The 524,073-nt window shown below is 29.7% G+C and overlaps 8 protein-coding genes and 1 long non-coding RNA gene across 13 annotated transcripts; 7 read left to right on the top strand and 2 right to left on the bottom strand.

Moving 5' to 3' along the window:
- The first annotated feature begins 48,610 nt into the window (after positions 1–48,610).
- On the top strand, positions 48,611–366,348 carry LOC107449725 (fibrillin-1). Of its 3 annotated transcripts, none has more exons than XM_087168308.1 (67): positions 48,625–48,825; positions 179,548–179,630; positions 223,724–223,939; positions 236,087–236,185; positions 240,317–240,511; positions 243,626–243,751; positions 246,826–246,951; positions 248,555–248,710; positions 249,897–250,061; positions 251,120–251,242; positions 252,468–252,590; positions 258,192–258,317; positions 260,051–260,173; positions 269,244–269,369; positions 270,226–270,435; positions 271,361–271,486; positions 273,083–273,208; positions 274,283–274,411; positions 276,093–276,233; positions 284,992–285,042; positions 286,719–286,847; positions 287,643–287,789; positions 291,353–291,433; positions 291,989–292,114; positions 293,676–293,801; positions 295,598–295,723; positions 296,415–296,540; positions 298,161–298,283; positions 304,105–304,230; positions 307,073–307,198; positions 307,311–307,433; positions 308,919–309,041; positions 314,434–314,559; positions 316,051–316,176; positions 317,309–317,431; positions 318,624–318,785; positions 322,037–322,105; positions 324,229–324,354; positions 324,546–324,668; positions 328,439–328,606; positions 329,632–329,700; positions 331,761–331,880; positions 331,987–332,115; positions 334,019–334,141; positions 334,318–334,440; positions 335,444–335,569; positions 337,111–337,230; positions 339,574–339,699; positions 340,539–340,691; positions 343,253–343,315; positions 343,392–343,517; positions 345,471–345,593; positions 347,075–347,197; positions 347,432–347,554; positions 350,474–350,599; positions 352,070–352,213; positions 353,281–353,334; positions 354,292–354,417; positions 355,477–355,599; positions 355,685–355,801; positions 357,052–357,180; positions 358,042–358,161; positions 359,423–359,545; positions 360,792–360,909; positions 362,000–362,300; positions 363,240–363,475; positions 364,670–366,348. In XM_087168308.1, exons 1-67 carry the CDS (start codon positions 48,710–48,712, stop codon positions 364,821–364,823), a joined length of 8,709 nt encoding a protein of 2,902 aa, XP_087024434.1. In that variant the 5' UTR covers positions 48,625–48,709; the 3' UTR covers positions 364,824–366,348. The 3 variants fall into 3 exon arrangements, 2 of the variants coding, with proteins under 2 accessions (XP_087024434.1, XP_087024435.1); XM_087168309.1 differs by having other exon boundaries at positions 48,684–48,825; positions 260,055–260,173; XR_015435620.1 differs by lacking the exon at positions 364,670–366,348 and having other exon boundaries at positions 48,611–48,825; positions 347,432–347,550; positions 363,240–363,312.
- On the top strand, positions 64,949–66,361 carry LOC147807337 (uncharacterized). The gene is made up of 2 exons (XR_015435621.1): positions 64,949–65,087; positions 66,180–66,361. It is a non-coding gene; the product is annotated as an uncharacterized LOC147807337 (long non-coding RNA).
- Positions 366,349–374,610: 8,262 nt separating the features above from the next.
- On the bottom strand, positions 374,611–386,700 carry Gmppb (GDP-mannose pyrophosphorylase B). Its single transcript, XM_043039584.3, has 8 exons — positions 386,572–386,700; positions 384,982–385,112; positions 383,498–383,578; positions 380,738–380,926; positions 377,930–378,085; positions 377,232–377,438; positions 375,817–375,999; positions 374,611–374,864 (listed from the first exon to the last, which is right to left on the bottom strand). Exons 2-8 carry the CDS (start codon positions 385,108–385,110, stop codon positions 374,733–374,735), a joined length of 1,077 nt encoding a protein of 358 aa, XP_042895518.1. The 5' UTR covers positions 385,111–385,112; positions 386,572–386,700; the 3' UTR covers positions 374,611–374,732.
- A 79-nt stretch (positions 386,701–386,779) lies between these two features.
- Positions 386,780–395,757, top strand: LOC107449743 (ADP-ribosylation factor-like protein 2-binding protein). 2 transcript variants are annotated; one of them, XM_016065375.5, is made up of 7 exons: positions 386,780–386,892; positions 388,731–388,768; positions 390,956–391,014; positions 391,104–391,210; positions 392,039–392,124; positions 393,743–393,839; positions 395,554–395,757. In XM_016065375.5, exons 2-7 carry the CDS (start codon positions 388,737–388,739, stop codon positions 395,626–395,628), a joined length of 456 nt encoding a protein of 151 aa, XP_015920861.1. In that variant the 5' UTR covers positions 386,780–386,892; positions 388,731–388,736; the 3' UTR covers positions 395,629–395,757. The 2 variants fall into 2 exon arrangements, with proteins under 2 accessions (XP_015920861.1, XP_015920862.1); XM_016065376.5 differs by having other exon boundaries at positions 386,803–386,892; positions 388,734–388,768.
- A 5,225-nt stretch (positions 395,758–400,982) lies between these two features.
- Positions 400,983–446,167, bottom strand: LOC107449724 (nuclear pore complex protein Nup93). 2 transcript variants are annotated; one of them, XM_043039586.3, is made up of 24 exons: positions 445,839–446,167; positions 443,599–443,791; positions 440,949–441,066; positions 438,346–438,408; positions 435,386–435,514; positions 433,217–433,291; positions 432,061–432,153; positions 431,569–431,708; positions 431,247–431,379; positions 430,158–430,255; positions 428,809–428,868; positions 428,123–428,200; positions 427,747–427,928; positions 422,576–422,767; positions 421,845–421,965; positions 419,883–419,955; positions 418,804–418,848; positions 418,523–418,639; positions 417,480–417,598; positions 414,003–414,120; positions 412,728–412,811; positions 412,569–412,639; positions 411,592–411,652; positions 400,983–401,152 (listed from the first exon to the last, which is right to left on the bottom strand). In XM_043039586.3, the coding sequence occupies exons 2-24, from the start codon at positions 443,781–443,783 to the stop codon at positions 401,033–401,035; spliced, it is 2,475 nt and encodes an 824-aa protein (XP_042895520.1). In that variant the 5' UTR covers positions 443,784–443,791; positions 445,839–446,167; the 3' UTR covers positions 400,983–401,032. The 2 variants fall into 2 exon arrangements, with proteins under 2 accessions (XP_042895520.1, XP_042895519.1); XM_043039585.2 differs by lacking the exon at positions 445,839–446,167 and adding an exon at positions 445,671–445,783.
- LOC107449732 (putative NADPH-dependent quinone oxidoreductase VAT1L) lies at positions 445,964–458,592 on the top strand. Its single transcript, XM_016065359.5, has 10 exons — positions 445,964–446,538; positions 448,097–448,226; positions 450,080–450,295; positions 451,887–452,029; positions 453,306–453,409; positions 453,485–453,540; positions 454,269–454,463; positions 455,406–455,495; positions 456,358–456,523; positions 457,677–458,592. The coding sequence occupies exons 1-10, from the start codon at positions 446,297–446,299 to the stop codon at positions 457,685–457,687; spliced, it is 1,353 nt and encodes a 450-aa protein (XP_015920845.2). The 5' UTR covers positions 445,964–446,296; the 3' UTR covers positions 457,688–458,592.
- Positions 458,593–476,831: 18,239 nt separating this feature from the next.
- LOC147807336 (uncharacterized) lies at positions 476,832–479,501 on the top strand. Its single transcript, XM_087168894.1, has one exon. It carries the CDS (start codon positions 476,832–476,834, stop codon positions 479,499–479,501), a length of 2,670 nt encoding a protein of 889 aa, XP_087025020.1.
- Positions 479,502–479,627: 126 nt separating this feature from the next.
- Positions 479,628–480,575, top strand: LOC147807335 (uncharacterized). Its single transcript, XM_087168893.1, has one exon. It carries the CDS (start codon positions 479,628–479,630, stop codon positions 480,573–480,575), a length of 948 nt encoding a protein of 315 aa, XP_087025019.1.
- Positions 480,576–482,281: 1,706 nt separating this feature from the next.
- ClC-b (chloride channel protein 7) lies at positions 482,282–515,301 on the top strand. Its single transcript, XM_016065365.4, has 24 exons — positions 482,282–482,529; positions 484,479–484,595; positions 484,869–484,934; positions 485,283–485,333; positions 485,459–485,591; positions 486,907–487,016; positions 487,105–487,248; positions 488,619–488,702; positions 491,502–491,595; positions 494,733–494,797; positions 497,580–497,690; positions 498,249–498,303; positions 499,310–499,370; positions 499,441–499,576; positions 500,974–501,067; positions 502,688–502,869; positions 504,901–505,080; positions 505,182–505,267; positions 506,094–506,208; positions 508,246–508,329; positions 509,464–509,544; positions 509,627–509,710; positions 509,799–509,879; positions 513,584–515,301. Exons 1-24 carry the CDS (start codon positions 482,410–482,412, stop codon positions 513,674–513,676), a joined length of 2,427 nt encoding a protein of 808 aa, XP_015920851.3. The 5' UTR covers positions 482,282–482,409; the 3' UTR covers positions 513,677–515,301.
- The last annotated feature ends 8,772 nt before the right edge of the window (positions 515,302–524,073 follow it).

Here is a 524,073-nt window from a genome sequence, read left to right as displayed (position 1 = left end):
AAAGGACCGTTGGAAGATTCCTTTATCTTCAGTTTTCAGTCAACAAGGACGATCTGTCCCCAGCTCGCATCGGCTCACTAGCCCCAATGACTTATCATTTCCGTTTCTTGACAATACATACATTATTACGTCGAAATTTAAAAAAAAAATAAACAGAAGAGACTTCATTTTTTATTCTATTAACACTGATTAGTTTTCAATTCTAGCGAGATAGAATTGAAACCTAAATTTTAAACTAAAGCATTTTACTTGATCGCCATCGCTACTTTAATACGTTATTTATTTACAGACTTTTCTTTTGCACTTATTTAGTTGCTGGTTACGATAAAAACTCATTAAATATTTTTCGCCAAATAGATTATTTAGCAATAATGCAAAGCGTTAAACCTTTCGCTACGGCAGTCTGCTCCGTTGGAGTGAGGCCATTGACTGGTGCACCGAGACGAAGTGTACGTAATGCACGTCGGCATGCTGATGCTTGGATTTTTTAATTTACGTGCTACGTAGCAATATATTTGGAGATTTCGCAAGCATTGTAAACAGCGTCGGGATAGCCTGGTTGGTAGGGCACTGTGCCCGTGTCCACGATTTCGTGGGTTCGATCCCCGCCGGCCGAAGACTCCCCATGTAGTAAATGGTGACTGCTGCACGTTAAGTCTGTTCAGTCGCAAAGTCCTCCATGTTCCCATAACAATACCTCTGGGGGTACTGATCCAGGAGTTTCTTTGTCTTCTGGATTTATCGAAAATTACAAGGTTACGGAGTTGAGCATTAGTAGTCGTTAACCCAATATTGGGTCGGTTGTTCAACGACGGTTATATATATATATATATATATATATATATATATATATATATATATATATATATATATATATATATATATATATATATATATATATATATATATATATATATATATATATATATATATATATATATATATATATATATATATATATATATATATATATATATATATATATATATATATATATATTAACAAGTTAAAATATCAATAAATCTAAGTTTTATTTTTCAATTCCTACTATTAATTCTTACTCTCCCTACATCTAGATCATATTTTCAATCGTCAATAAAATACTTTTTATTCATCCATTCAAGTTCAAAAATATTTTATTTGAACATGTAGCGAATGACACTTGATGTTAATACAGTTTCTTCAAATATTAATTAATTAGTTAAATAGAGATCAGCGAAAAACGAAATGGAATTTTCGGATGGGTTAAGCGTTAGTTATTCGCGATCGCAACGCTCGAGTACGCCCTCTAGCGGGAGCCTGAAAATATCAGGCATTAATTTATTAAATTTTCATTTAATTTCATCAAAATCATTGGCAGAAGCAGACGCCATTTTCTTAGCAGCAAATAAGAAGCAAAATTTCCCTAAGGAAAAGGCCGAAGAACTTGAAAAGAACTCTCCAGAATATTGGTAAATCTGTCAGAAACAGAACACGCCAAACATTTGAAGAAAAATTCCTGAATAATTTTAAACTTCTATTATCAACAAACTTGCAACTGATAACTTCTGATTTAGGGATCACATACTGTTACAGATGTGTCTATTACGGTAAAAAAACATTTCTTCTGTCTTTGATTCATTACAAATTAAAGTGAAGTCAACATTGCTTTCTTCATTCCAATGAATAAATGTGAATTCAGAACGTACAGAACTGTAATAGTTATAGAATATTTTTCTTCTTTATAGAACGGTATATATTTCTGTATCTATATAATTCGGAAAACAACAATAAAGAATCATCCGAATCACTTGAAATAGTATCATTTGTGCTGATTATTCATAAAATTTTATCGTTTTCTTGGTGTTTTTTAGTTTTGAAAGAATAATTTCAACTGGAATTCAGCTATTCTGTTTTCAAGCTACATATTAAAATTCATATCGAGATCTTACAATTATAAAATTTTGCTGTGTGGTATGTTAACAAAAAGTAATGAAGGGATAAACAATGTATATATTATTTGAGAATAAAGTTTTCAAACAAAAAACATGTAATTTTGGAATTCTCCGGATTTATAAATCAGGTAAGTGTTATGATTTTCATAATAAAAAATTTGCTTGTAAATAATTTCTTTTTTCTTATTTGATGATAGTTCTCAACAGAATGGTTTTCTACGTCTGTTTATTAAGAACTTTAAGAATAGGAAAAAAAGAAACAATATGGAAATTTTTTATTTCAATTTTTAAAATCGTTTTTTTATCCCAAGAATTCCTTATTTTACGTTTTTTAGTTTATAATTTTTTGATAAAAATTGTTGTTAAAATACTTTTTTTGAAAAATTAAATGGTATAACATTATGTGTTTATGTATACTTCTTGCATATTCCAATGTTTCAAGCAATATGATTAAAAAAGTATGGAATAAAAATTCGGTACTTACGTATTAACGCCACCGCAGCTACAGATTTTGCGGTTTTTAAGTGCCGCCAATCTACACCTAAAATTTTTGCGACAAATCATAAAATAAAACACTTTATTTAAAGTCAAGACACTTTCAAAATTCAAAACACTTTATTTAAAATCAAAGTAGTTAATCGGATTTCGGTGGAAAATGGGCCGATATAGAGTTTAACATAGATTCAAAACTATCTCTATTTTCTTTAGCCTGATGCTGGCTGTCGCCATATGAACTCTAATAAATAAGATTCCAAATGAAATTACATTTCCAAAACGTACGTTTACCGTAATAAAGTTTCATGTCATGAGAATTGGTACATTTTCGTTTTTTTTTTTTTTTTTGGTAAAATATTTCGCTCCTGAAAAAATAAAATTGCATCTAGTTCTATTTTTGGCAAATCCCAAAGACACATTTTCGCAGCACTAAAAAATGGTGTCAAAAATTGAAGAACATATCATTTTGGAATTCTCCGGATTTATAAAGCAGGTAAGTGTTATAATTTATAAAATAAAAATTTTTACTTGTAAATAATTTTTTTTCTTTTCTGATGATAGTTTTCTATAGACTGGTTTTTTACGTCCGATTATGAATTAAAAAAAAGCATGAAAGTTGTTTATTTTAATGTAAGGAATTTTTAGAATTGGTTTTTACAATTGGTTATAAAATTATGGGACTTATGTATACATTTTGCTTATTTTAATGTTTGATGTAATATGATTCTTAAAACTATGGAATGTAGAGTTTAGATAGGCCTTTCATGTTATATCATTAAATTTAGTAAAACTATTTCTCAGGCATTAGGTTTTAACTCTAATAAGAAGATACATATTTTTTGTTCTGTTTATTTACAAATATTTTTGCAATGTGTTTTGGATGTTCTTTCTCTCTAAAAAAAAGAGATACCATTTTGTTTTCATTTGCATAAGAAAGAATATCAAACATTTTTCTTTTTTAAATTTAATAAGCCGCAATAAAAAAGGAACGTTACAATGCTACACGCTACATTAAAGACGTCTCCAGAGTAACTGAATGACTGTTCATATAGAAATCACAGGTATTCGTCTCATACAACAACGCCCTCTATAGTTCATTGCGATCGCGAATTGTTTTAAATTTTACTATAAGCGATTCAGTTTTTCACATATTTTATAGATAACATCAGTGATTATTTCTAACTTGTAGCTCTATTTAAACAAAAAAATTGTTTATTGCGCACATTTAAATATTTTATATTCATTGTGTCAGATAAATTTAATGGTGTCTTGGGATATTCATCCACTTTTAGATGCACCTGGATAATTTTTAAAAAATTTTTTTCCGCACATGAGCTGTATAAATCAACTACTTCAATTACTCTTATCTGGCGCAGTTTTTATTATTATTTTTTTTAATTTTAAAGCAATAATTTCGTTATTAGTTTAAAATTGATTCAAACGCTTTGTTTAACTTTTTTTTTAAATATTTAAGATATAGCAAAAATGGCACTAGACCTAGTATATATTTCCGACATTTACCAAAGGTCTAGTCATACTAGGTCTGGTTAAGTGCCATTGCCCGATATATCCTACACTGATGTTTTTTTAAGGTCAAGTGCCATTGCCCGGTATGCATTTGTCCGGTATACCCTACACTGATGTTTTTTTTAAAGTCAAGTGCCATGTAATTATATCCACGAATAAATTAATATCAAATCGGATGTAATAAATATTTCGGACATTCACCAAAACGACTAATTTGATTGTCAACATTCACCGGTGAAAGTTAACAACCACCGATTTCGGTCATTCACAGTAACATGCACATCATTTACATAAGAACCTCATCAGGACGATTATTTCATACTTTGCCTAAATAGCATCCGGCATTTCAAAAAATATATAAATAATTGGTTTGGTTGGCGATGATCTCGTAAGATGATAAAGAATCATGCATAGTACAGGTAAGGAAGATATTAACCTCGAAGGAAAAGTGGATGAATAGCCCAAGGAACCGACTATAAAAGTATAAATTTGGTGACGTGGGCAACACGTGCTGCAACGTCATGTTCCTTATTGAATTTGGATTTGTAGGGGATGACACTTGATGTTAATACAGTTCTTTCAAATATTAATTCACTAATTAAATGCAATTAATTAATTTTAGTTTTATATGGGAGAATTATTTTAAATTATTTAATAAAGAATGACTAAAAGAAATTTTTTTTGTTGACCTAAGTAGGGATCGACTTTAATTTTTTTTTTATATATTACTTGTTATATAAATATTCTTTAAAATTTTGATTTTCAAAATATTTAAGCATTCGACAGTTATGTCAATAGACGTGTTCATTTTTTAAGAAAGGTTTCTATGGTAATAGTTCTAATAGTTTTATTTGTACAAAAGAGTTTTTATTTCAGTTCAGAACTTTCTTTTGCGTAATCAGCTGAAGAGTTGTTGCAAGAATTACTCAGCTTCTCTAGAAATGAGCTGAAAAAAAATTTCAATAAACTACTTTTGACTTGTTTTTCCTTGAAAACAAATTTTAATCACGAAATTAGCTTTATTTTGCATTTAATAAATTATACATTTATAATAATATACAATTTTATTTCTGTATACGATAAAATCTAAATGTTTCGATTTTGAAAAATTGTTTAAAAATCTGAATATTTTAACTTATACATTAATTTTTTCAAATTACAATACATTTTTCTTGTTAGATGGACTTTTGAATTTTATCTAGGAAAACTTAAATTTCAAACTCAATTTCCAAAGCTAACTCATAATTTAAACTAAGTTCTTTGAACTCTTTTACAGCATATAAAAATAATTTATTCAAAACCTTTATTTCAGTTTTACTTCCATTCTAAACCATCTCATGACTTCTCAAAATGTTCCAGATAAGAGCGGGGAGAAAGGGTGTTAAATATCTAAAAGGGTTCGAGCAAATTTAGAACAAAATAAACAGTTCCTTTTATGGCCTTGGGATTACGTGCCTTGAATAAGTATTTTCGGAGATAGGTAAGCCCCCCCCCTCATTCCAAAATGAAGACATTCTGTGCATGGGTCGAGGTTAAATGGGGCGATTGTTTATATACGATTGAAATTTCTTTAATGTTTTTTGTTCTTTCGAATAAATTGTATCAATGATACTTACATTTGGAATCGCAATCATCAAAACTGATTTTTATTTTACTATCTAATCTAACACTACGGTTCACACACAGAGAAATCAGTTCAATATTGAAACATAGCATCGGTAATAAGAACCATATAACGGGGCAAACCTTGCTGTAATCTTGAAAAGAACAAAGAAACTGAGAAAATATAGCATTAACTTGAGAAACTGAGCTGTGTATCAGTTGAAATCATAGCATCGAGTTATCAAGTGTTAGAAGTACGATATTATGATTATACTTTGCATCATATTAAGGCTCAAGCAAATTTGAACGACGAAATGCTTAAACTTGTCACCATATTCATATTTCAGTGAATTTAAACAATAATTTAGTTCGAATTTGCAAGGTTTAAATTGATTTGAACAATAACTTGCCTCAATTCAGCTCCATATTCAAGTTATAGAACATTAAACTATTTTGGCTGATTCAACTTAGCATCATATTAAAGTTGATCAAATTTGAACTTAAAAGAGTTTCAATTTACCATCATGTACAGTGTTCAGAGAATTTGAACAATACTTTCGTTCAACTTAGCTCCATATTAAGGTTAAGTTAAATTTAAACTATGACTTGCCTTAATTTAATACTATATTCACAATGCAGCAAATTTGAGCGATATTACTTCTTAACCTAACATCATAGTTAGATTGCAATAAACTAATATGTGTACTATCAAATAATAATGAACTTTTTATTAATTGATTTATTAATAACATAAAGTTCTTTATTAATTATATATGTATATTAAGAACAATAATAATATAGTAAATTGAACAATAATTCAACTTAGCATCCTATTAAGGTTGAAGCAAATTTGAACGATAAAATATTTCAATTTTACACCATATTCAATTTACAGCAAATTTAAACAGTAATTAGGTTTAATTTAGCACTATATTGAGATTGAATCAAATTTAAACGATGACTTACTTCAATTAAGCACTATATTCACGCTGCAGCGAATTTGAGCGATGTTATTATTAAACCTAACACCATAGCCAAATTGCAACAAATTAATATGAAAGAAAAAAATTTGTAAAAGAAAAAACTTGCGCAAAACTGTAGTGCTTTGCCTTTAAATTTGAGACAATGTGATGTCTTAAAATCTAAACAAATAAAGCATTCTAGATACTTATTTCGGTTCATAAAGAAGTTTTCATGTTTTGAGGAAATTTTTTTCCACCAAGTTCATGAACCTTGTAAAAATAACGGGAGGGTTTGGAGCTTTGTTACTGAAATCAGAGGTATTTATTTTGGAACATGAAACAAATTTGGATCACTTATGGTTCACTTCCCATATAATATCAAATCAGAGGATCAGATCACTTTGGATCATTAAATAAGTTTAAGCAACACGATTAAATTTGTTTTCATCAAGTTGTTGAAAATGTTCAGTGGTAACTTTAGTACGTATAGTAAGTTGACAAAACATTCCTCGAAGAAGAAAATTGTGCAATAAGGATTAACACGGAATTAAAATGATAAATTCAAGAAATTAATTCATTAGATTTAACGCTCTCACTGCATAATTTTAAAAGCAAAATCAAAATAGGAGTATTTTTGAAATACGTATTTCAAATTAACATATATTTTAGAATTGAAATATGCAAAAAAATTTGTTAAAGAGGTTTTTTTTCCGTTATGGAATTAAGTTATTATAATAAAGGGAGTCGGAAGTTTGATATCGAAGAATAATCACATAAAAGCTAAATTTTGAAAAGCAATTTTTGTTTAAATATGATTTATTTTATGAAATTCAAAGGTAAAACGCATATAATAATTGTAATATGCAAGTACTTACAAACTATTTATTAGAAATAAAATTTAGTATGATAAATTTGGAAACAAGGCTCAACATACTTGAAATCACAGTCAGAACTGCTACCGTCGTCAGAAATATTGTTACAAATGTAATTTATATGACTCACGAAACGCTTTCTACCAGACATCTTTGAACTTTGAAAAGAGCATGCAAAATGCTGTTAAACATGCCTGCATGTTTATTTATCAAAAATATGGACAACTAACGTCACCGTTTAACCAAAATCTAAATAAACAATCGAACATCAGAGAAAAGCCGAAATGAAACCATGAACGGGAATAGAGCGGAATGCTCAGTTAAATAGACAAAAAAAAATTCATCCCCACTAGAACATAATTCCTGCTACTTCTATGCAGCCCGTGAAAATATCTCAGGAATGTGGAATATCGTGGTATTATGTGGAAATATCGCAGTGAGATGGTTAAATGTACACTTCACGGAATCGGGATCTTCAGCATCTGATTCATAGATCTACAATTGCAAAAGTATGAAACTGAAAAATTATATATAATTTCAAATATGAAAATTTCAAATATAAAAATTTCAGATAAAAAATAAAATAAAAAATTTACAATACAAAAATATAAAATTTCAAAATTTGTAATTTTAGTTAAATGACGGTGTCAATATATTTCTTATTAAATGCAAATTATGCAAAAAATTTCTTTAGATAACTTACATAATATTGTTTTAAGCTTTTGGTGGTTCAAATAATAAGTAATAAGATAACCAAGTGAAGGAACAGTTCTTCCCAGTGAATAAACACTAAATATTCCAGTGAATGAACACTTAATTTTGAGAATGTTTGATGCTCGTTAGAATCCATAGGCCACACAAATGTCTAAAAACAAAATTTTTCTCGGAATTAAAACATATAACTACAGTTAAGGTGGAAAAGTTTACTTTTTTTGAGTCGTGTAATGGTAAGTAAAATATAGTTGATTACAGAATTAAAAAAAAATGTTTTATTTTTTTTCTCATAATTTAATAGCTCGTTCTAAATCATGAATGTTTATCATTATGCAATCCGATAATGTTTTTATTATTATTATTATTAGATCACTTTTTTGTTTACTCTTTTCTCCCTTATTTTTTAAAGCTTTTTTTAAATCTTTTTAAGCATTTTTTTCTCTTTTTACCATACTTTCTGCTATAACTTTTTTTTCCAGTTCTTTCAGTCTCTTTAAATTTTCGTTCTTTTTCTGAAGTTAATGCAAAAAGAAATTTATTTCCTTTTCTTTTGATTTGACCTTCCTCTTTTTTCCAAATTTTTGGCCAATGTAAATGTATCTTCGAAATTTCTTTTCATTTTCCAGTACCATTTCCAGAATTCCTTACTGGATAATAAATGAGAAAAGGGAGTTTCGAAGTTTGAGTAAAATCCATCTCTCATTGCCTGTGGGGCTTCAGCAGTACTTACCATTTACTTATGGAACCAATTGTTTTTGCAACTAACAATGCCTCAAGAGAACTTATCTCAAAATCAGTTTTCAAGATACTTTCATTATCAATGTTAGTTGTATCAGCTTCAGTGCAAAAATTTGATTTAACCAAATGTTCTTTTTGCAATAAATTTTTCCATCCTGAGAAAAGCATAGGCTATTGGATATTTGGGAAATTCAACTCTTCCGTCAATTTTCCTTTTAAAATTTGCAGCATAACTTGTGAGATTTCTTTCTCAAGCTTCTGAAGAAGCAGTGCATCGTCACTTTCGAAGTATGTGTTTTGTTGATAAGCTGTCTTGCTCATTAACTCTTTGTATCTGTCTTGAATGCATTTGTTTAAGTAAACGTTTTCAACATCGAATGGAAAAGTACCACATTTCATAAAAGCATTTTAACTTCATCAGTTGATGCCTCAAAATTTTATTTAAAAATGGATGTAAAATTCTCTTGACATATTGTTTTACAATTCTTCTGTTTTCAGGATCTAACGGGAGATTTCTATGAATTAGATAGAAAGCTAAACCGGAAAATTTGTTTTGATGAACAAAACTTGCTCAGTCTCAAACTGATATGAGATTTATACCTATCCAGAAGAAGCAAAATAGGAATTTTATAGCTTTTTCAATTAGCCATGGGTAGAACATTTGCAATATATTTGTAACGTGTTGCTGCGGTCATCGTTTCACTTCATGAATCGCTTTTTCCAATGAACTATATAGCAGGAACTGATTCTGTGATACCTCAAAGAATTCTTCAGCAAGGAAAAGTTATCAATGAAGGTACTTCTTTTTCCATTAGCTAAAATGTTGGCCAAAACTGTTGTTCTTTCTTTTTCTTTCCTAGGTACTATAGAATATAAATCCTTACAAATTTTAGGGCCAAAGATTTTTCCCGTTTAAGGGTATTCAACTCCTGTTTCGTTCGCATTGTAAATGTAATCACTTTCTAAAAAAGGATGACAGGGCTACTTACCTCCTAAATAATCCTTTAAAGTTTTTCAAACCAGTCTTTCGAATTTTATTCTCTCTAAGGAAAGTTTTGCCTTTTGAAATTATCCTCGCATTGCATTGAGTTATCGGTAGATGTCGCCTAAAAAAAACTTCACCCAATTTTTACCTGGATGATTGTCTTTAAATGGATTTTTCCTACCAGTTTCAGTCATGACGTTAAAGACCGCAATAAGATAATAATTTAGCTAATTATTGACACAAAAGCCAGCAAAGAAATGTTCTATTCAAGCTTTTATTATTATATTTAGTTAATTTTCGATCAGTAAACATAGTTTATTAAGATGTCTAAGATATCATGTAACTAACCACTACATTTACAAAGATAAATAATACAAAAATTATAATTAAAATTCTTTAAATAAATTTAGCAATTAAATTAGCATTTTGAAATGAAATTGTTTAGAAACTATTCATGCAACATTTAACTGAATTTCAGGCGTCCTCTACATCGCAGAACTACTAATTATCCACGCAAAATCATATTTCACACATACTGTTCATTCACTGGGAAATATATTGACACAAAGGAACATGCATGTTCCTTTACTGGTTAGAAGTTGCTTTTTGAATTTTTAGCATAATTTTGATGTATAATAAGACTAGAGGTACAAGAAAATTAAAATTTTTCCTTCATTTTCAAAACCCCGGTAAACCTTGGAAACTTCGGTAAACCTTGGAAAAACCCCGGTAAAGGAACACTTCTTCATTCATTGGTTTTTCATCGCTTGGTTATTCAGTTAATAAACACCCCCTAATCTCAGTATTTGCTTATGTTATGATGCTTAAAATAAATAAAACGTAACTTCAATATTTTGAATTCTCTTTTTCACAATGAGAAAAAAAGCGTTATTATTTGCAATTAATTGTTCTTCAAACGGATAACTACAAACACTGACCTTATAATTTTGCCAAAGAAACAAGGTATTGAACAGATACTAATAAATTCAAAAATTTTTCCAGAGAAGACTCTATGACTAGTAAGTGCTAACAATGCATTGGTAACCCAATGCATTGTTAGGTGATTTCCTATTATTAGGTAGTGAGCTAATGTTACCAATCAATCTAAGTAAAAACGTTTAAAATTTTATTTTCAAAAAATATCTATGAAATGTTCCTTCACTGAGTTGGGCTCCTTTATTGGTGGGTTTACCATATATATATATATATATATATATATATATATATATATATATATATATATATATATATATTAAAAATAGACACAGTTTTATATATTATTCTCTTTTGCCGGGTACTTGTTGAGAAAAAATTTATAAATTATTTTACATGTAATTATCGAACGCAATTTTTCAAACTTAATTCGAAGCACTGGAGTCCACCTTTTCGTATGTAAATAATTTTTCTGAGTATAGTTTAGAAAATTTTCTTTATCTATAACCAACTACAGCAACGCATTATATATTTTAAATTTAAAGCTAAAGTAAATAGAATAACTTCGTAAGAGAAGATTACTTATCGATAATGTATTTTTAAAATTATTTTTAAGTTTGAATATGTTTTATCCTACATCTTACTTCTGCAATCATAATATTTGGCTTTCTTATTTAAATAATAATTTAAGTAATCATCATAAAAAAAGACTGCTCCATGATATCTTGATTTGCTAATAAACAACTAACCTTTATTTGTTATTGTAAAAGAGAAAATACCTATAGATATTCATCAACAATGTTTGTTTAGCAAATCAATGTACAAAAAATGCACACCACTATACTACAATAGATTTCATGTCAAAATGCTTTTAGATAATTTAAGAGTTGAGGGGGGGGGGTGAAAATTTTAAGTGACATTTAAGTGAATTTGAGTAAATTACCATCAATGTTTGTTTAAATGTTGACGATAGAAAATAACGATAATGTTTTCCCATTACTTTACTGCCTCAGTTTGTGAAATCTTATTTATTGGCAGTTATCTAACAATGCTTTTTTGAAGCTCTTTCGCCAAGGATAGTAAAAAAAGCCACAGTTTAAGTGTCTAAGACTTAAGGCAGAGATATAATTTTAAATTATAAGTACCATATTGTCGTAAGGAATTATCTGTATATCACTGAATAATTCTCAATTTTTATAAAATGTTTTGAGCCCAGATAATGCAGCTTTGATGAAACTTTTTAAATATTAAAAATTTTAACTGCAAGCACTTTTAATTTTCACAAAATTATGGCTTTTCTTTAGTTTTCTCGTTTAAGAATTGTCATAGAGTGCACTGGCTGAAGATAGGGTAAACTTGAGCTAACAGTCATGAATGAGTGTTGCAAACTCATAGCTGGTATGAAAATAGCACTTTATTTGTAAAATACTATTATTTCATGTAGTCCGTCACGACTAATAAATAGTCCTGAAGTCAGATAATCATAAAGGCAGATAATAGTCGAAAAGGCAGATTTTTCTGAATCTTCAACTGTCATCTGAACTTGAAACCTTTTTTCACTATGAAAACGCTTAAAGACAATTACATAGTACATATACCCAATAAAACATCGACTTGGCGAATGTTTAAAAAACTAATTTTCTGGAGAGTGCCTAGCTTCTAGACTAATAAGCTTAGTAGCAGAAACTCACCAGCATGGCAGCAGGCGCTGCAGATTTTCGCAGCATCTGCAGAATATTTTCCATCTCAGATTAAAAATATATATAGTAAAAGAAGAAACTGAGAAAAATTGCTATCAGAGAACAAGTTAAAATAAGATGATTCTTTTTTGTCTACATTTATAGAAATTATGAATAGCTTTTCTTTTTTTAAAATTTGATATCGAAGACAGACATTTAATGTCCAACTAAATTAAGACATTTAATATTTATTTTTCTGCTTATTGTTTTATTTGTGTGCAAAATACCTGCGATGGTATGGTAAATTGATTTAATTTGAAGAAACATTAATTGGGCAAAAATCAGAACACCATTCTGTTAATTTCTACCTTTAAAATGAGAAGATTTTATTTTGATATTTTCATCTTCAAACTCATCCTTTCTCTCTGATTTCTTTATTGGGATTAGTATAAGTGTCTGTTTCTTCGCATTTAGGGTAAAGGTGAAGTATAATTGTAAGAAATTCAATTTAAATTTAAACAATATTAAGTTTTTATCTGTAATTTTATTTAATAGTTGTGCTAAATATTTGGTAGTAAACTGTGGTAAATATATGTGAGATTAAGTATAATTTTTGCTATAATAGTTTCTGTCTGGCTTTGTTTTTCCGTCACCAATAGCCCATTGTGCTGCTCTAGTGCGACGTAAATGAATTACAACAACCTGGCTTTGTTGAAATCACAACCAAATTCGAATTTTTGAAGATGGTGAAGAAAATATATCGGGCCAATGAATATTTATGTTTGATGATTGTTTGAAAATTATGTTGCTTGAGTACCAAAATTAACCGTAAAAAATACCGATTAACCCCCTATTTTCTTTGAAATTGCGAACTAAAAATATAACGATTAATAATTGGATGATAATTAACTTACCAGGAAGATGACCAAAATTTCATCAGCGTTTTTATACTTAAGAATATTTAAAATTGAAAATTTGATGACCAATGCTCTTTGTTTTAGAGATAAATTTTTTGAAAGTATAAGTTTTGATGAAAAAAAATTTGGGTGCGGATCATCAAGATTTTGATAAGCGAGCAATAAAGTGTTCATTCAGTTGAATCAGTTAAAAAAAAACTGAAAATAAGTAATTAATGCGTAGAAATTATAGAGTTCACTGGATTGACCAATATTCTGCATTTTGTAACAATTAAACTAGTAATTTTTAAAGAAATTAATATACAGGATTATTTTGCTTGTTACACAATGTTTGCTCTCAATTAGTTTAAAATTAAAATTAGTTAAATATAAGAAACTAGTGGGCTGCGCCCCCTGCTCGCTAGCGCCCGCCAACCCCCGAAAATTGCTACGCAATCTTATATGGTTTGCTTTGCTCGCTACTAACTTAGTAACATTGCAAATACACAAAATTCTAAGAATTCAAAGCAATCATTCAAATCCATTTAACAACCTTTTTTTTAAAAAAAGAATTACATCTTTTTAGTAAATACTAAGTCATTAAAATAAATTTGAATTCAAATAAATGACATGTAATTCGTTAAACCTATTAGAAATGTGCTATAGTATAAAATCTTAAAGCGTAACAGCACGACTGAGACTCATTTTTCAATGAATAAATAATAACAATAATAAAACAAATGAATTCGTGATATAAATCAAAAATCGCCAAATAAATTCGTAATATATAAATTCGTGAAAAAAGCGCTTTCGACAAAATACTAAAATAGAGATCTATCGACGAAGATTACTCACTTCTGCCTAGCTTAAGGTTATTTCAGTTTCCGTTTTTAAAAGCGCTATATGTTGAGCCACCTCGTTCGTTGCCATTCGGAGAGTTGTAATGAGGCTTTTTTTTTGTCGCCGTGTAGGAGAAACATATACATATATTTGAAAAGGATTACATAAATGCAGTTATCGTTTGATGGAAAATGGTTTCTTTTTTTCCTTGAACAAATTAATAAAGACAATTAACTTTACAAAGACTTTAAAGACAATTTTCGTGGTTAAACTGCTTTATAACAATAATCACTACATAATTTAAAATTAAGAATAGTATTTACTATAAAAACATAAGACCAAAGACTGTTTGAAGTTGAAGTAACTTATTGCAGCCGACATTGCCCATCGTTTGCGGAGTCGAAAAAATTAGCCCCATAGTTGGGTTGTAGATTGCTATTGTAAACAATCTAAAATTTCAAAACTATTTCGTTATAGATAAAAGATGTATGTGTAATTTTTCTACCTAAAAATCTCATTGAAATTAAAATTTCAGCTCAATGGTATACTCTTGACATGAGAAGAAGACCGCTGATGCACAACCACCAGACTTATAACCTCAGCGCCAGCTGGTTGCTTATAAATAAGATGGCTAGTTAACATTACAGCTGTTAGGCCTGCTTTCTACTCAGTTCCTTTACATTAAGGAAAAATTAATAGTTCATTTCTTTTCATTTGCTAAGTATTAATTACATATTTCATTAATTTACAAAAATTCCTTAATTACGAGATTATAGCACGATACGAATATCACATACGAAATCGCATATCAAATTCATATTTGACAGCTAAGGCTTACTCAAAATAAATGGAACGAAGAGTTACTAACATAAACAAAGGCCTCGTTTCAACAGCCAATCAGGATCAATACCCATGATGACGTCGCTCACTGACATTCAATTGGTAAATGACACGGTGTAAGAGTCCTGTCGCGATGTATTTTTTTCAAGTTTCCTATATTAAAGAACGTCTGAAATTATAAATGACTATACAATTTTTAACAGATTTTAGAGCCATAGTTTTTTTTATTAGTGCTGCAATATTATTGAAATCATTATTCTTGATTTAAAAAAAGCTGTGTATAAAACAACAGGAAGAGCAAATTGTTTTCCATTTTTTTTTTACCGAATACAAAAATATTTTTTGATTCTGTTATATAAATTTTCTGGTTTATTTGAAATATCGTTTTTCGAGCATTTATTTATTTTACTACGAGATTAAATTTCCATCTCGTTCGAAAATAAAATTAATGATTCTATCTAGACATAACGATTCATTTTCCTATTTTCGTATATATTGTAAGAAAAGTGCAAGAAAGAGTATATTTTGGAGTCTGTAAAAAATTGCCACACAATTATTAACGTTACAAATGCTTCCTTAATTCTGGAATAAGTATTATTGGATTTAGAGAAATAATGACTATGGTAATAAATTAAAATTTTCTCTTTTAAGTAACATTGAAAAGAAGTTATTGTTTAAAAAAAATAAACATTTTTTGAACAAGAGCTCTAATGATATATATATATATATATATATATATATATATATATATATATATATATATATATATATATATATATATATATATATATATATATATATATATATATATATATATATATATATATATATATATATATATATATATATATATATATATATATATATATATATCATTAGAGCTCTTGTTCAAAAAATGTTTATTTTTTTTAAACAATAACTTCTTTTCAATGTTACTTAAAAGAGAAAATTTTAATTTATTACCATAGTCATTATTTCTCTAAATCCAATAATACTTATTCCAGAATTAAGGAAGCATTTGTAACGTTAATAATTGTGTGGCAATTTTTTACAGACTCCAAAATATACTCTTTCTTGCACTTTTCTTACAATATATACGAAAATAGGAAATGATATATATATATATATATATATATATATATATATATATATATATATATATATATATATATATATATATATATATATATATATATATATATATATTAGTTTTCATGTGGGTTAAATGTAAATTCTGGATCTTTTTGGTTATTCGGGCACAACCGAAATGTCGCCAAAATCTGTAGATTTACCACCAACTTTCTTTTTTATCTTTTTATTTTATTTATTTTTTCAACACATAAAAATTAAATTTAAAGCTAAAAAGCTAAATAAACTAAAAATAAATAAAAAATTGAGTTTCCTTGAATCCAGCATGAAAAGTGCTCAAAGTATTTTAGAAAAAAATTCACAAAGACAATAAAGCATGAGATTTTCGGACAAAAATCGTGAAATGACTCTCAAAGGCTATTTTCGTAGTAATCCTGTTTGTTTTTGCTAACTTTTTTGCCTTAGTTTGCTTCCTAAAACAATAAACAACTTAAGAACTAATTTTATGTACAATATTAAGCTTATGCTATATTGTTTTATTTATTCGAGACTTTTCACGATATCTTTTTGTAGTTTATTATATTTCATAAATTTAAAAAAAAATTAAAAGCTTTATTTAATAAAGAATTAAAAAAAACTGAAAAGTGAAACCTGAGTGTACCGAAATAATAATTTTAACCGGAATCGTTATAAAAAGTTAATAAATAGCTTTTCAGTTTAAGCAAATATAGAGAAAAACTTTCATTTCGAATTTGAACTCCTTTTATGCTATTATATGAATATTCAGTGATTTATTTAAACCATCAATGGATTCGAAAATCTTTTATACTGAAATTGAATATTATCTTTACGTATAAGGCCAAAATGACGTAGACGTGCTTGTGTAAAGTAATCGATGAGTAATTTCTGATGATTGACGTTACTAACTAGGTTCAGTAATTACTAAGTTGATGAGTTCTGAGAAGTACTGAAGGCATGTCTAGCCAAGACTTTCGGCGAAGTTCATAAAATTACTTATTGGTAACTGAATATTACTGTATGTTAAAATGTAGTATCGCTGTATGTTTAGAAATTGTGGAATAATAATTGAAGGTTTAAGAAACGTTTTTGATTATTAACTGCTTATGATCAATCGTTTAAATTTTGAATAATTTGTCTTTAATTTTGTAAAAATGATGATTTTTACACAACAATTTGTTCATGTACATTAAAAACTACTCTTGAATAATGCAGTTTTCATTTTGTACATAAAGGGATTTGTACTCCAACGGTAGGAAGTTGGATATCTAATTTTCTTGCTCGTAACATATACACCAGAAACAAATTTTGAATACTACATATATAAATATATGGTTGATTTTATGAGATGCAAATGAGGTTATTTTTGGTGCAAAACTCATCATTTCTACCTCAGGTGTATTCCTTTACATCAGTCAACCTCAAAAATACCTTATTTTTGAACAGCCAATTGGATTCCGTCCCATGTGAATTCAAAATGTAACGATATCGCTGATGACCTAGCGATAGAGGGCGCTTCCATGGTTCGGGTTAATGCAGAACCTCTGATGTACCGTGAACTACACTCTAAAACAGGGACGGGTAAACTTTGTTGGTCGAGGGCAAAAAATCGAGAAAAAAAAGTTTGGTAGGCCAAGCAAAAACTTCGAAAATATAAACCAGATACAAGTTTTAATTTAAACCAATGAAAGATGAGAAGAATGAGATGAATAAAATTGCGATTCCATTTTTAAAAGTTCCTTATATTGAGGTTCCAAGTAAGATGTACTCATTTTAAGGAACGAGGATAAATGTTTGTTTGTTAGTCTACTTCTGAAATGATTTTTTCTAAGGATCATAGTTGAAAACACTTATTCACAGAAACAAAATGAAGCAAACATAGCACTGATTTTCTGAGCACGAAATATTAAATTTGGAACATTAGCGTTTGGTAATGACTTGTAAAACTCAAACTTTGGCATTTTTAGAAGCAACTGCTTCAGATGGAGCTAATCTACAACTATTCTATAAAGAACTTCTATTTTCAACATTTTACCAATTGAAGCTGTCTGTGCTAGCTGTTTCCATCAATTTATGTTTTGTAGAATAAAAATATAAGAAGTAAAAAGGTCATCAGTACTTTGTTAAAAAAGAAAGAACAAAAATTGTTTTAAACAAAGTAGACACGAAAATGGATGCATATTGTTTATATTCACCACGGATCGGCAAGTTAAAATTCTATCCATGGGCCGGACTTGGCCTGCTGGCCGTAGTACTTCTATAAACATCCCTTAGAAACAACCGCCAAAAGATCCTTGGTAACTTAGTGGGAGTTTTTGTTCTACTAGTTTAAAAGGTGACAAGAGAGATCAAACAGCTTTAATTCGACTGCCCACTGGACATTTAAAAACGCACAGGTTTTCCCATAGTGCCAAGAAATTTCCAGTTTGCACCAATTGTAGTAACGTCGCAACATCTGGTTAACTGCGCTTATTCGGTACGTGAGGACCCTTTGAAGCTTTGCATGGGGGTATTTGAAAAGTTTACGAATTCATGGATCTGATTCAGATCAGAGGGATAAGTAACATAATCAAGAACCTCCTAATGTTTGTAAGGAATATTTATCGAATAAATGTTATAAAGACTTTCAATTATAATTTTTTATTTTATTTTAACATATTCTTTGACGAAACTGAAATAAAAATTGGGAACATATGATTTAGGAAAAAAATCTTTGAATAAATTTTTTGTAACGTATTTTAAAATTCTTTCCAATATTTCAGAAGATAGTTTGACAAAATGATACACATTTGCGATAGTGAAAGCGGAATGTTTATTCTGGAAGTACGTATTCATGCTTAAGTGCTGCTTTAATTTGAAATTGGTTGAACTATTCCCGAATAGTTACTGAAATTCCGCATATTTTCCAAACTATTTATGAGAAATAGTTACCCGGTAATGAGTAATATAGTGTATATTTCTGGATTCCAATACCTATTGAGACAGAAGCTTTTGGAAAGCCAGCAAATCTCAGTGTATAGTAGCAAACGATTGAATTTTCCATTGTTTTCTTACACAGCTGTCTGAATAATCAATCGTAGAGCATTACTGTGAATTTTGATCTCAGCCGATATGGCTTGACTTGACCTTGTGGCTCATCTTTCCTTCGGTTAGACTCCTCCCCCGAAATCAATTGTTTTTCAGCATATTAATTTATACAATTTCTGAATGAATGCAATGAATCATTGCATATTGCAATGATTGATGCAAACGCTCGCTGAAATTTTTTTCCTACTAAATGCTGTCTTTGAACACAGTGAACAGCTACAATATCTCTGGTACCTCCCTTTCCAAAAAGGCGATAAACCCACAATGTCGACCCACCACTGCGGAAGCCTATCAGTGACAATGGACATAATATTCGCAAGAGGAATGCTTTTCTCTTTAAACTAATCTTCGACAGTATTAAAAATAGATTTACCTTAGATATCTATAATCAAGCTTCTTGCAAAAAGCATCTCTTGAATAATTTTTCCTACCTTTACAAACCGGGCCTATGCTTAAAGTAAAGCCTACATTACCTGGAAAGGTTGATTCATCAACTTAAAGGGAAAATTCGTTGGATATCAAAAGTTTACATAAAGAGTTGCTTCAGCCATCTCATCATTTCGTCGCTGCACTGTATCGTTACTTATGGGATATTTTTTTATTACATTGGATGCGGCTGGTTGGTGTAAAACTGTTTCTAGAACTTCCTTGACAATCGGTAGTATAAACTCTGCTCTGATGGTATGAGCTTTCCCAGATTTAGCAATAAGTTTTGATATATTATAAGAAGCTATCAAATCATCGTCTCATTTTTGTGATAAGGTTGCTAGTAACCCTGAGACCGAAGGTGCCTTCAGAAACGTGAAAAAAGATGTTCGTGAAAAATGACAAATCTTTATTTTGTTTGTCAGGATGAGGTTTTTGCGAATGCTTCTGCTAAGGGTAAAATATCATTACCTCATTAGATAAAAATTTATTACAAAGTAAACACATGGGTAGTTGAGAGTTCAACAGTGATTGAACAAATCTCAACTTCAAGTACGGGGCCCTGTATTGACACTTCTTTTTGTCAACCAACATTGTTGGTTGCAGCAAAACATAAACGATGAAAAAAAAATCAACCAATTACTCAAAATTAATAAATAATTTAGGATAAAGAACAAATTCGCGCATGTACCTGACCAAATAAACTATGAGATCTAATCGAAACTGGGGGAGAAACCGTAAGGAAGCTAGCGAAGACCATTATAAGAAACACGGATCAAATCAAGTATTCATACTCATGCACTTTAATTTCCACCAAATGGCTTGAATAAGTCAGAGCTGATTCATGCGCTGAGCTGTGTTGGTTCGGATCGGAGAATAGGTGTCCTATAAGTTCGTTTTATTGCTAGTACAAATGGTGTATCGGATAATTTTTATTTATTATATTAATTTAATATTTTTTTCTTTAATATTAATTTTAGATTAATTTTATTTATTAAAGAAATCTTAATTTAATAATTTTATTTGTAAGTTTTAATATAAAATTTGGATGACAAAACATGCTCATCGCCCCCCTACCGCCCAAAACAAGTTCACCGCCCGTCAGCATACCCCCACCGCCCCCAGGGGGGCGGTATCGCCCCCGTTGAGAACCAATGCATTGCTTAGTGCTGCAACTCGACATTAAAAAAGTAATTTTACTCAAAAATATATAATTTTCAAAGGTGCAATTTTCATTCGATTTATTGATAGTGCGGAATAATCACAACTATTATCATTAAAAAATATGGAAAATCTTATAACTCTCAATTTACATTTTCTGTTATCGCAATATACGTCCCTGTCTTCTCAAAAAGGAAAGCTTGACGAAATATGCTTAAAATTGAAAAAGACAACAACTTATAAATAAAATTATATATTTAGTTGATCAGCTTGAAAGCAGCTCTCAAAAATACATTTTTATGGTAAAAATGTGAGTACGCAATTTTTGAAATTTCCTCAATAACACAACAGTTCCGATAAAAAAAAAGTAACAAGAGGAGACAGAAGATATCAATTCAAAATATTTATTTCTGCGGTTTCAACGGCCAATAAAGAAAATGGCAGCAACGTTTCAATTGGTGCATTAAGAGGGCAAAAGATATCAATTCAGAATGTTTACTTTTACCGTCTCAATTAAGCCAATCTGTGAAATATCACCGAAGTTTCGATTGATGCATTGAGAGGGCGTAAGATATCAATTCAAAACCTTCATTCTTTGCGGTCTCAATATGCCAATCCTAAAAATGGGCACCGAAGTTTCGAGTGGTGCTATGAAGTATTGGATATCAATTCAAAAGATTTACTTCTATGGTCTCAATGAGTCAATCCAAAATAATCCAAAAATAACCTCGAAGTTTCGATTGTTGCATAGGAGCAGAAGATATCAAATCAATTTAAAATATACACGTCTGCTGTTTCAATGTGACAATCCAAAAATTGTTCGCGAAGTTTCGATTGTTGCAATGCGACAAAAGATATCTATTCAAAATTTTCACTTCTGTGTCAATGAGCCAATTTAAAAAAAAAGCTCTGAATTTACAATTGGTGAAATGAAAGTACAGAAGATATCACTTCAGAAAATATAGATTATCGGTCTTATTGGATCAATCCAAAAGTAAGTAAATAAACGGTAAATCAATAACGTAAGGACCGGACAGCTGTTCTAGGCTCTGTTTAATAATCATAGATCCAAAGATTTATACAATCATGAAAACATCGATTCATAAAACCCTTTTGGAATCAGTTTAATAAGACCACCTAATAACAATAAGAGACAATTTCATCAAACTATTCATATATTTATGAGATTTTCTCTGCAGCCATTTCTTATTAACATTTTATAATCTATTGCTGTATCGCTTTGAATATTGAAAAACATATTATGTCATATTGATTAGAACACATGGCCTTTATTTGTATAATCAATGCATATAATGATAATGTCATGACAAAAATGTGTCATTTTTCTTATAGTTCTATGTTTAAATAGATAACAGTAAATTTTGACGACCTTTAACAAGAACTACATAAAATATTGCCTTGAAGATTTTCCAAATATCGTTATAAAATGTGCTCGAAACTCATAAAGGTTTAGTCTTAAATCTAAAACTTTAATGAAATTTGAAATAGATAGGCTTAACTATTTACTACCCACCATAAAACTAGTGTACTATCATTACATCTAGCGTTATGTACGGGATATTTATGGAATTATAGGTAGATTTTCGGTTTTTATTTCCAGCATTCTAACATAAAACTAAAATAAATAATGGAAACACAAGTTTTAAAACTAATATTTTTGGATATATATATATATATATATATATATATATCCAAAGAAGTGAATCCAGAAATTCTATCGAATATTTTAGTTGAATAAACATTGAGGAAATTATTTATTTGCCACTGAAATTGCTTAAGTTTATTCTGAAAGTATCAGTGCATACGTTTTGATTTAATGGATATATTCTAGAATAAATACTAAAATTTTGCATATTTTATAAACTGCTCATTAATGCGAAAGAATTATAGAAATATTCCACTTCAGCATCGAAGACAACTTTTAATTATTACATATTAATTAACTCGAATTTAGCGTTTTCATGCATATTTAATTCGAGTGCAGCGACATTACGTATGAATAATAATTTCGCAAGAGATTCAAGATCATGTTTCCAAATGACTAAATATGTCAAAATAAATTTGCTTATAAAATTTCTTTAGTAAATGTCTGCAATTTTTGACATTTAAATGTCGTATATCTAAATACATTAAATTCAAGTAAAAAGATTTTATTATTGATAGGATTAAGTTGATATAAAATGAAAGTGTTATGAAATGAGTTTCAAAGATTGGTCAAAAACGTCGAATTCTTTTAAATCTTTTTTGCAACCATTGCAAATGATATTTTCCGTCCATATCAAAAATAAAATCATAAATCTTTATCATTAAATTATCACTATAAAATATGCAAAATTTTTAAAATATTGAAGTGAAAAGTTTTTTCCACTTCAATTTGTCAAATTTTAACTAAAAATACTCAAAATTGGAAAAAAATTTGAAACAAAAATATAGTTAGCCTGTGGCGGCAATTAAGTCACTATACAAAAATTAATCTCAATAGCTTCTAAACCTTCGACGCAGATGAGGCAACAAGAAATATTTTCCATATTAAAATGTGGAAATAGTTACGCAAAACTTGATGCTCAGTCCATTCTTACTCTAAGGTAAAAATAGGCGATTTGGCGAAAATTACGACTTTTTATTGTCTATGTTTACACCTTGTTCATTAGCTGCAAGTGAATGTATTTGCTGCATGTCTTAATGTATTTGCTGCAAGTGAATTCTTTCATAATAAAGCTGTCTATCAGTATTTTTTTAAGAATCAGAATAATATGCAAATAATAAAATTTAAGCAAAAAGTGCGTTTATTTAAAGAGAAATTCTCGTTTGTTTCAAAGAAACTGAAATGAGACTGTGTTGGAGAATTCTTTTTTGTTTCGCTTTCCTTAGGGAATTGTAAGCTCCTTCTCAAGGTAAATACAAGTTATGTTATTACTATGTTATCTAAAATACTTTCCTTAGATTATGTTATATGTTCAGATATAAACAAAAAATATGTTCAGATATACTTTGTGCACTTAATGTTTTCGTTACCTTATATATGCAATACTGTTGAAGTTAAGCGCCATTAAACTTTTCATCCAATACAATATAATTCAGTAAGGTCAATAATATGTTTACTAAATATCAGCTATTTTTTAAAGACTTAAACTAATAAGCACGCACTATAAATAAAACGGCTTTCATTTTTCATTTTTGAGCAAAATTTAAGTAGTCTCCTTTTTATTACCGAATGTAAAATAATATGCATGTAAGGTTCGCATAAGTCTAATTTTATTATAGCAGAGAATAGTTTAACTTTCATATAAAAAGGTGGCAACATTCAGAGATGTAAATAGAACTCTTCGCAAACGCATATATTTCGCTGTTATTATTTTTCATTAAATACTTTTATAAAATATCTCTTCGCTTATTTACTGTATTGCATATTAATTAAATTCCTTGTCATTCAACTTTATCTTACATGGCGCAGCCGTCTTTTTAAAAAAGAACCTTTCTACAACTTCTTCTTTGAACATCGAACTTCTTCTATCGCTACATTTTAAATTCTTTCCATGAAATTTTGACTGCCAACGAAGCAAAAAAGTATTCATCATTGGCTGAAACTCGCTCAGGTAAACCTATTTTGACAAAAAATAACATATTTAACCGAAAAAAAATTTGAAAATTGGATTCCATTATATACTGATTTCTTCATCGCCAAAACAGATTCGCTGCACTTTTCTCGCCAAGATGTCCACAGACGTAAATTCTGTTTTGAATGCCTTGAATGTGGAACGACTGACTCATTTAACTGTCGCCCAGTTAAAATCAGACTTGCGTTTAAGAAATCTTTCGCCCAATGGAAATAAAAATGACTTAATATCGCGCATAGTTAATGATAATATAAAAAGAACAGATGATGGAACTTTAGATGAATTTTTAATTCTTCGCATGCAATCGCCAAATAATGACAACAATACACAATATTCCGCAGAAAATTGCTTCGATAACTCAGAATTATTGACTAAAATTGAATTACTTCAGAAACAAGTGGAATTTTTAAGCAGTCAACATATTCGTCTACTCGCCCTTTAACCTCCTCTCTCGCAAACTGATTCTAATATTGCAGCAATTCTTGCTACATTTATGGAGACTCAAAAAAAATTACTGGACAGACAAGTAAATCAACCAAATATCATTCAAATTACATCCACTAATGATACCGCAAATTCCATTTCAATATTTAAAGGAGATGCTATTGATAATGCTTCTGAATGGATAAAAGAAGTAGATAGAATTGCGACACTAGCTAATTGGTCAGATGATCTTAAGTTAACTAATGCTATTTCTCGCCTCGCTGGATCTGCAAAAAATTGGCAAATGACACGAGGTAAAATTTATAATGACTGGACTGAATGGAAAACTGCCCTCGCTGCCAGATTTAAAAGGCGTATTACAATGCAAGAATTTTTAGCTCATCAGAGCGCTCGTAAATTAAAAATTAATGAAAGTTTAGTTGATTATATTTATGCTAAGGATGCTCTTCTTGAAAAAGCTCTGTTTACTATACCACAAGCTGATCGCATTTCTATGATAATTGGTGATATTACAGAAGAAAAATGGCAGATTGCATTAGCTACTCAGAATTCCATTACTGTCGAAGAATTAATTGACAGAGCTGCCGCACTTGATGCAATTCGAAGTTTCAAACAAGAAAATATGTCACGCCAATCAGCTAACAATTTATTTCCAGTACCGAAAAATCAGTCAAAAAATTTCATTTCGCACGTTGAACAAAGACGTAAATATAACCCTGCTACTGACGATGTTCAAGATATTACTTGCTGGCGATGCGGAGAAAAAGGTCATGCTTCTTTTATGTGCAGTTTACCTCCTCCTCAACGAAATTTACCTACAACTCAATCACGAAATTCTTCACGATCCGTTCAAGAATCCCACAACAAACCGAGAACTCAGCTCCCGTCGACTAGACACTCACTTAGTTCCAATAATAATGAACCACGCAGCTCCACCAGTTCAAATTATCCAAACTTACGTCGCAACACAAATCGCAACATTCCTCCCACAAGATCTGAGCCTGCAAATGAAAATGATCATTATATATAAACTGTATTAAAACTCAAACAAATAAGCGTGCCTTAATACCTGTTACTATTGACAATAATACAGAAATTCAAGCCCTTTGTGATCCGTGTGCAGATATTACCGTTATTCAGTAATCTTGCGTTCCTATTAATGCTGTTATTCGCCCATGGACTGATGGACATTTTCAAGTCGTCGACCATTTAATTAACCCTATTGGATGGATTTCTTTAAACATGAAGGTTGGAAACATTGACCATCTAATGACCAAGGTTGGAATTTGCTCCGAACTTCCATTTTCGCTCATTTTGGGATTTGATTGGCTACACCAAGTACAAGCTAGATGCACTTACGACTCTAATGGTTCACTATGTATTTCTACGCCGTCTGCACTCCATCTATACGAATGTGTTCATTCTTCGAAACCTAGCATTAACTGCATTGCTGCCAGAGAACTCTCAGTACCATCATTAGACGACGTTGTTAAACCAAGTAAACATCCTCCTAAAATTGAACTTATTCCAAAATCTGCAGGACTATCTGAGCTTCAGCAAACTCAACTTGATGCTATAATTGGACAATTTGCAGACATATTTTATTCTGACGATGACAATATTGGACTATGTCCGTATGTGGAATTCAAAATAGAATTGCAACATGACAAGCCTATCCGTTGTCGACCATATCGCCTTACAGAACCAGATCGCCAATTTATGAACACTCAAATTCAAAAATGGTTGAAACAAGGTATTTGTCGTCTTTCTAACTCGCCTTACGCCGCCCCTGCCTTCATCGTTGAGCAGCCCTTCCGTGAAAGCACTCCAAGACGAGTTGTTGTAGATTTCTCACGCACTATCAACTCCATCACCGAGATTGATCAGCATCCAATCGACCAGATGGAAGATGTGATTAAACGAACAGTAGGAAAACGCTTTAGTACTAAAATGGATGTAAAATCCGCATTCAATACCATTCGCATCAGAGAATCTGACATCTACAAAACTGGTTTTGTAACAGCTGACGGACATTATGAATTTCTTCGAATGCCATTTGGTGTCACTAATGGTCCATCTACGATGACAAGAGCAGTAAAATGTGCATACGACCACCTTGCTGAACATAATGTAAATACATATATTGACGACATTTCAACTTCACATGATAATTTTGATTACCACCTTAAAGTTATTTACAATATTTTTCAAGCTACTCGTAAAGCTGGATTCAAGCTAAATCCAGGAAAGTCGCAATTTGCTGCATCAGAAATTTCTTTTTTTGGTCGAATTCTTTCCCAAGATGGCGAACGCCCTGATCCAGAACGCACAGCAGCAGTTAAACGTTACTCTACTCTAAAAACAATTCATGAAGTCCGCAGTTTCCTAGGATTTGCCAATCAGTTTAGAAAGCACATTCCAAATTATGCTGTTGTTGCAAAACCACTCACAAATATTCTTAAAGGATTAGAAAAGAAGACAAGTAATGCGACAATCACTTTAACTGATGACCAACATCGAACATTCGAGACTTTGAAAACCAAGATCACTACCGCTCCTATTCTTGCGTACTTCAAACAAGGACTACCAACCTTTGTAGAAACTGATGCATCTTATTCAGGACTAGGCGCATGTTTATCTCAAGAGCAAAATGGAAAACGATGTATCATTGAATATGCATCACGGACTTTAAAAGATGCTGAAACACGCTACCACAGCAATGAGCTGGAGTGTGCTGCTGTACACTGGGCACTTACTGAAAAATTTCGTCTATATCTTATTGGTCACAAATTTCAGCTGATAACAGACAACTATACGACAGCATATGTTGTTACGAAATCATCTCTCAATCTGAAATTCGCTCGATATTTGCTGGATTTTGCACAATTTGACTTTACAACTATTCATCGACCTGGAAAAGAAAATGTTATTGCCGATCATCTCTCACGTTATTCGAAACCAGCTATTTGTGTAACTGTTACTGCAAGCCGTGAATCTCAGATTTGTGAAAAACAGAACAGAGATGACTTTTGTCAGTACATTTTTCGCCTACTCAAAGAAGATAACCCTAATAAAAAGACTTTGTCAATTATATCTAATTACAAGATTGATAACAATACGCTTGTAAGACTTAAAGACAATGGATTGAAATCTGCTGTTGTAATACCAAAATCCATGAAAGACAGAACATTGATTGCTTGCCATGATGATGTCGGACATATGGATGCCAAGAAAACCCTTCACAACTTGCAGCAGCGCTATTGGTGGCCACAAATGCGAAAGGATACCAAATTATATGTTCGATGTTGTCATAAATGTCAAATTGTTAATCGTCGAACTGTCAACGCTTATGGCTTATTACAGCAATTGCCGATTCCTACAACACCATGGGAAATTGTATCTGCTGATCACATAATTTGCTTACCGCAATCCAAATCTGGTAACACCAACATGCTCGTCCAGATTGACCATGCCACACGCTATGTTATTGCGACACCTTCTGCTTCTCTCGCAGCACATACAGTGACTGACGCACTATATCACAACATCATACTTCGATATGGGCCGCCCAGCATGTATTTATCAGACAGAGGAACTGCGTTTACAGCGCGCCACACGCAGCGCTTTTTGCAAAAGTATGGAATACAACAGTCCATGACACCACCATATTCACCACAAGCTAATAGCATTGTTGAACGCGCCAATGGTGTCATTGCATCAACTTTGAGAAAAATAATTGATGGACATCAAGAAAAATGGGATGAATTATTACCTAACGCTTTACTAGCAATCAACACCACACGACAAAATTCAACTAAAAGATCCCCATTTTATTTGCTTCATGGATATGAACCACGCCTTCCACGTGAATTGCACATTGCAAGTTTCATCGATGACACGCCACGTGAAGATCAACTTGACCTTCTTACTTTAGCCAGGGCCGAAGCCGTAAATAATGTGTACGAAAAACATCTAGATAATAAGCGCAGATTCGATCTTCACCGTCGATCACATTCATTTAAGACAGGAGATCTCGTCTTGTACGACTGGCCTAAACAAGGAGATCATAAACTTTCTCCCATTTATAGAGGACCGTTTCTGATTGTTCGTCCAGTCGGGGCCGTATGCTACGAGATCAAGTCTATGGATCAAAGAAAGAATCTTTTGAAAGTTGTTCACGTACAACATCTTCGTCCATATCACATGCGAGATACGCCAGTCACCCAAGAAGAAGAGGAAGAATCAGTTTCCGAATTACATCCAGTAGAAAACATCCAGGATTCTGAAAATTACTCGAACATCATATCGAGCCGCTACGATCTGCGACGCAATCGACGCCCGCCTGAAAGACTTATTAGACAAAATCTGTCCTAGAACCTTAATGTTTACGCTTCAATGTAAATATCTACATTTAGCATTGAGCGGGGCCGAATGTAAGGTTCGCATAAGTCTAATTTTATTATAGCAGAGAATAGTTTAACTTTCATATAAAAAGGTGGCAACATTCAGAGATGTAAATAGAACTCTTCGCAAACGCATATATTTCGCTGTTATTATTTTTCATTAAATATTTTTATAAAATATCTCTTCGCTTATTTACTGTATTGCATATTAATTAAATTCCTTGTCATTCAACTTTTTCTTATATGCATTATTTTACAAACTGAAAAAAAAATTCTTTTACTCATTATCTTTCCAAATAGTTCATATTTCATTTTGCAAAAAAAACAAAACATTTTGACTTTTGAGGATATTTTAAATGAACGGATGCTTCATCAAATAAATACTTTCGTATTTATTATTTATATAAAGAAAATGAGTTGCAGCAAAAAAAAAAAAATAAATAAATAAATAATGCAGATATTGACAGCTTTATTTTCGTTTTTCAACTAAATCTGATTATTTACCGTTAGGGTTTGTCATGAAATATCGATGTTTTTTTTATCTTTCGTGCTATAAGACACATTAAAAATTACCTTATTTTATTTTTGACACAAATAACGCATTTAGAAATGTGTCAAAATGCATTTTTATTGGACATTTTATGTAATGAAGACTACTTTACAAATAAGAAAAGATCAAATGGATATATCTCAAGACGTCTATTTATTCAAGTTAGTCTAATATATATATTACAATGGGGAACAAATTTTTGTTTTGTTTTTTGTAGCGTGATATATTTTTTAACGGATCCTGGATATTTTCACGGCGTTGACATCATATCTGCAATCGGCTTCTCTCTCTAAACCACATTTACTTTATTGACTTTTTTAGTCACTTTTTTGCCGAAATGTACAAGTTTAAAAACGTTATATATAACAGAGGGAGTCTCAATGTTGCTATAAGCTTTTAGGGGAGTTAGAGCACATCATCAGGATTAAAATTGCATTAAAACCCATTCGCGGAAATGTCATCATACCCAGCTAGGGGCGCTTCTCCTATTATGACGTGTTCCTTTAAGAGGTCCTGGACAGGTCATAGCAGGGAAGTGTCCCTAGCCGCATACGACGACAATTATGCAATTTTAATCCTGATGATGCATCCTAACTTCCCTAGAAGTTTATCGCAACATTTACGCGTGACCCTATGTTATATATCACGCTTTTTTCTCGTTTATTTCAATTTAGTTGCTTGGTGGTCAGTAGTGTAATTTGGTTATGGGATTTGTTTTCAAGTAAGTTTTTGAGCGTTTTATTCTTATGTATTAGTCTTATTCATAAAATTTAATAATACATAAATACGAAATGTAAGCGAAATCGGCCGAAAATCTCCTGAGAAATCAAATTTCAAAGAAGCCGTATTTTTAAAATTCGAATTTTCAGAAACTATTCGCTCAAATTTCGTATTTTGCCATGTAAAATTACATTCTTTAAAATGCTGTAAGAAATTGTATACCGCACAGTTCAAATTTTTTTCGATCATTTTTAAATAAAAAAATAAAAAAATTATAAATATTTACTAAAAGTTATATTTTGCAAAGAATTATCTTTGGACAAGAGAAATTTATAAATTTACAAGCATTTTTAAATTGCGGGGACCATATACAAAACTATGGGGACCATATTTCCAAAATTGCGGCTCAACTCCTCCATTTTGGGGGTCAGAAATCTATATCAGTCGAAAAAAAGGTACGTTTATTCAGAGAAAGTACTTTTTGTGTCTGTTTCGTCTGTTCTTGAAATATCTTCCGCACAAATTAATTAGCATATTTGAGGTCATCTCCTCAAATCTTTAAGATTGAGTTCTAGAACTTCAGGATCCGATCATTAGATCAAAAGTTATTCAGGGTGGTCCGTTTTTTATTTTGCGCACTGTACCTTTGTCTATAGCTGGAGGTCGAATATTTCTTCTACTTATAATTAGATAGATATTGAATTTCCTCTCTATTTCCCATTTTTTTTAATTTTTGGAATTTACAACAATAATATTTTTTTATATTCTTAGTCTACTTTTTTTTTAAATTGTTCAAATACTCCAAGTAGTTTTTGTTCCTTCAACTGTTTCAACTTTTTACGAATTGTTGATTTTAATTTGAGCTTGAGAAACTTCACGCACTGTAAGTTGGGAAAAATGATAATTTATGTATCTTCTTATTATGGTTTTATTGTATGTGTTTGATAATTTTCCCTAGAAATAACTTTTTGTTCTGTTTGAAATTTATCAACTTTCTACAAATTTTACCTACATCAACTTATCTATAAATTTTAATGGACACAAGTATTCTAGTACTAGTCACAATATACATACAAAACAAGCACATAACACAAATTAATAATCACAGATTAAACATGTACTAGAAAATGCAGTTACACTCCAACTATTTAAACTTAAACACTTTTATTGCATTTATTCGAAATCCGAAAAACAAACTAAAGAAATATATCAATGCAGCAGAAGTCAAATGGAAATACAGAAAACAGTGATGTAAATTCCCCGTTGGTTAGAACTAGGAAGATGTATATCCACTATCGTATCTAAAATAAATTTGAAAAAAAAAAATTATTTTATTTATTTTTAGGGAAACCAAAATATAAGATCGTTGTTTTATTCTGAATTTCAAGTCACCAAAGATTATAAAATAGACATTTCTCGGAGTCTAGAAGTGTATACGATAAATAAATGAAAAAAAAGTAAGTATAAATAAATCGTTTAACAATTTTACTTCATTCGAAGATCGGGAATGCTGTGCATTGCAATTTTTTATGAATTTTGTTTACTCAATATTTAAAAGATTCTATTGAAAAACAGAGCGAAAAAAAATACATTTCATCTAACGCTGAAAACCAGAATTTCCGGTAAACATTTACCATATGAACGGAAAAATTACCAAATGAATGGTATAAATACCGTATATATTTTACTATCAGAATTACGTTTTTTACTATTTATTTATTTATTTTTACCAGGAATGACAATACTATATTGTACGGTTATTTCACCTGAAATTTTCCACCGTGTTACAAAATATACCTTCAGTTGTAGACGAATCATGGGTTAGAATCTTCATGCTTTTAGGCTAACCATGGGAGATTTTCGTGGTTTTCCTCTCAATGAAATGCAAATGCTGGTTAGTTTCCTCAAAAAGTCCTCAACGAAGACTAATTTGTCTCCATGTAGGATGTAATAGTTTTCTCGTCTTCTGGGTTTGGTCCAAAATTAGAAGATTGCAGAGTCACCCAGAAATGAATAGACTGCTCAACGCCGGCTATAAAAGAAAGTAGTGGTGCATGAAATTTCGATATCATGTTTCACCCCACTAAAATACTAATTCCTGACTTCTAACGCACTTTCTTTTTATTATTCTAAAAATATATGTTATAGGTTGCAATTAAGGAAAACCTTTTGCATTTTTGTTGTGGCTCTGAATCATTTTTTAATTGCGGATCTTATTGCAGTATTTTTTTAATTGAGCAGGATAGCATTTATGGAAGAAGAACATCACGATTTACATTCAGGCAACTCTATGTTTCTCTGTGTGTTGCTAAGCTTTAAATTCTGAAAAATTGCGACATGCATATCTGGAAATCATACCAGGAAACAGTATGACGTAAAAATAAAACCTTCGTGAAAAAAGTGGTAAAAGTATCAAATCCTCTAATTATAAATTCATTTCATAATGAAAATCTTGAAAATGTTATTTTTTCAATATGTCACATTCAGCCTGAATATTGTAGCAGTTTTAAAAAGTTGGTAAAAAATATATTCGGAATGACACAAGAAATCTTTCAAGGATTCTAAGAGTATAGCTAATCTTTATTTAATGGAGAAAAAATGGTAAAAAGACGGATGACAGCCGAGGTAAAAAAAAAATTCTTTTTAAAGTATCTCTCCATATTTTAAATGGCGAAGGTAAAAATGAAATAAAAAATGCTCTACATCAAACGTTGGTTGAGTTTGGACAGTTATGTTGATGTATTACTTTGAGTATACTAAGTAATATATCAAAGCCAGAGTTCGATTTGAGGTGTTTACTAAAAACTTTCCGGATTATCTCAGGAAAAACTTCGGATGATTTTAACTATTTCCTAAGAATTTAAATTTTTTATGTGAACAGCCAATGTTTATCCACATAACAATTATTTTAAAATAATTATCATTTGAACATACATATGAAAGAGCAATTAATGTTTGCATAAACACGTCGTATTGAAATACGCCATTAAGAAAAGAATTTAAGAGGATCTAAATAAGGAAAGAAAACTAGGGGTCCCACTGCGCTCGCCAACACCTGTGGTGACCTCTCATTCCCCTTTACATTTTTACAATGCTTTTTTTTTTTTTTTTTTAAATTTTGCAGTGCATTTTTTTTAAAAAACATTTCTGCTTATAAAATATATAATAATTATAATTTTATCTGAGTTGTAGACGGATCATGGGATAGAATGGAAAGCCCCTTGTAGTCGGACTAACCTTTGGAGGGTTTGCTCTCAATGTCACTCGAATGCGGGTTTCTATCATCAAAAAGTCTTCCATGAGGACTAATTTGTTCAATTGTTTGATCCAGGAGTCTCCTTGTTTTCTGTTTATAACTGTTTAGAATAGCAAAAAATTTTATAATGTTGTAAAATTCAAAATCTTGTTATTTGCGAATCGTGTAATTCTATAAAACATTAAGAATTCCTCCTGACTACTCGCTATAGCTCGCCGACTCCTGGAACTACTTACCTATTACTGCTTACACTTAAAATTCTTGATCTAACCTAGCTACGCTCGATCTTAACACGTTTTCCCGGGAGTCTCCGTCTCTTTATATTTATCATAAAAATTATCTTAAAAAATTGATCTTGCAATCGATATAACTACGAAAATATTATTGAACATTGAGCTAATAATGAAAATAACATTAATGATGTTTTAAAAAAATTTTCAACCTGACATGGGGTACTGATTTGTTATGGCTACTTGGAGTGCTTTGTGACCCCGAAGGATTTAACGTGCACCATTTAATAGATGGGGATTCTTCAGCCAGCTGGATTCGAACTTACGAACACGAGCCCAACGTCCTACCATAGAGGCTATCCCGACCTCAATCTAAATATAAATATGTATATCATAGACATATTACAATAGATAGAACTACCTTGTTTTCTTTAAAAAAAATAAATAGTAATAATGAAACACGTGTGATACAACTTTCTTCTTTATTGGAGATAAAGAAACGTTCTAATAAATGAACGCTGGGCACTCATGGTTTAAAGTAGTTATGGACTTGAAACAGAATAAGTGAAGAAATATTTTACCCTTGGTATAGCGTCCTTATACGCTCTCAGAAATAAAACTCTCACTTTTGACGATTCAATGATCCTTGAGTTGTATTTCGTTAATTTTGAGAATCATTTCGTCACGAAATCACGTGAAGCGCGAACTTACAAAGATATGACGAAAATGTTTCCTCAACTTGAAAGTGCATAGTGGGAAATTATTAACGAGAATGACGAATTTAGAAGGAAGACTTGGGGATCGAAAATAAAGTGACGAAACAAATCGACTGTATATAGGCAAGGAATCGGCTTCCGACCAGGAAGATCCTGTGTACGTATCCCACTTCGTATATCCTATGTTCAAATGTCCTATCTGCTAGCTTTTTTTTTTCTCCTTTGAATAGCAGAATATTTCTTTACTTCTGACGAAATTCGTTTCCTCGAAAAAGTGGTGATAGTTATTTCGTCACTTTGACGAAATGTTCGCTCGGAGCATATACAAGGAAACGGTTTCGTCAAAACACTGGAAAAGTTTCGTGAAATTTGACTAGCAGTATTTTTACAGTAAAAACTATAAAATATTTTTTTTGTAATTTTCAAAACACAGTAATGTAATTATGTTTGAATATTTTAACTGATAGCTTTTTCTTTGCGGAAAAAATAGAATGACGGAATATTTTTTAATTCTGACGAAATTTATTTCCTCGAAGAAGTAGTGATGGTCATTTCATCACCTTGACGAAATGTTCGCTCGGAACATGTGCCAGGAAACGATTTCGTCAAAAAACGAGAAACGTTTCGTGAAGTTTAAGTATCCATTTTTTACAGTGTAAAGAGGCTATTCAAATATTTTTGTAATTTTTAAAACACAAAAATAAAATTTTTTTTAACGAATATTACTTTTTATTTTTGCGCAATCTAAAATAAATTTAAACATTTAAAGATTGCGACATGAAAAACTAATTACGGCTATGGCAAACAATTATTAAAGCTCTACTATTTGCAAACGTGAGTTTAGCAGAATTTGACGTTAACTAAAATTAATCTAAGTTACTACACGTGCATTAATTTATATTAGTTTATTCACTAAGATTAGAATGCCAGTAAATCATAAACTATCTTTCAAGTAGGACCGCTTTCAATCAATCTGGAATAAGCTTGTAATGACTTACATTTGATGCGTTCGCTGGAAACTCTTTCATCGATTTGCGATTTATGATCGATGGTACCAGATATCGTAAGTACTGTACTTGAGATGTTTCGTATCAGATGTCGTAAGTGCAAGAGTTTTGGAAACATTTTCGACACTCGTCGTGAAACAGGAATACCATTTATTTACGTAAACAATAGTAATAGCCTTTATCTAAAGCTTCCACGTCTACATTTTTATTTGCAGTGCATAATTTATTTTTTTTATAACTAAAGAGATAAGATTTAGCTTAGAAAAAAATTGTGGATGTCTTGAAATCGTTTTAATCCTTTAACGTAAAAGGGAAATCAGTGTCCCTTTTATGAATATATTTTTTCAGACGTTATAATTACAAGCAAAAATATATTGTTATTTTTTAAGTATAAAAAACACCCGGTGGCTAAGTGGTAGCGCTTTGCACTGTCGTGCCACAGGTCCCTGGTTCGATCTTCGGGCCGGGCAAGGTTGACTCAGCCTTTCATCCCTTCAGTGGGTCGATAAATGAGTACCAAGCATGCTTGGGAACTAAACACTGGGGGTTCCGCGTTCGGCTGACCACCTGACCGGAACATCTGCTCCTGCACCCCGGAGCCCAAGGTCAGGAAAATTGAGATGGGCACAGTAGACCTTGGCCCTCTATGGGCTGTCGCGCCGCTGAGTTTAGTTTAAGTATAAAAAACAGTTTAATACAGGGATGGGCAAATTGTTTTGTCGAGGGCAAAAAATCGAGAAAAAATGTTTGGTAGGCCAAGTAAAAAACTTCAAATTAAAAAAAAAAAAAAAAAGAAAAAAAAAAAAAAAGAAACGATGTACAAGTTTCAATTTAAATATTTAATGAGATGAATGAAATTTAAAAGTTCCCTATATTGAGGTTCGAAGTGAGATTTGCTGATTTTAAGGAACGAGGCTAAATGGTTGTCTGTTAGTCTACTTCTGAAACGATTTTTTTCCAAGGTTCATAGTTGAAAACACTTGTTCACATACATAAGATTAAGCAAACATCGCACTGATTTTCTGGGCATGAAATATTAAATTTGGGAAACGAGCTTTTGGTGATTATTTGTAAAACTCAAACTTTGGCATATTTAGAAACAACTGCTTCAGATGATTGTTAGATTGTCCGCTCGTTGGAGCTTAAAATGAGCAGTCTGCCACACGCGAAGTACAATTCACCTATATTAGATTCCATAAGTCTGCTCCTCGAGAAAGATAAACGCTAGTTGGAGTCTATCTACGGCTATTCTATAAAAAATTTCTGCTTTCAACATTTTATCAATTGAAGCTGTCTGTGCTAACTATATTTCCATCAATTTATGTTTTGTAGAATAAAAATTGAGAAAGTAAAAAGGTCATCAGTAGGGGAGAGTGGGGTCAATTGTAAAATTTTTTAATTAACTATTTTTAACTAACAAAAATTCCTATATATTATTAGTATTAATTGACAGACGAGTAAAGTAGACTATCCTCTACTAGGAAAAAAAATAAATACCTTATTTTTAATGTTATTATATTAGTTATTAGCAATTTTTGACAGTCGTGCACTTGTTACAATTGTCCCCTCTTACGGGGTCAATTGTAACAGTTCATAAATTCAACTAAAACATAGTTAATTATACATATTATCATAGTTGTGATATATTTCTTTATTGATCAAAATAGTAGTGATATTTTAGGAGTAAAAATAATAATGAGCAGAGACCTAAAGGGTTAAACTTTTAACTTTAAGGGGATAAAAATTTTAATTTATGCTGCGAAAGGTGACAAATAAAATAATGCACATGCAACATAATATAAATGATATAAGAAACTATTGGTGGTTCTTAAAGAGTTAAGTAATGGTATGTAAACATAAGATTATTTATTTTCCGCTGTTACAATCGTCCCTTTACTTATTGTTACAATTGTCCCCAAGACGCCATTTCAGCTTAATTTGTTAAAAAAAATGCTAGTTAATTAACAAAACTAATCTTTTTTTTTTAAATGTTAATTAAGGTGTCCACTTACATATTCGGTTAATAATTTTTATTTGTTTAGACAAAATTACTTTGTTGCAATATAATATTCAAATACCGAAAAAAGTACTTTCGTAGCGTGATGTAACTCTTTCAAAAGTATATAAAAATGGTTGCCTGCAGGGGTGTACACGTAGATTTATTAAATACACCTTTTGCGCCACCTAGGATCCAAATCTAGAACCCGACACTCGAAATTTTTGCTCTGTTACAATCGCACCTGTTACAATTGACCCCACTCTCCCCTACTTTGTTAAAAAAGAAAGGAAAGAAATAGCTTTAAACAAAGTCGACAAGAAAATGGATATATATATATTGTTTATATTCACCACGGATCGGCAAGTTAAAATTCTATCAGCGGGCCGGATAAAGCTTTCCGACGGGCCACAGTTGGCCCGTAGTTTGCCCATCCCTGGTCTGATAAATACTAAAAAAGTTGGTAAATTATCGGAATTATAGTTTTACTAAAGTGCAAAATGAAAAAAGTAGTTTAAAATTTTTTTGTTCTTAATATTCAAAAATTTATCAGTAATTGGTTTTGTAAATTAAAGAAATTTCGATGATGATTAACTGTTTCTCTTAGATCTAAATAACTCTAAATAAGAACAAATTTGAATAATGTTTGCTTGGAAGTGAGCCGTGCTTGCTTATAATAACCTTTCATAATTAGGTACCTACTAGTGACGTCATCGCGACATTCTCCGATTCAGAAGCCAATCAGGTTCGATACACGCACATACGTATATACACATCGCTTGCAGGTATCCAATAAAATAGGATTTGAATCGCATATTTAAGGTATAAACACTTCACTTCTTCACTCGAGTTGCAAGTTCCTCTATTAAAATATTAATTTTATAAATAACTTTAGATTTTATAGCTGTTTCAATAAAACTACTACATTATAGCATTCCTTCTTTAGTATTTAATTATTTGTCTAAATCTAAGTTTCAATTATGTCACTGTCTTCATATAACAATTATATTATAACAACCTTTCATAAGCAGCATGTTTTTGGTTTAAATTAAATTGGGTTCTTGCACTTCAAGAAGAAGATCACAGATATACACACATGGGACTTATGACGTCAGCGTTAGCTGATCGTTTATAAGCAAAATGGCATGTTATTGTTCAGATAAGTTTTTTCACATAAATTAGAATGCTAAATAGTGTGAAGTTAATTAAATACAGCAACGTATCGCACATCGAATTTACTGAAATATAATTATTTCTCGGCAACGTCTTTTACTAAACTTAGATATTTATTTGTTTATATATTTATTGCAACCATGCTATATTTTTGCTTTGTGTAACTGGGAACTTCGATGCATAATTAATTTGTTTATGTTCTACATGGCTTAATTCCCGCCTTTGCGTTAAGTAAGACATATATAGTGAAAGAATTGAAATCTTTGTGTAAGAATATAGAATGTGTCACTTAAGAGAATTGATACTTGGTGGTCTTGGCTTACTCGTGATTGAATGGAAAGAACAGTTGCTAATGTAAACAAGGTCCGGTTCCAACATCCAATCTGGATCGAGATACCCACACAACGTCACTTGCAAGTATCCCATCTTATAATACATTCAAATCAGTTGCTGCAACTGCAAACAACTTGCAGGTACTTTATAACATAAGTCACTCGTTATTTTTTTTTTTTAAAAAAAACAAATTTTAATTTTTTAAACACAACTCTGAACTTTGACTTTTATAAGAAACATTTTATTTCAAAAAAAGATTGCAATTTTAATAAATTTTGTAACTGTTACTGTGTTACATATTTTCGAAAGTAACATATTTTCACAAAATAAGTTCAAAACTTATGTCTGTCGCAGCTATTGTTACAACTTATGAGCAACATGTTTTGGTTTCAAAAGATTCAAATGTAATTGATACATCTGAATCAATTACTTTACAAAATATTCTCGTAAGTAACATGTTATATTTCTACGCAAATTCGAACCTCTCAAAACACATCTGCTCTTGATATCAACTTTTCGTAAAGAATATTTCATTATTTCGAAGAAGATTTTTAACTTTAATAAATGTATTTCATTGACTTAACAAGTTTTAACGAAATAAGTTTCAATGATACGTTCCAACAAACTAATAAACTATCACATTATACTAATATTTCTCATGGAACACTTAAAAAAAAGATTCAAATTATAATAAATCCGATTCACTTATTAAAATACGACATTACTAAGTAACATGTTATTTTTCAAAAGATTCATATAACAATTTCACCAGAATTGCTACATTAATCTTTGAAGTGTATTATTTTTGATGAATCATTGATTCTATTTCAAAATTTATCATTCCTCTTTGGACAAATCATTTTTTTTTTGTACTTGTTAGATGCAACATTTATTTAACTAATGCAAATAGAACACTCTTGTATCGGATAATTAAAAAAATCATCAACTACAAAAATTGTCGATTCGACAAGCTGTTTTAAGTCCTGAGGTCGAACAAACTTACTGTTTTTATCCATATTTCACGTGCTAATGGATAGCATTCCCATGCGAGTTGAGACTGAAGAAATGAAAGCAGTCAATTTGATATGTTTATTTTTTATTTTTAAAGTTTTCAAGGAAATGTTGAGCGTTAAAATGCTCGATTCTGAGTCATGGAAAAAATCCGCTAATGGAATTTATCTTTCCGTCAACATAAATTCCAAAAAAATTTTGTTTTCTAAAAAAAAAAAAGAATTGCACTTATCTTAAGAACTTAAGAAAGAAAACAAACTGCGCGATGACTTCTTATCCTTCTTTAAAAACTTAAATACTTTGAAAAATTCGCCTGTCAAAGAAAATGCTTGTTTTAAAAAGCTAAAAGGCTCTAGAGAGGAGATTGATTTTAACATTAATCGTTAATCTTCCTTTAGTTGTATAGAAAATTAGTGGGGTTTTGTTTTTAAATTAAGCTATAATATTCATAAAAATAATTATCATAAGTAATCGCAGTAGTAAGTTGTACTGAGAGAAAAAAAAGTATGATCAAAACTACCAGAAATAAGGCACAATTTATTATGTTCCTAGCTCTAAGGAAACACCAAATTTTATTTTGGTAAAATTAACAATAAAATATTGTTTGATAGGTGTTAAAATTTGGCGAATATGGTAAAATTTTTAAATACAGTATGCTCTCAATATCTCCAAGTTGAAGGGATGCTAATTTCGAGATAGCGAGTTTTCGAGATAACAAGTTTAGAGCTAAATATGTAGAAAAATGGGCCGGGATATCCTGGTCGGTAGGGTGCTGGGCTCATGTCCGAGAGTTCGTGGGTTCAAACCCATCCGGCCGAAGACTCCCCGTGTCGTAAATGGTGACTGATGCACGTTAAATCTGTCGAGTCGCAAAAGTCCTCCATGTTCCTATAACAAATCAATACCTCTGGGGGTACTGGATTGGAGATCGATCGTTCTCTGATTCAGGTCAAAAATGACGATCTGTGGATGAATGAGTGGATGTATGAATGGGTTCGCCCTATAAACGGATGTGACGTATGGTGTGGCAGAAGTCGAATTCTTGGCCATAGATGGCGCCACTGGAAAACAAGAACAATCGCTCCCCCTCTGCCTAAAACAGGCTAACGTCAACAACAACAACAAGTAGAAAAATATATTCTAAAATAGTACTCTAAAAAATAGAATATGAAACTTAAGAATAACTACTAATAATTATGCATGTAATGATAGTTGACTAGTAGTTTAAATACAGCAATGATAATTTAGAAAAGTAAGACAAAAATGATTACGCATTAAATAGAAAAGAATTGGTTTACAATAAACTTACATTGTGATTTTTCCGAAAAAACTCATTTTATATTTCAAAAAATATTCGACATAACAAGGTTTTGAGAAGAAACTCTTCGACATAGGAATTCAATTTAATATTATGTGGATATGTAATGTCAAAAGGAAAAATATTTTTTTGACATAACAAGGTTTTCTAAATATTGAGAGTATATTGTATTATCATGATAACTTAAAACACGGCATAAAAACCATTTAGTTGGTTAAATTTACTTTTCAGTTTTGTATTTTTGCTATATATGTGGTAATAAAAACTAATGTCTTGAAAACCAGAATTTATGGTAAACCGTTACAAAATGAACGGAAACAGTTACCATATGAGTGGTTTAAATACCGAATATTTTGATTTTATTAATTAACCAGAATTGTGGTTTTTTAACCAAGAATATCTTTACAGTAAAGTAGCTTTACCAGAATTTTTTTTCTGGTGTGTAAATGATGATAATTAATGCATTATAATAAAAAGTAAATTTGTAAAATTACTCCGCAAAGTGAAAGTGAAAATTTGAAAAACACGTTTTTCAATTTTTGTCCATTTAAATTAACAAACATAAGGCGAATAACTTTTATAAGACGCGAGGGGAATTTTAGTTGATGAATTTTATGTTCTTCACGTTTTTCGGTTCAAGTTAGACTAAAAACATTTTCTCCTTTTTTGTCCAAAAAAATGAGCTTATTTTAAAAAGCTAAAAAGCATTAACGAGGATAATTTTAATCAATGTTAATCCATTGTTGTGCAGATTTACTTTAAAATCTATAGCAGTTGAAACTAAACTATAATAATAGTAATAACAGAATAATTATCAAAAGTAGTAGTAGTTGTTGCATATGAATATTAATGCTTTATGAATTAAAGAGAATTTGTAAAAGGATTTCGCAATATACTGAAATAGAAATTTAAGAACCAAGTTTTTCATGTTCACTAAAAATAAATTTCTTGTTCACTTAAAATAAAAAAAACGTAAAACGTTTCTTTTTTAAAAGACGTGAGAATTTAGGTGACGTTCCCCACATTTTACGTTTTAGGTTGTAATTTAAATAAATTTTTATAATTTTTAATCTTCTTGAAAAACGAAGTTGTTAAAATTCTTACTTTTTTTTATATTATTAGATTTGTATCTGCCAAGATATTTAGGAAAATGGTTTAAATTTTGATTAACGAAGAATTTTAATTTGCGATTAACTGACGATACATTTTGCTTGCAACATTCAGAAAACAATTATAACTCACATTTTACTCAAGCATTGAATTCTAGTTGAGATATGAGTGCTCTAGATTATCGGAAATGTGTCAATTACAAATTTCTAACACTCAGAATTCTGTAAGCATAAATGTGGTCAAAATATGCCCGTACAAGTGACAAAAATCTAAATAAAAATTAAAATCCAGTTTAATTTGTGGTATTCAAAAATATAAAATACATACAAGTGGGAAAAAAACTTAATTGAAATATTTCTACTTTTTTTTCATTGTAGATTGAAAATTTTTTTCTTGTGTTTATTTCCATCGTTACTTTGAGAAATTAGACTTAAATAAATTTTCAATAATTTATTCGCTTATTTTTTATAAATGATAAAATTGCACTTATTATGTGTATTTTTTTTCTCTTGCTTTCGATACTGCAAATGCAATTTTTTTTAAAACTACAGCCAATATTTTTTCTTTTCAAATAAAAAATGAGATAAAAGAACAAACTCTGCATTTTTCGATTGCCTTAAAATGCATAAGAGTAAAAATTGAAAGTCATGCATATTTTGAATCGGAGAAGAAATTTTTTTTAGGGAAAGTTAAACGTTTTAAGGAGAGATTTAGAATAGCTAACGTTGCTGAAGCATTTTTATGATTCAGATTTTATAATATTCAATTTCTTAAGAAATATTTTTAACGACTATTATTTTGTTTATAATTCAAATTTTAATGCTCGCCATATATTATTGCATTTTATTTGATGACACAAATTATATAAATTTATTTCTCGAAAAACTTAGTTTGTAATTTTAATGAAAAAAGTATTTTTACCTATTTGATTTCACTGTTTCTTTTCATTTAATCTATTTTATTCGATTATTATGGGGTTATAGTGAGCAAATTTCATATGATGGCATTGAAATTTAAATATCAGATAGTGTTTTAAGAAAATTTCCCGGCAATTTCACAAAAAGGAGCAACAGAATTTTAATCACCGAATTTGATTAATTCATATCACATATAAAAACAATCTATGAGATAATAAGCAACCAGTTAAAGATATTTGATGGAATTAACACAAAATAATTGAATTTTATCTTACCTGCTTACCAGATTGTCCATACAAAACGAAGTGCTGGGACAAGTGCCTTAATCAAATTTCCTTACACGATAAGGTGTGACATTATTGCAATCAACAAACTTGAATAAGTCCCATAACTCAAGAACGCTAAATATGAAACAGTCCATGAAACAAAGCAACTAGTTGAAGTTATTTTATCTTTATTTTATAATCGTCGTTGAGCAGTGGACCCAATTTTTTGGTTTTACGGCTACTAATGTTCAACTCCGTAGCCTCGTAATTTTGACCCCTATCCTGTAGACACGGGGACTTTTGGATAAAGTTTTGGGAGAAAATTTGCCTTCGTTGAACACTTTTTAGATGGAACCAACCAGCATTTGTGTTACATTGAGAGGAAAACCACGAGAACCTCCCACAGTTAGCCTGACGGCAAAGGGACTCTAACTCACATTCCGTCTACCACTGAGGATATTTCACGTCAGCACTGTGGTCGGCGCAAGCCGGATGGAGATTCGTATCGACTAGCCCTTACTGGGATTCGAACCAGGTTCACCTGATTGGAAAGCGAGAGCTCTATCCCCTGAACCACCACTCATCTGAATCTGACTATTGGAAGCAGCAGCTTGGTGAATTGACAGTTTTTTTTTTAAATGAATGAATTTTCTCCATTTTTGTTGTCGTAGTGCTGAGAATAGTGCCTTCGTCAAATTTCCTCGCACGATAAGATGTGACACTATTGCAATCAACAAACTTGAATAAGTCACATAACTTGATAGAACTAAATATAAAACAGTCTATTAAATAAAGTAACCAGTTAAATTTATTTTATGAAATTTGCACACATTAATTGAAGTTTAAATACCTCGTTTGCTCATCTGCTTGTCCATGCGAAACGTCCTCAATGGTTTCAGTGACGAGATTAGTGCTTAAACCACTACTTAAGTTACGCACAGAAAAGACTTACGCAAGTTAATCACACTACTTCAGGAAATGTGTTGCAGGTTACTTTATTATAAGGACAGAAATGGTAAAAAGGAAATAATGCAAAGTAATTACAATTAAATTAACGGAGCATAACTTATACAATGGCGAACACTTAGACATCGCAAAGAAATAAATTGCCTTAAAGGACAAATTACAAGAAGTTTTTTCGCATCAGTAAAACTCAAGTTATCGGTCTATTTATGTTAATGATTCATTTGCCTAAGATCGATGCCATATCACATGAATAAATATATATCAGATGGATTATAAACTTACTTAGATTGACTCTAAACAGATTCTATTCAGTGACGTTATATGGCGCGGTATGATACAACATTTGACCAATGATATGACAATTGATGATACAGCAATGATACAACATTTGATACAACATCTTCACACCCTGGGGACAATTGGAGCAGCATGTCCTCATTTGGACCTTGAGCCACTAAACCCTACATTCAATCAATCACACCCTGGTGACAAACCATGTGAACAACCAAAGAGGTGTAAGCAAAGATCCTAGATATAACCAAAAGTAAGAATTTAGTTAAGTAACGTTAGTTAACAGGAGCATCTGGTAACGTAATGTCAACAATGGTATTTTATATTTTATTTTATAACAGTCAGTGAACAACCGACCCAATTTAGGGTTTGCGACTACAAATGTTCAACTCCGTAGCCTTGTAATTTTGAACCTGATCCAGAAGACAAGGGAACTCCTGGATCAAGTATTGGGGAGAATTTGCTTTCGTGGGCGGAACTAGCCCGCATTTGCGTTACATGGAGAGAAAAACTGCGTAAATCTCCCATGGTTAGCCTGACGGCAAGAGGACCCTTATCCATGATCTGTCTGCCACTGAAGACGTTGTCGGCATGGTTCGCCCTCATATTTCAACTTGTAATTATTATTATGTGTTGTTTTTTATTAGTAAATTTTGTACTTTAGTAATTTGGAAAACTGTATACTTTGTTGACTCGATTTGCTATATAAAATTGAACTGGCTTGGGGTTACATGTACATCTGTCAGGAAATGTGGCATGTCCTCCCATTTGAGAAAATCGGCCAATTTTCATTTCATTTTTCAATTTTCAAATTTCAATTACCAAATTTCCGAAGTTAATCAAATAAAAATTTCTTGAGAAATTGTCGTTGCACCATTGAAATTCACATCTGTGCATTGAAATTTTGCATACATTATTAATTCACTTAAATTTGTAAAGCCTTTTACCTTTTTTATTAAATAAGTAAGGAAAACAATACGTTTTATAGACTGGATTATATGGTTAACTATATGCTTTTCCGATTCGGTTGGTTTGATAAACCATTCATGAGAAACAGTCATTCATATTTCATGAGAAACAGTCTTAGCAACAATTGTGCTTTAACAAACTGCATACATTTTTGATTAACTTAATTTTTACCTTTTTAATACCTTTTTAGTTGAATTATAGTAGTTAGGTAAATCGTTAATTTCGTTGATAGGATTATTTGGTTTACGGTATGTTTGGGTTGGTTTGGTAAACCATTTGTTTTGTTTATTAAACTAGGTTGGTAAACCATAAAGTTTATTAATTTGATTATTTTGGTAGAGCCATGCACCTTGCAGATTGAATGGATTAGTGTGGTAAATCCTTGGATTTGGTTTTAATAATTGGATGCCTTGCAGAAGGGTATAATTCAACAAATGATTAAACCGTATACTTTGGTGAACCGTATACTTTGTAGATTCATTAGTTTGTAAAAACGATGATGATTCCATTAGTTTTGAAAATCATTCACTTTGTTTGGCAAACCTTCACCTTGTTAGATTGGTTTAGTGTGATCAACCGTGTGCTGAAAGGAATATTCCAGCAAACCTTATACTTTGTAAACCAGTTTGCGTCTGCTGTAAAGGATTCATTATTTACCAATGCTTATTTCATAGAAATTTTTGTTTCAACTAAAAAGTTGTAATAGAAAACTACAGTCAGTAGAAATTTTAATATTTTCTATTTACAAAAAAAAAATTGTTATTGAAGTACTTCATTCAACTTTTAAAAATTTGTTTACATAAAACGTAAGAAGCCGAGGATGCCTTAAGCATTTAGCTTAACTTTTTACGTACTGCAACGGTTTCAACTGTTCTAACAATTCGGATCGCATTCTGTGGCTTCATGTTGCGTAAATCGCCCATTGTGGTTTATTATTATATTGCTTAAAGTGGAAAGATTGTTCGAGCATGATTAGCCCTTTAAATATTCTCTTACTGTGTGGATTATAATAAAAAGAATCATTTCGGACCCCATGATTTAGTTAAATAAAAAAAAAAGCTAAATAAGGGAGACTTTCAAAAATCTACATAATACCCAAACCGCGAGAAAATTTTCCTTCAAGACCTATTCCTTAAAACTTTTTCGAATTTAGAGTCACCACTTTTCACGACTTTTTAAATAGAAATTTTTATATCATTGGTGTTTTTTTTCTCCTGACTTCCCCCTCTGTTTTGTAAGAAACTATAAGTAATTTAATCATAACTCTCAGTGTCCTTATCATGAAATAATACTCTTTTGTTACTGGCAATTTTCATGTTGTTATACTCAACGGGATCACTCATGAGGAGTTAAAGAGCCTATGGTCCTTCGAAGCATGATAAAAAAAATTTGCCAGAATATTGAAACAAATTGGATTCTTTTTTTTTTACATTTTGAAATTTCGTTCCTAAAGATAAACTACTTGACATTTTTTTTCTTCAAATGTAATTCTATTGTTCCAGTTTTATGTATTACCCATGCAATATAAGTTAGGAATTACGCTTTTAAGGGCCACAATATTCGTCTAAAGATGTGCAAATAAAACTTACTTTGTAATTCTATAATTGAGGTTTTTACGAGATTTTCGTTTTTGTGGGACTTCAAGAAATATGCAAATCACTGTGGTCTTTTCTATTTCATCTATATGATAAAATTGTAAGTAAAGCTTGAATTAAGATGCAAAAATTTTAATGATATTAAAAAAGAGAAAAAAAAAAGATTTTCAAATACCGCTTCTGTGAGGTCCTGATCAAATCTTCGCTTACCTCTCCTTTATAACTGATCTGACCCTAAGCCCCTAAGAGTAAAGTTTCTAAATTTGATTCACAAGAGTAAGTAAATTCAGCACTCAAGAGTTAGTAAATCTGGCCATAAAGAGTTTGTAAATAGGGCCCTCAAGAGTAAGTAAATCTGGCTCTCAAGAGTAAATAAATCTGGCCCACAGGAGAAAGTAAATATGGTTATCAAGAGTAAGTAAATCTGGCCTTCAAGAGTAAGTAAATCTGGCCCTCAAAAGATAATAAATCTGGCCCTCAAGACTTAGTAAATCTAGACCACAAGAGTAAAGTTTTGCCCTTTCGTCCGAGCAGCTACTGCCGGGAAAATTCTTGTTCCAACACTAATTTTTTTGATTGTAAAGTTCTTCCTATTATATATAAATCCCAGTTGCAAACAACATTAAACGTGCTACTTTGATTCCCCAAAGAAAAAGATAAAAAAAAAGATAAAGGAAAAGAATAAGGGGAAAATAAAAAGATAAAACAACCCAGCGATGGAGGCACCACTGCATTAACGCGTCTTTCCAAAAATGAACTTCTTTGAAAAGAAAAAAAAAAGCCCTCATCTCATTTTCAACATTGGAAATGAAGAGATCTCAAATAACATTAAAGGGGAATACGAACTCAAAAGCAGAAGAAAAAGAAAAAAAGAAAAATTGGAAAGAAGAAAATAAGTTCTGTCGCTTGTTGAAGAGTGGTGAAGAAGAGGGTGAGTGTGAGGAGTAGAGTTGTGTTGTCTTCGCTCGGTGAGGCCAGTCGCTTGTGAGCGCCACGGTAAGAATGGAAGTGTGCCGTATTTGGGTGCTCTTACTGTTACAAGTGGCGGTGATTCTCGTGGGGCGGCAAGTCAGGGGCGAAGATACGGCAACATCCCCCGTCACAGTGCCGAGTGGAGGGTGAGTCATGATATTTCTTTTATACCAATCTAATTTGAGGATGTAATTGAGTTAGATGTTCCTTTTATTACATTTGAATAATTGTTTGTTTGGGGGTTGTCGTAAGCAACAAATTGGAATAACTCACTATTTGTCGTTTATTATTTTACGGTTTCTGCGAATTTTTAAAAATATTTGATGCTTAAATTTTTTTTTAGTACAAAAAATAAATAAATGAAGGTTTATTTTATCACGTGAAATATTCGCCGTTTCTTATTTTTTAGTTCCAATCGGGGAAATGTTTGCAAAGTGTTATTTTATCATCTGAAATATTCGTCTTTTATACATTTTTTTAAAAGATCCTATGAGTTTTTGAAAGTGTGCGATTACAATTATTTTTAAAAGGAAGAAAAGAATATATATAGCTCAGTTTTATGTTGTAAAATACCATGTATATAATTTCGGTTAAATGTTTAAAAATAAAGTAAAAAGCACGAAGTCACCTAAAATGTAAATCGTATTTTTAGTTCCCGTGATTTTCGAAAAATATGTGATTCTAATTTTTTAATACAAAGAAAAAAATATGAATCTTTGTCTTACTTCCTAAAATATCAATTAAATTTATTAATAAAAAGTAAAAGCAACATGAAGCATTCTCATTTTTTAGCTCTTGTTATCTTTTTTTTTTAAAAATATAACATTTACCTTTTTTAATACAGAGAAAAAGGTATGCAAGTCTAAAATATCTAAAATATTCGCCGATATTTTCAAATTACTGCAAATTTTTAAAATTACGCAAATCCTATTTTTCTTAATTAATTTATTAAAATGTTTATTTTATTATATTAACATAATTTCTTGTTTAGAGGTTATTGCCAGGAACAAATTGAAATAACAAAGCATTATTTTACAGTTACTATGAATTTTTAAAAATATTTGATCATTAATTTTTTTAGGAAAAAAAAGAGTCTGCAATTATTTTTTATAATGGAACTAAAATTCTTTTTTTAGTTCCAGTGTATTTTTAAAAATATGATGTAATAACTTATTAATACAATGAAAAAACTATAAAGCTCGATTTTATCCCCCAAAATATCACGTTTATATTATCAACTGAATTTATTAATACAAAGCAAGAGCTCATAAAGCTCTGTTTTATAACCTAAAAATATTACCCTTTTCTCATTTATAGAAATATTTAAAATAGGTAATATTTAAATTTTTTTAATACAAACAAAATTAGTATGGAACTTTATTTCTGAATTCTCCACAGTTTCTGATTTTTGAGTTCTTGCTAATTTTTAAGGATACGAAATTAATATTTTTTTGAACAATTATTGAATTAATTACATTTACATGCTTGTTTTAGTAAAGGTCTTTCGTAAGAAATAAATCGACAAAGAATTAATATAGCAAAGAATTATATGTTAACTAATTAATAGTTCTTGCGAATTTTTAAAAATATTCGATTTTTATATTTTATGAATGCATAAAAAATGTGCATAGAAAATTCGAAGCTTTATTTCATCACTTTATTTATCTTTTCTCATTTTTTAGTTCCTGTGAATTCTATAGAAATGAGTAATTTTTAGTTCTTTTTAATATAAAGAAAAAAAGATGAAGCACTATTTTATCGCCTAAAATATTTGTCTTTTCTCATTTTTTAGTTCCTGCGAATTCTATTGAAATGAGTAATTTTTAGCTCTTTTTAAAATTAAGAAAAAGATATGAAGCACTATTTTATCGCCTAAAATATTTGTCTTTTCTCATTTTTTAGTTTCTGTGAATTCTATAGAAATGAGTAATTTTTAGTTCTTTTTAATATGAAGAAAAAAATATGAAGCACTATTTTATCGCCTGAAATATTTGTCTCTTCTCATTTTTTGTTCCTGTGAATTCCTTAGAAATATGTAATTTTTAGTTTTTTTAATGCAATGAAAAACGTATGGAATACTATTTTATCACCTGAAAGACTTTTTCGTATATTTTGTTCCTGAGAATTTTTAAAAGCAAGCGATTTTATTTTTTTAAATATATATAAAAGACTATGAAGCTGCATTTTATTTCCTAAAATATCATCAAAATTAGCAACTAATTGGTTTTAATACAAAGCTCGAATTCGTGAATATTTGCCGTTTCTCATTTTTAAAGTTCCTATTATTTCTTTAGAAATATGCAATTTTTAAAATTTTTGATATTAAGAAATGATTATGCTACTCCATTTTGCAAACTTTTTGAAAACAAATAGTTCTTATTTCTTTAAAATTAATTAATTTAACTGTTCCATTTATTTCTTGTACATACAATTGTTCGTTATGGCTTGTCATCGAAAATATATTGGAATAATAAAATATTAGCAGTTTAGTGTTGCTAAAAGCTTTTGGAAACATTTAATTTCTCAATTTTTTTTAAATAAAAAGAAAAGCGTGAAGTACACTTTTTTACAATCTATAATATTTTTATTGTTATTTTATTAGCGCCTGTTAATTTTTTAGAAATTAATTAAATTTTTTTAAATTTTTAATTCGAAGAAAAGAATAAATTACGCTGTGCAACCATTAAAATACAAGCTGTTTCTAATTTTTTAGTTATTAAAATTTTTTAAAAACATGTAATTCTTAATTTCTTAAGCGTTCTTTTAATGCATTTACATAACTCTAAAATATTTGTTCGGGGGTTGTTGAGAGAAATAAATTGGAATAACAAAATGCTTGATGTTTTTTTTTTTTCATTAACAAATGAGAATATTAAAAAATATGTTCATTCTGCATATTTTATTTTAATACAGATTTAAAATTTGTTATTAAACACATATATTATAATTTGTTGCAGTTATGTATACATGCTAAAATACGAATTTTGATTTTCAATTTTTTTAATAAATAGAGCACGATGTTTCTTTTATTATTTTTAAATATTACTATTATTATTTATAATCGTTTATTTTTATTATTTTTAACTTGTTTGCTTAAGGATTATCACTAAAGAAATAAATTACAAAATATTTCATTTGACCTATTTGTTACTGTTCGATATTCCGCCTATTAATAAAGAGAAAGAAAGTTATTTCAGATTTAATTTTTTAAATCAGTATGAGAGGAAGAAAATAATGTTGCTTCTATTGCTACTTGCCAATACCAGCAAGCTTGCTTGGGAAACCAAGCGAATTTCCGGCAGAGGATGCGCTTTTTATTTTTCAGTGGCTCCATCTATGGTCAAAAATAAGATTTCAGCCACGCACACGCACGTCACAGCCCGTTTTAAAAGGTGGACCCATTCATACATCCATTCATTCATCCACAGATCGTATTTTTGAACTGAACCGGAGAACGATCTATCTCCAACGTGCACCAGCCACCATTTAATACAACGGGATTCAGCCTTTGGGATTCGAACTCCTGTTCTTACGAATACGAGTCCAACGTCTTACAAACCAGGCTATCCCTACCTGGGAAAAAAGAATAAACGCAAAATATTTACTGTTTCTTATGTTTTAGTTCCTGCAATTTTTTTAAAAAAAAAACATGTAATTCTTAATTTTTTTTAATTAATTGGGTCAAGTGTTATTTTTGAATTAGCTATTGTATTGGCATAGTTGTACATTGCTTGTTTAAGAGTTATTGCAAGGAAAAAGAAGTAATAACAAAATATTTTCAGTTTCCAATTTTTTAGTTTGCATATTTTTTTAAATAACATAATTTTCAAATATTTAAAGCGAACAAAAAAATTTTAAAAAGCGAATTGCGAAGCTCTATTTCATCCCCTAAAATATTTGTCGATGATTATTTTTTAGTTTTGTTAGTTGCTGTGAATTTTCAAAAAAGGAGAAAAAAAACTAAATCATTTTTCTATTTTTTTATACAGAGGAAAGCTTGAATCTCTATTTTATCATCTAAAATGGTTAATTATATTTTATCAAATTTTTAGAATTCGAAAGTAAGTATTACAATAATTGCACAATATTGACACAATATTAGCATTAACCATTTCTTGTCTTTCGACGTAAAGTTTATTATATTTTTGTAATGTTTAATTAACCTAGAGAAAAATATAAAAAAAATGTAAATTTAAAAGTAATGAGGTAAATTTTCAAGTTGTACAAAAATAGCAATTTTTATCCCCCTAGAAGCGTAAAGGATTTTTCGAAGTTTCATCCAGAAAAATAGGCATTGTTTATCATTTCAGCATAAACAATGTCATGCTTGAGATATTTTTTGCTGTTAGCAGTTTTCGTATGGAATAAATTGGAATAGTGAAGCACTTGCTGTACATTATTACATAACTATTGTATATTTCAGCATGTTTTGATAGTTTAATAATAAGCATAATTTTCCACTAGTTGAAAACAATATCTTCAAAGATTTCATACGCTTATTCAATTACAGAGATCACAGACAGAAAACTCATTGTTAAGAATCAATGTTATCCCCAATAATTCTTAAAGAAAAATGAAGTAAAGACCAATATAAGGTTCAATAAATTTATTCTTTCCTTTCTCTTACCAGTTTGCTAAATTAAATTTAAAACAATTTTCTTTTTAGGAAGAATTATTTTTTAAAAATATGCTTTTAAGCAGAAATTTAAAAAAATGTTTTTAGGTTTTTCAGTCCTCTTTATGAACTACAATTACACTTAACAATACACTTGTAATTACACTTAACAAAAATATTGATTTAAAATATTTTATTAATAACATCTGATATACAGTTGAGATGAGAAACAAAAATTGTCAGAGACCTTAGGTTTAAAAAGTCCATAAAATCTTAAATTATAATTCCAGATACGTATCAGTCTAATCTTTAGATGTCCTTTCTTTATTTCAATAGAATTTAAAAAAGTTTTGAAAGGTTATGAAATAGGCAACTATCTGTTATGATTGAATTTATCTTATACTTAGTTACGCTTCACATCAATATACTGAATGATGAATATTAGTAAGAAATCTTAGTAACTTCTATTCTCGAATGAAATGGTTAGGAAATTCTATTAAACCTAAGATGAGAATTCCTGATATGTATTCGCCTGATGTCTAGTATATTCCTTCTTTATTTGAATCAAATTTATGCAATTTTTAAGAAGCGAAATCGATAACTATCTGTTATGATTAAATTTATCTGTTAGTTAATAGCATGCCACAATAATACTATGAATATTAAACATTAATACGAAATCTTAGTAATTTCTATTCCTGAATATATTCCCGAATGAAATGGCTAAAACATTTCATTAAACCTAAGATTAGAATTCCAGATATGTATTCAATTGATGTCTAGTATACCCTTTCCTTATTCGAATCGAATTTATAAAAGTTTTAAAATGTAATAGAAGAAAAAGCGATCTGTTATTATGAAATTTATCTGTTACCTAGTTACACGGCACATAAGAATGCCACGATGTAGATGAATAATAAATATTTTAAGAAATATTAGTAACTTTTATTTCTAAATAAAATGACTAAAGAATTCCATAAAACCTAGGAATTAGAATTCCAAATATGTATTCACCCGATGTCTAGTATACTCTTTCTTTATTTGAATCGAATTTAGGAAAATTTAAAAATTTAATAGAAGACAACTATTTGTTTAGATTGAAATTTACTATTACTTTATTGCAGGTCATATTAGTTCGATGAATAATATAAGTTCGATGAATATTTATAAGAAATCTTACTAACTTTTATTCCTGAATGAAATGGCTAAAAAATTGCTAACATCTCCAACTTCCATAAGTTGTTTCAGTACTCCAAATATAAAATAAAATTATTGTATTTTGCGTTAATAAAATATATAAAAACTAAATTAAGTAATAATCTGAGAACAATATAGCTTCATTTCATCACATAATTTTATTTCTTTATTTCATTCTATTTCCTTCTTATAATTAATTTAAACAATTAATGTTACGATATACATTTTCAATTTTATTTAGAAGATTAAAAACAATGTTTGACTCGAACTTTGTTGTAAGTGAATCTTATCTTTAAATTGGATTATGAAAATTCTTGTTTCGCGATCTTATTAATAGAAATAAGTTAAAATTTAAACATTTTCTCAATTGAATGGAAACATGTTAGATTGTTTAATTAATTAGCCTTTTATGATCCATTAATAATTGCATGAAATAAAACAGAATTTACCAAAGTCATGAGATACTTGCAACAAAATTGTATAATTTAAAATAATTTCTAGTTTTATTAGTACACAACGATAACTAAATTATTTTTATTACATTTACAAATAATATTTTTACTACAAATTTTAATTTTTCCTCTGTGTTTCTATGTTGTACTTCTTTAATATTAAAAAATGTATTTCATTTTATAATGTTTATGATTTAATAACTTTTAAAAATGAATTAATTCTGTATTTACGATTTTTATTGCTATAAGTTTATAGGTATTTATTGAAAACTCTAATATCGTTTCGTGAGTTTATCATTCATGCCTTTAAGTACCTTTATGAATTTTAATTATTATTATTTGACAACTTATCAGTTATTTAGCAATTATTAACCATTTATCTCATTAAATAATATACATCAATAAAAATATATATTTTTGACTTATGTATTGAAAATTGCCTTCTTAAAAAGTTGAGTAATCATTAGATTGAGTGGAATATTTATTTTTTACATATCAATGTATCATTCAATTCTTTAATCTTCTTTTCTTCTTTATCATTACTATTTTGTTCCTTAACATTATTTTTTAGTATCTCTTATCATAATTTACTATTATTATTCTCCTCATAATTATTCTCTTGAGTCTCAAATTACATTAATCTTATGAATTATGAATGTATGTATGAATTATGAACGGAACTCTGTTGGCTTACTAAGATGTGCGCTATGTATGTGCGCTAAGATGCGCGATGTGTATTTATTTTCCTCTTTAGAGTAAATATCACTTCATAATCTAATAATAGAATAATTATTTTCATGTAACAGTCCATGTATTAAAAGCATAATTGTAAAAATATTCGACGTTTTTTATTTGTTGTTTTAATTGATACTGGTTATTATTTTCTCTTCTTCCTTATTGGCACTACAGCTCAGGGTGGGCCTCAGCCAACCTCTCAAAATTTCTCCAGATAGCTTAGTCCTTGATCTTCTAGTTGGGGTCTTTAAAGTTTTAAATTTTTCAAGACATCATCCATCCACCTTTTCTTTGGTCCATTTCTTGGCCTATTGCACATGGGCTTCCATTGTAAGATCTTTACCTCTTGGTTGTCAGATGATCTCTCAATATGATGAAGTAACGAAAGTCTCCGTGCCTTTTTGAATTTTACAATGCCTATATGCTTGATAAGAGCTTCCAGTTCATCATTAGTTTCTATTCTCCAATAATTATTAGTTGAGCCGCGATGACTCAGGGGTTAGAGCGTTCGCCTTCCAATGCGGCGAACCGGGTTCGAATCCCAGTTGATACGAATTCCGTATCCGGCTTGCACCGACCAAAGTGCTGACTTGAAATATCCTCAGTGGTAGACGGATCATGGGTTAGAGTCCCCTTGCCGTCAGGCTAACCGTGGAAGGTTCTCGTGGTCTTCCTCTCCATGTAACGAAAATTTGTTTTAGCTCCATTAAAAAGTCCTCTACGAAGGCAATTTTCGCCCAATACTTGATACAGGAGTTCCATTGTTTCCTGATTGGGTTCAAAATTACGAGGCTACGGAGTTTAACATTTGTTGTCCATAAAATTGGGTCGGCTGTTCAACGATGGTTATAAAATAAGTATTAGTTGGAAAGGGATAGCCTGGTTGGTAGGGCAATGGGCCCATGTCCAAGAGCTCGTGGGTTCGATCCCAGCCTGCCGAAGACTCCCCGTGCAGTAAATAGTGACTCATGAACGTTACATCAGTCAAGTTGCAAAGTCCTCCGTGTTCCCAAAACAAATCAGATCTCTGGGGGTACTGATCCTGGAGTTTCCTTGTTTTCTGGATTGGTTGAAATTACAAGGCTACTGAGTTGAACATTAGTACTGGGTCGACTGTTAAACGACGAATGTAACATAAAATAAAAATAAGTATTAGTTAGCTGTATTAGGCTATAAATTTTTCGTTCAAAAACTTGCAAATTATTTATATCTTTTTGTGTCAAATCCAAAGTCTCACAGCCATACGTCATTAAATTTTTGTTTAATTGTTCTCGGGATCAATTTATTTTTAACAGATGCTGATATGAAAAATAGCATCGGTTCCCTTTCACTTAATCTAAAAACAAAACATCAGTATAGTGTAAACGGGGGAATGACCTTCCTTGAATTATTTGGGTATTAAAAATAATGAACGGCGATTATTAATAGTGGTAACATACCCTTATATTTTCATTAATGTGAGGGGAGTAATAAGGTTAAGGGGAGTGATAACAAGTGAAACATAGAGCTGTACGATTTTGACTTGTTTATTTCTTCTTTTCACTCAAACAGTTGAGTGATTTGATCAAATCACTTAATTTATTAAGGAATATCACCCCACAGACTTAATTGATCATCTAGCTTAGGGATTTGATCAAATCTCCTTTATTATCATCTCCTTGCCTCATGTATATAATTTCTCCAATGTCATGTATCTGCATTCAGCAAATGTCAATGTATGGATAAAAAAATTAAAAAAAATTAAAAATTGGAAAATTTAAAAATAGGAAAATTTGGATTAAAAAGCTTTTTTGAAGTAAAATCATTTCCACAGAATTGAGATCTTGCGCGAATCGATCATCTAGCTTAGGGATTTAATCAAATCTCTGATTTTTATCATTTTCTTGCCACATGTATATAACTTCCCCAATTTAATGTATCTGTATTTAATAAACGTTAATGTTTGGATTAAAAAATCTAAATCGTGAGAATGAAACAGATTACGCATGCCCGACTTTTTCATCCCGAAATACTTACCAAAAATCTTTCCATCTTGAAAAGTGCTATGATCGTCTACGTGAGGGAAACTGATTCCCTAACGAAACCTAATAGCGCCTGTGATTAGATTGCTCTATCAGAAATCGATATAGTCAAGAATCTAATTCAACCAAAAGAATCTCCAGACGTTGTTGTTTCATATCTTTGATCCTTTGCAACTACTTTTCCTTTACTTTGATCTCTTACAAACAAAATAGAAAGCAAAGCAAAAGAATAAAATAAAAAGTACCTGAACTTTAGAGATATACCATACATTACATTTTGTATTAATTCTTGAGATGGTAGAACTTCAAAATAGCCAGAAATTTCAAAACCTTATGAGATTTAAAGATATAGAAGAACTGCTGTTACTGCTATCTTTCTTTTTCTTCTTTTTTTAGAAAATATTCCAATGTCAATGTAATTAAATAAGGCTTGAAGTTCTTGACGAGTAGCTTTTTTTTCTGTTTAAATTTGTCATGAGTTGCGATTTCTGAATCTCGCTGCTTTAATCTTCTCCAGAATTTCCTTTTTTTTTATACTCAGAATTTATAATTTGACACTTGAAACTTCTTGTTTTACTGGGAATTTCTTCATGAACTCATTAATGTTCGAGAAGCAAATGATCTATGTATGAAAAATTTGTACAAAGTGGTATAACATCGATGTTCCTTCACTTGAAGAACGTAGTTTTTGAAATTTTTATTCTAATTCTCCTAACTAGATTTTATTTTCTCTTATACGTGTAAGGAATGAGATTTACAATAATAAATTTCTAACTTATATTTGAATTTAAGTACCTTTTTATATGCGTGAATTGGAAATTCTACTGTTAACTAATTAACTTTGGCCTTTGGCAATTGTTCCCAATAAATTAATACAACTTCGGATTATTATTTTTTTCTCGTGAATAAATTCTTTTGTATGTTTTACGAATATAATTGTATGAAATTGCTGCAAAATTTTTTAAAAATTTTCCTGCGTTAAATTGTATGTAATGCTCACATTATTACAATTCTTTATGTCGATTATACATCTTGTCTTTCTGAGTTAAATTGGTGTATGCAATATTCATATTTACACATTTGCTAGATTAGCTCCTCAATAATTTAGATTCTTCTGCGTTAAATTATTTGTAGGCAATATTCACATTGTTACAATTCTTTTGGTCAATTGTACATATTATCCTTCTGCGTTAAATCGCTCCTACGTAATATTCATATTTATGCATTGGTTTGGATGATTCTGCAATAATTTAAATTCTTTTGTGTGAAATTATATGCATAGCGTATTAAAAAAAATATCGTTTATTATTTCAGCGTGCATCGTTATGGAAGCACTAGTGTTAAGATAAGATTAAAGGATAAAACATTTATCTTTTAATCTTATCTTGAATAAAATCAGGTAGAAGTTTAAAAAATTCGGAAAAGCTAAAAAATCTGGATTCGAACTCATGGTCTCTCGAACGCGAGATCCATATCCTACCAACCAGGCTATCCCTGCCTTATAATCATGTTAGCATCTGTAGAGGGGAGCAAACGTTATTTATTGTTTATCGGGCGTTCGTTAATATAAACATTTGTTTTTTGCTTAATTTATCAATGATTCATGATGTATCCTAATGAGTCATGTTGTACTGAATGAATAAGTTTATCAATGTTCGGATTGTTGTATGAATGAACTTTACAAAGTTATGAATGAATGTTATAAAGTTAAGTGACATATGCATTTCCAGCAATAATTCACTAATGTCATGAAACATAAACAATTATTCTTGTTTCATTTAATTTCCTTTTTTCAAAACAAATTCCATGCAACTTGTTTTTAAGTTCTAAAAGTTATTTAAAATAATGCTTTATTAAAGCATGATTTTATAAATATTTATACATTTATAAAAACTTCCTATTTTAAAATTTGAAACTCACAGACAACAAAACCTCTTAACATGTAAAAATTTTGTAAGCAATATAAATATATATAGAATTTTTAACAAATTATTTTATTGCAATCCAAATGAGGATAAGGTATTCTTTGTACAACGTCTGAGTAAAGCGAAACAACGTGAATAAAGCGCAGATAAAAACGCAGAAATGGACATACTATAGTTTCGGTTCCATAAACAGGAACCTTTCTCAGCGTTATTCACACAAATACATGTAGTGTTTCTTAAAGACTCTTCTTTATGAAATCAAAACTATGGTATGTCCATTTATGAGCCTTCATTTGTGCGTTTTTCCTGTTGTTTTGCTTTGTACATAGTTTATTGTGAATTTTGAAAATATTTTATTTTTCTTAATAATATTTCTTTGAAAACTCTATTTAGACTATATTTAGATTTTATTTCGGACAGGTTTGAGACTGATTAACCAACGTCAGAAAGTAAACATGTTTGCATGAAAATAAATTTGAATTAAATAAAATTAAATGAAACGTTCGATAATACGATATTTCATTGATCAAAAGTATTGTTAGCATTTTTTAATTTCGGGTTTTTCATTTAACTAACTCTTGGAATAACGTCTGACAATCTCGATTTCCCTACAACCCTTAAAAGAAGATGTCATTTGGTAAACTAAATGTGACTTAAAAAAATCATTAGGTATTAATACGTAGGCTTTAAGAGTACTAAATTGAAAACGTTCAATAAAAGGACATCGTTATTCGATATGTAAGAAATATATATATTTAAAAAAAATGATCGCCTTAGTAGTGAAATTTCATTTTTAATAAAGTCTTATTTTAAATGACCCTCTTGAAAACCTTCACAACCTAGGTTTACAAATCTATAAAAACAAATGAAATAATTAAAAAAGAAACCATTTTTATTCGTTTTATCGAAAATTAGTAATATAGCTGAAATTATTAAAAAAAGAAACCTCTAGAGCTTTGTATGTTGCATCCAAATAGTAGTGAATTGCTATTTTAAACTAAAATATCTTTGGTTCTGCTGCTTCACTCTATTAAAGCTCACTTAATTAAGGAACTTAGATGGAAATTACATTACGCGAGGGAGCTATAAATTGGTATTATCTTCTTTAAGGCAACATTAAGCAAGCTAGACTCCTGTACTTGCGTAGAAAATAAATAAACAAAATTTATCCTTGATTCCATTTTTATTTATAAAAACACTTTGTATTAATTAAGATGTTAGTTGTGCTCCATTCAATTACTCAACTGAGACTCTGAATTATAATAATAGAGTTTCATGCAATAAATAAAACTTGTAAGACCGTTTTAAAGTTAAACATGTTTCTTTCTATGCAAATTTTATGCAACACATACTGTAGTAGTAATATTATTTTTAAATGTTTTGAACGTTTTTATTGCATTTACCTTTACAGGGACACTTTTAGGCTTCCTAGTAGGCCAAAGAAAAAATCCGAACAATATTCTTCAAAATTTTGGGAAAATTGGGAAAAATCATCGAACAATTTTTCATGTACCAGTATATCTTTTCATCATTTGTTACGATATTTATAACAACCTCTTCATAACAATGCAATTAAACAAAAACAGATATCAGTAAACCCTCTTACTCCTTACTTATATAATAATAATAATCGAATAAGCACTAGTTACGTTAATACAGATATACGCAAATCATTTGTGTATCACATACATCGCTTATTATAATATTTATTTTCTTACAGTATTTATAATAACTTCATCATATCAAAACAATGTAATGAAGCAAAAACGGATTTCTGTAACCCCTTACTCAGTACTTCCATAGTTATATCATCTATTTGTTATTATCAATAATTATTATAATCATAACTAAATATCAAATATTTAATAATATTTGCGTAATAATCAAATATTTACTATAGGTTATTATAGATACTCGCAAACCTTTTGTGCATCATATCTATATCGTTTATTATAATATATATGTTGTTATAATATTCATGTTGTAATAATATTTGCAAAATTGTCTTTAGCATTTGTCATATTATTTACAACATTCTCTTCATCATTTGTTATAATATTTATAACAATCTCTCCATCATTTGTTATAATATTTATAACAATCTTTTCATATTAAAACATTGTAATCAAGCCAAAACGGATTTTCTGTTTCCTTTCACTCATTACTTATATACTAATAATCAAATAATTGCTAGGTGCGTTAATACAGAAACTCGCACAACTTTTGTGCATCGTATCTATATCGTTTATTATAATATATATGTTGTAATAATATTCATGTTGTTATAATATTTGTAATAATGTCTTTAGCATTTGTTACTATATTTATAACATTCTCTCCATCATTTGTTATAATATTTATAACAATCTCTTCATATTAAAACATTGTAATCAAGCAAAAATGAATTTTCAGTAACCTTTTAATAATTACTTATATGCTAATAATGAAATAATTACTAATTGCCGCAATTATTTCAATCAGTAATTATTGCAGCAATTAGTAATAACGCAACTTGCATTAATGCAGATGCACGGAAAATTTTTGTTTATCGTATCTACATCGTTTATTATAATATTTATAACAATCTCTTCATCCCTTGTTATAATATTTATAACAATCTCTTCATCCCTTGTTATAATATTTATAACAATCTCTTCATATTAAAAAAATGTAATCAAGCAAAAACGGATTTCAGTAACCCTTGTTATTATTATTAAACTTGGAAAACCGTGAAAAGTTTTCTTGGAGTGCAGCTGACAAAAAAGAAATCCAGGCACTTATGTTTTGATAAGGATTCACTGAATCAGCTCACGTGACCTCACTTGAAGGTTCTTCAATCAGCGGACAAAGAAATACTCACTGATAACGTCCTTCTCATCAACAGGAAGTGGAAGAGTCCGGAGCGTCAATTTTTAATTAATTTGTTTGACGTCTAGCCTCTCCGTGTCTCGAAGTTAAGTGGAAGGAAAAAATTGGATTGGATGTTGTCGTTGGAAGTGGATTCGAAAAAGTTTGGTCGGAGGGATTATCCTAAGTATTATATTTTCTCTCGCGTCAAAGTTATCTGATTTTAATTTACCTTAAGCATCTTGAGGTTGTCTTTCGGAAGAAAATATTTATTTTGTTAGTCTGGATAACAATTTATCACTGCAGTGCTGCGGAATTCCTTATTTCCTATTTCCTTAACAATCATAGATTTCTATCACACGAATTTTTATCTTTAGTTTTTTTTTAATGTTGGTAAATTGTAATCCAATTCGGCAGCTAAGAAATATTTTATACTCCAGATAAGTTTAAATATATGCTAGATAAGGCCTAAAAAATATTTTTAGAATTCTTGACAAAAACGAAGAAAAAAAATATTTTTACAATCATACTTAAAGTATGTATAAAGAGTGGACTTTGCGAAACACCGCGTATTTACATATTTTCAGACCCATTTTATTTCGCAATTCCATATCATTTTTTAAATCAATTTGTTTCTCCTTATACTTTTTTAAGTTTCAATCTCAAGCTGGAAAAAAAGTTATTGTTGTTGTGAGATATTTTTTAAATATTTTGTCGGAGGAATGTTTAATTATTTTCTTTTCTTCAATGTATGAAGTACCACATAATAAAGAACCCAATCACGTTTAGCAAAATAAGAAAACATATTTCGTTCAAAGAAAGGTTTTTTATTTTATTTTAATAACGTCAGGCACTGAACTTTCGTTCTTCGCCTTAGAAGATGCCGGAAGTGTTGCTCATTTATCGTTACCCAGTGGGCACCTGTGAACCAAAGTCACGGAGGCGAGCAACATTACCCACGCCACACTGCCACAAATACCCGTTCATAGGGTGGGCCACATTCATACATTCACACATCAGAGGACAACAGGGAGAGAGAGAAACAACCATGCCCCGAGTGGGATTCAAACCCGCAGCCATTGGATTCGCAGTCAGTCATGCTAACCACTCGGCCACCTGACCGGCTATTTAAAACAAAGTACATTGTGATATATTTTAGTTAGTAAACTAATAATTTATAAAGTAATGAAAATTATAAAGTGATAAAATCGGAATGTTATTGTAAAACATTGAAGCGGACTATCATAATTAAATAATAATAAGCGGAAATATTATAAATGCTTTCAAATAATTGAAGGGCTAAAGACAAATTTATTAATCCAGTTTCAAAGGGTATTATTTGCGAGTATACGACGCACAAAGAGGAGGGATGCATGAAAATATACATACTTTCACAAAATTTCAGATAAATATACCACAAATGTTCAAATAGCCTGCCGGCATCAAGATTATAAAACAGCATACGTATTGAGCTACTATTTCATTGCTAAGCAGCCTCTTTATGAAAAGTGGATTGTTGCCTTTTTTTACAGGTTTAGAAAGGTAGGAAAAGCATCGTAGCCCAATCACCGTTACCTTTTTAAGATAAAGTGCCATTGGCTGATATTCCCTACTTGGATGTGTTTTGAGGTAAAGTTGTATTGACTGTTATTGATGTTTTTTTTTCTAAATGTAAGAATCATTGTCTGATGTTTCCTACACTTATTCTAATTTAAATTCTATTAAGCTCATAAATTCTTTCGGCAATGAAAACTTAACTATTGAAGAAAAATGAATGCGAAGTAATATAATGAACGAAAAATGAAAATTGATGCGAAAATAATGAACGAAAAATAAAAATTGAATTGAAAAATTGAATTGAAAATAAAAATAATGAACAAAAAATAAAAATTGAATTGAAAATTGATAAAAATTGATACAAAGTGTAGAAAACTCGAAGAGCCGGAAAGCTTTAAAAAATATTTTATTATTAGAAAGGTAATGTTTCATTTCCGATTCCCAAATTCAGGAATCCTTAATAAGTTCAGCCAGATGCATTTGCTATAATTTAGGCCAACCCTCTCCTATTAACTAAATATGTCCTTGCTCCGAGCCTCTTTTTCCAGGGCTCTCTTTACACGGCCATTGTAGGAATGTCACGTGATTTCGACTCTATTCAGAGGACTTGGATAACGCCTGAGCTGCTGTTCCCCTTTTTAAACTTCCACACTATAAGCAACATTATTACTTTCACCCACGACAGATTTAGCGTACACCTTGCTGCATATACTCGCCGGTTGTTCTAACGATTGCCAGGTCGAACTCACGACCTTCAACCATAGAGTAAAGAGTATAGGTAGAGTTGACATGAGAAAGTAACAGTGAAGCCATCACTGTAACCGGTCGGCCATATTGGTTTATGCAAAACATTCGAATGCTGCTATCTTCTGCACGTTGAACTTGCTGATCAATGTTATTTTTATCGTTTTTTTTTTCTTTTTCTCTTTAACGATTTTCTTTATTTTACCTTTTAAACATTGATTTTAATTATATTTTGCTTGTAAAAATGACGAACTGCGTTGCATACGGCTGTACGAATCGATGGACAAAGAAAATGCCTGGAATTACATTTCATAGGTAAGTGTAAATTCAATTCTCTTAATCATTTTCTAATTTAGTATTTTTAAATTCTGTTCTTACAATAAACTGTATCGTTAATGTCAGAAGACTAAAGATTTTTTTTCTTCTTCTTAACTATTAGCTATTTATTTCAAACCCAACCTTGATTCTTATCAATTTTTATTGAAATGAATCAAAATAGAACTTCTAAGTGGCTTATAGAATATCAAAACTATGAAACTAATTGTAGATAAGATAATGTGATTTCGTTTACTTTTATACTGCTTAATTGACAATTAATATGGCATAATTATAGTATCATGTGTTATTCGAATTAGTGGGAATGGTTAAAGGTATTTATTTTATTTGCTACAATATTTTTTGCTTTTATGAAATTTAATCTATCATGAAGAGTTTCTCAAATAATTTTGTGTGTTTTTCTGTTATTGATCATTATTTCGTAATCTAATCATTAAAAATCAGCACTGTTGCTTTTTCAATAGTAATTCCAAACTGTTGCTCTGCTATTAAGTGGAATTTAAAAATATGATCGTAATGTCTAGTTTGTCAACAATTTGATTTTTATTCAACTGCTATTTTATTTATGATCACTCTTGCACTGATGAATGACATGAAATTTTTTGAGAGCTTTTAACACACAAACATAATTTAAAAAATTCACCCAAATTGTTACTTTTTTTCACTTTTATAACCTTGGTTTAAACTTTTCCATAAATTTTATAATAGAAAATCCAGTGAACTATAGATACTGGCAAAAATCTGCCATACTCTCATTTTGCGAACTACTTCAGTTCTTGCATTTTATTAATAATTGATATTCATTTAGGTTAATGAAATAAATTAAAAGTTTCAGTTGTGGGTAATCTATATTGGAGTCGTGGGTTTTAGTTGAGCATAATGGACTGAAAACAGATTATTTGTGCTACTGCATTTATTTTTTTTGGAAATTATCAACTGGATTAACTGTAATTATCAAACTTTTAATAAAGTTGCTTCTTTAAAAGTCGGTTCTTGAGTCGGTTCTTTAAAAGACTTATATAGTTAACGAGTTTTTATGTTCATGCTTTTAAGTTGGAATTTTATTTGCAGTTTTCCTAAAGATGAAAAACGTAAACAGTTATGGATCAAAGCTGTGAGACGAGTTAATTGAAAATCTTCTTCGTGTAGTAAATTGTGTAATGAGCATTTCTCAGAAGATGTGATTGATAGAACAATAAATTTGCTTGATGGTCTTACAGATTCATTGATTAAAAAAATTTAGTGAACAAAAACTCTTATTGTTAAATAATTTAAATATTAATTTACTCTAATAATTATTAAACTACTTGTCATTTTCAATATTATTTCAAAAACCATTTACAAGATCGTGACAAATTGAAGTATTAATTCAAATTTTTTAACAAATGTATATGTTTTTTACAACTCTTATTAAAATTCAATTCTTTTCAAAAAAAGACAATGCTTCAATTGAGGGATATAATTTATGAAGGGAAAGATTTTCTTCTAAAATTAATAGATGAATGAAAAAATTGTTAACAATAAAATTGCGTTTTTTTTAAATTTTTGCTTTTTGTGTACTTTAAAATATGTGTATAAATAAGTGTATATTTTTAAATTCTTATCACTTGTAATACATTTAATGCAATATTTTACTGTCGAATAACCAACATATATTATTCATATTTGTGAGTGAAGAATTATTATTCTTGACTAATAAACTCTGATAGTACTTACTTTAAAAAAATATGGAAATTGATTGTATATAATGTAAAAATAAATAAATGATTTATTTTTCTTTTATGTCTGTGTATTTTTTAAGAATAAAATAAGTTCATTTTCATGAACTGAGAAAAAAGAATTTAAAGTACAGTGATATTCTTCTAAATGAAAGAAATATGTAAGATAAATATTATAACATATAAAGTTTTTAATTACATTTTTTAATAAATATTAAATTTTTTTTACAACTTTTATTAAAGTATTAAAATTCAATTATTTTCTATGATGATTCAATCAACAAAAAATGACTGCTTCAATTGAGGGATATAATTTATGAAAGGGAAAGTTTGTCTTCTAAAATTAATAAATGCATGAAAAAATAACTAACAAAAAACTTAAGTTTTTTTTTTTTTAAATAAAAAAATAATAGTTTAAAATGAAAAGCGTTTTTAATTCAAACTACTTTTTTTTCATTTATGTGTCAAAAAATAAATCTACATACATGAAATATTAGATTTTTTGGCCTAAAAATGATTAAATTTAATCTTTAGTTACGTTATTTTTATAAATATTAAATTGTAGTAAATGAGGCGCTTTTTTTTCGTGTAACTAAAAGCAATAAAAAAAATTAAGTTTTGTTTGACACTTAAAAACTTCCATTTATTAGCCATGCAACTATAGGTTACAATGAATGCTTTGCATAATCCAAGATGGCCGACAGTTACTTCAGTTTCTACTCATAGGAGGGTGGGAAATGCCATCTCTACTTATACTCTTAACTCTATGCCTTCAACTCTCCATCAGCGGAGTGGACCAACACCTCCTAGAAGAAAGGAGGCCTCAGTACGGATCAATTTAGTAGAACGAACATAAACAGCGCAGTGGAGATGAAATAAGAAAGACGTCACTACGTTCGGGGTACTAAGGTACGCAGTGGTGGTAACTACGTAAAATGTCATTACGTTTGGACTACTAAAGGATCGAATTTCTTGTTTGTGGTAACCCGTGCTCAGACCTTTTCTTTTCTAGGAGGTATTGAGTGAACGTCGCCTCAACTGACTACACCACCGGTACGCTAAGAAAAACTTTTATTAAATCTCTAAAGGCAGTCTTACTGCTTTTCATTTATAATTATAGTTATATACAACAAAAATATGATGTAATTAATAAAAATCTCAGTTAGTAAAAATTAATAAAATTCTCAACGGTCAGTGTTTTGTAGGTTTGATTATCGCGATTTTGTCTTACACATTATTATATTATGTAGACTTCGTTTATTAATTTTTTAAACAACAAAACTAAAAAACAAAAATTTTTTTTTACATACACTATTCAATTATCTGAATTGAAACAAAAGCACGATTCATGAGCCTTTACTGAATTGTTGTTGACATCGTAAGATTCATAATTCTCCAATTTTATAGTCCCTTTAGTTCAGTAATTGTACTCCTTTTAACTTTCTGCCATACGTTTTTAACGTAATCCGTGCAATGTGAGTTAAATAAATTGTTTCGCCTCCGAAATTTTAATCTGTCGAACCGAAAATATTCTTTATTAAATTTTATCTTATGAAACCATTGAAAGGAACAGAAAAGATGATTTGGAATTTATCCAGAAGGCGAAAATGGCAAACTACTCAAAAATTCCACGCCTGGGGGCTAAGAACGAAATATTTCAATAGCTCTGACAATTGTTCTAGTATTTCTCTAGGGCTTCTTTGCAGAACTATCGGGGGAATTTTTCGGTAAAATGCTTGTAGATAGAAAATGAACAGCTTTGTTTTCTAGAGGACAGCATTCCTAGTTTAATCTAGCTCGCATACATTAATTCCTACCATTGGCCTTCCCTTGGTAGTTCTTTTCTTCTCTTGTGAATTAATGCCATTTTCTGCCAAGTTGGCGATGGAAATTCCAAAATACTAATGTTTTAAATTTAAAGTAAGTTGAATGCTACTAAATAAATATGTATATCAATTTTTAAAGAATAAATAATGATAGAAGTATTAACAAAGTGATCTTATAGTTAGTTTACTAAACTAACTTAGTTAAATTTATAGATTTTATTTTGGAACTGTCTTTGAACAGCTGACTCAATTTTGAATTTAAGATTACCAATATTCAGCTCTATAGTCATGTAATTTTGAAACCAATCCACAAGACGGGGGAATTCCTGGTCTAGAGAGAAATTCTCATGGAAAAAAACATTTTAGTGGAGATAACCCGCATTTGCGTTACACGGAGAGGAAAACCACGGAAACCTTACAGGGTTAGCCTGATAGCAAGGGGACTACCAAGGGATTCTAACTCATCATATTGACGATATAGTTTTTGTCAGCACTGCGGTTGGTGCGAAATTCATATTGACCATTCATCGCTAGGATTCGATCCCGGGCCCCCTCATTGGGAGGCGAGTGCTCTATCCCCTGAGCCACCACGGTTCAAAATTCCTATATCGTTATGTTTAGCAAACTTCCTGTACTGCTAACAAAGCAAATATTTGCTGTTAATAGAGCAAAATTTATGTATTATTAATATTAGCAAACGTCACATATTACTAATAAAGCAAATCTAGCTATTGTTAACAATGGAAAATTACGTTTATCGTTAATAATAGCAAACTTCGTGTATTTAATAATAATCCAAATTTATACATTGCTAATTGAATAAAATTTATATACAAATATAAACATTAGCAAGCTTTATATACTACAAATGACGTACATTTTTGTTTTGTTAACAATGCAAAATTTATCCTCTGTTAATGCTAGGTTGCTGAAAAGATTTTCTCGTTGACTTCCGGAGATCACTAAGTGGTTGAAGGAACACTTATTTACTGCATAAATGAGTTCAAAGCACAATTTTAATTTTATGAAAAATTAATAATAACAGTAGTGTACCACTACAAAAATATAATTCCAACTCACTACCTTGGCAGAGACGCTCACTACGATTTGAACACGCCTACTTCGATGGATGGTCCGCATTAAACAGTTGACTTGCTACTTGTGACTGCGACATTGTCCACCTCAGGCTGTTGCTTCTCAGTATCGATCACACACAACGTATACACTCGACTGCTAAAGGCAACACTGGAAAGACCACGACCGTGAATACAGCTCTCCCGGCTTCTCACAAAGCAATGAATCAACTAGTGGTATTCGTTCATCGAATTCTATCACAAATATAATTCTGGTGGGGGAGTACTGTAGTCTACTACTACAAAAGTATAATTCCAATTCACCAGTATATAAGACATGTTAACTCGATTCTAGTATATAAAACATGTTAACTCGATTCTATCGACAATGTCAACATTCATCTTTTCATAGAAGAATGTTGACATTGCTGATAAATGTAACCCCACCATGACATTAATAAAATGAAAAAAGTAGTTGAAATTCAAAAGTAATTACAATTTGACGTTTTTATTGTTTGGCTAATTTCGATATGAAATTTACATTTTAATATTAAATAAAGCATATTTTTCCGACAATGAGGCGTCCTATTACTCTTTTTAGATAGAAAATGGTAAAAAATTTGAAAACACGCACTCCTGATATTTCTTTTAGCATCCATATAATCTGGAAAAAAAATTACCAACCGATATTAGAAAATTATATACGTCGATAGCATTAGCAAACTTCGCTCAGTGTAAAAAATGCAAAATTTAAAAGTTGTCAATATTAGGTTAATTAGAAAATTTCTCTTTTTTCTGATGTCTAAATAAGCTCAAAGCCTATTTTAGTTTTATTCAAAATTAAAACCGAAAACGTACAAATTAAATCACAGAAATAGTTAATATCGATCTGATCAAAATTAGATTTCAATCAATACAAAATACACTTCGATTAGCATATTTTAAACCAGAAAGAAACTTTTACAAATAATAAACTTATAACATAGGTAATTTATTACCTATTAAAAAATTTAATATCTAGTAAATTTTATACACTTTTAATATTAGTTAAATTATAAATTGTTCGGTATTGCATTGATATTAGAATTTTTAAATTTTTTAAACATTAATATCCCAATTTTTTTTACAAATCACACTTTTCGAATTACAAATATTAGTTTATCTTACATTATTGTTAGTTTTTTCTTATCAGTTTTATCATAACTACAGTGATTTTACTGCTATAATAAAATTAGTGGCTTTTTAGTCAAAGAAACCGTTAAATTAATCAAGCATTGCTGTCATCAATGTTTACCTGAACATATTCTTTGCATGTCTTGAAAGAATCTGCAAGCATCGTAAATTTTGGGCTAGATGGAATAAAGCTCATTAAGGAGAGCCCTATAAGATTTAAATAACAAAAGAAATGTACGGGAGAAAAGCTCTGTCTTAGAAAGTCGAACATTTCTTGAAATATCAAAGCTTAACTATCTTAAGCATAGAATTATGAAAGTAAAGTTATATTGGAGTTGGTAAAAAAGGAAGTACACTTTGTTGTAACTAAAAATTTAAATTTTTCGGAATCTATTCAGCAATTTTTTTTCCAAATTTCTGTAATAAATTAAGCTTATAGTAGGAACGCAAGTTATATTTCAGTTAAATACTTCTCTGATTCATAAATTTTAAGAAAACTTGGAATCCTTAACTCAATACGAAATTCAAATTTGAATATTTGTTATAGATTAGACTGCTAAAACGTTTCCTGATAGAATTTTAAAGTGGTACCATAAATATTTACAATATAAAATTATAATATAAGGATGTTTACTTAAGAATTATTTTATTACTCTTTTTGAAAATGAAAAACATATACTTCAAAGTATTAAAGTTGCGAATGTTTTAAAGTTGCAAATGTACTAAAGTTGCAAAGGTATGAAAGTTACAACAAATGTTCTTCCCTTCTTTACTAAAGGGATTTGAAAATTTTTTATCGTGTTCGTAACGAAAATTTATTATTGAATTAATAATTCATTTTGAAAAACTAACTTTACAAAAGCATCAAAGGAAGGGAAATTTTTAAAATTGAAAGAAAAATATCGTTTATATAATATCATTTATGTAAAATAAAGTTGCAAATGTATTAAAATTGCAAAAAATGTACTTCCTTTTACTAAAGGGATTTGAAAAATTGTTATCGCGTTCGTAAAGAAAATTTTTTATTGAATTGATAATTCATTTTGAAAAACTAACTCTACAAAAGCATCAAAGGAATGGAAATTTTTAAAATTGAAAGAAAAATATAGCTAATATAATATCATTTATATCAAATAAAGTTGCAAATGTATTAAAATTGCGACAAATGTACTTCCTTTTACTAAAGGGATTTGAAAATTTATTATTGTGTTAGCAAAGAAATTTTATTTTTGAATTGATAATTCATTTTGAAAAACTAACTTTACAAAAGCATTTAAGGAATGGAAATTTCAAAGTTAAAAGGAAAATATTGCTTTGCTTGAAAATTATTCAGTCAAAATTGAAGGAATATAATGTAAAATTATAATGGGAAGATATTGAAACTTAATGTGTCACTAATAGTTGAGTTTTGTATTTGTAGTATCATGTATACATATAATTTTTAGTATAAAATAATAATATCTTTGCAAATAACAGTATGAAATAAATCGAATTTATTCAATTGCTTTTATGGAAATTTTTGTTTTCATAGTCATAAATTTTATTTACGAAATATCCCTGTATCATTTGATTGTCATCAATTTGGCGGTACATTATTCTCATGAAATCAGATTTTACATTATCTAGTGTGATCTAGTAAGATCTAGTGTGAAAAATGCATAAAGGAACACTTTCGTAATATCTGCTTCACTGCTAGTTTTTCACGGTATTTTACAAGTAAAATTGAGATAAATATCATGAATCACTTAACCAATACTAAATTGGCACCATTTTATTTACATTTCATTTGAATGAAACGGAAAAATTACAGTAATTTTGATTATTTTATAATGCTATTTTTAAGTTTACAATAAAAACGCAATTATTAATTTTGCAACATTGTACGAAGTTATATAACAGTGCAGCATTTTTTTGTTGTAAACCTGTAAATTTTTTTAGAACTTCTAAACAACAAATGCATAAAATAAAGGTTGTTATCTTAGTGACAATGTGGGATATTTTCTTCTTCAGCAATTTTATTTTATAGAGATGTATATTTCATTTTTATTCCGCTATTTTGAAGTCTACAAAAGCACGTCATTGATAATATTATATAACGTTTGCAATAAACAAAACTCAGCTTCATAATCAGGACAACAATTTTTGAAAAGTGTCTTAGTTCTGTTTAACTATAACATCTATATATATATTTCTTTTACACGGCGACAAAAAAAAGCCTCATTACAACTCCCCGAATGGCAACACTTGAAAATCGACCAATGATTGCTGCTAAAAATGTCACATGCCAAATCTAGCTGAGGTGGCTCAACATATAGCGCTTTTAAAAACGGAAACGGAAATGATCAGAGATAGCATTCTCACCAAATGTGATCTCTTCCGAAATGCACCCTATCAGCTGTGGCAATCTCATACTATTGAGCTAGGCAGAAGTGAGTAGTCTTTGTGGATAGATCTCTGTTTTAGTATTTGGTCGAAAGAGCTTTTTTCACGAATTAATATATTACGAATTTATTTGACGATTTTTGATTTATATCACGAATTTATTTGCCTTATTATTGTTATAATTTATTCATTGAAAACTAAGTCTCAGTCGTGCTGTTACGCTTTAAGATTTCATACTATAGCACATTTTAAAAAAAAGTTGTTATATGGATTTGAATGATTGTTTTGAATTCTTAGAATTTTGTGCATTTGCAATGTACTTAAGTTAGTAGCGAGCGAAGTGAGCTTGGTTTGCGAAGCAAACCATATAAGATTGCGTTGCAATTTTCGGGGGTAGGCGAGCGTCAGCGAGCAGGGGGCGCAGCCCACTAGTACATACTAAATCTACTAAATAATATACATAAAAAGTTATTATCCGAATGGCAATTTGTTTTTTTCCTTCGTTAGCAGTTTTATTTTATTATTGAACTTATAAAACTATTTTAAAGTTAACAAAAGCATGCAATTATTAATTTTATTATTATTTGGAATAATAAAGCGCACATTTTCTTTATCAAGGCAACAATTAAAAAAAAACTTTTTAATTTTCTGAAATGTGGATAGTTAAATATAACATAATTCTTATGACTATATAAAATATAAGACAATTGTTATGAATATAGCATAATTATTATTAATATATAAAATATAACATAATTGTTATGAATGTATTAAATGTAACATAATTATTTTGATCACAAGTATAGTCCAACTAGATAAACTTAAAATTTTAGAAATTGTCTGCCTCTTTCAATATTCAAGTAAACTACTATGACAATAGCAGTAAATTCCAAACCATTGCCGTAGGCCTAATTCTAAATCCTCTCGTAAACGCAGTCCAGTGCCGCATGTCTGTTCTGTATTATTTCCAGAATAGTCTATTCAGCTGTCTATCCCTGCTTTATATATTGTATTTCATTCAGCAGTTTGAGACTAAATTAAATTCAGATATACCTCTATTAAACTAGATGTGCCCCAACCTCTGTAGGATTAATAATAGAACGCGTGTCAACAATTCAAACTGAATTACCCTAACTAGGCTTAACTTCTCAATTCGGGGGTTGCACCATATTAAGTTGAAGTCCTTTTCCCGACTCGATTTTCGTCGTTGACACCCGCATGGCCTGAAGTAATTACATGCAAATTGCTTCACTGACTTCTGGGTCACTTTCCTCATGCACAATTATGGTTTAATTGCTTCAAGCTCAAGACGGTAGAAACTTAGAACTTGTTAAAATAATTCCGTTTAGAAAGTATGAAAGCATTCTGGACTTACATAATAAATGAAATCCTAAGAAAATACTTTTCGCTACGCTTGATTATAATGGGACACTCGTATATATATATATATATATATATATATATATATATATATATATATATATATATATATATATATATATATATATATATATATATATATATATATATATATATATATATATATATATATATTATAAAACATCATTACATCACAGCAAATGCTTAAAATTCCTTCCATTCGCCACAATGCACGTTTCACAGCGTCCTGGCGATAAGATCCATGTCCGATGTTACAGGTGTCTCGTACACTATGGACTTCATGTGTCCCCACAGGTAGAAATCCAGGGGAGTCAGGTCGGGGGATCGCGGCGGCCATGGGACTGGTCAGCCTCTACCGATCCAGCGATTAGGATAAATCCTATCGAGGTATTCTCGAACAGCGTAGCTAAAGTGGGCAGGCTCTCCATCATGCTGAAACCAGATGTTTCGGCGTGTAGCGGCGGGAACGTCACCCATCAGATCCGGCGAAACTCTTTCTAAAAAAATGCGATAGGTATTTCCGTCGAGGCGTTCAGGTAGAAGGTAAGGGCCAATCAACATGTCACCGATAATACCAGCCCAAACGTTTACGCTGAAACGTTGTTGATGTGCATGGGCACGTGTACATCTTGGGTTTTCATGTGCCCATACGTGCATGTTGTGCAGGTTCACGACATCATCCCGTGTAAAGCAGGATTCATCAGAAAACAAAATCCATGATGGAAAATCTGGCTGTGCAACCCGCTGTTGCAAATACCAGCGTGAGAATACAATGCGTTTGGGATAATCGTCAGCGCACAATGCCTGTACTTTTTGGAAGTGGTAAGGGTGTTGCATGTCATCGTGCAGTATGCGCATTATGGTGGAACGAGCTACACCCAAGACACGTTCGACTTCTCGGAGACTTCTTTGCGGGTTGATGGCATACTCCTGTAGCACGGTTTCCTCTACGACAGGTGTGCGTGTAGCACGTTCTCGACCGATGTGGCTACGTGCTACGAAAGTACCTGATTCACATAATCTGCGGTGCAATCATGCTGACGTCTGTTTGGGAAGCGCTCAAGGTACGTCCGTGCGCGCGGCTCGTCCATTTCCATCAGCTGCGCCGTATATGTAATGCATGTCGGCCATTTTTGCGTTACTAAACTCATTCATTTTTCTCTTTCAACGTCCACGCCTGAAATGATTGTTTTTCCCACTCTCCCGTTTTCGTGCAATTATCGCCCTCTAGCGGTTGCAGTTTTAATTTTCGGACACAAGTTCCTATGTAAATCTTGTTCATCATGATATGACAGACCAGCATGTTAAGTTTGTAAACGACCTTTTGGGACACCCTGTATACATATATGTATAGGAAATATAGTCATTATAAAAATCCCCAAAAGTTCCATGGAGTCTAAATGGTGGCAAGTTTGTGAAAAAATCAGGACCTCAAAATTTTCCCTTTTGTAAATTTTAAAAAATCTCAAAATTTTCCCAAAACTTTCCCTTTAGTAACGTAAGGAAAACTTTTGCTACAGATTCTTTTAAAAAGATTAAAGTCGGGAGTCTAGAAATGTTTTCGTGGCTATGTGTATTTGTTTGAGATAGCATGATATATATATATATATATATATATATATATATATATATACATCCGTTTAAAAAAAAATCAGAGAGTACCGGGCAACGACACTTAAGTTCTTTCTTCTTAAAAAATAAGTGTGGAGAATACCGAGCAAGTGAATATGGTGAAATATTCCACTCAATGATACTTAACTTTATAAAGAAAACAAATCTAAATCTGAACCTATTTGTTGCACCAATAAATTACATTTCACCACATAATCATGTTCATTAAATCTATGAAATAATCATGTTTCATGCATAATTATTTTAATGATATCGCTTTTTCCTTTTTACTTCTACAATTATTCTATTTTTTACCATTTTAATATGATCTCCATTCTACAGATTTTATTTTACAAAATCTATGTTTTATCGCCTTTTTTTATTTTTTAAATTTCTTTCTGTATTTTGTGCTTGAATAAGAAAACAATTTTTCATAAACTGAACAGGTTTATAACTCATCATAAAACAACTAAATGCAGAATTATGCTTCTATTAAAAAATATAGTTCTGTCATTCATCATGCTAGAATACATTGGCCGTTTAGTTTCGAAATTATCCACTGTTTTAACTCAAAGTAATTCTAAGAATGTGAAGAAAAAAATATTACTTTAAAATGTATCGAATAAAATGTATTTGTGTAAATGCAACAAAAAATTTGTTCGCTGGTGTAATTGATTTACGATTATAATTAATTTTCATTCCTTAAAAAATTATGAAGATGAAGTTGCATTATGAATATCATTTTTAAAAAATGTGGAGCTGGACTACTGCAATATCGTTTTGTTTTTCTTCAGAACTACTATTGCAGCATTCAGCAATTAATTAGTTATAATCAAATTTGACTCTTCTGCAGAAAATATTCATTTCACAATCTGATAAATAGAAAAATATTAGTTTGTGATAAATTTTTCAGATTACATTTCAAATTTATAACAAAAAAATTGTTCTAAAAATTCTCTTTAACGAAAAAAAAAACTACTTTTTTTTCTCTATTTAAAATGTCAACTTACTGTTCCTGTTAAAAAGGAACAAGCTCAGGTTCCTGTAAGCGTTCTCCTTTTAAAAGTAATTAAAATATATTCATTTTTATTCTCCAAAAAAAAATTTAATAAATTATTTGAAATGCAATAATTTTCAAGCAGATATTGAAACGAATTGCAGCTAACATTTTTCAGTGATACATTCTTTAATTTCCAACTGAGAGCTTAAAATTTAATTAGGTATAAAAATACTGCAGGTATTCAAAATACCTTTGATAATTCATCTTAATTAGTATGAAAAAAAAATGATAAATAAAATATTAATAAAACAAAAAATTACGCTGTAGATTCTACAAAAATAATTAATGCAAAATGCTTCACAAAAAGTTTGAATTGATAATTATCTCAAAATATTTGCTTTTTTTTTCTAAATGAACTATGTATTTATAAAAACTGTTGATGTTTTTAAGTTAAACTGAAGTATTTCTTTAAATAGAAACCTAAAGCGCAATTAAAAAAAATAAAACGTAGTTAGATGAATTAATTAAAGATTTGAATTTTTTTTAAGTAGTTAATGTTAAAATTGATTCTAACCTGCTAAACTAAATATATCGAAATTTATCAATATGCTCATTCATGTATCGCGTATTTATATATATTTTTTATTTAATTATGCACATAAAATTTTTGATTAGTTTATAAGGCCGAACATAATTTGCCTAAAGTGTTTTGAAAAATATTTTTTTTTATTAAAGATGCAACCGAAGTTAATAATTTTTTTTTTCAAATCTATTTCGTAAAGATGAACTAACGTCTAATTATATATTTGCTTTTGAATACGCATTTTCATTCTAATAAATATTTAATACTTTTTTTATAGTTTAGTTTTTTTAAAACACTGATAGAAATTATAAACTGTGTGTTCAAGTTTAGCTTTTTTACAAACAAATGTAATTTAATTAAATTTTTGAAAAATGAAATAATTACATATTTTCTTTCTATGTAGAAAAGTGATATGTTGTATTTCTCTCTCTCTCTTTTTCTCTCCAAACATTACATAATTACATTCTATGAATTTTTGATTAAATTAATAATTTTTTAATAATTTCCTTAAATTTCTAGAAATGATAATTTTTAAAGCATTTATCAATGTCAGGATTGTTTCTTTTTCTCAGAGGATAGTGCTTGCCTCTCAATAAGGTCACTCAAATGTGGTCAATGTCACATTTGATCAAAATGTGGTCACTCAATGTGGCCAAAATGACCACTCAATGTGGTCAAAATGTCACTCAATAAGGTCACTCAATAATGACTCGTCGATTCGAATTCTGCACCCGCCTCTTATAAACCACAGTGTTGTAGCGTATCCTCAATGATAGACGGACCATGAATTAGAATGCCCTTGCCTTAAGGCTAACCACAAGAAGTTTTCGTGGCTTTCCTATCCATGTAACGCAAATGAGGTTAGTTCCATCAAATAGTCCTTCACGAAGACTAAGTTGTACCAAAGCTTGATTATGAGGTCCCGTGTTTTCTGAGTAGTTTTCAAAATTACTATCGAACCCAAAAAGGAATCGAATGTTTAACGTTGGTTATAATAAAAAAATAAATAAAATGAATTAAAATTGCCGTTGCGAGTAAATTTTTTTATCCCAATATATTCTGTTTTTTAACAAATTTATATTGTTTTGTTAATAACTTACATATTGCAAGAACAACGTCACGAAGTTTGTTTGTTTTTGCTTAATTGCTTTTATTTTTTTTTAATAAAGTTCCATATTTTCAGTTTTGTGTAACAAAAATCATTTAAAGAAAGAAAAATTCCTTTTAATTTATTTGTTCTTGCTTAAAAACCTTTGTTAAATTTATCGTTTTAACCGTTTCAGGTCATAGTGCAATAGTTTCCAAGAAAAAAAATTATAGTAAATTAATTATACCTAATTAAAAATGGGTTCGTCGCAATCCCTCCACCTATACTGCATATTTTTAATTTTAATCTCCTGGAAGGATAATATTCAAATTAATTAAAATTTTATCAGGTATGGTAGCAAAAGTACTTACATTAAAAATAACGAAAATTAAGAGGTAAATAACGATAAATAACGATAAAAAATAAAAATGAAAAAATACCTTCAATACATGCAGATGAATAAAAATAATTTCTATATTTAAATTGGAATAAAATTTGAGGAAAACAACAATAAATTAAAATACAGATCTTCAATATCAGTATATATCATGGTAAAGAAAACGGTAATTTTTAAATTGGTGTATAAGGGAGGAAAACAAAAAATTAATGCAAAATTGATCTTCAATATGAGTTGATGATCAAAATAATGTCAGTATTTAAACTGTTGTAAAAAGGGAAAAGGAACAATGAATTAAAATATTTCTTCAACTTAAGTAAATATGACAGAATTGAAGTCAATATTCAGATTGGTGTAAATAAAGAGGAAAACATTTTTAAATAAACAATTTCATAGAGATATCATAGAAAAAAATAGTGCGTGGAGTCCCTCCGCGCGTAAGAAGTGAAACTTCGTAATGTGGAAATGAAAATAGGAAGGAGTAGAAATTGATTTTTAGTGAAATCATATTGTTTCTTTAAGACAAACTTTATTAACAATGCTTACAATTCACAATTGATCGCATCTTTTAATTATCAGTTTCGAGTGGAGAAATATCCAAATCTATAACATTTACAATGAGATTATGATAACTAAAGTAAGATACGAAATGTTTGAGTTATATTTTTTCAATATTTATTGCAAAAACTGCATCAATGGTAGTTACCCTTTTGGTTGTTGGATCATTCCAACCAATCATCATTTCCAATCCAAATTTGTCTTTAAGGAAGGTTAATAATGTTTCAGCTTCAGGTAGCGAGAAATTCACATTAAAATCTCCTGCAAGGATCACAGGCAGCTCACAATAATCAATTTCTTCACCAGTAACATCTGCCAGAGCTTGTGAACTTGCAGTGGATAGTGGCAATAATGATTTTGCAATAAATAATTTAATATCCCTCGTGGCTGCATTTGGTGAAATATAAATGGCAATTAGAAAAGAGAAAACCTAACAATCAATTGATATTCACAAGAGACGTACCTTGACATAACCTTAAATCCGTCGCATTGTCCGTGGGATTGTTTTCACTCATTTTTTACAATTGTTATCCACTAAGTTTGAAAATAAAAAATACTACCCTATTAAATTATATGTGTACCTAATCAAATTAAAATATTTATAGAAAAACAATACTTTTATGACTTTTATTATTTTTCTGCTAGTGAGAACCAAAACAATGTGGAAATGAATGAGGGAAAACTGGATCCTACCACGTGATTTCCCGGCCAATAAAAATGTAGCGTTAAACGTTTAACGCAACCTTGTTGGAAGTCGCATAAGAAGTATCACTTCAAAAATAACGCTTATCTGAAATTAGTATAACTGTAGGGGAGAAGTAATAATAAATTAAAACATAGTTCCAATATCAGGAGAGATCAGGATAAAAAATTCCCCATCTTCAGATTAGTGTGTAACAACTAAGTGGGAAAACAACAAAAAAGTAAATTACCTCTTCACTATCAGTAGATATTATGATATATGATATTATATATATGATATTATGATATTGTAATGTAAACATTTAAATTGGTGAAAATAAAAGGTACTACAACAATAAATAACAATAGTCCATCAATACAAATAGATATTGTGATAAAAATAAAACTAATATTCAAGTTAGTGTAAATAAGGGGGAAATCAACAATAAATCGAAATAAATTTTCGATACCAGTAGATATACAGGTAGAAATATCGCAAGCAAAAGGAAAGCAACAATAAATAAAGATAGATCTTCAATATAAGTGGACATTAAATTGGAAATAACACCAATTTTCAAATTAGTGTAAATAAGAGGGGAAGCATAAATAAGTTAAAGTAGATCTTCAATATCAGTAGATATTAATTTATTTAATACTTCATTTTACCACCGGTGTTGAACAGCCGATCCAATTCCAAATTATTCACTATCAATGTTCAACTTCGTAGCCTATTAGATACAATCCAAAAGACAGTGGAACACCTGGATCAAGCATTGGAAAAAACTAGCCTTCGCGGAGGAATTTTTTGATGGTGCATTTGCGTTAAATGGTGAGAAGGACCACCAAAACACAACTACGGTTATCCCAGCGTTAAGGGATTCTAACGCCTACCACTGAAGATATTTTAAGTCAGCACTGTGGTCTGTGCGAGATGGTAGTAAAGAAACAAGGAAATTATAGTCATTATAAAAAAAAATAGTGCGTGGAGTCCCTCCGCGCGGAAGAAGTTAAACATCGCAACCTGCGACGTTAATTGTAGAAGAATCAGCAGTAGTAGAAGGATCACTAGTTCTATTCAACGACTCCTTTTCCTGCTCCGCTCGCTTCCGTGATCTGTAATCACGGTAATATTGTGCATTTTTCCTTCGTGGACCTTTTGAACCAGTGGAAGTGCTTGTGGTTGCCTCATCGTCTCGCCCGGGAAAATGTGTTTGTATTAATAATGTATGTGAATGCGTCATAATGTAATTTCAGAAGAGAAAACCTAACAATCAATTGATATTCACAAGAGACGTGCCTTGACATAACCTTAAATCCGTCGCATTGTCCGTGGGATTGTTTTCACTCATTTTTTACAATTGTTATCCACTAAGTTTGAAAATAAAAAATACTACCCTATTAAATTATATGCGCATCAAAACAAACTAAAACAAATACTTATAGAAAAACAATACTTTTATGAATTTTATTATTTTTATGCTAGTGAGAACCCAAAACAATGTGGAAAAGAATGAGGGAAAACTGGATCTTACCACGTGATTTCCTGGCCAATAAAAATGTAGCGTTAAACGTTTAACGCAACCTTGTTGGAAATCGCATAAGAAGTATCACTTCAAAAATAACGCTTATCTGAAATTAATATAACTGTAGGGGACAAGTAATAATAAATTAAAACATAGTTCCAATATCAGGAGAGATCAGGATAAAAAATTCCCCATCTTCAGATTAGTGTGTAACAACTAAGTGGAAAAACAACAAAAAAGTAAATTACCTCTTCCCTATCAGTAGATGTTATGATAGAAATAATGCAAACATTTAAATTGGTGAAAATAAAAGGGAAAACAACAATAAATAACAATAGTCCATCAATACAAATAGATATTGTGATAAAAATAAAACTAATATTCAAGTTAGTGTAAATAAGGGGAAAATCAACAATAAATCGAAATAAATTTTCGATACCAGTAGATATACAGGTAGAAATATCGCAAGCAAAAGGAAAGCAACAATAAATAAAGATAGATCTTCAATATAAGTGGACATTAAATTGGAAATAACGCCAATTTTCAAATTAGTGTAAATAAGAGGGGAAGCATAAATAAGTTAAAGTAGATCTTCAATATCAGTAGATATTAATTTATTTTATACTTCATTTTACCACCGGTGTTGAGCAGCCGATCCAATTCCAAATTATTCACTATCAATGTTCAACTTCGTAGCCTATTAGATGCAATCCAGAAGACAGTGGAACACCTGGATCAAGCATTGGAAAAAACTAGCCTTCGCGGAGGAATTTTTTGATGGTGCATTTGCGTTAAATGATGAGAAGGACCACCAAAACACAACTACGGTTAGCCCAGCGTTAAGGGATTCTAACGTCTACCACTGAAGATATTTTAAGTCAGCACTGTGGTCTGTGCGAGATGGTAGTAAAGAAACAAGGAAATTATAGTCATTATAAGAAAAAATAGTGCGTGGAGTCCCTCCGCGCGGAAGAAGTTAAACATCGCAACCTGCGACGTTAATTGTAGAAGAATCAGCAGTAGTAGAAGGATCACTAGTTCTATTCAACGACTCCTTTTCCTGCTCCGCTCGCTTCCGTGATCTGTAATCACGGTAATATTGTGCATTTTTCCTTCGTGGACCTTTTGAACCAGTGGAAGTGCTTGTGGTTGCCTCATCGTCTCGCCCGGGAAAATGTGTTTGTATTAATAATGTATGTGAATGCGTCATAATGTAATTTCAGAAGAGAAAACCTAACAATCAATTGATATTCACAAGAGACGTACCTTGACATAACCTTAAATCCGTCGCATTGTCCGTGGGATTGTTTTCACTCATTTTTTACAATTGTTATCCACTAAGTTTGAAAATAAAAAATACTACCCTATTAAATTATATGTGTACCTAATCAAATTAAAATATTTATAGAAAAACAATACTTTTATGACTTTTATTATTTTTATGCTAGTGAGAACCAAAACAATGTGGAAATGAATGAGGGAAAACTGGATCCTACCACGTGATTTCCCGGCCAATAAAAATGTAGCGTTAAACGTTTAACGCAACCTTGTTGGAAGTCGCATAAGAAGTATCACTTAAAAAATAACGCTTATCTGAAATTAGTATAACTGTAGGGGAGAAGTAATAATAAATTAAAACATAGTTCCAATATCAGGAGAGATCAGGATATAAAATTCCCCATCTTCAGATTAGTGTGTAACAACTAAGTGGGAAAACAACAAAAAAGTAAATTACCTCTTCACTATCAGTAGATATTATGATATATGATATTATATATATGATATTATGATATTGTAATGTAAACATTTAAATTGGTGAAAATAAAAGGTACTACAACAATAAATAACAATAGTCCATCAATACAAATAGATATTGTGATAAAAATAAAACTAATATTCAAGTTAGTGTAAATAAGGGGGAAATCAACAATAAATCGAAATAAATTTTCGATACCAGTAGATATACAGGTAGAAATATCGCAAGCAAAAGGAAAGCAACAATAAATAAAGATAGATCTTCAATATAAGTGGACATTAAATTGGAAATAACACCAATTTTCAAATTAGTGTAAATAAGAGGGGAAGCATAAATAAGTTAAAGTAGATCTTCAATATCAGTAGATATTAATTTATTTAATACTTCATTTTACCACCGGTGTTGAACAGCCGATCCAATTCCAAATTATTCACTATCAATGTTCAACTTCGTAGCCTATTAGATACAATCCAAAAGACAGTGGAACACCTGGATCAAGCATTGGAAAAAACTAGCCTTCGCGGAGGAATTTTTTGATGGTGCATTTGCGTTAAATGGTGAGAAGGACCACCAAAACACAACTACGGTTATCCCAGCGTTAAGGGATTCTAACGCCTACCACTGAAGATATTTTAAGTCAGCACTGTGGTCTGTGCGAGATGGTAGTAAAGAAACAAGGAAATTATAGTCATTATAAAAAAAAAATAGTGCGTGGAGTCCCTCCGCGCGGAAGAAGTTAAACATCGCAACCTGCGACGTTAATTGTAGAAGAATCAGCAGTAGTAGAAGGATCACTAGTTCTATTCAACGACTCCTTTTCCTGCTCCGCTCGCTTCCGTGATCTGTAATCACAGTAATATTGTGCATTTTTCCTTCGTGGACCTTTTGAACCAGTGGAAGTGCTTGTGGTTGCCTCATCGTCTCGCCCGGGAAAATGTGTTTGTATTAATAATGTATGTGAATGCGTCATAATGTAATTTCAGAAGAGAAAACCTAACAATCAATTGATATTCACAAGAGACGTGCCTTGACATAACCTTAAATCCGTCGCATTGTCCGTGGGATTGTTTTCACTCATTTTTTACAATTGTTATCCACTAAGTTTGAAAATAAAAAATACTACCCTATTAAATTATATGCGCATCAAAACAAACTAAAACAAATACTTATAGAAAAACAATACTTTTATGAATTTTATTATTTTTATGCTAGTGAGAACCCAAAACAATGTGGAAAAGAATGAGGGAAAACTGGATCTTACCACGTGATTTCCTGGCCAATAAAAATGTAGCGTTAAACGTTTAACGCAACCTTGTTGGAAATCGCATAAGAAGTATCACTTCAAAAATAACGCTTATCTGAAATTAATATAACTGTAGGGGACAAGTAATAATAAATTAAAACATAGTTCCAATATCAGGAGAGATCAGGATAAAAAATTCCCCATCTTCAGATTAGTGTGTAACAACTAAGTGGAAAAACAACAAAAAAGTAAATTACCTCTTCCCTATCAGTAGATGTTATGATAGAAATAATGCAAACATTTAAATTGGTGAAAATAAAAGGGAAAACAACAATAAATAACAATAGTCCATCAATACAAATAGATATTGTGATAAAAATAAAACTAATATTCAAGTTAGTGTAAATAAGGGGAAAATCAACAATAAATCGAAATAAATTTTCGATACCAGTAGATATACAGGTAGAAATATCGCAAGCAAAAGGAAAGCAACAATAAATAAAGATAGATCTTCAATATAAGTGGACATTAAATTGGAAATAACGCCAATTTTCAAATTAGTGTAAATAAGAGGGGAAGCATAAATAAGTTAAAGTAGATCTTCAATATCAGTAGATATTAATTTATTTTATACTTCATTTTACCACCGGTGTTGAGCAGCCGATCCAATTCCAAATTATTCACTATCAATGTTCAACTTCGTAGCCTATTAGATGCAATCCAGAAGACAGTGGAACACCTGGATCAAGCATTGGAAAAAACTAGCCTTCGCGGAGGAATTTTTTGATAGTGCATTTGCGTTAAATGATGAGAAGGACCACCAAAACACAACTACGGTTAGCCCAGCGTTAAGGGATTCTAACGTCTACCACTGAAGATATTTTAAGTCAGCACTGTGGTCTGTGCGAGATGGTAGTAAAGAAACAAGGAAATTATAGTCATTATAAGAAAAAATAGTGCGTGGAGTCCCTCCTCGCGGAAGAAGTTAAACATCGCAACCTGCGACGTTAATTGTAGAAGAATCAGCAGTAGTAGAAGGATCACTAGTTCTATTCAACGACTCCTTTTCCTGCTCCGCTCGCTTCCGTGATCTGTAATCACGGTAATATTGTGCATTTTTCCTTCGTGGACCTTTTGAACCAGTGGAAGTGCTTGTGGTTGCCTCATCGTCTCGCCCGGGAAAATGTGTTTGTATTAATAATGTATGTAAATGCGTCATAATGTAATTTCAGAAGAGAAAACCTAACAATCAATTGATATTCACAAGAGACGTACCTTGACATAACCTTAAATCCGTCGCATTGTCCGTGGGATTGTTTTCACTCATTTTTTACAATTGTTATCCACTAAGTTTGAAAATAAAAAATACTACCCTATTAAATTATATGAGTATTGAGTATAGTTAAGTGCGGCGAGCTCTCTGCTTAACGCTTATAGCTCTGCATTTTTAAATTACATGTGTATCAAATCAAACTAAAAAAATATTTGTAGAAAAACAATTCGCGATCGCAACGAACTATAGGGGGCGTTGTTGTATGAGACGCATACCTGCGATTTCTATATGAACCGTCATTCAGTTACTCTGGAGACGTAGTTAATGTAGCGTGTAGCATTGCAACGTTCCTTCTTTAATGTGGCTTATTAAATTTAAAAAAGAAAAATGCTTGATATCGTTTCTTGTACAACCGAAAACAAAATGGTATCTCTTTTTACTAGAGAAGAAATATCCAAAACACATCGGAAAAATATTTGTACATTAACAGAAAAAAATATGTATATTCTTATAAGAGTTAAAACCTAATGCCCGAGAAATAGTATTACTAAATTTAATGATATAACATGAAAGGCCCATTTAAACTTTACATTCTATAGTTTTAAGAATCATATTACTTCAAAAATTAAAATGAACAAAAAGTATACATAAGCCTCATAATTTTATGAAATTTAATTTTGTAAAAAAAAGTTTTTTGACAACAATTTTTATCAAAAAATTTCAAGTTTCAATAAAAATCATTATTTAGAAACTAAGAAACGTAAAATAAAGAATGCTGACGAAACAAAAACAAAAAAAACAATTCTTTTTTGTCGCCATTTTTAGTGCTACGAAAATTCGTCTTTGGGATTTGCCAAAAACCAAACAAGATGCAATTTTATTTTTTCAGGAGGGAAATATTTTACCGAAAAAACGAAAATGTACCAATTCCCACAACATGAAACTTTATCTTGGTAAACGTACGTTTTAGAAATGTTATTTCATTTGGAATCTTATTTATCAGAGTTCATATGGCGATATGATTGTTTTGAATCTATGCTAAACTCTATATCGGCTCATTTTCCTCCGAAATCCGATTGACTATTTTGATTTTAAATGAAGTGTTTTATTTTATGAATTTCACAAAAATTTTAAGTGTAGATTGGCGGCACTTAAAAACCGCCAAATCTGTAGCGGCGCTGGCGTTAATACGTAAGTACCGAATTTTTATTCCATACTTTTCTGAATCATATTACTTCAAACATTGGAATATACAAGAAGTATACATGAACACATAATGTTATACCATTTAATTATTCAAAAAAAGTATTTTGAGAACAATTTTTATCAAAAAATTATAAATTAAAAAACGAAAAATAAAGAATTCTTAGGATAAAAAAACGATTTTAAGAATTCTTTACATTGAAATAAAAACTTTCATATTATTTCTTTTTTTATTATTCTTATAGTTCTTAATCAGACGTAAAAAACCATTCTGTAGAGAACCATCATCAAATGAAAAAAAAAATATTTACAAGCAAATTTTTTATTCGCGATCGCAACGAACTATAGGGGGCGTTGTTGTATGAGACGCTTACCTGCGATTTCTCTATGAACCGTCATTCAGTTACTCTGGAGACGTCGTTAATGTAGCGTGTAGCATTGCAACGTTCCTTCTTTAATGTGGCTTATTAAATTTAAAAAAGAAAAATGCTTGATCTTCTTTCTTATACAACCGAAAACAAAATGGTATCTCTTTTTATTAGAGAAGGAACATCCAAAACACATCGGAAAAATATTTGTACATTAACAGAAAAAAATATGTGTATTCTTATAAGAGTTAAAACCTAATGCCCGAGAAATAGTATTACTAAATTTAATGATATAACATGAAAGGCCCATTTAAACTTTACATTCCATAGTTTTAAGAATCATATTACTTCAAAAATTAAAATGAACAAAAAGTATACATAAGCCTCATAATTTTATGAAATTTAATTTTGTAAACAACGTTTTTTGACAACAATTTTTATCAAAAAATTTCAAGTTTCAATAAAAATCATTATTTAGAAACTAAGAAACGTAAAATAAAGAATGCTGACGAAACAAAAAAAAAAAAAAAAAAAAAAAAAAAAAAAAAAAAAACAATTCTTTTTTGTCGCCATTTTTAGTGCTACGAATATTCGTCTTTGGGATTTGCCAAAAACAAAACAAGATGCAATTTTATTTTTTCAGGAGGGAAATATTTTACCGAAAAAACGAAAATGTACCAATTCCCACAACATAAAACTTTATCTTGGTAAACGTACGTTTTGGAAATGTTATTTCATTTGGAATCTTATTCATCAGAGTTCATATGGCGATATGATTGTTTTGAATCTATGCTAAACTCTATATCGGCTCATTTTCCACCGAAATCCGATTAACTATTTTGATTTTAAATAAAGTGTTTTATTTTATGAATTGTCGCAAAAATTTTAAGTGTAGATTGGCGGCACTTAAAAACCGCCAAATCTGTAGCGGCGGTGGCACGTAAGTACCGAATTTTTATTCCATACTTTTCTGAATCATATTATTTCAAACATTGGAATATACAAGAAGTATACATAAACACATAATGTTATACCATTTAATTTTTCAAAAGTATTTTGAGAACAATTTTTATCAAAAAATTATAAACTAAAAAACGGAAAATAAAGAATTCTTAGGATAAAAAAAAACGATTTTAAGAATTCTTAACATTGAAATAAAAACTTTCATATTGTTTCTTTTTTTATTATTCTTATAGTTCTTAATCAGACGTAAAAAACCATTCTGTAGAGAACCATCATCAAATAAAAAAAAAATATTTACAAGCAAATTTTTTATTGTAAAAATCATTGCACTTACCTGATTTATGATTCCCGGAGAATTCCAAAATGATAAGTTCCTTGTTTGAAAACTTTATTCTCAAATAATAGATACATAGTTTATACCTTCATTACTTTTAGATAACATACTACACAGCAAAATTTTATAATTGATATGTAGCTAAAAACAGAATAGCTGAATTCTAGTTGAACTTATTCTTTCAAAATTAAAAAAAACTTACCAAGAAAACGATTTAAATTAATTAAGAATCAGCACAAATGGCACTATTTCAAGTAACTTGGATAATTTTTTATTGTTGTTTTCCGAATTATATGGATACAGAAATATATACTATTCTATAACGAAGAAGAATATGCTATAACTATTACAATTCTGTATGTTCTGAATTCATATTTATTCACTGGAATGACGAAAGCAATGTTGACTTCACTTTAATTCGTAATGAATTGAAGACAGAAGAAATGCATTTTACCTTAATACACACATCTGTAACAGTATCCGAAATCGGAAGTCATCAGTTGCAAGTTTGTTGATAATAGAAATTAAAAATTATTGAGGAATTTTTCTTCAAATGTTTGGCGTGTTCTGTTCCTGAAAGATTTACTAATATTCTGGAGATTTTTTTCAAGTTCTTCGGCCTTTTCCTTAGGGAAATTTTGTTTCTTATTTGCTGCTGAAAAATGACGTCTGATTCAGTCAATGACTTTGATGGAACTAAATGAAAACGTGATAAATTAATGTCCGATATTTACAGGCTCCCGCTAGACGGCGTACTCGAGCGTTGCGATCGCGAATTGTAAAAATCATTGCACTTACCTGATTTATAATTCCCGGAGAATTCCAAAATGATAAGTTCCTTGTTTGAAAACTGTATTCTCAAATAATAGATACATAGTTTATCCCTTCATTACTTTTAGATAACATACTACACAGCAAAATTTTATAATTGATATGAATTTGAATATGTAGCTAAAAACAGAATAGCTGAATTCTAGTTGAACTTATTCTTTCAAAACTAAAAAAAACTTACCAAGAAAACGATTAACATTAATTAAGAATCAGCACAAATGGCACTATTTCAAGTAACTTGGATAATTTTTTATTGTTGTTTTCCGAATTATATGGATACAGAAATATATACTATTCAATAACGAAGAAGAATATGCTATAACTATTACAATTCTGTATGTTCTGAATTCATATTTATTCACTGGAATGACGAAAGCAATGTTGACTTCACTTTAATTCGTAATGAATTGAAGACAGAAGAAATGCATTTTACCTTAATACACACATCTGTAACAGTATCCGAAATCGGAAGTCATCAGTTGCAAGTTTGTTGATAATAGAAATTAAAAATTGAGGAATTTTTCTTAAAATGTTTGGCGTGTTCTGTTCCTGAAAGATTTACTAATATTCTGGAGATTTTTTTCAAGTTCTTCGGCCTTTTCCTTAGGGAAATTTTGTTTCTTATTTGCAGCTAAAAAATGGCGTCTGATTCTGTCAATGACTTTGATGGAACTAAATGAAAACGTGATAAATTAATGTCTGATATTTACAGGCTCCCGCTAGACGGCGTACTCGAGCGTTGCGATCGCGAATACTTTTATGACTTTTATTATTTTTATGCTAGTGAGAATCAAAACAATATGGAAATGAATGAGGGAAAACTGGATCCTACCACGTGATTTCCCGGCCAATAAAAATGTAGCGTTAAACGTTTAACGCAACCTTGTTGGAAGTCGCTAAAGAAGTATAACTTCAAAATTATTATTTTTTTAACGCAAACTGTAAGTAGAAGATCGCTGTAATTATTTTTAAACCTTAAACATTTTGCATTTTTTAGACGTAATAACTGAGCCAAAAATTTATTTAACAGTAAAAAAATGTTTAACAAAGTCCAATCTCGAAACCATCTAGCAAACGAGTCCAGGTTGAGCCGTTGTGGCTCAGGCTGTAGAACGTTCGCCTTCCAATGAGGTAAACCGGGTTCGAATCCCAGCGATGGCTGGTCGATGCGAATTTCGTACCCAACTCGCATAGTAAAATATTCGGCGAAAAATATCCGCAGTAATAGACGGATGATAAGTTAGAGTCCCCTTGTCGTCAACCCAATCTGGTTAACCGTGGAAAGTATTCATGATTTTCCTCTCCATGCAGCTCAAATGCGGGTTAGTTCCATCAAAAAGTCTTCCACGAAGGCAAATTTCTCCCAGTACTTGATCCTGGAGATCTTCTGCATTTGGTCCAAAATTACTAGGTTACGGAGTTGAACATTTGTAGTCTCAAACCGAAAATTGGGTCGGCTGTTCAACGACGGTAATAAAAAAAAAGGAGTCCGGATTGTGATTTTCTAATCCAGTAGTTTTTAATGACCCATAAGCTGTTCTAAACAGAATTTTCATAAATTAAAAAAGTCTGGATTCTTGTCTTTTTGGTTCAGGTAAAGAATTTTAAAAGAAATAAAAGCTTGCGTTATAATTGCGACCAAGTACTACCAAAAATAAAATTTTCAAAAAAGAGAACGAATTGTTAAAGGTCGCCGGATTGTAAATTAGCTCCCCATCTCATCTCTAGTAGATATCAATCATGGTAGTATTGACCGCAATATTTAAGTTTTTGTAAATAAAAGGAAAAGGAAAAGCAGAGTTAAAAAAAAACATTGGTTAGTTTCTCCTTTTGGCGAAAGATTCAACATTTTCGCTTCTTTTCACTAATTTTATCTAAGCAATCATTTCATTCCATTCTTAAATAGTTCAATTCGAGAAGATTTACTGAAATGGAACTTTAATCCTGAGCGAATTTTCTAAATGAATCGGTGGTTCCATTAAAATGATAAGTGTTACCAGAATCCTGGGACTTTTTAAAATCACTGTTCATTTTATTCAAGGGGCTAAGAATTGAAACTGTAAGAAGAACAAAAGAAGGCATTTAAGTTGGACTCTTTTAAATCACCTGCATTTAAACTTTTGTTCTACTAAAAGAGTATCTTTAAAAATCGCCTTCAAGTAATTGGCTTAAAAGCCTTAAATAAAAAGGATTTAAAGATTTTTCCATAAATTTTCTAAAATTACTTCCTTTCAGTCTAATATTTTGTTTCATTTCTTTCCTTTTTTTTACGGTTATTAATACGGTACGGATTTTAAGCCTACAATACATGGTTAAATTTATTTGCAAAAGTTTTTTTCTTAAATTTTGCTCTTAGATAAACAGGGTTTCCAGTTTGAAATTTTACTATGAAAATAAATGCAAAAATGATTTTTTTAAACTAATGGGAAATCATCTTTTGCATTTAAAATGATATTTATTTCTGAAAAAAAGAAAAGGAGAAAAAATCCACAACTGGATTAAGGAAGTTGAGGTTTGTTTTTGAAAGACCCACTCCCTCGATTACAGTCTAACCCCGCTATAATGAACCTGGGGACATAATGAACACTCGATTGTAGTGAACGTTGTTAGTGATCTTGTCCGAATCGCTATTCAACTAATGTTGTTTCATACACTTTAGTGAACAGCTGATAATTCGACAGTTCGTTTTTTGTAAACTCGAATTCCTTTTTTTTTGTTGCAGTTATTAAAATTGATACAAAATTCTTAGTTTATGTGGTTAGTTCAAAAGTATGTAATTTAAAATGAAGTAAATCGATTAATTAAAAAATGAGAGACTTTACTAATTGCTTTTAATTAAAAATGAAGTTTATATATAAGGGACTGTTTAAAATGAGTCATTCCAATTAAATGAATAATGCTAGTAGTTCCAAAAACAGACCCATTGGTGAACGAATTGGTTATCTAACGATTACAGTTGAAACTTTTTTCGAAAATAATGAAAAACATATAGGATAAACATCGAAAAAGCTCCAAAAATGACGGAAATTGAAAAGTTCAACGTCTAAAATTTTCTAATAAATTTTTGCTATAGGGTGATAAGCACTTCATTATATGGGGGATATTTTGGGAGTTATTTAGCATTCCAATGAAAAATTTTGTTAAAAGAAGAAGTTAGATCTAAGAAAACATCTTTGAAAAAAGAAACTCAACGTATTTAGTTAGTTAATAATTTATAAAGCAAATTACGTTTTATTTCTATCACTATTTCTAACAATAATGCAAGATGTTTCTCCAATGAGTATGGATATAGTGCACAATCGTTTATAGTTTACTTATTGCTGGGGTTGCGAGTACTATATTTAATTTTTGGTCTGTGTGAGTTTTCACCAATCATTCGCTACAACTACTGACAACTAACTTTTGTGTGAGTGGGTTTAGTACAATAATTCCCTACGGTTATTTGATATTTAAGTTTGGTCATGCGTGGTTTTGCATTATCATTCTCTACAACTATTATCGATAGTTAAATTTTGTCGTGCGCAATTTTAACACAATCGTTACGTCTATACTAACTTATTTAACTTCCTTAACTTATTTAACTCTTTTAACTATACTTAACTTTCGCCATGCGTAATCAGTTAAACCTCTCAAAAGATTAAGGTATATATATATATATATATATATATATATATATATATATATATATATATATATATATATATATATATATATATATATATATATATATATATATATTATTATTATTATTATTATTCCGTTAAATCATATAGGGCTAAAATAAAGTTATAAAAAAGATACATCCTATATAGGTATCGGTAACTTTTATTAAATATTTGCTCAAAAGTTCATAAACTTAAAAAATGACAAAACATTGGGTGATAGTTTCATTAAAAGTGACTCAAAAAGCTTTAAACCTAATTCTAAAACAGGTAAATTGAATTAAAAATACATCTTCTTAAGTTTTCGAACAAAATTTATCCTTACACAGCTTTCCAACATGGAACAGAAGTTTAGAGTTATAACAAATTGATTCAGGAACAGAAGAGTTCCAAAACAAAATAATTCAATATTCTAACCACAAAAAAAGATAAACTAATTTAGAACAGAGTGGAGCAAAAACACTCGTTTCGATTCTTTTATATGAAAAAAGACATTTTTTGATGGAAGTGATCAATAATTCAGTGAGCTGAGCACTTCATGGAATATTGATATTGGGTGGGTAATATCTATCAATATTTAATAATAAGTCAAAACATACAGTTCGAAAAGAATCTTACAATTGATTTTTGAAGGTATGTTTGGAATAGACGAGTTTTAAATTAGAAAGAAAAAAGATTCTTTTCGAAGAGTATTAAAGAAACACTCAAGCAAAAATGTAATTTTCGCTTAGAACCTTCGTGTGACGTTTTAATGTGAATAAAACACTAGAATGCATTAAACGCAGAAGATTCTGTAGCTAAGAAATACATTTAAAAACTCTTTCTTTTATCATTGCAGATACTGGAAATACACACTATATGTTGAAATGGTATAAGTAAATTTATCACAAATATTAATATTAATTACAAACGAAAGAATATAATCAAACATTAGAATGTATAATTTAATAATAAGTTTCCTATAGTACTTTAAAGCTCAATTGAATTTCAAACAAACTTTCATGTTGACTTGAGACTTCGTTAAATGGGATTTTCTTATTTATTTAGTAAATGAATAATTTGGTTTTGTTAATAATTGATGCTATTTATTTCATTTTATTCATTGAAATGTTTTCTATTGGACATAAATAGACAATTTTAAATTTAAACTTCTTACGTATTTTTAAAATTTTACTCGAAAAACCTTATTTTGAAAAATCCTGTAACCACTTATTAATTTTAAAAATTGGGAATTTAGTAATTAATTTTAATAAAAAACATAAGACGAAAAAATGTTTTTGTTGTTGATGCTTGAAAAACTATAAATTAGCGTTCTTATAATTCTTCACTAATCAAATGCTTTTCTTAGTTTACCTAAATAATGTACTCACTAACGGTTTCCGTTTCGATAAAGTTCATGAGTTTGTTTTTTTTCTGATTCTATTAGCTAGTTTGTTGATTGTTTTATTTCATGCATTTGATTCTTTAGAAATTGAAAAATAAATAAATGGTATTGTGATAGTTTCCTTAATTGTAATAATATCTTAAATCGTTTGATTATTTCTATTATAGTTTACAAGATGATTGATCATTGATTTTTTCAATTAATTTGTGTTGAATGTTTGATTGTAGTAACTTGACTAATTAGCGAAAAATTAATGAATTGTATAAGGTTAATTTTATCATGCAGAAACGTTGCTGTTGTTTCATCAAAGCTCTTATTTGCACTTAAACAAGTGCCTAGTAGGTAATGTGCAGATTTCCTTTGTACTTCGAGAAACAAAGCAATTATTTGTCAATTTAACGGATCATCCTAGTTAATCTAGATAGTACGCAGATTACCATGATAGTTTAAGAATGGAAGTAATTATTTGGCAATTTAATAGGATCACCTTAGTTAATGTAGATCATCTGCGGATTACCTTGGTAGTTTGAGAGTGGAAGCAATTATTTGGCGATTTATCGGATCACCCTTGTTAATCTAGGTAATGTGCTGATTAGTAGGTAATGTACGGATTAGCTTAGATTGAGAAATGGAACTATTTTTTGGCAATTTAGGTATCCCCTTAGTCAATTTAGGTTATGTCCTGTTTACGTTGGTAGTTTGAAAATGAAAGCAATTATTTAGCAATTTAACGGATCACCTTAGTTAATCTTGGTAATATGCACACTAGTAGGTAATATGCAAATTACCTTAGTAGTTTGAGAAATGGAAATTTTTTTGGCAATTTGACGGATCACCTTAGTTAATCTAAGTAATGTGCAGATTTCCTCGGTAGTTTGAGAAATGGAACTTTTTTTGGCAATTTGACGGATCACCTTAATATGCACCTAAGTAATATGCAGATTTCCTTGGTAGTCTTAGAAATTGAGCTTATTTTGGCAATTTGACGGATAACCTTAATATGCACCTAAGTAATATGCAGATTTCCTTGGTAGTCTTAGAAATTGAACTTTTTTTGGCAATTTGACGGAACCCCTTAGTTAATCTAAGTAATGTGCAGATTTCCTTGGTAGTTTGAGAAATAGAACAATTTTTTGGTAATTTAACGGATAAACCTAGTTAAGTTGCATGTTAGCTAGTTAACCTGTAGAAAAGCTGATTTCTACACTTTAGTGGTGACAAATACATTAAATAACCAAATGCATTGAAAATTTAAATTCTACTTTTTTGCGTCTTATCATATAGATTGACATTAAACTTTCCAGAATTCGCTTTAGACTACATTTCCAAATTAAAAGGGAAAGTAAGAAATTCAAAATAGTGTTCTTTTTTTTTATTTGTAAGTAGGAATTTAAATCGTAATAAAAATGGAATTTCACAATTCAAAACTCCATTAGTATGTTACCACAAATATGCTACTAACTTTTATTCAACTTTCTTCAAAAATAACAAAATTTTATTTTCGTTTAATTTACGGACATAAACATTTCGAGTCCTTTCATCCATTGTTAGTTAGATTATATCAACCACAGATGTGATTTATTTGTATACGAAAGAACGGCTTATTGGATATTTTCATTTACGACTCGGTTGGCGACTGAACTTTATTAGTTTGGCTTCCTATTTTGGCTTCCTAATGCGCTCGTTACATTCCATGCTTCTTTTCTTTAAGCCAATAAGACTAGCTATTCAAGCGAAGAAGATGTTCAACGACATTCACAATCAGCCAAATATATTAGTATTTCTTGCGACGCAAATGTTTTGAATGTCTTACTTTTCTTTTACTTCTTTTTATACTCCAAAAGCTATCAGCATATAGAAGAATCACAGAAATATTTGACGTTTAATTAACGACAAGAAACTGAATGAAAATACTAAAAATATTTCCGATTTAATGACGTATATGCATAGTGATGTTAAGAGATAAATAATGATATCGGTGCATTGGGAAATATAAATCTTTTTTTAAATCGTGATGATGATAAATTGTTATCTGGATTCAAAGCTATAGGGGGGATTTCTAAAAGAGTAGACATGTTTCAATTAACGTTTTTAATCAAAATATCAAAAAATAATTTTTTAAGCTAAAGCAAATTATAAACAACCTGATAGTTCTAAAGATGAACAGGGTGCAAAAAATAAACTCACTGAAAAACTTTTGATCTAATGATCGGAATTTCACGCATACTAGGACTCAAACTTAATGGTTTACGGGAGAAACCTTGAATAAAATATTATTGAGCATTTTTTTGGAATTAAAATTAAAAAAAAATAACCAAACGATTTCAGCAAACTCCGTAAATTCATAAAAAATAATCGAAGAAAATAATAAATTAGTTTACCAATCTAATTGTTCAAATTAGTTACCAAGTAGTTAAGAAATTAGAAACAAGTAGTTAAGCTTATTACCACAGATGCGCTGTATCAGGGCAAGAAATATATCCATCTTCTTGTGCTTCCAGGAAAAAACGCTTTACTTATGCTGAACTAGCATAAAAATTATAACTATTTTTTTCTGTTATTATAGCTATCTAAAATTAATTTATTGTATGAAACTGAAAAAAAAAAAAAAAAACATGTGAAGATTTATGCTCAAACCTATATAATGTCCATCACAAGCAGAAAATATTGAAACTAATTTAAATAAATTAACTAGTAATTATAAGTAACAAATTTAATTACATATGTAGTTATTAATGTATTATGAAATACGCCCCTCAGACATAGCTTAACGACTGCCGTTCAAATTTTTCTAGATTTGTCTCAATGCTAAAACTCAACTGTCCTATTCTTACTAAATTAGCCCTTTTCCGCTTCTATAATGATCAAAATTTCAAAATATCCTCAAAATACTTTTTATCTAATATGTTTTGCTGTGTCACACAACATTTCGGACTAGTTCTGAAAAAATGAAATTTTGTTGCAAAAGTAAGAAACTAATAATTTCAGATACTATTACAAATAAAATAAGTTAATAATACCAGTAAGTGACGTGGTGTGGGTATCTCGATCCTGATTGGTTGTTGAAACGTAGTATTTGCTTACTTTAGCAACTGATCTTTCCATTCTTTTTCGAGTAAGCCAAGCCCGTGAAGTACCAATTCTCTTAGGTAACACAGCCTATTTTCTTTCACAAAGATTTCATTTCTTTCACTATATATTTGCAGGAAGACTTTACGCATAGACAGACACGAAGCCACGTAGAACACAAGCTTATTATGCATCGAAGTTGCCAGGTGCACAAACAAAAATATATCAGGGTTACTGTAAAATACATAAACAAATAATATATCTAAGTTAAGTAAAAAAAGTAGACGAGATAAACTATATTTCAACAAATTCGATGTGCGAAACGGTTCTGTACTTAATTAATTTAAAGTTAATTAACATTCTAAGTTATGTAGGGTAACTTAGCTCGACTTTAATACGCCATTTTGATATTAAAGATTATCTGGCGCTGACGTCATAGGTCACATGTGCGGGGGTATAGCTTGTCTTCTTATTCTTGGAGATCGAAATATTCAATGTAGAGTAAAGTTATTGTTCCGAATTGTTCAAAATTCATGAAACTGTTGTTCTAAATTGTTCTAAAACGTTCATTACGCCTAAAAACAATGAAAAATAGCCACCGTATCATGCCTAAACATGAAAAAAAATACAAAAATTACGATACGAAATATGATGTATCATGAGAAAATTTTAAATTTCAAAATGGTGATTTTTGATGTAACCTCAGAGGTAAGAACGAATAGCCAGAAGTTAATACTCAGCCAATAACTTTTAAGACGAGAAAAAAGCAAAATGTTTGACTTTAGAATAGTTTCAAGTTATTTGTAATTTTAATCATTTAAAAATTTTGAATTACAAATTCTTTTAAAACCAGTTAAAAGTAATATAATGACTGTAAAAAAACGATTCAAACAAATATTTCAAGCACCAAATTCTAATTTTAGTGACATCCTACATTCTTGGAGGTTTAATTACTTTTTTTCATAAATTCATATACTCTGTTCATTTGTTTCTAATAAGTAGTTTTCACTAAAAATATTTTACGGTCTATTTATTTGAGAAAAATTTTTTAAAAATTTACGCTGATGTATATTATCAAGTGAATTTATTATAAAAAATTCAGTGAAGTTTCTGATTTAAATATGTAAATTTTAAAACAACACTCCAGAAAATATTAGATTTTTTAACCCGTAAAAAGTAAATTTAATGCCAACAAAAAGAGTTTTAAAATTCTAATTCAAGCATTTAACTCTAATTCTAGTAATTTTCTTTTAATTTTGTGGTTATGTTATTTTTGTAAAAAAATAATTTATTTAAAGCAATATCTTTAATTTGCTTCTAATAATTCATTTTTTTTTCCAACAGCGTATTACGATACCATGGCAATAATTTAATTTTAATAATTTAATAATTTTAATAATTTGCTCTTAATAATTTTTAATAATTTAATTTTAAAAATTTTACAAATTAAAGACATAATATCCATTGAAATGCATCTAAAAATTTAGATGAAATTCTCAGTTCAAGTATATAATTATATAAATAACCTTCTATGTGTTCGTCAAATTTTAATTTAATTGTATGCTTTTGGGAAACATTATTTTATTGCACTAATTATTTGATTTTGTTACAAACAATTTTGTGTACTTTACTGAAGATAAATTACATAATTCCTTGGATTGTTGAAAGACTTTCTCTAATGGAACATTAAATCCTTTCAAGAAAAGATATTTAAAGAGATAATGTTAGCTTAAAAGGATTTCGCAATTAATGTTGATATAAGTTTACAAAATGCATAAAAGGCTATACAATCATTTTTCCTTGGATCATTAGATGCATTTTAATGCATTATATTAGAAATGTTATTTTAGTAATAGATACATTCCTAGAATAATATTTAACAAATGGTTATAATGTATTGTAATAAAAGCTTCTTAAAGCTCTACAAACTAGGGTTTCTATTTTGTGCAGAAGAAACGAAAAAACCTGAAGAAAGCTGTTAATTATTATTAAATACTATTCCTATAATAATATTTAATAAAAGGTTATAATATATTGTAATAAAAAGTTCTTTAAGCCCTAAAAAATAAGGTTTCTTTTTTGTGCGGAAGAAACTTATTTTTTCCTGGATACTGGAAAGAAACCAGAAAAAAACAGAAGAAAGTTGTCAACTACACTGGTTATCATAAATTAAGGAAAATTCACAAAAATCGCGATAACTCAAGAAATTACACATGGAATTTTATGAAACTTACCCACAATATACAACACATAGTAAGGTATTAAACAACATAAAAAGAAATTATCAGACATTAATAGTAGTATAGAAATTAGCACATGTATAAAATAAACAAATTGGAAGTATCGGTTTGCAATAGAAAAAGTACCTTTAATATGGAATATGATTGCCTCTAGAAGCAATACAGCACAAACAGCGATGTGTGATGCTTTCAATTATGCGGTCTATCAGTTCAATAGGAAGTGAGAGCCATTGCTCTTGTAAAGCAGTTGCAAGCGTGGCAAGGGTCTGAGGGGGCGGATTGATGGCAGATACACGCCTCCCTAGAGCATCCCAAACGTGCTCGATAGGATTCAAGTCCGGGGATCGAGCTGGCCACTCCATGCGAGTAATTGTTTCCTGTTGAAGATAATCATCAACAATGCGAGCTCTGTGTGGTCTTGCATTATCGTCCTGTAACAGGAAGCAATCACCAATTGCCCCGGCATATGGGCGCACATAAGCATCAAGGATGTTGTCTCGATAAACCTGAGCATTCACGGTTCCCCTTGGAAAGACATGGAGGTATGTGCGCCCTCCTAAGGATATGCCTCCCCAAACATAGACACTGCCTCTTCCGTATGCATCTCTTTCACGGATGTTTGATGGATGATAACGGGTCCCAGGTTCTCTCCATATCAAATAACGTCTACTGTCACTTTCTAGACTAAACCTGGACTCATCCGTAAAGAGAACAGGCCTCCATTGATCTGACGTCCAGTGGACATGTTGTCGGGCCCACTGCAAACGGTCTCTCCTATGGCGTGATGTGAGCGGCACGCAAATGGCTGGTCGTCTCGCATACAGACCACCTTCGTGGAGCCTTCTGCGCACAGTTGACGTTGACACCAACCTTCCGGTGGCTGCAGCAAGAGAGGATCTAAGATGTGTCGGAGTAGCGGTTCTATTCCTGCGTGCACTTAATGTCAAATATCGGTCATCGGCACTGGTCGTAACAGTTGGCCGTCCTTGACTGAACCTCCTAGATGCCGAATCTGTGGTTTGAAATTGCCTCCAAAGTCTATGAACCACAGATGGACTCACATTTAGCCATCTGGCCACTTCTGATTGACTCTGCCCTGCCTCTAGTCTCCCGATGGCTCTCCATCGTAGTTCTTCAGGCAAATGATGCCTAGAGGTCATTATTACGAATTGGCTATCTCAGATTTTCAATGTCGCAATCACAGTAAAATTTGTGTGCTTTCTCTCAAACTTGGACTTTTATGCTCCAGGCAGATGACGTAAGCCGAGTGCAGCGCCACTAATTTGCATATTGCAATTTTACTCAGCTACTCTTAGTGGACAACATATGCAAATTTTGCACGGTTTGGCTTACTTTTGAAAGAGTTATCGCTATTTTTGTGATTTTTCCTTAATTTATGATAACCAGTGTATTATTAAATATTATTTTTATAATTATATTTAATAAAAGGTTATAAAATATTGTAATAAAGAGTTCTTTAAGCTCTAAAAAATAAGGTTTCTTTTTTATGCAGAAGAAACATATTTCTTCCAGGATACTGGAAGGAAACCGGAAAAACCAGATGAAAGTTGTCAACTACTATTAAATATTATTCCTATAATTATATTTAATAAAAGGTTATAATAAATTGTAATAAAGGGCTCTTTAAGTTCTAAAAAATAAGGCTTCTATTTCGTACAGAAGAAACATATTTCTTCCCGGATGCTGGAAAGAAACCTGAAAAACCTGAAGAAAGTTGTTAACTTGGAAAAAACTGGATGAAGAAGAAGAAATATAAAAATGATCAATATAGTCGTTAGCACATGAGAATGATATTTTTTATATCAAATGCTATTATAACAAAGTGGCGAGTAACACTATTTCAACCGTTAGGAGTTAAAAAATAAAAAATATATCTATTTTTTAGAAGGAGAATAAAATTGTTTCCCTTATGTACTTTATACATAATGTTAAGGATTAACAAAAATATAATCAATTATTTTAGGGGGATCTTTACTACATAGGATATTTACTATATCAATAAAAAAAAAACATGTAAAAATGAAATATAACATATTTTGCAAAATATGTTTAAAAACAATTTCTAATAAATTATTAATAAATTAAACTTTTTCAAATTCAGATGATTATTTTTAAAATTCAGGTAATCTTCTACTTCATTACGATTAACACTTTAGTAAAATGTTCTTACATCAAGCTACAATAATTGTATATTCTGAAAACAAAATATTCTATGTTTTTGTATAAATATTGACGTTTAAGGGTAAAAATTATGAATGATAAGCTATTACGGGGATTGGTGATCGGAGCAAGCAGGGGATGGAACTTCCTAGTCAAAATATGCAAATTATGTAGCAGAATAACGAAATCAATCATTCAATAAAGTTTTAAACATTTCTGTAAAATTAAAATTAATTCATTCTTTTAATGGCACCTTATTCAAGTGCCCCTCTGGGCCCCTTCATTTGTAGTAGAACACTGGGAGTAACGTAAGCTCCCTTTTGAGAAAAAAATGAGCCCGTAAAGGAAAAAAAACATTTAGTTCCTATACATAGATATAAAATAATAATGAAATGCCTTCAAAAGCTTAATAATCTTAGAGACTTTGCTAATTCAAAGAAATAGCCATCTTATTAATTTATGTCTTAAATATGATAAAAAGGCTTATAATTTTACCTTTCCTAACACACCCAAGGTACTAAAATGTGTGGTTTAGTTTAAAACTTTAATTTAACAAAAACATATAAGATGAAAACTAGCTATTAAATTCATTGCTCCTAAAATCCGTACCAATTTACCAAACGAAAGTGGTCTTAGGCCTAAGCAAACCCGAATAAAAATATGAAATAAATATTGAAATCAAATGGCATGCAGAGTTAAACGAAGTATTATGAATAAAATAATGATAAACGGTGGATTGGGCTGAAAGTTATATTAGTTTGTTAAAATAAAAATACGTTTGAAATGTTAATTCTGTAACAATCCATAAACGGAAGATCCTAGTTAAAATAATCGTTTGTCAGAGAATATATTTTTCCCCAGGCATAAAAATCTTAATTTACTTTCTAATTTTAATGATAAAAATATACTTTAATGTAACTACTCACTTTGAAATGATATTAAATGAATACGCAGAAGTAAAAATTCCATTTGTCAATACGGGTTAGAATTCAAACGAAAAAGTAATCATCTACCAACATTAATCAAAATTCCAAAGCACCCATTTACAATATTTTCCAATTTATAAGAAAAATTATCTTGTAAAGTAACTTTTCATTTTAGAAAACTACATGGAAATGATTATTTTTTTGCTACATTTAAACATCCTGACAAAACTTCCAAACGATTTTTCGTCAGGTTAGGCTTAACATTTTTTAAAAATACATTCGAAGAAATCCTCCTCTGTTTTTACCGTGTTATTTCTTACGTAGTGACATAATCCGAAGACAGGATGAGATATTTAACTGCGTGAATCTGTCAAAATGTCCGGAACTGTTGCCACTCTCAGCTGTCATCCTCCATAGAAATATCCCATCGAGGTCTTGTTCCTCCGAGCAATATTTCTCGCATAAATGTCGCTTTTGGTTTTAGATAAGAAATATATTTACTTGCATTTATTTTCTGACTCTTTATGATCGCTCCTACTCATTTGCTGTTTGTACGATTATGTCATAATTACACGACGCATATACTTTCTTTATTTTTAGGGAAAAACTTTTCTATTGACTGTCGTAATTTTGTGACTCGTATGCTTTTTTCATGTTTAAGACAGTCTGACATTATTATAATCAATTGGCATAATTACGTGACGCAATGCACTAATAAATGAAATTTTTTTGTCGCTTTTTATTACTTCACATAGTTAAGTATGGATATAAAATTTAATATACAAACAAATGACTGTTTTAATGATTGTCATAATTTGATGACGTTGCTACATTTCTAGTTTTCAAGAATTATCAATCTATTGGCGGCATTAGTAATAAAAAACTACGTCTGGCCTTGTATAATAAAAATGATTCGTTTATAAAATTTATAACGTTTTTTTCCGAATAATATTTCTTGTTCTTCCGTAAGAAATATATTTACTTGCTTTTATTTTCTGACTCATTATAATCGCTTCTTCTCATTCGCTGTTTGTACGATTATGTTATAATTACACGACGTACAAATTTTCTTTATTTTTAGGGCATGTTCTTTTAGCGATTGTCATAATTTCGTGACTCATATATGTTTTTTTTAATGTTAACAACAAAATAACAAGATTATAGTAATTGATTGCCATAATTACATGACACATATAAGTTTATTATGTTCAAAGCACTGGCAAATGACATAATTTTTTGTTTTTCATAATTTGACCTACTTAAATGCTCATATAATATTTGAATGCACACAAAAAATGGCATATTCAGGTATCAAACAAATGTCTTCATCAAGGTAATCATAATTACATGACGTTTATATAATTCTTATTTTTAAGAATTAATTCTCTTCTTAGGTTTATATAACGAACTAATAATATTTAGCTAGTACTATTTGAATCAGTACTTTTGTTCACTGTTTGAACAATTGATTAAAAATTATGTATCGCATATATTTTTGTTCTAAGATAAATAGAAAATGGACACATTAAGTGTAATGATTATGTAACGATTATACTTTTCTTAAATTTAGCGACGCACAAATATATAATATTATAATTTACTATCATAATTTTTTGAGGAGTATATATCTTTGTAATGTTTAAGAAACAAACTTTTATCGTTGTAGATTGTTGAAATAACATGACTTATGTATTTTTTCATGTTTGGAGCCAATATTAATATTATTGATCGGCAGATTTGCAAGCGGTCTAAGATTTTCTAGTGTTTAGATTTGTTTTCTAACATTATAATTTTTTTAAAAATATTTCTAATGTTATTGAGCATATAGTTGCATTGTTTATTAATAACGATGATATGATGCTGCTGCTTTGTGTGTAACTAATTGGTTAATATCCACTATAGGTTTTTTTTAAATCAAAATGTCCTTAGTTTTTGTCACTCTCAACTGGAATAATCCCACGAAAGCAATAATTTATTCATAAATATCTGTTTTCGCTTTAGATGAGAAATATATGCTTGTTTTTATTTGCTCTCTTTAAGAACATATTTCTTTCTTTTCCTTTCTGACGATTATGTCATTATTACGTGACGCATATGTTTTTCTTTAACTTGATGCGCAAGCAAATGATATCGTTATTGATAATAATTAAATGGCGCTCATACTTTGCTCCCTTACGGATTTAACTTATAAATTTCTGCATTGAATAATAGCGATATCATTGCTTGTATCTGAAAAACAATTTATTAACAATTGCTTCAACTCGTAATTTTAATTATTATTTTCTGCATTATCATTTATTTCATTGCAAACGATTATCCATTTGTAATTATCATTTAAGTCTGAACTATGTAAGTCGTGTGAGGACATGAAAATCAATTAACAGATAAAACGCGTTAAACGTATTTAGTTCATAAAATGTTTTTGATTGGTTATCTCTCATGAGAAAATACTTTTAGCATTAAAACGAGCGAAACATTAAACGAATATTTTCATTGATATTAAGCGTTTAGTACATTATTGTTCGAAAATATCAAGGAATCGTAAATAGCCAAGAATTACAACCAATTCATTGACTATTTAAGATCTTTCTTTTACTAAAAAAATTTCATTAAAAAAATGGTATTCAGCTTGTCATTTTTTGTGCAGTAAAATTCGCATATATGATAGCATAAAAACTGAAATATTTGCTTGTTGTATCAAAGTGCTCGTGAAAAAACGAGTTCGTGAGAAAATAAATATTTACAAAATTATATATAAAGTGTTTATTTTTTATTTCAATACAATACAAAAGTTTGTTAATTTGCTCTGAACTGTCTTATTGTCTCTTTGTTGCGCTATTTTTCTTTTTTCGAATAAGATTAATAGTCCGAAAAACATTGTCATTTGCTCCCCTGTTTTTGAAAAGTTCACTGTTGACCGCTGTTCGTGGGGGGGGGGCGTTGAGAGTTTTACAGTGGGGGGAGGGGTGAATCAGTTTGAAATTCTTCACATCCACCCAGTGTGAGATAAACTGCAGGAAGTTTAAAAAAAATAAGTTTGAAGATTGATGATTTAGCCGATTTCGATGCAGATTTTTTGTGGTTGAAGAATTACAAAATTATTGCAGTTTGTAAACTGCAGTAATTTTGCAGTAGTGTCAACCTCAAAAATTCTATAGTAAATATGCAGTTATATTAAAATCAAAAATACTGTAGTAAATATGTATTTGTATTGACCTCAAAAATTCTGTCTTGGAATCGGAAAAAAATCATCAGTCTTCAAACTGATGCATTTTTTCTGCAGTTACACAATGCAAACTATTTAATCTTTTTCTATTATTAAACAAAGGATTAACTTGCTAATTGCGATGAAATTAATGAGAATTTTCTGGAAAACGTATGTGAGCAAAGCGTTCACTAAGAAACCTGGAAAATGTGATTAAAATATAACTTTTCTTGCATTGCAGTCTGTGTAAAATGTACGCCTATGCAAGGAGCAACAATTATGCCTCTCTGAACTACTTAACCTGTGAATACTACTGAAGAATATACTCATTAATTACTTACATAAATAAAAACAGGAAATAAAGAGAAACAAAAACACATACTTAATCATGGCGTTATTTTTTGTACTTCCAAATGTAAGCAAGTATAAACAAAAACATTAGTCAAACTTCTTAACTTGCCTTTGATACGTACAGACTGAGAAACGAAACGAACTGCGTATTAAAGAACTTGTAAAAGCGACCTTTATCAAAAATCGGAATACGTTGCCCTTGGTATAGATATAACGTAACAAAAGGAACAGCAAATTCTTCACATTTGTCAGTATTCTTATCCTCTGCAGTCAGTATACCTTTCCTCTGCTTTAACTCGGTAGGCTAAGATATTCTCTATATTTAATCTAAGATATTCTCAAAAGTAGGTACTTCTTAGGTCATAACATTAGCGTCAACGGATACATAACTTTCAAGTTTTTCTTTAATCATTTTCAAATTGACGAAATCTGTTACTTTTCCTTGGTCGAAATATATTGCTCCCTATAATCGAGGTTTGCTCGTTAAAAGCGAACTATGCTTTACATTATATCAATCAAACATTTTTGATTTCATTATATCAATCAAACATTTTTGATTTCATTATATCAATCAAACATTTTTGATTTCTTCGTTAAATCCTGTTTTTCATTAAATCGAAGGTCGTTATGAGCTAATTAGCCAGTAGAATAGTGTTGTTATTGTTATTGTCAATCCTTCGTGATCCAGCACCAGCTGAATGAAACTCATGGGTCCGAGTAGTTATAGATAACTACATTTCTAAGATAACTCTATATAACTATATTACTATAGATAACTACATTTCTAAGATAACTCTATATAACTATATTACTATAGATAACTATATAACTATATTACTAAGATATGTAACATCCTTCGGTAGAAAATTTACTTCTCGCTAAATGAGCAAAAAGTAACCAAAATTAACAATAACATTAGAAATATTTAATATGACCAACAAAAAAAAAACAGATCAGAGAAGTTCCTATCATTCAGCTAAGTAAAGAAAATAGCGGGAATATTTTTTCTTTCGTCCTGTTGTACGGATGCTCATCCACTTTATAAATGTGTTTACCTTTCCCCGTAATAGCACTATTTTCCTTGACTTCTTTATTACTCCAAAGTTCGAGAGAAAAAATAGCTTTTTGAGTCGCTAATCTTATAAACGTAGCTAATAATTCTGGCGAGCAATTTGTGAGCTACAAGAACATCTTCTAAACGCAAGTGTCTTTCCAACACTTGATAGCGAAAAGAAAAAAAAATTGAGTTAATCTCTTCTTACTTTTCTTGGTACGTTGTTCTTTTCCATTTGTACTTTTCTCTTTGGATTTTTATTTACCTCTCTTTTTTTCTGTTACAATCTCTGCTCAAAGTGAGCTGTAAGCTTGACTGTTTTTATGAACAAAGGTCCTTTCCCCGAGTGCAATAATGTACTTTCTTCAGCTGAAAGCATTTCTCGAGAAAAACTGATTACTTCGCTATATATCGCTTTTAACTACTTTTAGAACCCTTTCTTCGCAGCATATTCACTCTTGACTTTTCGAAAAAGATAAGATAGTTTTTTCTGTTTAGAAAATCTTACTTTACGAATCAGTTTTCTGTTTGCCTCGAGCTATATGGCGCGTCAAATAATCCCTTTTGAGTTGTATGTTTCTTATCTGTCCTCGTGAATTTCGAGTTAGGATTTTGAAACTAATTACTTGTTTATTCTAAGTATATGCACTTTGTGTACTTTTATTTTGATGTAAGCCATTTATCATTGTTATCCTTGTAGACAAATACTGATGATAAAATAAAACTTAGACAATAGCAGTCAAAGTTAATTATTTGCAGTAATCCGTAAATTTGTTTTTTGAATGATGAATTAAGCGCGAACTATATGAGATCAGTTTATTTGTACAAAGTAAGTCATATTTATTGGCTTAAATATTTATTGAATAAAATCCTCTATCTTGAAAAATGTAAAATAACTCTATTCTCCCAAAACCCGAGCTTTAAATAATCAGCGAAAATGTGTATTTTTACTTACTATACAACTTAGAATAAAACTCATAAATGCGATGGAATTTTTTAAAAATTATATTAACTAAACAATAAACTTTTGTAGCTTTTTTTAAATTATTGTTTAAGAATTTGTAAAATTTATAACATTTCAGCAATATTTGCATATTGTAGGTTACTTTTATAATGTACCTTCACATTTTAATCGTGAAATAAAATCAACTAGACTGGAATAATAAGATATTCATGTGCCATAAAACTGTCAAAAAGTTTACTTGTTTTGAGTTTCGCACCTTTCTTATGATTTTTCATTGTAATTATATACTCCGACCGGCTAGGATATATCATTTACGAAATGTCCATTATAATGTACGTTAGGTCTGAGGAGGATAAACAGAGCTTACTTAAAAAAGAAGTTAAACTTATTAATGGTCTTCCATTAACTTATTAATGGAAGTTGAACTATTGAAATGGCACCTAACTTTATTTGGAGACTAATATCATGAAAGGTAAGGTTCAGTACAAATTCTTAAAGTTCCAAATATCTCTAAAGAGCCGTTTATGGCGCCATGCAATGTCAATAGTGTTTTGAAAAAGATCTTGATCGTTCCCTTCAAAGAGTTCTAGGCCCTTTACGTATCTAGTTCTAAATTCGCAAATGGCTGTGATACATTGCATTAATTAAAATAAAGCAGATTTATCAATCAAGCGCACTCTAGTATACTGTGAGTCTCACATTTGCTTGACCTGACTTGAATCAACTGATATTTTTCATCTCCATGTTTTTATAGACCAAATTGGATACTTGCAACTCGAGAAGAAGTGAGGTGGTACGACTAACCATGTGATTTAAATCAGATTTAATTGCATACCTGTAAGTGACGTCGTGTGGGTGTGTCGAACCTGATTCGCTTCTGAATCAATAAGTGCCATGATTTACCTTCGATGACTTACTTTGTCGTACCCAATTACTAATGCTGTTGCCACATGCAAAATCATAAATTTGCTTTGATATTTGAATATTTTGTTTTACATTAATTCTCGGTTTCATAAATTACTGAAAAGCCAGAAATACCCCAAACGGCGATTTTTGGAACTAGTCTTTGAACCAAATCTTGATGTCCTGATTAGTTTCCAAAGCTAGTTTGGTGCTATTCCAGAGGTTAAATTGAGCTTTAAGAATGAATCTGATTCGTGTTAGTTTATTTTTTAAAATCACCCTGTATTTAAGAGTTAGCTAAGTAGCTTAATTTTTGGAAAATTCTTCCTGTCTTAACTACTATTTTACTACCACTTTGCAAATTCTTTTCCGATTTCCGTTGGCAACGTATTGTGTTTACTAATTATACTTAACGCGCCTTATTTTTCATTAAATATCACTGCTCTTCTTATCAAAAATTAAGAAGTTAGGAAACCTCTTAATAAGTTATCGATACTCCGTACATAAATTCCTATATTCCTATTCCTAGCCCGAAGACATAAGTGAATGAAATTTTCCCTGTAGCGGCAAAAATTCGTTTTAAAAATACCTAAACTACCACTTTCTTATTTTAACGATATTTTCGCCAATGCAGTTAAAAGTTAATGTTCTCCAACATCACTTCATTACAAAATCAATTTAACCACTTATTACAAAGAATAAATTTCAGTAACAGAGTCTTCTGATGTTGCGATGGAGGTGTATATATTGGATACAGCAGGCCTACGATATTAAAATAAATTAAAACTACCTCATTCCTGCCTTTTTAAAAACACTCCAGTCCTCCGGGTAAAGTAAAATGCCCGAAACACCCTTTTCTAAACTGACTTTAAGTGGGATGTCGTTAAGAAGTGTCATTCCTCACTTGCTTAACGACTCTGAGGACGTTGTTGTTCACTTCGCCAAGAGGAGGTTTCGAATTTCCAGAAAAGAGAAGGGGAAAAAAAATGGTGAACTTCTCTTCCTTGATGTTGAGTGTTATCGTCGACACCCCCTACTCCATGTGCTTCTCACTTCTCTTTTACCCATGTGTGTTAATGTCACTCCGTGTTTGCTATTTCGAGATGCCTTCTGGGACATCGCCGACTAAGTAAGCATCGATCTTAGAAAAAGAAGAAAAAAAGTAAGCAGGTGATTTTCGATCTGATCCTTTAACGGTGCAACAGGATTTATTTTCTGAAGTAAGAAAAAAAGTTCATATTTTGTGAGCAGTACTATTTGTGAATTTGTTTCTTCAAAGAAAATGAGGGATTCGTCATAAAAACGTTGTTTAACAAAGAATGTAAACGAATTATAAGCGTTTAATGACAGATTTTTTGCGAAAGTTACAGAAAGAAATAAGTATGGGTAACTACAGGGTGTTCCACAATGACTAACCTTAATATACAGGGTTAATCGGATTTCCCCCTGTTGTGTTAGAAGGCTATTCTTTACTTTTTAAGTGTTGGAAAATCGTGAAGATTTCAGATTATCTATAAGGAACTATACATATTGCAATAGACCAGATTCAGGTCATTTTTTTAAAATTATTGTTCTATTACTCTAATTTTTAGACTCCCCTTATGTTTTAAGCAATGCTTAAAATAAATACTATAATTGTTTTTAAAAAAAATTTGTGAAATAAGTTGAGATTAGATCTTACCACCCATATGGTTGCATACTTAAATTCAACTATATAAGGTATGTCTTTTATATAAATTAACTTAATATATGTTGCACAAACTTTTTATTAATCAAGAATTTTATATATTTATAAGTATGATTTATGCGTATTTAGACTGTTGTTTTAAATAAATCTTGTGTTGACTTAAGTATCTGGTATTTATTGTTTTAGTCACTTCAATATATCATGGTATATACAATGCGCACTAATCCAGTATTCAATTTGCTTAGTTCTTTTAAATTTATATTTTGCTTTGGCTGTTGGGTTTTAGTTAATTTAAAAAATTTCATGAGTGAATTTCATTTATTTTAAATGGCTTTTCTCTTTTCTTTGCTTAACTTTTACTTTTTTCATGTGCTAAGTTTTATAAAGCAGACATAAAATGTCTTTTCCTTTTGCAATAGTGCATTGTTTCGAGTGTGATTAAAGAAAGGGGCAAGAGCCACACTGGCAAGTTTGAAATACGGTAAAAGGGAAATAAGCATTAAAGGGTCCAAACTTTCAACTGCTCTCCTGCTCAAAGGACCATACTTTCCAAATCGAGGCGACCATTCATAGTTTGAAGTCAGAGAATCCAAATACGTTAACAACAAAAAAATGTCTGTCTTTTCAGAGAAAAAGCAATATTGTGTCTGGTTTCGTAACTTAAAATATTGTTTGCACTTATTAATTATCATAATTAAGGTTAGGCCTTAAAACCATTGAGATTGATCGCATTATATATATATATATATATATATATATATATATATATATATATATATATATATATATATATATATATATATATATATATATATATATATATATATATATATATATATATATATATATATATATATATATATATATATATATATATATATATATATATGTGTGTGTGTGTGTGTGTAAGTATCAAATGTTAATACATATTAAATGCCTTGAAAATTTGAAGCGTTTTAAATGCAACCTAAGTTACTTTTATTTGAGCTAAAAACTATTACGGTAAAAGAGTCAATATGCTCAGAGAATTGGGAGTATATTTTAAATGTTTTTGCAAGAGCATAAAAACTTCTATTTTGACTTGAAAAAGAAAACTAATACCCCTTAGATATTATAATTATTCAAAAATAAATTAATTAAATAAATATTAAAAAAAACTTATATATGTTTTTTCAAAATATTTAGTGCTTATTTTCCTGAAGGGAAAAATACATGTTCCATTTGATTATTTAATTATAAATGTGTTAATATTATTTCTTCAAGCTTTTAATTCCAAAAAAATACATTTCCTATAATTCTTCACGAATACAAAAGGAAATTACTTCAATGCTTATTCATGCGTTTGTTTGTTATTGTTTAGCATATGGTAATTACGTAAGAATATTAAAAGTAATAAGTATTCTAGAAAGTAACATAAATTGCAACGTTTTTGCTTCTTCCCAGGTAATCCAATTAGTTAGTCAAGGAAGCTGTTTTCAAAAAAAAATGCTTATAATGTATGCCAGTAATTATGGCGAAAGTGTTATTCAAAGGTTATTTGTTGTTAATAAATGGCGAAACTTTATTTAAGCCAATCAATATTGATGATTTTGTTCTTTCTACGTAAAAGTCAAATATACTTATAATATTGGAAAGTTAGAATTAGGGTGGTATTTATTAAATTTAATTTGAAATATTGAATAGAATTCAAATAGGTAAAATTTATTACTTTATATATATATATATATATATATATATATATATATATATATATATATATATATATATATATATATATATATATATATATATATATATATATATATATATATATATATATATATATATATATATATATATGTGTATATATATGTGTATATGTGTATATATATGTGTATATGTGTATATATATATATATATGTATATATATATATGTATATGTATGTGTATGTATATAAATTTATCGATAACTTTCAGTTTCTTTATTTAAAGTTAAGAATCGATTGCTAATATTTTTTTTACTACACTTTTTTCTCCCCTTCTCGCTTTGCTCACTAACCTCCATGAAGTCTTCGTAAAGATTTTTGTACCTCAACTTTAAACAGATTTATAAACTATAATAAATTTTTTTTTTATTAAACGATCCCAAAATGTTTGATTCTATTAAAGAACTATCTATAAATTACGTCACACTTTTTCTTCAATATTTTCGACCTCCTCACCTTTCTCTCTAAATGTCACACTTTATCACATCTCTTACTCCACCTTGTCTCATGCCATGCTAGATAAATATATGTAACAGTTCAGAAGTGAAACACAAGTTATAGATATTTCGAATTTTACTTTTAAATTTTAACTGTGCATTTTCATAACATTTGCAAGTATAATAATGATAAGATGTATACTTATTTTCATGAAAAAGTTTTGATTTTTACGATTTAATTGAAATAATATAAGAAATCTTGAATCTGCTTGAATCTGCTTGAAGAAGTTCAGTTTTAACCAAATTGTGGAATGGCACACATTTTGTTGCTCCTTTGTCACACACTGTCACTATTTCATGCTTCAATTCCCCCCTTTCAAGCGTGACATCATCAATTGAAACCCCTTAACAATTTTGATCCTCAAATTAAGTCACCATTTTTTTTCGTGGATAAAATGTACACTTATTAATTTTGAACCGTTACCATGGCAACTTCATATTCAATTTTGTTTTTGAAACTCTTATTTAATTTTTGGTTAGTATAAAAATGTTCTTCACACAAGAGATTATTTAGAAAAAGCATGAAAAGATAGTCTTATAGTATTTGTTTGCAATTTTTTTTAAAAAAATGTTGTGATCGTTGTTCTGGCTGTATAAGTACACAGTTAAGAAATAAAACGAATTCCACGACATTGTAAAACGTTTTTTTTCTTCAAAATATTTAAAGGTCTGGTTTCTTAGGACAAGCGCCTTATCTGGGCGTCGGCGTGACGTCAACGTCACGCTGACGCCAACAAAATACTGGTTTGTTAGCTCAAGACCTGGTTTCTTAGAACTAGCGCCTTATCTGGGCGTCAGCGGAAAGTTGACGTAGATCTGACGCCAAAAAAATACTTTTTTGTTAGCTCAGCGTGAGCAGTCGGTCTAACGCAGACATTATCTCTCATTGCGCATGCGTTAATAACGTAAACAAATATTTATTTTGAATTTGCATTGATTTTGTTATTGTCGACCAGTGTTTTAGAGAGCAAATAATGACTTTGTCCAAGAAAAAACACATTATAGCTGAGCTAAATGAAGACTGCTATGTTTAATGAAGAAGCTATGTTTAATGTCAAAATCAAAATCTTGGCTGATTTCAATGTGCTGTTGGATGTTGTCCGCCATTGCTTCTGTGGTTAACGTCACGCTGTAATCCAACTGCAGTTGAGTTGGACGGCAATTGTAGTTCAAGATGAGCGTTCGATGACGTATACTATCAAACTCACAAATGGACCAATCAGAGGTTAACGCTGATTTCCAGCTGACGGCGTCCTGTCCTAAGAAACCAAGCCTTAGGGCGCTTTTTCATTACACGACACGATAACGACAAAACGGATCCGATTGTCGGCGAACGACATAGGGTCAAGTAAAATACATGGTCAGCAACGGAGCGCTTTTTCACTCACCGATACGATAACGATTATGTCGTATCCGACAAGACGATAACGTTTGTCGGAATCAAATGTCGGTTAGGCAAGAAAATTTCTCCTCAAATCGTGGCGATTTTATTAGTTGTTGTGTATCTTTCCTGTTTTATCTCCTCTTTTGATATCATTATTTTATTCTTTTAATCAATTTTAATATTTTATTAGATCATGTCAAATGTAAAATTCGAAAATAAAAGTTTTATATAATTTATTCTCATGTCTGGTTATAAATTTTTAATTTCTTGAAGTTGCATTTTTTACATTATAATGAGGTTGAAAGACGTAAACAATCATAAAAGTTTCATTGGAAATTTTTATAAATTCATTATATGCTTTAATGAAGGGATGGTATTTTTTATAATAGTAATGGTTTGATAAAAGGGCTAATAAAGACCCTTATGTATTTCAAACAGAACTCGATCTAACTACTGGTTTCTGCTTGATTGAATAATATAAAGTCTGTTCCCTGATTCAACTGAAACATTTTTTTGAAACATGATAGAACGGCTTCATAAGATAAATTTGATAAAACTCATTTAAAAAATCATCTAAAAAGATTATTCTAAATGAAACTAATATTTTAATTCGATTTGAAAAAAACGTTAATACTTTAAAACATTTAAAGAATTTAAGTAATGTTAAGTGATTACAGACGTAATTTTAAGTGTAAATTGGCGGCACTTAAAAACCGCCAAATCTGTAGCTGCTGTGGCGTTAATACGTAAGTACCATTTCGTGCACCCAAAAACGTTTCTGCACTGCTAGCTTTTTTCTTCTAAAATAAAGTAAGAAGTTTGAGACGACGATTATCATCCGGCATATTTAAAGTTTGCAGAAAAAAATCACAGCAGAACACAAGCAACTGCTCACTTATTGGGTCTTTGTGCCAACAAAATTAAATGAACGCCAATTTACGATACTACCAATAATTTTATCAAAAAAATAACATATTTTATTTCTTAAACATTTCAGAACACAACAACATTTATTATGTATCTAACTCCGTTGCCAAAACGAATTCAAAACTAAAACTTAAATTTTTCGAAACACGTTCAACTAAATTATTTAAATTTTATGTCTCTACACACTCAAGCTCAAAACATTGAATGAACAAGAATTTCTACTTCTCGGACTAACGATATCGGACAAGTGAAAAAACAGTTGCTTAAACGATCCGGCAACGACATTGTCGTTCACACATTTGTCGTCCGATTTTGTCGGTATCGTGTCGTGTAATGAAAAAGCGCCCTTAAGATAAAATGCTCCGTAACGAGGTATCATCCTAAAGTTGCTGCTTTATTTAATTAAAGAACACCAATTATAATTCTAAGTCTAATTTTAATCATATTAAATTTTTGTTGCTTTAAAATAAATTGTCAAAATTGTTGCATTTTTTAAGTAGGCTTAAAAAAGAAACTTATGTTAAACCTCAAACGGAAGTTTCGGGTGTATCGCTTTCTTAATAAACTGCTAACATCACCAAACTTTCAATCGTAGAACCTTCCTGCGTTCACTTTTTTAGATCTAACAAAAATTGTCTTATTTTATTGAAATTTTTAATCAACCTGAATAAAGTAATATTTTATTTTTTATAACTTTATTTTTACACATGTATTTAAATTTTAAGGAACTTTTTCTTTTGCTTGATTTCAGCAATTTCAAACAGGCATTTTTATAGTTGTAAATTTAGATATATTTTGAAAGAAAAAAGAGGAAAAGGTATTCGATAAAGAGAAAAAAAAAAAAAACCAGCCGATATTTTCCCTTACTTCAAAGGTCGACCATTTTTCGTTATCCTTCACTGCTTTTACGAACGAAAAACCGATGATACAGACATTTGTTCCTGTAAGCGTATATATTACGATGAAATCTCACCATGAAATTTAACAGATATGTTGACAGTCGTAACGATTAGATTTTACGAATGACCAATAACCTTTACCCAGATAAATAACCCTCTACGTAAGTCGTCTTCGTCGGTTCTTTTCATCTATGTATGTGGTATTTTAAATAGTTTTTTTTTTCTTTTACTCAAATCTTAATCCTTGATACGATATCTTTCTCTTTTTGAATGCTCAATTAATTTATCGAACTGGTAAACAACCGTTGTTTATGCCTAAGCAGTCTATTTTGGTTAAGTTCTAGATTGCGTTGATTTTTTAACGCAATAACGATTTATAGTTTACTTCTTATTGATTTATGAGAAAGAATGTATTTATTTTCATGGAAAACACAAATACAATACTGCTCTACTTTCTTGGTTTAGTACTGATGTAAATTTTATTTTGATGTATTTTCTTAGTTTAGTACTGATGTTGATTTTATATGTAGCATATTTTGTATGAAGTATATTTTGGTAAAAATTTAGATTGTGTTAATTTTTTAACGCAATAAAGGTACAATTTACTTCGTATTGATTTATGAGAATGACTGTATTTTTCTTTCCTTTTTGTGGAAAATTCAAATACAATACTGCTCTACTTTCTTGGTTTAGTACTGATGTAGATTTTAATTTGATCTATTTTCTTAGTTTAGTACTGATGTAGATTTTATATGTAGCATATTTTATATAAAGTATATTTTGGTTAAGATTTAGGTTGTGTAGATTTTTTAACGCAGCAACGATTTATAATTTACTTCTTATTGATTTCTGAGAGTGAATACATATTTTTTCTTTATTTTGAAAAATACAAATACAATACTGCTCAATTTTCTTGGTTTAGTACTGATGTAGGTTTTTAATTTGATCTATTTTTTTTAGTTTAGTACTGCTGAATAATTTTATATGTACTTATTGCACTGAGAAGAAAAAATATAGCCAAAACTGCCACAATATGGTGAAGTTTACCGTGTTATTGGCTTTATAGCTCGGTAATTTTTAAGAAAAAATGGTTTATGTGCATGAAAGTTGATTATGAGCGAAAACGAATTTAAATATTTGAGTTCGTTCAGAAGCAAGCATATCATTGGAATTATAAAAATAAAAATATAAATGAATAACACAAGCATTTATTTATAACCCTCCAAAATTTCAAAATAAAACTTCGAAACTTTGATATAAAGAAGAAAATTTGAAAATCTGATTTGACGAGAAACGTTTTTTCCCCGAAATTCCTCTCCAATCAATACTTTCTTAGTAGAACTACTACCATCGTCTTCTTTACTATGCTTTTAATCTTTCACCTGGTCTACGCGTGGACAGGAAACGTTATCTTGAAAGGCTTATCTTGAAAGTAATAATTCTCGGAGAGAACCGATTTTTAATGTTACTGATTTATTTTAACTTAGTAATCCTCAAAATGCAACAGATCATGATCCAATCATCATTTTTGTGAAAAATGGGTAAAAACCGTTCTTTCCCCTTGGTCTTAAAAAGTGTGATGGTATTTGGTAATTTTATCGTAATGACTAATGCATAAAAACCATTTATTTGGTAAAATTTATTTTTCAGTTTTGTATTTTTTTACTAAATGTGTGGTAGTAAAAATTTTGAAAACCAGAATTTCAAATAAACCATTACTAGTACATGAATCTTAAAATAACCAAATTACTGGTTTAAATACCGTATATTTTGGCTTTATTACCTGAATAATGATTTTTTTTGCATGAAATATCATTACATTACACAGTACGGTAATTTTAACAGCTTTTTGTTCTTTGTGTACCATCACCGTTTTACATGCTCTAGCATGTAAAAAAAATGTAATGATAGTAATGATTGTAATGATTTTGTAATCATATGATAGTAATGATGATGGTACTTGTATTGATTGATAGTAATGATGATGGTACATGTAATGATTGATAGTAATGATGATGGTAAAATGTAATGATAGTAATGGTTGTAATGAAATGTTATGATTTTGTAATGATATTTCATGCAAAAGCTCTTGCATGAAATATCATTGCAAAACAGTGTGGTAATTTTACCAGATTTTTGTTCTCTGTGTACCATCACCGATTTACATGCTCAAGCAATTGAGTAGAAATTTTTTACTTACTTTTTCGAACACATCAGTATTCTACTTGGTTTCGGTTTATAGGTGAAGTACTATATAGTATTTGAATCTCAGTAAATATACTCTCGGAATTTAATTTGGATAAAATTCATTTTTTCGACTGATTTGGACACTTGACTTTAAGAATGTAGGTCGCGAACGCTGTCTGGAAACATCAGGAAAAAAAGATTTCAATCGTTAAAGCGAACGGTTGATGGCGAACGGTTGAAAGTTTTGAACTCTTATTAATAATTTTTCTTTTGGTTTAATTAGCCATAATAAATAAATAACGCGAATCGAAATATTTTGGTAATCTATATTATATAAAACGCTAATACGTACGTATGTATGTATGTATGTATCAATAAAACCGATGATATTTCTTTTCTCGCGCTGGCAACAGTTTTCATTTTTAATTGATTGCATTCGGCGCGCAAGAGCAACCAGATAACAATAACCAGAGTGAGCATTATCAGGTTGTTCAATTCAGATTCATGCACTAAAAACATGACAATATTTAATTTAAACTCAATTAGGAATTAATTAATTAATTAAAGTGAGAATGCTTTAAAAGGCCGCTGTTGAATCGATATTTTTCTACTGGGAGCTACCTAAACGTCTAAAAAACGTTTAAGTGTTTGTATTGAATGCATTGAATTTTTTTATATTTCGCGTTTATTTATGCATTGAATTTTCACGCTTTAAAATGCAGAATATTAGTGAAGCAATATTTGATAATTTATTTTGCTAATAAGTTTCTTATTTAGCTAATGTTTTGATTTTTTCACCATGTGCAATCTAAATAGCTAATATACTTTTTTAAAAGCCAATAAGAACATTGGTAGAATTCTTCTACATAAGTACAATACTATGTCTTTGATGATAAAATACTATGTCTTTGATGATAATATATTATGTTTTTGTGCTAGAACACTGTGTTCATTGGCGAGCGAGCGCAGCGAGCCATGGTTCACGGCGTGAACCACATAGGATTGCGCAGCAATTCTCGGGGGATGGCGAGCGTTAGCGAGCAGGGGGCGGAGCCTCCTAGTCATTAATAATTCTATATAAAAAGTTGCTGTTTTTAATTTTTACAATTATTTATTATTTTTATAATCTGATTTACTTATAGACCCAAATATTTTGAATTCTAGATTATAAAAAGTTTTAATCAGATTTAATTTTCCTAATTTTAAATGACGAAAATCAAAGTTTCAAAGGAAATTGATTCACTAGTTCTCCATTAATAAAAAATCAAAAAATCAGAACTTCTTTGACACTGGGAAATACGCTAAAAGGGAAATTGACATTAATGGGTCTAAATCTTGACCGTTCTTCTAGCAAAATTATTGGTATCCTATTTTCTAGATGGTGACTAGCTGCCTTATTTTTAGGTTCAATAATCTAAACGTATGCTTATTCAGGAAAAAAATACACTTTTGAGCCTGATTTTGTAACTAAAGATAACGCCGACGCAAAAGAATAATTGAAACCATAACATTAAAATTTTATTCTTATTTGCGACTTACTCTCTCTTATTCTCTTATTACGAATTTCACTACTTAATACATTGTGAGTAACATGTTATATATCATTAAAAGAAGTTGGATATTTCGGAAATATCATTAAAATAAATATCTGAAATTCAAAACCGATTTTATGCACTTAAAATCGTTTTTTGACTCCCAAGACTTCCATCATGTGCTCCAAATATCGATTTTTTTTTACTTTTCTCTACTTAAACTTCGAAAAAAAAATTTTCGATTCTTGATCCTTATCCATCCTTAGCTTCATTTTCGTACTAAGGTAATTCACATTTGAAAATGGAATATCGCGTTCCACGCGTTTTCTATATGGCGGTGGAGAGAATTAATAATTTTTTTTTTCTTCCATTTATTTCGAGAAGGCTAGAACCGAATCGAAAATTGAAATCTCGAAATGCTCTTTTCACCGTACACCCCCCCCTGATAATGGTTCTCTAAAGTAAATATGATGAAAGGGGAGAAATGCGTAGCTGTCAAAGTAATGTTTATTTTGTCATCAGCTGCTACATAGCTCCTCTACAGAAAGTTTTCTTGAGGTTTTTTGTAAACAAAACTTGTCATGTTTATGTTTGAGGATTTGTTCTAAAATAGAGCAAAGCAAATCATTAAGGTAATTTGAATCGAATGATTCAGTTAACTATGAATTGACTTAGTAATTTGAATTTTTTAACTAAAAGGAATAAATTTGAATTACCTGAATGGAATCACGGATCCTTTGAATCTGGTAATTTGAATTTTTTAACTAAAAGGAATAAATTTGAATTACCTGAATGGAATCATGGATTCTAATCAATTAGATTCACATCAAAATGTTTGATAGCAATGATTTGAATAAGCTGATTTAAATCAATACACACCGTGCAATAAATGGTGCGCGTTAGATCTGTCTGGTGACAAAGTCCTCCATGTTCCCATAACAAATTATCCATCTGGGTCAAATTACTGGTTCTGGTTCAATTACGATCTGTGGAATGCATGTATGAATGGGTCAGCCCTATAAACGGGTGGGAAGTATGAGTGTGGCAAAAAGTCGAATTCTTGGCCAAAGATGGCGCCACTTGAAAATAAGAACAATCGATAAAACACAACAATCAATACACCCAAGTTAAAAATTTCATATGCGCCGGTTTGAAAAAGCTGATTAAATTTTTTTTTATCGAACCAATAGAAACAAATCGAAATTGAAAACACTGATTAGCAATATGCTGATCCGAATTGTGGAACTCACCTTAATGAATTCGATTACGTTGTTTTAAATAAGCTCATAAGAAACGCTGATCCGAATCAATTAGACTCAAATCAACAAATTCAAATTAGTATCATTATAAATCGTAGTTTATTTAAATCAATTTGTTGAACTTACCTTCTCTTATTATTTAAGAGTCTGATTGAAATATCTGGCTGTTTATACACGATCGTCATTTTTTAATATGCCAAGCCATTTCGAAGAGATTTGGTTCTTAAGCCTACTGTAATCGGCATTTTACCTTTAGGTTAATTGAAGAATATATAATCCATTTCCCTATTTATTGGGATTATTTCAAATTGTTTACAATGAGCTCACAGATCAGAATTCTTGATTTGAGTCAAAGTAGTTTGTTTATAACTAACTGATCTGAATCACTAAATCAGATTAAAAAAAATTAGAGTCGTTATCATTCCTCATTAACTTGTTAATTCGAGATTTTTAAGGCTGCTTCAAATAAATTAACTAATTACTTACTGAATAAATTTTTATTGAAAATGATGAGTCAGAACAAGAAGTATTCGCATTGATTCCGATAATTAATTCAAATTGCTAATTTCATACTTCAATTTTGAGTTTTAAAAAGGTGCACTTTTAATCTGTAAACCTAATTAAAGAATGTTTTCAACTAGAAACGAATAATGAGCTAAAAGAAAATACCAGAAAGTATTACAGAATTTCCCCAAAAATATCCTATAAAAATAGAAATATTCCCTTTCTTTATCGATTTGATCCCTAAATTTACCTAGAGGCAGACATTATCTCTGATTGCATTCCCTTAGAAACTCATCAGTGGAGGACCTTTATTATTTCGGGACTCCAGTCCATTATTATACCTGGGTCATGAAATCCCTGGAGGTAGGGAAAAAGCTCTTAGATATCCCTTAATCCTGTGATCACAATGCATCACATTACTAGTAATGGGAGAAGGATTTAGACGTGTCAAAGTGCACTTATTTTTATGTTCGTTTATCCTAACCACGAGATTCACGATCCACTCTTTTTGTATCATGTAATACCTCCAACACTGAGAAGAAGAAAAAAAAATCCCCACTAATCCCTTAAAATTATTTTGTTAAAGTAATAGCTATGGTTTCTTCTTCCTTTAGAATTAAAAAAATCACGCCAGTTTGTTTTAATGATTAAAGTAGAAGCAGAAGAATTCTAATTATGAGGTATTCAGGGAGTTAATAATAATTTTATTGTTTTAATGGAGAAGAGTTTAGGGCAGAAGAGTCTTAAAATTTAAAGAAGAATTTTGTTTAGTTAATACAATCTGGCTATTTGGCTATTCTAATGCAGAATTCAGCACGTTTTCTTTAAACTTATTTGGAATATCTATTTTAATAAGTTTTTTCACCATCAATAAATCAACGTTGTTGATTTATAACGAGTTTTTAACAAACAAAAAAAATCTTTGAATTTTGAAATCTAACAGTTAGTCTACTCAGATTGTTTATGAATCTTGCGCTAATAGTTCATGGAAGTTAGGATGTCTTCTTGCTTCATTGGTTCACTTGAATTCTTTGATGATACCAGCGGTCTTACTAAGACCATTGAATCATTAAATATAATCTTGTTCTATTAGTTCTCTTTTAAACTGGCTTACGACATTGGTGAAATTATGCTTAAGATTCTTGAGATCTATTTTGTTTTATTAGTTCCTTCAAACTGGTTGATGATATTTGTACCCTTAGATAAAATATTCTTGAATTTTTAACTTTCGTCTTGTCTTGAATTTTTAAATTTTGTCTTGCTCTATTCAAACTGGTTGATGATATTGATAACCTTTGACTAAATAGCCTTGAATCTTTAAATCTCGTCTTTTGTTATTTTATTCAAATTAGTTGATGATGATGTACGCTTATCATCTTCCAGTTTTTACATTTCATCTTATTTGATTGAGGGAATGGACTTCGATGATGGGTGAATAGAAGTCCCCTTCCACCTGCTTATTTTTGATAATTGTGATAAATTGTGGTAATACCATTTTGTTTGTGTTTCCATTCCTTTGAGGCTCTTGTGCTCTTAAACTCAAATTCTTTTCAGTTTATAATTCTACTTCGTTTCGTTCGCAAACTTAATCTGTTTGTTGATATTAATAACGTGCTTTTTAAAAGAGATTATTCAGTTTTTAGATATTGTCATGTCTGAAAGAAAGTTGTTAGATCGCTCTTAAGAATTGGTTACTTTAATTTCTGCTCCAGTTCTTTAATGTTATAAATAGTCATGTCTAAGCATATGACAGTTGCTTAATTTAAAACATGCATTGTCTGTTATTTTGTAAACTGGTATCTTTTTTTATTGCTGTTTCACTTTTTAGAAAGGCCTTATTAGCATCATTGCAGTATTTTTTATCACTTGGCCCATCACAACTGCTCTGTGACAGAAAATTACGAAAATAATGGTTAGTTGTCCATCTTATTTAGCAGGTCATATCCTACTAAAACTAGATTTTATGGTGCAGCACTTCCAAGGGCTAAATAGATATGAAACTATGCTGACTGAAAAAGAAGACCGATATCTAATGTCAACTAAACCTGATAATTATCTAAATCCGTCATCTAATTTCCGTGGCAAGTAGAATTTGTAAAATAGATTTTTTTTTACTACATAATCACAATATACTGTGTTGAAAATGTCATACAATACGTAAATTGTTATTTAATTAACCGGAAAATGTAAACGCAGTATGAAAATTTCATCTCACAATATGCGCTACACTAGTAAAATATATGTTGTAAAACATACTTTTCAAGTTTAAAAAAATTTATTTTATCAATATCTATGCTTGTAAAAGGGTAATTTCATCAATGCAAAAATAGGTAAAATATTTGTTCGTCTATTCAATGTATATAAAAAATTTATTTCATTGATATCACCGAAAATCTTTATTGAACTTGCTACATTTTGAGAACAGTTTCTTAGAATTTTTTTCTTGGGTAATTTTCATCCATCAACTTTATTGAACTTGCTACATTTTGAGAATGGTTTGTTAAAACTTTTGTCTTGGGTATTTTTCATCCTTCAAAAACGATAAATGGTAAACAGTCAAGTCATAAATGGGTCATATAAACATTTTGTTTCTTGCGTATATTGGTTGCCCCAAAATCATGCAAAAAATAAGTATGCGAGAAAACACAGATTTTTAATTGTTTGTGTTTTTTTTTTTTTTGTATCTTAAAGTATAGTATAGAATTATGAATGCAGTAGATAATCGGGTATATGGTGTCTGTGATTTCTCTGGGAATTACACAAACTTTTATCGAAATTTAATTCAGTGATCATTCTCCATAAACGTGGCGGAATTTTGTTAATACAGCACTAAGTTCAATCTTTCAAGGCGCGAACACTTATGGGTTTGTTGCCTTCAGCCTTGATATAAAAAAGAACAAAAAAGAAGATACGGCGTGATCTGGATTTTCAATTCAGATCACCAAACCGGGAAAGCATACGATTAGGAAATGACTCAACAATGCTCGAAACAATGTTGCTTAACAATGAAAATGCGTTGCTCTTTCACGCAGCACTCCATTCAGCAAGCTATCATCTACTTTTTTCGTTGGGAATTGTTTATACCACTGAGACGTAAAATTAAAACCTTGCGTTAATTTTGGACCGACTCTAATCCATTATAACTTCAAAAAGCTATCTCTATAAAACATGTTGTAATTCGTCTTTAAAATTTAAAATCTACTAAAATGGTAAATCTTCTATTTTCTGATACCAATTTTCAGAAAAGACGTCTTTTTTATTAAGAAATGGCATCTTAACTATACCACCAGTTAGCTAGGAATTTTAATTAATTGCATAGATAATTAAGCATGAAAATGTCATTAATTTCGTATATATTTTTTTTTAAATTTCAAGATACTATTATTTATTCAGCTGATAAAAAGTTCACAAAAATGCTAGTAGAAAGGATTTAGGATAATAATAGTTTAAAATCACATCTGCAAGAAACTTTAAATGGTATTGTCTGAAAAACTTGTTATAAATGTTTAACTTTTTATGTCGACATTTTTTCTTCTAATTTTATGCAAAAATATTTTAATTTATAAAAAGATAAATTCAGTTTACTACAACAAATTAATCTGATTAAGACCATTATTTAAGTGGAAAGGTGGGTGGGTTTATCATAATTTTACATACTGTAAAAAATTGTCCATAAATTTAAACATTTTTGATAGTTGAAGAATAGTTTTACGAATTTGAAGTTAACTTATTCAAAATTCATAAATTCCATTTTATTAACTGGAAATGAACTCGATGAGAAATTATCAAATGAATAAACGCAAAACTTACGAGAGGAAATAGATCCCCAGTTTTGGCTTTTTCTCTTGATCTTACTCTAACGTTTACTGTTGCCCATAGTTATATAAACAGAGCCTTTTATTAGATTTTTTTTTTTTTTTTTGCTTTTTGATACTCTTGAAGTAATTTTCAAACGGCCACTCAAATCGTAAGTTAGAAAATGGCCTCCCATTGAAATTTTAAAAATAATTAAGTTCGTAGGAAGCTTACTTCGCACGTCCTTATTATGGGTCATGGAACCGTGGTGGCTCAGGGTATAGAGTGGTTCGAATCCCCGCGATTGCTGGTCGATACGAACTCCACAACCGGCTCACAGCCACTAGTAATATATCCTCAGTGATAGACTGATCATGCGTTAGAGTCCTCTTGCCGTCAGGCTAATCGTGGAAAGTTTTCGTTGTTTTCCTCTCCATGTATCGCAAATGCGAGTTAGTTCCATCACAAAGTCCTCTACGAAGGCAAATTTCTAACAACTAGGAGGCTTCGCCCCCTGCTCGCTGGCGCTCACCAACCCCAGGAACTGCTTTCCCAGTTCATTTCGGATTGCTTCGCAATCCAATGCTCGCTCTGCTCGCTCATTAGATACGTTCTTAACGTCTAGTTTTTGTATACTTTTTTGAATACTGAAGTTCCGAAAACTTTTCACTATAGAAAATTCTAAACCTGTACATTTCAATATCAATTTGAAATTGCAAACAGTTCACATATTTTTCTTAATCACACTATTATAAATTTCAGTTGTTGAGAAAAGTAACTGTTGTAAGTTTTGTTTTAAAGTCTTTCCCAACAGAGGGCTAAAACCATGTGTTGTAAAACAATATGAAATAGTAGTCTGCCACTGAACGCCGGATGTAAAGCATCGGCTTCGATTAAGATAATTTTGTAATTTTAATTCTTTGAAGGGCGTCACCCTAATAATATGGAATTTGTAAAATAAATGTATATATTTTTTAATGTTGATGACGCCCATCATTTTGTGTTTTCATCAGTGTTCAGAAGCAGAACAACTATAAGTTTTTTTATTTAATCACAAAAAAGTAAAATGTATAAAAAAACAAAGAAAAGAGGAAGAAAATAAGTATAGTCATAGAAAAAGTTAAAATTATAATATAGTATTTGTCAGTTAAAATAAAACTTTTTGTTTAACTAACAATTCAAATTTCTCCGAGGCAATTCTAAAGTATAAATTAAGGTAGTATTGTTAAGTTGAAACACAATATTTTTAGTTTTGATGTCAACAATACAATTCAATTTTTCACAAAAACGATTGTTTCCATTGTTAAGTTCAATGTCAACAATTCAAATTTTTCTGAGGCAACTCTTAACCTCTAAATATTATTTTTTTTTATGTACACTTTTCTAAATGTCAGTATTCAACCACAAAACAACTTAAAATTCTCAAATTTAGCATGAAGTTGTAAAATGTAATGAAAGAGGGTCATGAAATGATGAAAGTGGAAGTAAAGTTAGTACTGTAAAATTAAAACAATATTTTTAATCAATGAGTCAAGTTCTTCAAGTAGTAGTTGTAGAAGTAGGTTGTTTATTTAAAACTTTTTATAGAATTTCTTTAAGAACACAACTGTTAATTTGGGCATTTAGCGATACAACACTTTTAGAATTGAAGGATTTGTTACGTCAAGCACTCAGGTATCATAATTTTGATCCAGTTGCGCTTCTATGTCATTTTGATTTATGTTGCTAAGTTAACTTTCAAAAAATTCTATGGCTGGCAACAGCATTTTTATTTTTTAAGTTGTTTATTTTTATTTCTTTTAGAATTCGTTATTTTTTTAGCGAAATGTTTTTTAACCTAACAGAATTCTTTGCCGACTGTTTTCTCTATGAATGAAGAAAATAAAGTAAATATTTAACTGTTGTTAAAAGAATCTTATTTAGTTGTACAAAGTACTTCAGCCAAAATTTGGGAGCCACGTAAGAGAATTATATATATTAGATCAGAAACACATCATAAAAAAGGCAGAATGCTTTGGTGTTTTCAAAACAAAGCAAACGTTGCCACCGGCGGAAAAGAAATACAGCCAAAATTTGGGAGCCACGTAAGAGAATTATATATAATAGATACTTGATCCAGAAATTCTCTTGTTTTCTGGATTGGGTTCAAAATTACGAGGCTACGGATTCGAACTTTGGTAGTCGTAAACTCAGAATTGGGTCGGCTTCTCAACGACGGTTATTAAATAAAATAAAATATTAAGGGCTTTAAATTGAAGGCCTGGTTTTAAATTTGATACCTTCACTATACCATTTCTAAAAAGAAACAGTTTTTGTCTAGGTGAGCACTATACAAACAAAATAAAATGAAATCGTTACGTAAGAAAATAGCTCGTTATAGAAAAAAAAACAGCTAACATAATAAAAATTAAGAACATTCGTTATATGCCACTCCTAAAAAAACTAAATATCCTCCATCCGAGAATCCAGAAATTTATTTCAAAGGGCGAATGATACTTTCGGGCACTACGAAACTGTTTCTTTCCTCATCCAGGTAGGCTATCACGGATTCATTTTTTATGAACAAAGAACGAAATAAATGACATAAACTGAATGGAAAAAAAGTTTCAAATCCAGTGAAAAACGAGTTCAACCTCCGAGTAATCTAATTTCCGAACGTAGACTTTCCGTCTTGATCCAACCATTCTCTTTGTCATCTTATATTCCAGATACAGGGAAGATTTATCTCCCTTGTATCTCGGTTTTTCCCTCTCTTCTGATTATAAAACTGAGGAGTTCGCTGTACGTGATGCTATTACCCAAGTCTATGCAATACTGTGAGTAGTTGGGTAGCTAGATCACTAACAAAATGGCTTCGTTTATGGAATAAATAACATGTGTGGGGCATGGAATATTTCTTTTTTTTACCAGTCTGAAAGCTGTCTGATGCTCCTTTTATTTTAAATTAGTTCTGTTTTAGTGATTATTACTATATATTAATATGTTTTATAAAATAAATAGATAAAGTACAACAATTGTCATTTATATATATATATATATATATATATATATATATATATATATATATATGCCAAAATATTGAGAAAATATGGATAATAATAAACGAAATTAGAACATATTAAGTATAAAGTATATATGAAAAACAAATAAATATATCAAGCACAAAACGGAAAATAAAATGTAAAGAGATTAGAGAACAGTACACGAAAGGAAATCTACATAGTGAGGAGCGAATTAAAATGAACTTACGCGTACCAGAATCTTTCAAGAATGATTTAAATTATTTTCGTAATATGATTGACAGATTACGAAATAGGAAAACAAAAGCATAAATAAAGTGACATCTTATGGCACGTTCTTACTGCAATACTGAAGCGCGTCTAATTTGTTACTTACCTTGGATGGACCCGAAAATGGATATGAGCAAGGTAATAATATTAAACAGGAAAATTTAAAGTTTGTAATAAATAAGTTTGATAATTCAAATAATTTTAGAAAATTAATAATTGTTTCAAAAAAAAGAAGAAAGAAGCAGGATTTGCTCCTTTTGAATTGATTTTTAGCAGGCGCCAAATTACTATTATTACTGCTGAAATCCATAAATTAGGCTGAAAGAGCAATGCCCTAAATACACGAAATAAGAAAACCGAACTAAAAACGGAAACACAACGAAAACAAAAGTAAGTTAATAGTAGATAATATCAAGCGCTGAAGTTGCTTTAAATGTGATCACTATAACATGGCATAACAAAAACAAAACTGAACTAAAAACGGAAATATGGAAAATATTTTCTCAATATTTATTTATATTTTATATATATATATATATATATATATTTCTCAATATATATATATATATATATATATATATATATATATATATATATATATATATATATATATATATATATATATATATAGCACAGTAGTTCCACGAGTTTCGTATATTTAGTCGAGAATAGCCCTCCGACGCATAAGCAACTTTAGATATAGAACTTCCAAGACTCTCTTAGCAACAACTTTTCTTTGTTATTGCAATTATCAGCCATAATTCCACGTAAACTGCTGTTGTAACTAACTCTGGGCTTAAATTCTTGTAAAGGGGATGAAATTCGCAAGAATAGTTAATTTTTTTCTGACCGCTACAAAAAAAAATGTAACGAAAAAAGCATCGTTATATCCAAGTTATGTAATAGCAGGGTTCATATAGGCCTTTTAACATCAAACCAATTATTTATAAAATGTGCTCGTTTATCCTGGGTTCTCGTTAAATTATGGTACGTATTGAACGAGTTTGATGGTACTATCAAAACATATTTTAAAACTAACATCATAAAAAAAAATTTGTAAGTGTCTATTATATAAATTTATGACATGTTTTTGGTATGTTTAAAATATTTTTGAAACATGAAACCGATTATATCTTTTGCTGTATCGAGAGCACGTTAAGATCATCACCTTAAAAGGAGACGCGTCTTATTTTTACAATTTGATGTATATGATAATACAAGAAAACATTAAGGTCTCGGAATATTTTTTTAAGCATCACATTTTACAATATTAAATAGCTTTTCATTTACTCAACCCGTTTTTTATTTTAGATCCAAGGAAAAAAAAACCTCTCATCTCTTTACTTTCATAAAATACTTCATCTAAAAGTGAAATTGGTTTTCACGCAGAACCCTTTTTACTCGATATTATAAGAACCGATCTATTTATGGATGAAGCAATGAGTTATATCACAATATTTTCCTTAAACAGCATAAAACAGGACCGGAACATAAATTTAAAAAAAAGCGAGGATGCCGAAGTAAAAGTTTCTATCCAATTTACTTCAAATACGTTCGTAAACATATGCTGTTATAACCTTTTAAAGCTCCTTTTAAATATTCCTCATTCATTTTGGGAAAAATTCCACCGACAAATTGCAAGCAAATATGTTTCTTTCATTCGAACTCTCTCACTTCACTTCAAATCAGGAGTAGGAAGGTGTATTCTTTTCGTCTCTTTCAATATTTATGTTCGATATTCGAATTTTGACATAGATGGATAGCCCACTTCGAGCATTTTGAGTTTTATGGCGTAAAATTCTAAAACTGTAAAATATAGTGGGACCCTCAAGAATTTCGTGACTGGGGAGAAAAAGGGAGGGGGGTATGATTTTGAAGAACTTTGATAAATGATAGAGGAAGAACTGCAGATGGAACTTCAGCACGACACCAATTTATCAAGATTTTACGCTAAGCTTAAAAATTTGAAGAATCGTAAGAAAATGACGTTCTTTCTCCTTCAATAATTACCTACCATTTGGTATCAAATGTTCTATTCTCAGACGATTCACACTTATTTCCAAGTTCATAAACAGCGTAATTTTTCGAAAATTTTCATTTATAATAGCTTTCGGATAGATTTTGGTTTTGTTGCTTTTTTTTATTTTTGAACCCTAGCATACCTGCAATGTTTCACTCTTTACAAATATAATTTTCACAAATGATTGTAAAATGCCAATTAAATTAAAATTCTTTGGAATTTTTTAATTTTATTTTGCATGTCCATAAGCACACCAACGCAAGAATATTATGGATTATATAAGTTTGTTTCATTTGTGTGTAGTTGTGGTCAAAGTTCTTTTAAAACAAATGTACAATTCCGAAAATTAGCTATATTTTCCTTATTTAAGGCTTAATAAGTATGAAATTTGCATTGTTTATAAATTTTGCTCCCAAAGGCAGTGATTGTTATCATGAACGTAAGAATATCATCGATCATTTAAGTTTTCTTTTTTCTGTGGGTATTTGTTTTTAAAATCCTTTTAAAATAAATGAATAAATACAAAAATTGATTATATTTTTATTGCTATGGCTTAATATACCTGAAATTTGAATTGTTTATAAAATTTGTTCCAAAAGGCCGTGAATGTTACCACTAACGCAAGAATATCATGGATCATTTAGGTTTTTTCTTTACTTGTGTGCAGTTGTGGTCGAAATCCCTTTGAAATAAATGTCGGAATCTGAAAATTAATTCTATTTTCATTATTAAGGCGTAATCCGAAATGTTAGATCCGAAAATTTATAAATATTTAATTTTAGCCTTATATATCTGAAATTCGCATTGTTTATAAAAATTCTTCTCTAAAACCGTAATTGTTGCCAATGGTATTTTTATATACATCAGATATAAATATAGAATTTATTTCTGGAATTTGACATTCTTTTGTGTGAGTATGAAAATGAATGCATTTTTTTATTCTTTATAATAATAATTGTTTTAACATTAAAAACTGTTTTAAAGATTTTGTTTTCTAAATTGAATTTTGATTCTAGAAGAATCTCTTATTATAATGCATTGACCTTATTACACAAAATTTGGCATACTTAAAACGGTTATAAACCGTTTTACAGTTATTATACACTTAACAAGCCATGTTGACCTTCATAATCTGCTTCATTTAAAACTGTGTCTAATCAACATATGCTATTGAAATAATGGATACAAAAACTTTTTTAGGAATTTTCTTTTCACGCTATTTCTAAACAATCTCTTCGGTGAGTTACAAAAAATAAAAAATGATTTTAAAAAGCAAAATTGACAAAGGTAGCTGAGATTTAAATGTTAATTGAATTTAATGGGGAAATTAACTTGTGGTACCAATTTGTATCAAAGCAATGAAAAACTTAAGGATCTTTTTATTTAATAACTTTTAATTTTAACGTAAAAATATGTAAGTCGTTAAGAAATAAAATTGATTGTTAACAACCGTGAGGATGGTTGGGCTAAGCAATCAGGGGGGAAGAACCTCCTTGTGACAGATAAAAATGTATGATTAATTTAATGTTTTTATTGTAAATGACTGATTAAATGAAAGCTGTGGTATTATTCACTTTTTAATTTTTTAGTCACGAAAGATTTTATTGTATCCCACATTCACAAAACTGTTTCAATAGTTAACCACAACTAATCTACTGAAGCGAGATAATTATACAACATTGATGTATATTAAAGCAAAACTTTTATTATATTCATATGACAAACGATGGCTTATCATAAAGTTATTGTTACTCATATGTCTAATTCTGTAAGCACAAATCTCAATCTAAAATAGATATAATTCAGTTCGTCTGGCGCATAATGTCCTGTCATTTCAACAACTCAACGATAAAGCTTTCGAATTAATGAATATTATTCCTAATAAACGTTCCAAACATCAGATGCGAAAAATATATATTGTGAATATCTCTCTATATTCAATGCTGCAAAGCCATGATAAGGAATAGATTTCACTCATTCAATAGGAAAGCATAAGTTTGATGTCCTCTCCAGAATTCAATTTACTTTCTTTGCTGCCGGGGTGTATGATTTTCTAAATATTTAATATGGAACTGTCTCCTGCTGCTTTAAAGCCTTTTCATTCGATCGAATTTTAGTGGAGTTCGTTTAATCACCGAAGAGAGTTCTGGGATTTGTTGGGGTTCTATGATTCTGTCGAGGTACTTGAAGCGAAAATGGTGCAAGATGGGTAGATGTTCTAGAATGTGACCAAAGATATTTTTGGCACATGCCAAGTTCTTTTGTAACTGTCTGTTATTTTTTTCTCTTTGTTCGTGGTAAGAATATTTTCTGACAATAAAATATTTATGCTACATCTTTTAAGCGTGTTTGGTTTTTGATAGATGTTGTATTCAGGTGATGTATGTACCTAGTGATGTTCCATATAAATTTTAAAAGTTCATATATGAATAATAAATAATATAAGGAAAGGCTGTTTGCACTAAAAGCATTGTCAGAGTACGTGATGTCTTTATTCTGAAACTAGTTGTCTGTGGTTGCCAGTTACTGCGCTTTCACGAATTTGTCACTTAGTGTCTACATATTGCCCCATGCTGCCTTCGGCCTGGCAGCACACACTAAGTCTGTGACATTAATATTTCAAGGCAGTTTTTTCGTTCATTTGAAATAATTTTTTTCGAACTATTCTTTTCTTCAACAGATCTGAGTTAGTATTATAGTTGTGATTATTAGGTTTTGTTCTTTATCCAGAATGCTAATTAGGAAAATGGCGTAAAATATCAATATGAAAAAAAATAAGAATAAAAAGCGTTTGCTATCTAATTTTTAATATTTAAAATGCTACTACAGCGCGTATAGGGTTATAAAAATTTGACAAAAAGCGAAAATTATTTATTAATTTTAATAATTTTCGTCTAGGTGGGAAAATTTTACCAAAATTGATTATTTTGAAAAATAAAATAATATTTCTTTAAAAAAATATTTTTCAATTCAAAATTTCCATTCGGTTTGCCTGTTCAAAAGCACTGAGTGTAAATTAGACACGTGCCACTTTCTTTACCTTCTGGATATTCTGAATTTAATTACTTCTTCTGAAGGACTGTTACAAATATTAATACAATTGCAAAATATATTTTTAATTTAGTAACATCCTTTTTATGAAGTCAAATACTATATTTGAATGCAGTTACAAAAGTTAATACTTTAATTAAAAAACTAGTAAAAAAATATAAAAAATTACATTTATTTGTATAAAAAAATCAGGAAGTTGTTATCAATTCTAGCTTAAATCAAGATGAAAACAATTCTATTAGTTCAGTTGATTTCAGAACTAATTATAACAACGGGAAATTTTTCTCTCGATGACATATATTCCAACTACTAAAAACTTTCTAGTCATGTATTCCACATAACTAATCCCGTAACGTGTCCATCACATTTCCTTAGAAAAACTCTACTTAGGTTCTTTTTTCTCGTCACGGGTACGCTACTCATCTTTACAAAAACTCCACTTTAATCCGTCCACTCTGGAACAGTTCTCAAAATATCGTCTGCTTTTCCTGACATCTGTTTTGGTGGTGCTGCACTAATTTATTGCTTATGTTAGCCTTTGTTTTTGATGACTCTTTCAACAGTTACAAATTATAGTTTGAATACAATAACAAAATATAGTTTGAACACAGTTTAGATGCTTCTCTTCAATTGGGTACCAGCAACTTGAGAAGAAAACCGCTGTAATCAGTTGGTTGTGTATAAAAAAGACGTGTTATCGTTACAGCTATTAGTTTTGGTTCCTTATCATAATTTAATCAGATTTAATTTGGTACCTGAAAGTGACGTCACGCTTGTTTGCCGACCTCTTTGGCTGCTTAATCGTGGCATAAACAAATGCCACAATTCAGCAGCCTATCAGGTTCCATACCCACACATGACGTCACTTTCCCAATTCAGTTAGATGCTGTATTTGAATCCAGCAACAAAATGAAATTTGTACACAATTACATACTGCATTTTACAGAAAACTACTATTTATACTTTGAATGCAAAATCACAACATTTTGAGCTGTCTTTTTTTTTGTGCACCATTTTAGTCGAAATCGTAATAAATATTACACTGCCTCACATGTTTAATGCCATGTAAGAATTTGGGACGCAGTTATAAATCCATAGCCCCCCTACAGTTACAGGCTATACTTTTATTAGAGTTATAAAATTTAATTTGATTACAGTCACAAAATATATTTTGAATTCAGATATATGCTAAAATTTTGGAATGAATTACGAAATATATTTAAAACGATGATACATGCTATATTTTGAACACAAAATTATCATATTTTGAGTTGAGCCACTTTTGCGTCATTTCTCAATATGATCCGCATCGCATTCGTAACATGTTTCTTGTCAAAATCGTAGTAAAGCGTAAAATGGCGCAAATTTTTAACGCCATGTGGGGATTGTGAAGGGAAATCAGCCAATTTGCAATCCATCTTTCATCTCGGGGCACTGGCTCACATTTAATGCAGTGGGGATAGTTCGTGAGCCAACTTTCGCATGCCCCATGCATATTTAACAACTCTAATTAAAAGTTGCTTTCAAAGCCGCGAGTGTGTTCTGCAGAGTACATTAAACCAGATTAAAACGTTCGCCAGGAGAGATTCTTACGGCTGTTCATTTTAGAGAGAAAAATTTTGTCTAATTAATTCTACCGATTCAAATGACGATGGTGTTAATTATAGGGTTTTAAAATACCTAATACCGCAAAATTTTATATTTAACAACTTTAAATCGACATCTAGAGTGAAACTGAAACTGATGAGATTTTAAATGTTGCTTCAAAGGGAAGTTCCATTGAAAACTATTAACAACTTTATAAAAATGCAAATATTTGAAAATCTCAGTATAAATTATTTTGAAACTAAATAAAGTTCGTTATTATTCGAGAAGTTGATAAATGTTTAAAAAAGTTAGGTAGTAATTCCTAGTTTAGTACTAAAAACGTCAAAATTTAAAAAAAAATTAAATAAAAAATATTTTTGTTTTATTTAATTAAAAGTATAACTATGTTAGTATCTAACTGTGTTATGTTTCTTAAAGTAATAAAGCGTCCGTTTAACCACTAGTTCTTTTGAATTCTGGCTCAGTTTTTAAGATAAAATTACGTTAAAATCATAAAAACGAAGGAAAAAAAATTTTTTTTTTATTTATTTAAAAATTATAATTATACCAGTATTTAACTGTGTTCTGTTTCTTTAAGTAATAATATTCTGAGTTTTTAAAAGTTTTTAAAATGAAAATAAAGTTAAAATAATAAAAAAAGTCAAAATATAATTTTTTTTTAAATTTAATTAAAAGTTTTAACTATGCCAGTATATAACTGTGTTAAGTTCCTTTAAATTATAATCTTATCTCTTATAAATTTTTAAAATAAAAATAAAGTTACAACAATAAAAACGTCAAAAGAGGAAGAATTTTTCTTTTATTTAACTAAAAGTTATAACTATGAACTTGTCAGTATGCAACTGTGTAATATTTCCTTAAGTAATAATCTTCTGAGTTCTTACATGTTTTTAAAATAAAAATAACAAAAACGTCAAAAGAAGAAGAAAAAAAAATTTCTTCCAAGAGTATAAATATGTCAGCATGTAACTGTGTTATGTTTCTTTAAGTAATAAAATGTTCGTTTAACCACTAGTTCTGAATTCTGCTCAGGTTTAAAGATAAAATTAAGTTAAAGTAATAAAAACGTCAAAAGATAAGTTTTTTTAATTTAATTAAAAGTTTTAACTTTGCCAGTATGAAACTGTGTTATGCTTCTTTAAGTAATAATCTAAGTTCTTATAAGTTTTTTAAATAAAATAAGGTTACAATAATAAAAACGTCAAAAGATGAAGAAAATTTTTTTTCTTCTTATATTTAACTAACAGCTGTAACTAAGTCAGTGCGTATTAGGGGGGCGGAAAATAATGTCGTTTCATCTCATTAAATATTCGGTAGTCTTAAAAACCAAATTATTTTTTTCGATCCATTTCACTTCATTTTCAATTCGGCATTCAACGGTTGTTGCTAAAGAAGGTGAATACATTATTGATTAAAAATAAAATCTTGATAACAAATATCAAATGCACCGAAACTATATTACTTTGCGGTCCCCCTAATTGTGTCATGTTTCTTTAAGTAATAAAGTGTTCGTATAACCACAAGTTCCTCTGAATTCTGCATAGTTTTTAAGATAAAATTTAGATTAAATAATAAAAACGTCAAAAGATTATAAAAATTTTTTCTTTTATTTAATTAAACTTTATAACTATGTCAGTATGTTGTTGTGTTGTGTTTCATAAAGTAACGAACTCAGAGTTCTTCTCAGTTCTTAAGATAAGAATAAAGTTAAAATAATTAAAACGTCCAAAGATAAAAAACTTAAAGCAATAACTATGTCAATATGTAACTGTGTTGTGTTTCTTTAAGTAATAAAGTGTCAGTTAATCCACTAGTTCCTGTGAATTCTGCACAGTTTTTAAGATAAAAACGATTTAAATTTCATTCAAAAGATGAAAACATATTAATTTTTTTATCTAACTAAACATATATTTATGTGTTACGCAACTGTGACATGTTTCTTTAAATAATAAAACTTTCATATAACTACTTGCTTTTTTTTAGTTTCTCTTTAGTCTTTAGAGATGATAAAGTTTTTAATCCAAGGTAGTTAATATGATTAATGCAATTAGCTTGAATTCCATTCAATAATTTTTTTTTACTAACCTTCATTCAATTTTGAACGAATTTCGTGTTAAATAATATTTTAGTTATTATTCTGATTTTTTTCTCTTATAAATGTTGCGTGTTTTAATTGGAATTATTGTAAATAAAGATAAAAAAAATAGATTTAGTTTATAAATGATTACTAAATAAATATTTTTAAAGAAGTTAAAATCTAACTTTTGTAGCTTTTAAGGGGATAAATTTTATTCATTCCTATCTATCCTATATCACGCATTTAATCAGTTGTAAAATCCTGTTCTTATTTTCATCGAACCATACTTCGAAAGTAGAAAATACTCGACTTCCATTCGTTCTTCTTCGATGAATACATCACATTTCAGAAATACGATTTTCAATTCTTGTACTCCAAGAAACATTTTTCTCAAGTGAAAATAATTTAACATATTTTTTTCTCTAGAAACTTCAGAAACTACACTGAAAAAATAAAGATTTCCCATTATATTAATTTATGAACAAATGTTAATAAAATAAAAGCATGAAAAAACAATCAGAGCTGATGTTACCGAGTTTAATATTATTAAAAAACAAAACCGCAATATTGTGTTTTTCACAATATTTATGCCCACGCAAGAAGTAATTTTTTAAAGAAAATTACAAAATTTTTTATTTCTAAAACGATCAAAATACTATTTAATTATACGAGTACTATTTTGAGAGAGATATAGTTTAAAATGTAAATTCAAAAGTTTGTATCTGTTGAATAGCTGTTAATGTCATACTCGATTGTCTTTAACTTCTATTGAATTCTTAGTTGAAACTGAAATTAAGAAATTAGTTAGAAAGTTTATTTACTAATGAAAGATATTTAGTTTCGCATTATTGCTAAACATCACTAAATAAGAATTTAAGCAAAATGGAAAAGTAATAAAATTTAGATATTAGCTAATTTCATTACATCATATAGGATTCTTTCACTTAGGCACGCTTTTATTTAGTAAAGAACTGTCAAAGCATTAATTTCTCTGTTAATTATAGATGCATCTGATTGGTTACAAAAGTCTTCCATGCGTTCCAATTGGTTGTCATGGTCTCTTAAGCACATTCTTAACGAAACTCAACCAATTGGAATTTCCGATTTCTGGTTAAGTTGGTATTAGATTGAGAACTTCATTACTTTAACGTGGTTCATTAACTGAGGATAAATTACAGCTCACGTTATTTTTTTCCCATCAAATAAATTAACTTGTTTGATACGATGCTTCTTTTTTTATGTATAGATCGTCAGCACCATATATGTTGCCGTAGGACTACACATAAAATTCAAGGAAAAATGTTTCATATAAAAATAATTTGGTTTCAAATTTTAGTTTTGGTTCTATTATCCACTGCACATTCAAAAGAATTATCCAATGGCTGTTATTCCCTCCAGTAGCATTTTGTTTTCTTGCGGGGTTATTTGAAAAGCAAAGTGCAAAAAATATGCTATTAGACTCTGTACTGAACGGAATTTAATTTCTATATAGAGACTTTTTAAAAACATTTTTCGATTTTTAAATTCAAACATTAATTTTTGAATAAATTATTACATGCCACAAAACTATTTAATAATAATAGTATATAATGTGAACAAACTTTTACACATGTCATAAACTATTGCAATAATTAAGCATAACTAAATAAGCACTAAAGAAATTAAATGCATATTTAGTTAACTCAATTATGTATTTTAGCAAAGTTGATTTCAAAATTTGAGGTTAAATAAATATTAGTGAATAACCATCTTATAATAACAAAATAAATAATTCCGGCAATATAATTACAAAATGATGGGCGACACTTTTTTGAATATAACATTTTTAAACAAAACTGTTCCTTTGTATTTCTCCAGCTAGGTTTCTCTTAATGTCCAGAATATCCACAAGATGGCAGCATAGTACTCAGAAACTCTTTTCACACGGAAATTGTTTCGTTTTCTACTGAAAAGGCATTTAATAAATGCTCTCCCTTACAATTTGAAAATGTGGCTCATTATTATGGAGCTCCTAGACCTCTAATTGCCTTTCTATAGTCCCTTCGCCATCAGCTCAACTGTTGGCGGTTTTCGAGGTTTCTATCTCCATGTAACGCAAATGAGGGTCAGCTCCATCAAAAAGTCCTCCACCACCCAATACTTGATCCGGGAGTGCTCTTGTCTTCTGAATTTTATTCAAAATTCAAGGGTACGGATTTGTACATAAGTAGTCATAAACTCAAAAATTTGGGTCGACTGTTCAGCGACGGATATAAAATAAAATTGCAATGCTATGAGCCGCAGTGACTCAGGCATATAACGAGTTTTCCATCTAATAAGGTAACCCGAGTTCGAATCCCAGCGACGGCTGGTCGATATAAGTTCCACACCCGGCTCGCACCGACCACAGTGCTGACATAAAAAATCCTCAGTGTAAACGGATCATGGGTTAAAGTAACGGATCATGGGTTATCGCCTCCCAATGAGACAACGAACGTTCGAAACCCAGTGGTGGCCGGTTGATACGAATTCTGCTCTTGACTTGCCCGACGACAGTGACATAAAATATCCTCAGTGGTAGATGGATCATGGATTAGAATCCCCTCAACTAGGTTTTCATAATTTTCTACTCCTTGTAACGCAAATGCGAATTAGTTCCATCAAAAAGTTCTCCGCGAAAGTTTGTTCCAAGGCTTGATCCAGAAGTTCCCTTATTTTTTGGGTTAAATTCAAAATTACAAGGCTATAGAGTTAAACATTAATAGTCGTATCGGCTGTTCAATGCCGGTTATAAAATAAAATAAAATAAAATTGCTACTATCCAAAAATTTATTCATTGAATATTCGTTTGACTCACACGAGAATTGTTTTATTAAGTTAAGTTCCGCCTTCATTTCCAATAATTTTTAACGCCAAGTAAGTTTTTGAAAAATATGATTTAAATTCCTTCCGGCTATTATTTGAAGAAATGTGTCAGCTAATGCTGCTATCAGCTTTTAAATGAGGCACCGTATTCAAATTTATATAACGATCCTCTACCTTAATTCCCTGTGGGGTTAGAGATCCTTAATTTTTGCGCGTCTCGTTCCCCATTTAGAATATTTCTTCGAATGAAAAGTCATTTCTTATGCAACCAAGTCATGAATATTTTAGATTGCTTCTCTTTCGAAATACATTCTTTTTAACTAGGAAAACGAAAAATTATCTTATCCGGTATGAAGATCGTCTGCTTCGTTTGCATAAACGTGCAATTAAGTGCATATTTAATTCTTTCTTCTGCTGATACTCGGTTGCTTCTTTTTTTTCCTTCTCTTGCTCGCCAAATCTTTTGAAATTGGCATCATCATGGAAAGAGATAGCAATAATTTTATACACAGGAAATTAATGGAATTGATAATCTTGGTTTAAATTAAAGATAAATGATGAAATTTTGAATAGAAAATCTATGAGAGTTTGTTTTGGGAATAATTACTTAATCGTATCTTTATTAATATCTTTAATAACTGATTTGATAAGTTGCGAAAGATAATATTCAGCTAGTTTTTAGATAAAACTATACTTGGTGATTTACATTAAAATAGGGATTTCTTTTCATGTTGTTATAAACACAAAAAAATTTATTTGTTCCCATAAAAATAGTAATATGCTAATAATTTATTATTTAAGAAAAATATTTAATTGCTTGAATTGTAGAAGCAAGTTTGTTTTGATTATACTGCTATTTAATAGTAACTGCTATTTAATAGGACAAATATTTTTGAATTAAGTGAGAAAGATAAAATGTTATAATTTTAACCACAATGACAATAACTTCGTCCACAATAACAATGATTCAAATCCAAACGTAAACACGCAAAGCAGAGTAATTAAAAAGTGTGCTCTCTTTGTCCCCGATAACAACTGTTTAAATCCCAACATAAACACGCAAGCCAAGGGCATTTAAAAAGAATGTGCTAATTTTGTTCACGATAATGACACTTTTAATTCTAACGCAAACACATCAGCCAGGATATTAAAAAAGTGTGCTCTCTTTGTTCACAATAACAATGACTTAAATCCCAACAAAAACACACAAGTCAGGGCATTTAAAAACGTGCTCATTTCGTTCATGGTAACGACGGTTTAAATTCCAACACAAACACATAAGCCGCGGCATTAAGAAAGTGTGCTCTATTTGTCCCCGATAACAAATGTTTAAATCCCAACATAAACACGCAAGCCAAGGGCATTTAAAAAGAATGTACTAATTTTGTTCACGATAATGACACTTTTAATTCTAACGCAAACACATCAGCCAGGATATTAAAAAAGTGTGCTCTCTTTGTTCACAATAACAATGGCTTAAATCCCAACAAAAACACACAAGTCAGGGCATTTAAAAACGTGCTCATTTCGTTCATGGTAACGACGGTTTAAATTCCAACACAAACACATAAGCCGCGGCATTAAGAAAGTGTGCTCTATTTGTCCCCGATAACAAATGTTTAAATCCCAACATAAACACGCAAGCCAAGGGCATTTAAAAAGAATGTACTAATTTTGTTCACGATAATGACACTTTTAATTCTAACGCAAACACATCAGCCAGGATATTAAAAAAGTGTGCTCTCTTTGTTCACAATAACAATGGTTTAAATCCCAACAAAAACACACAAGTCAGGGCATTTAAAAACGTGCTCATTTCGTTCATGGTAACGACGGTTTAAATTCCAACACAAACACATAAGCCGCGGCATTAAGAAAGTGTGCTCTATTTGTCCCCGATAACAAATGTTTAAATCCCAACATAAACACGCAAGCCAAGGGCATTTAAAAAGAATGTGCTAATTTTGTTCACGATAATGACACTTTTAATTCTAACGCAAACACATCAGCCAGGATATTAAAAAAGTGTGCTCTCTTTGTTCACAATAACAATGGCTTAAATCCCAACAAAAACACACAAGTCAGGGCATTTAAAAATGTGCTCATTTCGTTCATGGTAACGACGGTTTAAATTCCAACACAAACACATAACCCGCGGCATTAAGAAAGTGTGCTCTATTTGTCCCCGATAACAAATGTTTAAATCCGAACATAAACACACAAGTTCAGGCATTTAAAAAACGGGCTCATTTTGTTCACGATAACAACGGTTTAAATTCCAACATAACACATAAGCCAGAGTACTTAAAAGAGTGGGCTATTTTTATCTTTATTTATATTCATACCTACATAAAATCCGAGGATATATGTGTGAAAAATTAAATAATGGTAGAAACATTATTGGATTGGTACAGTAATAGTTAAACAATGACGCATAATTTTACTTCGCCTCAAAAATAGACGCTCTTATAAAAAATAACGAAACGACTATTACAAATAATATTGATATCCGTCAAATTTTGAGGCAGAAAATGCAAAAATTTTGCTTATTTTTCATCCATTGAATTATTCTTTGAATGTTTGAAGGGTTTTTAGCGTTGAATAATGCAAATGTTTTTCTTGAAAGCGGTGTGATCTGAAATATGTAAAGAAAAGAAACAAAACCAAACGGAAAATTTCCTATCACGCTAAGATGAAAAAGTAGTAATAAATAAATAAATATAAGAAAGAGAAAAAAATACAAATTAAAACCGACAGACTACAGAAAATTTAAATAAGGTTTACATAAATCTATGTTAATCCAAGAAACAATATGGATTTAAAATATCATCGAATGTAGTTTTTTCAATGAATAGCATTGCATGCTTATTAAAACTCTTGATGTAGCGAGGGAATTAAAGATGAATATAATAAAAAAACAGTGAATTAAAGGTAAATCAGGGAATCTGTGTTTTAGTGAACAATCAATGAGCGTATCAGCTTATAAAACGATGAAAAAGTTTGCAAACCTATTATTTGTGGAATAGTTAGTCTAAAATCATAATTTTTACTATTCTTTTTTATATTAATACTTTCTTGAACTCTCAAAAGGAAACATATTTTAATTGTACTATGTAAAGTAACGTTAAAACTAACATCTGTAAACTAGCTTTTTCCTAACTCTACCACAAAACCGAAAAGTTAATTATAAAGGAGAAACTTTGAATTTAAATCATTAATTAAAATTTCATTCGCCTCCGTTATGACAAAAGTCATTGGTAGCAATTATCATAAATCACTTTTGACCACAAATTATCATGTTTCCATGGAGTGATTTATTACGCATTGAAGTATACATTTCCTTTCATTATTACTTGATTCATTGTTGGTTTGCTGCTGTCAGTTGAACAATCGCAAATTCTTTTAGAATGGATGATAATTATTTTCACTTTTGTTTGAATAATATTCACTTTTAAAAACTTATATCAAACGAAATGCTAAAAGAATTTATTCCACTTTAGTAAAATTTATATAGTGTGCTCATAAAAAAACAGTATCATGCTTGTTAAAAACTTTCCACTCTGAACTGGACGCTTTTTTATTATAAAATTGATTATTTTCCCTCATAGAACGGTACATGTTTTTTACTGAAAAACTGGTATTTTCCCACATATAATGGGCACACTATCCTAATAAATCTGATATGTTCTCATATGCAATTAGATATTCTACACTATTAACTGATATTTTTCTAATAATATACAAGAATGTATTGTAATTAAATAAATATTTTTATGCTAACAATATAATACTGTCCGTTATAGAACTGAATTCTATCTCCACAATTAATAAATTACTCTCTGACTCCCATACTTACATTAAGTTTCTGTCTGCTATCAAACTAATATTTTCCTGCATACAATAAGATACTGACCTCTATCAAACTAGTATTTTCCTGCATACGATAAGGTACTGACATCTATCAAGCTGGTATTTTCCTACATACAATAAGTTTCTGTTTGCTATCAAACTGGTAGTTTCCTACATACAATAAGTTACTATCTGCGATCAAAGTGGTTTTTTCCTGTATACAATAAGATACTGACAGCTATCAAACTGGTATTTTCTTGCATACAATAAGACACTAACCGCTATCAAACTGGTATTTTCCTGCATGTAATAAGATACTGACCGCTATCAGGCTTGTATTTTCCTACATACAATAAGTTACTATCTGCTATCAAACTGGTATTTTCCTGTATACAATAAGATGCTGACAGCTATCAAACTGGTATTTTCTTGCATAGAATAAGACACTAACCGCTATCAAACTGGTATTTTCCTGCATGTAATAAGATACTGACGGCTATCAGGCTTGTATTTTCCTACATACAATAAGTTACTATCTGCTATCAAACTGGTATTTTCCTGTATACAATAAGATGCTGAAAGCTATCAAACTGGTATTTTCAGACACACAATAAGTTTCTGTTCTCTACCAATTCGTTATTTTCCTTCATACAGTAAGATACTGACAGCTATCAAACTGGTATTTAAACTCCTCGGGCCAGGCTTAAGCTTTACATCTCTAAGATACAGCCCTCTATCAAATCGATGTTTCCTAGCATAAAATTCTTTTGCTGAGGATCAAAATTGCGATGGCATGTTTTCGGATCCTCCTAGGGAATGTTTCCCAGACCGTCGCCTATAGGTTATTGTGCAGCTACAGTGCGACGTAAATAAAATACCTACCTTATATAAAATTAAATATTGTCCTCTATCAAACTGTTAGTTCCCTATATTCAATAACATACTGTCCGATATCAAACTGATATTTCTCTACTTTCAATAAGTTACTGTTCGCTATCAAACTGGAATTTTCCTGCGTACAATAAGATTGTGTCAGTTTTCAAACTGATATCTGTGCCCTCTGAACAGGCCAGCGAAGTACATCTCTACATAACAAGACACGGTCTTACGCTAAGCCGATATTTTCCTGTAATACAATCAGATATTGTCTTCTTTCAAACTGTTAGTTCTCTACTTATAATAAGATACGGTCCACTATCACACTATTCTTTTCGGACACAAAATATCAAAACTTATATAATGTATAGCAATATCTTCTCCATCTTCTTTAGTCACTTAAGAAAATAATATCACCAATGCACAAAGCGGACTAATACACACACGCGCGGACACTGATACGCGCACTACAAAACAAATGATATTTTTTACCCAAAAGTATTTCCAATTTGAATTTATTGCAATATTTTGTCAGGTTAGTTTATTTTATCGAATAATCTACATTTTAAGAGATTTGCTTTTTACTTATGGTGAAATATTTCGAATTTTAGAACATTAAATTTATAATAAAATTGAAATGTTACCTAAGAAGCATTTGTAATTTTAATTTATCAAAACATTCACGTTCTGCATATTTTATTGGTTAAGACTCAAACATTATATATATTTTAGTGCATAGTAATATGTTGGTCTTTTGACAAAGTACTTCAGAGTAAGTGCTATTACGTTTTAAACGAGATTGCCGTTTCCGTTTTATCGTCCAATCTAAACTCAGTACCAAATAAAATATAATAAATTAAAAGCTCTCACTGAAAACAAAAATACAAATACGATAAAGAGGATTCAGCTTTTAACGATTTAAATTCACATAACTGATTTGTATTAAATTCATTTTTAAAAAAAAAATATCAAGAGTGAATGAGAAATAAACTATAAAATTAAATTTGTTTAAAGTTTTCTTAGAATGTACTTGAAAGTGAAAAAAGAAACAATTTGAAAAGCAAGAAAGAGTAAAAGATGTTTTCAATAGATAAAATGCAACAAAACTTTAATTAATATTTTGTATGAACAATGAAAAGCAATAAATAGTACTGAAATTCTAAAAGAACTTTCAGCTGTTCAAAAACGGAGAAAAAATTTCTACAAAAGAATAAATTCATCCGAAATGAAGAGGAATTCTTTTTCAATTTGAGAAGTAACCATTAAAACTACAATATGGAAAAACCGTAGCTTTTAAAATATAGTTACTAACATCATTATCATACTAAGACCTTTCATTACAAAGCTGCTTTTGTTAGCTGTTTTTCTTTTCTTCTTTCATATACAAAACAATTGTCATATATCAAAATTATCTCCTATTTGTTTATATTTCAAAATTGTTGGATATTTAGATATTAATTTGCTACTTATTGTCTCTAAGGTGAATGAATATTAATTCATACTTAAGAAACATTAAAAAAATATATTTCTCGCAGCATCTGCATTATTTCAATGAATAGATAACGAAAATTCGATAAATTCGATCAAAGCAACCTTTACGAAATGCATCAGAATGAAACAAAATACCGTTTCTTTCCAATTACATCATTTTAGCTGCAATTCTGCACACGAAAGGAAAGCGTTTGATGAAAGATTCTAATTAAAGAGGTAAACATCAATTTTGCCCCATTCTGGGCTTTTGCTTTTGTTTGGCGGCGGCTCCTCCAAAATCGTGCCAACAGTTTACTTCATACATAAATAAGCAAACATTAGAAACCGAGAAAAAATGTTCTCAAATAAATGTTGGTGGAATAAACAAATTTCGAGATTACAAGAGAGTCGCCAGTGATTGAACAACAGACATGATTGGAAAGGAATAGAATCAATAACAATATTTTTTCAGCCATTTATTTTTGTTTTGTTTTGCTTTGTGGCCTACGATTATCTTTTTGTTACCTATAAAAAAATTTAGTTTTTCGGTTAATATCTTTTTATTTCTGATTTTTATTTTATTTTCTTTCGGTGCATAAAATTTCCATAAATTTAAATTGCTTTTATCAGCTTTCTCTGCTTTTAACTGAAATAGTGTCCCGCTACTGACTTCAATTTTTGACGTTGTAGCTAGCGGATAAATTTTTCAATCGTGAGCAGCTTTAATTTTTTTTTTATTGTTTTATCTTTTTGAGTGTTTTGACTTTTTTTATTATTTTTGTTTGATTTAAAAAAGTTTTCTTTAACTTAATTCTGACACAATTAATTTAAAACATCTATTTAATCGGGAGCATGTCTGAAGTAAATTTGGCGGTAGTGCCAGTAAAATTACGCCAACAGTTTACTCGCTACATAAATAAACAAAAATTAGAAATCGAGGGAATAATGGTCCCAAATAAATGTTGGTAGAATAAACAAACTTCGAGATTACAAGAGAGTTGCGAGTGATTGAACAAGAGAGAAGATTGGAAAGAAACAAAATCAATAGCGACGTTTTTTTCAGTTATTTACTTTATTTACTTTTTTTGTTCTGTGGCCTATGATTTTCTTTTCGTTACCTGTAAAAAAATAACTGAGCTTTTTTTTCTTCTTCAATGCCTTTATTACGATTTTTATTTTGAAGTATAAAAAGTTTCGGTGCATGAAATTTCCATAAATTTAAATTGCTTTTATCTGCTTTCTATATTTACTTCAACTGATATTGTGTTTCGCTATTGACTTCAGTTTTTGACATAGTAGCTTGCGGGTAAATTTAAAATCCTTGTGATCGGAAACATGCTTGAAAGGTTTTTCGTTTTATTATTTTCATATTTTTTATTATAATTTATTATTATTATTATTACTTGGCTGCTTGTTTTAAAAAGTATTTGTTCAACCAATTCTGACAAAATTAATTTTCTGCATCTATATCTATTTCATTATAAATATTTAAAGTAAATTTGGTGAAGGTGGCAATAGAATTGGGGCAACAGTTTTTGCTTGCTCCATAAATAAACGAAATTTGAAAGTCGAAGGAAAAGTGTTCTAAGCAAATGAGGCTAGATTAGCAAGGAACAAAATCAATAGCAACATTTTTTCAGCTATTTATTTTATTTACTTTTTGTTCTGAGGTTGCTCATTATTTTCTTTTTTAACATGTAAGAAAAACAATTGAGTTTTGTCATGTGTATCTTTTTATTTTAAAGCATAAAAAGTTTATGTACATAAACTTTTCATAAATTTAAATTCCTGTTATAAGCTTTCTTACTTCAACTAAAATTGGTTAACTTCAGTTGGTTAACTTAAATTGGTTAACTTAACTTCAGTTTTTGACGAAGTAGCTTGCGTAGCTTATTTGATTGTAAATATTATTTCATACTTTTAAAATTTTTGTTGGTTGCAAACAATAAAAATAGTATTTTTCATTTAAATTTTTTTAATTAACTCAGACATAATCCAGTTCTTTAAATTGCAATAGGACATAAAATAAATAAAATAGCTATGTTATAGGTATAATATATATGTAAAAATAACTTACAGAATAATATTTGTAAGTAATTAGTACACTGAAAAAAATATGATGAAAGCTTGCCAGAATATGGTAAATTTACCATAATTCTGAAATCAAAAATTTCGGTAATGATTTTGAAAAAATTAGCAATAAAATATCGTTTTATAGTATGTGATAAAATTTAATAATTTTATCTTGATATAGACCAGTGTTTCCCAAAGTGTGGTACGCGTACCCCCAGGTGTACGGGAACAGTTTAGCGGGGATACGCGTTCCTATGTGAAATATCTTGCTATAAACGAAAATTTCAAAAATTTTTATTTAAAAACAAAGCTACCCATGAAAATTTACGATTACGTATTTTTCTATTGGCTATTTTTTTGTAGAGTTTATTATAATTGGCTTTAGATGAATTCTTAAAAAATAAACATGAGGAGTGTACTTTGATATCATTCTGGCTGCGAATGCAAAATTTGTATCCAGTCTTAACAGAAATAGTTGTGAAATATATTTTGCCTTTTCCAACTTCATATTTATGTGAAGTAGCTTTTCAGCATTCGTGGACATAAAGTCGGAAAAAAAGAAAATTAATGGAAGTGAAATCGCAGCTCAGACTAAAATTGACCACAAGAGAACCGAATTATGATGAACTGTTATCACAGCAGAAACAATACCATCCTTCTCACTGATGCAAATAAACTTATTAACAAAATTTTGCACCAAAAAAAAAGAAAAATAAACATATTTTTAAAAAAATACATTCATTTTTTTATTAGTTGTACACAGCGTTATGAAAAAATTAGAAAGGGTACACAAGTTTAAAGTAACAAGTAAGTCATAAGTTTGGGAAATAGACCATGGCCGAAAAACAACTTATTTGATTAAAGTAACTTTTCAGTTTTGTGTGTTATAATTATTACCATATATTTAGTATAAATTTTTTTTTTGGTTAATGGCGGGCGCTTGGGTCTATTTCCCATTGGCCTCAGAAATGCCAGAATTGCTACTCTCTTATCATTACCCAGTGAGTATCTATGGCTAAGCCCCGGCGGTGGAGTAGCGTCGCCCACGTCATACAACCACAAACCCGTTTATAGGGCGGGTTACAATCAAACAGAAAAAATGACGTAGATCACAGAGAGAGAGAGAAAGAAACATTCATGCCCTGAGCGGGATTCGAACCCGCAACCATCGGCTCCGCAGTCAGGCACACTAACCACTCGGCCACCTAGTCGGCATAACTATAATTTTGAAAATCAGAATTTCAGGTAAACTGCTGTAGAATTACCAAATAAATGGTTTAAATACCGTATATTTTGGTTTTATTAACCAGAATTATGGCCTTTTTTTTACCAAATATGTCACTACCATACAATACGACAATTCAACTGGAATATTTTTCTCCGCGTGTATGATTTATGCTTTCAATTTGCTTCTCCAAGTGTTTTTATATTTTGCTTCATGTTTTCACGTTTGTTGTTTCACGCACAAATAAGGTTTCACGTGTTGCTGTGGCATATACCAGCAAAAAAAACAGACTCATACTTCTTTACATTAACATTAACATAGTGTTTTAAACATTTTACCAGAAAATATCACAAAAGAATGTGCAAAAAAAATTTTTCGATTAAAAAAAAAAAAAACATGCTAAAATACACTTCAACGATAAAGCAACCTTCTTTGAGGATAATATTCTTCGTTATTTACTTTTTATACGCATGAGTGACGAATAATTCACTATTTAACAGGAATTTGAGTTATTCACTTTTTTCGTTCGCATTCGTATCACGTGCAGCGAGTCCAAACATGTCTGTCGCTGCATATTTATGGATTGTTTACTTTAGTCATAAAGCGTCTTTCCCAAACAGCGTGGCGTTGTCTACTAAAACATCAGATCACGCTTGAATTAATATTTTCTCCACTCTTGAAATGAAAATTGCCGATACAAGATATTGAATTACTGTTTGAATGGAATGGCGAAACATTTTGATACATTGATTTAACTCAGAATAGTTCCCCCGACTTATTTTTACCTATTTCCATTTTCTACTTTTCCTAGAATCTTATTCCTCCTCTCTTTAAACTCAAAACATTTTCGCAAACTTTGCTCTTATATTCATTCTAATTCACACTGTGCTCTAATATGTTTTAAAAATGTCAGTATTATTATTTTTTTAAAAATAATATGAGAATAAAACATTATTTAAAAAGGAAACCAAGTTACTTTTGATCATAAAAGCTAAAAAAATAAAGTACTTACTGAGTAATACTGGAAGTAATAACTGAAAAAGAATTAGCATAAGGAATTACGTAGGATTTCACTTTGGCGTAAAACTTGGCATAGATTTAATTTCAACTACGCCAAAATTCTTTCCTCATTAGCCCATCTTAACCAGGTTAAGGAGAGCATAAGGAATTAGCATGAACTTATTTGCAAACTTCTCAATAGCGCTTGGAAATCCATCCTACGTTGATTTGCCTCTCGGCTACGCTACCACAGTTATTTTAATTTCATTTTTCACTTTTGCTTTATTTTTCATTTTTCCGTTGGTAACTTAATTTTTTTCCTCAAACCAGTTCTTTTTCTTGTTTCACGTCTGGTGAGTCTTGAAAATGAGAGTCTATTTTTGAGCTCTCAAAACGTGTCGTCTTTTACCACCTTTTTAATTTATGTATCTCATTAAACATTCATTTGCATTTCAACTATACATAATGATTTAATAAAACTGAAAGACAGTTAAACTACGGAATAAACACACACAACAAAATTGAAGGAAAGTGGGACTAAGGAGTAAACATGACTAGTGAAATTGAAAAAATTATGACTTATGAATAGACATGTGACTAATAAAACTAAAAGAGAGTTAGACTAAGGAATAGATACGTAACTCAATGAAACTGAAAGAGAGTCAGTTCAAAGAATATACTCCCGGCTTAATATAACTAAAACATACTTAGTCTAAGGAATTGAAGCATGACGTAATAATACTGAAAGAGAGTTAAAACTAAAAAATACATGCACGGCTTTATGAAATTGAAAGATAGTTAGGATACGTAATTGATACAGGATTCAATAGAATTTAAACTAAAAGATAGTTAGTCTGAGAAATATTAACATGATTTTAAAAAAAACTAAAAGAAATTTAGACAAAGGAATTAACAAGGTATTTAAGAAATCTTAAAGAGAATTGGCATAAGGAATAAACTCGTGACTTAATATTACAAAAATAGTTCCTCTAAGAAATAATAATAACAATAAACAAAACTTACCTTAATAAAAATAAACAAATTAAATTTTGAAGTGAAACTGCTATTAAAAACCAAATGCTTTACCTATTGATCGCAATAATTTAAATACCATCGAAAAAAAATTTCTTTTAAAACCCATTAATTTAATAAATATAATTATTATGATTTACCAATAATGACGTAAAATTCTTAAATCACTCTTCAGTAAATTGTTATCAAACCATAAGAAAAAGTAATAATTTAGATGACGAACTAAAAACAACATCTTTCGAAATCGTTTTTTGGTGAAACATTTTGCTAATTCTTTCCATAAAACTTAATATCTTTTTTTAGCAAAATCTAAGCACAAATGTATGGTTAATCGTATTTTTTAAAACCTAAATTTAAATTAAGTCTCGTATAAATGAATCCGAATAGAAAAATTATAAGCACTTTAAGAGATCCAATCAAAAGATAACACGTTTATGTGATAAGAAATTTAAATTTTTATGCAATTTAACTTCTAATAAGAACTACCAATAGAATTAGTAATTATAATTTTTTGTTTTTTCTATTTTTGCTACGTGCAATGTATGGATAATTGGAAAAAAACATTGGAATCGTGATCCGCCTTTTTGAAGTTTCTAACATTAGATAATGAGATTATTTAATTTTTTGTAAATGCATTAGCGCAGTTATTAAACATATTAAATATTTGTTGCTGTTTAAAAACTCAAATTCAATTCACCAGAAGCGATTAAATTTAAAAGTGTCGAGAAGTTTTATAAAAATTCTTTTTTCTTTTCTTTGTTTTTTCGAAAAGACATTGCAAAATTATAATTATTCTAATCTCCTTTCAAAAGAAGTAATCCAAAATCTTGAAAATTATCTTTAATTTTATCAAAGTTAAAAATAATTTAACTTAAATCTAACACATAAAGATTAATTGAGCAGAACGAGAAATAATTTTTTTTCAAGAAAAAAGTTTTAAAGCAACCTTTTGATATTTTATGCAGTTATATAGTATATACCTTTTAATATTTTATGTAGTTTATTTTAGAATAGTTTTTTATTTGATTTCAATTTTGAATTTGCTTATTTACTTCAAAACTGAGGTAAAAAAGGGTAAATAAAGAAACACAAAAGGGTAAATATTTTAAGCATTCGAGTTTTTAATAAAATCTTTTCACCGAAAATTTTTTTTGATTAGTTTCATTTTTAAAAAAATTATTTTGTATTTTTTTTAATAAATTTAAAATTTTTCAGTTAATTCATTCGGTTTAGACAGATTGAAAAAATAAACACTTTCCTCAACTATGAATAATTTTAATATTTGTGAACGACAATGAATAAGATTTTATAACAAAGATGTTTATCTTAGTTCAGTTGTCTAAAAGTTTTATCTCAAAAACTTTTCTATATAGAGAAATAAAATGCGTGATCTTATGTCCCACTTGGTGTAATTCATAATTTGCTTTCTTTGTTTCATCTGCAAAAAATATCTTTAGGAAGAAACATAGCATAATATCAAGAATTTTTTACACTTAGTACCATTTTCTTGTTAGTTCATTTCAGAATTTGTTTTCTTTGTTTCATCTGAAGAAAATTATCTATTGGAAGAAGCGATGTAATGTTTGGAATTGTTGCCACATTTAGTGCCATTTTCTTGTGACTTCAGTTCAGCATTTGCTTTTCTTAATTTACCTGAAAAAACTGTCTGAAGGGTGAAACTCAACATAATATCAAGAATTTATGTTACACTTGATGCCATTTTCTTGTAAATTAAATTCAGAATTTGCATATTTCGTTTCATCTGAAAAAGTTACCTAAACAAAGAAACAATGTAATATCAAAAATTTATGCCACACTTGGTGCCATTTTCTTGTAAGTTCAATCCAAAATTTGCTTTCATTATTTCATTTGAAAAAGTTATCTATTGGAAGAAACATAATGTAATATGAAAAATGTATGCCCCACTACGTGTCATTTTCTTGTAAATTAAATTCAGAATTTGCATTTTTTGTATTTTTCGGTCATTTTTCTGTCTTTTTCTATCTTCATTTTTTGTCAAGAATTTGTAAGTTTAATTCAGAATTTGCTTTCTTTGTTTCATTTGAAAAGGTTATCTATAGGAAGAAACTGTTTAATATCAAGCATAGATGCCACACTTGGTGGCATTTTCTTATAAGTTCAGTTCAGCATTTTGCTTTCTTTTTTCATCTGAAAAAATTATCTATAGGGAGAAACATAACATTTATGTTCCACTTGGTGCCATTTTCTTGTAAACTGAATTCAGAATTTGCTTTTTTTTGTTTCATCTGAAAAAGTTATCCATAGGAAAAACATAAAGTAAGATCAAGAATTTAGGCCACACTTGGTGGCATTTTCTTGTAAATTCAATTCAACATTTGCCTTGTGCTTTATCTCGAAAATCTATCCACAAAATGACTTGCCGTTTCTCGCATTGATCTGTAAGCGTCATTTAGAATATCCTCAGTCATTTACGACCGAATCAGCTGCACCGCCTTGATTTCTTGGAGATTAGTTCTAAATAGTCCCCCGGGGTTGAGATGTAATGTCCTGCTCGTAATCGGAGATTTAAAGTGATGACCCTATTAAAGATAATTGATGGTGAAAGAGGTCCACTAGATATTGTACGAGGAATCAATTACACTAATGGACACACGTGATTCCGCCTTTGGACAATTTTAAATAATGGTCGGCAATTGTTATAATCCATTTGACAATAACGACTAAATCTGTTTCATTGTAAAGAATACCTATTAGAGACGACTGTTTATCGACACGAAATCCGCCGATAAATATGATGTTCATAGCTTCTTGATCCTTGTTAAAGAAAGTAATGAGGTTACTTAACAAAAGGGATTAGACATGATCGTACTGGTTTAAGATAATGTTCTAAAGGATCCTTAAAGAAATTTATATTGTGACTATTCAAACATGTTGTAGTAATTTAAAATTGATTTGTCAAAAAAAAAGGGATTGAATAACGTGTTTTTTTTATTAAAATTCTGTTGTATTTAATGATGAGAATGCGTATGTTAGCGGCAAAGTGCGAAACGACGGCATTCTATAGAACGTCAAGGAATTGTATTAAATGCCGGACGTTTTTAGACTAAGAATGAAATAGGAGGATTATTACATACTTTTTCCCTGGGCATTATGTATACAGGGTTATTCATAATTCCCTCCGCCTGTAAACGCCATTTTTCTTTACTACAACTGTCTTCAGTGGTACATGTTACTGCCATCTACCGGCAACTGCGTAAATTAAAACTTGAATACTTTCGGAATAATTTCAATATTACCTAGGCATTCCATTGAACGACAAATGCAAGGGTAGGCAAAGTTTAAAAAAGGGGGTTAATAAAGCTTTTATATAAATTACGTGCATTCCTCAAAAATACAAACGTTATTTTGAGAAAATAATGAGAGTGCCATTTAAAAGTTTATTCAAAATATGTGAAGAAGACTGAAAGTTTTAAAAACAAATTATGCCTTTCTTATTAAAGGAAACAAATATTTCATATTTAAAAAGAAAAAAATTTAATTTAATCTATTTACTTGCTGTAATATGGTAGGCTTGAATGTTATTTTAAAATACATTTCGTTACATTCGAAACTAATCGGAGATGTATTTCATACTTTGCGGGTTTCTCATTTAGCCTTCTATGGAATGTCTTCTATAGAATGCCTTAGCCTTCTTAGTAAATGTGTGAAATATGAATTATTTCATACATTGCCGGCTAATCTTGGGTATTACCTACAATGCCCTAGATATTCTATACAATGCGATACCCGATTTCAATTTTTGCCATTGACGTACATCTATACACTAGTATCCAAAAGTTAAGCATACTTTTACACTTCACTCATGTAAAATATTAATCAAAATGTAAATGTAGTACAATGTTTACGAACGAAATTATTTTTCGAGTAGAAATTTAATGTGTGATTTTAAAGTTACAGATCAAATTATAATATATCAATATAAATTAAGAAAATATTTAATATATTGTGCTGAAAGCAACGCTGCTGACTTTTTCACTTAAACACAAAAAAGTCAGTTTTAAATTCATAGGCCTAAAAAAACAGGTTGACGTGTTTCAGATTCATGGTTTTGTAAATAATAAATGCAATGTAACGGCTCTGAAAAGAATCTGTTTCGAAAACAATCTCTGGAAATTATCTTTCCATTCTTTACTTTTAACTTAATTATAATTAGCTTGTTTGAGTTAAAACAGATGAAGCACATGAAGAAAACCGAAATGATTTTATTGGTTTTTAAAACAATCGGGATTCTAGCTAAAACTATTTCCCTCCCTCTTCTCATAAAAGCTAATAAATAATATTTCACTTTTAGTGTCGTCGATACTTTTTATATCTTTTTCTCAGCAATTGCGAACAGTTTTATTGCTTTTACTATTATAGTTCCCTATGGACTCTCTGATATTCCCTATGCTCTACTTAATAAATAATTTTTTTCTTCCATTTTAATGATGGATTAAATCTGTCATCGTATTGGTCATAAGAGACATCTTGCATTGGATGATTGCAAAAGTTCGTGTTCTGAATTCTACCCTCCTGGCCTCTGATATTCTTTTGTGGATGTTCCCTGTATGTTACTTGACTAATAGCTTATTCCTTATTTTCTTTGCAATGTATTTAATCTGACACAGTATTGGGGACATGTATTAGATGATTGCAAAAGTTTATTCCTTTATTATTCTTCGTTAAATTCTGATATTCCCTATATGTTACTTAACAAATACTTTGTTCCTTATTTTTTTGCAATGAATTTAATCAGTCGCCATATTGGGGCACATATTAGATGATTGTAAAAAAATGTGTCTCTTTATTTTTCCTTTTTGGATTCTGATGTTCCCTATAGGCTACTTCACAAATACTTTATTCCTTAATTTTTTTGCAATGAGTTTAATCTGTCACCATATTGGGGACATGTATTAGAGGACAGTAAAAGTTTGTCCCTAATACATGTCCTCAAGCTGGTCATAAGTTTATTATTCCTTGTTGGATTTTGATGTTCCCTTTATTCTATCTTACTACTTTATTCTTTAATTTTTTGCAATGAAGTTAGTCACCATATCTAATAGATGACTTCAAAAGTGTTCCTCTTTATTATTCCTTGTAACATATAAATTTTTAATTTTACCTTTTAGAGGCTGCTGGTACAACAGTTGTACTCAAAATCCTTCTTTTTTATCGAAGTATTTGGTATATGAGAGACAAGTATTAATTTTTTGTGATAGCATATGCGTGGACATTATATGTGTCTTTAAAATAATGTCTCTCAACATAACATAACATGTCTCTTAACTTAACGTTACATGTCTCTTATTTATCAAATACATTTTTAACAGAAAAAAAAGATATAGAGTACAACTGTTATTTCAGCTATCTTCAAAAGGTTAAAACATGATAATATTTCACTACTGCTTCTATTTCAGATAATAACAGTAGATAATATAAAAGTCTTAACATTAGCTTATTAAATTTATCTCATCATAAATACAACAATAACTTTTTGCTCTGAATTTTGACTAAATTTTAAATTATGCTTATTTCTTTCTTTTTTTCTTAAAAGTACATAATAAATAAAAAAAATTCGATCTTTTCATACATCTTTTATTATCCACTGCTTTTCAAACTATATACTATTATTCCAGGAAAAAAGTTTCAGTGAGGTATATTTATTCTTTTACTTTGAAAGTTTGTAAAAATCTACTTTATAGAAAAAATATATATTTTATAAAAACTTAATACTTATCTCGTTCGCTTTTGTTGTAAAAATATGACACCATATCTCTTTTTATTATACTTTTGCAGACGATATTTTCTTTTTCAAGCTATTCTTAAAAGAATTGTCTTAGTGCCATTTTGCCGAAAGCTGAACTTAAACTCGAAAAAAAAATTCCTTGTGTCCACAAAAAAAAGGAATTTTTACTCAACCTTAAGTCTGATTAATCGCACTTCAGATAGTGCTGGTCAAAAAGAATCCCCGCAAGTTCTAAAACGCTTTTGTTGAAAAAGCAGGAAGAAAAAAAAAAGAACGATATTTTACAAGAAATATTGGCAACACTCTCTCAATTTTCGATGAACGGCGGTCACTTCAAGGCATTCCTTAACGATCTTGATTCTAGCCAACAAGTTATTTTGAGAGTGAAATAGATGATGGTAGTTATTGTCAGAACTGATCTATATATTAGGAGAATATTTGATTTACGGTTTTTTATACGAAGTATATCTGTTTGTCTTTTATATCATAGGATTTTGTTACATTATTTTGGCTTACAAAATATAAGTTGCATGGGATGTATCAAAACTGGCAAATTTTGAAATTTATTGGTAAAATATTATATAATATTTTTATTTCAATTTTCTGCTGCTGATGTATATTTTTTATTCTTGGAATTCTAAATGCTAATCTGCATTTTAAAACGAAAAGATAGCCTTAGGCTATTTGCATAGAAATCGCGCTCTAAGTAACTAGCGTTAAAAATCGAGCCTTGTGCTCCTTGTGTTGTAATCAAGCTGAGGAACATGTGTTAAAATCGAACCAGGCTTATATGTGTTCAAAATGTGCTTGTTTATTCATGTTAAAAACAAACTTGGGCTCTTTAAGTTAAAATTAAAACTTGTATTTCTTTGTGTGGAAATCGAATCTAAATCATTTACGTTAAAAACAAACCTTGATTCTTTAATATTCTAATCGTAACTCCATTAATACAAGTAACTCAGTTTAGATTTCAAAGCTAAGTGGGATAGCATACAAATTTCTGTACCAACTTGTCCTAACATATATTATATTATATTATATTATATTATATTATATTATATTATATTATATTATATTATATTATATTATATTATATTATATTATATTATATTATATTATATTATATTATATTATATTATATTATATTATATTATATTATATTATATTATATTATATTATATTATATTATATTATATTATATTATATTATATTATATTATATTATATTATATTATATTATATTATATTATATTATATTATATTATATTATATTATCAGGGCCGGATTAACCTATAGGCACACTAAGCACGTGCCTAGGGCCTACGAGATTCAGGGGCCTACGGAAAACTTGGGAGAAAAAAATTTGTTGACAAAAATAATTTAGATTTAAAAACAACATTGTATTTTGCACAAAATTATGAAGATACAAATAAAAATATAATATTTTTCTGTAATAAATTATTTTGCAGAATCTTATGATCTAATATATTAATTTTTTTGCGATTTTTGGATTCAACGAAATCTTGTATTATGCTGTCGAATTCCAAACTACGCAAAATGTCGTATTCAATAGACATAAGTGCGAGCGATGCCAAACGATCTTGATTCATTGTTGAGCGCAAATAATTTTTCATCAATTTTAATCTGGAGAAAGATCTTTCTCCTTCTGCATTTGATCCAAGAATCGACAAATATATTCTTAATGCAATGTGAACGTTAGGAAAAGTATTCACAAGTTTATCTTTAATTTCGATAGTTATTAAAGATAAACTTGTTTATCTTTAATAACTATCGAAATTAAATTTATCTTAAAGTTCGATAAACAAATTTGTAAATTAAAATCAAATCTATATTAATAAAAATGTAAAAGAAAATATGCAAAAAAATTTTAGCATATATTTTGAAAAGAAGGGAGGAGTGGGGGAAGGAGGGGAGGGCTCAAAACCGGCTATGTATGTTATATTATATTATATTATATTATATTATATTATATTATATTATATTATATTATATTATATTATATTATATTATATTATATTATATTATATTATATTATATTATATTATATTATATTATATTATATTATATTATATTATATTATATTATATTATATTATATTATATTATTACCGGCGTTGAACAGCCGACCCAATTCTGAGTTTACAAACATGAATGTTCAACTCTGTAGCCTTGTAATTTTGAACCCAACCTAGAAGACAATTTCGAATTTTTGAAAATTAGCCTACATTTGCGTTACATGGAGAGAAAAACCACGAAAACCTTTCATGGTTAGTCCGACGGCAAGGGGATTCTTATCCACGATCTAACAAACACTGAGGATATTATACGTCAGCACTATGGTCGACTGTGTGAGACGGGAGCAGAATTCGTATCAACCAGCCACATAGCCATATTTGTTAACATAAGAAAAGTCTCCTATATCAGTAAAAATGCCGACCGACCTGTGTTGGGGTCAGGGAACTGGCATTGCATCAGAAAGATTTTGGGTTCGAATCCCGGGCAGGGCCTGGATGTTCTTTCCTTGTCTGCACTATCTGTCTTTACTGTAGGAACAATGTTGGCCCACCTAATGTGATGCCTCTGAAAGAGTGGCTAACAAATTTGCTCTTTAGTTGCCCCTGAACGAAAGGTCATTCTTCAGGTGGGCATTGGAAAAAAAATATATCAGTAAAAATTATTCCATGCTATGACAGTAAATTTTTTAATCCGCGCTATAAGATTTTTAGTTAGATTACCTAACTCACTATTTTCCTTTTCGATCGTGCTAATAACAAAAACATAAAGCTAAATTGATAAAGCAACGATTCATACTTTACCATACATACTTTATTTATTACTTTTTTTAAATTCTAAAAATTTAAATGGGTTGAAGTGGGTTAAAATATTTAACATGCTATTAGAATGTAATGAATGATATGTTGAAATTTTACAAAACCGATGATGAATAACTTTTTCTCTTAGATCTAAATAACTACGGGCAAATTTAAAAATTCTTGATTGGAAATGAGCTGTGTTTGGAAAATTTTACCTTTAACACGAAAAGAGACACCGGTGTTCGATGCTGTTTTTCATAGCCAAAAACAATTAAAATGTTAAATAAAATATTTTTCACTTATTTTGATCTAAATTTTTACAAAATAATAAGAAACGTATTCATAATATTTTTAATAAAAAAATCTGCGTCAAAGGAACCAATGCTAATTTTTAACTTTGTTTTAATTGTATCTTTAAGCAAATACGGGATACATTTTAATAAACAAATAATAATTTTTAGGGTTTGTTTTTTAACTTTTATAATAACTTATATTTTCATAAGAATTATTTTATTGTCGTTAAATTTTCCATTTTAAGGATTTATAGTTCAAAGGAAATGAGAGTAGAAAGTTTCTTAACTAGACTGAAAATAGTCTTTAATTATGTTTTAAAACAATCTAGACTAAAATACTTCGAGGAAAGAAAAATGAAACTTTTTCCAAGTTTTTATTTTAAACAGTTTTAAGGAGAAAACTCCTTTTTAATGAGTAGTTTCCAGTTAATTTTTTTTCATCAATCCTTTGTAAAAATATTCCTGATGAACTTTTTATTTCTCTAAACCAACTTCAAAAGAATTTTGTATCAATTATGAAATGAATGAATAAGATGGTTTTATGAATGTTTATGCGATTGTTTACCTAAATATTTAAAATAGGTTCTCAAATATTAATAATAAAAATATGGAATTACTCTTAAAAATATTTTTTTAAAAATTTTAAGCATTTTCTTTTAAATTTACATTTTTTTTATTAGTTTAACTAACAGCAAAGAATTATTTTCAACTGGTTTAAATGCATTTTAAACACAGTAGTAGATTATCTTTTTGAATTAAATAATAGTTTTCTTTTTATATATATTTTGCAATTAACAGCAAGGAATTAAATCATACATAATTAATTCTATAAATCTTTTTAGTTTAAATGTATTTTTTAAAATCATATTTTAAATTATTTTGGATTATATTATTTATATTATTTTGGATTTTTTGTCTCAATTGTTTAGAAACGTATGAGAAATGTCGATCGAAACTTTAAGTGCAAAATTGCTATCCAAAGCTCCACCAAAATCAACTAAAATATCTTATCTATATAACTTCAAAAATGCAGGATATGCAATGAAATCTGATACTTCAGACTTTTCCAAAAGTTTAAAAGGTGACATTCTACACTACTCGAAAATGGCAAAATAAAATTCCTGCTAAAAAAAAAAAAAAAAGAAAAAAAAAAAGAAAAAAATGCTGAGCTAGACTGCTACAAAGTGCTTCGAATCCGAAAAAAAATTGCTTGCATGGATTGCACCAAAATCCGTTGCACGCATTAACATCACTGTAATCGGAATTAATAAACAACTTTAAATAATTTTTATTTGTGGATAAAATTTCTATTTATTCGAGTGAAATATTAATAAATGAATTTATAAATGTTTTTAGTTTTTATAGATTAGCACAAAATTAAAAATATAGGCATAATTAAAAAATATATACTCGCTCCGATCTCCAATCCTCGTGATAGATTCTCTTTCATCATTGTTTACTTTTTCCTAAACGTTAATATTTTCCACGAAAACGCAGAGCATTTTGGTTTCAAACTACATTTTTTTAGATTTATGTAAGAACATTTTGTTAATATGTTTGTTCATCATAACGAAATAGAAAACTACCCGGATGTAAAAAATAATCTTAACTTGGAAAAACTAGTTTAACGTAAGGAACGCAGAATGTGTGAATCAATAAGAAGTAAATGAAAAGAAATTTACATGTTGACGAAACTTATAATTCAAATGGGGAATAGTTCGTATCACTCTTAATTAAGTATTTTCTCTATAAATGTTAAGATTTATATCAGGCAACGCGCAATCTCTCCCTCTTCTTCACCTTCTTTTTTTTGTTTTTTTTTTTTTTTTTGTTTTTTTTTGTTACTCTTAATTGACTCGAGAGAAAGTTTATAAAATACCGAAATAAAGATCTTGTGAGAAAAATATATTTTCTACTACAATGAATAAGTAGTCACTATTTAACGCAAAACAGCTGGGGGGGGGGGAATATGAAAAGGCACTTATATTTTCAGTAACTTTCCAACAAATGAGAGTTTCTAAAAAAATTTCGTTAAAATTGCTTTACAAAATGGCCCTATCAGAACATTAGATTTCAACTTAGTAGCTGTCGAAAATTGGCGTTAAATTGTATTTTTTTTATTGCAAGTTTAACAGTTAATAATTCTCGAATTAACAACCGAATAGTAATTTTTGCTTTATTACTTCGAAGTCCTTTAACAGTGTTTTACACACGTTTGTAGTTTCAAGTTTCTAAGTTTTATAGATTTCGAGCTGAGAAAGCAAAAAAAAAGAAGGAAAAGAGAGAGAAAGAAAATTCGAAAAAAGCATTTAATATTTCAATAACTTTCGAACAAATCGGGATTAAAAATAAGTCTGTATTAAGTATATAAGCAAATGTGACCCTTTCAACGTGCCAAATTTTAACTCTGTAATTGCATTTCTGTGGCCTGTAGAGCTGCCCGTATGGTTTTTTTTTATACCAACCAATCGAAATTCCTGTACACCTTTCCAAACACTTTAGTAATTTTATCTTATTTTATAACCATCGTTGAACAGCTAACTCAATTTGGGTTTACGACTACTATTGTTCAAATCCATGGCCTAGTAATTTTGAACCCAATTCAGAAGACAAGAGACCTCGTAGATCAAGCACTGGGAGAAAATTTGGCAGTTTCGAACCCGCATTTGCGTTATATTGAGAGGGAAAACAACCCATCAAAACCTTCCTCAGTTAGCCTGACGGCAAGGTGACTCCAATCCAAGATCCGTCTACCACTGAGGATATTTTACGACAACACAGTGGTCGGTGCGAGCTGGATGCGGAATTCGTATCGACCAGCCATCGCTGGGATTTGAATCCGGTTCACCTTATTGGAAGTCAAACCCTCTATCCCCTGAGCCGCCAAGGCTCACACTTTAGTGATTTCAGGTGTTAAGGTCTTATAGTTTTTGCACAGTAAAACAAAATGAAACATTAAATTGAGCACCTAAAGCAAGGGAGTCATTGGCGGATGTGAAGGTTCTTTAATATAGCGAAATATTAACATTATTATAAATTGTTGTAAATCTTGATTTACAGACTACATTTATTTCAATGCTATATCTTCATTTTGTTTGCTATATATATTGTTGCTTGACTTAGAAATGTTTTAGAATTTTTTGTTGTTATTTACTATTTTAGTTTAGATCGAGAAACACTAATTTGCATATTCATCCAACAGCACTACTTGTTGTTTGCACTAGAAGTGCTCATTATACAAAAGATGAGCGAAATAGATAGAAAAAGGAACTCGAAAACTTTTCGGAAGTGTTCATTAGTTTTATGTTAATAAACTTAGTCTCTTAGAGAATGTTATGTTTTTCAAATTTAAACAAGATTTTTGAAACTCTCGTTTAGTAGAATTTGTTATGCTTTGAAATAAATTTATGTCAGTTATTTAAGGAGAATGTTTCATATTAATTTATTTTTTACTAATTTGTGAATAATTTTAACTATTTTATAGGTTTTAACTTGACTAATTAATATATTTATGGCAGTCATATTTACATTTCTAATAAATTTTAAATTTTTAAAATTATAACTGTTCTGTTCGCTTATAAAATAAGAAAAAAGTCTCAACTTCCTACAAATGTAAATATCTGAAATTGAGGGATAATAAATATATCAAGTTTTATAATTTAACTATATTTAGTTATAATAGTTTATCTTAAAAGAATATTTAAAATCATACCAAGCAAAAATGTTAATTAAACGTAATAATTTTTATGAATAAGTAAATACTGTTTAATTACTAATTTGAATTACGTCAATCGAAAATTTTTTTAAAAAAAGATATCATATTATTTTACATTTTTAATGAATATTTATATATTGATATAGTTAAATAAATTGAAAAGTTTCAATGCTTACTTGTTTATTTAGTTTCAAAACTTTATTTTCGGGTAAACATTTTATTTAAGAAAACAAGATACGTTTGAACTTAATTTGATTTAACAACTTTTTATTAATTTACTTTAATATCCTTGTTAATTTTTTACTTTATAAATATGACGGCTCATAATTATATAAGACGAACTATAATTAATTAACTAACTTTAATGCAAAATAAAAATGCGAAAGTGAACTAAGATGGATGCTTGTTATCTTATTTTTTTTAATAACTTATTATACAATTAAAAATAGTTTTGCACTAAATTGTTTTTAAATAATACAAATTAGCTTAAAATATTATAATTAATATATGCTATTAAAAAAAGTAAATTTAATGGTTCAAATTTTGTCACCACAGTAGATATTGGAATCAACATTGAGAGTTTAACTAATACTAAAAATTTATATTCTAGGCTTATTTATTAGGCAATATTTTTAATTTAAAATATGTATTTTTTAAGAAAATAAAATTTTCAAACATTTGCAAAATAATAATTTAATTTATCGCCTTTAATTTAAATAGTATTCAATTCTTAAACTGAATAAAACACGCTTTACTTATGAAATTATAACATATTAAGTGCGTTTCTTTAGAAGTTAAACTTACAAAGGTTGATTTCAAATGGAAAAGAAACCAAAGCAGCCCGATCGGGGTTTTTTTAAGATAATAAAATCCAGGTAACTGGTGTTAAAATCGAATCTTAGTTTCGTTTGTTAAAATCGTACCTTAGGTAAAAATCAGAAATCGAGTTACTTAATCGAGTAAAACTCAGAAATCGAGTTAATCAAACTTGGGATATTTGTTAAAATCGAGCCTGTTTCATTTTCGTTAAAAACGATCCATAATTCACTTGTGTGAAAAGTGAGCCTGGTTTTGTGTGACAATTGAACTCTGGATTATTTTTTTTAAATAGAACCAGAAGCGTGCTATAAGTTTTATGAAATATGATAAAAGGAATTTATTCACTTATCCCCCATTTTAAAATCATTTCTTAATTTAAATTAATCACTAATTGCAGATTTTTTAAACATATAAATTTATAAATCTTAGTTATATTTCCATACTTGGAAAAAAATTTCTATAAATTGATCATGTAACTTCTACAAATTGAAATATAGAGAGTTCATTTACTGAAGGTTCCTCTCGTGAACGTCAGACAGTATTTTACCTGTCATGATGAGACAATTATTTTATTTATTTCTAATAATAAATATAAATAAGGAATTTATCTTTTAAAAGTTTTTTTAAAAAAAGATAAATTGTAACAAATAATTATAAATCATAGAAACAGTTAGAAAATATAAGTATCATTTTATTAGTTATGAAATCTGCATGCATGTAATATAAATAATGTATCACACATTTCAAAATTAATGTAAGTAATAACGAGAAATATTTTAATAAAATAATAAAAGATTTAAAATTCAAAATAGAACCAAAAGCATGCCATAAGTTTTATAAAGTGATGAATTAACCACTAATCCTATTTCTTTAATATATTCATTTACAGCTAATTATGAATAATATATTGTTGTAAATACTGAATTTCAAAGAAGAAAAAAAATTATTTTAATGATAAAAGAATAGTGCACCTTTTTAATCGTATATTTTTCAACCTAATTAAAATCAGTAAATTTTTATTTACACTTAACAAATGTATATATTACATACGTATACATAACATATGCATACATAACATGGAAAGGCACTTTCTATAAATCCATTAAGTGAGTATAATTTTCTTGCGGGATAATTAGAGATTTATAAATATTATAAATTGCTAAGTGAAAATATTGAACTTTCATTTACTGAATGTGACTAAAGGAGCTTCTCATATTTTCCCCCTTTGATAGATTTTAAAGTTTCATATTTTCTCATAAAACACACATTATTTATGGACTGATACATATGTTCTTAGGAATTTATTAAAATTAAGAATAATTCCTTTCCTTCCATGAAGTTGCATTTATAGCTTAATAATAAACATAAAAAAAAGAGATTATTTTCGTGAGTTATGAACTTTTTAAAAAAAAACATAAATTCCGAAAAATTATGATATTATTCATAATGAAAATAAATATAAACTGTAAATTCCTTAGTTTTATAAAAATTAATATTTTTATAAAATAATAAACATTTTTAGAAATTATTCTAATGCACACTTTTAAAGTAAGGAAATCTTTATTTAATGCGTTTCTACTGAAAAAAAATTCTTCTCATGAATTCATCACCTGAATTTTAATATGAATTCCCTACAAGGCATAAATATTATGAATTGCAGTTATGAAACAGGAAATATTGACATTTCATTTAAATATGCTTTAGGGAACTTTTCAAACTTTTTTCCCCTTTGTAAGAATCTTCAGTTGGGTATTTGTCGTAAACGTATACCCTGTGGCAAAGAGAAGTGAGGGGAAAAGAAAGAGAAGAAATCTTCACTTTTTTCTTACCAAATTCTTTTCAGCGTTTTCATTTTATGCTTCTTTTTATTTCCATTTATTTTTCTTTCTTTCTTCCCTTTCATTCGTCCCTGAAGAGAGTTTCCTGGTTCGAACATTTTTATACATTCCATGTCCTCAAAGAAACGTCTCAGTGGTTTGCTTAACACACCTGAGATACTATATTTTTCTTTTAATACTACTTTTTCTCGTAGGGAAAAGTTCTTTTACAGATCGCTCCTTTTTTCGCAGTTCTTTAAGAAAACGATATTGTTGTCGAAGTTTATTTAACTACTATAACACAGTCTACTTTTAAATTCGAAATAATAATTAACTCTTTCTTTTTCATGCCAAATTTACAGAAAATATAACTTTTTACGGTGTAAGAACAATAAATTTATGATGAACGCGCACACTTCTTAAAACAAAATTATCTTTAAATTCAAACAAACACAACACAAAGATAATATTAAGAAGAATAAAAACTAGGCTTAATAGAACAGAAATATATAGAAATTAAGTATTAAAAAATTGTTTTAATATAATAAAACAATGATTAAGAACTTTTACGTAACGTTCCTTTTTTCGCAGTTCTTTAAAAAAACGATATTGTTGTCGAAGTTTATTTAACTACTATAACACAGTCAACTTTTAAATTCGAAATTATAATTGAAAATAGTTCTTTTTTTAAGAAAACTGACAAAATTATAATTAGTAAATACTCAATCACTTGCTTAAATATTTAATATCAGGTAATTCATTATTTTTTGTATAGTTCATTAAAAAGCTTTATTTTTGTTAAAGTTCGTAATTGCTTTTAAATAAAAATTACTATGATCTGTATTTTATTTAATCGAAGTATGAAATTGATTCAAGCAAATATTAAGAAAACTTTGAGAAAAAAACTTTAAAACAAGTGAAGATGAATCACTGACTACAGAAAGGATCCAGTGTGTTAGCAGATAGTGTGTCCCCTGATAAAGTGCTGTTTTTGCTAACATACATATCTTTAAAATTTCGTTTTTGATTGTTTCTGTTTTTTAACTTTTTATTAAAATTCTTTATTTTATTTATTTACTTGCTGGAAAGCCCCTTCTCTTACTCTGTGTGTGCACTATCAGTCCGAGCTGATCACTTAGCATTATGATAAAAAATAGTTGCCAACATTTTTTATGTTCAGTTATACTAAAATTTATAATTAGTTTTGATACAAACACTTAACTTTTCGTTTTTCATATAAATCTTATATAAAATATAAATTTTTTACTATGTAATTTAGAGTAAGAACAATTAATTTTGGATGAATGCGTACACTTCTTAAAATAAAACTAGCTTTGAATTCAAATAAACACAGCGGGGAGATAATATTAATAAGAATTATAACTAGGCTTAATAGAACACAAATATATGGAAATTAAGTATTATAAAATTGTTTTAACATAATAGACAGAAATCTATAAACAAGTTGAGATACAATTATTCAATTTAAAACATAATTATCTTCATTATAAAACTAAAAATATGCATACGTTTTGTAGCATGCAGCTGGACGATAACAAGCAAACAAATTCACACCACTGTAAAAAGAAATATTTTCGCAATGAATTTTGAATAATCCGATTAACTTTTTAATTAATTAAGGGATTAAATTAATTAATAAACATCGCTTAGAAATTTTGCTATTTAAAATTTTTCTTCTTTCTTTAAAAGTTTTTTAATAAACATATTTTTTGGTATTGTCTTGATTTCCTATTTTGAATAGAGAAGGGGAATAATTAAATTTTTCGCATTAAAATGTTAATGAGGGTATGCAAATGTGAATTATTTTCGAATTTTAATTAATATTCATATCTAATTATGAAAATAAGTTTTTAGAAAATTGCATTTCCATGCAATTCACGTATCAATATTTTAGAAAAGATCTTCAATTATAAATCCAAAATAAAAACAACATCCGTCCAAAAAAAATTAATTCGAAAAGTATCTGAATTGTTTCATAGTCGATTTAAAGACAGGTAATATTTATTTTTATAGAAAATCACTTTATTGTGAATGCAAGAAAGGATTTAAACACAAGATATTTTCAACTAATCTGAAAGTGTTTACATAACTTAAAATAATTTTTTTTATTCTTTTCCTTTACTTTTCTTTTAGTTTATCGTTTAAATATTATTATAAAGGGATATTAATTCTGTTATATGTTTATTCTACTATAAAAAATTTTGTACGCATTCAATTTAAAATTTTCTAAGTTTTTAATATTTATTTTTACTTATATTTTATTATCCGTCAATTCATAATAATATCTTAAACAAAGATGTTTAAGGCGACAATTTTTTTGTAAGCAAATACTGTTACTGTTAAGTTCAAACTTACCTTTTTTTTGTAAACAAATAAAACAAAAAATGGTGACTTCATTGTAAGGAGGAGAAAACACAAATATTTACATTTTATTTATTGAATTATTTAATGTATTTATTATAACATAAAAGGAATCTCTTTAATATAGGGGACAGGATTGTGTATTTGAATAATTACTTTGAAAAATTCTTATTCATATTTAAAAATTTATTAGGTGTAAATCAAACGGACCATTGTAAATGTTTTTTAGCCACAAATGAAACTTTTCTGAATAAATAAAAGAAAATATAAACACTTGGAAATTAGAAACTTTTAAAAACTTTAGTTCAAATAGGATGATTTTATGATATGATTTTTGTTCATGTTGGGGTATATTTTAGCAAGACTGATGGGGGCAATTTTGAACAAATTAATATAATATTAACTAAATGACAATTTTTCTTACATAATTACGCTACAAATGTGGTCTAGTATGGTTAAAGCGTACAATAAACAAATCATGAAAAATATAGGTATTCAAAGTTTTCCACATAGTAAGAATTTTCAACTAGTTTTTATGGTTTAGATACTACGCTAGTACAACTAGCATAGTTTCTAAAAGGAAACTTACACGGACATTGGAGCTCTGCAGGTGCTGGTCATGCGTGGATGATAGTTTCGTTTTCTAATAGTCTAGGGTCACGGATTGAAGAATGCAGGATACTAGAAACTCTTCATGTATTGAAGGAATGAAAGAAATATTGTGGTATCAATACTGGGATTCGAACCCCTGTTCAGCCAATCATGGGATTGGCCGATTTTCCCATTCAGCTACAGTATGTACCCAACTGCACGAAACAAAATTGCTTCATAAGGTGGCGCGGATAGAATTAAAACGTATTTGGTGAAAGCAATCAATTAACGTTTTTTCTCACGGTTAATTCTTTGAATATCATCTTTTATATGGTTATTTGACTGTTTTGGTTGAATATGAAAAAAAAACAATAAATAAATTGCTATTTAACCATATTTTGGCCTAAAGGTTTCTAACAGTGTAATTGATCAAATATAGTATAATCATTTCAATTACATTTCAGCAGTCTGTCGTGTTCTCCCATTTAAGCTTGATTATCGCAGTTTTCTTAATATATTTTATAATTCTACTCCAGTAGCAATTGTTTTTTTGTTTGAAACTGAATTAAAACATATTCATTGATAATAATTAAACCATCCCATGAGAAATGCTTTTTTTTTCTTATCCTATTTATTGCTGATTATGCTTTTTTACTCTTAATATTAATCATTTTTTGGGCCGTGATAAGCTAGAGTTCTCACCTTTTCATACACTGTTGGAATTTTTATTCTAAAATTATGGTACTGCAGCATTATATACTGCAGCAGTCTGTACATCCAATTAACCGTAAAATTTACCGTAAAGAGCATTTTTTAACTTTATGGTTTTGAAACCGTTTGCAACTAACATGGTTATAAAACCATGAATACAAAATTATACTGTTTTTTAACCATTTACCACTAGCATGATTTCAAAACCATAAGAAAAAAACTTAACTGGACATTGAAGCTAGGCTCTTTGTTAGGGGCAATGGACATTGGAGTTAGGTTGTGGTAGAAATGTGTTTAATCAAATGAAGCGTCGAATGTTGTTTAATTAGTTTATCTGTTTGTTTACTAGACTTTTTAGTGTTAAACAGCTTTGTAATACTGCCATCACTGCATGAAAGATAGTATTGTATTCTAACAGCCTAGGGTCAGAAACTAAGGAGTGCGGGACACTGGAAACTCTACGTGTTGAAGGAAATGGAAGAAGTGTTATGGGGTCAACACTGGGACTCGAACCCACGTTCCATCGGTCATGAGATTGACAGATTAGCCATCTCGGCTAATATATACGCATTTGCAAGGAACTAAGTGGTTTCATTGGATGGGTCTATTTGGTGCGATAAAATTCTAGTTGTTTAACCGTAATAGGTAAAAGCAGTTGATAAACGGTTTTTCTCACAGTTAACAGTTAGAATACCGTCTTATTTATGGTTATTTGACTGTTATGTTTGAATATGGTAAAATAACAATTAAATAAATTATTATTTAACCATTTTTATGAGAAATTTCTAACAGTAAACTGAAATAAAATAAATTCATTGATATTATTTAAACCTTCCTATAAAAGATGCATAGATTTTTTCGTATCTTATTTATTGCTGATTATGTTTTTTTTCTTCATACGATTATGTATTATGTTACTCACTTTTTCGAACCAATAAGTCGCTTTAAGAAACTCTTTCATTTATTGAACGCCAGGCTTTCTTAGTGTCATACCAATTGTTTGGAACGAAACTGGTTGCAGAATCATACAACGTCAACTGCATGATCATATACGTCATTATACATCATTACGTAATTAATTTTTGAACAAAGTGCAATGTGCACCGTACACAGAGCATCATGTACCTAATCTTCATATATTCACTTATAAATAGTGACATTAATTTACAAAGTGCGGCTATGAATTTCCACTTTAATAATTACCTAAAATACTAAATGACGTACATACTCATTTAATATGTTATGAAATAATCTCTTCTGGCATAATGTACCTCATAACTTGAATGTAAAAGACTTGATTTGGTCTCTTTCTCAGCGCTAAGAAATACAATGTTTTGCTTTTTGTTTATATTGCTTAACATTTTAAATAAAGTTTTCTAGAAATAAAAAACGCTAACTAGAATTTTTTATTTATTTCAATTATGTGAATAAATTGTAAAGTAGAAAACAATGAATTCGATTATAATGTGCGCTGTTTAAAAAGACATGGTAAGTAAAATTAAAAAAAATAATAATACATAAATTTTATTTTAAGCATGTAATTAACATCATTGCTAATGATAAAACATAAATTTGAACGATTTTTAAGTCATAACTAAATTTAAAATTTATTAACGAAAATTATATGTTACTTTAAATAAGAAATTAAATTAATTAAACAAAATACTTAAACAAGTATCATATTTTAAATTTTGCTAATTTTTATTAATTTTCCATTTATAATTTTTGGAGTAATCTAAAATACACCTAGAGTAACCTTCTAGAATAACATATTATGCACAGAATAATCCGTAATGACTTCTCAAAAAAATATTTCTAGAGTATTTGCCAAAATTGAAATAAAAACATGTATTGCAAATTTATGCTTAAACAATGAAGAAACAAAATAACTTTTAAAATCTGTCGAATCCCTAATATAAACGTTCGATCACTAGACAAAATATAAAAAGGGTCTAAAGTCGATTATTAGAAACTTTCCCAAGTTTCATAACGCAATTAAGCTGATTTTGATGTTTTTTTATCCCTCTTTCTCACTGGTGTATATTTGTTCATTATAGCATATTTGCTTCTTCATTAAAATATTATTTTCACAACTCCTTATTTGTACACGTTTTTTAAGATTCAGTTTTGATAAGGAATCTAAAGACATATATTAAGGCCGGTGACTGCAGAACACCCTGTATATATTTAATTCCAAACTGATACTTAAATAAATTTCTATTTTTAAGAAATTTAAATAAACTTACTTTCCATACGTTTTCATTGGATAACAAAATTAGCAATTTTATAAGCCCTTCGAATAGTTTGTGTTTATTCCTTTTAAGCGAACAAAAAATTTTAATGCTTTCATTTTCATTTGTAATATGTTACTAATAATCACATAATTATTTAAAAGAATGAAAATCGAATAAAATATATTCTGTTCAGATGTCTTTTTGCCCTCCAAATTCAGCTTAAAAGAATTAATTGAAGTTCCTTTGACATTAATTGGAAAAAGGTTCTTTCTTCATTTTATTCCTTTTTTTCCTTCAATGTTTCCTTTAAAGAATTTCACTCTATTTCTGTAATGAGTTTTGTGACAAACTCAAATTTAATTACTGATACTCAGAAATTGATTTAAATAAAAGATCTTATTTTGGAGGGGAAAGAACTTACCAACCGAACTTGATTTGGGAAAATGCTTTGGATAATTAGGTATAATAAAAAGGTAGTTTTCAACGTTTTTTCTTTTTCAAAATGAAAGCGTTGTTTGATGAAGATGTTTGAATTTTCCGAATATTTCTTTATTACTCCTAAATGGAGTGAAAACCATTACATACTTTATTACGAGTCAGTGTGAGGTCTGAAATATAAGGTGATTGCCTAAATTCATACCTGATTTGATACCTAATGAAATGAAATGCATTTTCAGAAACTACTTTTTTTTCATCAATTTCATATTTTCCAGCATTTTCTAGATCAGTTTTTTAACGTTTTACTTATACAATAACGTACAAATTAGTTCGATCCGTTCTTTTTGTGGTCAAAAATGCATTTATTTCAGAAGAAAATCAACGAACAGATTAATCAAAGTATTGTCCATCGCTGGCTACTACTTTTTCCCACCTCTCAGGCAATTTTCGAATTCCATCTCGAAAAAATGTCTCGTCTTTTGAAGCGAGCCAATTTTAAATTACTGCCAAAGAAGTGAACTGGTGACCTACCAAATCGTGCTGCATCCCTCGGAACAACCAGTAATCAGAAGGAGAAATGCCCAGCGTATACGGCAGGTGCGGTAAAATATCCCACTTCAGCGCTTCCAAATAATTTTCTATGACTTTTGCAACATCAGGCCGACCGTTATTTGTCATGTCTTTAGCCGTATTCCTGCCGTTTTTCGTGTTATGCACTGCTCAAACGAATGAATTGTAGCCTATATTCTTGTATGGATATTTAACTGTGTAAAGCTGAATGCGGCTGACGTTTGCTACAAAAAAGAAGGTTTTCTGAATTTGTAAAAGATCTCTTATTTTAATCATTCAGCAATGAAAATAAATCCTATTTCTTGCTTAAGGGGACACCATACCGCGGAAGAAACTTTTCGTTGCAAATTCTCTTTCACCACCATAAATAATTTAAAATTTAAAGTATAGAAAAGGTGAGTTCAGTCAAACCTAGAGTATCAAATACTAAAAAAGAAAATTTTATAACATCAAAATGAAAATAAATTATGGGAAGATAACTTAGGATTACACTACGGGGAAGCTCTCTTCCAATAATTTATTTGCATTTTATTATTTCGAATTTTCTTTTTCAGCAATTGAAACTTCATGGCTTACTCTAGGCTTGCCTGAATTTATTTTTTCTTTCTTTTAAATTTCAAATTAGTAATGGAGGTAAAAACGAATTAGTCACGAAAATTTTTTTCCGTGATATGGTGTCCTCTTAAGAGCTTGACTGTTTTCGTTGTTTGCAAATAATCTTTATCTGAAGTGATGAGGGTTAAAATTTATATAAAAACATCCCTTACAAAAATTGAAGGTATTTTTGAGGTTTATTTGAGGTTATTTTGAATTGACTAGGTTGATTTGAGGTTTATTCGAAGTTGATTTCAAAAAGAAACTTTAAAAAATCAACCTCCCAAGGTGTATAATTAAGGTGTATGAAATTGTTTTATCCACGCTTGAGATTGTTTTGAGGTTGATGGAAATTTACTTTAGAGCAATCAGCTTAGGAAGGTTATTTTTGAGAAGTACGGTTTATTTTTTCTACTCTTCAAGCAAATACGTATATTTGAGGTGTTTATAAATTAACCTGATCTAAACTGAAATTATTTATGAGTTATTTATGAGGTTTATTTTGTTAGCTGTAAATGAGGTTAAAAATTGAGGTTTATTGATGAGATTGTTTTTGGTGCAAAACATAACCTCATTTTACACCGCAGGTGTAGTGTTTTACATCTGTCCACCACACAACAACCTCAGAAACACCTAATTTTTTTGTAAGGGATGGTCAATCTTAATATAATTTTATTGTTAAGATGGTGCACTGCAAAAAAAAAATCCGTAAAGTTTACGGTTTTAAACCGGCAGATAGTTTAGTTATGCAAAACCGGATATCTATAGTCACAACGGTTTTTTATCATGCAAGAATAAGTTTTTCTTCGTGCGAAAAATTTCGAAGAAAATTTTTACTTAGTCGAGAGGAAAAATTTAACCTACAATTGAAAAACACGAGTTACAACAATATCGACAAAAAATATGTGCTTCAACTATCAAGATACTAAAAAGATAATAATAGTAGATCAACACTAACTTTGGCAAACCTCTGAAAAATCTGGAAAACTAAATCTGTAACTAGTTTCGAAAAAATGTTCGAATCTTTTATTTCTTTTTCCACGAAGCTAAAAACGAACTTTAATTAAATTACTGAGACAGTTAAAGCGTGTAATTTGGTAGAAGAACAAAAAGGACTTAAATGACCAGAAAGAACGAAATGTAAAAATAGAGGGGAATTTTTTTTTCACTTTATAAAAACGCGCAGTTTATCGCTACCTAAAGAGTAAAAAAGTTTGGAATTTCCTTATAGAGACACAAAAAGTAAAAACAAATTATTTTAAATTATATTTAAAAGTAGAAAGAATGATTTTAAATGACGTCAATCAAAAAAAAATTTAATGACTTATAATAAAACGATAAATTTAAAAACAAACAGAATACATCTAATAAACATAGCTGAAAATGCATCAAAAGCTCTTACGAGTGCCTAAATATGCGATTCGGATTTTCCCCCCATTTTTTTTCTCTTCTTTCAAAAAAAAATAATTAGAAAATTTATTTCATAGAACTCGTCTTCACTCAACTATATACTTATATAGTTTATATATTAGATCCATCAGGAACGCTAATGCGCTTCAATTTTCTCTCTAAAAGAGAAGACAAAAGAAAACGCGTTTATACTGTACCGAGCACAGGGATTCTTTTTGATTGGAGATGAATTAAACAGTCCTTAAGATACAGCTCTTTATAGCACTCAATTGCAGTTCAAATATCAGCATTATACAGAAAAACAAAGGCTTTACAATCTTAGACGGGTCTATGATCTAATTCTAGTCAGAGCACTAAAATGTACAGTGATAAGCTGTTTACCAGGTACTTAAACTTGAGCACAAACATACAGAGTGCCTTGTATGGATACTGTACCTCCTTTCTGAGCTAAATTAAAATTTTACATAATGTACATGGGACTAAAAGTACACTTAAATTAAAATTAAATTAGAATTTATATTAAATTAAAATTTTAAATAATTACCTAAATGCTAATTTAAATCTTTGATAAGATTATCTAAAACAGGAAACAAATTCCCAAAATTATCTACAAGGTAGATACACTTTTATTTATATAAGTTTGGCGACGATTCCCCGGAACTTCTGACACGATATTAGGCAATTCTTGCGTAACTCCCGTAAACTCTGGTTCTTACCAGGGCTAAAGAGAATAGAAGGGCTGGTTCACTCCTTTGAAGTATCTCTTGCCCCGCCGATCCTCCGACGTCACTCTAGTGATGTCACTTTGGCGCAAAGCTCGCACTTTTACTTCAAGAACGGAGCGTTTGGCCTTACTAGCGCTAACTAATATTGGATCATTTCTTTTTGCGAGATATTCTAAGACATTTGTTATTTTCTATAATGACTTTCCTCAGTTTTTGCAGTGAATTTACAAGAATTTAAAACTTTTATCGAAATAACAGTTTGCGCGATTGAAAATTGCAAAAATTTTGATATAAAAACAAAAGGAAAAAGTATAATTTTTCGCGTGTTCCCTAAAGTAAATGAACAACTATGTAAAGAATGGATTCCGAAATGACACAGTTAATATAAAACCGCAATACGTTTATTCTGTCGTAAAGAACTTTTATAAAAATTCATTATCTAACTAGAAACCGCCTCGCTACTTCATAAAGAAAGGCAGGTGAAAAGAATTAAAAAATAGATAAAGTCAAAGAAAATTAAAATGTAAGTAAAAAGTATAAATAAAATATATAGTATATAGTTGAAATTCTCCTAATTTCATAACATATTTTTTAATGTAGTTATTCTAAATATTTATGATTTTTTTTAAAAATTATATTCTCTTCAATTTAAATATCTATATATTATATCATCGTAAATTTAAATGTCTATAAACAATTGTAAAATTTCTGATGTCATTATGAACCTAAATTATTATTTTGTTTCAGTAATTAGCATTTAAGGTTGATGTTTCCTAATGATTAAGTATGAACAAATTGCTATTAACGACATATTTTAAAATCAGGGATTCTAAATTTAACTTAACTTATCTTTATAAAAGAATATGTAGATAAAAAAAGTGTCGATATATGCCTTCATTTTTCTTAATAGTTAAAGTTAAAACTGAACTTTTTAAAGTAAAGTATTTATCGTGTCATTTTCACTAACTAGCAAAACATTTTTATAAGTTTAAAATGGTATTTTTTTAATATAATAACCAAGAAAGTTTTTTTTGAACTATGTTTATGAACGGAAATAATGTGTTAATTACGTAAAGTTTGAAGGCTAATAACCAGAAAAAGTCTAACTTATTTTTACAAGAGAAAGATGCAAAGTTATCATATCTTTGCTTGCGATCTCCGAGATCTGTAGACACAGTGACGTCATGAGGAGGGAAATCGTAGCTTCAGCTCTAAGAGCGGAGTGAACTAGCCCTTGTATTCTCTTTAGCCCTGGGTTCTTACAGCTTTGAAGCAAAGTTTCTAGAATCTAGAACAATCATTTTGTCACCAAAATGAGCTCTAATTCGCCAAGATTATAGCCAATTTGGCAAAAATGCCTCCAAACCAGAGTTTTCCACACAGGAGTTATTTTCTCTCCAAAATGCGTTAGAATTAAGCGAATTTCTTGCAAATATTCTAATTAAGATATTAATATTAATTTCTAATATGAGAATTCTTAATCTAATAAGATAATTCTAATCTAATTCCTAAATTTTATAATTATTACTGTTCTAATTAAGATAATTAAGGATTAGCAATTATTTAATTATTTAGGGGTTCATTTGAGATATTTATCCTCATAAGAAAAAAAAAATATTTACAAAATTATACACATATTAACAAGTTCGTGACTGCTTAATTTTTTAATAAGTTTAATAAGTTTAAAGTAATTTTAAAGTTAGTTTAAATATACGCATCAATTACTTTTAAATATTGTAAAACATATAGTTTTTGGAATCTTGCTCTGATTGTTGTTATTTATTTCAGACCTAATGTGTGTGGCCGAGGTCCAAGAAGCCAGTGTTGCCCAGGATGGACAAAAAGAAGCGGCAACGGACTCTGCCTTGTCCGTAAGTTAAATTTTTTAAAAAATTTCACGAGCATATTTTAAATATATCACGAGCAGTTACGAGCATGGCTGTTCGACCACAGTGCTGAAGTCAAATATATCCTCAGTAGTAGACGGTTCACGGGTTAGAGTCCCCTTGCCGCCAGGCGAACCGTGGGAAGGTTTCGTGATTTTCCTCTTCACGAAAATGCGGATTAGTTCCATCCAGAAAGTCCTCCAGATTTCTCCCAATACTTGATCCAGGAGTTCCTGAGTCTTCTGGACTAGGTTCAGAATTACAAGGACGCGGAGTTAAACACTGATAGCCGTAAAATAGGATCGACTGTTCAACGACGGTTATAAAAATAAATAAATTTGGAAAATGTGAATATGACTTATTTATTGTTTAATAAATGAAAACCGGTTAATGTGTTAAATAAGGTTTAAATTATGTTTCTATACGCACTACACTGAAAGACACAAACCGAGTAATTTAATTAAGTTAAAATAATTCCAATTTATTTATTTATTTATTAATTAATGCCCTACTAGAAGCTTTTACGTTATCAGATTAAGAAAAACAAGAAATTTAAAAATTCATTCCAGCTAAATTAAGATTAACTACAGGCAGTATCATTTGCGCTAAAGCTGTTTCAAGAGATCAACTCTTGATAATCAAAAATTACCAACAATTTCCCCTGGTTTTTAATCCCTTTAGATGGGTTTTAAGATAGTTATTTCCGCACTACCTATTATAGTTAACTCGGAATCAATATTATTATACATAGTACCGAGTAAAAACATCAATTAGCATAAGGTCAGTAGTACTTTATTGTTAAATTAATTTAGCATTATTGTCAATAAAAATATGGTAATTTTTTACGGTTCTCATATACGAATAGGTTCATTTTCTACATTAATTTAGCTTTTTAACGCAAAATTTAAATTTCTTTATTCTAATTAGTACCAAAAGAAATTAATTTTATCAATCGAAAATAATTAGTAATGACACTGATATTTTAATAATCGTGTTTGGTAAACTAATATCGGTATTTATGTAGAAGGCCGTAAAAATTTTTTTTTACATTGATATCATGGGTTTACTTTAAAAGAAAAACAAATCTAGTTTTAAATATTCAATTTGAAATAATAATCAAAAACGAAAACGCAATAACAGCAGCATGCTGTTCTCCAGTTAAAATATTGAATTTCTCAACCGTGTCTGATTGCCGCCTCGCATATTAACCCTGAAATGTTTATTTGCAAACTAATTAATTCCGTAGGACTTAATTTTGTAATTGAGTATTTATGTAATAGATACTCAATTCTAACGATTTCAACAGTATCTCTTTTTACGAATTTTTAATGAACGTGGCACCCACATTTTGAAATTATAATTTTATCATGGGTTAAAAATTTAGAAGAAAATAATTTCCAGCTAAATTTTAAGAACGATAATAAATGTTATTCTTAAATTAAAATTAAAATATCTTTATTTTTTTTATTTGTATTTTTTCATAAAATTGAAGAAAAAAAAAGGAGAGTGACATTTGCGAAACACAAAGGGTTACGCTCCATTTAAAAGAAAAACAAATTTAAGAAATCATAATAAAAATGCTTTTTTTTATTTATTTAAATTTAAAAAACTTTTAGTTTGCTTTATTAAATACTTCATTGTAAAGAGCCGTGATTGCTCAGGGGATAGAGCGTTCGCCTTCCAATGAGGTGAACCTGATTCGAATCCCAGGAACGACTGGTCAATATGAATTCCGCATCCGACTTGCGCCGACCACAGTGCTCACGTAAAGTATCCGCAGCGGTTGACGGATAATGGGTTAGAGTACCCCTGCCGTCAGGCTAACCGTGGGAGGTTTTCGTGGTTTTATTCTCCACGTAACTTAAATGTAGGTTCGTTCCGTCAAAAAGTCCTCCTCGAAAGCAAATTTCTCCCAATACTTGATCCCAAAGTTCCCTTGTCTTCTGGATTGGGTTCAAAATTACAAGGATACGGAGTTAAACATTAGAAGTCGTAAACCCTAACAGTTAGGTCGGCTGTTCAACGACGCTTATAAAATATTAAATACTTCATTGTAAGAGGAAAACTATTATTATAGGATCCCTTAAATAATGAAATCTGCATTTACATTTCTCAAACATTTTGCACCAACAGAGATAGTTTTCTCGTAAATTTAACTAGTGAGATATCGTAAACTAAGCTAGTGAGATCTCGTAAGCTAAACTAGTCAGATATCGACTAGCAGTTGCACGCAGGAAGTGCTTTGGTTTCAATTTTAACTATTTCTTAGAGATGCCAGCGATATATGAGTTCTCTAAATATTGGATTAAAGTAATAATTTAAAATCTGCCCCACAGCCATTAAATTACACAAGTTCGGGATAGTTCAGTATTGTTGTAATCCCATCATTTGTTCAGGTGTCGAGTAGCTCGTTTGGGGGGGGGACAGGAAGTAAGAGTTTGATTATATTAATTATTTATTTACAGAAATATTTACAGATATCATAATTGCACAGGCTCATTTGCGCGCACCTCTACGCTTTCTTACATTTGCAAAAACAAAACAGACACAACAGTTGCGGCGCTGCGCCACCTGCCGGACGTTAAGGGGAAAATTTTAATATTCGGGCATCCTGATGATACAATTGCCACTTACTTAACAAAAGATACATACATCGATTATTACATAATAGATATAGACAATTAACATTTTTTTCATAATTAATACACATTTATTATTTTTTTTTTATATATTAATTGTTCCAAAATGAAAAGTCTCAAATGTTCAATACTAAAGTTCTTTTCTTAGAAGTAAAAAAAAAGTTCATATTACCTGTTTCCAATTTATATGTTACCTGAGACCTCATCATCATCGTCGTGTAATGGTGGTCGCCATGGCTTTAGTTGACTACGTGGGACGTTGTTGTATAGTACCTATTTCCCACTTTTTCTTCCAATTGGGTCACTCTGTACGTATCGTTGGGGAGGACTTCAGTCACAAGTAGAGGACAAGTAGTAGGACCTCTGTACTTTGGCTGAGTCTTTGTTGGTTCTCCCGTTGCTTTTGCTGGACGTCGGACAACCACTATTTCTCCCGGTTCAAAAGTCATGGTTCGACACTTTTTCTTATCGTAGTAGTCCTTCATTTTACGATGTTTCTTTTCAATCACACTGGTTGCTTCTTCTTGAAGTTCCTTGGGATCAGTCCATTTGTCTGCACTCTCGTCGGCAAGTTTTCGAAGGATACCATCAGTGAATCTTGGAGAATATCCATGCAAGATTTCAAAAGGTGTTTTATCAGTAGTTTTATTGACGGTGTTGTTTAAATTTCTTTCAGTTTCTTTGATTCGTAAATTCCAATCTTTATGACGTGGATCACTCATCGATGTTGTTATTGTAGATAGAATTGTTCTATTAGCCCGTTCTACCATTCCATTACCCATGGGATATTGGGTAGTATTCAATGTGTGATTTATTCCATTGTCGTGACAGTATTGTTCAAACTGATGTGACGTATAGCATGAACCTCTGTCACTAATAATCCGATTAGGCAGTCCAAATTCCTGAACGAAATTCTCAAGAGCTTTTAAAACGTGTTGAGAAGATGTGTTTTTCACTGGAGAGAGTCTGGTAAATCTTGTAAAATTATCTATGATAACGAGCAAATCCTGATTTCCTCTAGAACTCTTCACAAATGGGCCTAAATGGTCCATGTGTATAATTGAAAATGGTCTTTTTCCTGGCTTAATTGGATGTAAATGTCCCTGTTGCTTTCCCCCGGGAATTTTATTCACTAGACATTCAAAACACATGGATATGTGTTTCCTTAAATAACGCTTCATGTAGGGAAACCAATAAAGTTCTTTGATTTTGTTGACAGTCCTGTCAAGAGAAAAATGTCCCATCAAATCATGAAATTTAACAGCGGTACTTTTTCTCATACTTTTTGGGATCACGTAGAGTAGTTTTTCCTTTCCTTTTTTTAGCATTCTTCGGTATAATCGATTTCTCTTGAAAACATAATTACTTATTTTCCGTCTTTCTTCTGCAGATCTTTCTCCTTCATCTTTCTTAAAAATGTCTATTAATGTCTTTAACTCCTTGTCAGTATGTTGGATAATTAAAATTTGCTCATCTTCGCTCAGTGTTAGACATACTTCAAATTTTTTCTCAATAAGGCTTGTCATGGTGTCTTCTGGGTCTGAGACAGGAGCTCTGCTCAAAGCATCTACGTGGGTCATTTTAATGCCTGGTTTGTGGCAAACTTCAAAATTGTACTCTCGTACTAGAATACTCCATCGAGCGATTTGGGGATTACTTGACTTTTTGGCATTCATGTAGATTAATGCTTGACAATCTGTCACAACTGTTAAATTGATACCTAACAAAAACTGTCTGAGTCTTTCTAGTGTCCAAACTATGGCCATCAACTCCAATTTACTTGAATGGTAATTCCTTTCAGGTTCAGTAGTCTTCTTGCTGACACAGTAAACTAGGTGCCACTTATCATCGCTTCCCAACTGAAGTAACATTCCTGCGATGCCGTCTGCACTTGCATCAGTATGAACTTCGGTTTTAGCTTCGGGATTGTAAAGTGCCAAAATTGGTTGTCGTGCCAGTTCATTTTTCAATATTTCGAAAGATTTCTTTTTCTTTTCGTCCCACTTAAATTCTTCATTCTTTTTAGTTAATTCGGTTAAGGGTTTAGCTTTTATGGCGTAATTCTGAATAAACCTTCTAAAAAAGCTTGTTAAACCAAGAAAACGTCTAACCTCATGCACATTTTTAAAATCAAGAAAGACATACCTTGAGTTTACGTTAGGTTCTTTCACGGGGTTTACATCCCACTTCTGATTTTTGTTGTAATCCCATCATTTGTTCAGGTGTCGAGTAGCTCGTTTGGGGGGGGACAGGAAGTAAGAGTTTGATTATATTAATTATTTATTTACAAAAATATTTACAGATATCATAATTGCACAGGCTCATTTGCGCGCACCTCTACGCTTTCTTACATTTGCAAAAACAAAACAGACACAACAGTTGCGGCGCTGCGCCACCTGCCGGACGTTAAGGGGAAAATTTTAATAGTATAGTAGGTAGCATAAATATTATTTCCATCTTCATTGTGAGATAACATAAAACTCATCCCAATACTCTATAAAGTACTGTACTACTCCCTCAAGCACCTGTCGTCTTGAGTACCGTACAATAAGAGTATAACTAACCGTATTACTTGAGTATCGTATAAAATATATGCTATTGCTTGAAAAAGGCAAGTTCCATCACCAATAATTGTTATGACAGTATGCGAGGTTAGGGTTCGTAGTTGTCCCGATTTTCCTGACGAAAAATTATTTTGACCTTGTTTGACCTGTTTTTTAGCTTTTTGTCCGAGCATTCCTAATTTTTTAAGTGTGCTCAGAACATCCTCTTTTATAAGAGTACAAAGGCAAATTTTTTTTCGATGCAACATCTTTTAATTAATAATGCTAATAAAAATCGCAAAATTCGATAGTTAGAACTTGGGCACCGAAAACTAATTATAGTTTAACGCATATATGCATTCATTGCTTTGAATATTTTCAGTAATCACAATAATTTTATTAAAAATAACTCAATAAACAATTTTACATTATCAGATTTTTATAATGATGAATTCAGAGGTCCTATTTATTATTTTCAACAAACATATCTACATATCTGTTTGGAGGAAGTTATTATTTTCAACATCTAGTTATTAATTTTAACAAATATATCTAATCTAGTGTCAGAAACAAAGCAGTTGAGGGAGTTTTGCAGTTTCAAAATCATTGATCAGCCCTCTTCATCATTGATTGCAATCAACAATAGAGTAATTATATAATAGAATTTTTAAATAGTGAAATGAAGGATCATTCAATAAATCACTTTTGTTCAAAAATGTCAAGCGGCATATTTGCTGTGCTTCCGCTTAGAGATGATTACAAATTTCACTTAAATTTTGATATGAAGAATATTTTTAATTGATATCTATTATTATTTATACTGCAACATTAATATGAAAAATTCTATACTTTGACTTCTATTATGAGTTATTCAGTGCTTTCTTAATAAAATTATTCTGGAAACTGTTTAAACTTTCTGTTATAAAAAAGGTAATTCTGAAATTAAAAAAGAAGTGCTTCCTTAGTAAAATTATTCTAGAAACTGTTTAAACCTTCTGTTATAAACAAGGTAATTCTGATATGAAAAAAAGAAGAATATTTTAGTATTCTTTTGCGATAAAATTTGCATTTATTTTACTTAAGTAGAGAAAATTATTTTTTTTTATCGTTTACCTTAAAGTACATGTATATATAGGGGAGTGTCGGGTACCCCAGCCCACGGTCAATTTCATATGTATAGAATATTTTTTCAAGTCAATGGGCCATCGGACATTAATTGTTAGATTAAAAAAAGATTATCTTCAAAGTTTCAAGTATTTATGCAGCTGGTAACATGGTAAACAATAGTTTTGAAAATATGTTGAATACAGTAGTCAAATTTTTTAAATTTCTATTTTTTTAAGTTTAACTATTCTTTTTTTGGTTTATTCTTTTTGCATTATTTAATTAGATGATAAAACAATAGAAACATACAAAAATATTGATTATTTCTCAATATTATACAGAAATATAAGCAATACTCCTTAAGTGGGAGGAACTACCCGACTCTCCCCTACATAATATTCCTAATTTCCAAAAATTTTTTATTCCACTACAAAACCTGCGTTTATGTTTAAAATTTCTACACCCGTTTAAAAAGGATCAAAAATAAATCTAAGTAATTACATTGTAACGAAGTATTTATTTCTATTCGAAATAAAAAAAATTATTTTAAATAAATACTTAACTTATAATTAATTATTCAACACTACTTTAACTATCGCTTGAAATTACCTAACATAATGAATCTAAGCAAATACTTAACGTATAACTAATTATCTATTACTACTTAAATTATTAAGACAGCCACTTTAGTGTTGCCAATTTAGATAGAGAAATACCTGCATTTTTAATGTCACGTAGGAGTAATAAATATATAAATTATATATTTCCAGAAATATGTACATCAAATAGTGAAATTTATTTATTTCTAAATCAGACTCAACTGCAAAATCCATACATTATTCGAGGATAATCTGAATGACGTTTAACTCTAAATTAGTACAATAAGAACAAAAAGTTTATTCTACATGGTTCATTATCAAAAATCTTATGCTGAATTTTAATAAAGCTTTAATTACGTACTCAGAATTATCGATCGGAAAACTCATCCGAGCGTTTTATCCAGAGAGTGTGCGGAGTAAGCTGATAACATAAATATTTATACATAGATCGAAAACTTTAAAGGGACTATAAAACTTTCCCGTGTATTCATAATTAGTTCGATGTTCCGCTTCCTGTTGTGTCCGTAAATCTTATTTATTAAGGCACTTTGGTAGACGTAAGCATAATTAGTGTTTGGGATATTCAAAATTTATACTTCCTAAGATTAATATTTCTGGAGAAAGGTTCGGTGTCTATACATTCTTTCCTGGATTTGTTACTTTATAAATGCTTTTAACGCTTAAGACAGGATTGTTTCTTAAAGATTCATTATGCAATATGTATTCGGGATTATCAGAAAGTGACGATCTGGGTTTAAATTTAAAAAGAAAACATGTTGAAATTCTACCTCATTATGACTATGTGCAAATGAACTATTACAACAGTTTACTCCCTATGAGAGAAACTGTCTGTCTGACGAAAGAACTTCTCTCACCAGTCGTCTAGAGCACTTTCAGTGGCTATGTTTTTAATGTTAAACTATTTCAAGTAGGGATGCGAGGTCGACATTTATAGCAGGATTAAACTCGAATCGAAAGAAGTATCATAATCTCCTCCACTTTGATGTGTATTTTCTCTTGGTTCCATAGCAGCAAACAGTTCATGGTTCAATGCAGTTCGAGGAGAGGAGTTATTCTGTTAAACACACAGTACACAAAACGGATTTCATAGACATAGACAGTCAGACAGACTATGATGGCTGGTTTAATAGACAGCCTGGCAGACAGTGCTGGTCAGTTTGATAGACAGTCTAGCAGGCAGGGCTGGTTGGTTTAATAGACAGTCTAGCAGACAGTGCTGGTTGGCTTGATAAACAGTTTGGCAGACAGGACTGCTGGTTTAATAGAAAGTCTGGAGTACAGTGCTGGCTGGCATAATAGACAGTGTGGCTGACAGTGCTCGATAGTTGGTGGATGGTAGTTTGAATAAGACGTCATCCCTAAACCTTGTTAATGACCATGTACATACTGTTATGCTGATGATTTATCAATTTTCTTCCGAAATCGTAAGATATTTTGAAGATTTTACTTCTTCTTTAAAATAGGTGCAGATTTTTTATCGACATCCTATAGTCATTTCGAAGTTTTTCTTTAAAAAAAAACATTGCAATCCATATTATGGTCTCTAGTATTAGAAGTTGATGGAGAACTTCGCTTTGTAGGTAATATGGGCCAATGCTTTCAGACATCTAATTTGTTGGTATTTGACCTGATTATTAAGATTATATTTGCAAACCGTTTTCATAAGTCACACTGAGTGATAGATTTTTTAATTATTTACAACATAAAATCTGTAAATAATTAAAGACGTATAGAAAATTACTAGGTTTTAAACGTAGTTCAAATACATTAAGATTTTTCCTTAAAAAAATCTTGATATTAATTTTAGTACGAACTACGTGTCACCTTATCCATTTAATGGGGCCTCTGCGTAGTTTGAAGAGAACAATGCGTCCTGTCGTACTTCTGATGTCGTAAAAGATTTGAGATACACAATGCACATTTTGCTTTGTTATCCCATGTCTCATTTCATTGAGAGTTTATGAGACGAAGTTGAAAAGCCATCCGTCTTTGAGGTCCACAACCATCCAGTCTTACAATAATTGGAAAGAGCAATGAAGGTGTTGCAATTTATATATCATAATCACGTAGAGTCCATCCCAAGAAAAATCATAGCTGTATTACTATAAAGAAGTTGGCCAAGCGAGATTTTGGGGGAGTAATTATAATAAAGTGACCATTCAATATAAAAGAGGCCTTCTGTGTGATAATTGATATATTACCTTTATATTATCTTTTATTCTTAAGTTGTTACGACGTAATATTTTTTGGATTTATGTATGTACTCAAATTTCCTGGATATAACACTAAATATTAATTTATAAGGTTTGCATTAAAGTTTTAGCATAAAATAGATTAATGATACATTTTTGTTAGATTATTGACATTTACTTCGTCATAAAAACTAGCTGAAGTTGGATAAGCATTCGAATTGTATGTACTGGGTGTCTCAGAAGTATTGGAACAAAACTTGAAGGGAGGTAGGGGATAACCCAAGGATTCAGAATAGCTTAAAAACCCATTGTCGGAAATGTCATGGGAAAGTAGTATGCCAAGGTGCACGAAACAAAGAGACACGAGGTGAATGAGACACCATCTGAAATATTTATTAATAAGATGTTACATGTGCTGTTGTAGATGATGTGTGAATATGTCACAAAAATGTTCAAAGTTTCCGTCGTTGCCAGCAATTCATACGATGCACCGTAGGGCCGTAAATTGGGCGATCCATAGGTTCTCTCTGTGGGTTCCTTTTCGAGATACAATTTTTTGTGCTGCTCGTGCATTTCCTTCTGTCAATCATATGGACATCTGCTAGATTGGTGTTCATAAAACGTTGCATACTCATCTGCGGGAGATGACAGTTAAAATGACGAAGACAATGCAGGTCTGTTCCTTCCTATGATCTTATGAACCCCACCACTTAGCGGTAAACGAAGACTCCATGGGATTACATGCCAATGGTATTTTTTGCCCCAATCAATAATCCAGGGAGGATCACCCTTTGTGTATATATATATATATATATATATATATATATATATATATATATATATATATATAAACGAAGGGATAGCAGGGCTCTGATTTGTGGATGGACAGCACGTACGACCAACTGATGGCCTCCGCTATTGTCTCAGTTGTGTGTTAGACATTGCTTGAAGTGGCTGTGTGAGTGATCAGGTAAAATACAAGTCGTCGTGAGTTGATGACATTCGAACGCGGCATGGTTGTGGGTGCCCGACGCATGGGACATTCCTTTTCGGAAGTGGCTCAGGAATTCGGTTTCCCAAGGTCAACCGTGTCGAGAGTTTACCGAGAATGGATGAATGAGGGTGTCACAGTCCACAACAGACACCATACCGGGCGTCCACAGGCCCTAAATGACCGAGACAGGCGAAACCTGAGACAAGTGGTAACTCGAGATAGGAGAGCAAATGTGCAACAAATCACGGCTGAATTCAACACTGGCCGTGATAGAGACGTGTCCCAGTGGACAATCCATCGGAACATGCGTGTTCTCGGGTATGCGAGCCGTCGCCCCACACGTGTGCCACTGCTAACCCAGCGTCATTGGACAATTCGGCGTGCATTTGCCACCAATCACCACGGATGGACACTGCAACAGTGGCGTAACGTGATCTGGTCTGACGAATCACGTTATCAACTGTTCCATGCTAATGGGAGGCACCGTGTGTGGCGCACACCGCACGAAGCGATGGATCCAGCATGCCAAGTGGGCACAGTCCAGGCCGGTGGCCTATCAGTCATGGTGTGAGGTGCATTTTCGTGGCATGGAATGTGCCCCCTGGTTCTTCTGGATGCCACATTGACTGGTCAGCGGTATCTTCAGCTGCTTGGAGACCATCTCCCCCCTTTAGTCATGTTTCAACACTCTGATGACATTGCTGTGTATCAAGATGACAACGCAGCCCCACATCGCGCCAATATCGTCCGTGCCTGGTTCGACGAGCATGCAGGTGAGATCCAACGACTGAATTGGCCACCTCGAAGTCCTTATATGAACCCCATTGAACATATCTGGGATGCCCTCGACGTCAGGCTCAAGGCATTGAATCCTCAACCCACGAACAGGCCACAATTGGCAGCCGCTCTGCAGGATGTGTGGTGCCAACTACCTCCGGACGTGTACCAGAGCCTTATAGACTCACTTCCACGCCGTATCTCTGCACTCCGAAGGGCCAGAGGGGGCCCGACCAGATATTAGATGGGTATCCCATGAGTTTTGCTCAGTCAGTGTGTGTATATATATATATATATATATATATATATATATATATATGTATATATATATATATATATATATATATATATATATATATATATATATATATATATATATATATATATATATATATATATATATATATATATATATATATATATATATATATATATGCGATCATTTTTGCTTTTGTATGAAATCGATTTTTAATTGCGAAAGAGAATCTGGAAGCTTGTGTAAAAATACCAATCACCACTATCACTGGCCTTCGGCACGAGCTGACCATTTCCCCCCCCCTCAAAAACCGTAAAAACGGGTAGCATAATTATTTCATTCTTAGTTTTTATCTTGGAGGAACAAAACATGCCTCTCCACTTTGATATATTAGCAATTAAAAGTTTTTCATTCTTATCTGCGATTATTGAATAGTACGGTAGCTAAAATGAAAAAATATCCACTTAATTTGAAAATTAGTGTGCTACCTCTCTTTTTTAGCATCGATGGTCATAGGAGTTTTATTCATAGCATATTACTAATTTAATCTTTGACATCAGAGGAATGATTTTTTAAAAATAAAAAAATTTAAGTAGTAACTAACTCAATTAAAACATACTTAGGCTACCATTCCATTAGCATACTGATAGTTATTTAATCAACATTGAATTATAAAATGTCCGGAGTAATTTGTTTAAATCTACGGGTGTTATTGAGGGATGGAAACCAGTACTTCATGAACCAGTACCAGTACATCACCCAGCACTTCATATAAGATCATAGAAACTAGTTGTGCTGTCAATACTTAGTTTATGCTGCTTGTTTTTAATTGTTTTGTAATGTATTGATTATTTATATATGTAGGTAGCAGAGTTGGCCAAAAATGTAATCGATTACATTTTTTGATTACAGTAATCAATTACTTGTAATCATGATTACAATTTTCAAAAATTTTGATTACAGCTGTAATCATGATTACAATATTGATTACAGTAATCAATTACTTGTAATCGTGATTACAAAGTTTGATTACAGCTGTAATCATGATTACATAGTCGATTACAGTAATCAATTACTTGTAATCATGATTACAATTTTCAAAAAATTTTGATTACAGCTGTAATCATGATTACAATTTTGATTACAGTAATCAATTACTTGTAATCATGATTACAAGTAATTGCGATTACAAGTAATCACAACAAAAACGATTACAAGTAATTATGATTACAAGTAATCAAAATATATGATTACATGTAATTTGATTACATGTAATTATGATTACATGTAATCTAATTACACGATTACAAGACTATTGTATTCTTATAAATGATTATATTTTACAGTAGATAGTAGAATGTATTTTATAATGATACATTTTGCACGTATTAACATGTACTGCATTTTGTACGTATTTGTATACGTACAAATGAATGTAACTGAAATGTATGTACATTATGATTTTATCTAGTGCATATGTTCAGACATTTTAGTATCACACACATGTGCATACACTTATATTGTAGGTAAGAAATATATGTACGTATGTATATAGATAATAATTACGTATGTATGTGCAAACAATGTAGGCATGTACATTTATACACAATGAATATATGCATTTTATGCAAATATTTGTGTATGTAAAATGTATATCTATGTTCATGTACGCATGTATATACAAGTACTTGTGTTTGTACGAACATACATACATTGTCTGTACAATGTATGTCCTATGCATGTATGTGCAATTTATTTATGAACAGTACAATATATGTATGCATGTACAATATAGGTATATCTGTAGGATGTGCAATATATGTATGTATACATGTACATGATATGCATGTCCAGTGTATTTATGTACATGTACATAATATGTTCATGCTCAATGTAAGTATCCAAATATGCATATTGCATTTGTGAACTATTGTACGTACATTGGGCGTATTTATATTTCACATATATTCATACATGTATTCGACATGCATAACGTACGTACATACACACATTTGAGATGCATATATTGTACAGATGTATGTACTTATAGCGTACAGATGTATATACATATAGCGTACAGATGTATATTCATATAATGTACATATGATGAAATAAACATATAATGTTCATATGTGTGAACATATACAGTACGTATGTGCATAAATATATTGGGCATAATTCTTTCGTACAAATTTTACATGTGTACATGCATGCTATCCCTATCTATGCATATGGTGCAATGTATATATGTGCAATGAATGTATCCACACATGTACAATACACGTATGTTCCATGTATGCATATCCATATGTATTATATATGCACGTACAATACATGAATGTATGTACATACAATGTACATGCGTACATACATTACACGTATACATATGTACATTACATTTATGTCTAAATATGTGTACAATGCAATAAATAAAATGCATGTAAGTTAACTTTTAATGACTCAAGCAATTTAAATGACAAAATCAAACGATATTTAAATTTAGTTTTCAGCTTTAATTGTTCTTATATCATTTTGAAATTCTCTGAATAAAAAATTATTTTCAGGTATTTTCATGAAATGTTTGACAATACAGATTTATTTTTTTATAACATAATGGATGATTCATAGAAATGTTTTAAATGGTAAGAAAAACGGTAAATTTTATGTGTGGAATTAATATTTAGAAATTCCAAATAAAATTATCGTTTGCTTTCTAAAAAATATGAGGTCGAATTTCATATACCTTAGAATAATTTTAAAAAAAATTTTAATAACTTTACTTATATAAATTTTTTTAATGTATGCACAATGTATGTGTATATTGTAATTACATATATTTAAATGTACGCACGTATTTGTGCATTACTTGTAATTATGTACATGTATACGTTGTATGCACATACATACATTGTGCATATAACTATTTTTTTGTACATCCATGCATTACATGCGCATAAATATTAACAAAGTATGTAGTTATACAAGTACATACGTAAGTTGTACATAAGTACATACTTTGCGTGCACATATATCGATGTACATATAAATTTGCATGTATACATGTACGCATTTTATTTACGCAACTATGTGCATATATTGTACCTTTAAATAACATTTTTACATATTGTACGCAAATACGTAAAATTTTATACACAAACGTACATTGTATATACGTGCTATCATCGTAAATTTATACAATATATGCACTTAAGTACATAAAAGCATGCAAACGCATAAACATTATTTTCATATACGTTCATACATACATAGTCTATGTATACAAAGATACAAAACATTGCCTTTTTGTACAAACTATCATATATGCGTACATGTATCATAAATGCATAATTATATGTACTAAGCATATGCGCATTGCATTAAGTATATTACAATATAATTATGAATATTGTACGTACAAACAACGTTTGTGCATACATTGTATGTATATTAATCGCAAATTGTACGTTCATGCGTGCGTACATTCTATGTATATAAAAATATGTAAACACATGAATACTTACATAAAAAATTTGACTATAGTATACAATCGTAATAACTTGTAATCGTATAGTCTGATTACAAGTAATCACAATTACATGTAATCAAATTACATGTAATCATGATTACATGTAATCATATATTTTGATTACTTGTAATCATAATTACTTGTAATCGTTTTTGTTGTGATTACTTGTAATCGCAATTACTTGTAATCGCAATTACTTGTAATCATGATTACAAGTAATTGATTACTGTAATCAAAATTGTAATCATGATTACAGCTGTAATCAAAATTTTTTGAAAGTTGTAATCACGATTACAAGTAATTGATTACTTGTAATCGTGATTACAAGTAATTGATTACTGTAATCAAAATTGTAATTATGATTACAGCTGTAATCAAAATTTTTTGAAAGTTGTAATCACGATTACAAGTAATTGATTACTTGTAATCGTGATTACAAGTAATTGATTACATAGCTGTAATTATCTGCAATCAATTACAGTTGTAATCGATTACTGTAATCAACAGCCAACTCTGGTAGGTAGGCATAGTTTTTCTACGGTACAAACATCCCCCTCCACAAAGTCTAAGGCGGCTTGCTGCTATGGAAACAAGAATAGCGCATTTGAAGGAGGGTAGCTTCTCTTCACTCTAAGGCTAACTCAGTACACCGAAAAAAACCTTCCTTTTCTTTCACCGAGCCGAAACCTGTCTTAAACAGTGACCCCACACCCCTACTTGAAATAGTTATACCTCGTTACCATAGTCACCGCCACGGATCTAGACGAATGGCTAGGGGAGTTTATACCTTAGACAAACTATGCGTATTTTATTTACGTCGCACTAAAGCTGCTAAATGGGCTATTGGCGACGGTTCGGGCAGAATCCCCGAGGTTGATCCGAAGATATACCATCACAATTTTGATTCTCTGCAGAGGGGTTCTCTGCTCCTCAACTTTGGTAGCCCGATGACCTGCGTGCGAATTTGTGCACTTTACTGTAGAACAGTTTAACGAGAAAAGATACAGCCCCCTCTTGGTCCCTACGTAGCCTTATCAAATTAGTCACCCACCCGCTTACTGACCAATTATTGATATATTATGACTTCTGACATATTTATAATAGCTTTTTTTTAAAAAGATAACTGCAGGCAATTTTAATTAAATGACACTTACAATTGATTAAAAAGCAGGAATTAATTTCAAAATCATCAAAACACAACATAAATGTAATTGAAGTTAAAGAAAAGATTGACGTCATAAATTTGCCTTATTTAATTAATTTTCATCAATTTTTTTCTAACATAATATCGCTTATTTTACACGAATTCAAATGAAGTAGATACTTCTGAAAATGTATTTTGTTTATTTTATGTCCGTCGATTAATATCTTCCACAGTATTTTTAGAAATAAAATATTAGAATAAGTTTTACAAATTAGCATTATTATTTTGTTCCATTAAAATTTTTGAGACATTCTCTAATTAGCAATTAATATTAATTTTTGCTACATTTATATTTAAATAAGCATCATAAAGTTGAAACATTTAAAACGTAAACTTCAACAATTTCAAGAATGATTAAAAATTAAATTGCTTTAATCAAACTAAAGTGATGTTTTCAATTTGCACAGGTAATATGTTTTAATTTGATCAATTTTGAGACATGACAAATAAAAATTGGTTATCCTTTGAATCTATCGCTTTTAATTTTTCTGACAAAGTTGTTATTTCTCAGCGAGTAAAAATTCTAAATTAAAATAAGAGTATGAAAGAGTAACCGTGCCTAATTAGCCTTATCTTGCTATTCTTTCTTTTTAAAGAGTAAGGAAAACTATGTTTCTTTCCTGAAAAATGTAATAGAAGCTCATAATTAAAAGTAGACACAAGATTCTATTTGGTGAAGAAACCACCGGAATTTCTCAGACCAAAAATTTATTAAGAGGAAAAATAGTTTATTTTGTTAAAACAAGAAAATCAAATAACTGTTAAGAGCTAGTTTAAGAAAAAATGTTTTACTTTGAAATAAGTAAGTTTATAATGAAATAACCTTCTTAGTAAGTAAAGCATTCCCGCAACGGCCCGTTGTGGGCCAAGGGTGTCAAGGAGATTAAGAATCTGAAATTTCATGACAAATGGCTTGATTGTGACAATGTGGTCAGAATTGTGGACAAGCCGGAACTGAACGGGCCGAACCACTCGGGATTCAATCCAAATCCATCACAATGATATTTCAGTCCCTTAACTAAGGACCCATCACGACTCAACTTTCTTAGACATATAATTAATAAAAAAAACTCAGAGAGAATCAAATTCATCCCAGTTTAAATTTAATACGAGAAAGCATAAATTTTTTACTGGATTTCATTCTTGAAACATAATTTTTTTGCTGGATCTTCAATTTCCCCCACTGGATTATGGTCAGTCACCAGTAAAATGCATTTCAGATACTGACCGTAAAAATAAATGTATGCCCTGAAAACTAACATGGTTTTCAAATTATAGGCCAACTTTGCTTAATATATATGACCACTGACCGTAAATTAACATTATACTTGCACAAGTTATCTTACGTTGACTTTGACATTATTTGAGATTCAGGCGATTTGTTTAAAGATCAGAGATAACTGTGGAAAGAAAATAAATAGTTTGGAGATGCCATCTGCGAAGGAATGGGGGGGGGCTGGCCGTTCGTTGTCAGTGGTCACCAATGTAGAGAAAGAGCGAGATTCTTTTGATGCTGCTGAGTTCGAACCTAAGAAGTTTATGTCCTTAGCACGATGCTGTATCCTCCATGGAAACAACAACCAGGCTTTCAACATCCTCTAATTTAGTAAGGAAGCTTCAATTAATAACTCCATAAATTAGTAGTTGGACGCCCGGTGGCTGAGCGGTAGCGCTTCGCGCTGTCGTGCCACAGGTCCTTGGTTCGATCCTTGGGCCGGGCAAGGCCGACTCAGCCTTTCATCCCTTCAGTGGGTCGATAAAATGAGTACCAAGCATGCTTGGGAACTAACACTGGGGGTTCTGCGTTCGGCTGACCACCTGACCGGAACATATGCTCCTGCACCCCAGAGCCCAAAGGTCAAGAAAACTGAGATGGGCACAGTCGGCCTTGGCCCTCTTAATGGGCTGTCGCGCCACTGAGTTAGTTAAATTAGTAGTTGATTTAACTAATTTTGCTGAAGTTTTCTTGCAATTGCGGGTTCTAGGCTTTTTTCCATTAGAAAAATTGGCTGTATAAATTTTTGACCAACTGTTCTAATTTTACGGAAATTTCTTAGATAATACAAAAATAGATATTAGAAACTTTCAAGAACCATTAATATTCTGTGGTAAGATATCTTGTAATCGAGAACCCGTCAATTTTGTAATTCCTTTCAGAATAGGCTCTTTATTTCAGAAAATACAAATTATTTATCCTTTCTTAAATGAACTTTTTAATATCTGTACCGTTACCCCTCTAGCTGTGATCTCTAAATTTAACTTTAGTAACGGTTACCCAGGTTATGCAGAAGGCAAGTATCGAATGAATTACAGGAAACTCTTAACATTTAAAACTCATTTTTATTGCAACTCTAAATCTTCAAAAAACATAATTCCACACATTTCCAAATGCTAACATGGGAATAAACACTTCCCTTTATACATTAATTAAAACAACATGCAACCTTAAAACACTCAAGCATAACCTTCAATTCATACAGTTCAAAAAAGACATTTAAGAAATAAAAACTGCATTTAACATTACAAAAAGCACTTAAGACTTGGTTTATGATGTCTATAAATCACACTTAAATACTCATTGTTCTCCTATACAAAAAAAACACAACATAAACAGTTCAGAATTTACGGTAAATGATTCCTCTAAAATGTTAACGAAATAAAATTTAAAGTTTTATAAGTACCCAAAAGAATTTACTGTTCGCCCTCTGGAACCGCCCACCGGAATGGTAGATGAACTCGTGGGCAAACTCCTCGGCTAGGATCTCAAAATTTCTCCAGCTATTCTAACTTCATTAAGTTTAGGCATGCAGAAGGGGAACACCGGACTTCCAGCATAGATACGTTCGGACTTGGCCCACCGTCTCGAAGATATCGGTCTTCGGCTAATCACGGTCGTTCTTCCCGCTAGAGACTTCAGTTAAGCTTTCCTTAAGTTTACGATCCACCATCTCCGAGGTGCTGTCACGGACCACCTTTCCTGATGACAAGCTCCGTATCCTCCGGGTTACTGCTTTTAGCCACACTCTTCACTTCTCTTTTATCCTCCTTTCAGCAAGGCGAAAGAATCTAGATTGAGCTGTTTACCAAATCCAGAGTCATCCCGCATCCGGCGGACGTCAGAACCAAAAAAAAAACATCCCTGAGAAAAAACAGTCATAAACCCACTAATACCCCAAAGAAGTTATAATACCATCCTCAATAAATATTAATAAATTTAGTTACCCAGATTTCACCCCAAAAATCCCATTTTAAAAGACTAATTCGAAATTTCTAAAAAAAAAAAATATCATTATTATGATTGAATTTAAACTTTACCATAGTGGTGCCATCTACAGAAAAATAATCTCTCTTTAAATGTATTGAAAAAAAACTATAATAAATTTCTATTTATTACAATACCATCGCCTCATCGAAAAAAAACTAAAATACTTTTAATTTTTTGAAACATTATAGCACTCTTTATTAAAATGACCTGGAACATTATCAGGAAACCAAGAAAACTAAATTACTTGTCTTACACACAAAATTCCGTTTTTTTCTTTTCTCTAAGCTGTTCATAAAAAATTTCTACTTAAAGTTCAAAATCTCTAAAGGCACCACGCGGCTTTAAACCTACTTTTACATCTTTATCACTAAAATCAAATCTGACCCTAACAATGTGCACCTTGCAAGGAAACAGAAAAGAGGAATCAAATATGCGCCAAAGAAGTTTAAACTTCACTTAACTTTAAAAAACGTTATAACTCAGATTTACACTTAGCAATACCTTTTCAAGCGGCCCACAGGAGGTCAGGAAAAGATTATACAGCACCCTTCTCAATCTTCAACTTTCACCAAATGTTAAACATCTAAACACTCATAATCTACATTTTCAAAATAACATTTAAAAAAAAATGGAACAAACCCAGTTTTGACTGATTACATATATCATTACAATTGCCAGTGGAGACCTACACTTCACATTTATGTACATAAAAGGACTGTGGTCCACCTGCAAAATAAAAACAGTCTCCACCGACCTACCTCATTCCAGCCTATGTAACCAAATATATACACCCTCAGATATAACCAATTATAAACCAATTTAAAACAAGAAAAATTTAGTTAAACCACCCTCTTACAAAAATTAATTTCTTACGACCCGTCCATTTACTCGTGGTCTTAAATTATAACGAGGTTGCGGAAAAGGCGCGAATTTACCTGTCTCATACAGTAGATTTCCTGGAGCAGGCGTCTCTACTCTTTCCCTATTTACACTGCCACTGATTTGGTCACCGAACCCACTATCTCTGAATCGCAAAATTTCCAATCTTTGCTCCGCCTTTGCCACATTCTCCATATGAACAACCCTAGTATAGCCAATATTTTTTGTATGCTGGATTTTCAAAGTGACCGGAGATATGACTTCAATCACCTTGAAAGGGCCCTCATTAAATTTAGAAAATTTCTTGCACTGGTTTTTCTTTAACACAGGGTTGAACCAGTATACCTCATCCCCTACTTGGAAATTATATTGTTTGATGTTTTTATCTCTACGAGCCTTTCTACTTTCCGCAGAATTTTCTAGATTTTCCCTCGCTGATGCATAAGTACTATGCAATTTACCAAGTAAATCTTTGGCAAAGTCCTCAGCACCTGCATAAGAGAAAGGTTTATGGTTCTTGAGAAATTCCAGAGGTAAAGTTAATTCCCTACCATATGTTAACAGTGCCGGAGCAAAGATATATAAAAAATAAGATTATAAAAAATTGCTTTTATGTACTCAGATAAGAATATTGTAAAATTCATTTCGATTTTTTAAACTCAAATTTTTTTGTAAACAAGCCATGGGTAAAATTTTAAATAATTTGCGCCAAATCTTAATCAATTAGTACACGATCCTGATTATTAGAGTATATATCAAACATTTTATTGAAATAATAAAATGCAGCCAGAGATAAACTTTATTAGTCAATAAACTTTATCATTTTCGTTCAAATTAACTTTTACCTTACCGCTTTGCTTATCGATTGCTGCAGTAAAACCTACTACGCATGAAAAATTCTAATCTCGATTTATAACATAAGATTAGTATTTTAATTTAAATTCATATTAAGAGACACAAATATCACACTATACTGCAACACCATACATACATAACCAAAAATTTAATTATTGATGATGTCTTAACTATATACGAATCCTTTTTTCTGAATTATTATTTTTCATTTTATTAACTTCTAAATTAATCTAATTTGAATGAATCGATCTAGTTTATTGCGTTTTTTATTTGTACCTTTAAGCTTGAAAATAAAAATTTAATAAAATAAAGGATGATAAAATGAACTTATTTTATAAATTTAAATTAACGCAGTAAATTTATCGAAAATTTTTTGTTTTTTATCAGAAATTTACTTGTTATTTATTTTAAAGAAAACTTCAATAGTTTATTTGAAATTGAAGGCTTTATTTAAAAAAATACAAGTCTTTTTTAAAATGTGTCTTAAGCGTTTTGTCTTGGTTTTGAAACAATCTAAGCCATTCACAAAAAATATCGATTATTTAATTCAATGGTAATTGAAAAAAATTTTCATTAAAATTCGTAAATTCTACCGATACAATAAAATCCGCTGAAAAATTTCATAGAAATTAAAATTTAAAAAATTTCATTGTTATTTTCTGCAGTCACACTTTTGAAACATCGAAATCGGTTTTTAATAGGTGAAAAAATATTAGAAGAAATATTATTTAAAAAAATATTAAAAAGCCGGAAAACAAAATAATGAAAATATATAATGTCTCCATCATCAGCTCACACGATAATACCTGCAAAAAATACTTTCTAATAGTGTATCAATACATTCAAAGCAAAATATATATAAATATATATAAATATAATAGTGTGAGGAGCTCTAAAAAAACTATATACAGTGGTGGCCAAAAGTGTGGACACTTTTTGAAAGTTTCATGTTTTTCAACTTTGTATGCTTGTAGAATATATTAATTTTCACTTAAATACAAACGTTTATATATCAAATTGAAGGTAATTTAATGTAGAATTTAATAATAAATACACTATTGCAATATCTATATTACAAGAAAAGTTATGCAACTAATAGTAAGATCTATCTTAAATTTACATTTTTTTAAAGTGATACTTACACAATCAATACTTAGTAGGATAACCCTTATTTTTTAAGACAGCTTCACAGCGTCTTTTCATCGAGTGAACGAGTGTTTGGAGTTTATCTTTCGTAACCACATGGTGCCAAGAATCAATTATAGCTTCAATAAGTTGTCTTTTATTGGATGGACGTTTTTTTCGTACAAGAATTTTCAAACGTCACCACAAATTTTCAATTGGATTGAGATCAGGGCTGTTTCCTGGCCATGGTAATATATCTATGCCTTTATTTTGAAACCATGCTTTGCATACTTTTGCTGTGTGGCATGGAGCTGAATCCTGCTGAAAAATAAATGGTGCGTTGTTTGGGAAGACATCCCTGATGGAAGGTATCAATTTAGGTTTCAGGACAGTTTCGATGTATTTTTTGGCATTCAGGATGCCATCAATCACTTGAATTCGGCCCACACCATCTGCAGACGTACATGCCCAAATCATGACATTTGTTGAGATTTTTGTAGTTGCTTCAATGCAATCAGGATGAAGTGCTTCACCTACTCAACGTCTCACGTACTTTCTACCATCACTACCAAAGAGCGATATTTTACTCTCATCGTTCCAGATTACTTGCTTCCATTGATTTTCTGACCATTTAATGTGTTCTTTTGCCCACTTAACTCGTTTTTCGCGTTGCTTTTGATTTAAATATGGTATTTTTCTTGGAATTCTAGCTTGTAGTCCAAATCCTGATAACCTTCTTCTTATTGTTCTTGAACTTACTGCAATACCCGCTGCATTCATTTCACATCTAATGGCATCTGATGAAATTTTTCTATCTTGTAGGCATAGCCGTATAATTTTTCTATCGGCAGTAGCACTTGTGCATTTTTTTCGGCCTGATTTGCCCTTTTTTTCCACTAATTTCGTTTTTTCATAACGTAAACAGAACTTTCGTACACCAGAACTTCCCCAACAACGCACCATTTATTTTTCAGCAGGATTCAGCTCCATGCCACACAGCAAAAGTATGCAAAGTATGGTTTCAAAATAAAGGCATAGATATATTACCATGGCCAAGAAACAGCCCTGATCTCAATCCAATTGAAAATTTGTGGCGACGTTTGAAAATTCTTGTACGAAAAAAACGTCCATCCAATAATAGACAACTTATTGAAGCTATAATTGATTCTTGGCACCATGTGGTTGCGAAAGATAAACTCCAAACACTCGTTCACTCGATGAAAAGACGCTGTGAAGCTGTCTTAAAAAATAAGGGTTATCCTACTAAGTATTGATTGTGTAAGTATCACTTTAAAAAAATTCAAATCTAAGATAGATCTTACTATTAGTTGCATAACTTTTTTTGTAATATAGATATTGTAATACTGTATTTATTATTAAATTCTACATTAAATTACCTTCAATTTGATATGTAAACGTTTGTAAAGTGAAAATTAATATATTCTACAAGCACACAAAGTTGAAAAGCAAGAAACTTTCAAAAAGTGTCCATACTTTTGGCCACCACTGTATATATATATATATATATATATATATATATATATATATATATATATATATATATATATATATATATATATATATATATATATATATATATATATATATATATATATATATATATATATATATATATATATATATATATATATATATATATATATATATATATATATATATATATATATTAATATATATATATATATATATATATATATATATATATATATATATATATATATATATATATATATATATATATATATATATATATATATATATATATATATATATATATATATAAACAACTAGGATGCTGGTTTGGATCTTAGTCTTCGGTTACGACTAAAATGCTCCTGACTAATAAGTACTTGTATGAGTACTAACGAGTGCTTGTCTAGGAAGTAAACGCGGCTGGTACGCAATGATAAACACATTGCCACAATCATTCCGATAGTGACGAAGTTGTGGAACTTTAACCGTTTATGTTTCCCTAGCCCACAACGTGTTGCTTCGGGAATGTTTTACTTCGATTATAAATATATTCTGTATTTTTAAACAAAAACTTTAATTTTGCATTTTTATCCTTTTTTTAGAATTCCGTAACATTTGATTAGCTTGTGGAAAATCTAATTTTAAAATAAAATGCGCAATTGCTCAAAATTATTCTATTTTGAATAAGAAACAGATGTAAACGTCAAGAAATTTCCACGGAATAATTTTAAAAGCTTAAACTCCTCCTCATGGAATAGCGAGGGTCTATTCAACAAATATGCAAACCACTCGCTTCAAATGAAAATTCTTTACCAAACTCAACAAATAACGGCCCTTTTCAAATGAAGCTAACCATGTGAGAAGAACAATTTAAAATTCTCGTTTAATATGCATCGTTAAATACACACCAGGTCGACAAAACCAGCATATTTAAGCTGTACTCATTGTACTTGATTTAAATTTTTCATTTTTTTTCCACGTGAATTTTAAAAATGTATTCAAGGTAGTAGTTCTTTCCGCCATGAATTTTCCTAGATTCATGCTTGGAAAAATAAATTACTATATTCACATTTAAATGTTTAACATCAATACGTTTTTGTTAGTTTTGCATTGACAAAATATTAGTTTTTAAATTTTTAATAATGCAATTTTGTTTATTTTGCACTGTTAGAAGCTAATATTTCATATATATTTCGAAAAACAGTTCCTTCTGTTTTGAGTTTCTTTAAATGTGTGGATGGAAAAATAAATGATAATTGATAACATTAAACAATTAAGCTTACGGCATTAAAGCAACTTTGTTAATTTTGCATTTGTCAGTTTTTAATGATGTGATTTTGTTAAATTTGTAGAGTTTGACAGGGATTCTTAGAATATAACCAAAGCAATGGTTCATTTCAGTATGATGTTACTTAGGTTTACTTAGATTGACCTGAGCGAATCGATATAAAGAATACGGCACATTACGAGAAGTTCGCTAATACGACAAACTCAAAACACTTTGTCATAATACTAACATTAAAGAAGCAACAATTTGACTATAACTATTTAAAAATTACTAATCAGCCGATATCACAACAAAATTCATTTTTACATTTTTCTGCTGAGCAATATTATTCAAAAAAATTTAAATTGTCGAGACTTCATTTATTTCGGGCGTCAATAAAGAAAATCGTAAAACGAACATCGTTTTTTTATAGTTTTTAACACTGACTTTTATAAAGCAATGATTTGGTGACCACCAGTTAAGTTATATTCGTCCTAACAAAAGAAAAGTTCGTCTGCTATTTTTTGAAATCCCACCAAGCACTTTAAGAGAATGTGTTTTTTGTTAACAAGAAATCTATCTAAATTTTTGATCACAAATCCCTAAATTTGAATTTTGTTAATTTTTAATAATACATTTTGTGGATTTTGCATTACTCGAAACTGATTTAAAAGAATATTCGCCTATAAAAGAAGATTTTTTTAACTTTTTTTTCTGCTGTTTACATGAGCAATATTACACTAAAAGAGCTTAAATGGTATACATTTTTATTTATTTTTGGTATCAATAAAGAAAACCGAAAAATGAACATTTTTTTTACAATTCTAACCACTTATTTTTATAAAGCAATGAATGGGTGACCATCGGCTAAGTTACCATCCTTCTAAGAAAAAAAGTCTTACTGCTATTTTTAAAAATCCCACTAAGCATGAGCTTTTTGGTGACCACTTATCTATCTAAATTTTTAATCACAAATTGCTAATTTTGCAATTGTTAATTTTTGATAACACAATTTGTTAATTTTGCATTCTTCCAAATTAGTTCAAAAATATATTCAACAATAACTGTATTTCCGTTAGGATTTTATTTAGATAGCGAAAATAAATAACCACAGATTGTATTGATCATTTAAGTTTACAGCATTAATGCTATTTTGTTATTTTGTATTACTAAAGTGGCAATTTTCTCAAATAAATTGTAAATATTTGTTCCTTCTGCAATTGTTTACTCTATTCTATACAAACTAAAGACTACTGATATAATTATATACATTTAAATTTCACACAGAAATCTTAAACCTAGAACACACTTAAAACAATTAAGTTTTCCACATTTTTAGTTCAAATGGCTATGAGTAATAACTCAAATATACTTTTTTCATGATGCATAATTTTTATTAACTAAAAAAAGAAAACTGAATTAATTCAAAATGCTTTTTGTGCATTTAAATATAAATTAAAAGTAAACATTTCATAAAAAATAAAAAAATTTCAATAATTTGGTACTTACGAAGATAAGAATTAACATTATTCGTTGTTTACTAAAACACGTGAAATAATTTGTCTGAAACCAAAAACTGAAAACATTTATTTGGTCGATTAAGAAAAGCCTTTTTCGAGATAAATAAATTTTCCTTAAAATTGCAGTGTTGAATAAAAGATTTTTTTTTTAATTGGGAAAGGAGTTCCAATTATCTTCGAGCTATTATTTTAATTTAAAATAATGTTCATATGCAAGGTTTGTTAGCGATTTAAGTGTTAAATTTTACTTTATTCTTAATCAGTTGTGTTTAATATTATTTGTGCTTTAAAAATATGTTCTTGTAATAATATTATTAAGTATCCTTTTTTTTAAATTGCCTAACTCAGACAATATATCGTATGCCAAATTACTTGTCTAGACTATATTAAAAAATAAATGATTACTGCATATCTAGCGTAAGAGTTTTTCATGCGCTATAGCTTTTATTGTTGCGTAGTAATTTACTCTTTATCTTATCAGTTATGGAAATTTTTTAAGCTTGAAAAAAGCGTAGTTGAGGTATTTTCATAGATGAAGACGAAACGGGAAAAAAATTAAACTTTAATTACTTAAGAAGATTATATTTAAATATCTTTAATTTAAGTAATTTGTTTAAAAGTGCTGTTATTTATATCCTATTTTGATTCATGATTAGTATGTTAATTATAACTTAGTGTAAACTTCTAAGAGTTTTACAGGAAAAAAAATCAGTACATATGGAGTATAAGTTATAGCATTCTTACAACAATCTATGGAGGGACAGAAGAGCCATGGAGGTTAGGGCTCCACAATTTCGTGACCAATCGCATAAAGTGGTCAAAATTAGACTGCATTTACTTCCGAGACAAGTTGTAGCTCTTCGATCTGAATCTGAGTGGGCTTTAAGCCACCACCTGGGTTTGAACCCCAGTTCAAAGCAATCGCGGCTCACGCTTGCAGTATTTATACAAAAAGTATATGATGTAATGGGAGAAGACATAAAATAAGTACTCCAGGGATTAGGACTAAACAGTTAATTATTGCATAAAACAATTACATGCAATTAAAAGTTTATAAAACGGAAAACAAATTAACAAAAAAAGAATTAAAAAACAAAATACAGTGCATGATTTACTGTTAGGGGAAGGGGAAAAGTTTGAGTACAGCCTCCTGTATTTCTTTTACACTACAAAAGTTAGTTGGTGATGTTTCAGTTTTGTACAATACACTAAGAAATAATATTACAAAAATATAAAATAAGGTTTAGTCTCCCATATTCTTAATCAAATATTGCAAAGAAAAGAAGACAAAACCGGCCGGAGACTCTCCGTGTAGTAAATAGTGACTGGTGCACAATCACCTGTTGGTTCACAAAGTCCTCCATGATCCCATAACAAATATTACCTCTAGCGGATAATTCGTCTTCTGGTTCAGGTCAAAAAAAAGATCTCAGCTTGCTGAGCAGTTTGTCATAGTCACATTACAGTAAAGCCCCAAAAACTGTCACACTGACACCAGAATAAGTCCCAACAATTTGACACCAATATCATCTCTGATCGGTGAATCCCTAACACATCTCAACATGACTTACACGTTATTTTTATCTTCTATTACATAAAAGTTCTATGATTATTTTGACTTTTATCAATTGATGATCAAACCAATATATGAGTCAAACATTATGTTTTTTCTCCTCAGTTGATAATCCACTTTAGTCACTGCTATCTCACGTTGACATCTCGGTGAGTTCACATTGTGACGTCACCATGAATGATCGTTAATTTTTTTATTTTATTTTTTTTAAATACCTCATAAAGACATCACATGGTTTCACAAATATGTCACTGTGGTAATCCCAATCCGATAACGGTGTCTGTTTGGAGATTGTTTGACGCAACGTGTCTCCTTTTCGATCATGTGCCACTAAACCCTACATTCAATTCAACTCAATGTCAGTTGAAGGAGGTTGTTTTGCAGTATTATAAAGTAAAGAACCGAGCATAAAGAAGAAAATTATAGTTGAAAGATACAAGCAGCTTACTTTCACTATATATGTACCATCAGTTCCATAAAACAGAGCCCTAATTATTGTTCTTGTTACATAAATGGCCATCAATTTACTTTAACTATTTCATTTCTGCTTCATATTAACTACTTTGTTATAGCAGGAATGCGTACCAAAATAATCCACTTGTGATACAGCGTTTGACAATAATTACTATATTCTTCTGGAAGCAAAATTATTAAGTTCATAACCCCAAATTAAATTATACGAACATACAGGTATTCGTGATTTAATGCTCTTAAAAACACCAATATCAGCGAAGAGGAACCAAAAAATGGTAGTCAATTATAATATTCTTGCCTTTATTTGGACAAGCTACCTACTAATCCAATTTGATATTTTGTGGTTCCAATCTTGAGAATGAATTTTTTAACTTCATTTCGTTAAAATCACTTCGCTGATGATACATTTTTCAAAGAGCTAATTTCGTTCACAGTTCGTATAGTCTAAAATAAATTGATCCTCCGTGGTGCTAGTTATCTTTTACGACATTAATATATTATGCATATCAATAGTGCTAGATAATTGCAGTTTCAATTCCCTTTCAAAAATGGATATATGCTTTTTATAATTTTGATTGTTTCAATAGTACTAGATGAATGCAATATTTGGAAGATTATATGATGAATAATGAATATATTTTTACATTTAACTCACAAACCATTTCCTTAACATTTTTCCAATCAAGTAATATTTTTCAATCTTGAGCTCTTTCTGTTTAATGCGGCAGAATCTGGTAGAGAAAAAGATTAAACTCTACTCAAAATTGCTTTTCGTAGTTATAAAAGTTTGCTTAACTATAACTTCAACTATATGTTCCTACAGTTCTGTACTAAAAGAAATTTCACTTGCTATCCAATCGCTGTATACATTGCCTAAGGGAATAAATTGTTTGATATTATCAATACGCATGATTGCAATTAATGCTGTAAAGCTTTTTTAGAAATACATCGTTTAATTGTCAGAGGAAACTCAGTATTAAAAGGTTTTTTAAACTTCTATTTTCTATAGACTAACTTAAAAATAAAATTTTAGATAAATCTAAAGAAAATACATTACTCTATGAACAAAATATTATTACAGTGTTAATGAAATGGAATGTTTGGTTTTAAAATCCCTTTAATGCTTTTTTTTAAATAAAAAACGACATAATAAAGAAATAAATGAAACTATGATTATTGTAAAGGTGTAAAGTTCAAAGTAGAAGTTTTGATGCACTATTTTTTAAATTATAGTTTTAAAACTCAAGTTCGATTCGAACTAAGGAAAGCATACCTATAAACTTTCATTCTTTCTGAGAGTGGATTTTCCAAGTGATCATAAAACAACAACCGAAAAATTATCTCACACAAAAATAAATTTCGATTTTGTCCGGGTTAAAATTCACTAGCCGTAAAGGCTATCATGCTTTCATATATTTGTTGTAATTATTTATATGTAATGGTGGTCAAACTCATTTATAATTATTATCCTAATTCAAAAATTTTAATGGAGTAACATGAGTTTCGCTACCACTTTAAATATAGAAATAAAATTTTACTGGAAAACTGGAAGATTTGGCAATTACGATAAAGCAACAAATGTGCATTTTCAATCGTTAACGAAACAGCTTGCGTACTTCGATTTTTTGGATGATTCGTTGTCGGAACAATTAACATTTATTTTTAAAATCTTTATCAAAAAAGAAAGAAAGTGAGCATGTAAGCCTTCGTAAATTAATGTCTGGGAGAAAAAAAAAATATTATCCAATCACTAGTGAAAAAGACGAAGGGAAAAACCATGGAAACCAGTTACCACTAGCAAACAAACAGGTTTTGATATTTCTCTCCCACTTTCCTCTACAGTAAAGTTACCTGTAAAGCTCGAAAATCGTTACTATGCACATTACCTAAGCTATTCAGCAGATTTACTTGGGTAATTCTTTAAAGGGCGGAATAAAATATTTTCCGCAATTTACCTGTGAAATATGCGTATCGTTAAAGTACGTAATATGCGTAATTAATTTACTAATATTACAAACTTTAACGATATGCGTATGTAATATCCCTATCGTTAAAGTTTAAAAGTTTGTTTCTCTCATCCTTTCAACTAATTTGTTGATTATTTGATTGTATTTATTGGTTCTTTGGAAATTGAAAAGTAAATAAATGAAATTGCAGTTAAACTCAATATAACGAATTGATTAAAACCGACAATACCGTTCGTTAAATCGAAGCAATTCGATAAATCGAATATCAGTTTTTGTAAAGAGTATAGCATAAAACAATAAATACAAAATACCCTTAGATATACAGATGCAAAAAAGAAGTTATTATTGTTTTACTACGAGTTTAAAAACTATAAGTTATACATTAGGATATCAATTTTAAAATGATCTTAATTCTTTAATGCTACTTGCTTTTCAAACTTAATACATACATACATAAAAATAATTACTCACTTGAATTAGGGTGTGAAATAATCACAATTTTGAATGCGAAAAATTCCAAGTTTTTTCATGTGCGAATTTTTCGTTCGTTAAGTCAAAGCTAAAAATTCGTTCAATGAGAGCACCCTTTTTTGTAGGGACAGAAATTTTTTTCGTTAAATCGGAGAATTCGTTAAATCAAGGTACGTTAAACCGAGGTTCTATTGCATATGAATTTATTTTATTGTATTAATATTTTAAAACATTTGATCATTGTGTTATAATTTTTAAAGAGATTGATGATTGATTCGTACAACTAACGTTTGATTGCAAGAACAAAATATTCAAGATGACGAAAAATAAATATATAACATTTTGTTAATTTAATCATACAGTAACGTTGTTGTTTCAGCGAAGATCTTATTTTCACTTTGGCGAGTGTGTAGTAGGTGATGTCCAGATTATCTAAGTAGTTAACAGATCACCTAAGTAATTTTAGGAATTCCCTAATTAACAGATCATCCAAGTTAATCTGCACATTAGCTAGCAAATCTGTTGAATACCTAATTTTGTACCCTTTAGGCTGTAACAATTACTTAGATTTCTATAGTGTTTTGTTCCTCTCGCTTAAAGATGAATTTGTGTCGTCTAATTTGCATACGTTTTTTTCATTTTCCTTTGGACCCTAATTAATATATATATATATATATATATATATATATATATATATATATATATATATATATATATATATATATATATATATATATATATATATATATATATATATATATATATATATATATATATATATATATATATATATATATATATATATATATATATATATATATATATATATATATATATATATATATATATATATATATATATATATATATATATATATATATATATATATATATATATATATATATATATATATATATATGCATAAAACGAAAGGAAAAAAAATAGAAAACAAACTTACCTTGTTTCGCCCATCGAGAAACATAATAAATTAGCTTTAAGCTTTATGGTATATAATAATTGGTATGAAAAATCAAATTAAAATTTAGTGCTGCCATCTAAGAAAGCCATACTTTCAGAACAGTAATTGGACATTTTATTTCACAAATCCCATAATATATTAAGGGTAGTTGATATGAAACACCTTGTATAGATAAAACGCGATATAGGAGCAGAACTGTCCTACTGTACCTTGATCTCCCCTGATGCTTAGCATTAAAGTAAATCAGTTGTATAATTCAGAAGTTGTTATACATAATTCATTCTTCATATATATTCTCACCCTATCCTAAATAGTCGCTGCATTTTCCATCCATATAATCTTATTCACTCTCCCTTATTCTTTTGTAAGTTCATTTATTTCGCAAAGCGCGGCAAAATTGAATTATCATACGTTGATGATTGAACCGTTTTCATTATCTCATCTTTCTGTACGAGACGAAAACAAAATTGGAATTGAGTTGTAATAAAGGGTCGACAGGTATTGGAATTTTCAATCTTCAGTTTTAATTAAATGCCGGATTCTCAGCGTTTCTCAAGAATCATTCACCATAGCTGGCACCCACTCAACTAGGTATATTAAGCACTGAAAAGTTCTCAAATACGAACTGAAGCTGACGTCAAGATTATGTAGTTTTTTCGTGTTAAAATCATAAGCGGATTAAATAATTTTCGCAGTGAAAAAATACAGAAACAATCCATCGAAACATGTAAATTAAGTTGATAAAGTTAATTCACATGTTTACATATTTCGGCGTAACTTTTAACAATAACTCAATGTTTAGTTTGATAAAATGATTTATGTCTTTACTGGGGAGATCTCTCCTCTTCTCGCTTCGGCTATCAGCCCCCAAGATTTCAGCGAAACATTTTCGCTTTGAGTCATAAGCTGATTAGGACATCAAAACTAAACATTATTCCCTTAAAAAAGCTCCAATTTTTTTATTGTATTTGCTGCACCGAATATGTTTTTGATTCTAGTGGGATCAATATACTTAACTAAAATATTTAAGTTCTTAAATATTTTGTTTGGTTGCCATACCAACTTTCCATTTTCATGTCCATACATGGCGTTCGGCTGACTACCTAACCGGAACTTCTGCTCCTGCACCCCAGAGCCCTAGGTTAAGAAAACTGAGATGGACACAGTAGGCCTTGGCCCTCTACGGGCTGTCACGCCACTGAGTTTAGTTTATATATGGGTCATTCTCACAAAAACAGTCATTTTCATGTCCCCAGTATATTTTATGTTTGTTTCACAACTTACGAAAAGAAAAATTTCAGGGAAAGTGTCCTTCAGAATGCAGGCTAACAAAAGAATAAGAATAAAATTATCAATTTTTATTTTTATTTATTTTAGGTAATGGTAATTTAAATTTCTGTTTTTAGTATTTTACTTCGGCACTTACCGTTTCCATGACTTTATTCTCCCCTTGAACTGGAATCATCATTATACATAGGACATTCGAAATGAAATCTTGCTCTTGGTCAAATTCAGCACCCTCTGTCTTACCTGGTGTCATCTTTGAGTGTTATCCTCTCAGTGAAACTTTGGTTTACCTTAGAACATTTTTAATCTTAGAGGCACTTAACCTTGAAAGGGAGACACTTGAACTTTTAGTCGACTATTTTATTTATTCTACTAAGCTTATTTTAGTCTTATTTGTTTTTTAATGTGATTTTTCATATTTTACCATTTGATGTTTTACCTGACCTTACTTTTATATGTTTTTACCTGTATTTTTGACATTTTTATTGTCGGTTGATTTTATCCACTTTGATGTTCTAAGCACTTTTAATTTTTATTCTGTTTTATTTTATTTTACTTTTTCGATTTTGGGATTTTTCCTATGTGTTTTAATCTTTTTAATTTTGTACTTTTACTTTTCTGTAGTTTGGTAGTGTTTAGATCACGTGCAAACGGGTGAAACCCTTATCCGCAAACTCCTCCGGGGGTAGGTCGGTTACTATTGGTCTTATTTTAGGTAATTAAAATATACCAATATGTCATTCCCTCACTTGTCCCCACTGTTGATTTAAAAAAAGAAAAAAATTGTTTCTGAAATAAAAATAAAAAAATTTACAAATTCGTGTTTTTTATTTCAGACTATTGAAATATAGAATTTGGAAAATCAATTTTAAATTTAATTTCTGATAAAAGTATTAACACAGCACTATTTTAAACTTTGTCCCTAGTGTTTCGCGTCATTCCCTCACAACAATGTTCTTATCACCTGCAATATTCTTAGAATAAAAATATTCTAATAAAAACTTTAGCAATTAACAACAGGCATCATAGAACAAAATTGCAGTGCGTTTCCATCTTCAACTTAAAGAAGCTTTGCTGTGGAATAAATTTGAATGAATCAAACCAGGTAAAATTTTTTACACTTGTCATTCCCTCATGTCGTTTTTTGGAGTAAAATAAAATACAACTTCATCGAGAAAGTGGATAATTATATGTTGCTTTCTTGGATGAATATAATGGTATGTGATTGATTTCAGAAATTAATTAGGCCTAACTGTTGTTTTTAAATTTTATTAAATTTGTCATTCCCTCACTAGTGTATAAAGTGAGGGAATGATGCTAAAGTGAGGGAATGATGCTGAAGTGAGGGAATGATGCTGAAGTGAGGGAATGATTCAAGATGAGTATATTATTTAAAAAAAAAATTGTTCAATCGTACCAGCTAATTTTATTTCCCAATCCTTTAAAAACTATTAAGTATATAAAACTAAATTATAATAAATGTTAGATATACTTAGTATGTTAACATTTTCAAACTTGAGGTAGCTGTAACTTAGAGAAAAACATGTATTGAAATAAAATGTCATTCCCTCACATTTTAAATAGGGAAATTAATTAATTAATTTAAATATGAAGTACAATTCATGGGATATATACTTTCTTTATAATGCCATTACATATTTCTATTAATATAAAAAGTTTCAGAGCTTTTTATTGACTTTACTTTTTTGAGATTTTATGACCTGAAAAATGACAGTTTTCATGAGAATGACCTATATATATATATATATATATATATATATATATATATATATATATATATATATATATATATATATATATATATATATATATATATATATATATATATATATATATATATATATATATATATATATATATATATATATATATATATATATATATATATATATATATATATATATATATATATATGCTTTTGATCAGGTGTCGCGAATGCTTAGTGCAGGCCCTGCTTCTTTATCATAGGCGAAATATACATTTAATCGAATAATTAACTTCAAGAAAAAACACCATATTACTTCTAAGATGTTAAAATTTTAAAAAAATAATATCAAATGAAACTTTTAACTATAACTCAATCACTTTCTATTTCACAACTTTTAATAGAAAACTATGTAACCTTAGAAAGGAAGAATTCCATTGTACTACGATTAATCAATTTTAACGAACTTTTCAGAAGTGAAAATGGCAACTGAGAACTGAATGCGTAAGTTTTCATTAATGGCCAACGTATCGATCATACTGAAAATGATGAGAACAATCTCTTAGGTTTAGATTGAAAAACGATGTTCGATAATGATATAATGGATTGGTGTGTAGTTACAGCCATAAAATTACTCTTAATTTAGAAGGAATTTTACGAAGTATTTTTTTTTTTGCCCAAAAGTCAACACCAGATGGTTGATTGCAGGCTGCCTCGATAGATTTCAGTGATTAAAAAATAATTGGGGAAAACAATGGGAAATTTTATTATATTAGTAAATATTAAGAGATTTTAAGAGGCTTAGTAATTTGTTTGTCTCAGAATTATGACATTTTTATTAATTTTTTCGAAATAAATAAAAAGAGCACGGTGTCGGCAAGCGTATAATATGTATAAAAAGTATAAAATATGTATAAAAATATGTTTAAAATCACATTGCCACAGACTAAATGATACTATGTACCTGTGGAACTGAAAATTCAAGATTTGCATGCTCTAGCAGAGAGATTTGCATGATCTAAATCACTAGCTCTAGAGATATTCTAATGCTAGAGCAAGTGTAAAATCGAAAAAAAAAATTTCTTTCAAAGCTTAGCAAAATTGCAACATTTTCCTACCCATTGCATACAGCACCACGTTGTGACAATAAACTTTACCACTAGTTATCTAATGAGTTTTATATTTAGTTTCACAACCGGCGATGAGCAGCCGACCCAATTCTCAGTATACTACTTTCGATGTTTAACTGCACAGTCTTGTAATATTGAACCCAACAACGAAGACTAAGGAACTCTTGATTCCAGCATTCTAATGGACTAACCTTCGTGGGAGACGTTTGGGTGGAACTAATCCCTATTTGCGTTACAAGGAAACGAAAAGCAAAAAAACCCTTCCATGGTTAGCCCAGAGAAAATGGATTCTAAGATATGATCCTTCTACCACTGAATATATTTAACGTTAGCACTGTGGTCGAGCCAGGAGCAAAAAATTTTTTTATAACCGTCGTTGAACAGCCGACCTAATTTTTTGGGTTTACGACTACTAATGTTCAACTCCGTAGCCTTGTAATTTTGAACCCAATCCAGAAGACAAGGGAACTCCTGGATCGAGTATTGGGCGAAATTTGCCTTCGTGGAGGACTTATTGATGGAACTAACCCGCATTTGCGTTACATTGAGAGGAAGACCACGAGAACCACCCACGGTTAGCCTGATAGCAAGGGGACTCTAACCCATGATCCGTCTACCACTGAGGATATTTCACGTCAGCATTGTGGTCGGTGCAAACCGGGTGCGGAATTCGTAACGACTGGGATTCGAACCCGGTTCTCCTCATTCGAAGGCGAACGCTCTATCCCCCGAGCCTTTGCAGCGGAGCAGAGTTTGTATCAATCATCCACCTCTGGGATTCGAACCTATCACACCCATTAGGATGCGAGAAAACTACGAACCTGAACCCCTGAGCCACCGCGCTCTAAATGACTAGTTAATTTTCGATTTGATTTCCTAAAGAAATTTTTTTTAATCATTCGGTTAATTTTTTTAATTTAATTATATAAAATGCTTGAGCGTTTAAGAAATAAGAAAACGCTTTATTGTATATGATTTACATAAATACTTTTGAGGAGTTGTAAAAATGAATTTTTGCTTCACGAAGCTCGAACATTATCACTGCAAAATATAATTTCCGTTGTGTTGCAATAAGAAAGCATACAATTGTAATAATTAAAAAGAACGTATACAATTTATTTCAACATTTAAAAATATGCAACTGTTGAAAAGAAAGTATACAATTTATTATTATACTTAAAAAAGGAATAAAATTTCCCGAGTAAATCAATGCATTTATTATATTTTTAAAGCGCAAAATTTATGCTTGCAGTTAAAATAATGATCGATAAAAAATGCCTGCATTTTATATTTATTCTAATACTTTTACGTTTGAAAAAACAGTTTCTAAATTATTTGCAGCTTTTTTATATGAATAAAAACCCTCAACAATAAATTTTTAAAAGGATTTTTTATGCCGAGATATTTCCACATTTTAGTAGAACTGAAAGTTTAGGAAGAGAAATTTATTTAACAAAGAATTTATTAGCTCTCGAATATAGGTTTAAAATCTAACATTTTAAGTTATTGAGATTTTAGTGCGCTGAAAAAGTAATGCTATTTGAATTTGAAGCTTGAACTCTTCTCAGCGGTTTTTTTTTTTTTTAATTTTAAGAAAGGTGTCCTGTTTTTGTTTGCATGTTTTTTTTTATTGTTTAAACTGCTGATAGAGTTCTTCCAGAAAATTATGTCTATGAATTTATTGAGGAGCTTATACGTGTCGCACGTTCAGGCCGATTGGAATTTGTAAAAATGGCGATGGACTGGCGCATGCGCAGTCATTCAAGCGTCTCTAAGCCGTTTCCAGAATATTCCCCAGAACCGTAATGCAAGTGTCTTTACCTTGTCAGGAGTTTCGAAAATATGCTCTATTTTGGAAATTTTAAAAGGTCGGTACAAAAATAGTGGTTTAAAAGTCTATTTTTAAAACAAATGGTAAACACTGGACACGTGGAAACAATAATTTGGGCCATAAATTAACAGGCAAACTTTTTCACTTTATTTTATAACCGTCATTGAATAGAGGACCCAATTTTCAGGTTTACGACTACTAATGTTCAACTCTGTAGCCTTGTAATTTTGAACCCAATTCAGAGGACAAGGGAACTCCTGGATCAAGTTTTGGGGGAAATTTGCCTTCGTTGAGAACTTTTTGAGGAACAATGCGTGGTTTGAGTTCAAGAAGTAGTTACGAGCGTCGCATTTTCGTCTGTGGTGGTCTTTGATAAACTTTCAGCATGAATTTTATGCCCTTAACCTTTCATGATCTTCAAAAACTTGGTGGAATTCGCATTCTAATGTACAGTCATCATGAAAGAACGTCTTTATCTTATTATCTTTTATCTTCCACAGTAAAACAAATTTAAAACAAAATTGTGTTAAGTCACATTATATATTTTATCGATCTTTATTTTTAATGAAATTCAAAATGACTAAATGTATATACCAAAAAATTCTAGACACGTTAATCCTGCTTACGTCCACCGTACCAAAGTCAGAACTTTTGATGGTTTTCCATTGATGAACCAATATAATCTTTATGATAACAATCAATAATTTCTTCATGCACCATTTTATTTTTGTTGGTAACAAACATAAATAACCATCACCTCATTGTGGGAATTCGTACTGATTTATGATGGTCCAACATAAGAATAGCAACTTGTTTTGATGTTTTGTTCATGCTAAACCATCAGAAATTTCCATCATAGTTTCTTAGAAATTAAATGCTGGAACGATCACGAACAACCCTCATCCCAATGTAAGAATTCTGACTAATTTATGATGGACTAACATAAAAAGAGCAACAAATTATTTTGATGGTATATTCCTGTGAACCAACAAGAATTTCAATTCAACCATCATGGAAATTTATTGTTGGAACCAACGTGGACCATCACGGATCATCATGGATTGTTGGTCCGTGATAATCAAACTTCCATCATGGAATGATGGAAGTTTGTTGCCATATCAAAAACCATGAACGCATAATGGATAATGTTGGATGATGGTGACCATCAAATGATATTGAACCATCATGAATTGCACTGAAACCAACATAAACCATCAAGAATTTTGATTTGGGTAAGAAGATAGTTAGCCTTCGCAAGAGATAATTTCAGCTCAGGAAAGGCATGCGACTGAAAAATCATCATTGGCCTGATATCCCCCTCCCTCTACCAAACATGCGCACTCTTGCATTCATTTCCATGTAACCCTTATTTTAACTATTGGTACCAGGTTATGTTTACTCGCACCAGGTTATGTTTTCTTGACCCCCAAAATATAGGCAATCTAGTAAATCTCGTATAAATAGTTTGGTCAGGAGAGCTGTCGAAAGTTTTTTAATCCCTTAATGTTAATTATACGGTTTGCGTATTTCGTCATATCTCGAGAACTTTTTAAGCTAGTTGAGAAAAATTTTCTCAAAATTATGAAATTCGTAAAGATAGTTCTACGCATAAAATAAATTTTAATAATTTTAAATTTTTTATTCTATTATTTTATAACAGTCGAGAAAAGTTTGAATTGTATGGTAAACAAATTTTTACATTATTTTAAAAAATATATTTTTGTGTGGCAAAATATAAAATTTGGGAGAAATCGATTAAGTAGTTCCTGAGAAATTTAAATTTAAAAATGCCATGCATATAAAATTCGATTTCTCTTCGTTCACATTTTGTCACATGAAACTACATTTTTTAAAATGAGGTAAAAAATTGTATACCATGCAATTCAAATTACGATTATTATTAGATAAATTAATCGAAAATTTAAAAAAAAAGCATTCTTCTGAGGAATTATCTTTAGATAAATGAACTTTATAATTGCTCTCAAAAATTTTTCAGTTCGTGAAAAATTAAACAAAAAGTTCTTAAAGGAACTTTTTTGCTTAAAAAGTTCTCCAGATATGATGAGATACGCAAAAAATATAATTAACATTCAAGGGTCCTAACTTTTGGCAGCTCTGTTGACCTGACTATTGGGACCATATTTCGTAGTTTGCGACTTTCCTCTTTTTTTTTTGAGGGGGGGGGGGGTCAGGAATCATTATCAATAGGAAAAAAAGGTACTTTTAATTCAGAGAAAATATGTATTTATGGCTTAGTTCGTAACTTAAAATATCGTCTGTAGTTACCAATTAGCATATTTGAGTTCACCCGTTAAACATTTAAGATTGAGTCCTAATACGTAAAAATCTGATTATTAGATCTAAAATTAATAAGGGTGTTTGATTTTTTTTCACACTGTACGTAATGTGTAATGTTATAAAGTTATAAAATTAATGCAAGTTATTTAATTCTTTTGTAACGTTCTAATTTAATAACTTGTTAACACATCTGCTGCTGAAAACGGAAATGTTATTTTTAAGAGAAAATAGGAGAAAAATAAGCTAATATTTATTATCTAAAAGAATTAAACTAAAGCTTGTAAAAGCTTAAAGAAAATAATTCTCAGAAAACATTTTCCTAAAAGGTTTTTAAACAATCTTTTTTTTCTTTGATGGATGGTGTACTAATCCAAAAACTCCTATGTGAAAAAATCCGGGATCTTGCTCTTACATGTAAAGTATCTTCTCGATACAAAAATAACTTTTTCAGTCATAAAATTCTATTAAAAAAAAGCTTTACATTTAAAATACTACAGTTAAAACAAAGTACTCACTGTTATATACTGTAACTATGAATTCTTTGAAGGTAATAAATTTACACAAAAAAAAGTTCTTTTTAAACCAATGAAAAAATAAATGAAAAGAAACTTAAAAAAATTTTAAACGTGCCCTTAGAAATTGATAAAAAAATCAAAAAAATAAATTTCATTCTGGAGAATTATAACAGCAACGTTTTTGCGAGAATATAAAAGTAAATTAAAATTCCTGAATATTCCCCAATATCTTTCTTTTTCATTAAAAATTTATTACTTAAGCTTTGTTTTAAAATATTTCCCTCTTGATTGTATGGAAAATGAAGTTACTAAAACTGCTGTAAAACTAAAAGGTTTTTTTTTCATTTATTTTACTTTACAAAACAGCAGAGTTAAGCATTAAAAATCTTAATTAGCAGAAAAAAATATTAATGTGAGAACTGATTATACTATTTTGTTCTATTTTTGAATGCAATTTAGTTTAGATTTTATTTTACACACCAGTCGCCTGCGTGAACTCTCCGCTACGCGGTTCCACACTCTCTTTTATCTGCACGAACTCACTACTTCATAGTTCTATGTTAGTTTCTGCTGCCATCAGCTACTTTATTTTGAGTCTTTTGTGTAATCGGGTAAATCTGAGGCCATTTGATTCTTCTGCACAAACTCACTGCTTCTCGGTTCCTCACTCTTTTTCAACTGCTCAAGCTCACTACTTCGTTGTTTTATGTTAGTTTCCGCTGCCATCAACTACATTATTGTGAATCTTCTGTGTAATCGGGTAAATCTGAGGCCACTTGATTCCTCTACACAAACTTACTGTTTTTTCGGTTCCACACTCTTCTTCAACTGCACAAGCTCACTACTTCGTTGTTCTATGTTAGTTTCTGCTGCCATCAGCTACATTATTGTGAATCTTCGGTGTAATCGGGTAAATCTGAGTCTATTCGATTCTTCCACACAAACTCACTGCTACTCGGTTCCACACTCTTTTTCAACTTCACAAGCTCACTACTTCGTTGTTCTATGTAATTGTTTTCATTTTTCCTAATATTCTGATAACGACCACATTTTCCCAAATAGTAGACTTCTCTCTTGATAGTAACGTGTTATTTAGGAATGTTGTTCATTCTAATTTTTACCTAGGAACTACTCTATTATTTACAAAAATCAAAATAAAGTTTTAATTTTTTCAATTTTTATTATAGTAAGCGAATTTTCCAAATTTAAGCTTCCTAACTTGAGGGAAAGTGGGAGAATGAGGAGTGATGAGTCAATGAGTGTGCTTTTGCCTTTCATACGCATATAATTTCATACGCATAAAATTATAAAATATCTGTTTTGAATTGTTTCATACTTAAATTGAATCCTTATATTATTTTAATGCTTCCCTAAAACTTTATATAAATATTTAAAAACATTGAAATGGTATAGTAAGATAGCTATCGAACCCATTACTGAAACGCTTAAACTTATTTATTTAGGAAGTTTTTTTAGTATTATTTATTAAATTTTATTTACTAATTTATTTTTATGAATTATTAATTTATTTTTATTAATTATTAATTTGTTATTATTTATTAATTAATTATTAATTATTATTATTAATTAATAATTATTAAGTATTATTTGTTAATTTATTAATTTTTACTGCACAGCTGTTTTGTTTGGAAGAGATGTAACTAAGCAAATTTATGTGTTTTGTTGCTTTGTCATACAAAATTTTTATTTTAAAAATCAAACTTCATGATATTGTTTTTCTTTCCTTTTTCGATTGCAAAATCGTCTCTTTATCATTTTTACATACATTAGGGAAAAGAACTACTTAATCGCTGACATTCACCAACAATGATTATTTAATATTATTCTTTGTTTCGTCTCACAAAACATTTTTTCTTCAAAATTATTCACTTGAAATTTAAGTTTAGTGCAAATGAATTCAGTTACTTACACTGATGGCATCCACATTCGTTATACAAACAGTTTTCTTATGATTCAGTTAAGATCCATTTATAAACATAAATCAGATTTCTTAGTTTATCAAAATAATATAAAAATTAAAAACTTTAGTGTCGTAAAGAAAAATTTCGCTTAACATTGCAACTTAATAAACAAATTTTTTTTTTAAATTTTTAATTAATATTTCTTAGCTATAAGGCTTGTTATATTGTTTCACTAAATAGATTATTTAGTTATAACTAAAAAGTTATTTCCTTACAATTATCTACATTTTCTAATTAATTCTTTAAGTATATAAATAGATTAGACACAGTTTTACTCAAAGTAAAAGTAAATATAAAAGTATCAAAGTAAAAGTATCAAAGTTAAAGTAAATATTACCAACCTACTATTTCATAATTGTACAAAAGTTAATAAATACAACCTTAAGTTTTTAGTCTTAAATTTGGCATAACAATCCAAATCAAAAATAAATAAAAGTTATGACCCTTAAGATTCTCTTTCAGCAGAAGAGGAATTTTACTCCCTCCATGTTAACCAATGGAGAATTTTAGAAATTCAATTTCTTTATTTATCTTGTAGTTAATTAATATATTTGAATATTTGTGTTCCATTTTAGGTAGAATTCCTAGTATACGTTACATGCTTGACGTGATTTCGCATTAAAAATTTCAGCCATCATTAAGTTCGCGAATTTTCAAATCTCAAGCTCAACCGTAAAATCACACCACGAATTCCAAAACGCAAAGACAAAATGGTTAAAAAGCAATAACCCACCAAATCTGCAACTACAAATTGTTAACTTTATCGCCCTTCCAACCATCGCCAAAGTTGCTGAATCCACCATGTAACGTATACTAAATTACGCCCCATTTTATTCATTAAAATATGTTATATTGAACTAAGTTGTCAAATTTTATGTTAGTCGCTATTTCTTAAATCTCAAGCATTAAACAAAAAACTTTTAAAAAAAACAGAGCCTTAAAATGTGAAAATTGATAACTAAGTTCAATAGAATACGTTAAATAAATAACGGAAAAAAATATTATTCAAAAATAATTTGTCATCGAAGAGCAAATAGACAGACCGACACTCATTTTCATATATATAGATAAGAAATCAAGTTTTAATTCAACTTAACTTTCATGCTCTGATACATTTTTTAGCTCATTTTTAATCTAGAAGTAGGAGCCGTGATGGCTCAGGGGATAGAGCTCTCGCCGTTCAATGAGGTGAACCGGGTTCAAATCCCAGCGACGGCTGGTCGATACGAATCCAGCTTACACCGACCACAGTGTTGATGTAAAATATCCTCTGTGGTAGACGGATCATGGGTTATAGTCCCCTTGCCATCAGGTTAACCAAGGGAGGTCTTCGTGGTTTTCCTCTCCGTGTATTGTAAATGCGGGTTAGTTCCATCAGAAAGTCCTCCACGAAGGCAAGTTTCTCCCAATACTTGATCCAAGAGTTCCTTTTCCTTCTGGATTGGGTTCAAAATTACAAGGCTACGGAGTTGAACATTAGAAATCGTAAACCCGAAATTGCGTCGGATGTTCAACGACGATTATAAAATGAAATCTAAAAGTTGTATTGTTTGCCAACCTAATATTTTTGCAATTGCCATTTCAGCACTATGTCGCTCTTCGTGTGGCGAAGGTCGATGTATTCGACCAAACATATGTTACTGTGGCAACAGACAAGTTGGACCCTCGTGTGATGGTTTCGGTGGTGGAACATCATTACCAGGAGTTGGTGGGAAAGTACCTGATGGAGGTGGAGGTACTAATGGAGGTTCGAAGTTACATCCGATTGGACCAGGAAATGTAATCCATCCAGGACAAGGTGGTAAGTTATATTTTCTAATAGCAAGCTCTTTATTTAATAATGCTGAAAGTTCTGAACTTCGTAACTTATTAATTTAAAAATAATGAAAGTCCTAAACTTTGTAAAAATCATAACCCTCCAATTTAATAATAATGAAGTTTCTAAATTTCATAACAATCATAACCTTTAATTTAATAATAATGAACGAAAAACAAATAATATGCTGTTATCTAAAATTAAAATTTGAAAAAAGTTCTACAGACATTTTTTCTTCAACAGATATGCTAAAAAATGTTTAAATTAGCTTAAATTGACACATTAGGCAAATTATCGCCATACTGACTATATTTTGTTATGGAATAATTATTGGTTAATTAAAAACTGTTTCCTATTTTAAAACCAAAATAACTTAGATACATTAAAAAGTGTACTTATAATTAATATAGTCATCATTTTATTTACTATTGCTCGATATTTCGTATCTTTTGGAATTTTTATTTAAATAAACTGAGTGGTTTTTCTCCAAAAAATAACGAAAAAGGCTATAAAAATTTCTGACTTTCACAGATTCAATTTTTTGACGGAAATTTATTTTGTAATAAACGAAATAAATGAAAATCTGAAAGGGCAAGGTCATAGAAATATAGCGTTAAATTACGTATCCACAAATAAAAATATATAATTGAAAAAAAAACACAATATGTAAAAAAATTATTCTATTAACTCCGTATTGGATCCTCCGCCAAAATAATCGCCAAGATTTGGCAAACTTGAAATAGAGACAAGGATTAAGAATTGCATAGAAATGCATGATCGAAAATGATTCGCTACGGGCACTTCACTGTTTTGAACTGTTTCCTACAATATCTTAATTTGATGTTAATATTTTGTTTGCTTATAATTATTGTCGAAAATTTCACTCAAATATACACAGAAATATACATTTTATAGTTAATTAATAATTTGGTGAACTTTTCAAATTAGTCGCGAAATCATTAAATTACGATTAAAAATCTAATACTGAACCAATTTAAATACAATTTACAAAAACAATTATTAGAAAACATGAAATTATCATGAAAGTTTGATAATTTAAATAAGTTAAAGTACTTCTTGGAAAGCACTTGTAGAAACAGTTTATAATAGAGAAAGAACTCCTAGCGGCGTGCGATAACATTTTCGACCATGGGTTCCTATGCAATTCTTAATCCTTATGGTCTGCCCTACTTCGGCTCCAAATTAATTCCATTTCATAGAATCATCAATACATAATATTAAATGACAGCAATCGCCAAGGCAGCAAAAACAATTGACAAATACAAAACTGGCAATGTTTTTTTCGGAAGGGTTGCTTTGACGATTATGGTACAAGAATGTCGACTTTTGAAAATTCTCTACAAATTTCAGATTTGATCTTTTATTGTTGAATTTCCTATATGCAAAAATCTTAACATTTCATCTAACTTTTAAAAATGTTTCAAGCTTTTTTGAAGGTTTATTTATATCTAAAGCATTTTTTAGTTCTTTTTAAAGTGTACAGACATGCTTTTATCGCATTTTCCTTCCATTATAATTTTTAACTTCATCATTTGTGACTTATCATCAAAATGCGTAGAAAACAATAAAGTGGATTCCGTCTCTTTCACGGCCCACCTTCTGACAAATTTTCTTTTCGAATATTTTCCACTTTGCAAAAATACTCACTCACGAAAAGAAGAAGAAAAAACTCATTTCTTGGTTTTTCACTTCGGTAAGCTGGCGGTGAATTTAAAATACCTCCGATACATTCAAATTGGAAATAAGCCAAATGGAAAATAAAAATTCCATCTAAAAATCTTTCCGTTGATATTTGGCAAAACAAGGTTCTCAAAATAAAAGTCTGAAATCTAAACATGGAAGTGTATGTGGATTACATGCATAGTGACTATTTTAAAAGTAGATTTATTTCCATATCACTATAAAAGTGTAAGAAATTTATCTCTTCCCCAAAATATATTCGTCTTCTTAGCTGGACATGTATACAGCACTCAAATGCATCTAAATTCCAAAATAGGTAAATAAAATCGAGATTCTATTGGAAGGAATTTTATGAATGCTTATAAGGGAAATATATTTTGTATGTCGTACCTTCGTCGTTTTAATTTAATCTATCGGGCGTATAGATTGACACATAGACACATTGTTCTAAATATTATTCCCAGTGTAATAAAATAATATTGGTGGTATTTTGTTTAAGCTAATTCACTCTTGGTACTAAGATAGTTCAGGCTGCTCTGCATATTTGCAAAATGTTTCTTTTTTCGCTTTTTGTTTATGCAAATACATTTATTAATTTCAGTAACAGTTTGTGAGAAGGGGGAGAGAGGGAGTAATAATATGTGTAAAACCCCATAATTGGCTTAAATTTAAAAAAATATTTATTAACAGCATCTTTAATTTTTTAAATATTTTTTCATCTTTTTCATTAAAGTACGTACACACCTGATCATAATTATTGTTAAGCTCTCAAAAAAATGCAGTTAAAGTTTAACAATGATATATGGCTTATAAACATGTGTTTTGCTTCTAAACTGCTAGCATATATATATTTACATATTTCTCTTACACGGCGGTAAGGAAAGTCTCTATCTCTCTTTCACGTGGGCAACAAAAAATTGAAATATCAAGTGTGTGAGTTGATATAAGCATGAAAGTGTAAGCGACTGCAAATTTCTTAATGAAAATTCCTTTCCATTGTCCCGTGGGCAACAAAAAGTTGAAGCGAGCTGAGGCATAAGTTTGGTAGAAATGAAAGGTTAAAAGCGAATAATTCATATCAATGGACTACATGTTTTGATTATGCTTATGCAGATTCATTAATAATAATAATAATTCTAATAATTATTCACTAGAAAATGAGTATTAGTCACGCTTTTTCGTTTTTTAAAAGCATAATTAATGTCCAGTTTCTGCAAGTTTTTCCATTGCATGTCATTTATTTCGATTTAAATTATTTATTTCAACAACTTGACAAAACAAGCACTTGACAGAACAATACTTGACAAGAAAATGTAATTCTTTAAAAATAATTTAATGGTATTACAATTTTAATAATTTAATAATTTTAATAAATTCATAACAATTAGTAATTTACTGTTATTTTTGTAATACTGATTACTATCTTCAACGTAATAAAAATAAATTATTATTTTCAATTTCAAATAATTTTAATTACATTTAATCTTAATTATGGATAAATTATTAAGGTTAAATTTAATCAAAATTGTTAAGTTGCAAACAAATAATCAATTACTTATAATCATGATTTCCTACAATTACAAGTATTTTTATTTAATTTTAAATACAGATAAGTAATCATGTACGAACAATCAAGTCATTGCAGTTACAATTTCATGTAAACATAACTTATGATTACAACTGCAATAATAATTACAAGTTATCGTTAACTACGTTTACAATTAATAATGATATACTATTACAATTTATATTTAACAATTACTGTTGCATTTACATTTTATAATTATTGTTAGAATTATACATTTAATTATAATTTCAGTTGTCGATTGCAAATAATTTATAATTTATAATCAAACAAATTTTGTCCACTTCTGAATCAATTTAATAAATATTATTATTATTTAATTGAGATAAAAAATTCTTTTAATTATGAAATTTTCTTATATTATGTAATTCATTTGATTTTCAAAACTTAACGAATAAAGAAAAATGGTTTACAGAAGAAGTGTAACATTTGTCGTATCTACAATGCTCCGTTTTCACAAAAAAATTATTACTTCTATAAAATAATGGGAAAAGTGTTTATAAATAATTACAGTTCATCATTTACTAAACATACATGCAATAATAATGGACCACTACAAGTATTTTTTTGTTCTTAATTTCAAATACATATAAGTGATTGTGTACGAATAATCAAGTAATTGTAATCACAATTTCATGTAAACGTAATTTATGAAATTGCAATTGCAAGTTATCTTTAACTACGTTTACAATTAATAATGATGTACTTCTACAATTTACATTTTACAATCACTGTTGCAATTATACATTTAATTATAATTCCAGTTGTTGATTACAAATAATTTATAATTCATAATGAATCAAATTTTGCGTAACTCTTGAATAAATTTAACAAATATTATTTTTATTCAATTGAAATAAAATTATAAAATTCTGTCAATAATGAAACTCTCTAATATTATGTAATTTTTTTTCAAAACTTAACGAATAAAAAAAATGATTTAAAGAAGAAATTTAATATTTGTCGTATCTACAATGCTCCGTTTTCTCAAAAAAAATATTGGAATAGAAATAAAACAATGGGAAAAGAATTACATATTTTACGATCCTTCCTCAACGCTTTTATTCTGTTCTAAGTATCGAATGGCTGCTATAATATGGAATAAAACAGTTTGGAATTCCTATTTCGATTGTTAAATTGCGTATTTATTCTTCATAATATTCATTCCCCTAAATATAATGATTTGTCTTTTGAATGTGCTGAATTGTTTCGAAAGAGCTAAATCGACTCACTTAAAAAAGAAATAATTGCGGAATCATATAATTAAATATTTGGACTCTTTTACAAATGTATAGCGATTGAAATCTGTTAAATGAAAGAAACCTTTATTAAGAGAATGCGGCGAAATAAATTTGACTAATTTTTTTGTGTATTTGAGATGTCGACATGAAATAGTAATGTTCCATTTTGTCTTTTATATGAGGAATTTGAAATTGACATTATTTGCAACATTTGCCGTAAAATTAATTTTCTTTGTTTATAATTGTCATTTATTCATCAATGCGATTGCTTTTCTGTCACTTTATTTGCGAATTCCTAATTGTTTTCTAACCCTTTGACAAAGACTTTTTATTAAAACATATTTTTCATACTTTTTTGTTTTGTTTTTGTTTAATTATTTTGTTTTAATTTTAGTCATCATCAGTGAAAAATATTTTATTTAGCATTTTAATAATTTATGGTTACGAAATACAGCCTGAAATACTGGTGCCTTTTTTTCTGCGTTAAAGGTAAAATCTTCCAAACACTGCTGACTTCCAAATAATAATTTTTCAAATTTCCACTTATTTGTCGTTATTTAGATCTAAGAGAGACAGTTATTCTTTAATATACAAATAAATTATTGATAAATTAATTTAGGTCGAAATAAATGAAAAATATTAAATTTAGCATTTTAATAATTTATGGTTATGAAATACTAGATCAAGAAATATCTGTGTCTTTTTCTGCGTAAAAGGTGAAATTTTCCAAACACAGCTCACTTCCAAACAAGAATTTTTTTTCTTCAAAATCGCACTTTATTGCAGTTATTTGGATCTAAAAAAAGCAGTTTTTTATCATTAAAATTTCTTTAATTTCTAAAATCAGTTATTGATAAATTGCTGAATATGAATGAAAAAGAAATTTTTCAAGCAACGTTTTTTCGGATTTTAGCAAATTTTAACAAATTTAGTACAAATATAATTCCTGTAATCTAATAAATTTTTTCAGTACCAAGTGCACTGTTTTGTATAATCAAAAAATATCAAAATATACTGTTGCTTGTAATTAGACTGTCAGAATAAAAATATACAAAAGATCACCGGTGTCTCATCTACGTCAAAGGGCGGAATGATATTAGCTATTAAAAAGGAATATCTTTGTTCTCTCCTGAAATTTATTTATAATTTAAGACAAGTATAAATACACATCATTACCTTTACACATCATTACATCATTAACATTATCTCTTCATGAATTACTTTCAGCATTTGTCTACTAGAAAGCTGCACTAAATATCAGAGCTGTATTTACGAAATTAGACCGTAATAACTTTAAACAGATCGTTAAATAAAGACATGTCATCGTAGAGGTTACTTTGGCTCATGAGCTTTATGACTATATCAGCAACGAAACTAAATTACGCCGGTGTTTTGTTCTTCATGAATTACTTTCAGCATTTGTCAACTAGAAAGCTGCACTAAATATCAGAGCTGTATTTACGAAATTAGACCGTAATAACTTTAAACAGATCGTTAAATAAAGACATGTCATCGTAGAGGTTACTTTGGCTCATGAGCTTTATGACTATATCAGCAACGAAACTAAATTACGCCGGTGTTTTGTTCTTCATGAATTACTTTCAGCATTTGTCAACTAGAAAGCTGCACTAAATATCAGAGCTGTATTTACGAAATTAGACCGTAATAACTTTAAACAGATCGTTAAATAAAGACATGTCATCGTAGAGGTTACTTTGGCTCATGAGCTTTATGACTATATCAGCAACGAAACTAAACTACGCCGCTAGTTTGTTCTTCATGAATTACTTTCAGCATTTGTCTACTAGAAAGCTGCACTAAATATCAGAGCTGTATTTACGAAATTAGACCGTAATAACTTTAAACAGATCGTTAAATAAAGACATGTCATCGTAGAGGTTACTTTGGCTCATGAGCTTTATGACTATATCAGCAACGAAACTAAATTACGCCGGTGTTTTGTTCTTCATGAATTACTTTCAGCATTTGTCTACTAGAAAGCTGCACTAAATATCAGAGCTGTATTTACGAAATTAGACCGTAATAACTTTAAACAGATCGTTAAATAAAGACATGTCATCGTAGAGGTTACTTTGGCTCATGAGCTTTATGACTATATCAGCAACGAAACTAAATTACGCCGGTGTTTTGTTCTTCATGAATTACTTTCAGCATTTGTCAACTAGAAAGCTGCACTAAATATCAGAGCTGTATTTACGAAATTAGACCGTAATAACTTTAAACAGATCGTTAAATAAAGACATGTCATCGTAGAGGTTACTTTGGCTCATGAGCTTTATGACTATATCAGCAACGAAACTAAATTACGCCGGTGTTTTGTTCTTCATGAATTACTTTCAGCATTTGTCAACTAGAAAGCTGCACTAAATATCAGAGCTGTATTTACGAAATTAGACCGTAATAACTTTAAACAGATCGTTAAATAAAGACATGTCATCGTAGAGGTTACTTTGGCTCATGAGCTTTATGACTATATCAGCAACGAAACTAAATTACGCCGGTGTTTTGTTCTTCATGAATTACTTTCAGCATTTGTCTACTAGAAAGCTGCACTAAATATCAGAGCTGTATTTACGAAATTAGACCGTAATAACTTTAAACAGATCGTTAAATAAAGACATGTCATCGTAGAGGTTACTTTGGCTCATGAGCTTTATGACTATATCAGCAACGAAACTAAATTACGCCGGTGTTTTGTTCTTCATGAATTACTTTCAGCATTTGTCTACTAGAAAGCTGCACTAAATATCAGAGCTGTATTTACGAAATTAGACCGTAATAACTTTAAACAGATCGTTAAATAAGGACATGTCATCGTAGAGGTTACTTTGGCTCATGAGCTTTATGACTATATCAGCAACGAAACTAAATTACGCCGGTGTTTTGTTCTTCATGAATTACTTTCAGCATTTGTCAACTAGAAAGCTGCACTAAATATCAAAGCTGTATTCACGAAATTAGACCACAATAATTTTAAACAGATCGTTAAATGAAGGCATGTCATCGTAAAAGTTACTTTCTCTTATGAGCTTTATGACTATATCAGCAACGAAACTAAATTACGCCGGTGTTTTGTTCTTCATGAATTACTTTCAGCATTTGTCTACTAGAAAGCTGCACTAAATATCAGAGCTGTATTTACGAAATTAGACCGTAATAACTTTAAACAGATCGTTAAATAAAGACATGTCATCGTAGAGGTTACTTTGGCTCATGAGCTTTATGACTATATCAGCAACGAAACTAAATTACGCCGGTGTTTTGTTCTTCATGAATTACTTTCAGCATTTGTCAACTAGAAAACTGCACTAAATATCAGAGCTGTATTTACGAAATTAGACCGTAATAACTTTAAACAGATCGTTAAATAAAGACATGTCATCGTAGAGGTTACTTTGGCTCATGAGCTTTATGACTATATCAGCAACGAAACTAAATTACGCCGGTGTTTTGTTCTTCATGAATTACTTTCAGCATTTGTCAACTAGAAAGCTGCACTAAATATCAGAGCTGTATTTACGAAATTAGACCGTAATAACTTTAAACAGATCGTTAAATAAAGACATGTCATCGTAGAGGTTACTTTGGCTCATGAGCTTTATGACTATATCAGCAACGAAACTAAATTACGCCGGTGTTTTGTTCTTCATGAATTACTTTCAGCATTTGTCAACTAGAAAGCTGCACTAAATATCAGAGCTGTATTTACGAAATTAGACCGTAATAACTTTAAACAGATCGTTAAATAAAGACATGTCATCGTAGAGGTTACTTTGGCTCATGAGCTTTATGACTATATCAGCAACGAAACTAAATTACGCCGGTGTTTTGTTCTTCATGAATTACTTTCAGCATTTGTCTACTAGAAAGCTGCACTAAATATCAGAGCTGTATTTACGAAATTAGACCGTAATAACTTTAAACAGATCGTTAAATAAAGACATGTCATCGTAGAGGTTACTTTGGCTCATGAGCTTTATGACTATATCAGCAACGAAACTAAATTACGCCGGTGTTTTGTTCTTCATGAATTACTTTCAGCATTTGTCAACTAGAAAGCTGCACTAAATATCAAAGCTGTATTCACGAAATTAGACCACAATAATTTTAAACAGATCGTTAAATGAAGGCATGTCATCGTAAAAGTTACTTTCTCTTATGAGCTTTATGACTATATCAGCAACGAAACTAAACTACGCCGCTAGTTTGTTCTTCATGAATTACTTTCAGTATTTTTCAACTAGAAAGCTGCCGAAATACGCCGCTAGTTTTCTCTTAATAAGTAAACTGCTGTATTTTTCCGTTAGAAATCAGCACTAAAAACTCCAGAATCAAGGCTTTATTTACAAAATCAGACGACAATCTTAAAACATTTGTAGAGCATACTCTAGCTTATAGGCGATGTAAATATATTGCAGCAAGAAAATGAAGGGGAAAAAATGAGAACACGCCTCTAGTTTAGTCTTGAAATGTCAAGTAAACAACAGCAAATGTCCACTATAAAGCATCACTGATGGCGCTTGAATCAAATTACCTCACTTTCCTTAGGTCTTTCAAACTTTTTGTCAAAATTTGAGCAAAAGGAAATTGTTTTAATTGTTCTTGTGAGAGAGAGTTTTTTTTAATCATCTTTTCATCTATAAATTGTTTTATGTTTGTTTTTGCATGGGCTTAATTTCGAATGAATGGTGTAACTGAATTCGCATAATTCAGTTAAATTCGCATAATTCAGTTACACAATAGTCACCCTTCAAAGAATTTAAATCTATAATAATTTCCGAAAATTCTGTCTTAAATATTGGGGGGGGCACCAGCCCCTGTCAATAACACCCATGCTGCTTTAGTAACTACTAATGTTCCTTTTTCAGTAATTGGAGGGGTTTTTTTCTGATTTTGCTTTAACAAAATTTTTTTCAAAAGATCTTAATAATAAGCTCACCCGTCTTTGTCATTATGTTATAGTTAATTTGTTTTTTGTGTTTCCAACAAGTAAAACTTTATTCAAACTATCTTTTGTGTATAAGTAATTAAATTTGAGTTTGTCGTGAAACTCATTACAAAAATAAAATGAAAAGCTTTAAAGTGAAAGAATCGGACAGGAAAAAAAATCGAAAATTTAGTGAAAGCTTTTTCCAATTAACGTCAAAGTAAGTTCTACAGTCACCCCAATTAATCCTCTCAAAATGAATTCGACGGCGAAAGGGACATTCGAACAAAGAATAACATCGTCTGCTCTCAAGTGAAGAGTGCAAACGATTCAAAGCAACGAAGCCAAAATAATAATGATTATGAACTGAAAAAAAGTTTGCGTGGGTTAGTGTTCTCTTTGTATTAATTTTATTAATGAAAGGACTCTAATAAAACAATCTGGGTTTTTTCTTTTTTGACAGATCCAAAAATAACAATGACAAGTATAAAAATATTTAAATTGTCATATTTTCTATTCAATCCTACTTAAAATGTTTATTTTTTGCATAATAATATCTTTTCAATTAAATGCTTCCATGTGAGTGGGCGTTTATATCTTATTTCTAAAACAAAAACAAGGTTTACGAGTAAATAAAAACAATGAGTTGGGGTATTTATGCATATTATTTACTTAATTCATTCTCAGAATAATTTAATTATTCATTATTTCCAATTGATTGTTGCTTGCTTATCAAGGTATTCCATTAGTTACACCCTATATATATACTTTTCCAATGCTTGTCAAAAATGAAGTAAAAAATGTTTACAAAACGGTGGTCACAAATTAATAAAACGAAAAATAAGCATAAATGTAATTAAAGTTTGGCAAATCACTATTGAAAAAGAATGTTATAAAAAAATCACAACCTATTTGATTGCCGTATGATACTTGATGGAGTACCTAATAATCACTCGTGTTCTCTTTTAATCAATTTTACTAATAAGAGGACTCTAATGAAACATTTTTACAGTTCCAAAAACAACAGTTGTGCGAAATTATTTAAAATATCTTTAATCAATCTGACATACAAATTTCATATTTGCATAATAATATATCGTTTTCAAGTTTTCGTCAAAAATGGAATAAAAAACACACAAGTTAGGGGGTAATGTCGACGTTATGTCGACATTACGTACAAGTAATGTAATGTCATGTTGTGACAACTTTTCAACTTTTAGAACTTTTCAACTTTAGACCAATCGGCTCGGAATTGGTATTCAGTGTGAAAAAAGGCATTATGAAAGCAGCTCGTAGCTCCCGTTCCACAAAACGGATCAAAAGGAAATGATAATGGGCTGATATGATCTTCGAAAAAAAAAAAAGCTTAAAGGTTTTCCTTTGAGCTGGCTTTTTAACGCAGTAAAAAGCAAAAACAAAATTACTAAAAATAACCGAATATTTTATTTATTTACAACCTGAGTTCTCTGTGTGCTTTGTCGGTCGGCAATATGCGTATGGTTGCATGTATGCGCCATTTGCACGTGGTTTAATGAAAACAGCACCAGCCCATCAAAACATTTTGATTGTTTATGTTGGTTTCAGTGCGATTCATGATGGTTCAACATCATTTGATGGTCACCATCATCCAACATTTTTCATTATGCGTTCATGGTTTTTGATATGCCAACAAACTTCGATCATTCCATGATGGAATATGCTAATTTAAAACTATGATGGTTAATCACCAAGAGAAGTTTGATTCTCATGAACCAACAATCCATGATGGTTTCATGAAAATTATTGTTGGTTCCTCAGGAATATACCATCAAAATTTGTTTTTTTTTTCGTTGGTCCAATATCCTACATTGGGGTGATGGTGGTTCATGATCGTTCAAACATTTGATTTCTAAGAAACAATGATGGAAATTTCTGATACGAGTTCAACATGAAAGAAACATCAAAACAAGTTACTATTCTTATGTTGGACCATCATAAATCAGTCCATATTCCTACATTGGGGTGGTAGTTACTTATGTTGGTTACCATCAAAAATATAATGGTTCATGATGGAATTATTGATAGTTACAAATAAGATTATATTGGTCCATCAGTGGAAAACCATCAAAAATTTTTACTTGGGTATCGACGAACTTTTTCTTTTTTTCTTTTTTCTCTTCCACGTTACTTAAATTACATATTTTAAGTATCGTTCAAATCCGCTTAGTGGAACCTTAGCTACGAGCTTCCTAGGAAGACTTTTTTTGCTGAGTATTAGTCCAAAATACCTGTATGTCACCTGCAAATTTTTCAGAGCCTGCAACAAACCAGCAACTTTTTTGCTGAAAATTTATACAAAATACCTACAACCTACCAGTGCTGTTTTCATTGTGTACAAAACTTTCACTGAAAACCTATCTGAAATAATTGTAGATTACCAGCAGGTTTCTGATAAAGGGTTTTCCTAGGAAGAATGTCAGTAAGAATTATGCGGATTTTTAATTAAGGTTTGACAGAAGTCTGAGATCTGTCAGTTTAATTTTAATCATCTTTCATAACCTGTGCTTTTACCTTCTTCACCTTGAAGAAAGGGTGCACGAAGTTCTGTATATTAAGGTTATATCTTTTTCTTTTGGTTTACTATATTTTAATTACAAGCCTTTATTTTGTTTTTATAGGAGGATTATGCCAAGAACCCTGTTTGAATGGAGGACGGTGCATAGGACCTGATCGATGTGCCTGTGTTTATGGTTTTACTGGAAGGAGATGTGAAAGAGGTAAAGGGGAAAAAAACATTCTTTTTTATGTCATAATTTAATTTATGGGCATTCATTTTGCATTTGCGTTTATTTTTTTCTGAAATAAGCGTAGTCTATTTTTTAAAGCAATTTTTTTTTCAATTCTAGAGTTTTCCCGAAGTTTTACATTCTTTTTTAATCTCCACTTTAACTTTAACTTTTCTCATGTATTTAAAAAAAACTATAGCATTTTACTCATTTGTAGCGTTGCTTAAGATTTACATCGCATAAAAATTTTATTATTTAGTTTTTTCATTCAAATTTTAGTGTGGGGACAAAACTACTGAAATTTTTTATTATTAAAATACCACTTAAAGTACTGATGCGAATACTAATATAACTGATATAAGAGTCCTTTTTTTTGTATGCTTATTTTATTTACCTTTTATTTTTATTTACCCTTCATTGTTTTTTTTATTATAAGAGTCCTTTAAAACAGTAATGTTCAAAACCATGAGACTATATTTTTTCTTCCAGATTTTAGTGTGGTCAAAAAATATTAAAGTTTTTAAGAAAAATCCGACTTTTAAGTAATACTGCTATAATAGTCCTTTAAAAAAACTTAAGTTTGAAATTATGAACTTCACGCAAGAAATAATTTTGTTAGAAAACACAGGTTCAAAATTTTCAAATCGTGTAAACAGTATATGCTTTTGAATGAGTTATTGCATATATGGTGAGAATGCAACCGTAATTTTTTTGGCACCTATTACTTTCATCGAAATTCTCAATGACCATTTTGCATAAATAAAGTTGAATTTCATCAGTTCAGTACTCAATATTCCTCTTCAAAGCATAGGTCATTATAGACCTGTTGGCATAAAGCTTAGACTTTAATAGAAAAAACTTCTTCTCTTAGTGGGTAATATTTTATTGCACAAAAGGCACAATGTTCAACTCTTGTGAGAATTTGAGTTATTCTACAAAATTGAGTTATCTACATTAAACTACAAAAATTATCATTCTTCAAAATAAAACCTAAAATTTAAACCTAAATAGGTTTTGGATTGTGCGTAATCACAAATTATGAAACATAAATTTTCTTATATTAATTTACAAATGATCTTAACAAAGCAAATGTGCATTTTAGTTGTTAACTTTTACCGTGTTTTAAGCAATAATGTTCTATCTTATTTTTCACTTTTTTAAAATTGTTTTTCATTTACTTTTAAATAAATGAAATAGAGTAGTTCAAGTAAAATATAACTAAAGCGGTTCTTTCCAACTAGGTTTTTATCAATTTAAATAAAATTAATCATACCATTACGAAATTTTACCAGTGTTGACTTATAACCTGACACGAATATACTAGTGTAGTGTTAAACTTATGTGATTCCTGTAATTTTATTAATGCAGGTATTTGCCATTCATGTTTAAATTTCCTTTCAAACTAAAACACTAATTAAATTATACTCGAAGACAGGTATAGCCTGGCTAGCAGGACACTGGACTCAAGTTCGTGAGAACGGGAGTTCGAATCCAGCCCGCCGAAAACTCCGCATGTAGTAAATGTTGACTGGCAATATCTTCCCGGTCATGAAGTCCTCCATGTTCCTATGACAAATTATACCTCTGGGGGAACTGAATTGGAGATTGATCGTTCTCTGCTACAGGTCAAAATTACGATTTGTGGATGAATGAATGGATGTATGAATAAGTCCGCCCTATAAACGGGAGTGGCGGAAGTCGAATTTTTCGCCATAGATGGCGCCACTGGAAAACAAGAACAATCGCACCATCTCTGCTTAATGGCCGACAACAACAACAATTATACTCGAAAACGAAAATGCGTGTTACATTTTCTCAAAACTAATTTTTACGGTTAGGATAAACCGATATTTCTTCATTCATTTTATAACTTTCTCTTTGACAATTCTAATTCATCGTACAAAAGCTAGCTTTATTTAAATGATATTTCATTCCGTTATAATATCGTTCCTTATATACTAGAAATAAATGCAAGATGAAAAATATAAGAAATTGTTAATTATGAAGTGAAATGATGTAGTGGGAGAGTATTTTATAATATAAGAAGTTTCTGAAAATTACATAGAATAAGACTTCTGTAAGAATTTGCTTTAAGCTAAATGGAAAATCTGTTTGACATTTTGAAAATGTTTCATTTCCCAGCTATAGAAAATCTATTTATTCTGCCGAGTTAAATAGACTGTTTTAAACGGAAAAGAATCTCTTATAAACAATTTCCGTAACATGTTATACATTCTACGAGGATTATCCGGAAGATTTACTTCCCATGATCTGTTGAAAGAAATAAATCATAATTACACAGATTTATCATAAGACACATATCAATATTCCAGGTATGTTTTAACACAAGAACCAGCTTAATCGTAATGCTTGCCGTATTGTGAGATAAGATTTCTTGGCGATCGTGAGATTAGTCTACCACCTGGGAACGAGATTATTTTAGCACCCATTTGTATTTATTAAAGTCTTACAAATAATGCCAAAAAATATCTAGAGCAGTGGTTCCCATTTTTTTCGGTTATGGAACTCTGAATGTTCGACCATCTTTTTCGCGGAACACCGCGACTAAATAAATAAATATTTAATGATTAAAACCTTATAAATTATTTTGAAAATACTTAAAGAAGGAATAAAAACCTAATCTTTTCATTGTATTGTTTTATCAATACTATTATATCAGACAGCAAAATTTACAGGTCAAGGGTGGAATTTAATCTTCTAATTTGATTTTAGAGATTAACGGATTGTGGTGTGATTTAGTGGTGACGGTGTGATTTAGCGATTGATTTAAACTGAATATGCAAGAGCTAAAATGTGGTTTTCTTCAAAATGAAAAGATGGAAATAAACGTTGGTGACGAAAAAGAGCAGAAATAAGCGTTGGTGATGAAAAAGGGCGGAAGTAAACGTTGAGAATAATTATTATAGAGACATATCTCTTCATTGTTGGATTTATTTATTTTTATTCCATGCAGAATACTAATGCAATTTTTCATGAATGTGTCCTATTCATTAATCATTCAATGCATTATTATTAGAATTTTCTTTCAATTTTGTTTTTCTTTCTTTACAAGCATTTAATATAATTTCAGAAAAATAACAAAAATAACAAAAATATTAAATAAATAATGGGCGATTAATCGAATATAAATTTAGTTACAGCTCCCGAAAATCAAAACTGGTAAAAAGTTCTAACTCTCGGAACCCATGGGACCCTTTCCCGAAAACTTAGGGTTTCGCGGAACACCATTTTGGAACCACAGGTCTAGAACAATAAGGTTCATTTCACTTTTTAAGTTTAGAATGTTTCTTGTTTCTTTTCAAACCCGCATCCGGATAGGCCAGGATAGCCTGGTCGGTAGGGCGCTGGGCCCATATCCAAGATTTCGTGGGTTCAATACCCGTCGATCGAAGACTCTCCGTGTTGTAAATGGTGACAGATGCACGCTAAATCAGTCGAGTCGCAAAGTCCTCCAACAAATCAGAACCTCTGGGGGTACTGATCCAGGAGTTTCCTTGTCTTCTGGATTGGTTCAAAATTACAAGGCTACGTAGTTGAGCATTAGTAGTCGTAATCCCAAAATTGGGTCGGATGCTCAACGACGGACATAAAATAAAATAAAATCCCGCATCCGGCGTGCACCGATCACAGTGGTAATGTAAAGTATCCTCAGTGGTAGACGGATCATGAGTTAGAGTCCCCTCGTCATCAGGCTAACCATGGGAGGTTTTCCTTGCGGGTTAGATCCATTAAATAGTCCTCCGTGGAAGCAAATTTCTCCCAATACTTGATGCATTGTCTTCTGAGTTGGGTTACGGAGGTAAACATTAATAATCGTAAACCATAAAATAGGATCGGCTGTTAAACGACATTTATGAAAAGAAAAAAAAATAGCACTATTACAAAACACAATGATAGTATAAATCATAATAAAAAAATATAATAAGTAAATAAATAAAAAGAATTAGCAATTCAAGTTTAGAATTGGTAAATTTTATAGTTACAAACAATGTGGTAAATTGTATAGTTTTAAATGTAATTGTAAAAACTTAGGACGGAACTTTGTAAATTTATTTTTTATGTGATTGAAATTTACTAAAATTTTATTTCTTTCGCTTGCAGATTATCGCACTGGACCCTGCTTCCGTAAAGTTAGAAATCAATTTTGTGCTGGTCAATTAACGGGGGTGGTCTGCACCCGGCAACTGTGCTGTGCTACCGTAGGCGTTGCGTGGGGACATCCATGCGAACAGTGTCCGTCCAAACTAGACTGTGATAGAGGATATATTACTAATATTAATTCCAGAACTTGTCAAGGTAAGTAAAATTAAACTTCTAAAGGTTTTTTTACAACAGCTTATAATATTTAAAATATGTTAAAATTATCAGAAATGAGAATTATATCGTAAAAAAATTATATTAAGCAAAGAAAATTCGGTTATAAGTAGTATATATTTGTTACTGTATCTTAATGAGAACTTGGACTTCTCAAAAGAACAACCATCTCATATAAAACTGGCAATTTAATTATCAATGTTCGAAAATTTTATGATTCAAGTTTGAAAATAATCCATCAGTTACTTGGTTAAATATTAATCATTTAATTATCATTTTTTCGTGACTGTTGTAACATAATCTAGCTTCTTGGTTAAATAATGACAGTTAAAGTATCAATGTTTCAGAAGTGTTATGATTAGAGCCCGGATTTTGATGACCTAAAAAATCTCAACTAATGCCCTAAAAAAGTGCAAAAAATACCCTTAAAAATGAAAATGCGAAAATTGCGCTAAAAATGCCTTATGACATGACTTAAATAAAGTAAAAATATTGAACTAAAACAATGTTTCACTCTTTAAAATTATTATGAGTCATTTCAGAAAATATGAAGCAATGCAATACTTGTTCTACTAGTTCATTAAAGTTTGAAAAATATGCTTTATATCCTGAAATAACAAAAAAAAAGGAAAATGTATTGACTCCAAAACATTTTCATTTTGTATAGAAACTTTAATGAATATAACAATTTCCATCTCATAATATTGCTAAATATCAGAATTACATTGGATTATTAAATGATTTTTGATATTTTGAAATGTAAACGAGCGTCTCTTGTCTGAAAGTAAATTTTTATACCTGGTGAAGCTTCTTTCAACGACTACTGATGTTATTGGTGCGTACTTAAAAAAGACGGTATCACTTACTAACAATTCTTCTTCAATTTGAAAAGATGTTGCTTTACCTGCTAATACCCTAGAGATTTTGTTTGTTTGGAAGCCAGTGTTCTTCTCCAAAACTTTGTTCAATTTAGCTGCTACACTTTGTCCTATCTTTCCCCTTGCTTTTTGCAACACTTGACTCACTACGTCAATATAATTTATTGCATCGCAAAGTTCCAATTCTTGTTTCTCCCAGCTTGTAATTGTCGAGGACACGGTAGCACAGTTAGACTTGATAAATGATAAGTTTCCTTCAATTTTATCAGAGGATTTTATCAGAGACCTACACGTTTTGCGTTATCTTAATTGATGCAGCGTCTTCTGAATCGAGACAAATTATAAGACAAATCTCGTTCTTCATGTAATAAAAATGCCCCATAAAATAATAAAAATTGGAAAAATTAACAAAAAACTTAAAAAATGCTTTAAAATGCAAAATATGCCCCAAAATTAAAAAAAAAATGCCCTATAAATCTAAAAAAATGTTCCAAAGGACAAAAAATGTCCAAAAATGCAAATGTCATCAAAATCCGGACCTTAGTTATGATGTAAGTTAAAGCATAATCCAGATATTTCATCAAATATTAACAATTTAAGTATCATTGTTTCGGGAGTGTGATGAAAATATAATCTAACTACATGGTTAAATATTGAAAATTTAAGTATCAATGTTTCGGAAGCGTAATGATTCAGGTTCATAATCCAGATACTTTGTTAAATGTCTAGTAATATTATGATTAATAATTTAGAGCGATCTATCATCTACATGATTAATGATCTAGCTAAAAAGGCTATATAGGCATTATTTATGATCCAATGGTGTAATGATTCATAGTCCAGAAACATGATTATTCATAACAATAAATATCAGCATTAATATTCACAATATATACCAGTAGTTAAAACTGCAATGCACTTTCGATGCTAAATTGGAGCATCTTCTTCGGCTCAAAACGAAAGAAAAATGGTGATGAAAAACATTACAAGTTAAATAAATAATTAAGATTAAAAAAAACAGGATCATTCAATAAGAAAATGGGAGTCAAGATAAATGGCCCAGTTTGTATTGTTAAGAAACATAAATAATTTTTCATTCAGTTTTTATTATATTCTTCTTAATATGATTAATAATATAACAATATAATTCAAAATTCATTGTAGAGATTTAGAAGCAACCTGTACTTTTGCATCCGTAATAATATCAAAATGTTTTAACGTGTGAAATGTTTAGAAATCTGAAATTCATTGATCCAAAAAATAATAATAAATTAAAATTATAAGGTGTCGAGGTGCCTTTTTTCTGTTTCCAAAGCCTTGCTTATACAATAAAGAAAATGTTAGATAGATCCGCAGAATAATACCAAAAGCCAGTAAATGTAAGCCATCGTATTTTCTGTTTCCAGTACCCAGATTGATTAAAGAATAGAAAAAGAAAAGAATAGATAAATCCACAGAAGAATACCAAAAGCGATTTATTTCTGTTTCCAAGGCCTGAACTGCTTGTATATAAAAGAAGAGAATAGATAGATTCACAGAATAATACCAATAGCCAATAATTGTTAAGTTGTTATTTTATTTCTGCTTCCATTGCCTGAACTGCTTGTAGATGAAAGAAGAGAATAGATAGATTCACAGAATAATACCAAAAGCCAATAATTGTTAAGTTGTTATTTTATTTCTGTTTCCAAGGCCTGAACTGCTTGTATATAAAAGAAGAGAATAGATAGATCCACAGAATAATACCAAAAGTCAGGTCTTGGTATTATTCTGTGGATATCCAAAAACTTGAAACTTTCGTTACCAGACATTGGTAACGAAATTTTTTCTGTTACCAATGTCTGAAATGATTATATATTAATGTGAAACAATTACTGCAAAATTGGGGGAGGGAGAAAAGAAATTGCAAATGAGAATGGTTTTACATTTTACCAATATTGTAGTTCGATTGATAATAATGAAGATTTAACAATATTCTGGAACTTTCCAGCTTTCATTACAATAATAGCCATTGCGTATGTTGTTGACGTAAAAAAAAGTGTCAGAAATTGCAAAACTCTGACAGATCTTGAGTTTAAGAAGACTCAGTTTTACTTATCTCTCTCAAACATTCTTCTAAAATATTTGACACTCATTGTTGAAAAATAATTTCAAATTAATCCAGTCTTTAATATGAAAAATTGTGAAAGTATGTTGACGAAACTAATGTTCCTTTCAGATGTTGACGAATGCGAAGCCATTCCGGGCATTTGTGAGAAAGGAAAATGTGTCAATTCCATGGGATCATTTCGCTGTGACTGCGATGAAGGTTATTTGTATAATGAAGACGCCGGAGAATGTGAAGGTATGAATGCCTTATCATTTTTTAATTAATTTTTTAATTTGAAAAGTACTATTCCTCAAAAATTTGCACCATGAGATTTATGATATTGAGACACAAATATTGATTACGTGTGTCCATCTTTAAAATGGTAACATACAATCTTCACTTAAGTTATAACTTTTTTCAAAAACGACCGTAGAATTAAGAGAATTTTTTTTTTCTTTTTTGTGAAAACGTATCTTAACTTTTTAACGTTACGAAAAGTGGCTAAATGTTTAATGCAGAATTTTCATTAAATATATTTTTCATTATTTTGTATTCCTTTAGACAAAATAAGTTGAAAAATATTATATTTAGCATTTTAATAGTTTTTGATTGAGAAATACAGCATTGGACACCTGTGTCACATTTTGCATTGAGAGTAACATTCTTCACTTCCAAACAAAACTTTTTTTAAATCGCAATTATTTATTTTAAAGATAAACAGTAATGTATCACCAAAATTTCTTTAATTTACAAAAAATCATTATTGATAAATTTTTGAATATGAAAAAAAAATTTTCAAACTTCTTTGTTCTGGATAATATTTTCTTAAAGCAAATCTTATTCCAAGAATCAGATTTTTTTAGTAACTATGAGGATGTTTCTGTATAATTAAAAAATACCATAATGTATTTTTATGAATGCAATATAAAAAATACATATATGAGACGCCGGTATCCCATCTGCACCAAAGGGTTGTTTCATTTCACATGATATGAATAATTTTGTCCATAAATATTTTTAGGAGTTAAATTAGATTTTTTAATATTTCAAATGCTGCTACACACTTTGCATATGAGTTAAAACTTTTCTCTAAAACTGCAATCATATGTCTTTTTTTTTGTGTTCATCGAATAGGGGACTAAATATGTACGATAACAGGAAAATTTTAGAGATTAATATCAGAGCTTTGGACAGAGAAGCTTATTATTTTAAGACACAAATATTTATCCCCCAAGTGTCCATCTTTAAAATGCTGCCATATACTTTCACTTAAATTATTTCCCGAAAACGACTGTCGAATCTTAAGAATTTTTACAAGAACTTTTACTTTTTAAATGTTACAAAAAAAGATATGAAGAATTTTATGAATAACTTACCGACGTCATGAACACTTTAGAAATTAATTTCAGAACTTAGCTCCGTTAAACTACTTCTAAAACGCGTATTTGCTTTCAGAGTTCATCGTTAAATTAGTTATGTTGAACCTCAGAACTTAACTCCGCTAAACTACTTCTAATGCGCATATTTGCTTCCAGAGTTCATCGTTAAGTTAGTTATGTAGCATTTTAACTGTTGATTAACGAACTATAATACTTTTAATCCTACTTTCGCAATAATTCATCTCGATAATGAATCAGTTTTTATTCTTAAATTTTTTGTCTTCCTTCCATATTTACTTGTGAATCTTTTGCGTGAATATTATTTCGATTTAATTTTTGTAGAGTATGTTAAAATTCGCATCGCACTCAGTAATTTCAGAATAACCTAATATAAAGCACTTGTTTATGAGGTCGGGATAGCCTGGTTGGTAGGGCGTTGGGCTCGTGTTCGTGAGAACGTGATTTCAAATCGGCCGAAGAATTCTCTTGTATTAAAAGGGTGACAGGTTCTCGTTAAATCAGCCAGGAACGCAAAGTCCTCCAATTTCCCAATACAATTCAATATCTCTGGGGGTATTAAATTTGAGGTAGATAGCTCTCTGGTTCAAATCAAAATTACAATCTGTGGATGAATGAATGGAGTATGATTGGGTGCTCCCTGTAAAGTGGGCTGTGACGTGTGTGTTGATGAAGTCGTATTCTAGGTCATAGAGGGCGCCACTGAAAAAACAAGAAACGCACCCTCTGCCTTAAAAATATCCTTGATTTCAAGCAGGCTTGCAGGGATTGGCCAATCATATAAGTAACAACAACAACACTTGAATATAAACTGTTAAAAGTTTTTCTTAGTATTCGTTATACTATTTAAGTAAAAGACTAAAAAAGCATCTATAATTGCTTTTAAAAAGATTTATTCCTTATTTCTAATTAATTTTTTGTTTATTGCGTTCTTTAATTTGTACTGAAAATAGATTTTATTCTTGTAACCTTTAGAATCAATCACGACAGTTAATTATTGCTTTTTTGGGGAATTTGAGCAATTAAATGGAATTAAATAAAAGATTATAAAGATTACAGTGTTGCATTTTTTTTCTTCTATTCCTTAAGCGTTTTATATGTGGGAAAGAAAAGCGTGGCAATGAATTAAAAATAAATTAAATCTTTTTTGACGATTTTTTTCGTTCCTCAAACGATGAAAAAATAAACGAAATTAATTTTATTTTTCATTCGCATTTCTTTAGTTCAAAATGCAAACTAAGTAATTTTAAATCAACATTTGCGAGAAATTAAGCTTTTATTAAAGGACTTAATAAATACTTGAAATAAATGTTTTGAAAGTGCTAACAATTTTATTTGAATTGATATCAAGTTGATTTCATATTTGAAATAGTTTTTTATGATTATCTGTCGTATTCTTACGAAAACACACTTAAACTTAAATGAAAATTTATATTTTTATTTTGGAAACATTTTGGATGCTGGTATTAGAATATTTTGTGACACTTTAGCAGTTTCTGCGATGCAAATTGAGCATTCCTGTTCGAAAATATATATATTTGTTTTTATAATGCAATAACACGGTAAGCTTCTTAATATTATTTCAAAGCTATTGAGCACTCCTGTCCAAAAAATGTTTTATCATACTACTAAGTGCTCGATCTTGTTAAAAAGGTAATTTCAAAATTCTTTACGAGATACAAATATGGCACTTACACCCTGAAAATATCTTTCTACATAATATAATATTCAATTTCATTAAAATAACTACCTAAAGGCACTTTGTGAGCTGCATATTGGGCACTATGCTCAATACATATATTTTCAGTATAAGTATTATGGTATTTAATCATCTTAAAATCGATATTGTAATTAACATGAATATTTCTTTTTGCAATACTAACATAGTATTCAAGCTTTTTAAAAATGTGTTTCTTTTCTAAATATTTTTAGATGTTAATGAATGCGAAGGAAATCTTGATCTGTGTACTCATGGTCGCTGTGTCAACACAGAAGGAAGCTTTAACTGTCTGTGTGATTACGGATACGTACCTGCTCAAAACCAACAAGCTTGTCTAGGTATGTTTAGCATTCACGTTAAATTTTTGCTTCATGATTTCTGATACTCTTTCACGCCTTTGGCTTTTCAAGATCCAAGCATCAGTAATAAAACATTTAATTTACTATCAACAATGGAATACCTGCAAGTGACATAGTGTGGGTATCTGGATCCTGATTGGTTGCTGAATGGTGGGATTTGTTTACCGTAGCAACTGTTCTTTTCCTTCTATTTCGATGGAACCGAGCCAGTCAAGTATCAATCCTCTTAAGTGACTGCATCTATATTCTTTCACAAGGATTATTTTTCTAATATTTTAATTCTTTCGCCATCTATTTCTTCCTTAACTCAAAGACAGGCACGAAGTCATTTAGAACCTAAACAAACTAATTATGCATCGAAGTTGCCAGGTACACAAAACAAAAATATATCATGGTTACAGTGAAGTATATAAACAAATAATAAATTTAGGTTAAGAAAAGACGTAGATGAGAAAGAATTATATTTCAGCAATTTCGATGTGAGATATGGCGATGTTTTTAATTAACTTCGCGTTAATCAACATTCTAACTTTTGTGGAGAAACTTAGTTGTACGTCATAGGTCACATGTGTGCGTATACGTTATCTTTTTCGCGAAGTACAAGTACCCAACAGAATATGGTTCATTTTAATAACTAAAGTTCCTTGTTAGCTGTTAAAAAAAGCACATCAAGGAAACAATCATAGTAAGTTGATAAAATAGTAAGCATTGGGTTTGAGAGTAAAACTTTAATCAACAGGAAATTGGATACTTACAAGTTACGTCATCGCAGGTAAATCGTGGCATTAGTTGATTCAGAAGCCAATCAGGCTTGAGTCGTTTACAGCGTGACGTCATTAAAGGTATCCAATTAAATCTGATTAAAATTACATAGTTAGGCATTTTTACTTCACTTCTTCTCAAGTTGCAAGTACCCAATTGTGGCTGTTCTAAATCTTGAAGTAAGCAGTTTACAGAATATACTGATGCATAATTCTTTAACTGATTTAGAATTCATGCACCTACGAGTTATGGATGTACAGTATATAAAAAAAATCGCGATCCCCTTTATATTTTTTGATCTGATTTTTAAGTACTAGGACTCAAACTTAAAGTTTCACGAGGATGACCTCACATCTGCTCATTAACGATATTAACGATATGCTCATTAACGATGTAGACTATATTTTTAGTTCCGAAATCAGACACAAAAGCGTCTTTCTCGGAATAAACATATCTTTTTTGATTTGGAATCCTTACCCTCAAAACAGAAGAAATAGCCGACAGAGAGAGAGAGGACAGACGGCTGGAACGGTAAGAAAAACTATGGTATCTGATAGTATACAAATATGATCATAAAGGGTTAACCCGCGAAACAATTGTTATCCAGAAAAAGTTTCAAAAGGAAGTGAAATCAGAATTATTTCGAAAGTCATTGCTTATAAACAGAGCTCTATGTGCCAAAACTTGAGGATGAACTTTAAAAAAATGCTATAATTTCAGACTGCTATTGACAATAAAATTAAATTACTTGCATTCTTTTTATTTTTATGCCTGACAACAACAATTTAATGCTTATTATTTTAAATATTCTTTTCTTCAGATACAAGGCAAGGCTTCTGTTATGTGGACGTATCTAGTGGCCAATGCAAAAATCCTCTGGCTGTACGCTTATCAAAAGTTGAGTGCTGCTGCGGGGAAAACATGGGTAAAGGTTGGGGAGAACAACCATGTGAAGCGTGTCCCCTCCCAGGTTCTAGTAAGTAATTTTTCATTTAAATTTTCATTCTGTTGTGTGTTATTGAAATAATGATTAAAGAATTTAATTATTTTCTTTAATGCTTAATTTACAGAATTTAATTTTAATACAGTTAATATCTTCCAATTAATCATTAATTTAATTGATATCATTTTGTTGAACTCTAATTAATGTGTATAATGTAAATTTACGGCGCAAATATATCTTTTCATGCATAGCCTAATGAGTGGTTCCATTTTTGCTATTCTTTTTTAACGCTGGTGAAATTTAATGCTGATGCTGGTGAAATTTAAATGGTGATGATTATGTAGATTCAATATTTCTCTGGCTGACACTCTGGTTTCGCTTTCTTTTTTTAAACTCTGAACATTCCTTTGATCCCTCAGCTTCTTTTGCATCTTCCTCTTCTTTTTTCCGTCTGCTTCTTCTTTTTTATCTTATTTTCCTTTTTTACTTCTTCTTTTCTGCTTCATCCTTTTCTTCCTTTTGTTATTTTTCATCTTCTTTTTCTTATTCTTTTTCATCTTCCTTTTCTTTCTTTGCTTTCTTTCCTTCATCTTATACCTCCTCTTTCTTCTCTTAATCCTCTATTTCCTCTTCCTTATCTTCTACTCCTTTTTTAATGCCTCTATAGCCATATATGAGCCTTGACCTGCCAAACAATGTTGTTTTAAACTTTCCTGTTCTTAACCTTCGATTTCGAATTGATAATTTCTATTATGATCAAAACTATTGCATCATCTATATATTTTTCGTTCATTAGTGGTTTAGAGTTCATTAGTGGACAATGTTTTTACTTTTGATACTAGTCTCGTTAGCTATTAATTTCTATTTAGACAGTAAAATGTATTAACTTTAAATCAATACCAAAAATCTCAACATTTTTTTTCTGTTTGCTTCGATTTTTTTTCCAACTTAGTGTTTATTTGTTAAATTGGTTTCACAAAATACACAGTGCCGAACTTGATTTTGAGTCGTATGATTAGAAAATAATTTATGTAGTGCAACCAAATTTGGAAACAAAACGATCTAATACGTATACAGTAAATTATCTTAATATAACAAAGTATCTCTACAGAAAATTTCTCTATATAACGAAATTTTCTAACGGAATGTTAGATAACATTTAATTGTTTATACCACAAGCAAAAATTTAGAATTTTAATTTATATTCTTTTTCCAATAGAAAGTTACAGACAGTTGTGCACCGCCGCATCCTTGCTTGACATCAACGAATGTGACTTGCGACGTGATTTTTGTGAAAATGGTCGATGCATCAATACACCATCGTCCTATCGTTGTGAATGCAATAAAGGATTCAGAGCAGTGATGAATGATAAGAAATGTGATGGTAAGTCCTTAATAATTATTAAAAACTACTGTTTTGATAAGATATCTTATACGCGATGAAATCCTAATTATCCGAATTTGTTATTAGTGAATGCCTTATTAAATTAAGCAGGCGTCTTACACTAAATATCTAATAATTTCAAACATTAAATTTAGTGCTGTGAGAAAATTAACTTCAATAACAATCTCCAAAATTAAATATTTAGGAAGCGTATGTTCCTTCCAGTATATTTGAGATAATCAAGTCTAACTGTAGTTTTTTTCATAGAACTTCTGCTCTTAAAATTAAATTTTAATTTATTGCCAGCATTGTAAGCATCCATTCATATAATGGATGTAAAAGTTAGTTTCACTTCATTTTAGCTAAACTAACTTGCATTTGTGTTACACAGATAAAATCGGGCTCGCTTTGGGAGGTCAGAGCCCACCCGAATATTTTATTCCGAGCTCGAGAAACAAAGGATTACTTAGAACCCGAGACCACCTGAGAAGCCATAAAGGTCAAATTTTGCGGTCTCACCTATTAGGCTTGTAATACCCAAATAAGAAAATTAGTCATTATAATCTTTTTATCACAATCAGTTAATAAGTTTTACATTTTTATATTTAATGACTGTATTAAACGTTAGTTTAAAAGTAGTAAAAATGTTTGTGAAAATTTTATCATGAGTACGAGCCCGTCGGTGCCTGAAAACTTTTTTCAGTAACAGTAAACGAGCCCGAGCCAGTAACGGGAGTGAGTTCGGGATTTCTCATCTCTATTAGACTCACACGCAATCATAGCCAAGAGTTTAGCCCCATTTTTTCTTCCTTTAACAGCCATGGCAGGAATGCCACTAAAGTTTGACCCCAGTTGGACGACATGGACAGCTGCTGAGCTGGTATCTCTTTCTCCAAACTTCCACACCACACAAGTGGAGTTAACTTTAACCTTTATTGCATTACCAGAGTTCTGTGTTTTTGTTACAGGAAAACTCTAAGAAAATAACCGCAAAACAAAGTCATTGTTCTATATGTTAATTACTATTAAGGATTATACATAATAAATTTCATTTTCAGATATCGATGAGTGTCAAAACGCGACTCTTTGCCAGGGAGGTCGCTGCATAAATTCCATAGGAAACTTTGACTGTATTTGTCCTACGGGATATGATCTCACATCTGATGGAACTAAATGCACAGGTAAATGTTTTAAAAAATAAACTGCAAAGATGGCTTTTTGCATACGTAAGGGCATACATTAATTCATTGCTTATTATATGAAGAATATGCTTCAGTTTTGAGATATTGGGTTGAGTAAAAAGTCATTGCTTTTTTTTCCTCCTAAATTTTTCTAAGTCACGAATCTGAATTTAAAGTTATTCCACGCAAAAAGTTTTGAAGTCTGGGGTTTAAGATCAAAATCATACCTTAAAAAAATGGTAGTTTTTTTCACGTCTTATGAGCATATCGAAGATGCTTATTCGTGCTGTTAAAGAAACTATTTTGAGTTCATGAGGAACCCACATTTCGAGCTCGCTTACGTATCCCAGCTTCTTTAGATGGACGTGAACAATTTTTTGACTGATCTTCATCAATCAGTCAAAACATCTGTCTCGTGTAGTGTAACGTGGATTGATAAATGTCTTTATTTTGGCATCATCAACCCGGGTAGGTCTTCCTGATCCAGGAGTATTTTTTGAAGTCGAAATCACCATCTCTGAATTTCATAAAACAGGTTCGGCATTGACTGTCATGTAGAGCATCATCACCGTAAACTTGACTCGTGTTTTTCGTTATACGGAATCAAAATTGTGAAATATGGTGAAAATGAACTATTTAATCTTTCGTGTTCAATGTTCTGTCAAACCTCAAAAGCCCGATTAAATAATTCTCTTTTTTTCTTTACAATGAAGCTTAAACTGTCAGCTATCAATGGCGTAAAAACTACCATTGCAGATGTTTTAAGTACTTCAGAAACCGTACTATTACCATCTGCTGCAAAAAAAAAATTCTTACTCAGTCATTTTTTATTGATGAGTCAACCAATCAAAACCTACACTATTGATTTGCATTACTTAATGCAACAAAAATACAACAAAACCAAATATTCACGTTACAATGAAATTTTAAAAGTTTAGAAAAAAAAATTTATTTTTAAACTAAAAACACTCAAAGTATTTCCAGAATTCAAATTTTATTCCTACTAATCTAGTAGGTTTCTCGAAATTATGTTCCATTTGAGTGAAGGAAGATGAAATTATGAAATGATATTAACTAAAATAGAAAAGATTGTCTGAAAGATGCTTCGTAGTACAATTCAAAAATATTTACTGACTGCGTGAGAACTATTATTTCTGCTTGTGAATTAGGTAAGATTTCCTTTTAAACAACTCTAAGTATTTCTTTTTCTTTTAATCCTAACTAGATCAGGACGAATGTTCCATTACGGGAATGTGTGCGAACGGCGAATGCGTGAATGGTGACGGATCATTTACCTGCAGATGTAAACCTGGATTTTCACTGTCTCCAACGAGGCAGTCTTGTATAGGTCAGTTCATTTTTATCAACATTATTACTAATATCAGTCAATGAAGAATTTCCTAAATTTAGTTGTTGATCATAAAATTAGTAATATTTTATTGAATAAAGGACATTCTTTTTAATTCTTCTCAAAAAATTCAATCTATAATAGAGCAATCCAGAAAATATTGTCATAATATATGGATTAGTTTTTAGTCATATATTTGAATTTTAGTCTTGTTAAAAAAAGAAATAGAACAAAAAAGACTGAAATGTAGAAAGTTTCTTCGTAACTTTTTAATCCTTTATATGTTTATAATAAAAATAGGATTAAGAAGTTTCCCTTAAGCTTTTTATGGACATTAAAGCGATGCTAGTTAAGAACAAACAAGGTAAAAGCAATGAATGAAAAATATATTGATAAATGGACATACTATAGTTTTGGTTCTATAAACAAGAACTTTCAACAGTGTTTAAATACAAAATGTTAAGACACTGATGAAAATTTTTGTTTATTGAGCCGAAACTATTTAACGTGTCCATTTCTGTACCTTTATTTGTGCTTTATTCACATTATTTTCTCTTTATTCATAATTAGCCGAAAGGGTACACTATCCTTGTTTAGATTTTGACTGTCAAATATATTGCAAGAAAATTTAAAAACACTTTTATCTCGAAATATAATTGGTTGTTATGCAAGACTTCTTTTATTTCTTAAGTCTACATTAAAATGTCCGTACAAATTCAAAAACCTGTGACGTGAGCATAAAAAGTTTTTAATCTATTCTCTACACGAAACGATCGGAGATAATGAAGAAAAAAAGTTAAATAATCGACAGAGTAGATTCAGAGTCAAAATTTCTTGTTTTAAAATAAAAGTTTCAAGGCTTCATTAATAGAATTTAGACATGCTTTCTGCGAAATTTTAGAAATCAATTCTTTAATATCAATTCTTGATTTTTATTCAGTAATACTGTTTATGGTCATTAGTACGACCCCCATTAGTGCGATCCTACCATTATAACGACCGCGATACGAAGTCCCGTTTGCAGTTCGATAGACGCAATATTATTTTAACGCCCATTAGAACGTCTGAGCTGAACCGTTCATTCCAATATAGGGACTGAGCCGTGGTAGCTCAGGGGATAGAGCGTTCGCCTTCCAATGAGGTAAACCGGGTTCGATCCCAGCGCTGGCTGGTCGATACGAATTCCGCGCTGACGTAAAATATCCTCAGTGGTAGACGGATCATGGGTTTGAGTCCCCTTGCCGTCAGGCTAACCATGAGAGGTTTTTGTAGTTTTCCTCTCCGTGCAACGTAAATGCGTGTTAGTTCCATCATAAAGTTCTCCACGAAGGCAAATTTCTCCCTATATTTGATCCAGGAGTTCCCTTGTCTTCTGGATTGGGTTCAAAATTAGAATTAAGCATTAGTAGTCGTGAACCCAGAAAATTGGGTCGGCTGCTCAACGCCGGTTATAATATAAAAATATATATAGACTGAAATTTTGTTTATTTATTTTTTTTTTAAATTTACCGAAAAACACTCCAAAAATAGGTACTAGAATTTTTGCGCTTTTAAAACTAACATTTTTCCATTGGCAACGAGTCAATTGATAGCAAAAGTTTCCAAAAAAAGTTTCAAGCTTCTATTTTCTGCTTTTTATTTTTTTATATTACCGCTCAATAAACATGAAACATCATGAATTCTCTATGAATGAAAAAAGAGGACATTTCCACCCATTCTTAACTTAGGGGGACCTGGGCGCAATTCATGGTCAAAAGAATTTTGAAATATGGGTTATTTACCACCATTGAGAATTTGTATCTAATGCACCATCATTTAGAAATCGAAGTTTCCAGTGTAACGTTTCAAAAAAAAATTTCATCTAAGGATTCAATCTGTTCATCAATCACGTAAAATATTCATTCAATATAATCATTCACTTTTTCGTGAAGTGTTGTAAAAGGAATTTTGTGAAGAGTTGTCAAAAGAACAAAGTGTTCTAATATCACGACATCGATCTACTGAAATAAAACTCGAAAAAGCTCTGAATAACTGGCTAAAGTTTTTGTGCAATATTTAAAGATGTCATTTGAAAAAATGTAAATGCCTTTTTAACCTCCGATGTATTATGTATTAATTACAATGTATATTAAATAATACTTGTACAACATTGACATTAAAAAAACTGTGTATTAGTTACATTCATAATTCTATTTAAAATGTGTCATGTTTTTTTTTTCCAAAATAAGACCAGTATTTGTGAAATATAAGTAAATATGTGTACCAATTTTATGTTGTCACTTTATAACAGCCATTTTACTTAAGACCATAGGGGTCGTTATACCGAGTGCCGTTATATTGATACTATAGTGCCAATATATACTATAGTGCTAATATTACATAACTTTAAAACAAATGTTCTAAATTGTTAATATATAAAGTATTCAACCTTATAAAACAAAAATCTATAAATATTCTATGTTTCAGTAGTATCTTTGGAGAGTTTTAGATCTTCCACTCGCCAAACAAAAAATTTACAATATTTTTCTAGGAGCAGAAATTCTTGAAAGGAAACTGCTGTTTTCCGGTATTTGCTTTTTAAGTCTAAGAATTCAAATTTTTTCGAGCTTTTGGTGCCAGCGGCACATTTCTTTCATTGGTATTCTATATTTTACTTTAACAAAAATAATAAAACAATCATTTCAATATTGCACTTTCACAATAAAATTATGTGTGAGATACTATTATGTGAAAAAATTGGAAAGGCAGTTCTATTTTATCCAGTATAATTAAATTAAAGCTTAACTTGCCGCAAATTTTGAAATCCACAATATAACTCAACACATAGTGAGTAATGGGAAATAATACACTTTTGAAATCTCTATTTACTAAAACTGAAGTACTTACTAATATTATTTCTTATTAGCTAAATACTAGTTCTTCGTAAGGTTTAAAAAAAGATATATAATCAATAAAACGGTATTGGTTTACCACTACAAAATCTTACACAAACCTGAAAAACATATACTGGCACATTTAATAAGGCTAAATTAATTACAATTTTTTTAATGAATTAGTATTTGTTGCCTTTATCGATGGCTACAAGTTATTAGATCAAGAAAAATACGTGTTTTTAGAAGTTCCTACCATCAAAATAAAGATTGATTGTATTCAGATAAAGTATTAAACTCTTCAGAATAGCTGTTATCATTTGGTATGATGCTGTTGCTCCAGCCCAACTTTCGATAGTCAGAAATTAACACAATCATGCAATTTTCTCCGGTACATACATAAGTAATGCCTTTCGATGCCATAAAAAGCATGTTACCACAGTACCTGTAGTAGGTACCTTGATACCTACATTAGTATTATTCGGTACCTATTAAAACAGTACCTGTTACCTAAATTAATTAAACACCGTCAATAAAAGTATTACGATTTTTTATGTTCCCTCGAAGTCATTCATCTATTGCTTTTACTTCTTAGTACATAATTATTTCTTTATACAAAGTTTAATTTGCTTTAAATTATTTCGCTTCATAGAAACTAGTTTCAAAAGCGTAACTGAAAACAAAATAAACACGTGATAACTTTTGAAATGCTATTCCGGTAATGCAACCCTTACCTGACATAACGAATAATTATTGTTATAGATTGACGAGCTTTATTATTGTTATAGGTTTAGGAGATAGAGAACTCGCCTTCCAATGAGGTATACCGGGGTTTGAATCCCAGCGATAACTAGAATTAGAATTCCGCACCTGGCTCGCACCGACCACAGTGCTGACGTAAAAATGTCCTCAGTGGTAGGCGAATCATGGGTTAGAGTCCTCTTGCCGTGGAAAGTTTTCCTCTCCATGTAATGCAAATGTGGGTTAGTTTCATCAAAAAGTCCTCCACTAAGGCAAATTTCTCCCAATAATTGATCCAGAAGTTCCCTTGTTTACTGGATTCGGTTCAAAATTACAATGTTACGGAGTTGGACATTGATAATAGTAAACTCAATATTGGGTCGGCTGTTCAACGACTGTGATATAATATTATTGATTGGAAAAATATTAAGCTTTTTCATAAAACCTGGAGTATAGCATTTTAAACCTTTTCTTCTATTCATGTATTTTTATTTAGACAACATAAGCCTTAGATAAAATATTTTGAATCGCATTGAAAATATTATGAAGATATATATATATATATATATATGTTATGAAATGTCATAATATAAAATAAAATATTTAAAGATGAAATTAGATGATAATTTAAAATTATATATCACTGAAAATATAAAGCTAAACTTCTCCTAATAATTGGTTCCAAAAGTTATTATTATAAGTGATTTTGTATTCTTTATAATAATTAATGCAAACTTTAATTTACAGAAAATAAAACTTTAAGTAGGAAGACTTAGGTAGACTTGTTTTGGTTTGAGTAATTTAGTTATTCCGAAAATTATTAGTCCTATAATTTTTTGTGAGTTCTAACGCTTATGTGCTTATTTCTCAATTACGCTTATTACCAAAATAAACTCAATCTTCTTGTATTTTTTTAATCTTGTTTTCCCAAATCTTTTTTCTTAAAACTGTAAAACATTCTTTTTTAATAAATTCTTTATGTTTTCTCGCTTGTTTCCAATGATATTTCTGATAAATGCTTCACAAAATGTCGTAAAAATTTAAGATTCTTCTAATATTTCATCTGCTTTAATGCGTTCTCAATCATAAAATTTTGATTTGAGTTTTTTTTTTTTTATCTACCTCTACCCCATCAGCAGTAGTTTCTTCCGAAAAATATCTTTCTACAAAGTTTCTTCTTTTATTTCCAAAGAAAAATAAGAAATTTCTGAAGAATTACAAAGATCAAACACTCCAACGAAGAACTCTAAAAAAAGAATAAAAAAAACAGCAAAGTACACTGAGTTTTAATTTTCTCTCTGTCCTCTAACCTCCTTACAACTTTCTTAATTTGTGTTAGAAAAAGGAAAAGAAGGGTGATTCAATAAAGTTGATCAAAAAAATAATTAAGTATTTTCATCGAAATTGATTTTATTTTAATCCACTTGTGCTCAGCGTCTTTTTAAAAATAAAAAAATTAGTAGCGAAAGTGTTTCCTTTGTAGGATATAGTTTCCAAAAACACGATAGTTCTATAATATATTAATAATAATATATTCGGATCTGCAGTTAATACGCAATATTTTTTTGAAACAAAAATGTTAGATAAGAGAAAGAAATATCCAATTGGTCTAAATAATTATTGCTACTGTTTATTTAGACCAATTAGACACAGAGAAAGAAATATCCAGTTGGTCTAAATAACTATTGCTCAACTAACTATTGCGGATCAAATTCAATTGGATACCTGCAAGCGACGTCAAGCGTGATTGTCGAACCTGATTGGCTGACCCACTCGAGACATCGCTTGCAGGTGACCTGTTCTATAAGATTACGATGGTTCTTTGCTGTGGTGGTTCAGGAAGATGTACCATCGCAATGAGTTGTGGGGAGAAGCATGTTCATTTATATTTAACTCAACTTCGTGCATGATATCCCTTTAAGTAATTTACGTCTCAAAGTTCTCTCATATTTCTTAATAAAAATTAACCAGAAACTATTTTTCATTTCAGATATCGATGAATGCAAAGAAAATGGCCGAATCTGTTTGAGAGGCCGTTGCCAAAACTTACCTGGAAGTTATAAATGTGATTGTCAGGAAGGATTTATCCTTTCACCCCAGGGAGACTTTTGCTTAGGTAATAAACTTCATCTCATTTAAAAAATTTATTTCAATAAACAATAAGAATGGTTTTTTTTTTTCTTCATAAGAATGGGAAAATTATTTTAACGCTGAAAAATGTTAAGCCAAAAAGATGAAAAATAGCAAGATTACACTTGTCGAAATAAAAGAAAATTAGACATGAGTAAATACTGAATTGGGTATAATATGAAAAAAACACAACTACTTCGATTTAGTAGGAACAACATATGACGCAATGCTAAACGAATGGAATTTAGTTGTTGTTTATTTAGTTATTGTTATTAGTAGTTGTTGTTAATTGTTTTAGTTGTTGTTGTTTATTTAGTTGTATTTAGTTTCAATAACTTTTCTTTATAATGCAATAAAATCTGGCGAGCAGTTATTTAAACGATCGAACACTTCGTTTGTTTATTTGTGGCTTGAAGTTAGGCTCGCAGAAAATGCCGTTCATGGGTTAAATTTAGTAGGAACAACACAACCTGTGACGTAGGCTATATTATACCCAATTGCTACAAATTAGCAGAGACAGTTGTTGCTTTAAGTATAACTTAAAAAATAAAACATTCGGTTTAAAAAGAAACAGCATATTTTTTTCAAAATAAGCTGATTTTTTGCGCCAATTATTATTATTTTTTTTTCAAACTGGCCTATAAGACTATTTAACTTTTTTTGCATTTTTCCAATAAAAGCACTACTTCGCATTTTTTATCACAATAAAAATTTATACGTTTCTTTAAAAAATAAAGTTTTTCAGAAACTAAATATAAATAAAAATTTACATTTACTATTTATTTATTTTTCAATATTTATAAATTAAAGAAAATATAGCCTTTTTGCCCCTCCATTCAATAAAACGAATTAACGTTTTTTTTGTTTCAAAAACAATTTAATGCAAAATACCCATCATAGCAAAATACCCATTAGATTATTTTCAAGGTTTTAAATTTACCACTAGGTTTTATTTAATGATCGAAATACTTAACAAAAATATTTTTGAGAGAATTATCCTATTCCGAAAAAAAAATAAATATCTTTTTTTTTAACATTTGAGCAACATGAACGTGAGCAACATTTTCTGTAATATCTAACAATATTTGAGTACCTGCAACTCGAGATTATGCCTAACCTTCTAAATTAGATTTAATTGGATACGTGTTTGTGTCGAACTTGAATTGCTTCCGAATCGACAAATCCTACAATTTACCTACGATGATGTCATTTGAAGGTATCCAATTGTTATGATGCTTAGAATAATCTCATTATTTTTAAATCATTGTATAATTTTCATTGGTGAAAAACATGTTTGAAAGAAGCATCTTATCATCTTATCTTGTGTTTTAAAAAATTGCATGCACTCATAACATCGAATTGAAAATAATAATAGTTCTTTGATTTTTCTGCCCTTTAAATAATTTTAATCATCGATTAATAATAATTTTAATCTAAAATTCAAAAATCATCGAAAAAACATCTTCACTTAAAAAAAATCTGTTCAGCTTGAAGCCTTTCTTTATTATTGTAATAAATTAATATGTTCTTCCATTTTACTCAAGTGTCCTTTTCTTACAGTAGCGCGAAGAAAAAACTTTGTTAACTTGTAGCTCTTAACTAATCTGTGGCTGTAAATCTTCCGAGATAAATGACTGTTCTTTGTTGAAATGTCCTGTCTTGTGCTATTAGCGTTTGATGAAAATATATTGTTGTCTAAGACACCTCCTTTTCAAATAGATAGAAATGAATGTGAAGAAAAAGGCATGTGCAGGCATGGAACTTGTGTTAATGGAGATGGCAGCTTCAAATGCATTTGCGATCCTGGTTACAAATTGTCACCTGATGGACATTTTTGCATTGGTAAGTCATGTTAACTCATTTAGTGAAAACGACTCATTTCTTGCTGCATTTTCAATATATTTATTACTTCACCTCTTCGGGTCGGGTAAGTCATAAAGGCATTTATTTAGAGTAATAATTAGGATGGAAAAAAATAAATAAATAAAAAGCTGCTGCTTAAATTTGGGCATGGCAAATTTGACAGACTTATTGTTTTCTTTCACTTTAATTTTAACAATTTTAATCAATATTAGTTCAAAGTGTAACTACGTAATTTTTATTTTGAGCTAAGTTGTGGCGAGTTAAATAAATCAAGCTATACCCCGCACGCAAATAATCTGCGAAAAAATAGTTTGACTAGCAGTTCTTTTTTCATACTGATTGTCACCACCCAGAGAATCCATATATGACTCCCCCGTCTTGAGAAAATATGTCACAAATCACTGGATAGACATTTTTTCATTGGTAAGTTAGGTTCATGCAAACTTATTTTGTATAAACCGCAAGCCCTTGCAAAAAATAAGGAGTTTTTGAGGTTTAGAGGTGTGAAAAAATACAGAAGTATAGTTGTAGAACCGAACCCTGTTTTGCAACTAAAATAAACTCATCAATAAATCTCAATTTCAACCTCATTTGCACCTCATAAAATCAACCTCATACATAGCTCAGCAATACTTTTAGTTGAAATCGGGTAAAATTATTCATACCTCAAATATATTTATTTGCTTGAAGTGTAGAGAAAATAACGTGTACACATCAAAAACAACCTTTTCTAAAATGGTTGCTATTAAGTAGATTTCCATCAACCTTAAACAACCTCAAGTGTGAATAGAACAACTTCATACGCCTTGATTATAAACCTCATGAGATTGATTTTTTGAAGTTGTTTAAGTCCACTTCAAATAAACCTCAAACAAATATTAACACCTCAAAATAACCTCATGCAAACCTCAAAAACACTTTAAATTTTTGTAAGGGAAGGTTTATGCTGCATATTTATGTATTTATTATTAAACTCGTAACATACAAAATGCATTAAAAATCATCTCTACTTAACCGAATGGACATTTTTGTATTGGTAAATTAAGCTCATGTTAAGTAAGTACATTATGAAAAACAGCAAATTATGATGAATCATATATTTTTATTATTAATGAATGAATAATAATTATTAATGATGAATAATACATTTTTATTATGACTTTGAATTAAAATCTTAAGAAATGAGTTTATTCGCTTAAGTGTTCTGAAATACACTCACTTTTTGCTAGGAGTTTGTAAATTACATCTGTAAATAAACTAGTTTTAGATTATTTTAATCTCACCTTTCCTCGTATCGACCTTATTAACCTCTTCAAAAACGATTTTTTTTTTATGATAAGAAAGAAAGAAATTTTTTCAAGTACTGTTTATCCATTTTACATTAAAAGTAATTCAGAATTCAAAAATAAAAGAGAAAAACTATCAAAGGACTAGTCAGGAAAAATAACATGAGGCTGCTGTTGAAGCGTTAGCGGAGTAGCACAGTAGTGAGTGAAAGTGTTAACTCACATAAAGAAACTTGAAGATTTAAACATTTCTTTATTTCATACAGTACCATCTCGATACATCGTACAACTGAAGATATTAAACATAAATACATCTTAACAAAAATGTTGGTACGTCACCGGAAACAACAACACAGTGGCGTGGCATAGTGAAGAGACAAGACAAGAAGTCGACTGATACAAGAACACATGCTTACAACAATGCATGCCTTATATACAGATTCCATAATCATATGCACGGATGACGTCACTTACGTTATCTGAAAAGAAAATGTCTGTTGCCACCACACGACCGAAACTTAATTCTGTTAACTTAATGTATTCAGAGGAGTAACAAACCACTCCAACATACGGCCCCACGGTCGTGTGATCTATATCAGAGAAAAATATATTATTCACAACTTCTTTAAATTTTTTACCCATTAATGGTTTTGTTAGGAAATCTGCTAAGTTATTCTTAGAATGAATAAAAGCTAATTCTACTAGATTTTCTTCAATAAGTTGTCGAATAAATTTATATCGAATATCTATATGTTTTGTCTTAAAGTTTTCACAATTATTTCTAGAGAAATGTATAGCAGCCTGATTATCACAAAACACTTTTGGTACAATTTTGTCAGGCAGAATACTAAGTTCATTAATTACTCTAGAGAACCAAACTGTTTCTTTCATACTTTCACATAAGGCAACAAATTCAGATTCCATTGAGCTAAGGACAATACATTTTTGTTTACTTGAACGCCAACTAAAAACTACTTCTCCAAATTTTATTAAATATCCACTAGTTGAATGGCGATTACTTAAACTACAGCCCCAATTAGCATCAGAAAAACAAATTAAATTTAAATTATTAGCTTTACTTAAATTAATTTTGTAATCCTTAGTGTTAAATACATGATTCATTAAATCAACCACGATTTTCCAATGTTCGAACGTATAACCATTTGAAAATTGAGACATCAAATTTACTGAAAAACTAATATCAGGTCTCGTACGATCAGCTAAAAAAGTTAAACAGCCGATTAAAGTTCGATATTGAAATCGTTTCATTAAGTCGTTTTCAACAATATCACTTTCATTTATTTTTTCAGGAAGTTTACATCCGAGTTTTATCGGAAGACTAACATTAGACTTTGGAAGTTCTTTAAATTTTATCCTTAATTTCTCAATGCACGTATTTTGATGCATTAATAAAGCACCATTGTTCGTATCAAAATTTACACCTAACAAATATTTTACCTGACCTAATTCAGTTAATTCTAATTTACTTTTAATTAGTGAAATAGCATTATTAACATCAATTTGTGTTTTACCAAAAATTACAATATCATCAACATACACAATTAAAATAGTATTCTTACGTTTATAAACACAATTTAGCCATTTTAATTTCTCAAATTCTAAATCTTTAAATATACTATCCAGTTCAAAGTTCCAATATCGACTACTTTGATGTAGTCCGTATAAGGATTTATGCAATAAATAAACTTTACCTTCATGACCTTTAACAATATATCCTGGAGGTTGTTTAACATATACAGGTTCCGATAAATTCCCATACAAATATGCAGACTTTACATCGACTTGATAATGACACCAGTTTAACATTGATACTAATAAAATAAATAACAATTTAACAATTGAAAAGTTAACAACAGGAGAAAATGTTTCTCCATAATCAATACCTGCTCTTTGTTTAAAACCCAAAGCAACAAGTCTAGCTTTGTATTTCTTAGGTTTATTATTTTCATCAAGTAACAGTGTAAACCCATTTAGTGCCTATCACTTTTGTGTTTTTAGGAAGATCTACTAATTCCCATACTTTGCGTTTTTCAATCATTTTGAGTTCTTCACTCATAGCAAAATCCCATTTTTCTCTATCTTTGCAAATTTGTGTATCCTCAAAAGTTTTGGGAAATTCAGAAAAATGACACTCGTATTCGAAATCTTCATTTGAATTTAAATCTTCCTCACTACTTGAACTTTTAGTTACGTTATTAGGATGTTTACTTTTTGCTTTAAATGAAAATTTCTCAGGTTCAAAAGAGAGTTTGTTTTTCTCACAATACTTTTTAACATCATTTAAAGATCTAAGTCTTAGTTTACTTGAAGGAGGATAATAAAATACATCTATTCTTTTACTTTTAGTTCTTGGACATTCTTTCCTTTCCCACTTTTCGATATCAATAGGACTTAATTTATCTAACGCTGCTTTATCATTACTAGAATCATTATCAAAGTTATCTAGCTCGTTTCTCAAATTTAGGTTGAATTTAACATATTCAAATGATTTATTTTTCCCAAATAAAGTTTCTACACCCTTTTTGGTTTCATCAATACTAACATGAATTGTTTCAATTACTCTCCTATCGTTCGGAATAAAAATTCTGTACCCTTTGGTTCGTACAGCATATCCTACAACAATTCCAAGTTTAGCTCTAGGTTGAAGTTTATTTCGATTAATTTTGGGAATATGTACATAAGCTAGTGATCCAAAAATTTTAAAATGTCTTACTGAAGGTTTAAAACCTGACCATATTTCAATTGGACTTAAATGATTAGTTAGTTTATGCTCGCATCTGTTTTTGGTATGCACGAAAGCTAACAAAGCTTAACCCAAAATTTGGGTTGTAACCCACTATCATGTAACATTGCTCTTACCGCGTCCATTGCACTTCTATTAAACTTTTCTGCTATCCCGTTCATTTCTGGAGTATATACATTAGTCCTTTCTATTCTAATTCCGAGATTGCTTAAGAACTTTTCAAATTCTTTATGGCAAAACTCTAGCCCGTTATCAGTTCTAACACATTTTAACTTAAGATTAGTTTCCCTTTCACACTTAGCTAAATATTTCTTAAAACATTCGAAAACTTCGGTTTTACTTTTTATAACATATACATCAACTTTACGAGAAAAATCATCAATACAAGATAAGAAATATTTGTTACCACCTAAAGAGTTTACGGGAGAAGGTCCCCATAAATCACAATACACTCTTTCTAAACAAGTTTTAGTAGTTCTATGATAAATACGATTTCGTTTTAAAGATACCCTAGTCGATTTGGCAATTTTACAACTAGTACAATTTTCGTTTTTACTTTTGCTTAAGTTTTCAATGCCTTTTACAACATTATTTTTACTCATGCTTTGAATTAATGGCATATTCATATGACAGAATCGTCTGTGTACAATATCTAAATTCAAAGTTGAAATTAAAGCTATATTCTTACTATCAATACTTTCGTTAAGTTTATCTTTAAATTTTGTTGGATATCCATTCAAAACATACAATTTATCTTTTCTGTTTACAGTGAACATATAATTATCAAATTTATCAAAAATTACCATTTTATTGCGGCCCCATTCAACATAGTTACCAGCAATATCAATTTTTGCTCCACGAATTACGCCTCATGTTGGGCACATATAGAACATTTTTTAAAGTAATTTCCACCTTACCTTTAATGTCCAATATAGTAAAGTTAATATCTCCGACACCAATGGCAATTGTTGAGCTATTTGTGTCACCAACTAGAACTTCTGTCGGTGTAATCTCTTTATACCAGGAAAACCATTCTCTTTCTCTACAGATGTGAGATGTTGCTGCAGTATCTACTAAAAATTCTCCTATGAATTGATTAGTAGTAGACGATTCCACACACATAGATTCCAGTTTTTCATTCAGGCTTGAATAGTCTTTTTCACATAAAAAAGCTTTCTTTCGACGTTGCACATTCACTTTCTTGAAGCATTTATCCTCAGTGTGACCCAATTTTTCACAGAACTTGCATACTACAGAACGACGAGGATTTGTTACTTCGAATTTCTTGTCAGGGTCCAGACTGCTTCCACTGAAGTTTTTCTTATTCTCTGCTTGTCTTTTATTATCACCCTTTCGAACTTTAGTTGAATAAGCATCATTCACAAATGTAATTTTATTTTCGTCTTTTTGTTTCAGTTCAATCCTTCCAGATTCCGTAATTAGTTGCTTAGTAATTGAATCGATCGTAAATTCTTCATCTTTTACTCTGTAAAGAATCTGTACCAAATTATCATATTCAGAAGGCAGATATCTTATCAGCTGAAAACACACTAATATTGAAGGCAATTTAAATCCAGCATCCTCAATTTGTTTATTCTTCTCCAACATTCTTTTGCTATATATTCCGATCGTTTCTTCGTCGGGTGAAAATCTTGTGTTAAAGAAATCATCGACTAAACCAGCCAGACGAGCTCTCGACGTAGGTTCAAAGTTTACTTTCAGCGTTTCCCAAGCTGTCTTCCCGTCTTCGGTATCAGCAATCAGGGATTGGTATTTTCGCTCGATTCCCATGTAAATTGTCGTATAGGCTCGTTGTTTTCGTAGAAGATAGGCCAATTTGTCTCTCTCAGCTGCTGTATCATCAAGTGGCATTTCTTTTCCAGTTATAAAGTCCCAACATCCTTTTTCCATTAGTAAAACTTTCATATCAATTTTCCAGCTTCCATAATTAAAATCTCCGAGCTTTGGAAAGACAAAAACTGTTCTATCAGTAGACTCAGCCATATTGAAAATTGAAGACTTATTTCCACTTTTCACTCCTTATTAGACTATTTATTCCATATTCTAGACTAAAGGTTTGCGGGTTCGAAGGCCCATAACCAACTGTTGAAGCGTTAGCGGAGTAGCACAGGAGTGAGTGAAAGTGTTAACTCACATAAAGAAACTTGAAGATTTAAACATTTCTTTATTTCATACAGTACCATCTCGATACATCGTACAACTGAAGATATTAAACATAAATACATCTTAACAAAAATGTTGGTACGTCACCGGAAACAACAACACAGTGACGTGGCATAGTGAAGAGACAAGACAAGAAGTCGACTGATACAAGAACACATGCTTACAACAATGCATGCCTTATATACAGATTCCATAATCATATGCACGGATGACGTCACTTACGTTATCTGAAAAGGAAATGTCTGTTGCCACCACACGACCGAAACTTAATTCTGTTAACTTAATGCATTCAGAGGAGTAACAAACCACTCCAACAGCTGCTTTGAAAGACGCAGGAATGCAACTACATTTGAAATTCGATATACTGTAACGATATTTTCATTTTCGTGTTTGATTTTATTCTGATTTTATTCTTATTTTTTACTTATTTATTTGACATTATTATTTTTTATTTATTTTTTATATATTTATTTATTTATTTATTTTTGAAATTCCAATTTGTTTGGAAATTATTGAAATGTTTAGAAGGGTGTTGCGCGAATTCTTTTTCGCTATTTTTTCATTCTGCGCTTTAATATTTCGCAAAAATTTTGATACTTATAAATTTAAAATTAGGAGGGTGTGTTGATAAATGTATAAGAGGTTCAAATGAATAAAAAAAACTTAAGATACGATTATTAGTTTAAGAATTTTAACTGTCAAACTTGTAATGAAAAAAACCATGTTGATCCACTGAAAAGCAGAACTAATATTTAACGTGGCGAAAGAGCCATTCTTATTTTTAAAATTCAACGCGAATTTTTTTCACGAAATTCCTATTCGTTAGAATGTTATTAAAATTTTAAGTGCTTTTTCATGAATGTTTTTTCACTTTTTGCTTTAAATATTGATTGCTTGTAGAAAAATTTATCCTTCTCGAGATTTTCATTTTATAAGCTCGTGCTTGACTTGATGTCAAACGAAACAAAAAAATAATGAAGAAATAATTTTTTTTTGAAAGAAAAAGAAAAAGAGATTTGATGTTTCCAGATACAAATCATAACATTTGTATCATAATTTTCTTTTTTATGAAAGGCTCGAGAGAGATAAAAACCGTTTATAATTTGAATATATTTTGAATTGAATATATATTTGAATATATTTGAATATATTTAATAAAAATTTGAATGTAAGATTATCGCTATATATTTGTAACAAGTAAAATCAATTCATATTTATTACTTTTTAATGTGTCGCACATTCTACTTTCCCAATTTTAAATATTTATATTTAGTTAATTATTTTACAAATCCATGTAATCATTCATTTTCTTACGATAAATATATCAACAAAGCTTCCTTCAGAGTTCCCAGAGTCTAGAAAATATTTTGAAGTGGTAGAAAAAACGAGATATATCTAGATGTTTCAAGCTGGAAATAAATATTTAATTTAAAGGAAATATATATTGGTGCAAAAAATAATTCGGGAATAATTTATTTCACAAATGAAAGTTAAATTTAGGCATTTTTCAGCGAAAAATTTTAGCTACCACTCATTTTTTTCCAGGTCGTGGGAACCCTGTTCTCATAAAAAACTAATATAATTATATACTCTGTTAGCTAAATGTTCTTTTTTTCTAGAAAATATTGACTTTTAAGGGGGGGGGGAGATGAATGAGAGGAAACCTCGAGGGTTGGTGAGTAGAGTAAGCGATGGGTGGAGCCTCATAGATGAATAAAAGACCAACAATAAATTTCTTTGTAACATTTCTACAAAGTATTAAAACTTAATATATTTAATTTATCTGATATTATTTTTATCAAATACTAACTATCTGTTTAAATTATCTAATAACACTGACTGCCGAAAAATTGTTTCACTCTTTTTTAATAGATATATTTTTTTAACTATGCATCGGAATTAATATTATTAGAGCAGCCAAACTGTAAAATTTTTACTTATCTTGTTGAGGGCTTTTGCAGAGATGCCAACTTGCTCCGCTTTATAAGAAAAATATTTTCTAGTGGACCAAAATTTAAGTTATATTTAATTTAGTATTTTTCTTTTTAAGTAATTTTTCCACAAATCAAAAATTCAAAGTATCATATGAAATGCAACTTTCCTGCAGTTATCTCGTGGCGACACTTTTAAAGAGTAGGCGTAATTATTCTTATTCTCCAAGTTTCACCCTTTAATTTGCTAACAATTTATTTAAACTATTGCTGAAAGCGCAGTTGGCATCCTTATTTTAATAGTGAATTTTTATAGCCTAGTTGGTTGGACGCTGGATTTTCGTTCGTAAGAACGGGAGTTCGAATCCAGCGAGCCGAAGACTCTCCGTGTTGCAAATGGTGACATGTACAAGTTAAATCAGTCTGCTCACAAAGTTTCCCATGTTCCCATAACAAATTATACCTCTGGGGGTACTGAATTGGAGATTGATCGTTCTCTGATTCAGGTCAAAATTACGATCTGCGGATGAATGAAAAGGTGTATGAATGGGTCCTCCTATAAACGGGTGTGACGTATGGGTGTGGCAGAAGTTGAATTCTTGGCCCTAGACGGCACCACTGGAAAACAAGAACAATTGCATCCCCATTGCCTTAATCGCTTACGTCAACAACATAGTGAATAAGTTATTATCAAATATTTGTTCTTCATATTATTGACTGTAATTATAATTGTAAAAAACTAAACTACCACATGCGCCCTAGAGCATGAAAAGATATATGATTCTTAAAAGTTCAAAAAAAGATTTTTTTCTATTTACTTCTGGTTACTATACATTTTCTGTGAGCAGGACTACAACTGATTATAATTTTATTTTACTTTCCAGACATCAATGAATGTTTGGAATTGCCAGATTCATGTGTTAACGGAAGATGTGAAAATACTGATGGAAGTTTCCACTGCAGTTGTACAGATGGAATGACTATGAGTCCAAATGGAAGAATATGTCAAGGTACATATTTGTTACACTGCTCAACTTTAAAAATATTTTACGAAATTACGCTGCTCGGCTTTAATAATATAAATTTAAATAATATTATTTGGGGAAGATTTCCAATCAGTAGCTGCGCCAAAATAATTGCCAAGTTTTGGCAACTTCCGAGCAGAGGCCCGCGAGAGACTAAAAAAAAATATCACTGAGTGGGACTATCTAAAAGTATGTAACTTGTAGTCGATCCTGGGTAAATATCTAAACATATAAAAAAATTATAAGCTTACAAAACTTTTGGCTGCCTTAAAGATTCTATTTGGTGGAACAAATATCGATCATGTTCATGCCAACTCAAATCGCCAAAGCGGTAATCGATTTTTTAAATGTTATTTGCTTGTTTATATGACAGGTGATACTTTAATATCATCATTATTCACTTTGCGTGTTCTGTAATCACTGCACTTAATATATAGTTTAAGTAAAAAGTAACGCATTCTAGCGACAGATCTTTGAAAACCAGAGGGGTCATGGAGATTATGACTACAAGATTTCGTGACCAATGACATTCTTGTAGCAATGTGGTCAATATTGCGCATGCGTCGATGTTTTTTGCGTCCCTCACAAGCCTTAACCTCTTAACCATCTCGAGATTATTTTTGCAAGAAATATGAAAATGTTATAAGAATAAAAAATATTAACTGCACACATTAAAAAATAGCAAATCGCAATTTCAAAGCGGAAAAATTAGAATAAAGAAATGATCAAATTCTAACAAATCACTATTGAGGAAGGCCTAAAAATGTATATTAATTGTAATGACTGAAAAAAATATACCCTGTGTAATATAAAAACTACAACGATTACTACTTATTTTTAGACACCAGAAGAGACTACTGTTTTTCGAACTACAAGAATGGTGAATGTAGCAGTCCATCTTCAATGGTTGTCACAAAATCTGCTTGTTGTTGTGCTAATAGAGGTGCCATGACTCCTGCCTGGGGAATCCAATGTGTACCCTGTCCTGCACCAGGCTCAAAGGAATTTTTGCAACTGTGTCCTAGAGGCCCTGGATCTGGTCAAGAAGATGGTATGGATTTTAATCTGTCGAATTATAAGTCTAAAAATTATTTAAAAATTTAAATTGTGCTCCATGATTTAGAGTACTTAAAAAACTTTTACCTGCATTCGGCATTTAGCTTGAATTTCATGAATGATTGTGAAATGATAATAGATTCATATAATCTTATTAAGTATTTGCAAGCAACATCTTTTAATTAATATTTGAAATGATCATCGTTGCACCCACAATACTATAACTTTATTGTTTTACCTTTCCATAAATGTTAATTATTTTGTATCTTTTTTTGTTTTTTAATCTTTAATTCAACGCTACGAAACTTTTAAGACTTGAATACTTAAACTTTCAATGAATATTCCCTTAACCTTTCATTTCTTAACTATACTATGCTTATTGCCAATAATTTTCTCCATTCAAGTGCATTATTAGTAATTTATCACTCTTTTTATAAGTTAACTCCTTTCGTATCTTTGATTTCATGTTGATCATTAATGCAACACTAGAACATTTCAAAAGCTTAAATTGTTTAAACTCTCAGCGACTATTAACTTAACCTTTCATTCCTTAATCATGCCATGCCTATTGCCAATGAGTTTCTCCATTCAAGTGCGTTGTTAATGAACCACAGCAAGAATAAAGTTAAAATCGAAGTTGGTAGGCAAAAATTAAAATCGTTTAAAAAAGATTGAAAATCATTTCGGTTCTATAACAAGTGCTATTATTAGTGCAAAGACCCTGAGTGACGATTCTTTTCGATTCTTCAAATTTATTTATGCTTACCATCGATGCTTTTAACTCGATTTTAATTGCAGCACAAAGTTAACCTTGCTTTTAGTGATATATTACAGTATTCGGCAGAAATAAAGCAATCTGTAATGCATGTAACCTAAAAATGTAACATGAAGTAATTATATCAATCAATTTACTTTTTTAGATATCAACGAATGTGTTGTATTTCCAAACATCTGCCCTAATGGAGCCTGCGAAAACTTAAAAGGAAGTTATAGATGTATTTGCAATCCAGGGTACCAAGTCGATTCTACTGGCAAAATTTGCTCAGGTAAGAAAAATATCCTTCACTTGTGCAATAAAATAACAGAGATATCCACTGCATGGCGTCCCACAGTGGACTGATTCTAAAGACAAGGTTCGGACAACAAAGACAATCATCACTGGCTGTGATCAGTAAGCTGGTGGGTGACCATTTTGATCAGCCTACGTAGGAACCGAGGGTGTGTGGTATTGGTCCTCGTTAAACTGTTCAACCATAAAGTACTCGACTTCGCTCCCAGATCATCGGACTACCAAAGTGGTGGAGTCAACCCCTCTGCAGAGGATCAAATTTGTGATGCCATGTCTTCGTATCATGCTCAGGGATGTTTCCCAGACAGTCGCCAATAGCCCATTATTGAGTCGTGATGACTCAAGGGATAGAGCGTTCGCCTTCCAATGAGGTGAACATTGTTCGAATCCCAGCGATGACTGGTCGATACGAATTCCGCATCCGGCTTGCACCGACCACAGTGATTACGAAAAATATTCTCAGTGGTAGACGGATCATGGGTTAAAGTCTTCTTGCCGTCAGGCTACCCGTCGGAGGTTTTCGTGATTTTTCTCTCCATGTAACGCCCATTCGGATTAGTTCCATCAAAAAGTCCTCCACAAAGGAAAAAATTTTCTAATACTTGACTCAGGATACTCTCGTGTATTCTGGATTGGGTTCAAAATTACAAGGCTATGGAGTTGAACATAAGCAGTCGCAAACCCAAAAATTGGTTCGGCTGTTCAACGACGGATATAAAAATAAAATACAAAATATCGCATCGCACAATAGGCTGTAGTAGGCAATTGTAAACTGCCTAACCGTAAGTCGTAAACGTAAGAAGCTTGAGATTTTTTTTCACATTTGTTTTGAAAAAATCATCCATACTGCGATCTATACGCAATTTTTTACCGTTTTCTGTGTTTTGACTACGGAATTATAGACATTCTTTGGAAAACTTGGATTGAAGCATATATATATATATATTTTTTTACTGTAGTTTTCTAAAATCTTCTCCTTTTTTTACGATTTGTAAACAACAGCTTATTTTCACTAACTTTTTGAAGCTTCAAGACTATGTTATATTAACCTAATATTCGTCAATTGTTTGTCTTTTTTAACTTTATTTTTTTATATGAGTAAATTTATTAAAGCTTGTTTTAATGTTAAGAGATATTTTAACTAATTTATTTTCAAGTATTTCATTAGCTCACAATAACTTCAGTATAACGGCGAAATAATCTTTTTTTGAATTTCAATACTACTACAAAGTATTGTCTTTTTTCTACAACTGAAAAAAAAATCTTGCTTATTATTAAAAAAATTAACTCTACTGTGTTGGAAAATTTTCTTGGTGAAACATTACTAAATTATTAAGGAAAATTATCTAAATTACTAGAAAAAATATATAGATTATTATGATAAATTATTTAGGTTGATAAAAAAAATAGCTCCACATTATAAAAAGTTGTCTTAATAACTATAGAAAAACATCACAACAAGTATTTATTAACGTGACGTAATATAATGTTTGATGTAATGTTTCGTTTTCTTAGTTTTTTAATGTGATAATGTAATAAATGATTGTCTAATCATTGATGAATTTATCCCTAGATGTAAATGAGTGTGCTGTCAACTTACTTCTCTGTGATAATGGCCAATGCAGAAATACTCCAGGAAGTTTTCAATGCACCTGTCCCATCGGTTATCGTCACAATATCCAAACTAATACATGCGACGGTATGTTTATATAATTATTTCATTTTCTACATTCTTTTCCTGAAACATCCTCTGTGGATAGCAGTTTTGAAATTACTCTTTAAAATCATTTGCAAATATTTTTTTGTGCGGCTAAAGTTAATACTTGACGAAACTATTAAATATTTATTTGCCATTACTCTTAAAAGTTAAATTAAAAATTAATGAAGTAGTTTATAATGTCATAGACAAGCAATAAAATGAATTCAAAAATTTTTTTTAAATATTCTTCGTCAAAAAGTTAATATAATTTTTACGTGATATTTATAAAAAGGCTCGTCAGAGATAATCGGTTTAAGACTTGACGTCCAAACCGGCTTGAAAAAGAAAAGTGAAAGAGGACTATATGCCATTGCATACTTTATAAGGAAACTTACATTGCTATTTATCCCATGTGACCAAGCACTGCAGGTTTTATTTTTAATTTAATAAAAGGCAATGAGAAAATATAATGGAGAAAGCAATAGCTCTCAATTACTATATACATTTTCTTAACTATTTTTAAGTCTGCCAAGTGTTCCATACTTAATTTACAATTTAAAAAATAAATGCAATTACTCTTAGCGTCTTAAGCGTCTAGTCGTCTGCAGCAGAATAACACATAGTACTTAATTCTTAATTTAAAATTATTATTTGAAAATATAATGTTTCGAAATTACACTATAAAACTTCTTTATTTCATCATATGTAACCAAGTATCGCATGTTTAATTTTTATTTTTAAAAATATATATTAAAAATAAAATTCTCAATTACTTTTAAAAAATTCTTTTTACTCTTTTCTATTTCTTTTAATATTAAATATGCATTATTCAGCTGCAGACGATAAAAATTAACTGCAGCTAAATAATGCATATATAATATTTAGATGCAGACGATTATAAATGAAGACGAAAAACATGAAGATATGAGCTTCTTTTTGTACCTCTATTCCCTTATTTTTCTACTTGTTTTTTTAATTTTATACTTCTTTTTATTACTATTTTCATACTTTTATTCTACTGTTTTATTTTTTTTCTACATTTAAAAATTATTTTAACTTGTGTTTACCTTGCAGATGTTGATGAATGTAAGGAAAGGGGTTCTGAAATATGTATAGGAGGCACTTGTTTTAATACTTTAGGAAGTTACCAATGTGAATGTGAACCTGGGTCTGCTTTGGATGCTTCCAGAAACACCTGCATAGGTAAGTTGGAATTTTTTTTTTTTTTTTTTGAAAAATATGCTCTTTTGTTTGAAAAAGATCTTTAAAATTAACATGTTTTCTTTGTTTAATTCAAAAATGTGTAACCTACTGCTGTTGTTTTATTTTCCTCAACCATAATGTTTTAGTAAAAATCATGTAAAAATTGACTCATTCTTATCTACACAATGAAAATTTAACCGGAAAAATAATATCTTCATCAAAGATAGGACGAATTATTATCGAGATCTAATTAATTAATTAAAATCATCTCAACTCTTTTTAATTGTTCCTCCATACAAAAAGATTTTTGCTTCCATCAAAAGCCACGACATGAACTTACAGAGTTTTAAAATATATTTGTGGTTTTTAAATAGTCCTTAGTGTGATTATATTATTAAGTTATTAATGTGACTTCCCCATGCACTTGTTTTCGAAGGGTTTAAGGAATGTAAATTAATAAGTGAGTAGTGTGCAAAATAAATATGTGAGCACCCTAAACTTCTGATTTCATGATCGGATTTTCATGTACACAGGTCACAACAATTAAAGAATATTGAGGTTGTGGGTTAATCTTGCACCTGGAGAATTGTTTGAATGATTATTACATTATCAACTGACTATATGAGATAAAAAAAAAATAGCATTTGTTTGACAGAAAAAAAAGAGGAGCGATGGTGCCTTGCTGTTAACGTAGCACACACAATTCGTCGGCGAGCATGCAGACCTGCAGCGTAAAGCGATTTCTAACAGTTTGTGTCGAAACTGGGGTGCCAGTAGTCGAGGAAGGTGTTGTTGACGAAGAGTGGCATTCATATTTTGGTGTTTTTGAGCCGTTAGCGTTAAATATCGATCTTCATTAGGCGTTAATTGTTGCACATCTACGCCCTTGTCCTGATCTTCGACCTGCATTTCCAGTCTCCAAAAGACGGTTCCAGATCCTGGAAATCACACTTTGTGAAACTCCAATAGCTTCTGCTACTTCGACTTGTGTTTGCCCCCCTCTAAATGGCCAATAACTCTCCAAGCTTCTGATTCGATTAAATGACTTCGTTATGGCATAATCGAAACAACGCCCTTACTGAATGTCGATCATTCCTTTCCACTTTGCCTTACATAAAGTTGAAAGTCAAATCAAATTCGCTGCCGGTAAAGCTCCGTCTTCGACGTCAAACTCAAAATTTGCATACCGCGAAGTTCGAAAATAAGAAAACTTTCCATTTGTGACTCTAATCTTCCATTTTGTACACACAAAAAAATTGCTTATACCGTTATTTTATACAAGACTTACTTGTTTTGAGCAGTGTACTAGCAATTAATCTTGTTGTTCGAGATCTTGTTGCTGTTAATCAGTCTTGTCCAATTGTTCAAGGGCTTAATCTTGATCCAAATCAGATGCGAAATCATACACAAAAACGTTCTTTTTCTGACTAAATATACTTTTTTTTGACGTAATCGAATTTGGTGATCACTTGACGATTAACGGATTGGTGACGATCATTAATTTTGCCTTATATTTTATATCATGTATTTTATAATAATATATTTAATTTTTTTATTATTATTTTTTGACAAAAATTATAAAACTGTTTAGTATAAGTGGTGATTACGAAGCATAATTTAAGTTTGATAGAAGTTGGATAGTAAAGAATAAAAAAATTTATTGTTTTAATTTTCTTTATAGATAATAGACGAGGATCGTGTTGGATGTCCGTAAAAAATGGCCGATGTGAGAATGACATTAAGTTCCCGATGTTGAAGTCTGAATGTTGTGGAACTGTTGGCAAAGCTTGGGGTAGTCCTTGTCAATTATGCACTGGAATAGGTATTTCTTTTTTAAATTTTTTCTGAGTTCTTTTAAGTTTCAGGGGGGGGGGAGAATTTCGTCGGGATTTATAAAAGTTATCAGATCTAGCTATAATAAATGCTTTTCTAAAACCTGATTGAAAATTTCATTTGCTTCAAAAATATATAAAAATGAGAAAACAGTCGACATGTTTCAAGCGCTTTAAAGATAGGCGCTCGTTTTCACGACTTGCCAGACGTGAATGTAAAGAAACAAAAATGATTTGAAATAAGAAATGCAAAGTTGTGAAAGAAAAATGGAAATATAAGAAGTAAAAAGAAAGCATAAAACGTAAAGTTGCCATTTTTCAATGGAAACTTCATACTTCTTTTTTTTCAAATCATTTTTGTTTCCTTACTTTCACGACTGGCAAGTCTTGAAAAGGGATTCCTATTTTTGAAGCGCTTAAACATGTCGACTGTTTTTTTTTTTCATTTTTGTATATTTTTGAAGGGAATGACATTTTCAATCAGGTAATAATAACTTACAGTTTATGTTTATTGAGATTATATATTTAAAATGATTTTCTAATTTCTGAATTCTAAAAACATTTTTTCAGAGACAAATAAATAAAAAAACGGCGAGAGAAATTACGCAAAAAGGGAAAGAAATTAACTATTAATTTAATTTTGCTTTCAAACCATAAAATTTAAAGAATATCGCTATAAATTAATTTAGCAGTAGAGATCAATACAAGTTTTTTTAATCACATAATTATCCACTTTATACTGTACTCTAGCAATTTATTTCTTACTGAATCTTACATTTTTAAACCATTTTCAATTATTTATAAGCATCGTTTTATTTTATCTTTTATTTCTTTGTTCACTTCCTTTAAAACACGGAATCACATTTTTTATTAAAAGATACGAGAGTTATAATATATAAACAGAACTTTCTGGAACTGAATTTGACATAACGTTATATGAATCAGGCGTAAAACTATCAGAAGAAGAGATAACATTATATGAATCAGACATAAAACTATAAAAAATAAGAGACAACATTATACAAATCAGACGTACAACAATAAAAAAAAGAGATAACATTAGATGAATCAGACTTAAAACTATAAAAAGAAGAGATAGCATATATGAATCCGACATAAAACTATAAAACTAAGAGACGACATTATACAAATCAGACGTACAACAATAAAAAAAGAGATAACATTAGATGAATCAGATGTAAAACTATAAAAAGAAGAGACAGCATTATATAAATCAAACATATAAAAATTGAAAGAGAGACAACATTATATAAATGGGACATAAAACTATAAAAAGAAGAGAAAAGATTGTGTAAATCTAGTTTTTTTATTTCTGCTTGAATCGATTTGTTTCAATTTAGATCAAATGCAGTTTAAATTGGTTCCAGCATTTGTGCCTTAGTTACTCAATTGTGCTGATTAGTGCACTGAATAATCGTTGAAAGTAAGCAAAGCAAACGCTTTGAGAGTAACTTAGAAAATAGTTGATAGTACATTTAAAATAGAGAACAAAATCATTTTTTAAAAGAAAAAACACGAAAATTAACTTTATATCATGTTTTAAGCCAACAGCAACCTTATTGAATTATCCTTTTTGCTAAATCAATTGTCTTTTTCAATCTTTGCGCAATTAAATAGAATTTAAAACGAGCAATATCTTTAAAAAAATTTATGCTATTCTAAGTGCTCTACTTAAAAAAATTTTAATATTATTTTATGAATATTTAACAATTCATTCTTGAAATTCAATAGTGTTTGGCATCTGTACTAATCTATTGAGTAAATATGGCCTCAAATTTAAACGTTTTTGTTCTGAACGCATCAATATTAAGAAAAAATAAATTCATCCTAATGAAACTTTCAAGTATCTTATAATAAATGTTGATGTTTCTGTTTAGTTTCTTTTTAACTTTAAATGCGCATGCATTAACTAAACAATTGCTAACAAAATGGTGAAATATTACTCACATTATTAAGAAGCACTGATGATGATATTAACACTGTGGAGTCCGATATAACAAAAGAAAAAGAGCAGATTCACGTGGCTTAATACAACTTAGCAGCTTTTAGTTTTTGTAGCCAAAGATAAACTATATTTATAACCGTCTGTATACTGGCTTGCTCATTACCTAAATTTAACTTGTTGCAAGCAGATGAAACCAGATAAACATCTAAGATGAGGCCGGGATAGCCTGGTTGGTAGGGCACTAGGCCCATGTCCAAGAGTTCTTGGGTTAGATCCCCGCCAGCCGAAGACTCACCGTGTAGTAAATGGTTATTGATGCACGTTAAATCTGTCGAGTCGCAAAATCCTCCATGTTCCCATAACAAATCAATACCTCTGGGGGTACTGATCCAGGAGTTTCCTTGTCTTCTGGATTAGTTCAAAATTACAAGGCTACGGAGTTGAACATTAGTAGTCGTAAACCCAAAATTGAATACCCTCGGCTGTTCAATGACGGATATGAACCCTAAGATATTTAACCGTTTGCGTTACATGATATAATAAATTTCGATCTTAAAAATAGAGCACTAGTTGCCTTGGCAACAAAACAATAAGAAAGCAATCGTATTTAGGAATTTAACTTGACTGATGTTCCTATGTTGTGAAAAGCTTTGTTTTTACTGTTTGTTTGGTATGTCTTCTTGTTAAGAAAAATATCTGCCATTTTTTTTTTTTTTTTTTTTTTTTTTTTTTTTTGTTCGTACGATGTGATAGGTCATATTATGATTAGACAATAAGCATCTTTTGAAGCCTTGGAATTGCAAATTGGATTTCGACGTAGTGAAGAGTAGTATCATGCCTTTGAAATTTTTTAATACGATACAATAATTAGTTTTAAATAAAACAATATTTGTTTCAAATTCTCTGCATTACTTTAAATATCTTCAATGATTTTATTATTATAATAACGAAGTAAAAATGCATAACTGATTATTATAAACATCTCTAACTCATGAAAATAATTAAAGTTAAAGTTTTACACTCTCTTAGGTTGTTTTAAAGCTAAATTGAAGAACACTGATAATAGTCTAGTAAAATTAGACTTTTTTTTCGGAAAAATTAATCCTAAGACAAAAAGTTTTGGTACGTTATGATAACTGGTACCTACAAACTCCCCTTTTCTCCTCTGTGATCTTCCCTTTTCTTTGAGGGAAATGGGGAGTTAGAGGGGGAGAATTTCCTTTCTTCTAAGCAGGCAAACGAGGCAAATTTTTCAATGTATTTTTTACGCTAATTTGAATGTTACCAATCCCTAGTTGATCAGCCTAGTAGTTCAAAAGTAATGTAACATATCTAATATCAGAAGTTGTGTTTGATCAGATATTGGCAGAACTATTTAATAACCAGAACTAATTACAAAGCGTAGCAGACAGCCTTAACGCTTGTTTACGTACAAGGCGTCGCCTTGCCCACTAAAAGCAACATTGCTTTTGGGAAAGCCCATTTGCTTATATAATGAGACAGCCTGATATGTCACAGTTAAGTTACTGATCTAGTTAATACTAATCTATCATAATAGCACGTGATGGAAACATGAAGAAAATTTTGTGAATGTCTGCTGATTTTAACACTGGTTTCTAAAAACCCCTTGACGAAAATTAAATGAAAGTAAATTTGACTTCAGCCACTAATGTAATTAAAAATGTTATTCATGTACTGAAAACATAATTATGGTGTTATCCTTTATTCATATAATCTTTTATGAGATTTAAATTATCTTATCACGATTCATCTTATCATCGTACGAATCAGTAGGAATCGCTTGATTCATACTGATTCGAAGTTCTATTCATTCATTGTCTCTGAAGCTAATCTCAGTGATAAAACTTTCTACTCAAAATTAATCCGTAACTATTAAATTTTGTTTCCAAAAACGATGTGATAATGAAGTATGTTTTTAAGTTAATTATCATTAAAACCTCTTTTGAATTTTTTTAAAGTATTTTTAATTTTCTTTTTATACGAATATCTCAAATTTCTTACAAATTCATCGAGTTATTTTCTTGAAACAACAACAATTTACTTTTTTTCAAGTAATAATCAATATTAAGAAGAGATCGTTTTTAAAAATAATATAGCTTTTTAATTTTTAAGTATAATTTTGTTTCCTTTTTCTTTTCTTCTTTTTTTTACTTATTTTCTTTTTAACTTTACATCCCATTATCACCTTCATATATACAACTCATAGAATAAACTTTATTGAATATATATTTAATTTTATTACCAGCATTGAACAGTTGATCCAATTCTGAGTTTACGACTACCAATGCTCAACACCGCGTAGCCTTGCAATTTTGAACCGAACCCAGAAGGCAAGGGAACTCCTAGATCAAGCAATGGGACAAACTAGCCTTCGTGGAAGACTTTTTGATGACCTAACCCACATTTCTGTTACATTGAGAGGAAAATCACGAAAACCTTTCACGGTTAGCCAGGCGGCAATAAAATTCTAACTCATAATCCGCCTACCACTGAGGGTATTTTACGTCAAATCTGTGATCGTTGCGAGCCGGGAGCACTAACCAGCCACCGCTGAGATTTGAACCTGAGTCACTTCATTGGGAGGGTCTCCTGTGCCCTCATGGCACTTTTATAAAGAGCGAATACTGAGCGAATGTAAAACTATATTCATCTTTATCATCATCATTTCATATTCATCATCATCTTTATGAAAAAGTAATAATCAACTTATTGTACGGAATATTCCGTTAGGAACGCTATTTAATATATAAGTTTAAAATACTTTTCAAAAATGAATTTGAAGTAAAAGTATTCACATTATACTTTACAAATTTATATACAAGCTGTGAAAAAAAGGCTATTGAAATATTGCGAATCAATTCTGTGGAAAGTATGGCTGAAACATCAAAATGTGTTTAATTCCAGGAGGTTAGTTGAAAAGCGATTATTTAAAACACCTCCAAGTTTTATCAGGCAAACAAACTGGTTTTGATGTTTTTCATTCCTTCCACACTAGTGTTTTGAAAGATATCGATACCATTTTGTCCTCCCTTCTCTTAAATATTAATTTGCGCTCCATCGTGTATATTTTTACTTTGTTTTTGATAAGGTCTCTAAATATATAGATATAGGGCAGTGATTTAAGAGCACCGTGTCTGTCGAAATACATTTATTTCCTTCTTATAAATAATAGGAAAAATTATATTAAAAATCGCTTAATTGAGGTAAATTTGGTCGAATTCACATCGAGCAATAACATTTCGAAGGATACTGAATACAGTTAATCGTTATTTTGACGGGATGAACTACTAAAAACGCGTTTTCTTAATCAAGTAACGTAAAGTCACCGACAAGGACAAAATATAATAATACATAAAGAAACGGATTTATTTTATCTTTATTGATTATGTTGGCATGAATTAGTACTGATTTATTGATAGTTAATTTCTTTTTCACCCAACTTATATATAATAAAATAATATTCATCTATATTCATATAGATGAATATTATAAAATAATATTCATCTATATCTAGTATACTATAAAATAGAGTTGTAACAAAACACATGGACTTACCTATTCAGATATGGTAATAAATAATTCAAATTTAAAAAATTAATGTAAAATGTATTTTTTTATAAAACGCAAATCAAAGAGTAATTTTTGTATCAGGATGAGCAATTATTACTTAAGGTTTTAAATCAGTTATATTTTATAATTAGTATTAGGGGGACCGGAAAGTAATGTCGTTTGAGGCCATTAAATATTCGTTAGTCTTAAAAACTAATTCCTTTTTATCAATCCATTTCGATTCATTTCGGATTCGGCATTGAAAGGTTGTTGTTAACTAGGGTGAATACATTATTGATAAAAAATAATATCTTGATAACAAATATCAAATGCACTAAAACGTCATTACTTTCCTGTCCCCCTAATATAAATGTGCCCGTAGTCAATTACAGGAAAAATTAATAACTGCATTTAATGTTGAACATAAATTAAACAAGACGGTGTAAAATAAAATAAATTGAATTTTCCTCATTCTTATAAATTATTTCTAGAACTACATCCCATCTTTGCGAACATCAACAAAAAAAAATATTTTTTTCATTTCCTTCTGTCTATAGTCCTTGTCAGAGTAAGACTTTCTAGAAAATTCCTTTTTATTTCTAAGGTAGCAAAGCAAATCTTTTTTGATTCTTCCCCACTTGAGAGTTCGGTACCAGACATCCTCAAGCGCAAATCTACTTGAAATGCAAAAACGAAACACTACAAACAGAAATTTAACTTTTATTTCTTTACGCCGCTGCGCATTTTCTCTGTGCTATTCGGTTAGAAGGGAAAAAATAATACTATAGAATTTTCGGAAACTTTAATGTTAATCAATTAGCTTTGTTCTGGTTGCTCTTTGTTCTTCGGTACTATATTATCAAAATTGATTTTATTATAGTTATTTTCCAATTCTAAAAGGATTTATTTTTAGAAAAACACAAAGTTATCGAATATAATAAAAGTTATTTAATTGTGTTTTTTATTATAATTTTTATTATATTCCATTGACTTATTAGATTTATGTGGATACTTAGGTTTAGTACCAATGGATCCTAAGCAACGTTATGAGACAAAACATGAAAAATAAGGCTCATTTTCTTGCAGACTTTCGTGTTTCTTACTTTATAAACTGAGAATAAAAAGTTTCACTTAATTATATGCTTATTTCCAACTTATTTTCTTAATGGTGTACTTTCCAATTTTCCTAAAATTCTATATTCTTATCTTAATTATATTCCATTAACTTATTAGATTTATGTGAGTATTTAGGTTTAGTACCAACGGATCCTAAGCAACATTATGAGACAAAACATGAAAAATAAGGCTCATTTTTTTGCAGACTTTCGTGTTTCTTACTTTATAAACTGAGAATAAAAAGTTTCACTTAATAAAATGCTTATTTCCAACTTATTTTCTTAATAGTGTACTTTCCAATTTTCTTAAAATTTTATATTCTTATCTTAATTATATTCCATTAACTTATTAGATTTACGTGAGTATTTAGGTATAGTACCAATGGATCCTTAGCAACGTTATTAGAATAAACCTAAAAAATAAGGCTAATTTTTTTGCCGACTTTCGTGCTTTTTTCTTTTAATATAAGATGAGAATAAAAATTTTCGCTTAATTAAATCTTTACTTCAAACTTATTTTCTTAACGGCGAATAGTTATCTGAGTTTTATTTATGAAAAAAGTTACTTTAGCTTTAAATACTAAATATTTAAAGAAATACTTTACCGAATAAAAATTATTTGTCTTTTAGTCTAAGGCATCTGCTTGAATTTTAAGTGGTGAGGGAGTTTTAAAAACATTAATGTTTGAATAATTCAGATTAAATGTTTGGTATTTATATCTTCCTCAAAGAATTTACGTTTCAAATTCTTTCGCCAATTTTTTATTACAAGTTTGATCACTTTTTTACTCTTAAAACCACAAAACTTTGAACTCAGCGAATTATTTGAGTCTATTTTCACGATTTTTGTTGCTTCATCTGTTAATAGTACTTATTGTCCAAGACATAGCTCCACGAAAAGAATAAGTCGTTTTGATATATATTTTGTTTTGGCCATATTTATTTCCTATTTGCATAAATATAGATCAAATAATTTAATGTCGTCGCTGGTCCAAACTGACCACGTTGCTTTAAAATTATATGCATAGATAGATGACCAATAGAAAGGGTTCAAAAATTAACATGATGAAATAGCATGTGACCTCTCCAACATTGCTCCTGCGACCCCTTTTACGTTCCCGAATCGGAGTCGCGGAAAAGTATAAATTTTTTGTGGTAAATTGCGCTGAGAGATGCTACTCTAAGTGAATGTTAGAATCGTAGAAGTTGCCCGTAATTGTCAAGGGAAGGGGGAAATTTTCGTTAGGTAACGATATTTATACATTTATAATAGTGTAAGCGTAACTTGAAAAGCCAGAAACATTCTCGAAACCAAGAAATATCTTTTATATCCAATTTATCTCATTTTTATTATTTATGTGTTATATTTTTTAAGAGCTTAATTGTTATTTGAATTTTCTCAGTCGATCGAAGTTGAGTGAAAAATCGATACCTAAAATATGCAAGATCATCATTTTATTAATAATTTTTTCTTATAGTACAATTATGTATAACTATATCTTTTATTAATATTAATAAAATCATACTAAGATTTTTCACATTTTAAGTAATTTTCCTGGCGAATTTTAACCACAAATACGTTTTTAAATCACCTTCTTCGGAAAACGGCTGCTCTAAGTAAAAAATCCACAATTTTTTTCATATAAAAAATTTATTTCAAGACTGTATTATATTATATATAAATGTATGAAACTCAATTATTCAATATTTTTCATTTTTAAAAGAAAAAAATTAGGTATTACACACTTAAATGTTGTACGCTTAAAATGTTCAAGAAATAAGGTTTTATTTGCACTTTGACTATTCACTTATTAAAATAGTTTTAAAACTTTTACGCCATCATAAATAATCAATCTCAACTTCAATTGTTTAATGTAGCCTATAGATTAATGACATAAATTATTAAGAATAACCTGAGATTTGTAATGTTGCTTTTCGGGCTATAACTCATATATTCTTACACTGAAAAATGCTGATCTCTTGAAATACACAGTACCTACTCCAAAAACTTAAAATATTAATTAAGACATTAGAGTTTCTTAAAGTTTAAACTGTCTATAAGCAGTTTTCTAATCTCACATTTTTGTGTAATTCCAGAGAACCGATGTCCCAAAGGTTACGCAATGCTGGATGGTTCAACATGCACAGGTAAATTCTTTTCTCTTCCATCAAAAGTTCAAACATTGTGCATCATATTTATAACTACCTGTACTATGTGTTTTGAAAGTTGTTGATACATTTTCTGAAAAAAATATTTAAATTCCTAGTAGTTGTTGTTGTTGTTAATTTACGTCGCACTAGAGCTGTAGAATGGGCTATTGGCGACGGTCTGGGAAACATCCCGGAGGATGATCCGAAGACATGCCATCACAATTTTGATCCTCTGCGGAGGGGATGGCACCCCTGCTTCGGTAGCCCGACGACCTACGAGCGAAGTCGAGCAGATTACGGTAGCACAGTTTAACGAGGACCCATACCGCACACCCTCGGTCCCTACGCAGACTGATCCAAGTGGTCACCCACCCGCACACTGACCGTAGCCAGTGATGCTTGACTTCGGTGATCTGCTGGGAACCGTGTCTTAACGATCAGTCCACTGCGGGACTTAAATTCCTAGTAAATTTAATTCTAGTCTAGTAAAAAACAAACAAATTGATTGTAAAAAATGAAGCAAAATAAATTAATCCGTAGGTCCCAGGGTCACAGAAAAATTATGAAAATGAAGAAATGAATTTATTGCCAAGCAATATGACCGAACCTATACCATTTAGTTATATCTGCTATGGTGATATTTTACATATTGTTAAAAGAGTTTCGAAATATTCTCTTGAAAACGTTTCTAAGATAGTCATAATGAACATTAAAGCTCTTTCTCAGTCTTGAAGCTTTAACTGGACTTACTGAAATCAACATTTTATTTTACTTTTTATAACTGTCGTTGAACAGGCGACCCAATTTTTGGATTTACGACTATCAATTTTCAACTCCGTAGCCTTGTAATTTTGAACCCAATCCAGAAAACAAGGGCTCAAATATTAGGAGAAAATTGCGTTCGTAGAGGACTTTTTAATGGAGCTAACCCGCATTTGCGTTACATGGAGAGGTAAGCGAAGAAAAAAAACCTTGGTCAGCCTGACGGCAAGTAGTTTCTAACCTATAATCCGCTTACCAATGAGGATATTTTTCGTCAGTACTGTGGTCAATGCGAGCCGGAAGCAGCATTCGTATAGGCCAACCAACTCTTCTATTCGAACCTGAGTCACCGTCTTTGGAGGCGAGCACTCTATCTCCTAAGCCACAGCGAAATGGACATATATTTAATAAAGAGTTTATAAAGTTAAAATATGTTCATCTGTATGAATGATCAAAATAGCTAACTCAATAGTAAAAACTCAGAAATGTATTTTATCCTTGTTTGCCCCTCTCGACTACAGTGGTTTTTCTTGTTCTTTTTTTATTCATGTTTATTTTTATTCTCTCTCAGCTATTGTATTTTTTCTACTTTTTTTCTCATCTTTATTTTCCATTTTTCGCTGGAAACTTAACGTTTAGTGTTTCAAGTGTCACTTTTGTTTCTTCTCATTCACGTCTGATAAGTCTTGAAAATCGGCGTCTATTTTTGAGCGCTTGAAACGAATTGGCTATCATTTTCCATCTGAATGTTTTTGAGGCGTATTTTAATTCAATAATATCTTACCGCTTCAGTTTCTTAAGATTATGTATTTAACTGTTTCCCTAGTTTTAATTCCAAATGAAATAAATTGATTGATTTTTTAAAAAAAATTTATTTTATCATTTTGACCCTATTTCACTTATACTTTTAGATGTAAATGAATGTGAAGTATTTCCTGGAATCTGCCAAGGTGGTGGATTATGCGTCAATGTTGAAGGATCCTATCGTTGTAACTGTCCCCCAGGGCTGACTCTAGACTCCACTGGAAGCAAATGCTTTGGTACGTATGGTCTACGTCATTGGTAGTCTATGTCAGTCGAACTTTCAACAGTTCGTTACAGTTTTGAAAAAGACGTACTTTCACTGTTATTTAAATTTAAAGATTCGATGCGTATGCTACGCAACTATTTGCAAAGAGATAAAATTCAACTTTCGACTTTCCGCTTAAAGTATGGCAAAACTAGTTATTTACACGCATTTTCTTTAATGTTAAAATTAGGTGCCAAATTTCGTTCGACTTATATTTCATAGAATAATTTAAGAATAAGATGAATAAATTTTAATTCAAAACATCCAATCTTATACTTCACTTTCAAAAAATAATACTTTTAAAGGAGAAAAGAACTTTTTTAAGAAAACGATTCTTATAAATTTCGTCTTGAGAAAACGATTATTTTAAAATTAGTTATTTTTTAAGAAAACGATTCAAATTCTTTTTTGCTTTTGAAACAAACGATTCTTATTAAATTCGTTTTCGTTTTAAGAAAACGATTTTAATAAAATGCAAGGTTTTTATAATTGTTTTCCTAATTCGCAAGTTAGTTTTTGTTGATGAAAAAAAGAAAATAATGATGCATTTCTGAAGAAACCAAAGTATCCTAGAATAGAAAATTACAAGTTGCACAAATTTTAAAGCTCATCGTAATTTCTTTTTTTAAAATGCATCTGAATAAGATTTCTAACATTTGGATAGAAAAGAAGAAGCTTTAAAGAAATATCAGCAAAATTATTAGTAATACTATTTGAAACGCATTTATCGACCAAAATCAGAAAAGCTGACGAACTTTTTTTTCAGATCTGCGAGAGGAAGTTTGTTACATGCAGTACGAAAAAGGAAGATGTCTCAAACCTTTTGATGGTTCCCACCAGAAGATGCTGTGCTGTTGCTCACTTGGAAGAGCCTGGGGTCATACTTGTGAACCATGTCCCAGACCAGGAACAGGTATTTAGTATTAGTAATTAAACCGATATTAATTAAATAGCACCAACTTTTATAAAATCAACCAAAAGTGTTCCATTTCCCAAAAAAGAAGATAATCGTTTTGAGCACCAGCCAATTCATTTTTTGCAGACTACGACTAGACCGTTCAAAACGTTTTGGTCTTAGTGGATGTCCGGTTGTGGCGCTTTTGCCTTAAATCAGCGATCTCCAATCTTTTAATCTTTATAGACCACCATGTGAAAAATATTTGATATCGTGAGCCACCACCTCATTTTCTCCGGAAGAGATTTTAAAAAAGCTCCAACGGTTAGAGTGGCTTCTTAGGGTTGTTTTTCGAAGGCTTCGTCGTCAAATAAATTATGCTTTTCTCCGAATAATATGCCCTTTTTATAACTGTTGTGAATTTGAAACAGTTACTCATGATGTTTATTCCAAAAATGGCGTAAAACGTCAATGTGAAGAAAAGCCTCGGTTTTGAGAAAATGAAAAGCGTTTGTAGTTTATTTTTTTAATATTTAGAAACCTACTTCAATGCTGCATTATCTGTATTCTTGAAAATTTGCAAAAAAAAAGGAATAAGGCATCGATTTTTATAATTTTCATCTAGGTGGAAAAATGTCCCCAAATTGGCGATTTTCTTCTCGTCGAACTTTTCCCTTCTAAGGTCCAGATAATTCTTCATGGCATGATGATATATATTAATTAAAATCATAGTTTTGCTTCCAGTGCAAGGCACATAAACTGTGGCTTTCTTTTCTTGGTTACAAAGCTACGAAAAACCATGCTAAATATCTCCTTCCAAAAGAAAATTGAGCATTTAAGACAATTTTTAAAAATGATACTCATTAAAAAGTTATTGAAGGTGTCAGGTTTTCAAATGCACTCACTATTTTCAATGAAAACTTTGTTTTAACATGACTACCAAAAATGAGAAAGAAAAGTCAAAATATGATAATGATCAATTAAAATTTACTTAATAATTACAATACAATTAATAGTATTTAACCAGTGTTTCATATCAGCGGAAATATTGAAAATTTGACTAACGCTACCAAAGCAAAAATCATCCTCATTAACAACTCTGTCATGGACCACCGTTTGGCAACCGCTGCACTAGTTTGTAGGACCGAACCAGATCTGTTCGTAACGTTGTTTCAGTTAAATTATTAACCAACTCAAATATCCTATGTTGAAATTTCGTAATGAAAATTGCATATATAATGTGAGTAAAATTAAATTGGACAAAGTTTAAAACCAAACATATTTAGCTAATTGTGTAAGTTTTTATGCTTCCTTGGTCAGAAAAGTACCTCAGATTCTTACAATTAATCCAACATACAGTCACGCAGGACACACATTTCTGATTTTCTCACAGCAAAAGCAAAGCAAATTTATTAACCAGAATTGCATCCAGTAGTCTTTTTTGTTGTTCTTCCGGCATTGTAATCAAGCAGCTAGATGTATTGGAGGCAGTAGGTGAGGGGACACGCAAAATTTATCGTCGTATGTCTGCTGTTTATGGCGAATAACTGCAGTCAAAACTCTGTAGTTCTAGCGGATGGAATCATTATTTTGCATTATAACGTCATCGTCCCCAGGCTGCCAATCAGGAGAAAGATTAACTTCAGAGATTTGGCTTGGGGATATTTCAACATCCTTAATACAATCCGGATCTTTCTTCTTGCGACTTTTTTGACTACTTGAAGAACAACAATCACGGATATCGGTTTCATTTAGACGAAAGTTCTAGTATGGTCCGAATTTCGAATTCGTTAGCGACCTATTTCTACAAGATTGGAATTTCATCACTCCAACCTCCAATAAAATTAATGAATCGACGCTTTTGGCTTTTATTTTTGAATGAAAAAAAATTCCATTACCACTCGACTGTACTTATATAAAAGCTTGTAGCAAAAAGAATGCGTTACATTTAACCATTCATAAGTTATGTAAATTTAAATTCGCCGATATAATTACACTGAGTAGCACATTTATTTTTGTTTTCTGTTGCGTGAGATTTTTTAACGGATCTTCTATATTTTCACGTCGCTGATTTCAAATCTGGAATTGGTTTCTCTCACCAAGCTACATTTTTTGAAATGACATTTATAGTTTTATCTTTTGTCGAAATGTACAAGTTTAGAAACGTTATATATAACAGGAATTTGCATAAATGTTGCGACAAACGTCAAGGGGAGTTAGTGCACATCATCAGGACTAAAACTGTGCAGGAACTCATGCCACGAGGCTATGGCTATTATGAACTTCCCTATTATGAACTGTTTCTTTGTGTGCTTCGAAACAGCCGCGTCTGACAATATTACAGGACATGGGTTCTTATTGAAGTTTTAATCCTGATAATGTGCTTTATCTCAACATTTACGCGAACTACTGTTATATGTAACATTTTTAAACTTTCACGTTTGGATAAAAAAAAAACAAACTAAAAATAGCATTAAGAAATCAGCATGTATCCGTAAACTGATTTCAGGTCTGAAATTAGTCTCCATGTACACATACCCGAATTTGACATGATCAAGTATTTGTATAAATGTAACAAAATATTTGTTCCTCTTTGTTATCGGTAAGAATGATTATCAGTAATTAGCAACATTACTTTTAAGATAAGAAAAACATGTTGGAAATGAAAAAAATACCTAATACCAATATCTGACTCAGAATGAGTCATGACTCAGAATTCGCATATTTTACCAGCTGACGATTCTTTGTTTTTTGATGATTGTGTCGTATTAAGATGTATATTCATGAAAGCTGTAACATACACATTGTGTGAGTAAAATGTAACACAACAACAGATATAGTACCAGTGATTTTTATTCACTATAATGTAACCAAATAATAGAACTTGTAACTTAAATGAACTAAAACCACTAAAACTGCCCTTCTTGAAAAAATATGAAGCTGTAGTAGCTAGAACCGGCTGTCTACAATCAGATTGCAACTTTCGAATTCTCAAAAACTTTATAAACTTTTAGGAAATGACACAGTCCTATAACAGATCCAAAATACTTATTATAGAAAAATAATCGGCATGTCAGGAATTGATTTAAAGGTGGCAATTTAAAGAAAGTGTCAAAATAACTCGGTCTTTACCCCTTTGAAGCAAAATTTTTATTAAATCTTTTTTTCATTATTTTATATTTTCATTATTACTTTTTTTCATTATTTTATATTTTCATTATTACTTTTTTTCATTATTTTACATTAATTCAGGTCAAAATAAGTGAAAATCGTAGATCCAATTGATATTCGTAGAGATAATGATTAAACGTTATTAAAAACTACTTGTTGAAATGTTTGTCTAAAATCTTATTTTTTTTTGTAACTTTTATCTATATATATAATTCTATATTGTTCATAATAATTCTGATGAAATTTATATAATTAATGTAAATTAATTTCTATGTCAATTTAGCTATTGTCTGGCGATCACGAGATGAACCCCGGCTTCGCTAAGAGCTTAACTCGTGATTGTTTGACAGTAGGTACTTTGAAACTTCATAACAATTAACTTTGTTTCAGTAATTTAACTTTTTACTTAGAGGCTTTCAACGAGCTGTGTGTTAAAGGATTTGGATATGCTTTTGATAACAGAGGGCGCCATGAGCCTGGTTTAATTACTGGTAACTACTTATATTTTTTTCTAATATTTTTAATGCTAACACAACAGGAACCCAATAAATGTAAGATTGTAAAAGAAAAATAATAGTAGTCTGGTTCTGTGTTGATATTTTTAATTGGTAATTCTCTTTGATGATTTGTTAGAAAAAATTAAAATTTTATGGGTTCTTTAAGGATCAGCTTTAATATGTACTATTGTTTTCTTATAAAAATGCATGTAATAACGCATGTAATAAACAACACAAGTTGAAGGAAGAATTAAAGAGGAATTGAAAAATGACCATTAAAAATCCTTCAAATTTCAACTTCCAATTAAACCTGTTTTGTTGTTTATTACATTCATTTTTTTATTCTCCTATTTGCCAGGATTCGGTAACATTTTCGTTTTTTCCTCTGCTAAATATTAGTTTAAGACCACAAATGTGCATTCTTTTTGCTCTCTTTTTTTGATAAGGATTCTAAATATGCATAAGGGTGGTCCTTGCAGATCACCCTCTCTATCTCTATAAATCAGCAGGGAGTATATTTTATATCACTTAATAAATATTTTTTTCTAGATATCAATGAGTGTGGACAGTTTCCTTTTATCTGCCAAAATGGAAGATGCAGAAATACGGCTGGCAGCTTTAGTTGCCAATGCAATCCTGGATTTGCACTCGATTCTGATGGTTTAAACTGCACTGGTAAGATATTTTTGAAATGAAGCTTTCTTTGCATATTATTTCACTTTTCTTAATCAGATTCACTTTTCTCAATCAGATTCACTTTTCAATCCATATACTTTTTTCCTTAATTTTAGAAAACATTTAAGACTGTGGAGTTGTTTTTTCACAACCTACTTTTTTTTAGTTGACACTTGACGATTTTCTGCAAATGCGAAATTGCGTCTCATTGTTAACGTATTAGAGAGCTAATTAGGATTGGCACGAACCTTTATTTCGTGTACAGGGTCATACTTGAATTAGACGTCATACTTAACGTCCCTGATGACCTGACCGGTGCGCAAGAAAATAAAATGGACCACCCTGAATAACTTTTGAACTAGTGATCGGATCTTCAAGTTATGCAACTCAATCTTAATAGTACTAAGGAATAGCCACAAATATACTAATTAATTAATGCAAACGATATTTTAAGTTATAAAATCAGACACAAAAACGTATTTTCTCTGAAAAAGCATGCCTTTTTATCTACGAAATCGGATTTTTAATCCCCAAAATATAAAGTGTAGCCGTGATTTGGGAATTATGATTCCAAAGCTTGGACTCCATAATCTTAATTTTACTTTTTGCGTATTTCGCCATATCGCGAGTACCTTTTAATCTCTTAATTTTGCGCGTAATTATAAAATTTGCTTATAAAAAGATAATCCCATGCAAAAAGTAACTTTTAGTAAGTATTTATCATTTTTTAATATTTTAATTAATAATAGTCCAAAAAATTTGGCCTCGTAAGGTGCGCAATTTTTTTTTTACATTATTAAAAAATGTAATTTATATGGCAAAATTCAAAATTTGAGCAAAATCGGTCGAGTAGTTCCCGAGAAATCGAATTTTAAAAAACCCGTATTAAAATTCGATTTCTCAGAAAAAGTACGTTTTTGTGTCTAATTTCGTGACTTAAAATATCGTCTGCACTAAATAATTAGCTTACTTGAAGTCTCCCCCTCGATCAATTAAAATTGAGTCATTAAGATTCAGCAATTAAGATTGACTGCGAAATTAAGATTACGTGAAAATTCGATCATTAGATCAAAAGTTATTCAGGGTGATCCATTTTTTCCTCTTTTTTTTCACATCCTGTAATGTAAATGATTTATCATATTGCCAAGAGATTTATTTATCAGACTAGTGAGTCCTACGAAATTCCCAACGTTGTAAAGAATAAGTTTGAAGAACATAACGAAGTTTAAAATTTGTTGCGTTGGCTACCGCAATCCTCAGATCTGACATCTGTGGAATAAAGTTGAAAAAGTCACCGATTGTTTTGATCTTGGCCAAAGAATGCCAAGGTTTTGATCTATAACCATCTACTGGATCTACTTTGATCTACTGGAACTTGCCATTGATGACCAATTAACATATCGTTGAGTCAATGCATAAGAACTTTATTTTTTTATTTATGTTGACCCTTGATTAATTTCATTTTTTTCTCGTTTTTAGTTTATTTTTGCAAAATATTTTTCGAATGTTCTTGATACTAATATTTAATAATGTTTTTGTAACGTGCATGTTTTATATTTAGACATAAATGAATGCACAATTGCTCATGGTATCTGTGCAAATGGGACTTGCCGGAACACGCCAGGATCTTTTAGATGCGACTGTGATGAGGGATTCGAAGACATGATGATGATGCAAATGTGCATGGGTAAGCTGTATATACAAATATTCACAAAGATTAATGAAAACATACCTTTGAGAATGTGCATGGGTATAGATGCCAACTCTTTATTGCCTCTATTTTATTTTCATATTTAAAGTGATAGCGAAACTCATGCTATTCCATTAAACTTTTTGAATTATAATGATAATTATAAATAAGTTTGACGAACGCTACATATAAATAATTACACCAAATATATAAAAGCATAACCTTTACGATCGTGAATTTCAACCTGGTCAAAATGTTATATATTTTTGTGTAAGATTGTCTTTCGGTAATTGTTTTATTCCGTAAATCCATTCTGGGAATGATTAAAAGTTGGCAAGTATGCATTGGCAAATGGAATTTAAAGAATAATTATTTACATAATATTAGGAGTTGTATGCTCCTAATATTTTGTAAATAATTATTATATTAAAAAGCCACTACCAAATTTTAATATTTTTAGCCATAAGCAATTTTTATTTTTAAATATAGTTTGGTTATTTTACCACGTTTCAATCTAAAACCGCCTTGTTTTCTTTAAATTTAAAAAAAATGCACGAAATAACTATTATATGTTTTCCAAACGTTCTTATTCCTTAAATTCCCTTTTCATACTTTTTCAGTATATTTTTCAAATGTTCTTTACCTACACAGTGGCAGAAACTCTCCAGCTCTGCAGACCATTGCAGCATCTGCAGATTATATTTCATCTTAGTTTCCTTTTTATTTTTAAAAAGCGATTAAAAAAACTGAGGTAAACTTGCTGATGATCCTTTCTAAAACATCTTTGAACTTATTTCTAATAAAAATTATAAAACTGAATTGAGCAAATATCACAAACAACAAAAAGTATTTTTTTTTTCTGTTTAGGGATAAATTCTATTTTTTCAGTATCATTCTACGCAACTTCAATTTAAATAACGTGTATAAGGGCCTTATATTTGGAAAATTTTCTACATGTATGTTCGCTTAAGCTGATTTTTTACAATAATAATATCAGTCTGACTGTGCTGAGGTCACAAACGAATTTGGATTTATGATGATAATGCTGCAGATTAATTTCATAAATTCAGCTACTGGACTTATCTATATTTTTTCAGATATTATACCCTTGAATTCTTTTTTTTTCACGCACTCCTTTCCTTAAATCCTTTAAAAAAGAGCTCCGTCGACAGTCTGTTGTCTGCCAGAAGAGTCAGAAAAGTTAAAACTACACAATTTCGAAACCTATGACATGATGGTGGCAATGGGACCAACACTGCGCTCTGACCGTCTTCATTTTTATACTAATTGGAAAACTAACTTGAAGCTGAATGAACTCCAAATTGATACTCGGGATAGAACTCTTGTCCTTCACATTGACTACTTTAACCGTGTCATCGCGTTTTACAATTCCTTAATCATGTATTATTTTTCACTTAATTGCTTTTATATATATATATATTCCCTTCTCGCATTCTTTTCCCATACCTTTCTTCTCTTAATCTCGTCTATAATTCCTTATCTATGCATTCCCTACTTTTAATTCCTTTTTCATACATTATTTTCTATTAAATTCCTTTTTCAAACTTTCCTTCTCTTTCATTTATTTCTCATACATTACTTCACCACGAATTCTTTTTAAATTCTATCATGACCATGATTTTTTTTCACACATTTCATCCCCTTAAATACATTTTCATATTTATTCCCTTAATTTCCTTCCCTATTTTCCCTTAAGTTCTTTCCCACTGAATCTTTTCTTTACATTTTTTTTTTTTTTTTGTCTTGAGATCATAGTTGTTTTAAATTTTCAGACATCAATGAATGTACTCGAATCAGAGGCTTGTGTCGTGGTGGAACATGTATTAACACACCAGGATCATTTCGATGTGAGTGCCCCGAAGGTCATGAACTGACGCCCAATGGAAGAGCTTGTAAAGGTAAAACATTCATTTAAAAAATCTAAAAAAGAAACACGTGTCAATTTGACCTTCTACTCGAAATGAGAAATATATGACTAGGTTTTGACTATATCAACAAAAGAGGAAAGGAATGTTTCTCAATCGCATGCTTTATGACGGCTTTTTAAAATAAGCACGTGGTACAACTCTGATTGAAATTATTAGAATATTTGAAAAATTCGACATTGAAAAGTTTCTTACTTTGTCTTTTCTTTTATAAAATTACAAATTCATCGAGTAAAATCTGCATATTTCACAGTATGTTTAACATTAAAGAAAATTCATGTTTTCAAAAGTCTTTAAATAGTAAATAAATCATGAAAAAAGTTGTTTAAAAATATTAAAAAAACAATCAAAGAACTTTAAATTTGTCAACAAGAAATATATCGAGTAAATGTCGTTTATCTAATTTACCAGTACATTGTTGAAGAACGTGTTCATATTTCGGTAATTCCATAGATTTAGGCTTAACAGCTAAAACCCTTCGACCCTGGACAGATGTTTGCGAACGAGACTCCAGGCCTCAGCTATAATCGCTTGCTTGCAGCTCTGGTCACGAAAGGATTAACAGCCGCACCCATAGAGTTCTACTTTCTGTAATGTCAAAAAATCACGTCAAAACCAAAGTTATCCTAAAAATCATTCGTCGGTAATTCTTTTGTTGTTGTAGATGTGGATGAATGCAGCCGGACTAGTGGCATATGCTCACACGGAGTGTGTGAAAACATGATGGGCTCGTATCAGTGTACCTGTAACGACGGATATAAACAAACATCCCAACATACTAGCTGTGAAGGTAAGTAAAACGAATAAATTACTAAATAATATTTTACTCATTGCTCTTTTGCTATTTTTGTAGAATTTTAATCGTGATCACAGTTCATTCATAACAAGTAAGACTTATGGTGTTATTTCTAGCAGATTTGTGGTTCCGATTATCTCGCATCAGTAAGTTCCCCGTAAAAATAATCTTACAGTTCTAGCAAAGAAGATATCCGTGATTGTGACTAACCAGTATCGATATTTTTGTTCTCATTGGTATGATGATTTGTGAAAAATCATTTCAATCAAAATTCTAATCAAATATTTCCATTCAGAAATACTTTCACAAATGGCAAAATACATTTTGGCATTTTGTTTGGCCTACGATAGAATTATTTTACATTAACTGAACTGTAATTAAACTTAGCTCTATCCTGGGAAAATTGAGACTGAGAGTAAATTTTCCAAAAGGATATTTGCTTACTCACATCGTTCTCTAATTTAAAATTTTCAGAACAACAACTCTAGCAAAAATTCTGTAAAGGTATATATTTTGTCTTAAATTGAAAAGGATTTTCGAGAATCCTTTTCGAAACCTTATTATTATTTTTCTATTTTTTTTTTCAGAAAGCTGGTAAACCTAGCAGTAATATTTTAAATGATTGTCAATACTGTTCCGAACTTCGAAAATGTTCCTGTTACAGGGAACAATACTGAAGATAAAAAATTTTCAAAGACTTCACTCTGATGAACCAGCATGAATAAAATGGTTACCATCACAAGCATTGACCACAAACCATCAAGACTGACCAATAATTGCCACAATTTTATCTTGGACTACATGGTGTGACCTTTTTTTTTTTTGTTATCTTCTTTTTTTCGATAGTTCAACAAAAAACGTATACCAACATATTTAATTAATTTCCAACTTAGCACTCCATCAGGTAGCCACATATTTCTTGATAGTAGATAAATTTGGTGGAAACTATTTACCCACGAAAAACTTGCCAATGAGGTCATCGTTTGCATGCTATTTTTTCACTCATCAGTTGATGGAAAACTTGTGGTGTTGTCTCTTAAAGAAACGATTGGGTGAGCAGAAAAAGTGCAGAATGATATCGATGAAGACAGTGAAAAGGAACCACAGCTCGTACCAACATTTACGGAAGACCACGAAGTCTTTGTATGAATAAGGAACATTCTGTATTCACGTGAACTTACAGAAATGCAATTTTTTAAATGTCGCAGATTTATCGTTTGCGCTACGATAAAAAAGTGTGTTCTAACCTAAATTTCCAAATTTTTTTAATAAATATGTTTATCATTTTACTGCAACGTAAATATTTTACAGTTAGAGCATAATTTTTTCAATCAATTTTTGTTGTCATTGGAAATTTATTTTAATTTTCGAATCTATTATTTCTTCCTTACTCTTAAAGCTTTCTTCGGTAATTATTTTATAGGATACGTTCACCCGATTTCATCGTTTTCCCGAATCTATCATTCGTCTCATGAGAAACGATCAAAAGAGGTTCTACAGTTACAAATAAATTTAACCAGTTCCATGTTCAATTATAATTACGACTGATACAACCTGAGATGTATCAAGCAGATGTAAACAGTTTTTAATTTGTTTTTATGTGAAATTTTTCAGATATTGATGAGTGCTCTGACAAAAAAGGCGGTTGCCAATCAAGATGTGATAACAGCGCTGGTAGTTACAAGTGTGGCTGCGATGATGGATATAAATTAATGCCTGATGGAACTAGTTGCGAAGGTACGGTAATCGAGATATTTTTTAATTTTCAACTTAAATCCCTGCTTTTGAATTAAATAAGAGCTTTTTTGTGAAAGGTCAAAAACAGTCAGAAATTTCAGTATTTGAGAAGTATTTGATTTTGATTTTCTTACTTAATTTACCATTAAAACGGAAGAATGATAATCATGCACTATTTTTTATTTCTTTTTTACAAATTTATGATGAATTTTAATCCCAATGCTCTGGACCAGCGGTTCCTAATTTTTTTCGGTTATCGAACCTTAAATGATCACTCTTTTTTCGGTGGAACCCTGACTTATGTATATGAAGACAATTGTTTAACGTTTAAATCAATAAAATACTACTTTATTTTGAAAACACTTAATAAGAGGAATAGAGCCTTCATGGGTAAGGGGATAGAGCATTACAATGAGGTGAAGCTGGTTCGAATCCCAATGATGGCTTGTCGAAACGAATTCCGTACCTTGCTAGCACCAACCACAGTGCTGACGTAAAAAAATCTTTAGTGGTAGACGGATCGTGGGTTAAAACTCCATTGCCGTCAGTCAGGCTAGTGGTGGGGGCGTGTTTTTCCTCTCCATGTAGTGCAGATGGGGTTAGTTCCATCAAAAAGTCCTCCACGAAGGCAAATTTCTCTCAATACTTAAACCAGAAGTTCCCTTGTCTTCTGGATTGGGTTCAAAATTACAAGGCTATGGAGTTGAACATTAGTAGTCGTAAACCCAAAAATTGGGACTGCTGTTCAATGATGGTTATGAAAAAAAATAATAAGAGGAATAAAACTTTTTTATCGTCTCATCATTAATAATCTTAAATTAAAATTTCAGTTCCGACTGTTGAATTATCAATCCTTGGAACTGTATGTAGTTGAGTTATTAATTTTTATTTAGTTCAGCAGAAGCGGAAAATGTATGAAATAAGACATAGTATGGTTTTCTTTGAAATGAAAATTAGAAAGAGCTGCTGTAAATGTTGAAAATTGTTATTGCGGAAACATTTTTTTTCCGAATTTAGTTATGTTGATTATTAATTGAAAAGTTCGAAGTGAAATACTAAGGCAATTTTTTATAAATGCATGCCCTTTACATAATTTATTCAGCATCAAAAATATTTACTGCTTAAAATTAAATCTTAACTCTCGGAACACCTTTGATTCCTTCACGGAACCCTAAGATTCCGCAGAACACAAGTTGGGAACCACAGTTCTAGACATCCATCCTTGACTGAAGACTAAACTATAACTATCATATAAGACTAAACTATTTGGGCAAGGATATTTTTCTTAATATCTTTATAATTTTATATGCTACGACGAAATACTGTTATAATATTTTTTATAAAGATCATAAAAATATTTATCATGATTACAGACATCCTCTAGACGGTATCTTAGAGCTCAAAGGTCCCTTAATCGGTTTAAGATGGTCCTGCCTAACTACGGCACCGGCTACGCCACAGCCCCCACAGGCCTGGTAGTTCAGCCCGGCTTTTAACGACTGCCGGCCCACCCGCCTCACGGTTGTCGGGGGAGCTTCAACGCCACAAGATGTGTACTGGCTGCACTGGTTCCGCCATACGTTTGCCTAGAAATCCAGGCAGGTGGTTTTTCGCCCCAACTTGGGTTGGCCCCACCTCTCTGGTAAGCCTCCTCGCTGCTTTTTAACGACTGGCAGCTCAGCCCGCCCTACTATCGTCGGGACAGACGTCAACGTGCTGATGTTCACCACCTAGCGCTACTGGCTACTCTGGCCTGCGCCATCATTTTCTTTGACAAACAGTCAAGGAGGAAGTTTTTCTTCCTGGTTAGCACAGGCCCTTCCTTTTCGGCCGACGATGGCCTTATCAAAAGCTTAGCTGACATCCGTCTTATGCTGAGGTTGGAAACTAAGGATTACGTTCCTCAACTGAGACTAGATCGAGAACGGGCCCTAGTACCTCCCGTTCTCTACGCCTCGACTCACACTCTGAGTCGTGACACGCGAATCTGCTCTTTTCAAAGCACACCAGTCTATGCGACCGTTCACTCTTGTACTCGGATTACCCTTTCGAAAAGCGTAAGTCCCCAGAGAGCACAACGAGGACGTGACTGGTTACGCTCCCCCATGATTACGGACATTTTTTATGTATAAATCATCTAAGTAAAAATTCTTTAGCAATGGAGTTCATTCTTATAGCGTTAAAAGCAAAGCCATACACTGCAAAAGACAGGATGGCTCGCCCGCAAATGAAGCGACTCAGATTCATATCCCAGCAACAGCTGGTCAATTTGTGTGCTTCTCCTTTTCTCGTAGGAGACACAATGCAGACAAAAAATATTGTCAGAAATAAACTAGAGTCTCTTTTCTCTCAGGCTAACCATGGGAGGTTTTCCTCTCCATGTAAGGCAAATATTTTTAAGCGAAACTAAAAGCGGGTTCACACTGAGCAACTACCTCAACGTTTCGGTGTATTGCATCTTTTGCGCAATCCCTCTCTGCTAAATTTTTGCAAAGCTACTTTTTGCTCTAGCGCAGAAGACACAATACGCTAAGAAGTTGACGTTAGCCCTCACAGTAAACCAATCCTTAATTTCCCTTAAAAATCTTTCATGAAGGCGTGTTTGTCCCAATGCATCTTCTGGGATGGCTTCAAAAGTACAAAGCTACGGAGTTGAATATTGATACAATCTTAAATTCTATATTGATCGGCTCTACAGTAACGGTAGTAAAATAAAATAAAAATCCATGATATAAGTGGTCGAAATCAAATAATTACTAGCTAGAGAGTCGTGAATAATTATAAGAACAGAAGTGTTATCACTACAGTTTTGCAACTTAGTCACTGCTATATAAAGTTACATAACAAAGTAAAGTTAATCCAATGAAAAAAGTAAAGTTAATACAATGAAAATAATAGTTTTTTGGGGAATAAAACAGTCATATTCGATCCTCAATCGTAAATTTGAAGAATAAAGTCAATTTGGGAGTATGAACCATTTATTTATCCAATACATTTTGTTTCACTGTGTGTTTTTCTATATATCTTGTGTATAATTCTTGATGTGTAATAATTTTGTTCTATCAAATGAATTAAATTGTATTAGGAAAGTAATAGTACTATAATATCTACCGCAAAATTTTGTCTATCTTGAATTCGTAAAGATAATGAATGTACAATTAATCCTACATATACAACACCATCTCCATGCCGATCTCTATATATTGGCAACTATTTTTTTGCCAATATATAGAGATGGTACCACATAAGAAAAATTATATACATATAATAGTGTAATAGTCAGTTATAGGTTAATAGATTATATATATATATATATATATATATATATATATATATATATATATATATATATATATATATATATATATATATATATATATATATATATATATATATATATATATATATATATATATATATATATATATATATATATATATATATATATATATATATATATATATATATATATATATATATTGTATATATATATATATAATGCAGTAACGTCCCAAACTCATACTTAGGGTGGTTCGTCTGATTTAATGGCTACCCGACCAAATTTAAAATATTTTTAAAATTCATTACATAAAGAACTTTGACAATGTCGAGGACAACTTTTGATAATAGTTAAAATTGAAATCAAAGTACTTTCGCGTGGGCGAAGTGGCGGACAACACACAAATTGCGAAATAATTTGATTAAAATATTGTTTAAAGCTAATTATGTCAATACTTTGGTCATTTTTTGGGTACTGTGATCCCTTAAGGTGTTTGGAGTGGAGGACGGGATTGAAGAATTCGAATATTTAAATACAGTTGTGCTGTGCATTTGGCTTGGTTACCATTAAAGCTTATATGTAGTACTTGATAATTTTGAAAAGTATCCAGAAGTGGCTAGTTAGTTTATAATACCTGTTTTTATAGAGATAAATTTGGTTATTAATCCCGCATCATTTTTTATACTATTTAATAGATCACACTCCTACTGCATCATTGACTTTCACACGGAGTCGCGACCCAAGCTAAGGTCACGGGATCACTGTGGAAAATCATTAAAGCTTCTCGAAAAATAAATAAATCCATTAACTATTGTTATTATAATGATTCAAATTTTGAGTATTCTTAATGTTTAACAGAAAGTAATCCAGGAGAATTTAAAATAGCATTTCTATTATTATTTAGTTTATCAATCATACAGTTTTATCTAGTTTACCTTATTATCTAGTTTATCTTATCTCTTATCATGCAAAATTTATTATTACCTTTGAAATTAATTTTATGGATCACCTTTTTCCCCAAGCATTCGTTCATGCAATAGTTTTTTTCTTTTTTAAAAAACCAAATTTGTGTTTTATTTTATTGAAAATATTTATAAAACATATTTATATATATTATATATTATTACATATTTATAATCCAATATTAATTTCAAAATAGGTACATCAAAAATAGGTACTCAAACCAGATCAAACCGTTAATTTTGCAATACAATTACTACAAAACTGGTTTGAAACCCTCTACATGAATTAGCTCTATCAACGTAACAAGCTCTATTTGACAATGAGTTAACGAATGTTTTATTTCAAAAAATTAAAATAAATCAGTTCAACATTTAACTATAAAATCATTTTCATAAATCGAAACAACTTGTTAGTTCTTGTTGTCTAGAAGATTTGTCTTTCAAAAGACGACTTAAAAGGAAGGGGTTTAATATCTTTTTTTACAGATGTAAGAGCGTTTAACATAAAAGTAAAATTACAATGCTTTGGTAGAATTTTACTTCACAGAAAGAACTAAGGAAAGTCAATATTAAATTGCCGAAATGTTGATGGTTGTAGGCATATTGCTGGCCGCTAATTGTTTTTCCAGCAATCTCAATATACTCTCATAACGCATCAAAAAGAAATAAGCGATTGCTTTTCGTTCTTGGCTAGCCAGCAGCTGCATAATTCAGGAATGATGACCAGCTTATGGCTGTTACCACTAAGGCCAGCTGTTATTTTTGTGGAGATAAGAATGATGGCAAATATATGGCAATCGCACACTTTATTTTCTGGCAATTTTGTTTTTGTTCGATGGACCAGAATCCTGATATTGTAGTCATCATTGTTTTAATACAATGAATTAATTATAAAAGTGAATACATGATATAAGGCGAGTACATGAATCATTTTTAACTTCAAAAGAATTTAATAATTACTCTACTTACTCTCTGATCATAAATCAGTGTTTTTTCAGTTGCTTTAAGTAAGTTCTTCTTTTAAATAAATATTTGAATATTAGCTTTCTCGAATCTTTGAGAACTGGAACAATAACCACAATTACTTGTTTATGTATTCATATTGGTACTCTGTTGATACTATACTCTTGATATATACGCTAGAGTACTATGTTGATACTACACACTAAAATTGGTACTATACGCTTGATAATTGATAGTCAGAGGTTACTGAAATAAATTTCTTTATTTCAATGTCCGTGAATCAAAGATAAAATCTTCGTAAGTGTCGCCATTTTCTCAGTTTGGTATTGCTTAAATAATTTTTTGAAATGATTGTATGTCTGCCATAAGAAAGCAGTGAAAGAAAAAAAAAGTAAGGAAAATTTTTCACTTTCATAGCATGAAAGAAATACACACAAATTTTTTGCGTCAAGCTTAGTTCATAAAGCCATTTAACTCTGAAATAATATCATAGACAGAACTTTGCGGTAGACAAACTGAATTCTTTTTTTTTTCTTCTACATTCTATTTACAATATCTTTTTTTTTTCTTCTTCTTTCTTTGGAATGTTGACAGTATGCCTTTCTTTTGTAATCAGATATTGATGAGTGTAAAGATATTCCCAATATTTGCAGTGGTGGAAAGTGTACTAACCATGCCGGATCTCACACTTGCCACTGTACAGGAGGTTTGAGGCCATCTGGAGATGGAAAATCTTGCATCGGTGAGTCAATCTCTCATGTGATCAATCTTTAATCTAGTTTTTTTACTTATTTTAGAAACATCGAAATTTATACACTGCATATTTATTATTATTATATTGTAGCAAATACTATCTGAAAAAAAATTGTGTTCTTTAGGTTTTAACGGATTTATAAAATGAAAAAAAAAACTAGGAATTAGTTTTTATAAATTTATCAAAAGAAAAAGAGACTTAGAATTTGTTTTGGGACATTTATCAAATAAAGATAAAACTATGAATTAGTTTTGATGAATTTATCAAATGAAAAAAAGACATGGAATTAGTTTTGACACATTTATCAAATGAAAAAAAAAACACTAGGAATTAATTTTGCTGCATTTATCAAATGAAAAGAAAATGGGAATTAGTTTTGATGAGTTTACCAAAGGAAAAAGAGACTAGAAATTAGTTTTGATGCATTTATCAAAGTAAAAAAAAGCTAGGAAATAATTTTGATGCATTTATCAAATAAAAGAGAGATATGCAATCAGTTTTGACACATTTATCAAATTAAAAAAAAACTTGGAATTAATTTTAATACATTTATCAGAGTAAAAAAAACTAGGAATTAATTTTGATGCATTTTTTAAATGAAAAAGAGACTAGCAATCAGTTTTGACGCATTTATCAAATTTAAAAAAAAAAACTAGGAATTAATTTTAATGCATTAATGAATTGAAAAAAAAACTAGGAACTAGTTTCGATGTATTTATCAAATAAAAAAGAGGCTAGCAATCAGTTTTGACGCATTTATTAGATTAAAAAAAAAACTAGGAATTAATTTTAATGCATTAATGAATTGAAAAAAAAAACTAGGAACTAGTTTCGATGTATTTATCAAATAAAAAAGAGACTAGCAATCAATTTTGAAGCATTTATCAAATTAAAAAAAACTAGAAATTAGTTTTAATGCATTAATGAAATGAAGAAAAAAAAAGCTAGGAATTAGTTTTGATGCATTTATCAAATGAAAAAGAGACTAACAATCAGTTTTGATGCATTTATCAAATTTTTAAAAAAAAACTAGGAATTGATTTTAAAGCATGCGTTATGAATGAAAAAGATGAAATAATTTATGAAATAATGCAAAAAAAAAACTAGGAATTAGTTTTGATGCATTTATCAAATGAAAATAAAATTAAGAATTAGTTCTGATGCATTTATCAAATGAAAAGGAGACGAGCAATCAGTTTCGAATTTATCTAATAAAAAAAGCTAGGAATTAGTTTTGGCATAGTTATCAGATTGCAGAATTAGTTTCGATGCATTTATCAATTGAAACGAAATAGGAATTAGTTTTGACGCATTTATCAAATGATTAAAAAAACTAGGAATTAGTTTTGATGCGTTTATCAAATGAAAAAAAATAGGAATTTGTTTTGAGGAAACATCAAGAAAACCAACTAACCAGAAGAATCTCTGAGATTTTCGGAAACATTTCTGTCCAGTCAAAATGAATTTCTGAAATTTTTTTACTGTGTAGTTTTTTTCAAAAATATTTTAAATCTTTTTCAAATCTATGTAGTATTTGAATTGATTAGATTAGAAGCTATTCATTAGAGTTACACAAATAAAACCTAAAAAAAAAAATTCAAAATCTTGCAGCAAAACCTTTTTTTTATTGATATCAACAAGAAGTTTCTTGTTTGGTCATTCATTTTTATGAATCTGGGGACCCTCACAGCTAGAAAAAATAAGAAGGAAATCAACGAAATATCTGGCGCCGGCGTGAAAATATGGTTGACCACCGGACGTCTGGGACCCTTTGGAATTGAAATAGTTAAATATACTTTTAAAACTGTTTGGATTTTATTTATAATTATTCTAAATATGGAGATGATCACTTAACAAAAGTTACACTAGGCTCAATAGCATTGTGTAAACAAACAAACAAATAAAAAGGAAACGTGTTCATATTTACGTTAAAATTGGCTATATATTGCAATTTTTTTCCCTCCCTTTTTTATTCTATGTGTCTGTAGAGTAAATTTAAAACCTAGTTTATTAAATTCTCACAGTCTGTGGACGCTTGAGTTTTTGTGCAGCAAGATTGCTTTGTTTCCAAAACTTAATTTGCTTTTTAATAATTGACATCTGAGAAAAAAGACCACTTTATATTCAATTACTTACTGTTTTATTGCTTTATAGTAGATATTTCAACATTTTAAGTTTTAACTTTCCGGCGTATATTTTTTTTTTATTTTCATTAAGATTCAATTTTTTTTTTAAATGGCCTGTAATTGCCAATATTAACGCTAAAAATATTTGTTACAAATCAAAAATGTCAAGAATTAACTATTCATTAGTAAAGCTTAGGGTAATGTACTATAAAGCAAAACCCCACCATGTCGAATTATGCAGAAAAGCTTATTTGGTAGAAAAAAAAGCTCCATTTTTAAGTAGGGTAGTAAGCTTTCTCTGTGAATCGTGCTATTGTCTTAATTCTGGGAACTTGTAAAAAGTGATCAGGAATAAAAGTTTTAAAGCTTGTAGTGTCCGAACTCAATTACAAAATTATATTTTATCCATAATAAGACTTCCCAAGTTATACATTAAATCCGTGAACTCGTAAAACTCAATTTAGAAAAAATACAAAGGAATAATTTTATCTAAAAATGTCTTCTTTGGAAAAACAAAAAGGTTCTTCCTACGGCATTGCTCTTAAAAAGTTTTATACTTTTTCTTTTCATTGGTTGTCGATAATATTTCCATGTTTGAAACATTTCATGCCAAAAATTATAATTTATTGCTGACTAGAACAAAAACCTTATTTTGCAACAAAAAAAAATTCTTAATACCATAAATAGTTGTATTTTTCTTTTAGATATCGATGAATGCGCTTTAAATCCAAATGTCTGTCTCAATGGACGATGTGAAAATAATTTGGGATCTTACATTTGTCATTGCGATCCTGGTTACTCTATTAAAGATCGCGAACAAGGTTGCACAGGTAAAAACAACATAAACTTCTCAATTTGCCAGTTAATTTTAGCTAATTTATATCGAATTATTCTATTTATTTACAATAACTAACTCAAACTTTAATTTCCATTGAAACGCAGACGATAATGAATGCGAGAGCGGCTTGAGTGAATGCCACGAACACGCCGAATGCATCAACACTCTCGGATCTTATGAATGCACATGCATGGATGGATTCAGAGGAGATGGATATGTTTGCCGAGGTAGGTAGGTTTCATGAATTATGTAACTTTTCAAAATCAGAGGAGAATATGACTCAACTTTATTTAAAATGTAACAATTTGTAAGCGAGTTTCAGTTTCTTCTTGGGTAAACTTATTTTTCTGAGACCAGAACTTTATATAATAGCAGAAAATGCTGTTTTTAATTAGATATATCAGAGTAAACTCTTAAATACAATAAAATATTTTTAAAGAAAAAAAAATCAATTAATGAAACTCAATTTTTTTTAAATATTGTTAATTACTACATTGAAAAATAATAATTCTTAATTTTAAGCATTATTTTTTTTGTGTGTGTAGGAAGTTTTGTATAAGTTTTAACAAAAGTAACGTATTTTAAAATAATTGGGAAATTGCTTTGCTTTTATTTTTTTTACGATTTTAAAACTTTGAAGTTCAATAAGAAACATTTTTAGTTATATAGTTTAGTTTAGTTCTTCAATTATAAATATGGATAATTGTTTTGATAGCGCAAATGGAGGGAAACATTTTAGAATTTTAAACCATTTTTAAAACTTTATAACATACCTTTTTATCGTTTTAAAACTATTAAAAAAATTCTAATTTTTTAAAAATGCAAGTGATTTTGTTAGAAAGTTAACATACTTAATTATGATTAACATTTTTTTCTAAGGTGTCGTATTAAAAAATTAGAATTCTAAAATAATGTTTAATCTAGCAGAATCTTGCCGCGAAATGATCCAATATCTTACTGTTCCGCTAATTTTAGCTTTCCCGAAGCTTTTAACTTTCTTCCATTGCTTTATTAGTACAAAACACGAATCTACGAGAAAAAGAAAACACCTCTCAGTTTTCACATGGCGCCCTTCTTTCTCCGCCAAAATCGCTGAGAGAGAAGGAACAGCGTCCTTGCTCTATTTCTATTCCAGCTCTATGGTTTTAACTTAACAATGTTTTTCGAAGCTCTGTCGCCAAGTAAAATTTAAAAAAACACCGTTTAAGTGCCTTACACTTGAAGAAAAACGATGATTTTAAACTGTTTATGCCATCTTGCTGAGAAGAATTATCTGGGCTTTAGAACGAACAGCTAACTAAAATATTTTTAAAATTATTAAACTTCCTTTTTATAAATTAAAAAAAATCGCCAATTTGGCGACATTTTTTCCAACTAGATGAAAATTATCAAAATCAATGCCTTATTCCCATTTATAAGCCCAGTTAATGCAACATTGGAGCAAGTTTCTAAATATTAAAAAATCAGACCACAAACGCTCTACATTTTCTCAAAACCTTGGATTTTCTCCATTTGCACCATTTTCAGAATAAGCATAGACAGCGCTGGCTTTAGATAGGCTAAACTTGGCCTAACAGTCATAAGTAACTGTTTCAAACTCACAGCTGTTATGCAAATAGCATATTATTCGCAAAAAAGCATCATTTCATATGAGCCTTTGAAAAACAGCTTTAAGAGGTCGTTCTAATAATTGTTAAATTGTTCGATTTCAGATGTGAATGAGTGCTTGAGAGACAATGGGGGTTGTGATCCGGATGCTGCCTGTGTTAATGCAATGGGATCTTTTGAATGTGCCTGCGACTCAGGATTCACCGGAGATGGGCACACTTGCCGTGGTATGTATTATGTAGGGGTCTGACTTTCAATACATATTTTTTAAACCCCTTAAGAAATAAATTTAAAAAGTAAACATATTAGGAATTGTAAATGAATGTTTAAGGGAGAAAGAAATAAAAATGTTATCGAAATTAGTCGAATCAATAGTGAGAAAAACGAGATTAGAGACATGAATACCTACGCTGTTGAAAGAGGTGAAAGCTGATCAGGCCCCTCTTCCCCACTGGGCACTATGGGCACGTGCCCAGGGCCCCGCGATCGAATGGGGCCCCCTAGTTCCTGCCAGATTACCAAATGATAACCGATACATTATTACCGAAAAACATTAATTTTGAAAAATCTGATGATAATGACTTACTACAATACCTACGCTTATTATATTAGCTTTAGTTTGCCGCATGCGGATAGCTATACCTTGTACAACATAGCTTGAACTTTTTGACAGATGGGTCAGTGATGGGAAACAGAAAATATCTATTGGTGTAAAAAATGTGTTGGCTAAATATGTGGCTGTATGTATGTTTTAAACTATTCAAAATAAATAAATTCATTCGTCAATCAATTTTATTGCACTAGACATAAAAACATTGGGTAGGTAAGAAACCATTGTTTTCAGTTTTTCTATTTAAATTTTACCTCGAAGCAATAAAAACCACTTAAGACTTTCGGAAAATGCTTGAGTCCTTAACAGGTACTTTTATGTTGTGTGTCTATTCTTATGATTATTATCAATTTTTAATATTATTAAAATAAGAAGATATTGTTCGTCGTTGTAAAGTTATATCGATTTCAGATTTGACATCTGTCAAAAAGAAAGATCAAACTAATAAATAAACAGGGTATAATACTCCACTCTCTCTCAAAAATGAGTTTTTCCGATATTAGTATGTTTAGGTTAATTTAAATACCTATATGTAAGTATAAGAATACAATTTTAAAAAAAATTATTAAATTAAAAAAAGAATTATTTGATGCGGTGTGGTTTATGTCTTAAAGAAACCTATTCGAACGTCATTCGTAATACCAAAGACAAAAAAGGGGAATTCCCGATTCCCGATCGTCGTTTGACTTGACGAACGGGAATTCCCTTCAAGTATTTGTCTGCGATGTTGTGGCGTTTGTTTTGTTTGTAGTTGTTAGTTTGTTACTGACTGTGCTCGAGCTCTGATAAAAAAAATAGTATTGTTTGATTAAATCGTCGTTTTGTCTGTTTTGTGTTAGCGAATATTTTCGTTATAAAATTAATTAAATAGTGAATTATAATATAAAATGTCGAAACGGTCATATCCTAGTGGATCTGAAAAAAGGAAAAAAGCTCTACATCAGAAAGAAGTAATTGAAAAGTTACCAAAATTAACATCATATTTTACTACTACTACTGGAGAAACTTCTGTAAGTAGCAATCAACTCATAAATGTTCCACATGATGACTCAGCTCAATTACAAATTGCGGGAATTTCTAAACCTTCATGTTCCAATTTTGAAAAAGAGATTGAATCAGAAAGCGACTATTCCTACGACGAAAGTGCAACGACTTCAGTGACTTCACTAAAACCGACAACTCCAACTGTGTCAATTGAACAGCAGTTTTCCAACACAGAAGAATTAATATCGCACGATCCCGCCGATTATTTTCACGAAAAGTTTGTTGAAATAAATCGCGAAATTTTAATTCGTAAGGGACCAGTATATTTTCAAAATAAAGATTCTGACTTTTCCGAGGCATCCAGAACATACAAAGATGGTAATAAATTAGTAACGAGATATTTCAACAAAGCATTATTTATTCGCAAATTAAAGAACAATGAAAGCGTCGAAAGAAAATGGTTGCTGTATTCGCCTTCCAAATGCTCTGTATTTTGTTTTTCATGCTGCTTATTTAACCCAACTGATGTTAATCTTTGCTCTCGGAATGGATGTAATGATTGGAAGCATATTAATCACATAATTTTAACACATGAAAATAGCCCAGCGCATAAGCAATCTATGATGACTTATCTGGCACGAAGTAAAGCGGTTGGTAGAGTAGATATAGACTTATTATCTCAACATCAAAAGGAAGTGGATTACTGGAGAAACGTACTTAAACGGATTGTAGCTGTTGTAAAATTTTTGGCATCGAGAGGGCTTCCATTTCGCGGCGACAATGAAATCCTAGGATCTCCAAACAATGGAAATTATTTGGGTTGTGTGGAATTATTGAGTGAATTTGATCCATTTCTTGCAGATCACTTAAAAAAATTTGGGAATCCTGGAAAGGGTAACATTTCTTATTTATCAGCAAATATCTGTAATGAGTTTCTTGAAGTAATGGGAAAACAGGTTCTAAAAAAAATTATAAATGAAGTTAAATCAGCAAAATATTTTTCCATAAGCGTTGACAGTACGCCCGATCTGTCTCATATTGACCAGCTAACTTTCATCATTCGATACGTAAAAGACTGTGTTCCTGTTGAAAGGTTTTTGAAATTTATACCTATTAAAGAACATAAATCTAAGTATTTAGCGGAGACCATCTTAAATTTTTTAGAGATACATGATATTCCCATAAAAGATTGCAGAGGACAAAGCTACGACAATGCTTCAAATATGTCGGGAAAGTATAGTGGTCTACAAACAAGAATCAAGGAAAAATGTGAATTTGCCACCTTTATACCATGTGCAGGACATTCACTAAACTTGGTAGGTGTCCATGCTGCTGGGTGTGTACCGGAGGCATCACAGTTTTTTGAAATAGTTCAGAAAGTGTACAACTTTTTTTCGGGCTCTACCCACAGATGGAATATGTTAACAGAACATTTAGGTTCAAAAAAAGTTGTTAAGAGTCTTTCACAAACCAGATGGTCAGCCCGAGCTGATGCAGTAAGTGCTTTGCATGGGGGTTATAAAAGAATATTAGAAGCTTTAATCACCATCGCAAACGATACTGAACAGGCACGAGAAACAAGAGACGAAGCCCTTAGTCTGTCTAGAAAAATGGGAAATCTAGAATTTATTATACTGACGGAAATCTGGAGCACTATATTGGAAAGAATAGACAAAACAAGTAATTATCTTCAGAAAGAAACAATAACACTGGACGTTGCAACCAATTTGTTGACTTCACTTTATGATTTTATTACTAACCTCAGGGATAAATTTGATAACTTCGAATCATCTGCCAAAGAAAATAACCCAGAATCTGACTACAAGGATCTATCTCAAAGAACAAGACGTAGAAGCTCACGGCAGAGTTTTTTTGATGGCTCTGCGCCATCAGTCCAATTGAATGGAAAAGAGCGATTCAACGTAGAAACCTTTCTCCCAATAATCGATACCTTGAGTGTTCATCTAAAACAGCGACAAAGTTCATATGAGATCGTCAGTCAACGTTTTAGTTTATTTTTTCACTTAAAAACTCTGAATTCCGAAGAGATACGACAAGGATGCAAAGAATTTTCTCAAATCTATCACGAAGATGTAAATGAAAAAGAGTTAGAAATAGAATGTCAACATTTAAAAGAATACTTAATAAATGTTCAGAGTGAAAATGAAGCATCTAACAGTGTACAGGAAGTATATAATCTATTAAAGCAAAACAAAATTGAAGACACATTTCCTAACGTAGAAATTGCATTGAGAATATTTTTAAGCATGATGGTAACTAACTGCAGCGGAGAACGCTCCTTCTCCAAATTGAAACGAATAAAAAATGAATTAAGAAGTACAATGCTTCAAGAGAGATTAAATAGTTTGTCGCTGATGTCCATAGAATGTGATATTCTCAATACCATAGATTTTGAAGAAGTGATTAACGATTTTGCTCATCTTAAATCTAGAAGGGTACCTTTGCAATCAACATAGAATTAATCTAAGGATTTTAAGTTAAGCGAGTTACTTTTGTAGATTATTTTTTATATTTCCTATTTTTTTATAGCTAGTAACTAAATAAAAATAAATTTAGAACCTTGTTTGTCTTTCTTTATCTATTGTAACTAAATAGTGTTTTCTCAAGGTCATAGGGGCCCCATGATCCTAATGTGCCCAGGGCCTCAAATAGTTTAAAGACGGCCCTGAAGCTGATTATTAGAAACACCCTAAAATTTTCTTCTTTAATCAAAAGTATTTTGATGTATTTTAATCAACCCTTCTCAATAGTGATTCGTAAAATTTTCACATCGAATTTGCTTTTTTTTCTAGCTTTATATGCAGCTCTTAGTTTTTTCTACATTTTTCGTTGATTTTTGACAGGGATACTAAAAATTATTTATTCAAGGTGGTGAAAATGAAACACCTTAGATATTAAGATTTGAATCCCAATAAAATCCACCATAATATCCAAATAATCCACTTTATTTGAATCCTAATGAAATTGCAACTTATTTATTATTATTTTTTTTAAGTGTTTATTTTTCAGTTATGCATTTTCCATTATTTTCCTATCGTTTTCTCTCTCAACATTTTGCAAGTTTTAAATTTCGAAATAATTTTAAATTGCGAGCAATTTTAATTTCATCCTCAAAATGATTTTATTCGGTATTTTGAAATTACTTTGCAAAGACAAAATGTATGAAAATCAGAACTTACGAGGTTAAGTGAACACGGGAAATTTTTCTTTTGATGTCCTAATTTTTCGCAAGGCCCGTTCAGAGACAACTGTGGAAATGGAAGCTTCAGTTCCATTGTCCGAACATGGACGTTTTCTGTAAGTTTCAACATAAAGTCATTTCCTTGTAATACTACCAGACAATATTCTTCTGCTATCTACAGAGACGTAGTGACTATATTGTGTATATATATATATATATATATATATATATATATATATATATATATATATATATATATATATATATATATATATATATATATATATATATATATATATATATATATATATATATATATATATATATATATATATATATATATATATATAGTTATTTCAGTCTATATTTTCACAAATGATTATTTAAAGGATAATAATACAAAAGCGTTATCAAATTGAAAATCAAGGCTGCTCACTGCAAAAGGCCAAATTATTGAAAATAAAAAATAAAAGAAAGTCTGTTGCCAGTCCGAATTCAAAATGAAAATTTGTATTACCCAAATTAATTAAAAAGGGACAATAATTTTATTCAATAAATTTCAAATTGCAGAGCTCAATTTGATTTGCTTGAAGAAAATTTTTATTCAAACACATGCTATTAATCTAATTCTGAATTTGGCTACTAAATATACATTTATTCGTCTTGTTTAGTATTCGTTTTTAAGTAGGTAATTATAAATTCATTTTCTGTAAGAATTATAAAATTATGCGTGAAATTGCAATGTAATTTATTAAGTATTACGTCTTGCTTTATTTTTTTTTAATTTGTTTAAAATAAAATAAAATTAAAATTTTTTTTCAAGATATTGACGAATGCAGCCTGAACCCAAATCTTTGTGAAAACGGCCAGTGTTTGAATTACGGTGGTAGTTACAGATGCGAGTGTGACATGGGCTTCGAACCAGAAGACAGTGAAAGAACATGTGTTGGTAAGATAACTTTGTTGTTTACATCAGCGGTTCCCAATATTTTTCAGCTACGGAACCCTAAATAATCAACGTCCTTTCGGCGGAATTCCAACTTTATAAATAAAATTTAAGGTAATTGTGAACATTATAACCTTTAAAAGACTATATTTAAACTATTTAACTAGAGCAATGCATATTTTCCTAGTTTTATCAGTACTATTCTTAAATTAGGTTTTATGTTCGACACTTAAACGTGCATTATTTAAACTTGTGCTATATATAGTCTAGTTATAGGAAATGCTAATGGAACATTTAATAAATGCTTGCTTTTTTGCATAATGTGTCGAATATATTTTTATTAGAAATTTTATATATTTTCCAATGCCATTTCTATTTCATTGGCATTTTACTTGAAATAATTTCCTGAAGACAATCGCAAGATCAAATAAATTATGAATTGTACGTTGGATGTAAATACAATCAGAGGTTTCAAAACTCCTCATTGGTTACAAAAGATTCAAACTCGCGGAACCCCTTTAAATTTAGGGGTTCCGCGAATGAAATTGCCTAGGCCTAGAGCTTACTCTAACATTATTTGGGAACCGCTGATTCACATAATTAAATTACAGCTTTTATCAATAATTTTGTACGTTTAGTGATTAGTTTTGTAATTTATAATATTAATTTTATAATTTTTATAGCTAAATTTGTAGTTTGCATCCTTATTTTTATAGTTTTTACTGTAAATAAATTTTTACAGTTCACATTGTTAAATTTGAACTTAACATAGTTAACCTTAGAGTTTAGCTCATAAATATTTATAATTTATTTTGTTGCCTTTGTACTTTATTATTAAATTTGTTGTTTTCTTCATTAATTTTATAGTTAATATCAATCATTTTATATTAGTTAATTTTGTAGTTTTATCATACTTGTAATTTGCATCAAATTTTTCGTAGTTTATGTTATTAATATTGTGCTTAACATCATTAATTTTAAAGTTTACATCATGAATTTTCCTAACTAATATTGTTAACTTTGTATTCGACATAGTTGTTCATATAGCTCATATCGTAAATATTTGCAGTGTATGTTGTTACTTTTGTAATTTATTGTTATCTTTATCTTCATCGTTAATTCTGTATTATTGTGATGCCTTTAAGCCACTGAATTTTTCTTATTATTTCGACCATTTCAAAGCAATTAATTTAATTCTAGTCCGCCTATAATTTTAGTCTATAATTTTTACCTTGTATTATAAATTTTATAACATTGTATATTAACTTAATGTTATGAAAAATATTTTAATTTATTGTTATAAGTTTTATTTTTACTTAAAAATATTCTTCTTGGAAAACTAACAACAAATTTGAAAAAAAAATATTTATATTATTAAGTTTTTATCATTCTTTTGCACGATAAATTAAAATCTTTTGTTAAAAGTATTACAAATGAATTAGAAATAAGTTATAATTGGTGATTTTTAATTTCTAATCAATCTTTTATTTTTAGACGTGGATGAATGTGCTCTCTTCCAAAACAATTGTGCGTATGGTCGATGTGAAAATATATTTGGCATGTTTAGATGTATTTGCAATACAGGTTATCAATTAGACCCTACTGGCGGAAACTGCACAGGTAAAAAACTTATTATATCCTTAATTTTATTTAATTATGAATTAAAGTCTTAAAGGCTTTTAGGACACGTTATGTTCCAAAAAATATCGGCTTCACGAGACAAAATTGTATAATTAATTTCTAAAATCAGCCTTATGATGCTAAAATTTTTGTTACCAAACATACAGCTGCGTAAAGTACAGATCTTTTTTTTTTTTTGTAAGTACAGAGCTATTTGTAAAAACTTTTCCTGAGAAATGCTCAAACGAACATTTCATGAAATTACTCTTTTCCTTCATTCGAGGATATGATTTTTTTTCTCGAAATTTTATAAGCATTTGGTTTAATACAACGTATCGATGAGCATCCTGCTTGACAATCGAACGTACTAAACCAGTATCATCCCACAATACAATGCAAAACGTTTTAAAATAAAAAAATTTAAAAAAAAAGTAGTTAGGGAAATTTCCATCCAGAATGACTTATGACTGAGAGCTTTTTCGTCAAATAGTTTAGACTGTGCTTTTCGTTAAAAATCACGCGATTTTATGATGGAAGGATCGTAAAAGGTCGTGGTAGCCTAGTGGTTAGAGAATTGGACCGAGCTCTGGAGGAGCCGGGTTTCGATCTTCGACTCTGCTAAGACCCACCGAGTACATGGGATAGACGTACACGAAAACACTGAGGAATCAAAAGTACTGTGGTCAGTCGATAATCAGTACCATGGGTACAGGGAACTGAAGAAAATTTTCTTCCCCTTCACGTCTATGTCTAAATTGAAGATGCGCTGCCATCTACCCGTAGGGTTACAAAATAAGATGTACTTTTACCTCTGCGGTGCTTTCTCATCAACCGAAAGTAGCACCTTCCTGACTTAATTCGTAGAGGGCCAATCTCTGGCAAACATGGCTGGTCCAAGTGTTATTAGAAACAATAGGATTGTCGAAAGTAAGTAAATATAACTCAAAAATTGCTGAATCATCAAAAGACTCGAGTTTGTTACTTTTTAGAACCTAAAGAAACTATCTTTGTCAAATTTGCTATCCCCTGAAATCTCTTTATGAAGCTGTGAACTCTTAGATTTAGTATGTGATTAAAGATTCCTAACAATATTAATTCTTGTTTCAATTGGTATCCATTGCTTTCTTCATAGATATAAATGAATGTGAAAACCCTCAGATATGCCAGTATGGAACGTGCATCAATACACCAGGATCATTCGTTTGTGAGTGTCCACCAAATTATTCACTTGCACCAAATGGAGCAGGCTGCGTTGGTGAGTCATTCGTATACATTCATGTCATGCCTCTATTTTTTTTGTAAGTTTTTGAAATACTTTGGTGAAAATAGATTGTTAGAAACTATTCTTTTGCGTAACATATAGCTCTTTCTATACTTATAATGATATATATAAACTACATAGAAACAAAATCGAAAAATAACAATTAAAGTATCCAACTGAGTGAAAATCGCCAACTTCGAAGAAATTTTTTTTTATTATTATTAACTGTTTTTAAACTTTAGTTTATTAGCTTTCCCTTGAGAAATTTAATCCCCGATTTTTAGAAACGATGTAACAGTTGGTTTTCCGCGTGCAGACAGACGAAACCGAAACCAGAATTAAACTCACGAAAACGAAACTAAAAGTTTTTTGTTTTGCCGTATTTATTTGAATAAATTATATTTTAGGACAAATAAAATTCTTCTTCAGAAATTAATTTTCAGATAGTTAATTTTTCGGTTCTCAAAATTTTCCTACACTTTCTGAAGAATAGTAATTTTGAGAAAATTCATTTACGCTAACGCATTCCAAAAAAAAAAGTGTATAGATTTTGTTTGATGTTAACGATGTTTTGAACTAAAAGCTAAAGTCTGAGTTTAAATTTGTAATTCTTATCAAGCTTTAAGTAATAATATTTAGAATTTTTCTTTGAAAAATCCCATTTTAAATAATGTATTCAGTTCTATTGGGTTTTTTTTTCTTTTAATCTTTTAAGCTTTCAGTTCAAAACACATCGCATTATGGATCCTCAAAAAAAAAAATTTTAAATTTATGCAATACAATTTGCTGTAGAGCTGTTAGTGTGACATGATAAAAATTTTAACTTTTAAGCTCAAATTTATCCGTATTTTAAAAAATATTTTATGCATTTTTAAATTTTGCTTTAAATTTATAATTTTAGGACTCCCGATAACCAAACATAAAATTAAAAGTTTAATTAGGAAAGTTTAATTCAAGTTTAATTAACCTTAAATTAGGAAAAAATAATTAACTTTTTTTAGTTACCATAATAGAGATTTTTATCCCAATGAATATTAAACTATGGCTTTTTTTTAATTTTCTTTGAAGACAGAAAAACAGCGTTAAGAGCGGAGATTACGGTGATCATATAAAATCTTGTGATTTTCCTACCAAATAAATAACAAGTGAATAATATTTCAACCACTTTCTGGTCTAATTTGTTTAGATGTTCGAGAAGGACAATGCTTTTTAGACGTTGTTGGAGCTTATAATGGTCGTGGAATTTGTAACACCGAACTGGGTGAAAGGCTGACCAAAGCAACTTGTTGTTGCTCTGTAGGTAAAGGATGGGGACCGACCTGTGAAGTGTGTCCGACGCTTAATACTAGTAAGTGCTGTTTATATTATTTGAAATATTTAATCGACTTAATCTCATTGTGTTTGTTTTTATTAATGACTTAACCCTAATACTAGGGTTAAGTATTAGGGTTAAGTCATTATTGCGTATTAGGGTTAGTCATTATTACGTTACACGGGGAATTTGGCAGCATTGGCAATGTATGGAAGGACGATAAAGTTTGCAATTTGTAGCTGTAGATTTTGCGAGATTCGGCGGTTATTACGTTTTCTAATTTATATGCTTTTTTTATGGTATGTTTATGTATTTGCCATTTTCAGGTTACTATTTTCTGTTTTTGCTTTTGTCTATTCTTGGCAGCAATCGTGAAAGCGCCATTTCGACGTTGGCAACAATTTGGTGACTATCGTCAATGCATCATTTCGGTATCGTCAATGCATCATTTCGACATTTTTCAAAATCGCACCAAGCGTGTAACGTATTCTAAGATTTTACCATTATTAATTTTAACTTACATTTTAGAATTTCATTGCAAATTTTGAAGCATTTAGCTAGCTGGTTACTGTATTAAGATTTTATCTTTTGACAGTTAAACAGTTTTTAATTTATACCAAATGTAAAGTTCATCATTTTAATTCAAAAAGTTATTTCTATTATATTTTTTATGAATATCAAGAAAAATTATATTCTGAATGATATCATGCTGATGTTTTCCACTTACGACTGATACACGGGAGGAAACAAATTATAAGATTCAGCACAATATAAGTACTTTTATATTTGTTTGGAAAGAAATGAATAAAAATTGACATTTTGACACGAATATTGCACTTACTACTTGTGCAGTGCATTGAATTTGCAGAAAATTTAACACTCCAAATTGGTATGATCAATAATTTTCATTTATGCTTATTTTTTGAAACTCAAATATCGTAAATATAAGTTTTAAAATTAATAATGCAAATGACGAGCACATATTTCAATCAGCTGTGTCCTCATTGTTTGTTGTATAAGAGAAAAATATTCGAATTCTATGCACATTTAGGCTTGAAAACTTAACCAAAATACACTCATAGTCATAAAAATTTACGCACCTAAAAGGAGTTATAATCGCTCTACCTGCTCGATCCCCATATCTGCCACCGAACGAGGATTTTTTTTTCTTTTTATTTTATAACCGTCGTCAAACAGCCGACCCATTTTTTTGGGTTTACAGTACGTAATGTTCAACTCCGTTGCCTTGTAATTTTGCAAGGATAAAGGATAAAGCAAGGGAACTCCTGGATCAAGTATAGGGAAAAATTTCCCTCCGTGGAGGCCTTTTTAATGGAACTAACCCGCATTTGCGTTACATGGAGAGGAAGACCACGAGAACCTCCCACGGTTAGCCTGACAGCAACGGGACTCTAATCCCTGATCCGTCTACCACTGAGGATATTTAACGTCGGCACTGTGGTTGGTGCAAGACAGGTGCGGAATTCGAATCGACCAGTCATCGCTGGGATTCGAACCTGGTTTACCCCATTGGAAGGCGAACGATCTATCTCCTGAGTCACCACGGCTCGAACGAGCATATCTGGGGTCACTTGAGACAGCAAGTTAGACAGCCTTTGCATTGAGTCGATTTAGCAATGCGTTTACAACAACTATGGAACAATATGTCACAGGACATTATAAGGGAGTTGTATGCCTCAATGCACGATCGTATCACATCCTGTACTTGTGCTAGAGGATACTAAAACCCCCGTTAATTTGTATTTTAACCCGTTTTAACCTTGTTTTTTAATCACTTACTCATATTTAGCATTGTACTTGAGTAAGTGAAATTCCGTTATACTTTCCGTTCCCTGACAATACTTTCGAGGAGCACTAATTTTCATGGAAATGGGTGTATTTTGGTGCTTTCGTTGCCAAGGTGAAGCAAAGGCAACTAAATCTGGATTATACACACACTTTACGACTTGATTCGTTGCGCTATATGGTGTAATGCACTTTAATTTTGTGACTTAGTTACATTTTAATGCAGTTGTTTCATTATAGTTGCCATCGAGAAGAAATTTTCAGCCTTTGTCCGTGGTTGCGTTAGTCTTTCACATACAATATAATTTACATATTTCCCAATTTGTTCGTACAAGTATTTATTTAGGAAATTAAAAAATTATTTTAAATTCCTCCTTAGTTATGCAAACAAAGAACTTTTATTTACCTTTTTTTTAGTATTTTTTTATTTTTGTGAAACTTAATATATTAAACCAATCCAACGTTCTGATAATAAAGCTACACGTTTGCCTTCCCAGCACGTCAATTGGATGCCTGCAGGGGTGAACGTAAGTAAATCGTGACATCTGCCAATCCAGAAGCCAGTCAGGTTCAACACACACGCGTGACGTCACTTGCAGGCATACAATTAAATCTGATCATGGCAGGGCACAATCACTTCTTCTTGAGTTGGAAGCCCAGTGGTTAGAGAATCAGACTTCGGTTCGGAGGGGCCGGGATTCGATTCTTGACTCCGCTAAGACTCACCAAGTACATGCGATATACGTGCTCGTAAAATCTGTGGAATCGAAGGTTCTGTGATCGGTTGCTGCGCTGTACCATGGATACAGCGACCTCGAAAAATTTCCTTCCACTTCAGATCTATGTCTAAATTGTGGAAGTGACCGCAAAAATTTGATTCTCTCTTGCAGAGGTTCAAAATTGTGATGGCCTGTCTTCGGATCATCCTCAGGGATGCTTTCCAGACCATCACCAATCAATACCACCTAGAAAAGACAAGGCCTCAGCACGGGTTACAATAAGCAAGAAAATTGATCCTTTAGTAGTCCAAACGTAATGACATCTTTCGTATGTCCACTACTGCGCAGCTTAGTAGCCCGAACGTAGTGATATGTTTCTTACTTTTTATTCACTGCGCAGTTTATATTCGTTATGTCAGACTACTAAATTGATCCGTGCTGAGGCCTTCTTTCTTCTAGGAGGTGTTGCACCAATAGCCCATTGTGCAGCTTTAGTGTGACGTAAATAGAGAACCTAAAATATCTATCCAATTTATTTTAAAGCTTCTTTATAAGTTCTTTCCCAGTGGTTCGTCGTTTATTTCAAGAAACCAAATTACTTAGAATACAGTAATAAAGAAAAAATTATTTATTTTCCATGCAAATTTGATCAGTTAATATGTATTGATATCATACTATTACATAATGTCATTAGTTATTTAATATGAATCTTATAAGTTAGTTGATTATTAATCATTTTCATTTTTCTATTTACCCAAACAGCCGAATATAGGAATCTATGTCCTGGAGGCAAAGGTTTCAGACCCAATCAAATAACTGTGGTGTTAGAAGGTGAGATTATAGTTTTATATGTATAGATAAAAGAAAATTCGTCGTATTGGTTCCTAATTGCACTTGTGCCTCAAAGTGTCACTGATGACTGGTTTTTGTTTCTAAAGTCAATCAAAAAGTATTTATAGAGTGGCTTACCCAAAGGTGACCACGCATTTGGCAATTAAGTTTCCCTACTTATGGAATTCATATTTATTTAAACTTTTATTTTTCCTTATTATTTATTTTATTCAAATTCTCGCATATAAATCTCAGCGATCATTTTGCATCAGTATCCGATTCGAAAGTTTTCTCATTTATAAAGTTTGGCTCCTATTACATTCGAAATAAAAAATTAAATGTTTGCTCGAATTATATTTGAACACATTTATAGATTCAATCTCTCATCCAGTAGGCTCAGTACCGGCATTTCTAATTAATAAGTTCCTGGTCCGAATATTTTCCAGTCATTTTATTTTTTCGTTTCGAAGCCCCCGAGACTATTTAATAGATAAGTAAAAATAAAAATATACGTTTGCCGCACGAGTTTTAGTGACTAAATAAATGAATAAAATAATTTGAAACATTCTATAACTAGCCCCGCTTCCCGAATACCAGTCTCTTATCTAACCAGTATGTCCGCAAACAACATAAATAATCTCAGAAACATTCTAATATATTCTAACCTTTTTACAAAACACTATATGCGATATTAGTAATGTGGTATCATAGGAAAAGTGTGGAATGTTTCTACAATTTATAGTGATATGTAAAATGAATGGACGTGAATGATTTGTGGTGCATACATATTTAACCGTAAGAAACCCATATGCGTTTTTACGCGTAATTACTAGTAAACATAATAGTATTAACGAGCAATCATAATTCGAGGGATAATTAGTTATTTTTTTAGCGGCAGGCACTGAACTCTCGTTCTTTTGCCTCGGAAGAAGCCAGAAGTGTTGCTCTTTAACGTTACTTACCAGGCGGGCACCTGTGAACCTAAGTCATGGAACCGAGCAACATTACCCACGCCATACTGCACAGAAACCAGTTCATAGGGTTAATTAGGGTCACCCGTTCACATTCACACATCACACAGTCAGGCTCGCTAACCGATCGGCCAACTGGTCCGCCAATTAATTATTATAGCAGTCAAAAATAGGCCGGGATAGCTTTATTGGTAGGGCGCTGGACTCACGTTTGTTAGAACGGGAATTCACATCCAGCAGTCCGAAGACTCCCAGTGTAGTAAAAAATGACTGGTGCTCGTTCAGGTCACAAAGTCCACCATGTTACCATAACAAATCAATACCTTTGTGGGTACTGAATTGATTATCGTTCTCTTGTTCGGGTCAAAATTATGATCTGTGGATGAATGAATAGATGTATGAATGGGTTCACCGTAGAAAAGGGAGTGATGTATGGGTGTGGCAGAAGTTAAGTTTGGCCATAGATGACGTCGCTGGAAAAAAAAGAACAATCGCACCCCCTCTGCTTAATGGCAGACGACGACAGCAAGAGTCAATAATTTACGAGACAGAAAGTACCGAAACAAAACTTATTTTGAGTCAGACAAAAATTGTAGTTGCTAATGTGATAAAAAGGATTCACATGCTTTTTACTCGCTAGGTCGCAGTTCTGATCATAAAAGCAATGATGAAATGATAACCAACCAATCAAACCAATGATTCAGTTTATTTTATTCCGTCTCTGACAGCAACACGTAATGGTGAAGTCATTGCTCTCAAACAAGTGTTTCGAACCTCTAATCTCTTGTCAATTTTTTTTGAGATACAAAAAAGTTAGTTTCGATATGAAAATACATTAACTAGCTTAATTAACTTAAATTTGGAGGTACTTCTAAAATCACCTTTTGACTCTTTTTTTCCCGGCAATCAAAAAGGTTTACACATTTTCAGCCTCGTCTTCCTCGCTAGTTATTCGTTAGATTTCGAAAGCGTTTGCATTTTTTTCTCGCTTTAATATTATTTTAAGAAGATTTGCATGTGTTTTTTTAATTCATTTCTCATATTATTTCTCAAAACATATTTTAAGAATGTTCTTTGCGAAACACCTGTATGTTTTAAAGCTTTATATATTGCTAGGTGGTTTTTAAAGTCTTGCGTACCAATTTGTTTTAGATATTGATGAATGCAGAGAAATGACGGGTGTTTGCAAAGGTGGGAGATGTTCTAATACCTTTGGAAGTTTCATGTGTATCTGTCCTGACGGATACACTTTAGACGATACACAACGTAATTGTGTTGGTAAGTAATTAATTTAATCTCATCAGCTTCCAACTCTTTCAGCTAATTGCCTTGAAATGGTAGTGTGATAAACCAAATATTTTAAAAAAAATATTTGTATTGAGGCAGTTAATTTAAACTAAAAACCAACTAATAACTGCCTAAAGAGTTTTCCATAAAAGTTGTTCTGATTGAAATAATTTTTATTTCAGATGTGAATGAGTGTGTATTGCGACCTGATATTTGTGGAGCTGGTACATGTGTGAATGGAGAAGGAAGTTACACATGCATATGCCCTCCTGATTTTGTTTTAGTTCCTGGTGGAACATGCGTTGGTAATAATGGAGGATTTTATTTATTACTATCTTACTTTTTAAATATAACACGTTGCCGCAAATGACGGCAATGGCCGTCCTCAAAGTGCCTACCATCTCGAACAAAAATCTCCTTTAACCGTTCTTTTATGTGCCATTTCTTTTTAAAAATTTATTCCTATTCCTCAATATCCGATTCCTTGGAGAAAGTGTATCTTGAAAATTAGTTAACCCACAAATTTTTGAAAATCGTCGAATTTGGAACAAAGGTCACGAAAATTTTCGTAGACATCCTGGTATATTTTAATTTATTAAAAAGGAACGTCATTAGTACGAAGTGTACTAATGTATTATTCAGTAGTTTATTATGTAATGTATTATTCAGTAGTATTATGCAATTCTGTATTCTGTATATTCAGTTATTCTGTAGTACCGCGAAAAAACGATGTTGTAACATTCCAGACAACATATCAATTGTTTTTTTGTTTGTTTTTTTTGAGGGGGGGGGGTGTTAGAAAAGAAAAAAAACGTCGTAATGAGCAAATGTCGATTACAGCCGGTTGCAAGTTTTCGTGGAAAAACTGAGACAAAATGTGATAATTTTCGAATCCTATCATAGCGCACTGCTCAATTTCATATGGCAACCATAAACAATTGGGAAAAAGATTTGTTTGAGAGAACCATTGACAAATTAAATTTTTTTTCTCTCTTTTTACCCAGTTACACTTATACTATTTTTTTTATGTTATTCAGCATAAATTAATATGTAATTACACACAATCTATTGTTAATCTTTGCACCACTGATATGCGAATCGAATTTTGTGCCATGTCATCTTTTTAATTATTATGAATGAGGATTATTGGTCTGGATTGACCCAGGTACCTCACTATTCCTAGGCTAAGCCAGCCACCGTGACAAATTAAAGGAGTGCAGAGACTTGTTAAAAGCAATTCACTTTGTAACCCAGCTATAGAAAAGTACTTTTTCAAAGGAAAAAAAACTCATACTGATTTTTTTTTAATTTCTCGATGCTATTTATTAGTTTGTTCATTTTACTTAATTTTTCTAATGAAAAATAATAAATAGATTATGATTGTTTTTCAAGTACCTATTGAATGACCAGCGAAGAAAGAGTACCGGTTTCAAACAGAATTCATTCTGAAACAATTGGAGATAAAAAGAATAAAAGTGATAAAAGGATGGTAGAAGCTATAAGACTTCTTTATACATAATTTTTTGAAGTTAGTTACAGAAATTTCATGCAGAGTGTGCTGTTATTGTACGCAGCATAGAGTTATCAACATTAGCACAAGATACCAACTGCTCTATTAACAAATTAACTAGGACCGTCAAGCTTATGAATTTTGAACGAATAAAGGTTTAAAGGAGTCGATATATACCAAAATTTTGCCTAGATATGTCTAAATCACCTGATATTTCATACCCATTATTCAGCCTCTATCGAAAGTATTGTAGTACACTGATTTGTCTGATTCAGCCCAGGTAGAGCCTATATATAGCTGTTCAGAGCGCTTCGTTGCATAATTTTGTAGGACTTATGTAGATTAATTGTTAAGCCTAGTGGATCTCAATATAAATTGTTGCTACGATAGGTGAGATCTAAGCTGAAGAAAGCTGTAAAAAAATAAGCAAAAAAATAATTTAAAAATGATTGCGCTACTTATCACAATGCAGATCGGATAGCTTTCACTATCAATATACTGTTTATTTTATTCTTTTACAGGGGTCTGTTTAGAAGACCCCTTTTCATAAAAACGGACCCTTCACAAAATATTTTAACTTAAAAACGGACCCTTCACAAAATGATTTTTCTTTTAATCGGACCCTTCACAAATTTGTTTATCTTTATTATTATTTTGTTAATCGAATAAAACCCTTTCCAGGGCAGAAAACAAGAAAGATGGGTGTAAACGAATTAAGTTTTGTCTTCGGCAGACGATTCTTCCATTATTCGTCCGAAATGAATACTCTTCGTTCAGCAGTAGAGGCTAAATACCAAATATTTGTATGTTGCATCTGGAATTTAGAAGCAGCAATTGTTGTTTACTTCTTAAAATTTAACTTTTTTGATTATAATTTTACAGTGTTGAGCATAATCTTGTATGTCTTCACAATTTAAAAACTCCTTGAAAAAGTTTTTTTCACAATAACGGACCCTATTTGCACAAATTCATAAAAGAGGACCCTGGTTGAAAGAATGTGAGTAATTTTTTCACAATTTCACGAAAAACTGACCTTTCACAAAATGTCTGGACAGACCCCTGCTTTATCTCCAATTGTCTCAGAATTATTTAGTTTTGAAATAGGGTGCTCTCGTTCTGGGCAGCACCCTGTATCTCGGGAACAGCATTAATAAAACTGTTTTTTGATTTAACTCATACTTTAAAACGCGTATGCGCAATTTAATCATAATTTGAAAATATTGGTAATAAACCAATTTTGTTATATTTTATTAAAGCATGGTTTTGTGTAAAACTGAGGCAGGAAATAAAGGCTAGACTATAGAACAATATCCATTCGTGACAACCATATCACTTCAGATTTTCAGAGCCTACCTCTGCACTTGACTGTAAAATATAGCATCAGAAGGTTTTAAAAAAGCATCATACAGTAACAAAAATAAACTTATTCATTTAAAAATTTCAAGTGATCTAAATTTTTATTTTTTAACTAACCGTCGTTGAACAGCCAACCCAGTTTTGGCTTATGACTGCTAATCTTCAACTCTGTAGTCTTGTAGTTTTGAACCCAATCCAGAAGACAAGCGAACTCCTAGATCAAGTATTGGGAGAAATTCGCCCTTCTGGAGGACTTTTTTATGGAACTAACTCATATTTGCGTTACACTGAGAGAAAAACCACGAAAACCTTCAACGCTTAGCTTGACGGCAAGGGGGTTCAAACCAATGATCCATCTACCACAGAGAATATTTTTCGTCAGCACTGTGGTCAATGCAAACTTGGTGTGGAATTCGTATCGACCAGCCATCACTGGAATTCAAACCCAGATCACCTCATTGGGAGGCGGGCTCTCTATCCCCTGAGCCAACACGGCTCTAAATAATCTAAACTATAAAAACATAATAAAATACATTAATTCCATGAAATCAATACCGCAGCATACACCATATCCGTATAAAAGAAGAGAACAAATAACACAGTTCGCGTCACACTTAAATATCAGTCGCAGTATCTCACCAGCATGCACATTTCCTCAGTCAATCTGATGTGAGCTGATTTCCATTCCAAGAGACCTAAAAAAGTTAGCAATTCATCAATTAGGTCTGACAAATCATTCTTCCTGGGTCCCGCAGAGGACTGATCGTTAAGACACGGTTCCCTGGTTCCCAGCAGATCACCGAAGTCAAGCATCACTGGCTGAGGTCAATGTGCGGGTGGGTGACCACTTGGATCAGTCTGCGTAGCCGAGAGTGTGCGGTATTGGTCCTCGTTAAACTGTGCTACCGTAAAGTGCTCGACTTCGCGCGCAGGTCGTCGGGCTACCGAAGCGGGGGTGCCATCCCCTCCGCAGAGGATCAAAATTGGGATGGAATGTCCTCGGATCATCCTCCGGGATGTTTCCCAGACCGTCGCCAATAGCCCATTGTGCAGCTCTAGTGCGACGTAAATTAACAACAACAACATTCTTCCTGGTGGGTGAGATGATACTCCTTTCATTCAACCTACTGGATGATAAACGAGGTTCGATTCGCTACAATACAGCTTTCTTTTATTTTTAACATTATTATAAATGACTTTTTTTTCTAGACATGAGAAGAGCTAATTGTTTCCGACAAGCATACACCTCTGCCGCGATTCCCGCACGCCTTGTTTGTGAACATCCTATGATGACCAATGAAACCAAAGTCATGTGCTGTTGCTCAATCGGTCGTGGGTGGGGTGACCCATGTGAACCTTGTCCAGTTCAAGGCACAGGTAATTTATGTTATATTAATATTAAAAATTATGTCGAAAAATATTTTTTTTCTATGTAAACAGAAACCATAATGTTGTAACAAACTTCATTTTGAGGAAAAATCCTTAATATGAACTTTATAAAATCAGTCCACGTTTATGACTCATTTCTTCTGCAAATAATTCGTAAAAATACGACGTTATATTTATGTTATTACGCAAACTTCATGAATAGGTTTCTCTTTTCTCAAAATATTCATTAATATAATATTTGTGAAATCTAACAGCGATTATAATACATTTATTATACAATTCGTATAAAGAAGAAAAAATGTAGTGTTACATCTCTGTTATTACAATAATTATGAGTAGGAAAATAACTTAATATGAAATCTATCCCTCATTACGATAAATTTTTCTATACAATTCGGAAAATTGCAAATTTGTAAAAATGCAAATTTCTGTTGTTGTTGTACGTCCCCATTGGCCAGCAGTGCTAGACCAGGTTCATGACGTTATACACCCTCAAACAATCTAACACCGTCAATGGATCATCTGCTAAATCCTGTTTGGTGAGCCCCAGGCACGCGAAGATGCATTGCATTCTCTCTCTAATGAATGCAAATTTCTTAAAAGATTCTGAATTCTTAAAAGATTCTGATTTCTTAAAAGATTCTGAGTTTTTATAAACTTTATGAATAGGTTTCTTGCTTTATTGAAAATTTTCATAAATATAAAATTTATACTATATATCTTTGATTTTATGACACATTTATTATGCAATTCAGTTGAAAAAAAAATTCACTTTACCTCTCTGTTATTACAAACATTGTGAATGGGAATGTGAAATTTATGAAATCAATCCTATTTCTTATGCAATTACTTCGTAAAAATTTAATGTTTCATCTCTGTTATCACCCAAACTTCATAAATAGGTTTTCAATTTTTCTAAAAATGTTCATTAATATAAAATCACGATTATGATACATTTCTTAATTAAATTGAAAAAAATTCAACGTTACATCTCTGTTTTAACACTTTTACAGATGATTATAGGAAGCTCTGTAGTTTTTCACCAGGAACATATGTTGATCCGATGACAGGTGAAAAAGGCGGTAAGTTTTCCGAATTATTCAACTATAATAATCTTGTTTATATTGATAATATACTTACATTATTCCAGATTAAAAAATTCAAGATTATTTTGTTTGAATACTAAAAATTAGTCTATTTTTAAAAAATTATCCAAGTTAAATTTTTTATTCAATTTTTGAACTGAAAAAAAAAACGAAACGTATCCACTACGTACTTTTAAACGGATGCATCTAGATAAAAGGAAACACCACATGGCTTGGTTCAAAAAAGGTGTGATTTTCACATTGAAGTGTGAAATAGTAAAAAAAATCATAGGGATAAAAATTATAAATCTTTTATCAAAATCGAATATCATACTAAATCGAATCATATCGTATCAAAATATATCTAAAGTAAATACAATTTTAAAACATTGGGCGCTTTATATATATTTCGTTCCTACTGGGGAGAGGGGTAAAAAGGCATAAATAGTGGTATCTTGACAAATGAAGTATGGTTTCGATGTATTTCTACGGTGAACTGAATGAAATCAAACTCAAGACAGTAGAACTTATAGTTGAGAAATTATTTAATTTTTTATGTATAAAAAGTATAGTTAATTCTTACACCTATTTATATGTTAAAAAAATATATGATCGAATTACTTGAGCCTGGCTAATCGAAAAATACTGACGAATTATTACAGATGTTACTCGCAACGACAAACAAAACCAGTTTGACTTCAGAAAAGCTGCGAAAGGAAATATTATTCAAACCAGTTCAGTTTTCTTCAAAAATAAAACTGATTCTGCGTCCTTTTTTTCTTCTTTATCCTTTTTTTTTTTTTTTTTTTTTTTTTTTTTTTTTTTTTTTTTGCAATCCATTAAAGTATAGTAGAGATGATGTAAATTTTATGCGGATTAATTCCGCACTGAAATAGTGCGATAGTAAGATTTTGATAACTTTTATCCATTCACATAATTACGAATTTACATAATTACGCATCACATAATTATGCGTACGTAGTTTGGGATTCATTTTTTTTTTTTTTTTTTTTGGCAAGGATTCTAAATCTTGATATTAAAGACTGTCGTTACGGAAAACCATGCATATATTCTTATATTTTTCTAAGTTAAATAAAACAATTTGTTTTTTATTCTATCATGCTGGAATCCTCAGTGTTTTGGCGTAAGTAATATTTTTAAATTATATTTTAATAATTTCTAAAATTTTACTATAATCTTTTATTTTGGCCACCATTTTTTTTAAAAAAAATCTCTTTTCATCAAGTGAAAATTCGAGATTTTTTTATCTTTTAAATTAAATTTTTCAATATAGCAATTTCATATGCAATTTGAAACTGTCAAAAAAAATTGATTTAAAAGGTTTATTTTTACTTCGCAAAAATTTTGATGGTGAATCATAATTTTAAATTCTAAATATAAACAAAATAAACACATTTCACCATTTTTTACATTTTTAATTGCTTCTAAGCATTTTAACACTTTTTGGCAAAGTAATAATTCCTAATTAACAAACAATAAATACTAGACAGATTCATAATTTAAAATTCCAAGTATAGATTTAATTGATTAATATATTTTTAATTGATTCTTAACATTTTAACTTTTTGGCAAAAAAATATTCCAAACATTTTTAAAGAAAAACTTATGCTATTTATTCTTAAAACCTTTGTTGATGAAACAAATTAATAAACAATTTGATTCTTCTTTAACACTTTTCATGATTAAACATATCTTTGATTCCACCTTACATATATTTTTAGTTCCTTCAAAACATTTTTGATGATAAACACTTGTTTTTAACTCTTTTATTTTGATAATGAAAATTTTTTTTAATTCTTCTTTAACACTTATGATGACTTTACTTACCTTTGATTCCTTCATAACATTATTGATAATGAAGCATATTTTTAGTTTCTTCTTAAAAATTTTATAGTGAAATAGAACAAATTACCGCTTAACATTTTCGATTATGAAACATATTTCAAATTCTTCCTTAACTCTTTTGATTAAAAAAAAAATTATAGATGATGCATAACATTTGTATCAGTTTTAATTTTAATTATTTTTTATTTTAGATATGGACGAATGCAAAACGGGTGTTTGTGAGAACGGTTATTGTACAAATACCATTGGTAGCTTTGTTTGTGAGTGCTACAATGGCTACAGATATAACTCCTTCATCAACAAATGCGAAGGTGAGAATAATATGATAGTTGTAATTTGCAACATAGTTTTGTTGATGGTTTGAACAAAATAATAACATTATCATTCATTATAATAATGTCCAGGTATGCATTTTAGATATCAATGAATGCATTGAAACACCAAATGTTTGCCAAGGAAGCTCGACATGTGTCAATACAATAGGAAGCTTCGAATGCAAGTGCCCGGATGGATACAAACTAGCACCAAGTCAACGAGACTGCTTAGGTAATATCTCAACGCATTTTAGTTCATTCATTCATTATTAGTTCATTCACGTACCATTATTAGCTTTAACTGTTTATGATGGGGCCGGGATAGCCTGGTTGGTAGGGCGCTGGACCCATGTCCGAGAGTTCGTGGGTTCGAACCCAGCCGGCCGAAGACTCCCCGTGTAGCAAAGTGACTGATGCACGTTAAATCTGTCGAGTCGTAAAAGTCCTCCATGTTCCCATAATAAATCAATATCTCTGGGGATACTGGATTGGAGATTGATCGTTCTCTGATTCAGGTCAAAATTACGATCTGTGGATGAATGAATCCGCCCTATGAACGGGTGTGACGCATGGTGTGGCAGAAGTCGAATTCTTGGCCATAGATCGTACCCCCTCTGCCTAAACAGGCACACGTCAACAACAACAACTGTTTATGATACATACATATTTCTGACATTGATCTCTTTATATTCGAAGTCAACATAACCGTTTATGATGCATACATATTTCTAATATTGATCATTCAATATTCGATGTCTACATAACCGTTTATGATACATATTTCTAGCATTGGTCATCCAATATTCGAAGTCGACAATAAACGTTTATGATGCATACATATTTCTAACATTGATAATATAATGTTCGAAGTTTAGGTAACAGTTTGTGATGCAATCATCTAACATTGATCATTCAATATTTGAAGTCAATCAAAGGGAAACGGACGAAGATAGAAAATGTGCAGTTTATTGTATTCTAATTGGAGGAGCAAACACATTTATTTCCATTGAGTTTAACAATTTATTAAAAAAAAACGTCGACAGATGGCGGTATTGACTTCAAAAATTTACAAGATAATTTTTTCTGCTGCATTTGAAGGGAAAAGAGGTATAAATTATAACATTGATAAAATTGCAATTAACTTTCATGATTTATGATATGACACGGATTTTATTTCCTTGAGAGCATATTATGAATGATTTTTGATAGATCAGGGAATGAAAGAAGAGAAAAATCGACTCCAGAAATCCGGGAATCAGAAAATCGGTCAATCACTATGTCTGGACTATTTACGTGAATAACTTTTTTTCTCTCTTTTTTGCACTCAATAATAAAACTTTTTTCTTTAATATTTTTACTGTTAGCTTTAGAAAATTTTCATAGCATGAAAGACAAAAACTTTTCACAATGTAATTTTAAATTGTGAATTCTATTCAAAATAGGAATGAAACTGGTTGAAAAGTTCCTGTCCCGCAGTGGACTGATCGTTAAGACACGGTTCCCAGCAGATCACCGAAGTCAAGCATCACTGGCTACGGTCAGTGTGCGGGTGTGTGACCACTTGGATCAGTTTGCGTAGGGACCGAGGGTGTGCGGTATTGATCCTCGTTAAACTGTTCTACCATAAAGTGCTCGACTTCGCGTGCAGGTCGTCGGGCTACCGAAGTGGGGGTGCCATCCCCTCTGCAGAGGATCAAAATTGTGATGGCGTGTCTTCGGATCATCCTCAGGGGTGTTTCCTAGACCGACGCCAATAGCCCATCGTGCAGCTCTAGTGCGACGTAAATTAACTACAACTACAACTGAAAAGTTCCTAAAAAATTTTAATTTAAAGAGATGCTAAGTAAAAATTACATTTGCGTAAAATTACCGATGGTAAGCGAGTTTTTCAAATATGTGCAAAGTTTTTTTGGTTTATACGATTGGTTCGGATTAAAAGAGGAAAATAACAAAGGGCTTTCAAATACTCAGTTGATTACATACTAGAATATAAAAAAATTTCTCACTAATTTTGATTAAATTAACAGCTAGGATACTAAAACTGCAAAATATTATATTTGGCATGCTTTGCAGCATATTATATTTGGCAGAAATGCTTGTAGAGTCGATTTGCAGTTGTTCTTTATTCTTTATAGATGTAAATGAATGCTCAAAGACTGGAATGTGTGATAACGGTGTTTGCAAGAATCTAGACGGAAGTTTTGTCTGCACTTGCAACAACGGTTATTATTTATCTCCTTCTGGGGAACACTGTATAGGTAAGTGCTTCTATATTTTTTACGTTGGTAATTTGTATTGGTTTGGAGGCTATTCTGCAGTAACCACCCTTAATATATATTTTATGAATCATTGATGAACATAGAATTTGAACACAAATAGAAAATATATATATATATATTCATATAATATGATTAACAATATTATTATTTTTCAGATATTGATGAGTGTACTCGAAGTCCTGGTATTTGCTCGGATGGTGTTTGCACAAATGTCCCTGGATCATACCACTGTAAATGCAATCCTGGATTCACTTTATCACCGAATGGGGATTGCTTTGGTAAGAAAACTATTTTTATATTATTTAAATCCTTGTTTTTATCTTATTTAATTCTTTTCTTGAATGGCTTAAGAATTCAATAGGCTGCATGAAAAAATGCCTATCATTTTAATATTATTATAAAAGATATATATACATAAAAATAATCATAACTCTTAATATATAATTTTAGAACCCTGTTAAAAAAAAAACGAAGTAAAAAAAAGACTACGGACGTTATCGGTCGTAAATTAACATCTATGTAAGAAAGAAAAACGTTTACAAACTCAAACTAGGCATCATTGAGGTTGGGAACAGCAAAGGAAGAATTAAAATCATCAAAAACCGTCTTTTCCTTCCGAGTTGAACTTTAATGCATCCACTTTTCGCTAAGGTGTCCCTACAATTTTATCCTCAAATAAACTGGTTTTCAGAGAAGTGCGGAAGAAATGCTGAATAGCAGAGGACTGGGATTGAACGAGAGACCTTAAAATCCGTAACTAAATGCTATTACCACTAAAAGAATATATGAATTAAGAAGCTTTATATAATTGACAACGCAAGTTGATATGAAATCCTTTTTATTTTTTATTGACTAACCCTCTAAAACGTTTTATTCTTTTTCTTTTGAATAATAATTTGAGAACCCTAATGCGCGAAGTTCTGTTTACTTCATGCAGAAGAATTCTGATATATACATTATGGGGGATTATAACGGATTATCCGGCCTAAATAATTTCCAAACTGAAACGAAATTATTGCAATTACATCAAGCTTTAAAAACTATTTAGTACTTGTACAATAACTTATAATTTTAGGTCCTTTGTTAACATAGTTAATGATATTGATTAATATGATAAACTTAATTCTGTTAAACAAAATCTTAATTATATTAAACAAAATTCTTAATTTAACTATATGAGTAGCTAAGAATAAGTAAGAATATTTTTAATGGAGTAATATTTTTAACTAATGTTCGTAGTGATTTTCCCCGTATAAAAATATTATTTTTGTTCCAATTTAGATATCGACGAATGCCGTGGTCAGTTTGGTATCTGTCAAAATGGCCGATGTAGGAATACAATTGGAAGTTTTACGTGTCAATGCCAAAATGGTTACTCTCTCAGTCCAGATGGTCGTAACTGTATAGGTATTCAACATTTTCGATCATTCCGCAACTAATATGTTTTTTTGCCATTATATATTCTGTAAAAAAATTGTCTTTTTTGCCTAAAATGTCGTTCTTTGAATCATTTTTACCTTACAGGTGGAATTTTTCAAAAAAAATTATAAATTTCTCAATAATTCCTCGATTTTTGAAAAATTTATAAAATATATATGTTATAACCCCATATAATTTTTTAATGTTCTATGATTTTTTTTTAGTATCAGTAAAGCTTCCCCTATTAGTGATTTTTCGAAAAAAATTTAAATAGTTCAAAGCGATTTCCACGTTGTGGGAACTGTAACAATAAGTAGCCAATTTAAAATGGAATAAAAGCAAGGTTTAAAACCACAATAAAATTTATTAAAAACCTAAACACTTTTGGTATTATATACATACCTATGTGACACCAAAACTTGCTTAGGTTTTTGATAATTTCATAGTTAGTGATTTAATCGATTTTAATTTTATCACAAAGGATCAGTTTTATCATTTTTCAATTTAATCGATCAAATTTGATCATTTAATCGATTTTAATTTTATCCTTATCAAATTAAAATTTTATCACAACGATTTTTATTTATTATACAATTTTATTATATATTCTCATTATTTTAATAAAGCCAATTTGCTCATTTTAATTTTTTAATTTTTTGGTTTTGTTACGAAATAATAAATTTTATGCTTTCTAATAAAAAGTAGGTAAAAATTTTGCTAGTAAGTAACTATTCCAGTAGCAGAATTTACTAAGTGAATCTGCAATACCATCTTCATAAATCAAATTTCGACTGCAGACTAAACTAACTAAACGTAGTCAGTATATGTAAACTAAATTGGCTAAACGCAGACTAAATTGACTAAACGCAGTCGGGCTAATAGTATTATTCTAAAAATTAAGCCTAGTAAGCATACATGTAGCAAATTTCTAAATATTCAGTCCTTATACATGAAAACTTTGTTTTTAAATTTAAGTTGAACTTGTGTAGAGTGACGTTGAAAAAAAGGGGAATAAATCCCTATAATCATAACAGAAGAAAGAAAATCTTTACTTTCTGTTGTTTGCGGTATTCGCGGAATTCAGCCTTATACATTTTAATTAAACAAGTTCGGAGATGTTTTAAAAGGATATTTAAGTATGCAGTTTTAAAAAGAAAAGGAACACGCATCTACTAGATTCCTTTATTTCCTTTCTTAACGGCTTATGATTGGAATCAATATTCAACGTAATTAATGACATCGAAATTTCCTATTCGACTTCATGACATCTACTAGACTCCTTTCTCATCTACTAGATTCCTTTATTTACTTTCTTGACGGCTTATCATTGGAATCAATATTCAATGTAATTAATGACACCAAAAACTCCGATTCAACTTCATTTTATTTTTTCGTCTTTTTTAATGTTATTTAACATTAAATATGTGAAATTGCTTATAACGACAATTCCATCTGCTATTGTGAATTTTCGTCATAACGAACTTTTTACTGTATTTGTTTGTTGCCACAATACACTTTCTCTATTTCAGATATTAATGAATGTTCCGATAATATATGCACTCAGGGTAACTGTAGAAACTCTGAAGGATCATTTCAATGCACTTGCGATGATGGTTATAAATTGACACCAAATAAAAGAGATTGCGAAGGTAAGAAATGATTCATAAGTTCAAGAACACTTTTGTGTGGAATAACCCTTCAGATAATTTACTCTCATATGTCACTAATTTTCATAAAATTATAAAAGTGTAACGAAGAGAAGAGTCATATATTCAAGAACAATTTTGTGTAGAATAACAGTTCAGATAATTTACTCTCATATGTCACTAATTTTCCTAAAATTAAAAAATTTACATTGCATTTCCTGTAGTGTTTACTAAGCATGAAATTTTTTATTTCTCTATTGACATATGGGTCGCTGAACATTATATTGTTTTTTACAACAGTTAAGAAATGCTAGTTTATACGATACCTTTTATGTTTCAATTTAAATATTTAAAGATTGATCCAAAATAACAAGCATTAATACATATTTTTTTATAATCTTTATCAAAAATTAAGTCTAAGTAATAAAAACATTAAAAGGCTCAAATTAAATTAAAGCAAGATAGAAACGAAAAAGTTATCAGAATTTAACGAATTACTGGAGATAAAGGTGGGATGAAAAATCAAAATACCAGTTTGATTGCCTAATGAAACTTGGAAATATTTCTAATAATTGCCTTTAAATCCCTGCTTCTCAAGGCAATCAAATAGATTTTTATGTTTCAGACCTGCCTTATTCATAAGAGATTTGATTTGCAAATTGGTAAAAAGTAGTAAGTAGTTGTAAAAAGTAGTGGTAAAATATAATATTAGTTATTTATGTTTTGGTAATATTCAAACCGTAATGACCACCTCCTTAATATATATTTTTATAATTCTTATTTAAAAACAAGGTAAACCAAGGGTAAATTTCAAATTAAAACTATGCAATGAAAAGGATTCAGAAGAACAAAAGCGTTTTCAAACTCTAAAGCAAAAGATGAATTAAAATGAATGATTTGAGGATGAAGCTTAAATAATGTCCCCACACATTCCAGTTCCAATATGCAAGTAGCCTGGTTTATGATGACTTCCTTGTTTTTATTGATCTTAATAATAACACTAAAGGGGGGAAAAATTGTTCTTTTGTTTTTGTTTTTTTTTTCTTTTCGTTTTTAGAAATACTTGATTTTGTATAATTCAGGTGAAGGAATTTCAAAAATCTGAAATTAATTTTGTTCCTAAAGCTACAGATTTTTTTTTTTTTTAATGACATTATCAGTCGATTTTTTTTTATCAAAATGGACACTTTTTTTTAAAGTTGTATACAACAGGGGGTCGCGTAATTGTGGCGACAGACTTCCAGAAGAGTTAAGGCACATCATCAGGATTAAAATTGCATTCATAGGAACCCATGCATGGAAATGTCGTCATACGCCGCTGGGGGCTCCAACCCATTATGAACTGTTTTTTAGTGTGCTTCATAATAGGAAAACACCCCTAGCAGCGTAAGACGTCATTTCCGGGCATGGGTTCCTATACAATTTTAATCCTGATGATGTGCCCTTACTCACACCTTTAATATACAACGCTTCTAACTTGTACATTTCGACAAAAAATAGGCTAAGAATGTTACCTAAAAAAATAACTGTAGCTCGAAGAGTGAAACAGATTGCAGATATGAAATCATGAATCATCTGTTAAAAAAAATCTCCTGCAACATGAAACAAAAAATAAATTTGTTCCCTAGTGTAATCGTTCGGTATTTGAAAATGTCTCCGCTCTTCATCCCTTAATTATTAACCTGCAACCCTAAATGTGCAGAGTTTTTCAAATTCCGCAGATTCCTTTTTTTAAAAGTATTTTGAGGGCAGGGAACTGTCCTTGCATCAGAAAGGTCCTGGGTTCGAATCCCGGGCAAGGCATGGATGTCACTTTCTCTCCGTGTGTGTTCTATGTCCTTTCTCCTTTGTGTGTAAATGTGACCCGCCCTATAAACGGGTTGTGGTTGTGTGAATGGCGTAGCAGAAGTCAAATTCCTGGCCATAGATGGCGCCACTGAAAAACAGGAACAATCGCACCTCCACTGCCTAAAACAGGTATACGACAAAAAAAAAAGAGTATTTTGAAAAGATAAATTAAGGGCAGATATTACTCTTTCGTTAAGAATGCTTCACTTTGTACACTAATTGGGCTACTGTTGGCTGTATACCCTTATCGATGATCCGAAAACAATAAGTTCGCAAGCGCACACACCACCCACAATTTAGATGGGAGAGCAGGTGGTGGTAAAAATCATCTGGTTTCCGCAACTGCACACGGCACACCCAACTACACACGGATTTTCCAACTTTTATTACATTAGATTCAGCCATTACAGAACACCCTATACATATTTTTATTTATAAATTGTTTTAATTATTTATATTTTTAATTTAATGGCAACCTGTGTTATATTTCTTATTTAGATATTGATGAATGTCGTTCAGTTCCTGGTATATGTGAGGGAGGAACTTGCACGAATACGCAAGGAGGTTTTAAGTGCACATGTTCCAAGGGACACAAGTTATCTTCTGATGGCAAAACTTGCATTGGTAAGCAATCATTTAAAGCAAATAGAAATATTTTGTTTTCATCATGGCATGGGAATAATTAAAGAAATTAGTAACTTCATTAAACCATTCTAAAGTTATTTGAAATTTTAATCTTTATCAAAGGTAACAACTAAACTAGCTAATGTCCTGTGAATTCACTAGACCACTGTGAATTTCCAGATCAGCGAATTCAATTGATTGGCATAAAACCTTATTAAGACAAGTACTGATAAAAAGAAAAATTTCATTCTTCAAAATAATTTATTGTCTTAAATTGATCTTTAAAGAATTTTATGCATAAAATCTTGGATTCCTGGCAAAAGCAGATCAATCATTTAGGGGGGGGGGGGGGAGAAATAAGAATCCCTGCTTGATCAGGAAGTGAGAGGCCCCTTTGGTCATTACTTTAAACAAAATTTACCTTTTGTTTAATCATGAACTGTTTTTAAATTATTTTTAACGTATGTAAATTACAATATATCAGTAAATTTGAGCCTTCATTTGATTCAATCTTTGTTAACTCATAATTCTAATAGACATTTCTTAAGGTAAAACACACACAAAAAAAAATTATTAGCAACGTATAACCTCCAGAAATGAGGGGATCCTAGGCCTGGGCCTCTCCAGGCACTGACAGTTTTGAAAAAAAAAATTTTTTTGAATGAAGCGGAGCCTTTTGTAAATGCCTTACGAAGCCTTATAAAAGTAAAAAAAGAAAGACTTTTTAAAAATTTAACTTTGATATCATCCCTTACATAAATTCTTCAAATAACTCTTTTTGTGAAATTTCAAAATAAGGCTATTTTAAAATAGCATTTGTATAATGATCGTTCTTTCAGACACCAGACAGAGTTTCTGTTTCCAAGAGTTTATCAATGGAGTCTGTGCCAATCCCAGATTATCCAACATGACGAGGAAGGAATGTTGCTGTATGAAGGGATCTGTCGGATGGGGATCCACTGCCTGTGAACGATGTCCCGATCCAAGGGGAGGTAAGTCTTATATTTTACCTCCATGGAAAATATTGTACCCATATACACAGTCCAGTCACATTAATGTAACCACCTGTCAAAAGCCAGAATGACCACCTTTGGCTGAGCGGACCGCTACGAAACGTGCAGGAAGAAAGTCAATTAGGCTTCTGAAAGTGTTCACTGGGATGTTGAGCCATGCCGACTCCAGTGCCGTGGCCAGCTGCGCTAGATTACGCGGCTGAGGATCTATGGCCCAAACAACCCGATCGAGGTGGTCCCACAGATTCTCGATTGGGTTCAAATCCGGTGAGTTTGCTGGCCAGGGGAGTACGGTAAATTCATCCTGGTGCTCTTCAAACCACGCACATGCACTGCGAGCTGTATGACACCTCGCATTGTCCTGGTGGTAGATGCCATCATTCTGAGGAAAAATCATTTGCATGTAGGGGTGGACATGGTCCGCAAGGACAGATATGTACTTGTACTGATTCATCGTGCCTTCCACAATGATGAGTGCACCCAGTGAATGCCAGGAAAACATTCCCCAAACCATAACGCTCCCTCTTCCAGCCTGAAGCCTACCGGCAATTGTTGCAGGGTGTTTGCTTTCAGACGTCTTACGCTGTATACGCCAACGTCCATCTGTCCCATGGAGCATAAAATGTGATTCATCGGAAAAAGCCACCTGTTGCCACTCTTTGGACATCTAGTTGCGGTACTGGCGTGCAAATTCCAGCCTTTGTCACCGATGAACAGCGGTCAGCATAGGTGCATTAACCAGGCGTCTGTTGCGGAGGCCCATGCGCAGTTGTTGAGGATACACTTTTGGTAGCCCCTTGGTTCATCTGGACGGTCAGTTGCTCAACAGTTGCACGTCTATTCGTCTGAACGCATTTCCGCAGCCTTCGTTTGCCTCTGCCATCTTTGGCCCGTGGTGCACCACATGTGCCAAGCCGTTTGTTTTGTATAGTGCCATTTTGCCATGCACTGTATGCTTTTACCACGACGGCACGCGAACAGTTCACAAAATCAGTCGTTTCCGAAATGCTTCCACCCTTGTCCCGAAAGCCAATAATCATGCCCTTTTGGACGTCGGATAAATCGCTACATTTCTGCATTGCGCCAACCACTGAAATGCTTTTCGATGCCCTAGGACATCCAATATGTACACTACACTGTAATGTGCTGCCACCTGCACTCTGTGAGTGGTTATTTCACGTTGACGTCGAAAGTAGGTGGTGGTCACATTAATGTGACTGGACTGTGTATTTGACGTCATTATTACGCTCATTTCACTGATTAAGATTCATTCCTTAAGGCTGTTTTTTCGAAGGATCCGTTGAAATGTGAAATGATGATTTTTTGCGAATAATATGCTACTTTTTGTAACTGCTATGAGTTTGCAACTGTTACTGAATGGAATCTGTGCCAACAGTTCATTGAAATATACTTTAATTACATTCAGTAAAACATAAAAAAAGTTTCATACATGAAGAAAAAAAACTTTATTTAAGGAATAAAATGGTGTAGATATGCACTATTGAACAAATCATTTAGTTGAACGCTAGTTTGTTTTTAAGACATTCGTCTTATTTTTATTTTATTTACAGATTTTTCAATTTTAATCCATCATAAGAACATATGATTAATATCAAATGAAATAACTATCCATTTTTAAAAAGTCGCATTTGTCAATAACTGTTTCAAGCTTTTAAAAAAATAACAAATAAAAAATAAACTAACGTGCAATTTCTTAACAGGAAGCATTTACTCCAATTGAATTGCTAATATTTTATAGATATCTTCAAAACCTTTAAAAATAGCAGAAAAATAAAATTCATGAAAAATATACATCGCTGTGTTATTAAAAAAATATTTATTGAAATGCCGCGTTTTCGCACCTTTGGTCAAAAATGGCTTTATAAAAGAATCCAATTTTATTAAGGAAGACAAATTACGGATAAATTCGCAACAGCTATTTTTAAATAATATGTTACAATACGACACAGGATTTGACCAGGATTAAAAATTTTCGCTATCGCAAAGCTTGAATACGCCAACTGGGGAGAAGACCGGTTCCATGTCTTGTCCTGACACTCCCCTCCTCTACTCAGCTGTATAAAAATGTACTAAGATCCCCTTTTTTAATGTTTTTCGTATCAAAAATATTTTTTAAAATTTCTGCGACGTTTTTTATAGAACTATATTCAATGTAGTTTTCAGTTCCACATAGTTTCCTAACTCAAAAGTTTTTAATCTATTTGAAAATCAGGACAGAAACTAACGTACATCCGCCTCCTATGACTCTCCACACGCAAATGGTGACAGCATGTGGAGTGTTGCCACAGGTAGAAAGTTCTGCTTTACGCCACATGAAGGCCATTTTGATCGCCAATAAACCTTTAGTTTCCTGCTTGTTTAAGCAGGAAACCAAAGAGCTTCGAAAAAAACTTCGCTTATTTATTTTTTAAGATTAGAAGTTTCAAACTGCATTCAGGAATTAATTTTAATTTATTACTGGATAATTATCTACTATTAATTTATAACTGAATGAATTAGCATAAAACTTATTATTTCAGAGGCTTTCAAACAAATGTGTCCAGATGGTTTCGGATACGTAATTGTTGATGGTATGATGGAGGGTACGTATTTTGACACATACATATACAATTTAGTTTATGTGAAGAAGGAAAAACTGACAAAGGTGTTGTGTTTTAGATATCAATGAATGCATGATGGACCCAACTTTGTGTGAAAATGGAATCTGTGTCAACATGGATGGCAGTTACAGATGCGAATGCCAGGATGGGTTTAAGATAGATAGCACAGGAACAAAATGCATTGGTATGCATAGTTCCGGTTAATTATTTACAGTTATTTATAGTTATTTGAACAACATTATTTGTTTATGGGATATCCGTAAGTGACATTGTGTGGGTATCTCGATCCTGATTGGTTGTTAAAACGTGATATTTGTTTACGTTAGCAACTGCTCTTTCTATTCTATTTCGAGTAAACCAAGCCCGCCAAGTGTCAATTCTCTTAAGTGACATATTCTATATTCTTTAATAAAGATTTTAATTATTTCACTATCGATTTCTTACTTAACACAAAGACAAATATGAAGCCATGTAGAATATAAACTAATTATGCATCGAAGTTGTCTGGTACACAAATGAAAAAAAACCACGGTTAGAATAAACTACATAAACAAATAATAAATTTACGTTGTGTAAAAGACGCAGACGAGAAAGAATTATATTTCAACAAATTCGATGTGCATAATGGAGCTGTAGTTAATTAACTTCACGTTAATTAACATTCTAACTTATGTGGTGAAACTTAACTCAGCTTTAACACGCAATTTTGCTTATAAATGATCAGCTAGAGCTGACTTAATAGGACACATGTGTGGGTATCCGTGGTCTTTTTTTTCTTGAAGAGCAATTTCCAATTAAGAGTTATTGACATTGCGCAAGAACCATTTACAGTTATACTGCGCCTACAATTTGGATAAAAATATGTATAGTTAAAGTTCGATATATTCGATATTGCGAGAAGTCCGTTATTACGGCAGAGTAAAAATTAATGATAAAAAATGCAAGAAAAATAAGATTGCTAGTATTAAAGAAACATAACTTTTATGTTCAGAACGAGTTAAAAATTACTATATTCCCGCTATTGCGACAATTTTTTTCTTTTTCATTTTCCGCTATTTAAACGAGGAATGCTGTAGGAAAAAAGTAAAAGGGAAGAAGACAGAAAAGTGTAAAACGGATATCATTTCACCTTTTTTCCTGCCTACAATATTAATCCTGCATGTTTTTATAGAGTGAAGGTGTGAGCAGTCATCGGCAAAGTTATCCTGCTCATTTCATTCGAAAAGAAAAATTCTTCTATTTATAGTAACCTTGCCGTACATTTCAAAAGGATACGACTTTTTGTAGTATTCAGTTTCATACAGTAGTATTCAGTACAGTATTTTTGTAGTTCTTCAATATTCAGTGTTATCAATGACATCAAAAGCTATAGCATATTAAAAACATTTCATTACCAGATTTTTATAATGTTATTTTAACATTAAATAAGTGTATTTACTAACAACAATAACCTCGCTATAACGACTGTACTTTGCTTCATATTTTAGTTATTTTATTTTTACACTGAACACTAAATATGCGTATTTGCTCACTACAACGAGCCAACAACTATTTGTGAATTTGTCTCTATAACGTACTTAAATAGGTACTATATTAAATATTATGCCAGTTATTTAAATAATAATTTAAGATGAAATTAGTTTAATGCATTTGTGAAATTAATTAGCTTACAAAATTATGATAAGATATAGATAAGTATAATTGTAAGTGAAATACCTTTGATTCTAATGGTTCATAAAAAACAGGAATGTGTAATTTAGAAATAACATTTACACAAATTTCAGAGGAATTAACACTACACAAATTTCAGTATAATTTAAAATTAACGTTTCCGGAGTCAAATATTTCAACTACCGACTACAAGGCTTTGGTAATTATCATCCATGGAGTAATAATCGTAATTAAAATTTTGAAATCCTTCCAACATGGCTTTTTACACAGCTTTATCTAAATTCGATACTACAAAAGTTCATATTTACTTTAAGTTTCAAATTTTCTTTTTAGTGTTCTTCAATTCATACTAAACACTTCGATTAATACTCAAATTTCATACGTCATTAAATATTACTTTTTGTGTCTTGATATCATGCAATAAATAAAATCAAACATTTCGATTTTTTTTTCTTCCCTCTTACAGATGTTGATGAATGCAGAGAAGTAGGTTCACCTTGTGGAAATGGAACGTGTACAAATGTGATTGGAGGATTTGAATGTGACTGTCGAGAAGGTTACATTTCTGGACCACGGCAAACTTGTGAAGGTTTGTTGTTTTTATCTCCATGCATTTTTTTAAGATGCAATATTTTGCATTATTTCTTTCAAATCAACACATAGAACTGTGATGGCACATGGGATAGAGCACACGCCTTCCACTGAGGTGAACCGGGTTCGAATCCCAATGATAGCTGGTCGATACAAATTCCGCATCCGGATTGCGCCGACCACAGTGCTGGCGTAAAATAATCCTCAGTGGTAAACGGATTACGGGTTAAAGTCCTTTTGCCATCAGGCTTACTGTAGGAGGTTTTCTTCTCCATGTAACGCAAATGGGGGTTAGTTCCATCAAAAAGTCCTCCACGAAGGCAAATTTCTCCCAATATCTGATCCCTTGTCTTCTGGATTGGGTTCAAAATTACATTGAAAATTAGTAGTCGTAAACCCAAAAAATTGGATCGGCTAGTTATAAAAAAATAACGATAACGATAAAAACGATAGTTATAAAAAAATATTAACGCATAAAATGTTTATTTCGCGTCTTTATTTGTAACCTTAACATTCATCCGAATGTATTACAAATATAGTTGAAAATATTTTCAATAGTAGCCGTTTGTAAAAGAACCATAGCTAAATAAAAAAAATATTTCAACGAAAAATTTTCTGGGCGGAGGTAGTTTTTATAAGAAAATATTAGGTTCATCAAAATGAAATATTGATAAAGGATGTTCCATAATTACCGGCCTATATATATGTATTTTTAGAATCTTTGGCAAATCAGAAGAGATAAAAGTATGCATTTTAAGGGTTGTAAATTATTGTTTAATTAAACAAAACAAAAATCCAATTAAATCATTACTTAAGAAGCCGACATAAAAAAAAGACTCAAAACTAGTTTAATTATCTATTGAAACTTCAAGGTGTTTTTAATAACCACCTTCCAATCTTCTTCAATGTAAATTTAAACAATCAAACAGGTTTTTTAGAATTTCAGCCCCTTTTTCCTCAATAGTCATTCCTTAGATTTCGATAGTATGTTTTGATTTTTTTCCACATTTGAATGTAACAAATATTAAGTAGTGATCCATAAAGTGCCTACTTTACAGACTGTATTTTATTTTATAAAGATTACGTAAATTAAGAGTATTTATAATAAAACACTCCGTATATTAATTTTATACAAGTCTCTTTGATCATCTTAAATTGATGTTTTTTTAATCTTTGTCTAACTTCTTTACAAAAACTGCAATGGCTTATGATTCAAAATAATGAAATTATAGTAATTACAGCTAATTCAATGAAATCCGTGTGTTAAAATACTTTAACCAAAGAATAGAGATCGAAAATGCACCGGAATTTTTTCAACTTGCTTCTGAAACAAAAGGTCTGGAATGTGACAGATACAACATTAAGAATATATAATAAGTGTGAAAATAAATAAAAGATACTAATTACAGAAAAAAAAATTATTACCATATACAGGTATAAGTATTTATTAATCATCTAAAGTAATTTGAATTTTTTCAGATGTCAATGAATGTGAAGATATGGGTTCTTTATGCGCTTTCAGATGTCAAAATATGCCCGGAGGGTTTAAATGCACCTGTCCATATGGTTACACCTTGGCTGCAGATGGTAGACATTGTGAAGGTGATTAATATCTTTTGGTTTTTATTGAGCCTGTTTTTTATATGCATTATTGTAAATAAAATATTCAATATATATATATACTATATATTGTAAAATTGGAAGAAAGCCAAAATATAATTAACAATAATTTTTTTAAAATAAAAATTTTTATAATTGAGAAGAAAGATACATTTTACTATACAAAAGTAATCCCGTGAAATATATTTAAAAAACCCCAAATTTTTTTCTACATAGATTTGGATGAATGTCAGACACCAGCCAACGATTGTCGTTTCCAGTGCAAGAATCTGATTGGTTCTTTCATGTGCATCTGTCCAGACGGTTACAGACAAGTTGGCATGGCCGACGACTGTGTAGGTAAGTTTCCTATTTGATAAGCTTAAAATAAGAATATCTAATATCAAAAGTTTTTGTCAGTCGCACTTAAAAGAATTTCTTAAAGACTAAAAATACTATAACAATCAAACTAATTTAATTAAGTACTGGTTTTAACGAAGAAATATTTAACCTCTTTCTTCTCGCTCCCGTGAAAATGACGGGGTGAGGTTTCGCCTACTATTTCTCGCTCCTGTGATATTTCCGGGCTGGAGTGTTCAGTAGTAACGAGCCAATAAAAATAAATCTAATTCATTTCTTTAGCCCGGAAAATATTTTATTTCTCATTTCACACACCAGATGGCAGTACCAGGTTATTTCTAAGGTAATTGTAAATAGTTAGTTTATTTTAAACTAGATGTCAGCACTAATCAAATACGTGTATTTGTGATAGGAATTTTAAAAAAAAAATAGGCACTTTTATGACCGTTTCCTTGAAAATTAACTGATCGTTAAGGGGTTAATGAATAATAGATTAAATTGCAAAAACCGCCACATAGAACACTGCTTACTAAGTCAGCCCATCTCAATCGCGGCCTTCCCCGCTTTCTTTTTCCAGTGGGTCTAAAAAGCAGTATCTTTTTTATTGTGTTGTCGTCACTCATTCGAATCACGTGGGCGATCCAATTCATTCTATTTATTTTTACGTATTTGATGTTACAAGCTTAATTTTTTGATAATTAAAATTGACTTAGGTTTACCAAGTTTAGATTCACAAAACTTATTTTATTATTAGAATATTCATGAGAAGCCTAAGCCTAATCTAATATCAAAATCGTTTATCAAAATCTAATATCGTATCGTTTTTGATAATTAAAATTGACTTAGGTTTACCAAGTTTAGATTCACAAAACTTATTTTATTATTAGAATATTCATGAGAAGCCTAAGCCTAACGAATATTCAGTTAGATCAAGTTAACCTTTCTCTGAATGCAAAGTAGCTAAAAAAAAAGAAAAAAGAAGTAGTACTTTGTGTTTAATATATTCTATTCTTAAAAGAAAATAGTCTAATTTTTATCACGTGAATTTATATAGCCTCAATTAAAAAACATTAAAAAAAATAAAAACATTACATCTATTGTTTATTGTAGATCCCACTTTTTATTATTTTAACTTCATTCCGCATATCAAGAATAACACATAGTAGGGGAGAGGGGGGCACATGTGAACAGGGGGCACATGTGAACATGGTATGTTTTACCAATATGATTTGAAATAAAAAATCTTGAAAAATTTTCAATTGATGGCAGTACTAGTCCTACCTCTCTGAAAAACTTTCAGAACAATGAGACATTTTGTTGGTCTATTCTGACAATTTCTTTGTATCAGCTGGTGTTGCATATATTATAATCGCCCGCTTCTTCAAGTGAAAGCATAATATAAATCAACTAATAAACTAAAATTAACTATTGCAGATCATTATATGAACATTCAGGTAAGTTTATGACAATTAATCTTTTTTTTTACTCAATTAAAAGTTCTTTATTTTTCAAGTTAGGTATAAGAAGGATGATGGGGGCACTTGTGAACAAAACATCTGGGGCAGATGTGAACAGTTCACAAGTGCCCCTACTTAGTATTAAGATTATTATCCTCATGATATTTTCAGTTTAAAAAATATGTATGCATTTAAAATTATCATTATTTAATTTTCCATAATTAATTTATTAATTTTTCCTTTAAAAAAATTTCTTTTTATTAAATGGTTGATCGCGCATCACGCATATTAACTGATACACCTGAGAAAATAGAATTGCTAAAGCTACAAATGAAAAGATAGAAAAAATGAAAAAAAAGCATGAAAGAGTATTCGAGAAGAAAGAAAAAGGCCCATTACAACACCCGTGGAACATGAAGTAGCGAAAAACCCAATTACGGAAAAATTATTGTACAGCTGAAAAATTATTTTCTTATTGACAGTACTGTTGTCATTCACATAGTAAGCTACAGCCCCCTGAGTATAATGCGTATCTATATCTGTTATATTAAGGATTTTTTTCTTTCAAATATGACGATTGCTTTGTGTTTTTAATCTTGTTCATATGTGCCCCAGGCCTGTTCACATGTGCCCCCAATAGGGGCACATGTGAACAATTGAAGTCATTTTTCTAAAATATTATAAAGTAAAGAAATATTTTATTGAAAAATCTCAAAAAATTTCACAAGACAAAGAAAAGACTATTTAAACATATGGACTTTTTTACTATGAAGTATTGATGATATTTTTCGAAAAGTGAAGAAATAAAAAAATTTGTTCACATGTGCCCCCCTCTCCCCTACCAGTTACATACTTGAAATTTATGAAAAAATCTATAAGATAAATTCAAATAAAATACACTAACAAAAAAACTATTATAATGGAAAATATTAAGTTACACAATAGAATGACTAGAAACCTTTAAAACTACATTAGTTTAGAAACCTAAGATGACAGGACAAAAATCAATCTCGAACTTCTTCCTAATTGTTTCTAATTAAAAAAAAATATGGTAGTTGAAATTAAACTCAAAACAGTCTTGAAAAGTTTAAAGATCATTTTATTCTTATATGTAATTATTAAATGTAGTCTTGTATGTAATATTTACATGCAAATTCAAATTTGGCAAATATTTGTGTTTTAAACATACATGTAATATTAACATGTAAATTCAAATTTGGCAAATATTTGTGTTTTAAACATACATGTAATATTAACATGTAAATTCAAATTTGGCAAATATTTGTGTTTTAAACGGATATGTAACATTAACATGTAAATTCAAATTTGGCAAATATTTGTGTTTTAAACATATATGTAATATTAACATGTAAATTCAAATTTGGCAAATATTTGTATTTTAAACATATATGTAACATTAACATGTAAATTCAAATTTAGCAAATATTTGTGTTTTAAACAGATATTGATGAGTGTAGAACCATTCCGGATGTTTGCTCTAATGGGCGATGCATCAATACAAGGGGCTCTTACCGATGTGAATGCTTTGATGGTTTTGAACCTTCTAGAACACAAAAAGAATGCGTTGGTAAGTAAATTTTATACCGACATTTTCTATTGAAATGTTTTTAAATAAAATACATTTTGAATCTTGCCTAACTACCAAAGACAACAGTAATAGACAAGGTTTAATAAGTGAAATCCCTTAACTGTTTCTCTTAAATAACCTCAAACTTCATAGAGGTTGTTTCTTTTAGGTAATGAGTTCATCGCCCAATGAGGTGACCCATATTCGAATCCCAGAGTTGGCTGGTTGATACGAATTCTGCTCCCTTTTTGCATCGACTAATGCTGACCTAAAATATTTCCAGTGGTAAACGGATCATGGGTTAGAATCCTCCTGCCGTCGGGCTAACCTTGGGAAGTTTTTGTGATTTTCCTCTCCATGTAGCGCAAACGAGGGTTAGTACCATCAAAAAGTCATCCATGAAGGCTAGTTTGTCCCGATGCCTAATCCAGAAATTCCTTTGTTTTTTGGGTGATGTTTGTAATTACAAGGCTGCGTTAGTTGAACATCGATAGTCGTAAATTCAGAATCGAGTTGGTTATTCCACGTCAGTTACAAAATAAACTTAGTTGGACTTGATCCACGTTGGCTCAGGGGTAGAACGTTCGCCTCCTAATGAGAACACTCAGGTTCGAATCCCAGCAATGGCTGGAAAATACACATCCTACTCTCGGTTCGCACTAACCACAGTGCTTTGACTTACAATATCCTTAGATGGATCGTGATTTAGAATCCCCTTAACGTAAATGTGACCCTATCTGGTTTTTTGGGGGATCTTAGAAGAAGTAATATAACAACTTTAGTCAGATACTTTAGGAACTTAAAAGAGTAATATCTTCTGTGAGCCTTGGTGGTTCAAGGGATAGAGCGTTTGCCTTGCAATGAGGTAAACCGGGTTCGAATCCTAGTAAAGGCTGGTCGAATTCCGCATCCGACTCACACTCACCACAGTGCTGACGTAAAATATCCTCAGTGGTAGACGGATCATGGGTTAGAGTCTTCTTGCCGTCAGGCCAACCGTTGGAGGTTTTCGTGGTTTTCCTCTTCATGTAACGCAAGTGGGGGTTAGTTCCATCAAAAAGTCCTCCACGAAGGCAAATTTCTCCCACTACTTGCTCCAGAAGTTCCCTCGGATTGGGTTCAAAATTACAAGGCTACGGAGTTGAACGTTGGCAGTCGCAAATTCAAATAATTGGGCCGGCTGTTCAACGACGGTTATAAAATAAATATCTTCTGTTATCAAGGTAAACCCATCGCCTAGTAAATGTATAATGCTAACTAAAAAATAATTGGCAATCAAGATTCAATTTTAAATATTATTCCACTCTTCCTGAAAATTAGCTGCAATCAAGGATAATTCATGTCCAGTAAATGTATGTAGTCAACTAAAAAAATTGCTTTTGAAAATTCGATGCAATACATTTAAAATTTAAAGAAGGTTTTGCTTTCCAATTAGTTTCATGCTCTAAATAACACCTTATGTGTTTTCAGATGTGAGGGCTGGTTACTGCTTTAAACTACCATCATGTTCTGCTCAGACAAGGGATGTAAGAGAAATGACCAGAGTGGACTGCTGTTGTGGAATGGGTGCCGCATGGGGTCCAAGATGCGAACGTTGTCCCCAAAGAGGAACTCGTAAGAATGCTATTAAAATATTTATAGTTTTATTATAGTCCAAATTAAAATTATATTATCCTACTTAATTGTTATGGCATCTATTATAAGATGCCAAATTTGAACATTTGATTAAAAATCGTAGTTTTGTTTTTTCACTCATAAAGTTTATATGTGATGCATTTTTTTTTCCGCTATGAAGTTTAATTGTCCATTTGAACTTCATATTGAAAAGTATAAATCAGTATTTTTTTTTTTTTTACTGACCCAATTCACATCACTAAAGCAGATGTATTTTAGAAAGTTATTTGAGACATGCTAAAAAAAAAATTTTATAAAAGTTTTATTGTTTTATAAATTGCAAATTTTATTTTAAAACTACTGTTTTTTTAAAAATTGCCTACAAACTTTATTTAAACTACTTTTGAGCAGCTTATATCTAGTTAGTATCATTCAGAGCTGCTACTTGCCCAGAAAATAGAAAAAATTAGTAGTAAGCAGTTTTATCTGTTTTTTGGAGGAAAAAACTATCTATGATCACTTCTTTTTCTTGATTGAAAACATGAATACTTATTTCATAAATTTCTCTCTAGCAAATAAATGATATGGCTGCTAATAATTCATGGTAGTCATGGATATATTCTTTTCTACTTTCAAGGCACTACAGCCTGTAACAGGCCAAGGCTGTCTCAAGTAGTCTTTGCCATCTGGTTCTATCCGTGGCAAGGCTCTTCCGGCAAAATAACAATGACTATAGTCATGATTATTTCATTCATCATAAAAATACTAAAAGTGAAATTGTTTTTACTGCCAGATTTTTTCCATTTATAGTTAAATTACAGCCTTGATTGTGGATACATTATTTGTTCTGCATTAAACTGAATTCCACAATATAAGTAAAATAATTATTCTAAATGACACCAAAATTATAAAAAGGTTAAAACAAAATAAAAATGCTTTGCATGTAAAAAAAGTCTAACTCTAAATTGTTCCATAACTGATGTAAAATGTTCAAAACACCAAATCACATCTTCTTTACACATATAAGATCAAGATTTTTCATTCTGATGCTCTCTTCTTTATTTCAGAGACTTACAATGATCTTTGTCCACATGGTGTAGGTTTTGACAAAGATGGAAGAGGTATTGTATATAATTTATATAACTATTATAATATTTAACTCCATATCTTGAGAATTTTATTGTTTTTTCATTTAACTACGGCTCTTAATACACTATTAAAAGAAAATAGCTCTTTTACATAGCATTTCATGAAAAATCTAAGATTGGTTGGCTAAATTATTACAGGAGATTCAAAGCTCAATAATATATTTTGTTTTGCTTAATAATAAAATATTTTGCATTATAAGATAATCTCACACTCTGAATTAGACATTTTGGGCTGATAATATTTTGTTACACTGTTTTATTGTGATAAACGATAATATTTCTTTTAATTGTAAAAGGCCACCAATCTTTAATCCCAAGACTTATATATTTTTAATTGTTAACTTTAGCGTAATAGTATAATAAATTATTCACAAATAAATAGCTTTAACTGGGTAACCTCTTTATAATCATGTTTCTGAGTTACATTCATCTGGGATAATCTCATCAATTTAAAATTTTGCTATGATGATTTTTGATATAATAAATATTTATCAATATATCAGTTGTAATATTTTACCAATTCATAGCTAAATAGCTTCATTTAAAAAATAAAAAAAAGACCATTTAATTGGGACAATTTTATTAATATGATCAAATCTTATCTGGGAAGGATAATAGGTACAGTGCATTAAAATATTTTGCACTGATTATTTTTATATATGAAACTCTGATGCACTGAGGTTGACCTAATGAATTATTTCATGTAAAAATGTATGATATACATTTTTGTATCAAACATTTCACCGAGTCAATCTCACTATTGCAGTCGTTTTATATTTGGGACAATGTCATGAATAATACTAATATAACACTTTGCACTGAAACTTTGCTTGAAACATTTAATAATATATGAATAATTTTTTTATTGAAAAATTTATCTTGTGATTGTTGTCTAATAATATCCCCGCTTTGTCGTATGTTTCATTTCAGATGTAGATGAATGTAGTCTTATGAGACATCTGTGTCAAAATGGAAGATGCATAAACACAATGGGGTCTTATCGCTGCATCTGCAACAAGGGATACAAACCAGATTCAAGTGGCACAAACTGTATTGGTAGGTGTTAAAAAGATATAAAATTTATAGATAATAATTTACGAAAACTTCATTATTTGTAATTTAGTTAACCATGAGGGATTAAGCCTTCAGATTTTACAAAATTTCTTCAAAAAAAAATGCATTAAAAAATATATATACATTTTTTATGATCGTGGCATTGAGACATTGTGGTCTGTGACCCTCAACACACAATACTTTTGCAGGACTTTTTACACATTCACCACAAGTAAAATTTATATAGTAGTGGCAATATTTTATCTACGTCACACTAGAGTTGCACAATCAGCTTTCAACGACAGTCTGGGAAGCATACCTGAAAATGATTCATCCTCGGAAAAGGGCATGGCTTCTTCACTTTGGTACCCCTGTGATGAAATTGGGTGCTTTACGATAAAACAATTTAATGAAAACCAATAATGTGCATCCTCTGTCCCTTCGCAGGCAAATACAGAGGCTTGCTTGAAAGTATTTTATTTACGTATTAAAGATTTGCACCCCTTTGTAATGTGTTTTGTTTTAGTTTCATGTGAACCACTGATAATCTGCCAGCAGAAGAATTGAAAAATTTTGATGCAGATATCAATATTAATATTAAAATCATCCTTGACAGAAATTTAATTCAAAATATAAAAGAGAAAGTAGCAATAGCTGAAAGTCAGTTACACAGTTTACATAAATTAAAATTGGATAAATAAATGTATAGAAGTATCAGGAAAGTAGCTAATAAAACATAATTTTTTCATTATAAACTAAAACTTTGACACAATAGTTGTAGTTCGATAATTACAACAACGAATTACATGTTCATAAATTTTAGTAATTTCAAAATATCATTAAATATGTAATTCCACTAACCCCTATTAACCCTTTCATATTTAAATAAATATTTCTTTGACATAATCATAAATACGAAAAATACTTTGAGATAATAGTAAAATTTCGATTATTACAACAGATAATTACATGTTCATAAATGTCAGTGATTTCAAAATATCATTAAATATGTAATTCCACTAACCCTTATCAACCATTTCATATTTATAATTATTTCTTCAGATGTGAATGAGTGTGATCATGTTCCAACACCTTGTAAGTTTACTTGTGAGAACACAGAAGGCAGCTTTAGATGCTCATGTCCTGTCGGATACAACTTAGGCGTTGATGGTATCACATGCTTAGGTACAATAAGCTACTTTAAATATGATTTCGTGTCTGCACTTCGCAATTTTAAATGCTATCAATTTATTTATTTTTTTAAATTTAGATATTGATGAATGTAAAACGGGAAGACACACATGCCAAAATCAATGCATCAACACACAAGGAAGTTACCAATGTGCTTGCCAGAAGGGATATTCACAGGATGGTGGACAGTGTTTGGGTAATACTTCGATTACTTATTACCAGTGTTTAAAATTTTTATGATAATGAAGTGTTAACGTTTTCTTTTTTAAAGTGCAATTAATATTATTATACAATTAATATTATTGTGGATTACTGTGACACCAAAAATTTTTCAACAATTGGGAACATGACAAACTTTATCAGACATCAACTAGAGAACCTTTATTTTCTAAGCAACAAAATAGAAATTTGACTACAATAAAAAACCCAAAACTTCAGAAAATTACTAAAATTTTCTATAAATAAAATTTTTTTTAGCAAAAAGTGTTCCTTCACTGCAGACAAAAAACAAGTATTTTCTTAGAAAGTTTAAAAAACCTTATTTTAAAATTATGAGAGATAAAAAGTTTAATGATTTCATGTAAAAATATTTTATTATTTGGTAAAATTAGTACAAAATGTATTTTCAATAATTTGAAAAATAATGCCAGGCAAAAGACTAAATAAACTTACTTCAGACAACAAAAAAAAAATATTACGATTTGGAAAAACTACTGTATAGTGTGCAACAAAAAAATTTATTTATATGGCAAAATACAAAGCTTGGTCAAAATTGGTCGAATAGTTCCTAAGAAATTAAATTTTTAATATCTGACTTTTTTTAAATTCAATTTCACAGAAACTTTTCAATTATTCATTGCCAAATAAAATAATAAAAGAATAATAAATATTTACTAAAAGTTATTTGCATGGAATTATCTTTGGATAAACAAATTTTATAATTGCGTGCAAAAAAAATTCATTTCGCTTAAAAAGTTCTCGAGATATATCAAAATACACAAAAGGTAAAATTAACATTAAGGGATCACAACTTTAGAGCACTCTCCTGACTAAGCTATTAGGACCATATTTCCCAGAATGCGGCTACCTCCTATATATTGGGAAACAGAAATCAGAATCCGTTGAAGAAAAGGTATGCTTATTCGGAGAAAGTACATTTTTGTGTCTGATTTCGTAACTTAAAATATCGTCTGCACTTATTAATTAGCATATATTTGAGGTCATCCCTTTGAACCATTAAGATTGAGTCCTAGAATGTGAAGTTCCGATCATTAGATCAAAAATTATTCAGGGTGGTCTGTTCATTTATTTATTTTTTATTTATTTTTTTTGTACACTGTGCACTGAATATTTGATAATTTACAGCTTTCAAACTCCTCCTAAACAGACATAACATTAACTGAAAATTAGAATATTTTTGCAACATTTGTTTTTGTATGTGTTTAGATGTCAATGAATGTACAGATGAACCCAGTCTGTGTGGTCCATCAGGAACATGCATGAATATGCCAGGTAGTTTCAAATGCCTGTGTCCAAGAGGTTTCAATATTGATCCTTCAGGAAGATTTTGTATTGGTTTGTATACTATTGTCATTAAATTATATAATGAGGTGTTGAAGAATTATGTTCAATAACTTTTGGAAACTAAATATTTCTTTTCCCATTCTAACTTCATGTAATGCCTAATAAAGTAATTTCCAACTTTATGCTCGTAAATAAATAAAAATATAAGCATATCCAGGTGTCTACAATAACTGTAAGCTTTTTAAAAGCTGTTGATAAATTATGTCACTGTCTACTAGAAGTTTCTTTTTTGAAAGGGCTGGGGAAAAAAACTTTTTTTTTTCAAAAATCAGTGTAATCTGGAAATTGCTGAATTTTTTTTCTTTATTCCATACCCACGTCGTAGCTCAACCACTACATTTTTTGACCCCCATGTTTGCCTTGTACAGAACAAAAATTCGAAACTAGTAGTTAGATTTTAAGATTTCGACTTTGTAGAGATTAAGACTTCGTAGCAAAACCACTACAGTTTTTGACCCCCATGTTTGCCTTGCACAGAACAAAAAATAGAAACTTATAGTTAGATTTTAAGATTCATATAAAATCTGATTTTCCTAAATGAAAGAATGCTTATCGCTTTTCAACACTAAGTTTTATAGAAAAGATACAATGTAATTTTCACTCAAGATTGGGTGTAAAATTACAGCGATAAAAATTTATTACTTAAATTCCTTAGGTTCTTTACCGACAGTGAGGAAAAAAAAGTATACTTTTAAAATGTCAATTCTGCATTGTGAGCAACAGCTTATCAACTTTCAACTTTAAATCTATATGCACATTGAAACCTTAAAAAAAAAAGGCAAACACATTGCACTTATTTCTTTCAAATACAAAAAGTTGATTAGAAGCTAATTTATTAATGTGTTTTTATAGATAACGATGAGTGTTTAGATGATAGTCGATGCCAACATGGCTGCGAAAATTTAGCAGGAAGCTATAGATGCGGATGTCCTGATGGCTACCGTCAACACAGTTACTGGAACCACTGTATAGGTAAGTATTTCACTAAATCCAGTAGTGATTGCGACACAACGTGAAAAATCCTGCAAATTTTAGGTGCAAAATATCGATATCAATTTATATTCCAAACGTGTGTTTTTGTATTTGATACAATTTTTTTAAATAAGATTTATAATTAAATTACGAAGAATATCAACAACCAACGAAGAATATTACATCTTTATTGTTATTATAATAATAATTTAATAAAAAAATCTTAGTTCTATAAGAATCGCGATATTGGAATTTAAAATTGGCATATGAATCACGATATTGGATTTTAAGCACTCACAAATATAAATCGCGATGATAGAATATGAATCACGATACTAGATTTTAAACTCGCACAAATACAAATCACATGAATACGAATCGCAACGTGTAACTTTTATATTATGTAAATACGAAATCAATGTTTGATATTAAAATCACGAATAGAAATAACGATATTGGTATATAAAATGAAGATAATATGAATCGCGATATTGGGTGATAAAATAGAGAGAATATGAATCATGATGTACAATTACTAAATAACTTAAATACGAATCGTAATGTGCAACTTTTATATTAGGTAAAATACGAAATCAATGTTTGTTAATAAAATCATGTGTATGGAAATTGTGATATCAGCAGATTCCAGCCCATTTCCAAATATTCCGAAATGACGAAAAACCGCCAAACTGTCAGAATCACATGTATGTAAACATTTCATTCAAGGCATTTAGTGAAAGTTTAAAGATTAAAATTTTCAGTTGCAAAATTCCGTAAAAATTTCGTTGGATTATAAGTTTTTGATAAGCGAAAGTCCAAGAACTAATGGTCTTTAGGAAAGCGGAATTCTGTCATATACCAGAAAAATCATATGTCCTGCTCCTAATTTTTAGACCCGGAAGAATGATACCAAAAACCTGGAATTCCAGGTTCATCTGGAATACAATTGCCCTACAAATCACCAATCCCTATGCATTTTCATATAAAAACTTATTCAGTTTTCTTAGTAAAGGACCATTCTAACTTAGCACAGTTTAAAATTTTACAAAAAATAAGAAAAACCACAGGCCCTGTAGTTATAATATGAACAACGATGATTTTAATTTCATTAATATATAAAAGAGATAGTTAAACATTCTAATAAAAACATCTAAACGGAAAAAAAAGGCTTGCAGTGAGGAATATTATCATAAGGAGTAATTAATCTTTTTGCGAATGTGATCACCTTAATCTCAAAAGAATTTTTTTTATAAAATTCTAGATGATAATGAATGTACATCAGGATCTGCATGTGGCTCAGCATCTTGTGAAAACACGCCTGGAAGTTTCTCCTGCAGTTGCCCGCCTGGATATATTTTTGACGGCACTCACATGGCATGCATTGGTAAATCAGTTCTTAAATTATTTTTTGGTTGAAGATATTGTCACATGATACCTCAACAATGTAAATACGTGCAGAGAGGTGAATGTTTTACACATATAATGCTTTAACAGCGTTACATTGGATTTGTAGTCTTGCCTTAAAAGTTCAATAGGAAGGAGAATTGATTAGATGTATAGTAATGTAAGAAATAGTTAAGTAACATAAAATCAAATGTATTCGACGAGTTAGGATCAAAAAGCTGCCAAAATAGGCCAATTAAAAATTATAAAAATATAGAACAATAACTTTACTTGATTGGCCTTTAAAGCACATTTCTCCAACATCCACACACTTCTTCCAGCGTTCGTTTAACTGTTCAAAACACTTCTGAAATCAGTTTTTTGAGAGGCCCTTCAGTTGCTTTGTCGCATGTTTGATCACCTCATTTGAATCCACAAAACGGTGTCAGAAGATATTTTTTTACAACCAGATAGGTATATTTTATGGTGGAATATTGAAGAGTAAAAGAAAGCAATCGTCTGTTGCCCCTTTTTCACATCGTTTTCTTCTTAATGCATCTTGTAATCGTTTAAGAATCACCGGGTAAATTTTTTTTTTGACAGTTTGGCCTTCAGGAATAGATTCGTTGTAACCGATGTCCTCGTAATCGAAAAAACCTCCAACTTCACTTTCATTCGGTTTATGTCCAAGCGTTAATGTTTTTGCTTTCCATTCACATAACTGATGTTTTGTCTAAAGGGTCGTAAAAAAGGGACCTTGTCTCATCACCTGTCACAATTTTCTTCAAGAAGCTGACCTCAGTCTGCCCTATCATTGATATATATATATATATATATATATATATATATATATATATATATATATATATATAATGTTAAACTGGATAATGAAAGAGCTATATTGATCCCTGTTTTACTCAATTAAACCATAGTATTCTATGATTCTATGTAAGAACGAAAGCTTGCACAGTAATGACTAATTGGAATATTACAAATATTCCTCAGAAAACTCGAATAATATTTTAATTCCACCTCCATCAATAATTCTGATAATGGTGTGCAGAGTTACTGAAAATAAGAAATTTTCTTACGACAATTAGAATCCAGTTATGAATACTACTTTAGAAAATCAATCTTGTTTTAATGTCATGAGAACAGGAATATCGAAATATTAGTATTTAGGTATAACTCAAACATTTTAAAAATATTAAATTTATCTGAAAGCTAACAAATGAATTTGTTGACAGAATTAGGTGGCGGCGGAGGTGGATGCTCGAATGCCCCTTGCAGTTTTGGATGCTTACCTACTGGCTCACATGGCTACTCCTGTGGTTGCCCCGACGGATATCAACGAATTGGACAAGGGTGAGATCTACTACTTAAAATTTCATTGTCTATTGGCTCAATTATTTTGCATATTACTAAATTAACAGAAAATTGCTACAAATTATGCACATATTAATGAAAAAAATTGTTCTTACCAGTATTGAACATCAGATTCTAACCAGATGTAGGACCCTCAAGTCTTATAACCTTGTAGATTAAAACCTACATTAAAAAAACAAGAAAAACATTAACTGAGTGTAAAAGGTTCCCAAACTTTTTAGTAGTACAGACTCCAAATTTCGTTTAAAAAAAATTTAACAATATTGATATTTCCTAATATAGTTAGTGTGAGCCCCACTAAATATACTAGTAAAAATTATAGTGACAAATAGATACCAATTTATACATATTTGACAATTATGTTTACATATATATTATATACACCTAAATAATAGCCAGCGCATCTTCCTTAATAAATATAAGCCATGGAGAGCTTTTGAGTGATGCCACATCTCAGAAGTGAATTGTCCCATGAAGCTGGTATTGAACAGTAAGATTTATCTGGACTTAAGCCACCCACAGCCCATGAGTTGAAAACTGCTGATTTAGAGAAAAAAAATTTATAACGTCAGCAAAAATAATAAAATGAAATTTATCAAAATAAATGAGTTTGCTCCATCTCCTGAGCAGTGTTGGATTAGGAGTTACAGCATTCACCTTCCAATGAGGTGACCCATGTTCGAATCCCAACAGCGACGAGTTGATGCTAATTCTGCTCCTGACTAGCACAGACATGCTGATGTAAAATATCCTCAATGGTAGACATATCCACTTGCCATGAGGCTAACCATGGCAGGTTTTCATGTTTTCCCTCACCATGTAAAGCAAATGCAAGTTAGTTCCATCCAAAAGTCCTCCATGAAGGCTAGTTCGTTCCAATGCTCCCTCATCTTCTGGATTGGGTTCAAAATTACAAGGATACAGAGTTGAACATTGGTAGTTGTAAATTCAGAATTGGGTCGGCTGTTCAAAGCGGGTTATAAAATTATAGTAGATTATAGTAACATAAGAAAAAACTCCGAAAATATTCAGCATTTGTTTTTAAAATTTTCTTGATGAATATTTCCAGACACTGTGTATCTGCTATCCCCACATCCCCCTATGGTGGTGGCTACTACCCACCAGGCCAATTTAACAATGTACTGGACAATAGTATTTCTCAACTTGGAAATCTGAGAGGAGCAGGAGGTGGCGATGGTACCTACACAATACCTGGAGAGAAAGTGATTTCTACTGAAGGATGTTATTCTTGCAAATTAAATAGCAATAACCGACAAAAACGTGATTTAACACGACAGAGGCAACATAATCTGGGTCACACTGGGCGTCACAATCTAAGAAGACTAGACAAGAAAGTACCCAATAGAATAGTAAGTAAATATTCTTTTTTTGAACATTGCATGCATAGTTACAATGCATTAAATATGTTGATTACTCACCTTTGAACTTGATTACAGTCAAGATATTGTATAAAGGAAGATTAAAAAGTGCATGTTTTTATTCATATAAGTTTTAATGTTTAAACAACAATAGAATACCCTGAATTTTTGAAATTATAAATTTCCTATGACTGAATTAACATTTCCGGTACCACATGAATGCTTTTTAAGCACTATATACATTAACAAAATGCAAAATAATTTTCAAAGACTTTACATGATCATGATTAGATAACTAGTTTTTAAAAAAGAACTCTTTTCTTGATTATATTAGCCATTAAAAAAATGATCAAGAGATTTTTCGGTTCGATTTCAGAGGGATGAAAATGGAGCTTAAAATTCAGAATATTTTGCAAAGTGAAGCAGAGTTGCCCATGAGAGTGCAATAATCTCACAGATCCCAGCTCGCTATATGCAGACTCGTAAGTATTTCGTCAAACCTGTAAAATGATTGGCGCTCTCGCATGCTATGGGCCGATGGTATGCTGAAATAGATTATGGTTAAATGAATTGTGAAAACGTTGAATAGAATGTGAAAAACCCACTTTTTCATAATATGTGGCGAAAATTGACATGGTAAAGAAAAAAATCTAATTTTTGAAAAGGGAAAATTAAGCACTTTTTAAAAATGCCCAATAAAAAAAGCACCTTTAAGGGCTTTAAAAAACGAAAATTGAAAATAAGCCCCTTTAAGCACTTTTTAAAAATGCCACGCACCATGTAATATATTTGTTTGACTGAACATAAAATAAAGGACAGTAAAAATATTCCTTAAAACATACATAATTTAGGTGTTTTAGTGAAGGTTCCTCCTAGAAACTCGTTTGAAATGGAGAAAGTTTGTATTAACCACTTCTATTTTAATTTTAGCAACATGGTCATCATCGCCGTTCTAAGCAAGATTACCATTTTACAAAAGCAGCCAACTCAACAAAAAATAAAATTTTGAAATCTGGTATGCACCTCACAGTGTTGGTGCCAGTAAAGAGCTTTCTTCAAGACATAGATCTCCTTAAAATACAGCCAGCATTTACATATCTAAAAAACAATGAACATTTTAACATTGTTGATGGAAACAGAGAAAATCTATTCCAGATTTCTATGCGGTAAGTGTACCACTTCATTCATTTTACATTGATTGCTTGATTACAGCGTCAAATACAAGGTTGCGTTACAATTTCAATGTTTCTTTGCCCTTGCCCCATTGGTTAAAAGATAAGAACTTTGTCTTTCTTTTTTTAAAAAAACTTTGAATAAGTCTTATAACATGTCTAAAAATTTTGCCTTCATTTAAAACTTGGAATTATTTTAATTAGCGAACGAGATATTAATGTAAATTAATTTAGTGAGACTTTTAACTTTTTGACCAAAGGCTCTCATACTTCTTTAAATCACCCTCACCCCGTGTTTTGCCCATCCCACCATCCTCCTTAATTGCGGCTAACTGAACAAGATAAAACAGAAAGAATTTCAGAAAAGCAGCAAACATGTCCCTTTTTAAAAAAAATCAGAAAAGGTTTGTGCAAGCTTTGTAGAGGCAAAAATGATTATGGTCTGTTAGAAAACTTAAAAAGGGTGACGTGAAATCCGGGATATTTTACCAGACCATTATTTTAATTTCTTCACTATGTAAGTAATAAATAAACTTTTCATGTAAATTAAAAGGAACATTTCAGAAAAAATTTATCAATTTTTAGTCAAAAATTTTATATTTAGTAACTTACCTATAAGATGGTAGTTCATTTAGTTATGCCTGGATTCCAAATTCCAGTAACAGAAATCTAATCCGAAAAAATATAAAATATATAAGTAAAATGTTGCAAGTATTTATTTTATATTAAATGCATTCTTGATGATGCTCTTTAGGTAGAAAAATTAGAGGCTTCCAAGATTCTACTTATATTAACCCACTAATTATATTAATATATAAAAATATATTAACCCATAGAAAATTAACTAATTTCATTTTCTTCATATATTAAATAACCAATGAATGTAGTTTGAATAATTTTTTGCATCATTTTATTCAACTGAGGTATCAAAATTTAAAAGTCTTTTTAAAAAAGTGTTAAAAATTCTTTCACCCTAACAATTTGGTAAATAGGTTCAACAGAACATATTTCAATGAGCGAAATAAAAGAAAGAATATTAATTTATTACTTAATATGGGAAGTGTGTTAATATAATTCCTTGTTGAATAACATGGAGAAAATAAAATGTTCTTCTTTCTGTCTAGAGGAGAATAATATTTATACATTAATATTTTCTTTATTGATATATTCCATGAAATTTTTTTACAGTGATGGTGTGGCAGTGTTAAGCAATAGAGAAAAAATTCAAGAACCAGGACTTCACATTCTAAAAATCCTAGGCACTGTCGACAGTGCAAATTTTAAATCAAGTACAGAGGAAGAGGAACCTTTCCATCTAACAGTGCATATAGTAATTAAGTAACGACTAGAAAAACATTCTCTTTTTCTTGACGGAAATTTATGAAGCTTTAAAAGATGTTGACGAAATAATTTATGTGTGTCTGTGTTCAAACATTAATGCTTATGGGAGAGCTTGAAGAATTAACATGCTTCTTTAAATCATTTTCGAACGAACAAAACAGTATTAAAATTTGTGTTCTTATCATAAATATGTACTTTTAGTGAATATTTAAATCAATAGAAGGATATATAAGTTAAGAGTGCCTTTATTTAAATTAATGTAATATAAATGTGCTGATCTTACACCAAAATTCACACTAGCAGTAAGCTTATTTAAATTCTACAAGTAGCCATATAAATAAGGCTGTTATTAGGCCAATATTCATACATTTTGGATAATTAAGAGCTGGAGAACATTATTAAAAAATATTTTATAACTATTACATAGCCGATGGAGATTTCTTGAATTCAGCCAATATTTTTTTGGCCACTAATGAGCCCAGATAGAATGGATATGAAATTGACTGAGTCGAACTAGTTTTGCTAATCTTTGTTGGGTTAATTTTGAGTCTTAGGGGTCAAAGCCAAGCATTTGCACTACTACTTTGCTTGCTCTTCTGTACATTTATATTCTGCAAGTTTATGTCTGTGTGCTCTCTTTCATTCGAAATAGATACACAAAAAGAAAAGTTCTGCACAAAATTGTCAACAAATGCTTAATGCTCAAGTAATTCATAATATATTTATGCACCTGCTTTGGTTTTTGTTCCTTCTTTTAGATAAAGGCACTCTTTTATTTTAAGCTAATTAAATTTATTGTTCTCTAACAGTAAAATATTAAGTACTTTTCCTTTATCAAGGACATGATAGTATAAAGTCCTCAACAACAAAAAAAGTAAAATGATGATAAAATTGAAATGAAATTTTGGCAAAAATTCTTGACCACCAATCAGATGAAATTGGTGCTGGCCGGTTGGCAATCGCACAAAGCTTATACTAGAAAAAGTAGTCTTTATAAAGGAGTAGTACTATATTTATCGAATTAAAAAAAAAAAAGACTAAAATTTTGAGAACAGATATCATTTTTTAATGTTTTACTCTATGTGGTTAAATATCTCAATTTTATACATTAATTTAAATAGTATAGATTACTAGAGTGCCAAATGAAGAATTAAAAAAAATCTTCCAATCTTGAAAACTGTGATATAAACAAGTTTTTTCTTAGTGTAAACTTTAGTCTCTATTTTTGTTGATATCTGCTGGTGTTTAAGTTTATGGTGTATTCTCTAAATTTTTAAAAAAATGAAAAGCTTGTTAAGAAATTTTTAAAAAAAATAGAATTATGTTCACACTTTTGGGTGATGTTATAATTTGAATTAGAGATTGTGAACATTTCTGACTATAGTTGCATTAATAGCAATAATATTGTCATTCTGTTGTATCACTTTACGTCATCATATCATCATTTTTGTAAGCTTTTCCATGTGAAAGAAATGTACAGTATCTGTAAAAATTATAATTTTTACAAATAAAGTTATTTATGTACATTGTAAAATGTTTTAATTTACATGAAACGCAAATAAATTAAGCAATATAAAGAAGCATGCATAGCTAATCAATGGCGAAAAAAATATTAATTACAAAGATATTAGTAATCTGCACAAATATTTTATAGCTAATGACAGATTTATGATAACACATTCTGGCAAACACTTGATTTTAGAGTTATTTAGACTAGTGGTCCTCAACCTCTGGGCCAGTACCGGTTCGTGGATCAAATGGTACTGGGCCAGACAAAGAACATTAAATTACTTCCATTTTATTTATAGTGGTGTATTTCTCTCAAGTTTGTACGACTTTTCATGGACAAGAGTTTGACCAGAAGCTAAGAGACGTTACTTAAAGTTACACATGTATTGTATTTTACTTTGAAGGCATGTTTAAATACAATTTAATTAAAATTACTCAACAAAAGCATTCCATGTTCCTCAATTCAGCAGGCTGCGGTAAAATTATCAAACGCTTATTGGTCGCGATAAAAAGGTTGGAGAGCACTGGTTAGCCTATTTTTCAATCCAATTTACTCATAGGATTGGAAAAATATTTTATTGTTTTCTTCTGAACAGGTAAGATTAGTAATTTGAACTATTGGCATGATTTTTACACACACAAAATTGTGGCACATAAATAGTTTTTTTGTCCAGTTTGTTTTTGATTATTCACATACTTTCCACAATGAAAAATATTTTGACCTTAAACCTAATTAAACATAAATAAAATTTATATTAATTCTAATACAAATATGAATCAACGGATCAGGGGTTGAGGAACAATGGTGTTGTCAATACACAATCAGAAATAGTACCGTTAAAAAGCATTATAGGTACCTGTTGAATTTTCGTAGCATATTAAAAATTTAACAGTGATTGAATATACAAATGTATATAATATATACAATAGAAATACCAATGTAGTTATGATTTTTTCAACTCATTTTTTCCAACTCAGTGCCATGAAAAAGAAAGGCTCACTAACTTTCTTTAATAATTATTCTTAAAAACTTTTTCGTACTCTATTCTAATACTACAAACAATACAAATTAAATTATGCAAAATATAAGTTTATCTGGTGAATTTATTTTTTATTATGAATTTTGAGAACAACTGAATAAATAAAGGTTAAGGAAAGTAAACAACTTACCTTATTTATCTCATTCCTCTACTTTAAAGCTAGTAAACATTCTTTTCATTCTTCACAAAATTCATTCACCTTCGCAAATGCTCATGACAAAATTTAATATGCATATATATATATATATATATATATATATATATATATATATATATATATATATATATATATATATATATATATATATATATATATATATATATATATATATACAATATATATACTCTTCATTTTAAATAGTAATAGGTATTTAAGTCATCAAAGATAGTTAACTGATTTTTATAAATAAGGCTTGTTTCTTTATGCATTAGTAAAACTTATTTAAATATTAAAGCAATAATCTGCACAAAAATTTGATTTCAATAACCCAGGAGAATTTTTATTAAACGAGTAGACCAGGAGAAACTGAAAAAATCCAGTAGTCTACTGGGAAATCAAGTAGAGTTGCAGCTATGTTAAAAATAAAATCATCTTTGAATAATGAAAATAAAATTACTGACCCATTTTATTAATAATTATTAACTAATTTTATTAATAATTATTTACTGGTCAAATTCTGGCATGTTGGAACCCGAGTTTCCCCCAAAACACTTTCATTCCTTCTATATTATGTTGATGACAATGATGAAAATGCTTTCAATTTTCTGAATTTAAGAGACTTTCTGTTTGTAGTTTTTTTTTTCAAGAAACGACAAAGGAAAAATTATTATGAGTTGTTTTAGTGTTTTTTATTAAGTTTAAAGAACAAATTCCTATTAAAATATAAAAAAATCCATAATGCATAACTCTTCCTTTAAGAATTGTGAAGCTAAGTAGGAAGAACATGTTAGAAATTGAGACTTAATAAACTTAAGAAAGCCAGTTTCAAAGTATAACACTAAAAAGTTTATAAATCATATATTTTTTTCTTTGCAAACCTTTCTAGTTACAAACTTGACAGACTTAATTATTTCTCTATACTTACATAGACTTAAACTCAGGAATTTCATAATAATAACGTAGATGGCAAATAGCTGTTCACTTAAAAATAGCCCTTACATAACAATATTTTTCCTTTAAAAATTGAAGACCTAAGTGGATTAAAATAAAAATAGATAAGGTTAAAAACATTTAAGAAATTACCTTTAAATATAAAACAAGAAAAACCAACAAATCATATTTTTTCCTTTACAAATACTTATAGCTCACTTGGCAAAAATAAGTAATTGCAAACATCTTGAGCAAAACTTACCAATTTTAAAATTTATTCAAAATGCTTAAACTTAGACAAGTAAGAAAATATAATACTAGAAAAGGCACCCAATCTAACAAAAATACTGACGCTAGTATATTTTAAGATAACAATGAGTTTTTAAACAAGTATTTTTTATGAAAAACAAAACTGTTTATTGAAAAAAAGAAAAAATTGTAGTATGTAAGAATTAGTCAGTCAGTATACAGTTATGATTAGTAAGTTTATGTAAATATTACAAAGAAAAGAACAAATTAATAAAAAAATATATTTATTCAATCATACTTTACAACCCTAGAAAATGTATTTAAAAAGTAGACCATAGCAATAAAAAATTTAATTTCAACACATTGAAGAAAAAAATTACAAGAACACATATTTACAGAATAGGAAAATTTTAAAAACGATTACAAATATATTTATAAATAGCCTTTAAAAAATAATGCTTGATTCAAATTATCACTTTAATAGTAAGTGAGAGAAAAATAATAATTTTTGAAATAAAGTTAAACAAAAAAGAAGATAATCATTATTATTGTTAAATTATATTCAAAAACAAATTCTGAAACACGCATGAGAATATTTGATGAGAAGGAAGAAGCTAAGAAATATTTACATTTAAATGTAGAAAAAAAAACATATTTTTAATAATTGAGGTGAACATAAAATTAAACAAAATATTTATGAAGCTCCATGTTTCATCAATATATTACTCTTAAGCACTTTTATGCTTATTCAACTTGATAAAATTAAATTGGAATCTTGAACCTGAACTTTTGAAACTAAAATTAAGAACTTTCTAAGACTTAAAAGTATTATAAAAGTAGTATTTCACATTTAAAGTATCAAATACAACTAAGTCACTTTAAAACATGACTTTCAACCAAATGAACTGTTTTTACAGTTTGACTCAATTCATAAAAACACTACTAAGTAAAATATTTAATGTTTAGGTCTATTTTTTTTTAAACTATACAACCATTCCATTTTTCATTTAATAACTACACTAATGTTTCCTCAAATCTAGTTTTATCACCGATTTGGAGATAAAAAGAAATTAGATGATGTACCACTGTACAAAAGAAAGAATTTTATTTTCAAATAAAAATAAGCACTTTCCAAATTCCATGGTGTAAGCAAAATATGTAAAAAGTAAACATAAGAAACATATTGGTTTGTTAATCATAACAAATAAAATACAAGTGCTAAGTAAAAAAAAGAAGAAGAGAATTATTGTAATAAACATCTTTTGAAAATGTTATCAAAGATATACTCTTATTTGTTGCTGAATATCGATATAGTATAAAGTTTGCGTGCAAAGTAAAACAACCTTGCATGTATGATAAGACAAAGATAATATATCTTATATAATGTAAAGGAATATTCATACATTTTTATATTTATCGAAAAAAATGGCACTCTGTTAATCAATTACAATTATATACAAATAACAAAATAATGCCAACTTTACAATAACAATATACTAAAACAAATCATTTACTATCAACATTAACTTGCTTAATTTTATTACAAAAGCATTTTATGTAACAAACCATTTTAATTTACTAATTTGATAAAAAAATTAAGCATTGATAAAGTTTTACTCTAATTAAATTCATTTAATTTAATGGCAAGGTCAAAACTAGAAAAAGTACTGTATTAAATAAAAATTAGTTAAATTATGCATCTTTTAAAATGCATTTGATGACATACACTATTTCACAAAAGATATAATTGCTATTGAAACTGGCATTAACTAATTTCCATCTGGAAAAAAAAAAATTAGACTTCCAGAAATTTCGTTTTACAAAAAATTATTCTAAAGGATGTACTTTAAAAAAACCTTGCTCCTTGAAATATTAGTAAGAAAAAAAATTGCAGTCTATAAGATTCATTGTTTTCTGTCTTTCATCAAACATCTTACATCACAGTTATCTGATTTTGTTATGATTGGTGTTGTGAATCGTGATAGAAACAGCCAACGACACCTATATTTTGCAATTCAATTGAATTTGTATTTAAAAATAATAACTTCCACTAAATTTGTATCTTTTTTTATGTAGAAAACTTACATAAAGAAAACTAAATTTTATAAAAATTATCTGAATCTTTTCAGAAGGTTTAAGAAAAGGTATGCACATGAAAACTGGAAAAAAAAGTGTTCTATAATCACACATAAACACATTTTATGACAGTGGAAGTAGCAATTCATTTGTAATTGCAAGTACATGCCAAACATAGACAAAAAAAATTAAAAAATACTGCCATTTTTATGAAGTTGTATGATTAAATATAATTAGACAAAAGTAGTAGTATTGAGTTTTTTCTGATATAGATGATTTTAGTTCACAAATAAAATTTAAATGTTTATTATAAACAGAATATAAAAAACCAAAATAATCTCAAATAACCATATTTAAAAACATAAAACGTTGTAAAGAATTTCACAGTTTTTAATTCACTTTAATTTTTTTTTCTATAATACAATGATTAGGTCAAACTCAAATTGCTTATAAATTATTTTTAAAATGTATTAGTAAAAGCTATTTTAAAATATCAAGTTAAGTTATTAATTCTATAACTTAGATCTTTAACCATAAGAAATGCTCATACATATTTTTATTATATATATTAAGACAGATGTAAAGAAAAAAAAAGGCAAGATGCGACCTCAGAGTAGAAACAAGCAACCAATGAGATCAGTTATCAGTATTTTTCAAAGCTCCTACAGAAACGAATCTGTATTTTTGAACTATATATACCATCTTTCCATAAAGTAAAGAATTGCCAGGGCTATAGAATAGACCAGTGTTTCCCAAAGTGTGATACGCGTACCCCCAGGGGTACGGGAACAGTTTAGCGGAGGTAAGCATTCTTAAGGGAAATATCTTGCAAACAAATGAAACAATTTCAAAAAAATTTTATTTAAAAACAAAGCTAGTTATGAAAATTTACGATTGCATATTTTTCTATTGGCTATTTTTTGCACAGTTAACAGCTAATAATTAGTGGGTGATGTCAACAGATAGTTGTGATTTTTAACTTTTGTGCAATTTCTTTATAGTAAAGGTTTGTAATAAATTCTACTTATTTTGATTATTTTAATAAAATATAATATTTACTCTAACATAGAATACGGATCACTGGTTAGTATCTACAAAACCTTGTACCAAAAAAGAAAAATGTTTTTAAAAAAATACATTCATTTTTTTATTAGTGGTACACAGTGTTACGAAAAATTTAGAAAGGGTACACAAAAGTCATAAGTTTGGGAAACACTGGAAGACTAATAAGTTAAATATTTAAAGAGTTATTAAATAATTTTAAAAATTGTCTGTTTGGTGAGATTTTTCCAACTACATGAAAAGTATCAAAACTGTGAATAATTCTCATTTTTTCCAAATTTTTATTAGCCCAGATAATGCAGCATAAGAGTAACTTTTTAAAATTGGACCAAAAATTTTGTTTTTACTTTTTACTATCAAAAATTAATTTAAACTTCTAGATACGTAGCAATATTAAATGCTTAATGTGAGTTTTAGGCAGCTAATTCAAACAATTTTCAAATGCCAACCTAAAATAGCTCATCCGTAAAGTTACATCATTAAATATTTTTTTAAAAATTCAAAGATAGCCTATCTTGTCTTTGTTTCATTATTGATAATGCTATGCAATTAATAAATTTTTCAAAAAAAATTATATAATTAGAAATACTTAAGAAACTGGTAATATAAAATTAACTTTAAATTATGATACATAATTAATCAATAAACTTTGAACAAACAACACATAAATATTAAATCATATAACATTCGCTTAATTTTTTAAAAAGAATATTTATTTAAGAACTTATAATTTATATATTTTAAAACATAAAAGATAACTATTTCAATGTTTGATTTTAAAGATGTATGAAACATTTCTAAAACTAAGAACAATACATTGAATATATATATATATATTACAAAAAAGGTGAAAATATTAGTGTGTATGACCAGACATATCAGTTATAAATAATTGAAATAATAAACAAAAAGTAAACTTATAAAAAAAAAAGAACACATTTAAAAAATCCCAATAACTGCAACAAAAAAAATTTAAAGTTTAAAGATTAAAATATAGTAATATTAAAAAAGTGTTATAACAGTGACATAAATTCTTTTACACTGTACTCATCCACCATACTTAACTTTTGTGTGCTACATTAATATTCATAACACAATTATTATTATTTACACATCTAAAAAAAAAAAATTTTTATATTATATTGCCATAATTAGAACATGGAATCTACATAAATAATAGCATAACTATCAAAAATTAGTGGCATCAGTTAATTTTTGAAGCAGTAACATATCCTAACCACCACAACAAAGATAATTTTTGACAAAAAAAAATTCATATGTTTCTTTTTTTTATGAGTTTAAAAAATATATATAAAATAAAGAATATAAAAAGTTAGCTGAGGTCTGCATGTTTTACGACTCTTTGCTCTCGCCCAGCTAAATAAAAAGTACATAAATAATGTATGATACATAATATATATATATATTTAAACCAGACAATTCTTCAACAAATTTTGTTTTTTATAAAGTTCAAATAAATAGTTTTTAATAGTTAAAACTAAATAATATTCAATAGCCAGAAAATCTAACATTAATAATCATCATATAAAGCTGTCTGCAAACAATTTCCATTATTTAACAAATACACTAAAAGGCTGAATGATTCAATCATTATGTTTGACAAAATGAGAATATAAAACCTAATTATAACTAGTTTAATCATACAGCAGGCACACACTTTTAACCAACATGGAAGATTGCGCCTATTGTCTGGATATGCTATTGTAAAATGAGAATTAAGAGAGTAAGATAACACTGAAATTAGTTTAAAGCTACTAATTACAATTCATTTAAACATTTTTTACTTAAACAGTAAATTATATAAAAATAAATCCCAATAACAATAGATAACAACTGAAGATTTACTGAAATTATTTCAAAATAAAATTGACAAAATTGCTGATATTTTGACTGAATTATAAAAATTTGTAATATTAAAGAGCAAAATATAATATAGAAATAAAAAAATAATTTAAATTTAGACTATTAGATTAGATTTCTTTTATATGATATAAAAATCTGATTTTAAATATATAAAGAAAAAATCATGATTTTTATTAACTCTGCCAGAAACTTAAGACTTTACTTTAAACAATGACTAAATATGAATAAAAGATAGGCAGAGGAATACCAAACATGTGTTTTCACAGCGGTGCAAGGATAAAAAAATATTAAACGAAATTCATAATTAGATCTTTCATCAAGGTTAGCAAGCTGGAAGATTATTAAGTAAACCCAAAGATTGAATATATAGAGGGATAAAAAGTTCATAAAGTTTAAATGCTAAAAAAGACCAAGTTTGAATTTAAATTAATCACAATCAAAAATATATTATTTTTAACTAAACGAAAATTATCTTTAGCCTTACAAGAAATTTGTAAATAAAACTTAAGTCTTCATTAGTTTAAAAATAAAAATGTATATAATAAATACATTATTTTTAAATGAATAAAAACCAAGATTAGGAGTAAAAAATCACTAAATTCTTAAAAACCAATAAATTTTCTAACTCAAATCAAATAAAAAGTTAACACTACAAACAATGTTATAAGTATTGTTAAGATGATTGCATTAAAAAAACATAAATAATTCTTATTTATGAAATATTAAGTTTACAGTTATTAACTTAAAATATATTAATAACTCTTATTTAGTAAATATTAAATTATTAATTACATATTAGAAGTTAATTGATGCAAGTAGTATAAATATTAATAAAACAAATGTCACAGTATAAAAGGCAGAATAGTTTGTTCAAAAAGTTCTTGATCAAATTTATTTTTGTCCTAATTAGGCACCATCAATATATTAAATATATAAGAGAAATTATACAATGATAATTTATGTATAAAAATATACTCCATAAACTAAGTAATAATAAATGTTACATAATGATTTGTGGTTCAGAAACAGATTCTGAAATGGCTTTGTGAGGAAGTACTTTACCCCCATTCACGAATAATTCATCTTTTACAATTACATCTTCACCTAAAACTGTTGTATTTTCCATTCGTACCTATGATAACAAAACATGTTTGTTAGAAAAATTTAACAAATTTCATTAAATTACACGCAATTATAAACATTGTTTTGAATAATGAGTAGTGATTTTGAGTAGTAAGTTAACTCCACATGATATTGTATTTCAAATTTAATTTTGTATTTAGTCCTGCAAAATGAATTTTTCAAGCATAAAAGACATAGAACATTTTGTGCAAAATAAAATTTTATGGAGCTGGTTGAAGAAGCTAGATTGATTTGAGAAACTATCATATTCTTGAAACTGACTATCATTAAGTTTTTTAAGATTTTTAATAAATATAATAATAATAAATTGATAATTTTTTAGAAATTGCAAAACATTTTTGAAAATATTTCATATCAGTATATTAGGTATAGAGTTAATAATAATTTCCAGTATTACATTCAGAAAATAGTTTTATTCCAATTGAATTGCACTTTTTTGTATTGGAAAGAAGTTAATATAATAGTTGCAATGAAATGAATGAAAGATTCATTAAAAGAAGGTTCATGCTATGCCAAATAATAAGTTTAAAAAAGAGCAAAAAACATACATACTTACAACTATAATGAGAAAAAAGAATAAAAATAATTTTCAAATATTATAAGACTAAAAATAATGCAAGAGCAAAACAATAAAAATTAAAAAAGTATAATGTTCTAATTTTGTTTTCATTTTTTACAGCTTTGGTTTTAGTTGGCTCAAGACTACTAATTAAAAGGCTTTGTTACAGAACAATGAAGATGAATCAATATTGCAATATTGAGAAATAAAAAATAATAATTAAAAGCATTTTTGACTTGTGAGCCACTTGGAAAGATTCTGCATACCAATTGTGGCACATTTTTCATTCTCTCCCTCATATAAAGTAGCAGTAAACAACATGACTTATTTCCTAATAAATTAAAAACGGATAAAATTTAATAAACATAAAATGAAAACTTACCCATTTCCCAACAACACTTTTCCATCCAATAATGCAAGACTCTAACCATGCATGAGACTTAATATGGCAACCTTTTAGCAATGTGCATCTTTTAACGCATACACCATCATCAATTACTACCCCTGGACCTATTACAACGTTAGGACCTATGCGACAATCTTTCCCAATTTTTGCTGTAGGATCCTGAAAAAAAGAGAAATTAATGTATTTTCAATCAAAAATTAAAAAAATATATGTAAATAAAGAATTTTTTTGTATTTATATAATGTGAAAGAAAAGCATGCATTTAACATAAAAATTGTTTTTCAAAAGGAACTGTCATTATGATGGTAAAACTGTGTCAGTGAAAACATAAGATACCTATATTTGCACAGTTTCATTAATATTGCAATACATTAAGTTGTTCAAAAAGTAGTTTTAGTGTTTTTTAACAGTTGACTTCACTATCAAGCCTTATAGTCATTAGACATTTTGACAGCTGATATGGTAAGGGTTGCTTATAAAAATAATTTATAGATTCTATGCAAAAGTGTTTGGTTGGTTCCCTTTCAAATAAGAAAAGTTGAAGCAGCAGTTTCAGCACATTTTACTTTCTTACTATCAGAAAGATAAAAATGTAGTTTTCAAACAAGAAAAAAAATTACCCAATGTGTATGGAAAAGATGTATCGACAGTACGCCAGTGCCAAAACTGGTTGGAAAAATGTGAAACGGAGAATTCTGATGTTTAAGATGTGTCATATTCTGAAAGGCCAGTTGAAGCTGATGAAGACACAATATAGGCAATAACTGATGCAAACCAACGAATATGGATTCGTAAGATTGCTGTGAGATTAAACTTATCAAACTTTCAATGATGATTTGAAACGCCTAGATTTAATCTCAAAGCTTGACATATGGGTTACTCATAATCTAACGCAAGGAAATTTGTGCTGATGCATTGATATTTTTTTTTAATTTTCAAATATCAAAAAAATAATAATAATAATCCAGTTGAGTGCATCATAATTGGGGACGAGAAATGAGTTTTCTACAATAATTGCTCCAGTCTATAAAAAAAAATTGTTTTGAAGGTAAAACCTCTCATTTAAATATGGAGGCCGAAAATCACCTGAATCAGTTTATGGACCAAGAAGAACAAAAATTTTATGATCATGGAATCATGCTACTGCCAGAAAGTTGACAAAAAATTATTGAACCAGAAAGAACAACTTATATAATTCAATAAAATATTTATTCACAATAAGAAAATAGTCTTTCCTTTTCATTAAAAAAATATATATATTGTTTTCCGAACAACCAAAAAATACACTGTTAACGCAAGTTATTACAATTATGTGAAGAAAGCACAAGAATAATAAGCATTTTTAACAAAACAAAGCACATTAGAAAAACAGAATCCCATAAACTACTTACCAAGAGAACATTTCCACATATTTCTGCATTTTTCATAAGCTTTTCAGGTTCAGTTTTTCTCATATGTTGAAGATAATAGCACATGCCAGTTAAAAAGTCTTTAGGTTGTCCAATATCCATCCAGAATCCTTCCAACTCAAAAGCGTACAACTGATTGGCTTCAACCATTTCAGGAAAAATTTCTTTCTCAATAGAAGTGGGTCTAACCTAATAAGAAAAAATATTATAAATAGCTTGTGTTTATTGGCAACTGATATTGTTGTCATTACTAATTGACATAGTTTTGCAATAAAATTATTCTATGGCCTTCATGGCCCACATAAGAAAAAAGTTGAAAACTCGCTTTAATTTAAATTTAGTAAAAATAACTCTTCATTATAGTCCATACGACATTGGGAATATGAAATACACATCTTCTTTCGCTATAAAAATATTAAAAATACTTAAATTTAAATAAAAAAAATTCTATACCTTGTAAATATTTATAAATTACAAACAATTACTTAATGGGTTCATTGATCATCAATAATTGACATAACTAAATTCATTGCAGCCCTTAAATGCTTAATTATTTTTTCTTGCTGCCCTCCTCAAAAGAAGAGGTAATGCTCAAAAGAGTTTTTAATTCCAAAGCTATTATTGTAAGAATATTTGAATATTTTAAGAAAGAAAAGAAAAAAGATTAAAAAAATACTTACTTGAATTCTATTCAGAACTGACTGATTAAGGATGTACAATCCAGCATTAATCTTATTTGAGACAAACTCTTGAGGTTTTTCTACAAACCTATCTACTTTACCATTTGCTTCATAAACCACTACACCATATTTAGAGGGCTCATCTACTCGAGTTACCTAAATCAAAACATTCGTGCATTGTCATTAGAATCATGCAAAACATTCATGTATTGCAATTAGTATCAAGTAAAACATTCATGTGTTGCAATTAGTATCAAGTGAAACATTTATGAGTTTCAATTAGTATCATGTAAAACGCTTATGTGTTGCAATTAATAGCATGTAAAGCATTCGTGTGTTGTAACCAGTATCATGTAAAAAAAAATTTAAAGGTATGTATGAAAAATCACAATTTAAAATACAAATATTCAATGTAACAGTGATATCTGTTCTCTTCTATACAGTAGAAAAACTTGAGAGCTAACAAAGCAGCAGAAAAACCAAATAGATCCCTATAAAACACGTAAGAAAAATATAAAAAATCTACTGCTTGAACAAAATAAACAACATGGTTCTATACTGTACAAGACATTAGGCAATAGATATAAAAACAGAGACGGTGGAACTGGATTAGCCATACAATAAAAAAGATGCCAAAGAGAATCGCACTGATCTGATCACCAGATAGAAAAAGGAAGAGGTAAGCCGAGATTAACATGGCAGAGTATGGTGGCCAATGAGAGAAACTAATTTAAGTAGCCATGTTGTAATGTTGCCAGAGAACACACTGGACAGGCAAAAATGGAGGCCAGAGATTGCGGCACTATCATTTTCACACAAAGGGAAGCATTAGATAGATTTTCAAGAGTTAAGATAGTTTCATCCCCAATGTTAATCATTTTTGTAGTTTGGAGCAAAATGTCCCAAGAATGTATGAAATATGGGGTTTTGTTGCTAAATATTGAAAGGAGCACTTTGTTGCAATTGTATCATCTCTGCATCATACGTGAAAATATTATCTAAAATTTTATTATAAACTAGCAAATGTGCATCTTAAAACATTCGATTTCATTCTAATGTTAAGCATGAAAGAGAGCATTTTTTTCTTATGATTATAAATATTTCATTTTTTATAATCTTACTTGTACGCAATTAAATTTAAAGCAAATTCTAAAAATCATATTAGATGGGGAAAAAATACAATTTTTAAATATTTAATTAAATTGGGAAATACTTAAGAACTTCTATGTAGGTTAGGGATGCACAGCCTGCAACCAGTGGGATGCAGGCTGTGACATAAATACATAATGTGTGTACATAATGTATAAATACATAATGTAATGTGTGTACATAAATAATCTAAAATATCAAAAAATAAGTTTAGGTAAACCCAGAGTAAACCATAAAGTATCAAATTATGAAAAAAAAATTTCAAAAAAATGTAAAATACAAACAAATTATGGCAATATTATACAGTGGAAAAGTAATCTTGCAATAATTTGCTTGCATTTTGATGTTTGGAAAATATTTTTCCACCACTTTAAACTTAATGGTTAATCTAGATTTACAGGAAACTTTTTTCTAAACTTTTAAACAACAATGGAGGCGAAGTAGGATTAGCCATGAAAAGTTTCTCCCAGGAAAGTTTCTTCCCCAAAAGTTTCTTTCTGTTCTATGGCAGAATTTTTTCAGGCTTTCTGCAACAAACTTCTCTAGCACTAATATATTTCTGCAAGATACTTTTATAATAACAATTACTAATTTAAAGTAACAGAAGCATTGTGTTTTACTAAAGAAAAAAAAACTCTACTCATGTAATACAAAACTGTATATAATTTTTTTAACTGCAAATGTAATATTTTTTTAGTTTTAATATTATGGGTGACTAAAAAAAAAAATGTGCAATTTAAATTTTGCAAGCAATAAAATTACATGAGAAATATCAGAATTATTATTTTTTTTAAATGTGAAAATTCAGAGCAATAACAGTTGAAACTGAGTGATTCAAACCTTGTGCACTGTAATAATATTAGTATTTTTAAAAAAGTCACGAGAATGTGAGTAATATCAACAGTAGTAACTGAGACATCTGGATTTGAAAAAATCAAGTTGGTGCGAGTTGGAAGTGATTAAGTAAAATTTGTATTGTCAAATTACTGTGTGATTTAAAATTTTCATGTGCATAATATCATATTAAAAATATTGAACTGATTTAATTCCGATCAAATTTATCAACAAATGTACCGCAACATTAAATTAATTATTTTGCTACAAATCTGAATTTGTAACAAAATCCCCACTCACAGTCATGTTTTATTAAAATATAAAATATGGTGTTCTTTAAAAAAAAAAAATTACAGAAAGAACATAATTTCTAGAGCAAACTACCTTTTAAAAGTTTGTGATTTAAGAATTTTTTTACATTATCATTTTGAAATTCTTGCTGAAGTCGATTTTTTTTTTATTTTCAAATGAGAATAGAAAATTCTCAAGCATTTCTTTCTCCCATGATGCTCAAGAAAGGTATCTTTGTAGTATAATTCTGCAGAAAAAAAAACCTTTCTCAAAAAATACAACAGAAGAGAAAACCAAAATTGTTCACTTTCCAAACGAAAATTCTTTCTGCAAGAACACCGTAACGCCCTGTGACAATGTCGCCGTGATTCTGCCACAGGGTATAGTGTCTTCTTAGGAACATTAACAATCTTATATACAAAAAAAGCCGATCATATATCACAAAAAAGAGGTTACAAAAATGGGAATATACAGTAATAATAAATATAAGTTACTTCACAATTACAATGTAATTACAATTTATTAACACTTTACCACAATAGTTCCTTCTTGTCCATGAGCTTTATGGAATGTTATCATCTCTTTGAAAGGGAAATTGCATACAATGTCACTGTTAAGAACAAAGAAAGGCTCCGATCCAGATAAAAGATGTTTAGCTAAAGCTAAAGGACCAGCTGTCCCCAGAGGCTCTTCTTCTTGGGATATACTTATTTGAATGCCTAACTAAGAAATTAAAAAATTAAAATATTAAAAAAAATAAAATAACATATTAAAAATTATAACAATGTATTGCATAATTGTGAGAATGCTATTTTATATCTGTAATAACTTATAGTGAAATTTTAATAATGTATATATGCATTAAAAATGCATAAATGTAAAATTTTATGGATGTTTTTAAAAGTAATGACTCGTTTGGGGCAAATAAAACATTTAATTTATGAATTTTTTAACATTTAATTTATCATGGTGAGCGTGTTTGTGTGCGGTAGAGCAACTACTGATATGTCTTGCCAAACCGGAGAGATCAGTGGGGAGACACCAGACTAAGAATAACACCCTGGTGCCTCCACACTAGGGGTTGGAAAGCTTACGAGATAGGATTCTATTTGATACAGAAGTCGAAATCATGCAGAGCCATCTCTCTGAAGTATGAAAGTCCCCTACCAAATTTGTCCTCTCTAGTTAGTATGAATTAGGTTAGGTTATGAAAGCCAGGAGGATAAAGATGACTGGTAAAATCTTCTCGGAAAAGAAGACTATCAAAATCAGAATGTAAGAGCATTGTACGAAATGAAAACTCTTCCGAGTCAAAGCTGAAATTGAAATATATAAAACTGACATTTTTGGCATCAGTGAAACTAGGTGGAACACAAGCGGAGAAACTCGACTTAGAGATGGAAAATCTATAATGTTCTCTGGAAATGTAAATGAAGATGGGGCTCACTGTGAAAAGTGGTGTGAGTGAAAAACGCCCTTTTCACTCTATAAAGCAACAGGAAAGTCTTTGATGGAATGGGGTGCAGTGTTCGAAAGAATAATTCGAGCTAGATTCTGAAGAAAGCAGGAAAATATTTTAACTATTAATGCTACTTATTGATGTTAGTGATGAAGGGAAACAAATATTCTACAGTGATATACATGATACTAAATATAGTATTAATCCAAAAGACATACTGATGGTCATTAATCACTTTCATGCTAAAGTTAAATCAAAGAACTAAAGAATTGAACATATAATGAAGGCACGGACTTGGAACGATGAATGAAAATGGGAAGCTTTTTATTGATCTTTGTCTTACTAGAAATTTATGTTTTGGAGGAATAATGCTTCACCATAAAAATATCCATAAAGCTGCTTGGATATTTCTGGATAAAAAGATAAGGTATCAAATCAACCACATCACTATTCATAAAAAATGGAAGAGGTTTTTGCTGAATGTTTGTAACATAAGAGAAGTAGATGCAAATTTCGACCATTTACTGGTCATTGGTAAAGTTCTACAAAGCTGAGTAACTGAGTAAGCATGCTAAACTGATTAACATGAACAAAAGATTGCTATCAAACAAGATTTAATGTTGAGACAGCCAAGAATTTTAAACTGAATTAAATTTAGAAAATCATTTTCAAGCTTTAAATCACGTGGAAATAAATGAAGAATAGAAAAAAAATTGAAAAGCTCTAAATGAAAAGTGCTGAAGAGATTCATGGAAAAAAGAAATTTGGGGAAAAAAAAGTGGCTATCTAAAGAGATCAAACACTCAGTTTGTGAAAGATCCGAAATAAAACAACAAAAATATTATTAGAAGAGAACATGCTGAAATTAAATGAGAACGTCAGAAGGATTAAAAGAGAAAAATTATAGAAAATAAGATAAGTGCAAAACAAGATAAAATGATTTTCAATGTGATTTTTCAGCCAATAAAAATATACCTACAACAATGGAAAATTGCAACATCATCATTTGATTTTTACATATAGTTAGATATAGCATTAGTGTTGTATATAAAATAAAGATGAAAACGTGTGATTAAAATTAATTATAATAATGTAATACTGAGAGAAAAAAACTAGAAAAAAATGGTTTAAAAAACAAAATTTCACAAACACTAACTTGTGAATTAAATAAAAATGCTTGTATACCAAGTATCATAACTAAGCCTTTCTGTTCAAGTTAAGAAATTTAGCAAAATATTTGACTTTGAAAAGCAGGGAATATACTGCTTTAGTTAGTTCTAAGATAGCACTATTGTGAAACTAAATAGAAACATTCAAATAAAAAAAGCAGGCTAATGAACTTAATTAGGAATAAATGAAATTAATGCATTAAATTTAAAACTTTATGTAGCTTTCAATTTCATTAAACTTTACCAAAAAAAAAGCAGAATCAACCTTTAAAAGGGTTTATAGACCATATAAGAAAACCTTTCTTATTTCCCCTTGTTACTTTCCGAATCCCATCATCACAAACTAGACAAGCAGGAAGGCTGTCCATGTTATCAAAGAAACTAGATGGTTGATTCATCCATGGCTATGACTCAATAAAACTAAAGAGCTTTCATATCCAAGTATATGATAAAGAACAAAAATAAAATACAACAGAAAAATCCTACAAGATTTCCAATGGCAACATCTAAGAAATGTCCTGCTACATCAATACCCTTGAGTCCATATAACAGCAAAAATTAAAATGATGTATATAAAAAATAAAAATCTATATCTGATATGAAAAAAAAAGAAAATAGAAGAAAAACTATTCGTCGTAAAAGAAATAATTTAAAATAAAAACAAACCTCTGCTGCTTCTTTTTTTATTTCTTGCTCTAACATTTCTGCTCGATAGCTGACTGCTAGAATTACGTGATCCACTCCAGCCTGAAAAGTCAATTTAATTTTACTATAATAAAAACAAAAAAATTAGATTCTCAGAAAAATTTTAAGTTTAAGATAATCAACTGCTAGAATTAGATGATTAACCCCAGCATGAAAAATTAATTTTATAATAATCAAAACAAATTTAGAAAAATACAAAAATATCAAGTTTAAGATAGCTGACAATTAGAATTACATGACCATTCCCAGTCTGAAAAAACAACTTAATTTAACAATAATGAAAACAAAACAAAGTGCACAAAAATGTTAAAATTGCTTTATGACTGTAAAAAAAAAACTTAATAAAATATTTAAAAATTAAATATTTCGGTGCTACTTGGAAAAATGAAATATTTAAGTGCTACAGCTGTTTCGGAAAATTAATATTGTAGCTTTATGGTAAAAGACATTAATAATTATTAAATAGATTACTTGGATACGAAATTATTCAGTTGCTTATAAAATACGAAAAATTTAAAAGAAATTTTAATATTTGTGAAAATTATATCAGTTTTTAATTTCATTAAAGAAAGAAAAATTTTCATTTATATTTTATAATGCAAATTAAAAATAAACTTCAGTGGGCAAATAAGTATTAACTATTTATTAAAAAGTTAGAAAACTAGAAATTCCATAACAATTTTATCCAAATCAGTCATTAATTGACCAATAAACTTAAGCTTAATCTTATAAATTAAATTGGACCTAAAAATTTGTACAAAATTACTTTCTAGAAATTATTTTAAACTTCCTTTAGTAAATTAATATCAGCATGATAACAGAATTTTCAATTTTAATCAGCAGCACAATCATCCTATATTTATCTTGTCAAAAATAGACTTGTAAAAAATAGAGTTAATCTAACATGTATATAAAAAATTTGCACAGATAAGGTAGTTTAAAATTACGCACAAAAAATTATGTTGCTAAAACTTCGTAATAATGTAATTTTTTTATATTTTTTATACAATGAAATAAATTTCTTTATATCTTATAACAAAGCAACTTGAGTTTTTAGATGTTAATAATTTTTCAAATGTCCCTTACTTTCTAAAGTGACAAATAATTAAAGAAAATTAATTGAAAAGCATCAATTTTCTTTACATTTATTTTCAATTGTCAAACAAATTTTATTAAGGAATTGAAACCAATAGTTATTAAGTTTTTAAAAAAAAAATTATTAAATTAAAAAATATTTAAAAAAAATTAATTATCAAGTTTGAATTAAAAAATATTTAATTAAAAAATATTAAAATATTTAATAAAAAAATATTTTTATGTTTTTCCTGTTAATTTTTTTTACCTCAAAAAAAATAGAGATATAAATATAATAATTTGCAGATAATCTGCAACACCTGTTGGAGGGTTTCTGCTACCAGGAACCGGAGTAGTTTAAACATACTTACAGCAACTAGTGCTTCCAGCTGATGCATCATCATGGGCTTATTACAAAACTCTACAAGGGGTTTAGGTCTACTAAGAGTAAGTGGACGGAGTCTGGTCCCATATCCTCCAACTAAGATCAGTGCCTTCATACCTAAAAATATTTAAGAAGTTCTTAGAACTGTAATAATTTAAAATAAAATTGATAAACTTTTGCACAACTTCCACACAATAATTGATAGGTGAAAAATATGAAGGTTTTATTATAATATTTTTTAATAAAAAAATAATTTATAAAATAGTTTATTTTAAATTATTTTTTAATAAATTAACTTTTGTTCAACTTCTATTCATAGGTTCTTCTAATTCATAAGTGAAAAATGTGCAGGTTAATAATTTTAAAAAAAATTTTACTATATTTTTAATAAAAAAATAATTTATAAAATAATCTTTTTTTTTTTATTTTAAATAAATTTTTACTAAATTAACTTTTGCACAACTTCCATACAGAGGTAAAAATGTAGTAATAATTTAGAAAATAATTTAGAGGTAATAATTTAGAAAAAAAATTATTATATTTTTTATTAAAAAAAATTATAAAAATAATCTTATTTTTTTATTTTTAATAAATTAAAACATGTTTAACCAATGTTTAATTAAAAAATTATTTTGTAAAATATGAAGTTTAATGTAAAATGATTTGTAAAAAAAAAATTAAGAATATATAAATTTTCAACTTAAAAAACCTGCCTGAAAATTACTTATTTTCATAATTTTGACTGTTGAGAATCATTGAAAAAAGATCTTTCTTTCATAAGAGTCAATATTACACAGTTATTGTAGACATGAGAAAAGAAACAAGAGAGATGGTTTGTTTAAAAAAGTTAATTTTGTATATGACTTGTTGTATTTTGTATAACTTATGCATTTTTTCTTCAATGCCAACAGGAACAATTACAATTTTTTACTCAAGCTAAAAATCACAAAATTTTTGGTTTAAAAACCAGAAAAAATTCAAGTTAATGACTAGAAAAGAAATGATATTCAGTGCAGACAGTATTAACTGCTAAAAAATAAGCTCCTATTTCTCTACACTCTCCAGAGGTGAATAAAGAAAACAGCACAGATTCAATCAATTACTTTGTGTTTTCTTTTTCAAATCTGATTTGCTTTCTTCATTTACATCTGACGAGCCTTGAATGCGAGCACTTGAAACATGTCAACTTTTTCCATCTTTATCTATTTTTCAAGCAAATGAAGTTTTTATATTTTCAAGTTATGTGAAGATTCTATTTATGACCTGCTTTTTTTCCTGACGAGGAACGGAGGAAATGGCAGAACTGGGCAGCAAACAATGAGGAGGAATTGTCAAAACATGATAGTGAAAATATAGTAAAGCAATAATAGGTTATAAGTATAAAAATTCCAAAAGCAAATATACAGTTTATAACATAATAAATTAAAATAAAAATTTACATCATTATATACCAACATATATTAAAATGAAATAAAATCGTACAATAAAAGGCATTCTAAAAATGACAATTGAATTAAATATTAAATTATATTAACAATTTTTAATCAAAATAAAGTTGAAAGAGAAATAGAAATACCGAAAGTAAAGAAAGGTAATATCTTTGGACAAAAATATAATAATAATTTGAAATATTCGCGGGTTTCCGAATTAAGAGTCTATGCCGGTGGTCAAACAAGAACACATCATATGCTGATGTAAACAAAACAGTGCAACGTCACTTTAAGTTTATAACTTCACTTCGATAAAACATTACTTTTCAAGGTTTTTAACACTGCTACTTAGTTTCTTATTTATTTAAAATGGTCCAAGAACGAAACAGAAATAGGCAGCCAGAGCTGTAGCCAACTTGTTTCCATAGTAACAATGATTATTGTTTAATCGGTGATAAAATTAAAAGGTGACATGCAGTTTATTGTGTTTTAATGAATTATCATTGAATTTATAGTTTGAATTAAATTATTTAATTTGTTTATTTCTTTACATTTATTATTATAATAGCAATTTTTTTTTGATCCTTCCAAAACTTTGTTTATTATCGGTAGTAGTTTTCAAAAACAGGACTTTCTTTCCTTATTTTAAAAGTTTTGAAATGAATAAATTCTTCTGAATATTCTGTATGTTTTAATATTTGATGGAAACCAATGTCGCTATTCTCATTATAGTAGCACTAATAATCATTGAATTATATAAACTAGCTATTTGTCAATCTTTAACCTAATTTGCACCGAAATTTCATTACCGAAAATGGGGTTAGTTTTGCATATGTACCTGTCCGGCCAACTGTCATTGCTTAAGCTCCAAGGGGTTTTTGTACTTTCAAAAATTTAAGTAATATATGTATGTAATGTTTGCCTGAGAGATGGCCATGAGCTATGCCCCTCAAATTCCTCTCTTTCAGTTATGCTTTCTTTTTTTTTAGTTTCTCGCGTTCCACTGCTCGATCTTTGGCGATTTCTTTAACAATCGGTACCAATGCGAAATTACAATCTCTCTATTAAATAACTTGGGGGGAAAATTTTTTGAGCAGAAAATTGACCAGGTTCTGCCTTAAACTGAGTGTTGATTGTTAAAGAATTAATGAAGTCTAGACCATAGTTACTAACTAAAAAAATTAGTGCTAATGTGTGTAAATGTTAATATTTGGCACCTAAGCCTTTATGATAGGCGAAAACTTTAATAAGCCATTTTCATCATTTGACTTTTCTTTCTCATTCTTCTTAGTATGTTAAATAAAAATTTCATTGAAAATATACAGTGTGATTGTATGAAAACTTGAGACCTTGAATAACTTTTTAATTAGAACAATTTTTTAAACATTAATGAAGCACATCAATCTTTTGGAAGGAGACATTTAATCACACATTCTAATCGATATGGGGACTTTACCCCTCCTCCAAGAAATAAAGGTGATAGCCCACAAAATTACATATTTTCTGCTTGGTAGGCCTTGAGGACAAAAAGATTGGCAACCACTGATCTAGATAACTATGTTTACCCTGAATGCATTATTCTTATTAGTTATAACTATCTTTTTGCTATTATGTTATTTAAAATTAAGTCATTTGGATTATTAAGATGCCACTGTCTAGTTCTGGGATATCTATTAAAAAATCTATAGTAGCTTACCAAGAGGTTTCTGCAAAATTTGCCCTTCAATCTTGACCTTTTTGTAGATTTTATATGTGTGTGTCTAACATTAAAAGCTTCAATTAATCTTTTTATGTTATTCCTTTTCTGTAAATCCTTTTCTTAATTTATTATTCAAAACGAAAAGCTTTCTCACACTTTAAAATTCACATCCTGTCTTTTAATCTATTTTAGGCTCAAGTATGCATTAATTAAAAGTAAGATATTTTTCCCTTTGCTCTTTGTGGGAATCGTGCGACCTATTTAATAAACCAATTACAATTGTTAAGTTTTCCCTAAAACGAAGCATTTTACGAATCTACTTTGCAAGATTTTCCCTTTCTTATATTGAGGAGCACAACAATTTTGTGTCCACTTTTATAGCTGTTCACACTCTAATAATTAGTAAATAAATTTTATACCCTCTTTCTCTACCTAAGACCTGTTTTTATCCTTCCACTTGGCAAAGACGTTATATATATATATATGTGTGAAGAAAATAGTTTTTACTCAAAAATTTCAGTTCTAGCAAAAGTTTTGAATGGATACAAAAATTATCACATAAGACTGAAAATGACTGGTTAAATTATAATTTATTTCTTATTTCAGTAGATAATGGCAGAAGAGGAGGAACTAGTTTGTAATTGGTTAGTATTTATTTATTTATTTTATAATTGCATTGAAGATATATTAGCTAGGATGATGCTTTAAAAGTCAGCTAATTCCTTTATTTACATATAGTACATACAAATGTAAACAAAAACAAATCTCAAGCTCCTGACCTTTAGGACTTTTGGTTAGACAATTTACAACTGCTTGCAACAGCTTATTGTCCGAGGCAATATTTTTAAACAGATAATTTTGTTTCAAAAATTAAATAAATATTATAATCTCTTAATCAAATCTCCTATCTCCTCCATTTTATGAGAAGTTAATGATATTAAATTCTGGTGAGTTTGAAGTGAAAATTTTTTATAGTTACTTATTGATATATTGTTAAAAAATAGTTGCAATATTCAGAAAAAACTCACTTTTTATACTGTCTTCATTTGGCTTCTTTTAACTTGTTTATTACTATTTATTCTTGTTGCAAGCAAGGCATACATTAATGTTGGTATTTAGTCAGAGTAATGTGACAAAGTTTATTTTGTATACAGTCGAACCCCGCTATAGTGAACCTGGGATATAGTGAACACTCGGATGTAGTGAACTTTTTTAGCGGTCCCGTCCGTATTCCTATTTAAATAATGTTATTTTTAACGCTTATAGTGAACAGCTTAGAACTTAGAAACTCGGTTATAGTGGACTCAAATTTCATTTCTTTAAATATCTTTTTCAGTCCTCCATCTTTAAACTTGTAGGTGTTGGGACTGAAAATGAATGCATTCCTATAAAATGTGTCATATTACTCACCTTTATGCTTATCACTTTTAACTATACTGTAATAAATGTCAAACAGATAATTTATCTTATACTCCCCCCTCCCTGAGAAGCCTCGCTTTCTCTCTTTTCCCCAAGCTTGCTCTACAACTAGTTAACTTGGCCACCTGCTGAATTTTTGGAATTTTTTTATCTGTTCAAACCATATTCTTTACAAATCACCCCTTGACAATCAAAAAGGGGAACAATTTAACTCATTCTACAGCTGCTCTCTTCATATTCTTTCATTATCTATTTGAGACAAGATTTTTATTTCAAAAGCAGTGAAAATGACAAATTCTCTAAAGAGAAAAGCGTTTTCGATAGACGACAAAGTTAAAATTGTAAAGCGTATTGATGATGGAACCAATCAATCGACACTGTGTAAGGAATTTTCCTTGTCAAAATCTACAGTTTCAAACATTTAGAAAAATCGAAGTGCAATTCTTGCTGCATACGACAAAATCATGGTTTCATCGAAAAAACTGCGTGGAGCTGAATGAGAAAACGTAGAAGATGCTTTGTTAAGATGGTTCGAAATCTTGTTCAGAATGTAAAAATCTTGCATTCTTTGCACATTGTAGATAAGAAAATTGATGAACTCAATTTAAAATCAAATTGTGTTCAGTCAAAAATCACAATTTTTTTTCATAAAAAGTGAAAATAAAACTAATATTTTGCGAAGTAATTACTTTTTCCAGCAATTTTTGCTTTATTATCTGTTAATTAGTTAATAATTTTTTAAATAACTTATGCAAAATTGCAAAGCCGATTTTCAATCATTCAACTGTCTTATGCAAAAAATATTATTCAAAAAATTTGGATATAGTGAACCATCGGTTATAGTGGACACATTACTGAGTCCGCAGACGGTTCACTATAGCGGGGTTCGACTGTATTATCATTTAAACTTAAGTTTTGAAGTTAGTATAAGTTTTTCTGCCATGTGTCAAATTTCGCAGACTTTTCTTTTGTTTTCTTCGCTGAAGAATTTGAATGGTTGCTCATAGACTTCAATTTCATTTTGTATTAATTAAGCTTTTATGGTAAAGTCCTTTTAAATTATTATTTCTACAAGAAAACTATAGCATCAAACATTACGAAAGTAGAAGTGTTATAGTGTTCCAACTGCATTAAGATTAAAATTTTTTAAATTATAACATTTTAAAGTAAAGGCCTCTTTCATTAAATTTAAATGAGAAGGGTGATTAGGATTGCAAATCCCTGACAAAGTTTGGTATAGTAAGTAAAAAAAGTTTGCAATTAATAAAACTGAAAACTTGTCCAAAAAAATGGGATTTTATCAAAAATCCTTCAGGATACACGGAAAAAAAATATCTTTAATTGATAAGAGTTTTTATATAAAAAAAATTACCAATTTTCTGTTTACATAATAATTATATACCTAATTTTAGGAATGATGACAACAATCACTTTGATGTAATTATTGGACACATTGAAGATATAATAATTGGTAAGAAAAGTATTCATTATCTACGATTTTATATTTGCTTAGTTTTTCATTTCATCCTTCATAAACTCTTGTTATTTCATTGAATTTAGATCCAGAATTTGTCAACCTCCAAAATGATTTTATGAATAGACATTATGAAATATTTGAAGAATGTGAAGAAAATAAGCTTGAGTACATGGATATTTTTAATTCTTATGTATGTATGCATAAAAAATTTTGCGTCTTTTTTATGAAAATAATTTCATTATAAATGCTTTATTTATTTAATTATTTTTTGTTTATTTATAGTTGGACTAAGTTTTTATGTGTTCAACTACATATTTTGACAATTTAAAAAATCCCCGTAAGACTACAAAAATATGTTAACTTTTACTTGATTATGTATCTAAAACACACAAATAGAGGGAAATATGATGTAGCAGTTATTAAGAAATTAGAGGGTCTATTAAAAAACACCCATGATTGTGAATCAATGTTTGATCTGAAATAAAGATGATAGCTTTGTAATCGTCTTTGTTTCTTAATATGAAGCATGGTTTCGCTTTAAAAGACTAAATAACCAAAAATTTCAATTGTTATAAATTATGCATAAAAATTCCTTTTCAACCTAACCACTTAAGAAAAATGCCAATTAAATTCTTTATGAATGCTTAAAAAAAATTTTTACATTAAGAAAGATAAGTAAAGATAAATTAAAATTACTGCAAGATACAATCTGAAACAAAATTCATGCTAGCAATCAGTGGCCGTTTGAAATTCACTTTTGTACAGAAGTTTCCTTTAATGTAAATCATATAGAACATCTTCCATAAACATATGGCTCTTCTTTAGAGATTGGTGTTGTTTAGAGGTAATCGTCAGAGGCTTAGTAATATACACATTCTTCTAACAATCAATAATGAAAATAATCAAACGTTGCAGATTTCGCCAAATTTGAAACTAGACAGTTTTGTCTCTATCTTTCTAATGTTTACATATAGATTTTTGTAAACCTCTAACGTTTACATTATGTATACTTTTTTAGACAGAATTAATTGAAAAACATATTGAAACATCTCTACTGAGAAGAATGCCAGAGTTCTCTATGAAAGATTTCTTAAAAGATATTGCGTAAGTAATATTCTTAATAAAAAAATTTCTTGTTTTAAATTAGCTGAAAATATTTTAATGCACTGATTTACAGTATAACTTTGAGATAAATTAGTTTTTTTTTGTTACTGTTACTTGTTATTTAGTTTGAATATTGTTAACCTATATTAAATTTTAACTTATGTATTCAAATACAAAAGTAACATTATTTACTTTACCTCTATAGTACAAAACTTGGTATAGTAATATTTAAAAAATACTATTAAATGTTCAAGATTTATGCAACCAACTTTTAATTTAAGCTAATATTATAAACTATATTTCTGAAGTGCCATGAGTTAAATATAATGATCTTGTATATGTGACATTTACTTTAAAATATGATGAACAGAAAGTATAGATATTTCACTTGTTCAGATTCCTTAAGTAGAGCATATTTTGACTATGTAATGACAGCATGTTAATAGCCATGTTACAAGTTTGCTGGGTTTTTTTTATTTTTTTATTTATAAAATTTTATTAGAAAAGCATGGTAAATCAAAAATATATATATCTTTATTTCAACAAAAGAAATTCAAATATTTCAGAAATATGTAATTTTGGCAATAATGAAAGTCAATAAAAAAAAATACAGAATCATGTTTTTCTGTTTTTTAGAATTCTGTTGTTTAGTTAGCAATTTGATCAACCAGGAAAAAACTTGCCGAAAAATTTTTTTAGATGTTCCAGTTCCGCTCAAGATGAGCTGTAACTCTCGCAATTTTATTGTATATGTATGCGCACAATTGAGTTTCAGATTTTAATTTGAAATTTTTATTATGAAAAAGTGCATTAAATAATAATAATTTTAAAGGTGCATAACATAACCATCAGCTCGCACAGAAAATACAAATTTAATTCACAGTAAAGCTATTTGTTCAATCTTAAGAAAAGAATTGGGTCCAATAAATTTTCCTTAATATCTGATTCCCTTAATATCAAATCATTATAAATGCTATTTTTATACCAAAAATAGTCTAAAAATTTGTAACAAAGTTAGCCAACTTGCTAACTATTTTTATACCAAAAATAGTTAGCAAGTTGGCTAACGGGTAATGTCATTATCATGCCACAGGACTCTTGAAAGTCTGTAGGATACAATAAAATTACTATACCCATGGAATATGGGAAAATTTAGATCTCCAGAAAAAATACAGCTCCAGGTATCTCTGGGCTCCAGCTTTGGGTACCTGTGATCAACTATGGGAGTTGAAAATACATGATCTATGTTTCAATGTAACGCTTTTTTTTTTTTTTTTTTTGAAATAATAATAATGAATACTTCATATAACTATGATATATTTTACTTAATCAAAAAGATTGGTTTTCACAAATTATAATTTTTTTTAAAATTTAAATTTTATATAAACATTTTATAAAAATAGATATTTCAAAAGAACTTTCTATTAATTGGGTTAGAAAGATATTTTAGTATACTAATAGTTTCAAAATTCATCTTTGTTAAAAACTCATCAAAAGATATTTTTTAACAATACTACTTGGCTGAATGACCATACTTTTTGCCAAAAACCTTAAAACTTATTAAAAGAGCTATTTAAAATGTAACTGGAATTCTTCTTACTTCTGCTATCTTTTACAGAAAAAGACATTCAGAGTTGGAAGGTGATGTTTTTGATATATTAGTGAGCTTTACAGACTTTATATCTTTCAAAGAAATGTTTCTAGACTATAAAGCAGTAAGTTTAATACTTTTCCTACATTTTTAGAACACAATTTTGATTGTATCATTTTATAAATGAATTCAACAAGTTATTTAAAATAGATTAGCAGCACTTTGTAATACATATATGTTTTTTTCTGTATTAAGTTTTGAGTTAAGGCATTGTAAGAAAATTATTTTTTTTAATTACAATGTTAATAAAATTTATAAAAAATAAATCTATTGTTTATAAATCTTAAACAACTTCTATTGTAGTTCTGATCCAATAAAAGAGACATAAAAGTGTGAAATTTCAGTACTAGTGACTAAATATTATGATAATATTAATAGCTTATTTTATTCTATAAGGATAGATTGAACTATTTGATATTATTTATAATATTTTCCCATTAAATTTCGTACCTTACTTAATTTACAACATACAATAATTTACAAACTTATACCTTGCCAACATGTTAAGTCGTATATGCATGGACAAAATGTTAAGTTTTATACCCAAATAACTTGAGAAATACCTAATAACTGTACCCAAATAAAACTAAAGAAATTTAGCAAGTTTCTCAATAAAGTATATATTTTTAAATAAATACCTTCTTTCACTATTTTCAGTTTGGAATTTAGTTATTAAACCAAGTTCATTTAAACATTTATATTGCATGACTACATGGTAGTATAATATGATTGATTTATTACTAATACTACTACCATGTTTTGTATTGTTTAAATTTTATTTTACAAAAATATCTTTTTAAAAAATCTCATTGTAATTGTGATCTGCTTCGAGATAAAAAGAGCATTAAAATAATGTGGATAATTGATTTCATTTAGTTACTATTGCAGTGATCCTAAATAACCATTTATATATATTAAAAAAATCCAATGGTGACACAAGCATGTGATTCTTCCGCTAATTTGTGAAATTTTGCAAAACTTAAAACCGTTGATTCGCGGACTACCGTGAATCAATAATTTATATTTCAACATAATTTTCTCAAGGTTCTGCTAATCAAAAATTTTATTTTTTTACTAATGCAAAATCTTGTTGACTAGGCATTTATTCCACCCTTACCAGCAACCTCTTATTTTCCGTTCTCATTTACGCACAATAACAACAAGAAAAACGCAACTTCAGATAAGCTTAGAGAAAAAAAATCCATAATAACTAAAATTAATGAACTACTGAGGCAAACATAAGAGTATAAAATTAGTAATGTTAATAAGAGTAATTGCAAATATTTAAAAGATTGTTAGCTAGAAAAAATGGTGTTTTTCTTTTTTTTTAAAAAAAACTTATATTTCAATGAGTTGCAATTTTGTTAAAAATTCCAATTTGTAACAAAAGAATTATTTAATCAATGTGATATAATTGCCCCTTTTTTGTTCGGCTATAATTATTTCGATTTAATTTTTAAGATGATAGTACGATATGGAAATCTCGAATCAGTATTTCAGTAATCACTTTTCAACGCACTTAATACCATTCTAAATCTGTGTTTCAATCTTATTATTAGATTTAAAAAATTTCTTTTTCTCTTTAAATTTTATAAATGTCACTTTTGTGAATAGAAATGATAGTCTTTTAAATATCTTCTAAGTACAAGAGAGGAAAAAAACTTCACATTGAGAAAAGATTTTTAGATAATTACTTCCTCTTGCAATCACATGTCTGTGACAGTATTTGTGTTAAATAATGTGCAACAGAACAAGTTATGGTTTTATTTTGTTTACAGGCTAAAACTGGCTGTACTCCTGATTTGTCTATTCAAAACAGTACAAAGGAATGTTCTCTGATAAATTCAAAGTAATTAAGTTTTGCCTACTCAGTTCTACCATCTTACATTTATGTGCCTTTGTATATAAAATTGTTTAAAAATCAGTTTTCAATTGTAAATTAGATTGTAAAAGTTGGAAATAAATATATTTATTAAAAAAAATTTATGTGCTATTTTCATTATTGAAATTAACACAATAAACTTTGAGGGGGGATTAAAGCGATGGTATTAAAAACAGACTACTGGTTGAGTTGTAATAGGTAAATATCTTTAGATACTACTAGATTTTGAGTAAAAATATGTAAGAAAGAAATCATCCAATCTCTTTATCGGCAATGAGCATTATTCTCAGATATTTCCTTTAAAAGAATTTAAAACTGGATTTTATTTCCACAAAAAAGTTTTTTTTTTCATAACCTAAAACCAAAAGTTTATCCAACCAAAATTGCTTTGCGAAATAATTGTAAACAAAATACAATTTTTAACGATAAGCAATTTTGAAAATAAGCTAACACTTCTTAACAAACATTTTGCCTTTGGTTTATCAATAACTTATTTAACATGTTATTTTTATTGCTAAAATTTTATTAAACATTTTTTGTACAGAGGATCAAAAAAGTTTTCGAACGTTGACCAGTGTTGAAAACCAGCCATTTTAGAAATTCGAAACTCTCAAATTGAGATCTAATTTTTTTTATTTAAATTTTCCTTTTCGTCCTCTAAACACAGTTATTTTTATTTTAAAATATTTAATATCAATTTATTTTCATTTTAAAATATTTAATATCAATTTATTTTCATTTTAAAATATTTAATATCAATTTATTTTCATTTTAAAATATTTAATATCAATTTATTTTCATTTTAAAAGCTTATTCGGGTGCATTTATTTTCATTTTAAAATATTTAATCGTGAAGCATGTCGACAGGTTTTGAAACTATTCTTGGTTGATCTCGGGTTCGGGCTTCCAAAAGAATTTCAGCACCAGCAAAGACTTTTGACGTTTTTCTCAAACTCGATCTCTACAAGAATCAAAATAAAATAAAAAAATTTACCGGAAGTGGGCGTCGCTTAGGTTTATCACCTACCATAGCATAGCAGACCCCTTCTTTTTCTAACAATTTACTATCCTCTCTTCACATCAATTTTCATAAGAAAACAGATTAAAAAAAATATATAAAACCCATGAAATTCCGCTTTTAAAGGTAAAAATGAAAGAAAAAAATTCAAACCCTTTCTTTTTCTAAAAATTTATTTCAACATCAATATTCATTAAAACATAAAAAACCATACTAAACTGGTAAAAATTTTACAAGATAAAATATAAAAGAAAAAAAAATGTTTTGTTTTGTAGTGTTGTTTTTTATTTCTATAAAAGAATCGTGCGCCGCTCGTTATCACTTTTAAAAGGATGTGATTGAATCGTGTTTTATTAAAAAAGTTTAATTAATCATAAAAAAAATGAATAACATAAATATAATCTTTTAAATGAATTTTATGTAATGTTATGTAATTAATTGAAGACTCGACTACGATTTAATCAACCAAATTTAATTAGCAAATTACCAGCGGCGGAAGATTCTTTTATAGAAATAAGAAACAATTCAATTTTCAGAAAATCCGGTTCGTTATTTTGTTACAAGTTAAATAGACAGCAAGGTGCCCACGTGATTAATGTCTATATATACCAGTGTTCAAAGCAGCATTTTGCCATTTGGTCTGACTGTTACATTGAGTAAAATCGCGTCTAAAACTTCTCTTGGTCAACCGGAAATAACACGGAGCCATAAATCGAAGACATTACAAAGTATACAAGAAGATGAGTCCGAAAGCGCCTTTGGAAAAGAGATTGTATTGGTCATATAAAACTACTGGAAGATTAAGGTAATCCAATGTCCGCTTTGCTATGAAAATCTGACATTGGACGAGTATACGAAGGTTCATTCTCATTCCCAATCAAAACATGGTTTAAATGAAACGATTGAATGCATTTTTTATGGAAAATGCAAATTTTTAAATTCAAAAGCTGATAATGTCCACAGAGAAAAATGTTTTGCCCAGTTCCGAAAGGAGAATAAAAGAAAAACAAAAAAAATTGTTTTTCCCACACTGATAACAACCCGATTGCTGGAACCAGTGCTGCGCCTGGAATCGATTCTGCTGCCGATACTCCTGAAAGTTATGCTCACAGATTATGTCCATGCGTTCAGTTTGATTCTTCTACACTTGGTTATCAACTCAGCCATCGAGATATTGAGAAAGATTTGCAACAGATTGGATTTTATGACAACTACCCAGGAGATTTTCAACAATTGAAAGACACTGGTTTGATATCCGAGTTTAATGAAGGGAGCGGTTTGGGTCGAGAATCTTCGACCTTGTTTCGAATGTGTTTTCCAACGCATGGACGCTCTATTACGCGTTTGTTTGATCATAGTATGCCTTTCATAGTTTCAAAATGAAAATGTCAGTGTTTGATTCCAGTCAATTGGTGGTCTCTTCCTTCTGGTGCTCGTGCGATAGTTGCACGACTCTTAAAAAGAATGCAATGGCTTCTAATAAACTGCATCGTCATATGATTGTGGCTGTTCGGGACCGAGCCGCCTATCTGAAAGCATGGAAGACGGTCAAAGTGTCTCGTGCGTCAGAGAGATGTTGCAAAGGACAGAGAAAGCTCGCGACAGCTCTACATTTGGCAAATGCCATTCACTACGTATCCAGTGAAAAATCTCAATGTTCCGGATCACAGAATCCGGGAGTTGGACGAGGCGGACATTTTTACATCAATCGCCCATTACACGACCATGCAGCCATATCCGTGGCAAGTTTAAGGTCCAACGCTTAAACGGAATAGGTAAACCAGAAAATTCGCGATAAAGTTGTAATGAATTGGAATTGCGAAATGTCCCCACATGAAAAATATCGCGTGAAAATACTCGAAATCATGGATGCTCAAGAATGCCTTGCGATGGGATTTGGAACCTCATCCTGCTGGAGATCAAAAAGTGTATTGGTTTGAGGACGATATCATGCAAGATCAGACTAATGAATGTCGCACCCACATTTTTTAATCACGTAGAAGCTATGAAATACCAGATTCAAATGGGAAATTCTCTTCATCAAAGAATGAAAAATTCATACTACACGTTAAATAAACAGCAAGTCCGTCAAATGAGTGTCATAGAGCACATGACCCAGAAACAAAGTGTTGAGATGAGTAAACTCTATGCAGAAATCGAACCACTGAAATGTGAAACTTACAACACGAAAATGAAACACTGAAGCGTAAAATTTCAGCTCTGGAACAACAAATGAGGGACTCGAAGAAACAGGCAATGCTAAATTTTAATGGTTGTGATGCGCCTAGAAGCAGTTTCAATGTGTCCTCTGGTCCATTTGTAGCCATGCAACCCCCAAAGTAGCATGTCCACAAAAAAAATTTCTATTACATTTTATCTTGTAAAATTTACCAGTTTTGTATGTTTTTTTTATGAAAATTGATGTTGAAATAAATTTTCAGGAAAAGAAAGGGTTTGAATTTTTTTCTTTCATTTTTACCTTTAAAAGACGCAATTTCATAAGTTTTATATTTTTTCTTATGTAAACTGATGTGAAGGGAGGATATTAAATTGTTAGAAAAAGAAGGGGTCCTCTATGCTAGGTGATGACTTTAAGCCATGCCCACTTCCGGTAAAGAAAAAATTTATATTTTCTTTGATTCTTGTATAGATCGAGTTTGATAAAAGCGTCGAGAATCTTTGCTGGTGCTGAAATTCTTTTGGAAGCCCGAACCCGAGATCAACCAAGCGTCATTTCAAAACCTGTCGACATGCTCCACGATTAAATATTTTAAAGTGAAAATAAATGCACCCAAATGAGCTTTTAAAATGAAAATAAATGCACCCAAAAGAGTTTTTAAAATGAAAATAAATGCACCCAAATGAGCTTTTAAAATGAAAATAAATGCACGCAAATGAGCTTTTAAAATGAAAATAAATTGATATTAAATATTTTAAAATAAAAATAACTGTGTTCAAAGGACGAAAAGGAAAATTGAAATAAAAAAAAATTTGATCTCAATTTGAGAATTTCTAAAAAGGCCGTTTTTCAATACTGGTCAACGTTCGGAAACATTTTTGACTCACAGTAAATTATCTCCTCACTTTTGATCATTTTTTTTTAAAATTTCAATATTCTATGATCGAAATATCTTTACACATTACTTTCCTTTTTTCTTAAAATGTACAGCAAAAGCAGTTGAAGAAAAAATTCTAATTTTTTTAAAATTTATTATTTTAAAAACTTAAGCCTTAGTTTCAATGCACCCTAAAAAAAATTCGACTTAATACTTTACTTTAATTACGTTAATTTTTTAGTTACTATAGCTCATTGAACACAAATAACATTTAAAAATATATTTAAATAAATAATAATCTGCGCAATTTAGTATTCTGTCAATAATATTTAATTATAGACTTGTCTGTCAATAATTAAATATGATTGACAGGCTCAAAAATTTATAACATTATATCGAAAACAATGCAACATATTATGCAACAATTTATCAACATATCGTTTTATTCAAGGATTTAAAAGCAATTAAAAATTTCCAATTATTGATGCATTACTATAAATTATTTTTTGTTTATTTTTATTTTTCATATTTGAAAATATTGCAAAATTATTAGTTTTCAGCCTAGTGTCAGTGACATACCAGGCTGCATAACCAAATCTTTCAGCAAAAAATAAGCACCTTTAAGTACTTTTTAAGCACTCAAAAAATATTTTCAAGCACTATATACATTAACAAATTGCAGAATAATTTTCCAAGACTTCACATGATCATGAGAAAATAACTAGTTTCTTACAAGAACTCTTTTCTTGATTATATTAGCCATTATAAAATGATCGAGAGATTTTTCGGTTCGATATCAGAGGGTGGAAAATGAAGTCTGAAATTGAGAATATCTTGCAAAATGCAGCAAAGAAAGCAATTATCTCGCCGAACCCAGCTCAGTAGACGCACATACGGACTCGCAAGTATTTCACCAAACATGTAAAATTATTGGCCCTTTCATGCGCTATGGACTGACGGTACGCCAAAATGATTTGTGAAAACGTTGAATAGAACAATGTGAAAAGCACGCTTTTGCATAATATGTGGCGAAAATCGACATGGTAACGGAAAAAAATCTCATGTTCGAAAAGGGAAAATTAAGCACTTTTTAAAAACTCCCAATGGAAAAGAGCACTTTTAAGGGCTTTTAAATAACGAAAATCGAAAATAAGCACCTTTAAGCACTTTTTTAAAAACGCTACACACCATGTATAAAATATAGATTCTTTCCCAGTAAAAACCCTATTTCAAAATAAAAAATCACTCAGATACAAAACATAGAAATTTATTAACACAAAAATTTTAAAAAAATGCTTTTTTCAAATCATTAATACTTCTATTTGTACAAGTCTAGCATTTGTATCACCAGGCATACGATAGGGAATCATTCCAGCAAAAGTAATAAGAGCTGAAGCTTGAGTTCTCAAAAAACAAATGAACTGCAATAAAAAAGAAGTTATTAAAATTATATATTTAATGATGACAAATATTTTTTTTTAAAATAGCAACAAAATGTTAACTCAAAAAAAAAAAATTAAGTTTGTTTAGCTACTAAATCCAAATCTCAAGAAAAGAATGCTTAACCAAAATCAATGAGCTTCAATATGTACAGTACTAGATAAAGTATAAAGCAGAACAAAAAGTTGCCAAATATGAAACTTCACAGTTATAGTTGAATAAGCAAATTTATTTTCTACTTGTAAATGTAGAGCCTAATTGTTTTGCATTGCAATTTGCTTTTTGTACAGTCCGCAAAAAAAAAAAAAAACGAATCACCCTGAATAACTTTCGTTCTAATGATCGGATTTTCACGAACTAAGTGTCAATCTTAATGGTTCCTGGGGGTGACCTCAAATATGTTAATTAATTAGTGCTAACTATTAATTAAGTTACGAAATCAGACACAAAAACGTACTTTCTCTGAATAAACATATAATTTTTTTTACATATTTGGAATCTAGACCCTTGAATTAGTGGGGGTAGACAAAATTTTAAAAAAATTGGGTGGTAAATTGGGCCGCAATAAAGGTTTATATATTTGGCGATAGTCCAGAAAACCGCCAAAAAAAGTCGCCTGCGCAAATAAATATTTTAAGATAACCCATTGACTAATTCAAAAGAGGAGTGCTTAATTTTACTAGGTTGCTACGCAACCAAACTCTAATAGTAAAAAAATTGAAATAATGTTCAGTGATTGCTCGGAGGGGTTTAATTTATTGTTAATAGAAAATATCTCGAAGTTTCCAGGCCTTAAACAATTTTTTTAGGGGATTTCTGTCCAAAAAGCAAAAAAAAAATTTTTTTTAATCTCCTTTGAAAAGTAAATTTGAATCGATTTATAAATTATTTATGATAGTTTTTAGAATTTAAATACATGAACTTTTTATCTGATATTATTTAGATTACACTGTTTTTACTATATTTATTCGAGGATTTTATACTAAAATAAAATGAGCATAACTTATTATAGCTATATACAAAATTTTAGGGATAATCATTTTTACAGTTTTAATCGAGTCTTCTAGGCAAGAAAGTTTGAGGGAAAAAAAAGTGCTTGAAAAATAAAATGTAGATAGTATAATAATTCTAATGCACATTCACAAGGCTTTCTATAATATACGATATTTCTTTTTTCTATAACTCAAGGAATTGCTGAATGTTTAGTGGCATTTTAAAAAGATTGAAATATGTTATGTTTAAGAATAAGATATTGAAATAATATGTTGCAAATTGTAGGATTCATTGCTTAAAAAATCGCTTCATTCTACTAGATATTTAGGTTACATCGTTTCCTTTGGATAAAGATGATTAGCAAATAGCATCCTCATGTTTCGATACATTCTGAAACTTATACGTTCGCAAATTCACCATAAAATGTCGCACAGCATATTGTTCAATTACGATAAGCTACATTTACCACCAAATACTGCTACTATGGTTATTTTTGCTTTCTTATATATATCTGATGATCTCTTTTTAAACAGAGCTCGTAAGATCCTTAAGATACTGAAATGGGGGCACAAAAACTTAAGAGATAAAATATTTAATTTCATTAACTCAAAATATCTGGTGTCAAAATGTTAATTTTTAAGTTAAATATAACTTTTACAATATTGATGTTCTTACATTTTTAAAGACCATATGAATCCTGATAAAATATTAAAATGCATATGTTTACTTTAACGAGTGTAAATAATGATCAAGACCCAAATGTAAAACAGTATAATTGACGATAAAAACTCAACTTGCTTCAAAACATATGAAGAGGGAAGTAAAAGTCGACATGTTTCGAGTTTTCAAATATAATCGCCCATTCTCAAGACTTGTCAGGCTTGGATAACTTGTGACTTTTATTATTGGACGCTCAAAACATGTCTATTTTTATTATCATCTATTATTTTATTAAATCAATGAAGTTTTTATATTTTCGATTCAGTTTCTTGGGATTATCCATTTAGTTACACAACATATTAAATTATTTCACTCGACATTAAAATAAGTTTTACATATGTTATAGGCACAGGTTCTTAGATTGAAAAAATAATAATTCACTACTTTGTAAAATAATTAATGCAGTAAAAAAAATGTTTTTTTTTTTTTTTTTTTGCTGCAAGCCATAACATTTTAGTTTAAGGTCATAAAAAAATTCCGTTTACAATTGAAATTTCAAAAGTGGAATGAGAAAATGGAATGTCCCCTAGTACCAGGAATCGAAATTAAATAGTAACAAGGACAACTTTTTTAAACAAGTTAGCGTTTCCGTCCTACTCGAAGTTGTTTGAAAAGGTATTTTTTATATATCGATTCCAAAGTTTATTCTACATATATTTCAGGGTATAATTTCGGAGTATTTCGATCGAGTTTATTTTTACACCCTTATTTGCTTAAAATTATTAAATAATTTACTTAAAATAAATTATTCAAGCTACGTGATTTAATGCATTTATAGTATAATAATAAACGGAGCTTCCGACGCATATCCTTAACCTTAATACCGCTATCATTAAATAAATGGAATAAGCTTAGATAAATAATAAAAGTTAATTTTTCCCTCGTGTAATTTTCAAGGAATAATATGTTTCGATCAAACAGATTTCATTCTGGAAATAGCGAAATTATTGAGTAGGTCTCTTGGAGCAATATCATTCTTATCCTCTTTTGACGAAATATAGGAAAAATTAGTTTTCACAGTTTCTGTAAAAAGTATGTTAGCCTACTTGCCACGTTTTTTTTTTTAAATTTTTTTTTATTAAAATAAGGTCGGAAATTGTGTATTGTGTGCACAGCTTCGGAATCCTTACAAATTTCAATTTTTAGTATTTCCTGATTAACAAAATAAGGCATTTTCCTGATAACAAATTATACTACAATAATATCTTGGAAATCATGCTAAAGTAAAAAATTAAACTAAATAGTTTAGTGTATTATCAGAAAAAAAAATCTACTTGGTATCATAAAGAGTAAAAGATATAATGAAATAATTAGTGAATCAGACGTGGTCAGAAAATTAAAAATTTAATTTCACAACTAAGATAGTAGGACGACATTTAAGATACTGAGATATTTTAAGACACTAAAAAAATTGGCTACGTATTCCACAGCTTTTTATGTTCGGTATCTTTATCCTCTTTGTAGTGACTTATAAAACATCAACACTATTTTAGATAATCTAAGTTGAAGTCACAAGAAACAAAAAAAAAGACAATCAATAATTTATATTCTTTTTTCAAAAAAATTGTATGCTAAGTAAATAATAAGCTGTTTTGCATTAAATAATTTTAAACAGCTGAATGTTTTTAATTTCTTAACAAGGTTTTATTCTTAGCTAGCAGACAATAATTCTTTAAAAAAAACTTGACTATAGTTTGAAAAGGAAACCTAAATTAAAGAAAATCTAAATTAAAGTTCTAAAAAATTATTAGTATATTAATGAAGAAATAATAAACGTAAAATGGAAAAGAATAAGAATTTTAAAATGTTAAAATTTTATTAAATAGTTGGTAAAATAGTTCTGCGATACACTTCCGGAAATTTCTTTTAAGATTAGGATGATATAGGGTAAACCAACAAATGAAGGAGCATTTCATAGATATTTCTTAGAAATAAGATTTTAAACGTTTTAATTTAGATTGATTGGTAAGAGTAGCTTACTACCTAACAATAGGAAGTTCTTTAACAATGCATTTAGTTATCTGGTCTTTGAGTCGTCTCTGGAAAAAGTTTTGAATTTGTTAGTATCTGTTCAACGCCTTGTTTCTTTGACAAAATTATAAGGTCAGTGTTTGTTGTTATCCGTTTAAACTACAATTAATTGCCTATAATAATGCTTTTTCTTTTCATTGTGAAAAAAAGAATTCAAAATATGGCCATTGAATTTACGTTTTATTTATTTTAAGCATCATAACATAAGCAAGTACTGAGATTAGGGGGTGTTTATTAACTGGATTACAGAACGATGAAAAACCAATGTATAAACAAGTGTTCCTTTACTGGGATTTTTTCAAGTTAATGAAAATAAAAGAAAAATTTTAGTTTTCTTGTACCTTTCGTCATATTATAAATCAAAATTATGTTAAAAAAAAAAAAACTTCTAACCAGTGAAGGAACAGGCATGTTCCTTCACTGAGAATAGATTTCCCAGTGAATGAATAGTATGTGTGAAATATGATATTACTTGGATAATTAGTAGTTCAGCGACATAGAGGACTCCTAAAATTCAGTTAAATGCTGTATGAATAGTTCCTATAACTATTTCATTTAAATATGCAAATTTAATTGCTAAATTTATTTAAAGAATTATAATAATAATTAATTTATTATTTATCTTTATAAATGTAGTGATTAGTTATTACATCATACTTTAGACACCTTAATAAACTATGTTTATTAACTAAATATAACAACTAAATATAATAATAAAAGCTTGAAAGGAAAATTTCTTTGCAGGATTTTGTGCCAATAATTAGCTAAATTATTATCTTATTGCCGTCTTTAATGTCCTAAAGGGAACTGGTATGAAAAATCCATTTAAAGACAATTATCTAGGTGAAAAATGGGTGAAGTTTTTTTAAGGCGACATCCACCGATAACTCAGTGCAGTGCGAAGATAATTTCAAAAGGCAAAACTTCCCTTGGAGAATAATATTCAAAATACTGGTTTTAAGAACTTCAGAAGAATCTTTAGGAGGGAAGTAGCCCTGGCATCCTTTTATAAAGTGATTGCATTTACAATGCGAATGAAACAAGAGTTGAATACTGCCCTTAAACGGGAAAAATCCTTGGCCCTAAAAATTATAAGGATTTATATTCTTAAATACCTAGGAAAGAAAAAGTACCTCCATTGGTAGTTTTTCCTTGCAGAAGAATTCGTTGAGATATTACAGAATCAGTCCCTGCTACATATTTCATTGGAAAAAGCTATTCATGAAATGAAACGATGACCGCAGCAACATTTTACAAATATGTTGCAAATGTTTCTACCCATGGCTAATTAAAAATGCAATCAAATTCCTAATTTTGCTTCTTCTGGATAGGTATAAATCTCATATCAATTTGAAACTGAGCAAGTTTTGTTCCTCAAAACAAATTTTCTGGTTTAGTTTTCCACGTAATTCTTGGAAATCTCGTTAGATCTTGAAAACAAGAATTGTAAAACAATATGTCTAGAAAATTTTACATCCATTTTTAAATAAGATTTGAGGCATCAACTGATGAAGTTAAAATGCTTTTATGAAATGCGATATTTTTTCATTCGATGTAGGAAACGTTGACTGTAACAAATGCATGCAAAACAGGCACCAAGAGTTAATGAGCAAGACAACTTATCAACAAAACACATGCTTCGAGAGTAACGATGCGCTATTTCTTCAGAAGCTTGAGAAGGAAATCTCACAAGTTATGTTGCAAATTTTTAAAGGAACATTGACAGAAAAGTTTAATCTCCCAAATATCCAATAGCCTGCGCTTTTCTCAATATTGAAGAATTTATTTCAAAAAGAACAATTGTATAATCAAATTTTGGCTCTGAAGCTGAGACAACTAACATTAATAATGAAAGTATCTTGAAAACCGATTTTGAGATAAATCCTCTTGAGGAATTGTTAGTTGCAAAAACGATTGGTTTCATAAGTAACTACTAGATATAAGTCAATGAGAGATGGGTTTTACTCAAACTTCGAAACTCCTTTTTCTCATTTATTATCCAGTGAGGAATTCTTGAAATGGAACTGGAAAATCAAAAGAAATTTCGAAGATACATTTACATTGGCCAAAAATTTGGAAAAAAGAGGAAGGTTAAATCAAAAGAAAAAGAAATAAATTACTCATGACGAAGAGAAAAAAAATACTTAAAAAGATTTTAAAAAAAGCTTGAAAAATATGAGGAAAAGATTAAACAAAAAAATGATCGAATTATAATAATAAAAAAACATCATCAGATTACACAATGATAAACATTCATAATTTAGAACGGGCTATTAAACTGTGAGAAAAAAAAGAAAAACATTTTTTTAAAATTATGTATTCAAACATATTTTACTTTCCATTCCATGACTGAAAAAAAAAGTAAAATTTTCCACTATGGTTATATGTCGTAATTCCAAGAAAAATCTTGTTTTTAGACATTTGTGTGGCCTATGGATTCCTAACGAGCATCAAACATTATCAAAATTAAGTGTTCATTCTCTGGAAAATTTAGTGCTTATTCACTGGTAAGAACTGTTCCTTCACTTGGTCATCTTACTACTTATTATTTAAACCACCAAAAGCTTAAAACAATATTATGTAAGTTATCTAACTTTTTTTACATAATTTGCATTTAATAACAAATATGTCGAAACCATCATTTAGCTAAAATTACAAATTTTGAAATTTTTATGAATTTTTTTTAAAGGCAAGCTAAGCTTAAGTGTTCCTTCATTGTTTAGTTTACCCTATAAGATGTTGAGAAATTTGCGATGTTGTGAGAGATGTTTAAAAATGTTGACTACGTATTTTTATTAATATTTATAAAATATATATTCAAGAAATTGATAAACATATTATTCCAAATCTATGCATACGTATGTATATTATTGAAATTGTATCAGTTATTGAAAAACAAAATAAAAAAAATAAAAAATAATCACATTAAATAAGCACAATCTGGTGTATTCTATCAGAAGCACGCTTTTTTAAAACTAGACATTTGTTGAATAAAGTGTTTTTTATTCAAAATTCTTTACTAAATTGCAAATAAATTATTAAATGACTAAAAAAGAAACATCGTATTTTATAGTGTGAAAGAAATAAAAATAAAAAGATTAGCAAACGATTATTAGCGAAAAAAATATGAATGAAATTTTACGCTACGCGCGCGAAGTCAAGTTCCTCCCAAGTTTATCACATTTTAATATTAATAGCCCCAATTAGTTATTTCTTTATTGTCGCCAAATTATTTTTTTAAAAATAATTAATTTTCATTTTTCTCAGCTTCTAATAAATAAAAACAGTTGAAACTTTAGATTTTTCAATTGAAAAATATGTAGATTAATATGGTATAAAAAAATTCATACCTTATAATTCAATATTTTTTCATCCTCACTTTAATTAAATAATAAAAAATAATAAATAATTATTAAAAATTATTTTTTGCATGAAATTATCTTTGGGTAAATGAGTTTTATGAGTGGGTGAAATTTTTTTTGAATTGCTTCATTAGTTTTGAAAATATGACTGAAAACGCAAAAAGCGAAATTAACATTAAGGGGTACGAACTTTGAATCGCTCTCCTGACCAAACTATGGGGACCACATTTCCCAGATTGCGGCTACCCCCTATATTTTGAAGATAAGAAATCCAAATATGTAAAAAAAAATGCATGTTTATTCAGAGAAAGTACGTTTTTGTGTCTGATTTCGTAACTTAATTAATAGTTAGCACTAATTAATTAGCATATTTGAGGTCACCCCCAGGAACCATTAAGATTGACACTTAGTTCGTGAAAATCCGATCATTAGAACGAAAGTTATTCAGGGTGATTCGTTTTTTTTTTTGCGGACTGTACAGCATATTATTTCAATTACGGCAAAATTGACATAATCATTGAAAAATAACTTGGAAAAAAGTACAAAGTCGATGCTAATTACGTCTTTGTCACGCATAAAATATATGAGAAAGCAGTTTGCTCCAGTAAAAGAAGCAAATCAGAGTTGTATAAAAGCAGATTTAGTAGATAGCACGTTCAATACAATGCCAAGAGGAACTCATTCAACAGGAGGTGAACAAGGTAGAATTTTAGCTTTTAAACAAATGGGCTTGAGTGGCTCTCAAATTGCAAAAATAATAGGACGATCCATGGCTGCAGTGAATAGTTACTTCAGAATCCCGAAAGGTAGGGCAGTAAGCAGCTTATTGGAAGGTTAAAAAAAAATCATCAAGGCAAGTAAGTCGAATCTGGAAGCTTGCTTGTTACGGTTAGAAATCATTTAAGTAATAATTCCAACATTCAATTTAAAAATATTTGAAGAAAAACTTTCGCTTACTAAATTGCACTAAGATGCTTGTTTAGCATTTGTAAAGAAACATCTTAAGAAAAGTATGAATTGGAGTGATTGGGTCTTTTCTGGTGAAAAGAAGTTTAATTTGGATGGACCAGATGGCTGTCGATATTTTTGGTACGGCTTACGAATTGAACCCCACTTATTTTCCAAATGTCGATATGATGGTCACGATTTGGGCCATTTTTACTGCGGGCGGTGAAATTCCAAATTATGTTTTTACAAACTGAAATGAATTTAATTATGTATCAGGATATATTGATAGATAATTTATTGCTTGTTCCTCCTCTAACAACAACTGGAGACTGGATATTCCAATAGGACAATGCAGCAGTCCATACTTCATATTCAACTACATTTGTGATTTTTTTCGAGGAACCAAGAACATTTTGAAAATTTCTTCATCAAATAACTTCCAAATAGCGAAGTGAATTTTCTATTTAACAAATTTTCTTTGAGATACATTTTCCCTATTTCCCGAAATATTTCAGAACATTTAGATTTTATAGGGGTTATAACATTTAGACTTTGAATTGATTTTCGCAGCCACTTAACTTTTTGAGAAAGCAGTAAAATCCCTTTCTCCTTCTGTCTGCATTTCAAACTGAAAACTCGGACAAAACGGATTTAATCAGTAACAATTAAACCACATGTGGTAATGTATGTTCAAAATTACTTTCATAATAATTGCAGCTATCATTTTATACATAAATTTAGCTATTTTTAGTAAAAAATGTACGCAGCATGATAGTGTAACATTGGATAATGCTTTGCTCGATGCTTCTTCCATACAGATTTCTTTTATGGCTAAGATTTATAAAATAAATAGAGTTTACAAGATAACGGTGTATCCATTGCTATTTTAATTATGTCTAGTGTTTATGAATTTAAATTTTGTTTTGTGTTGTTCAAGTATTTCTAAAGGCGTTTTTCTATTTAACGAATTTTCCATATAACGAACTTATTATCGGGATTTCGCGACTTCGTTAAATAGAGGTTTGACAGTATATCCTGGAGGAAAGCAAATGAGGTTAAATCCCATGATTGGCCATCTCAAAGTCCATAATCTAAATCTGGTAGAAAATCTTTAGGGCATATTAGTAAAAAACGTTTAGAGATCTGGTTGATAATTCAAGAGCAAATCGGATTTGATTGATGCAACCAAGATGTCTCAGAACAATATTGATATCAGCACTTTACGAACTCTATCTGAGCCCACGAATGCGAGGTTGATAAATGTATTAAAAAACAAATGATCTCACATTGATTACTGATGTAATAAAAAACAAATGACTTGTAATGACTTCATACTCCAACTTACTTTGTGTTGAAATCTTATTATGACAAATAAAGTAATGTGTAATACATTTTGCTATTAATGTCATTTTGCTTCTGATTTTATTACTTCATAATGTATGGCTATACTACGAAAAAATAATACTGTGCCGAAAAAATTACATCTCCACTGCCTCACCAAGAACATATAGGTTTTTGTAACTAATGTTTCTATGACAGAAAGCAGAATTACTTTACTTATTAGGGGTCTGTCAGGGCAAATTTACTACCGTTTAGAGGTACCTTCACAAATTCACCGTTCGGTCAAACAGTACTTCCACAAATTTAACTATATGAAAAACGATACTTTCACAAAATACTTTTTTTTAAAAAGCAAATTTTAATATTTTCCACCATGCCTTTTAAAACTTTGTGGTACAATTGTCCTTTATTATGAGTTAGCAGATTATAAATTTATGATTGAATATATATTTCTTTCTCTTTTTTTCATCGCTAAAAATCTTTGTCTTAATTTATACTTATAAATATTTAATTTTTACAACTACTCAGTATTAACCGAGTTCAACGTCAAAACTTGTCTCAGTATGTTAATATTAAAAATCTGTTATTTTATCTGAGTATACTGTTATCTCAATATGCTAAGTGTCCTGAGTTCTTGGTAAAATACTAATCAAAATGATATTGTGTACATGTTAAGTTGATTTTTTAATTTTCCCAAATTATTTCTAAATTTTCACAAAATAGGTACCTTTTAAAAAAAACCTAGGCAGACCCCGGCTTATGTATTGTGAAATAAAAAAACTATATAAATCCTTTCATATTGCGTTTTATCACTTTTTTCAGAGGCTTTATATTTTTTTCCAGCACTGTATAAAGAAATTTAGGGAGAGAGAAGGTACATAAGAAATTATTAGAGTATGTAAGAAATTTCAAGGGTAACATGTAATGAACTTGTTACCCATTTTTATTAAAAGTAACAAAATAAATAGCTAGTATAAGTACATGTCTCAAAAAAGGATAAGAATTAAAAAAGAAAAAAATAATACCTTTTCTTTATTTGCATTTTCATTTAAAAATCTGGAATCTTGATTGCTGGTACCTGATTGCCTGAATAAATAAAACTAAATTTTTAACATAGATAATAAATAAATAAGGATTTAATTAAGTATTCAAAAAAGCACTTAATAAAAAATTTATATCACATATATAGCAAAAAATTCAAAGTCAAAATGAAAAATCTAACTTAATTTTAAAGTGAAATTGAATATTCATCATGAGTATTGTTTTAAAAAAATTTTTCTCTCATTTTGCAATATTACAGCTTTTTATAATTTGTTTACATGCTGATTAGACAAAAATTTAAAACATTTCTTCGTTAATCAATGCAGTCAAATTCGCTTAACATGAGTGCAGAATTCACTCATTACAATCTAGTGCTTGTGAAAAACAAGTTCCTGGACAAATTATAAAAGTCCATATATGATTAATTAAAAGTATAGTACTAAATCTGTTTTTTTTTTAATAGAGTACAAAATAAGTTTGTTAATTTGCGTTGAAATGTTTTATTGTCTTCCTGTTGAGTTAATGTTCTTCAGATAACATGCATTCCCAAAATACATCGTCAATATCAAAAAGGAATTTGTCAATTCAAAGAACTTCAAAAAGTAATATTTTTATGAAGGGATTAGTTGTATACCAGTATAGATGTTATAATTTAACACTGTACCAAGTATTTCTGGTTTTTACATTAAATCTGGGTTCTCATTAAATCAAGACTTGTTATAGGCAAATTCAACTTTACTAGGCTGATAAAAAAAATTAGGGAAAGATTTTAGATTAGAATTATTTTTAAAAAATAGCTTTAATTTTCGAAATTAAAAATAAAATATATAATAAGTCAAAATTTATAATATATACAGATAAACTAAAGAAATTTTAAGAATTATTTAGTAGTAAACACAGAATACTAAATGTCAGTAAATTTGATAGTTATTACAACAAAAAAAAAAACAAAAAAACATACTTGGCCCTTTTATATTCAGCATAAAGGATATTCATAGTGGCTAAAAGAATATCAGGAAAGTTCCGTCTCACCTATAAAATGTAGATTTTTTTATCATTTCTATCACAAAAATATATCTATGTAATTTGGGGTTGAGAGCAGAAAAACATAAAACAATACCTCTTCTGAATACGTTGAAAACGCAGTTACTTTTTGCTCCACCTCCTGATTGTTAAAGGGTAAGAGTTTCAGAGCTTTTATCATCTAAATATTTGAATATACATCACTTTTAACCATAATACACAACTAATATTAAAAAACATAAATACAAAATAATACAAATAAATTAATGCTTTTTTTAATCCCTTTTGCCCACCTGTTAAGTTGTTCTAATGTTCTATTTATTTTTTAATATGTATTATTTGTAAACTTTTTACATATGAGCACATACTGTAATTTCAGAAAGATACGCCGCACAAAATTTTACCATGTGATCTATCGCTAAGTTAATGCATCCGTTACAAATATTAAGTTACATACAAAATAAATTATTACATGTTTAAAAAACATTAAATATTAATTCATTGTATAGTTATTAAATATACAATGAATTAATATATGTGATCTTATTTAAAATCAGAAATTATTTTCAAATGTACGTAAAATTGTACCATGTACAATTGTGCGCAATTCAAATGCAATACAATCGCAAACACATTACCTTAATAAATATTAATTTAAAATATTCGAATTTTATAAACCAAGTCATTAAGAACCTAAATATAATTAAAATAAGTCATCAAAATACAATAAATTGAGGAAAAGAATCTAACTAGTGGCAAAATTGTACCAGATAAACAATTGCGATCACATCATGTCGCTTTATTGTAATTTGATTTGAAATACTTAAATATTATTATTAATCAAATAATTAAAAAATATTCAGAAAATAAAGTTAACATTAAAGGATTTTTACTTTGAGCCATATATTCTAGATTGTGGCTCCCCCCTATATTTCAGAAATTTGAATCTGTCAACAAAAAAAAAGGTATGTTTATTCAGAGAAAGTAGGTGTTTGTGTCTGATTTCGCATCTTAAAATATCGCCTTCACTAATTATTTAGCATATTTTTTTTGGTCACACTATTGAACCATTAATATTGAGTCCTAGATTCGGAAAATCCAATCATTAGATAAAAAGTTAGTCACGGTGGTCCGTTTATTTTTTTGCACAGTGCATAGAACTAAAACAGCATATAGACATATATCTAACTAATTAACTATAAAGCACAGTGATAAACAACAGAAGCTGCATCGCACACCGCAACTTGAAGACCACTTGAATATTATGTCACAATCTCCTCCTGTTTTCAAATATTTCCACAAATTCTATTAAGACATAGTACTATCAAATTAAACTTTAATAACTGAAACCTAAAAATAAATTTAAACTTACATCTAATGCTTGAGTATGCTGATTTTTGTGATAAAAATTAAAAAATGACATGAGATCGAGCAGAAGGAAAAAGGTAGCTGAGGTCTCTGGATTTGCAGAATGTCCCTGAATTTTGTACCTGAAAATATTTTCATCATGACATCACATATTTTTGAAGTTTAAGTAGGTAATGTGTAATGCTATAAATGTTGTAAAATAAGTAGAAAAAAATATTATATACTATGGTAGTAGTTTCCAACCAATGGGGAATAAGGTTAGTCTGATTACACATATGATTTCTACTGCAGACAGGACCCCTTCAGAAATTTAATTTAAGGTACGCTTTCCTAAATTTTCAAATGAGAAGTTGATTTCAATTTTAAATCTAGTTAGTTTTGCTGTTAAGAAAGTTTTTGATATTGGTAAGATGAATTTCTTGGACGGAAAAAGTATCCAGGCAAAAGACGTATTTGAAACAAAATCAATCCCAGAATTTTGAACTTATCTGCACTGATGTTAGAAAGAGCTATCAAAGCATTATTTCGCATTTTATTCATATCTTTACGAGTAAGACTTCTCAATGAATTCACAAACGAAAATTATTTAAAGAAATAGATTGAAAGTTGAAAAGGACCTTCATTTTGCCTTTGCAAGAGCTACTCTCTGTATCGAAGTAGTAATAAAAAAGAAACAATTACACACATCCTATTAAACAAAAAGTAACTAATCACATAACTGGTTTGCTACACCATTATTTATTTCTAAGCATCGTTATATAAAAATGATCTTAATCTTAAATCTATGTTTGGCGCTTTTTGATGGGTAAATGAGTTTTAAGAAATAGGGAAAACGGAGAAATGAATCAAAGGGATTGGGCATCACTGCACTAAAGTTTATTTTGACTGATTTTATCTGAAATTAAAAAACAAAGACAACAAAAAATATGTTGAATAAGAATATATATTTCATAATTTTGAAATTGCAAAAAAATCTTAGCACGCATGACACAATTTATAATTAAAATTTAGTTATTTCTGCTGCAGAATTCCCAGAGGATAAATAATAAGCTCTGAGAGAACACTCTCAATAAAAGAGCTAAGTTTAGAAGTAAAAGCAAATATCTAATAGATGATAAAATTTATACATCAATTTAATATTTTCTTTTCCTTTCTTGTAAAAATATGACTGTTAGAAAATTTAATGAAATTTACACAAAGCTGAACACTAGAAAATACATAGAGGCATGAATATTTTTGAAAAAATGGAAAAATCACCTGTACAGTAAACACCCGATAATCCACGGGCGGATTATCCGCTCTTCACCTTCTTTTTTTTTTGCAATGATAAACAACAAAGTATTTAGAATTGAAAATAAATTAATTCATAGAGATGGAACTATTTTAAGAGTTTTGGGAACAACATAGTAGCAGGGGTGATTGTGTCACAGAGTAAAAAACCCTGAAAAATTTTTGTGCAAAAAAATAAGTAAATTTAATTATCATACATGTTTTACACTTATCATAATTTTTTACAATAAGATTTATAATTAAATTACCTACTAATGATGAATATCACATCTTTATAGTAACTAATCTTAGTTCTTACAGTAATCGCGATGTTGGATTTTCAAAATCGCGTGAATATGAATCGTGAAATTGGATTTTAAAATCACGTGACTATATTAATTTAAAATTACGTAAATACGAATTTTAAACGATTTAAAGTAAGAATTTAAAGTATGATTTTTAAACCACGTGAACACGAATTGCAATGTGTAACTTTTAAATAGGGTAAATACGAAATTCGATGCTTGATATTCAAATTGTGTGAATATGAATCGGATTCCAGTGTAGTTTTAAATATTCAAAATTGGGAAAATCCGCCAAACCAAAAGAATCAATGGCCGGATTTCTGCCCAATGGAAGAAGAATCACGTGTATATAAGTGTCTCGTTATTGCAAATTAGCGAAAGTTTCAAAATTTGGATTTTAGAGTGAGAAATTCCGGGAATAATACGTCAAAATATAAGTTTTTGATTAGAGAAAGTTCGAAAACCAGCGGTCTTGAGAAACGCGGAATTCCGCAATATTCCCAGAAAAATCATATGCCCTGAACTTAATTTTTGCACCCGTAAGGATAATATGAAAAACCCGGAATTCCGGGATACCTCCGGAATACAATCACCCCTGTAGTAGCAAACATTCATGCTCGTAGCCCAAGTGTTCACAATCAATCAAATAATTTGTCTACATTTAAACATTGCAGCATCAAGTGCAATACTTAAGTAAAAACGAGCATTGAAAGGGAGAAAATGGCAAGGCAGTCATAAAGAGCAAAACAACGTGAGTCGTGCAACAGCTGTCGAACTGTAAATGCAGGATGAAGTTCAAATATCAATGAGTAGATTCGGCACCCATCAAAGCAGGATCTTTTTCTGGATCGTATTGTTACTATTCAAAGCAATGATATTGATATCAAGTTTTTCGTCTTGCTTTAATATGATGAATAGGAATGAATTATCCTCAGTCATTTAACTACCCAACATGTAACACGTTCTTGGAACTACTATCAGTTATAAAATGGATAACTAACAAAGAAGTATGGTCCCCACACAACTACTGGTACACTTATATTCCTGAAGGAAAAATAATCAGGGGTTTCAATAATTTACAGGCCATATGCGTGATTTCATAATTGTTGCCCTTTGTTTATTACTAGTTTTGTTACTGATAAGAGTTTCTAAAAATCGTGTACACACCGTAACTCTTTGTAAAAACTAATCCATGTGTTTCAAACATTGTTTTCGGTGTACTTTTTTCCACACCAAGAAACAAAAAAAGGTGATAGGCTTGTTCATACAGAAAAAAAAAATGCAAAAAAAAAATGTGAAGAAAACTGCAGATTATAGACAATAAAAGATATAAAAATTTATCATACACATTTGAAAAATTTATGATGTGTGTCATTTTTAAGCGTTTTGCGGATTATCTGTGAATTTGTTAATATTCGCTAGTTGGGCCACTCAATTTTGCAGATTATAATCGGGAGTTTACTGTACATTCATAGCAACTATATAAAAAAAAAATAGAAAATGTATTTGAAGTAACATTTTTTCTCAGAAGTTAGAAAATTTTGATCAATATCCTCGTAATCTATGGTGAAAATACAAATTTTTGGCAAAGAAATTTCTTAGAAATCTAAGTTGCACATAAAGAAAAAAAATTGCATCAAAACTTGCATTTTTTTCTTTGGAATAGCTCTTATTGTTGGTTCTTTAATGTGTCAAAAAATTACATTTCACTCATATAGATATCATTATTTTAAAAAGAAACGCAAGTGGAACAAAATAAAATTACTTTAAAAAAAAAAAATTTTGAAAAATATAAATCAATTTAAAAGACAATAAAAACATATAATGCAACAAATCTTAAACAAGAGTGCGCTTTGGTTAGAATAAATTCAATGAGAGTAAAAATTATTGTTAAATTAAGGACTTACCTTTCAGCTATACTTAAAGCTATGTTTTCAAGTCGTTGCCTATTTGAACCAAGGACATTCATTTCTGGTGTAACTTGAGACATAAGCTTATTTAAAATTTCTATGACTTTTTCATGTTTCTAAAAATACAAAATTGTAAACATTTTTGGATGCAAGAATTATAAAATTTTGTAAAACAAATGCTACTTAAACACAAAGAGCTATTGTGGGTAACAAAAAAAAAACAATTTTTTTGTATTCAAAAATTTTTCCCATTTATATACCTTTTTCATTTATACATTGTCTCAGTTCATTTTTGAAGCAATGTCAAAATAATTTGTTTGTACAACAGGAAAAGCATTCATTATTCGTTATAGATCCTTTTCTTTAAGTATATAGATCTCAGGGATGGAAATTAAGAAAATTTGGTCACTAGTATATGGATTAGAGACTAAAAGATATTACCACTCCATACACATTTTAACTGGTCTATTAGCAAGCTTCAATTAGATCCTTTTTAATAAAAATAAAGTCAATAAAGTGAATTTAAATGAAAGATTACTAAACTAAGAATGAGTAATGTTTACTAGTATGAGGAAATGTGCTGTTTTGTAACAGTAACACAGACCAAAATACAAAATGAAAAATTCAGAAACAAAACAAACGTACCATTCTTTTACGTTGCTGGTCAGGGGATCTATAGTCAACATTAAGATTTTTTGCGGTCCTGGACATATGAATCACTGTCAGTTTCAAGCCCTGATATAATATTTGTCCATGATTCGAAAAACTCAAAGTGGAACTTTAAAAACGAATTTCCCACCCCCTCTAACTGTATAGTACCAGTTTAGAACAAAAGGGGGTCTGTCTCTATTGTTTTCTATATCAATAATATTGGATGCCAAATTAACAACAATATTACATTTATCAATATTATTATTTCATAATCAATATATAATAATTTGCTTCATTTTCAGTTTTACATAGTCATTCATGGGTTGATTTATATTGGCCACCTGAAAAACATATAAACAGTGCTTCTGTATAAAATAATTTTAACTTACTTTTGCTAGGTCATAAAGTTTAATAGCATCTTCATAAAGTCCTTTGCTTTCACTGTCAGTAGCAACGATTTCGATTATTGCTTGTGTGTCAGTTAAAAACTTATCAACTGCCCCTGGCTACAAGAATTTAAAGCAAACTTATTAAAGCAGCAATCTAATGCAGGTAACAAAATAAGAATTAAAAATAAAAACACGAACAGTATTTAAGATACATTTTCAAATGTCAAACTTTAAAAAAAGTAAAACTGAACAAATAAAAATATATAAATATATATATTTACTTTTCGACAGCCATCTGGCTCAATTTTTCCCAGCAACATTTCATACTAAAATGTAAAACAATATTAAAATTACTATCAAATTCAATAGTAATAAATAATTTAGCTTTTTAATTTAAAAATATACATACATAAATTAAAAAAATATTGTGCAGAGAGCTAATATACTAGTTAAAAATTTTATGCTCAAGTCTAATACACAAACATATACATGTTCACTAAAATAGTTATGTTAAATTTCAAAACAGAAAAATTTTTGACATCATTATGTGAAGTTTTTAATTTAGATTAACAACCTTCAGTTGCTTTTAAAACATAAATTAGATTTTTAAAAAAAATTTAAGTTTATCATTCTTTTCTAAATTTAATAAATGAGAAAATATATATATATATTTAAATATATAAGGCAACAGCATGGGGAGTAGCAGTGGAAACACCATAATGATACAATCGCAGCAAGATAAAGATCAATAAGAAATTAAAACTGTAATATGTAGGATTTAGGGATTGAAATCAAATGAATTTATTGTAAATTACAACATAAATTAAATTACATAAAAATACAGCACATAAAAAACTGTGCACAATTTTATTCCATTTAGTTTATGTTACTAATTAAAATCTTAATATTAGTCAATTCATTGAAAACATTTTAGAGTAGTGATTAATTTTCTATAAGCATCAGAGATTTATCTTATATACTAAGATGCCAACTGATCCGGATTTGAAAAAATATTTTAAAAAGCGTTAGAGAACAACAGAGTAAAATATGCAGATTTTTAGTTAATTTTGCAACTTTTTAAAAGGCTCCACGCGGCTAAACTGTAACAAAGGGGCACATCACATAAGCCTTTGAATTATTTAGAAGTAGCGGTGAGTAAAAATCCTATAAATCGAATAACTAAACCAAGAATCATACATTAAAAGACTACCACTCGAAGATATTTATCCGACTCCTCTGTATATTTATAATTAAAACTGTAAGTCAGCAAACTTTTATTAAAAAATAATAATAAAACTTTGTACTTAATAATTCAATTTACAAAAAATGAAACATATTAATATTAAAATTCCTCTCTTACCTCCTTTGTCTCCAAAACTAGTTCACTGATGCAAGCCATAAAGAGACTGATACCTCTGTTGCTCTTTAAGTCTCTAAAAAAAATTCATATTGTATGGTACATTTTATCATTTTGTAGAATAGGATAAAGAATATATTTCCAGAAATAGTTTTTGCATTTGCGGAAAAAAAACGAAAGAAAAAATTACGATGTGAAACTGTGGGAAAAGGAAAAATCGCTAAAAAAATAAGACTATATCACTAAATAAAAGAAGACTATATAACTAAACAAAAAAAGACTATATCACTAAATAAAAGAAGACTATATCACTAAACAAAAGAAGACTATAGCATTAAACAAAATGAGACTATATCACTAAACAAAAAAAGACTACATCACTAAACAAAAGACGACTATATAACTAAACAAAAGGAGACTATATCATTAAACAAAGGGCAAAATCACTATATGTCACTGATATCTGACCAATTTTAATATTCTTCAATGAATGCCTGCTTTTACATATTTACTTGGAGTATGACTGAAATATTGACTATCATTATTTCTGAAAAGCAATTTTGAATATTTGGCATGCACTGTTGAATAAAGATATTCTCCTTATGTTTAAATGAAAGTGCAACATTTAAAATAATTAAAACATATTATTATAAATGTCAAACTAGTAGAAATGTTATGTATCAACACATATAAAATGCAAAGCCTAAAAGAACAATATATTCTAAAACACAAAAAACAAAATTAATAACAATAATATACTTACACATAAATTATGAATATAAAATAAACCTATTTTTTTAATGTTGCAACTAAAATACAACTTTTTGAATTGTATTTTTTATTCCACATAGACTATTACCAGAATTTATAATCATAGTTAACATATAATAATAATGCTTTAAATACTTAAGAAAATAACCTAATATTTTATCCAGTCTCCCAATGACTATCATAAGTGTTGTTATTATCAGAGAATATTGACGATCTTTAATTTTAATCTTTTTAGGAAACTTATGAATGATGAGAAAAAAAATCATTTCTTTCTTCTTTAACTTCAGGGAAAGTGAAAGTTTATTTACAAAAAATGTATAATAAATTTCCAAAAAAAAAAAAAATCTAAAACCAGTAAGTAATTGTAAAAAAAATCTATGTTTAAATAAATCAATGTTAAAAAAATCTATGTTAAATCTATGTCTGTTTAACCATAAATGTTTATGGTTAAACAAGTAATATTAAAAAGTAAGTAACAGTTTTCTTTGTCTGCTTCATCATCAAGCAAAACAGATTGGATTGCTATACTGTGTAAAAGTTAAAATTAGTTTCAGGGTAACAAAATTGAAACATGCAAGGATCTATACATGAGATAAATGCAAAAAGAAGAAAAACAAAGCTAACAAAAAGGGGAGGAAAGGTAACTAGGGTATCATGGATTCAGGAAATCCATATTTTTTCAACGACAAACATCACGAGAAAGTAAGAGAAAATAGCAAGAATCCAGAGTGAGAAAAAAAGAGAGAATTTATGCAAGCACAACTGGTAACATTTCAAAATAAAAAAATTAAGAAGAATTATTTATTAACAACTATAACCAACACTTCTAAACTGTACAAAAAAAAGTATTAGAAAAAAAAGCAATTTTTCAGAACACATATTTAATACAAAGAAGGATTTACAATGGGATTCATTTAAACTGTTTCAGAAATGATTCATATAAACAGTTATACAAAAGATTTTTTACAACCAGCTATACACTTAATTTTTAAGACCAGCAATATAAATGATTCATACAAACAACTATACAAGTGATTTTCATGACCAGCTATATGAATGATTTAGTGAACAGTTAACTAAAGATATACTAAAACAGTTAAGAAATAAAACATCTAAAACGCAATAAATAAAATAAGAAATTTTAAAAAAAAAACACTTAAATAAGAAATAAAACACCTAAAACAAAAATTTTACCTAAGAACATAAAAATACTGTAATGCCTCTCTGGGATCTGTTGATTCAAATTTTTTTGTGTACATCGTGAGCAATCTCGATAAATTTAATCTTCTCATAGGAGCCTTACCATCTTTGGACACTAAAAGATAAAGAAATTAAAATTTAATATCGTAGTAAAACAAATTAAAAGTTGAAAAATAATCAAAACTAAAAAAAAATTATAATTAATTAATTACAAGCTTAGCTTTGTGGGCTTTTTAAGATATTACTTATTATAAAACTTTTTGGATTTAATTTTTATTTCGAAAGAACTATTTACACTTTAAAGAAAACTTTCATAGCATAAAAATAATTCAATAATTAATTCAAATGTAGAACTATTATTTCCTGCTGATATTGATAAAAAAACTGATAATTTCACTCCTTCACTTGGTATCTTTCTAAATAAATCACTGATCCATATGTTCCTATTGATTTTATTTTGGGTATTTTCTTACAATTTATTAAATTGAGTTTTAAAGCAAGGACACACACACACATATATATATATATATATATATATATATATATATATATATATATATATATATATATATATATATATATATATATATACACATACATATATAATTTTTTTTTTTTTTTTTTTGAAAATTAGATGATTTACAGAATATTTTTTCACTAGAAGGTTACATGGTTACATTTACCTCTAGGTTGACATAAAAATGAAATAATAAAATCTTACTTACACAAAGGAGCATTACAACTTGCAGGAATAGCCAGCAAATTAAGTTCGTACAGTACAATAGCTATATGTACAGCATGGCATCTTAGTGAGTCAATCCTAAATAAGAACTCAATAGCAGCTTCAAACTGAGCAGTAAGGAATAAGACTTGAAAATATAAGAATGGTTGATTGTATGCATTGAAATGTGATTCACCTGCAGATAAAAAAGAGTAATTAAAACATAGTATCATAGCTTACTTAAATTTGCTTGAATTAAGGATTAATCATCTAATATTATATATGCAAGGAATTATGTATACGAACACATTTTCATATATATATATATACACTGGTTATCATAAATTAAGGAAAAATCACAAAAATAGCGATAACTCTTTCAAAAGTAAGCCAAACCGTGCAAAATTTGCATATGTTGTCCACTAAGTGTAGCTGAGTAAAATTGCAATATGCAAATTAGTGGCGCTGCACTCGGCTTACGTCATCTGCCTGGAGCATAAAAGTCCAAGTTTGAGAGAAAGCACACAAATTTTACTGTGATTGCGACATTGAAAATCTGAGATAGCCAATTCGTAATAATGACCTCTAGGCATCATTTGCCTGAAGAACTACGATGGAGAGCCATCGGGAGACTAGAGGCAGGGCAGAGTCAATCAGAAGTGGCCAGATGGCTAAATGTGAGTCCATCTGTGGTTCATAGACTTTGGAGGCAATTTCAAACCACAGATTCGGCATCTAGGAGGTTCAGTCAAGGACGGCCAACTGTTACGACCAGTGCCGATGACCGATATTTGACATTAAGTGCACGCAGGAATAGAACCGCTACTCCGACACATCTTAGATCCTCTCTTGCTGCAGCCACCGGAAGGTTGGTGTCAACGTCAACTGTGCGCAGAAGGCTCCACGAAGGTGGTCTGTATGCGAGACGACCAGCCATTTGCGTGCCGCTCACATCACGCCATAGGAGAGACCGTTTGCAGTGGGCCCGACAACATGTCCACTGGACGTCAGATCAATGGAGGCCTGTTCTCTTTACGGATGAGTCCAGGTTTAGTCTAGAAAGTGACAGTAGACGTTATTTGATATGGAGAGAACCTGGGACCCGTTATCATCCATCAAACATCCGTGAAAAAGATGCATACGGAAGAGGCAGTGTCTGTGTTTGGGGAGGCATATCCTTAGGAGGGCGCACATACCTCCATGTCTTTCCAAGGGGAACCGTGAATGCTCAGGTTTATCGAGACAACATCCTTGATGCTTATGTGCGCCCATATGCCGGGGCAATTGGTGATTGCTTCCTGTTACAGGACGATAATGCAAGACCACACAGAGCTCGCATTGTTGATGATTATCTTCAACAGGAAACAATTACTCGCATGGAGTGGCCAGCTCGATCCCCGGACTTGAATCCTATCGAGCACGTTTGGGATGCTCTAGGGAGGCGTGTATCTGCCATCAATCCGCCCCCTCAGACCCTTGCCACGCTTGCAACTGCTTTACAAGAGCAATGGCTCTCACTTCCTATTGAACTGATAGACCGCATAATTGAAAGCATCACACATCGCTGTTTGTGCTGTATTGCTTCTAGAGGCAATCATATTCCATATTAAAGGTACTTTTTCTATTGCAAACCGATACTTCCAATTTGTTTATTTTATACATGTGCTAATTTCTATACTACTATTAATGTCTGATAATTTCTTTTTATGTTGTTTAATACCTTACTATGTGTTGTATATTGTGGGTAAGTTTCATAAAATTCCATGTGTAATTTCTTGAGTTATCGCGATTTTTGTGAATTTTCCTTAATTTATGATAACCAGTGTATATATATATATATGAAAATTAAACTTTTTTTAATATTGAAAATTAATTAAAAAAAATTAAAAATTTATAAAATTAATATTTTTAACTTATTTTATGAGTTCTATATACTTTCAGCTTATGCGCAATAAATAAAACTTATTAATTTTCTTGTTTTTCACTTCTTTCTTTTCATCCTTTGTATATTTATACAGTAGAGAACCAATTATCCGGGATGCTCGGGACCATCGCTATCCCGGATGTCTGAATTTCCCGGTTTTCCGGATCAACCAAAAAGTGTTGTTAATCGATGTTTTATCGAACCCAAATTACAAGGAAAAAGTGTAATGCATAAAGTAAGAGAAAAAAGAAAGATACTCCTAACTTTAAAAATAACATTTAAAAGAATTAAAAAATTTGCAAGTTTAGACAAGAAAAACAAGATTAAAAAATACAAAATTCTCGTATTTATTTTTTAAAAATAATTACAATTCCTAAATTAACTGATATAAACAAAACCAATGGTTAAATAACGCAATATATTTCATACCTAATTATATGGGGGAAACGATAAAATAAAAGGAAAACTTATTAATCTAAACTGCTGTTTGTAGAAAATGCAACACCATGAAAGAATCATCAGAATCAAATGAAATTTAATGCAGAAACGACTTGTACTGATACAAATAAATGATGAAATTTTCAAAACAAAAGAAACAAATTAAGCGTCCGAAATCAGTATTTGGTGCAGCCACCACGCGCTGCAATAAGTGCTGCTATACGACATGGCATGGAGTCAAACAGATGTTGAATATCTGCTTGAGGAAGAGAATTCCATATCGCTTGTATGCGCAACCAAAGTTCGTCTTTGGAAACTGCAGGACGCGGATCACGAGTGAGACGCCGACCAACCATATCCCACACGTGCTCAATAGGCGACATATCCGGCGAATAAGCAGGCCAAGGAAGAAGTTGCATGCGTTGTGCTGAACAGAAGTCTCTAACAGTCCACGCAACATGTGGGCGTGCATTATCCTGCTGAAAGATAGCTCCAGGGATGCCTTGAAGGAAAGGAACGACTTCGGGCTGTAGCACTTCACGGACGTGTTGCTATTGAGATTACCCTCAATTCGTATCAAATTGGATCGTCCATGATACGAAATCGCACCCCAGACCATAACTCCGGGTGTTCGACCACTATGTCGTTCAATAATACACTCAGGAAGGCAGCGTTGACCGGCATAACGTCTAACACGAATACGGCCATCATGGGTCCACAAATTGAAGCGTGATTCATCTGAAAAGACAACTTGGTGCCAATCAGCTCGCCAGTCTCTGTGCTCAAGAGCCCACTGCCGACGCAGCCGTCGATGATCCGCCGTGAGGGGAATCCTGTATAATGGCACCCTTGCACGCAATCCACGGCGCAGCAGACGACGACGAATTGACGAAGCCGACAATTGTACACCTGTAGCAGTAGACCAATGTGCTGCCAGCTGCCTGGAGGAAGCTGTGCGATCATTCACCGCCATGCGGAGCAGGTGTCGATCATCGCGCTCTGACGTCACCTTCTGTCGTCCAGTGCCTGTTTTTCGAGTTGTTCGGTGCTCGTCGGTCCACTGCTTCCAAACTTGCATCACTGTGGAACTGTTCCGCTGCATACGAGCTGCTATTGCGCGATAGGAAAATCCTCCTTCTCGAAGGCCGATTATCCTCTCTCGTTCAAACTCCGTAAGTTGCTTGAATTTCTTATTCTTCCGTCGTGGAGGCATACTCAGGTCTCACTAAACGTTTGCCACTAACAAATAATCATAGACTATTTTCAACGTCCCGCTACAGCACTTTATTTATACGCTTTCAGCGTTTCAGAGTTTCAGGGCGCTGCGCGCGCCACGCACGCGCGATGGCTCTGAAACTTTATTAATTTGCATAATATCCTATAATTGACATTTGCTGCGAATTTCATTTGATTCTGATGATTCCTTCATGGTGTTGCATTTTCTACAAACAGCAGTTTAAATAAAAGCACTTGAAAATTATCGAACCGAAATGATAGTTAAAAAAGGCACTAGCATAAATATTGAAACCCGGAACAAGGCAAGATCAACGGAATTTTTAAAAAAAAACCTAATGATAAAATTTATGAATAAAAAGAATTAATTTATTGAGTGAGAAATTTATCGTGAAAAGAAAAAAAAATCAAACGTAGTGGAATCAGAAAAACAAAACTGCAATCTGCTTCATAAAATAATCCTATGTTTAAATTAATAAACTATTCTCCTTTTATTTTTTTATTTTTGTTGATAAAAACACGATATTTAATTACAGCAGATGTGATTCCACATCAATAAAAACTTGCAAATGATACCGCACTTGAATTTATTCAGAAGAAAAAGATTTTATTTTTATTAATCGATGTCAAATAGATAAATATATTTTTCTCTTTCATCTTCTGTTCACCGATATGCATGCAATGCATTTTCCCTACCCCCCTCGTAAATTAAACAGAAAACGAAATCAGCATGCCACACCCTTCAGCTTGATTGACGGCCTAAAGGAGAAAATAAAACATTCCTCCCTTCCCTGCCTTCAAGGTCACGGAGGAAATGACGTTTCTCTGGGTAAAAGGGGGAAAAAATTCTCCCCTTCCTTACATTTTCCTCTACTCGACTTCAAAGATGAGTTCATTTCCGCTTTTTGTTCATAATCGTTCTAGTTTAAAATGGCGAGAAAACCAATCAAAATGTTTCCCGGTTATCTGGATACCGCATAAATGGTTCTATACTGTATATATCATAGGTGGTAACACGAGTTTGAAAGGTAAAAAGTTCTAAAACTTCTGTTAGTTTGAAAGCAAAAAATTTACTATATTTGCAATGAAAAGATATAAACATAACAAAAATAAATATTTTCATTTTAATAGTTCCTTTTCTGAACCCCTCTGAACAAAGCTCGAAAGCAATTTCTTTACTCAAATTAATCTTATTTTTATCTCTTGAACTTACAGCAACGGAGGTTGAATTAAAATGAGATCAGTTTCAAAGATGTACTAAACTAAGTTTTACCTAAAGAGCAGAACATTTCCTGGTAAAGCAAACGCACAACACAGAAATGAAAGAATATATTTCCAGTACATTTTCAAGCATCATTATCAAAACTGAAAATTATTCCCACCAAAATTCGGCAATAATAGTTATCGTTGATGATTAATTTGTATGTGGTAATATCCCAAATTAATTAAAAAATTATCCATTTATAGGTGACTAAAAATCTCTGTTGTGTGAATTTACTGAATAGCAGGTAATCTCTGATTTCACAAACAATTATGCAAAATGGGACAATTATTGCCAAAATAAAATTAATATAAATTACCATATTCTTCTAAAAGCTGTGATTGAAGTTGAGGAAATGTTAGCGAATCTTGAGGCACATTGCCTGTCTCTTCTTCATCCGGACGTAACAGACACAATTTCATCCACAAATAATCATCTGTCTTGTCCATTACGTCAGGGTTACTATCATCAGTAACACGGCCAAGTAAGCAAAATACAGCCCTAATGTAATGAGCAACAATTTTGTTAATAATAATATTCTTGCTATAAATTTCCTTCAGAGAAAAGATATTAAAATAAAAACTATATTCTAATGCAATACTATTGATAAAAGAAAAGAAAGAAAAGGAGAACTTAGAAATTAAAACAACAGATTTGAATTTCAAACAAAAGTCAATATATTGAATATTTTTTACCTTTTAAATGGATCAGGGCTGGAGCGAACTGTTCGCCGATACTGAAGTTTGACTTGACTTTCACTGTTGGGTCTTAATCTAAAATGAGACAATGTGTGCAAAATTATAAATTTTAAACTTTGAATATGGTTTTGGAGGCACTTAATTTTTTTAAAAAATGCAAGAGATAGAGAGAAACTAAATTTTGCAAATTTGTATGCATGAAAACTACGGCTGGTTAAGTAGTAAAATATCTTAGTAATTTCTTTTCTTTTTTGTTTTGTTAAATGAAGCTTAAAATAGCATAAAATAAGAAAATTATTTATTTTTATTGAAATGGAATGCATTAAAAATAGATATTAAATTTTAATTTATTACATATTTTAAATCGGTTATTTTTATTTATTTATCCGTACTAGTATAAGTAGTTTTACTTCACAACAGCAAAATTTAAGTAATTTTGCTGCCCCATTATTATAGACCAATAATTGGGACATAAATTATGAAAAGGGAGAAAACAATGCATACAAACTTTACTAAGAAATCAATAAGAGTTTAAATTTCTCATGCAATCAACCAAAATAATAATAATATTATAATAAAATCATAATAAAGTTTTAAAATAAATCTGAATTCAATTTTTAAAAAAAGAAGAAAAATCAACAACAAAACATTTTATCTTTCAATTACGCAAAATGTATTTGTACCTGTGCTCCTCGTTTTCTCCATACTCTATTAGAAAAGGCAGAAAATCCTTAAGGCAATCCCTAAATAAATAATAAATGTGTTAAATAAATATGTCACAATTAATTATGTCACAAATAATCATTAAAATAAAATTAAAAAAACTAAAGTAGCTGAATTAAAATAATAATGGTAGTAAAAAGAACTTATACACCTTTATGACAAATAGACACACAATATTTTTTCAGAAATCAATAATCATAACGATTATGCAAGATCATAAGTATTACATGAAATGTTTTGTAAAACATAACACAATGAAATCCTAATTATTCATTGAATCCATCCAATTACCCATCAAATTGGGTGACAAAACAACAATCATGGATTATCAACAAAAAAAATTTAAGAAAAGGCCTTTGCATGTGTATTATCTGTAACAACATTCTTAATTTGTAATTGGCATTTAAATTTTTTAATAATATTCAAAAAAATTCCATTCCAAATAAAAATTATTTCAAGAAAAGTAAAATAAAGGTTGTTTGATAAAATCTTGCACAAAAAAAAATTTCTGTGAACTTTAATTATCTAGTGGAACAGATCTCATGCTGACCATATAATCCAATTAAGATATCTAAATACATGTTACTTAATTTATGTGATGTGTAATAATAAAAAATCTATTATTTAATACAAGTCAATGAATAGACATGTTTATTATTGAACGTAGTTAACTATCAGTTAAATCGTAAATTTAAATTTACTTTCTTGCAATTCAATAAAAAATCAAAGTGTTTAATTTACTAAAAAAAATTTATCCCTGAGAAATGCGTAAATAAGCATTTTGATACTTAATGTACAAAAGATTTTTTGCAAATCAACAAAAATATTAAATATACTTAAAGCTATTATGTATTAGCTATTATGTATTAGCTAACACAATCAAGTATTTTCCACTAGAAACATTCAGTCCAAAAATCTTTTATTTTTTTCAAATTTTATTATTCAACATGCATAGTTGCAAATAAAAGTGTATTGTTTTAATCAGATTGAATTATAAAACAAAATCTGATGCAAAAATAATCAATATAAAATCATTAGAGTGTATCATAGTCATGGAATCTGTGTTTACTTGGAAAAGATAAACAGCCAGAAGGATATAAATAGTTGTCATATTAATGAATTTTTAAATACCAGCATGTAATAAAACAAAATAGAAACACTAAAATGATAAAAACTGATAATTAATAATAAAAAAAAAAATTTAAGATTATCACAATAATTTTAAAGAAATAAAGTGAATTGCACAGTTAAAACAGTCAATAATATAATTGTTACATATAATCATGTATGAAACAAGCTTAAATTTTACCCAGCATTCCTTGCAGCATCTATGGCAGCATCAATTTTACCACATCTCAAACAATAATAGAGGACAGCCCATACTGGGTTACCTTCAATTAAACCATCCTGGAAAAAAACAATAAAAATAACCAATAATCTAATTTAAAATCTAGCTTTAATCCTCGAAGACTTCATGAAATTTAAAAGTACTTATTTTTCTTGTATAAATAAGTGCAAAACATAAAAAGAGCTAGTAAAGTTATAAACATTATTCCAAGAAATTAAAGATGTGCAATAGAATACATAATAAATTTAAGATCTAATTTTATATTAGTAAAGTATATTTTTATATTGATCCGGAAGCTTTTAAAGAGAATTTTTACTCAATATAAACTTGTTTTTCAAAATAAATATATTATTACTATGCACGTATTGGATTCATTTCTTACCAGTACAATCAAGTAAACTAGACCATAAAGTGATAAGATTTTAATTTAAGCAAAGAAGTGTAGGTCAAAGATTTTCAGGTAGGTCAACAAAAAATCTGTTTTCAGAAAGAAAAAATATGAGATTTAGTCAAAGAATTTTAAGAAATTCTGATCTGGCAGTATGAATTATACAGAATGACAAGAAATAACTTGGACAAAGTTTAAATCAATTTTTTTCCTCTGTTGACAAAGTATTTTAAGTTTTATGTTAAGAACTCATCTAAATAAGTGTGTGTTAAGTTGGTTGACTCTAGCAGATAGAGCTAAACTCATTGAAGTTTAGTGAAAGGCAGATTTTTCTATCTCTCTTACAGTGCAAGAATGACCGTCTTATTTTCCAGACTTGAATCCAATAGGTTTTTCTGTCTAGTCCATCTTAGAGATAAAAAATTTTGTGCTAGGAATGGGACACAACATCAGTAGATGAGTTGTGCCCCATGGCACTAAAGTTTGTGACACATTTACAGCTCTGCGTTAGGGCTAAAAGCAGTTAAAATTTGTAAACATGTTTGTAAACAAGTTTATTTGAAAGTTTAGTTGTGACACTTAAATCTATGCAATAATAAAAAAGAATGCAATTAAACTTTGCTTAATAATTGAATGCTTGTAATATATAGAGTATTTTTTACTTCAAGACCAGCAGGTGGAATTGGAATTTTCATTTTCAAGAAACTTCTTATGTTATAATATGCACCAGGTCTTGATCCCAATTCAGCCTGCAATAAATTCCCATAAACTATTCCTTGAATGAACTCAAAGTATCTGAAAAATAAATAAAAGTTTACTTTAAAAACATATTCAACACCGAGAAGATTCTATTTATATCTACATTCTATTAATACAGTCAATCTCATTTTTTTTTATTTTATAAAATACAACTGTTGATAATGTAGTTCTTTCATAGATTTGCCTTTGAATTAGAAATGAAAAGCTGATGATAAAATAACTTACTTTTCTTCCAAATACTTGCGAGCCTGTTTAATCAGAGAAGTTTTCATTAGTAAAGATGTCCTTGATGTGAGAACATCTTTATCTGCTTTCAATGGAAGGTCAGTCATAATTCTGACCATTTCCCACAGTTCCACAACTTTCTAAAAATAAAAAAGTTTATAATTCATATCATTAAAAAAAAGTTGGGCAAAAAAAAAAAAAATTCTTATCACAAAAAAATATTCTCATGCACATTCAAAAATGGTGAATATTATAGATATTACAGTTCAATGCTAACATTTGCAGTGATAATAATATAATTATTATCACAGTACAATGTAAACACATAGCAATAAAGAATTTGATATGACATAATACATTATAAATGCTAGTAAAGAACTTGCAGTGTAAGTTTTATAAATAAAGAAAAAAAAGATGAACAAGATAAAATATATTCTTACACACATTTAGAAAAGAAAATTTTTTTAGTTATGAGATATATTAATATTTTACCTTATCGTCCAAGTTTTTAAAGTACGAGTGGAATTTCTCTGCTAAGTTACATTTGATACCTCCCCTTACTACCTGTTCATTATATAATGAAAGCTGGAAAAGATAAATAAAAATAATATTAGAAATATGAATCATGTTTATTAAATAAATGAAATCCCAAATGTAAATTCCTTTAATTATGGCAATTTTTTTGAGCCTGAAACAGATTTTGTAGGACAGCTTCCCACTATGTTCTTCAGGGTGCGTAGCCAAATTATTCAACAAAAAATAAGCACCTTTTAAGCACTTTTCAAGCACTCAAATAATATTTTTAAGCACTGTAAAAAAATATCATAATTAGGCAGGGTTGGAAAGTTTTTGACAATTGACGGTTTAATCTGGTTTTAACCATCATATAAAAAAAAAACAATTTTTTGACATTGTTTTTGACAATTGTTAAAATTTTTGAATCATGTAAATCGAATGGCGTTTTCATACACTACGGACTGACGATGCGCCAAAATAGAAGGGGTTCAAGACCCCTAATTATGCCATAATCACATGATGAACGAAGGAAAAATTTTAAATTTTATTTGAGTTCTCTTAATTAATTTCTTAATGCTAGTAAAAGTGAAAGAAAGCCTTTGCTATATACCAGAAAAATAATCAAATTAATTACTTTTATTGTACAAAAAATTTTGTTGGAAAAAATATCTCTTCCAGCACACGCATTTGCATATTTATTTGCAGACATAAAGAAAACACCTTAAGAAATGTATGTATTAATTATACTGTGTAAAAATATTTTATACTTAAAATAATTTAAATTAATGATTTTTTTTTAATTATTTAAATCAAAAATTTTAGTTTCAAAAAATCAATTGGTTTAAATAACGATTTTAATCATGATTTAAATCATACCAAACCTACTCTGATAACCAAAAAAATTAAAATTTTATCATTTATAAATAATTCAGTTCTTTGAAATTACTTAACAATAAGCAGCTGATTTCACTAACTAGTGATTATACAAACTGATGGGCACTGTATGACACATATAGACTTAAGCAAACATCTTATATATATATACACATATATATTAAATATATATATATATATAATTAAAGTTATTTTTAAAACAAATTCTCATGTTTATGATAATATAGAGCACACTTACTTCTTTGGCATACATCATTTCAGTATTATCCATTGTACTACGGGAATTTAAATTCATAGTTTCACTCATGAAGGACTAGAAATAAAAATAAAAAATATTTCATTCATTAAAAAAAAAATTTAAAAATTATAAAACACTGTTAATATATTAAAGGAATATAATGATAAGAAAAAAAAACTAGCAAACAAAACTCCTACACCCTTTAAATTTTATGATTGTTATTTTACACATAAAAACAATTGTCTATTGTTTAATATTGTTTCATTTAATTGATCAGAAATAATATTCTATGTATGAAAAAAATTAAAATAAAAAAACTGTTCATTCATGACTATTGCTAAATCTGTCTAACCTGATTAAATTACAAATGCAGTATTTGGATAAATTAGACATAAAGAGTAGGGAAAAGTAAATCATTAAATAAATAAAATATAAATTTTTAAAGTTTATTTTTTAAATTCCTTATGGCATAGCAACTTACTATTGAAAAAAAAATTTCCGCTTGGTTAAATACAATACAAATAACTTTATATGTCAATTTATTTATTCTTTTGAATTCCTTAAGTTTACAAATGGGACCTTAAACTTAGTTTTTTAAATTATTAATGTTTCAATATATTTTGATTCCCATAATTTTTAAAAAATATGCTAGTTTATTCAAAAATTATTTAAAATCAAATTAAATTTTTTGCTTTGTTTAAAAAAAATTTAATTATCAAAAAATTGTTTCTCTGATAAAGAAAAAATTAATTTTCTAAAAATTTTAAAGATGTAAAAACCTTACTTTCTAAAATTATTTTGAAAAAGTTATCGTATCTTAAAAATTTCAGACCAAAAAAACTTTTTTTCAGAGTAATATTAGGTTTTGAGATTTTCCGCACTCCTGTTCAAATGAAGTATGTAGTCACTACTAAATTTTAAACCATGTTTAAAATTATATATAATAAACCTTATCTAAATTATTTTTTAATTTTTTTTAGACATGTTCAGTGAAAGAGAAAATGTATTATGAAATGGTAACTCTTCTCTTTTTTTTGCAATGTATTATGAATAATTAACTCACTTTAAAATCAAAATTAATGTAAAACAAAACTCAAAAATTTCGGAAATACAATCTGAGTAGAAACTTAAAGGCAAGTGAAAAAAAAAAATTTTAAAGAATATATATATAAGTGACTTTTATTTCATTATCAATTTTATTTTATTATCTTGCCTCCTAATAAGGTGAATTCCAGCGATGAATTTGAATTCCCCATTCAGGTCGCACTGAGCCGACATAAAATATCCTCAGTGGTAGACAGATCATGGGTTAGAGTCTACAAGCCGTCAGACTGACTGTGGGTGGTTTTCGTGATTTTCTTTCCATGTAATGCAAATGTGGGTTAGTTTCATCATAAAGTCCACGCCTAGGGCAAAATTTCTCCCAATACTTGATCCAGGAGTTCCCTTGTTTTCTGGATTGGATCCAAAATTACAAGGCTACAGAGTTCAATATTGGTAGTGTAAATCCAAAATTGGGTCGGCTGCTCAATGACAGTTATAAAATAAAATTTTCCAAAAAGATAACTTTTACATACTATCATTAGAAAAATTTGGTTAACCCAAACATAAATAAACAAATTTGCACTTGTAAACATGGGATAGATAAAAAAATCTACACAAAAATTTCTGCATTTTTCTAATACTGAAAATGAAATAAATGCATTGTCTTGCCAGCAGTTTATTATTATTATTTTTTGAAATATAGGACAAAAAATAACCTGCAGATAGTGTGATACACGGTTTCTACTATCGAAGTTAAACAAGCAAGCTACAAAATTTTTTTTGCATTATTTCATTAAATACTATTTTTTAAGCTGGCTCACGTTGAAATATCAATTTTGTACACATATTTTTCTGATAATTATAATATTACAAATACTGTTTGTTACGATCCTGCATTATTTAACACAATAATATTTAAAACCCTTTCATTTTCATTCACTCAAAATTCTTTCAAGGGAATTAAAGTTTTTATTCAGACTATATCATACTGAATGACTAGTTAGACTATTCAGACTACATCATATCTAATATAGTTAGTTAATAACAAGTCAAATCATACAGTGACTTTCAATTTGCTTAAATCAGAGACTAATTTGCTTAATTTCAAAAATAACAATTTAATACCTTATTATCTGGAGTGACATCTAATAATTCATTTGATGGACCAAGAAGAGCATTTAAAATTTTCATTTTCTCTTGTTCCCATTCGCTTTGTAGAGTCTCCCAAATAACTTTATCAGCTTTTGCAAACGTCTAAAATATACATTAAAATGAGTTAAAATTAAAAATATAAACATTAGTAAACAATACTTCATGAGGATTAATGATTAACACTGATTTGAACTTCATTTAGCACTAAATCAAAATCAAATTAGCAAAGCACTATACCAGTAGATCTGGAAGTACCAACAAAGAGATGTTGCTAAAGAGGTTGAATAAAGCTATAAAATAATTTACTTTTATTTTACTTACAGCATAAAACAGTATAGCTTTTTTTAAGGTAGTAAACAATACAGTAAGAAACAAGATTGAAGCAGTAAATAAAAAATTTTGTTAAACTTTTCTCTTATTACTTACAAATGAATAAAATTTACAAATTAATAATATTACTCTTCTTTAATTTTATTGTAATTCTAATTTTCAGAAAAAATTTACTATGAATGCAAAATACTATCAACACAGACATTTATGTTTCAGAATTAGTCTTTTCAATTATTAATTCATAAATCCAAAAATTTTAGCTTTTTAAATCCTTTGAAGCCTAAACAAATAATCATTAAAGTAAACTCTGGGTTTTTCAAGAGTGGTTTATTCACAATGTATGCTCAATTCTAAAAATTAAAGCATCATTGCATTTTAAATATTTTTGTTTAAAATAAAAAATAATAATTTATTTCTTAACTCTAGACTTATAATAGGAAAGAATAGTTGAACTGGGAAAGAATAGTTGATACCCTCTAGACCAGGGATGGGCAAACTGTTTTAATCGAGGGCCAAAAATAGAGAGAGAAAAATGTTTGGTGGGCCAAGTAAAACTTTCAAATTTTTTTTTAAAAAAAGCGATATACAAGTTTTAATTTAAATATTTAGTGAGATGAATGAAATTGCGATTTCATTTTTAAAAATTCTTTACATTAAGGTTCGAAGTGATATGCGCTTATTTTAAGGAACAAGGCTAAATGCTTTTCTGTTAGTCTACTTCTGAAATGAATTTTTCTAAGGTTCATAGTTGAAAACTCTTGTTCACAGATATAAGATTAAGCACACATAGTGCTGATTTTCTGGGAATGAAATACAGTCGAACCCCGCTATAGTGAACCTGGGATATAGTGAACACTCGGATGTAGTGAACTTTTTTAGCGGTCCCGTCCGTATTCCTATTTAAATAATGTTATTTTTAACGCTTATAGTGAACAGCTTAGAACTTGGAAACTCGGTTATAGTGGACTCAAATTTCATTTCTTTAAATATCTTTTTCAGTCCTCCATCTTTAAACTTGTAGGTGTTGGGACTGAAAATGAATGCATTCCTATAAAATGTGTCATATTACTCTCCTTTATGCTTATCACTTTTAACTATACTGTAATAAATGTCAAACAGATCATTTATCTTATACTCCCCCCTCCTTGACAAGCCTCGCTTTATCTCTTTTCCCCAAGCTTGCTCTACAACTAGTTAACTTGGCCACCTGCTGAATTTTTGGAATTTTCTTATCTGTTCAAACCATATTCTTTACAAATCACCCCTTGACAATCAAGAAGGGGAACAATTTAACTCATTCTACAGCTGCTCTCTTCATATTCTTACATTATCTATTTGAGACAAGATTTTTATTTCAAAAGCAGTGAAAATGGCAAATTCTCTTAAGAGAAAAGCGTTTTCGATAGACGACGAAGTTAAAATTGTAAAGCATATTGATGATGGAACCAATCAATCGACACTGTGTAAGGAATTTTCCTTGTCAAAATCTACAGTTACTAATCGAAGTGCAATTCTTGCGGCATACGACAAAAACATGGTTTCATCGAAAAAACTGCGTGGAGCTGAAAGAGAAAACGTAGAAGATGCTTTGTTAAGATGGTTCGAGATCTTGTTCAAAATGTAAAAATCTTGCATTCTTTGCACATTGTAGATAAGAAAATTGATGAACTCAATTTAAAATCAAATTGTGTTCAATCAAAAATCACAAATTTTTTTCATAAAAAGTGAAAATAAAACTAATATTTAGCGACGTAATTACTTTTTCCATCAATTTTTGCTTTATTATCTGTTAATTAGTTAATAATTTTTTTAAATAACTTATGCAAAATTGCAAAGCCAATTTTCAATCATTCAACTGTCTTATGCAAAAAATATTCTTCAAAAAATTTGGATATAGTGAACCATCGGTTATAGTGGACACATTACTGAGTCCGCAGACGGTTCACTATAGCGGGGTTCGACTGTATTAAATTTTGGAAACTAGCTTTTGGTTATGATTTGTAAAACTTTGGCATATTTAGAAACAACTGCTTCGGATGATTGTTAGATTGTCCGCTCGTTGGATCTTAAAATGAGCAGTCTGCCAAATGTGAAGTACAATGTACCTATATTAGATTCCTCGAGAAAGACAAACACTAGTTAGAGCCAATCTAAGGCTATTCTATAAAGAACTTCTGTTTGCAACATTTTACCAGTTGAAGCTGTCTGTGCTAACTATTTCCATCAATTTATGCTTTGTAGAACAAAAATAGAGAAAGTAAAAAGGTCATCAGTACTTTGTTAAAAAAGGAAAAACAGAAATAATTTTAAATAGTTGACAAGAAAATGGATGTATATTGTTTATATTTGCCACTGATCGGCAAATTAAAATTCTATCCGCGGGCCGGATAAAACCTTCCGGCAGGCCACAGTTGGCCCGCGGGCCGTAGTTTGCCCATCCCTGCTCTAGACAGTATCAGGTTGTGGGAATTTACTACAATTATACAAATCAGTCAACTTCAATTTTCTATGATTTAAAGTGGAAAAATTTCAGTCTATTAGAGTAAAAAAATTTTAATTAGATTAGCTTATCAAATAATTAATGGGTGAGCAGATGAACTTACAGCTTTCTTTGATTCCTCAATCACTGACAGCATGGCATTCTCCCTCTCATTCTTTAAGAAACCCTATAAGGAAAATAATAAAATATAAATTACTTGTAATAGACAGGTCATACCCATGCAATGATATACTCTTCTAAACAAATGCTGTAGCTCTAAACTAAAATTTTTAAAGTAGTTGTAAAAATATCATACACAGGGTTGGATTAAGGTATGATGGGGTCCTACCTATACCAAATTAGCTAAAATTTATCTATATTAAAAAATATTGAAAATTTTAAGGAAATTCAATTCCAGTAAAACTTGCTTTACAGAGAAAAAAAAAGTTTTTTTGAAATTTTTATTTTTTTCAAAAATAATTCCATTAAGCAGTTAAATATGCAGGTGTGATTGTGAGCCCAACTCAAAAATCCAGAAAATTTCTTGAGTAAAATAATTAATGGTGCATTAAAAAAAATTAATGTCTTTATAAAATTAAATCATTGATATTTTCAAAACATGAAATTCTAAATAAATAATATGCAGCATAATTTAAGTGAATAATTATGTATAAGTTTACTTTTATCTCTAATCAAATATTATTATTCTACCAGAAAAAAATATTTTCAAATGAAAGAGATGCCAAGTATAAATTCTAGTTCTAATATTTTTAAATAAAATATACAAGAATTTTTATACATAAATGTGATCAATGATTTCTTGAAACTTCTGGACCTTGGATTTCCGGAAACTTCTGGACCACGGTCAGCGAAAAATCCGCATGGTTAGCGAAAAATCCGCAGGGCTTTTAAAAAACAAAAATAAGCACCTTTAAGCACTTTTTAAAAAAGCTACGCACCCTGTAATATTTTTGCAAAACAAACACCACGAAAAATTTTGAGTCTCTTGAAAGTGGTAACAAGGTAACATTCGAATATGTCCATCCCGCAGAAGAGGTTCAGGAAAATTCAGAGAGGGAAATTTCTTAGTTCAATTAAAAAAAATATGGCTGTAAAATTTTTTATTTTATAAAAAAAAAAAAATAATAAAAGTGGGATCTTAAATTTAGTTTCATAAACTATTACTATTTCAGTATGTTTTGGCTTTTCTTATTTTTACATATATGATTTTTTTATACATATAAATTATGTGAAATCAAATTTATCTTTTTGCTTTGTTAAAAAAAAATATTATCAAAAACTTTTAACAAAATATAAACTAAACTTTCATTTAAAAAAACTCTGTTAAGGGGAAATATTAGGCTTTGAGAATTTTCTGCACCCCTGCATGGTCACAGAAAAGCTTTCTACATTCGGAATTTTACATTCAAATCACATAATACATTTTTAATGATTTGAAAGGAAGATTGTAAAACATTGTGCATGAAAACATCTAAAATTTTAGAAAGTTACAAAATTAATTTTACCTTCAAATTTTTTAGATATCTTGTGGGTCTCTAAAAAAATTTGTAGGCTTGGGGTTACAGTTCTAGTAACTCTCCTCTAAATCCATCCATGATAATTACTACCTCAATTTTTAACTTCAAAATTTGTAGTTAGAAAATATGTACAACTTTTTAAACCCTTTTAATGTAAAAGTGCATTGAAATTATGCATTCAAAATTATTTGTTTAGAGTTGCAAAATAATAATTTTGTGGCCTTATATTGCTATATTTTTATGAAACTTGCAGCAGGATGGTAACTAAATTGTTGTCTGAGGATTAACATTTTATATGATCTTATACTTTTTTACTTATAAATATATGTTTTGTGCTGTTAAAAAAGGACCGTAATGCAAGAGAAATTTGAATATCATAGGGTTGCAATATTTATTCCTATTCGGGCATTTGAAGAAAGTAATAATAAGTTGAAGAACAATAAAAAAGCATCAAAAGTGATTGACAAGAAAAAAATGCACCAAAAGTGGTTGGCAAGAAGAAAAGAAAAAAACACCAAACACCTGCAGAAGGCCTATAGCAAATCAGTACCACACTTACATTTAATACACATCAGAATTAATTTAAGCAAATGAACCCTTTGAAATCTTAAAAATTCTATAAGAAAGAGTGCTGATAAAAAATAAAACCACAATCACTATTAACCTAGATAAGTTTGTCAAATATGACAATTAGTAATAACAATAAACAATATCAAATACAAATTTAAATATTTAAATTTAAAGCATTATTTCTCAGATTATTTTTCAGATTAACATGAAACAGATTAAACAATTTGCAAATAAAATCTTTTTACACTTTCCCTATGCTGAAATATACAATTTTGAATAGCTAAATACATCAAATTTCATTTCAGAATGTTTTGATTCAATTCATGTTTTAATTCAATTCATGTTTGTTCATGAATGTTTTAATTAATTCAATTCAACAAAATTCTGGTACTTAAAAACATAAATACACTTTCAGCAATTAATACTAAGACGTACAAAGTTGATTGAGGATCAAATAATATAACTCCTGCAATGTTTTATTGCAATATTTGTGTGTGTGTGCATGTATATATATAATAAAAAAAATACATTTAGCCCTTTCACCAACATATATAAGAAAAATTAAAGAGAAGGAAAAAATAAGAAATATAATTTTAAAAATTAAATAATGGGTCCATACCTGAATATCAGTCTCACGAATAGGTTCAATGGGTTCAAATGTTCTTGCAGCAGTCAGTGACTCTAATTTCTGGCTAATTTTTGGCAAATCATATCCTTTACTGCCAAGCAAAATGGATCTGAAAAAATAAAGAAAATGTTTGATTGAAAGCCCCTTTCACATTAAAATGCTTTTATAGCAGCTTGCGCAAAATATATTGCAACCAAAACCTAGCAATCTTACAACCATCACCTAGACCAGGGATGGGAAAACTTTTTTGGTCTGAAGCTGTCTGTGCTAACTATTTCCATCAATTTATGTTTTGTAGAACAAAAATAGAGAAAGTGAAAAGGTTATCAGTACTTTGTTAAGAAAAGAAAGAACGAAAAAAAACTTTAAAAACAAATTAGACAAGAAAATGGATGTATAATGTATATTGTTTATATTCGCCACAGATCGGCAAGTTAAAATTCTGTCCGCGGACCGGATAAAACCTTCCATCAGGCCACAGTTGCCCACGGGCTGTAGTTTGCCCATCCCTGACCTAGACCACCACCTCAGTTTGTCTGATAACATTTTAACAGGATTTCAGAACAATGGGTACAAACTTGTCTAAGAAATAAAAGCAGTTGAAGCATATTGCTAGCAATGTTGCCACCATTGTGACATTGGTAACAAATTAGTGGAGACTTAATCTCCCTGGCAACCCAAGGAAACCTAGGGGGTAACACTCTAAAAAAAATTCAAGACTAAACTTATTTTTTGACCAATTAACATGGTTTATTGTTACTTGTCAAAATTTTTTAGAAATTTATAGCTCACTTTCCATGAGAAAGGGACACACATTATATAAAACTTGATTATTTTTTCTAAAAAAAACTTTTTTTTTCTTCTTTTTATTAGTCTATTTTTTGCGACAGACAAAAAAAAAATATAACAACTAACCTCATATATCCTTTGACACAAATCCCCGATATACACCACTAAATTTTTCTTGGAGCATATCTTTACTCATTTTTCATGTCTTATCATTAATTTCTTGTCCTAGATCTATACATTTTCCTTTTTTAAAAAATAATCTTAATTAAGTTTTGTCCAGGATCTCAAAATTTTTGGGGAAAAAATACAAACTCAAGAAAATTCAGATTTAACAAAAAAAAACTTGTTTACACAAGCAGATGCTGAAATTTCATTCTTCAGGATTAACAAGACTGGTATAAACTATAATAAGAAATTCAAATGTTTTCATTTTACATATAGATAAACATTGGTGGCAAGCAACCTGATTTAAAATTAACGAAAAACCTGTGAGTTACTGGTGGAAACACTAGTAAATAAAAAAAAGTGAGTGTGAAATTTGTGAAAATAAAAAAATTAAAAAAAAATTCTTATAAACCATTGCATATTTTTAAGTAATCATATGAGCAAACACACTGTTTCAAAAAATATTTACATAATCTCATAAAAAATAACAGTGATTCTTTAGCAATAGAATTACAGTTCAGAGCAAATTTGAAACATGCCTTTAGAAATGCATTGAGTTATTATAAATGTTAAGTTTTATTTTTCAAATATATATTGAGTACAGTCAGAAAAAAAAAAGTTTGAATTTGTTTAAATTTTTAAATAAACTATCTATAAAAAAAAAGTCCTGAATGCTTAGTAACAGAATGACAGGAAATGAACTAAGGCAAAAGTGCTGTTTGGTTGAATATTGTAGAGTACTTTCATTCTGAATTTTATAAATAGGTCCACTAGATACAACCATTATTAAAAAATATTCATTATTTATTAATTTTAATTACAATTAAAGTAGCAGTATTAGAATCACTTTAGTGATAGCAGAATTAAATCTACTGAACATGAAGAACCAAACTTTAATTCCTGAAATTTATTTTACAAGCATTTAACTTTATATTGTAATTTTTAGCAAATCATCCAGACCATCTTTAACATCTCCTGTGTTCCACTTGTCGTTCAGATAATGCTATCAAAACATCTTTCTTTTTAGCATAATCAAAGTCATCAAGAAATGGCCAGATAATATGCATTGTATTATTTTTCATAAAACATAAAATTATTTTCCTTTTAATAAAAAAATATTATTACATTCCATTGAATTGGACAAATCAAACAACAATAAATAAAGGTGAAAAGTTTTATAAAAAAATTTAAAATTTCTTTTCTCTCCATTCTGATCAAGAATGACGCATTTTAGGGAAGGTAGCTTCTCTCTCGGACTAACACAATAGACCTCTTCGAGATTCCTTTTCTCTCGCTGTCCCGGGCCGAAACCACTCCAATCAGTTACCCCGCACCCCTACTGGAAATAGTCATACCTCGTTACCATAGTCACCGCCACAGGTCCAGACGAACCTTTGGAGGAGTTCTTATTTTATAAAAACTATACTTTATACTCAGTAAAAATTAAATGTTTTTAACCCAAATGATCATCTTCACAGAATTTAATCCAATTTATAATTATTCGCTCGCAAATGTGATGTTTAACTATATTTAATATGACAACAGAATACCCTTTATTATTTAAATATTTTTATTTAATTAAATATAGTAGATCTTTCCATTTGAACTAAATTAGAAACAATAATAATTACAGTAGCTATAATTCGTTAAATAAATTTACAGAAATGTCTTTTTTTTTTTAACTTACGCTTTTATGTCACACGAATCTTTGCTTACAGCTTGTGTTGTTCGTGACCAAAGTTGCTGACCAGCGTCAACGATCTGACGTAAATTTCTCTCTACTCTAGGTAGTTCTCCTTCGCCATCAATATCAGCTGTTAACTGTTCAGCTTGTTGAAGCAATTCTGTGAAGCCAGACATGTCACTGTCCATTTTGAGTACTATAAGCATCAAATGTTACTAATAAGATACATAATAAAAAGTGATTTTATAAATAAATATTTTTACTGAATCGTTAAAATAATTAATGTTGTCTAACATCAGACATTGTTGATGAGAATATCCTCGTAGCAAAATTGCAGCGACACTGTCTCAGAACAGTACTTTTGTTATTTTAAATTCACGGAGAAAGATTTTTCTTTTGAAAAGTAAAAAATTTTGCTTTTCTTCTCTACAGAAATTTACAAGTTAATCTGCGTAAAATTTACTTAAAATTACCTAATAAACATTAAATTTAAGTAATATTTGAATCATGCATTTAGATCATCACCATTGGATACGCTCAATTTACGCTGATAGTATCGTAAATCGAAGTAATGTTTCAATTGTATATTCCGCAGTTACTGATATTGATTTTCACGTGGTTTTTAAATATCCAGACATATTTCAAACAATATGGAAAATTGGAATCTTGCATTTGAGTATTTACTTTTTTAAGGCAATAATTCCATCGAATTTTTGACAGTTATTGCTAATAATTTCTCCATAGTTTTTAAATCTGATATTTTCTATTACTTATTAATACAACCTTATCTCGAAACGAAACACATTTGAGGAGTCCGATTCACGTGATTTCGTTGTCTATCTTTTTTTTTCTGCAATTACTACTACGGATTTTTAATTTTGTTTCTTATTGTGATAATTATTTACAAAATGCTAAGAAGGAAATAATTTGTGTGTCTGCCCCCTCCCCCAACAAGATGCGAGAATATCACCCATATTAAAATAAAAAATTATTACATATTCAATTAAAAAATATTATAGTTTCATTGTAAACACAGCGTTTTTGTTATTTTAAATTAGTAACATATATGCTTGTTATTATTAAAAATATCTTGCAGAAAGATATTAGTGCTAGAGAGTTTTGTCGCAGATAGCTCGAAAAAATTCTGCCACAGGAAAGGATATTTGACGATAGAAAAGGGAATAGGTATAGGTACCGATGTTTCATATAGGTACCAGTTTCTATAATTGTAACTGTCCGCTCTAATATAAATTTTTAAAAAACAATCCACCAAAATTTGGAAATTAGGCTTCAATACCAATGCGGACATTTTTCCCAACGTTCCATGGCAATTTAAATTTGTGTGATGAAATGGTGATAAAAATATTTTTTACGCCTAACAAATATTGCTAAAGTAACAGCAGTGCATGAAGAAAAAATTCTTACTTTGCAGGAACCCTATCCAAAATACAAGGTTTTTCATTGCAATATTGTTAGGTAGCTTTAATTTGCAATTAATTATTATGAACTATTATGTCATGTTTCTGTATGGAAGTTCAAGCCAAAAATTATGAGCAGTAAAATTTACTGTGTTTTAGTCTTTAACAATTGAAACTAGTATTATTCATATATTAATTTTTTTAATAGTGCTTTTTATGAACTAATGTGCTAAAAAAATTAATGTAAATATTTAATTAGTTAATATTTATCCTTTAATATTGCTTCTGATGTCTTTCTTACGGGTATCCTTGCTCCTGGGTTCTTTAGTCCATTGTTTTAGGTTCATTGTATAAATTTTTTTTATTAAATTTTAATCCAGATCACTCTTAAAAACAGATCACGACTTGATAAAATATGTAAGTTGTCTTTTGGAAAAATTAAAACCCTCCGGATGATTTTTTTAATGATAAATACTGAAAAGTGCTCCATCTAACACCGGTTCCCACTTCAAATGAAACAAATATACCATTAAAGAACCAGACTACTATATGCACTTAACGAAATTAAATTAAACATATACAAAGAATGTGTGTGAAATATTATTGTGTATTCAAAGAATATACAAAATAATATAATATACAAAATAATATATAAACTTGATACAACAGGACTGTAAAAGTAGCTTCAAATAATAAAACTCCTTTATAAAGAATAAATAGTTAGAAATATAAGGAATCAGTCTAAAAGCTTTATGTATTTAAAAGCAAAAAAAAAACAATACGGACATTCTATGTCATGCAATTTAAAAAGAATAAAATAATTACATTTCACACAAATTACGAAGTTTTGAATGAAATGTTTAATGTTTTGAAAATTTTTGCGGTGCGGTAACAACAATTGAAGTTACAGTGAAATAATAATTGATGATTTTTTGATTAGCTAGTAGTTAGGCCTTTATATTAATACTTTTAAAATGATGAACCTTATGCCACATTGTAATTAAATAAATTACATAAAAACCTGATTTTTCGATTTTGTAACTTCGTTTTTACTATGATCACTGAAAATTCAAAGAAATATTTTGTTAAATTCATATGCAAATGAGTCATTCATTCATCACGGTCATGGAATCTATCGATTTATTAATGTTCTTAACCGTGTCTGTCGCTGCGCTTAATGATTCATTTTCAACTGTCTGGTCGCTATCGTTAAGTTACTGAACTTATATATTTGGGTGGGGCTTAAAATTATTGCCTTAAACTTCAATAAATTTTTCTGAAAGATGGAAGAAACAAAGCCAGCTTCTACTGAAAAAGTCGGTGATGGAAACACTGACACCGAAACCAAGCCAAAGACTGAAAATGAAGTTCAAGATGCTGTTGAAGCCAAGGAAGAACAGCCTCCTGCTAAAGAGATGAAAGCTGTTGTTCTTACCAGTTTTGGTGGATTAAAAGCAGTTAAAATTCAAAATAAACCCGAGCCCACTGCTGCTGAAGGTGAAGTCTTAATTCGTGTCAAAGCATGGTGAGTAATTTTAATGATTCAAATCTTCTCAACTCTTAGCTGTCAAAGTGAACAACGGTCTGAAAATAATTATTTTCTTTGAACTGTGTGTAATATTACCACTGATATGGTAAAATTTAAAATCTTATCCCGAAGTGTGCTTTTGCCAGCTCATTTGAGGCAAATTGCTTTAAGACTTTTTCTGTAAAACTTAACTGCTAGCTTGTAATTGTTAAAATGGCTTCAGAAGTACAAATTTAGCTGTGGTAACCATATGTTTTTAGAAAAGAATGTTAATGGAACTTTTTTCTTCATTGCTGGTTAGTATTGCTGAACATATTTTCAATACTGGAACTTTAGTTTCAAGCTTATCTCTTAAAATTGCTTTATTACATCAGGTATTTTTCTGATATAAGCACTTACAATATATGTGTTACTATGTACTTATTTAATAAAATATTATAGTGATTTTATCACTTTTAATTATGCCACACCTAGAATAGTTTAACAGTTAATGCAACTTTCAAAAATTATTGTTAGATATTTAAGTAATGCAAGTAATAGTTTATTAATGAATTTATTATATTAGTATAAAAGGTATGTTAAGTGAATTTAATAATGCTATAAAGATTGCTGGCATTTCCTGCACTGTCACCCCCAACCTTTCCCAAACCAGGGCTCCCAATGTAGCAGTATAAATAGTACTTTGTTAATTGTAACATTTTTAGAATTTAAGTGACTTAAACTAGGATGCTGGCTATATATTAATCATTCTTCAAATTACATTAATTGTGGGATTTGTCGTTTTAATTACTATTCAAACTTTCTAAAACATTGTTTTCTTGGACATATTTTTCAATATAGCCTGAAAGAATTAAGGGACATTTTCGAATAGCAATATGCCATATCATATATAATTACAATGTGCCAAATTTATTTTAAACAGGAAAAAAATTTAGATGTTTGCTTGGGGGTGGCTACTGGCCAAGAATTATACCATTAGATTTGGTCTTTTTCCTATTAGTTATCTTCCTTGGCTACTGCTTGGGAGTTGCAAGGAATTGGCAATTATTTTGCCATGGATCAGGATACAGAAATCTCTGTGTGCCTGTTGTAGTTCAAGCTACATCAAGGCATTGTTTATTTTGTTTTAATGGCTGGGAAAAAGAATTTTCTTAATAGATCAGTTATGAAAATTTAGATAGACACAGGACTGAAATTTTATTCACCTGTGGAGGTCTAAATTTTTATTAAAATACTGACTGTCATTACTAGAAAAATTTTAAGTGGTTTCCAAAATGTCTGTCTGTGAACTGATCCATTATGTTCACGTAAAATTAATAAATATCTTGAAAATTTTTGTTATTGTCTGATTATGATTTGTATGTAAATTAGTAAACATGTAAATGCTTTTTCACTAGCTTGATTTTTTTTGTTTGTTGCAACTATTTATGCAGAAAAAAGCTAACCTTAATAAACTCTAAATGTAATACTGATCATTACCAAAAATAGTTTGTAATCATTAGCATTTTGGAATAATGTGTAGTGTTTCAAAGATATAATTTTATAATCTTTTTAGTGGTTTGAATTTCTTGGATGTTATGTTGAGGCAAGGAGCTGTCGACAATCCTCCAAAACTACCAGTTATTATGGGTTATGAATGTGCTGGTGAGGTTGAAAATATCGGGGAAGGTGTAACAGATTTTCAAGTAAGTATTGCAATCTTGGTATTATATGTAAAAAAAAAAAAACTTATGTGTTGATCTAGGTATAAAATTGGGGCTGTTTCTGCACCCCTTCTCAAAATTCTTATTTGTAAAGAAATTTCTTTCACAAGATTCAAAAAATTAATATTAAATAAATCACTATTTGAAATGTTTATCCTGTAGTCTACTAATTATTTGACAATATGATTAAGCTGGAAATAAAATTTAAATACTATTTTTAAGGCATTGTAAAAACTAGTTTTTATCTTTTATCAAATAACTATATATTTTGAAATGTTGATATTAAGTATTTTAGTGATGACTAATATTAAATGTTTTTTATAGACAAAATGGGTCTAAAAAACCTGTTTTGAGCCCATAGCAAATTCCTTACTGTTTACAGCTCAAAATTAGTATTTATTTTTAATAAATAACGCGTAACATTATAAATGCTTTTAAAATTATATGAGTTTTTTTAAAAAATTCTAAATCTTTCATGTCTTTAATATTTTGAATTTTATGTAATTTCATAGATTTAAAATTCCATATTCAGAGCTGATTGTGCTCCGGGGAAAATCCGGTTTTCTGGATTTTTCGCTAACAGTGATCTGGACGTTTCTGGAGTTCGAAGGTCCAGACATTTAAAAAAAATCATTGATCACAGAAGTTTCCGGAAATCAAATTTTCAAAGGTGGAACTTGAAAATAGTTTATTTTATATGTTTGTAAGGGAGAGCCAGACAAATACTTTATACTTTATAAGCTTATATTCATGATTAATATTCATTTTTTTTTTATCAGTATATAGTTGTTATAATCATAAACTCAAGAAAGACATATTTGTTAATTTAAATTACTTCTCTAGGTCATAGGTATGTGTAAATGGTATATGTGTAAAATTTTAAATATATTTTAAATAAACTAAGAAATATTGAGAAAAAAGAAAAATAATTCTAAAATTTTTTTCTAATTTTTCAATTTAAACTGCTTTTTTTTGTTTTTTTTTTTTAAACTTGAGAAATTTTCCGGAATTTTGACTTGGGCTCACAATCGCCCCTGCATATTAAGTGTACTAGAAATGTAAGTAAGCAATAAGTATTGTCCATACAGTATTAAACTAATGTAAATTTGTAAGTATTAAAGTGCTAAAATTTTCAGAAGAAAAAATATGATTAATTGTAAAGTTGATAAATATGTGAGCCGGAGTTGGTTTTCTGGAGCATTTAGTAAACTTTGAAATATATTAATGTTCTCCCTAATCGTTTTTAGAAAGGCTGCCTGCCTCGACTGCCACTTCATCTCTATAAATGTAACCTCCATTCCTTATTGTAAAAATAGGCAGTCATCCCTTAACACTACCCTTTTTTTTTTTCCCCTTTCAAGAATAGTTTTCTTTTCCTTATTTTTAGTCCACTTCTGTTTTACTTAGTTATTGATAATTATTAAACTTAGTTTTGATTTTATTCCTTCATTATAGTAGGATTTTTCTTTTGTCTAGTTACATAGATATTCACATTATATTTGGCCTTAGAGACATTCAAAAAAATTTAGGAAAAAAGGTGTATTGAGTATCTTTAAATTTTACCAATTTTAAATACCTTTTATTTTTAAAAAAGCACCTTTTTAAATGTAGATTCTCATAGTTGTTTAGAATATGAAAAGTTTTAATTTATTTTTCTAAAGCACCTTGCCTCTTTTTTTTTTTTTTTTCTTTATAAGAACTGATATATCAGGACCAAATTTTGTTGATAGTATTCCTAGTTTTAAAATGTTTAGTTTCAGATCAAAAAGTTTATAAGTAATTGTTAAGTTTATTGCTTGTTGTATGTAAATATTTTATGATTGTTAATTTTTTAGATTGGTGACAGAGTTGCTGCCATGACAGATTGTAAAGCCTGGGCTGAGCTTGTGGCAGTCAATACAAAATATGTGTACAAACTTCCTCAAGATATGAATTTTCAAGATGCTGCAGCTATATTGATGAATTATGTTGTGGCTTATGGTCTTTTATTTGACACAGCTTGTGTTAGAGCAAATCAGACTATTCTGATACATTCAGCTGGTGGTGGAGTTGTAAGTATAAACAGTGAAATTCATACAGCTTCTCTACTTTTCAGTTTAATTTTTATTTCAAATTTGATCTTACACTTTTCCTAATACTGAAAATTTCCTTGGAACACTTTTTAAAGTATATAATATACTCTAAAATAAAATTTAAGGTTTCAAAAGATAGAGGTTTGCTGTTAGTATGAGTTTTTTTTTTTTGTGTGTGGAATTAAAAATTAGTATCATTTAAAATGAAATTACCATTAAGGTTTTGCTACACCATCCATGCTATAATTTTAATAATTTCTTAAGGTTTAAAAAAAAATTAATAATATATAAAAGAAATTTCCTAAGGTTTAATGCCAGAGGTCTGTCTAGGTATTTCTGAGAGGTACCTATTTTGTGAAAATTCAGACATAATTTGTGAAAAATTAAATATTATATTTAAAAAATCAACACAAGTATGGATTTATCATTTCTTCAAGAGATACAAATATAAAATTTTAAGAAACAATATTTTGTGAAACTACCGTTTTTTCTAACGTTGAATTTGTGAGGGTCGCGCTAAACGGTAGTAAATTTGGCCTGAACAGACCCCTGAATGCGTACACAATTTATACTTTTAATCTCCTTAATTTTTAAATTACTAACTTTGAGTGATTTTTTTTTTTTTTTTTTTTTTTTTTTTTTTTACTTGAATTGCTTGGTTATAACAATGAAGTCTGATTTTGCAGTCTTATTTTATGCTTTTATATTTATAAAAATAATTTTATATTTTTCATAGATTTATTTTTAAAATTCTATGTAGCATACTTTAAGTTGTCTACTGAAAATAAGTCAATGGTCTTATGTAAAGTCCTAGTGTTTTCATCATAGAAAAAAAATGGGGGAGAATTTCTCACCCTTTCTCAAAAGCAGGGTGAGATTTCTAAAAACTAAAAAAACACAAATAGACTTGAAAAAAAATCATTTATTTTATTTTAATACATTTTTAACGTCTTTCAAGCATTGAATATTCTTGCTGCATCATCATAGAAGATTTTGCCTTTACTAGGTATTTGTCCATCTTACATTAGTGCATAAAAAATTTGAACGTCTTACATGAAAAAACCTTACCTACGGTAAACACGTGGTTGTAGAGAAATGTGTTCTGAAAGGAGTTCCGTGGTTTGGTTGTGTTCTGTTGTTCGAAATGGTTCTGAACAATACTGGTAAATAGGGAAGCTAGATAATGGAGCAAATGTTGAAAATAATGAAAGATCCAGGAAGAAAAGTGAAACTGATTTTATTCTAAATAGCGTAATTCGAAGCTTCTTCCAAAATGAGAGAAATTATCGAATTTTTAAGTTGATTTATAGAATGCGCAAATTTCTCGCAGTAATAATTTTTAATTCGATAAAAGAAAAAAAAATATGCGAGATTCTCGCACTGTAGTGAAATCACTGAGTCCATTTTATAGGTCAATATTTCTATTTTAAGAAGCTGGTTTGGGTTGTCACTTTCTTTTTAATAAAAGATGGAGTAATTTAAAATGTATCCTTGATTACTAACTCAAGCAATTTGTGAGGTGAATTAATAAAGGCATTCTTATTTCTTATCTTTAAATTTGTATTTTTAGGGTTTAGCTGTAGCTCAACTTCTGAAAACCGTTCAAAATGTTACACTGATTGGCACTGCCTCAAAGCACAAAATTGAGTCTATTAAGGATCACTTCACTCATCTAATTGAACATGGCTCTGATTATGTTCAAGAAGTAAAAAAGTAAGTTTATAACTTTTTTTTTTATTAAAACAAAAGGTCCTGACGAGATGTGTTACACTCAATTTCCAGTGATCTGTCCATGCTTTATACTAAATATTAAATCTTGCCTTTTAGCCAAAGTACTGTTTTTGTTAATGTGAAATTTTTTTATTCCAAAAATAAATTTAAGAATTATTTGGTATAAAGACTTCCTGTAAATAAGAGAAATTATTACTACTGCAGGGCTAGGCGTGAGTCATTTTTGTCACTATATTAAAAAGTAACTTTTATTCAGTGTTTTTGAGGCTTAATCACTTTTCTAGTAAAAAAAGATTCATCCAAATGGGTGGGGCATGTAAGAGGATTGAATATGTGAAGAAAAATAGACAGTTTCCACTTTCAAATGAATTCCTCTTGATATGCAAGTCATTCACTGTATCGGGGAATGATTTTTATTCATGCTCTATCTTCATTTTCTTATATGCTGTGGAGCTGCAGAATGTGAAAGTTTGTGTATTTCTCCTTGAATTGAATTTCCTTTTTGTAGATTTCATATGTACCTTAAATATGCTTAATAGAGCTTAATTTTGCATCAAAAGATTAAAAAGATGTTATGTCATGCAAATTTGAGTACTGTCTTTTTGACACGTAATTTCACACAGTTGAGTGTTTGTTATTATATTTGATTTCGTTAGTTATTAAGAATTATTTTCAGTCCTTTCATGTGGTTTTTCAAATTGTGCTGTTTTTTTTGTAACAATGTTATGACACATTAATTTTAAATTGGAGAATTTCAAATTGTTTCACCGTATATTTACTTGGTTTTATAAACGTTTTATCAGTCACATAATTGACAAAGTTCTGCAACAACAAAAAAATCTCATGGGTTTTTAAATCTCCGTACTTTTAATAACAGCTATTTGTTAAAATTCGAAAATTGTTCTCGGATTTATTTTTTTCTGGTGGCAGTTTAGTTTATAGTTTAATTATTTTTGCATGTCTCTTAATTTTTATTAAATATTGTCCGGTTGTCACATAAAATATAACTGAAAGATTTTTCAAATAAGCTTTTTTTACTCTCAAACTCTGTTTACTCGAGCTGTATGATCTAACACTAAGAAATAAGTGTTTCTAGCTTTCAATAAATGACATGCTTAGTTGTAACAATTAATGTAACTATTTTTTTCTATTCATATCCTTAGTCTAATTCAATTATCCAGAAAAGTTTTTCGTTTTTGATGCTTGATTATTGAAAATTATAATTGTTTTGAGGCATGGTTTGGAATTTGTGTTTCAGATTGGCTCCAGATGGTGTTGATATAGTTTTGGATTGTCTTTGTGGTGAAGATGCAAACAAAGGTTATGGTCTTCTGAAACCAATGGGTCGATACATTTTATATGGTAAGTTTGTCACCTTTATCAGAAGTATATTTCTTAGTGTTTCATGAAACTTAAAATTTGTTTTAATTTTTATAGGAAATTCTAACATAATCACAGGAGAGACCAAAAGCATATTTAGTGCAGCTAAATCTGTAAGTTGTGTATTAGTATTCTAGTTATTGTCTTAATATAATCTGGTTAAGATTTTGTGGCCTTTATACTTACCCCTTGTCTAGAAAACTGCTGATCAATATGTCATGGTAGTCTAAGTTTAATTTCGATAGTCCTGGACCATCAGACCATCCTTAAGTTCAATGCTTTAAAAGGATTTTGAACTGCAGATCATCTGCAAAACAATCTACCCTCTCAAAATTAAGTTTCTGTGGAAAAAAATTATGCAATCCTGGATAACTTAAATCTGTATTTGTAAGTAGTCATTCGACTTATACTTTGAATTTAAATTGAATATATTTTAAGATTTCCTTTATTTTTAAAAAAAATTAGCATAACTGAGAAGTGTTATAATAAAATTCAAAACTGAAAATATAATAAAAATTAGCATTTTTACCACAAATAGCCATAAATAGTTTTGTTATAATTGCTTAAGAGTTTTGTCAGAGCATTTCTTAGACTGAATAAAAGAATTTAGTATAGTAATAATGACTGAGCATTAAACCGTTTGGTGACTATTACAGTAAATCCTAAAATAACAGGTGTGCAGCAGTACTCCTTATTTTCCAATAATTTTGCTAGTTGTAAAGGAGTGAAGTAGATAGACATAATAGGAACATTTCTAATTTACAAATCTGGGGGGAAGGGGCTGTAGTCAATCTGATAAATCGTATGAGAAATTTCTTAATTTGTTTAAATTTTTTTCTAGTGGTGGCAAGTTAGTAAGCTAAAGCCCTTGAAGCTCTTTGATGAGAATCGATCAGTTTCCGGGTTTCATCTGAGGCATCTATTGTACAAGCAAAATGGCCATGATTATGTTAAAGGTGTGGTTGAAAGAATCTTCAAGCTTTACTTAGATGGACAAATAAAGCCTGTCATAGATTCAACTTACGCATTCGAAGATGTGAGTATTGTAGATCTTATTTATTAAACACTCGTAGACATCTTATTTGGCATTGTAAATTCAGACAATGCTTACCTTTATTTTTATCTGTTTGATATTGTAGCATTTCTTCACTTGAGACTTCTTTTAGTTATAGTTTTACATTTAACAAAATGTGAAACTTTAGTTAGTAGTGATAACTTAGCTTTTTAAAATTTAAGTTTATCTTAGGGGAATTCCTAAAATTCAAGATGTTTATTGTTTACTATGTTTAATTCTCTTTTAGTACATTTCTTAGGCTAATTAGACAATCGGCTTCTTTTTTTTGTATACTGTCAGTGCTACTTTGCAATGTGTCTACACGGCTCATTGTAATAAGCCTAGCAAATTAAGTCAACAGTTTACAAAGAGCTGGATTTTTCCCATTAGCCCACAACGTATATTATGCATAGATGATTGTGCTCTGGAAAAATCCAGATTATGTATAAAAATTCTTGTATATTTTATTTAAAAATATTAGAACTAGTATTTGTACTTGACCTCTTTCATTTGTAAATATTTTTTCTGGTAGGATAATAAATGTGATTAGAGATAAAAGTAAACTTATACATAATTACTCTTTAAATTATATTAGATTAATTCATATAATTTAGAACTTAGTGTTTTGGAATTAATGATTTTATTAGAGAAATGTTTAGGATTTTTTAGTTTGGCTCACCCTGAGCGTGAATCACCCCTGATTATGTAAGAATATAAAGCTTGACTACATAATGAGATTTTTGGTCTCTAGTTATGCTTAAAATTTGAGCATATGTCCAATTGCTCACAAATATTTAAAAGTTTACTATTAGTCTAATGAAAAAGTTGTACTCTATTGTTTATAGGAACTAGTTTTTAGTGTTAATATCTACAAAATCTAACAACTCTTGTAATTGAATAATATGGTAACTAAAATATTTTCAGATACCTGAAGGTATGCAGAAACTTCATGAAAGGAATAACATTGGCAAGATTACAATTGATCCTTCAATGGAACCAAAGCCTAAACCAGTGGTTTGTTTTATTTAATTAGTTTTAATTTTTGTAGCATTTTTAGGTTGCAGTTAGTTTTTCTGTTTGTTGTCTAGACTTTGTTGCTGTAAATTATTTATTTAGTTTAAAATTTAATTTCTGATATGCAAATTTGCATCGTTACTAAGTAAATTCATTATGTAGGTTGTTTCTAAAATTTTACGTTTGAGGTATAACCTGAATAAAATCTTCTTAGTACCCATTTCATTTCTTTTAATGATTGTGTACATAGGTAAGGTTTTAAGTTTCTAAGTAAAATATAACTGATTTTGTACAACCAGTTAATTATTCTTAAAACAAATATTTTTTAAATACGTTATACATGTGTAATTTTTAAACACTATAGTTCTGTTCAAAATTTCTCTTTTACTTTAATATTTAGTTTTATTTTAATATTTAATCTTCAATTCACCTCACTTTTGAATAATCTTATCTTCTGATTAGATTTCTCCTGTAAAGTTTGTGCTAGTATATTGTAAACCATGTCCTCATAGATCTGATTTTAAAATCTTAACTCTTACAGTGCAACTTATTTGAAACAAGGAATGGTAGTGCTATTGTATGTTTAATTTATTTAACTTAAAGTGTTGCAAACATGCAATGTCCTGTGGCATAATTTAGAGTGTAAATGACACTGTCTGGAATTCTCACAATTGATAAGCTTAGCCAAAGTCACTTTTTTGGAATCTTGAAAATTCTTAATTTTTTAAATGAGGGTGCAACACTATATTGGTTAAATAGTCACCATTTTAAAACATCTACTCCAGCTCAGTAGATTTTCTCAAACTTAAGAAGTTTTAGTATAGAGATCCTAAGTTTTTTAATTATTTCTGATTAAATACAGGTGGAAAGCAAGAAAAGGAAAGATTCAATGAAAGCTGACAAAAAGGCTAGTGTAAAAGCTGAAAAGACTGAAGAAAACGATGCAGGTAAAAAACCTGAAGAAAAATCTGAAAAAACAGAAGAGAAGCCTGATAAACCAGAAGAAAAGGATAAGGATGCTCCTGCAGGTAATAATCATTTCTTTAATTTTTAAATCTCTTTCTAATATTATAATACATTTGTAATATAGTTATTTTATCTGTACTGATCCGTTACAATAAATTAGCAATTTTAAATAGTCACCAAAAATATATATTGTTGGGAGATAACATGAACCTAAATCTGTATTTTTAAAAATGAAGGGTTTGTTTTGATCTTATTTTAGAATTAAAGGTAATAAATAGTTCATGTATAATTTCAGTTACCTGAAGAAAAGAAAATATAAATTTTAAGAAATTGCAAAAGTTTCCAAAGCTAATACTTGCCAATGCTGAACCCAGACAATAAGCAAACCTTGAGCAACTGGTTGCTCAAGATGTATAAGAATGAACTTAAATGAGCCACTTTTAGCCAATGGGCCATAACTTGTGCATCTCCGCTTTTAGTTTCTGGATTTAATCATTAAGAGGACTCTACTGTGTTAGAAAATTTACGTGCATCTCCGCTTTTAGTTTCTGGATTTAATCATTAAGAGGACTCTACTGTGTTAGAAAATTTACATCTTGTTGTCCTTCATTACATTGCTAATTTAAAAGAAAGGAAAAGGAAGTTCATACAATCCTAGAGTGTCAGCAAATTTTAATTGCTGAAATAATACTTCAAAATATTAAAATGTAAATTATTATGGCAAAATATTATTTCTGCATGCTTGTCCGATATGTAATCCTGAATTATCCTCCTTATTTTCATTTTGATACTTTAAATTTTTTTCAGTATTTGAAACTTCATGGCTTACTTTAGGTTTGTCTAAACTCTTTCTGTACTCTAAATAAGTAATGAAGGAAAAATAGAATTTACTCTGAAAATTCTCTTCCACATTATGGTGTCCTCTTAATTTGTTTTATAAAGAATAGAACTTAGATTATCGGATTTTTGGCTGCCCCATGGAATTAATGGACTTATCCATTGTAAGCTAATGATCTCTGTTGAATTGTTTTCAATTCATTGTTTCCTTCATCTTTCATCAATAAACTCTGAAATAATGATGAGATATAAATGTAACAAAATCTTATATCTGTAATTAGTTATTTCTGCAATAATTATGAAGTCAGTTATTGAATATTATATAAGATTTTTGTTTTCAAATGACATATTTTTAAGATGTATATTTTTTATTTTTAGATGCTAGTTAATTTGGGAGTATAGAAACCTGATAAATGAACCTCTTCTCTTGCTTTAAAAAAAGCTTGCATGTGCTGTTTATGCTGAAATTGTGGTATTATTTTTTACTTGTGCTGTTTATGTGTTAAAACACTGCTCAATTCTACAGTTTTTTATACTGGCAGATTATTTTTTCTCAACTTTTTACATTTTTGTTTAAAATGATATACACTATATTTTAAAAATGAATTTGTACTCTTTGAAGTTTATAAGCTTTGTATTAATTTTTAAACCTTAGATTTGTGCATCGAATTGCTTGATATTTAAATGTGATAAATCTGATCTTTTTTAATTTGAGATTTTTGATAAGGAACTGAGTTGTATCTACTTAATTATCACAGCTATGGTTGTAAAGTTCATGGGTCAATGTCTCTTTTTTTAGGAATGTATGCATTTTCTTTTGTAATGACTTTTCAAAGTATTTTTCTTTTTTAGACTATTTGTATAAATTGCATTCCATGTTTGCTACATGATATTTGTAACTTTGTAAAGGAACTTTTGTAAAAAAATTTACTTGTAACAGCTTTGTTTATACACGATCAAGTTTTTTTTTTTTTAGTTAGTAGTCATTTTTTAGTTTGTGATATTTTTAAGTTCCTTTTTTTTTGTCTATTTCTCTGCACTCTTGCTCAACTGTCATACCATTATTTGTAGTTATTTTTCTACCTCGTGTTTTTTTTTTTTTTTTTTTACCCTAAATGCAGGTTTCATTTTAACTACTCTTTTTACCATTTGCAGTAGACTTTTAGTTCATTTGTAAGATTCTTTCAGCAACTGCTTTCATTGTTACTCATGAATTTTCGTTTATAATCGTTGTGCCTTGTCATTATTTCTGATTGAGAACTGCTTTCTCACAATAAACAATATTCTAATTTAATTGTGTTTTTGTTTTGCTTACAAGTTGCATGAAATATCACAACTTATTAATGAAAGAAAAACCTGGGGATAAGTTTTCATTTCACAAGATTTGAAAAAATACAAATGGCTTATATTATTATAAGAGCATTTTAACATTGCTCAAGAGTGTTTTGGTGAATATATTAAAAGTTTATTTTCCACAATCTTTGAAAGCTAACATCCAGGGATGAGGTTTTTCATCTTTTTTCTACTTTTATCTCTAGTTTCAGCCTTGAAACTCTGAATTATTGAAAACTCCAAATATTCTGCTTTCTTGAAAAATTCATCCGTTGAAATAAAATAATTATATTTATTTTCAAAGATAAACAGAAAATTCAAACTACATAGCTGCCGATCCTTCCACATTTTTACTTATCTTCTGCTCGTAAAATAATTTCAATTCTTATTTACGTGATTTAAATATCGTACAATGCGATTCTTCTTTACAAGATTTAAAAATCCAATATCACAATGTGTATGAGTTTTTAAAAACCTATCAAGCGATTCGTATTCACAAGAGTTTTAAATCCAATGTCATGATTTGTTTGTGCGGTTATAACGTCAAACATAGTTTTTCGTGTTTATACGTAATTTTAAAATAAGACACAAGATTTAAAAATTATGCACCATTTTTCTTTTATCTAAAAATTACATTGTGGTTCGTCTGGGCGCGATCCAAACCTTGTGATTTGTATTTACCTGATTTAAAAATTCTTTAGTGCAGTTTGTATTTTTCATTTTTAAAGTCTATAGAGTTTTATATTCACATGATTTCAAAATCCGTTATCGTGATTCACATTCAAAATCCGTTATCGTGATTCAGTTTAAAATCTAAGATCAATATTTGTATTCACAAAATTTTAAAATAAATTATCGCGATTCTTGTAAGAAGTAAGTTTTTCTTTAATTAGTTTCTATAAATTTGACTTTTTCTATCTACAATTATTAGTATATATAGGCATATTCAAAACCTTCATTCTGTGCTTGCAAAGGTGAAGAAAAAATAGGATTTGTCGAAAGATGGACTAACAACTAATTCAATCACCAATCTGTTTCCCCTCATTGGCAAGATTCATTACGAGCAATTTGACCTTGTTAAAGGATTTTTTTCTTTTGTAAAACATGAATCATTTACTGCAAATTGAACAAAAATGAAAAAAGATAGCAAACAAAAGCAATCACTTAAAAAGTGATTAAATTTATTTTTTTGGATAAAGAGTTAATTAACACAGCGTCAAAATGCAGTATTTAAAAAATAATGTTGCTGTTATTTATGCTATAAAATGCAAAATTCTTATCAAATGATAAATAATTATATAAACAGTTGCTGATTATCATATAATTTTTTAATTCTACTTCACAGTTATTGATATCTTCCACATGGCTTGAGTTAGATTAGATTAGAATCTGAACATAGTGATTCCAATTGTGAAAGTTTATTTTATTTTCAAAATAATTTAAAACTCCATATTACTGATATATTTGCTATAAATCACGCAAGAATATTTATTAAAAGAAATGGAATATTAATCTATGTTTTTAGTAGTTTTCATTTGCTAAACCAGGTAGTTTTTCAAGTAATAATTGTATAATTTCTAGCTTTGTTTTTTCAATTCATGATTTTTCTTTTTAGTAAATGTTAAGTCTCGATGTTATCATTTATATAATAATAATCTACTAGTTATTTATTACTAAATGATTGCACCTGTGTAAAATTTACTATCGTGAAAATCCAGCTTTTTTGCCTTTGCTATAACCTCAAATTTATTTAATTTCTTTAAAAAGAAATAGTTGTTCATGACTACTGCGGGATGTTCAAAAGTTGGAGGTAATTTTGATCTTTAAATTTTTTAATTGAATTCTTATTAATTTATCAAGTAGAGTTACTCTGTTATAAGGAATATATATAAACTGAGCAGAATCACTTTTTCCATCTGAAATTATCAAGATAAAGATGGGGTGCAATAATCTGGTTTGTAAATCCGTAATAAGTCACTATAGATAGCGAACTGCTTTAAATTTCAGAACTTCTGAAATAGAGAAGAATATAGCTAAAAAATATATTTTGCTACCAAGGAATTATGTTGTCACGGGACTAATAATTTTAGGTACACATATGTACGTGGATCTCTGGTTTTGACTAAGTGAAGGAATATAAATTGCATCTAAAGGAAGAACAAATATGCATATTATTATATTATGGTATTTTAAGTCCCTATTGAAATAGAATTTTTGTGCTGATTATTGGCTTGAATATTTAAAAATGTGTCACTAATACATAAGGAAAATACATGGTATCTGCTCACCTGGAAAGTCATAAATTTCAGTATTGAACAAAATTTGTCATGATTTTTACTAAAAGTTATGGATATAGGTCGTCGAAAAATCTAATTTTTAAAATGGAGTCCCCCCCCCCCTCTAATTCATTGAATTCCTAACAAAATCACTACTTACAGTCATATATTATTAGAATATAATATGTCTTTATCATGTTCTTTGAAAAATTATGGTGTCCTTTCGAAAAAAGGAAGGAAAAACATCATTTCTAAAGTGAATTAATTATCTTTTAAACTTGTGTGATTTAAGAATTTTTATTTTTTATCAATTTGAATTTCAAGCAGAAGCAAGCCAATTGTTGGCAATTTTTTTTTTCGAAATGAGAACAGACGAATGAGGAGTATTTCCTTTCCTATGAACAAGAAAAGTATCTTTAGAATATGGTTCTGCAGGGAAAAAAATTTGCTTTTGTATCTTTTTTCAAGCTATTTTATTGCTTCCACTCTTTCTTTACTCTGTTTTTTAAATTTAAAATCTATAAATATGAAGATGTAGAGTATAACAGTTTTGGTTATAATTATCATTTCAATGAATGTTATTATAATGCTTTTTTTCATTTATTGTTACGTTTTTGTCGAAGAAAATAGTTAGTAAAAGCAAGGAAAAATAGCAGTAGTCATGAAAAATTCTTGGAATTAGTCATGAATTTGAAAATCTAAAATGTAGCAGATACCCTGAAGAGAGCCTCATTTATAAAATTCAGTTAACTACCTTTGATAAATTAGTTGCCTATTTCTATTGAAAGTCAAGAATAAACATTTCGAGATCATTTATTGTAAAATCATAACTGTAAAATATTGCAGTTTTTCTATTTTGATGACTATTAAAATTCCCTAAGATATTTAGTATATTTTGCAACAATTATCATGAAATTTATATTTTTTTTAAAATCTACTGAATTTTTTCCTATCCGTGTTGGCAGCTATGGTAGTTTTTGTAAGTGCATTTATAATAAAAGCGTAAAAATTAGAGAACTGTTTCTTATACTGTATGTATATAGTGACCCATGTTTTGGTCGTATACTTTGGTTTGATATTGCACTTTCACATATAGTAAGTATACTACTGCATCAAATTAAATAGACAAATTACGGGGCTTATGGTTCCCTAGACTAACTGCAGAAATTATTGAAAAGGCTTGTTTTGAGGGTGGTGCCTAGGTGTACCTGAGAGTCCATGGTTAAATTATAGTAGTAACTGTGGAGTTCGAATAAGTGTCATTTCAAAATAATCTAATTGAATCTATTAAAATTACAGAAGAATAATGTATTTGAAACTTTTTTATAGCTAAACAAAAGAAGCAATTACTATCGAAGGTGTAATATTAAAAATTTCAGGTTGATGAATGAAGATCTCTACTAGTGGAAAAATGTAAAGATATGCACTATTCTTTGTTTAATGTAAATAATAGTGATGTTAAAGATGATTGAACTTAGTGGACCATATAACACCTCACGTTTGTGGATTAATTACCTTCGTAAGTATTTAAAAAACAGCTAGATAGAGCTATAAAAGCCTGAAGTGTAGCATGCCACATCTTAGCGGAATTTGACCATTCTCGACCCCATTCATTCCAGATGAAGACGCCTTAGGCGACGGACGTGCCTAGCGAGTTCTCCGAGCCGGGGACTCGGTCGTCAGTCAGCGGGATGACCAACGATGAGTTCCGGCCAGCCAGTCGTCACCACCTCCCTGCCTTAGCGATGATCTCTTCCTCTCTTCGTGAGCGTTTGATGCAAGCCTGGTGACTGCAGTTCTTCTGCGACGTCGATCACTGATCAATGTTTGAAAGACAGAACATCAAGATGAAATAGTTTTCAAATCCAGCCAACGTGAACACACCGTGTAAGCGGCATTAGTAACTTGTTTAGCCTCGACGTACGTGAACGTGATGATTGCACTGACCTTTCGTTAGTAGCATTTAGGCCTGTCCGACATGTTAATGGCGGTCATTTGCGTTTGAAACCGACTGGTCGAAGCATGTTTCGCAAGTAGGAGTCTGGCTTTACTAACATCTATCGTCCTTCGGGTCCTCGCCCAGTTTAGTTACTAGCGGAGACTGGAGATGTTAATTATGAATTCGAGATATGTAATCTTAAAAACAGCGAGATGTTTTCCTCAAGCAAAGCACAGTAGACTTCATTTTTGTTGATTACTCTCAACTCTTTTTCAAGTCACCACAGCTTTTCCGCACCATGGCAATGTGCCATTTTCTCCCCACTTCAACTTTAGCATTATGCTTATCACCTCAACGATCCTTACTTCATGATGAAGGGGTAAAGGGCCTTCTTGGCCTCAGGGACCCCAACCAACAAGACCAAGACCACATCTTAGGTTGACTAAAAATATATAAATGAGGTTACGAAATAATAACCTAAAGTAGAACATGGAACACCTCACTTTAATAAAAAATAACTTTTCCAAGTGTCATAAAATACACTTGAGGTTGATTTTTTTATGACCTGAAGTGTAAAATAGCACACCTTTGGTAGATAAATAAATACCTCGACAACTATGTAAATCCTCATCACGCTAAAATAGAACATCGAACACCTCCCGTTCATAAAAACAACCTATCCAACGGTCGAGAAATACACTTGAAGTTTATCTGTAATAATTTAATGTGTAAAATAACGCATCTTAAGTTGATAAAAAAAAATACCTCTACAAACATGAAAATATATACTTGGGGTTGAAATATAATAACCTGAGGTAGAGCATAAAACACCTCGCCTTAGAAAAAACAAAAAAAGTAGCTTTACAATTGTCAAAAAATAAACTTGAGGTAAATCCAGAATAACCTAAAGTGTTAAATGAAACACATAAGGTTGTTGAGTAAACTCCTCCGTAGGATTAAAAATTGTATGTACTTTAGGTTGATAAATAATAATCTAAGGTTGAAAACAAAAAACCTTTAAGTTGTAAAATATATACCTCTCCACAAATGTAAGATAAAGCACCTCAGGTTGATACATAAATACCTCTGGAGGTAGTTTCGAGGTATTTATTTGCTCCCTTTTCAACCTAACGACGTATTCAGATAACCTCATTTATACCCCAAAAATAAATGTTTATTTTTCCGTATGGGAACCCTGGTTTGAAACTGAGCGATGGCCAATTATATCTAAAACTAATATTTTTTTTTTTACAATATTGTAACATAAATAAAATATTTTATTGCTTAATAATATGATTTTTTTAGCTCGTAATATAATAAAAGCGTTAAAATCAAGAAGTTGTAGCTCATATATTGTACCTGTATATGGGTACCATATCTGCACTTAATATTGATCTATAATTTTCAAACTCGTTCCGATATTAAATATTACCTTACCAGAGAAAATAATTACAGGCAAATTCAAGAGTCCACAATATAATCATCATATAATTAATAAAAACGTTAAAATAAAAAATTTGTTACTCTTATACTGCACATATACATAGCCTCATGTCTCCTCTTAATATTAACTTATAATTTTCAAACTCTGTTAGATATTTCATTATAGTATAATATATTACCTTCCCAGAGGAAATACATATAGACAGTTTAGGGGGCCCACAGTGTGCCCAATATGATATTATTTTGACGACCTGCATAAATTACTTAAAAATCTTGCAGAGATGATTGTGCTCCGGTTTAGGGGACCCACAGTGTGGCCCAATATGATATTAGTTTGACGAACCGCATAAATTACTTAAATGATTGTGCTCCGGAAAAAATCTGGATTTTTTGTAAATGCGATCCGGAAGTTTCCGGAAATTCGAGCTCCAAAAGTTTCAAGAAATTATTGATCACATTCATGTATTAAAAAAAAATTTATGTTTTAACTAGAAATATTAGAACTCGAATTTATACTTGGCATCTCTTTCATTTGTAAATATTTTTTCTAGTAGAATAATAAATGTGATTAGAGATAAAAGTAAACTTATGCATAATTATTAATTTAAATTATGCTGCATATAATTTATTTAGAATTGTATGTTTTGGAAAGGTCAATGATTTAAATTTATAAAGACGTTAATTATTTGCAATACGTAACTAATGATTTTATTGGAGAAATTTTCAGGATTTTTGAGTTGAGCTCACAATCACCCCTGATCTTGTTATAAGTCGGTCAGTCAGATGGAAAGGCAAGACTTAGTAGTGTGGAGCAACAAATTGCCAGTGCTGGAGGGCCCTGGTTCAAAACCCGACGAGAGTTAATTTTTAAAAATTATATTTAATTATAATAATTTTTTTTTACATTATTGTTACATAAATGAAATATTCTTTTACTTAATAATGTGATTTGTTTTCTAAGTGCGTAATATAATAAAAGCGTTATTACGAAAATGTTGTTCATATACTTTACATATAATATGACCCTATATCTCCCTCTAAAATTATCTTGTAATTTTTCCCACTCAATCTGTTATTAAATTATAATATGTTATCATACTAAAGGAAATAATGATAGTCAAATTAGGCGGCCCCTAATGTCGTCCAATATGGTTACTTTGAAAACCTGCATAAAAAAACTTGTTGTAAAATCGGTCAGTCAGATGGATCGCCAGGGATTAGTAATATGAAGCATCAAATTGCTAGTGATGGACGACCCTGGATCGAGACCCGGCAACGGCCAATTTTTAAATAAGATATTTTAGAAAGAAAAAAAAATATTTTAGAATATTGTAGCATAAATTAAATATTCCTTGACTTAATAATATGATTTTTTCTAAGTGCGTGATATAACAAAAGCGTTAAAATTAAGAAATTGTTGCTCATGCATTTTACATATGTATGTAACTTCATATCTCTCCTTAATATTAATCTATGATTTTCAAACTCAATCAGATTATAATATATTATATTACCATACCAAAGGGAATATTTATAGACAAGTGACGGGTCTGATATGGAATTTCTTTAAAAGATAGTTATAAGTCAATCAGCCAATTAGAAAGGCGGGGTTTGGTAGTATGGAGTAATAAATTGATAGTGTCGGAAACCCGACCAACATAAATTTTTAAAAATTATATTTAATAAAAATATTTTTTTTAATTTATTTTGCTTAATTGTTAGATAAATAAAATATTCATTTACTGAAAAATTTGACTTTATTTCCTAAGTTCGAAATATAAATAAGCTTAAAATTTAAGAAATTGTTGCTCATATACCATACGTATATATATGGCCCCGTATCTTCCATTAGTATAAACCTATAATTTTCAAACTCGGTCAAATATTAGATAATGATATGTAATATTACCACACTAAAAGGAAATAATTTTTAGAAAATTAGGGGGTTCACAATGTGGCCCAATATGGTTACAATATTAGATTATAATATTTTACATTACAATATCAAATGAAATGATTATAGACAAATTAGGAGACCTGCAATATTCTCCAATATGGTTATTTTAAATGGTAAAATATTTATATTAGATTAATAATTTTTTTAATATATTTTTTTACAGTATTTTAACATGAATAAAATATTCCTTTACTTAATATTTTTTTTTTCGAAATGCTTAATATAATAAAAGCTTTAAAATTTAGAAATTGTTGGTCATATACTGTTCGTAAATATGGTCCCATGTCTCCCCTTAATATTAACCAAAAATTTTCAAACTCCATCAGATATTAGATAATGATATATAACATTACCATACCAAAGGAAGAAATTATAGATAAATTAGGGGGCCACAATGTGGCCCAATAAAGTTATATTGACCAACAGCAGATATTACTTAAACAGCTCAGTCAATAAGTCAGTCAGCCAGATGTAGGGCTTAGTAATATGAAGCAACAAATTACTCGCATCAGAGGACCTTGATTTGATTCCCGGGGAAGACCTATTTTTTAAAATTATATTGAAGATTGGGTTTTTTTTTTTTTTCATATTTATTTTACAATATTTTAACGTGAATAAAATATTTCTTTACCTCCCATATCTCCCCTTAATATAAATTTAAAATTTTCAAACTCGAACAGATATTAGATAATAATATATGATATTACCATACTAAAGGAAATAATTATAGACAATGTGGTTACTTTGACGCAGAGGCGTATCTATGGAAGGAAGCGCCTATGGCAAATCTCGCACTGGCGCCCTTCCTAAAATATTTATAATCTCTTTTTTTATGCGATGCGAAATAAAAGCGTTGTTTGAAGTATTTAAGCCTTTTGGCAATATTGCAAAAAGAGCCGCGGTGGCTCAGGGGATAGAGCATTCACCTTCCAACGAGGTGAGCCGGGTTCGATTCCCAGCGATTTCCGTATCCGGATTGCACCTACCACGGTGCTGACGTAAAATATCCTCTTTGACGGATCATTGGTTACCCTTGCCGTCAGACTAACCGCGGGAGGCTTTCGTGATCCTCCTCTCCATGTAACGCAAATGCGGATTAGTTCAATCAAAAAAGTGGTCCGCGAAAGCAAATTTCTCCAAAATGCTCGATACAGGCGTTCTCTTGTCTTCTGAATCGGGTTCAAAATTACAAGGCTACGAAGTTGGACATCAGCAGTCGCAAACTCAAACAATTGGATCGGCTGTTCAACAACGTTTATAAAATTTTCCAAAAAGATTGCAACGCAATTTTTTTTAATAGATTAATAAATAAATAAAAATTAACTACAACAATAAAATTATCTCTTTTTAATTATAATGCATTCAAGTGTGTTCGAAATCAGCATTAGTTAGAAATATCATATTTAAAGAAGATTCTCTTGCGTTTCTTCAACTGTCAATAACAATTCTAACAATTTGTTTAATTAAGCAACAAATACAATTAGGTAACAAAAATACGCACGCACAACAAATGACTCTGAATTAAAGAAGAACTATAACATAACCAGATGATTACCCATTATTTTCAAAATTTAAACTGAATAAAATTAATTGTTTTTAGAAATAATCATGCTTTGCTAATACCAAAACAATAAAATCATCGAGATATAACAAATTCATTAAAGATCACAATGTAAATAATTACGATTTGTTATGACATTTACAAATAAAATAGCTACAATCAAATTTTATAACTTCGTTAGCTTTTTATTTACAAAAAACCGATGGTCTTAATATAATTAAGTTTTACAAACATTATATAATAACCGATAATAAGAAAAAATATACATATAGTAATTAATACAGAACTCTAGACAAAATAGCGACAATAATACATTCTTTAATGAGAAATAAATTAGAGGAAGTTGACGTCTTAGTTTAAGAATATCTAGAAATAATTGATTTTTTAACAGTGAAAAAAAAAAGGCAAAAAGTTAAGAAATAGACCAAAAAAAAAAATCAAATTATGAAAAATTTTCTTCGCATCAGAATGGAACAAATTAGAGAAAAAGCAGAAAAAAATTAAACAGATTTGAATCACAAGTTTGTAGACGTTCGGTGCGCAAAAAAATAAATAAATAAACGGACTACCCTGATAACTTTTGATATAATAATCAGATCTTCACGTTCTTCTCATGTCAATGGTTCAAGGAGGTGACTTAAATTATGCTAATTAATAAGTGCAGGGACAATATTTCAAGTTACGAAATCAGACACTAAAACGTACTTTCTCTGAATAAACATGCCATTTTTTTGACTGATTTGGATTTCTGTACCCCTAAGTGTTGGGGGTAGTCACAATATGAGAAGTAACTCGAGAGCTTTTCAATCGAATTTTAAAAAAATTTTCGCATAACTATAAAGGTCCTTTGTTAAAAAATATCTTTTCGTAAATATTTATTATTTTATTTATAATAGTCGTAAAAAAATTCAATTGTTAGATGTACATTTTTTACATTGTTTTAAAAAATACTACATTTTAGCGAAATTGATCAAATAGTCAAATTTATAGTCAATAGTCAAAATAGAAATCAAATTTAAAATATCCGACTTTTTTTTAATTCTATTTCTCAGGAATCCTAACTCCATATTCAAACAACATGAATTTAGACCAACCTGTATAACAGGGAAAAAAACTTTTTTTAAAAAAATAATCAAAATTAATTAGCTTTAAAATTTGCTTTTTAGGAAGAAGAGAAATATAAGTGATTGGAATATTTGAGGAAAAGAGGGCTTTTTTTGTATCTTTATGAAAATACATTATAAGAATGCGTATACTTCATTATTTAACAAGGTCTAATTTTTCAATATTTAAAATGCTTATTGTTTTTTTTATATTCTTAAAATAAGGATAATTATTTAATGAAAAATAATTATTGTGATTGTTACTTTATTGATTTTTTTTCAAGTAATATAATATGTAGTGATATAAACATAATGTAAGTGATATGTATCGTAAAAGACTTATAAAATTAAAAAAAAAGTAATTATTTAATCTAATTTTTCTTTTTTTTTTTGAAAAGGGAAGAAAATTGTAATCTGAAATAAAATAAAAGATATAGGGGAAAGAAAGATGACAAAATTTTGCACCCGAGATGCTATGGAAGCGTGTTCCATAATTCGAAGAAAGGTTGATAAATATTAAATAAATGTAATTTAAAAGTACAAAACAAACATGTCTTTATGAATTAAAAAAAATCAATTTGTAAGTAAAAGGATTATTGAAACTTACACATAAAGCATTGTTCTTTAATATAACCCTTCAAAGAAAAGAAGGAACAAAAAACAAGTGGTTAAACTCAAAATCTATCTATTTATGAATAGAAAGATAAACATTTATCGGTTGTTGGAAACTATTTGCTGAACGTAATGAATGTTACGTAATAAACACAAAATTATTTACTTATCGCAATTATTTTTCAGGAAAATTAAGAAAATATATTCCCACTAACATTAGAAATTTTAACATTCGTTGCTTTTTTTATTACATATTATTTATAATTATAATGCATTAACGAGTATTTAATTATACAATATATAATTATTAATACAAAAAATTTATGTGCATATTAAATGTACTGTCATAAAACAGTAACAATAAAAACTAAAAAATATTATAAATTCTAATTTATAGCATTAAAAGGAGGGAAAGCAAATGTCCCACTCGATCTACACATACAGAGATGCTAACTTGCAACTTAATGGGGAACTTCTTTCTAGTGGTAGCAAAATTTATGTTTTGATGTTTTATTCTTGGTTTATGTAAATCTGATTTAAAATTATATTTTCCGCCACTACATATGTATAATTCGAAATTTTCCATGAAATACAATTTTACTCCAGTTACCTTGTGGTAAGAATTTCAAATTTTACCAATATCATCTAAAATTTTGCAAGGTTTAGTTTTTAACTCTCTACCACTTAATAAAATATTTCGGAGAAATCTTATATCCCTGCATATCGACATCATTTCTAGAAAATATAACGAACGCATATAACGGTATTAATAATTTAAGTATAATGCATTAATTTAAATATTTAGGAAATGATTACTTACAATCAAAGAAAATCCTTGTAGTACACGTTGTTTTCTTAAATCTATGAACCAACTATAAAAGTCCAGAAGCTGCATCAAAATAGATTATAAAAATCTAAAGACTTTAAATATTTGATTTTCTTGGCTTAAATCTTGAAACATTAACTAAAACGAGCAGAATTTTTTGTATGAGCACCTAACTACTTATAACGCCTGCCCTTTATTTTTCAAAATAGTGGAAAGTATTCATTATTAAATCGTTCCATTGGTTTAAATTATTTGTAGAGCGAGTCATCAGAGGAACCTCCTATTTTTAGTATTTCACACTTTAGTGGCGGTGATTCCCACCATGGGTGGTAAAAATCTCCTGTTGAGGAAGAATTTACGCTAATTTATAGAAGGGGCTCTACTTGAAATCTATTCAGCAAATTCCGAAAACGTTTTTCAAAGAGATTTTAACCCCTGATAAAATTTAAGATTTACAAGCATTTCACTACAGAATAATTAGTCTAAGCAAGACTGGGACACCCCATGGTTTTCACATCTCTCTGTCCTCTGGTCATCACCATCTGGCCATCTGGTTTTTCTGCCTGAAGGGGTTCCATTCATTTCCTCCCCCGAAAATCGTTCTTTTAACTGGAGGTCTCACTTTCCTTAAGATAAGGGGAGAAAAATTTTTTTACGTTTGTCACCAACTTTTGAACTTCCAAAGTTTCTTTCGTTCGCCTTTCATTTTTTAGTCTGTTGTACTACTAATTTTTTCATATAGATAAATATTTTAAATTTAAAGATTCAGCTTATATTATTATAATTTATATTTAACGTATAGCATTTTCAATTATACATAAATAATATCAAATAATCTAAGTAGAAAAGCATTTTTTCCAAATAAATTATTTTAAATTTAATTGACTGTCTAAGTAAACTATTTTAGATAAACGAAATCAATAAATATTATTTTTAGGATTTGTTTTCTGTTTTTATCATCTTATTATAAAAAAGGACACGATTTTAAACAAATACGTTATGTATTGCCGAGGAAAAAGGCATTGACTTATATCTATATATTTGCTACTCAAGAGCTATAACATCATACATAGTACTACAATACACATTCAATACAATTCTACAATATACATTCTTAATGCTAGTACATATTCCATACTTTTGTAATCTAAATTATGTTATAAAGTTTTAATTATTTTACTTTTATATGTAACCATGATTTTTTGTAGCTATTTTAGTGTTTTTTTTTTTTCCCTTGTGCAATATTATAGTTTGACTCTGAGTTACAGTTTCAATAAAGTCTTATAAATAATGTCTTGCTTGTTTATAATATTGGGAACTTCAATATTTATAACTCTTACTCGTGAATAACCCTTCTGAATGAACATTATTAAACTGTTTATTTTATCATCGTTTATACCTGGAAAAAAAAAAATTTTTTTTCCTTTTTCCTTAAAAAATTTCACGTTAAGTTTGTGCTTTATTTTTCGTTTTTAGTACAAAAAATGAAATTAATAATGCACTAAAAAAATAAAATAAATAAAATTCCCTGTAATTTTCTATAATAAATAATGAGCTTACATTTTGTCTTTTCATTTTATCAGCGATAACTTAAATTCTTTCTATTACAGCTTTGACGTATCGTGAAGCAATAAGAAGCTACATTTTAGAAAAAAATAAGTTTAAATTCCTTTTAATTTAAATATGGGAGCCGCGATGGCTCAGGGGATAGAGCGTTCGCCTTGCAATGAGGCGAACCGAGTTCGAATCCCAGTTGATACGAATTCCGCACCCGGCTTGCACCGACCACAGTGCTGACGTGAAATATCATGGAAATATCCTCAGTTTTAGACGGATCATGGGTTAGAGTTCCCTTCTCGTCAGGCTAACCGTGAGAGATTCTCGTGGTCTTCCTCTCCATGTAACGCAAATGCGGGTTAGCTCCACGAAGGCAAATTTCTCCCATTTCTCGATATAGGAGTTCCCTTGTCTTCTGGATTGGGTTCAAAATTACAAGGCTACGGAATTAGGTCGGCTGTTCAACGACGGTTATAAAATTAAATATGGGGCTAAAAGTCTTTTTGTCAAAGGATTTTGATCGACATTAAATGTTAAATATTTAGGAAATTCTCTGAAATTAAAAATATTTTTATTGGAAAGTATCAAAAAGTTAGTAAAGAGAGTTATAATTATAATTATTAAAAACTCTGCATTATTCTTTAAATTACGATATTATAATTAAAATTTGGTTTTTGCCGAAATCATCGTAAATATAATAGTAGAAAAGAAAAAGCTACTTTTAATTACTGATTTATTTTAGTATTTATCTTGAATGTATTCATGAATATAAAGTTTTTTTTATTTATTTCGAATCCTCTGTTGCTCAACTTGAAAGTATAATGAAAGAAAAAGTGTCTAGTGAATGAATGCAGAAAAGTGTATGAATTGTTATTACACAGACGTCAAGTTGTTTAAAAAGAGGATGTGGAATGTTTTTTTTTCTTATTTCCCCCATTTTTTTTTAATGTTGAATCCAATATAACAACTTAGATTTCCCGCGCTTTTCGAGTTATGTAAAAGCGCTGGAAACCTTGGCCCTCCTATTATCCCTAACTGAGGTGGTCTATGAGTTTTCAAACGAAGTTATTAAAAAAATGAAAAACAGTGGGAGGTTAAAATTGTTTAACGCTCGTCACCTACTTTGTTTTTATTATTAGCGGTTCCCTTTCATATTTCACTCCCCCAGTTATAAAACGAGTTCCTCGAAAGACCTCGATGTCTTCTTTTCGAGCCCTCGAGGAAAGGTTAAATGTTGGATGCTTTTTTTAATTCTGCCATAACTTGAAAAAAAAATTAGTAAAATTTTTAATTAAAAAAATAATCGTTGATGTTGATTGATTTTGCGCCTTTTTGAAATAATGCGCCCATGGCATTCGCCATACTTGCCATACCCTAGATACGCCACTGCTTTGACGAACTGCAGAAATTATTAAAAAAGCTTGTTGCCAGTCGGTCAGTCAGATGGAAAGCCAGGGTTTAGCAGTACGGCACAACAAATTGCTAGTGCCAGAGGACCCTGGTTCAAAACCCAATGATAGTTAGTTTTTGAAAATTATATTTAATGATAATAATTTTTATTTATTTATTTTACATAATTATTACCTTAATAAAATATTCCTTTACCAATAGGATTTTTTTTTCTATGTGCGTAATATAATAAAATCATTAAAATTAAGAAATTGTTGCTCACTTACAGTACTATATCTTTCCTTAAGACACATATTAATTCTAATAAAAATACATTAAATCCTTAACGATCGGTTAAATTTCAAGAAAACGGTCATAAAAGTGCCGATTTTTTTTTTTTGTATTTGTATTACGCATTTGATTAGTGCTGCAATTAGTTTAAAGTGAACTAACTGTCTACAATTACCTTAAAAATATTCTGGTACTGCCATCAGGTGTGTAAAATGAGAAATAAAATGTTTTCTGGGCAAAAGAAATGAATTAGTTTTATTCTTATTGGCGCGTTACAACTGAACACTCCGGCCCGTAAATATCACGGGAGCGAGAAATAGCGGGCGAAAACTCACCTCGTCATTTTCACGGGAGTGAGAAGGAAGGGGTGTGCATATCAAGTTAACATGCTTTATATACTAGTGAATGATGTTAAACTTTTGTAGTGGTAGTTACGCCACAAATTCTTATTTATAACCTTATAAGGGAGGAGAGCAAATGTATAGACCAAAAGAGAGGAAAGCAAACATATACTGAGATACCAACTTGCTCTGCTTAAGGGAAAATTATTTCTAGTGATACCAAAATTTATGTTTTAATGTTTGATTCCTAGTTTATTTAAATTTGATACAAACTATTTTTTTCCTCCTCTACGCATATATAATTCGAAAGTTCATGTGAAGCACAAATTCGTTCCAGTTATCTCGTGATAAACATTTTAAATATTACCAAAATAATCTGAAATTTTGCAAGTTTGTGTTTTCTACTCTATTCAACTTAATAAAATTTTTTGGAGGAAGCAGAGCAGTTGGCACACCTGCTTATTAAAACCGTTAAAAAATATAACTATCGCATATTAAGCATAATGACTTTATTTAAATACTAAAGAGAATGATTGCTTACATTCAACAAAGAAAAATCCTTTTTCACTTCGTTGTTCATTTTAAATAGATGAAATATGTATAAAAGCCCAGAAGCTGTAACAGTCCTATCAAAATAAGATTATAAAAATCCAAAATAGACTTTAAATATTTGATTTCCTTAAATTGAATTTTGAATAAACAAGCAGAATTTTTTTTTTCCGAAGGTAGTGGCAAGACATGTGATCACCCGGGCCTTCGGATTACGGGAAAGCCGAATACGAGACCTAAATTTAATGTTCTCTAAAATATTTATTTCTTCCTCTTTTTTTAAAATAAATAAATAAAATAAAGTATTAAATATATATTTAGCTGCGGTAGCTCAGGGGATAGAGTGCTCGCCTCTCTACGAGGAGACCCAGGCAAAAGAATATAGACAGGAGAAAAAGTCCAGCTCTTCGAATACGTAACTAACACGGGGACAAGCCCGGACAACTTACAGGGTGAGCAACATGCTCAGATTTAGCAGGATTTCATTTGGTCCAGTGCATGCGCATAAGAAGCAAAGTGACAGCCAGGAGGTACGTCACCAATGAACCGGTTGTTGGGCAACTTTCCATGTGTTGAAGCCGGTATGAATGTAGTAATAGTAGCGCCACCTACATTAATTAGAAAAAAGAGTCAGTTAATGTAAAACAAAAGAGCATACACGCTCGGTTTTTGCATCTCCGCAGCGCTACCAGCGCACCCGCAAAATAAATTATATACAGTCCATTGTCCAAGTTTGATTTTTATACACCCCGCAAGCTATCGCACAACATCTGGTCCGAACGATCAGGAGAATAAAGATCCAGTATATCGCAAATTTACAATAAAAATCCCGCATTCATTATTGGACGGACCACGCATCGCATCAGAAATAACGCAGCATATCTCCAGCCATCGAATTAGTGAAAGGTAGGCAAATTTTCATCATTTATTTACCGCATAATTTCATTTAATAAATAATGGATAACATCGAGAAATGTAGAAAGAAACGCGCTACAATCAGAACTAGCGCTACAAAACTAATAACAAAAGCAGATACTATAATACAAAGTGACACTAAAGAAATAACAGAACTAAATGAAATATTTGAGCAATTAAGTCAAAAGGAGAGTATTTTGACATCATTAAATTCTGAAATTGAAAATTTAATTTCGGTTCCAGCAGAATTCGAAACTGAAATTAGCGCTAGCGAAGAATACAGCGAAAAAATCATCAGTGCTAAGTGCAAAATTAAAAATTGCTTAACGTATTTAGAATCAGTTAATCAAGTGAAATTAACTCCCGCAAGTTTTGTAAACAATAGTGTTAGCATAAAATTACCAGAAATTCCGCTTCCGAAATTTTCGGGTAAATGTGAAGAATGGAGTACTTTCAAATTGCAATTCAATAATGTTATTACATCCAATAATCAGTTGACAAATGCACAAAAACTACACTATTTAAATTCAGCTTTAATCGGAGAAGCTAAAAATCTTATTACATTAGATGATACATTCACTTCGTTATATACAGCTTTAGAAGAAAGATACGAAAACAAAAGGTTAATAGTAGAATCTCACGTTAAATCAATACTAGATATTGAAAAATTAACGCATGAGTCGGCTAAAGACTTACGTAATTTAATTGATTGTGTAAAGAAAAATATAAGAGCATTAAAAATTTTGGAGTATAATCGCAATGATCTTTCTGATATTTTTGTTTTAAATATAGTACTTCAAAAATTGGATAGGGAAACTCGAAGGCAGTATGAATTAAATATTAGCTCAAACGATGTTCCTAAATTAGATGATTTATTTTCATTTTTGGAAAAACGAGCTCAAATATTAGAAAATGTTAGCAAAACCACTCCTTTAAGATTTAAGTTAAGTTAAGAGAGAAATCCAAAAACGAAAACATTTCTAATTAATAAAAGTGTAACTCAATCATGCATTTTGTGTAAAATGAATCATCCTATCTTTAAGTGCGATTCTTTTTTGAAATTGAATAGTCATCAGAGAAGTAAATTGGTATCAAAACGTAAATTGTGTTTAAATTGCCTAAGCAGTCAACACAAGTTATTGAATTGCAAATCGAAACATTTATGCTACATATGCCACTCAAAGCATAATACACTACTCCATAAAGAACGCGAAACTATAAACAACTCTGCGGTTTTGGCTTCTTCTTCTCACGGTCATGACCTCAATCCCGAAGCAGCGGTATTTAATATTCATCAACAAAATAATGAAATTGTTTCTGCTTCTTTATCTTGCATTAATTCGAAAAATAAAACAGGGCTTCTTCCGACTGTTTTAATTTGGGTTTTAAATCCTTTAAATGGATCTTATATGCAATGTAGGGCGATATTAGATTCAGGCAGCATGTCGAATATTTGTACAGCTAATTTCGCTAATAAATTAGGAGTACCGCAAGAAAAAATGAATTATCGGGTTTCGAGTTTGGGTGGAAACGAAACTACAATAAGATCAAAAATACAAGCTACAATTTGTAATGGTAATGGCTCTTTTTTGAAAACTCTTGATTTTTTAGTGGTATCCAAAATTACCGATTTTCTTCCTGTTACATCCTTCAAAGTAGATAAGTTAGAAATTCCGCAACAATTAGCAGATCCTAATTTCGCGGTAACTGGAAGAATAGATATGCTTTTAGGCGCGGAGGTATTTTTCGAAATTATCAAGGCTGGAGATATCCGCGTTGCAAACAGTGATTTGGTGTTTCGCAATACTGTTTTTGGATACATTGCAACTGGAGCAATAAATACCCGCACTCCAGAAATTCACTGCGGTTTCATAACCTCTCAAACAGAAGTCGAAGACTGTTTAGAAAAATTCTGGAGAATAGAGGATATAGACTATAAAATAAAAATTCAGAGTGAAGAAGAAAAGTATTGTGAATCACATTTTCAGAATACTTATCGCAGAGATGAGCATGGACGATTCATCGTAGAGATGCCAGTTAAGGACGTTGAGCGTTTAGGAGTGTCCAAAGACTTAGCCGTGCGACGTCTGAATCAACTATGGAAAAGATTATCCAGAAATCAAGAAATGCAAGATTTATACAAATCATTTATGCAGGAGTACTTAGACATGAATCATATGGAAAAATATGATGATAATGAAAGCAATTCCGGTAATCAAATTACCTATTACCTCCCACATCACGGTGTTTATCGTCCAGAGAAGGCAACCACTAAGTTACGTGTTGTGTTCAACGCTTCATCAAGTACCTCAACGGGTGTGAGCTTGAATGATGTCATTTTGAAGGGGGACGTGGTCGAGGACATTTTCGAAATCATGACTCGATTTCGTAAACATAAATATGCTTTCACGGCAGACATCCAAAAGATGTTTCGACAAATCAAAATAGATCCATCGCAGCTTGATCTTCTAAGAATTGTTTGGAAAGATTCAGAGTACGCAAAACCTGTAACATTCAGACTCAAGACAGTCACTTACGGAACTGCGTGCGCTCCATTTCTCGCAATCAGAACTCTCAAGCAGTTGGCTAAAGATGAATTACGATTTCCACTGGCATCATTAGTTCTTTTGGAAGATATTTATATGGACGATATCGTTTCAGGTGCTCAAAGTTTAGAAAGTGCTCAGAAAGTTCAACAACAGCTGAACGATATTCTAGCAACTTGTGGAATGTCTCTTCATAAGTGGAACTCTAATTCAAGGGAGTTAAGGAACAGTTTACCATTAGGTGACCCAGCAGAGCATGATTTTGCATCAGAAGTTGATGCGAGTGTCAAAACTTTGGGTGTAAGGTGGAATTCAATTGAAGATCAATTTACGTTTAAAGTATCCATCCCAGAAATGACCACCAAATTCACTAAGCGTGAAGTGCTGAGTCTTATAGCAAGACTGTATGACCCATTAGGCCTTTTGCAACCTGTCATCACGAAAGCAAAGATGTTTCTCCAAAAATTGTGGGTACATAAACTGTCGTGGGACGATCCCCTTCCACCACAAATCGCAGGTCAGTGGCTTGATTTTGCATCTTCTATGCAACATATAGAAACTATTCGCATTAATAGATACATTTTAACTGACTTTTTCACGAAAACTGTTTTAATGGGTTACGCTGATGCCTCGGAATTAGCGTATGGAGCTGTGGTTTACATGTATTGCCCAGGCCTAGCTGAATCAAACACTTGCCATATTATTGCAAGCAAATCTCGTGTTGCACCCATTAAAGTAATTTCTATACCACGGTTAGAACTATCAGCTTGCTTACTTCTTTCTCAACTCGTAAGAAAGGTTTATAATTCTCTTAAAATGGACATTGACGAAGTCATTTTGCATACAGACTCGACCATCGCACTTGCATGGATTAAAACGCCAGCCCACCAGCTTAAAACCTTTGTTGGAAACCGAGTCTCCAAGATCCAAACCTTGACTGAGAACTACCAGTGGAGACATATTTCCACTCATAACAATCCCGCAGATCTCATTTCCCGTGGCTTGAATCCTCAAGAACTTTCCTCATCAGACTTGTGGTGGTCGGGTCCGTCTTGGATGAAAAGTGGTGAAATATCGCATTTGGAGGAAATCCCTCTCTCAACAGACGCTCTCAAAGAAGAACGCAAAAAGACATCGTGCTTGATTGAAACAACTCCTATTGACTTTCCGATCATTTACAATGTTTCATCATACGTTAAGTTAAAAAGAATTATAGCTTGGTGTCTCCGCTTCATAATGAACTGTAAATATCCAAACAATCGCATAAATGGTTATTTAGCTAGTAGTGAGATAAAACTAGCTAGAAACGTTTTGGTCAAAATAGTCCAAAAACAAGAATTTCCAAACGAATATCACCAGCTAAAAAATAGCAAACCAATTTCTTCGAGTAGTAAGATCCTCTCCTTGAATCCGTTTTTGGATGAAGAGGGCCTTATCCGTGTTGGCGGTAGGTTAGAAAATACACAATTATCGAATGAAAGAAAACATCCTATTCTCCTACCGAAAAAACATCACTTAACTAATCTAATTATAATTCATTATCATGAATCCTTCTTGCATGCTTGAGCACTTTTACTATTATCAGTTATTCGCAAAGAATTTTGGATAGTAAATGCTAGATCAGTTATAAAAAAGCAAATCTGGAAATGCATAAAATGCTTTCGATTAAAAGAAAAAACCGCGACACAGATAATGGCTCAATTACCACCTTCAAGAGTAACGCCTTCTAGAGTATTTTCCATGACTGGTCTGGATTATGCAGGTCCATTTTTTGTGAAACCGCGATCTGGCCGTGGAGTTAGATCAGTTAAAATGTACATTTGTATATTTGTGTGCTTCGCGACAAAAGCGGTGCACATCGAAGTTGTTGGAAATTTAACCGCTGAATCATTTATTGCAGCTCTAAAAAGATTTGTTGCGCGAAGAGGAAAACCAAATGAATTATTTTCAGACTGTGGTTCAAATTTTGTTGCTGCAAATAAGGAAATTAATCGAGTAGTTAAATCTCTTCAAAAAGAAGAATCCATCCATCAGTATTTTGCCGATGAGCAAATTAAATGGCACTTTAACCCACCTTCAGCACCTCACTTTGGAGGAATATGGGAAGCTGCTGTGAAATCCGCAAAATCGCATTTGAAAAGAACAATAGGTGATCATAAATTGACCCTTGAAGAGTTTTTAACTCTTACTGCACAAATTGAATCCTGCTTGAACTCTCGTCCTTTGTGTCCAGTATCGGACGATCCCGCTGAGCTTTCAGCACTTACCCCAGGACATTTCCTTGTGGGAACCGCTCTTTCCTCTATACCAGAAGAGAACCTTCTAAGCGAAAACATATCCCCATTAAAACGTTGGCAGTTGACTCAAAAACTTTTCCAGAATTTTTGGAAAAGATGGGTTAACGAGTATATTTCCAGCTTACAGCAGCGCCCCAAATGGTTGCGAGAACAGCCTAATTTGAAAATTAACGATTTAGTTCTCATTAAAGAGGACAATATTCCACCTTTGAAGTGGAAATTAGGGCGTATACAAGAAGTTTTTCCTAGTGCTGATGCTAAGGTAAGAGTGGTCAGTGTCAAAACTGAGACTGGAACTTATAAAAGACCCATTCACAAACTGTCAGTTTTACCTATTGACTGACTAACTTTCTTTATTTTATTTTAGACTTATACTTTTCTTTTTGTTTTGTGTTATAGTTATCCGGTTTATACCAAGGAATCTATACATCTGTTTATAATGATATATATTTTAATTTTATGTATGTTGCATTAGTTTTTTATAATTATCTTTTTATTAGATGTGTATAGTTTAATTTTCTTTTTTGTCAATTTATGTGCAAATTTTGAAACTATGTTTCAAGGTGGCCCGGTATGTTGAAGCCGGTATGAATGTAGTAATAGTAGCGCCACCTACATTAATTAGAAAAAAGAGTCAGTTAATGTAAAACAAAAGAGCATACACGCTCGGTTTTTGCATCTCCGCAGCGCTACCAGCGCACCCGCAAAATAAATTATATACAGTCCATTGTCCAAGTTTGATTTTTATACACCCCGCAAGCTATCGCACAACACCATGCATGGTTTGATACGCAGTTTCACGCGCACCGCTATTTTATTCTTTCTTTCTATGCCAAAATGTGTTAGCAGATTTAATTAATATATGTGAATGATGTAAATATAGTCTCAAAGAAATATCTTAATTAACAGTGCTGTTTATCAATGGTGTAAAATTATAGAGCAAACCAACGATTTAAAAAAGAGATAGATTTTCTTCTTCACCTCAAACCCAGTACTAAGAGGAGAGGAGGGTTTCAAGAACCGCTACTGTTGTGCCCCTAAATGTTTTTTCCCTTTATAAATAGGGACAGCATTAAATCTTGGGGAACTGGTTTACATTATGTCTATAAAAGCTATTCTTCTTCCCATGCATATTCTTTGACCCAGGTTCGAATCCGACGGTGCTGGTCAATACAAATTCTGTTCCCGGCTTGCACCGACCTCAATTCTGAGATAATATTCTCAGTGGTAGACGGATCATGAGTTAAAATTCCCTAGTCATTGGACAAGCCATGGATGATTTTCGTGGTTTTCTTCTCCACTTAAGGCAAATATGTGTTAGTTTCATTAGAAAGTCGTCTACAAAGGCTTGTTTGCCCCAAAGCTTGTTCTACGAGTTCCCTTGTCTCTGGATTGGGCTTAAAATTACAAGGCCACGGAGTAGAACTCTGATATCCGTAAACTCAGACTTCAGTTGTTAAACACAGGTTATGAAATAAAATGAAATACTGTTTGTTTGAAAAATATATTTATATGTTTTTTTTTTTAATTATATATTCTCAGTTTACTTTATGGTTAAGTTTTGTAGATGCGCATTTTCCTTGTGAGAAGAAAAATAATTGGTGAAGTGAGCTCAGATCATGAAGTGACATCCAAAAGAGACTAAGCCAGCAGTTTTGGGAGCTGGTGAGTGATAGAGAACAGTGGGTGAAATTCTATATATAGAATTCTTCTATAGTTAGTTCTGTAGTTATATTGGCTATGAATATTTTTTATTTTTAATTTAAAAAAAAAAAAAATTTAAATCTTTCAAATTTATGTATGGATTGCAATGGATATACAAATATGGATATTTAAATTTTTAAAAAAAACTTAGGAAGCAAACAAAGCAAATTATTGTTATTAATTAACAAAAACAAATTAAACCGAACACATTTAAAAATCCTTTTCTTATTAATGCGGTCTATGACGTCACATGAAAGAGCATCATATAATGACGCGTATGTAGCTTTAGTGAGTTAATAACTTCAGTTTTTTGTACGGAGCTTAACGAAGCAAATTTAAAAATTCTTTACGTTAAGAATCTGATGTTTTTGTTTACATGTGATAGTCATGTGATCATGAGTTTTTGAGAATCGTATGTCTTCTACAAATTTTCCTATGAAGAGTAGTAAAAATCCTTTCATCGTAAAAAAATCATGGATCAATTAGTAAAACATCGTACGAAAATGAATAATGTAAATTCTTTTAGACCACCCAGTGAAAGAACACCGCTTTTACATGCAATGGGAAATTCTCCATTAGTTCTTTCAGCTGATGTAAGTACAATTTCTCTTTATAAATTGCTTATTGTAAGAAAATGTCTTTCTATATTTCATTGCAACACCTAAAAAAATTTCAGAAATTGTTTTTTGTCTTTTTGTTATGTTTTGCGTTTTAATAATTTTAATTACATTTTGACAAATTTATTTTATGTAAATCTAATCCATCTTATGTGATGTCTGGGTAGCTTAATTTTTCTTAATCATTTTGTTTGGAGGTCCAGGGGTCTGTCTAGGTTTTTCTCAGTGGTACTATATTGTGAAAATTTAGACATAATTTGTGAAAATTAAAATTAATATTAAAAAATCAGCACAAAAATATGGATTTATCGTTTCTTATGGGATACAAAAATAAAATTTTAAGAAAAAGTATTTTGTGAAGCTACCTCTTTTCCTAAAGTTGAATTTGTGACAGTACCGCTAAGCGGTGGTAAATTTGGCCTGGACAGACCCCTGAAGTCTCATTTCGTTACTGTTATATTACAATTACTAATAAGAAAAATTTTGTAATCTTTTTAGGGGTCCTAAGAGAAACTATTACTACAATACCTATATTAATGTAGAGGGTGAAAACAAATGTGATACAAATTTTTTTTACAAAACCAAGTAACTCCTGAAATTGTTGGGGATATTTCCGTATCCTGATCTGTCGCGCCAACTACAATCGCCAAGGTGCCAAATAGATTTTAAACTTGCAAATTTTTTAAAAGAAACCTTTAGACATTTGCCCTGGGGTGGCTTCGAGTTATACCTTTCGAGTTGGTCCCATTTTGTGATGTTTTTTTTTTTTAGTTTCTTGCGGGCCACTGCCGGAAGTTGCCCAGACTTGGCGATTATTCTGCCACAGATTACGGTACAGAAATCTCTCCAAATTGTTGCTTGAGTACCCACTGTATGCTGCTTTAGCATATACAGTTTTCATGTGAAAAGTTAGATGCTGTTATTGTATAAATATTAGTCATTTTGTCTTATGTCACCTTTGATTGTATTGTGCATTGTTTTCCCCCTACAATAATGAGGTTAGCTGGTGTTCAGGGAGATATTTCCATGTCATTGCCATTTAACACCATATGCCCTCCCCAAAGTGCCAAAAAATTTTTTATTTGTGATTATTTTAAAATATAAAGTTGTTTTTCAGGCGTTGGCCTTGACTCCCTTCATATATATGTATATATATCCCTCGAGTCTATTTACGGGTATACTCTTTATGTTAATCTCCTTCTATAATGTTTTTTTTTTTTTTTTTTTTTTAACTTTCTTGCATGCCACTGCCCGGTTGTTGCCTGGTTAAAGAAACATTACTAAATGGGTAAATTCAAAAGGCAAAGCGATACATTTCAGTTAGCTGGGCACAAATGAAAAGTTGCCTAAAAATGTAAACATCTCCTAACTTTTTTTATATTTTTAATATACTATTTATTTTTTAAACAAATGAACATTAAATAAAATAAAAAAATTAATTTAAATACAGTAAAAAACAGTTGAATTTGCTTTCGCCCAGCTAACAGAAAAGTACCTCTTCTTGACATTTAGTTTTCTCAAATTATAATTTAGGAAAAAAATTTAATCTTAAGCTAAGTTTCTTATATGGTTTTAAGTTCTAATTAAAATTGATTAAAACAAATTATTACCAAGGTTTATTAAATTAATATTGCTTATTTTACTGGAAGAAACTGTAATTTTGTTTCATAAGATCGGTGGAAAATCTGTAATTTTATATGAGAATTTATGACTCTTAAATATTACTGATCTTTTTTAATTTAATACTGTAAATATTGAAATTTCCCCCAAAAATTTCTGTTTAAATTAAAATTTTAATTAATACTTAACTTTTCAGGTATTAAATATTAATAAAATTGCTTAAATATTTTTGCGGATGAAAAGTGATAATTTTTTTTTTTAATGTTAATAAATACTATAGTATTATGTTAATGTCTTTTTCTTAGCATGGCAGTTATGAATCTCCAATGTATAGCGAAAGTTTCAACTCAACTTATGAAAATCTTAATGCAAATAGAAAAATATCAGTTGGGATGTCGAATCTTTTGTCACAGAAATATGAGGTAAGAAAAATTAGTTATTGTAGTTTGTAAATTTTAGGCACGTCAATTTCTTGAACAAAATGTCTTTAGAAATTTCTTAGTTTTTTGAAATATATGTAAAATTTTTGGTTATTCTTTAATACATTTTCAAATTATGACAAATGTAAAAACTGTTTTAAATATCTTCTTGTTTTTCATGAAATTTTTTAGTACTCCTTTATGTTTAGTGAGCATAATTTTGATTTGCTTGTTTTTAATTAAAAAGTAATTTTTGCTTTTCAATTTCCTCTACAGAGCTTAGATTATGATATATGTGAAAATACTTTGTTTGCATCAGAACAAATTGAAGAACAAACTAAAGTAAATATATTTTTGCATATTTTTCCATTCTTTATTTATTTAGTAAAAAAAACTAGAGAGTATTTCATGAAATGCTTTCAGAAATTTTATAAAATTTAGCTAAGCATTGTTTGTGAAAATTTTTTAATTAAAGAAAAAATACCTTTGTTTTCGTTAATTTTTCAGATTTTATATTTTAAATATAATTTTATTTTCATGAAACATTAATTTATTGGAATTAATATATTGCTTTTTTTAATATCAATATTTATTAAAATATAATCATTTTATTAAAATTTGAAAAAAATTTAGTAGGCAACCTTAAACATTTAGATTAATAGATTTCAGTATAATTTTTTTTCCTTTCAGATAATTCAAGGAACCACAAAAGGATGTTTACCATTTTTCCGTTGTTTGGATGTAAGTACCTTTTCTTTCGTTATCTTTTCCATAACTACAGCTTTAATAGAATTGGTTTCTGTATGTTATCATATGCATTTATTTTCTGAAGACATGTAATATATTTTGATTTCTTTTTCCGTTAGTATCTGACAAGCATGTCGATTTTAAGATGGTTTATAATCTGTATGATTGGAATTCTGACTGCATGTGTTGGTGTTATTATAACTATCTCCATTGAAGAGTTGTCAAATTTAAAATTTAAATTTATCAGAGATCGTATCCTTTAAAATTGTAGAAAAAGTGTTTCATTAATTTATTTTCTACAAGATTTTCACCTTACTTTCATATTTATTTGTTTAAAATTCATATTATTAAAATTGAGTGAATTAATTAATTACTTTTTCAATTTTATTTATTTTGTCACTTATAAATTTTTTTTACATGTGTTATTTTTCCAAATTAGTTTTAAATTTATTTTCTCTGTGATATTTTTCAATTCTTCTAAAATGAAATATGATTCAAATATGTTATTTTTTTCTTTAAAAAAAAGTTTTTTTCATTCGTAATTAGAAGTAGTATCACAATTGCTTTATATGTCATTAACTTATTTACACAATATAATAATTGTAGTATTGTATGTGATATTATATGTAATATTGTATTTACTTAAAAATTTTAAGATTCAAAATTATATTTGATATTTTTGTTGAAATTGTTGTTGTTAGAACAAACATTTCTGGAGTTATAGGAGGGCCACACACAGACGGACAATTTCTTAATTTTATTTTCATTGATATTTAAAAAAAAAACTATACTAAACTTTCCTGTGCCTGAATAGTTTGCATTCTGAAAAGTCTAAAAGAATTATATTGTTTTTAAAATGTATTTTCTAAACTGTCATAATTTATTACACAACAAGTATTAATTTCTTTTTCGTAATTGAAACTCAATTTCATTTAAGCAGTTTCATCTTAATGATACATTTTAAAACTATCGCAATAAATTGTAACTTCTAAAAATATCACATTAAAATGCTTTGTAAATTTGTAATTTAATAATTTCTCCAAAAATTTAAGATTATTTGATTTAAATCTTGATTAAAATCAGGCTAATTTAAATCAACAAACTCTGCTGAAAAGCAGTATTTAAGCTAGATTACCTAAAAAGTATTTTATATTAGAAAAATTCTAGTTGAGCCTAACAGTCAGGCTAATTTCTCTATTAAATGCAAATTTTTTTTGTTGTGTTTTTAATAGTATGAGAAGAAACTTTGTTTACTGTAAAATAATAACTCTCTGCCTTTTTTTTTTTTTTTTTGACAACATTTTATAATATTTTTGTGCATAAGTGTAATCTTGAATGAATTTCGGGACACCCTGTACAATTTATCAAATTCTTACTAGGGAATAAACCAGGATATCTAAATGAGAAAATAAAATATTATAGTATTCAACATTGATTTTTCGTTTTAAAAAAACACTGTAAATATTTTTTAGTTTTTCTGTATTGATATAGCTGTATAAATCTTTTAATTTTTTTTTAAAATATTATTTAAAAGTATATTATGTATTTTTCCTAACTGTGATATTAGGTGTGGTTGAGTGTACGACATATAGCTGTTTAATAACACCTTATTCCTACTGGTTATTGTTTTCCATTCTTCCTGTTGCTCTTGGTGCATCTTTAGTTGTTTTTGTTGCAGTAAGTATTATTAGCTTTAAAAAAATTCTCTTTCTTACATATCGAATTAAATTAAAAAAAAAGTTTTTTTTTTACATTTTATCTTTAGCCTGTTGCAGCTGGGAGTGGTATTCCCGTTATAAAATGCTATTTAAATGGTGTCAAAGTACCAGAAGTTGTTCGTTTGAAGACATTAATAGTAAAAGCTCTTGGGGTAACAACATCTGTTCTTGGTGGATTGGCATGTGGAAAGGTATGTATTTGTTTTATATGTATGTCAATTATTTAAGTATTTGTTGCAAATATTAAAAAAAAAGCTTATTTAAGGAGAGAAATAAGAACAATTTGGGAGAGGGGGAGTTAGATTAAATAGGTTATTGAGGTATGCAGGATAATCATACCAACATTAGGTTTTGAAATAAATTCTAAGGTCCTTTCATAGCTTCGAATATATTCCTTTCATATTACATCAATAATGTTTAAATGATTAAAAATAATTTATAATCATTTCAAATATTTTATATTATCTAGTAGTACCTAAATTGTTTTTATTTCTGCTTATTGGCTTTGTTCATGCTTCATAATGTTAGATTTTGGGGATTTAAATTTTTTTTTCTTTAAGATTTAGGAAAAAGAAACTTTTTTTATTCCAAAAATGTTTATACAGTATTTCCATTTATAGCTCTTTTTTCCCATTATTGCAAAATAAAGTCAATCTAGTAGTCTTTTATTTTAATTAATATTTTTTTAAACACTCAATTCACATTGAGCATTTTTTTTTCTGAAATGATATTGGTGTTATCACTAATTTGTGTTGCTAATTACTTACATTTCTTATTGTAAACTTTTTTTTTGGAAAAATAAATGTGTTAATTTTTTTAAATATAATTATTGTTGTTGTTCCTAATATTTTTTCTTTAAAAAAATAAAGGTATGTCCTGAGTTTTTTATTAATATTGTTTGTATCACATTTTTATTTAAAACTCAAACCTACAACTAATTATTACATTAAAAAAAAAAAAATTATTCTTACATTAACTATGTATTAATTTTATTATTAACTATGTTTTAAATTTGTTATGAAATTTGTTGCTATCAAGTATGCCTATATAGTTATACCTTAGCCATATTTTCTTTAAGTAATTTGAGAAATTATCATTTAATTCAGGATTTTATTCTAATTCGAGAAATCTTCAATTGCTGCACGTTGTTGGAATTTCGGGCATAAATTTAATTTCAACTATGCCAAAATAATTTCCACACAGTTCTTTACCACCTCTCTGTAGCAAATCCATGGAAATCCATTTTATCCTAATTTACCCCTCTCAGCCACTGTGGCTTTTCTTGTTCTGTTTTTCATCTTTTTTTTCTCTCTTGGCTGCTATGGTTTTGCTAGTTTTATTTCTTACTTTTATTTTCCTACTTTTTGTTGGCTACTTTGCATTTTTTTTTTTTTTAAATTTCAAATCATTTTTGTTTCTTTTTAAACACTTCTGGAAAATCTTGAAAATGGACACCTATTTTTAAAGTGTGTTTTAATACATGTCGACTATTATTTGCTATTTATATATTTTTGAAGCGAATGAAGTTTTTCATCAAGTAAAATTTTTTTTTAAATTTTAGGAAGGCCCAATGATACATTGTGGAGCAGTTATTGCAGCAGGAATTTCACAGGGGAAAAGTCAAACACTTCGTAAAAACTGCAAGGTAATTATTATAGTTAATTTGTGATTATAATGCAATTAGTGTTTAACAAATGAGTTTTTGTATTTTACTATATTTTTAGGGCATTTTTATTCTTTTAATTTATTAAAAATGATAAAACATTTGTTTTACTTTTAAATGTTTTCATTTATTTAATGTCTAGTTAAGTGATTTTTTATTATAATATTTTTTTTTCTCATTTCTAAAGTGAAAAGTTTATCTGTACATTACTTAATATCACTAAACTTTCAGTAATTTTTTTATTAAAAATATTTTCTTTTTAGTTAGCATAGATATTAAATGACATTCAAAGTTTAATGGTAGTTTGGTATAAATAATTATGATTGTTTTTATACAATGGTGTACCTGCAAGTGACATAGTGCATGTATCTTGATCCTGATTGGTTGTTGAAACTTGGCATTTGTTTACATTAGTAACTGTTCTTTTCATTCGATTTTGAGTAAGCCAAGCCCGTGAAGTATCAATAATCTTAAGTGACACATCCTAAATTCTTTCACTGTTTATTTACGCAGAGACTTAACACAAGATCTTTATATAGATTGTTGATATTGTTATTCAACGTCTTAATTGCTTTTAAAAGTGCATATGATTTTTATTATATATAACTTTATTTTATTTTTGTCTTTTATTTAATTTTGTTCATTTTAGAATGTAGTTTGAACTCTATCTATATGATGTTTTTGATTACTGACCTAGTTTTGTACCTTCTCATTTATATCAAATAATCCCATTTAGCAAAGCATATCTTACTAGGGCCTTATTTCATCCCACATTTTTTTAAAAATCTAACTAATAACTAATTGTATTTATTATTTTACCATAATTAGTGAGATAAGTGTTAAAAATAAAATTCCAAATGTGGATTTCATTGGAAATTTAAATTAATCACACCTTAAACTACCTTTTTGTATTTTTTTAAAGGTTTTTTTTTTTGTAAGTGCAATTTTGATCATATCAATTTTTATCAAGAAAAGTGAAATCTGGTATAAAATTGTTAATATTTTGTAATTTGAAGTGTTTGTTTAATACAGTCTATGTTCTTCAGTACAACCTCCATTAGGACGACCCTTCTATTATAAGGATCAATCCATAAAATCCTACTTTCTATGCCATCGGTTCCCAATTTTTTTCCTGGCTACGGAACCCTGAATAATCAACCTTCTTTTCGTGGAACCACAACTTCAAAAGGTTTATTGCAATTGTGAATGTTATAAGCTATAAAAGATAATAAATTAAAAATATTTAATGAGAGGAACGAAGAGTTTTTATTATTAATAATTTTAAATTAGGTTTTATATCAGATAGTTGAATTTGCAGTCCTTGTGCTATATCTAGTCTAGTTATGAATTTGTTTCTGGTGTATGTTCATAAATAATTAAAAAAAAAAAGAAGAAATATAATTTGCATCGAAATGATAACCTTAAAGAACTGCTAATAAGATAAACATTGAGAATGGTTATTAAGGAAACATATTTCTTTCTGGAGAAATTTAGTTATTTTGATTTATAATGCACAATAGAAACTACTAATGAAATGCTTTTTTAATGCTTGTTTTTTCTTAATTTGTTCCATAGATTGTTGTTAGAAACATTATATTTTCCTTTAAAAAATGCCATTTCTATTTCATTGATATTTTATTAGAAATAATTTCATATAGGCAACCATAAGATTAAATATATTATAAATTAAAGTTTGGATCTAAATATAATCAAAGTTTTCAAAACTCATCACTGATTTTAAAAGATGCTGACTTGTGGAACCCCTTTAACCCTTCTGCAGAACCCCAGGGTTCCATAAAACACCATTTGGGAACCACTGGTTTACATAATTAAGTTACAGTTTTTATCCATAATTCTGTATGTTTAGTGATTAAAATTCATTACTAGTTGTAAAAAATATTACCCTGTGGAACCCTTTTAACTCTTTCGCAGTACCCAAGGGTTCTGTAGAACACCATTTAGTATCCACTGCTCTATGCCATTGAGCATAATATTATTTTAATGTCCGTTAGAACATCCACATTGAACACCCCCACTTCCAATATTACAATTGAAATTTAGTCAATTTGTTTTTAAAAAATTTTAAAGAAATTATTTAAACCTTCTTATCTCTTGATTTCACCATATAATAAATGTAAAACTCCTTGAATTCCTTTTGAATTAAAGAAGAGGGCCATGTTCACCTACATTCTTATCCTAGGTGGCCGTAATTTATTTAATATTTTTGTTACGAGTTCAATGTTGATTGTATGCTTATCAAAATGCAAGGGAATAAACCAAACTTACTTTGAATATTTCATATCAGTTATGTGTAAATTTTTACTTGAGTTAGTCTCTGCGCAAGTAATAATTTTCTTTGAAAAGGTTCTCAAGGTTCGACGAAGAACACAACATCTACAACATACTAATAATGGCACAGAAACTCCCTTTCACTATGAACTTTTCCTTGAATAGCTTTTATATACTTTAAATTCCATATTCTTCTTTCTGCATTGTTGCATCTAGGCAGCTCTCACATGCCTAATATCTGTTTCCGTTCAATAATTTTTGTGTTTTTTTAAATTAAATTCTTAAATGTTGCATTAATTATTGTGTTTCTTCTGCCTTTGCCTCTCTTGAAACTATATTTATTTATTATTTTAAGTTCAGAATAATTGGATAAGATTATGATTGTAAAATTGTACACTTAAGAAATTTACCCTATGGACCCTATTATCTGTTCTATTTTATTTATATAACTAGTTCATATCTAAAGCTTTTGTGTAATAAATTAAATTTCAGATCTTTGAACAATTTAGAGAAGATCATGAGAAGAGGGATTTTGTTTCTGCTGGTGCTGCTGCAGGTGTAGCAGCTGCATTTGGAGCTCCTGTTGGTATGCTAAATATATAAATATTTAAGTTTAAACCTATTATTTAATTATGAATTATGTAATTTATATATATAATATACAGCAGAACACTGATTATCCAAAAGATGATTTACTGGGATGTCCAATTATTCAGAATGTTGAAAGACCATGTGATTTTATACCTTCTAAAAAAAAAATTTTTTTTTCCATGAAAATGCTTCTATGTTTTCAAAATATCTGAAAGGGTAAAAAAAGAATGGCTTCTTTTGTGCCTTGGTGACTTTGAAAAGAATCTCAGATTCATTCTGCTCAGTTTCAATGTGGGTAGTAAATAGTTTCAAATAAGGGAACAGGTTTCTAATAAAATTATTTTTAAAAAAATCAACACTTTTAAACGTCCCATTTGTAATATGCTATAATAAGCTCTACTACAAATGCCAATCATAAGCCTAAAAAAAGTGTGAAGGGTAGTTACTTAAGAACACAGTTTCTTAAATTTGTGCAACTATCTCAATTTTTCGTTATCCGCATCAGCCTCAATCCTGATTAGTCAGGATAATCAGAGCTCTATTGTGTGTGTGCATATGTATCTACATATATATACCCTACCGGTCAAAAGTTTGCGAAAATTTTGAAATCTACAAAGAAAAGATCTAAATTCAAATGTTCATAGAACTGCGAAAAATCACTCAAATTGCATGAGAATTTGATATGTTCTAAAGTGAACCCTCTACATTTAGTTACATATGATCAAATTGCAATACTTTGTTTTTTGCGAACTGAATCCAGCTTTTCATCACGGATTGTTTTTATGGTGAAAAAATTTCTAAAGTTTGAACACTTGCCAAACTTGCAAAAAAAAAATTTCCGTATTTTCTGTTAATAGAAAATAGTTATTTGAACCGTTATATGTAAGCCCTCAAAATTTCAGATCAGTTCGATTTTTTTTGACGAAGTTATAGAATTTTGAAAAACGTGTACTTTTCTCGATTTTTGAGCATTCCACATATGCGGTCTTTTGGTCTATACATCTTCTACCAAAGAGCTTTTTAATTTTAATGTTTTCTATATTTTCAAATAATTAATATTTATTATAAAACAAATACTCTTATTTATAATTGCAATTATTATTGTTTATATTTATTGTTTATATTTATTGCTTTTATGTATTAGTTTTGTTGTGATATTTTTACTTTACATTAAATGAAAGTAAAAAGTTATAACAATAATTACATAAACAATTCTAAAAAAATAATAACAATAGTATAAAAAATTTGCATTTTTACTAAACTATTTTATTTACAACAGGTCAAATATTTAACATACATATTCGTATTTTGCAATTAAATAAATTAACATTTAAATCTTAGATTCCTCGAATCATCCACCTTTTGCTTTTATTATAGCCTTACATATGTATGGCTTTCGTTCTAACCATGCGTTAATCACTTTAAGTGATTTAGAGTTCCATTCCTGTTGTAAAATGTTCCATAACTGATTTCGATTCGAAATATCAGAGCTTCGTTTGCAAGAACAAACAAATTTTCGATGAAATGTGACATCCCTGAGATGTTGTTTTAATTATATTCATAATAAATTCTTTGTAATAACAATAATTACAATAATGAATAAGAATATTTGTTTTATAATCAATATTAATTATTTGAAAATATAGAAAGCATTAAAATTAAAAAGTTCTTTGGTAGAAGATGTATAGACCAAAAGACCGCATATGTGGAATGCTCAAAAATTGAGGAAAATTCACATGTTTTTCAAAATTCTATAGCTTCGTCAAAAAAATCAAATCGATCTGAAATTTTGAGGGCTTACATAGAACGGCTCAAATAACTATTTTCTATTAACAGAAAGTACAAAAATGTTTTTTTGCAAGTTTGGCAAGTGTTCAAACGTAACAACTTTTTTCACCATAAAAACAACCCATGATGAAAAGCTGGATTCAGTTCGCAAAAAACAAAGTATTGCAATTTGACCATATGTAACTAACTGTAGAGGGTTCACTTTAGAACATATCAAATTCTCATGCAATTTGAATGATTTTTCGCAGTTCTATGAACATTTGAACTTACCTTTTTTTTGTAGATTTCAAAATTTTCGTAAACTTTTGACCGGTAGTGTATATACATATATATATACATATATATATACATTTATATATATATATGTATATATATACATATATATATGTATATATATATACATATATATATGTATATATATATACATATATATATGTATATATATATATATATATATATATATATATATATATATATATATATATATATATATATATATATATATATATATATATATATATATATATATATATATATACATATATATATATATACATATACATAACACAATAAAGGCAAAAAGGATAAAAAGAGAAAAACAAAGAAAATTATTAAGTTTTATTTACTGTGTATAAACTGCAAGTATAAAGAACTCATAAAATAGTTAAAAATATCGAGAAAACATGGAAAATAATAAGATTAATGAAAAGAGAAGAAAAATTCTTAAAATAAAATATTTAAAAAAATATATTTAAAAAAAATGTATATTAAAAGCCGGAAAACAAAAAAATGAAAAGATATTATTTCTTCATCAGCTGACATAATTATATCCGCAAAAAGAAGTGCTTTCTAATATTGTATTAATATAGCCAAAGCAAAATATATCAATACAATAGGGCGAGAAGCACTAAAAAAATTGAAACAAATTAGAACACATTAAGTAAAAAATTAATTTGGGTATACCTAATTTTTCTAGGATATTAGTCTCGACCTAATTTTGCACTTGGGTGGCAGACAAATTTTGATTTCTGAAGATGGTGCTGCTGATTAGCACAGAAAATTCTCCCACTTGATAATAAATCTTTTCTATCCATCTGTTTTATCACTTTCCCAAAGTTTTTCAGTCTTGCATGTAATTCTCAATCCTTAGAATGTTCAACACTGAAATTTTGTTGCAAAATTGTATCTTTATAATTTCCTACCATTATAATAGTAGCATTTGTGGATAGCTGAGGAATTACGAATAAATAATTTTCCTAGCCTATTCATTTGAGAAACTTTATATTTTGTAATTTTTAAAAATATATTTGCAAGCAAAATTAATATTGTGTACTCTTCATTTAGGTGGCGTGCTTTTCAGTTTAGAAGAGGGTGCTAGTTTTTGGAATCAAAGCTTGACTTGGAGAATAGTAAGTTTATATTATTTGCAACAATGGATCAGTTTTTTAATTATTTTTTTATAAGAGAATTTCTCCTAAACATTGCATAGTGTTTCCTTGTTACTCTCAAACATTTTTTGAACATCAGAATGTTCCTTTTGTATTCTTTAAATGGATTAATAAACCATGTCTTATCTACATAGATTATTCTTGAGAAAATTTTTCGTTCTACTTCATAAACATAGAATTTAGGTCCTCTGAATGTAGATTGAAATGGAATAATAAGTCATTGTTAAATCTTATTAACTTATTTTTTTATGAGAAATTTTTTTATTTTCTTGATATTTATGAATTGACATAATAAGCCATTGTTAAATTTCATATACCTAGGTGTTTTTTATTTTTTTTATTAGTAAGAAAATGTCATCATAGAGTTTTGTTATTCTAGAAATGGAATTATGAGCCATTGTAGAGTTTTGAATACCTATTAGCAAGAAACCTATGCATTGACACAATAAATATGTTATAAATACTTTTAAGTTATAAATTAAATTCTTTTAACTAGAAAGAAAAATATTTAAGGGGTTTAGAGGATTTTTCCAAACAAAGTACTCAATTTCTTTAAAAAAAATATGTGTTATGACCTGTTTTATTCTGAGCATTTTGATATAAGATGAATGAAACTAATAAAACTTGCAAAATTACATCAAAAATACTAAAAACAGAAAAAATGCACCCATTTTTTAAACTGCAATTATCGGCCAATTCAAGTATTTTGTTTAAAAGTTATTTATGCCAAGTTTTGTCTCAATTTAAATTGTTTCATCTGGTATGAGAGATTACTCAACATCTAATAAATCAATCAAGTTAAAACTGATTTGAGTGTAATGAAAATTCAAACTGTAGCACTTGCATATTGCTAAAAAATATTTCAGTCAAAATAAATATTTTTTTTAAAAAATCCAGAAAATTAAGTTTTTTTTATTTGAAAATATGCTTTTCATATTTCAATTCCTCTGAGCTTGTATAGTTTTAAAAAGGGCATATAGGATGGTTTACTGGTTTATTAATAGTTGTCGATTTTTATGACTTTTATCGTGCATACTAAATGTCTTTTTTTTTCCTAACAAATTTTAACCTTAAAGTAAGTTAAATTATAAAAATTTCTATTTCACAGAAGTGTTTGCATTTAAATCGTCTGGGCTTAACACCTGTAAAATATTCGAAATCAGGACTTAATCATTCATAAATTTTAGTGAGTTTTGGAAAATTAAATTTTTTTTTTAATAATGCTTTCTTGAGGATATCAAAAACGCCTAGACCCCTTAATCATTTATGCGTGTTATGTCTCAATTATTGATCTCTAGAACAATTTAGTAAGTATGAAGTCAAATTTTAACAGTGTCAATTGAATTTATGATTATTGCTGATAAATATGGGTTTCATCCTTATTATATTAACAATCCTACGACAATACTGACATTTATTTATTATAAATAATTTATTTATTTTGGAAAACATATGGTGATAATCATCTGGGGTCATCATTTTCCCCTGATTACTGTGTGAGTCCGACAGACCCAGGTACGCTTTGCATACAACCTCCAAAACACTTTCTTTTAGATAAGCAGTTTTTCAGTTAGTGTTTACTCTATTGTTAATTAATTAAATGTTGAAATTTCTGATTAACTATTCATATATATTGGGATTTTTTATGTATATAATATAAGCTAATAGTTAATGCATGCTTTTATACATAATAATCAGTATGGAATTTAGTAAAGATTAAAACACATTAAAAAAAAAAAGTGGCTTTCAAGCAAATTTTGTCAAAATTAAGAGGCGATGAAAGGGTTAAAAGTGGTGACAAGAGTCAATAAATAGTTCGCAGAAATTTTTTAATAGCGAATTTGTGTTCACAGAAAGTTTTTCATTCTATCTAAGTCTGATCCTAGATTTCCCATGGTGAAAACTGGGACAAACCTGCCAACTTCAGAAATTCAAAAAGCCTGAGACTTTCGGTGACCATGACATAACACAATAAGTAAAACAATAACAAAGATAAAAATTAATAAATTCATACATTCTTCAGATAAAATTCAATTAACTAACCTTTTTACCTCTAAAACTTACAAAATAATAAATTACTCTACTGTGTTATAACAGATAGAGTGATAGGTATTATTTTAGCTGCTACTGATTTTAAACCATTGTGAATTACATGGTTTGCATTAAAAGAATGAAAAGTTCTGAAATATCTTCGCACTTCAAAGGATAATGCTGAGTTTCTAGCATATCAAGAAATGAGCTTTGTCTAAAACAGAAAAACTTTCAATAAAAATATTTGTACTTGAATTTCAGAATTAGTTATTTTAGCATGAATTAAGATATCACTTTAAATTATTGTGCCCCTGGGAAAGATAGTACAAAAACTTTCTTGCTGCATAATATTTCCTCATTCAATAACATGAAGGAAAAGGGTTTTTTTTATAATGCAGAACTCATTATTAACTTAATTTTCTGTTGGTGTATCTGCATTCTAAAAATTTACTAGAAAAAATAAGAAAATATTGGCTCTTTTTTTTAATTTTATAAAGAGTAATATTTTTAAAAAAATTTCACGATTGTGACAAATTTTTCTTGAATATCATGCATATCTGTGTAGGACCAGGCTCTTGGCTCGAAACTTGCTTTACTATAGCACTACAGAACTATTTACTTCTGTTAAATTTTGTTTCTTCAATAAAAAAGTACCTGAATAAAATTGATGTTTGCTTCATACTTTTTCTAATCTTTTTTTTTTCCTCTTTAGTTTTTCTGTTCAATGGTGTCATATTTCACATTGAATTCTGTCATGAGTGAATACCATGGCTATCCTGGACAACTTTCATTTCCTGGTTTAGTGAATTTTGGAAGGTTTGATGTAAGTATTTTTTTTATTTTTAAAAATTTGTCTTAGCTCTAGGTTTGGTATTTACTTTCTTCTGATGAGAGCATGATTTTATAATCAATTTGATTTTCATACGCCGTTTGGTACTGAGCCTAATATTCTACTGCTACTCAGAATTTGCTTACTTACACTCCAAGATCTAAATATTCAGTATATCTTTTATTAAGAAATTCAAATTATTACCTCTAATTATGAAGCTTAATGTACCGGTGCCTAGAGTTGCCTTACTAATTTTTTTTAAAGTCTTATCCTAGAAACTAAAACTAATTTGAAGCAGTTTCATAAAAATATTGATCTGCAAGGAATGTCTTAAAACATATAAAATAGTAAAATTGTTAGATTGTAAAATTGTTAGATAGTAAAATTGTTAGATTAATTGCTGTTTTTGCTTGTTTTTTTTTCTAACATGCTGTAGTCTTATTAACTAATCAACTCTTGTTGACTTACTATTGTTAAATATTAATTTTTAATTATCTTACCACTTCATAAATGAACAATGTACATTTAATTTCTCAATTAATTTTGTTTTAGAATTTGGATTATACTTTTAAGGAGCTTCCTCTTTATATGGTCATGGGTGTTATTGGTACGTTTTATATTCAATTATATATTTTTTTAAATATTTTAAACTTAATAAATTATTGTTCTTTTTCTTAGTCTTGGAAAATTCAAATAAATTGGTTTTACTTTACTTTTGATTTATAATTACTTTTTTTGTCTTTTTCTATGAAATAAATGAAATAAGAATAAATAAATAAAACATGAAATTGAAAAAAAGTTAATAAATAAAATTTAAAAATACTTGAATAAACAAAAAATTTAAAAAATACTTGAAAAATTTAAAAATACTTGAAATACATCAAGTAAGGCTTTAGTCATTATTCATAAATAATGAAACAAGAAATTATTAAATTCTTTTGTTTACTTTTCCTAAAGTACTTTATACTTTTATGTTGCCTACATTTAATACTTTGAGTCCCGGTGGCTGAGTGGTAGGGCTATGCGCTCTCGTGTTGCAGGTCCTGGGTTTGATCCTCGGACTGGGCAAGGTTGTCTCAACTTTTATTCCTTCAGTGGGTCGATTAAATTAATAGCAAGCATGCTTGTGGACTAAATACTAGGGTAAGATGAATTTATTCTTTATAGAATATTTGTGGTTATAATATTTACTTACTTATTAGTTTATTACTGGGGGTTCCGCATTGGACCGACCACCCAACCAGAACATCTGCTCCAGCACCCTAGAGTCCAAGGTCAAGAAAACTGAGATGGCCAAAGTAGGCCTTTGCCCTCTATGGGCTATTGCGCCACTGAGTTTAGTTTTAGTAGTACAATAAGTACTTCATATTTTTATGATGCCTACAATATAGTGACATGCATTTCTTTTTTTCTGCCCGTATTTCTTATATCATTTTCAGCACAAAGACAATTTCAAAAATATGTGTAAAGATTATTTTTTTCCTAGCAAGATAAATTTAATCTTTATTCTATATAGAATATTTGTGGTTATAATATTTAGTTTTTTGTAATTATCATTATAGAAAATTAATATGATACATATTTGTAATAAATTAATTATAAACTATTCACAGGTGGTTTACTGGGTGCCTTGTATAATCATGTAAACTATATGTTGACAGTGTTTAGAATGAGGTACGTTTCTTTTATTATTTAAATTATTAATATTTAGTTATTTTACCTGATTCAAATGTTTCTTTTAAAGGTATGTGAAGCACCCTGTAGCTCGAATTCTAGAAGCCGTCCTTGTTAGTGCCTTTGGTGTTACTTTAGCCTACATGACTACTTTTATTCATTTTTGCAGTCCCTATGACCAATCAGATGTTAAGTTTCCCATTCAAGTAATTAAATTTTATTTATTTTCCATAGTATAAGATATAGTTAAAATTTAACCGAAGTTTGGTTTTAAATTATATAATTTTCTGTATGTATAGAATATTGTTCTATACATTTATTTAATATTCATACATTAACAATATTCTATACATTAATGTATAGAATATTGTTCTATATATTTATTTAAAATAGTTGGAAAAAAAGCAACAAAAAAAAACTTATTTTTCTGCATTAGAAATTCTAAAAAAAAAAAAACTTTAAATTAAGATAAAATATTTAGTTTTAATATTCTCAAATTACAATAATTAGTCAAAAAGGAAAGAAAAACACTTAATTAATGACTAATATTTCACTTGCACAAATATTTTATTAAATAGAGTATGGATGGAAGATTTGTTAAATTAATCTTTTTTCATTAAAAAAAAGTGACAAACCTTTGTTTAAATGAGATAATTTTCTTAAATATTAGTCAGTAAAAGCTAATTATAATATTAATTTCAATGAAAAAACTTGGACATATATAAATTAAAATGTTATATCAACACTATATTATTATTAAAATTTAAGTTTTAATTGTTACTCTATTTCAAGCGGAAAAATTCCAGATTTTTTTTTTAATATTAGAATTTGCATATTATATCTTTCACTGTGGAAATCTAGAAGTGAGTCAATTAATTAGTAGGTCAGGGACATAGTTATAGTTAGTTGAAAAATTGTTTTGAATGTGTTAATATTACCTTTTAACTGATATACATAATAAACAGAAACATGCAAACTCAAGTCAGGAAAAAAATTTTACCATTGCATTATATATGTAAATAAAAATTTCCAAATTCCTCTATTCTGTCCTGTATTTTTTCTAAAAAAAAACTATTCAAAAAAATTATTGAAAATCCTGTAAAAGAAAAGGGAAAAAAATCGATCTTATTCTTGAACACATAAAAAGGTTATAAAAGAAATTTGAAGTCATTCAATCTCAGCCGACTGTTTCAAAGTTGCAGTTTAAAAAACACCAAAGATGTTGATGTGACAGATTTGACACATATTTTCTATCCTGATTCATTTCTGATACAACTTTCGTTTCTGGCTGTCTGCTATTAAATTTAAAGAAATATATGCTAGTTTGTATAATAATCAATATAGAGTATTACAAAACTTTAAACACTTTTTTAAAAAATCATTGATTTTTAAACAAATTCCGTCAAATTTATTTGTAGACAAAAGGGTTGAAACTAGTTACAAGAATCAATAAATTGCTTACAGAAAGTTTCTTGATCAAGCTTGCGTGTTTACAAAAAGTTTTTCATTTTTATCTACATCTTCCTTTTAGTTATATGAATCTTATGTAAAAAGTGCAATGCGTAATAAAGAAATCTATATCATATTTTTATTCTTTTTCTAGCTTGATTGTGAAAATGGTCAGTTTAATACATTTTGGTCTATATGGCTCCAAACACCGGAAGCTTGCCTTAGAAGTTTGCTACACGATGATGAAAGTTAGAGTTTTTGCTTTTAATATAATATTTTATAAATTTTAATTTAAATTAACTATTTTACACTTGCAATTTTTGAAAATGATGTTTAAGAGATCAATTTAAGAGCTCAATTTTTGTTCATTTAAGAAAAAAAAAGATCTAATAAATTGTATTTGATTGCCTGAAGAATTAGGGGACATATAAATTAAATACAGTTTGTTAAATATTGATATTTGTGTGTTAAATGTAAATGTTAAGTGACATTTTAAAAACTACTTATAAAAATGTCACTTTGTATATGAAAAAGATTTTTTTAGCACTTTCTTAATTCTGCAGCTGACTTTCTCAAATTCATAGAAATGAGTCTTAACATTTTTTTCCACTTACCTCTTCAATTATTATAAAATGTATATCAATGAAATTTTTTTTTTTTCATTTAGAAAAAAAAAAGATCTAATAAATTGTTATAGATTGCCTGAAAGTTTGAGACATATAATAAATTAAATAGGGTTTGTTAAATGTTGACATTTGAGTGGTAAAAGATGTTTTTTGAACACTTTCTTAATTCTGCTGCTGACTTTCTCAAATTCATACTATGTTTTTTTTCACTTACCTCTTCAATTATTATAAAATGTGTATCAATTACAAAGTTGTATATTAATAACTGTCAAGAAAAAGTTTTTAATGTCAAAATTTTTTATAATTATTCTCATATTTTCGTTATTTTCCCCATTTCGCTACTGTTTAATTTTCTTCAGCCGCAAGAAGAATGTTCTGGTAGCACTTTACTCCTGCGTAGCAAATATTTGGGATAGTCAAATATATGCAAACTTTGATGATAAATTCTAAAAAAAGCAGTAAAACTAACACACACTAAAATATTGATACTTTAAGTTATACAAAAGCAAAAAAATGGATATAAATTTTAATGTTACGTTTAGATTTACAATTACTTACGTTATAATACAAAAAAGAAAAAAGATTGGTTTACTGGTAGGTGTAGTACAATATGAAGGGTTGAGTAGAAGATAATATGCTTTCCTGATAATCCAAATCCGATCTTGATTAACCGTGATAATCTATTGTATAAACTATATTTGTAATCCATTAATTGCTGCAAGTTGTTTAATTCTTCAGGCTATAAAATCAAACTTAATTTCATCACAAAACACATTTTTTTATTTTGGAGAAAAATATATAATGAAATTCACCTTTATATTTGTTCAATTAAGAAAGCATATGATTTTTGAATGTTCTGTATTATGTATAAATATTTCAGTATGAAATAGAACATATATATTTATATTTTAGATACGTGGCATCTAATGACTCTCACTATATTTCTCTTCTCAGACTGTTCCAGATAATATGCTTTCCTGATAATCCAAATTAGATTGATTAATCATGATAATCTATTGTATACACAATATTTGTAATCTATTAATTACTGCTAGCTGATTAATTCTTCTGTCTACAAAATCAAATGTAATTTCCTCACAAAACAAATTTTTTTATTTTGGAACGAAATATATAATGAAATATACCTTTCATACATTTGATCAATTAAGAAAACATATGATCTTTAAATATTCTATAAGAATATTTCAGTATAATATCGAACATATATATTTATCTTTTTAGATACGTGGCATGTAATGACTCTCACTATATATTTCTTTGCTTATTTACTACTTGGATGCTGGACTTATGGATTAAGTATATCTAGTGGACTTTTTATACCCACTCTGGCAGTAGGGGCTGCATGGGGAAGATTGTACGGGATTGCAGTTACAAAGCTTCTTTTATATGTAGGATTCCCGCCTGTAAGTCAATTTTGATTAAGCTCAACATGATTATTAAGCTATGTAAAGAAAAGTTTTTATAGTATATCCATGTTTTTTAATCTTAAAGAGTGATGCCATTCCAGAGGATAGGGAAAAAAATTATGAATTCTTTTTACAAATATAATAAATACTGCACTAAGATTTCATTTACTGTAGTTGTTTTGAAGGTTTCAAAAATTTGTATCAATAATTTAAACTATGAATTCAAAAAATTAACATACTAACTATAAATAGAGCTATTTGCTGAAGAATCACTGATATTATAAAATATTTAATAAATTCTTCGGAAAACTATTTTTTGGGCTGCAGAATGTGAATTAGCAATTTGAGAGTGTTAAAGTTAGAATGGTATAATTTTTTTTTATTGATTCTTTTTAAAATTGATTTAAATAACCTCTGATTTTTTAAAAGCCATCATATTAAACAAACTGATTTTTTTTAAAAATATAAATTTCAGTATAAAATATTTTTTGTACAATATAATTAATAAATTCTTTCTTTAGGGTATAATTGAAAACCTAATGATAATGAAGGTTTTTTACTAAAAAATAATGAAAGGGATATGCTTGTAAACTATTGTATTTCAGAAAATGCTAAAAATAAATAAAAAGGAAACTAAACACGAAAAAGAATGACATGAAACTTTTAAATTATAGTTTTCCATTAAATGTTTGTAAAATAATTTGCAGGCAAAAAACATATTTTAATAATGTGTAGTGTATCTACCCCTACAAAAATACAATCCCAATTCACTAGTATACAAGACATGTTAACTCAATTCTGTGTTCGGGTACCTTTTCATAGATGAAGGTTGACATAGTCGCTATCAACTCAACCCCCACATTGGTGACCTTCTGACGTGATGTGAACACGTCTATCTTCACAGCAACTCTCACTTCAATCTGACGCTTCGATGGATGCTCCACATTGGACAGTTGACTTGCTACTTGTGACTGCGACATTATCCACCTCCTTGTGCTGTTGCTACTCAGTTTTGATTACACACAATGTATAACATATTCACTCAACTGCTAATGGCAACAAAAGAGCGACCACAATCGTGAACTTAATACAGCTGTCACAATCAGCACTCAAAAAGTATGGTGATCTTAATACAGCTCTCTGGGCTTCTCACAAAACAGCAATGAATCAACTAGTGGTAACCATTCATCAAATTTTATCAGAGATATAATTCTGGTAGGGGAGTACTGTAGTGTATCTACCACTACAAAAATACAATCCCAACTCACTAGTATATATAAGACGTGTTAACTTGATTCTGTGTTGGGGTACCTTTTCATAGATGAAGGTTGTCAATATCGATAACAACTCACCCCCCCCCCACATTATGTTCATTTAGTTTTATGGTTACTAAAATGCTGTGGTTTTATTACTTATGTAGTTTCTGTATATCTAGACCTGTATAATTTACTCTACATTAAATATCCAATTGGCAGTCTCCTAATCTTTAACATTGTTTAGCAAATTGATTATGAAAAATATAACTATTTTATTTGTTTCATTAGTAGTTTTCAATAATTAAAACATACTTTTAACCTATTTAGCAAGAAATATTATAATTTTTGATATGATATTGATTTTAAATAATATTAATTATTATTAATTCATTTTATCAGATGCTTTAGTTGGAAAATATTAAAAAAATCTGATTTAAATCAAAAAGTCTGATTTAAAAAAAAATAAATGTGATTATTATTATTTTTTTTTTAATTATGATTTTTTACCAGCTCTGCTGGAAGTAAACAGTGATGAGCACTGTTTTTGAGTGAAACGCACTATATTTGGTGGAAATCAGTTTAGAATTGTATATTTGTTTACAAAACATATATACATGCAAACATTTAGTTTTATTTGTGTAGATTTATTTATTTATTTTAACTTCATATTTTATTTTAAATTAAATTTATCGACACTGAAAAAAACATTTTTTTAGTAAATTGTGTATTAGAACAAAAATTAATTTTTAAAATGAAATTTTTTGTTTTCTAGGAGGCACTTTGTTATTCAAAGTTTGCTATTGTTGGTGCTGCTGCCACACTTGGTGGTGTTATTAGAATGACAATTAGTTTGACAGTTATTTTAATGGAGGCACTTGGAAACATCACATTTGGCTTGCCCATCATGCTTTGTGTAATGATCTCTAAATGGGTTGCAGATATATTTAATGAGGTAATTTGTCTATCAAATTATGCTATTAGCAATAAACTGATTTCTATTACTCCTGTCTACATTATTGCATTTTCTGTCTAAATTATTGTATTTTCTTCCAGGGGCTGTATGACGTACACATTCAACTACAAAGTGTCCCTTTCTTAGGATGGGAACCTCCTCCATATTCGTACACAATATGTGCCAGGTAACTATCACACATTTTGTAAGGGTGTCTAAGGATCTGGAAAAGTTAGGAAGATTTTTTAATTTTTGAGAGAAGTCGAGAAAATATTTTATTACTACCTCAAAGAAGTTTGAATTGACGAGGAAAAGAATTTTTTCGGGATACAATTTTAAATCTAAAATTTTTAATAAGGAAAAAAAAAATTTTTTTCCAGGGGGCGAGATAACCTGGTCGGTAGGGCTCTGGGCTCATATCCGTGAGGACGGGAGTTCGAATCACCCAAGGACACCCCACGTAGTAAATGGTGACTGGTGCATGTTAAATCTGTCAGGTCACAAAGTCCTCCAAGTTCTCTTAGCGAATTGTACCTCTGGGAGTACTGGATTAGAGATTAATCATTCTCTGGTTCAGGTCAAAATTACAGTCTGTGGATGTGTGAATGGGTCCGCTTCTCTGGTTCAGGTCAAAATTACAATCTGTGGATGTGTAAATGGGTCCGCTTCTCTGGTTCAGGTCAAAATTACAATCTGTGGATGTGTGAATGGGTCCGCTTTATAAACGGGTGTGACAGAAGTCGAATTCTTGGCCATAGATGGTGCCACTGGAAAACAAGAACAATCGCACCCCTTGCCTTAATGGCTTGCGATAACAACATTATTTTTTCTTAATGATTTCTGGTAACCAAATAAATTTTTTATAATTTTAGGTGTAATAAGAAAAACACATTGTCAAATTTGTTCTCATTTGTACTATTTAGTAAAAATTCATTTAAAAATTTGGCAAACACCCTCTTATGTTTTTTAAGTATGATTTTTAAATATGTGAATAAATATTTGTTTTTCATTAGCCAAATCATGAGCTATCCTGTGGTTTGCTTGAAAGTAGTTGAAAAAGTTGGATTCATTGAGCATATGTTAAAGACAGAATCTCATAATGGTTTTCCTGTTGTTGATATAACAGAGGTACCAATATTTGCTTTATTAAATAAAATTAATAATTTTTCTAATTAAATATAAATATATTAATATTTTTTTCCTTTATAAGATGCATGAGAGTAAAAATAATATAAAAGGTGTAATATTGAAAAGAATTTATATTTGCAAACTATGTTATTTAATTATCTTTCTTCAAATTTTCTTTTTACATGCGTGTGTTTCTATACTAGTAGCTATTTACAATTTACCTGGCCTTCTATCTTTATATAGGAATGAACTATATGATTTTAATATGAATTTAACTAGTTTGATTTAGTTTCTTACAACTATAACAATGTCAAAACAATAAAGTAATGTTTGAATTGTAATTTTTATTTGCAACCTTAACAATAACAAGCCACAGAAGTAATTGAGGCTTCTTTTCAATAACATTTTTATGTATAGCTTTTGATAATAATATAATAACTTTTGAAAATTTAATAAATTTTTAAATAGATCTTCTACTTTATTGTGAAATCTTTTTAAGACTTTTAAACAATGTTATACTCATTAAGAGACAATTGATTTGTTAATTGCATTAATTTCTACTATTCTGCATGAATTTTATAAATTTAATGCTGTTTATTTACATCTAATGTTGCAAATCTTTGAATGACATTTTTTAATGACATCTAATTTTATCTTAGAATAACAATGTTAAACTCATTAAGAGACAATTGATTTGGTAATTGCATTAATTTCTACTATTCTGCATGAATTTTATAAATTTAATGCTGTTTATTTACATTTAATGCTGCAAATCTTAGAATAACATTTTTTACTCAGCCTTCATGTTTAACTTAAATAATATTATTTTGTTTATCTTTGTATATTCCCAAATTTGTAAAATTATTCTAATATTCATGGATAATTTTTATTATACACCATCAACAACTGCTTATTAAAATGCATTGCTTTTTAAAAAAAATTCTGATAAAGTAAAAACAAAAATATGTTCCATTGAAACCTTCATTAAAGACCACCTCTATTTGAGACTATTTTTGGTGGGCACAGAATTTTTTCCATAGACTTTGTTGAAGAAAACATTTAAAAGAGACCATCATAACTTCTCACAGCTACTCGGAAAAGGTCAAATAAAGAAACGCGAAAAATTATCAAAACAAAAAATATTATCAAAACAAAAAAGTAGATTAAAATGTATTCAAAATATTTGTGTAAGGCTCTTATTTAGAGAGTTCTTTTGGTTGATACAACCTCATGTTGCAGTCAGAGTGTACTAAAAACAATGCTATCAATGATTCACTTCTAGAGTTGAAAGTTAAATTAGAAAGAAAAAAATATTATTTTAGGGGGAAAAAAGTTTCTTCTCAGACAAACAAACCTCTTCTCATCTTTTACAGCTAACTAATTTTTATGATATAAAATTAAATGGAAACTTTAAAAAAAAAAAAAAAAAAAACATAGTTGTTTATTTATTTAAAATAGCTTTATCATTCATAATTGGCAAATTCATTTTTACCCCTAGTTATTTTGGGATCATTTTTATATATGCTAAATTTTATTCATCAATATGTCTTTTTCATGATGCCAACAGAAGTGAAATTTCTGCACCCAGAAAATGACACTGACTAAAATTAAAATTGCTTGCGAAAAATCATGTACCTTCAATAACAATTTTGATGTCAGTGGAGGTAACCTCTAAGAATGACCAACCTCCATCAATGACTATTTTACTGTGGAATGAGAGCTTTCACTGTAAAGGATATACATTATTAATGAGTTTTTGTAGTTCAAAACTCTCACAAGTCCAGTAAGTATAAAGAAAATAGTGAAAAACATTCTACTTTAACATGCAAACAATAGGCTTTCTGTTTCATTCATATAAGTTTCAAAACTATAAAAATCTTAAATGTAAATGCAAGGTACTTCCTAAAATACATTATTATGTCTTTTGTAAGAAATTTGTATGGACTTGGCACGATGTGAATTTTATTTTAATATAAAACCTCTGCTTAATTGCGTAACTAAAAAACTAATATTTAATAACATTTTCTTTTTATTTAGAGTTCATACGACAACGTCCATACTTTCGGAACATTCCGAGGGATGATCTTAAGATGGCAGCTAATTGTATTATTGCAACACAAGGTAATACAAATGCAATATTTTAGTGATTGTTCCTAGTTATTTTTTTTTAGCATTTCAATAGACATTCTTTTGAAGAAAAATATTTTATAATTGAGAGTACAAATAAAGTCATAAAAAATTTATCAAAATATTTGCTTGTTGCATAGAATTTTATGCAGGTAATCGAAATGCTCACAAAAATGTACATTGCTTTTCTGTGGGAAATTTAGAGTGTTTCATATTTAAACTAACCTAAGTTAGGGGGGGGGGCTGTATCAATAAATTAGAGACATCCTGTGAGACGCATATGCTAATAATATAGCAGAGATGATTGTGCTCCTGAAAAATTCCGGATTTTTCGCTAACCGTGATCTAGAAGTTTCCAGAAATCCAAGGTCCAGAAGTTTCAAGAAATCACTGATCACATTTATGTATAAAAATTCTTGTATATTTTACTTAAAAATATTAGAACTAGAATTTATATTTGGCATCTCTTTCATTTGTAAGTATTTTTTCTGGTAAAATAATAAAAGTGATTAGAGATAAAAGTAAACTTCTACATAATTATTCATTTAAATTATGCTGCATATAATTTATTTAGAATTTCATGTTTTGAAAATATCAATGATTTAAATTTATAAAGAGATATGATTTTAATTTATATTTTGAAATTCGTCATTAATGATTTTACTCAAGAAATTTTCAGGATTTTTGAGTTGGGCTCACAATCACCCCTGATATAGTATAATAAGATATTCATTTGCTAGAGGGAGTTAACAGCTAGTTTTAGCATAGGTTACTAAGTTTTATGATTTCTAACAAATTGATATTTTGTTAAAATTTGAGTAGAATCTATTTATTTTAGCCATTTTTTTACTGTGCAAAACAGATGTAATAGGACTATATTAAAATACTAAACATATTATAACACTACAATGCAAAAAAATTACTTAATTAAAAAAGGAATGAATACAACCTCAGAATTAATGTGAAGATTGTGACTTTGATTTTGCTTAACTAAATATTCAATTTGTGAAATATTTGTATTTGCCATATTACACATTATTACATAATATATATATAATGTTATATGCACAATTAGCTGTAAATGTTTAAATATTCATTAAGAATTTGAATTTTTATTTATTTCGACAGGTTTTTGAGGAAACTAATCATATTGAAAAATTGACGCTGAAAGATTTCAGAGATTCATATCCTCGCCATCCCACAATACAGGTAAATTTTAATATTTTTACATTTATGTACTGAAATAATTTGTTTGAAATTTATTCAAAAAAAATTTTTTTTTCAATTTTAGCAAATTCATATTTCACCTTGTGAACGAAATTTTACTATTGACCTATCACCCTTTATGAATTCATCTGCTTACACCATTTCGCACGTAAGTTAATTTTTTTTTAAATTTTCGAGCATTTCTTACTTTTTTATCCCTTCAATTGCTTACTTTTTTTCGCTCTATAATTTTTTAGAAAGCATCCTTGCCGAGGATATTTAAATTGTTTAGAGCTCTTGGATTGAGGCACCTTCCTGTTACCGATGAGAAAAATTCTGTAAGTTTTCTTTTCTTTTTTTGTTGCTTTCATTTATGTTATGTTATAAGAATACATTTCAAGCTTATACTAAATTGTGTTCAGTTAGTTGTTAACACCTTACATCTGATTAGGTTAATATGATGACAGATTAGTACTTTAAAACTAAACAAACATTTGGAATAATGTCTATAATAAAAAGAATTTTGTGATATTCATTATATTTTTGTAGAATATTATACTGTCCTTCCCCCTCAAAAAAAAAAATTTGAATAATTTTTAATCTAAGAATTTTTTTAATCTTTAGTCTTTCCAGTTGCATTGGGGTGCTACACCCTTATGCAACTGAAATATGATTTTTCAATTTGATTTCTTCGAACTCATTACATTGCTATCTGATAGTGACTGCTTTCCTAATGCAAGTGTTACAGAGCCTGACTAAGCTAAGGCAGAGGTACGCGGGGCAGTTGCCCAGAGCCCTCACATCGCAAGAGGCCCCCAAATCGTACAGAAAGTTTATTTTACATTTCCTTCTTCATTGAACTTTTTTTTAAACACAATATCAGTACAGTGTAAAATCCGTCAGCTTTATGTTAACTTCTTCACTAATCCATCATTTGAACCCAAGCAGTCTATATTTCGTAAATCCATGGCTTCCTAGGATGAAAATTGGACCAATCAAAAACCTGTATTTTTACATATCACAAAATGCGATAGGTTTACAAAAATATGGACTTCTGATTGACTTAATTGAGCTATCGTAATTGCGGAAATTTAGCTGAATTCCGCCCTAATGTCAGCAAGGATATGAATTTTTCGCATTCTAGATCACAAAGTTAACAATCAGAAAAATGCATTTCGGAAACTGCCGTCGCATGATTAACATAAAATTGTCCGAAAATAAAATAAAAAAATGGACGGAACGATATTTCGTCTGATGATTGAAGGTGTAGGGAGGACATAATAGCTATTATAGGTTCTAGTCAATTTTCTTGTTATCTATCTATAATGAGGCGAAAAATTTAGATACTTTCATAAAGTTCGGTTCTTCAATACTGAAGTAGTAAAGCAGAGGGGGAAAAGAAGTTTTTGCCCCGAGCCCTAATTAGGCTAAGTCGGACCCTGCAAGTGTAACATTACGTCACTATCGAAGCAAAAGGGTTGCCTGTTGAAAAAAACATCTCTTTCGGCAGGTCACACTATGACGGAGGTTTGTTTCTCCATCAGTAGCCGCCAATACTCGTATAGTGGAATTCATGATTGTTCATTTTGGGCAATAATGAATGAATTAAACAATTAAGTCTCCAGGAAACAATATATAACTCGTCAAAATGAATTTATTTTATAAAGCATAAATAGTGACAGATAATGACCATTTCTGCATCCAAAACAAAAATATGAAATCCCTCAAAGGGATGAAATCAGAATACTCTCCATTGAGAGATCATAAAGCCAGAATATCATTTCTGACGGTTATAAATTGAGACTGGGGAGGCCCCAAAGGGCTCCCAGCCTCTACAAATTTTGAAATTAAAAGTGAATATAATTATTCGTAACGGACATAGAAAGTATGGGTAGGAGATCCAAAATTGGCAATTTATCATAATATACCATAGCCAAAACAAAGCCAACCAGCATATCAATATTGGGTTTAAAAGAACACCTTGGCGATCACGAGTCGCCAACAAATTTATGAGAATTATTACAACCATCAACTGAAACATATTTTCGGTTAGAAATTAGAATAAAAAGTTATAAATAAATTTTTGTTTACGATTAGAGGCGACAGTGAATTAATAAGTCTGCCTAGAATGAAATAAGAAGTATCCGTTACAATGATGTATAAGAAAAGAATAAATATTTTATGTTGGTTTCAAAAGATTAAGTCTTTGATTTATTTTAAATCTAATTCCATTAATAAAAATAAGTTTAAGTAATGAAAATTATTTAAAAGATAGGAAATAAATATGTAATGCCAATTGTGGCATCACACACACATTCTGTAATTTTTCTTCATCAATGAAAAAATTCTTACGTGTTTTCTCAACTATGAGTTGGGGGAGTACTTTTTAACTGTCAATTTCAAATTAGCGCTAACCCACAGAGTTTTGATCTCATCATAGATATTAGTTTTTGTTGTAATCTGACTACTTGGAAATATTAATTCAATATTTCAAAGTATTAACAACATTCTTTTAAAATAGAATTGAATAGTTAATTTGAATTAGAATAATTAATTTAAACGATTTCAGATACAATGATGATGAGTTTTCATTTTTGAGATTCTCTTTATTAAACCCTTTATTTCCAATCTTTTTGCAATTACGAAAAACTCATACATCTAACCAGATCTGAAAACATAAGTCGGTATCAAGACCTGTGATGAAATAATAGAACTGCAATTATCTTGTAGAAAATGGTTTGCAATTTATTTTTAATGAATAACAAAAATGAATTGAAAGCGAATACTGATGAAGATCGAATTATAGTTTTCGACCCTGAAATTACTTTATAAATGCTAATAAGTAATTCAAAATATTTGCATCTCTTGGTTAAAAACTGGTATAGCATTGTTCAAGTGGCATATTAATTACATAAAAATGTTTTAAACATATAACAGGGTTGCCACAGGAAAAAAATGAACAAAATAGTTGCTTTCAATAGCCTAAAGCATGAAAATAGTAGCCAAAAACTAGGAAAATTGTTGCCTAAATAAGAACAAAAATTCATCAAAAATATGACTAAAATTTTGTTAATGACTTAATTGTCATGAAAATTTTTATATAATATGATAATTTTCAATATGATATGATAATTTTTGGCAAATATGATAATTTTTATATAAACATTAATGTTTATATATTTGTAGCAATAATCATTGAAAAGGCGATCAAGAAATAAAATAAAACTTACAATGGAATTTGTGCAGATTGATTAAATTAAGACTCAAATTTGCAATTTAAAATCTTCAAAATTTTTTACTTTTTAAGAAAAAAAAGTTCAGTGTGTTCAAAAACTATCTTGTGGGGGTGCAGATTTTCCACCCAATTTATGCAGCTTTTAAAAATAAAAATCACTAGGAGTAAAGAAAAGTTTCCTAATTGTCTCCTTTTCCTGAAAATAGTTGCTTTTTTAGCCTTTTCAGGCAAAAACAGTTGCCATAGTCGCCTCATGCCAAAAATAATTGCAAATAGTTGCATTTTAGTCAGAATTAGTTGAAATTTTCTCATCTACTTCTTTTATTTAACTTAGATGTATTATTTGTTTCTGTATCTTATTGTAACAGTGATACATTTTTGCTTTGTGTAATTGGCAACTGCGATACATAATTAGTTTATGTTCCATCGTGCCTGTCTTTGTGTTAAGTCTCTATCTAAATATATAGTGAAAGAATTTAGAAAGTGTCATTGAATTGATACTTGACGGGTTTAGCTTACTCGGAATAGAATGGAAAGAACAGTTGCTATCGTAAACAAATGCCACGTTTTAACTACCAATCAGGATCTAGATACCCAACACTATGTCACTTGCAGGTATCCCATTGGGTATGCCCACAGTAACATTAAACAGAGTAGGCATTTTATCCAAAAGAAACCTATTTCTTATAGGGTGGTTTTTTCCACTGTGGAACAAACTTGCCACCTCTGGTTTAAAGTGCTTTTATATTGTTTCAAATTTTTCCATCAATTTAATTATGATTACTAATCTAGTATTCTACATTTAAGGTTGTCGGTATAGTTACTCGCAAGGATATTGCCCGTTACAGAGCAAAGCACGGAAAGTTTGGGGTAGAAGAACTCCAAGTATCCTATGCCTAAGAACAAACTGAGCTTTTTGTAAAATTGATGTAATGATATTTTAAATTATTCTTGCATTACTTTAATGTTAAATGCTAACATTTCCTTTTGTGATATCTTTTTTACTTACAGTATCTTTCACTGACAATATATGTTTTTAGTTAAGTTATTGTTTTTAGTTATTTTTTTATGAATAGTACACAGATTTTATGTCAGTGGACAGATTTTACGTCAGTGGAATATATTTTGACTGCATTTTAGAATTATATTTGTGTATTTTTGAGTCCAAAAACTAAAAATCAAAAAATTGTTTTGAAAAAGAACAAAAAGAAATTAAATATTAAAGTTTGAAAAGCTAAGATATTTATCAAAAAAATTATTTTTCTTCTATTTTTATCACAAGATATTTTTAAGCAGGAAATTCTAAACAATAGTATCCAATGTATATATATTTTAATTGTATCAAGGGCATCAGTGTGTATATATATATATATATGTATAATTCCTCTAATAAGTTGTTCTTTACTGTAATTCGCACTTACTAATATGTTTTAAAAAATAAAAATTTACTCTTAACTCCAAGACCTGACTAAATTAAGAATCATAGACATCATAAATTAAGAATCGAAAACATAAGAATCGTAGAACTTGCTCTTTTAAAAGTATTTTATAAAGTAAGTAAGGTAAGTGGAACTACAGTTTCTCCTTAATTGGAACAGTGGAACTACAGTTCCTCCGGTAATGTGATACAAGTATAATAATTTATATGAAACGAATCTAGAACAACTCTGGCACTAAATGCTTTAAAACGCAGAACAAAGTGATTATTAAATAATAAGGTATAAAAAAATTTAAATTCAGGTAGTGGCCTGTGATGTTGCTCCGAAGGAATGCAAAGTATTATAAAATAAATTTTTAAAAAATTGACAGTTATAATTAATCTACATGCCTGTATATAAATTGTATCAAAAGATTTTATTTTTTATATCAAAGCATAGAATGCTATTGAAGGTGATAAAGTGTACATATTTTTGAGATTTTATTTGAGATTTCATTTCACTGTAATTTCCTCTTGTATAGTAGGATTTATAATTGTGCTTGTACTGATGTATGAACTTTGTGATATTCAAATTAGTATAACCAATAATGATGCTTCCTGGTTTTTGAACTAGACTTTTTCTGTTTAATTAACAATTTTGAAAAGCTCTCAAATATTCAGAACTATGAGTATTTAAGAATTACTCTATACATTTTATAAATTGATGTTATGTTAGTCATGTGATTAAGTATTAATTCTTGTATTTAAAATGTAAATATGTGTTTTAGTTAAAATGTCTGTGTTTCATTAATCTAAATGACTTATATTTCACATTATTAAAGTATAGTAGTTATAATGTCAAATTTTTTAAAATTTATTAATGACTTTTAATTTTGTTTTTTAGTAATAATTTTCTTTTATAAGGGAAGCTTAAATAAATGTTCAAAATTGTTTTTTTATCATTGCACTTCGTTAATTATTAAAGTGGAAATAATTTAGTACTTTTTTGTTTGCAAATTCCATTGAGTATTTTTCAAGCACAACTGTGAAAGTTAAGTGTAGTGATCTATGTAAAAAGATGCATAAATAAAATCATCTTTATTTCGCCTGACTGCCTGTTTCTATTCTGCATAAGGTATAAATATTCCAGGCCTTGTCCTGATATTGTTATTTGGTCCACTCTACAACATTTTTCAAAAAAATTAGGTCATTTTTTAGAATGGGTGCATATACCCAGTGGCGTAGCAAGGGAGGGGTTTAAACACCCCCCTTGAGCTCAGACAAAATGGCAAAAATAAAAATTTTAGTAGAAATTATGCGGGCTATTATTTTTTAAGACTATATATTTTTATTTGCCTTATGCCTACTTTTTTTTCCTCAAGGTATTTCTCAGAATACTGAAAAAACATTTACTATAATAGGGTTGTACTTTTGAAACCAAATTCACGTGATACTGCTACGGACTGGTTTCCTTTCTGTCCTGCCAGTATAGTTTTCGAGACTGGCTGTCATTCGCGGGGTCTTTACGCGATGATTCTGGAATCCTAGACGTTCTGTCGTCTTTGAGACAATTCAAGAATTTTGGAGATGCGGTGAAAAATTATATAAAAGGGGGAGCGGAGTACAGTGGAGTTAGTCAGACTAAGAGTTATCTCTGCCGCTTGTCTTTCGGAGCTTGACGCTAAATCTGTTTTGATTTATCTCAATAAAAAGTTCATTCAATCGCAGAACAAACACATCGTTGCCACTATTTTGACTAGTGAAGAAATCAGTAACAATACCATTGGAGATACCGTGCTCGTTGAAGTTATTCATTCCAGCTCGAATATATATATATATATATATATTTGATGTTCTTGGATCTTTAGGATGTCAAAACGCAAGAATTTAACAATTTTTAATTATTTTGAGAAAAATCACGACCTGAAATTAGTGAGGTGACAGCATCTAGTACCAATGTAAGTTTTACTGTTGTACAGAAATGTGATACTTCCGTTGAAGAAAACGTTTCTAGCATAACAAAATCTGATGAATGTGAAAGTGGCCCTCAAAGTGTTACTTCCCACCCATATGACATTGGACTTTTTTAGAAGATACTACATTATGTTCTTAAACTTAAAAAATCAAATCAAAATTTAACTAAATGTTGTCTAAATAAAAAGTCAAAATTGTCTGTCTAAATTAGGGAAATAATAGTGCTGTACTACAGACTCGAATTTCTTTTAGTAGTTTCAGAAAATTATGAACACCCCCCTTGAAAAAATTCTGCGTACGCCACTGCATATACCAGACTACTTTTAAAACAAGAACAAGCAACTAACAACAAAAAAACTAAAATAGACAAATTTTATCGCAAAATATAAAATTTTTGATTTCTGAATTACTTTGTTTAGAATAGTTTCCAGTATAATTTTATTAATGGGAGCACTGAACAATTCATAATAGTTTGAGATCAATAAAAAATTTTATTAAATAAAAAAATATTTAAATTTTTACATTTATAACTTTTTGTTATTGTAGGTACTGTTGCATTAAAAAAAATAACCAGTATAAATTATTTAGTTAATATTAACTGATGCCATTACTCACTTAAAATTTACAATTGAATTAAGGACTTCCTTAAGCAAATAACTTAAGGTTTTAATAATCTTGAAATGAAAATACAGTGAATATGTTTCTTAACATTTTTGTGTAAAAGTCTCACAATTCACCTACTTAAAAATTCTTGCTTATAATTACTGTATTGTTGATTAGAATTGACCATTTCTAAAATCAGATAAGAGAGAAATCAATAATTGTGAAACTACAAAACTTTCCCCTAGATACCACATTTGCTGAAAATAGTAAATAAGCGTATGATTCCATTCATCACCATAAATATTTGATAATGTAAAAATGTTAATTGAGTTTTTTTTAATTAAATAACTGAATTCTCTAACATTGATTCCTGCTTTATTATATGTCTAAACCATGTATATATTTAGTATACAGTCCTAAAGTTTGAACTATTGAATATTTTTTGCTTGCATTACTATAATCCAAATCTTACGATGTTTCAAATCAAATATTTTAAATTCACATTTGTACCTCAGGGGGAAATGGGATGTTATGAACACACAAAAGGCAGAAATATCAATACAAGATTTTGTATCAAATACACTAGAACAACTGAAAAACCTGTTAAACTGTTATTAGTGTTACACTCCACTCTAAACATTATTTATTACTGTCTTATTATTTCGAAATAATGTCGATAAACGAAACTTTAAGTTCCGGATTGTTAGTTTTATTTTAATTCCTAAAAATTTCCTATTTGCTAGTCAAATTGCAAACTTTGATAAATGAGTAAGACTGGCATTTCATTACTTGAGGAATACCACTATATGATGAATGAAAAATAGAAAAAGACTTACTTGACTTGTTTCTTTTTACTCTTGGGGGGTAACATGACATGGTATTCATGTGATTCGAGTATAACTTCTTCCACTTCAGAGCCGTGTTGAGAATCATTTGTTAGATGGTAATTTGTCACAATCTAGATCACTTTTCTTTCTTTTACCATTTAGCACCAGGAAAATGTTAACAAAATACCAAGCTATACAGGGTGCGTAGCGTTTTTAAAAAGTGCTTAAAGGTTCTTTTTCATTTTTTAAAAGCCCTTAAAGGTGCTTTTTTCATTGGGTGTTTCTAAAAAGTGCTTAATTTTCCCTTTTTCAAAATGAGATTTTTCCCTTACTATGTTGATTTTCGCTTCAAATTATGCAAAAGTGTGCACATTGTGTGTGTGTGTGTGCAGTGTTTCACATTGTTCTATTCAGCGTTTTCACAATTAATTCAACCCCAATCTATTTAGGCGTATTGTCAGTTCGTAGCGTATGAAAATGCTATTCGTTTTACATGATTCAAAATTTCATGATTTTTGACAATTGTCAAAAACAATGCCAAAAGAATTTTTTTCCTTTTTTTTTTACATGACGGTTGAAACAAGATAAAATACTTAATTATCAAAAACTTTCCAATCCTGCCTGATATTTTTTCAAAGTGCTTAAAAACTGCTTATTTTTGTTGAATAATTTGGTTATGCACCCTGCTATATCTTCCCCTCACTATTTCACCAAAAAAATATTTTTTTATTTATAAGCAATGAAATTTGCATTTTAAAAGAAAATATGATAATTATTATATTTTGTGAGAAACAAAATTTCACTCACCAAAAGTTAAAAAGTAAACTTGAATGTTCTATAATACTCATGAATATAAATCATGGTCACTTGTCCCAATCTGAATCACTTGTCTTTCTTTTACTCTTTACCACCTTGTAAGTGCCAAAAAAAAAATATTCTAAACCATATCTTCGAAATAATATTTTATTACAAATATATTTTCTAATCAATAAGATTTGCAATTTGAAGAAGAAAAAAATTTTAAATATTACATTTCAATTTCACTAAGCAAAAATTTACAGTAAACATGAAAATTGTATAATACAGAAGAATATAAATTACATAAAGAAGCAGTATCATGCACAAGAACTGAAAAATTTAAGACTCAATGTGATGAAGATTATTAATAGAGTCACCAGTCTTACAGCCATCCTATATCTTACTTATGATGAAGTATCAAAATTCATAAAATTCCTTGTAAATGCACTGTTCCGTGGTATCTTATCTATTTTTACCAATTTGTTATTTCAGAATTTTTAAAACTCAATAAAAAAAAAGAAGAAAAAAACCTCAATTAAATAAAGTTTTATGAAAACAGAGGGGCTGTTTACAAATCAATTTTTTTTAATATTTAGTTGTATTATAAATTAGTGAATTTTGTTTTCTTTTCCAGCATCAAATTACTTGACAATTCCAGGTACCCTGACCTTAAGAAAATCCTGTTAAAAGTATCAAATGTAATTACAGGGTTGTCACAGCAAAAAAGGAACAAAAATAGTTGCTTTTAGTAGCCTCAAGAAGGAAAATAGTTGCCAAAAAATACTAAAATAGTTGCCTGAACAGAGTCAAAAATTTATCAAAAATAGTAGCCAAATAACTAAAATTATAGCTTATTTGTCGTAAATTATGATTAGGACTGGTTGATGTCAGAAATTTTAAATCGTGATATAGCAAATTTAGCATATGTTCAAAAATTACCTATGGCAAATCTTTAAATCAATCAAAAATAAATAAAAAGAAATTAATCTATTACAAAAGAAAATACTAATTCTAAACATATTCCACTATGACATCAATATCATAATGTCAAAGTAAAAGCAAACCCAAGTTTTATTTCATTATTCTTAAATTAAAAATGATTTATTGGTTTAAAAATAACACCATAACAAAATATTTTACATACATGCATTAAAAATTAAAAGAAAAAAAACGAAAGTAGAAAACAAACCAAAGAAATATTCACTTTAGAAAAAAAATATATTTTTTAAAAATTATATGTTGAAAAAAAAATCATGCTTTTGAAACATCATTAGACCCTCTTTTATTTAAAATAATAAAAAGTAGTATTGACTAATGGTCAAATTCTGTACTTAATAAATGTAAAAATATTTTTTCTTTATTATTTTCGTTTTTGAAAATAAAATCGACTAAAGATTTATTTGTTTAAAAATGATACTGACTATCTAAAAAATTATAAAACAAACAAGTATTGAAAGAATTTTAATAAAAATTCCAAAAAAAAAATACTTTAAGAACTAATGTTAAATTATTAAAAAGCATCAAAACATTACTAAATTCTTTATTTAATTTTTAAAAAAATTATTTGTTTTAACTGTACTACGCACATGGTAGGCGACAATAAGTACATGTTAGTGAGGGGACTGAAAAGTAAAGTTCATTTTTGCGAAAAAACTTCGCTAGGAGTAAAAAAAGTCTGCTAATAGTCGCACTATTCCAGAAAATAGTTGCTTTTTAAGCCTTTTCAGGCAAAAAAAGTAGCCATAGTCACCTAGGGCCGAAAATAGTAGCAAATAGTCGCATTTTAGTAGTCTGTGGCAACCCTGTAATTATGTAAAGTATAAACTAAAAGCTAGAAAGAAACTTAAGTGGCTAAATAAAATTTTAAAAAAAATGATATCAACTTGCAGAAATGCTGAAAGAAAATAATAAAAAAATTACTACTTACATAAATAATTCCTAGAGAACACTCAGAAAGTGAAATAAATTTCACAGCGCTGAGTATTAGTCAAATTTTTTAAGCGAAAAAAGTTGAGATAATGATGATACTGACGGGCATTTTTGGATCTCTTTTTGCTGTTTATCGTTTATCAATAATGTGAACGCGAAGTGAATGTATTTTACAGTAGATGGATAGCTTTTAGAAATTGAATAAAGGAATGAAATTTTTGATCATCTGAAAATGTCCAGGAGGGATGAGAATAGAACCCCAAAGCCCAGCTGTGTTCAAAGTACTTTTAATAGTCATACAAACTTTGAAAATTAGAAACAGTATTCATAAAACAATGCTTCATATAACCGTTCAGTGGTCTAAAGCAAAATGGACATTATAATGTGAGGTCATTATCTAGCAAATATTTACAAATAATTTATTTGCACAAAAATAAATTTCTACCGTTCACAGCCTTTAAAATTTTTAATTTCTGTTCTTAATTCCAAGCATATTAGGTTACAAACAGCCATTTTTTTTAAAAAGAAAGAGAAAAAAAAACTAAAATTTTAAGCAAAAAAAAAAAAAAAAATCAATAAGAATGTTAACATCAGGTGCTTTAACTCCAATAAACATAATAACACTTTCCAAATAAGAATAATAAATATATCGAACATTTTGTAAAGAAATTTACAAAAGTTATATATTAGAATCTCGCTCGATCGTTTCTCATGGTACCATTCATTGTGAACGATAAAGGAAAACAACGAATGCGAGTCAACATAAAATATCAAATAATTACTTGAAAATGTATGAAAACAAAATAAATTTAAAATATTCACTATGTATAAGAAAGATGAACAAACACATTTATTTAAAATACATAGAAATTTTAGTTTGAACACTTTTTCCCTCTCATTCAATATACTTTTAACATTTATTTCTGATTGCTATTCTCATTTTGTAAATTAGTGTGAAGTTACTAATACTGTCAAACCCCGCTATAGTGAACACGGCTTATAGTGAACTCCCGGATATAGTGAACCATATGTTCGGTCCCGTGTCTTGCTATACACGCATGTTATTTTTTGTGGATATAGTGAACCAAAAAAGTGAGGAAGTTGGATATAATGAACTTTTTTTTGTCTTCGACTGATTTTTTTCTTCATTTTTTTTTATTTAATATTTTCAGGGAATATAAACTATCCAAATCTGAAGTTTGTAACATATGGAAAAATAGGCAACTAATAATTTCTGCTCATGAAAAAAATTTAGATGGCAGAAAAAAGTTAAGAAAAGCAGATCACAAGGATATTGAAGAAGCATTACTGAAGTGATTCACCATTCGAAGAAGACGCAATCTGGATAAATTTGCTAAGTGATTTTATGAGACTACTTTCATGTGCTCGAATGGCTGGTTAGACAGGTTTAAAAAACGGAATAACAGAAATTCAGGAAAAATTATCTGAGAGTCGGGAAGTGTTTCTATAACTGATGTTGAGGATTGCTCATCAGCTAAAGATTAATAATTTTTTTTGTACGCAAGACGAAGAGTAATGAAAAATAACACATTTTTTGCTACTACATAATATTTTTCAGTCATTTATTTGAATGATGTGTAATAAAAGGGAGGAGTTTGGGAACCATTAGTTAAATTGCCTGCGTTACGGATATAGTGAACTGAAATTTCGGTTCCTTGAAGGTTCACTATAGCGGGGTTCGACTGTAGTTTCAAAGCTTTGAGGACTCCTGTGAATGTTGAGACTGGTTGTGATCCAACTCTTCAGTAAAATTTTGCACTTTTTTGGTTTCTGCAACATTTCTTTCAGCTGAAATCACAAAAGTTTCAACATTTTCATCAACCGACGTACAAAAATCTAACGTGACGTTGAGGATCTTTCCACCCTAACTATTATAAATCTTCATTTTCTATAGCATCGGAAGTTACCGTTTTTCGCAAAACAAAATTACTTCAAAATTTTTTGTAAATCTTTCAGTTACAGAGTCCTGCAGTGGACTGATCGATATGGCATGGTTACCAATAGAACACGGAAGTTAAGCATCACTAGTTGCCGTCAGTGTGCGGACGGGTGACCACTTGGATCAGTTTACGAAAGGACCAAGCAGGGATGAGATTTTTCCGCTTTTTAGCTGATTTCCGCTTTTTTCACTTTTATCTCTTGAATTTCAGCCTTTTTTTTATCAAAAATTCAGATTTTTCTAAAAATTTCACTTTTTTTATAAGTATTCCGCTTTTTCAGAAAACTCACCCATTTTCAAAGAGAAACACAAAATTCAAACTACATAGCTACCAATCCTTTCTCATTTTTACTTATTTAAGCTATTTTCTCCCCTTTTACTCGCAGCAGATAAGATTTTCCGAATTTTTTACCCGCCCTCCAGATAGATCCGATTTTTGTAGTTCAAACTACGCTGTTTCTGACAAGCCATTTAGAGGTCCCAAGCCTGGAGTCTGCCAATATCTCGATTCTTATTCACACGATTTTAATATCAAACGTAGCTTTTCATATTTGCGTGTTGAGATTCTTATTCACGCGATTTGAATATTGTATGTCGTGCTTCGTATTTACGCCTTTTTAAAAACCTATGAAGCGATTCGTATTCCCGCAAGTTTAAAATTCAATGTCTTGATTTGCTCATGCTGTTTATAATATCAAGCATTGATTTTCATTTATACGTGATTTTAAAATAAGGCATTGGGATTCGCATTCACGCATTCTAAAAATTATGCATCATAATTCTTATTTATGCAATCTAAAAATTATGAATCGGGATTTGTATTTACGCGTTTTAAAAATTCTATATCCCAGTTTGTATTTTCTCATTTTCAAAATCGTATATCTAGTTTCATATTCATGTGATTTCAAAATCCATAATTGTTATTCATATTCACACAATTTTAAGATCAACTCTCGCGATTCTTGTAAGAAGTAAATTTTTTTTAAAAATTAGTTACTATAAAAGTGACTGTTTTTCTAACGACGATTATTAGTATGTATATGTAAGTGTTACAACATCAGAGAAACTGGAAGGGAATATATTCAAAACTTACATTCTGTGCTAGCAAAGAAGAAAAAATAGGATTTGTCACAAAATGTTTGAAAATGGACTAACGACTAAATATAGCAAACATAAAAGATATAGGAAACAAAAGCAATAACTTAAAAAGGGATTCAATTGAATTTTTTTTTGTTGGAAAAAGAGTTAATAGTTAAGAGTTAACTCATCATCAAAATTTTATTTGTAATTGCTGTTATTTATGCTATAAAATGCAAAATTCTTATCAAATAAAAAACAATTATCTAAACAGTTGCTGATTGTCATGTAATTTTTCAAACTAAAATACCAATTTTTGTATGTTAAGGAGTTACTATATATTTCTACGTCACTGTTATTGATATGTTTCAAAGGGCTGTAGTTAGATTAGACTATAACATGAACATAATGATTTGGTTCATTGTTAAAGTTTTTTTTTCCCAATATAATTTAAAAAGTAATATTACTGATATATTTGCTATAAATCACATAACAGTATTTATTAAAAGAAATGAAATATTAATGTATATTCTCAGTAGTTTTAATTTGCTAAACCAAGTAGTTTTTCAAGTAATATGTGAACTGAGGAAAAATATAATTTCCAGCTTTATTTTTTCAATTGGTAATTTTTATTTTCACTAAATGTTAAGTATCAATGTAGTCGTTTTTATAATAATAGATTAGTACGCAATTGTATGTCAACACATTATTT

This window comes from Parasteatoda tepidariorum, chromosome 7 (genome assembly GCF_982258835.1).
Source record: "Parasteatoda tepidariorum strain Cologne lab strain chromosome 7, Ptep-v5.0, whole genome shotgun sequence".
Lineage (NCBI taxonomy): Eukaryota > Metazoa > Arthropoda > Arachnida > Araneae > Theridiidae > Parasteatoda > Parasteatoda tepidariorum.
Note: the sequence above shows the minus strand (reverse complement) of the source record. Positions and strands in the feature narration are given on the sequence as shown.

Bases quoted from the DNA above. Each gene is read 5' to 3' on its own strand.
- LOC107449725 (XM_087168308.1), top strand. From the start codon at position 48,710: ATGGAAGTGTGCCGTATTTGGGTGCTCTTACTGTTACAAGTGGCGGTG. The intron at 243,752-246,825 runs GTATGAATGCCT...AAATATTTTTAG, and splicing joins AGACGCCGGAGAATGTGAAG to ATGTTAATGAATGCGAAGGA. The intron at 357,181-358,041 runs GTTTGTATACTA...GTGTTTTTATAG, and splicing joins TTCAGGAAGATTTTGTATTG to ATAACGATGAGTGTTTAGAT.
- Gmppb (XM_043039584.3), bottom strand. From the start codon at position 385,110: ATGAAGGCACTGATCTTAGTTGGAGGATATGGGACCAGACTCCGTCCA. The intron at 380,927-383,497 runs GTTTGTTTTTAT...TTAATTTCTTAG, and splicing joins TAAAAAAAGAAGCAGCAGAG to TTAGGCATTCAAATAAGTAT. The intron at 377,439-377,929 runs GTAAGTATTTTT...TTTTCTTATTAG, and splicing joins CAGTTCTGAATAGAATTCAA to GTTAGACCCACTTCTATTGA.
- LOC107449743 (XM_016065375.5), top strand. From the start codon at position 388,737: ATGGCAGAAGAGGAGGAACTAGTTTGTAATTG. The intron at 391,015-391,103 runs GTAAGAAAAGTA...CATTGAATTTAG, and splicing joins CATTGAAGATATAATAATTG to ATCCAGAATTTGTCAACCTC. The intron at 392,125-393,742 runs GTAAGTAATATT...TATCTTTTACAG, and splicing joins GATTTCTTAAAAGATATTGC to AAAAAGACATTCAGAGTTGG.
- LOC107449724 (XM_043039586.3), bottom strand. From the start codon at position 443,783: ATGGACAGTGACATGTCTGGCTTCACAGAATTGCTTCAACAAGCTGAA. The intron at 435,515-438,345 runs GTAAGTTCATCT...TGTATATTTTAG, and splicing joins TTGAGGAATCAAAGAAAGCT to ACGTTTGCAAAAGCTGATAA. The intron at 422,768-427,746 runs GTAATTTATATT...TTTTATCTGCAG, and splicing joins ACAGCTTTTAGAAGAATATG to GTGAATCACATTTCAATGCA.
- LOC107449732 (XM_016065359.5), top strand. From the start codon at position 446,297: ATGGAAGAAACAAAGCCAGCTTCTACTGAAAAAGTCGGTGATGGAAAC. The intron at 452,030-453,305 runs GTAAGTTTATAA...TTTGTGTTTCAG, and splicing joins TATGTTCAAGAAGTAAAAAA to ATTGGCTCCAGATGGTGTTG. The intron at 453,541-454,268 runs GTAAGTTGTGTA...ATTTTTTTCTAG, and splicing joins TATTTAGTGCAGCTAAATCT to TGGTGGCAAGTTAGTAAGCT.
- LOC147807336 (XM_087168894.1), top strand. From the start codon at position 476,832: ATGTCGAATATTTGTACAGCTAATTTCGCTAATAAATTAGGAGTACCG.
- LOC147807335 (XM_087168893.1), top strand. From the start codon at position 479,628: ATGGCTCAATTACCACCTTCAAGAGTAACGCCTTCTAGAGTATTTTCC.
- ClC-b (XM_016065365.4), top strand. From the start codon at position 482,410: ATGGATCAATTAGTAAAACATCGTACGAAAATGAATAATGTAAATTCT. The intron at 484,935-485,282 runs GTAAATATATTT...TTTTCCTTTCAG, and splicing joins AAATTGAAGAACAAACTAAA to ATAATTCAAGGAACCACAAA. The intron at 499,577-500,973 runs GTAATTAAATTT...TTCTTTTTCTAG, and splicing joins ATGTTAAGTTTCCCATTCAA to CTTGATTGTGAAAATGGTCA.